The sequence below is a fragment of the Meles meles genome, chromosome 7, assembly GCF_922984935.1.
Source record: "Meles meles chromosome 7, mMelMel3.1 paternal haplotype, whole genome shotgun sequence".
NCBI classification, from domain to species: Eukaryota; Metazoa; Chordata; class Mammalia; order Carnivora; family Mustelidae; genus Meles; species Meles meles.
The window spans coordinates 6,565,083-7,118,541 of record NC_060072.1 but is presented as its reverse complement, the minus strand read 5'-3'; the positions used below and the strand labels follow the sequence as shown (position 1 = coordinate 7,118,541).

At 51.1% G+C, this 553,459-nt stretch overlaps 24 protein-coding genes, 2 long non-coding RNA genes, 2 other non-coding genes and 1 pseudogene across 40 annotated transcripts; 16 read left to right on the top strand and 13 right to left on the bottom strand.

The window, feature by feature from the left end:
* Nucleotides 1-8,334: 8,334 nt before the first annotated feature.
* TOB2 (transducer of ERBB2, 2) lies at nt 8,335-19,085 on the bottom strand. The gene is made up of 2 exons (XM_046013571.1): nt 18,531-19,085; nt 8,335-12,240 (listed from the first exon to the last, which is right to left on the bottom strand). The coding sequence occupies exon 2, from the start codon at nt 12,139-12,141 to the stop codon at nt 11,119-11,121; it is 1,023 nt and encodes a 340-aa protein (XP_045869527.1). The 5' UTR covers nt 12,142-12,240; nt 18,531-19,085; the 3' UTR covers nt 8,335-11,118.
* Nucleotides 19,086-29,218: 10,133 nt separating this feature from the next.
* Nucleotides 29,219-39,001, bottom strand: PHF5A (PHD finger protein 5A). 2 transcript variants are annotated; one of them, XM_046013576.1, is made up of 4 exons: nt 38,785-39,001; nt 38,328-38,351; nt 37,437-37,609; nt 29,219-29,874 (listed from the first exon to the last, which is right to left on the bottom strand). In XM_046013576.1, exons 1-4 carry the CDS (start codon nt 38,834-38,836, stop codon nt 29,785-29,787), a joined length of 339 nt encoding a protein of 112 aa, XP_045869532.1. In that variant the 5' UTR covers nt 38,837-39,001; the 3' UTR covers nt 29,219-29,784. The 2 variants fall into 2 exon arrangements, with proteins under 2 accessions (XP_045869532.1, XP_045869533.1); XM_046013577.1 differs by having other exon boundaries at nt 37,443-37,609; nt 38,785-38,933.
* Nucleotides 39,002-39,306: 305 nt separating this feature from the next.
* On the top strand, nt 39,307-94,110 carry ACO2 (aconitase 2). Its single transcript, XM_046013570.1, has 18 exons — nt 39,307-39,399; nt 72,201-72,337; nt 76,166-76,424; nt 79,604-79,696; nt 83,036-83,194; nt 83,414-83,564; nt 84,792-84,896; nt 85,858-85,949; nt 86,951-87,056; nt 88,538-88,695; nt 88,902-88,975; nt 89,452-89,563; nt 90,425-90,547; nt 90,763-90,918; nt 91,837-92,028; nt 92,401-92,533; nt 93,051-93,172; nt 93,589-94,110. The coding sequence occupies exons 1-18, from the start codon at nt 39,364-39,366 to the stop codon at nt 93,724-93,726; spliced, it is 2,346 nt and encodes a 781-aa protein (XP_045869526.1). The 5' UTR covers nt 39,307-39,363; the 3' UTR covers nt 93,727-94,110.
* Nucleotides 94,111-95,221: 1,111 nt separating this feature from the next.
* POLR3H (RNA polymerase III subunit H) lies at nt 95,222-107,066 on the bottom strand. The gene is made up of 7 exons (XM_046013573.1): nt 106,932-107,066; nt 106,615-106,744; nt 103,851-103,947; nt 98,377-98,463; nt 97,885-97,948; nt 96,347-96,548; nt 95,222-95,437 (listed from the first exon to the last, which is right to left on the bottom strand). The coding sequence occupies exons 2-7, from the start codon at nt 106,723-106,725 to the stop codon at nt 95,384-95,386; spliced, it is 615 nt and encodes a 204-aa protein (XP_045869529.1). The 5' UTR covers nt 106,726-106,744; nt 106,932-107,066; the 3' UTR covers nt 95,222-95,383.
* Nucleotides 107,067-110,641: 3,575 nt separating this feature from the next.
* LOC123947394 lies at nt 110,642-113,829 on the bottom strand. The gene is made up of 4 exons (XR_006819752.1): nt 113,684-113,829; nt 112,364-112,486; nt 111,677-111,741; nt 110,642-111,553 (listed from the first exon to the last, which is right to left on the bottom strand). It is a non-coding gene; the product is annotated as an uncharacterized LOC123947394 (long non-coding RNA).
* A 3,618-nt stretch (nt 113,830-117,447) lies between these two features.
* Nucleotides 117,448-129,563, top strand: CSDC2 (cold shock domain containing C2). Of its 2 annotated transcripts, none has more exons than XM_046013574.1 (4): nt 117,448-117,649; nt 125,423-125,721; nt 126,896-127,018; nt 127,598-129,563. In XM_046013574.1, the coding sequence occupies exons 2-4, from the start codon at nt 125,546-125,548 to the stop codon at nt 127,758-127,760; spliced, it is 462 nt and encodes a 153-aa protein (XP_045869530.1). In that variant the 5' UTR covers nt 117,448-117,649; nt 125,423-125,545; the 3' UTR covers nt 127,761-129,563. The 2 variants fall into 2 exon arrangements, with proteins under 2 accessions (XP_045869530.1, XP_045869531.1); XM_046013575.1 differs by lacking the exon at nt 117,448-117,649 and adding an exon at nt 122,988-123,007.
* A 257-nt stretch (nt 129,564-129,820) lies between these two features.
* On the bottom strand, nt 129,821-139,579 carry PMM1 (phosphomannomutase 1). The gene is made up of 8 exons (XM_046013572.1): nt 139,422-139,579; nt 136,389-136,506; nt 135,230-135,306; nt 135,012-135,103; nt 134,678-134,777; nt 131,557-131,632; nt 130,740-130,855; nt 129,821-130,367 (listed from the first exon to the last, which is right to left on the bottom strand). Exons 1-8 carry the CDS (start codon nt 139,506-139,508, stop codon nt 130,245-130,247), a joined length of 789 nt encoding a protein of 262 aa, XP_045869528.1. The 5' UTR covers nt 139,509-139,579; the 3' UTR covers nt 129,821-130,244.
* An 8,916-nt stretch (nt 139,580-148,495) lies between these two features.
* DESI1 (desumoylating isopeptidase 1) lies at nt 148,496-167,960 on the bottom strand. The gene is made up of 6 exons (XM_046013168.1): nt 167,642-167,960; nt 156,940-156,961; nt 155,716-155,785; nt 153,272-153,381; nt 152,469-152,591; nt 148,496-150,975 (listed from the first exon to the last, which is right to left on the bottom strand). Exons 1-6 carry the CDS (start codon nt 167,727-167,729, stop codon nt 150,885-150,887), a joined length of 504 nt encoding a protein of 167 aa, XP_045869124.1. The 5' UTR covers nt 167,730-167,960; the 3' UTR covers nt 148,496-150,884.
* Nucleotides 167,961-168,175: 215 nt separating this feature from the next.
* On the top strand, nt 168,176-200,629 carry XRCC6 (X-ray repair cross complementing 6). Of its 2 annotated transcripts, XM_046012045.1 has the most exons (14): nt 168,176-168,245; nt 168,885-168,968; nt 171,592-171,704; nt 175,949-176,087; nt 176,350-176,604; nt 178,016-178,199; nt 180,663-180,849; nt 182,837-183,005; nt 183,704-183,865; nt 185,511-185,640; nt 186,279-186,379; nt 189,541-189,654; nt 191,026-191,109; nt 200,465-200,629. In XM_046012045.1, exons 2-14 carry the CDS (start codon nt 168,893-168,895, stop codon nt 200,491-200,493), a joined length of 1,743 nt encoding a protein of 580 aa, XP_045868001.1. In that variant the 5' UTR covers nt 168,176-168,245; nt 168,885-168,892; the 3' UTR covers nt 200,494-200,629. The 2 variants fall into 2 exon arrangements, with proteins under 2 accessions (XP_045868001.1, XP_045868000.1); XM_046012044.1 differs by lacking the exon at nt 200,465-200,629 and having other exon boundaries at nt 191,026-191,429.
* On the bottom strand, nt 197,136-206,082 carry SNU13 (small nuclear ribonucleoprotein 13). Of its 2 annotated transcripts, none has more exons than XM_046012047.1 (3): nt 205,973-206,082; nt 199,057-199,177; nt 197,136-198,371 (listed from the first exon to the last, which is right to left on the bottom strand). In XM_046012047.1, the coding sequence occupies exons 1-3, from the start codon at nt 205,973-205,975 to the stop codon at nt 198,109-198,111; spliced, it is 387 nt and encodes a 128-aa protein (XP_045868003.1). In that variant the 5' UTR covers nt 205,976-206,082; the 3' UTR covers nt 197,136-198,108. The 2 variants fall into 2 exon arrangements, with proteins under 2 accessions (XP_045868003.1, XP_045868002.1); XM_046012046.1 differs by lacking the exon at nt 205,973-206,082 and adding an exon at nt 200,653-200,738.
* LOC123947751 lies at nt 203,799-203,905 on the top strand. The gene has a single exon (XR_006819795.1). It is a non-coding gene; the product is annotated as a U6 spliceosomal RNA (small nuclear RNA).
* Nucleotides 206,083-220,753: 14,671 nt separating the features above from the next.
* On the top strand, nt 220,754-296,980 carry MEI1 (meiotic double-stranded break formation protein 1). Its single transcript, XM_046012678.1, has 31 exons — nt 220,754-220,924; nt 224,113-224,236; nt 225,030-225,080; nt 227,170-227,243; nt 228,591-228,696; nt 229,230-229,433; nt 231,057-231,187; nt 236,865-236,979; nt 237,679-237,795; nt 238,969-239,068; nt 239,191-239,325; nt 242,895-243,009; nt 243,884-243,975; nt 244,810-244,951; nt 247,782-247,893; nt 250,092-250,152; nt 251,151-251,248; nt 253,856-254,024; nt 258,756-258,903; nt 267,078-267,353; nt 273,896-274,061; nt 275,383-275,487; nt 277,180-277,290; nt 277,800-277,960; nt 281,078-281,159; nt 281,346-281,521; nt 293,285-293,366; nt 293,829-293,935; nt 295,674-295,805; nt 295,996-296,105; nt 296,858-296,980. Exons 1-31 carry the CDS (start codon nt 220,754-220,756, stop codon nt 296,901-296,903), a joined length of 3,819 nt encoding a protein of 1,272 aa, XP_045868634.1. The 3' UTR covers nt 296,904-296,980.
* LOC123946857 lies at nt 263,552-264,095 on the top strand (annotated as a pseudogene).
* LOC123946858 lies at nt 295,676-297,919 on the bottom strand. Its single transcript, XR_006819666.1, has 3 exons — nt 297,671-297,919; nt 297,039-297,255; nt 295,676-295,799 (listed from the first exon to the last, which is right to left on the bottom strand). It is a non-coding gene; the product is annotated as an uncharacterized LOC123946858 (long non-coding RNA).
* Nucleotides 297,920-298,099: 180 nt separating this feature from the next.
* Nucleotides 298,100-313,589, top strand: CCDC134 (coiled-coil domain containing 134). Its single transcript, XM_046013313.1, has 7 exons — nt 298,100-298,233; nt 299,999-300,117; nt 300,975-301,096; nt 301,295-301,379; nt 303,374-303,555; nt 303,853-303,924; nt 311,154-313,589. The coding sequence occupies exons 2-7, from the start codon at nt 300,015-300,017 to the stop codon at nt 311,277-311,279; spliced, it is 690 nt and encodes a 229-aa protein (XP_045869269.1). The 5' UTR covers nt 298,100-298,233; nt 299,999-300,014; the 3' UTR covers nt 311,280-313,589.
* A 3,169-nt stretch (nt 313,590-316,758) lies between these two features.
* Nucleotides 316,759-377,747, top strand: SREBF2 (sterol regulatory element binding transcription factor 2). Its single transcript, XM_046011098.1, has 19 exons — nt 316,759-317,158; nt 342,395-342,850; nt 343,810-343,991; nt 344,667-344,813; nt 346,476-346,697; nt 347,692-347,806; nt 348,028-348,209; nt 350,359-350,551; nt 351,171-351,352; nt 353,666-353,945; nt 356,673-356,842; nt 364,716-364,884; nt 366,131-366,248; nt 367,024-367,133; nt 368,974-369,106; nt 371,712-371,880; nt 374,045-374,230; nt 375,649-375,760; nt 376,044-377,747. Exons 1-19 carry the CDS (start codon nt 316,774-316,776, stop codon nt 376,262-376,264), a joined length of 3,732 nt encoding a protein of 1,243 aa, XP_045867054.1. The 5' UTR covers nt 316,759-316,773; the 3' UTR covers nt 376,265-377,747.
* A 2,350-nt stretch (nt 377,748-380,097) lies between these two features.
* Nucleotides 380,098-385,010, bottom strand: SHISA8 (shisa family member 8). The gene is made up of 4 exons (XM_046010818.1): nt 384,478-385,010; nt 381,979-382,109; nt 381,209-381,355; nt 380,098-380,751 (listed from the first exon to the last, which is right to left on the bottom strand). Exons 1-4 carry the CDS (start codon nt 385,008-385,010, stop codon nt 380,357-380,359), a joined length of 1,206 nt encoding a protein of 401 aa, XP_045866774.1. The 3' UTR covers nt 380,098-380,356.
* An 8,474-nt stretch (nt 385,011-393,484) lies between these two features.
* On the bottom strand, nt 393,485-395,799 carry TNFRSF13C (TNF receptor superfamily member 13C). 3 transcript variants are annotated; one of them, XM_046010795.1, is made up of 3 exons: nt 395,447-395,799; nt 394,846-395,166; nt 393,485-394,462 (listed from the first exon to the last, which is right to left on the bottom strand). In XM_046010795.1, the coding sequence occupies exons 1-3, from the start codon at nt 395,766-395,768 to the stop codon at nt 394,281-394,283; spliced, it is 825 nt and encodes a 274-aa protein (XP_045866751.1). In that variant the 5' UTR covers nt 395,769-395,799; the 3' UTR covers nt 393,485-394,280. The 3 variants fall into 3 exon arrangements, with proteins under 3 accessions (XP_045866751.1, XP_045866753.1, XP_045866754.1); XM_046010797.1 differs by having other exon boundaries at nt 394,846-395,085; XM_046010798.1 differs by having other exon boundaries at nt 394,846-395,082; nt 395,447-395,798.
* Nucleotides 395,800-401,558: 5,759 nt separating this feature from the next.
* CENPM (centromere protein M) lies at nt 401,559-413,938 on the bottom strand. 2 transcript variants are annotated; one of them, XM_046013970.1, is made up of 6 exons: nt 413,822-413,938; nt 413,202-413,281; nt 412,066-412,173; nt 409,718-409,797; nt 408,505-408,596; nt 401,559-404,310 (listed from the first exon to the last, which is right to left on the bottom strand). In XM_046013970.1, the coding sequence occupies exons 1-6, from the start codon at nt 413,876-413,878 to the stop codon at nt 404,170-404,172; spliced, it is 558 nt and encodes a 185-aa protein (XP_045869926.1). In that variant the 5' UTR covers nt 413,879-413,938; the 3' UTR covers nt 401,559-404,169. The 2 variants fall into 2 exon arrangements, with proteins under 2 accessions (XP_045869926.1, XP_045869927.1); XM_046013971.1 differs by having other exon boundaries at nt 401,569-404,310; nt 412,066-412,158.
* Nucleotides 413,939-419,202: 5,264 nt separating this feature from the next.
* On the top strand, nt 419,203-423,230 carry SMIM45 (small integral membrane protein 45). The gene is made up of 2 exons (XM_046012758.1): nt 419,203-419,509; nt 422,040-423,230. The coding sequence occupies exon 2, from the start codon at nt 422,054-422,056 to the stop codon at nt 422,258-422,260; it is 207 nt and encodes a 68-aa protein (XP_045868714.1). The 5' UTR covers nt 419,203-419,509; nt 422,040-422,053; the 3' UTR covers nt 422,261-423,230.
* Nucleotides 423,231-430,261: 7,031 nt separating this feature from the next.
* On the top strand, nt 430,262-436,285 carry LOC123946296 (translation initiation factor IF-2-like). The gene is made up of 3 exons (XM_046011772.1): nt 430,262-430,304; nt 433,324-434,731; nt 436,218-436,285. The coding sequence occupies exons 2-3, from the start codon at nt 433,411-433,413 to the stop codon at nt 436,283-436,285; spliced, it is 1,389 nt and encodes a 462-aa protein (XP_045867728.1). The 5' UTR covers nt 430,262-430,304; nt 433,324-433,410.
* Nucleotides 436,286-436,744: 459 nt separating this feature from the next.
* LOC123947474 (neuronal-specific septin-3) lies at nt 436,745-455,935 on the top strand. 2 transcript variants are annotated; one of them, XM_046013720.1, is made up of 11 exons: nt 436,745-436,907; nt 441,315-441,506; nt 444,511-444,639; nt 445,062-445,143; nt 446,091-446,228; nt 447,611-447,728; nt 448,630-448,725; nt 450,850-450,946; nt 452,010-452,061; nt 452,339-452,432; nt 454,560-455,935. In XM_046013720.1, the coding sequence occupies exons 1-11, from the start codon at nt 436,898-436,900 to the stop codon at nt 454,623-454,625; spliced, it is 1,074 nt and encodes a 357-aa protein (XP_045869676.1). In that variant the 5' UTR covers nt 436,745-436,897; the 3' UTR covers nt 454,626-455,935. The 2 variants fall into 2 exon arrangements, with proteins under 2 accessions (XP_045869676.1, XP_045869675.1); XM_046013719.1 differs by having other exon boundaries at nt 436,746-436,907; nt 450,847-450,946.
* On the top strand, nt 443,466-443,650 carry LOC123947686. Its single transcript, XR_006819779.1, has one exon. It is a non-coding gene; the product is annotated as a U2 spliceosomal RNA (small nuclear RNA).
* A 1,938-nt stretch (nt 455,936-457,873) lies between the features above and the next one.
* WBP2NL (WBP2 N-terminal like) lies at nt 457,874-484,088 on the top strand. Its single transcript, XM_046011771.1, has 7 exons — nt 457,874-457,935; nt 474,649-474,757; nt 475,016-475,157; nt 475,372-475,464; nt 480,494-480,604; nt 483,575-483,777; nt 484,008-484,088. The coding sequence occupies exons 1-7, from the start codon at nt 457,874-457,876 to the stop codon at nt 484,086-484,088; spliced, it is 801 nt and encodes a 266-aa protein (XP_045867727.1).
* A 22,476-nt stretch (nt 484,089-506,564) lies between these two features.
* On the bottom strand, nt 506,565-517,075 carry NAGA (alpha-N-acetylgalactosaminidase). Of its 3 annotated transcripts, none has more exons than XM_046010984.1 (11): nt 516,947-517,075; nt 515,360-515,473; nt 513,964-514,053; nt 513,000-513,135; nt 512,400-512,571; nt 511,740-511,917; nt 511,317-511,411; nt 510,481-510,642; nt 508,844-509,041; nt 507,709-507,852; nt 506,565-507,224 (listed from the first exon to the last, which is right to left on the bottom strand). In XM_046010984.1, exons 2-11 carry the CDS (start codon nt 515,382-515,384, stop codon nt 507,090-507,092), a joined length of 1,335 nt encoding a protein of 444 aa, XP_045866940.1. In that variant the 5' UTR covers nt 515,385-515,473; nt 516,947-517,075; the 3' UTR covers nt 506,565-507,089. The 3 variants fall into 3 exon arrangements, with proteins under 3 accessions (XP_045866940.1, XP_045866941.1, XP_045866942.1); XM_046010985.1 differs by lacking the exon at nt 516,947-517,075 and adding an exon at nt 516,714-516,827; XM_046010986.1 differs by lacking the exons at nt 515,360-515,473; nt 516,947-517,075 and adding an exon at nt 514,479-514,622.
* PHETA2 (PH domain containing endocytic trafficking adaptor 2) lies at nt 516,260-520,264 on the top strand. 3 transcript variants are annotated; one of them, XM_046010988.1, is made up of 3 exons: nt 516,260-516,303; nt 517,564-517,645; nt 518,480-520,264. In XM_046010988.1, the coding sequence occupies exons 2-3, from the start codon at nt 517,609-517,611 to the stop codon at nt 519,265-519,267; spliced, it is 825 nt and encodes a 274-aa protein (XP_045866944.1). In that variant the 5' UTR covers nt 516,260-516,303; nt 517,564-517,608; the 3' UTR covers nt 519,268-520,264. The 3 variants fall into 3 exon arrangements, with proteins under 3 accessions (XP_045866944.1, XP_045866943.1, XP_045866945.1); XM_046010987.1 differs by lacking the exon at nt 516,260-516,303 and adding an exon at nt 517,116-517,174; XM_046010989.1 differs by lacking the exon at nt 516,260-516,303 and adding an exon at nt 517,383-517,411.
* A 146-nt stretch (nt 520,265-520,410) lies between these two features.
* On the top strand, nt 520,411-524,415 carry SMDT1 (single-pass membrane protein with aspartate rich tail 1). The gene is made up of 3 exons (XM_046010992.1): nt 520,411-520,740; nt 522,072-522,212; nt 524,180-524,415. The coding sequence occupies exons 1-2, from the start codon at nt 520,552-520,554 to the stop codon at nt 522,207-522,209; spliced, it is 327 nt and encodes a 108-aa protein (XP_045866948.1). The 5' UTR covers nt 520,411-520,551; the 3' UTR covers nt 522,210-522,212; nt 524,180-524,415.
* Nucleotides 524,416-525,606: 1,191 nt separating this feature from the next.
* On the bottom strand, nt 525,607-532,826 carry NDUFA6 (NADH:ubiquinone oxidoreductase subunit A6). Its single transcript, XM_046010991.1, has 3 exons — nt 532,667-532,826; nt 526,905-527,020; nt 525,607-525,810 (listed from the first exon to the last, which is right to left on the bottom strand). The coding sequence occupies exons 1-3, from the start codon at nt 532,803-532,805 to the stop codon at nt 525,679-525,681; spliced, it is 387 nt and encodes a 128-aa protein (XP_045866947.1). The 5' UTR covers nt 532,806-532,826; the 3' UTR covers nt 525,607-525,678.
* Nucleotides 532,827-532,958: 132 nt separating this feature from the next.
* LOC123946294 lies at nt 532,959-553,151 on the top strand. The gene is made up of 2 exons (XM_046011770.1): nt 532,959-533,379; nt 552,751-553,151. Exons 1-2 carry the CDS (start codon nt 532,959-532,961, stop codon nt 552,936-552,938), a joined length of 609 nt encoding a protein of 202 aa, XP_045867726.1. The 3' UTR covers nt 552,939-553,151.
* Nucleotides 553,152-553,459: the final 308 nt, after the last annotated feature.

The following is a 553,459-nucleotide window of genomic DNA, read 5'->3' as shown; positions in this document are numbered from 1 at the left end:
CTGGGTTCAGCTGCTGGATTCCTAGGATCCCCCTCAGGGCCTCCGTGGTTCACCTTGACCTGAGGGAACCCCCAGGGTCTGCCCATCAGGCTCTTACCCTTGTTCCTGCGGGGGTGAGGAGCCACTTGCTAATACCAGCTGTGTTTTGCTTGCCGGAGCTCAGTTTGCTCATCTATAAAATCGGGGAGATAAAACCTGCCTGCGGGTTGCTGCAGGGATTCAGGGAAATGTGGGTTAAGCTCCTGGCACACAGGAAGCCCTCCATGCATCCACGTTAGGGCTGCCTCATGTGGTTAATTTCAGCCCAGGACTCCCCCCCCCCCCCCCCCCGCAAGCCCTTCCTGGGTCAGAGAAATGTCTTAATGTCTTAAATGTCCTCTGTGCATCCGAGCCCGTCTTTCAGCTGAAGGTCTGAGTTTCAGAGAGTTTGCCACCTGCCGAAGGTCACAGCCGCAGGGGGCAGGGCCAGCATTTGCCGGGCACCGTACCCTTGCAGAACTTAGCTCAAGTGACCGCAGCCGGGAGTGGCCTGGGGAGAGACTCAGGCAGACGTTAGGGAGGGATTGCGGAGGCCTTCGCAGGGAGCCAGGCCCTCTCATCTCCCGCCCAGACAGGCTGGTCCCCTCCTCGCCCAAGGGGACAGGTCAGGGTGTACGGGACAAGCCCTTTGCTCAGGCCAGGCCGCTCCCCGCCCCCAGTCGGCCGGCTGCCCGTGCCCTCTGCCAGCTCCTGTTCCCTGTCGGCCAGCCAAGCCGTGAAGCCGTCCAGGACATTGTGTCCAGAGAGAGGGCCAAGCAGGCCCCCCTACCGGTGGCCGATGACCTCCCGCCCTGCCCCTCCGGGCCTTGGGCCAGCCTGGCCTGTCCCGCTCTGTGCCCATGTGAGCTGGGCCCGATCGGTAGCCACCCCCTGTATGGCTAAGGAAGCTGAGCTGCAGAGGGAGGCCCGATTCTGGCAAAGCCAAGGGAGCCCGCTGAGGCTGCCCCGCTTGGAGCAGGAAGGGGCTGACGGGCAGCAGCAACTGGGGGGGGGGGGAGGCAGTCCCCGAGGGGCAGGACCCACAGGGGACCCCTCTGGTTTTAGCCAAAACGCCACCCCCCGCCCCCTCCCCTGGCTCAGAGCCACTTTCCCTCACTTTCCCCTACCTAGTGTTCCTAACTTGTCCCGCGTTTTGTTTCCCTGAGGAAATTTCTCTACAAGCCTCTCGTTTGTGTATCAGGTATTGTTGATCTTTTTTTTTTTTTTTTAAGATTTTTAAAAAAATTTATTTGACAGAGGGAGAGAGATCACAAGTAAGCAGAGAGGCAGAGAAAGAGAGGGGGAAGCAGGCTCCCCCCTGAGCAGAGAGCCCAATGGGGGGCTTGATCCTAGGACCCTGAAGTCCTGACCTGAGCCGAAGGCAGAGGCTCAACCAACTGAGCCCCCCAGGCGTATTGGGTATTGTTGATCTTGCCCTAGAGACTCGGAGCCTGGTGAGGGCAGGGACTTTGTTGTCCCCGCTCCCTCTCCAGGGCCAAGAACACAGGGTTTTGCACGTAGTAGGTCAACCTATATTTGTGGAACGGACAATCAAGTATTAGCTGTGCCCTTTAGTCACCAGAATAAAAAAGAATATATCCATTACCCCCCAAAGTTTCCTTGTTCCCACTTTTAATTCCTTTCTCCGGTCTCTTGCCCTCCTCCTCTCCTGCCCCAGGCAACTACTAATCTGCTTTCTGTCACTACAGATCAGTTTGCATTTTCTAGAATTTTCTATAAATGGATTCAAATAATATGTTGGTTTCGTTTGTTTGTTTTGGTCTGACTTCACTCATTTTAATATTTTGAGATTCATTCATATTGTGTGTATCAGAAGCTCATTTCTTTTTGTTATCGTGGAGTGTTCCGCAGCGCAATGTCCTACGTTTGTTCGACCTTAACCCCTTGAAGGAACGTGTGGGTTGTTTGCCGTCTGGGACTAATGCATAAAGCTGCTGTGAACATTCGTGTGCAAGTCTTTGTATGGACATTCATGTTTCTTACAGGCGAATAATTAGGAACAGAATGGCTAGATCCCATTGTGTGTTTAACTTCTAAAGAATCTCCCGAATTATTCTACAAAGTCGTTGTAACATTTTGCATTCCCACCAGCAGTGCATGAAAGTAACTAATTCTTCCACATCTTCGTTAACACTTGGTATTGTCAGTCTTTTAAAGTTTAGCTGCTTTAATAGGTGTGTTTATTGTGGTGATAGTTTGCATTTTTCTAATGACTGATGAACAATTTTTCATGTGCCTATTTACCATTCATATAACCTTTTAAAAGATTTTACTTATTTATTTAGAAAAAGAGAGACCGCGGGAGGGGCAGGGCGGAGAGGGAGAGATCTTTTCTATTTTTTTTTTTTAAGATTTTTTTATTTTAGGATTACCATGGTGGCTCAGTTGGTTAAGCGTCTGCCTTAGGTTTGTGTCATGATCCCAGTGTCCTGGGATTAAGTCCCGCATCAGGTTCCTTGCTCAGCGGGGAGCCTGCTTTTCCCTCTGCCTGCTGCTCCCCCTGCTTGTGCTCTGTCTCTCCCTCCTGCATTCTTTCTCAGGCAAATTAAAAAAAAAAAAAAATTCTTTTTTTTTCTTTAATTTTATCTGAGAGAGAGAAAGAGCGGGGGGAGAGGCAGAGGAACAGGGAGAGAATCTCAAGCAGACTCCATGGTGAGCGCAGAGCCCAACAAGGGGCTTGATCTCATGACCCTGAGAACATGACCTGAACTGAAACCAAGAGTTCGTTGCTCAACCAGCTGAGCCACCCACGCCCCACCTAGGGAGAGAGAGAGATCTTAAGAAGACTCCAAGCCAAGCGTGGAGCCTGACATGGGCTCGATACCACTACCTGAGATCATGGCCTAAGCTGAAATCAAGACTTGGACGCCCAACTGACTGAGCCCCTCATTCATGTATCTTCTTTTTTTTTAAATTAAAAAAAATTTTTTTTAAAGATTTTATTTATTTATTTGACAGACAGAGATCACAAGTAGGCAGAGAGGCAGGTGGGGGGGGAGAAGCAGGCTACCTGCTGAGCAGAGAGCCCGATATGGGGCTTGATCCCAGGACCCTGGGATCAAGACCTGGGCTGAAGGCAGAGGCTTTAACCCACTGAGCCACCCAGGCGCCCCTCCCATTGGTGTATCTTTTCTGTGAAGTATCTGTTCAGATCTTTTGCCCAGTTTTGTATTGTGGTGTTATAATTGAGAGGTGTTTAGTTTAGTTTTTGTTTTTTTTAAAGATTTTATTTATTTATTTGACAGACAGATCACAAGTAGGCAGAGAGGCAAGCAGAGAGAGAGAAGGGAGGAAGCAGGCTCCCTGCTGAGCAGAGAGCCCGATGAGGGGCTCGATTCCAAGGTCCTGGGATCATGACCTGAGCTGAAGGCAGAGGCTTTAACCCACTGAGGCACCCAGGTGCCCCTAGTTTTGTTTTTTTTTCTTTTTTTTTTTTTAAGATTTTATTTATTTATTTGAGAGAGAGACACGCACAGCGAGAGAGGGAACACAAGCAGGGGGGAGTGGGAGAGGGAGAAGCAGGCTTCTCGCTGGGCAGGAAGCAGGATGTGGAGCTTGATCCCAGGATCCTGGGACCATGACCTGAGCCCAAGGACTGAGCCACCCAGGCGCCCCTTGTCCTTTATTATTTATTTTTTTAAGTGATTTTTTAAAAAAAGATTTATTTGTTTGTTAGAGAGAGTGTGCACAAGCGGGGAAGCAGCAGGCAGAGGGAAAAGCAGGCTCCCCGCTGAGCAAGGAGCCCAATGCAGGACTTGATCCTAGCACCCTGGGATCCTGACCTGAGCCTGAGAGAGACACTTAACCAACTGAGCCACTCAGGCATCCCTGTTTTGTTTTGACCTATAAAATTATATTAGTTCCAGGTGTATAACATAATGATTTGATATTTGTATATATTGCAAAATGATATAATTGAGTTTTGAAAGTTCTTTACAGATTCTCTATAAAACACCTTTATCAGGGGCGCCTGGGTGGCTCAGTGGGTTAAGCCTCTGCCTTGGGCTCAGGTCATGATCTTAGGGTCCTGAGATTGAGCCCCAGGTCGGGCTCTCTGCTCAGCGGGGAGCCTGCTTCCCCCTCTCTCTCTGCCTGCCTCTCTGCCTACTTGTGATCTCTCTCTCTCTCTGTTACATAAAGAAATAAAAAGTCTTAAAAAAAAAAAGAAAAAAAGTTCAGTGTACCAGTTTTTTCTTTTATGGATCATTTTTCAGGAGTCAGAGCTAAGACCTCTCTGCCTAACTCAAGATCACAAAGATTTTCTCTTCTGCTTTCTTTGAGGCGGTTTTAGGTTTATTTGCATATTTCTGCCTTTGGGATATCTCCGTGGCTTCTCGAAGGGGATCCTCTGCACTTGCTGTGTCCTTGGCTCTCACTTCTCCTCTTCTGAGCCTTGTTCCTCTCCTCACCTCCCCAGTGACAGCCTGGAGCCCTCCCAGTGCTCACTCTGGGTGTCATCTTACCAGCCCATGCCAGAGCACTTGGCCCGTGTTCTGTGTCGTAACTTCTCACTCACCAGCTTCTGCCAACCCTCTGAAGGGCCTTGCCGGGCTGGGTGGGAGCCTCCTCTGGGCACTTGTGTCTCCCTGGGCTTCCTTCTGGCGTGAACATGATCAAGGGGTTGAAGTCATAATGACCCAGGTCTGTCTTCCATCACCAGATGTATCCCCCGACCTCCTCCTGCAAGCCCATGACGGGCCTCTCATCCGTGTCCAGCTCAGAACCTGGCACGAAGATGGGTTCCAGGAAGGTTTGTTGATGTGTGAGAGAACAGTGTCTTACTCTCTCTGCTAGATACAGATGGGGCAACCTGGGGGCGAGAGACTTAAATCTCATATATATATTTTTTAAGATTTTATTTATTTATTTGACAGAGAGAGATCACAAGGAGGCAGAGAGGCAGGCAGAGAGAGAGGGGGGAAGCAGGCTCCCCGCGGAGCAGAGAGCCCGATGCGGAACTCGATCCCGGGACCCTGAGATCACAACCTGAGCTGAAGGCAAAGGCTTAATCCACTTAATCCAGGCGCCCCAGATCTCATATTTAAGATAATAACCCGACTCCCCGTCTGGGCTCCAGGGCCTGTGGGGTGGCCCTGAGGACCTCTTGACCTGATCTTGAGCTACTTGGCCTTGTTTACTGCTGGCCTTTTGGTTCTCTAAAGGAAAGGCCTGTTTCTGCCCTGCTCCAGGAAGGGGCTGACCCCTCTGCAGCTCACTCTGCTAATTCTCTTGTAATTCAGATCTTGGGTTGAGAGCTCCCTGCTGGGGAAGGCCCCTTCTTCCCCAGACCAATCTAAAGGTCACTAGCTATCATCCTTGGCTGGGATTGTCTTTATGACCTGTCCTCAAGGTCTGACATTTTCTCATTTATTTGTGGTTAATAGAACATGGTCCTCGGGCGAGCAGGGATTTTTTTCCCTGCTGTTCACCCTTATTTCCCTCATGCCGGGAACAGTGTCCAGCATGTCTGTGGGCTCCATGTTGTGTGGTGAATAGTGAATGCTGAGTAGAGCCCGTCAGGGCAGAGGTAGCCAGAGGACCCGGCTGGCTGAGCGGCGGGCCCCGGGCCTCTTCTCCAGGGCCCTTCTGCTTGCTCAGCCTGCCACATCCCAGTGGTATTCTGATCGGGTCCTCGGGCCTTGCACAGGAGGTGGGTGGGGGGTCTCAGCCGGTAGCCGTGTGGTCCTGGCCAGGACCTAGCCTGTTACTCTTCCCTCCCCTCCCTGGGAAAGGTGCTACAGCACAGGGTCCTTGTCACATCTTCGGAGCCACTGCGACAGGAAGAGGTGTTGGCCCAGGGGGTGGTTTAGCTGGCCAGGGCCCCCCACCCCTGCTATCCCTCCCTTGTCGTACAAGAGGGACAGATGTCAAGAGGAAAGAGAGGTGTTCAAGGTTACACAGGACCAGGAGCCCACTTCTCTTGCTGGCAGGGACATCCCCCAAATTAAAAACCGGGGATCAGTAGGTTCCTATAGCCCAGGGGTTTGGAGACTTCCTGGCTGGTTCCAGCCTGTCCTTTGGCCCTGCCCAGGAAGGACTTGGCCACACTGGCCGGGCCCAAGGGGAGGAGGAGGGAGGGCGAGAGTGTGCCCCTCTGCCCCTGACTCACTCAGAGGACCAGCCAGTGGCATCCCCTTGGCCTGCGGGCGGGCCCTGAGTCAGGCAGGCCGTGACCCACCGAGCAGGGCTCTCCTGACTCACACCAACCCGCCGGTCCGCTCTCCAGAGGGAAACTCCCAGGAGGTTTCGGGTCACGGGTCGAGGACCCGTCCCATCCCAAGGCCCAAGGCTGGGGCCCTGCAGGGGACAAGAGGCATTGAGCATACTTTGTGGCACTGGTGGGGGGGGGGCAGCGCTGGGGGACAAGCCGCTTCCTACCCCGGCAGAGGGCGGAGCGGCCGCCAGCCTAGTCCCTGCTCGGAGGATGGAGTTTCCTTTCGCGGCCCAGCCTGGGCCTGCTGCGGCGGGGTTGGGTTTCGGCGTGTTTGCTGGTGAGAGGAGGCCTCTGGGAGCCGGCGGGTGGAGTCTGAGGACAGACAGGAACCGCCCCCGGAGAAGGTGACACCTTGTTCCCTCTGGGCCGGCTGCTGTGCGCAGCATTTTCCACTCATTATTTCGTTCGATTTTCACGAGTGGTACAGTTATTACCCCCGTTTCAGAAGGGAGGGAACAGAGGATCCAGAGTAGGCGAAGTGGTTTGCTTGAGGTGGGATTGGAACCCGCGTCTTCTCAGCGGGTAGAGGAGTCTCTCCCCTGATGGCTCCCCCGGGGGGAGCCTGGCTAACCTGGGCTCTCTCTGCCTCCTGACCCCCGCGTCCTCAGGCCCCCGCCCCGGGCACGCCTGTCCTGTAACGGCCGTCTCACCGGTGCTCCCAGGGCAGACCGGGGGTGTTCGTGGAGGGTTTGTCGAGTGAGTAAATGAGACTTTCCTGAGGAGCTGAATCTCCTGGAATACTCTTTCTTCCTCTGGTAGGGCAGGGGCCTCTCAGGGCAGAGCTCTCCGGAACGTGCACAGGGAGTGGGAACGGGTCACCATGGGCACCTGTTGTGACAGGACCTGTGCTGGGTACTTCGGTTCTGTTAGCATAAGTGGGAGCCAGTGGGAGCCGGGCCCTGAGTCCCACAGGCAGGCTGGCAGCTTGTCCATGGGGTCACAGGGACGGACTATGCTTCTCCCTCGCAGGACAGGGGAAGGGGAGACGCACCGTCTGTGCGTCAGACAAAGGCCTGGGCATCCTGGACAGGGGGCTCCCTCTGCTCGATGTGCTCCGTGGGGGAAGTGGCTTACGGGGTGCAGGGGGGCCAAGCTTCAAGAGCTCCTGCGACCCTGTGCAGAGGTTAGAGGCCTGGCCTGAGAGCTTCTGGGCCTCGTTGACACTCCCGGATGGGGAGGGATCAGTGTTGGCCTGTCTGGGAAGTGACGGCCACTGATGGCCCAGAAGAGCCACCAGCCCCTGTGCCAGGCTGGGGGTGGCAAGGCAGCCCTCCCACCCCCGCAGGGGCAGCGACCCTCTTCTCCAGCAGCTGCCACCGCTCTGTATGTGAAAATGTCCCGTCCAAAAGCTCGGCTTCCCCAGTGAGTCTTGTGCATCCAGACTTGGAGCCCCGTTCCCAGTGGTAGGCCGGAGGAACACCTGTCACCAGGTTGCCATGGGGGGAAAGGAGATTCCTTGAATCCCCGGTCGCCCTCCTCAACCTGGGGGCCCGCAGGGCTGACGTGAACCACGGCCAGGGAGAAGGTGCCCCTGAGTCGTTTCCCCAGTGATGGGCCCTGCGAGAGGGAGGCGGCTGAGCTCTTCCCCAGCCCCACGCAGGCCCTCCTGCCCCTATGACAGCTCTGCCAAGTGCCGGCCTAGAGAAGGGCCGAGAATCCAAGCCCGGGGTTCGGGGACAGAACCTGATTTGGGTGGGCTCTTCTCATCCTTACCCACTTTTGAATGGTCTGGGGGAGGTAGAACCCTAGATGTAGAGCAGGTGGGAGGCTGGTCCCTCCCTCGGCTTCCCAAGAACAGGCCATTCCTGAAAAAGCCGGGAAGCAATCACAAGTCTCGGCTCCGGTCCTGGCTCCCCAGCCCATCAGCAGAGGGAGCGTGGGCAGTTCCCAACCTCCGGGAACCGGTTTCCAGGGTGGAAAAGAACCCCTCCAAGTGGGGACTCTGTGCCCGGGATGACATGGTAGGGGGTAAAAGGGGCCCAGGGCACCGAGGCACCCCGAGGCGGGAGGTGTGGAAGACCAACGGTCTCTTGAAGCTCACAGGGGCCCCAAGTAAAACGAGCTGGGAGCAGGCAGCGGGCTATTATATATCATGCTTTTAATACAAACTTAAAAAAATCTGGAACAATATAAACTGTACAGATTTGATCAATCTTTTTGTTTTGTTTTTAAACTAAATCTCTAAACACACCAATGTCCCATTCCAAAATATTGCACAACATTCTGAATACAAAACGCCTGATTGTATTCCTCCTTCACTAAAGAAAACAAGTTCATTACCCTGCTCCCCCAAGCTCCTCTCCACATTGCCTCAGTGCCCTCCTTCCCATCCCTAGGGGTCAAACTAGAGAATCTATAGCTCACTGCATTGAGAAAAATACATCATTCCGGGCTAAAAGTTTACATTCTTTACAAGACGGTCCACCTTTTGATTTGTTCCTGGGAAAGAGGGGCAGACAGAGAGAGGATAGGGAAAGGGGAGAAATAGGTTTAATTCTCCTCTTTTTTTTATTTTAAAGTTTGTTTTTCCTGAAAAAATATCTGTTTCTCTCCTCTTTTTAAGAAAAAATCTTGAAAAGAAAAAAATTACGTTTTTTACGTTAGAAATATACATATATTATATATACCTCTTACATTTTACAAATGTAGCAAATTATTCAATACAAACGGACACCAAAAAATGTAAAAAATAAAAAAAAAAGTTTTCCTACGAAACCAGGTAAATTAGTGCAGGTTTTTGTTTTTGTTTCCTTAAAAAAAATAAAATTGAAGCAAAAATGCCTAGATTTGAGACGAGACAGACTGAACTGGGCCCAAGAGTCCAGCACGGGAGTCCACGCTCCCGAACATACATTTTTCTTCGTATTTCAAAAGACACTAAGGGGTTGGTCTCCCCTCTCCCTGGATGTGGTGAGAAACAAGCCGACCGGGGGTGGCGGGTACCTGTGTACGTGAGTGTAGGGGAAAGGGGGCCGGAAGAGGGCATAAATAAGGCAGCATCCAACCTTTCCCAGAGAGCAGCCATCTGCCTGGGCCTGTCACCTGTGTGGGAGCTGAGGGCTAGGGAGAGGGAAGCCCAGACTGGGCTGGCCCCTGAGAAGTCTAGGGGACAGAGGATACTGGGCGGAGGAGCCAGGGCGTTGCCCCGCTGGGGGAGGTAGAGCTGGTGCCCATTGCAGGGGGAGGAGACTGGCAGTGTCTGTCTGGGCCGGACCCACTGCCACGGCGGTCGCCCCACTTGGGGACACTGAGGAGGGTAGGGTGGGGTGCCGAGGGCTTTGGTACTTTTTGGTGATGGGCGGCCCTGATGCCACGCGGCCCACCAGCCAAAGCATCACGGCGAGCGTGGAAGCTGGCTCACGGGGGTCAGGTGGGAGAAACTTCTCTCCCGGCAGACACGGGAGCCGCTGCGCTCCCGTAATCCACGCATACCACCTGCGATGGCCAAACCACCTGCCCAAGCCAGCCTGCCCGAGAGAGACCACTCCTCACAGCATCGAGGCCCAGTGGGCTCGGGTCGGGCGGTGAGGGGACGGCAAGAGGTACCAAGAAGTTCTCACGCAGGCAGGGGCAGAAACATACTAAAATAACATCTACAACCAAAGGACTAAGAAGTCTCAGTTCAAGGCTCAGGACTGCGCACTCCAGGCTCGGACCCCAAACTCCCACCCCCAGGGTGCGCAGGTGAGCGGCTCCCTCCCTGGGTGAGGGTCATGCAACAGGAGGATCTGGGTCTGGGGACTTCTCTTAGACATCAGGGGCTGGAAGGCTGGCATTCCCTCAGCCCATCACAGCTATCTCCCCCCTTTTTTGGTCAAAAATAAAAGTGCAGATCCCTCCGCAGTCTGGAAACCGGTTCCTTCTGCAGTCTTTTCCCCTGGGAGTGTCTCTGGCTCAGCCAACACGTGACCCACCCTACAAAAGGCCTGACAACCCACCCGCCCGTTCCCCAACCTCCTACCGTAAATAAGCACTTCCCACAACCTGGCATCATGTTGGGGCGGGGGGTTCACATGGCTTGGAATCCTTTAAAACAGGACAGCAAACCGCGCACGCGCACGCCCCCGCCCCTCCTTCCCCACAACCTCAGGCCCAGGGAAGAAGGGGCTGCACGAGAGGCCCCAAGTGTCAATGGCTGGGTCTCCAGGGCCGCAGTGGGGGTCTGGGCCGGGGGTGGTGGTGGTGGTGTGGGGCCACAGGACAGAGATGAAAGCAATTCCACTAGACAGAGTGCTAACCTCCCCGGAGCCACAGACATCAGCTCTAGCGGGAGGGTGTCCAGTAGACAAGCCAGCGGCTCCCCGCGGCTCAGGCCTGAGAGGGAGCGGGGGCTGGGGTCAGACCTATTTGGGTGGCAGGGCCCAGAAGGCCTGCTGAGGTTGGATGGCTTTGAGTGAAAGCAGAGCTGGGGGACAGAGGCAGTGACACAGGGCAACCTCTCCCTGCTGTGGGCAGGGTCAGGCCCCAGCTGTGGCCCTTCCTTCCCTGTGAGCTTGGACACACCAATCCTAAACCAGGCGTGTGAAGGAGAGGGAGGGAGCAGGGAGCAGCAATTCACATCTGGACCATTCTTAGCACAGGAAGCCGCTAATTAAAGATGTTATATAGAAAACTACACGTAAAAAAAAAAAAAGAAAAAGAAAAAGAAAAAAATATAAAACCCAAACCAACCAAATAAATCAGAGACAGGCAGGGAAACAGCAGGGGGTTGCTTCAGGAGCCCCCTCCCACTCCATGCCTGGGCTGGATCTTTTTTTTTTTTTTCTAGAAGCCAGAGTGAGAAGACTGGAAATCTTTTTGTGTATTTTTCTTTTCCTCTTTTTTTGGCCTTTCTTTTCCTTTCTCTCTTCTGTGGTCGCGGGCGGTCAGTTGGCCAGCACGACGGGCTGGAAGGGCTGGCCGGGATACTGCATGGCGTTCAGGTTGTAGCTGAGGCCGTCCACGAAGGGCGTCTTCTCCAGGAAGAGGCTGTTGGCGCCGCCCCCAAACACCTGGGCCACGTCGAAGCTGCTGCTGTTGCACGAGCCGGCCCCGCTGGCCCCGCCGGCCCCGCCGCCGTCGGCCCCATCGAAGAAGAGGCTAGGGGAGCCCCCGCCGTTGTACACGAACTCCTTGGCGTTGGGGGAGAGCTGGGACTGAGGGGCCGGGGTGGCCGTCATGAAGTTCAGCGAGTGCAGGGACAGAGACAGGCTCTTGTGCTTCAGCAGGCTGTTGGTGGGGGAGCGGGCCAGCTGGGGCTGCGGCTGGGGAGGCTGGGGGCCGCTGGCCCCGCCGCCCGTCATGCCCCCGCCGCTTGCGGCGCCTCCCCCCTTCTTCATCTTGGTGGAGCCAAACTTGGTGGCCGCGAAGGAGGCGGTGGTGAAGGTGATGGGCTGGGCAGAGCGGGGCATGAAGGTGGGGCTGGGCGACTGGCCGAACGACGGCGACGGGGAGTTGGACAAGGAGCTGTCCTGGCTGCCGATGGGCACGAAGACCTGCGCATCGGGGTTGAAACTGCTCTTGAACTCCTTGTCCAGCTCTGGGGCGACACAGCCCTCGCTGTCATCCAGGTACAGCACTTTCACGGCCCCCTTCTCGCCGATCTGGTAGGACACTTCGAACGGGTCAATCCAGACGCTCAGCTCCTCGGGCACGTTGGCCCGCACATCCTCCACGGCCAGGCCACTCCGCCGGGCCGCCAGCTCCACCACGGGGTCCACGAGCTCCCCGATGTGAACACAGCGGAAGCCAGAGCCCTTCAGGGGCTTGTCAGGGTACCAGTGGCCTTCGTATTTCTTTTTCAGGAGCCGCTCCAGCTCCTCCCCGAACAGGTCTGCCCGGCGCCGGGGCAGCTTGTTGTACAAGTAGGAGATGATAAAGTTCAGGGCCACTTTGATCTCCAGCTGCATGGTCCCCTCCGAGGCGGCAGATCAGCTCCGGGCACGTGTATGCAAGCCGAGGGCAGTGGCGGGTGACGGAAGGTAGGCAGCCGTGGGCTCCAGACAGCTCTGTGAACCGAGAACGAAGGGCATTATGAGTAGATGTGCAGAAAGCCCGGTGGGGCCGGGAGTGGGGCGGGGGGATCATGGCAAAGGATAGAAGAGCACCAAGTTTAGATCATGCAGACTCAGGGCCCCTTTTCTGCTCCACTAGGGACTGGCTTGCTTGTGTGGCTGAGGACACGCCACTTTCTTCTGAGCCTTAGTTTCATCAGTGACATAAGGCTACCACGAAGAGTAAGTGAGCTCAAGGATGTAAACTGGCTCACACCAAACCTGCTATGTAGAAGACACTTGATAAGATAAGCTATGGTTTTGCACGGAATTCTACGGAAACAGGAGTGCCATAGTTTCCACTGTTTTGAGAATCCAAGTCACTATACAACTGCTATCAAAACAAAACAAAACACAAAAAACAAGACCCTAATTCAGCTGGAGAAGGGGAAGCTCTTGCTAACTCATCTCCATAATGTCTCGGTGAAGTTGTGATCCCGAATGGTCGCAGGCCAAGATGTAAGCTCAAAGTCCTTAGTTTTTCTCCGTAAGTGGAAAGGGCTATGGGTCCCTGAACAGGAGGCAGCACTGCCAACCTTTCACCGGGGGCTCGGGCTCCAGTCACATCCAGGCTGTCATCCTGGGCCCTGTCGCCGTACGTGCTCTCTGGCTCCCTCTGGGTTTGCAGAACTGATGTAAGAACACAGTGTGACCAGAGGGTGCACGTCCCCCCAGGCAGCCTTCAAGAACGGAGAACACGATCCCCAAGAAGTCAAGACCTGTTACAACCAGAGGTGTGGGCCAACAAGGGACTGCTGACCAGGGACTGTCTCAGGGAAACAGAGGAAATAGAACGGAGGCAAGGCCCCGGAGGTCGAGAGAAAGTCCTTAAGCGCAGCACTGGTGTGGCCTGAGGGACTCTCTGGCTTTTGGCTAGGGGGTAGGTGATGAGGGTGGCAAAGAGAAGAAATTTTCCACCACCCTGCAGCCTCCAGCTGGGGACTCATCATCACTCAGTCTCCTGGGGACCGTCTGACCACCTGTCCTTGGCACCAGATCAGACTTCTCAAGTGTTTGGAGATCCCGGGAGAGGAGACAGCCCAAGATAAACACTCAGATTGTTATTTTGGGATCCTCTCACAGCCGGCTCCCACAGAGGTCAAAAAGGTTTACTCCTGAGGTCTGGGCCAGCCTCATGTCTCAGGAAGATGATCTGTAAAGTCCTGAGAGCAAGTGATCCTCATCTCTCACTTTCTCCAAAAGGGCAGCTCCAGGGTCACGCGGTGGGAAGACTGAGAAGGACCCCCTTCAAGGGTCAGCGGGGCTGGAATTTGCTCCCAGCCAGGCCTCTGGGTGGGAATGTGCTGCTGAGCTCAGCGAAGAGACAAGACTAATCCAGGATCCATCAAGGGCCTCTTCTGCCCTGTGACAGATTTGGAGCTGGATTTTGATTAAAATCCCTTCTGGGTCCTGCACAGAGTATTCAGGGGCTAATTCAAGGCTTGGGGGTCTTGAGGTTTTTGAATACCTGGCTCAGCTCACTTTCTTTGAATTCTCTGGACTGGGGCCATGGCTCCTAGGGGTACTGTTAGGACTGGATCCTTGGGCAAAGCTCTCTTGGGTGAATATCAGAGAAAAATGGCGCATCATAGGACCCTGGCTAAGTCTAACCCCACCCTCATTTCAGGTCTGAGCAGAGGGTCACAGAGAGGCCATGAGCACAGATCAATTACAGAAGGTTTAAAGAGAGAGAAACTAAACCGTAAAGCTAGGGGGCTTTCTGCTTATAAGGATTGGGTGCATCACCAGATTTAAGGCTGGCCACCAGGGCTACAGGCCTCCCCCAAGAGGAAGTCTACGAGGGCCACGGCAGCCCTCCAGAGGTGTCCAACATGGAGGAGATTAAAAAGTTGTGAAAAGGGGCGCCTGGGTGGCTCAGTGGGTTAAGCCGCTGCCTTCAGCTCAGGTCATGATCTCAGGATCCTGGGATCGAGTCCCGCATCGGGCTCTCTGCTCAGCGGAGAGCCTGCTTCCCTTCCTCTCTCTCTGCCTGCCTCTCTTGTGATTTCTCTCTGTCAAATAAATAAAATCTTAAAAAAAAAAAAAAAAAAAAAAGTTGTGAAGAAAGTTGGTGCTGGTTCCCCAAGGATGGGCCTGGAGTTAAAGACAACGTTTTCGAAGTGTTTCTGAAAAGGAGAACGGGCTTCAGTACGACATGACCCTTCCCCAAAGCGCCACACGGCCTCGTGGCATTACCACTCACACGAAGGGGCTCCTACACCTTTCTAGGCCTCCTCAAACTTTGCTGCGTACATGCCTTACCAGTCAACCTCCCCTGAAGTGTTCAGCCTCAAATGGAAGCATTTTTATTTATCTTTTTTTTTTTTTTTAAATTACCTTTTACTTAGTTAACATACAGTGCAGTATTGGGTTCTGGAGTAGAATTCGGTGGTTCATTGCTTACATACGACACCCAGTGCTCACAAGTGCCCTCCTTCCTCCTCATCGCCCATCTAGGCCGCCCCCCCCCATCAAACCTCAGTTTGTTCTCTTATCATTAACAGTCTCTTATGGCATGTTTCCCTCTCTCCTTTTTTTTTTTTTCTTTTCAAAACGGGAGCATTTTATTTTTTTATTTCATTTTTTTTAAAAGATTTTATTTATTTACTTGACAGAGAGAGAGAGATCACAAGTAGGCAGAGAGAGAGGAGGAAGCAGGCTCCCTGCGGAGCAGTGAGCCCGATGCGGGGCTCGATCCCAGGACCCTGAGATCATGACCTGAGCTGAAGGCAGCGGCCCAATCCACTGAGCCACCCAGGCGCCCCTGAACGGGAGCATTTTAAAATGCAGGCCAAAGTCATTGGGAAATAAGCCTCCCACCCCAAAACACAATAGAACCACTGTCATCAGCCCTGCCTAGCTAACCATTTTCTGCAGCATAAGCAACCAAGGCTGCACACCAATTTCTACCTCAGTGATGCTGCCACACAAATAAGGAAGCATATAATGCCATCTTTGCCTCTTTAATTGGAGAACAGGCCCGGCCAGATGGCTGTGGGGTGGAACCTTTCAAAAATGCTGGACAACCAGAATGAGATTTTCTGCTCTATCAGCTCAGGCTCTAATTTTGACTTCAAGAAGCTTATGGAACAGAGGATTAAAGGACGGGTGCTGTCCTGTCTTTAACTAAAGATAGGAGTGACCACTCGGATGAGTTTGTTCATCCTTTTTTTTAAGGCTGTGGACAAATTCTACACTCATATAGACAGCTTAGTAGTAACTACTCTTCAATACAAGTAAGAAGTGGATTCAAGTTGAGAGGGAAGAGAGGACTCTAAGATCTTCTCCAACCTTGGCTCAGGTGCAAACGGCCAGAAAGGTGGCAAAAAGTAAAAACAAGAACAACAGCAACCAAACAACCCCCGCCCCCCAAACACATCAAAGACAGGAAAGTGTTTAACAACAGCAACATTGACCTTTTGTTAATGTATCAAAAAGGTGCAAATGTGAGAGTCAGTTCTGTCCAATTTCATTAGAATCTAATCCTCCTTCACTTTTTACTCCCAACAGCAAAATTAATGTGGGATTCAGATCCCTTGTGCTGACTTGTGTTTTAAAGAGTGCTTAAGAGAAGGACAAAAATGGGGTAAGAAAGGTGGCTGCTGCAGTCAATGACACGGTAATGGAGTTTCCAGAAAGAGTTTATGACAAAAATGCGAAGGTTAAGAAGAAAATCAGTGGGGTTGCCTGGGTGGCTCAGTGAGTTAAAGCCTCTGCCTTCGGCTTGGGTCATGATCCCAGCATCGTGGGATCGAGCCCCACATCCGGCTCTCTGCTCAGCGGGAAGCCTGCTTCTCCCCCTCTCTCTGCCTGCCTCTCTGCCTACTTGTGATCTCTCTGTCAAATACATAAATTCTTTTTAAAAAAAATTTTAAAAAAGAAGAAAATCAGTGTTTTAAAGGGGAAAAGGAGGGATAATGGTGAGGGAACTCCTCGGGTCCCAAACCATGTATACCTATAAAAATATCCAGGCACCTCAAGTCTTAACATCCAATGCTCCTACAACCAAGCACTATCAGAATCAAATGAGTTTGGAAAGAGGAGTCGGGATGAAGGGGTCCTTAATTTTGACAAGGCCACCAGGTGTCGCAAACTGGATCCCAGGGAGTGAGAACCAGGTGGGAGCACCTGGCCCCACCCGCCAGTGTCAGAGGCAGAGACCCAGACCAGCGGGTACGCTTGACGGCCTTCCAGGGCTTGTGCGGACGGACCGCAACACCCCGTAAGTCTCGACCACGCCCCTCAAACATGGACCAGGCAAACCCAACTCTTCTGACTAAGAAGGCCCCTTCTGGGGCACTCGATTCCTGTGAAGCCAGGAAGACTTCGCTGAACTCCAACGTAGGCCGGCAGTGAAGGCACGCCCTGCACTCTGGGAACTGTAGTCTTCCGACACCTCACGCTCAAATCGGAGCAAGTGACCTACTTTCTCTGCACACTACACTTCCCTGCGTGCTTTGCGAAGGTTCAGCCAGCGAATTACGCATGCCTGGTAAGGGGAGCTGGCCGAGGTCCGAAGGACCGAGGAAAAGTTTCCGATGCACATGCGCGCTGTGGTGGACGCCCCCCACCCCGCCCACCGCCTAATACATTTTATATAAATTTACCCATAAGGCCTACTCCCCGTATTGTACCACCCCACCGTATTCACGTCTTGGTCTCAAGAAAGGCAGCACTGCACCCCTCTTCACAGTCTCCCTTGGCTGTTCAATTAAGGATCTCCATCTAATGAGTTTTTTTTGGGTGAACACGGTGGGCTGGGACAGATAAAGGTCACACATCCCTCCACCGCCCCCCCCACCCCGCCCCTGCCGCTTAATCTGTATTCCTTGGGCTGGGTGGTCTCCGGCTGGAGTTGCTGTAGGGACGGTGAATTCAAAGAGGAAAAAAGCCTTTTCACTTAATGCCCGGCGGGCTCAGCTCCAGCACCCCGACAGCCAGAAAAGGCAGAAACTAAACCCAGTTCTTCCCTCCTCTCAGCCAAAGAAATTCCCAGTTAAGCTGCGGGGAGGGGCCGGGCCGAAAATCAGAAGGCCCAAAGCCAGCAGGGCCCAAGCCTCACCCCTCTTCTAATCCAAGTCCAAGTAACTAGACCCAGCTAGGGAAATGGGAAAAGGTTCCGGCGAGGGAAGGAAAAACTGCATCTGACACCCGAACAACAATTCTAATACTTGAAATTGTTTGTGAGTCTCCTCCCATTGCAAGGCCTGCTCTATGACCAGACTTACCAGATCCTCGGCAAAGCTCCCCTACACGGTGTTAAACCTCCCTAATCCTTCCTCCCACACAAGCTGCTTTCCCCCACTGCTTAAGAGGGGGATGGGGACAGGCGCCCAAGAAAGCAATAGGAGTGTTTTTCTGCTGGAAAATCAAGGATGAGGGGGTCACTCCCAAGGTAGGGTGGATAGGAAGGAGAAGAAGAGAGGTTGGACACTGAGCAAGGCAGGGGAGACCCCCTCCGCTGGCCCAAGCTGAAGCCTGCTGTATAGGGTTCTGGTTCCTCTGCGGGGTGGGAAAAGGCCAGCCAGCTGCCCCTCCTCCTTCTGCTCTCTTCCTCCCCTCCCTCTCTGGTCAAGGGCACAGTCCATCCTCTGGGCAGGACGAGAACGGGCTTGGAAGTAGGGCTCTTCCTCCCAGGCATCTCACCGGAATCAACCAGAATCCACTCACTGGTATTGCTGTAAAGGCACTTTCCCCCGCCCCCCGCACAGTTTTCCCTTAAAACACTAAAGCCAAAACGGTAAATTCTGGCTCAGCGGCCGGAGGACAGTCACCACTGACCGGTCCAAAAGGGGATGTCTACCTTCTATCTCTCAGCTCCACAAGGCCAGAAATAAACCCTATTAATTATCACCACCCCCTTCCCAGCACACGGGAACAGAAGCAAAAAACAAGGCCTGGATCCCCGTCCTTCCTCTGATTTATTTAATGGTGATGGAAGTTATCTTTTACGGGTGGTACAAGGAAAAATCTAGCGAGTCTCTACGATACGAGGGGGGCGGAGAGGGGAGGAAATGCACCCCACCCAGGAGGGGGCCACACTCAGAACACCGAGCAGAGAGGAGCACCGGGGAAAGGGAGGGGGGGTTCTATAGGGGAGATGGAAGGGGAAAGGAAAACGTTAGCCAGTCCTTGGGGTGGGGGCACGACAGCAACGTGCAGCAAAGCAAAGAGCTGGAGTGGGACGGGGGTGGGAGAAGGCGTCTCAGGGGTCCCCGCCGCCCGCACGCCCCCCGCTCACTCACTCGGGTCTTCGCGGTGGCTGGGCGGCTTCTCCCTCCAGGGTGGTCCTGGGCGCGGGGCGGATGTCGCTCTTCCTTTCTGGGCGCCGCTGGGCAGGAGGCTGATGGGTCCTTTTCTTCGTTGAGGGTTGGGGTGCAAGTGAGGGAGTTTTGGGCTATGACTCTCAATAATAATTCTTTCAGCTTTTTGGAGGTCAGGCTCGGCGGAGAGGGGACGGAAGGCGGGCGGGCGGGCCGGCCGGCGGCGACGGCGCGGGGATGTCGGACCGGGGGGCGGCTCGTGTCGCGGGGCGGAGGACGGTCCGGGCTCTGGCCAGCGGGCGGTCCTGCCCTTCTGGCCCCGCGTCTCCCAAACCACTCGCTTCTCTCCGGCGAGGACCCGCACCTTCCCGCGCCCCGGCCCGAAGTGAGCAAAGTCAATGAAAAGTTTCACCCTTAGCAACCCTGCGCACGGATCCTGCTTCCCCACCCCTGCGTGATGCGTCCCTCCGCCCTGCAGGGGCGGGGCCGGGCGCCGGGCCGGGACTACTTCGCAGCCCGCCAGGCGGCTTAACCCCTCGCGCCGCGCGGTCCCCTGCGCCCCCTGCCCACCTGGGGTTCCCGGGGACCCCCCCTTCCGCTAGCCGTCCTGTGGCCGGCCTCTTCTCACTCAGATCCCAGCCCAAATGCCAGCAAGGCCGCCTTTAGCCGGTCTGATGATGTCCGCCTCCCCGCCCCATCACGGCACCGTGCCATTTATTTTCTTCATGCCCCAAACCACTCTGAAAGCGTGCTCATCGGGTACAATGTTCCCCAGGTAGACAGCGAGCTCCGGGAGGGCAGGTCCTGGACTGGAACCGGGTGGTTCACTTTAGATGTGTGGGATGATGGATGTCGCGGGGAGGGGAACTCCTTCCCCCAGCTCCCTTGGGCCCTGCACCTGCCCCAGCGCGGGTCCTCCGGCGCGTTCCCCGGGGCCACCTCGGCGAGTCCCTCCGGGTCTGAGCGTATGACTGGCCGACCACCCCCATGGCTCTCGCACCGCCCCAGTTATCATCCCTTGGCGGGAGCGGGAGCTAAAGGGATGGCGCGAGCTTGGAAGAGATTTCGCTCCTTTATTAACTCAGGTTGGCTCGAGTCTTCCGAGCGCCCCCTGCCTCGGCTGGGGATGCTAACGTCGAAGGGAGGGCGAAGGGGAAACGGGGGTCTGGGCACGCTGAGCGGGAGGAAGGGGAGGCGAGGAGAGGCCGGTAGGCCGGGGAAAGGAGCCTAGCGCCACATAAACCTTCTACTTGTCACCTTCGGCTCCCCAATTACCTCGCGGCCGGAGAAGGCCAGCGCCGCCGGTTCCGCGCAGGCGCGCTCGCGCGCACCCGGCCCGCCCCGGGCGGGGCTCAGCCTTGCTGCGCGTCTTCTCGTTTGCAACCTCCGTACAGAGGACTAGAGAGAGCCGCGTTTATTCTATGTAAGAGCCCCCGCCGGCGGGTTGTGGCGCCTGCCTGTGCCAGGGGCCCCGGGCTCACGCACCCGACGGGCCATGTGGTTGCAGACCAAGGGCCCCTGGCCCTGGACGGGCGCGCCAGGTCCGCGCGCTCGGCCACTTTGTGACTGCGGGGCGCGGAGCTGAGGGTAGGGTGGCCTGTGCCCAGGTGAGGTCACAGGCGGACCCGACTGCCAGGTGGCGAGGAGCGGAGCCTCTAGGAGCTTGCGCGTTAAGGCCTCTGCCCAGACGCCCATTCCCCAATTCTCTCCTCAACCCCCGACCTTTATTCTCATTCCAGACGGTTCCAGCCCATCGGCAGTCGCCGGACCCACGTGGGGTAGCGAAATTCGAAAGTTTCCAGCTACTAACAGTTTGCATGTTCCTCGGTCACTTTTCCTGGCAAGGCCAGAGAGCAACGGTAGTGTGGGGGTTTAAAAGCGCTTTCCTTGACTGCAGCCGAAAAACGCCGGACTGGAGGGCAAACTCCAAGGGGACAGGGAGGCTCGAGGGAGCCTTCGACCGAAGCCCCCCCATCCCCCACACTGTGAGCGCTTCAACCCCTGGGGCACCTCCAGGGACTACTTGCCTCGTGCGTCAGCGGGTGGCAGAGCGTCACATATACGCCCCCCTCCGCTTTGCCCTACTCCTCCCCTTCTTTCTCCTCCCTCTCCACCTCCCTCCCGTCCCCACCTCTCCCCGCTCCTCCCTCGCTCTCCCCTAGCGTGTTCCACGCGAGCAGTGAAACCCGGCCGACCCACAGGGTGCCAGAGCACTGAAGAGCTAAAAATATAACCGGGGTGCTAGCAACAGCCTTCCGGTTGGTCGGCGAGCGGGGAGAGGCGGCTTCTGATTGGGTTTCCCATCCCACCGCTAGGATTAAGAACGGGGGCCAAAAGCACTGGCGCCGGGCCCTTGGGAAAAGTGTGCGTTTGCGCAATGGGGCGTTGCAAAGGATGCTGGTATTTGAAGTCATTAGAGGGAGCAATGGTTTTTGAATCCCAATTGTGTCCATCAACCGTGTTATCTTGATTTAATGGTAACAAATCTCTTTACATCATCAAACGTGCTTTCTTGTTCTTAAAGTGGAGATCTTGTGAGGATTAAATATGATACAGGATGTAAAGCGTGGTTCAAATAGTTATTATCCTTAATTTTTTTTTATTTATTTATTTGACAGAGATCACAAGTAGGCAGAGAGGCGGGCAGAGAGAGAGGAGGAAGCAGGCTCCCCGCGGAGCAGAGAGCCCCATGCGGGGCTCCATCCCAGAACCCTGGAATCATGACCTGAGCCACCCAGGCGCCCCTGGTATTCTTAATTTAAAGGTAACCGTTCAGGCCAGATTGCCTCCCGCATACCCTGTGCACGGTTCGCTATGTATTCCCAAGCAAGAAACCTTAGTATACAGAATGATGAGAAAGAAAGGCTAGGGTGAGCGGAAACGAATTCTCCTAGGGCATCTCAGGAAGGAAGAATGGAGTCCATATCAGTAAATAAAGGGTAGACATCTCTTACCTAAATTTAGTGCAGGCTGAAGGAGGGCTCACAGAGTATCTGGACAGAAGGCATAGGATTTCTGCGTGTTCGTGCTTTTGTTCTAATTTCCCCTGCAGTGCTGGAGACACACCAGCCTGAGCAACTTAACTGAAACAAAATTGAGAAATCCAGCCTCCTTGGCAGTTGGGAGCTCTGGGTAAAGGGTTGGCATATATAGGAAGAGATAAAGTAGAGGGGCAGGGGCACCTGGGTGGGCCAGTGGGTTAAAGCCTCTGCCTTCGGCTCAGGTCATGATCCCAGGGTCCTGGGATGAAGCCCCGCTCAGCAGGGAGCCTGCTCCCCGCCCCCCTTGCTTGTGATCTCTTTCTGTCAAATAAATAAAATCTTAAAAATAAATAAATAAAATAGAGGGGCAAAAGGTAATCACCATTCTTAACTGCTGATGTCTCCACTTGTCATGTGGTGAGGAGGAGAGAGGACGTTTTCTCTCCTTGGTGTGTGACTTCATCTTGCTAGGGCCTAATTGTGAGCTTAATTCCACTGGAGCATTCCACAGTCCCCTCCCATTTTAGATAATCATAGGTTGAAAGGTACACACTGTGTTTTCAGCTTGGTGAGCTTCAGAAGCAACTCCCCTGTCTGAGAGTAAGTTTCACAGATGTTTTGTTGCCTTGACAAGTCAGGCTGGTAATAATTAACCCCAATTAACTCTGAGGGGTGAGTCACTCATACACGCATGCCAGGGTGAACAATTTTGTACTTCCTTTGGTGTTATCTAAGAAAATAGCTTCTCATGTTTGATTTTTTCAGATGCCCTGATCCAGCTGGGCAGAAGCAAAGACAACCCCAACAAAATTGGCTTCGGAGAAGTATCTGGATGCAGGGCAAATGTTTCGCTCTTTATTCACCAACAAGGTGAGAGAACAATTAAAAACTAAAGGTTTGCTAGGACACTGAAACTGCAGTGTTCAAAGAAAGTAACATTTTAACCTTGGTGGTAGCCAGCCACTTGGGATGGAGTTGATAAGCCCCACATCAGGCTTTCAGCCTGCTTTGCAGGGAGGCCTGCTTCTCCCTCTCCCACTCTCCCTGTGTTCCCTCTCTCGCTGTAATAAATAAAATCTTTAAAAACAAAACAAAACAACAACAACAAAAAAACCCAAACTGGTTAATCTTAAAGATTTTATTTATTTATTTATTTTAGGGGATGTGGGGGAGGGGCTGAGGGAGAGTGGGTGAGAGAATCCGGAGCAGACTCTGAGCTTAGTGCAAAAGCAGCTGGGGGCCTCGATCTCACAACCCCCGAGATCATGACCTCAGCCGAAATCAAGACTGGGCCGCTCAACCACGGGAGCACCCAGGCACCCCTAATCCTAATTTAGAAGCTGCTAATTGGCAGGCCAGGGTCCACAGCTGGTGGACGTATTGTCTTGGTGTATACTAACACATTAACATTTATTTATTTATTTATTTAAAAGATTTTATTTATTTATTTGGCAGAGAGAGATCATACGTAGGTAGAGAGGCAGGCAGAGAGAGTGAGAGGGAAGCAGGCTCCCTGCCGAGCAGAGAGCCCGATGTGGGACTCGATCCCAGGACCCTGAGATCATGACCTGAGCCGAAGGCAGCGGCTTAAACCACTGAGCCACCCAGGCGCCCTAACATGTTTTTAAAAGATTTTACTTATTTGACAGAGATCACAAGTAGGCAGAGAGGCAGGCGGGGTTGGGAAGCAGGTTCCCTGCTCTATCCCAGGACCCTGCCTTCATGACCTGAGCTGAAGGCAGAGGCTTAATTACCCCTGAGCTACCCAGGCGCCCCACACATTAACATTTTTTTTTCACATATTAACATTTTTAAAATGAGTTGACATTTGGAGCGGCTGGGTGGCTCCGTCGGTAAAGCGGACTGCCTTCCGCTCAGGTCATGATCTCGGAGTCCTGGGATCAAGTCCCACATGGGGCTTCCTGCTCAGAGGGGAGGCTCCTTCTCCCTCTGACCCTCTCCCCTCTCCTGCTCTCTCTCTCACAAACAAAATGAGTCGACATTTAAAAATTGGGAGATTGCACAAAGATCTTTCCACTTGCTACTTCTTCTGAATTCATAGGATCTGAGCATCCAAGCTGGCAATTGCCTGGAGTTGAATGGCAGCTGCCTGCTTTAGGCCGAGCCTATACTCTTTGGTTCCCCAAGTCCTCACCACTCTCTCGGATCCCAGACACTGAGGCCAAGGGTAATATGCCACCTATCATCTCATCCTGTGGTATTGGGGTATCTTTTACACCCCTCTGTTTTCACTCAATTATACTGCTCACTCAGACTCTTGAATTTGTGACCCATTTTTCAGTTTCATGTAATAAATAATTGAATGTTTGCCCTGCAGTGGTGGGAGAGGCGGAAGGAGTTAAGGATCTTACCTAGTTCATTGTCGTTAAACTCTGGGTTGTGATTCACAATCGTCAGTGGGGTCATGGAATCATTTGGCTTAGTGGATTTCAGACAAATTTTAGAATAGGATGGAATGAAATGAAAATATTGGAGTGTGTTTACATAGTAAAGATTGTTTCATGAAATTTATTGCTGTTAAATGCGTGTACTAGGCCTGAATAGTCCAAGTGGGAGAGATTGAACAATCTCCCAGAACAATCTGGGGTATGGTGCATCTGGAAACATTCATGAGCTGTCAGGAGCTTAGAAGGAAGAGGTACCCAGTTGGCTGGCTCATGTGATTGTGGGAGGCTATTTTGAACAAAGGAAATAGAGAGCCAAGAGGACAGGATATGGGCAAGGAATGTCCCTTTAACTGCCTGATGGAAGAGCCAGAGAGAAGTGAGATAAGGAAAATCTTGGGGTTGGGGAAGAGGGAACCATTTTGAGGTCCTTCCATGCCAGGACTTAAATGCTTACCTATGAAAAAGTAGGAACCCACTGTAAAAAGAATTACCATTTATGTGAAGACTTCCCTATTAAGGGTAAGGAACTTACAAGGTCATATTTAATCCTTACAACCTGAAGAGTTAAGCCTTGTTAACTTTATTATTTATTTTTTAAAGATTTTATTTATTTATTTGACAGACACAGATCACAAGCAGGCAGAGAGGCAGGCAGAGAGAGAGAGAGGGGAAGCAGGCTCACCACCGAGCAGAGAGCCCAATGCGGGACTCAATCCCAGGACCCTGAGATCATGACCTGAGTCGAAGGCAGAGGCTTTAACCCAGTGAGCCATCCAGGCGCCCAACCTTATTATTTTTTAAAAGGTTTTAGTTATTTGAGAGAAAGAGAAAGCAAGCACAGAGGGAGAGGGAGAAGCAGACTCCCTGCCAAGCAGAGAGCCCGACACAGGGCTGGATCCCAGGACCTTGAGATCATGACCGGAGTTTTAAGGCGGACGCCCAACTGACTGAGCCACCCAGGTGTCACTATCCTTATTTAATAGATTAAAAAAGAAAAGAAGCAAAGAGAGGCTAAATGATTCACTAAAGATCGACAGCAGAGCAGAATTCAAGTACAGGTCTGATTATAAAGCCCACACATTAAAAAATTATATATTTATTTGACAGAGAGAGTGAGGACAAGGAGGAGGAGTGGGAAGGGGAGAAGGAAGCAGGGAGTCTGATGTGGGGCTCGATCCCACGACCCTGGGATCATGACCTGAGCCGAAGGCACATGCTTAATGACTGAGCCACCCAGGCGCCCGGGCCCACACACTTCTAATTACTTTTTTACAAAAAAGAATTTTTTATAAGATTTTATTAATATATGTGACAGAGATCACAAGTAGGCAGAGAGACAGGCAGAGAGGAGGAAGCAGGCTCCTGGCCAAACAGAGAGCCCAATGCAGGGCTTGATCCCAGGACCCTGGGATCATGACCTGAGCCGAAGGCAGAGGCTTTAACCCACTGAGCCACAAAGGTGCCCCTAAAAAATTAATTTTTAAAAAGATCTTATTTATTTATTTTAAAGAGTGAGAGAGCATGAGTGGGGCAGGGTCAGAGGGAGAAACAGACTTCCCGCTGAGCAGGGAGCCCAACATGGGACTGGATTCTGGAACTCCAGGATCATGACCTGAGCTGAAGGCTCTCAACTGAGTTAACCAACTGAGCCACCCAGGTGCCCCACTTTTTTTTTTTAAAGCAAGAGCACATGGAATAAGTGTAATGTTTAAAGGAAATTAAGTACAGTATACTTGAGAAACTGGAGGACACCCATGCTTTTTAAAACCTAGAAATGAATATCAAATACTGAATATGTAATAAATAATAGTAATACCGTAAATCTGGGAAAGGGCACTGCTTTCTCAGGCTGACCATGATGAGTTCAGTTATTTCAACTAGACCAAGTAGGTAGGCTTATTTTTTAGGTAGTGCTTTTTTCTTTTTAAGCGGTGGGGAGGAGTAGAGGGAGAGAATCTTTTTTTCTTTTTTAAAGATTTTATTTATTTATTTGACAGAGAGGGAGGTCACAAGAAGGCAGAGAGGCAGGCAGAGAGGGCAGGGGAAGCAGGCTCCCCACTGAGCAGAGAGCCGAATGCGGGCCTCCATCTCAGGACCCTAAGATCATGACCTGAGCCAAAAGCAGAGGCTTAACCCACTGAGCCACCCAGGCACCCAGAGGGAGAAAATCTTAAGCAGGCTCCATGCCCAGCATGGAGCTCAACATGGAGCTTGATCTTCCAAACCGGAGATCATGACCTGAGCTGAAATCACGATTCTGACGCTTAACCAACAGGTAATGCTTATTTAACAATGGAGGAAAAAAAATAATTAAAAAAAAATGGAGAAAAACACTTAATAATTTTTAAGACCATTCTGATTTTTTGTAGACATACACAGTTGGCTGAGATCATTTTCTAATTTTCTCCACAGAATTGTATAGTGTTAGAGGTTAAAATTCGTTTGTAAGTTATGTTTTCCCAAGAGCAGAGAATTTGGTATCATTATTATCCTAATTTTTAAAATTGAAGAGGACTGAACTTGGAATTCCAAAATGGACAATTAGGGATTTGAACTTCAAGGTCATTCACTTGGTCACAGGTGTTCTGAACTCATTCATTGTATTGTTCTCTTGGCCTTGGAAAGGAAACAAACCAAGAATGGGATTATGAAAGTAGGGGACAGAGGAGCAGAGCTCATTAGAATTCACTGGGTTGAAGTTGAACTTGCCCTATTAAGCAACGGAGCATGGAAGTGGTATGACCTTGAAATTGGGTTTCGTCTTAAACCTGCAATACCTTTCAGAGGTATGCTCACGGAGGCTGAGGGAACACAGTGCAAGTGGTGTTTTGCTGAAACTAAGGAGTAGCTTTTGATAAATTTGCAAATGCAAGATGTTACATGGACCAGGGGGGATAAGAAGCAAAATTTTTTTTTTAAAGATTTCATTTATTTATTTGACAGAGAGAGAGAGATCACAAGTAGGCAGAGAGGCAGGCAGAGAGAGAGGAGGAAGCAGGCTCCCCGCAGAGCAGAGAGCCCGACGCGGGGCTCGATCCCAGGACCCTGAGATCATGACCTGAGCCTAAGGCAGCGGCTTAATCCACTGAGCCACCCAGGCGCCCCAAGAAGCAAATTTTAAAAGTTGATTTGTCTTTATCCAGACAAAACGTCTTGACTTACAGTACACATTAAAACTAAAATTACTGGGGCGCCCGCATACTGGAGAGCCCGCATCGGGCTCTCGGCTCAGTGAGGAGCCTGTTTCTCCCTCTCTCTCTGCCTGCCTCTCTGCCTACTTGTGACCTCTCTCTGTCAAATAAATAAATAAAATATTAAAAAAAAAAACCACTAAAATTACTTTAGGATCAGTGACAAATTCTAACCTGAAAATTCCCTGGTCTCTACAATTTTGACACACCGTAATCCCCCTGACCCACACTTTAGGATTGCTCAGAGAGTTCCCCAAACCCATTGCCCGTTCAGGTTGCTTCCCCCACACAAATGTCCTTATCTGCCCACTCCACTCCCTTTGCCTGCAGATTCCAATATGTCCTTCCAAGCCCAGTTTCTTAGCCAGTTTGACTTCAGTTACTCATTTAATACTGGGGAGCTGTTGCCTGCTGGGCCGCAAGGTTGGTTACTGCCACCACGGAGCCAGCCTAATGGGAGACTGTCCGTAACCACCAAACACCGGGGCGCCCTGGTGGCTCGGTGGTTAGGCATCTGCCTTCGGCTCAGGTCATGATCCCAGGGTCCTGGGATCGAGCCCCGCGTCGGGCTCTCTGCTCTGCGGGGAGCCTGCTTCCTCCTCTCTCTCTGCCTGCCTCTCTGCCTACTTGTGATCTCTCTCTCTCTGTCAAATAAATAAATGAAATCTTTAAAAAAAAAATTTTGCTTCTTATCCCCCAGGATAAGCACGCCAGGAGGCGTGCTTCTCCCTCTCCCACTCCCCCTGCTTTTTGTTCCCTCTCGCTGTGTCTGTCAAATAAATAAATAAAATCTTAAAAAAAAAATCACCAAACACTATCAACAAAATGCTATGGTGCTATGTGGGATTACAAGAGGAATGAACTTAGACTGGGGTCAGGAGAGGCATTATTTTGAGGAAATATTTAAGGGCCGAAGGACGTGTAACAGCTGGACAAAAGGGGCACCAAGCATTAGGGAGCGCTTAATAGGTAAAAAGTACTGAGCGGGAAGGAAACCGGCAGTTGAGGAACTGAAATGAGCCCCAGTGGCTAGACTGTGAGGAGCAGTAGGAGAGGAGATGGGAAAGCTTTACCGTTACCCGCCTTGGCTATGAACTTCCGCTGGTTTTCCAGAGGTGCCCCCAACCTGGGCTAAGGACCTTCCTTTGTGCATCCTCCTTGAGTTATTCTAAGATGTTTCTGGCTGCCTTCATCATGAAAAAAAATTTTTTTTTAATTTTATTTATTTGACAGAGAGATCACAAGTAGGCAGAGAGAGAGGGAAGCAGGCTCCCTGCTGAGCAGAGGCCCATGGGGGGCTCGATCCCAGGACCCTGGGATCATGACCTGAGCTGAAGGCAGAGGCTTTAACCCAATGAGCCACCCAGGTGCCCCTCATCATGAAATTTCTTGAAGGCAGAGATTATTTTATATTTTAATTTTTGACCCTCAATATATCCCAATTAATCAGGGGTTCTGTTGATTCTAACCAAAGCTCTGACAAATGGTCAGAAGACTGTAATTTTTTCTTCCTTGGCTTCGCTGCTAAATTTCAGTGTCACTTGGACTAAACCCCAGTATTCCTCAGGACTCAAAACCTGTTTCAAGTCCATGGTGTCAAAGACCACTTGAGTTAAGCCTCAAATTATGTTTGTGCCTCTTTCGGATAACCTGCTGATGACCTCTAGTAGGCAAAACGTATAGATGTGTTAGGGTAAAGAGTATGTCTGGATTTGCCTTTATCCTGTGCATTTACTTAAAAAAAGGTGGGGGGGAGACAAATACATAACTATATGTCCACTTTGTGTAACGAATCAACCAATTTCTGTTCTCTGAACTCATCAATTTGAACACATTTTGTCTCATTCCTGCGACCATGATCAGAAGTCATTTCTTCAGTTCAAATTAAAGTTGAACAGGAAGAAAAAAACAGCTTTTAAAAACAACCTTGATTTATCTGTAACAAAGGGCACCGATGGTTCAGAATCCCTTCCAGCAACACTAAGAGAACACGGTGGTTGATGAATCCCAAGTCGTCTATCCTGAACACAAATTCCTGGGTGCCTAAAATAAATTCCTAGAGCCAAACTTAAATGGGGACTGTGACCGAGTACCAGAAAAGAAACACCTGCTTTATTAACACAACAGCAACAGAAAGGGTTTCCAAGTTCTTAGAAGGAAAATAACATGAACAGGCAGCACCTGCTAAGTGTTACAGACTCAGCGCCCACGCTGATTGTTCGAGAGCTGCCCCCCACCCGGCAGATGTCTCCTCCATCAGGGCTGCTGCCAAGAACAGGCTTCTCACTGCGGTAGCGTCATCGTTAATTCCTCAAACAGAAGACCGAGATGGTATCATTCCTGTTTCAGAAGCTCTTGGTGTTAAAGCAACAGCAGCAGCAGCTCTTGGTATAGAGAGAACATAGCCATTTGGAAAACACGCTTGTTTCTTGAGTTCAAGAAAACCCATGAGCCATTCCATCAATTTTTCTCTGCTCTGGTCTGCCACAGTGGGGTCTGAAGATTCCTTTTCCGTCGCTATCACGTGTCCGGGTAGGAGGAGGAAAATGGAGGGGGGCCCGTGGATGAGGGCTCTCCTCCCTCTACGCTGGTGGTGGTCGCTATCTTTTCTGGCAGCTGCAGCAGCTGGGATGGGGGCGGAGAGGCCACCCACCAATCACCTCTTCTTGAAGCCGTACTTTTTGCGTTCATAGAAGAGATCGGTCTTAGAGCTCCCCAAGTTGACAATCTTTGGGCAACCATCTCTCTGGAAAATAGGATAGAGAAGTTGTTAAAAGACTCTGAGTCTGAACTGAGAGGGACTGAAGATAAAAATAACTTTTAGGGGGCGTCTGGGTGGCTCAGTGGGTTAAAGCTTTTGCCTTTGGCTCAGGTCATGATCTCGGGGTCCTGGGATCGAACCCCGCATCGGGCTCTCTGCTCAGCAGGGAGCCTGCTTCCCTCTGCCCCCGCCTGTCTCTCTGCCTACTTGTGATCTCTGACTGTCAAATAAATAAAATCTTTAAAAAAAAAATAACTTTTGGATCAGTGGGTTTGGCCATTTACCTTATCTGTTCAGTTATCCTAGTCAATCATCAAGAGTTTATTCCACTCTCCAGCCAGGGAGGCCTACACTTAGAATGCTGGATTCTCAGCCCACCTCTGTCACTAATATGATGTAGCTGAGGTAGAATTTAACTGTTAAGATTCCAAAGGGTTTTCTTCGAGTGAGAGGTAAAAAACCTGTAATGATCCTCTACAGATCAAGCTTTCTAGCTCTCCTCCACTATCTCAAGAAAGAGAAGACCACCAAGGCAAAAAACCTACAGGCTTTAGGAGATAGTACATTACATGTCAAATACCATAGGGCTTGATGTGTCTTTATTAATTCATTTCATTTGACACACGGTCTTGGGGGAAGACTGCCCCAAGGCTACTAAAGGGTCTGTACTCTGATTTGTAATGACATGTTCCCCTGGCCATTCTGTGAGCTTGAGTGGTTTCAGTGAAGCCCCTGGGAAGCTGTGTTCTGCAGAAATGATGACTACGTAAGTTGCTCGGGGATGATGGGAGAATTGGGGAAGATGCTACTAGAATAAAACCGTCACAGGCCTGATTTTATTAAAAACTGCTGTCAAAGGAGGTTGCTCCCTGGGACACTGGACTTTAGAATGAATTAACTGATCAAGTTCTTAGACGTCGCATTTCTAACTTAGGTGATACCTCTTTTGGGGGACCAGTATCAACCCCATACAAAAATCTCTAGGAACACACAAAGCCAACAATAACATCTCATTATTTTCTAAAAACATGTAGTATGTATTACTTAGAGGACTGCCGTCTGACGAGTTTCAGTGTGCTGAGGGAGCCAGGGAGTAGGCCCAGCCCGACCAACAGCTCCCGATGTGAACTCAGGCTGTGTAATCTGTACTGAAAGTTCTGGTACAAATGAGGGTGAACCTGCCTCTTATGGTGGACGTGGCCCGGGTGCTCTATGCTCTTTATCCTTAGAGATGCTATGAAATTTTGTGCTAGGATAGTCTGTTTAGGCTTATTATTGCCTTACTGACTTATCCCCAGATTCTACCAGGCGCCCCAGCTAGGGGATATTTGTAAAATACTTGGGGTGGGGTGCCTGGGTGGCTCAATGGGTTAAAGCCTCTGCGTTTGGCACAGGTCATGATCCCAGGGTCCTGGGATCGAGCCCCGCATGGGGTTCTCTGCTCAGAAGGGAGCCTGTTTCCCTTCTTCACTCTCTGCCTACTTGTGATCTCTGTCTGTCAAATAAATAAATAAAAAATCTTCGGGGGGCACCTGGGTGGCTCAGTGGGTTAAGCCGCTGCCTTCGGCTCAGGTCATGATCTCAGGGTCCTGGGATCGAGCCCCGCATCGGGCTCTCTGCTCCGCGGGGAGCCTGCTTCCCTCCTCTCTCTCTCTGCCTACTTGTGATCTCTCTGTGTCAAATAAATAAATAAAATCTAAAAAAAAAAAAAAAAAAATCTTCGGAAAAAAAAAAATACTTGGGGCACCTGGGTGGCTCAGTGGGTTAAAGCCTCTGTCTTCGGCTCAGGTCACAATCTCTGGGTCCTGGGATTGAGCCCCACATCGGGCTCTCCGCTCAGCTCTGCCTACTTGTGATCTCTCTGTCAAATAAATAAATAAAATCTTAAAAAAAAAAAAATCTAGAGTTGAAGCTTAACTGACTGAGCCACCCAGGCAACCCAAGTAATATTTTAAATCCAACACTTATCATTACCAAAATACAACACACCAAATGGAAATCTATACAAACTGAAATGTAGGAAAAGGCAATTAAAAAAAATTTGAGATCAGAAAAACACAATAACTGGGGCACCCGCGGGGGGGGCTCAGTCAGGGTCTGCCTTTGACTCAGGTCATGATCTTGGGATCCTGGGATCACGCCCATGTCAGTCTCCCTGCTCAGTGGGGAGTCTGCTTCTCCCTCTGCCCTTCCTCCCTGCTTGTGCTCGCTCTCTCAAAGCAGCAAATCTTAAAAATAAAAATACAATTACTGAGGGGCACCTGGGTGGCTCAGAGGGTTAAAGCCTCTGCCTTCGGCTCAGGTCATGATCCCAGGGTCCCGGGATCGAGCCCCGCGTCCGGCTCTCTCCTTGGTGAGGAGCCTGCTTCCTCCTCTCTCTCTCTCTCTGCCTGCCTCTCTGCCTACTTGTGATCTCTCTCTGTCGAATAAATAAATAAAATATTTAAAAAAAAAAAAAAAAAAAATACAATTACTGAAAGTGGGCCCACATCTTAATTTCTTGCAAATGATAGCAAAGAATTATGAAATAGGTGCTTGTGGCAAGATCTGCTTTATTAACTGAAATTAAATATGTTGTTGTTTTTTAAGTTTTGTTTTCTTTGTAAGTAATCTCTATACCCAACATGGGGCTCAAATTTACAACACGGAGATCAAGAGTCTCATGCTCTACTGACTGAGCCAGCCAGGTGCCTGTTTTTGTTTTTTAAAGATTTTATTATTTATTTGACAGGCAGAGATCACAAGTAGGGAGAGAGGCCGGCAGAGGGAGAGGGGGAAGCAGGCTCTCTGCTGAGCAGAGAGCCCAACGTGGGGCTCAATCCTAGGACCCTGGGATCATGACCTGAGCTGAAGGCAGAGGCTTTAACCCACTGAGCCACCCAGGTGCCCCTGGGTGCCTGTTTTTTTAATTTAAATTAAAAAAAAAAAAAGAGAGAGATTTATCTTTTTTTTTGGGGGGGGGATTGACCAGGAGCGGGGTGGAGAGGGAGAGAGCTTCCTCAAGCAGAATCCCCACTGAAGGTGGCGACTGACCTGGGGCTCGATCCCAGGACCCTGAGATCATGACCTGAGCTGAAATTAAGTCAGCCACTTAACTCACTGAGCCACCCAGGTGCCCGTGTTTTGTTTTTTTAAGTTAAACTCTACTGCCCAACATGGAGCTCAAACTCAAGACCCTGAGATCAAGAGTTACATGCTTTACTGAGCCAGCCAGGCCCCCACATGTTGTTCATTCTTTTGACAACTGTTTGTGAATAACAGTACTGTGAAAAGCACACTGCACATTCGTTGGGACCTTAACAATAGTACCATGTTTTCCATCTGAAAGGCCTTTAAGCTCTCTATAACTGCATCCATGAAGTAACAGGGATATTACTTCCTTTTTGGAGAGAATTCCCCAATGCTACCCACATGTTTGCAGCAAAAGCAAAGACTTGAACATGGACTTTTTCCCTCCTAGTCTGGTATTTTTACTACTCGGGCTTCCCAGAGGCAAAAACCAAAACCTTCCCATGGTTTAAGAAGTTGTAAGGAGGAGGGGTGCCTGGGTGGCTCAGTGGGTTAAAGCCTCTGCCTTTGGCTCAGGTCATGATCCCAGGGTCCTGGGATGGAGCCCCACATCGGGTTCTCTGCTCAGTGGGAAGCCTGCTTCCTCCTCTCTCTGTCTGCCTCTCTGCCTACTTGTGATCTCTGTCAAAGAAATAAATAAAAGCTTAACAACAACGACAAAAAAGAAGTTGTAAGGGAGGTAAATTTCTGAATTAATTTTGAAAAGTACCAAGTTTTATCTTTTTTTCCAGTCTAACGGCTCTGCTATCACTAAACAGGGGGAAGGGAATGATGTAAATAGCGAGAGGGAGAGGCACATCCTTGACCACCCTGAGAAGAGTAACACAGTGCACTGGTTTGAGGAAATGCTTTGACTCTGACCATTCTTAAAGGTGTTGAAACCATCTTCGATATTAGCAGTTTGTGTTTATCCTCACCCAATGAAATCTTATTCCTTAGGACTTAATTTCTCTCTTAGAGAGAAAATATAATTTGAATTTTAACTTTTCTCTTGGGGGGGGCAATAGTGAAATGAGAAACCTGAGAAACGGGGAGCCGGACAACTCGGGTTCTAGGCCTGGATCTGCCACTGATTAGCCATGTGACCTTGGACCAAGCTGCTGAACATCTGGAAGCTTTAATTCTCTCGTTCGTATCACAAAGCCCTGTTGGAAAGGAACATTCAGCACAGCTTGGGGCACACAGCAAGAGCTCTACGAATGTTAGTGGCTATTCTCCTTGTCTTCCGGTTGGGAGAGCTGACGAAAATGCAAGTAAAAGAGATAAATCGAGGGGTAAGGAGACATCAGATCAGTAGGACGGTGCACTGTAAGAAACTACAAATGAGTCCTCTGGCAGCAGTGGCCCCGACAAGACTCCTGAGTGTTCTTGATGCTGAAAAACTAAGTGAGAACACCCAGTTAGTCCACGGGTCTAATTCCCTTATAAATTATGAAAATGGCAGGAAGAAGAAGGAGGATGAGAACTCTGGCTTGCTTTGATGGCAGGATTTCTGCCTAGGAAAAAAGTCTGAGGGACTTAATCTCCATGAAGATCTGTAGGCTGAGAGGCTGGATCATGTCACTAAACTGCTCTGTGTCCTTTGGAAACTACTGCTGAGTAAACGTAAGCTAGACACCATCTCAAGTATCCTCAGAACACTCCTGTACGTTGTGAAGTAGACGGAGTGATGTCTAGAATAATTCTCAGGAACGGAACGAAGCACAAAGATCCAAAGGTATCAGTTCACGCACCACATGCAGACAAGTCAGACGGTAATTAACCTCTATTAAGTGCTCTGGTTACAAGCTTATTCCAGACAAGAACTCCAGCTACAACCATGCACACGTTCAAAAAAATGTTGTCCTTATGGACTCTAGCTAGTTAAGAACTGTTCATGTTTTCTCATCGTTGCTGTTGCCGTCCCGTGGTTTCACTGCTTACAGACTATAAATATCAGATACTTACTGTATACCAGACACTTTACATGGGGCACTACTAGGGATGGCTTACAGAGGAAGCACCAAAATGGGGACCATGCTTGTAATACATACCAGACACTATACCAAGAACGTGGGAAGAGAGAGACAAATAGTGAAACCAAGGTCCTTTCTCTAATGGCGTACAACCCAGTTGGTGGGTCAGATGGATAAAGATATGCTTTTGACACACAAAGATAAATGCAAATCAGAGTTCAGGACAGGGTAATGTTCAAATCACCAATTGAAATTATGTTTTTGGGATTTTATCTATGTCCTTTCTCACCTCCCTAAAAAATCTGAAGACGTAATGGTGTAAGAAATAGTCTCATCTGGCCAGATACGTCCCCCTTCCTGGGGCTAAACAGGCTCCAAATACACAGACTCAGGAGGCTGGGTGTTTCTGCTCAACATGGGCACATCCTCCCAGAAGCACTTACGAAAGGATGATAAGGTGTAATGGGGACACCATGAGGTTTAGTCAGACAATCTGCGCCTGCCATTTAATAGCTGGTGACAGACTGTAAAATGGGGATCACATGGGACGCCTGGGTGGCTTAGTCAGTTAAGTGTCTGCCTTTGGCTTAGGTCATGATCCTGGCTTCCTGGGATGGAGTCCTACATGGGGCTCCTTGCTCAGCAGGGAACCTGCTTCTCCCTCTGCCTGCTGCTCCCTGTTTGTGCGCGCGCGCGCGCGCGCGCTCTGTCTCTGATAAATAAAATCTAAAAAAAAAAGGGGTAACAATAATCCCTATTTAACACAGTTCTTGTGAAGAATAAAGGATGACATCTATAAACTACCTACTGTGTACGTGGGAACGTTAAAAATTATGTGTCTTTTTTTTCTTTTAAGATTTATTTGAGGGGCGCCTGGGTGGCTCAGTCAGCTGAGCATCTGCCTTCAGCTCCGGTCTGGATCCTACCAACCAGCCCCGCATCCTGGAGCCTGCTTCTCCCTCTCCCTCTGCAGCTCCCCCTGCTGGGGCTGTTGTGCAGGCACGCACCTGTGTGTGCACACGAGCACCCTTGGTCTCGCTGTCAAGTAAAATCTTACAAAAAGAGAGAGAATTAAAAACCAAAGACTTATTATTTGACAGAAAATGTGCCCCCATGAGAGGGGGGAGGAGCGGGGGGGGCAGGGGCAGAGAAGCCTCAAGCGGACTTCCTGCTGAGCGCAAGCCTGACCCCAGCTGGATTCCAGGACCCTGAGCTCATGACAGGAGCTGAAACCAAGAGTTGGCTCCTCATTCTACTGAGCCACCATGGCATCCCTCATCTATCTTTTGCCTTACCCTAGATTTAGGTAACCAGGGACCTTCTATTAGTGATACTATTATGACACTTAAAAAATTTTTTTTAAAGATTTTATTTGTCAGAGAGAGAGCACAAGCAGGAGGAGTGGCACAGCGGGCAGAGGGAGAAGCAGGCCCCCCCCCACCCCCCGCTGATCAAGGAGCCCAATGTGGGACTCGATCCCAAGACCCTGGGATCATGACGTCAGGCAAAGGCAGGCGCTTAACTGACTGAGCCACCCAGGCGTCCCACGTTATCCCCATTTTACAGTCTGTCACTCAGCTAATAAATGGTCCTGGGATCATGAGCTGAGCCGAAGGCAGACGCCTAACCAACTGAGCCACCCAGGCGTCTCCACACTTTTTAGTGTGTCATATAAAAGAAAACAAGCAGATTCATAGTCCCCACCCTCTAAGAAGGCTCCTGCTTCCAACCTAAACAAAAAACAGTAAAACTTGCTTTTATTATAGATCTAAAAGCGCCCTATCCTGGCATTTGACTAAAAGAACTGAATAACTAGCCACCGCCACTACACAATGTCAAGGAGCAAAAACGTCATGAGACAGAATCACAATCCTGCACTATCAGCCCAAAGGCATTCTTTAGCCAGTTAAAGTGGAAATCAACTTGAGGTGTCCCAAATTCAACTGTCACCACATCCACTCAATCTTTCACGATAGGAAAGAAAATGACTGAGCAGCTATTACATACTGTGCACTGTGCCTGGACTCACAAAGGCAGGATATTGTTTCTGAAGAAGGATAATCAGAGGGGCGCCTGGGAGGCTCAGTGGGTTAAGCCTCTGCCTTCGGCTCAGGTCATGGTCTCAGGGTCCTGGGATCGAGCCCTGCATCGGGCTCTCTGCTCAACAGGGAGCCTGCTTCCCCCTCCCCTCTCTGCACCTGTCTCTGCCTACTTGTGATCTCTGTCAAATAAATAAGCTGTTAAAAAAAAAAAAGAATAATTAGAGAGAGACATCAAAGGAGTAGAGAGAGGGCTCTCCAAATTGCTGATGTTGACAAAGTTTTTGCTTCTGTTGCATTTCAGCCCTTGATGCAAAATAACTGCCTTTTATTGGACGACACCCAGCTGCCCTCACAGAACTTGAGGAAATTATAACCTGCGTGCCTAGCTGAACATAGTAATCTCTACGGGCCATAGGAGTTGGCCCTGGTTGGCAAGTTACTAAATAAAAGCAGCAAAGATCAGATGGAAAGCTTAGCGTACACTCACATCCTTCTCCTGGATGGTGCACTCCTTACAATAATAGGCGTCCGAGACTCCAGGGCCCCCGCAGATCACACAGCGCCCCTGGTAGGAGCCATAATTACACTCGTCACATATGCGCACCAGGGTGCAGGGACGCACGTAGGAGTCACAGATCACACACTTGCCATCACCTGGGAAGAAGAGAGAATGGAATTACGCCCACATACAAGTACCTCCTTAAGTCTACTGCCCTGCTCCTGCTATGGGGAAAATACAGTGGTCTCCACCCGCTAATGACTTTAGGACCCTCTATTTGGGTATTCCAAAACTCAGCTAACCCCGCGTCCATCTCAATCCCTTCAACGCGAAAGTGAACCGACTAATATAGAAAGAGGTTAGAACATCACCGCATAGACAAGAAGTCTCCATCATTACTGGCAAAGAACTGTGTATGGGTCGTTTGGGGACAGGGTCAGGCTATCTCCTGGCCAAAGCTACAGATTTTCTCGAAAACCCAAACATAGGGGCGCCTGGGTGGCTCAGTGGGTTAAAGCCACTGCCTTCGGCTCAGGTCATGATCTCAGGGTCCTGGGATCGAGCCCCACATCGGGCTCTCTGCTCTGCCGGGAGCCTGCTTCCTCCTTTCTCTCTGCCTGCCTCTCTGCCTAGTTGTGATTTCTCTCTGTCAAATAAATAAAATATTAAAAAAAAAACAAAACCCAAACATAATGTTTAAAATGTGCAAGTTTGCAATGGAGAGATGGAGAGGGCTTTGGCTGCAGCCTGGTACTCAATGTTCACAAACTTCCAGGCACATCTACCCAAAACCCTCTTTGTGGCACTGCCGGAAATGCCCGTCTGCTGGCTTTACACAAACTGTGAGGGGAAGGAGTGGGGTGTTTCACTCACATTTTTCACACAGTCTTCCGATGGCTGCAAGATCAAAGATGGTAAAGACAATTAGAATTGATTTTGACGAAGAGGGGAAAGATCCTCGAGTCTCCGGTGGCGACACAGCAGGGACTGCAGTGAGCCCTAAGGGCTCCTATCCATCTACCCCTCACCGTAAGCTTCCATCCGAAGCAAACCCAAACCCTTCTCGGACCGCTCCCAGGTCCTGGGCAATCTGAGCTTCCTCGGACCTCACTCCGGCCGCCCGCCTGACTCCCAGCACGCGCGCCCCCGCCCCCTCTTTGCATCAGGGACCACAAATGCGCGCGCTCCCATGCTACCAACCGTGAGGCGGGAAACGTGGCGCCTCGAAGACAAAACCCTAAGGATGAGATGGGAACCTCTGACCACCTCCCACCCCCCAGCTCCTGACACCATCCCCACCCTGACAGCCGGGGGCAGGAAGCTGCCTCACCAACACCAGCCTGTTTGCGGCAGAAAATCAAATCCGGATGATGTTTAGCCATAGCTCCAGCGCAGGCCGGCCACCGGAAGCTTAGAGAACTTCCGTCCGACCTTTAACCTCCATTTTCCAGCCCCCCGGTCGCCGTGATTGGTTCTCCAGGTTTCATCAAGACCCGCTCGCGCTCGCTCGCACGCGCTCGCTCTCGCGTGATCTAAGCCTTAAGTTATAAAATAGAGGAGTTTGGGTCGGGGCTTGGATGCCAGGTCCTGGCAGATGCATGGAACTCATTAAAAAAATTGCCTTTCCCAGATTTGGATGGAAGAGACAACTGAAATTTGCCCTTCGATAGCACATCTGTGTGTCTGGTATTTTCTTCCGCAAGTGTTTTTATGCAGCTGTTTTCCTCTAAGGCCTCCGTTTCTAACACGGGAGCTCCGCCCAATGAGCTCCCGGCGCTCTCGTCCCTCTACCGAGGCCCCGCCTTTACCGTTACGCGTCTCTCTTCCAGGCCACGCCTCTGCCCCAAAGCTTTAAATACGCCGTGGTTCACGTCATCTTTACGCGACCTCATCTTTGTCAGTGCACAAAATGGCGCCTTACAGCCTACTGGTGACCCGGCTGCAGGTGAGCGAGCTCAGGGCCCTCTGGGTTCACGAGGGCGGGGAGCCTCCTACTGAGCCTGCGGCTGTGGGCGAGGCAAGGCGAGGCGGGCCCGACCTCCCGCAGACTTTTCGTGGACCTGTCCGGGCCGCGGGCCTAGCGCGGGTGTCCGCTCCTCCCGCGCCCGAGGTCAAGGCGTCCCCGGCTCCGCTCTCCCAGTCCTGTCCCCGCCCCGTAGAAGCGTAGGTCCGAGCAGCGGCTGTCAGGTGAAGAGTGGAGGCACCCCTTTCTGAGGACTCCACTCCGCTCTCTTGTAGGGTGTCTTTCCGTCCCTCAAGGTGAGGACAAGGTGACTGGGGGGCGCGGTCGTTGTGGAGCCCGCTAGGCCCAGAGTCTGAAGGCCTCACTTCTCATCTCTTGGCAGCAGAGTCCTGCTAGCCAGGGGCTTCTACGATTGCCAGGCCCGGAGACTGTAGACGAGACTGGTGCCCTGTTCCATTTCCAAAGGATCCTGCGGAACATACAGCCAAGAATGCGAGGGGACTTTCTTGGCCCGGACATAGTAAATAGTAATGGTAGCAGTAGTCTCTCATCTTTGCAAGATTGCAAGACTGTTTTAGTTCCTCATCTTATCATTTGATTCATATAATCATCTGGTGATATAATTCCCATTGGATAGGCTACAAAACTGCTAGAAAGTAGGTGAAAGTTTGTGCTCTCTTGAGTGTCACCGAGGTGCTGTTTGGAGCATCTGCCCTGTTTACCCTTTTGTTCTTGTTCATGTCAGCCTGTCTTCTGTAAGCCAGAGTGTGATCCTTGAGCTGACACTGTATTTGTGAGAGCACAAGCATAGAGTATTTTGAGCTCAGTTGCTTTTCATTTAGGAGGTAGGAGGATAAAGAGACTCAACAGTTTGACCTTGACTCTTCTGTTAGGAACCATCTAGAAAATTGACTGTCACTGCCAGATGGTTTTCTTCACTCCTAACTTGATAACACTAGGAAGGTGTTATGGAAGGTTTCAATGTCAAGCATGTATTTTATTAATAAAAATAAAGCAAGCAATAAAGTAGACATTCTCTGACAACCTTTTACATTTAACTTTGTGAATCTGCTTTGAATCAAGTGGTATAGCTTTGATTATAAAATTAAAGAAGTTATGTGCTATACTCTCAGGAAGCATTGTGTTACTAGGGTTTGTTTTTGTGTTTTTTAATCACATCGCTTAAATTTTATTTATTTATTTATTTTTTGTTAAAGATTTTATTTATTTATTTGACAGACAGATCACAAGTAGGCAGAGAGGCAGGCAGAGAGAGAGGAGGAAGCAGGCTCTCCGCTGAGCCGAGAGCCCGATGTGGGGCTCGATCCCAGGACCCTGGGTTCATGACCTGAGCTGAAGGCAGAGCCTTTAACCCACTGAGCCACCCAGGTGCCCACATTGCTTAAATTTAGACCATATGGTTTAAAACGAAATCATCATTTGTCTTAAATACTTCTGATCTCTCAAATTTGGACAAAGACAAGCGGTTTGCCCTTATTTTCTCTTTAGAACTTTTGATTTTCTAGGTTAATGATGTAGAAAGAAAGGTAGTTGTTTTTTTCCTGATCCTGCTGCCCCATGATGTAGTGAAGTCAGGCAATATTATTTGATGGTTAAATGATTACAGATTTAGTGATCTTGGAAGAGAGGACAATATCACAGTATTTTTTTTTTTTTTTTTTTTAGATTTTATTTATTTACTTGACAGAGGTCACAAGTAGGCAGAGAGGCAGGCAGAGAGAGAGAGAGGGAAGCAGGCCCCCCGCTGAGCAGAGAGCCCGATGCGGGACTCGATCCCAGGACCCTAAGATCATGACCTGAGCCGAAGGCAGCGGCTTAACCCACTGAGCCACCCAGGCGCCCCAGTATTTTTTTTTTTTTCAAGATGGAGGTCACTTTTTTTTTTAATATTTTATTTATTTATTTGACAGACAGAGATCACAAGTAGGCAGAGAGGCAGGCAGAGAGAGAGAGGAGGATGCAGGCTCCCTGCTGAGCAGAGAGCCCGATGTAGGGCTCGATCCCAGAACCCTGAGATCATGACCTGAGCCGAAGGCAGAGGCTTTAACCCACTGAGCCACCCAGGTGCCCCAGTATCACAGTATTTTTGAACTGAAAAAGGATTTTGGAAAGCTTTTAGTGTTAGGCCAGTATAGAAAGAGATCTGGGCCATAGTTCATATTCTTTCCTGACCCTGTGACCTTGAGCAAATTACTTTTGGATTCTAGTTTCCTCACCTGACAGATCACTGGGGATGATCTTCATTGACAAGTGCTTATGGAGTACTTGGTTCCATTCAGATTGTTATGAAGTGATAAGAAAATGGAATGTATTTGTTTTTGATCATCGTGTAGTCCATCCTCCTCTTTTACAGATGGTTAACCTAAGACCTTGGGAGCCTGGGTGACTTCCAGTAGCAGAGTCAGGGATTAAAATCCAGGTGTCCTTGTTCATTCAGCTAAGATGAATGAAAAGCAGTATACCACACTGCCTCTCAGTAGCCAAGCTATCTTAATTAATGACCTGCTAACACTGTCCTCTGAGAACCTTGTAAATTTACCTCTTTTGTATTTAGCTACATTTGAGAAGTGATGGTGCTGCTTTCGTTGTCATGTCTGCAGAACCCTGTCCATGCATTCAATTGATTCCAACCTCATTCCGTGCATATTCATTGAGTACCCACCACTTGCTTCAAATACAATGATAAGCAAATCAGACAGTTGCCATTCTCGTGGAAGTTCTACTCTATTTTTCTACCATACTATATTCTATTATATAGAATGTGTTTATATTATATAGAATGTGTTTTCCTGCAGAGGGCCTTGAAAATCTTTCTCAGCCAAAATATTTTTCTCCTGCCCTTAGCTGGACCAAAGGTGAAGGTAAATACTAGAATGATGGCAGTTTCTACTGCCATTAGGAGTACCTAACATTTATCTTACCGTGTGCCAGTAATCCCACATGATGCTGTGAGATAAGGCAGACCTATTGGCTCTAATAGACGAAGAAACAGGATTGGAGAAGAAACACAGTATGATGCTTAAGAACTGGGTTCCGGGACTCCCCAGCCATGACTGGGCAGATTACTTGACCTCTCTGTACCTGTTCCCTCACCGGTAAGATACAGATAATGATAGTACATCTGGTTTATTTGATTATTGTATTATAGTTGCAAACTAGAACCCTCCCTGTACCTAGTAAGGGCTATATAATTAAGTGCAGTTAAGCTAAGTAACATGAAATAAACCTGTGCTATACTGTTTCCCTTTGGTGTCAAGACTCAGCCTATCCACCAGGGTACTGTTAATGCTTCCTTACCTGAGAACAGATTTCCTTAAGTTGAAAGTGTTCCACTGTTTGTTTGTTTGTTTTAATTTTTTTTTAAGATTTTATTTTATTTATTTGACAGAGAGAGAGATCACAAGTAGGCAGAGAGGCAGGCAGAGGGAGAGGAGGAAGCAGGCTCCCTGCGGAGCGGAGAGCCCGATGTGGGGCTCGATCCCAGGACCTTGAGATCCTGACCTGAGCCGAAGGCAGCGGCTTAATCCACTGAGCCACCCAGGCGCCCCTGTTTTAATTTTTTTTTTTTTAAAGATTTTATTTATTTATTTGACAGACAGCGATCACAAGTAGGCAGAGAAGCAGGCTGCCCCCCCACCCCCCCAAGCAGAGAGCCCAACGCAAGGCTCGATCCCAGGCTCAATCCCTGGCTCGATCCCTGAGATCACGACCTGAGCCAAAGGCAGAGGCTTTACCCACTGCCACCCAGGTGCTCCGAAAGTGTTCCACTGTTTAACAGTGCCTGCCACCAGCTTGTAAGGTTAGAAACAGAGAAAAAAAATGGAGGTCAGCATTTTGAAAAGCCCCATTTACTCTCTGGTGTTTATTTTTTATTTGTGTGCACACAACTGTGGATGGTGGATAAAAGGGGTTGGGTGCTTGCACATCTGTTTCTTAGGTCTTTGGTTTTGCCTTGAGGTGCTGAGTTGCTGAGTTCCTCATCATGTAACCTCACATGCAAATCCGAGATGGCCGTTAACTACAATGCAGTCTGACAGATTTGGCAGAAGTTAAGTTCTCTATCAAGTACCAGGTTAAAACAAGCACCACCATCACCACCTTGGGAATTAGGAAATGGGTCATTCTGGTTGCATGTCACTGTAGTCCGGTCTCGGGTATCCCGTAGTCAGCTGGTGACTGGAGTTGAGTAGATGAATGAATGATTGAACGGAGGAGTAAGCAAACTTCAACAAACTTCGAGTCTAAACTTTGGGCAGAGGGATTAGAGTCACCATCTTGAGAACTAGGGGAGCGCATTGTTGCCTTTTGAACTAGCTGTTTCCAAAATGTTCATTGAAAGCTTCAGTATATGGCTAACACTATTCTAGACTCTGCGAGTGCAGCAGGGAACAAGAATAGTGGCTCTTATCTTGTAGTTCTGGGTGAACAGAAGATATACAAGTAGACAACATTGTAGCTACTAAGTGCGACCAGAAAGGTAGAATAGGAGCCTGTGGTAGAGAGGGTCAGCGTGGGCATGTGACATGGCTTTAACGGGGGTGGGTGGCAAAGGCCCTGCAGAAAAGGTGACATTTGAACTGCTACTTAAATGACAAGAAGGCAGCCTTCCGTATTGTTGTGGTTTTTTTTTTAAGATTTTATTATAGGGGTGCCTGGGTGGTTCAGTTGTTAAGTGTCTGCCTTCCGCTCTGGTCCTGATCCCAGGGTGCTGGGATGCAGCCCCGCATTGGGCTCCCTGCTCAGCGGGAAGCCTGCTTCTCCCTCTCCCACTCCGTCTGCTTGTGTTCCCTCTCTCACTCTCTCTCTCTCTCTCTCTCAAGTAAATAAAACCTTAAAAAAAAAAAAACAGATTTATTTGAGAGGGAGAGAGTGTGAGTGGGTGAGGGGAAGGGCAGAGGGAGAGGGAGAAGCAGACTCCCCGCAGAGCAGGGAGACCAACGTGGAGCTCAATCCCAGGACCCCGAGATCATGACCTGAGCCGAAGGCAGTTTGCAACTAGATGCTTAACCAGCCCTTCAGTGTTCTGGGAGAAGAGATTTCAAGTAGGAGCAGCATGTGCAAAGCACCTGATACAGGTATGAGCTTAGTGTGTTGAAGATAAGAAATAAGGATCATATCGGGGCACCTGGCTGACTCAGTTGATGGAATGTGTGACCCTTGATCTTGGAGTTGTGGGTTCAAACTTCATGTTGGGTGGAGAGATTACTTTAAAATCTTTTTTTGTCTTGTTTTAAGATTTTATTTACTTGTCAGAGAATGCATAAGCAGGGGGAGTGACAGGTAGAGGAAGCGGGAGAAGCAGGCTCCCCATTGAGCAGGGAGCCCAATGTGGAGCTCGACCCCAGAACCCTGGGATCATGACCTAAACCAAAGTAGGCACCCCTTAAAAATAAAATCTTTTTAAAAAGAAGAAGTAAGGCCAGTGTGGCTGAGGAGTTGAGAGGAAGGTCTAAACAAGAGGTAGGGGCCAAGGTCATGTAGGCTTGGGTTCTACCCTAGGTGGAACAAAATCCCCTGGAAGGTTTTGTCCCCCCCGCCCCCCAGGAAAGTTTTAAACCAGGGAGTGACAGGATCTGATTTATGGTTGAAGAAAATCATCCTTGTTGCTGCATGGATGGTGAACCACAGTGGGACACAGAAGGTAGGGAGACCAGTGCGGGCTGTTGGAATCATCCAGGGAGTGGTGATGGTATCTGGGACTAGGGTTCTGGTAGTGGGGATATTTTGGATCCGTTGGACGTGGAGTGTGAGGGATAGGGAATTATTAAGGATGACTCCTAGGTTCGTGGTCTGAGTAACTGAAGGATGGGTGAACCTGACTTTGGTAGTTATATGTTTGGATAGTACTTGTAACGTGGCCAAAGTTCGTTCATAAATTCGTGATCCTTCCATCAGCTCTCAACAAATACCCGTATTTCACAGGTGAGGAAGCTGGATGGGGTCAGGTGTTTTGCCCAGGGGTCGTCCCTCACTTGAGTACGAGCATCATTTCCGAAATGAGCACTGTTCTCTCTGTTGAGGCCTTTTTCTGTTACCTGGTGCCTCCCAAAGAGCATCTGGTCAGTATTTCAAGTGAGTGTTGATGCTTGAGTGGTCTTTGTTGGCTCTGGCTTTCTTTGACACACTTGTTTTTCCCTGTACCTTGTTTGGAAAGCAGGGGTAGCCCCTGGGCCTCTCAGTATGCAGGACAGGAGGGACTACAGGAAGGCTGCTTGCATTCTTTAAAAAGCACAAAGAATATCAGAACCCTGAGAGAGACTTCCTCTGCCACGGACTTGCTGTCCTTACCCTAACCTGTGGTTTCAAGGTTTCAGCCCTCTGTAGCCCTCAGGTTATACATTTACAAAATAGGACTGTTAATTGCTACCCTCCATTAAGGGTTCTGAAGGCTTAATAATATTTGAGAAGTTCTTTAAGCTCTAATACACTGTAAACATTTGTGAATAGTTTTTGATGTTATTGTAGGAATAGGCCCTTTGAAAAATATACTTTTTTTTTTAAAGGAATATGTCCTTTCTAACATTGAAAACAGGGGTAAATTTTTCCCTGAGATTCTTTTTTGTTGTTGTTGTTAAAGTTTTTTTTTAATTTGACAAAGAGAGATCACAAGTAGGCGGAGAGAAAGGGGGAAGCAGGCTCACCGCTGAGAGAGCCCGATGCGGGGCTCCATCTCAGGACCCTGAGATCATGACCCGAGCTGAAGGCAGAGGCTTTAACCCACTGAGCCACCCAGGCGCCCCACCTCAGATTATTTCTGAATGAACCTATAGACACTGTTCTTTATTTCGGGGGTCCCAGAAGGCATGGATAATGGTTTTCTTGGGTTCATTCTGCAAAACTTGGATCAAAGGAAAGGGCACCAGTTTTGGAGCGAGGTCTGGAATTCCGTCTTTGCTGTGGGGCCATGGACAGTGTAGTTAACATTCTAGAGCCTCAGTGTTCTCATCTGTAAAATGGGCTTATTAGTACCTTCTCCCTCCTAGAATAGTTGTGAGTATTAAGTAGGACTGTATGTGTAAAGTTCCCAGGGCAAATCTGGTGCAGGGAACGGGCCCTTGGTAAATGTTAGTCTCTGTCTCTGGCCCTGGAGATGGCTTCCAGCCTCCATTGCCTTGGCATTTATCCTGAGCTCTTGTGTTTAAAAAAGACTAGCTCATTAAGCATCTGCTTTTGGCTCAGGTCATGATGCCAGGTACTGGGATGGAGTCCTGCATCAGGCTTCTTGCTCAGCGGGGAGCCTGCTTCTCCCTCTGCCTGCTTCTCTCTGACAAGTAAAATCTTTATTAAAAAAAAAAAAGACTGGCTCTAGGGAAACTGCTTATACCTCCCCTAATCTCCATGGACTTCAGGTATGTGGTAGTTCAGGGAAACCCTTCAGGTGCTGCTGTGAGCATTGGGAGAAGAGGTGGAAATGAATCTGTCGGCTTCCCGATTTTATTCTCTAAGTTGAAGTGCAACTTTGGGAAAGTGAGCTTTACAATTACTTTTGTAATATATATATATATATATATATATTTTTTTTTTTTTTTTAAGATTTTATTTATTTATTTGACAGACAGAGATCGCAAGCAGGCAGAGAGAGAGGAGAAAGCAGGCTTCCCGCGGAGCAGAGAGCCGGATGCGGGGCTTGATCCCAGGACCCTGGGATCATGATCTGAGCTGAAGGCAGAGGCTTTAACCCACTGAGCCACCCAGTCGCCCCTGTAATAAATATTTTTTAAGATTTTATTTATTTATTTGAGAGTGAGAGCAAGCGTGGGAGCGTGAATGGGGCGTGGGCAGGGGAGAGGGAGAAGCAGACTTCCCGGTGAGCAGGGAGCCCGATGCGGGGCTCAATCCCAGGACCCCGAGATCATGACCTGAACCGAAGTCAGATGCTTAACCGACTGAACCAACCAGGCTCCCCACGTTTGTAGTATTTTCATCTTCAAAGTCTGGGTCCTGGGAGAAGTTGGGCCCAGTGGGAGTATTTCTGCTTCTATCCTGCAGAGAGAGAGACTGGGGACAGCTTCTGATGGGGAGCTTGAATTCTGGGGCCGGCTGCAGGAGGACCCAAGGGGTCTCAGAAGCCCCTCTAATCCCCCGCACTTTGTGCTGTGTCGCTGGGTTCCTTCACCTTCTGCTGGACATTCGTGTTGTTCTTAATTGTTCATTGAGGGAGCTGTAGAGCTGGTTTAAGACAGGGGCCCTGCCTGTGGAAGAGCTCATAGGCTGGTGAGGAGGAGGCCACTTCCCAACTTCACAGCACGCTGGCCTGAAGCAGGGAGGGAAGGGGTGAGCTGGGCCATCGTGGAACTTAGGTGTCTTGGGGACGTGTTTAGTCTGTGCCACACGCATCGCTGGTGTTAGAGATACCAGTCGCCGAACTAGGTCTTATTTTACAAAGACTGCCTCGTTTACCCTTCACAACAGCCCTAAGAAGCGGATGTCTTTAGCCTGAGAATCAGAGGGGCTGAGCGGCTTGTCTGAGGGCACAGCTAGTGTGCGGCCCGGCCAGATTTTGAATGCAGATTTGTTTGCTTGCAGAACCCAGGCTGTTGACCACTCTGCTGAACTGTTTCCTCAGAGTACTCCCTCCGGGGGCTGGAGAGTCGAAAGCAGACCTGTGTGGAGGAGGCTGAATGCAGGGGACACAGTTCAGTTGGCTCCCTGCCCTGCTCGGCTCTATGTTTATTTGGGGCCTTGATTGCCTCCTGCCCCAGATACCAGCCAGGCCTCAGAGGGCGAGGCCAGAGGGCTGAGCCCCACAGAGGCAGCTTTATTCCTTGCGGGAGCCGCACAGGCCGCCTACTGAGCTCGCAGAAGCCGCCCTTCCTGAGTGTGTTAGCGGGCAGCTTGCCCCGGGGACTGGAATCGGGCTCAGATTTGTATGCAGTTCACAGTGTGCCTGGCGTCTCTGCCCCTGCCACCAGCAGCAAAGGACAAGTGGGCCGATGAGTGAATCTATCAAACAGTTCCTTAAAGAACCCCTCCCTGGCCTTACACACGCACATGTGTGCACGCCCCCCCACGCACGCGTGCGCAGGAGCGCCAGCTGACTTGGAGAAACACAGCTCCCTGCCCCCTTCCCAAGCCTCTGAAAAGGACTGCATCACCTTTTGTGCCTGCCAGTTGCCTAGCAACCAAGCTAGCTGATTGTCTCCTGGGGGAGGGGGGGAATTGTTTAGCTCTGGAGAGGAGGCCAGCGTCACCTCCCAGGGGTGGGAGAGAATTGTTCCAGGCAGCAGAGGTGTGGGAAGATGCTACTGCTTCGGAGGGTGCTGGCTGACAGGCATTCCTTGTGGCCCACCTAGCCAGAGCCTGCCTGAGGCTTCCCTGCCGGAACGGCCCAGCTGTTCCAAGCTAACAGCTGTGAGCCTGAAGGCTACTGAAGGTCATGGTCAGAGGAACCAGGGGTCTTACCCTGCTGAGACTGTGAAGTCATCCTGCTGTTGAAATGGGCTGCCTTGTAAGGTAGCGCGTTCCCCCACCCCTGGGCACCGGTTGGACGGCCTCGTGTTAGGGATGCCCGGGCAGCATGAGAGGATAGAGGAGACCTTTTCAGTCCCATTGCTGCGATGTGCGGCCCTGGTGCTTGGGACCTGCTCTGGGGCCCCTGGTCTTTGTGAGCTAGGAAGGGGGTAGAGGACGTGGTGGGAAACAGCACCGCTTCGTCGTTTCTGTAATACACAGGCAGGCAGTGGGTTAGCCGCAACATACCCTCCGGGGAGAAGTGAGTGGTAGCCTACATGTACTGAATGCTTGTCAGGAATCCAGACTGAGCTCTGTGCTTTGCTTATATTTTTTTTTCCTTAAAGAATGTAGTGTATTCATAAAAATAGTCATTGTATTCATAAAAACCCTCTTTCCACTCCAGTCCCCAAAGGCAAACACTGATAGGAATTTTGTGTTTTATCATTCTAGATTTTTTTTTCTCTACATTTACAAGCAGTATATTCTTTGTAAATCTCACAAAAACCTCTGCTCTTTTACCCCATTTTATAGAAAATAAAGAAAACTGAGGCTCAGAGAGGTGGAAAACCTTGTCTGAGGTCCTGTGGCTAGGGGAGCCGAGATTGTAAGCCAGATCCATCTGGCTTTAGAGTGGATGCCCTTTCTTTGACTTGGCACGGGTTGGAGTGTTTCCACAGTGGCCCTCGACAGGACTGCATGGGGTTGGTGGCCGCTTTGTCTCTTGCTGAAGCAGCTTCCTCAAGAGACCAGGCATCTTCTAGGAGCCCAGCCTGTTGGGACAGCTCAGCCACTTCTGCTTCTTGGCTTGCTCCGAGTTCTGGTGCTCAGCGACATGTGGCTCCCGAAGGCAGTGCTGGCACGTGCCCTGCCTCACCGGGTGGATGAGAGGTCAGGCTGGCCTCCTGGCCGAGAATATGTCGGTCTCTTTGGTTTGGACTGTTCTCTTGATACAGACGGTTCCAAGGGAAGACTTGTGTCCTTTGGGAAGGGAGAGTAGCATGTCTGACCTTGGCCAGTTGGGAAGGCCGGAGTTTGGAGTGGGTAAGCACATAACGTGCCACGGCGTGGATCCCCTTTCCGAATGCCTTGCTTCTGTAAATGGGCGTGGCCAGCTCAGCACCTTGGCTAGAGGCACTCACAATGTGAATTTGAAAGCATGATGAGGCGGCTTGTGTTCAGCTTGTGGCTGTGCCTTTGTCTCTCTCATCACCAAGTATTTTTTCAACTTCTGTGTATCAGATATTGTTCTAGGCTCTGAGTATGCATGGTAACGTGACTAGACAGGTTTTCTGCCTTCAGGGCGCTTACAGTTTAGTGGAATTTACTTTCTCATCTGCCTGAGTCTCCCATTTTCTCCCTGTACGAGGGACTGCCTGGCCTGTAACAATCCCACTTGGGCACACTTGTTGGGAAGGTGATAGAAGATAACTTTTGTGATCTTGCCTGGCACAGTTTTGTTTTGTTTCTTTTCATTTCTTGCCAGGCTCCCCACTGGGGTCCACTTTGGGTACGTTTCCTCCTTCAGAATTTGTTCTGTGTCCGTAAATGCAGGATCAGCGGTGCCCCCCTTACTCCCTTGGAGCCCTGGAGATTTGGATCTTACACAGTAAGGGAGGGGCACTACCGAGACCCAGGAGCCAGACTCCACCAAAGACACTTTGGTTTAGCAGTTGGGACCAGTAGCCCCCCCACTGAGGGCTGGGCCTGCCTGGCTCTTGGGCCAGAGCAGAGGCTGGGAAACACTTTCTGCAGCACAGTACCACTTCTGTACCACAGAAGACCAGGGGCCCTGTAGGTTCCCCGCTGGGTGACCTTAGGCCGGCCACTTCCTGTCTCTGGGCCTGTGCAGCTTCAGGGCAGTTAGGGAGGCTGAGCTTTGTACAGCAAGGTTTAGCAGAGTAGCTGGCACAGAGCAGGTGACCGCTGACAGCTGTTTACTCCGAAACAGATCTGTGAGCATCTGGCTGCTATGGGAGACTCCCACCCAAGTGTAAAATTAGGGAGTTGTTTGGTAGCAGCGGAAATGCCGTGTGGATGCTTAGACTGTTGAAGACACGATTAAGGTTTTCAAGGATTTGAAAGGCTGAAATGTGGAAGAGTGACGAGGCTCATTTGATCTGGTTCCAAAGGGCAGGACTAGGAAGTGTGGCCTGTCATGTGTCAGGCACTGGACTGGGTACTTCCTGTAGGTGCTTTCGTTGAGCCCTGACTGCGGCCTGGGAAGGTTGGCCCCACTTAGAGGAGAGAAGGTGACCGTTAGATGCTAAGTGTGGCCTCTTGGCGACAGAGTCTCCAGTGCCGGAATCTGAGTTCTGATGTGACTGAGGCATGTTTCAGTTCAGTATAAGAAGCAGTTGTTGCGGTTGGAAAGTATTAGAACTGTCCAGCAGTGGAATAGGCTTTCTGGAAGAAACGGAGCTTCCCATCCTATTCAATCAGGGGCTCAGGGAGGTGGCCCAAGAGAGGTTTCTGCTCAGCCCTGCTCTAGGCTCCTTTGTTCCAGAGGAAGTGGAGGGTGAGGACTTAGTGAAAGTACCCCTTCTAGATAAGGGCCTGGTATGTACCCATGAGAATTTCACAAGACCTGAGACTTGGGCTCCAGGTATGGGAAACAATTTTCCGGTTTTCTGGTTGTTGCAACATCTGGGTTGGTGGGCCTTACGAGTGATCTCAGGAATGTTTCTGGGTCCCAAGGCCAGGTGGAACTGAGCATTTGAGTATGTTTTGCTTTTGGATTTAGGAAAGAAAAACAAAATCTTAGTAGGTTATTTTATTTTTTTAATATGCCCACAAATCATCATCCTTCTTTAAACAACACTGACCCAGGGGTGCCTGGGTGGCTCAGTTGTTGGGCATCTGCCTTCGGCTTGGGTCGTGATCCCAGGGTCCCCGGATTGAGCCCCGAGTTGTACTCCCTGCTGAGCAGGAAGCCTGCTTCTCCCTCTCCCACTCCCCCTGCTTGTGTTCCCTCTCTCGATGTCTCTCTCTCTCTCTCTGTCAAATAAATAAATAAATAAATAACAAACAAACAAACAAACACACACTGATCCAGACTACTTGACCCCCAACCGCAGTGGTTGGCATATTGTAGGACTCAGTAATACCTGTTTTGTTTTGTTTTGTTTAAAGATTTTATTTATTTATTTGACAGACAGAGATCACAAGTAGGCAGAGAGGCAGGCAGACAGAGAGGAGGAAGTAGGCTCCCCACAGAGCAGAGAGCCCGATGCGGGGCTCCATCCCAGGACCCTGGGATCATGACCTGAGCCGAAGGCAGAGGCTTTAACCCACTGAGCCACCCAGGCGCCCCAGTAATACCTGTTTTTAAGGTAAAATTGATTTCTTAACTTTTTTCTTGTTTATGAAGGTAATTACCCATTGTAGGAATCTTGGAAATACAGAAGTATAGAGAATATCATAAAAGTTACCTATAAATATTTGTAATACCCCACCTTTACCCAGAGATAACGACTGTTAACATTTGGTATATTTCTTTCTAATGTTTTTAAATGTTTACAATCCAGATTAAAAACATGTACAATAATATGTGTATTTATAATCATAAAAGCAGCAATGAGGACGTTCTTTTTTGTTTTTTCCTAAAGATTTTATTTATTTGAGAGAGAGAGAGAGAGAGAGAGCATGTGCAAGTGCAGGAGCTGGGACGGGGGACAAGCAGACCCCCCGCTGAGCAGGGAGCCCAGTAGGGGGACTCGATCCCAAGACCCTGAGATCGTGACCTGAGCTGAAGGTAGATGCTTAACTGACTGAGGCACCCAGGTACTCCAACAATGGGGACATTCTTATAAACATTTGACCCCCCCCTTTTTTAAGTAATCTCTACACCCAACATGGGGCTCAAACTCAGAACCCAGAGATCAAGAGTTGCATGCTTCACTGACTGAGCCAGCCAGGTGCCCCTGAATACTCTTGATAAATCTGGAATCTTTCTTTCTGCCAGCCCTTTCCTAAACTTATCTCCTTCCCCAGGAGTAACAGCAGATCAGTGTATGTCCTCTTTTTTTTTTTCTTTTAAAGATTTATTTATTTATTTATTTGACAGAGATTACAAGTAGGCAGAGAGGCAGGCAGAGAGGGAGAGAGGAGGAAGCAGGCTTGCCGCCGAGCAGAGAGCCCAATGTGGGGCTCGATCCCAGGACCCTGAGATCATGACCTGAGCTGAAGGCAGAGGCTTTAAACCACTGAGCCACCCAGGCGCCCCAGTGTATGTCCTCTTAAGTGCATGCCTGTGAACATGCAGTACATATAGAAACAATGTTAAAGCAATTTGCTGTGTGTTTGATCTATAACTTAACAGTGAATCTTAGAGATTTTTCCTAAAGTGTTACAGTATTCCACAAAATGGATAAAATGTAAAATGGGGAAAAAAAAAAGAAGAAAAAATGGATAAAATGTAACTTAAAAAAGAGAACATTTAAGTTGTTTCTAATTTTTTTAAGATTTTATTTTATTCTTTAACGATTTTATTTATTTGACAGAGAAAGAGAGATCACAAGTAGGCAGAGAGGCAGGCAGAAAGAGAGGAGGAAGCAGGCTCCCTGCTGAGCAGAGAGCCCCATGACCCCAGCTGAAGGCAGCGGCTTAATCCACTGAGCCACCCAGGCGCCCTTAAGATTTTATTTTTAAGTAAATTCTCCACTCTGTGGGGCTCCGCCTCACAACTCCAAGATCAAGGGTCACATACTCCCCCAGCTGAGCCAGCCAGGCACCCCTAGGTTATTTCTAATTTTTTTTTTTTGAGATTTTATTTATTTGACAGAGAGAGAGAGGGACAAAGAGGTAGGGAGCGCAAGCAGAGGGGTTGGGAGAGGGAGAAGCGGCTTTCCGCCAGGCAGGGAGCCCAACGATGCAGGGCTCGATCCCAGAACCCTGGGATCACAACCTGAGCCAAAAGCAGATGCCCAACGACTGAGCCACCCAGGCGCCCCTATTTCTAATTTTTTAAATATTTTGCTTCATGGGGCAGTGAACGTTCTTGTAGCTGCTGCCTTGTGCGTGTGCGTGCTGCAGGGGTGCCTGGGGAAGCGACTTACTCAGGCACAAGTGTACTGAATTTTAGTAGCTGTTGCCAGTTCCCACTGGCGAGACTTCACTAGTGTTCTCAGATAGCAAAATTCAAGGTCATTCTTTCCTCTAGACCCTTGCCAGCACTTTCTGTTATAAATCTTTGAGATTTTTGCCAATTACTTTTATATAATGGCGGTGGAGGGGAACAGTCATGTTCTTTAAAAAACATCTGCCTTTGTTCTTCTGCCTTTTTTTTTTTTTAAAGACCTTATTTATTTATTTGACACAGAGAGATCACAAGTAGGCAGAGAGAGAGAAGCAGGCTCCCTGCTGAGCAGAGAGCCTGATGCGGGGCTCGATCCCAGGACCCTGAGATCATGACCTGAGCCAAAGGCAGAGGCTTTAACCCACTGAGCCACCCAGGTGCCCCTGATTTCTGTTTCTTTAAAAATATTTTTCTGATCCTAAAACTAATGTACGTACAGTATTAAAGGTTCACACATGAATTTAAGAAGTTCAGATGTCTCCGTAATTTCACTCTCCAGGGAGAGCTGCTGGTAACAGTTTGGCATTACTTGATTATGATTTTATTTGGTTTCTTTAATTCATTTCTGTCCAGATCTGTACTTAGAATTGCCAGGGGACACTTGGAGGGTTCGGGGCTTGGGCTTTAGAGCTAGGCTGTGTTTGAATGCTGGTGTTACTGTTCACTATCCGTGAGAACATGGGCGAGTTGTCACCCTTCTCTAGCGCTCAGTTTGCTCATCTGTTAAATGGGGGCCATATTATTACAAGAGGTCTCTTCCTCCATGCAAAGCTCTTACAACTTGGCACTTGGTGGGAAGAGTTAAACATTGCTACTGATGGTCTTTGCTTAGAACCCTGTTCAGTGTGGATATGGTGGGTTCGGTGGTGCCAGGGACTGTGAGGAGGTGTAGATTTGGCATGGAATGGGTGTTTGCTGCCTCTCTTGGAGTCACTGTGTACTTAACACCGCTGGGTACCTGGTGTCAGGCCATGGAGCCCTCTGGGAGCCGTGGTGGTGGTGGCGGATAGCCCTGGATGAGTTTCAGGGAGTCTGTGAAATTTCATTTTTATGTGTTTTGTAAATTTGCTTTATGAAATGTGTCCTGCTCTTTAAAATGGCTGGAAAAGGGTGCCTGGGTGGCTCAGTGGGTTAAGCCTCTACCTTCGGCTCAGGTCATGATCTCAGGGTCCTTGGATCAAGTTCCCCATTGGGGCTCTTTGCTTCTCAGGGAGCCTGCTTCCTCCTCTCTCTCTCTGCCTGCCTGTGATCTCTGTCTGTCAAATAAATAAATAAAATCTTAAAAAAAAAAGGCTGGAAAAACCCTAGTAAATGCTATTTTTTTAATCTGCTTGTAGCGTTTCACATACTAATTGCTATTTGAGAGGACCCCTTTTATGCCCTTTCTTAGCTCGCATAATACACAGCTGTTCCCTTTTTCTAAATGAGGACCCTGAGATCATGACCCGAGCCGAAGGCAGTGGCTCAATCCACTGAGCCACCCAGGTGAAGTGTTAGGAAATGGTAGAGCTGGCTTTGAAGCTGGGTCTTAGTTCTTTTCAGTGTGCTGGTAGTAAACCACGGGTTATACTCTGAGTTTTAGGATAGTCAGCCACACCCAAACTGACCTTCCACTATTTCCTGCTCTGTCGGTTACATCCTACCCTTCTCTGTGATTAGTAGCTTTTGCACACTTGACTTAATGATTCTGTATCTTTACGTACTGCGTGTCTCTTCCAGTGTCTTCCAACTCCCGTGCGTCCTCCCCAGCCCTGCTCGAAGCCCTGCCCTGGCTCCCCAAGCTGAGGTTATTGCTCCCTCTGCAGCTCTCCCACTTCTGGCCTGTGCTTCCTTTTGCACAATTGGTTACATTTACCTGCTCATCCTGATCAGAGTAAGGTATCCTAGCTTAGGGACTGTCTTCCTCTTCTTGCTGTCTGTTCCTGCTGCCTGGCACATAGTGGGTGTTCAGGTGTCACAGTGGGTGTGGACACCTCTTTCCTAGAGGAAACAGATTACAGGATAAGCCACCATCAACCTGTTTTCCTTTCGCCTCTCTTGGGTTCATGACCTACATAGCAGCCACAGTGATTTTTTTTTTTTTTTGTAATGCAAATCTGATCCAGTCATGATCCTGCTTAAACCTTCTGTGGCTTCCCACTGCTTTTAGGAGCAAGTTAAACATTGAACATGTCCTACTGTAAAGCTCACACACACAAGACAAGGTCAAGGCCTGAATGATTGGATTGGTACAGGTACAGTGAGGCGCTTTCATGTACAGACAGTTCATTACTGTCACAGACAACAGAAGAACAAGCCAAAGGTGCCAGCTCCCTGGGTCCCAGTCCCGCACACCAAAGCTGAAGGAGCCGATGACTGCACAGGCGTTGTGGGTGCCCTGTTGCAGCTCAGTGTGTTTACATTCTGCAGCTCTAGTCTGAAGTGTCTGGGGCAGAGAGCTTCATACATCATCAGATTCTGGGAGACAGGACGAACTGTCTCATGATAGTCTCCCAGGGGAGATTAGGAGACGGGTGGGAGATGGCCTCACAGCAGCTCCTTTAGAGGTCTCCCATCTTGTGTTCCGGGGGATCAGAAGGTTTTCCAGCAAGACTCAGACAACCTGTGGTTCAGGGTTGCTAGGGTACTTTTTTTCTACCCCTACAAGGTCCCTCAAGATACATGGATCCCGTTTACCTCTTAGCCTTATTTTCTGTCATTTTTGCTTACTTTGCTCCGGCCAGGCTGGCTTTCTGTCTTCATTCAGTTACAGGTGGTTTCCTGCCACAGGGCCTTTACACATGCTGCTCTGTGGCTGTTAGGTTTTCTTGGACTCCCTCTCCTAAACCCCTTTTATTTGTCTGGCTAACTCCTATAATGTTTCAGTTCCAGATTAAATACTGGTTTCTTGGGGAAGCCCTTCTCCCCGTCAGGTTTAGGTTGTCCCACTTTCTACTGTTATAACTGATTAACTTTTCTTTCTTTCTTTCTTTTTTTTTTAAGATTTTATTTATTTATTTGACAGACAGAGATCACAAGTGGGCAGAGAGGCAGGCAGAGAGAGAGGAGGAAGCAGGCTCCCTGCAGAGCAGAGAGCCCCATGCGGGCCTCAATCCCAGGATCCTGAGATCATGACATGAGCCGAAGACAGAGGCTTAAACCCACTGAGCCACCCAGGCGCCCCTAACTTTTCTTTCATAGCCTCTCTGATGTAGCACTTGTGCTTCTGAAATCCGTGATTCTAGATGAACTATTTAATTACCAGGGATCTAGAGGGGTGTGGCCTGGGATAAGAATCCCACTGCCTAGTGGACATCTCCACCCCGCAGTGTCCTCTCCATATGCAAACTCCTGATCTCACCCTCAAGCCTGCCCTTCTGTTGCCTTCCCCATTTCACTGCTAAGCAACTCCATTCTACCAGTTACCCAAGCCCCAAACCCCGTGAGACGTTCTTCACTCCGCTCCCACACCCCATGGCCATTCTGTCAGCAAATCTTGACTGTTACTACCTTCAGAATATATGCAGACTCCAGTCCCTTCCGACCGCCTCCACCACTCTGACTCTGGTCCACATCACCGCCGTCTTTCACCGGCTGTTGCACTAGCCTTTGACCTGGTCTCCCTGCTGCCTTCTGTTCTACACGGAGCAGCTGGAGGGATCCTTGTGAAGATGTCGGAGCATTGATTCCTGTTTAGAATTTTTCATTAGCTCCTCGCTCAGCGTAAAGTCAGAATCTTTACTAAATTCTGCTAGAACCTGTGCAGTTTGAATCCTTGCTGCCTCTTGAGCTTATCTCTTACCACACTTGCCTTTGTTTATTCTGCTCTGGCCACACTGGCTTCCTTGCTCATTGTTTTGTTTTGTTTTTTATTTTAAAATTACCATTTGCAGTATACAGTTCAGTGGCATCAGGTAATTCACATGGTTGAGCAACCATCACTGCCATCTATCTCCGGAGCTTTTTTATTTTTTAATGACCTGAGCCGAAGGCAGAGGCCTAACCCACTGAGCCACCCAGGAGCCCCATTTTTAAATTTTTAAAAAATATTTTATTTATTTATTTGACAGAGAGAGAGAGTGAGAGCACAAGCTTGGAGGCAGGGAGAGGGAGAAGTAGGCTCTCCGCTGAGCAGGGAGCTAGATGCAGGACTCGATCCCAGGACCCTGGGACCATGACCTGAGCCAAAGGCAGCTGCTTAACCAACTGAGTCACCCAGGCGCCCCATCTTTTTTTATTTTATTATTTATTTTTAAAGATTTTATTTATTTATTTGACAGAGAGAGACACAGCGAGAGAGGGAACACAAGCAGGGGGAGTGGGAGAGGGAGAAGCAAACTTCCCGCTGAGCTGGGAGCCCAATGTGGGGCTCGATCCCAGGACCCTGGGATCATGACCTGAGCGGAAGGCAGACGCTTAACAACTGAGCCACCTAGGCACCCCTATTTATTATTTTTTTAAAGATTTTATTTATTTATTTGACAGACAGAGATGGCAAGTAGGCAGAGAGGCAGGCAGAGAGAGGGGGGAGGTAGTCTCCCTGCTGAGCAGAGAGCCCAATGTGGGGCTCGATCCCAGGACCCTGAGATCATGACCTGAGCTGAAGGCAGAGGCTTAAACCACTGAGCCACCCAGGTGCCCCGTCTTCGTTATTATCCCATACTGAAACTGTCCCCATTTAGACACTAACTCCCTATTTCTCCCTCCCCCCAGCCCCCGGCAACTACCATCTACTTTCTACTCTATCAGTTTGATTACTCTCAGTCCCGCAGATCATACAGTATTTGTCCTTTTGTGACTGGCTTAGTCCACTTAGCACCCTGCCCTCAAGGTTCATCCATGTTGTAGCACATGGCAGAATTTTCCAGGCTTTTAAAATTCCTTTTCAGGGATGCCCGGCTGGCTCAGTCGGTGGAGTGTGACTCTTGATCTCAGGGTTGTAAGTTCGAGCCCCACATTGAGTGGAGAGGTTACTTAAAATCTTTTATTTATTCCACCGACTGAGCCAGCCAGGCACCCTCAAATTCTTTTGCAAGGAATATTCCGTTGTATGTATGCGTCACACTTGGGTTGCTGCCACTCTGGCTGTTGTGAGCAAGGCTGTTGTCAACGGGGGTGTGCGAATCTCGCTCTGTGTTCTTTGAACACAGCAGTTACCACCTCACTTTAGAGGTCCCTTCGATTTTCCGTAGGGGATGTTTTTCTTTCATTCTGTAGGTTGGCTTGTACCTTTTGTCAGGTCATTTTTCCGTGACACCTTCTCGTTCCCCACTATTCTGTTTTAAATGGCACCCCCCCCGCCCTGTCTCATTTTCCCGTTGCTCCTGCTTCCTTACCTCTCATAACACTTAGCAACATCTGACTGAGGTTTTACTCTTTTCTGTGTCTCTGTCTCTTTGTCTGACTTCCTCTAGGGCCTGGGAATGTCAGTTCCAAGAGGGTCATTTTGCTTATTGCTGTATCTCCAGTGCCTAGAACAATGCCTGGCCCCCATAGCCACTCACTAACTATTTGATGGGCAGACGGATGAATGGGTGAATGAGTGAGTGAGGTTCGGTGGTAGGAGGGAAGAGGGACAGAGAGAACGGCAGCAAAGACAGATGTTTTTTCCCCAGTCAGCTGTGCTCACCACTTCTCATATTTCTGGCTGCTACTGCAATTCTGTGGGTAAAATTAAAATCTTAGCTTTTTCTTCCACGTGTCTTCTCCAGTGACTGTACCTGCCCCCAACAGGCAGGTATGCTCTGGAGAAGTTGCATGACACAGAGCACCAGAATGTGTACACGGAATTGACGGGATCAATGTGGGGTTGCAGCTGTTAAACCTCTGCAAGTAAGGGTCCCGAAACACCACCTTCCCTAGCCGTGTGGCAGCAAACCGTCATCCTCTATCAGCATCCCTCCTTCAAAGAAAGGGCTTTTTAATGTAAAGGTATAGGAAGGCAAGATTCAGAAGAAAAAACGTTTTAAATTTAATAAATTGGACTTTATTTTTTTCAAAGATTTTATTTATTTGGAGAGAGAGAGCACAACAGTGGGGTGAGAGGCAGAGGGAAAAGCAGGCGCCTCGCTGAGCAGGGAGCCCATTGTGGCGCTCAGTCCCAGGACTTTGGGATCGTGACCTGAGCCTAAGGCAGACGCTTAACTGACTGAGCCACAGGTGCCCCATTAAATTAGACTTAAAAAAAAAAAAGAAAGAAAAACAATACTTGCTATGTTGTCTTTTATTTTTCCGATTTTCTTGGTGGAGAGTTGTGTGCAGAGAGGCACCAAGTGGCTGGCGGAGGCTTGGGTGCCTCTGGCGCCATGCACTGAACTGAACGCTGTAGAGAGCCTGACTGTGCTCAGCACGGGCCCGGGGCGACCGTGAGCGTCATTCTTCGGCTGTTTGGCTCGGACGTTTGTGACTTTGTTTACACATGATCTTAGCCAAAAGGCCGAGAAGCGATGTGTGACTTTGTTTAAATTGTAAGCTCTATAAGGTGTTCAGATTGCCTGTCCTGACCTGTCATCAGGTTATGAAAATAATGGGGTGCAACTTGCCTTCAAGGAAAGATAATCTAAAATGCTAAAGGAAAAAGGCCAGACGCAAAGAGCCCCGACCTGTATGACGTATATGAACTATAGCTAGAATAGTTAGAACAGGTCAGTGGTTAGTGGTTGCCAGAGGCTGGGCAAGGAGAGCGAAGGGAATAAGGAGCAGCTGCTGGATGGATACGGGCTTTCCTTTGGGGGTGATGAGCGATTCTGGGACGAGATAGTGCTGGTTCCACTGTGTATGTGCCCACCTGGCCCCTTTGATACTTACGGTGGTATATTCTATGTTATGTGTGTTTTACCAGTGTATAAACAATAATAGAATAAAAAAGTATTAGTCAGAGGCGCTGGATGGCTCAGTCATTGGGCGTCTGCCTTCAGCTCAGGTCATGATCGCAGGGTTCTGGGATCGAGCCCCACATTAGGCCCTCTGCTTGGCAGGAGGCCTGCTTCTCCCTCTCCCACTCCCCCTGCTTGTGTTCCCTCTCTCGCTGTGTCTGTCATAGAAAGAAATAAAATCTTAAAAAAAAAAAAAAAGTATTGGGGCAGCTGGGTGGCTCAGTGGGTAAGCCTCTGCCTTCAGCTCCTGTCAAATAAATAAATAAAAATCTTAAAAAAAAAATTAGTAGAGCATATGACTCTTGATCACAGGGTCATGAGTTCGAACCCCACACTGAACGTGGAGCCTACTTGAAAAAAAAAGTATCAGCGTGCATTGCACATGGTGTGTCGTTTAGTGAAACTCGTTTTATTTTTATTTATTTTTATTTTTAAAAATATTTATTTGACAAAGAGAGCACAAGCAGGGGGAGCAGCAGGCAGAGGTAGGGGGAGAAGCAGGGTCCCCACCGAGTAAGGAGCCCGATGTGGGGCTCAATCCTGGGATCATGAGCTGAAGGCAGACACTTAACCAACGGAGCTGCCCAGGCGCCCCATGAACCTTGTTTTAGTCACGCCACCCTGGCAGTACCTTTGGCCTGGATCACAACATAAAACGTATTTTGTGTGCGTGTGTGTTCTTTTCTTCCCTAGTACAGATGCATGTGCTCTGACATTGCTGCATCTTCCTCTGGGCCTTTGGGGAGCTCACGGGCTTCTCCGAGAGCCCGCGTGCTGGGGAGGGGGAGGAGTATTTATAGAATCTGCGCCAGAAAGAACTTTGTAGAACATCTCGTCCAGTGGTTCCCAGACATGGCAGCAGCATGAGGGTGACCTGGTTGTCTCCACCGACGCTTAGGCTCCACCCCAGGTGATTCTGACCGACAGGTCCAGGAGTGGCATGGCCTAGAAGCTGAAACCTCTCAGGTGGCCTTGAGCCACGGGAATGATCCACTTCTCCTGTTTCATAGAAGTGGAAAGGGAGGCACAGAGAGACCAGATTATGATAAGGGTACCTAGGGACTGAACTAGGAGGCCAGATCCCTGGACTCCCGTGCCTGGAATGTTCCCTCTCATCACGTGGGGGCTTTCACTGTTCTGTCTGCACACGGGGAAGTGCCCCATGGGGCAGGCTCACCCTGGCTCTTTGGCCGTCTGAGCGTGGTGCCCTCACTGGAATGTTGGATTGCAAAATTGGAGTTCAGGGACAAAAATAGGGGACTTCAGCTCTCTCTACGCCAGCTGAAGACAGCTTGCTATCAATCTCTTTTCCACACATCACCTTAATACAGATTTGGGGAATTATAGGAGAAAATAATTTTCCCTCTTAACCCAAACATTTTTTTTATGATGTTAGTGCATTTCCTTTTGGTCTTTTTTTCTCCCTGTGAACATGAGTTTTATAGCATTATAGTCCGTGTGTTCGTAAACCTGCTTTTTCATATATTATTGTATCATAGACAGTTTCCTGCGTTGCTACATAGTACTTAAAACTATCATTCCTGGGGTGCCTGGGTGGCTCAGTTGTTAAGCATCTGCCTTCAGCTCAGGTCATGATCCCAGGGTCCTGGGATCGAGCCTTGCATTGGGCTCCCTGCTCAGCAGGAAGCCTGCTTCTCCCTCTCTCCCTCCCCCTGCTTGTGTTCCCTCTCTCGCTGTCTCTATCAAATAAATAAATAAAATTAAAAAAAAAAAACCAACAAAAAAACCAATCATTCATGTTTAGAATTATTTCTCCAGGGCAAGTGTTTCAGGTACAGAATTGCTGGCTCAGAGGGTGTAGGTGTTCCTTTGGGTTTCATATTGACAAGCTGCTTTATGAAAAGATGAATTTGCTTTTACTCCGCAGCAAGCAGCCTGTAGGAATATTTATCTTTTGGCTTTGAGCATTTAATTTTTTTTAAAAAAGATTTTATTTATTTATTTATTTATTTGACAGGCAGAGATCACAAGTAGGCAGAGAGGCAGGCAGAGAGAGAGGGAAGCAGGCTCCCTGCTGAGCAGAGAACCCGATACGGGACTTGATCCCAGGACTCCAAGACCATGACCTGAGCCGAAAGCAGTGGCCCAACCCACTGAGCCACCCAGGCGCCCTTGAGCGTTTAATTTTTAATAAAAATTAATGTTGGTTATATTTTTCTAATTATAGGAAGTGTTGGAGTGCCTGGCTCAGTAGGTAGAGCATGCAGCTCTTGATCTCAGGGTCAAGAGTTTGAGCCCCACGTTGGGGGATAGAGATTACTTAAAAAAAAAAAAAAAAAGAAAAAAAATTTAAACCATAATTGGTATCTTTCTCAAAATATTTTTTTGTTATAAATATTTACACATAAGGAAAAGTTGGGGGCGCCTGTAGCTCAGTCGGTTAAGCATTTTTGTTCGGCTCGGGTCATGATCCCAGGGTCCTGGAATGGAGCCATGTGTCAGGCTTACTGCTCAGTGGAGGGTCTGCTTTTCCCTCTCCCTCTGCCTCTCCCTCCTGCTCGTGTGCTCTCTGGCTCACTCTTTTCTCAAATAAATAAATCTTAAAAAAAAAAAAAAGGAAAAGTCAAGAATAGTAGCAAGAACATCCATATACGTACCTACCCTCTTCCTTATTAACAACAGATTCCTGTAAATTAACTTGCTGAAACAAAGGGTTTTGCACATTTAAAAAAAAAAAATGACACAGAACATTGTTGATTGTCAAATTGCCGGTAAATGATTGTGCTGTACCACTCCACAGTCAGCACGCTTTCTGCACCTATCTGCCTTGCTCGTTCTTTTTTCCTGGTTGCAAAAGGAACTCCTAGATATCATGTCACATTTAAAAGTTACAGAAAGGGCACCTGGGTGGCTCAGTCCTTAAGCGTCTGCCTTCAGCTTGGGTCATGATTGCAGGGTCCTGGGATCAAGCCCTGCATCGGGCTCCCTGCTCAGCGGGAAGCCTGCTTCTCCCTCTCCCACTCCCCCTACTTGTGTTCCCTCTCTCGCTGTCTCTTTCTCTGTCAAATAAATAAAATTTAAAAGTCTTTAAAAAAAATAAAAATAAAAGTTACAGAAATACTTGGCCTAGAAAGTAAAAGTGCCCGTAGTTCTCATCCGTAGAGGTAATTGCCACGCATAGTTCAGACATTTCCCTTGTTAACATATCTACATGTGTGAGTGATGATTTATTATTCTGTAGACATGAGCTCTCATAATACTATCTTGCTACTTATATTTTTCCCCTGATTGTATCATGGAAGTTTTTTTCTGCCAGTAAAGGTAGATCTACCTTCTTTTTTTTTTTTAATTATGGTAAAATGTATGTAACATAAATGTTCACATTTTAACCATGTGTAAGTATTCAGTTCGGTGGCGGTAATTACCTTCACAGTGTTATGGAACCACCACCTCTAATTCTTTTTTTTTTTTTTTAAGTTTTTAATTATTTAAGTAAACTCTACTCCCAATGTGGAGCTTGAACTCAACATCTCAGAGATCAAGAGTCACAAACCAGCCAGGCACCCCTCAAGTTAATTCTTTTTAAATAGCTGTAAGATGGCGTTCCTTGGTAGATGAACCAGAATTTATTCAATCAGTGCCCTCTTTTGGGACAGTTGGGTTGTTCTCAAGAATGGTGCTGCAGAGAATGGCCTTGCCTGTCTCAGTGCTCAGTTATGTGAGCATTTTTGTGAACTAGCTTTCTGGAATTGAGGAAAGCTGGTTAAAAGGCACAAACATTTTACATTCCAATAGGTATTACCTAATTGTCTTTCAGAAGTGCTGAACCTGGGGGCCCCTGGGTGGCTCTGTTGGTTAAGCCGCTAAGCACCTGACTCTTGATCTTGACCCCGGTCTGGATCTCAGGGTACCGAGTTTAAGCCGTGTTGGGCTCCACGCTGGGCGTAGAGCCTCCCTAAGAAAAAAAAAAATGTTGAACCTGTTTGTACTCTAACCAAGAGCATCTGAGTCTGGTAAATTATTGATTTGTTAACTGTTTGCTCTCACAAGATTAACCAGACCTGCTCTGTATTTAACCCTGTTCAGTATGGTTCAGTGGTCCAGCAGAGCAAGTCTTAGTTTAATTGATATTTATGTAGCACGTCCTGTGTATCGGACCGCGTGCTCAGTCATGGGGTATTTGTTATGAATAAACAGACACGGCCCTCGCTGGCGGAACTTACAGACTAGTGGAGACAGATGCCATCTCACAAATGAATGTCAAGAAGTTATAAGGGGGCGCCTGGCTCAGTGGGTTAAGCCTCTGCCTTCAGCTCAGGTCATGGTCTCAGGGTCCTGGGATCGAGCCCTGCTTCGGGCTCTCTGCTCAGTGGGGAGCTTGCTTCCCCCTCCCCTCTGGCTGCCTCTCTGCCTACTTGTGATCACTCTCTGTCAAGTAAATAAAATCTTTAAAAGAAAAAAAAATAAGTAGTAAGTAGGCATAGATGATAGGCGTTGGTTGGGCTGGGAGTTCAGGAAGGATTCCCTGTTAATTCGGAACTTGAAAGTTGAGTAGGAGTGACCTAGACAAAGCGCAGATTGGGAATGAGGGTAGGCAGAGGACATTCTAAGCTGCACAAACAGCATGTACAATGGCCCTGTGGCAGATCACTTTAGAATTTTACTGGCCTGCAAAGTTCAGCATGTTTGGTGCCTTTAGAAAGGCACATTCTGGGGGCGCCTGGGTGGCTCAGTGGGTTAAGGCCTCTGCGTTCGGCTCAGGTCATGATCCCAGGGTCCTGGGATCAAGCCCCTGGTCGGGCTCTCTGCTCCACCTGCCTCTCTGCCTACTTGTGATCTCTCTCTGTCAAATAAATAAATAAAATCTTAAAAAAAAAAAAAAAAAGAAGGCACATTCTGAATGACTGAGACCAAGTAGATGAGACCCCATAAGCAGGAAGGATTTCAGAGGGATGAGGGACTTTTCCTAGGCAAATTCTGACAAAGTACAAGTCATCTGCAGGAGAGAAGGAAGAGATACATCGAAAGATATCAGCTTAGATTTTTGGAATAAGTTGGCGAAAGCTGGAGGGCAGGTAACCAAGGAGAAATTATATAGCCACTGGAATGCATTAGAAGAGGGTCAGGAATGCCAAAGGCCCAGACGAGCTACTCTTCCGAAAAATGTCGACCTGCCAAAAGAGCCTTTAAAAACTGTGTTTGTTGGGGCACTGGGTGGCTCAGTCAGTTAAGTATCTGACTTTGGCTCAGGTCCTCATCCTGGGGTCCTGGGATCGAGCCCCACATTGGTCTCCCCACTCAGGAGGGAGTCTGTTTCTTCCTCTCCCTCTGCCCCTCCCCACTGCTGGTGCTCCCTCCCTCTCTCTCTCAAATAAATAAATAAAATCTAGGAAAAAAGATCTGTGTTCGTAGTAAGCAAACAAAGAGACCCTTCTGCCAGCATCCAGAGAAGGAACACAGCTTCACATTTCATTCTGCATCTGTCTCCTTTTGGAGGAAGATAACACAAGGACATGTAATGAACAGGATCTGTGCCAAAAGCCAGCATATTAAATAGTTATTGGATAATAACACTATGAAGTTTATCTCCATTTTCTCTCTGGAGGAACGAAGTAGGGAAGGCAAAATAACTTGTCGAAGGCCATAGCAGCTTAGTGGTGCTGCCGGGCTGAGCAGTCTTGAGTACAGATCCTCAATCCGGACCAACCATCACACTGCACCACCTTCAGTGAGAAAGGGTGGGCTGTGAGGGGTGAGAGAATGGCAGAAGCCCTAGGGGAACGGACCGGACCCATCTCTGGAGACAGACCTGAACTTGCATCCCAGATTCCCTGCTCTCCACTTACCAGCATGTGACTTCTGGCTTAACCTCCCTGCTCTGCAGTTCCCACATCTGTGAGACCAGAAGAGCAGTGACCTGGCCCTGTTGTCATGGGAATTCAAAATTAGGCACAGAAAGTGCTAGGCACAGAAAGTGCTTGGCACAGAGCAGGTGCTTAATAAGTAACAGCTGTTTTATTCTTATTCCAGGGGGTGGGGGGGTGGACATATGGCGATCACCCAGAATGTAATCTTCATTTTACATGTGAGATTTGTGGGGTTCGTGAATGAGTGATACGTGATGTCCTTGCCTTTGAGCCCCGTCTCTGGGGTAAGCATCTTGTGATGTGGGGCTCCGCAGAATTTACACGGGACGTTTCATGCACGTCGGCCTCTCACAGCCCTGAAGGGGGACCAAGGCTGAGATTTCACCTCTTCTGGTGTGAAAAACCAAGGCCTTAAGGGATGAAGTGAATTGTGTGAGGGTCTCACAGCCAAAGAAGCATCTTTTACTTTTTGGGGGGGATTAGTAGTTAGTTTAGTGAGCGTGAGTACCGATTTCTGCAGGGAATTCGACCTGTCAGGCAGGGAGTCCCTAACAGCAAAATAAACAAGGCCTTAGTGACCATGCAGTGAGGTGGCTGTTGGGGCCGCGTTACTGGCTCAGTTCACAGGACATGTGGCTCTGGATGTCAGGTCGTGAGTTCAAGCCCTACACTGGGCATGGAGCCTACTCGAAAGAAAATACAGTTGGGCAGCTCTTGCCATGGACGAAAGACCGGCAGAGTTGCTAAATAGACCACTGTTGACCCGACCAGACGTGTGCCGTGGGGAGCCCAGCCTGGAATGGGTCCCGTTGAGGCTTGGATGAAGGGCCTGGGAATTGTGCTGGTTTGTGACTGACACGCACTGGGCAGGCCGGCCTGTCAGGACACGGGGTGACTGACCAGGGCTCCTGTAGACTCCAGGGGCAGGAGGCAGATAGAAACCGATGATGAGATTAAATCAAGATGAAGGTAGAGCTTTGCAAAGAAAACCAAGCCTCCAAGTACCGCGCGGCTCTGCCGTCTAGGAGGAAGATGGCTTGTCGGGTGCTAGAGCGTCTGGAAGCCAGTGTGTGTCCACGGTGAGGTGGGCTCTCATAGGCTGGTCGCAGCCTTGAACAAAGGCTTTACCCTCGGCCCAGGGCAGGGTAGGGCTGTTGCGGGACTGGGAAACCTGCCATGTAAAGGGATGGTTGAAAATAACTCTGGGTCCCCTTGGCCAAGACGAGATACTAGAGAAGATGATAGGGTGCGGTGACTTCAAGGAGGTGAGGGACCCCACCCTGGAGACAGAGTCATTGACATGGGTACAGTGTAGGAGTCTGTATTTTTTTTTTTTTTTTAATTTGACAGAGATCACAAGTAGGCAGAGAGCGGGGGTGGGGGGGTGAGGGGGGTGGGCGGGGAGCAGGCTTCCCGCCGAGCAGAGAGCCCAGTGCGGGGCTCGATCCCAGGACCCTGGGATCATGACCTGGGCTGAAGGCAGAGGCTTTAACCCACTGAGCCACCCAGGCGCCCCGGATTCTGTATTTTTAACAGACTCAGATGTTAAACATAACAGAGATGGTGATGCCTCTGAGGTCTGGGAGCCATCGTCCTGAGGAAGAGAGCTGGGTTCCGGAGGGCGGACGCCGGCTGGAAAGCAGACCGTGCGAGGACGCAGAGCTGGGCTGAGCGTGCCGGAGAGGACTCTGAAATCGTGCAGGAGTGGGTTGGGTGGTTGTGGTTGTGCAGGCTGATAAGCTCCTGGCGTGGGGAGGTGTGTGTGGGTGGCGTTCTCAACTTAAAAACATAAAGGGACCTTTATAGAAAAAGGGCTTTAAGGAACATGCGAGTTGTTCGGGCTTCTGAAAAAACATATTCGCTCCTTGTTAGTATATAAATCTGAGCCATCCCATGCGGCAGCTTCATTTTAAGTTCATTAAAATTGAATAACATTGAATGCTCCTGAGCATCACTCACCGCACCCCAGGGTGCTCTGCAGCCCCATGCGGCTAGCGGCCAGGGTACTGGTTGTGCGGATCTAGAACACGCCCGTCGTAGCTGGAAGTCCTCCTGGCCAGTGCTGGCTGTTGTGCCCAGATGTTTGGAAAGCAGAGCCCATGGCGGTCAAGGGCTGAGCAGGCGGTGATTTTCTCTGCTACTAACAACAGAATTCACCTCCGTTTTGGAGGGAAGGCTTAGGGAGTTACATAACATGCCCAGGGCAAGGGCAGGTAAGCGGGTCAGTCAGGCTGGAATCCAGTCCTGCTTGCTACTCTGTGGCCTTAGTCACTTGTTGCAAGCCTCAGTTTCCTCACTTGGAAGATGGGCTAATCATAGGCGACACTTCACTGGATGGCCGGGAGGTGGAGAAGGTGTAACGCTTGCAAAACTCTTAGCAGAGCTCTGGCACCACTGGGCGTTGATAATTTTCTCTTATCCATTACTGGTAGTCTCCGTGAGAACATCTGATTTTGTCCCTTTTTTCTCCAATTAGCATTGTTTCTTTCTTTCTTTTTTTTTTTTTTTTTCTTTTTTTGAGAGAGAGAGAAAGAGAGCATGAGGCGGGAGATGGTCAGAGGGAGAAGCAGCCTCCCCGCTGAGCAAGGAGCCTGATGCGGGACTCAATCCTAGGACTCCAGGATCATGACCTGAATAGAAGGCAGTCGTTTAACCAACTGAGCCACCCAGGCGCCCTGGCATTGTTTCTTAACCCTAATATTTTTGGGGGCACCTGGGTGGCTCAGTCATTAAGCAGCTGCCTTTGGCTCAGGTCATGATCTCAGGGTCCTGGGATTGAACCCTGCATCGGGCTCCCAGCAGGGAGCCTGCTTCTCCCTCTCCCACTCCCCCTGCTTGTGTTCCCGCTCTTGCTGTCTCTCTGTCGAATAAATAAATAAAATCTTTTTTTTTTTTTAAAGATTTATTTATTTGACAGAGAGAGATCACAAGTAGACAGAGAGGCAGGCAGAGAGAGAGAGGGAGGGAAGCAGGCTCGCTGCTGAGCAGAGAGCCCGATGCAGGACTCGATCCCAGGACCCTGAGATCATGACCTGAGCCGAAGGCAGCGGCTTAACCCATTGAGCCACCCAGGCGCCCCAATAAATAAAATCTTTTTAAAAAATTAGTGCAGCCAGCAGGGTGGGGGTGGTTGGGGAAGGGGCAGAAGGAGAGGGACAAGCGGACTCCGGGCTGAGTCTGGAGCCTGACACAGGGCTCCCAGGGCTCGTTGATCCCACGACCCTGCGATTGCGACCTGAGCTGAAATTGAGTCGGATTTTTAACCGACTGAGCCACACAGGTGCCCTTTTATTCTTATTTCTAAGGAACCTAAAGCTTAGGACAGTTAATTTATAGAAAGAGAGAGAGATCTGTATGTGGACATTGGAAAGGTGTCTGAGGTATGTTGACAAATGAGAAGAGCGAGTTGCAGAACAGAACAGCTTGTGTGGCTTCTCTTACGGGGGTAATAATAGAAACTGTGCCAGTACTTTATGTAACTGCTAATCCCCACAGTAGCTCTGTGAGGAAATGAGTGCTTAGGGTAAATTGACCGAGATGACTTCATAGTCACTGGCCGCCAGCTTGAGCCGCGCTTTCCCCATTCCCCTGCTGTGCAGGGGCCCCGGGCTGCTGCCGCCCGTGTTCTCCCGGCAGGCTGTGCGTGCAGGCTGTTGAAGTCTTTGGATGCGCGGTGGGTGGTTTCTTCATACCAATCCCCTGAGGCAGATAGTGAGGATCCCCTGGGAGGGGGCAAGGGGTCTGCAGTCTGCACTGGAGAGGACCCTCCTGCTGGGGCGGTCCGGGGGATGGTGGTTGGGGTATCGTTTCCTGATGGGGTATGCTCTCACTGATGAGTGCACCTGTCTTGGCTCAGATGCCAGGGTTGGCAGAGTTTGGATCTAAATGTTCCGGTGACGTAGAGAAGGGGGCCTGGGGTAGTGACTGGAGCTTTGCCTCTTCCCTTACCCGTCAGTATGACCCGCTAGACCAGGAGCATCACCTAGAAGGAAAGCAGCCATCCCTTTCCCTCTCATTTTTGGGGTTCCTTTATTTTTCCGCGATCACAGTGCACCCTCTAAAGGTTGTTGCAGTTTAAAATGAACTGATAGGGGCGCCTGGGTGGCTCAGTGGGTTAAAGCCTCTGCCTTCGGCTCAGGTCATGATCCCAGGGTCCTGGGATCAAGCCCCGCATCAGTCTCTCTGCCTGGCGGGGAGCCTGCTTCCTCCTCTCTCTGCCTGCCTCTCTGCCTACTTGCGATCTCTGCCAAATAAATAAAATCTTAAAAAATAAATAAATAAAATGAACTAATACAGACCTCATCATAACAGTCCCTTACCTATGACTGCAAAACAAATCGCTCCCCCCATTTAAAGACTTAAAACAGTCAAGATTTCTCACTCACGGTTTCTGTGGACCAGAATTTGGGAGCAGCTCGGCTGGGTTTTTCTAGCTTGGGATCAGTCAGGAAATTGCAGTCAGGTGTTGATCAGGGTTGCAGTCACCTGAAGGCTGGGCCTTGGGCTAGAGCACTCACATGCGAGGTGGTGCTGGTTATTGGCAAGAAGCCGCAGATCTTCTGTGAGTGGACCTCCCTGGTCCTCCCCAGCCCTGCGCAAATGTCTGAACGCAGTGACTGTCTTCCCCCAGAGCAGTCAGAGAGGGCTGGGCAGAAGCTATCCTTTATTTAATTTTTTTTTAAAGATTTTATTTATTTATTTGACAGAGAGAGAGAGCAGGAGAGCACAGGCGGGGGAGCAGCAGAAGCAGAGGGAGAAGCAAGCTCTCCGCCGGGCAGGGAGTCAGGTGCAGGTCTCGATCCCAGGACCCTGGGATCATGACCTGGGCCAAAGGCAGACGCTTAACCGACAGCCACCCAGGCGCCCCAAGAAGCTATTTTTTATGATGGCTTTATCCTTTAGCCTTTAGGACCAGTCTTGGAGGTCACATGGCCTCACGCCCCGTTGTAGTCATTAGAAATAAGTCCGTCTGCTGCACGTTTAAGGGGGCCTCCTTTGAAGGGATGAGGCAACATCAAAGCTCATGCACAGGGTTCCCCTCATTTTTTCAGCCATTCAGTAATTATTTCTCAAGTCTACTGTGTCCCAGTCCAGATACAGAAATGTAAGACAAATAAGGCTTGGTCTCAACCCTCGAGGAGCGTGTCGTGCAGGTAGAAGGACAGCTATGGTTCGGGCAGTGCTTTACAGACTTAGGAGGACTTTCTCCTATGTTTGTATTTAACCATCCGGTAACCCGGTGTGATCTCTGTGGCCAGTGGTAACCCTACTGCCCGTCTCCTCCGGGGCTCAGATGATGGGGGGTTTCTTAAGCTGATAGACCTTGACTTTGATCCCAGCAGTTCTGAGTTCGAATCTCTTGCACTCTCTGCTGCCAGGGGCTGTGTTCCGTAGCTGCTGGGTCATCCCCTGCGTCAGAGGAGGGCACTGAGGCTGTAGTCCCTGGGGAGCTCTGGCTACTTCCTCGCTTTTTTCGCCCCACGGAGCCGTCCTCCAGGGCAGACAGGGTCCTGAGTACTCCACTGACAGTCACTGTTGTCTTTCTTCTTGCAGAAAGCCCTGGGTGTGCGGCAGTACCATGTGGCCTCAGTCCTGTGCCAACGGGCCAAGGTGGCCATGAGCCACTTTGAGCCCCATGAGTACATCCGCTATGACCTGCTAGAGAAGAACATTGACATTGTTCGCAAACGGTAAGGCGGTGGGGGGCGGGGGGCTGTGGAGACTGCCCCAGGGTGCTGCTTCTGCTTCCTGCCCCTTTCAGGCAGCACGGGAGGTGCTTGGCAAAGGATGGCTGGTGATGGCGATAGGATCGAGGCCTTTGGGGTACGAAGTTCCCTGCCGAGGAAAAGGCATTGCAAATTGGTGATGGGCCTTGGCCTTCTCTGCCAGGGAAGAATCCACCGTCAAGGAGCCTGGTGATTTGGGCTCTGCATAGGGAAGGTCTCAGACGCTCTTTGGTGCTGTAGCCTGAACCTTCCAACAGCCCTTTCCAGGGCAGACCACTGACCCTGAGCCAGCCCCCTGGGATCCGCCAGGCCCAAAGGCTGCAATCTGTATTTCCTCTTCGGTGTACAGGTCTCGAGAAGCGCTCAGGCTTGAGACCCAGAAGGAAGCTCAGGTGCGGTCTCGAGCATATCTTTTTTTCTGGGCGGCTCTTTCCTCATTTGCTGGAATGGTGGCCACTTCGCACTGCTCTCCTGTGTGCCAGGTCCTGCGGCAGACGCTGGCACCGGAAGGATGCACGTGACCCACAGGAGGAGGGAGGGGAGTGCTGGTAGTACATAGCAACCGGCACCGCCCCCGGAGCTCGAAAGACTATAGACGGGACTGGGCGCTTGCCTACCCGGTGACCATGACCCTGGGATTAAGAGAGAAAAATGGGAGTATATCCATTTATAGCCAAGGAACAGGCTCGGGTGGAGAAGCCGCTTGCCCAAGGGCACACAGTGAGTGAGCAGTGGGACCTTGTGTCCCTGCCCTTGTCCAATGCTCTGGCCACCATCCCACACTCCCTCTCTGCTGCCACTTGGCCTCCTCTTTACTGGTGTCCTCATTTCGGTTTTGAGGGGGGAGAGACTATCACAGTCTTCATCTCCAGCAGCCTTCGGCCAAGCGTCCCCTGATCAGAGTAAGAACTCAGGAATGGCTGTGGGGAAAATAGCTGCCTGTGTCTAGTTCGTTCTAGGCCCTTCACATACCTTTCTTTTTTCTCAGCAACCCCTATAGGTTGTTGTTTTATCTGCCTCCCCATTTGCTGATAAGGAAATTGAATGTCAGACTGGGGAAGTACCCAGTCTGAGGTCATAAATCTGTTGAGTAGTTGGACCCAAACTCAGCCCAGGTCTGTCTGGCCCCATTGCCTTTCGCTGTTTGTTCTGGCATTGTGGGTTTCGTCTAGGGTGCCCAGTAGAATCATCCTGGAAGCTTTTTCTTGTGTAAGATTCTATTTATTTGAGAGAGTGAGAGAGAGCATGAGCTGGGGGAGAGTCAGTAGGAGAGGGAGAAGCAGGCTCCCCCCTGAGCAAGGAGCCCGCTGTGGAGCTCGATCTCAGGACCCCGAGCTGAAGGCAGATGCTTAACCGACTGAACCATGCAGGCACCCCACCTTGGAAGCTTTTATTCATCTACTTTTAAAAGATTTTATTTTGGGGGCACTTGGGTGGCTCAGTGGGTTAAAGCCTCTGCCTTTGGCTTAGGTCATGATCCCAGGGTCCTGGGATGGAGCCCCATGTTGGGCTCTCTGCTCAGCAGGGAGCCTGTTTCCTCCTCTCTCTCTGCCTGCCTCTCTGCCTACTTGTGATCTCTGTCTGTCCAATAAGTAAAAAAATCTTTAAAACATTTTATTTTTTTAAAGATTTTTATTTATTTATTTGATAGACAGAGATCACAAGTAGGCAGAGAGAGAGAGGAGGAAGCAGACTCCCCGGTGAGTAGAGAGCCCGATGCGGGGCTCGATCCCAGGACCCTGGGATCATGACCTGAGCCGAAGGCAGAGGCTTTAACCCACCGAGCCACCCAGGCGCCCCAGTAAATAAAATCTTTAAAAAAATATATTAAAATTTTATTTTGGTAGAAGATTTTATTTATTTTATTTTGAGAGAGAGCAAGACAGTGCATGCACGGGCAGGGGGAGGAGCAGAGGGGGAAGGAGGGAGGGGGAAAGAACTCAAGCAGATTCCGCCCTGGTCTGAGAACCCCATCTGTGGCTGAATCTCAAGACCCTGAGATCATGACCTGAACTGAAACCAAGAGTTGGACGCTTAATCAACTGAGCCACCCGGGCGCCTCTAAAAGATTTAATTTTTAAGTAATATTTCCACCCAGTATGGGGCTCGAACTCACAACCCCAAGGTCAGGAGTCCACCAATGGAGCCAGCCAAGCACCCCACCTCAGAAACTTCTAGAACTACCGACACCTGGGCCCCGATTCCGATTCAGTTGGTTTAGGCCTGACTCCTCCAAACATGGTCCGTGAGCGAGCAGCACCAGCAGCACCCTGGGAGCTGGTTGGAAGTGAGGCTGTTCAGAGCAGAGGTCAGTGGATGGAAGTGTGAAGAAGGCCGTCGAAGGCCGGGGCACGGGCAGAGGGACTCTGCCTCCACCTTGTGTTCGTGACAGAGGGGCCCAGTTCTGTTCTCGGGAAATCAGGTCTCTGTCAACCAGTAAAGCCGAGGGACAGATGGACGCAGAGGCCCCGTTTGGCCATCCCTAGTTAATCCTTAAGGAAATGCAGCCCTGAACTCGCCCTTCGGCTTTTGTCATTGTCAGGCTTTTTTGTACAACTGTCAAGGTCTTTGGTTCTAAAGCCCATGTGCTATTTTTCGTCTCCCCTGGGGCCGGAAAGGGGCTGTGCTCCGTGCCGTGAGTCACTGCCCGTACCCCAGCCTTGCCGACGCTGCCACAAAAGGGGGGCAGGCTGTACCTCAGGTCCGTGCTATTTTTACTTGAGGTTCTCATGACTGCAGAACCGTAGAGCTTTCCAGAGTTGCCGGTTGCTCTGCTGTTGTCCACAGAGCCAGCTCCGTAGGCAGCTCTTGCTCTCGGGACTGGATCAGTGTGGGAGTGAGGGGCTGGAACCCAGGCCGTCCGAAGGGAGTGTCTCTGCTTTCCCAGCAGAGTCCTAGTGGTGCGGGCCCTGAGAGTGCGAGTGATGGAGCACTTTCCGGAGCCTGGGCCTGGTTCTGGCTTCCAGGTGTTCCGGAGGGAGGGATGGCTGGGTCGCAGTGCTTGGCTCCTGGCCTCCTGGCTCTGCCGCTCGCTGGGTCGTCCCCCAGGCAGTCCTTCCGCCTGTGGCAGGACGGGCTCCCTGTCCACGTCTTGAGGAGCCAGAGGCTTGCGTACATTAAGGCACTTAGAGCCATGCTGAGCTAAAAGGATGTGCTGTGAGCAGATGAACCCGAATGAAGACAGGTCACTGGTTGCTCGGGGTATGGGGACAGGAGATGACAAAGGGCCACAGGAAAACTTTCGGGGCTCATGGATGTGTTCTTATCTTCATTTCAGTGGAGCGTTCACAGGTGTGTACGCACGTCAGGACTAACAAATTGTTGGGGGTGGGGTGCGCCTGGGTGGCTCAGTCGGTTGAGCGGCTGCCTTGGGCTCAGGTCATGATCCCAGGGTCCTGGGATCGAGCCCCGAGTTAGGCTCTCTACTGGCCTGCTTCTCCCTCTCTCACTCTCACTGCTTGTTTCCCTCTCTCGCTGTGTCTCTCCCTCTGTCAGATAAATAAAATCTTAAAAAAAATAGTGATCAGTATGCTGGAAAAACGGGTATCCTTAGAAAAAAACAGCCCCGTCCACTTCTTGGGATATTGTCACTTACTCATCAAGTAATTTTTGGAGCACCTGGTGAGTGCCGTGTGCCAGCAGGACCGCAGCGAGCAAGACAGATTCACGCCCACTGGCATGGAGCGCAGGCGCCCTGGCCGTGCCCACCATCAGGGTCGCCACGGGGCAGAGAGGGCGTGGCTGTGGGTGGGCTGGGGCTCGTGCAGCCAGCACGCCTCCCTCTCCCCCCAGATTGAACCGGCCTCTGACGCTCTCAGAGAAGATCGTCTATGGACACCTGGATGAGCCGGCCAAACAGGAGATCGAGCGGGGCAAGACGTACCTGCGGCTGCGGCCCGACCGCGTGGCCATGCAGGACGCCACGGCGCAGATGGCCATGCTGCAGTTCATCAGCAGCGGCCTGCCCAAGGTGGCCGTGCCGTCCACCATCCACTGCGACCACCTGATCGAGGCCCAGCTCGGGGGTGAGAAGGACCTGCGCCGGGCCAAGGTGAGCTGAAGGGGCACCGAGGGCCAGTGTGTGTGGCCTGGGACGGGGGGGGCAGAGCCCTCGAGCTAGGCTCTTCGGTATAGTCTTGTTTGAAACATTTTTGCTCTTTTCGAACTCTGAAAATACCATTTGCTTATTGTGAGGATGACAGAGAAAGCCTTAAAAAAAAAAAAGCCCCAAAACTCCCAAATCACTCTTAATCTTCCCACATGAAAGGCATATTTTTGTGGTCATTTTTCTGTCCTGTTGGGGAAATCATGCAGCGACCAGGTTCTGGTACATCTTGCTGGCGGCTCTGGGGAGGGCGACTGAAGCTTCCCCTCCGGCCAGCCTCAGCTGTACCCTCACCCCCGCTGTTGGCTGATTTCTGAGGACCCCAGCCGGGAGGCAGGCGGATGGTGTTGCTGTTTGTAAATCCGAGGGGGCCGAGGCCCTGTGCAGGGAGCCCCCCGTCTTGAGTGCTGTCTCTCATTGATTGGCCTCTTTGGGGGCTCTCTTCTGGGAGTTTGCTTCACGAGGTGGAAACAGTTGTGTGCCCCGTGGAACAGTTTTTTCCCTTGACTTCTTCCCATCCCCCCGTATGAAATGAGATTGCCGCTCCTTCCCTCCCGCCCCTGCCTGTGGTACCTTTGTGTGTGGCTGCCCTTGACCACAGCAGATCTCTGCCAGCTCTGGGCGCCACCTTTTCCGCCCCCTGCGCTGGAAGTGGACACCCCTCTTGGGGGGCCGCTGGCAGGAGCTGAATGCTGGCAGGGCTGCCGCTGAAAGTGCTCCGGCTCCCAGGGTCAGCACAGCTCACAGAACCTCTCAGGCCCATGGGAAACATTCTTGTTTTCCCACTCGAGCCTTCCCTTCCCACCCTGGTCAGCCAGTCTGGGTCCCGGCTGCCAGGAGCTCTTTCTCTGCTCCGCGGAAAAAGCCCAGCCTGCTGGCCAGAGGTTTCCCAGTTAGCAGCAGCTAGGGGTGTTGGGGGGCAATGTTATAGGGGCCCCTGTGGTGCCGGCAGCTGGCTGTGGCCAGGAACAGGGTCCTCTGCAGACCACCGCCTTCAGGGTCTGGCCCTCCCTTTACTTTATGGATTCCGAATCTACCTTCTGGAAATGCGATTCACAGGATCTCGGGATTTCGGTGTTTACTGACCACTAGTGATGTGCTGGGCGCTGCGCTAGACGCTGGGGATGCAGTGTGAACGAGACAGGGGCCCTGCCTTCATGCATCTCAGAGGCTGGTAGGGAGACAGACGCTAGACCATCACACAAGCAGGTCATTGCCGATTCGGATGTATCTTACAAAGGGGAGACAGGATTCTGAGAGCGTATAAGAAAGAAGTATGATTTAGACTCTGAGGGGAAAGGGACAGCCTCTTGGGATATGAAACTCGCACAGGTAAGCTGTATTAACTGGAGGAAGGACACTCTAGGCAGAGCAGTGTGTATGTAAACCCCGAGGCAGGAAGCACCTTGACGCGTTTGTGGAGTTGAAAGGGGGCCGGTGGAGGGGAGAGTGGCGTGAGGTGGATGGGGGCCGGCGGCCTTGAGGGCCATGGGCACCATCCCCGGAGTTCCCGGAGGGCTTGAGCAGAGGAGGGTTATGGTCAGATTTGCATATATTTGTGGAGTCCCTGTGGTTGGGGATCAGAGTGGCAGGGTGACCTATCCAGGGTCACACAGCCAGAGAAGGCTCTAGGCTGAGTTCAGGCGGAGACTCTGCTCCACCGTTCTGTCCCCCTCCACCGCGCCACCACTTGCCCAGACACGAGAACACGCGCTCCCACTAGCACTCCCACAACCAAGGCCTCCTGCCGGTGGTGTCACTGTTATATAAGTGACTGATTTGAATGAGAAAGCTGTCTTAGTAATTATTAATCAAGCGATGGCTCCAGGGGCTCAAGTTTTTTGTGTGCTATTTGTTTGCCTGGCGCTACTGATGGAACTCAGAAGGGTGCATGGTTGGTCTGGAGTTTAAATGAAGGAGACTGTGTGGCCTTGAGGGTCTCTTGTGAGGGCCGGGCAGCTGACAGTGAGTCCCTCTGCCTTGGAGCGTGCGTCTCCCATGCCCAGAGGCCAGCCCATGTCACTGCCTGGTTCCTCCTTTGGGACTCTGTGCAGTCTGCCCCGTCCCTTCCCTTTTGTGACTGGAGCCTCCCCTGTCCAGGAAGATGCCATGTCTTCCAGATAAACCCTGAGCTCACATCAGCTGTGCTGGAAAGCCTTCCCTCCCCACTGAGGAAGCCACGTTCCAGTTCCAGGCAGAGTGGGCACGGCCTGTCCTGTCGTGTTGAAATCTGCATTTTAGCACATGGTCCATCAGAGTCTTTCATTTGGGGACCATCAAATAAATGTATTACCAAATCCTGAGCACCTAGAACGTGCCAAGCGCTGGTGTTCCTAGATGTCCTCTTCCTTATAAGGGAGGTAGCTCTATCTTGTTTTGGAATGTAACTCTTGGGTTATGTGGCTGCACAGACCTGGTTTCAAACCCTGGGGTTTAATTCTGGGATCTCCAGCAAGTTAGGTCATCTTTGAGCCTCTGTTTTTTGCATCTGTAAAATGGCCTCGAAGACAGTGCCTTCCCTCTTTGGCGGGAGGGACTGTGAGCATGTGTAGTGCAGTGGGCATTCAGTAATGTCAGCCAGGGTTGCCGACGTTGCCCTAAATGAGGCATCCGAGGCTTGGGTGGAGAAACAGCCCCTCGCTTGCCCCTTGCGTATGCTACTGTGGGAGTGGACCCCACACTTAATCCCAGGTTTCCCTTTGACAACCCCCTTCCCCCAACACCATATCCCAGTTAGACGGTCCTGTGGTGGTGTGCCCCTCACCGCTGGCCTTGACGGAGGACTTGAGTGCCAGAGGGACTGTTGGAGATGATGTAGCCAAGTTCCTTCTACAAATAAGGAAACTGAGATCAGGGTAGAGAAGGGACTCGTGCCAGACCCACTCCCCGGCCAGGTGTCACAGAACTGTTTCTGCTCCCTTGCCTTTCTCCCGAGGCCAGCCAGCTGAGACTGGCCAACATCCAGGCCCTTTCGGAATTACTGGTGGAAGACCTCCAGGAGAGGGCCTGTCTTCACAGCACCAGCATTTCAGAGTCGGGTGGGGGGGGGGGAGGGGGTCAGCAAGGGTCATCCCAGACACACACTGGGTGTTACTAATGTTCTGGTTATTGATTTGCCTCAACAGGACATAAACCAGGAAGTGTATAATTTCCTGGCAACGGCGGGTGCCAAGTATGGTGTGGGCTTCTGGAGGCCTGGCTCCGGGATCATTCACCAGGTAAAGCTGGGCTTGGCCTGCCTTTCTGGGGGAAGGGCCCTTAGGGAATCAGAGAGCACCTCCTGGCCTACAGGAGCAGAAGGCCGGAGGCGCAGGAGAGGGGAGGGGGGTTGTATTGTTTTTTGTCTTGGTTTTTCCCACGAGCGTTACTCCGTGTTGTGTGGACAGCTGACGTCTGATGGGCGTTCTGTGCGCTGGCACTAGACTGAGCACTTGACAGATAATAACTTACGTCATTGTTCTCCACACTCTACGAGGTGCCTCCGAGGGTCTGGCCCCAGAGCCAGAGCTTTGCCCCGTGTGCCGCAGGCGCGCCTCCCGTCACACCAGGCGTTCCTCCCCGCTCGGTGCACGGAGCGCTCCTTAGGGTCTTTCTGGCCCCTCTGGCCCCTGATTCTGCAGGATGGAGGTACCCGAGGTCACATGGCTATGTTAGCCAGGGATTCTTCTGGGGTTTCCTGAGGGATGGATGATCTTTTGATGGGCGATTTTGTCTCTGCGAGTGCAAGCGTGTGCCTGTGTTTCTGGGGAGATCGGGGCTTCACTTTCACCCAAGGGGACTGATGTCTGGGGTGTGCACTGGTTTGCGTGTCCATTTGCCGTCCATCCTGGATGTGTGAGGCTTAACTCTCTGCACCTTTCCAAGGTGACCCTTCTCCCCACCTCTGTCCCAGGCCTCCTTCAAGACGAGCTGAGTCAGGCTGTAATCTGACCCTGCTCCGGCGCTGCCCCCCTCCGAAACCAGAGTCCACGGATCACTGCTCTGCCCTTTCGAGCCACTGCCCTTGCCAGGAAGGGACTGCCTGGGAATGGCAGGTCACAGCTGCCTGCAGGGCATAGAAGGCCTCTCTTGGCGGCAGGGCTGGGGAGTCAGGGAAATCCAACTTTGGACTTTCATCGTGAAGGGCACCCTAGTCCAAGGGTCTCCCTTTCTACCCCGTTAGAAACACACTGGCCGCCAGCTAAGTGTACAGCGTGATATATTTTTCCTTTATTTTAAATTGCTATTTTAGTATTTTTATTATTTAAAATTTTTTTATTAAAATATTTTATTTATTTAGACAGGGTGATGGGAGGGGCAGAGGGAGAAGAGAATCTCAGGCAGGGGCCACACTGAGCCTGGAGCCCGACCTGGGGCTTGATCTCAGGACCCGGAGATCATACCCGAGCCGAAACCAAGAGTCAGTTGTTTAACTGACTGTGCCACCCTGGCACCCCGGTTTTTAATTTATTTTTTTTTAAGATTTTATTTATTCATTTGAGAGAGAGCAGGAGAGGGTGCTCATGTACACACGCAGGGGGAGGGGTGGAGGGGAGGGAGAGGCAGACTCTCCACTGAGCAAGGAGCCTCCATTCAAGGACCTGGTCATGATTCAAGGATCATGACCTGAGATGAAGTCAGACGCTTAACCGATTGAGCCACCCAGGTGCCCCTAATTTTTTCCTTTAAAAAGAAGATTCTCTTGAAGTGTATGATCTCTGTGCAGCTCCGGTTTTTCTGTCCCCCTCGATGTCAGGCCATCAGCAGCATTCATCCACCACGTCCAAACCAAACCTTAACCCCTTCCCTCCACCTTGAATGTCCTGTGCCCAGGCCCAGCACATGCATCCTCCTTATCTCTGCCTTTTGGTTACCTCTGAAGGGCCATTGCCCTCGTTCCCGGCATTAGAGCCCCCTTGTGTGACCCTCTGTGGGTCCCCTCATGTTATGACCCCCGTCATAACGTGCTCTGGGGACAGAGACCGCACTTGGCCGAGTCCTCTGTAGCTCTGGGCCTGGGGCCAGGTGGGTACAACTAGGTCCTCGGTGTACACACGTGTGGATGGATGGCGAACGGACACTTCTCTTCCTCTCCTCCATCCATGTCCAGCTGCCTGTGGAGGTCACAGTCACAGCCAGCCTCATGGCGACACTCTGTACAGTCCTAGGGTCTGCACTAACCCCTTCCTTTTGGACAGGGACCATGTTGGTGGTCTGTACTGTGTAGACCACACCGAATTCTGTGTGTCTGCTCTACATGGATCAGACCTGCAGAACCTTGAGGGGCCTTATCTTAACGAGTTGTTTTTTTTTTTTAAGATTTTATTTATTTATTTGACAGACAGAGATCACAAGTAGGCAGAGAGGCAGGCAGAGAGAGAGGAGGAAGCAGGCTCCCTGCCGAGCAGAGAGCTCGATGCGGGGCTCGATCCCAGGACCCTGAGAGCATGACCTGAGCCGAAGGCAGAGGCTTTACCCCACTGAGCCAGCCAGGCGCCCTTATCTTAACGAGTTTTAAACTTTGGCTTATGGCTGGGGCCACGAGGCTGGAGAAATGAACCGGTTGAGCAGTGTCCTGTCCAACAGCTGTTTGTCCAGGATTTCCTCTCTGTTGGCCGTCTCTCCCGGCCAGTTGCCACCCTCCTGGGGAAGGAACCAGCCCTTCTAACTGCTGGCAGTCCTGAGAGGCAAGACCCCCTCTCCTTGCTGAGTCTGCTGGAAGACCTGTAGCCCAGCGCAGGGGCCCTGGGGTTTCTGTAATGTTCCATGGAGTCTGTCCACCATGAGGCAGGCCCAACTGATCATGGAGCCTTGCACGTCTCTGACCTCCTTTCCCCTTCCCAACATCCGGGTGTGTGCTGCAAAACAATAAACAGAAATACCGCCTCTCACTGTGAGCACTACTGGCTGTTTCTGTCGACGCGCAAACAGGTCTGGAAGGTGAAGTGGCTTGCCCAAGGTCCCACACCTACCAGCAGGCGGTGGGGCCGGGGCTTTTCCAGCAACATCCTGTGGGCTCTGACGCCTGGATGGGGGGCAGGGCTGCTCTGGGGTAGCTGCGCCTCTGGAACCAGGTGTCTGGGGAAATGCTCACTGCAGCACCTTCGCAAGTTGGGCGGAGGCCCCGGATGAGGGCGCCCCCTTGCGGACACTGGAGCCGGTCCTGAGGGAGTCCTCTCCCCTGAGAAGCCCCGTGGGCGCGTGCCACGCGAGGTGGGGAGTGGTGTCAGGAGCTCCTGTGGACAGCCACACCTGTTGCAGAACACATTCCTTATCCCTGCTTGTCTGGTTCGCACCGTGAGTCCACGGTCAAGGCGGTACAGGCGTTCTTGGTACCGTGTCACAGACATGGATACTGGGGCACGAGGAAGCCCTTGCAAGCCCCAGTCAGACAGTCCAGGACTGTGGGAGCTGGTCAGGAGCCCGGCTCCCTGTCTCTCTTCCGGCCACACTTGAGAGGCCCTGTCCTGGAGGGGTGCCTGGGAATGGCCCAGGGAACAGCTTTGCTGACCCCTTTGGTCCCTACCTCCGTTTTCTGATGAGGGCTTTTAGGCTGAAGATCTTCGGGTCTTTTTCAGATCATTCTGGAAAACTATGCATACCCCGGGGTTCTTCTGATTGGCACTGATTCCCACACCCCCAATGGCGGGGGCCTGGGGGGCATCTGCATTGGAGTCGGGGGTGCTGATGCAGTGGACGTCATGGCCGGGATCCCCTGGGAACTGAAGTGCCCCAAGGTGAGGAGCAGGGAAGGCTCTTTCGGGGGTGGCTGCAGAGCGGTGGGAGGGGGAGGCGCGGGGCCGCTGAAGCGGTGAGGGAATAGTTCAGACTTCAGTCTCTTTGCGAGAGGCAGGGTAAATAAGCGGGAGTGGGAACCCAGCAGGCAGACCCTTCGGCTTCCCGGTCGGAGCATGACACATGGCGCCTGTAACTGCTGTCTCGCTCCGCCTGCTCAGGTGATTGGTGTGAAGCTGACGGGCTCGCTCTCCGGTTGGACCTCCCCCAAAGACGTGATCCTAAAGGTGGCGGGTATCCTCACGGTGAAAGGTGGCACAGGCGCCATCGTGGAGTACCATGGGCCTGGCGTGGACTCCATCTCCTGCACCGGTGAGGGGGGCGGCCACGGCACGCCGTCGTCAGCCCGTGCTGGGCCTGAGCACGCGGTCGTCGGCCCGTGTTGGGCCTGACGGGGCCTAGAGTTGAGCCACGGAAGCAGGGAATGGCCTTCCCCTGAGAATCCATCCAGTCTGGGAGACTTGGATGGACACCTAGAGGTGGAGAGGGTACTGTCTAGTCAAGGTCACTCAGTAAACTTCAGCTGCCATGGCCCCGGGCTGCCTAGGGTGATGCAGAAAGGGAATCCCAGAGGTGGTGGTGGGAATGGGGAGTCAGAGCCAGGGCTTCATTCATGAAGCAGCCCCTCCCACATCTTCCCGGGACCCTCACTCGTTTCCCTGGAATTAGACTTACCACCTACTAGACTCCCAGACCAAGTAAGTAGGAGCCAAAGCATCTTCGACCCATCACTCCAGGTGACCTGGCTTCAGTGCCTGGGTGCTCCGGGATGTAGGAAGACTTGGAAAAAGCCTTCCAGGGAGTCCAGTCCAGACTTCTCAGCTCCACGGCAGCCCCACGGGGCTTGTACCCCTCCAGAGATGGGGGCTCGGTCTTATAGGGAGCCCTTACAACATTGGACAGCGCAGTTTGGAACCCAGTAACAATCCTGTCCCCATGCCCCAGCAACCGCAGGAGACTAGTATCCTGATACAGTCAGGACATCTGTAAGCCTCCCCGGTTCTGTGTGAGGGTCTGTGGTCCAGACAGTGGACGTCCTTCCAGTCTTGTTGCTGGAAAACCTGAGACCCAGAAACATTTGCACCCAGCACCGCAGTGTGGCGGAAGGAGGGCAGGCCTGGACGCCAGGCAGGCGGGCTCGACCTGAATGCCAATGCCAGCACCTGCATTCGCTCCGTGGCCTGACCTCCGACCTCTCCGAGCCAGCTCGCTCGCCTGCAAAATGGCCACAGTAACAGCTGGGCCGTCTGGCCAGGTCAGCCTTCGGTACACCGTGACCGTCCCATCTGCCGAGCGGGACCGCCAGGCCCAGAAGTGGAACCCGACTGGGAGGGGCTGAGTCTTTCGTTCTCTTCGCTGGCCCTGGTGTTAAGCCTGGGCGGCGAGGGACGAGTCTGCTGGCTGCCACTAGATGGCTGTGTGAGCAAGGGAACAGGTGACACCAGCTGTCCCCGGGGAAGATGTCTGTGCCCACCCAGCAGGTGTGTAGGACCCGTGTCCAGCTGCCCCGCCCCCCTCACGGGCTCTGTTTCTCTCCAGGCATGGCGACAATTTGCAACATGGGCGCAGAAATCGGGGCCACCACATCAGTGTTCCCATACAACCACAGGATGAAGAAGTACCTGAGCAAGACAGGCCGGGAGGGTGAGCCCGCCGGGCCGGGGGAGTGGCGGGACAGTCGTGGTGCAGGGAGACCTTTGAGCTAAACCTTTCCCTTCGGGGCCGGAGTCTTTAATCTAGTGTTTCCAGACTGGCTTCACATGGGTGTGGAAAATTACGTGTGTGTGTTACTGTTGCGGAGTAGGGTGTCTGCAGCTCCAGCAGCTTCTCGAAAGGCCTGGCGTCTAAGTTTGTGATCCCTTTGCCTTGGGATTGGAATGGAGTTCCACCTGAAAGGATGGCCAGGCCCAGGGTCTTTTTGGTCTGGCCCCTGGTGCCCCCTACAGGAAGCTCTGGAAATGACATGGTTCTGTTTCTGTTTGTGATTCCTGCCCAGTAGGAGGAAAAACATTTGGAACCAGAATCACTTTGCCAGTCTCCCCCACGATTTCCTTGAAGTTCTAGCCTGGCTTCTTTGAAGCTCAGGGGAAGAAATCGGGCCCATGGAAGGGGTCGCCGTGAAGGGAGATGAACAAGGGTGGCTGGCAGAGCGAGAGGCCAGGGATCGTGGGGAGAGCTTGTCCAGTTGCTTCTAGGCGCTGAACACATGGGAGTGCTGCCTGGCAGTCCCGTCCCTCTCTTTCCTATCAAGTACCTTCTTCAAAATTCAGTGCTTCTCATTTCCAGGAAGCATTCCCGGACTCGGAACCTCGGTTGTTACTTCTGTGATCCCTGTTCCCGTGTGTCTGTTGTATCGTCATGTAACTTCCAGCTCACTGATCGCTCCTCCATTAGATTGCGCGCTCCTTGAGGGCAGGGACTGTGTCCTGTGCTGTTTTCATCATTTGTTTGTTTGCTCAGTCAGTGCCGTGGCCCGGTTTAACAGGTGCCAGGGAACTGGCTTGAGTGGATGGGTGTGTGTGTGGATGGATGGATGGATGGTTGGGCGGTCTCATGACCAGGTTCTGTCCCGCATGCTTTACTCTCCCTCCCTCATTGGTTTCAGACATTGCCAAACTAGCCGATGAGTACAAGGATCACTTGGTACCTGACCCTGGCTGCCATTACGACCAACTGATTGAAATTAACCTCAGCGAGGTGAGGAAGGCAGTTGGCTCCAAGGAATTTCTGTGGGTGGCGAGTTCAGGCCCCATCTGGGGACTCCTAGGGGACCCTGCCTGCATACCCAGTAGGGCAGTTGGGCCTGTGGTTCCCCAGTGCCCCTGCAAACTGCTGTCCCCTCAGGCTGCGGTCGGGTGGGAGAGGTGGCTGTGGCTGGTGATTCAGAAACTGGCTCAGTTTGCCTCCACCTCGGCATTAGCAGAATCCAAGATTCTGCCTTGGAGTTTGCTTTGTTGTCTCAGTTCAGAGGTCACAGCCCAAGATGCCCAGGCTTGGGCAGTGTTTGGCGCACTGAGACCTGCAGACCAGAGTGAGCATCTGGAAGGCCGGAGGAAAGGAAGTAGCCAAGTAGACTGGTTGAGGGTTTAGGCCGGTCTTTATGAGTTCCGGTCAGAATTCCTGACCCTGCCAACTTCAGCCTGTGACCTTGAGCGAGTTCCTCAACCTCTTTGGGCCTCACTTTATCTTGTGTAAAGTCTCAGTTGGCCATGGGACTTAAATTCACTAATTCATGTAGTAATAATTGGGCACATTGTACTGAGAGCCGCGTGCACTTTGTCAAGTTTTTTTGCATTTATTGGTAAGTATTATCATAGACAAAGCACCTGGCTTTAAGTCTGCTTTTGTGCTGAGGTTGATTACAGAGCACAGCGTAGGAGACAGACTCATGATGCTGATGTCCTTCCTTCGTTCCATGCTCTTGCCATCTCCTACGCTGTGACCTTGAGCGACCTTGAGCAAGGCACGCCACCTCCTTCATCTGCACGGAGATAATTTGCACCTGGCAGGGTTGGACGGATCCCGGAGCTGACACATGTACCCAGCCCACCGCTCGGGTGTTCCTGGGTTTGAGCTCGAAGTCAGCCTCCCGGGTCCTCCACGAGGACCTGGGAGAGAGGGAACCACGCAGCCTCTGGAGAACAGTCTTAAGATTTCCACCCCCCACGAGTTGTTCTCCGCCCTTTCTGTTTCTTCAGCTGAAGCCTCACATCAATGGGCCCTTCACCCCTGACCTGGCTCACCCTGTGGCAGAAGTGGGCGCCGTGGCGGAGAAGGAAGGGTGGCCCCTGGACATCCGAGTGGGTGAGTAGCTCCCACTCTGCCGGCTTCGGAAGGCTGGGACCGGGGCCTGCCCGGGGCTGCAGACGCCTGCCTGCACCAGGGGCCACTTCCTAAAGGTCCCAGGCGCTTTCTGAGTCTGTTTCTCCTGTAAGGCTTTTTTAAAAAAAATTGCTTTTTATGTAATAACAAAAAGAAGTATGTGCTCATTGTAGTGGATATTCACAAACAAATGAATTTTTAAAACTCCTCGTCTTCACCCCCCAGCCAGAAACCAGCTCGAGGAGCTCCTAGAAGGGTTCTTTCCACACTTGTGTACATATCGACGTGTGTCTGCTTTTGTCTTATGAACATTTCATCAGCCCAACCCCGTTGCCTGATTTCCGTTCACGCGCTTCACATGTACAGACACGCTGGCGTGTCATTGTGACTGGTCCCTGCTCTTGTCACTGGACAATGTGACTACAGCGTGGACCACAGAGCCAGGTGGCGTTGGGTACCACAGAGCTGGGTGACCCTGAGCAAGTTATGTTACCCTCCTGTGTCCCCGTTCCTTTTCTGGAAAACAAGGGTGATACTGTGTTTACTTGTCAGTGCGGGTAGGGTGTGGGGGCCAGTTAACGCGGGCAAAGCGCTTTCCACGGTCTGTCGTAAAACAGTGTTCACACTCAGCGGTTGAAGCAAATGTGCAAAAAAACGGTGATTTCATTAGAAGCAAAATCGCTAAACTGATGAGTAAGACTGTCTTGAGGTCTCTCAATAACACGTCCCAGTCTTTGACTTTTTGAACAATCATAGATTTGGAAAAAAATTCTTTTTCTCCCTGATTATAAAGCAATTAAAAAAGGAGAGAATACTCAAAAAAGTATAAGAAACTTTTTAAAAAAGATTTTGTTTATTTATTTGAGAGAGCGGAGAGACCATGAGGGGAGAGACTCAAAGGGAGAAGCCACTAAGTGGGGAGCCCGATAGGGGATGCGATCCCAGGACTCGGGGATCATGATCTGAGCTGAAGGCAGTCACTTAACTGAGCCACGCAGGCGCCTCTAAAAGAAGGAACTTTTTTTTTTTTTTAAAGATTTTATTTATTTATTTGACAGACAGAGATCACAAGTAGGCAGAGAGGCAGGCAGAGAGAGAGGAGGAAGCAAGCTCCCCGCTGAGCAGAGAGCCGGATGTGGGGCTCGATCCCAGGACCCTGAGATCATGACCTGAGCCGAAGGCAGAGGCTTCAACCCACTGAGCCACCCAGGCACTTTTAACTATCTCCTAAAAGCCCTGATCCAGTGTGGTCACGGGTGGTATTCCGGAGTGAGCCCTCTGACTCGTCACTGGCCACATCGTCTTCCCCTTAACGGCTGGGCTGTGGAGCAGCCTGTCCCGTGTTGTTAGAGCCGGACTGCTTCCAACTCGTCTCCGTTAAGAACAGCCCCAGGTCTGGATAGTCGAGGTCAGGTGGAGACCTCTGGTCCTGACCCCTGGCCCCACCACCCACAATGCACCAGGTCTGATCGGCAGCTGCACCAACTCCAGCTATGAGGACATGGGGCGCTCGGCAGCCGTGGCCAAGCAGGCGCTGGCCCATGGACTCAAGTGCAAGTCCCAGTTCACCATCACACCAGGCTCTGAGCAGATCCGTGCCACCATCGAGCGGGACGGCTATGTGAGTGCCCACACACCCTGCCCCTGGCTCCCTCTCCCCACCGCTGCACAACGTGGCTTGTCCGCTGGGACCGGCTGGGACGGGTACAGGTCCCCCCCACAGCTGCCCCGGGGCTCCAGAATGGCTCTTCATCACTCAAACTCCTGACCCACTGTTGCCCTTCAGCCATCAGCCTGCCTCTGACCGTGCCCGTCCTCTCTTTGCAGGCACAAATCCTCAGGGAAGTGGGCGGCATCGTCCTGGCCAATGCCTGTGGCCCCTGCATCGGCCAGTGGGACAGGTGAGAGGCTCACCCCTGATCGGACACCCGTTGGAGCCCCAGGTATTGAGGGGGAGTGTTACTGGGTGGAGAGAAGAGACTCAGACCCCGGCCTCTAGCTTCGGGAGCTACTGCACATTAGAAGACTTTTCTAGGAAGGACTGGAAAGTTGGGCTGGAAGTAAAGAGAAGGAGCAGCCACCTGGCTGAAGCCAGACGCAGGCCAGGGGCTCTGACGGAGCCATTTGAACGGAGGCAGTGGCCCCCAGTCAGGAAACTCGGGCCTTGGTCTGGTCTCTACCTGCCTTATGTGTGTCCCAGCAAACCTCTGTGATCTCCCCCGCTCCCTCCTGTGTCTGCGTGAGTCAGTGGTCTGCGGGAGGAGGTGGCTGTTTCGGGGTCTTTCCATGCCCTGTTCTCGGTTATAAACCAGGCGCGATGGGCTCGGTGACAAGGGCAGACACGCTTAATTTAGCCCTGTCTCCTCTGGCCTGGCAGGAAGGACATCAAGAAGGGGGAGAAGAACACAATCGTCACCTCCTACAACAGGAACTTCACAGGCCGCAACGACGCGAACCCCGAGACCCACGCCTTTGTCACGTCCCCGGAGGTGAGCCTGCCCATTGGGGCCGTGACTCGGGACTGCCTCTGCGGCCCTGCCCCTGGCTGGTCGGTGGGCGATATGGAGCCTGTGGGGCTGCGGCGCGAGGGTTGGCATTGCAGAGCGAGGGGCTGTCTGGGTGGAAACCAAGAGCCCCAGGCCTCAAGCGTCACAGTTACGGTCACGAGCCGGTGCTTGGAATCACTGCCCGGGAGAAAGGGCAGCTCTGCCTCTACCCAGTCATGTGGGCTTGGCCGTGTCACTCTGCCCTGTGCCGAGGGTCCTGTCAGGGTCACAGGATGAGGATGGAAAGTGCTAGACCGTCTCCACCGGGAAGGCGGCCTCTGAAGAGCGCTGCGCCGAGTGCTCGGGGCTCAGCGGGCTTTTAGCCTCAGCCGTCGTCAGCGCACGGCCAGGCTTTCTGGCCTTTGTGTCTTTTATGGGATGACTGAGTAATCTCTACACGCGATGCAGGGCTCCAACTCCCCGCCCCGAGACGGAGTGACACGCTCTGCCGCTGAGCTGGCCGGGCAGTTTCTTGACTTGAAGTGAATGTTCCAGAAATACTTGTGTTTGCTAAAAATGACTGGAGAGGCGGCACCTTCCTTCTGTCTTCAGCTGCCCGTTGAAGATTTTGTCGCAGCAGCGTGTCTGTGAGGGGAGGAGACTGCCCCCCGGAGGGTACAGAGGCCCAGGCCGTGGCCCAAGCCCCCAGAGACGTTCTTGCAGCTTTGGCCTCTGGGGAGGACTTATATGGGGAGGACTCAGGTGTACCTGCTCCGTGCTCCGTTTCCGTCTGGGCTCCTGCTGGGGGGATGGTGACAGGAGTGGTGTTGGCTACTAATCAGCAGCGGGCCACCTCCATTCCAGATTGTCACAGCGCTGGCCATTGCGGGCACCCTCAAGTTCAACCCAGAGACTGACTTCCTGACGGGCAAGGACGGCAAGAAATTCAAGCTGGAGGCCCCAGATGCGGACGAGCTTCCCCGGGCGGTGAGCAGGCGCCGCTGCCCTGTGCTCTCAGCCGCTGTGGGCTGGGCGCCTTGGGGCCCTGCCCCTCCCGGGCACGCAGGACCACCCTGGGAGTGAGAACGAGGCAGCTCCGTGCACCGGAGGGGAAGGCAGGGGACACGGGAGGCTGCCTTCTACAAGCGCCTCTACGTGGGGACTGAGGACTCAGCCCCCGAGCACGTCCCAATCTTCTGCAGGAGTTTGACCCTGGGCAGGACACCTACCAGCACCCTCCCACGGACAGCAGCGGGCAGCGAGTAGACGTGAGCCCCACCAGCCAACGCCTGCAGCTCCTGGAGCCTTTTGACAAGTGGGATGGCAAAGACCTGGAGGACCTGCAGATCCTCATCAAGGTCAGCGATCAGCGACGGGGCGGGGGACGGGGGAGGACAGCCCTGGCTGGCCCAGGCCCTGCCCTCAGCCGGAAGGGCTGAGAAACCACAAGTTCTCCCCTGGGCCCCAGCGGGGAAGGTCAGGCCTGGGGCGGGGGCCTCCACAGCCCAGTGTCCCTTTCTCTTCCGCCCCCTGCCGGGCTGAGCTGGGTGTGGCCGGTGGTGTCTGGGGTGCTTGGCGGCACTGGTGAGGGCCACCAGCAGCGGCCATAGGCAGTGGGTGCGGTGCAGGGAGGACCAGAAGGGCACCAGGTCTCCACACCTCTGGGGCTTGACCACAAGGGCTCCAGAAGCCATGGAGGCCTCTGCTCCCTCGGTTGGGCGTCGGTTGGCCTGGCCTGTGTTTGGGAGCCAGGCAGACGCAAGCCTTTGTGGTGCGCCCAGAGGCCTGGGACCCACGTCAGCCATGATGTCCTGCTATTGACGGGGGCCCTTCGGCAGCGGCAGCCAGTGTTAAGCCCACGTGATAGATAAAAGCGGTCACCAGCCAAGACACCTCCTCGGGCTCCTCTGCGTCCAGCCTGAGGTCCGTAGCCGGTCTTCCTGCCGGGGCTGCACTTGCCTGGGGGCCTGGGTCTGAAGCCTGAGTGAGCAGACCTGCCTGTCCAGCCCCTGCCCCTGCGAGTGGCCTGTCCCAGACCACTCACTGAGCAGTCCAGGGCCTTCGAGGGGTTGGGGACGGTCTTGCCTGAGCCCTTGTGGTCAAAGTGTGGCAAGGCCAGGGCGGCAGACTGTGTGTCTAAAGCCAGACCTGCTGTCCTCGTCACCTTCCTGGGTCGCAGTTGCTGGGCCTGCTGCCAGCCTCTAGAGGGCTTCTCCCTTCCTCCGCCTCTCTCGCGCCATGCCCTGATCTCTGTCCTCTCTTCTCACAAATCCAAGGTCAAAGGGAAGTGTACCACTGACCACATCTCGGCCGCTGGCCCCTGGCTCAAGTTCCGCGGACACCTGGACAACATCTCCAATAACCTGCTCATCGGCGCCATCAACATCGAAAACGGCAAGGCCAACTCCGTGCGCAACGCTGTCACCCAGGAGTTCGGACCTGTCCCTGACACTGCCCGCTACTACAAGGTGGGTCCACATCAGTGATGGAAGGGGTGCCCCCCCCGGAGCCCACACCAGTAGCTCTGCAGTTGAAGGGGGCCCTGGTCCCATGGGGCCCATCCTGTGTCCCCCCATCGATACCCCTGGGCTCTGCTCTCACCCTGTGGCCTTCCCCCCAGTCCTGCCTCTGTCCTGAGCACCTCCCCAGGCCCCTTGTAGAGTCAGGGCCCACATCTGATGCCCTCTGTCCCCTCAGGGCCTCACTGGGGCCCGATTCACCTGATTTCCTAGGCAAGGAGGGGCCTCTCTAGCCCCCTGACCTGTGAACATCAGGAAGCCCAGGGACAGCGGGGGGGGGGGGGGGCAGCGTCCCTCACAGTGGCCTCACTTGCCTGACAGAAACACGGCATCCGGTGGGTGGTGATCGGAGACGAGAACTACGGGGAGGGCTCGAGCCGGGAGCACGCAGCGCTGGAACCTCGCCACCTCGGGGGCCGGGCCATCATCACCAAGAGCTTTGCCAGGATCCACGGTAAGGTGGAGCCTGGGTCCAGCCAAATCCGATCGCCCTCACCAGCAGCCTGTGGTCATCCGACCCCCCCCAGCAGTGGAGGCAGGCCTGGAGCCACGAGCCTGGTTTCCACGCCGTGTCCACGGCTCCCGTTTCCCACCAGTCTCCATCCCTTCCGAGTTCCGTTGAGTCCGGGGCCCACAACTTCCTGAAGTGGGAACTTGCTTCCAGACTTGCAGACCCAAGCAGCGGAAATCCACTGGTCAGAGGATTTTCTGACTCTGAGCGTCTGCGGGGAAGCCAGCGGAGACCCCAGCCGCTGGGAGAGGCTTGGGTGGAAGGTACTCCGTCTCCGGGGCTATAGCCGCCCCGGTCCTTTCAGTTCTGCGCAGTTGTCTCCAGATGGCAGGACCAGGTGCCTCTCTGTCCCAGCGCCCTCGCTGGGGTTAGAAAAGGAAGCTCTTAGGCTGGTGAGGCTCCCCGAGCAGAGAAGCGGGGACTGGCACTCTATGGACCCCATGTGTCCTCTGCCTTCTAGAAACCAACTTGAAGAAGCAGGGCTTGCTGCCCCTCACCTTCGCCGACCCAGCGGACTACAACAAGATTCACCCCGTGGACAAGCTGACCATCCAGGGCCTGAAAGACTTTGCTCCTGGCAAGGTCAGGGGCCGGGGAAGGAGGGCGGGTCAGGAACACCACCTTGCTTCTCCTCCTCCACCCGTTTCTGGCCCCAATTGCTCCTCCCATGAGTCTTTGTTTCAGCTGGAAGGGTCCTTAAATTCTCCAGGGACCCCCCTTTGGAGGGAAGAAAGTCCCTTCCTAGAGATGGGTGGAGCCAGCTTAGCCGCCCCCCCCCACCCCCTTTAGCTCAGGCCTGGCACTCAGGCCAAGAGCCGGTGCAGAGCGGGACCCTCTTGGCCCTGGGAGCTATGCCATCCACGTCTCACTGTGGCCACCCCAGCCTGGGCTGGCCCCCGGCCCCCGAGGTTCACCTCGAGTGTGCCCCACCTTGCAGACCCTGCAGCAGAGCCCAGGGCCATGTTCCTAAGAGCTCTACCTCCCCCGACTCCCTGCAGCCCCTGAAATGCATCATCAAGCACCCCAACGGGACCCAGGAGACCATCCTCCTGAACCACACCTTCAACGAGACCCAGATCGAGTGGTTCCGCGCCGGCAGCGCCCTGAACAGGATGAAGGAGCTGCAGCAGCATTAAGGCCCGGCCCTGCACCCCGCCCGCCTGCTCCTCCGACTGGCTCCCGGTGCCGGTGTGGCCTGCGCCTCATCAGAGCCGGATCCGCCCCGATCCAGCCATGGCTTCCTGCCCCGAGATGATGTGGTCAGGCCTCCTGGCCTCCCCGCCCTCAGCCCGCCCAGTGACCCATGGTTTGGGGGGGTGTCTTAAAAGAATGTTCCAGCCCCCCTGCCTTCCCATTTTTAGTCTGATTCAGACCTTGAGCAGCTCCATTCAACTGTATTTATTTTTATGACGAGACTCCCATCTAAAGTGTTCTCCTGCCTCATTTCACTGGGGGCTCAAGGATTTTAAAGAAACTTTTGCTCTTGCAAGGAAAATAAGAATCCAGACTCAGTGACTGTCCCTGTGTGTGAGTGGTGGTGTCCCTACTGTCACCGACTCCATGGCTCAGGGTGGGTCTTTGTAGCCGGTAGGCAGAGCCCCCCCACCACCGCCCCCGCTAGTCACACCACAGCGGACCCGCCACTGCCATGAAGGACACGTGAGACGGTAGCTTTCCTGTGTCTTCTCGGCCTCCTCTACCTGCCCCCCAGCATCCGCACAGCCCCCTTGGGTGCCAGGAGGGTGGGCCGAGATGGCGCCTCCCCTGCCCCTGGGCACGGAGTTACCCCTCCAGACACCCTGAGGGGGGCCCAGATGCCCTCTTACAGGCCACCTCCCCCAAGGCCACGGCTGGGCAGGGATGTGCACCGTCCCCTGCCCTGGGGCACAGGTGGCGGCGGGTGTCGTTCTGCAGCTGCTCCCCACACCCACCCCGTGGAGACGCTCCACGGGCAGGACCTACACTTCCGCCTGTGCAAGCAGAAAGGGCCAGAGCAGGAGGCGGGCTCCGAGGAGGGCCCTTCCTCAGTGCGAGACTTGCCTGACACAAACACCGTGTCCCGTGGCGCCATGAAGCCAGGCTGCGGGTTCTGCGGGAGCGAGAGAAGAGGTGGGAGGCAGCTGGCAAAGCCCTTCTGCCGAGTAAACAAGGCGGTGTTTGCCCTCGTCCGGGGTTTGGTGTCGCCAGGAGGCCCACAGACGGTTCCTGGTGTGGCAGTCACAAGTGACCGCTGTCCTGCTGGGGGGAGGGATAACACAGCTGGTCACCAGCCCGGACCTCGGGCCACCTAAGCCCACGGCCTCCACTTTCCTGACGGGGCTGGCTTGGCTGAGAGCAGGCCCCCAGCTTCGCCCGCTGGTGGGGGAAAAGGCGGTTGTCCCTAAAAGGTCAAGACTTGACAACACCGAGCAGCTACCCAGGCCAGCCTCTCGCTCAGTCACTTTAGAGAGCCACCAAGCTTCGCCCAGAGCCCCGCCTGAGGCCGACACTCGGTCCACCCCCAAGCCCTGCCAGGGTGGTGTGGGGGCAGGGGGGTGTCACCTACAGAAGTGAACCGGGAGAGGAAGGACGTGGGGTCCAGCTATGGCAGCTCGGTGACCTTCGATCACAGAGACAAGGGTGGATCTTCCCTGACGATACCGTCTGTTTATTAAAAGTCTGTGCTGTTGCCAAGAGGCAGCGGTCCAGAGAGACGGTGGGAGTTTGGGGGTAGCTCCGGCAGGGGCGGGGCCAGGCTGGCGGGGCGCACCCTCTGCGCCTCGGCATCTGTGGGAGCAGCTGTTGTCCTCCCCGCTAGCTGCTGGTCCACCAGGAGAGAAGGCCCAGGCCCGGCTCACTGATGGATCCCTGCGGGAGAGAAAACGGGCCCATTTCATCTGCCTTCAGGGCTTGGGCCCCCTTGAGAGGTGAAGGGACTGGTGGGGCCAGCACACACCAGCCAAGAGGATGGGGGGACATCAGGGGCCGCCCCAGCACTCCGGGCTGGCACCCCGGAACACAGCCCATCTCCCCTCTCCCGCCCCCTCTCCTGAGGCCTCTAGGGAGAGCACTGGTTCTCTAAGGGCATGGCCTCTGACCTCAAGGCCTCAGCTAGGTCTGGTTCCCTTCCTCGCCCCCAGGCCCTGCCCAGACATGGGCACCGGCAGGCTGGGCCAGGACATGCTCTCAGTCCGGCCAGGAAGGCCCAGTGATCCTGCGCCCCAGCCACCAGACACGTGTGGGAGGGGTGCCCTTGGCCACCCAGATTTTGACAAAAACCACCCGCAGTGCACATTACCCAAGGAAACCCTACTAGCAGGGCCCAGAAACGTGTCCCACTTCGTCCTGCATCGCTGTCGCTTCGTGAGGGTAGACGACCCAGGGAACCCCAGTCAGATCTGGTCATGGCTCCCCTGCTACCCCGTGCACAGGCCTGCTCCGTAGGGGAGCCTGACAGAGGGTCACCCCTCCCTCCCGCAGCCCCACCATCGTGCCTGACCTCTGACACCTCTGACTCCCAGCAGCCTGGTCACCCGTGTGGGCTCCGTCCTCTGGAGTCAGGAGCCTGTGGCTCCCAGTGTTAGGCCGTGCCTGGCCTCTGACACAGGATCCCTAGGGCGAGGTGACTAAGAACACCCCAGGGACCTGCACCCTGGCCGGGGAAAGGACCCAGGCCGGGAGCCCCAAGTCAACACCCCCGGAAGCCGCTCCCGGCCTGGCTTCTCCAGTGCCCCCCGCCCCCCGCCCTCAGTCTTGGCCGCGGCGTCAGCGTCTCACCACAAGCGTGTACGGAGGCTCCTTCTTCGGCAGCTCCTCGCTGGACGACGCGGCCTCGGCGGAGCTGGGCCCGGTCGGGGACGTGTCCACGAAGCTCTCGTCCACCACCCGGAAGCGGATCTCCTCGCCCGTGTCCATGTACAAGTCGTGCGCGCCCTCCTCGGTCTCGTACTCCCACACCCACACCTGCTCGGCCTCGTCGCTGGTGGGGGCGCAGGGTCAAGGCAACAACCAGGCGGGAGGGGGCCCATGGGTGGGGGGGGTTCCTGCCCCCGGGGAAACCCGATCGGGGAGATCACCTTGGCTGGGGTGTCGAGGAGAGGCGGGCCCACGGCCATACCACACGCGAGCGGCCAGGCTGGGCAAGATCCGGGCCACGGAGCGGAGAGAGGGAAGGCTGGGGGGCACGGGCTCCCCCACCCAGCCCCACAGCCAGGTGGGGACAATCCTCGGGACCCCAGAGCAGGAAGCAGGCTCAGCAGCAGAGCGAGCCCCACCTCTCAAGGCCTCTTGCGGCCCGGGGTGCGCTCCCTGCCAGGTCTGACTCGGCCCCTGTGTCCTCTCGGGGCGGCTGCCACGCTTGGAGTGGCCGTGCCTCGGGGCCCCCAGTCCACAGGGACTGGGGCAAGGCCTACCCTTGCAGGGCTGCAGTGAAGAGGGCAGAAAGCAGGTCACTGGAAGGTGCTTCCTGCGGGACCCGCCCAGGGGGCCTGGAGACGGGGGGGGGGGGGGGGGGGGGGGGGGGGCGGTGGCAGGAGAGCCGGTGGGAGCAGGGCAGTGTCCCCCGCACCCCTTCCCGCTGCGCCCTGAACACACAGCACAATGAGCTTCCTGGTGCTTGGGAGGACAGCACGGCAGACGGAGGGTCACCCGCCTGAGGGCCCACGGCCCGCACGAGGCCCAGCCGGCCAGGACCGGGTTGCCTGACGAGCTCTGGGCCTGAGCGCAGCACCTGGACCTCCCGGCAGAGCCCGCGCCCTCCCTCAGCCAACACCGCGGGGCCACCGCGCCCTCTAGTGGCCGTCCCAATGCAGGGTCGCGCCTCAACCCCTGGGAGCCAGGGCCCCTACTGGGCCGCAGGGAACACAGTCCTGACCAGATGGGGTCCCGTCCAGGGAGCAGTCTCAGCGAGGACGCCCCGGAAACACACAACCCCAGTGCAGCTGGGGCAGGGCTGGGGCAGGGCAATGGGGGAAGCCAGCAGAGGGGAACAACCCAGCCCAGGACCAGGCAGTCAGGCCTTCAACCATGTCCACACAGCAGGGAGGGGGCAGGGAGCGAGTCAGGGCAAACCTCCCCAGGGCAGGGATCTCCGAGATGGTCCCTGAGACGACAACCTAAGCCAAGCGAACAGCACACCCCCTACAGGGCCCGGGCACGGGCAGGTCAGCACCACACACGTGCAGGCCCGGGGCTGGGGGTGGACACACAGGTCAGCAGGGTCAGATCACAGGCCCCAAGGTCACCCTGAGGAGCGGGGACTGTCCTTTGCAAAGACCTGAGCTCCCCTGTGACCCACTTTAACCTTGGGAGGATACAACTTGGCCGGCTGCTGCAGCGACTCAGGGGGAATGAGGATGTCATCGAAGAACCCTAGAGAGACTGGGACGTATGAAGAAAGTGACAGCATGGGACCGGGGCGGCTGTCGCCATGGAAATCTGAGCCCCCCACCCCGCTCGGAGCCCCGCGCCTCTGCCTATGCCTTTCAGCCCCCAAAACCTGCAGCGGACACCACACAGAACAGGAGCCAGAGGGTGCTGGGGACCCCGAGCCCCCTCTGGCTGCTGCTGTGCTCACCCCGAGGTCCTCACGGTGAAGCCCGGAGCTGGCCGAGGCCTGCACTGAGCACGAGGGGGCTGTGTATCGCCCTCCCTCCCGGGCTTCCCTGACAGCTTGGAAGCTTCTGCCTCTGCGTCCGACCCCTCCCCTGACCTGCGGCCCAGCACAGAAGCTGAAGGGAGGCTTGCTGCTCTGGCCACTCGCCCCAACGTGCTCCCAGCTTCGTCTGAGGAGTTGGGGCCGCCGTTACCGTGCACTCCCTCCGGGCTGCAGCCTTTGATCTTGCCGATCAGAATCTCATCCAGGAAGGGGTGGAACACCACGTAGCGAAAATGGACTGGAAGTGAAGGCAGAGTGTCAGGGGCGAGCCGGCAGGTGAGGGATGGCCGCTCGGGGGCGGCCCCGGCTTCCCATGTTGACCGGACTCGCCAGCCCGCTGACCCGGAGGCCCTGCGGCTAGCTGGGAGTCTACTGAGCAATCCATACCCAGCACCCCGGGGGTCCGGACCCACCAGTGGAGCTGGAGGGACCCACGCGCTGTCCGCTCAAGGCCACAGCGCGGCCCCCACAACAGGCCGTGGAGAGCTGGCCCCCAAGCCCACCTGACAAGTCACTCCTGAGCCCAGATTCTGGGCCGCGGACGACTCCAAAGTCAGCTCGACCCTCCCTCTAGACTCACTCCCTTAAATTCTAAAAAGGACAGAAGTAACTGGCAGAGCGAGCCGGGTTCAGGATCAAGTTCACTGTCTCCCTCTGATGTGAAAGTTTGCCGCAGGCCAGCTCTGACCTGGAACAGGAAGTTGGAAATGCTCTGAAATGGAGGGGGCCGTGGCGGGGCAGAGGCCTGGGGCCAACAAGAATGCCTCTGGGGGTTCTCATGCGCTGCCTTTGGTGGTCCCCACCCAGAAGATGGCAGGTCAGGTCTGTGCCCACATCACAGACGGACCCCCAGGACGTGGCAGAAGCCATTACCTTGTCACTCCTGCCCCTGACACCCCCCAAAGGGGTGACCAGCACTGGCCTGAGGAGAACCGTGAGGCCACGTCCTGCCGGTCACACGGGGCCCATCGTGGCCCACCCGTGTCGGCTGTCACATGTCCCCGCTGTGAGGACGGGGAAGCAGCTCCGAGGGCTGCGTCACCTGCTCGCGCCACACAGCTCTTCCGCCCTGCTGTCCCCGGGGAAGACGCCGAGTCTGCCGAGTCTTTCCGGACCACCGGACAGGGCACAAGGGGACTCTACCTTCCTCGGTCAGCTTTCATCCCCACACAGGCTCCCGCCCGGCATCCTCAGCCGCCCGCTCTGCCCATCCCGCCCTCAGGCCAGTCGGGCCGACGGGGCCCCCAGGTCCCTGCCAGGCGGCCTCTCCGGGGCCCCGCCGGGCAGGAAGCATGAGGGAAGAAGGGGGGGGGCAGCTGGTGTCGCCACCCTCCCGGCGACCAGAGCCGCATGCTGACCCTGCAGAGAGCAGCTGGGGGCAGCCAAGGGTCACTTATCCACAGGGTGGAAAAGCCCTGACCCCCACGTGACCCGACGTTCAGTTCCGCTTACCAAATGTCCACAGCGCCTCTGCCGAGTCTGTGCCAGGGCCAGTGCGGGCACCGGGCTTATGGGGACAGAGCAGCACGTGGGCTCGCGCCCAGGGAGCTCTGGTCTGGAACCACCACACAGGGTGGCCAACCCAGGCGTCCATCGACAGACGAAGACAGAAACGAAGAGTGTCCCCACACAACGGAACACCACTCAGCCTCCGGAAGGGAGCAGACACCCGCCACGACGGGGATGAAGCTCGCGGGCATCGCATCGCACGGAATAAGCCCGTTGCAGAGAACCACATGCCGCGTGATTCCATTTACACGAAACGTCCAGAAGCAGCGAATCCAGAGACAGAAAGCAGGTCAGTGCTGGCCAGGAGCTGGGGGAGGGGGAACGAGGAGCCACTGCCGACAGGTACGGGGCTGCTTTTTTGAGGCGGGGAAAAATGTCCTGGAATTAGATCGGGGACAGCTGCGCAGCTCTGTGAATATCCTTAAAAGCTACTGAGTGGTAAGCTTTAAAAGGGTGAATTTTATGGCAAGTAAATTAGATGCCCATTAAAAACAAACAGGAGGGGCGCCTGGGTGGCTCAGTGAGTTAAAGCCTCTGCCTTCGGCTCAGGTCATGGTCCCAGGGTCCTGGGATCGAGCCCCGCATCCGGCTCTCTGCTCAGCGGGGAGCCTGCTTCACCCCACCCCGCCTGCCTCTCTGCCTACTTGTGATCTGTCAAATAAAACATTTAAAAAAAAATAAAAATAAAAACAAACGAGGCTACAGACCAGCAGGAGAGCCGGCCGGCCAAGGCCGTACTGGGAGCCGCGGGGTGCGCAGGGGGCAGACGGGAGCCAGGAGAGGCAGCCTGGGCGGGTCTGCAGGACCAGCGAGAGGAGGACCTGCTCTCAGGTGCGGGCTCGGGCCAAGGCCCGGGAGAAGCGGGGCTGCCTCGGGATGCACTGAGTGTCTGCAAAGGGCAGACACGAGATGACGGCACCTGCCTGAAGTACCCCGAGTGGCCAAATTCACAGAGACGGGAAGTACAACGGTGGTTTCCAGGGCCTGGAGCAGCGGGGAACCGGGAGCGACTGCGGAAGCGGGGCAGAGCTTCGGGCTGGGAAGGTGACAAGGCCGGGGGTGGCCACACGGCCATGACTGTACTCGGTGCCACTGAATTAGCACGAGAAATGGTTAACACGGTGAATCTTGTATTTTAGCACAACTTACAAAAAGAGAAAACAGAACAAAGCGAAGTCTGGGCAGAAGAGAGTCTGCTCCGGAGGTCCGAGCAGGTGGGGGTGGCGGGGCAGGGCTGGGGGGCTCTGGGGGGGGGGGCAGGCCGGCTGGCTTGTGGGGCGAGGGGAACACGGCACCAATGCCACGTCCAAGCACTCTAAGTGACAAGAGCTGGGGCTGCACACCTGGGCACAGTGTCACAGTCACGGACGCTGACGGCCTGCGAGCACCTTCTGAGAGAGGAGAAGCGATCCAGCCCGGGGAGAAGGCGTACAAGGCAACAAGCAAATGAAGCATCCTCAACGCAGAGGGGGGTGGCGTGGTGCCGGGGCCTCCCTCCGCGTGCCCCGGCCACAGCCCTGGGGGGGGGGCAGCAAGGTCAAGGCCAGGGATGGAGGTTCAGCCTGGAGGCGTGGCCATGGGTCCCCACAGCAGAACGTCACCCTGCACGGCGCTCCGTGACCACACGGGCTTCACGGCTCCAAGCGCTGACCCCATTTTACAGATGATGAACCTGAGGCCGAGACTGGCGGAGTTACCTGCCGAAGGCGGGGGCGGGGGGGCCAAATTCAGGTCCATGTGACATGCCTGACCCTGGGCCCTAATCCTCACACCTCATTCCCGAGGACGAGGGGGCCCAGGGCGCACTGCGGGTGGGGGGTGGGGGGGCAATGAAAACCCACAGTGAAAATCTTACACCAAGTGGCAGAAACAACCAAACCAAAGAACAGAATTTCCTCAATTTCAACTTTCTTCTCCCAGGTTTCCTTGAAGTTCTGGTGCCTCTTACCACTCGTCCCCTGGACAACTGTCTTAAGTCAGAGGCTGGGCTCAGCTCCAGGGCACCTTCCTCTGTGAACAGAGGCCCCGTGGTCTTGTTTTCACGTCACCTGTTTTGTTTTTCCACTAGGTGCTCCTAGTGCGTACAAATTCAGCCTGTTTCCTGGGGCTGTCCACAGAGCACCGTGACATCTCCATGAACTAATTACGTCCCTGGATTCCTAGACACAGACACCAGGCAGCCTCATGGCACTTTCGGGAATGCTCGACAGCTCCGTGCCCAGAGGCTGCCCAGGACGGGCTAGGGCTGGGCTCCTGACACTTGGCCTCGTGTGAGAAGCCCCGGGCTCCTTGCTAAACCGCCGTCCGCGGGCTGCCAAGACCGTGAATCAACAGCTCTGAGTTGATGCTGAGCTGCAGGCCTACCCTCTGGGCAGCGCGACCCACCTCAGAGCCCCCTTTGCCCCCTGCTTCTGATCTGGCTGGGTTCAGGGAGGAGAGAGAACGCCCCATTCCCTCCCTGAGGACCCTAGCCAAGGGGACCGTCCCTCTACATGGTCCAGGCCTGGTAACCAACCCGCCCTGCCCTTCCCAGGGTGCACCCCGCTTTGCTACTGGACGGCAGCTCCTCCCATCGGGAGGCGGGGTCTATTTTCCCCTCCCTTGCCCCAGCCTCAGCCACGTGACCTGCTCTGGCCAATGGGCTATAAGCAGAGGCTTGAGAAGTTGCTTGTAGGCGGGACCAGTGGCACTAGTAGGAAGATGGGACCACGGGCTGCAGAGATGAGCCCTCCCCCGGGAACCCCCTCCCCACCAGCTAGTCTGCCAACCACCAGACACATGAGGCCATCTGCCCCCACCCAGCCAGGGATGCGACAGGCTAGCCCAGAAGAACCCATTTAGAGGATCGACAGAATCCGGAGAAACAGTTCAAATCTAGGAGCCACTGAGCCCTCACTGTGCCAAGGACCGATCCTAGGACATTTGCACATATTAATTTAGTATTCTTACAACAGTCTTGTAATCGAAACTCTATTGTCAACTACATTTTATACGCAAGGAAACAGAAGCACAGAAAGATTTACACACATTCTGCAAAGGACACAGAGGCAGTAAGTGGCCAAGCTGGGATTTGAATTCAGAGGCTTCACTTAACCATTATGTCCTAGTGCCCCGCAAAGGCCCCCGCCCTCAGCTAGCCTCCTCCCGAAGCGACACATGCACTCACCTCTGCTCTCCACTTTTTTTTTTTTTTAAATATTTTATTTTTAAGTAATCCCTACACCCAATATGGGTCTTGAACTCACAGCTCCCAGATCAAGAGTCACGTTCTCTACCAACTGAGTCAGCCAGGTGCCCCTGCTCTCCACTTTTAACCCAGCAAGGACCACTCCAAGTGCCCCCACCTCTCTGGCCGCCCCCCAACCAGACTGAGCAGCCTGAAGGCCAGGCAGAGCAGAGCTCAGTAATAAACGAGACCAAAGGGAGCACAGACACGGAGCCACAATCGCAGAGCAAGAGAGGCCGCCAGATGTCGGGCATCTGGCTCAGTCGTGTAGTGACAGACTCTTAGCTCAGGTCTGGATCTCAGGGTCATGAGGTCGAGCCTGGCATCGGGTTCCACATTCGGTAAGGCGTCAGCTTGGGGTTCTCTCCCTTTCCCTCTCCCACTCCCCCCCCCCCCACTGGCACATGCACACTCTCTCACGCTCACTCTCTCTCAAATAAATGAATAAAATCCTTAAAAAAATAAAAATAACAAAGAATTTCCTCACCCACCATTTCTTACAGATGAGGAAACCAAGGCCCAAATGGGAAGATTCTGCCCACTGTCACCTGGTCAGTTCCTGGCAGAGCAGGACTAGGCCTCAGGTCTCCCAATCCCTAGACCAGGATTCCCACAACCAAAAACCAAACCCAAGAAACCCAATGCCAAAGAGCAAAGGGCAGGGCGCCCGGGTGGCTCAGTGGGTTGAGCATCTGCCTTCGGCTCAGCTCATGATCCCAGGGTCCTGGGATCAAGTCCGGCATCGGGCTCCCTGCTCAGCGGGGAGTCTGCTTCTCCCTCTCCCTCTGCTGTTCCCCCACCCCGCTTTTGCTTATGGGCTCGCTCGCGCTCTCTCTCAAATGAATAAATAAAAAATCTTAAAAAAAAAAAAAAGAGGAAAGGGCACCCACCTTTGGTGTGCGATGCGCCATCCCCTGGGAACACGTAGGCGTCCTCCAGCTTGGTGATGTCAAACAGACAGATGCAGAGCCCCACGTTGTACACGACCTGTGTGCACCCGTGTACACACACACTGTGACACTGAGGTCCCGCTCCCCGGCATGCTCTCCTGAGACCCTCACCACCCAGGGCCGATACGATTACCCCCATTTTATAGCCAGAACTGAGCTGGGGCACCATCTGAGGTAACCATGGGTCGGGGCCTCCCAAGGGTGTGGAGTTCTGGAAAGAGCGGGACGTTTGTCACAAGGCAGATCCTGGTAACAGTGCGACAGTGCCAGTTCCAACACCCACTGCGTGACCACCAAGGTCCCTTCTCTGAGCCTCAGTTTCCCCCATCTGCAAAAATGGACCTCCGAGGCTGCAGGTTTGTTAAATAAAGAGGGAGAATGGATGTGAAGCCCCGTGCCAGTGTCTGGCTCACACGCTAGAAGTAATCACTGTCAGCCATGGGCCACTGTTATTAGTCAGGATCACTGATAACTAGGGAACCTCGGTTTAGACCTCCACTTCCCAAAGTCCCCAGATCCACGCTGGAACTCACAGCTCCGTGTCAGAGTCCTGGCTAATCCCCATTCTGCACACAAAGTAGGAGACACAGCCGTGGCCACAGGGACTGCAGCTGACAGAATGACACATGGCCAAGGGCCCGAGACTAGGCAGACAGTATCCCATGCCCCCTCCCCACTCCCACAGCGTCCAAACCACTGACCCGCTTGGCATCATCTTATCTGTCGCCAGTTTCACCACCTCCTAATTAGAGACCCTGCAGACTGTCCCACGATTAGCAAGAAGCTCAGAGAACGCAGCGTCTGGCTGGCTTCGGCAGCACAAGATCTGTGCCCTTGGCTGGACCATGGACCTCTTCTGTGCAGCCTCCTCTCAAATGACTCAAATACGGAAGACTCATCTCGGGGCGCCTGGGTGTCTCAGTGGGTTAAGCCTCTGCCTTTGGCTCAGGTCGTGGTCTCGGGGTCCTGGGATCGAGCCCCACGTCGGGCTCTCTGCTCAGCGGGAAGCCTGCTTCCCCCTCTCTCTCTGCCTAGCTCTCTGCCTGCTTGCGATCTCTTTCTCTGTGTGTCAAATAAATAAGTAAATCTTTTTTTAAAAAGGGGGGGTGCCTGGGTGGTTCAGTGGGTTAAAGCCTCTGCCTTCATCTCAGGTCATGATTCTGGGGACCTGGGATCGAGCCCCACATTGGGCTCTGCTTGGCGGGGAGCCTGCTTCCTCCTCTCTCTCTGCCTACTTGTGATCGCTATCTCTCTTTCAAATAAATAAATAAAATCTTTAAAAAAAAAAAAGAAGAAGAAGACTCATGTCAACAGGTCACTGAAGGCCCCAAAGGGACTTCATTTCCTTCTTGGACTTTTCACAGCTCCTCTTACCACGATGCTCACACTTTATCCTGCCACAGACCCCCTGGCCTTCTAACTCACAAAGCAGCCAGAAGCCATCCACTAAGGACTTCATGAGTTCTCTCCACCAACAGCTCCCCAGATCCATACACCTCCCTTCTATGACCTCACTCTAAGGAAGGGACCGTGTAAGGCCAGCCAACCTTGCTCTGGCTGCTCCTTCTAAGCCTATCACTTCCTGCTGGTCTACGGATGAAGACCAGAACCACCATGAGATCGTGCAGGCCCCGTGCAGCTTGGTTCCTGCCCTGTACCTTTCCAGTCTGCCCTCCCCTCTCTTCCTCTGCCCAGGCCACACCAGCCTCCGCCATGTTATGATGGGTGAAATATCCCCTCCTGCCACAGGGCCTTTGCACATGCTATTTCCTTTGCCTGCCCAACTCTTTTCTCTGCACAGCCCTATCCCACCCTCAAAAATGAATCCCCTCTTCGGCATCATCTCTCAGCTCAAGCTCAAATGCCACGTCCCTAACAAGGCTGCTCTCTCCCTCATTGTAGGCAGAGTTCTCCTTGTCAGAGACTTGCGAAGGCCTGTCCTTCACAGCACTGACCTCAACTTGTCATCCCATACTCAACTGTGGGTCCCTCTCATTCATATCTGCTCTCCCCACCATACCGCAGGGCAGAACCTTGTCTGATTCATTCATTCAGTCAACAATTACGGAACATCTGCTGTGTGCCAGGCTCTGGCCAAATATGAAGGTACCATGTGGGGAAGAAGACAAAGGTCCCTGCCATCGTGGGGCTGGCAAGAAAAACCTTAACCATCTAAGAAGGAAAGAGGGATACGACACAGAGTAACTGAGGGGAGGGTGACTTCAGAAAAGGCAGTGAGAAGGCCCCAGACCAGCGGTCACTAAGACATGCAGGGCCTAGCACATAAGAGGTGCACAAACACTTTTCTGCAGGAATGAATAAATAAACCTCCTGACCTTAACTCTGTCCATCTTCACGAAAACAGTGTGCGACTAGGCAACCATTATTATTTCCATTTTACAAAGGGAAACTGAGGCCCAGCGAGGTAAGTCACCTGCTCAAAATTGCAAAGTAATCTGGCAGTGTGGAATCTAGCATTTCCCAGTCAGAATGGCCTTTTTCAACCCCAGTTTCTTTTTTGATTCCCTCTAACATCCCATATGCAGGGGGATTACCCCTATCGCTCCTACAGGTGAAGAAACCCGGTTCCGCTACTTGCCCAAGGCCAAGGTTTGGCACGACCAAGGCCAGGCTGCAGAGGACAGGTGGGCAGTGCTGGGCCCTCCGGTGCCAAGGCCTGTCAGCGACCCCGTCGGCCCAGTACCTTGTTGGCCAACTTTTTGTTCAGCTCCTCCGCAATGGAGTCGTTGAGCTTCCTTTCAAACTGCCACGGGGGGATCCGCACAGTGTCCACCATCTCCACCAGGACGAACATGCCGGCCCGCGCTGGGGCCCTGGGGGCGGGAGGGTCAGTCACGCACCGTCTGGGGCCGAACCCCCTCCGCCCCGTCCCAAACGCTGAGACACCCCTGACCACCACCACCAAGGCCGGCAATAGGGCTGCGCGGTAGGGCACCCGGTGCCCCGTGCGGGGCGTCCTCGGCTTCTGCAAAGTGAGGAAACTGAGGGAGAAGCCCTTACTCGGGTGGGAGGGGTGCGCGCACCAACCGCACGACCCCACGCTGCCCCGCCACGAGCCACGCTCCGTGGCCACGCACCACGCTCCCACACGCAGCCGACTTAGGGCGAGGTTCCGAATCCCGTCGCTTCCGGAGAACAGACCAATAAGAAGCCTTCGCCCGCCCCCCGACGCGGCGCGGGGCGGGGCGGGGCGGGGCGGGGCCTCCCCTTCTGCCGGGGCGGAGCTGACCGTCCTCCGACCGCGCTTTCTGGTTGCTAGGCGACCTCGGAGCGTTCCAGACTTCACCTGCTGGGCGGATGCTTTGCTCTCTTATTCCTGGTCTCGGGTAGTGCTCTGCGCCACAACCAGAGAGATCCTTCCAAAAGCCGGCACAGGATGCTTAGACCCCTCAGTACCCCGGAGGTGGGAGAATTAACTGGAAAGGGGCAGGCGGGACCTTTCTGGGGGTGATAGAAATGTTTCCTATCGGGGCGCCTGGGTGGCTCAGTGGGTTAAAAGCCTTGCTTTAGGCTCAGGTCAGATCGCAGAGTGCTGGGATCAAGCCCTGCATCGGGCTCTGTGTTCGGCGGGGAGCCTGCTTCCTCCTCCTCTCTCTCTCTCTGCCTACTTGCGATCTCTGTCTGTCAAATAAATAAATAAAATCTTAGAAAAGAAAAGAAATGTTTTGTATCTTCTTCTAAGGGGTGGGTTTCACAGGTGTATGCAATTGGCAGGGGTGCCTGGCTGGCTCGGTCGGCAGGGGATGCAACCCTTGATACCAGGGTCTTGAGCTCAAGCCCCCAAGCTGGGTATAGAGATTACTTAAAAATAAAATATTTTTAAAAACCCATCAAACTCGCAGTTAGGATCTGTGCATTTAATTGCAGATTACATCTCAACTGAAAAGTGGCAATAAATTGGGACCAAAAAACAACCGCAGTAGTTTCCCATTAAACTAATAATAAAAAAATAAACTAAATATATAAAAATAATAATAACTAATAATAAAGTCCGAAACTTGGCTGGCTCAGTTGTGGAGCTGGTGACTCTTGATCTCCAGATTGTGAGTTCAAGCCTACACCTTGGGTGTAGAGATTACTTAAAATAAATAAATAAACTGGGGCGCTGGGCAGCTCAGTCAGTTAAACATCTGACTTCGGCTCAGGTCATGATCTCAGGGTCCTGGGGTCCAGTGTGTGTGTTGCTTTTCAGGGAGTCTGCTTGTCCCTCTCCTTCTTCCCCTCCCCGAGGCCCTGCTGGTGTGCTCGCTCTCTCTCAAATAATAAATATCTTAAAAATAAATAATTAAGTCCAAAACCTTTATGGTCACTCGCAAGGCCCTGCAGGATCTCACCTCTACCCACACCTCTAGCCCCATTTTGCTCTCTCCCCTGCTGCCCCTGCCATCCCCACTCATCTTCCTATGATGGGTAACATGGGCTTGGGCTAAGACAATTCAGCAGCTCGTCCGAGATCGCGGGCTGTGGTGCAAGCAGGCCCATCTAAACCTCTGCACTGCCTCTTAAAAGTTGGCGGGCTGTGGAAATCTACTGCCGTGTGTTTAAACCAAATAAAAATTTGAGAACTTAAAAAAAGTCTCGGGGTAGGGGCGCCTGGGTGGCTCAGTGGGTTAAAGCCTCTGCCTTCGGCTCAGGTCATGATCCCAGGGTCCTGGGATCGAGCCCCGCATCGGGCTCTCCGCTCAGCGGGGAGCCTGCTTCCCCCCTCTCTCTGCCTGCCTCTCTGCCTGCTTGTCATCTCTGTCAAATAAAGAAATAAAATCTTAAAAAAAAAAAAACATTAAAAAAAAAAAAGTCTCGGGGTAGAGGAGAGATGCACTCGGAAATGCACGCTGCTCCACTTTGCAGATTTTACACGTGTGGAGATATCTGCGTGAGGCTGGCTGCAGTGAGACTTAATTTGGCCTTCTCTGCATCCATATTTTTATTTTTAGGTCTGTCCGCCTCTCCTAGGGTTTGAGCTACTTGAAGACGGGGGAAATGCTACTTCAGCTCTTTAGTCCCATGATCCCCTAATATGGTTTCTAGGAGGCATTCAGGAGACTTCTTGAGGAGCTGATATTAAGTCTTTCCCTCAATCTCTCAAACCTTCTTCATTGCATTTCCGCTGCTACTACCCTGGTTCAGGCCTTTCCGTAGCTCTGCTAAAGCTTAGCCACACCCCTGGCTCCTGGCCTCAGTTACACTCGGTCTTGAAAACCCTCCCTTCATGAATATCCTCTGCCCACGGAAAGGTCTGGACCGAATGCAGCCTTTCTCTCCTGTCTGACCTCCCTTCTGTCCTCCAAGCACTGGAGTGGGGCAAGTTCTTTGAGTCCTACCTCAAACACTTCTTTACCTGGAAAACTCCTACTCACCCATCAGAACCCAAACACAATGCCTACCTCATTCATTCATTTCATTCATTCACACAACATACTGTGTGCCCAGCTTTGGAGAACCCCGGGTCCCGCTTCAGCCCAGAGGGGTTGCAGGGAAGAAGGAGAGAGGGATGGAATTTGAAGCTCTCAGAATTAAAAATATTTCAGCAGGGAGATAAGAACCGGTGAGATCGGAGACCTCAGCAGGGTCCGGATCACAGGGGCCTTATCGCTATAATATGCATTCAATTTAATCCTCACAACAGCTATATAGTAGGGTCTATAATTATCATTATCTGGTTTATCTCATTCTCATTTATCTCATCTCATTTTGCCTCATCTAAGGCAGAAAGAGGTTAAGTAGGTCGTACAAGGTCACACAGCTAATGAGTGGCAGAGCTGGGATTCCGGCTCCAGAGCCCATGATCCTAACCACTGGGCTGTGCCAGGACTTTATTAGCCCAAGGACGGCAAAGAGAAGCCTTGGATGGTAAGAACAGGGGAATGACAGACGCAGCAGCAGGGTGGGAAGGGGCTGGGGTGGAAACGTGAAGACCAGGGAGGAAGTTACTGGAAGGTTCCTGTGAGAGAAGGCCCCAGTAAGTCTGGTAGCCATGGAGCGTGAAGCTGGGCAGAGTCCAGAGGTTTCCAGGGGGTGGTCTCCGCCACAGGGTGGGTGACCTAGGGACGGAAGAGGGAGGAGCCAAGGCAGGAGGGCTAGGGGCCCTGGGGGGCTGGGGGGCCTTTCACTGAGATGGGAAACTGGAGGAGGGCCAGGCTGAGGGGATGGGGCTGGCCTTGCGGCGTTAGTGTTCTGGGTTCCCAGGCTTCTTTTATGGCATTCAGCTCACGGGACGGCAACAGGGATTTGTTGGCACGTTTGGTTTCCTCATTAGGAAAAACAGGGACCTGGCTTCTTTATTCATTCTCGGCGGTGTTCCATGGAAGCTGCGAGACGGCTTGCAGACGCGCACAAAGGCAGTTTGTAAGCTCAAGGGCAGCGGACCCAGCGCCGTGTCCCTCTGCGTCCTCCGGGCCTAGTCCTGTGTCCGCCTTGTAAATATGGGAACGAACAAAAGGCTAGTGAAATCACTGCTAAGTGGAGGAGCGAGGGAGAGACAGGGCTGGAAGCTAATCCAGGAGGAGGAGGAGAGAGCAGGGAGTGGTGAAGGGCATGGAGTTCCCACGCCACCGCACGGGGGCTGAGCGAAAGCCCGAGAACCTCTCAGCGCCTCAGCGGTGTCTCTGTAAAACTGAGATAATAACAGAACCGATCTCAGACGATTGTCTGTCATGGAGAACAGGATAGAAATGAGACAGGGTGCCTCACAGAGCGGAATAATACGAAGCCGTAAAAAAAAAAGGACGAGAAGGTTCTTTGTGTGTTGCTGTGGAATGAGATTCGGGATACACTAAGTATAAAGACGCAAGGCACAGTGCCGTGTGTATGGGACGTTCCTGTTTGTGGGAAAAGGGGGGAAATAATACTCTGTGGGCAAGCGGCTGATTCCGTGGGGGAACGGCTGAGGGTGGGAGGGAGGGGAGGGGAGGGGGCCGAGATTACCAAGCACCCTCGCCCTCTGGAATCTTCGATAATTAGGATCCTGGGACTATATTACCTATTCAGAATTTAAATTTAAATTGAAAAAGCAATTAAGATTTTTCACGTCTTAAAAACACCCCTCTCTCGGCCCTCCAGCTAGTGGCCCATTTTCTGCTCCCTTTAGTGGCAAAAGCGCTTGAAGGTGCCGTCCCAGCTGGCGGTCCCCAAATCCCCTCTAATCGTCCTCTCTTCGACCTGTCGAGTCCAGTTCTGGCCCCGCCACGCAGCCCACAGCGCTTTCTCCGGGTCACCGACGGCCTCCACGTGGCCCAATCCAGGGCTCCTTGTCAGCGCTCAGCAGCCTTGGGGCCCCCCTTCCTCCTTCCCACACTCCTTGGCTCCCAAGGGCCCCGAGCTCACCTGGGTCTTCCTTCCATCTCTGACTGTTGGTGGTCCCGCCCACTTTGCAGCCTCTTGTGGCCTCGAGGTGGTGATGAGCCCTTCCCCCGACCCAGGCACCCCCGTGGCTCCCTTGTGGCCCTCTCCCCGTGCTCCAGATTCCCCCCCTGCCTGCTGCACATCCCTGTTGAGCATCTCAAGTTTAGTCTGGGCTTGGGTCGCAGCCCCCATCTTCAGAAATGAACTCCTCCGTTCTTGGGTCGCTCAGGCCCAAACCCGGGGATTAGGCTTCCTTGTCTCTCACCACCTCCTCTAAGCACCTGTGAACAAATCTTGGTGTTTCTACCTCTGATGCATCCTGAGTCCAGCGGTCCCGCTCACCCCACTGCAACCCTTGGGGCCCAGCCCCCCTCTCCCCACACCCCTCCCCCCACACCCCTCACCGGGGCCTTTGCTTCAGCCTCCACGCTGGTTTCCTTGTCTTGGCCTCATTCCTCCACCGGCTCTGCTAAACACAGAAGCCCAAGAGACACTGTGAAAACCCTGGTCAGAAATTCTCGGTCCACCTCTCCAGACCCTGCAATGTTCCATCTCATAAAAGCCAGGCCTGGAGCACCTGGGTGGCTCAGTGGGTTAAAGCCTCTGCCTTCAGCTCGGGGATCTCAGGGTCCTGGGATCGAGCCCCGCATCCGGCTCTCGGCTCAGTGGGGAGCCTGCTTCCCCCTCTCTCTCTGCCTGCCTCTCTGCCTACTTGTGATCTCTGCCAAATAAACAAAAAAAAAAAAAAGTTTTTTTTCTATAAATTAATAACTAACTAAATAAATAAAAGCCAGGCTTTAGGGTGCCCCTCACAGCCCATGGGGTCCTCTGCCTCTCGCCTCTGTGACTGCACATCCCATTGCTGTGCCCAGCAGCTGTTGCTGACACCCCAGGCCCACTCCCCACTCGGGACTCTGCCTCTCCCCAGAATGGTCTCCCCTCCCTGCCTCGTGTCTTCATTGCTCGGCTCCTCCAGACCCTTGCTTTAATGACACCTCTGTGAGACTTTTCCTGACTCCCCCACCTCGAGTCCCCTCATTTTAAATCTCAAGCCCCCCCGGCCAGCAGCCCCCACTCCCTACCCCACTTACCAGTTTCCCGCAGCACGTGACCTGCTTCACCAGGTTCTTCTCTTGCCCCCTCCCCTTCTTGACTGCGACCTCTATGAAGACAGACACTCTGTCTGCTTTGTTCACGGTCGACCCCCCGCCAACCTAGAAAGGTGCACAGTCAGTCCAGGACAAACATTTGTTGGATGATTGAATGAAAGAAGGGAGGAAAGAAAAGATTAGCCCTGGGACACCCGCCCCCATGGTCTGGAAGCTTGCTGATGGTGGAGGGATTTGGCTCAGAGCTTTCCGGTAACCAGGGCCAAGAGGAAAACATTTTCAGTTACAATCTGGAAACTCACCAGGTGTCGGCAAGTCCAGATTGTCTCAGTTCTGAGCCCCAGAGACCTCCCTCTGGGTTTTTAGGAATGGAAGCTCTGATGAGCAGAACCAGGAACGATTCTCGTTTGGATGCTCTTTAAAATGTCCTTCCATCATGAGGGGCACCCCGTTGGCTCAGTCGGAAAAGCATGCAACACTTGATCTCAGGGTTGTGAGTTTGAGCCCCACGTTGGGTGTAGGGATTACTTGGACTCTTTTTTTTTAAAGACTTTATTTATTTATCAGAGAGAGGGAGAGAGTACAAGTAGGCAGAGAGGCAGGCAGAGGGAGACGGAGAAGCAGACTCCCCACGGAGCAGGGAGCCGGATGCGGCGGATCCCAGGATCCTGGGATCATGACCTGAGCCAAAGGCAGCTGCTCAACCGGCTGAGCCACCCAGGCGCCCCAAAAATAAACTATTAAAAAAAAAGTCCTTCCATGGAGGCCAGAAACACAGCCGAAGTACTTCTGGGAATAGTGATTCTAGAAGGGCCTGGAAACAGAGGCTCCTGGCATGTTGCTCTCTGTTCTGGCTTGAGCCAAAAGCAAAGTGCAAAAAATCAAGAGGTATTTATTGGGGGCCCCCGATGGGAAGCAGGAAACAGATGTGGGAGCTCATTCCAGGCATTGCTATGGAGAAAGGTCACATGCATACTGTGACAGTGAGTGACTAGAATTCTAGCCAGGACAGTCAGGGACGGCCTCACTCAGAATGTACAGGGGGAGGAGAGCCTGAATGTTGAGAAGACACGGGATGTTCGGGATGTTCGGGAATGGGTGTGCAAGGGAGGCCTGGCTCACAGCTCCTCCCAGCCCTGGGTTTGCGGGGCGGGGGGGGGGGGTGTTTCAGCTTGGCTGCTCTAGCCCTGGGGCCTCAGGGCGGGGTGCAGAGGGGGCCAGCTGTGGGCAGGGACCCCTTTCCCCATGATGGAGAGCACTTCCCAATGACTCGAGGGGACTTAAGCGTCAGGAAACTCTTACCTGCAGACCACAGGGTCATCTCCAGCCCTGGGGCCAGGGCCAGGGAACCCCTCCATCTTCCTCAGTCTCCTGCCTCTGTTGGTCATTACCCTGGACGAAGCTGTGAGGCCACTTGGGGTACTGTTTGGAGGCAGGAGCACGTCAAGCCTTCCTATCTCATTTCAGATGAGGAGCAGGCCTCTTGCCAGCCTCCGCCCCCCCCACACACACAGTGTGACCCCTGCCCTCCTCTGTCTTTCCTCATCCAGTCATATTAGTGACCTTTGGAACATGCAGCAGCCTTTCCTGCCTCTGGGAGTTCAGCCATGCTGTTCCCTCTTTGGGAAACACTCTTCCCCTGCTTTTTACAAGGCTGGCTCCTTCTCACCCTTGGGGATCAGCTTGCAAGGGCCCCTTCTCCTTCTCCAAGTGGCCTCTCTCAGCCCTCAGCGGGTAGATTCAGTCCTGCCTGTCTCCTTCTTCCCACCCCGTTTCTGTGCTGTCTTCATAATTCGTGGTTATACATTTATTCGTTTGCATACTTGGTACAACGTCTCTTCCTAGATAAGACATGAGCTTTATAAACTCAGGGCGTGTATCTGTCTGGGTCACTGCTGTGTTCCAGCCTAGACCGCCTGAGGAGTCAATAAATATTTGTCAGATGTTTGAATGAATGAATGAGGACGTGGTCAAAGCTGCAGAAATAGACCTTCTCTGGGAGAAGGGCAGTGGTTGGACTGGACAGGATGGCCGGGGGACAGGAAGAGAGGATGGAAAAGCCACTGTTATTTACAGTGCAAAATCACTAGAACTTGCTGGAGAAGAGTCCCATGGCCAAGGAGATGGGCATCCAGGGAACCGAAAAGACATCTCGAAGGCAGTGTGGTGTAGCAGAAAGAATGAGAAGGTAATGAAGCCAGAACTCCTGAGTTTAATCCCAGCTCGGTCACCAGCTGTGTGATCCCCGGCAAGTTTCTCTACCTCTCTGTGCCTGAGTTTCCACGTCCGTCCAACGGGTGGCACCCACGTCTTAAGGATGGATGCATCTTAAGGCATTCTATGGATTCAAGGCCGGGCCGGCCCAGGTCTGGCCCCCCGTGGGTGGGCTGGCAGCGGTTAGGGTTGCGGGTCACAGGGTGGGAATTGTGAGTCAGAGGGAATCAACAGGACTCGGGCTATTCTGCCCCTTACCCACCTCCAGATTCCCTGAGGCCAGGAAGGCTTTCGAGGAGATGAGCTTTTGAATTCTCAGCGTTTCACAAAAATAGCCTCGGCGGCAGAACCCCTGGTTTCAAGCAGACAATTTCTTTGTTACTCAGCGGCTGGTGGGTGGGTGGGTGGTACCACGGGCTGCTCATTTCCTGAATGAACAGCTGTGCCCTCTCCTCATTGTCGAGAATGATCATAACACTCCTTCAAACCGCGGCCCAGCCTCCTTCATTCACGGCTCTCAGGGTGCCTGGAAGCCCCCACGCGTGTCTGCCGGCGGCGGGCGGGGCCTCCAAGAAAGGCCGGCCACAAAGTGAGGGTCGGGCCCGTGGCCCCCGCTTTGTCCTTGTCCACAGCAGACCAGGCCTCGGGCTCTCCTCGGTGGCCTTCCAGGCCCTGCCTCCTGGCCTCCAGTCTCCTGTCCTCCCCCTCACCTCCCTCACCGCCCCGGGCCACACCAGCTTCCTCTCTGGATTCTGGCAAGTCTGGCTCCTTCTTGTCACTTGGGGTTCAGCTCAAATATCGTCCCCTCAGAAAAGTCCCCCCTGGCTGCTCCCCATTCTTGGCCCATCATTGGCTTGTAATCCACAGCTCGGCCACCAACAGCCAAGGTCCAACCTCCGCCAACTCAGGAGCCGTGCGAAGAGCCGGCCTTGGCATTGACGTTCCAACCCAATTCCCGACTCGGCTCTGATGCGCCGCTGGGGTTCCTGTGGCTCGGGAGAGAGAAGGCATTCCCCAGATGAAAGCACGGGGCCATTCCCCCCAGAAGGGACGGTGGGTGGTGGGCGGGGAGATCGCGGGCATGACCCCAGCCCTGGCCCTTCTCCCGGAGCGTGAGAACATGATGGGACCACAGCCTCTTCTGTCACTCTGTCGCTTCTGCGCCGGGTGACTCAGCGAGGTCCCCCATCTCTCCCTGCCCATTTCCTCATCCAGAGCTGTTACAAGCAGCATGTGAGCTGGTCCCCGTGCGGGCCCTTTGAAAACTATGATTCTCTGTGGAAGAGAGGAAGACCAAGAGGGAAGAGAAGGGTTCAAGCGGGGTGAGGTTCCACTGGGAGGGTTCTCAGTCTAGTGAGTGGAACAGAATCCGAACTCCAGGCCTCGGTGCGGACGGGCCACAAGGATCCCCACCTCTTGTGTAGGATCAGAAACCTAGACTGTCCGAGCCTGATTGTTCTGGGAGGTTCTGGAAGAGCAGGGATAGATGGCGGCATTGGGCAGCCCTGGGTTCAACATCCTTCTAGCCAGATAATGAACACGGGCAATTCCCTCCTCCTACCTGAGCCTCACGTCCTCACCAGCAGAGCAGGGGCGATGGTCATAACTGGCTGGACCGCTGTGGACCTTGGGTGAGGCAGAGCCTGCTGGGAAGCCCTCAGTGCGCCTTACTGGCTGTTGTTATTTGCATTTTTCTCGATCATTTCCTTTTTGACTCCCTCCTCCTTTTGATTTTAATAAAAGTTCGGTTGAAAATGCCAGCCTGCCTCAGAAGGATGAAGGATGTGTGCGGGAAAGCCTTCCTTCTTTCCCAGCTGAGGCCTAGGAGAAGGGGTGGGGAGGAACAGAAACCCCTTGGTGGAGGCCTCTCCAGCGGGGCCTGAGGCTTAACCGCAGACTGCTCCGGAAACACCGAGCACCGCTGGGAAAGGGCCTTCTTCCCTTCTTTGCAGAGAGGCTGCGGTGGATCAGAGTCGGTAAAAGATTTTCCCAAGTGATCACGGTCCAGGAGTGCTGGAGCGGAGATCCACACCCAGGGCCTCTCCGATGTGGAGACAGGGGCACTGGGAAGGACACAGGGGCACTGGGAAGGGCGCAGGGGCTGTCCGGCCTGGAGAGAGAGAGACAGAGAGAAGCAAGCTTATCACCCCTTAAGGGGCTTCTCAATTCAATTCAGTTCAGTTCAGTTCGACAGAAACACCGTCCACTGCGGGCCGGAGAAGGAGAGGAGCTCCTATAATTGCGGACAAGGATCTCTACCAAGCAAGGGGTAGACCTGAGCACAGTGTCGGTGCTAATGGAGGCCGGGGACACTGAGGATTCAGAGGGCAGAGGAAGGTCTGAGAGTCCCCCAAAACGGGGTTCGTCCCGCCCTTGTCCAGGGCTCCCTCAGAGAGAGCTCCTCCCCCTCCTCTGTTCTCCCAGACTCACCACTGCCCCCGGCCGGGACCCCGTGGCCTCCAGCACAGTCGCATGTACACCCCCCACACCCACACGCACGCACACACGCACGCACACATGCCCACCCACCAGCTCTCTAATTGCCAGGAATGCGGGCTGCCCCAGCTTCTCCCTCCCTCCCCCCGCACCCCCCCCCCCCCCCCCCGCATTCCTCAGCAGCTACTCCCACCTGGCAGGGCAAATTATACCCCAGCCTGGCAATAAAAGCCACTTTCCAAAAAAAGAAGCTTTAGTGCCGGGAGAGACGCAGCTAAAACTCCCTCACCCCTTCCGCGCGCCTGACTCAGGAGGCGGTGTCTGGCCCCGAGGCAGCGGGGCCCTGGGTCCCTTTAAGCAGGGAGTACAAATTCCCATCCCAGGCCCTCCCTCCTGCTCCTCCTGACGTCAGGAGGAGGGCGTGTGTGAGTGAGTGAGTGAGGGGCTCGAGGTGCCGCATGCTCACACACACACACACACACACACACACACACGCGCGCGTACACACAACACACCCTCAGACCCGGCCCCTGCTGGCCAGCTCCGAGGGCCAGAGAGAGGCAGAGCGCTGAAGGCGGCTGCGGGAGGCGGTGGCTGGACCTCGGCTGCCCCGGAGAGGTAAGGGACAGGACGGGGCGGCGAGGGCACACCAGCTCGGGAAACTGGCTTTGGCAGGGGCCAAGCAGGGAGGTAGGACACGACGGGGCTGGGAAGGTGGGTCCCTCCCCTGGGGCTGGCCCAGCCCCGTTCAGTTTACAGAGGAGGGTGTTGGAGGGTTTGTGGATGAGCCCACCCGGTCCTCCCTCTTCCCTCCTCCCTCCTCCCTCCTCCAAGCCCCCAGGGGAAGCTGAGGCCGTCTCTGTGTGTGTGTGTGTGTGTGTGTGTGTGTGTGTGTGTGTCTGTGTCTGGGACTTGTGTCTGGCCCAAGAGGCAGAGAACAGCAGACACCTGCCAAGCCGCAGCCTCCCGTCTGGGAACCGGGGTGGGGGAGAGAAATGACTGGGGAATAATTGTGCTCCTACCAGATGCCGTGAGGGGAGCTGCAGCAGGGGGCATGTGTCTGTCCCCCTGGAATTCGGGGCTGGGGCCCAGGGACCGACCATTTAGGGCAGGCAGACGGTTGGACCTGGAGCCGCTGTGTCGTCCTGACTCTATTCTGTCCCCACCGTGATGGGGATAATTGTGTTAATGGGCTTGGAGAGGCAGCTCCGTGTAATTATCTTCGCCTTGCAGCAGCCCCACCCAGAGCTCTGGCCTCTCCTGAGGCCACTCCTCTCCCCCGTGGGCTGGTCTCGCTCTGACCTCCACCCTTGCTGGGGTGCAACCCTGGGGCGGCGGGGTGGGGGGGTGCTGAGCTGCTGGCCCCCAGCTGCGGGATGCGGAGGCGGGGGGCCTCGGGGCAGCCTGGGCTAGCCCCAAGTCCTTGAGTGGCCTGCCCGGGCACAAGGAGTTCGGGCAGAGATAAGGGGTGATGCTGGGACCCGCAAGGGAGACAGCAGGTTCCTGCCAAGCTGCCAGCCTGCAGGCTCTTCCCAGGGAGAGGGGAGGGACGCAGAGCGAGAACAATAATAAATACAGAGTGTGAACTGCTGCCTCCGCTGGGGCTGGGGGAGGGGAGGAGGAAGTGCGCCCGGGAGGAGGGTGGGCAACCTCACGGAGAGCCTGGCACCGTGCCCACCTGGATGTGCTCCAGAACTGGGCTCTCGGTGGGGAGGGGCAGTCTGCAGCCCCCTGGGGAACGGGGAGCCAGTTCCCCAAAACTGACTCCATCCCAGAGGCCCCTCCAAATTCTGGATGTTTCCTTCACTCAGACTCCCCCCGCCTACCCCCACCATTTCCGTGAAGTCCTTTCCAGCATCTCCTTCCCATATCTGTCCCAGCCCTCTGGGTCTGTCTGCCCTCCACTCCAAAAGAAAAAAAAAAAGAACTGAGCAGGAACTGGTCACAGAGAGGCCTGGGAAAGGTCGAGGGACAGTTTGGGTCACAGAGTCCCCTCCCAGGCCTGGCAATGTTCACGGATGCCCACGGGCCATGGAGGGGCTCTGGAGGGAGAAATAGGGGAACCTACACAGCCAGCCTGCGGGGAGGGGACACCCACGGGCGGGTCTGGAGGCAGAGCCCCGAGATTGGCACCAGCAGAGGGCGCTCCGGGCTTGGGTGAGAGGGTCGCCTCTCGGGGTCACCACCAGCACCGCCAAGTCCCAGAGCCTGGTGGGAAGGGGGCTTGGAGCAGTTGGGGCCCGTGTCCACGCAGAGCAGCCAGGTAGGGAACAAAAAGTAGTGGGGGGCTTCTCCCCTGCTCCAAAGCCCATGGAATGATGGTCATTGGGGTGGCGGCTGGCACCCCGGAGAGCTCTGGGCTTTGAGGTCACACTGATTTGAGTTCAGCTACTCTAAGTGTGACTTTGACCAATCCTTTCCTCTCTCTAGGGGGCTCAGAGTGGGAAAGTGACTTGCTCAGGGTCACACAGCCTGGCAGAGATGGGATGTGAGCACGGCTCTTGCGGGGCCCATTCTGGCCTCTTTACCCTCACTGGTGCCCAGGAAGCCGGAAGGCCTTCATCAGGGCGGCCCCTCCCCCAGACAGTAGGGACATGTGACAAGGAGAGTGAGAAGGTCTCCATGAAGCTCACATACAGGCTGGGGTAGCCCCTAACCCCCATGCGCGCGTGCGCGCACACACACACACACACACACACACACACACGTGCGCACGCCACGCTGTAGGAGGGGAAGAACCAGGTTTAATTAGGTCACCCCCAGCTGCTGGAGCAGCTTTGGCACTGAGGTATTTTAAGGACTGTCTGGGTGGCTGGGGGAGGGGAGGGGCTGGGGAAGTGCCAGCTTCTGGCTGGTGGTCCTGAGGCTGTTTCCTCCTGCTCCCAGGACCACCCACCCTAGATAAGACCCCAGCATTGAGAAAGCCCTCCCACCGCCATCCAGTGCTCCGTGTCCTTCCCCTTTACAAGCCATCGTACCCTCTCCTGCCCCTGGCTGCTCCTGCACATGGGGGCTCAGAGCCGGGACACACTCACCAGGGGAGTTGTTTTTAGGCTTGCCACAGTTGGCAAGTGATTCACCCAAGGTCACAGTCTGAGTCGGCACAAAGCCAGAAATAGAACCCCAAGGCCTGACTCCCCAGTTTTTCCACACCCCCGTTCTTCCTTCACCAGCGGAGAGCAGGAGATGTCAAGGAGCTTTCCTCCCCCCTCCCACAATCTCAGGTGCAGAAAGCACCGCCCCTGACCAGCTGTGTGACCCCAGGAAGCTTCTTTCCTTCTCTGGGCCTCGGTTTACTCTGCTGAAGAATGGGGCTAATGACAGTCATTGTCACATAGGGGTGTTGTGGGGACCACCTGAGGAAATGGGGCCAAGGACTTGGCAGAGCACGGCCATGTGGCTGACGGTCTATGTGTGGTACCGTGCCTCGGGTCACGTTCGGACTTGCCACGCTGTGCCCTGGTCAGTCTGGTCCTCCCCCTGGAGGCCGGGGCTCTCTCCTCCCGTGCCTGTGGCCCCAGTGCCTGGCATTCAGTTTCCTTGCAGTTACGTGTGTGTTTTTGACAACCTCAGAGGACAGTTGGACTGACCTTCAGGAGGCATCTGGGCCAGTGATGATTCAAGCAGCAGAGGAGCAAAGTGAGGCAGAGAGAGGGTCAAGGGCAGGCCCCAGGTCACAGAGCACTGGGGGGTTGATCCAGTTGACTTTCCCTACTCTGCCCCAGACAAGAGACATTCGCACGGTCAAGAGAGGACTTGGACAGCCATTTCCTGCCCCGTCTTTCTGGGGTATCTGAGAACTGGAGAAGCCCCAGCACCAGGACGATGGTCACCTGCTGACAGGGCTGAGTCACACTGTATCACGGCCTCGCCTCAGGTTACCTCTGAACAGCCCTGATGTTCTGGTTTTACCTCCCCTAGTCCTTCTGTCCGCAGAATGGCCAGGTTTGGCCTTCACGCAGGGAAATGAAGACAAGCGTGGCCGCGAGGGTCGGAGCCAGAACACGTGGACAGGGAGACTTGCCCTCACAGGTGGACCGTTGATGCTCAGCTCCTCAGCCCCTCCCACATGCGGGACAGGTGCTACTAATAGCCCTCGGACAGATAAGGAAACTGAGGCTCAGAAAGGGAGGGTCACTGGCGTCCAGCCCAGGCCAGAAATGGTCCCGACCTGTCCTCGAACCTCCAGCGGCCGGCTCTGAAAGGGCTTCGTTCTGGGCCACACGTGCTCCCAGACACTAGGACCGAGTCCCCTGGGGGCTGGGCTTTACCCTGAATTGAAACAAACTTCCTTCAAACTCATGTGTTTCTCTGCTTTTGGAAGAGTTTATTTTCCCCTTCAGTTCTCAGGGAAAGGTCTTTTAGTAAAAACTCCAGTCGTGTTTTGGCTGAACCAGGAGCAGAATTTTTTTTTTTTTTTAAGATTTTATTTATTTATTTGACAGACAGAGATCACAGGTAGGCAGAGAGGCAGCCAGAGAGAGAGGAAGGGAAGCAGGCTCCCCGCTGAGCAGAGAGCCAGATGCGGGGCTCGATCCCAGGACCCTGGGATCATGACCTGAGTCGAAAGCAGAGGCTTTAACCCACTGAGCCACCCAGGTGCCCCCAGGAGCAGAATTTAAGAAGAGCACCATTTGCTTTCAGATGAATCTGGGCTCTTCTCACTCACCTGCTGTGTGACCTTGGGTGAGTCAACCCACCTCCCTGAGCCTCAGTTTCCTTAGCTGTAAAATAGAAACGATGGAAATTCCAAACTTTCAGGGCCCCTGGGAGATTTCCGAAGGGAAAGTGACCTCTGTAAAGAATCTTGCACTAGATACAGGATTCAGACAATAAAAGCCTGTCTTTACTGGTTCCTTTCTGCAGCAGCACCCTGGGGAGAGGGTCTGAACCGGAAGTTTGCTCTGTGTCCCCTTATTCTCTTCTGGCAGGGCCCAGAGAGGGGGAATCCTGTCCAAGGTTGCACAGCAACTCAGTAGCAGTGCAGGGCTCCAGAGTCAGATTACCTTGGTTCGAGCCCTGGCTCAGACATTAATTGCTGTGTGGCCTTGAGTGAATGACTTGGTTTCTCTGAGCCTTATTTCCTCCTCCGCAAAATGTAGTCATAATGGCAGCCACTGAAGGGGCGGCTGTAGGAATTAATAAGGGAGAAGCTCTGAGGGGCAGGGCAGGGACCTGGTGGGTGGGCAAGACCTTGGGAAACAGGAAAGAGGAAAGTGGGGATGGGCTTGGCTCGGCTCAGCTGGGGCTCTCCTTCTTCCCACTCCCTCTCCCCCTAAGCCCAATTTAGCAGCCCTGTCTGGGGGGGGCGACCTCTCGCCCAGCACCTGCTGTTCTCCCCCACACTGCCTCCCATTTCAACCTCACAGGAGCTCTGGAGGACGGGTTCTGGCACCCCCCGTTTTCCAGAAGAGGAGGGAGATGGGGGAGATCCCAGAGCAGCACCCTCTGCCCCCCTGGAGGGGGTCTTTTCTGCACCCCCAGCCCTAACTCCAAAGGCCAACTGTGGGCTGCTCGCACAGAGCCTGTGTTCGGGGTGGGGTTGAAGACCCGGGAGCAGCCAGTCCTGTGGGGCCAGAGGGCAGGAAGGCCTATCCCTGCCCATATTCCCTCATCCCCCTTTCTGTTGCCTAGTCCCATATGGGGAACCCATTTTGGGGAGGGGAAGGAATTGGGGCCCGCCCTCACCCCTAACCCTGGGTAATTAATCAATGTATCTCTCCCCCTTCCCTGCAAGAGGCTTTGGGTGGGTCGGGAGGCGGGGCTGGCCTGGCCAGAGCAGGGCCTGGCTCAGCTGTGTCTCCCTGGTAACGGCTATGGGCTGCCTCTGCCCCTCCTCCCCACGACCTCCCAGCACCGGCTGTCACCACCAAGCACAATACCAGCTCTGAGAAAACTGTAGTGAGCAGGCTGGGACCGCCCCGCTTTCTGGACAGAAGGAAGGGGAGCATCTGTCCACCTGCCACCCCTGCCCAGGTGCGGAGGGGACTCCCGAGCACACATTGTGGGGCCCCGACGTCTCTTGCTCTCCTGTCTCTGACATCGTGGGTAGTTTTACTGCCCGGTTTCCTTTTTGATAACAGCTTTATGGCGATATAACCCACATACCGTATGATTCAACCGCTCAAGGTGAACGAGTCAGTGGTTTTCAGTACAGTCACAGAATTGTGCAATAAGGCCATGATCAACCTCAGGACATTTTCATCACCCCGGAAAGAAACTGCACCCGTTAGAATTTACTCCCCGTGATCCCATCCCCCCCAATTCCTGGCAACCCCTGATGTCCTTTCTGTCTCTGCGGACTTGTCCATGCTGGACATGTCACGTGAATAGAATCACGCAACGTGCTTTCTTGTGGCTGGCTGGCCGGCTGCTTCCACTCGGCGTAAGGGTCCCCAGGCTTGTCTGTGTTGCAGCAGGGACCAGGACTCCCGTTCCTCTTTACGGCTGAACCATATTCCGTTCTGTGGCTAGACCACGGTTTATCCGCTCGTCTGTTGACGGACTTCTGGCTCGTTTCCACGTCGGGCCTGGTGTGGATAATGCTGCTGTGAACGCTCAGGCCCAAGTTCTTGTGTGATTGCGTTTCCTTCTCTCTAAAAATGGGAATAAAAATGCCAAACCTGGCCCGACCTCCTGGAGCAGGCTCGGAAAGGAAAACCCCACGTCGGCTTGAGGGGGCTGTGAGCAACCAGCTCTCCTGGGTGGAGAGGCATGTTGGGGGGCGGGGGGCTGGGGAGGAGGAAGGCGCCTCTCCGCCTGGAGGCCCGGCAGAACCAGCTCATGATCCTGACCCAGATGGGTCCCTCTTGCTGTGTGACCTTGAAGGGCGGCCAGGAGACCTGCCCCGCTGTTGGATCTTGTGACTCCTCCGCTCTCCCATCCCTTGCCACACTGTCTTTCTGGGCGATTCTGCCCTGGAAATTCTGGGCCGGAGCGGGGGTGGGGCACAAGATGGAGGCCAGAAATAGGGTTGCGGCTCCAGGATTTACCTCAGGCACTAGGGTCTTTGGGTGAGGGGGGAGGTAGTGAAGAACGGGGCTGAGGAGGTAGAGAATCTCGTCATCCTCTTTCCTGTACAACTGTAGATTATGATGGGGCCGCTGGGAAGGCCTAGGCTTAGCCAAGCGTCGCCATAGCTTGTGAGGGAGTGAGGCAGGGTTTATGAGCTGCATTATACAGGTGAGGAGACTGAGGCCAGTGGAAGGACTCCCCAAGGCTGGCGGCTGGTACGTGGCAGAGCTGGAGGGCTCCTGGTCCAGGTGTCCTGCCTGGCCCCACTGTGGCCCCGGGCTCCTTCCACAGCCTGGCTCAGTACACTGAGCCCTCCTCCCTGGGGTTCCACAGCAGCGGCTCTTAGGGTCTGAGACTTCCCAACCCCTGTGGGATGAGAACTATGTTCTCTTCCTCAGGAGAGGAAAACGGTGAATTTTTTCAAGGTCATCCGGGCACTTAGCGGGTGACGAGGAAATTTCTATTGATGAGCATTGACCATAGCCATTCATTGGGTCTCTGAGATGCCGATGTTATCACACACTCCGTCAGTGACCCCACAGCACCCTTGCGCAGTAAATATTCTCAATCTCACTTCAGAGCAGAGGCAGATAGGGCTAAAGCAAACTCACCAGCGTCCCAAGGGCTTACCACGCCCTGGCATGGAGAGCGTCGCTGAATCCTGACAGCAACCTCGCCGTGAAGTGAAGACCAGCACTAGCCCCATTTTACAGAGCAGAAAACTGAGTCAAAGATTAAAAGTGTTGACCAAGGCAGGCTGCATAGCCGGTTAGGGGCAGGGGGCAGGATTCAAACCCAGGTCACCTGGCTCCAGAGCCTGCACTGTCTCCTGGAACTGTTGAAGTCACCAAGTGACAGTGATGAAGCTGAGATTGGAGCCCAGGTGTGTGGATGTGAAGCTGCTCACACTTGGGCCAGACTGTGTTCCAGACCGTCACTGGCCGCTTTCCCCATCCCACCTCCCAGGCCCCCGGAGTTAGAGAACTGAGCCTCAAGCTGGAAGGACTTTGAGATTAGTTTTAGCTTGGACCATCCCTTGTGACCCAATACTGTGGACAGGGGACTTAAATGAGAGTTTAACTCTCATAGTTCTGGAGGATGGTGGCCCAAGATCGGGGTGCCAGCATGGTCTGGTTCTAGTGAGAGCCCCCTTCCTATAGACAGCTCCCGTCTCGCTGTGTCCCCACGTGGTGGAGAGGAGGCAAGCTCTCTGGGTCTCTTCTTCCAAGGGCACTAATCCCATCACGCCCCCCCACACTTCACCTGCCCCTAATGGCTTCCCAGAGGCCCCATCTCCAACCTGGAGGGCTGGGCCTGGTGTCCAGAAGCCGCTCAGTCTGGCCCACACTCAACTCTGCCTCTTTCTCCCCCTTCCAGACGGAGCCTGTGGCTGGTGCGGCTGCCGAGCAGGGCCAGGCCGGGCCCTGCCCGCAAGGACGCCCAAGCTCTTCACCGGCCCCTGCGCCCGGGAGCCCACCGGGCTCTCTCGCGGGACCCGCCATGACTTCAGAGCCCACGTCGCCCCCGGTAGTGCCCCCACTCCACTCCCCCAAGTCTCCTGTCTGGCCCACCTTCCCCTTCCACCGGGAGGGCAGCAGGGTCTGGGAGCGGGGCGGCGTCTCATCCCGGGACCTGCCCAGTCCTCTGCCCACCAAACGGACCAGGACGTATTCAGCGTGAGTACCTGCCCCTCACCCAGGCTCCGGGGATCTTTCCCCAGGACAAGGCTCCAGCCCTATCCTTGTCCAACCCCTGTCGTCCTCATTCAAGGACAGGGGAGCTGGGTATGGACCTTCCAGAAACTACTGTGTTCATTCATTCATTCATTCATTCATTCTTCACTCCACTAAGATCTACTGAGCATCTGACTAGGGCATCCGGTGATGAATAAGACAGTCTCTGCCTATAAACTGTCTATAATCCAGAAGGAATTTGTCTACAGTTCACATCCACCCAGCAGGGCAGGGAGAGAGGGCACAATGTCAGGCATCAGGGGGGATGAGGTCCTAGTGGGTTTGGAGGACGTGTTAGGTGAAGAAGGAGGTCGGGTGTTCAAGGTACATGGGTCAGCCTGGACCAAAACGGGAGCAAGGACTGACCTCTGGTGAGGGGTGGGTGGGCTAGACAGAGACCAGCCCTGGGCCTCTGGGGTGGGTCGCTGGCTGGGGTCACATGGGGGAGGCAATTTGGAGAGATCACAGGGAGACTGACTTGCCTTGGCCAAAGGAGAAATTTTTTTGATTTTGCTTTAAGTAAGCCCTACACCCAACATGGGGCTTGAACTCACAACCCTGAGAGCAAGAGTCACGTGCTCCACCGACCGAGCCAGCCAGGTGTCCCTAAAGGAGAGGTTTTGGATGGGACTAGTTGTGCCCTGTGTCCAACCCAAGGCTGGGCACAGAGCAGATGTTTGATAAATGATGAATGAGTGGGTAAGGGACAAATAAGTGAATAGGCTACAGTGACCTCAAGAGGTAGTGAGCTCCCCATTTTGAGAGGTATTCAAGTTTAGGCTGGGTCTTCTTCACTCAGAAGTCTAACAGCAGGAGCCCATGTAAACCTGAATCGTCTCAGGAGGAAAGGGTACTCTGCACAGAGAGAGGCACTGGCTGAGAGTCAGGAAACTTGCTTGCTGTGTACCCTGGGAGAGCCGGTTTCCCTCTCTGGCCTCAGTCTCCTTATTGTCCAATGGGACCATGACAGAGCGTTACCATGTGCAGTTTCCGGCCCGGGGAGGACTTTCCACAGCCCTGGGACAGGCTCTGCAGGCAGACATGGCCAAGGAGGGCTGTGGGAGTGCAGGGAGGGGAGTCCCCAGACCACAGCTCTAATCCCCTACTCTTACCTCAGGACAGCCCGGGCCTCGGCAGGCCCCGTGTTCAAAGGCGTCTGTAAGCAGTTCTCACGCTCACAGGGCCACGGCTTCATCACCCCCGAGAATGGATCCGAGGACATCTTTGTGCATGTATCTGAGTGAGTCCCTCCCCCACTACGTTCCTGGCTGGGCCCCTACTGCAGGGTCCTGGCAAGGCCTCTAGAAACGCCTCTTCAGGCCTGTACCCTGGCTGGCTGAAGTCTGTGTCCCTGGCATCTTTCTCCTCCTGTCGCTGGTGCGTGGGAGGGGGAGCAGGGGAAGGCTGGGACCAGGTGGGGAGGGGACATCCCGGCCCCAGGAGCCCCGGGAACTACTGGCTGAGCCCTGGGATCCGGCATCTCGGGAACTGAGAGGATTGGGCCAGCCCCTGGGTCTTTCGGCCTGGAAGGTAGTTGGGCTTGGGAGCGATGACTAGGCCTGGCCCCTGCCCTGGTGCCAGGCAAGACCTGGGGAGCACACGGAGCTTCTCTAGGCCTCCAGACCCGCCTGGCCTTTCGTGTCTCAATCCCCAAACAGCACAGACAAGGAGGAACCATTTCGGAGTCCCATTTTACAAATTAGAGAGCTGAAGCTCGGGAAGAAGAAGAAGGGAGGGGAGGCAGCCCTCAGGCCAGCCCGCAGCGGCTGTCTGGGCGCGGGGCCGGCTGCTGGGCTGACGCCGCTCTCCCGCCCACCAGCATCGAGGGGGAGTACGTGCCCGTGGAAGGCGACGAGGTCACCTACAAGATGTGCCCCATCCCACCCAAGAACCAGAAGTTCCAGGCTGTGGAGGTGGTGCTCACCCAGTTGGCCCCACACACTCCCCACGAGACGTGGTCTGGCCAGGTCGTGGGCTCCTAGGCTGGGGGGCTCACGTGTCAGCCGCCGGGCGGGTGGGGAGCCACACAGGGTGGATGGGCAGCTCGGGGCTCCAGGCCCCGCTGCACTGCCTGGCCCGGTCCCCTGGGAGGCCTCAGCATACGCGTCTGTCTGTCTGTGCTTGTGGCCGTGAGCACGTGCCTCCATCCGCTCCCCCCGTGACCTGTGACTGTTGCGTGAGCTGGACCAAAGGGGAGGCCCCGGCCCCGCCTCTGTTTGTCCGCTCTCTCCTTCCCCTCCCTGCCACATCTGCACAGGACCCCCTCGCCCTCCCGTCCATCGAGCCCGAGGGCCTGCGTCAGGCCTGGGCCCGGGAGGCAGGGGGCACCGGTGGGCCCCTGTCCCTACAAGGTGTTGCCCTCGCCTCTGCTCCAGGCCTGACCCAGGGACCAGACTCCGCTGTGCTCCTCACGCCTCCCACCCTGGGCTGGGGCCTCCCACGGTGGCCTGTAGCGTCCCGCAGAAGCCGGGCCAGCGAGAGCTCTGGGGGTGCCTCCCAGCCTCTGGCAGGGGAAGAGGGCAACCCGAGTCAGACCCCTCCTCACTGCCATGGGCCCATTCTCCCTTCCTTCCACCTGCTCTCTCCTCTCGGCATCCCGGAGAGGCAGGCAGGCAGGAGCTGAGGGCAGAAGGTGGTTTTGGGGTCTCAGTTTTGCCGGCCACGGTCCCTCTGCCTCCTCAGCCTGGCAATGGCTCTGTGAGCTCAAGGCTGTGTCCCCTCCCCTGGGCTGCACTGAGCCACGCCGCCACCACTCGGAGACACAGATCTGTGGAGGGGTGGGGGCACGTCTCCCCGGCTTGGATGGAACCATCCCCTTTGCCCTGACCCACACACTCTGCTGACGCTCTACCCATGCCCAGATGTGGCTGCTGAGGACCCCCACCAGACAGACGTGTGTCCCCTCAGGCAGGGCCAGGCAGGGGCACCCACAGGGTGGCCCTCAGCCCAAGACCACTAGCCCCGCAGTCCCTTGCTGGACCCTCTCCCTGAAGCTTCAGCCCTTACTACTGGCCCCCAGTAGGCCAGCGGCTGGGGGGTGTGGTCCCGATCTCGTGCATTGGGTCCCTTAAAGTGTGTGTCTGTGTGTGGACGTGTCTGTGTGCATTTGCTCTCGCGCGGGGGCGGGGGGGGGGGTGGTGAGGCCTGGGAGGCCAGAAAGGCTTTGCCTCCACAATCCCCGCCATCACCGCCACACTCCTTCGCAGAGAACACACCATCTGATGGGACCAGAAATGGGGGTCGAGGGAAGGCCTGCCAGGGACAGTGATGCTTGTGACACCGGGTCTGTGAGTAGAACAGGCTCGAATGCCCAAGATGAGGGCTATCTGTTTAGAAGGATCCCCAGTACTGCAGGTGCCCCGAGACCCGTGGGGTAGCGATGAGCTGGGGTACGTGCCCCACACCCCGGTCCCTATGAGGCCGGGGGGAGATCAGAGCTGCTGAGAAATGGAATGGCCCAGCCTGACGCCCTAGTCTGAGCCGGGGCTGTTCAGACAAGGCCCGAGGACTTGCCCCAGAGGAACAAGGACTCCCTGGCTTCCTTGGTGGAAGGTTTATGGGAACAGGTTAACTCCTGGGAGCCCCCCGAGACTCCTTCCTTTGAGCAGACCCCCCGCTTTTAGGCACTAGCCAGGCCAGATGATGTAACATCAGCGCCAGGGCTGCCTGGGAGGCAGGGGGCGGCAGTGCTCCTCCAAACCCATGGCTCCGCAGTGTCCAAACCGCCTGGACCCCCCCCCCAACCCCCATCCTTCCTAACACTGGCAATAAACCCTCAACTGTGACTCCGCCTGGCCCAGAGCTGCCTCCGTCTGTCTGGGTCCTGGGGGAGGCGCTTGGGGAGAGTGCCCCAAACTTAACCTATATTAAGGGCTTCAGTGGCCCAGGGTCAAGTGGGTCGAAGACTTCCTGTGTGAGCCGGCAGGGGGTCGGGGAGTCCCTGCCAGCTCTGCGTCAGCTCCCTCACCTACCAAGAGGTGGCTGGGACGTCGCTGGTTTGTGATGGGGCCAATCACGCATTCAGACAGAGCTGACACCGTACCTCGTTCCAGGAACTTTAATGTTTGAGAGAGAAAGTTCTGGCAAATACGCACCTTCCCCGGTGCTCTGCACCCTGCCTGGGACAGGCAAGCTGGGCGGGCTCTATCTCGTACCGACACTAGCACAGGCCTGCTGGCGGCGCAGACCGAGATCTGTCCTGTTCGCAAGCACAAGCAGCAGCTGTGGCCGGGGCCATCAAGGTGGAGGACGGAGCCGGTCCCCCCTCAGGCGCTGACTAGCTGGGGACGGCTGTCCGTGCGGACCCTGGCCCTGTCAAGGCAGGCCTTGCGGCAGGTCACAGGCAGCATCCCGAGCCACAGGAGGAGGGGCCCTGGCACCTCCCAACCCCCACCATCAGGGCTGGGGGCTCTCTTTAGGCCTGGGGGGAGCTCTCTGAAGTCCCTGGGAGCAGGCGTGGGCCCTGGTCACGCCTCACGCGCGGTCTCTGGGAAAAAGATCTCACGGCATCGCTGTACCGTATCCTGCGGAGAGACCACGCTGTGGCCGACGGTCCGCGGGTCAGCGTAGATCTCGAAGTCATTCCCACCCTGCGCACAAGGGAGGGCGGGAGGTGCTTCTGTATGTGGTGCCTGGAGGAGGTTCTCAGGGCTAAGGCCCAGCATGAGCCCTGCCACGGGGTCCCCTCCCCACACTGGCTCCTGCAGAGCTGCCTCTCCTCCAGCCCCCACAGAACCAGCCAGAACCCCCCCTTCTCAGCCTTCACCAGATCTGCCCTGACTTGCCGTGTGACATGGGACAAGCGTCCAGCCAGCTCTAGGCCCCAGCCTTCCAATCTGTGTAATGGGGCTGAGGAACACTAGCTGTTCTCCAGGGGTCTCCCGAGGGACGGTTCTGTGCCGCTGTGTCCTTGACCTGGGGGTGACTCGGAGTGGAAGGCACCTGGCCTGAGCCATACTCACGGGGCTGGTCTCGTTCCCAAAGAAGTGGATGGTGTCGAAGCTGTCCTGGTCCAGGCTGTCCAGACAGTAGCGCTTGTCCCAGCCCTCAGGGAAGACGTCAAAGCTGATCATGCCACCTGTGGGGGGTGGCAGACGAGGCTAACAGTGGGGTGGCCCACGGGGTGGACTTGGCCAAGATCATGCATTTATGCCTACGCAGAGCCAGGCTCAAGCTCCTCACCGAGAGCTGTGATCCTGGCGGGCAGAACAGGCGGTGAACAGGCCAGGCCACCTCAGGGCAGTGGGGTGGAGGGCCGGAAGCTCCCCCCGCCAGCGCTGCGGGGGAGAACTCTCTGGGAGGGGACACTGAGCTAAGGCCTGAGCCAGAGTGCCAACTGCAGGGAAGCGAGCACAGTCCCCAAGGCGGAGAAGGGCACAGAGTGTCCCAGTACCAGAGGAGGCCGGGGCAGTGCAGGGACGAGGCCATGCAGGTCCTGGGGTCCAGCATGGTCTGCTCTCCCGGGAGCATCCCTGGACACTGGACACTATGACGGCGGTGTTGGACAGCCAGAGCCTGAGAAGAGGCCGCTGGTGCCAGAGGTGTGAGCTGTGGTCAGATTCCAGAAACATTCTGGATGCAGGGCCCTGGGACTTGGGAAGGGGTGAGGGAGATAAACACTGAACGAGACACTTTGGTTTTTTGACCTGAGCAACTGGGTGAGAGGCAGGGCATGGCCTGGGTTTGGGTGGGGAGGACTGTGGGGCAGGAAGGCTTAGGCCGGGGCTGGCGGCTGGGCCAGGCTCTCAGACTGTCCACGGGATGAATGGAAGCACGTACCTCGAGAGAACCTCAGCCCTTTGCCAGCAAACTCTGTTTTCAGGGCTTCCACGAACTTCTCCCGGATCTTCTCCTTCTGCAGGAGGGAAGGGAGCACACTGAGGCTCCCAGGGCTGCTGTGTGCCAGGCCGCGTGCTGGGCACACAACTTGCCGGGGGCCCAGAGGCCTCCAGGTGGATATCATGATCCCCACTTTACAGATGGGGAAACTGAGGCTCGGGGAACGGCTGTGCCCTGTTCAAGGTCAGCCAGCCTCAGTGGCAGAGCCAGGGCCTGAATCCAGAAAGTCAATGACTGAACTTAGGGGCAGATCCTGCCCGTGAGGGGGGTGTGGGCGGGGTATCTGAAGGAGGCCCTGGAGCGGGGGCACGAGGAGAAGTTTGAGGGGATGGGCTCTGCCCAGCTCAACAAAGCTAACCAGATGCCAGAAATGAGTGTGAGGAGCCAAGAGCACATGGAGCCCTGTTACTACGTGGCCGTGGCCATGGGTACTCAGAGCGAAGGTCAGCAGGATGCCAGGCGCAGCCATGGGCCCAACCACATGGCGACGTGCGCCGGCTGGACACCTCCCGTGTGCAGGGGGCTGGGGGCCTCAGCAATGCCCAGGAGCCCCCTGTTGCCCCCCACTCCTCAGGCAGGATCTTGCAAGTCTGCAGCGTATCTAGAGACTCGGACTAAGGAGACATGCACTCAAGGACCCCGGCCTGGCCCTGCTGGGGCCACAGATGGAGGAGGCATGCAGGGCCTAGCGGGGCAGCACCCTGACTGCTGTCCTGGGGACCAGCGCCACAGGACGGAAGGTCCATGCAGGGCAGGCTCGCTGTGCCCAAAGCAGCAGCAAGAGCCTGGAGGGACAGTCAGCTCACAGGTGGCCTGGAAGGGAGCCTGGACACATCCTGGGGGACCAAGAGCCACTGAGGATGCTGAAGCCTGGGAGCAGAGAACCTAGGACTGCATTTCAGTCAGTCCACGTTGGGTAGGACTGGAACGGACCGAGGCAGGCAGTGGCCGATGGTTTGGGGCCTGAAGTGGGCCAGGGAGGACATGAGCTATAAGGCCAGATATGGCCAAATCTGAGGTAAAGGCAGGCCTCCTGGGTTCCAGGCCTGGCTGTGTGACCATGGGCAAGTCGCCTGACTTCTCTGAGCCTATTTCCTGAGCTAAAGGGTGGAGAGGTAATGAATGAATCCTACCTCCCTCTCCTAAAAAGCAGAGGTGGGATGTGAGCCCCCTGCCCACCATGGCCTTGCCTTCCCAGCAGGCAAGTGGTCCCCCAGGGAGGCCAGAGTCCCCACCAGAGGCCACTTTGTGGGCCCCCAGTTAGAGTTAATGGGGCCCCAGGCTCAGAATAAATGTCCCCACACAACCCAGGATGGGTGTACTTCCTATCTCTGGAGAACGAGTCCCCTGTGTCAAGTCTAGCCTTAGCAAGGACCAGCACTGTGACCTTGAGCTAGTCAGTCTACGGCCTCAGTGTCCTCGTCTAAGGAAAGGGATACCTGCCCTTGGGATCTGAAGGACCGAAGAAGAAAATAAATGGGATCCTGGCTGGGGTAGGTCACACAGGTCAGGGAGTCTGTGCCTTCTCCTCATACCGCAAGGGGGCAAACAAGAGCCAGAGAGACAAGAAAAGACCCTGGAAGCTGCTGGAAGGGTCAGTGTGTGCCAGACTTCCAACTCGCCCAGTCAGTACAGCCCATGGGATGGGAACTGTGCTCACCCCCACCTTACAGCTGCGCAAACAGAGGCACACGGTAGCTAGCAAAGCCACGTTCCAGGCTGCTCGGCAAGCAGGAGGTGGAGCTGGGATTGGAAACCGGGTGGCCTGCGCAGGGGCCATGTCTCAGTATGTGAGTGGGAGGGGTTCTCTGCCAATCGTCAGTCTTCACCACCCCAAAAGGAAAAGCCTCCGTGCCCGTGGGCAGTGCCTCCCCTAAGCCTTGGGACATGGACTGGGAACGGGGGCGGGGGTCAGTGAGCATCCCTGAGAGCCCCACCCACCCTCAGGGAAACCTCGGCAAGTCATTTCCCCTCTCTGAGCCTCAGTTTCCTCATTCATAAAATGGGACACCACCACCTGTTTCATTCATTCAGAAAATATTTCTCGAGCGCTTGCTACGTGTTGGGCACGTGCCAAGCTGGCCCTTAAGGAGCTTACAGCTTCTGCGGGGGAGACAGACAGTAACTGAGATTTGGAAAGTAGGTGAGAGAGTGCACTAGAGGGTGGCAATGGCTGCCTGGGGAGAAGCAGGACAGGAAAGGAGCAGGGGCAGGGGTGCCAGGTTAGATGGAATGAGAAAGGGATACCTGAGCAGGAGTGGAAGGGAGCAGGGAGAAGATAAGTACAGCCCTGAGGCTGTCTCCATCTCCACCTGCTATCTCCAGAATCAGCAAGGAGGATGGAGCAGAGACAGCAAAGGCCAGAGAAGCCCAGAGCCGGGCCAGCGGCAAGAGGCCTGGATGGCCTCACTCCTGGAAAGGCGGGGTGGGCGGTGCGGATGACACACAAAATGCAAGTCAGGGTTTAGCAGGGGCGCGTGTCCCGGAAGGTGAGAGAAATATCGGTATGTTCTAAGAAGAGATGCACAGAGAGAAAGCTGAAAAAGGGTGGGTGCGGGCTGGGCAGACCCCTCAGGGCTCAGGGCACCGGGGGAGGGGCTGGGGCACTGCCCAGTTGGCAAGGGGAGCGCTGAAAGCACTATAAGCACGAAGTCGGGGGAGCTGACATGCTTTAGAAGGTTCTCAGTGGCGTCGCTGGAGAACAGACTGGCAGGGGGTTATGAGCGGAGCTGCCTGGGGGGAGAGAGACACAGGTGAACAGATCTGAGGCCACTCGAGAGGCTGGCCCCCATGTGGGTGGGAAGGTAGAAATGATGCCCTTGGCTTAGGTAAGTGATGGCTGCTGATGCCCGTCACCAAGGGAAGGAAACCAACCACGAAGGAAAGACACAGGAGCGCCTAGACCATGGCTCCGGATGGGTGTCCCAGAGGGTATTGGTTGAGTCAGAACTACTGCGCCCCCCCCGCCCCGACACTGATCCATTTCGCTGATGAGAAAGAAAGGCTCAGAGAGGCTGAGTGGCCGAGGTCCGAGAGCCCAAGGCTGCGCGGCGGGTGCTACCTTGTCCAGCTCGGAGAACTCGATCCGCTCCTCCAGGGTGCAGCTCCGGCCGATGGGCGAGATGTTCAGCATGCCGTTCCGGAACTCGATGAAGGTTCCGCTGGCGGTACAGTGGCAGGAGGGAGGGCAGGGAGCCAGAGAGAAGGACAGCCCTGAATTCAAATCCAGCCCCATCTGGGACCACGGCCTCCTCAGACCTCACGCGGGACAAGAATCCACACAGTGATAAACCGGGGCCCCAGCGCCTGCCGGTGGCATCCAGGAGACCTGATCTTGTCCTCCCTCAGGCCTGGGACGGGGGTGGTGGGGCAGGATGCGGGCTGGGAGGGCTCACCGCTTCTTGGGCAGTCTGAGCAGGGCCATGTAGCGCAGGCAGAAGTTGATCAAGTCCTGCAGCAGCTCCTCCCCGAGATGGTTCTGGATGGTCTGGGCAAGGAACGCGGGGCTCTGAGGGCGGCGGGCACAGTGCCCTCCCCCGGCCCAGGACCGAGGCACCGGAGGCTGTGCCGCTATGGAAAAGTGTCGTAGGCTGAGGCCCTGGGGGGCACTGACCTGCTTGGAGAGCAGTCGTCCATGCTTATACTGCACGGTCCCATTCTCGGCAAACACATAATCAAACTTCTCGATGACTTCAGGGCACGTGGAAGCCGGGAAGAAAGAAAGACTGTGAGACCAAGCCCCCAGAGCCAAGTAAAGGGATAAAGCCCACACTGCTTGCTTTGGCATTCAAAGCCCATTTGTTCCATCTGAAACCTGCTTTTCTCGGCTCATCACCTTCAACTTTTTTTCCAAACAAGCCAACAAGTCGGTCACACCTCTGGACCTTTGCACATGCAGGTCCTTCTGCCTGGACTGCCCTCCCCCCTCCAAGATTCTGCTCCCTCCTCTGGCAGCCTCGGGAGACTCCCCAGCAGAGGGCGCCATTTTCGCTGTGCACCCACAGCCTCCACCGTCCAGGGGCTCCCGCTTTGTTTTATAGTTTCCATCACTATTCTGCAAGGGTGGCTGCATGGGGCAGTTTTCAGCTCTGGCTGCCACAGTAAGCGGCTGGAGGGGGCAAGAGGAGAGGCTCAGGGAGCACAGCCAGGAGGGGGCCTGGACAATGGAGGGGCCCTCAAGATGCAGAGGTGGGTCCTCAGGGAGATATTTCGAGACTTGCTGAGATGCACAAGGGGGTGGGGGGAAAGGTAAAAGTCAGGTAAATTTTCTAGTTCATGAGCTGGTGGGATGTGCCTCAGTTGTGCTGAGACCTGGAACTCAGCTGAGAACAGGTGCTCTGGGGCCAAAACAACTTCCCGGGTGACTTCGGCATCTTTCTCTGTTCAGTGGGATAACCGTGCCCACCCTGCAGTGTGGCCGTCAGGACGCAGTGAAAAGAAGTCAACACGTGGTCATTTTCAGTTAATGGCAGCCACTACTGACTTTAAACAGGAAACCTGAGACTCAGCAGAGAGAGCTGAGAACGTCAACTACTCCAGGGCAAGATTCTGCCTGCTTTGTTCCCCGCCCTTTCTCCAAAGCCTGCCACAATGCTAGGCACATGGCGGGGGCTCCCTGTGAGTCAGTGAGGGAACGTACCTGACTGTTTCCTCTACTCCCTCTGCCCCACAGAAGCGGGGCTGGGTCTTTGAAGGCGCAAGGGTCCGGGGACCTCCTGAACTCCCCCCACCCCCATCCGGACTGTGGAGCTGGCTCTGGGTGCTCCTCCTACCTTCGTCCCCATCTCCCAGCTGCTCGGCGATCTTAGAGTAGTCGGAGCCGCCCACCACACCGATCTGCACCCTACCACGCAGCTTCTGCAGGAAGGCAGCCACCTCAGGGTCAATTTTCTGCAGGGGAGTGGGGAGAGCACAAGGTTTCTGGCTGTCAGCAGGTCTGGGACCTCACTCAACCCACACGCAGTGCTCAAGGGGGCCCATGTTCCATCTGAATCTGAGGCAGCTCAAGGTTAGAACCCAGACCTGAGACGTCATAGATTCAAACTCTTGCTTAAGTCCCTCAATTGCAGATGGCTCTCGGGCAACTGGCTTTGCTTTCTCTGCCTTAGCGACTGTCCCATCTGTAAAATGGGGATCATAGTAGCATCCGGCTGGAGGCGGTCCGTGCTAAGATTAAATGAGATAGTGCATCCCGATCGCTTGGAAACAAACAAGCAATTCACTGGCTACTAATCACATGAAGATTCCCCAAGGAAATGAAAACTAATGAGTTATACTCCATGTTTTCAGGTTCTCGGCTATTTAAAGCCGACAATACCTATAGGGAAATGACCTCGTCAAATTCTGCCACTGAGAGTGTAATCTGGTGCAGCCCCTTTGTAGGGTAATTTGGCAAGAGAACTTAAAATGCATTCACCCCGTCCCCCAGAATTTCCACTTCTCTCGCCTGGGTGTATATGGAGGTTCACTGAGGTGTGGTTTATCATAGTGAAAACCTGCAAACAACTCCTAAGCTTGTCGACCCAAGGAGGGTAAACACCTGCTCTGAAATAGTGCCCTGTGGTTACAGAGCAAGGCAGGCCTGTGCTTCCAACAGACAACAATCCCTAAGACGTGCTGTTAACTGTCCAAAACAAGCAGCTCAGCAGAGTTTACCTGAGACTCTCTCTCTCTGCCCCTCCCCCTGCTCTCTCTCTTTCAAATAAATAAACAAATCTTAAAAAAAAAAAAAAGCAAGTTGCAGGAAGGCACACACGTATGACACTACTCATAAAAAAAGGCGGGGTGGTGGGGCGCCTGGGTGGCTCAGTGGGTTAAAGCCTCTGCCTTCGGCTCAGGTCATGATCCCGGGGTCCTGGGATCGAGCCCCGCATCGAGCTCTGTTCCGCAGGGAGCCTGCTTCCTCCTCTCTCTCTGCCTGCTTCTCTGCCTCATTGTGATTTCTCTCTGTCAAATAAATAAAATATTAAAAAAAAAAAAAAAAAAAGGCGGGGTGGGAGGTGAGCGCCTGGGTGGCTCAGTTGTTAAGCATCTGCCTTCGGCTCAGGTCATGGTCTCAGGGTCCCGGGATCGAGCCCCCCATCAGGCTCCCTGCTCAGCAGTGGTGGTGGTGGTGGGCAGGGGAAACTGCTTCTCCCTCTCCCTTTGCCCCTGCTTGTGCACTCTCACTCCCTCAAATTAATAAATAAAACTTAAAAAAAAAAGCCTGACAAAAACTGCTTAATATTTGTTCTGAGCCAACAGAGGTCTAGCTGAAGGTCTAGAAGGAAATCACAGGACAGGTAACCACCTTTCTTTGGGATGGAGGTGGGTCTGGGATCCTGACTTGGTCAGAAGGGACTTTAGCATCTCTGTTATGTTTTCATTCTTCACAAGAGAATGTGTTTGTGAATACGTGTATAATTAAAAATTAGCTTTTAGGGCACCTGGGTGGCTCAGTCGTTAAGTGTCTGCCTTCAGCTCCCATCATGATCCCAGGGTCCCGGGATCCAGACCCACATCCGGCTCTCTGCTCAGCAGGAAGCCTGTTTCTCCCTCTCCCACTCCCCCTACTTGTGTTCCCTATCTCGCTGTGTCTCTCTCTGTCAAATAATAAATAAAATCTTTTTTAAAAATTAGCTTTTATTTAAGTAATCTTTATACCACGTGGGGCTAGAACTTAGAAACCCCAGATCTAGTCACGTGATCTTCCGACTGGGTCCGCAGGGTCCCCTGGTAATTAACTTTCAAGAGCACTAAGGACAGGGCTTGGCATTAACTGGTGGACAGCAATAACACACATACGAGCTGTTGGGTCAGTGGAGCAAAGGGTCAAAGGGAGGGGTTGGGGCTGTGCCTTAGACCTTGCCACCCTCCCTCCACCGTCATCTTTCTCCCACCCCTGAGGACCCTGGAAGCTACTGGAGGCGGAGCAGCCTGACTTCTCCCTGTGCTCCCAGACCCTACCCCAGGGTCTTCCGGTAGGGAAGCGGGGGTGGGTGGCATTTAGGACAAGAGGGGAGGCTAAGACCTGGCTTCCCATCAGCCTCTGCCTTGCAACCCAACCCTATGGCTCCCTGCTCTAGGGGATCCCAGTTGTCCCTTATGGCCCGATTGGAGGGTGGAATAGCCTCAGGGCTGTCCAGAAAGAGGCCTGCCTATTTACTACCCAGCTGGCGAGAATCGGTCCGGGGGCTCATGTAGGGTGAGATCCAAAGCTAGGAACACTGAGCGCGGGTGGGCGGAGCCCAGAACTCCGTGGAGGTACGGAAGCCCTACCTGCCTCCATAACCGAGGGAGGGCGGGAGGTGAAGCGGCAGAGGAGCTTGAGACATCAGACCTACGCCCGGGCCTGGAAAGGTCCGGTGGGACGGCTTCACGACTCCCGGACTCTCACTAGATAGCGACTCTGATGCTCGGGTGCGCGCCGAACCCTGTCTAGAACCCTGGGCTCAGATGCCAGTTTCGGGCTACAGGTGCGTCCTAGAGGCGGGAGCCCGGGCTGGGAAGGCGGGGGCGTCGGGGGACCAGGCCTCAGCAAGGCGAAGCCTGAGCGGGGGGCAGGGAAGCCAGGTCCCCGCTCGCAGTCTCCTCCCTCCAGAATCACACCCGCTCCGACGCTCCCGGGCAGAAGGCGGACGCAGACATCGGGGGCTGCGACATGGGGGAACCGGGGCCGCATCACGCCCAGCGGGCGGCCCTGGGGCGTCAGGGGCCGAGGACCGCTGCATCCCACACTCCGTCCTGGGGTGTCCAGCGTCACCACTTTCGGCCTCTGAGCGTCCGCGTGACACTCCGACGGCAGCTGCTGAACGTCGGGGCCTTACCTGGCGAGCCGGCGTCAGGGTCCCGTCCACATCAAACAGGCAGAGGACGCGCTCCTTCCTGCGGGCGCCCTCAGCGGAGACCGCCATAGCTGCACCTCCGCGCGCGGGGCCGAGGCCAGGGATGCCGCCGCCAGAGCCGCTTCGGAAAGAGGCTAGACCAGGCGGGGCCTGCGAGGGGCGGGGCCACGGGGCCCGCCGGCGGGTGCCAAACCGGAAAGGGGCGTGGTCAGGGCGTGATCTCGGCGGGAGAGGGACAGCACGTTCGGGGCAGAGGCGGGGCCTGAGCTGGACTCAGGAAGGCTGGTTCTGATTGCACCGGGAGGGCAGGGGGCGTGGCTCAGGGCGGAGCTGAGCGCTACGGGTTGGTCGGACTGTTTCAAACCAAACGGAGGCGGGGCCTGGGCCCGGGAGGGCGGGAAATGATACAACCCGGAAGAGAGGAGCGGGGCCAGAGTCGCTCCGTCGCGGGAAGATTCTGATTGCATCTGGCCGAGAAGGGGCTGGACGGGGGCGGAGCCTCAAACCCCGCAGTGCAGTGCAGGGCGGGGCAGGGCGGGGCAGGGCGGGGCGGGGACGGGACTCAAAGAACCAGCGCTGTCGCGGACTCGCCCCGCCTGCCATCATCTGTGACTCACCCCCCTGTTGCTAATGCCTTTGCCCTACAAATCTCAAGCCTTAAGTAATCACCTGATGTCCTTTGCTCAGGCTCCGGACTTTGCCGGATGGCCTTCTGCGATTCTTACTCCCCTGCTCTCATTGTGTCCACCCCATGAGGCCCCCCGTTCATGGTCCACCTCCTTCAGGAAACCTTCCTGGACCCCTCTGTTCACAACTATTTAACATCCCATTGACGTTACGGTTTCTTCTAGGTTTCCTTCCCCCCTTCACCACTACGTGACTTTGGACAAGTCACCTCTTTGAGCCTCCGCGTCTCCATCTGTAAAATGGGAAGATTACCACCTACTTGAACGGTTGTTGTGGCACCTGCAAAGAAATAATAAATGAAAAAGAGCCCACATAGTACCTCGCACACAGCAGACCTACTTCAAAGGAGAATTTCTACAGCTGTACTTGGTATTGCTCCTGATTAAACAGCTACTGGCACATCAAAAGTCTTAAAAATGGGCAGACCTTTGAGCCAGCAATTTAACTCGTCGAAAATAAGGGAAAATTTGGAGACTGGTTAACTTAATTACGATCCATTTATGAGATGAAGAGCCATGAAGCCATAAAACCTGCATTGTAGAACATTTAACATGGAAAGAGCATGAAAATGGAAAGTAGCAGGCTGTCTCCAGGGACTGGTATCATGGTGAATTTTAGCGTTTTTCTCCCCTCGGAAATGCATCGACTGCAGCTTCCTCTTCTCCAAGACTCTTTTTTTTTGGGGGGGGGGAAGGCTTCCTTCCATACTGCCAGAGCCCAGCCCACCCCTGCTTTCCTCTCTGCTCCCCGGGGGTGTCATTCAGCTTGACGGTATGCCTGGATGGGCATCTTTGCTGCACCCACCATTCTTGCCCTGATGCCTGTGATTGGTCCCGGTAGTTTTGGTCATGCAAAGACTCACATCCACACACCTACGAGTGGCACGTCAGTGCACCATCCTTTGATAGTTGGGTTTTGTTTTTCTATTTTTGTCTCGGTAGCTGCAGTGGCCAGGGAAGATCATGGAAGGCAGAGTCAGAAAAAGTTTAATTTGGTTCCTGGTAACTGTAAGGACTTGGACTGGTCGCCTTTCCTGACCTGTTTCTTCATCTATATAATGGAGATGTAATCGGCACCTGCTAATGACTCTGAACAGTGAGATCGTAGTAATAAGGAGTAGTAGGCAAGCTAAGGGTAAGGCACAAATTGACATCCCGCAACCCAACTCCTCCCCGCAGTGGGGCAGTGGGATAAGAGTCACATTCCTCCAGGAAACTTCCAACTATTTTCATGTTAATGCCTTACTAGAGGGAAAAACATCCTTAGTTTGATAATAGCAAGGACCCCAGTATCCTGATGGTCCTCTTAAGCGATGAAAATCCCTTTTTCCTTACCCCCAACTCCCAAGTATAGAATCAGCCGGCACTCACAACCCTAGTGTAGCGCCTCTTTCTGCCCAAGGGTCCTGTCCCCGTGCTTTAATAAAATCACCTTTTTGTACCAAAGACATCTCAAGAATTCTTTTTTTTTTTAAAGATTTCATTTATTTATTTGACAGAGATCACAAGTAGGCAGAGAGGCAGGCAGAGAGAGAGGGAGAAGCAGGCTCCCTGCCGAGCAGAGAGCCCGATGCGGGGCTCGATCCCAGGACCCTGGGATCATGACCTGAGCCGAAGGCAGAGGCTTTAACCCACTGAGCCACCTAGGTGCCCCAGACATCTCAAGAATCCTTTCTTGGCTGTCGGCTTCTGAGCTTGCCGACATTCCAAAACTCCATCAACGGCAACGGTTACTTCTTGACCCCTAGACTGTGCGCTAGGCACCACACTGGGCACTCGACCGCGTATCTTCATTCATTCTCGGAGCGGCTGTAGAAGGTACTATTGTTGTTGCAAGATTTATTTTCCTTCAGTGCTCATGGTCCTCGGTCAACACCGCTTTGAAGAATGAAGACGCAGACCAGACGAAGAGTGGTGGGCAGCAGCGCAAAGTTTATCGAGCGATAGTACAAAGTTCCTAATGAGGGAGGAGACCTAAGAGGATTGCCACCAGACTTAAGTCTAGGGGTTTTCAGGGGCTTGTTCACGGGCTGGTATTTGTTTGTTTGTTTTTTTAAGATTTTATCATGTGCCAGGGGGAGAGACAGAGAGAACAAGTAGGCAGAGTGGCAGCCAGAAGCAGAGAGAGAAGCAGGTTCCCCGCTGATCAAGGAGCCAGATGGGGGACTGGATTCCAGGACGCTGGGATCAGGACCTGACCCAAAGGTGGCGCTCTAACTGACTGAGCCACCCAGGCATCCCCGTGATGGGCTGTCTTAATCTGATTAATCCTCCCTGCACCTACTGTCACCCAATCAGGTTTTTGTCATTTATCTGTCTTTTTTTTTTTAAAGATTTTATTTATTTATTTGACAGACACAGATCACAAGTAGGCAGAGAGGCAGGCAGAGAGAGAGAGGGAAGCAGGCTCCCTGCTGAGCAGAGAGCCCGATGCGGGACTCGATCCCAGGACCCCGAGATCATGACCTGAGCCGAAGGCAGCGGCTTAACCCACTGAGCCACCCAGGCGCCCCACATTTATCTGTCTTGTGGAAAAGGGTGGAGGGCTCCTTCCAGGGTGGGTGTAGAATCCTTTTAAGAGTGGTTTCCTTGTAGGGCAGGGGCTTTGGCGGGAGCCTGGACCCTGTGGGCTTTTCTTCCAACAATCCTTTATCACTGTTTCCACTTGGTGTAGAAAAACAGAAGGGATGTGTCCAAGGCTTTACAAAGCACCTGGCAGGCCCCCAGGGCTGAGACCAGCCTGGGCAGGTCAGGTGAGTGACCTGCCACAGGCAAAAAACTTAGGAGAACGCCAAAATAAATATAAAAATACATGGTATTTTAATTGAAATTTTAACAATATTTTAAAAAAATGAAAATTAATGCAAAAGAATCCATGATGAGCAGAATATCAGAAAAAAATGTAAAAGACAGGATCAACAGGGGCTTCTGGGTGACACGGTTTGTTGTGCGTCTGACTCTTGGTTTCTGCTCAGGTCGTGATCTTGGATCCCTCAGATCCAGCCCCAAGCTGGGCATCTGGCTGAGCGCAGAGCCTGCCTGAGATTCTCTCTCCTCCTTTGCACTTGTGCTCTCTCAAATAAATGCGCAAATCTTAAAAAAAAAAAAAAAAAAGAGAGACAGGATCAGTGATTGTGACCTGCCGAGGATCCATATTCAAGCTGGGCAAAAGAAAAAAAAAAAATCTGCCTTTTTTCCCAGGCCCTGTGCCAGAGTTTGGTTCATTCATTAAACAAAGGCATTGCGCTACATGCTGTTCTGAGTTCTGGGAACACCGTAGAGAACAAAACAAGGGCCCTGCCCTCAAAAAGCTTTTGTTTTCTGTTGGATACAGACAGCAAACAGAATCATCTCCATGGGAAGGGAAACCCAACTTGTTCTCCTGCCCTTCCTTCCTGTTCCTCCTGCTCCGTCGGGATCTGGTCCCTGGGACTCTGGACACTGGCAGGACCTGAGACCCCTGCCAGGGTCCGGGAGTGTAGAGCTGGTGGGTGGGGCTGGAGTGGCGTGATTAGTCTCTCATATCTCACAGCCAATACCTGTTCCACTGCCCGAGAATTCCTAAGACCTGATTGAATACAGATACTACCTGGGCCCGGCCCCCACGGCTGGGATCCAGAAGCTGTAGGATGGGGCTTCCCAGGGCAGGACAGGGTTTTGCCTCCTGTAGATTGGGTCCACAGCCATAGCACACCTGTGCCTTAGACCTGCAGTGAACTAGTTTCCTTACAAACACCTTCCACAGTCTCTTTCTGAATTCTCATCTCAACCAGAGGGAGTGGCCCTTGTGGCCACCAGTGTGTCCCTTTAAGAGAGAGGCTTGTCCCTGGCAACTGGTACTCAGGTGGGGCCCTGGAGTGGCCCTAGGGAGAGGGAGGAGTAGGACTGGGGGAACTGGGACTAGAAAGACCGGCCAGAAGGCATTTCCAGAGCACCAAAGGAAGCCAGGCCTAAAGACAGGGGGCCTGAGACCCTAACCCAGAAGGTTCCTGCTCAGGCAGGCAGGCTCTGACTCTGTGACGCCAGGCATCCGACTTGAGGTTTGGAGGTTAGCGCGGCTTCCATATCTGGTTTGGACACTGTGGCTCCTACCCTGGGTGTTTCACTTACTTTTGCCAAAAACCTTTGGAGGTGAGTACCCTTATGTCAATTTTGAGAGGTCGATACCGACACTAGCGAGGTGAAGCTGGCTTTCCAGGATCACAGTGCAACCAGGATTTACATTCCGTTCTGTTCCTCTAAAGCTTGTGCGTTTCCCTGTCCCCTTGCCAGAAGGCCAACTGTGAATGCGTGCTGAGTGTACGGGGTATGGACCCTCTTTCTCCCTGCCTGGAGTGTGACTTTTCGAGGGCGGCAGTCCCAGCTTGTGGGGCAGTCCTGGTGTGGTGTGTATATAGTCAGACTGACAGCTCCCTGGGGCTGCCCCGACACAGTGACCTTGGGCTGGTCCTTCCCAATGTCTGAGCCTGTTCCTCATTTACAAATGGGGCCGCCAGTGCCGGCCTCCCCCAAGCAGTCGGGAAGATGAGGGGCACAGGGAAGGAGATGTGCTACGAGAGGCTTTGCAAAGAACAGTGTGGGCTCGTTGCTGGTTCTAATTCCCTCTGGGTTCAGGGGCAGCGGGAGACTGGGGGCGATTGTGGATGTTGGCTTTTTTTCTCCGTATTTCAAAATGTCTGCTGGGGTTACATTGTTTTCACAATAAACAGTGCACGGAATTTAAACAGGTGGAAGGGCGCATGCTCAGAGGTGTTTATGGAGGGGGTGGAGGGCTGTGGCTGGGTTGGCACAGGCCCCCTTGGGGCCAAAGCCAGTGGGACACGGATGACACTGCCCACCTGGAGGTGGGGGGCGGGGGCGGCAGCCCTCCCTACCCCCACACCTGGATCAGCGCCCAGGACTGAGGACTTGGCGATTCACTCTTCATCTCTGCAACCAGACGCAGGGAGATGAGTCCCCACGGGGAGGGGTGGCAGAGACTATCTGAGCCACAGTCTTCATTCTACAGATGCACAAGCTGAGGCCCAGAGAGGGGGAGGCCTTCATTAGGGTTATTTGAGTCAAAGGCCTGAATCCAAGTCCAGGGTGTTTGTTTTTTTTAAAGATTTTATTTATTCATTTGACAGACAGAGATCACAAGTAGGCAGAGAGGCAGGCAGAGAGAGAGAGAGGGGAAAACAGGCTCCCCACCAAGCAGAGAGCCCGATGTGGGGCTTGATCCCAGGACCCTGAGATTGACCTGAGCCTAAGGCAGAGGCTTAACCCACTGAGCCACCCAGGCGCCCCCAAGTCCAGGGTTTTTAATGACCTGATCTCCCCTTCAATGTTGGCCCCCCAGGAGATGCTGGCTCTTTGCCAGGTCCTGGACACTGTGCTCCCAGGTGATCAGAGCCAGGCGCTACCCCTGGAGGGTGCCCTTGCTAGTGGGAGTGTGCCAGGAAGAGGGGAAGAGTCCACTCTGGGGTGGGGAAAAATCAGAGGAGGGTTTTGTAGAAGAAACGCTGGAGCTGGGCCTTTAGCTCCGAGTAGGGGACAGCTCTGCGGACAGGTGGGGAGAGGTGACCCGATCCAGCAAACCGGAACTGAAGGGGGGGTCGGAAGGCGCTTGCAGTGATAGGGTCCTGTACTGGCCTCAGGGTACGGGGGTTGGAGAGGCCCAGGGTCTGAGAAGGGCCTTGACGGGGTACCTGGGTGGCTCAGTGGGTTAAACATCAACCTCTGGGTTTGGCTCAATTATGAGATCGAGGCTTGTGTCGCTGTCTGTGCGGGGTGTAGAGGCGGCTTGGGATTCTCTCTCTGCTTCTCCCGCTTCTCCTCCACAGTGCCACCTGGTGTCCATCTTGCTCCCTGCAGCGTGACCTTGTAGGGGCTCTCTCCAGGGGTGGCATGGGGGTGGGGGGTTGAGGGGGGAAGTCTGTGGAGCAGAGATCTCTGCAGGGGACTCTGGGCTCCCAGGCAACGCTTCAGACCAGGACCAGTCCCACAACCCCTGCCCCCTTCCAAAGCAGCCCGGCTCCGTGGTCGAGGCGCTCACATTCAGAGATGTACCAGGCCCCTCCTGGGTTCTTTGCTACCCTCTCAGGCCAGAGCCCCTCTGAGCTTGAGGAACCATGGATCTCAAGGTCCAACCCGCCAGCCTGGGCGGACATCCTCCTACACCAGCTTCCCACGCCGGGGCAGGTCCAGCCCCCACGAGCGGCCTACTCTTACCTACTGGTTCCCTCAAGCTTTGGGGAACTTTGCTGGAACGTCCGCTCCTTAGAGCTTCCTCTATCCAACACCACCACCAGGCACCATCTCTCCCTCCTCGATGGTTCTCCTCCCACGTTCCGGGGCCTTAGAGGTCCTCACTACGTGCTGTGAGAGAACAGAGGCAGGCGGCACAGAGCAGGTCTTCAAACCCACAGGAACATGGGCAGAGATGTTCACAAAATCCAGTCCCTCGTAGGATGACGGAATTTCTGATGACTTTTTCCTCTCGTCTTTGTACTTTCATTGGTCGCTTACATTTTCTAAATATAGATTATCTTGTAAATCCCGCTCCCCACCCCCCCCCCCCGAAATACAAAGTCACTTGGGGAAAAACAGATTAAGAACTTTAAGCACACCGCAGAGTAAAGCTGGAGTAGCTCCGTCAAAGCTCGTGGGCGCAGGGCAAGAGGCTGACTGGCTCTGTAGTCATCGCAGCTCTGGCCGTTCCTGTTTCTGGAGTGGCCCATTCCTCCCCCTGCTCTGAATACCCTGGAATGGGGGGAGGGGGTGCTTCCTCTCCAGGCCCTCAGCTGATACACAACACACCTCACCTCTTCTCTGACTCCTGCACTGCCCCCCTCCCTGGTTTCCTGCTGCTCCTCTCACGCTGCCCCATCCCCAGTCTGTTCTTTCTTTCTTTATTTGACAGAGAGATAGAGAGATCACAAGTAGGCAGGGAGGCAGGCAGAGAGGGGGGAAGCAGGCTCCCCGCTGAGCAGAGAGCCCGATGCGGGACTCGATCCCCAGGACCCTGGGATCATGACCTGAGCCAAAGGCAGAGGCTTGGACCCACTGAGCCACCCAGGCGCCCCCCCCCCCCCCAGTCTGTTCACAACACAGTAAATCGAGCATGTCATTTTTTGACCTACAAGGCCTGGCACCATCTGACCCACCGGCCTCTCCGGCCTCCATACCTTCCGCCAACGCCTCGGCTCTCAGGCTCCAGCCACTCTGGTCTCCTTCAGTCCTTCCAGTGTTCTTGACACTTGCTGCTCCCTCTGCCCGGAATGTTCTGTCGCATCTGTCCTTTGTCAGTTAGGCCTCAGCTGAAACCTCGCCTTGTCACACGGCTTCCCCCGATTCACACACTCGCTGCCACCTGCTTTTAATTCCTCCCCAGGGCTGTGCCACCTCAGAGGACCAAACTTCTCTCCCCTTTTTGTCTCCCAACCTCCCCAGAATAGAATCCCTGCCAGGCAGGGGCCCTGTGGGTCCTGTTCACCCACTGCACCCCCAGCCCAGAGCCCGGTGCTGCTTCATACATGCTCGGGCTCTGTGATCTCGGAGCAGGCGCTCTTAAGGACTCCTGCCTCTGAACGTGCCAGCCATCACGGGGTGGGGGCGGGGGGAGAAAACAAGGCCAGCCAAAACCACCTACCCTGTGTGACCTCTGGAGAGCCAGAACCGTCTTCTCCAGCTGGCGTGCTGGAAAGACACTCAACGCCTCAACAGTGAGGTCTCACGGGGGTGGTGGTGAGAACACATGACTTAGACCCGAGGGCTCAGTCATGGGCCACATGGGTAACTTCCTTTCTCCGCACCTGTCTCCCCAGCTGTAGCAGGAGACCCGTAACCACATCTCAAGTCTGTCGCATGTCGCATGTGAAAGCACCTCGCATAGGCTCAGCCCGTGGAAGGTGTTCGCTCAAAGCGGGCGAGTACCAGGGGCCGGTCGGAGAGCTCTCCACCTACCCGGACACCTGTCCAGGGAGGTCACGGTAGCAAGGTAGGGAGAGATCCTTAGGGCCGCAGACCCAGCCGATAGCCAACATGAAACCAGGAGGGAACACTTCTTGGTGAGGTCAGATGTCCTCTGATGGCCCGCGTCCTCGGGGAAGAGCTCTGAAGCTTGGGCCAGCCGACGGGGCTCTGAGTCTTACTCTACCACGGGTCACAAGGTGATACTCGGCAAGTGGTCTTCTCTCTGGGCCCTTTCCCCATTTTTGCAAACCAATGGTGAAAGTCATGCATTCTTCCCTGCTAGGGTCGCTTCTTATCCATAAGGCTTACGACCAAGGAAAGGCAGACTATCCAGACTCAGCAAGGTTAAGCTCAGAGGCAGACAGAAGCCTGGCTATGTTGAACGCGTACCGTGACCTTGAGGCACTACACAAATGCGGCAGGCAGAAATGAGTTTATTGCATTATAGAAAAAACACCACAAAGAAACCAGCAAACACCTCCATACGAGACAGTTATTGGTAGTTTGACTTTAAGGGTGAAAAGGAATCTCAAAGGTACAGCTTTATTTTGGGGAGGGGTGATGGTCTCATCCGTCCTCTTTCCCTGTTCCTTTAAACCAATGGACCTGCATGGAGGTGCCCGCTGTATGATACGATTACACACGGCTCCGTTCTCACTCTGCTCACCTCGCACACCCGTGTGGAGCTAGCTGGTCACAATGAGCCCGCTCCTGGGGTTCTGGGATTGACCAAGACATGTGAGGATGGGGTTAGGGGTCGTAGCCTGAGCCCAGGCTTCCAAAATTGAGTGACAGGGGGACTTGGATGGGGAGAGAGAGCTTGGCTTCCTGGAGAGCTCTGAGAAGACCCCACAATCCCCAGGGCACAGGCATTGGCACGAATGGCTGCTGGGCATGACGGGAGGCTTTCAATGAACCGAGTGACTCAGTCTCTCAGGGTAGCACTTTGGCTAACTTCTCCTGGGCCTGGAATGACTGCTATTAGGAGTGAAGCCAGCTGAGCCTAGATATGGGGGAGAAGAGGGGAAGAGCCTGTGGTGCCCAGTGCCCTCTGGGTAGAGCTGAGAGTTCTGGGAGCAGAGGTCTGGAGCAGGAGCCTGGAAGAGAGGGCTAGGCGAGGCAAGCCGGAACAGGAGAGAAACTGGGTGGGAGGCAGGGCGAAGGCCTTCGCCAACAAGCTGCCCTCCTGGGAGAAATCCAGCCTGAAGCCCATTCTCCATGAGCCCAATTCTGCCAGCAGGTCCACATTAAGTACAGTCTCTGCTGGTTTCTGCTCTCCAAAAGGACCCTGGACATCAAAGCTGGTCACTGTGGAGGTGCCCCCGGTCAGGTCACAGAGCAACACTAAGGGAGAAAACCATCTTTTCCTCTCGCTGAGACCCCAAAGGTGCCAACTGCTAGGACGAATGGCGGAGACAGGAGGGGATGAGGCCAGAGATGAGCAGCAGCTTTCTGAAAAGCAAAGGCACCTGCTACGGGCCAGACCCCAGGAAAGAGAACATAATTCAAGTCTGAGAAGTGGCAGGAGCTGCGGCAGGAGGAGCCCACAGATGCCAGGGCTGGGACTCAGAGACCCGGCAGTTCTACGACCCTTCGCCACACTCACTGCCCAAAAACTTAAGAGAGGCACGTGAAAAAAAGGAATCGGAGAGCCTCTCCAGAGGAGAAACGTCCAGACTGTTCCTCCCTATAAGTTCCTGCAGCGGCTCATTAGGAAGGTGCCCAGGCAGGCTCTCAACAATGCATCCTTAAAGTCATACCAACGGAAATAACATGTGCCTTCAAAACACATTGAGGATAATGTAAAACATCTCTATTGGAAGCAATTCACAATTTTCTTGCCACCTTGATTCTGCATTATTATTCTTTCTACATCAGGGATATTTTCCTAGAGTAGGGAATCCTTCCCCCTTGGTCCCTAGCCGAACACTGCATATTGGTTTCGGCACTGGCGGGGCAGTGACGGCAAATAACCTACATTATTACTTGTAGACTAAAGGCCTGGGTCTCTGGCGCTCCAGCCCGAACCTCCACCATGACAGGCCAGCTACGCCGAGGAAGAGCAGCCCGCGGGCAGCTAGGCAGCTTCTCCAAAACTGATGTCAGAGGATTGGCAATCGGTAGGTGGAAGGAAGAATGGCTTTATCCTGTACTCTCTGGCCTGACACTTGCTGTCACTCTCCCTCGATCCTGAGGCTTCTGGTCGCTCCAGGCCTGGCCCTGTGGCCTTGCTTGGGGCAGGGAGGGACGGTAAGAGAGGTTGCGGCTACAGAGTTCACTTGGGTTGGGTCAGTCTTCCTGAAACGGGTCTCAGGTGCACCAAGTCCTTTGGTTCCTTTAAAACCCAGAGTCACTGCTTCTGGGATGTCACAACTGGTGCTTCACGGGTGTCGTAAAACCCACCCGGGTCTCCCAGGTGGTGACAAGTTGCGGAGAGCATGGGCGGTCTGTGGAAAGAGGTGCTAGGTCGGGGCTCCCCCAAACTGTGCCTCTCGCCTTCTGCTTAAACAAACCCCCTCCCTTTCTCCAGTGCGGAGGACGCTCAGGAAGCAGCGTCAGAAGTGAACTCACAGACAAGACAGCCTTAATAAATTAGTATAATACTATTAGAAGGGATGGCATTTTGTTCTGTTTCTTAGCAGCATTGTCCTACACGCAGCCTGGTGACATCCTTCCCTGGGAAATTTAAAAAGCCGTCCCCTGGTTGTTAGCTCTGATGTAAAATTATAAAATAGAAATCTGGTAGGGTTTGTTTTGTTTAAAAAGGAAAAGCCCCTGTGAGGCAGGGCGGTCCCATGCAGTCCTGTTAGCTTTGGCCGTTGGGTGGGCCCACGGGGCTCCCTTCAGGAGGCTGAATCCGGGGGTCCAGGAAGGTCCGCAGGGCCTGTCCGAAGGGCCTGTGGAGAAAAGAGACCCAGAGGCTGGGGTGGGTTGGGTGTAGACCATCACAGCTGCGCCCACGGGGGCAGGGGTGCCACCAACCAGGAAGAAGGACAGCACAGCCTCAGTTTTGTCACCTGCCCCGCAAGTGACGTTCATGGGGGGGGGGGCTCTCGAGATAGCCTGCTCTGCCCTTTTACCCTTGGGGTCCCCGCCTCAGTAGACGCCGCCATCTTCGCACCTTCACTGCTAGGTCCCGGTTAGCTTGGCGGCTTGAACTAGGCTGGCCACACACAGGGAGCTAGAGCTTTCTGACCTTTCTGTACCAGAACATTGCCAATACTGGAGTCTTGGAGATTTTCCAAAATTCCTACAACCTTAAATCAGGGACCCACGACACATCTCAGTTATTGGTCTTCTCTTTCTTCAGTGGACAGCGCCCTTTTTGAAAATCAAGTCCAGATTTGAAGGGAATGAAGCATTCTCGAGCATGAACAGATGAAACCAGGATATATTAGCCCTGATCCAGACAAGTCCTGGAACTCCACGCATCAAATAACAGCAGCAAGAACATTCCAGCTACTTCTCCTTGCTTAGGGCCCCGTAACCCAGATCCCTTAGCAACGCTTACTACTTCGGACCCATAGCAAGGCTGTGGGGTTCAACACACCCACTGAGGAACACGCAGGAAGGGCCAGGCCCGGGGGGGGCTCTCCCCACCAGGACACAGCAGTCCTGTTTCCTCTGCGAGTTTTTCCTGAGGGGTTCCTACCCACGCGTGGAAAACACCTCACCTTGCCGAGCCTGCTAAACCTGTCAGGACCTCTGGTGGACAGGGCCCCAGTTCAGGAGAAACTGAGTCAGAGTCAGCGGGTGGGACAGGGTCCTGGAGTGGGTAGAGGCTGCCTTAACATAATCAACAGCCAAGGTAGGAAGGGTATGATGGGTTTGGGTGTGCGTGCCCTTTTAGGGGACATTCGAGACTGGGACGCCGACATCAGGTGGGAGGGCTGACTGGGTGCCACAGAGGCCAGGAGGAATTTGTCTTTGAGGGCCTCAAAGAGCTCACGGTACAGAGGAAGCAAGACCAATGACACTTACAGAATAAGCCACCACACTTATGCTCCGATCTATCCTTTGCTTGTCCATCTGAAAGTGTTTTATATTCATGTGCTTCTGGGGAGCGGCCTGCCTCATGAGCAACGTGACAGACAGACGCCAGGATGGTGTGTCAATGCCCGAGCTAGATTCAAGCGGGTTCCTAAGCCCTGCGGTTGCAGTCAGGTCAGGGCAGAGCGGGTCCGACTCCAGGGAGGGTGAAGGTCGCACAGGTGGGGACCAGGGACTGAGGGAATGGTGGCCTCCCCTGCTGGCAGATGCCACCACGACGGGGCACACCACCCACGGGAGGATTCCGCTGAGAGCAGGGGGAGGGCAGACGTGGGCCAGACACGTGCACGGACCGTGGACAGGGGTTTCAAGGGCAGGGCCGGAGACCGAGGCCACTTACGTGGATAGAATTTCAGAGGGAAGGTCGGTGATGTAAGAAGGGATCTTCCGGCCGGTCAGGAACTGCACCACTTCGTTGGTGAAGGTGTTACAGTTGTTTTCAAAGACATTGTAGGACTCTCTCCTGTGCGTTGTGGGAAAGGTTCGGAGAACAGATCAGAGGGGCAGCGAGCACGTAAGTGCAACAATTCAACCCAAGTAACGGCAAGGCGAGCACAGCTGAGTACGAGCCCTGGGATTCTCCTCCTCTCTCACGCTCCGGACGGCTGCTGGACTTGCCACCGTGGACCGTAAGACCCCGATTTTGAAGGGAAGGAGGAAATGAAAATATATCGCTCCTCTACCGTTTCAGGAGAATCTTTGTATTCACCAAAGCAGAGCTCAAGGGTTACAGCTGAACACTTACTACCGCGGACTAAATAAAGCTTCTGGAAGAGAGAACCTGCGCAAGGTCGCAGGTCATCCCGACCCGTCCACAAACCCCGTTTTTGACTTTTCAGGACAAGGTACTTGCCCAGTGTGGGCTGCGAGCAGCAGCGGCTGATTTGAGTCGGGAGGAATAAATAGCCCTTCCTGCCCTCAGAGTTTCGGCACTTCAAGGTACGCTGGGACGGACTACCAGCCTCGAAGCAATGCTGAGCTCTCTCTGGGGCAGAACTGCCTTCTCTTCCAACTTACTCAGCCAGTTCTGGGCCAGACCTTGTGCTGAGCGCGCTAGGGGATGTAAGCTGGTGGCTGCCCTCCAGGGCCTGTTGTCTAGTGTGGGGACAGACCTGGCTAACCACCGCCCGTGTCTCCACTCACCGGAACAGAGACTCCCTCAGGGAGGAGAGGTACTCCTGAAAGAGTTCTTCTGTGACTTCCGTGCTCCCCACATCAACCACAGAGTCTGGGGGCCCAAGCAATGTCCCTCCCTAAAAGAGCCAACCCAAAGAAAGTCATTAAGTCACCATCTCCACTGAATTTTTTCATGTGGCTTCCCATGGAAGGCCACCAACGCTCTGTTCCAACAACGTTTAACTTTCAGAGCACCCAGGGCAGACAAAGAGTGTTATTTCCTATTGGATCAAGGCTGCGGTGGTTTAGAGCTTCCCGTCAACTCTCCACTGCCCCGCGCTGGCCATGTGGCTAAGAAGCTGGGCTCTTGGTTTCTGGCGGGGCCCGGGGAAGCCGAGTCTCTGGCCGGTCAGACCCCTTATGCTGTCTACGCCTCCGGTTGATTAAAAAAATAGAAATAAAAAAAAAAATAGAAATCCAGAACCTGAAGTCTCCCTTTGTCTCCAACATGCCTGATCCCAAGGGCACAACAGGATAACCAGAAATGGCCAGCACTGGACAGGCCTCTTTCTAGGCCTACATTTAAGTGTCTACAGACAGTTTTTTCTTGTGACCCACTTGATGTCCCTGGGAAGACTGGGAAAATGTGAAGGACTCTGAGAGACCGGGTGGGCTGGCAAATACTTCCACAACTCAGTCCTGTTCTGATCTGTGAGGATGATCTAATAATGGTGATAGGGAGTTAATGGGCCACGGAAAGCCTACAGAAAACCCTCTGCCGCGGGCTAACAGACTGCCACAGCAGACCAAAGGAGAGACTGAGGCCAAGGTGGAAACCGGCCAAGGGTGAAGCAACAGATCACTGGGGAGGACAGAGCTGGGAAGGGGCTGGGGAAGTAAGGGAGAGGACTCCTGAGCAGAGCTCCTAGAAAAGATCATTCATTCATGCAACAGCTATTAAGCACCTACTGTGTGCGTGACATTGTTCTAGGCACCGGGGAAAGCGTGGCGAGCAGGGTAACTAGGGTGGTCCAAGAATAATGGTCTCAGAATCGTAAGAGACTGAAAGGTCACTAGCTGAGTCCCTGTCGTTCACTCATATGACAAACATGCACCGAGAACTTACTAGGTGCCGTGCCTTACGCTAGACACTGGGGGTACGATGGGGACAAAACAGATCAGATCCTTGCCCTCATGGAGCTTATCGTCTAGCAGGAAGGCAGACAAAAAAAATCCCATAAACCAATGCATAACTATGAGCTGCAATAAGGGTCTTGCTGGAAAAATACAGAATGCCACCAGTGCGACAGGGGACCTTTCCAGTCGGACGGGTTTGGGAGGACTTGCCTGAGAGACTAACACTGAGCTCAGACCTGAAGGATGGAGAGGCAGAACAAGGTGAAGGATCAGGGAGGTGAGCTGAAGCGAGAGCTTAGGTTCCAATGTCCATGGAATGCTCCAGAAATGAGAAGGGGGTGGGGGTGGGGAAAGGCACCACCTGAAAAGGTCATGCGGAGCTGGAGACCGAGACCAGATCAGGGAGGGTCCGGAGGCCAGGCTAAGCTTGCTGGGTTTTATTCCAAGAGCAGTAGGGGAGTTCTGACAGAGCAGGGGAATACCAGGACCAGATTTTCATTTTGAAAAGATCACTTCGCCCCCCGGGGGGGCGTCCTGACGGAGGAGCAGCGGCAGAGGTCCTGCTGCGGTCCAGGCTAGCTGTGAGGGGGGCATGGACGAAGGTGAAAGCTCTGGAAACGGGAAGAGATGGAGAGAGAGAGAGAGACTGACTCAAGATACATTTACGAGGTGGAATTAACTGGGCTTCATGAAGGATTTGTTAGAGAAGGATTTGTTAGAGAAGGTGGCGAACCGGTGAGAGGAAGAAATCAGAATGCCTTTCCATTTAGGAGTATCAAAATGAATGGTTGCTTGGTCTCTGCTTGAGTACCTCCTGTGAAAACCCTTAGCTCGGAGAGAAATTTCTTGGAAAGGTGTATGGACTTTAGAGGCAGAGAGTCCTGACTTACACCCCGGTGCCACTTACTGGCCCTATAACTTGGGGCAACACACTTTACCTCTCAGAGCCCTCATCCTTCAGCTGAACACTGGCTGAGTTCCTACTATGAGCTGATCACTCCTACTATGATCACTCATACTATGAGCTGGGCACTGAGCTGGTGATGGGGACAGAGGGCGAGACACAGTCTCAGGTCACAAGGAGCTGACACACAGCTCCCTGCAGAGACTCAGGAATGGTTCATCTACCGTAGCACACTCGGTGGGACCCAGAGGGACCCCCAAATGCTGAGGGAGCAGAGAGGAGGCTAGGGAAGGGTATTCTTGAGCTGAGTCTTAAGGTAGTTACGAGGAACTAAGTCACAGGCCGACATCCACTGGGCTAGAAGCCAGACATACAGAGCGGGGACCCCAGGGACCTGAGACTGGGGAAGGGTGTGAGGGAAGCCACTCACTGGGGGACAGCTAGAGATGCCACCAACGCCGAAGTAGAACTCATCCTTGTGCACAACTATGGAGGTGTGCCTGCAAAGCAGAGAAGAGAGACGGTAAGCCAGAAAACGTAAAACTGGTCTCGGAAAAAGCAAACACCACCCTGGAAGGAGAGTAATTTCTGCCCAAGGATAGGACTTACAAGGTCAACAGCCTTATGAAACTAACCAAAGGCATAAATATCCTACAGTTTCTCATCTTTGGCACTATTAACATTTGGGGCTGGAGAACTCTTGATTGGGGGGCTGTCCTGTGTTTCTAGGAAGTTTAGCAACATCCTGACCTCCCCCCACTGGATGCCAGGAGCATCCCACCCCCCACCAGCTGTGACAACCAAACCTGTCTCCAGACATTTGTCTGGATTGTTCTCGGGGGCAGAACTGTCCTCCTGGAGAACCATTGCTATAGATCATGTCCGCAGAGGGGAGGCCCTGGATTCACCCTGATACTGAGAAACCGTTAGTGAAATCAAGCTCTGCAGACCAGGTATGTTCCCAGACTTTTAAAACTAACAGGAGCAGTTAACCTGAACCCTGCTGAGGGCCAGACCAGATGAGAAGTGTGGACCTATTTCGGGGGAAGGCGGTCATGTTACTTGGTCTGAGTCAAACAAAACAAAGATCATTCTGGTCATTCCAAATGTCAGCAGGCTCAGGAGTCCCGGTGCAATACTGACCTACGGTTTCCCCTTTATGGAACTGAAAACCCAGCTACCATCTTGTCCGACAGGGACGGATCGAGGACAGAGGCACCAAAGTGGACGAGTTTCAAGACAGACATGTGGGCCCTTGAGACTTCTGTCGTTAGAAAGCCTTGGCTGGGGAGTGGGCATGACATCATCCTGCCTTTCTTTAGAGCAGGGTTTCTTAGCCTCAGCACTACCGCCGTTTTTTGGGCTGGATAATTCTTTGCTGTGACGCCTGTCCTGTGCATGGTAGGATGTTTACAGCAGCAACTCTGGCCTCCACCCCCCCATCAAAAATGTCTCTAGACACTGCCAAATGTCCCTGGGGTGAGAGTCAGGGCACAAGATTACCCCTGGTTGAGAACCACCACCGCTTTAGAAGTTAGAAATTTGATGACAGGGAGTGCTGGGTTTCAAGCTGGAAGCCACAGAGACCTGAATCGCACAGGTACTGCTTTGTTTCAGTAACTAGCCAATCACTGTAGCGCCCCACCCAACTTACCAGATGCCTTCCAGTTGTTTCCCTGTGGAGAAAAGAAGAGATTTAGCCACTTGGGATCAGACTAAATGTCCCTTTCAGCCTGAGTCAATTCAGACCATCACTCAAACCCAGATTAACCCAGGGGGCACCTGGGTGATGCAGTCGGTTAAGTGTCTGACTCTTGGTTTCAGCTCAGGTCATGATCTCAGGGTCATAGGATTGATTTCTGCACTGAGTGCAGGGTCTGCTTAAGACTTTCTCTCCCTTGGGGCACCTGGGTGGGTCAGTCCTTAAGCCTCTGCCTTTGGCTCAGGTCATGGTCCCAGGGTCCTGGGATTGAGCCCCACATCTGGTTCCCTGCTCAGCAGGAAGCCTGCTTCTCCCTCTCCGCTCCCCCTGCTTGTGTTCCCTCTCTGGCTGCCTCTCTCAAATAAAATAAATAAATAAATAAATAAATAAATCTTTGGGTGGGGGCGCCTGGGTGGCTCAGTCATTAGGCGTCTGCCTTCGGCTTGGGTCCTGATCCCAGGGTCATGGGATTGAGACCCGCATCCAGCTCTCTGCTCTGTGGGAAGCCTGCTTCTCCCTCTCTCTCTGCTTGTGTTCCCTCTCTGTCATAAGTACATAAAATCTTTTTTTTTTTTAATCTTTTTTTTTTTTTAGAGATCACAAGTAGGGAGAGAGGCAGGCAGAGAGAGAGAGAGAGAGGAGGAAGCAGGCTCTCCGCCAAGCAGAGAGCCCAATGCGGGGCTCGATCCCAGGACCCTGGAATCATGACCCGAGCGAAAGGCAGAGGCTTTAACCCACTGAGCCACCCAGGCGCCCCATAAAATCTTAAAAAAAAAAAAAATCTTTGAGTTGGGGGGAAGAATTTCTCTCCCTTGACGCAAAACAAAACAAAACAAAACTCTCTCTCTCTCTGAAATAAATAATCCTAAAAACAAAAACACCCAGAATAACCTATTAAAAACCTCTTGGGAGACTTTCTAGGAATGCAGTTCTCCTCCAATAAGGTCCTCAGGTCCTGATACAGGTATGTCATGTTAACTAGAATGCAAGACAAAAAACACTGGTACAGATGTCCCCCAGTTTTGTGTCTGCTTTTTTTCCTCTTCAGGGTCAATTCAACTTGCCTTTTATTTTTACTTTTTAAATTTTATTTATTTATTTTTAAAGATTTTATTTATTTATTTCACAGGCAGAGATCACAAGCAGGCAGAAAGGTAGGCAGAGAGAGAGGAGGAGAGACAGGCTTCCCACTGAGCAGAGAGCGCGACGTGGGGCTCGATCCCAGGACCCTGGGATCATGACCTGAGCCGAAGGCAGAGGCTTTAACCCACGGAGCCACCCGGGTGCCCCAACTTTGCCTTTTTAATTTCTTTGTCTCACATATACAGACAACAGAACAATGGTATCAAAAGGCTACTATCTACTTCTTCATTGAGCATATGTGAGGTGAAATCCTTCAGGAAATGACAGAGCAAAACTTGACAAACGCCATCCATCTGAATAGTCAATCCAGATGTACTCTATATCCACATGGCAGAAACGATGTTAGGTATGGAAATGAAAATATGAACAGATCACTCTCCTGCCTGTAAGGAGCCCAAAGTCGAATGGAAAGAGAGACACACACATAACTAAGTAAAATACAATGTTGATAGGCTCTAATTATAGAGTGGTATAATTACAGAGTGCTAAAAATAAGATGTTACATATAATAAAGATAAGGAAACTTTACAAGCAGCAATTCAACCAGGGAACAAGAAGGGTCCGGAGTGGACCTTTCCGCCAGTGTGAATATGTATAGATGCACAGTTGTGACAAAGACAGGTTAGAGACAAGAGTGCAGCGATGGTGACAGGAGGGAAAGGGGCCAGCAGGGGCGCCGGCAAAGTAGGGTAAGCCCGGACAGAAGGCTGCCCTACACCGTGGGGGCATTCGTGGTTGTTAGGCTACAGAGTGCCTCGATCACATCCACGTTTTTATTTTTATTCATTGTTTTTAAAGATCTTATTTATTTATTTGACAGACAGAGATCACAAGGAGGCAGAGAGGCAGGCAGAGAGAGAGAGAGGGAAGCAGGTTCCCTGCTGAGCAGAAAGCTCCCCCACCCCCGCCCCCATGAGGAGCTCCATCCCAGGACCCTGGGATCATGACCCGAGCTGAAGGCAGAGACTTTAACCCACTGAGCCACCCAGGCGCCCCTGGATCCATGTTTTTAAAAGACATCTACGTCTTGTAAGAGAACTGTAGGGGCGCCTGGGTGGCTCAGTGGATTAAGCGTCCAACTTTTGATTTTGGCTCAGGCCAGGGTCATGAGACTGAGCCCTGCAAGGGCTCTGTCCTCAGCGGAGAGTCTCTTAAGATCTCTTTCTACCCCTACTCCCCCTCCCCTCTTGAAACAATAAAATAAAATACAGCATCACAGTGTATGGTACCCAGAATTTTGATAAATGGAGACTATACTAGGTACAATGGCCTTGGGGAGAAAGGTAAAGACCTCCAAAAGTTAAATTTTACCTTAGGGTTGGTGGTAAGATCTAAGAAGAGATTTCAGTATGTAGGGAATTAATATGAAATACTGTGTCTATTTTCAATACAAACATCTCATTCCCTGTTAGTGTTGCCAGGCTAAATGCAGTAACAAGGAAAAGAAAACGGAGCAGAGTTCCGTCTCTCCTTCAGTTAGGAGACCAGTGTGCTTTTCACTAAAAGACCTGCTACGTTGGCCCACAAGGCCCGAATGGACAGAGGGATTCAGGGCTGGGGTTCCTGGGGTAGCTCCCTAGCCTGTGGGGCAGGCTCTGCCCTTATCCAAACTGAGCTGAAACCCCACAGAGGTGATTGAGAAACAGACTGGATGCCGCACGGCACTGGTGACCCATTTAGGACAAGCGTCTTCAAATGCAGCTTCCGCAGACGTACGTCCTTGCTTATCCTGACTCTCAGTCATCCTTATTCTCACAACATCCTTAAGTGGTGGAGTAGGGCAAATATTCATTTATTTATTTAAAATCATTCTTTTTTTTTTAAGATTTTATTTATTTGACAGCTAGAAATCACAAGTAGGCAGAGAGGCAGGAAGAGAGAGGAGGAAGCAGGCGCCCTGCTGAGCAGAGGGCCCAATGTGGCACTTGATCCCAGATCCCTGGGATCATGACCTGAGCGAAGGCAGAGGCTTTAACCCACTGAGCTACCCAGGTGCCCCTGGCCAACAAAATTTTTAAAAAATCAGTTTAGTTCCACTTTCCAGTGGCTGTCACTTGACAGAGGAGACTGTGGCCCTTGTTCTTTTCCTCCCAAGAACAGGCTGCTGAGCAACTGCCCTTATGTTTCTCCCTGAACTGCTCCAGCGAGTACATTGGCATATCGTGGTTTCTCCTCCTTGCTTTTATGCCGGACAAACCGTGCCTCTTTATTTACCTGTTTGTAAAATGATGTTAATAAATATTTGCCCTGGGGCACCTGGGTGGTGTTAATAAATAAATTTATTTTATTTTATTTGGTGGCAAATAAATAAATAAAATCTTAAAAAAATTTTTTTGTTGTTGGCCGCACTGGGGCGGGAGTGAGTAGGAGGGTGGTGATTTGAGACTGAATTAGGTCACAGGGCCATTTTGGAACATGAATTAGGCTCAGTGGATATTAGCACTTTACAGAAACAGATTATTTTCCCATTAGGGTTTTGTCAGCAGGCCCAAGAGTGGGTGGGTCAGATGCCTGCGTATCTCCAAGCTTGCTGGAACATCTAGGGCACGGATTTCAAGGGCTATGAAGTATGCACATGAAAACAAATGGAAGGCAGGGGTATCAGTCCTGTTTCCCTCAAGAGTAACAAAGAATGCAGAGTGAGGTCTGCATTAGTCAGCATCCCACTGACTGTGAAAGAGGTGAGTTAGTATACATAAGCCAAGGAGAAAATACCGCATCTTGGCACATAGACGTACACGCGGACTGTAGGCCAGGCTCGAGATCAGCACCTGGAATACGGCTGGTGTTCAGCAAATGTCTGTTTGGTGATGGGGCAGCACGGGGCTCTGTGCAAGTAGCATTACGTCACTGGTATAAACGAAATGCAGCCCTAGCTCACCTCCCAAATTCCTCTAATGATAGTGTTTTTATTTATTCTGTTTTAATTCCAGTTAACATGCCGTGTTATTGATAGTGTATTTATTTAGTTTTAAGATTTTATTTTTAAGGAGTCTCGACACCAAATGTAGGGCTCGAACTCACAGTCTGGAGATCAGGAGCCACGTGCTCCACCTACTGAACCAGCCAGGTACCCCTGGAGAGTGGTTTTAACTGGCAATGCTTTTTTTTTTTTATTAAAACATTTTTTAGGTTTATTTACTTATTTTTAGTACTCTGCACCCAGTGTGGGGCTCGAACTCACAACCGTGAGATGGAGCGGCATGCTCCTCCCACTGAGCCAGCCAGGCGCCCTTAACTGGCAACGTTTTAATCTGCTGGTTGGCTCAGCATCTGCCAGATGACCAGCAACGCGAAGGGGTTAATGTCAATTTACAAAATCAGCTTGCTCTTCTCTGGGGCCACTGGATAAATATTGAATCTAGGTGGGAAAGAGGTAAAAGGAAACATTTGTATAACATAAGTGATCTCTGTGCCAATATTGTAAGGAAAAAAAAAAGGCTATTGGCAGGAGGGCTTTCCCTTCCTTCAGGCAGAGAAAGGTTATCACAAAATCAAATGCAGTATATTGTTAAAAACTGAGAGGGTATTTTATTATATTTATTTATTTTTAAGATTTTATTTATTTGACACAGAGAAAGATCACAAGGAGGCAGAGCAGCAGGCAGAGAGAAAGAGTCGGGGAAGAAGGGTCCCTGATGAGCAGAGAGCCCAATTCCGGGCTTGATCCCAGGACCCTGAGATCACGACCTGAGTCGAAGGCAGAGGCTTAACCCACTGAGCCACCCAGGCGCCCCCAAAAACTGAGAGGGTATTTTAATGTTTAAAAAAAAAAAGTAGGTTTAAAACTACTTGATATTCCAATGCTAGGATTCCTTGGAGCCAGTACAGGATTCTTTCCTTGTATAAAATAACTGACTTAGGAGCTCTCTTTCTCAGTACTGAGAGAGTTCCCTTTAACCCTTGCTTGTTTTCATTAGTCAGGCCTTGTAGCAATACTTTGAGGTAGGTCTGCAACATTCCCCCGTTCAGCCAGGCTATATTTACTGAACACCCGTCACTGTGCTAGACTCTGGATAAATCTATAGAGTTCTTGCCCCCAGTGGAGCTTCCAGTCCAGTTCTGGGGGTGCATGAACACTGATGAGGAAATAAGCAATTATAGGGGTGCCTGGGTGGTTTAGCCAGTGAAGCATCTGAAAAATTTTTTTTTTTTTTAAGATTTTATATATTTATCTGACAGAGAGATAGAGAGCACAAGTAGGGAGAACGGCAGGCAGAGGGAGAGGGAGAAGCAGGCTCCCTGTGGAGCAAGGAGCCCAATGCAGGGCTTGATCCCAGGACCCCTAGGTAGATGGTAGATGCTTAACCGTCGGAGCCACCCAGGTGCCCCAGCAACTGACTTGATTTCGGCTCAGGTCGTTATCTCAGGGTCATGAGATTGAGCTCCACGTTGGGCTCTGTGCTGAGTGTGGAGCCTGTTTAAGATCCACCCCCCGCCCAAACCACTGCCCTGCTGCCACCCCACCCTGCTTGCAAGTGCTGCTCTCTCTGAAAAAGAAAACAATTACGAAATAGAATGATGAATGCTATTAAAGTGGAGCATAGGATGTTATGAGCATATACTGGGGACACGTGACCAAGACTTGTGGGGTTGTATTCCTAGAGAAAGACATGTTAGTTGAGACTTCAAGGATGAGCAGAAGTTAGCCAGGCCAAGCAAAAGTATTCTGGCAGACAGCATAGCTTTTGAAAAGCTAACATGTGCTGAACCGGGGGCGCCTGGGTGGCTCAGTGGGTTAAGCCTCTGCCTGTGGCTCAGCTCATGATCTCAGGGTCCTGGGATCGAGCCCCATGTCAGGTTCTCTGCTCAGAGGGGAGCTTAGTTTACCCCTTCCCCCATTGCCTACTTGTGATCTCTGTCAAATAAATAAACTCTTTAAAAAAAAAGTTTTTATTTATTCATTTGAGGGGGGGTGCATACACGCAAGTGAGAGCAGGAGCTGGGGGAGGGTCAGAAAGAGAGGAAGAGGCAGACTGCCCCTTGAGCAGGGAGCCCCAGGACCCCAAGATTAAGACCTGAGCCAAATGCAGATGCTCAACTGACTGAGCCACCCAGGCACCCCTCAGAATTCATGTTTTTTACTTCATTACTATTGGTATTACAGAAGTAAGCAAAGCACTGAGTATAAAGTAAAATCTCGAATATTCATTAGATCGCATTCTGCCAATAAATAAATAAATAAATAAACAGGTTCTATATCTTTCTGTCTTTAAACCTGAGAACAATTTTGAGATAGGCTTCTGAAAAAAATAAAAAATAAACGTAACCCTGGGATACGTGCATGCACACAAAATTTTAGATTAGAAAACAATCAACAAACATAATGTATCCTTATCACAATTAAAAAAAAAACCCAAGCATCTCTGCATTTGTCTCTATGTTCTTGAGCACTGAAAAAGGTCATGAAATTTAAAGAACAGCCAAAATTATCAAGAAGAGGAACTTAAAGGACAATTATTATAGCTAATTATCTTAGACAAATGGTACATTATGAAAAAGAGGTGTAATCAGCTGTCTATTAGAACGCTAAGGATAAATCTGGGACCATTTCATAGTGAATGAAGGACAGTGCACCAGAAATACCTTCACGCAAAGCAATTATTCTAGCAGACTGGACACTGGACAGGATAAAGCTGTGGAGTCCACACTGTTTGGAGGAGGAGGGAATTCCACTAGGCTCTCTCCAGTCCAGTCATGACTGTAATAGAGCTAGATGGGGTCTTTTTTTTTTTTTTTAAGATTTTATTTATTTATTTGACACAGAGAGAGAGAGCGCGCACACGCACAAGTAGGCAGAGCGGCAGGCAGAGGGAGAGGGAGAAGCAGGTACCCTGGGCTCCATCCCAGGCCTCTGGGATCATGCCTTGAGCTGGAGGCAGCCACCCAGGCACCCCTAGATGGGGTCTTTTTTTTTTTTTAAATATTTTATTTATTTGACAGAGAGAAATCACAACTAGGCAGAGAGGCAGGCAGAGAGAGAGGAGGAAGCAGGCTCCCTGCAGAGCAGAGAGCCCAATGTGGGGCTCGATCCCAGGACTCTGGGATCATGACCTGAGCTGAAGGCAGAGGCTTAACCCACTGAGCCACCCAGGCGCCCCTAGATGGGGTCTTTTAATGAGGAACCATCATAACAAGAATACGGTACAACTGATGAGGCCACACTAATTTAATATGGCAAAATGAGTGCGATGAGCAATGATCATAAATCCATGATTATGAATGGCACAGAAACACTGAGCCCAGATTCTTTTCTCATCCAAATTTGAAACACTTGACCACAGATGCCTTTACGAACTTGAAAAATTATAAAGGGACACATTCCACAGTAGAGGTGATATAAGGAAATGATTGACAACATGAGTCCTGAAAGTCAGAATGCTTGTGTTTATAACCCGGCCCTGCCACTTACCAGCTGTGTGAGCAGGGGCTAGTTTCCTTTTTGGTGGGGGGTGTGGGGGGAGAGTCTCTTAACGCTTTATGTCTCAGGTTCCTCAAATGAAAAATGGAAGTAATCACAGGACCTACCTCACAAAACTATGGTGAGGATTATAACACACACAAAGTACTCAGAAAAAAAGAGTGTGGCTCATGGGAAGTTCTCAACAAATGCAAGCTATTAATATGCTTCTAGAAGTCATATAGCAAAAATCAGGGAACAAGTGGACTTTGTAAATGTTCAAATATATTTGAGAATGGGAAATCAATACACTGGGACATACCCAACTTTAAGGTTGGTGATGTCTGGACAGGGTGAACCAGTAAGGCAATGCCCATTTTCCAAAAGTTTCCAACTCTAGAAAGGAGTGATTATTAGCTTTGATAATCCTTTCATTACTTTTGCAAAACGCATAAAAGCAATATGGGGGAAAAGGGATAGAGAAGAGAGAATTAGACTTGCAGGCAAGGTGATGTTCTCAGAAATACCATTGCGGGCAGATGTGCCAAACTGGTGAAGTTCCCATTTTTGCCTGTGATCCTTCTAGGATTTCTCATCTATTAAAAAAAGTAGGGGGAGGGGGCCTGTCTGGCCCTCCCCCTTCAGTTATGGCAGTTTCCCCTTCACCCATGATACTCCACAAAGGCCTTCTTTCAGTTCCAGGACAAGGCCAGGCTCTATCCTATCTCCGGGCCTTGGCAGATTGATCTTCCTCATGCCTAGAACACCAGAACTCCCTCACCACCCTCCTGTGACTACTACTTGATCCTTGACTTCCAACTTAAGTCACTCCTTCTGATACCCTTAAAGTCAGGTTTCTCTTGTTACTTTCAATCTCAGCACCCTGTTTGCTTCTTGCACGGCCTAACACTTATCACATCCCCGGTGAGCAGCTCCAAGACGGCAGTGAACACTTTGCTCAATATATTGTCCTCAGTTAAGCTTAGCACATGGACTAGCACCTAGCAGGCACTCAAAAAACAATCTATTGAATGAATCACGCAGCAGTGATTCCTTAAGGGCATTTATAGCTATGACCAAAGTAACCAAATAATGGCTCCATTCCAAGAAGTTTAGTTAGAACTTGACTGATGTAATCTGTTAGTGATTAGCACCTTCCTCCATGACTTTGTAAGTTTTGCTTTCAACTTTGCCTTAGTCATTTTAACAACTGGTGATCTGGGCCCAAACTTCTAGCCAACAATGGCCTGGCTACATAACAATTATCTGAAGAGCTTATTAAAAATGCAGATTTTTGGATCAAAACTCCAGAAGATTCTTATTTAGTACCTGTGTAATGAGGCTCTAGAATCCATAAATTTAAAACCTCGCTTATTTTGAATAAATATATGTGTGCAGTACACAATTCGAAAGGTACAAAAAGTTTACAGTGAAGTCTTCCTTCTATTCCTGTCCTCAGGCATCAAGTTCCCCTTCCCATAAGTTACCACTGTTTCAATTTCTTATGTATTCTTCCAGATAATTATCTGCCTACAGGAGCATGTATAAATCCTTTGCTTTAAACACACCGAATATTTAAAGAACTGTTCCAACCTCGTTTTCTCTACTTCCATTGAACAAAACTTGTTGAAAGTGAAGTGATCTGTATTTTTTTTTTAAATTTATTTATTTGACAGAGAGAGATCACAAGTAGGTGGAGAGGCAGGCAGAGAGAGAGGAGGAAGCAGGCTCCCCGCTGAGCAGAGAGCCGGATGTGGGGCTCGATCCCAGGACCCTGAGATCATGACCTGAGCCGAAGGCAGAGGCTTTAACCCACTGAGCCACCCAGGCACCCCGAAGTGATCTGTATTTTTAACAAGCATCCCAGGTGATTCTGAGGTAAAGCCAACTATCAGTAACCACTCACTGGCCCAGAGTTAAGAGATTAAGCGCAACTCACTATGATACACCAGAAACTGAAGCACATTCAAAAGATGCCTCCCAGGGGGCGCCTGGGTGGCTCAGTGGGTTAAGTCTCTGCCTTCGGATCAGGTCATGATCTCAGGGTCCTGGGATCGAGCCCCGCATCGGGCTCTCTGCTCAGCTGGGGAGCCTGTTTCTCCCTCTCTCTCTGCCTACTTGTGACCTCTCACTCTGTCAAACAAAACAAAACAAAAAAGCCTCCCAAGTAGTCTTGTTACTTGACTTCGGTCCTCTTGACTTACCAAGACGAATTAAAACACTCTCTCTAATGAGTACATAAAAATAAGGAAAAACTAGCCATTCAAATGGATGTTGCCAAAGCTGTTCCATTTTTCAATGCCTGGAATCCTTTCCTGCCCAGAATCAACTGAAATCACAAACGCGACAACTTCTGTGTTAGAGGAGACCTTTCGGTATTTGGGTTATAATGAGGTCTGACGTGCAGCGAACTAGGGCTGATGTTCTCTCCTGGTCGGTAAGTAGTTAAATGGAGCACAACTGAAATACGTCCTTTACTAACCCTTACTGACACAACAGTATCCAGTTCTCCCCTAGAATTGGTTTCTAACCATCTGGACAAAAGCAATTCACTTAAAAACTGTTGAGAAGACCGCACTGTACTCGAGTTCGGGCTCCAGTAGCAGACCTGACCTCACCTCCATCTGGGAGCCATGGCTGGGCCCCCGGGCGGCTCTAGCTTCCTACCCCATCTACCCCAGAGACTGCAGAGAGTGTCCTTTTGACACGGAGGGAAGGCTCTCTAAGGGCCACCCGGGGAGCTCCGCAGTGTCCCCTCCACCACGAAGGCACCGCGCGGTAGGCATCCTCATCTCCCCTACGCCGGGGCGGAGGAAGGAGTGTAAAGGGCTCCCCAAGTGAGGCAGGGGAGCCGCCGGGCTGCAGCGCCGGCTCACCCCACGGCTCGCAGTGGGCAGGGAGAGGGCGTGACTCCTCCATCCCTTCCTCCTGGATTCAAACGCGAAGTCGGGAAAGTGGCGCTCCAGGCGCCCGAACCTCAGACCTCTCTCTTCTCCACTCGCGCTTTCCTGCATCCTCTGGGCCCCGCGTTCCCACCACGAGCCGTGGTCCAGGCCTCCCTACCTCTGCCGGCCGTCCCGGCACCCTCTCGCCCGCCCCCAGACCCCTCACCCAGCATGATGGGGCTGAGCCGCCGGGCCAGGCCCTTGGACAGGTCGTACACGTAGAGCTTCACCGGATAGAGATTCGGCGGCTCCATCGGGACCCGTGGCGGCGGCGGCCACGAAGTCCCTCAGGCACCCGGCAGCGGCTTGGACCTTCCCGTACCCGACGGGGGTGGGGAGCGGAGGGAGCGGGGGAGACCGAGCCCAGGCCCGGCCTGAGGGGCGGGGGAAAGGCGGCCCTGCGCTACACGCGCCCCCGCGCCCGCCACCGGCAACGACTACTGTGAGGTGACAGAGCCGGGACGGGCCGGGTCCGCGCGGAGGAGGGGGCGGGGGCGGGGGCGGAGACGCACTCTTGCGCATGTGCTACCGTCCCGATGGACGGCGAGAGGCGGGGTTTCGCGGAAGAGGGCGGGGCTTTCGCGCACGGGGTAGGGTTCGTTCGAGACAGTAGTGGAAAGCGGGTGGGGGAAGTGAGCGTGTCAACTTGAGGAGCAATGTGCGCACTATGCGTGATGACGTAACGGGCGTTGATTGGGCGCGCGAACTGGAGCCCGTGCGAGCGTGGCGCCCCGCCTTTTGTCCAAATTGATCTCTTCCCTGTTTCTAAGGTAGGCCGCTCGGGCTTTTGGCTTTGTCCCTTGCTTTCCGGCCGGGGCTGGCCTCAACGTGCTTCGGTCACTTAGTTTTGCGCGCCCCTCTAGCCTCCCCGCGAGGTAGCGTCAGCACGGAGTGTGCAGACCGGCGGGGTAGAGACAGATTCTGGTCCCCGTCCCCTCCTCCGTGGGAGGCGGCACCTGGCCTTGAGGCCAGCCTGCAGTGAGACCCTCTCGCTCCGCGTGGCTGGCGGAGGAGTTGGGGGAAATTTGGGGGCGGGATGAGCACAGTGGGTCCGCTAGAGGATCTAGTACCCTGGAGCAGGAATTCCGTAGGTCCAGATGGTGCTGGAGGCCAGACGGGACCTTCAGGTTGGGCTGCCCCAGCACCCCAGTCAGTCGGAGGGCCGCTGCCGGCCCTGAAGCGTCCCTGAGGGATAGCGGAGGTGAGGCTGCCGCTGGAATGATGCCCACGGCCGTATACTAATGCATCTCAGTTACTGAGAGCTCTGGAGGCAGCAGGATCCAGCATCCACATTCCTCACCAGTAACCTTGAGACTTTAGGGCGAATCTCATAGGAGCCTAGGAGTCAATATTTTTTAGGGATAAATTTGCTTCTGACTGATCATAACTTTCTTTCACCTCGTGAGCAGTAAACAATATGTCAGGTTGGGAGTCTTATTACAAAAACGAGGGCGATGAAGAAGAAGAACAAGAAGAGGGACTTGAAGCAGGTGGTAAGTGACTTTAACGTGTGCGCGGTTCTGCGTATAAGACTTTCCCTGTCTCTGCTGTCTAATGGCTTACCCTGCTCTCCCCAGAGAATGTCAAACGCTTTTCTCCCTTTGAACTTTGCAGAGCCATCCAAGGCTCTTTTATTCAAGTCCTACTCCAGTCTATGAGACATTCGTAGCCTTCAACTTTTACTGGGTTCTGATAGACATCTGTTGAGCTCCAGTCAATGACCCTGAACATTGGTATCTTTTGTCACCTTAGGTGGCTCAGGGAAGACCCTTCCTCACCCAGGAGAGTTGTTTTACTCATTGTAGGACCTCAGTGTAAAAATGTCTTCACCCTATAATAACTGCAGCAACCAAAGCGAAAACGTGAGCAACACAATTACAAGATTCATTCTCTCCCCATGGTCTCCATGTTTGGGAGTCTATGTTCAGGCAAGGTGGTAACACAAAGGATAAAGGAAGAGAAGTAAGGGGTACATGTAAGTCTACATACTGGTGAATTTAAGTCCTGGGTAAGAAAATTTTTACTAAAAGCGAGAAACATAGGAAACATATAAAAGAGAAAATTTGCTGTAATCTATATATTCTACTGCCCGAACACTACTACTGCCAGCATTTTGGCATTTTGCATATTTCCTTCATTGAAGGAAATTTCCTTTATCTTTCATTCTGATATTTCTTAACTATGTATGTCTGCTTTTCTTTGTGTCTGATTTTTTATAATCATAGTGAATATGTTTTTTCATTTTAATTTGCACCATTCTTCTTCCAGAAACAATTTTAAACTTAATTTTGTGTTCTGCCTTTTTTTCTTGATATATTATAGATGTATTTTCCCATGTAACTATATATATGTCATCTTTATAACTCGTTTTAGAGGTACTGTAATTTTTTCAGTCTGCTTCCCACTGGACATTTTAGTTACTTTCAAATTTTTTTTTTTTAAGATTTTATTTATTTATTTGGCAGAGAGAGAGAGAGAGACACACACAGCAAGAGAGGGAACAAAGCAGGGGGAGTGAGAGAAGGAGAAGTAGGCTTCCTGCTCAGCAGGGAGCCCGATGTGGGACTCGATCTCAGGACTCTGGGATCCTGACCTGAGCCGAAGGCACACGCTTAATGACTGAGGCACCCAGGCACCCTACTTTCAATTTCTTACTTTAATGAACAATATTGTGGAAAATTTTGTATAAGGGGTTTCCCATATCTTCTTTAGATTGCTAAGAGGTAGAATTCATTGGGTCATGATAGGATTTTTGTACAGACCATAAGAGACTCTTAATCTCAGGAAACAAACTGAGGGTGCTGTAGGGGAGGGAGTGGGAGGGATGGGATGGCTGGGTGAGGGACATTGGAGAGGGTACATGCTATGGTGAGTGCTGTGAATTGTGTAAGACTGATGAATCACGGCCATGTACCCCCGAAACAAATAATACATTATATGTTAATAAAAATAAATTAATTAAAATTACAAAAAATTTTTGTTTAGGGCTCTTGACCCATAATCACCATATTGTTTTATAGGTGGGCAATTATGTTTATTGTATTAAAAGCAGCAGTGTGAAAAAAAGGGAGACAACCAGACATTTTTTGTGTTTCTTTTTTTTTTTTTTTAAAGATTTTATTTATTTGACAGAGATCACAAGTAGGCAGAGAGGCAGGCAGAGAGAGTGAGAGGGAAGCAGGCTCCCTGCTGAGCAGAGAGCCTGATGTGGGACTCGATCCCAGGACCCTGAGATCATGACCTGAGCCGAAGGTAGCGGCTCAACCCACTGAGCCACCCAGGCGCCCTGTGTTTCTTTTTTTTTAAAGATTTTATTTATTTGAGAGAGAACACGAGAGAGAGATTGAGTGAGTGAGCAGGTGAGGATAAGCAGGGGGGAAGGGCAGAGGGAGAAGCAGGTTCCCTGTTGAGCAGGGATCCTGACTGGGGCTGGATCCCAGGACCCTGAGATTGTGACCTGAGCCAAAGGCAGACACTTAACTGACTGAGCCACCCAGGAGCCCCTATTTTTTGTGTTTTTATAAAAAACTCAGCATCACCTATGATGCCAGAAAGGAAAAAGGAACACCTGAATCTTGATGATGAATCCTGTCTAGGTCCTCGGTAGGAAAGAAAGAAGATTATGTCAGTTTATACCAAAAGAATGCAGTCAGCAAAATCCAGAAGGTGGAAAACTGTATGTCACACAACGTTCTGGTTCTTCAGCATATAAGTTATAAGACACAAAAACGGAGGAGTATCTATAGATTAAGAGGTTTCAAAAACTTATTTTTTCTAAGTAGGCTCCATGGCCAGTGTGGAGCCCAACTGGGGGCTCGAACTCACGACTGTGAGTTCAAGACTTGAGCTGAGATCAAGAGTCAGATGCTTAACTGAGCCACCCAGGTGCCCCCCGAAACTTTTTTTTTAAGTCAAAACTAGTGTTTAGGAATGTTCACTAGGATGATAAAACTATAAAGGATTAAGGAAATGATTATTGAAAGTCAGGTTAGTGGTTACTCTTTGGAGGAGGGGGGCATTGTAATGGGCTTTTTTCTGTTTGTTTTACATGAATAATAAACATGATAAATATGACCACAAGTGCAAACATTTTCTTCTATTTTTTTCCCCCCATAGGAGAATATACATACTCAGGAAGAGATAGTTTGATTTTCTTGGTTGATGGTTCTAGGGCCATGTTTGAATCTGAGGGTGAAGATGAAATGACTCCTTTTGACATGAGCATCCAGGTAAGACTACCTTCTATTTAATTTTAAAAAAGGAAAGAAGGAGAGGAAAAAAAGTATTAACACCACTCTAAAAATTATGGACTCTCTGAAAAATTTGTGAATAATCAGTGTTGGTTAGCCTCTCCCAGGATGGCTGCCTGTACTCTGAGCTAAAAAAAAAAAAAGGTAGCAGCGCCGGGGAACAGGCCCATTTTATTTCGTGTTTGAACTTCAGACCCTAGGAATACATTGCTCCCAGTTCCTGTGTTAGCCCTGGTGGTACAGAAGGGCTCCTCCTCCTGTAAAGATGTGTGTGTGAAGGAAGAAAGGATGTTCCAACAGTTATGGTGTTAAATGAGTCCTCTTTCCATTGGTATTTGGAAGCTGAGTATGACCCATGGCTGAAAAAAGACTGCAAAAAGACAAGCCAATTTAAAAATGGGCATAGGATTTGCAACGACATTTCTCTAGAGATCTGCAGATGGTCAAGAAGCCCTCAAAAAGATGCACATCTTTAGTCATTAGAGAAAAGCAAATTAAAAACAAAGCAAAACCATAGTGAGGTATCCCGCCCACTAGCATGGCTATATTTTAGAGGGGAAATAAAAGGATACTAAGAAACGTTGGCAAGGATGCGGAGAAATTGGAAACTGCTGGTGGGAATGTGAGATGGGTCAGCTGCTGTGGAAAACAGGATGGCAGTTCCTCAGAGAATTAGACATAGAATTCCCACGACCCAGCAGTCCCTCTCCTAGCTAATTACCCAATAGAATCAAAAATGGGTTCAGGTCCTGATTCTGTCGCTTACAAACTATATGAGGTCAGAAGAGCTGCTGAACCTTTTGGTATCTGTCTCCTCATCTGCGTAATGGAGAAAATAATAGTACCCGTCCCATCAGGGAGTAAATATTTGGTTTTGTTCTGTTTTGTTTTAAGATTTTACTTATTTATTTGAGAGGGAGAGAGAGCACAACCCAGGAGAGCAGGCGGCAGAGGGAGAAGCAGGCTCCCCACAGAGCAAGGAGTCCGATGCGGGGCTCGTCCCAGGACCTCGGGATCATGTCCTGAGCCAAAGGCAGACGCCCAACCGGCTGAGCTACCCAGGCGCCCCTTGTTCTGTTTTTTTAAAGCTTTATTTATTTAAGAGAGAGAGTGTGAGCAGGGGGGAGGGGCCGAGAGGGGTAGAGAATCTCAAGCAGACTCCCTGCTGAGCGAGGATCCCAATGTGGGGTTTGATCTCACGACTTGAGCCAAAACCAAGAGTCTGACACTCAGCCAAAGGCACTGCCCAGGAGCCTCAATATTTTTTTTCTTAAATAGAGGTATAGTTTACATAACATAAAATTAACCATTTTAAGGTACACATTTCAAAGATTTTAGTCATTCATAATGTTGTGTGACCACCACCTCTGTGTTATTCCTGAATGTTTTGAGTGGATAAACAAAATGTTTATACACGCCGTGGAGTACTACTCAGCCCTAAAAAGGAGTGACATATTGAGACCACAAGGTGAATGAACCTTGAAAACATTATGTTAAGTGAAGAAAGCCAGACAAAAGGTCACACATTTTGAGATTACATTTGTATGAAATAAAAAATACATAATCCGGGGCGCCTGGGTGGCTCAGTGGGTTAAAGCCTCTGCCTTCGGCTCAGGTCATGATCCCAGGGTCCTGGGATCGAGCCCCGCATCGGGCTCTCTGCTCCGCGGGGAGCCTGCTTCCTCCTCTCTCTCTGCCTGCCTCTCTGCCTAGTTGTGATTTCTCTCTGTCAAATAAATAAAATATTTAAAAAAAAAAAACCCATAATCCATGGAGAATGTAGGTGGGTGGTTACCAGGAATGGCGATGGAGGCAGAGGCACGGGGAGGGGAGCAGTTACTTAATGGTAAGAATGGTGCTTGCTTTTGGGGTGATAAAATTATTTCAGAACTAGACAGTGGTGGTGGTTATCCAGCATTGTGAATGTACTAAATACTGCTGAATTAATTAATTTTAAAATGGTTAATTTGGGGACATCAGCTGGCTCAGTCAGTAGGGCATGAGACCCTTGATCTTGGGGTTGTGAGTTCAAGTCTCACACTGGGTATGGAGCCTATTGAAAAATAAAATAAAAATGGTTAATTTGTTTATGTGAAGTCCACCTCCAAAAGATTACCATTTCTTTATAGAGAAGAATTATAAATTCTAAAGACTTAGCTGCATATATTATGTTTTATATTTTTAGAGTTTGGAGCCAAACAGAGGCTTCTGATGTTCTAATTTGTGTACAGACAGTTCCTGTAGTTGGCAAATCAGAATATCTTGTATCTAGAAAAAGAATTAATGGGAATAGTCCTTAACTTTAAAGCAGTGGTTGTCAGAGTCATCGGTAGGCCTTGTTAGCACGAATGCAGAGCCTTACCCCAGTATCAGAATTTCTGGTTCTGTAGATCTAGAGCTGGGACCAAGAATTTGCATTTCCAGCAAGTTCCCAGGTGATGCTATGTTGCTGGTTTGGAGATCACTCTTTGAGGAGGACTGCTTTTACCTTTTTGGGATTATGGCCCTCTTTTTTTTTTCTTAAGATTTTATTTATTTGATAGAGAGAAATCATAACTAGGCAGAGAGGCAGGCAAAGAGAGAGGAGGAAGCAGGCTCCCCACGGAGCAGAGAGCCCGATGTGGGGCTCGATCCCAGGACCCTGAGACCACGACCTGAGCCGAAGGCAGAGGCTTTAACCCACTGAGTCACCCAGGCGCCCTGATTATGGCCCTCTTTGAGGATTTGGCGAAAGCTATGTACCCTGTCTCCAAAAAAAGATCCACTTATACTTCTGCATGTAATTTCAAAGGGTTCTTGGAACCCTTGATGCCTAAAGGACCCGAAAGAAAATGTAGTACTATGTAGTAAATAAGTGAGACATTCACAGATGTCGATAATGTATTTGATAAGCAATGAAAAAATATTTTCTCAAAAAATTTTTTTTTGTATTTTTAATTCTTAGAACCTAAAAGAAGCCCTCACCAAAGTTTTGTAAATGTTTATAGACTGCTCAAAGTAGGTAAAGTGGAGGGGATGGAAAGTATAGCAGAAGGAACGTAGTGGTACGGTGACAGCTTTATAGGGTGACAGGTGGGAGCTACACTTGTGACGAGCAAAGCATGATGTACAGATTTGTCAGGTCGCTGTGTCGTACACCTGACACGGGTAACGTTGTGTTACAGCTATACTTCAATTAAAAGAAAAGAGTAGAGGGGCACCTGGGTGGCTCAGTGGGTTAAAGCCGCTGCCTTCGGCTCAGGTCATGATCTCAGGGTCCTGGGATCGAGTCCCGCATCGGGCTCTCTGCTCAGCAGGGAGCCTGCTTCCTCTCTCTCTCTCTCTCTGCCTGACTCTCTGTCTACTTGTGATCTCTCTCTGTCAAATAAATAATAAAATCTTAAAAAAGAGTAGATTAAAATACTTGTAGAAATAATTACTAGACAAGATTTTCCTAGAATACCGATATCTTTAATTGTGGAATTAAGCAAATTTTCTTCTAAAAGATGCTGTTAGGGACAAAAAGATGCTGTTAGCAGTTATGGACTTCCTGATGGGCCCCATCTACTTACTGTTAGCTTAAACCTTTCGCATAGGTAATTGTTTTACATAGGTGCCCTCTGTTTCTTGGTCTCAGGCTGCTTGAGGGAAGATCAGATGGGCCTGTCCAAACTCAGTCAGTTAAGTAAGTGACATCAGTGGGACTCACATCCAGGTTTTCTGATTCCAATACTGGGCTGTTTTCCCTTCTTTTTTTTTTTTTTTTTAAAGATTTTATTTATTTGACAGAGAGAGATCACAAGTAGGCAGAGGGAGAGAGAGGGAAGCAGGCTCGCTGCCGAGCAGAGAGCCCGATGCGGGACTCGATCCCAGGACCTTGAGATCATGACCTGAGCCGAAGGCAGCGGCTTAACCCACTGAGCCACTCAGGCGCCCCTGTTTTCCCTTCTTACAGCGGAATTTCCTCCCTCACTAATAAGTGTTTCCAGTTCTTTGATTTCTTACAGTAGGAACTACTTATACTTCTGTATACTTAACACACGCTGCCTTTGTTATAGCATAATACATATGCCCATCCCTCTCACTGATTCATGACTTTTCTGAAGGTAGGAGTCAGGCCTTAATGTAATGCCATGGACAGATTCAGCAAATATATTAAGCGTCTCCTATGCCCCAGGCACTTACGGAGTTTCAATTTTGTGGTAAGGTAAATATTAATTGAGTTTTTATTTTGATTTTATCAGTGTATCCAGAGTGTGTATACCAATAAGATCATAAGCAGTGATCAAGATCTCTTGGCAGTGGTGTTCTATGGTACTGAGAAGGATAAAAATTCAGTGAATTTCAAAAATATTTACGTCTTGCAGGAGTTGGATAATCCAGGTCAGTAGAGGCGTAAGATCAGCTTTTCCCTTAAACTGGAAGGTCACTACCCTGAACAGAGCAGGATGTGGCGAAGGAAGTAGATGACCTGCTGACTAAGAGTATGCTTTCCTGCAGAGGGGGGTTCTTCCTGGGATGTGCTCTTTGTGGGTTAAACACTTCTGGGGTGAGAACGGGACCTTGGCTCTTCTGTTTGCCATATAAATGGGGCATTAACTCTGTTCTGATTTTTCTGCCTGTTTGACTCCCTGTCTCTGATCAGGTGCGAAACGAGTGCTCGAGCTTGACCAGTTTAAAGGGGAACAGGGGAAAAAACATTTCCAAGACCTAATTGGCCATGGATCTGACTACTCACTGAGTGAGGTGCTCTGGGTCTGTGCCAACCTCTTTAGCGATGTCCAGGTCAAGATGAGCCATAAGAGGATCATGCTGTTCACCAATCAAGATGACCCCCATGGCCATGACAGTGCGAAAGCCAGCCGGGCCAGGACCAAAGCTGGAGATCTCCGTGACACAGGTTGGCATTTTCTCTGTTCTTTTCTGTTTTTTTATTTTTATTTTTTAAAGATTTTATTTATTTATTTGACAGATGGAGATCACAAGTAGGCAGAGAGGCAGGCAGAGAAAGAGGGGGAAGCAGGCTCCCCGCTGAGCAGAGAGCCCGATGCGGAGCTCGATCCCAGGACCCTGAGATCATGACCTGAACTGAAGGCAGAGGCTTTAACCCACTGAGCCACCCAGGGACCCGTATTTTTATTTTTTAAAGATTTTATTTATTTGACAGAGAAAGAGGGAGAGAGTGTGCACAACCGGGGGGAACAGCAGACAGGGGAGAAGCAGGCTCCCTGCTGAGCAGGGAGCCCCATGCAGGGCTCTATCCCAGGACCCCAGGATCATGTCCTGAGCCGAAGGCAGACAGTCAACTGACTGAGCCACTCAAGCACCCCATCCCTGTTCTTTTATTTTTATTTATTTTTTAAAATTAAAAAAATATATATTTTATTTATTTATTTGACAGAGATCACAAGTAGGCAGAGAGGCAGGCAGAGAGAGAGGGGGAAGCAGGGTCCCCACGGAGCAGAGAGCCCAGCGAGGGACTCGATCCCAGGACCCTGAGATCATGACCTGAGCCGAAGGCAGAGGCTTTAACCCATTGAGCCACGCAGGCGCCCAGCCCCATCCCTGTTCTTTTAAATGGACACTTAATCTTATTGCTTCTTTGTAGTTGATGTCAAACATTTCTTTTTTCTCCACTGAGTATGAAATGAAAGAATAAAATGAAGCTGGGGGAGACACCTATGTAACATTCCTACTGAAAATGATGAAGCCATTTGCTTTCTCTCTCTCTCTCTCTCTTTTTTTTTTTTTTTTGAAGATTTATTTGTTTTAGAGAGACAGAGTGTGTGTGTGTGATCGGCGGGTGGGGGGGAGGGCAGAGGGAACAAATCCCAAACAGACCGCCCTGTGTGTGGAGCCCGATTCCAGGCTCCAGGCTCCAGGCTCGAGGTCACGACCCTGAGATCATGACCTGAGCTGAAATCAAGAGTCAGATGCTCACCCCACGGAGCCAGCCGGGCGCCCCAGGGCCATGTACTTTCTAAAGGGCTCTACTAGAGTGAGCTTTTCTTGACTTTTCATGCTACCGTGCATGGTGATGGTTTGGATCAGTAAGTGCTCAGGGCACCTGGCTGGCTCCGTGTCGAGCATTTGACTTTTGATCTCGAGGCTAGGAGTTCGAGCCCCACGTTGGGTGTGGAGCCTATTTAAAAATAAAATAAAAATATTAAATAAGTTGCCCTTATAGCAGCAGATTCCCTTAGCGCGTCTATAAGTCCTGAAAGTGTTAATAACCCATCTAGTTCTTCGCGTATTTGGGCTTAACTGAAAAAAAAATTCTCGCTTGCTCAAAGTTGTTCTCCTTGCCCCAGGTATCTTCCTGGACTTGATGCACCTGAAGAAACGTGGGGGCTTTGACATATCCTTGTTTTACCGGGATATCATCAGCACAGCCGAGGATGAGGACCTAGGGGTTCACTTTGAGGAATCCAGCAAACTGGAGGACCTGCTAAGGAAGGTCCGCGCCAAGGAGACCAAGAAGCGCGTGCTGTGCAGGTGCGCTCTGAACCTGGGCCGGCCGCCCGCAAGGGCCCTGCCTGGTCGGGAGCACCCAGCTGCTTTGACAAAGCTTCCTGGCTCCTTACCTCTGGGCGGTGCCTCCTGGAAAACTCGCTTTATCTCAGCCTAGTATGTTTGCGTATGTGCTTCCCTTCCTCTGGCAAGAGCGGGTAGGCTAGTTCTCCGGATGAACCCGGCTCTCCACTTCCTTGGGGTAAACAGTTGTGGCCTACTGCTGTCCTCCCCAGCAGTCACTAGTATGTCGTCTGCTTGCTTCTCTGTAAATTGCGGATAGCAGAAATACCTGGTCTCGAGCAAAAACTCAGGAAGTGCTGGGTATTGTCACTGGTGTTGCGTTATTCTGGTTTCTTACAAACTGGAGATCAACAGGAACCAGCTTGTTACATTACCTTCTCTTTTTAAAAAATTTTATCTATTTTTTTAAAAAAGATTTTATTTATTTATTTGGCAGACAGAGATCACAAGTAGGCAGAGAGGCAGGCAGAGAGAGAGGGGGGAAGCAGGCTCCCTGCTGAGCAGAGAGCCTGATGTGGGGCTCGATCCCAGGACTCTGGGATCATGACCCGAGCTGAAGGGAGAAGCTTAACCCACTGAGCCAGGCACCCCTAAATTATCTTCTCTTAGAGAACTTTGCCCTGAGAGTCCCAAGGGCTCCCCCATGTTGCTTTCGAAAGGTTCACATCAGGCTTTTGTTTTAGACTAGGTTCCTCAACATAGGGGAACATGACCATTGGTAGTTTTTGAGGAGTTTTCAGGAGATTACTGACCATTCTGCTAGAAAACCCATGAAACGATTTTAGGGCAACCACACAGCAGCCCACTGCGAACGGCTATAGTTTGGCTGTTGGCTCTCTCCTTTGCCCCTTGGGAATGATTTCTTTTTCTTCACACAAACACACTGGCATCTCTTCTCCCTTCCTGAAATAATGGAGTATTGTTACTTCAATTTGGAAATCTAGCACATGCTTCGGTGGGGATGGCAGACAGGGTAAAATAGTGGCTAAACGTAGGTCGTGGAGCCAGGCTGGCTTGGATTGTAGTCCCGGCCCTTCTGCTAGGCAACCTGGGGCAAGTCATGTGACTTCTCTGGCCTTCAGTGGATGGGGGCAAACATGGTCCCTCCTCACAGGACGGCTGTATTGACTAACCCAGATAACCCAGGCAGAGTGCGTGGCGTAGTAATTATTTACAACTGTTAGTAGTATTCTTGGTGGTTACAGGATACTTGATCGGAACAATAACCTGGAACTGTTTGAGAACTAATAACGCCTTAGGCCTAGAACATGATTAATGTTCTCACTATAATCAAATGATGGACTTATTTTATCGCACGGTTATTGTGTGCCGGCACTGTCCTAAGTTCTTTGTTAACATACTAACTTATATCTTTATTTTTTAAAAGATTTTATTTATTTGAGAGAGAGAGCGAGAGAGAGAATACTGGCAGGGAAAGAGCAGGCAGAGGGAGAGGGAGAAGCAGACTGCCCACTGATCGAGGAGCCCACGCAGGGCTCGATTCCAGGACCCTGGGATCAGGGCCTGAGCCCAAGGCAGATGCTAAACTGACTGAGCCACCCTGGCACCCTTCTATTTTAAAGACAGAAAGAGAGGGGCGCCTCTGCCTTCGGCTCGGGTCATGATCTCGGGGTCCTGGGATCGAGTATCGCATCGGGCTCTCTGCTTGGCAGGGAGCCTGCTTCCTCCACTCTCTCTGCCTGCCTCTCTGCCTACTTGTGATCTCTCTCTGTCAAATAAATAAATAAAATCTTTAAAAAAACAAAAAATAAAAAGAGAGTGTGTCGGGGCCAGGGGGTAGGCAGAGGGAGAGGGAGAGAAGCAGACTCTCCACTGAGTGTGGACCCCCAGTGTACCTGACATAGGTACCTGGTCTCACATCCCTTGACCCGGAGACTGTGACCTGAGCTAAAATCAAGAGTTGGACCCTTAACTGACTGAGCCACCCAGGCACCCTAAAACAATCATTATTTTTATTACAGTACACTCTTTATCATTATTTTAAGTATTTAGCAATATATTCCGAAACTAATTTTTGTGATCTAGACCCTGAGATAGTATTATGGCAAACTCTACTGTATTTTTTTTTTAAAGATTTTATTTATTTATTTGACAGACAGATCACAAGTAGGCAGAAGCAGGCAGAGAGAGGGAGGGAAGCAGGCTCCCTGCTGAGCAGAGAGCCCGATGTGGGGCTTGATCCCAGGATCCTGAAATCATGACCTGAGCCGAAGGCAGAGGCTAAACCCACTGAACCACCCAAGCGCCCCGCAAACTCTACTCTATTATTTAAACATGTTATGTTTATATTTGAGGAATTTGGACTATTGGGGAGAAGGAAACAAGGCTTGGGTACCACAAAAGAATTTTAGCTAGGAAACCATAATCTTCCAGTCCATGGTTTTTTGTTTTTCTCTCCTCCAGGTTGAAGTTTAAGCTCAGCAAAGATATAGCACTCACTGTCGGCATGTATAATATGGTCCAGAAGGCTGTCAAACCTCCTCCAGTGAGGCTTTATCGGGAAACCAATGAACCAGTGAAATCCAAGACCCGGACATTTAATGTAAATACGGGCAGTTTGCTCCTGCCTAGTGACACCAAGAGGTCTCAGGTAGGCCTGTCTTCTTACTGAATTTTGTCCCATTGAAGAGTTAAGAGGGAAGGAGACAGTGATTAGCCTAATCAGTTAAATATTTTTCTTTGTACATCTTTATAGCTAGGCTGTTAAAACACAAAACCGTTCCTTTTTGGAACTCTGGAATCTAGATCTTTTGTTTTAATGATTTTATTTATTTATTTGAGAGACAGAGAGTGAGAGAGTGAGAGAGAGCAGGAGCCAGGGGAGGGGCAAAAAGAGAGGGAGAAGCAGACTCCCCAGTGAGCAGGGAGCCCAACATGGGCCTCCATCCCAGGACCCTGAGATCATGACTTGAGCCGAAGGCAGATGCTTAACTGACTGAGCCACCCAGGTGCCCCAATTAACTAAAATCTACAAAAAAAAAAAAAAAAAGATTTTATTTTTAAATAATCTCTACAGGCGACATAGGGCTTAAACTCACAACCCCAAGGTTAAGAGTTGCATGCTTTTCCAGCTGAACCAGCCAAGCACCCCAGTGTCTAGATCATTGATACTTTTTGACAGAGAGTTAGAACCAGTGTTTGAAAAAAATGGCAGCGGAAACTTTGGCCCTTGACCCCTCTGCGTTCTGCTTTAACAGTCGAATTCCTTGCTTGGATACAGTAGTAGAAAATGCTTTATCATTAACTAGGAGATGAGCTAGGGAAGCTGTTAGGAGTGAAGTGTACTGTTTTTTAGGGGGAGTTTTTTTTCTCCCCCAAATCAATTTTTTTCCCATGCTTTGAAATGATACACACATGCCTTTCTTAATCTGAAGGACGGACTAAGAATGCAGAACATTATCTTTCTTCGTTCTCTTAACTTTGTTTAATCTGTGGAAGGATTGGATGTCTAAAAATCAAATGAGTCATCCTTTTTAACTATGCAAAATGTGGGAGAGAATCTGAGATTTTTTGCCTAAGTTCAGGACCTAGAAGGATCAACTAAGTGACTAAAATTAAATATTATTTTGATTCAACTCATGAGATATTTTTTGGAGCACAAATCTCAGGCTGGAGTGTTTTGCCCTACTTTTGGAAGGAGAAGACTAGAAATTTCCTCTTCCATTTTGGAAGTAACTAGTTACTCATGTTGGTTTATTCATAGGCAATCGCTCTTCTAGTCATGGAGTTTCTTTCTTTCCTTTTTTTTTTTTTTTTTAAGATTTTATTTATTTATTTGACAGAGACACAGTGAGAGAGGGAACACAATAGGGGGAGTGGGAGAGGGAGAAGCAGGCTTCCTATAAGCCGGGAGCCTGATGTGGGGCTTGATCCCAGGCCTCTGGGATCGTGACCTGAGCTGAAGGCAGTCGCTTACCGAATGAGCCACCCAGGCGCCCCATGGAGTTTATTTCTTGATCCAGTGTGCCTTCGAAAAAACTTGAGGGCTCTGTTTTGTTCATTAAACTCAAATTTGGCTCTGTCGCTAAGTTCTGTTACCAGTCATATATCTAGGACCACAATCCAAAATTAAAGTTTGGAAGTAATACTTAATATGCACATTTGCTCAGACCTACCCCAATACCTGACATAGGTCTTCTCGATCAGTAGGCTTGGTTTGAGCTTCCTTTGTAGGTCAGGGACGATGCTGAGGGTTCGGTATATGTTAACTAAGGGAAGAGATAAATGCCCGAAGAGAATGGCCTTCGGCACCAGAGAGATGGTGGCTTAAAGCCCAATTCAATTATATAACCTGGAGCAAGTTATCAACCATCGAGACTCAGTTCATTCCTCTGTAAAGCAGTTTTTAACATCTACCGCCTTGGCTGGACACAGAAGATAAATTGCATGACGAGTGTAAGGTGCCTGGCAGGCACTCAGGAAATGTTCATTCCCTGTGGTAGCAGGAAGATGTCCTTGGTGAGCCATCTTCCTGTTCCTTAGAAGAAAGTTGATTTTAACTTGCTAGTGTCGTGTTACAGTCACTTTGCATCTCCACGTAGCCTGTGTATGTGGCCCTCGTGTTCCCCTTCCTGTAGAGCTATGGGAGTCGTCAGATTGTACTAGAGAAAGAGGAAACAGAAGAGCTGAAACGCTTTGACGAACCAGGTTTGATTCTCATCGGTTTCAAGCCCTTGATGATGCTGAAGAAGCACCATCACCTGAGGCCCTCCCTGTTCGTGTACCCCGAGGAGTCCCTGGTGAATGGTATGTGGTGTAGACCGAGGGTAAATGCAGGAGTCACAGAAGGCAGTCTTGCTTACAGCCTGAATAGGACGTAATAAGGGGGCATTCTGAAAGTGTTTCGTGCTCACATAAGTTGTGGAAATTTGGGACTAAACAAAGTTAAAGATACTTCTTTAGGACCTATAATACACTAATATGCTTTGTGAATATCCAGGAGGGGGATATGGAATTAGAATTTTTAAAACTTACTTCCTATGGAAGTCTTCCTTTGAGGCATCAGATGGAGAGTTAAAAAAAAAACAAAACCCAGTTTCTCCCTAGTGTTGGCAATTAAAGCTGCTATGAACTAGGTCATTGTGTTTGTGCTGTCCAGACCTAAATTCCTCTGTGCTATAGCTAACCGCCCCTGGATTTGACCTGGCTGGCTTTTATTAGTAACTGGGGCTTATACATTAGTCTAAAGATAGTGGAAGTGAGCTGATGTTAATAATTCACACTCCGAAATGGGTGTTTGAGGCATTTAATCTCTCATTGCTTTCCTTTCTCTTCCTTTCTGTGCCTCTGCCTTTCAGCTCTGGGCTCATTACACTTTACCTAATGAAGTATCATAAGCCCTTTTAAGAAAATGGAAGAGAAATCATAGGCTTGTAACCTGGGCTAGAGGGAAAAGAGGAGGAGATACATTTAGGATGCAGACTCCTGGGATGTTTGTTTTCCAGGGAGCGCAACCCTGTTCAGTGCCCTCCTCACCAAGTGTCTGGAGAAGGAGGTCATGGCAGTGTGCCGATACACCGCCCGTCAGAACATCCCTCCTTATTTTGTGGCCTTGTTGCCACAGGAAGAGGAGCTGGATGAGCAGAAAATTCAGGTGACTCCCCCAGGTATGTGGAAGAGATCTTTTCAGTGCTTTTGAACCTTGCTCAGACTTTGGAATCCCTTATAGGATCCTAACTCAGATCTGTTCAACCAGAGTCTCCAGGCATGGGGTCTGGGAAAGGTGTAGTTTTAGGGTTTCACAGGTGAATTTGATGCAGAGAGCCAGGTAAAACTGCCAAATATGGTTGTGCAGTGCACGGCATGTGCAACTATGCAAGGCAGCTCTGCAGCCACCATTAAAGAACTGGCTGCATAGGGACTGTTTGCAGGTTACTGACAGTTTATGGCGCAACTGCCGCACCTTTACTAAAAGCCATTGTTAGACACCTTTGCAATGTTTGGCGTTTGGTTTACCCTCTGCATATACTAAGGCAGTGAGGTATAGCAGAAAGACCATGGGTTTTGAAGTCAGACTTGACTTATTCTTATGTGTGGGAAAGTTTACTTTCTCTTGTTCCAGGCCCATCTCTGCCACTTGTTACCTGGCCGACTTGGGCAAATCATTTAACCTTTCAACTTATGTTCCGTATCTGCAAAGATGAAAATTCTGGAACATCTTACTTTTCAGGTTGTTTGCCATTTGAAACAAGTTAATAACTGAAAGTGCCTAAGACAGTAGGCCACGCTAATAAAAGTAAACTGTAAAGCAATTCTTCGAAAATGTTATATATATATCTTTTTTAAGATTTTATTTATTTATTTGGCAGACAGCGATCACAAGTAGGCAGAGAGGCAGGCAGAGAGAGAGGAGGAAGCAGGCTCCCTGCTGAGCAGAGAGCCCGATGCGGGGCTCGATCCCAGGACCCTGGGATCATGACCTGATCCGAAGGCAGAGGCTTTCACCCACTGAGCCACGCAGGCACCCGAAAATGTTCTATTTGTAACCCTGGTCATCAGGGTGCTGAGGAAGAGCTCTGTATGTCAGTCAGTAAGCGGCTGTCTCTCAGCTCCAGATTCCCCCCATATGCTCGGTGCTGCTGAGGCTGATGCTCTCCAGACCCAGTTTCCTCCTCCGCCCCCGACTGTCAGGCTGTGTCAGTAATGGGTGCTCGTGGGAGCCTCGGGCAGAGGAGAGCAAAGGAACTTGTTCCTTCCTCTTGCTCAGCGCTGTTGGCCTTGCCAGCAAGGGCCCTTCCCCTGGCAGCAGCCTCTGGTTCCAGTCCAGATTTCCGAGTCTCTCAGAACCTGTTACAGGAACAGCCTGGTAACCTTTCCTCTTTCCCTCTAGCGTGGGTTGGGGGTGTGGGAACCGAGGGGAGAGGCTGAAGCACAGAGGAGGGCCTCAGAAAGGGAGGGGGCGCTGCCCAGCTGGCTCGGGGTGTGTCAAGAGAGCCGGAGGCTGGAACCGACCGTCAGGCAGGTGAAGGGCCCTGGCGAGGAGCCATGGCGGGGAGCGAGGGCGGCAGGGACGGGAGGGCACACGGGAAGGGGTACTCCTCTCTCCCTGTCTGCTCTGCAGGCTCCAAAGGGAATCGGTCGGGCAGATGCTCACAGGGGTCAGTCGATAAAGGAGACGCAGGGGTGGCAGGGTCCCAGCCTCAGGGTCACAGGTCGTAGAAGGGCGAACTTGGAGTTGAGAGACAAATGACAGCTCTGTAACTGGAACCTTCCATAAAGGCAGATCTCAGAAAACGTTTCCCCCTTCCTCAGGCTTCCAGCTCATCTTCTTGCCCTACGCGGACGATAAGCGGAAGGTGCCCTTTACTGAGAAAGTCATGGCAAACCCAGAGCAGATAGATAAGATGAAGGCTATCGTTCAGAAGCTCCGTTTCAACTACAGGTGAGCGGTGGGTCCGTCTCAGGCTTTCTTCTGGAACTGTCTCCTGAGGTGAGAGGATTCTTTTACTCCCAGGCTGCTGCTGAGTATGGGGAGGAAGAGCATTTAGGTCCTTTCTCTCCCCATGTCCCACCTCCTCTCCTTCGTCTTGTTTTCGTACTTCCATGGCCCTGCCTCCTCCCTGTCTCTCTCTGCCCTCTGCTTCTCGGGACAGACGGGCAGGTGGTGTTTGCCTTTATTTTATTTTATTTTTTAAAATATTTTATTTATTTATTTGACAGAGAGAGAGAGAGAGATCATAAGTAGGCAGAGAGAGAGGGGGAAGCAGGCTCCTCGCTGAGCAGAGAGCCCGATGCGGGGCTCGATCCCAGGACTCTGGGATCATGCCCTGAGCCAAAGGCAGAGGCTTAACCCACTGAGCCACCCAGGCGCCCCGGTGTTTGCCTTTAAATTAGCTTTTGGATTCCCAACAAACTGAAAATTGGAGAAAAGTTGATTCAAGAGACAAGATTCCCCACTGTTTGATTTGGGCCGTTTGTCTCAGCCAGCCCGAGGCCTGAGCCGCCTCAGTCGGGTTTATTGAATAATTTTAAGTTATTTTCAACGTTTTAATGTATTTGTGCTATTCTGACTGTTTCTAGAAGTGACAGCTTCGAGAACCCGGTGCTGCAGCAGCACTTCAGGAACCTGGAGGCGCTGGCGTTGGATCTCACGGAGCCGGAGCAGGTGGTGGATCTGACACGTAAGAAGCGTCGTGGCGGGGCCCGTGGTTCTTTCCGTGGGAGCTTCTCGTAGCGCTCTCGCTCCGGACCAGAAAGGTGGCTGCGTTTCCTAGCACCCTGTCCAGACCTAGCCTCCTCGTTCCACGTCTGCACGATGTTCTAGAGCAGTGGAAGCCGCCGCAGAGCTGATTGGGCTGGTTCTGTCATGAGAGGGGAGGAAAGTGCCAGGCTTCTGAGACCTGCCTTTGAACGAGGCCACCTCATGACTCCGTGTTGGTAAAAGTAAAAAAAAAAAAAAAAGCCGTAACATTTATTGAGCGCGCACCGTGTGCCAGGCACTGTTGTCGTGTGTGTCGTTGACTCATTTAATTCTTGTGACTGTGAGGTAGGTGCTGCTGTCGACCTCGGTTTCTGGAGAAGGGGGTGATGGGCCGAGGCCCCAAGTGGTGGCCGGTGGATCCAGGTTTAGAGTCCGGGGAGTCTGGTCCGGAGCCCTTGCTCGGCCCCGCGGTGCCCGAGAGGATCCCCCTCGTTACCGTGCAGCGGGGAGATTGGCTTGGCCCCCTCAGTCGAGCCCTGAGCTCGCTGCCCATCCCTTTCTTGATCGTGATTCTCTCGCCTATTTCCCAAGAGCGCATGCGCAATTTGGGGATGTCAGTACATGCCCAGCAGGAAACAGACGGGATTTAATGAAGGCTTTTGACAGGGGTTGAAGAGATCCAAACAATTCATGTGGCCTGCTTAGCTCCCCCCTTACTAATGAGCGGTCTTATGCTAGACCAAGCGTCCCAGCTGTAAGAACTGTGAGAGCCAGCGCCCCCCGTGCGAGCCGGGTCTGGCAGGAGGGCAAGGCTGGGGTGACATGGCCCGTCTTGGTGGCCTTGAGGTGACTCAGGAAGGAAGCGGCCTGCTCTCCAGCAAGGTGGTGAAGGACGCGGGCTTTGGAAACAGCTGACAGAGATTTGAATCCCAGGTCTGCCACGTACCAGCTCGAGTAGGCTTGGAATCTCATTCATCTCCCTGAAACTCAGTTTCTTTACAGGGAAAATGGGGAGGGGACAGTGTGATGTTCCTGTAAGGGATTAAGCACATCTCGGTCCCGAGGCTCAGGAAGTGCTCAGGACACGGCAGTCCCCCGTTCCTCCGCGCGTTTTCAAAACCCTTTCCGCTGCGCTGATGTTTCCTCTGACTCCTCAGCTGTTGGTTATCTGGTCTGCTCCCACAGCCTCCAGCGTCCCCTCACTTCCATGACTCCCGAGCCTGTATCCCCAGCCCTGTCCTTTCTGCTTGGCTCTGGCCGGGACCGCAGCCGCCCTGCCCAGCGGCCATCACACCCTGGGACCCGACTCTCCTACTGCTCAGACATCCCACAGCTTTGCCTCTGCCCTTTTATGTTCTTCACTCACTTCTAATCTGGAGCACCCAGGCACCCAGAGATTTTTTTTTTTTTTTAATTCGACAGAGCGCAGAAGTAGGCAGAGAGGCAGGCAGAGAGAGAGGGGAAGCAGCATCTGTTTTGTTTTTTTTTTTTTGAAAGATTTTATTTATTTATTTGACAGAGAGAGATCACAGGTAGATAGAGAGGCAGGCAGAGAGAGAGAGAGGGAAGCAGGCTCCCCGCTGAGCAGAGAGCCCGATACGGGACTCGATCCCAGGATCTGAGATCATGACCTGAGCTGAAGGCAGCAGCTTAACCCACTGAGCCACCCAGGCACCCCAGCATCTGTTTTTCTAAAAAGTCCTAGCTGGGGCGCCTGGGCAGCTCAATGGATTAAGCCTCTGTCTTCGGCTCAGGTCATGATCCCAGGGTCCTGGGATTGAGCCCCACGTCGGGCTCTCTGCTCAGTGGGGAGCCTGCTTCCCCCTTTCCCTCTGCAGCTCCCCCTGCTTGTGCTCTTTCTGTCAATCTCTCTCAAATCCTTAAAAAGAAGTTCTACGTGGTTCCCAGACTGAGAACCAGAGTTCTCACAGATGCTTGTGTAGTCTGGGACACGGGGCTTCTGACTTGTCCGGTTTGGCTGTGACGTTGTGCCAGGAGCTCCCCTCAGTACTTAGCAGACGTGGCCACGTGAGGAGATGATGAGACTCGATCTCGTGTCTGCCCTGGCTGTGACACAGCTTACGTCACAAGCCCCACAAACCATCTCTAATGGTAAGGTAACACCAATACTGTCTTTCCCCCCAGAGCTATCTTGTTCCTTAGTAGCGGTCTTGGGGAAGGCCCCTGCCCTCCCAGTCAGCCACCACCTCCGCCCGGCTGCCTCCACGCCTCACGTTCCGTCTGTACGTCCGTCAGTTCTGCAGCTTCTGAGGTTGATGGGCCCTGCTCCCCGCCTTCTGTCTCACCCTCATTCGGTTCATAGTCCACACTCAGCTCCAGGGGAGTCTTTCTAAAATGCTAATGGGATCCTGTCACCGCCCTGCCCATATTCCTTCAGAGTTTCCCCCCTGTTCGCAGGATAATGTCAAAGGCCCGGGCAGGCATTCAGGGCTTCCATGACCTCGCCATGAATGCCTTCCCGGCCTCCTCGCTGGTCCTCCCCTCCTGACCTTCTGCCTTCAAGCCGTATGTCATCCGCCCTTTCTTGCCCCTATGCCTTCTGCTTGGAATTGTATCTGCCCGAGGAAGAGCACTCGGCTTTCTAGACCCGGCTGTGGAAGTCGTTCCTGACCCCTCCCGCGTTCCAGTGTTTCTCGTTCGGTCCCTTCATGGCATTGCCGCCTACTGCATTTCTGTTTTCACCACCTCCTTACCCTGACCAGACTGTAAGCCCACGGCGGGCACGGACTCTTATTTGAAACCCCACAATCCAGCCCCATTCGTGACTCTTAGCACTCCCAGCTCTATGGCCTTGGACAAGTCCTTCAGTCTCTTGGCTTTCCTCTGTAAAACGGGGAGACACATGTACCTACCCTCTACAGGATTAAATTAAAAAACAAGTTTAAAGCATGTAGAAGGGTGCCTGGCTGTAGTAAGTGCTCATTAAATGCGGTTGTTACAAGATACTTCATCAATGTTAGAGAGGCTTCACGAACGCAGTCACGGCCAGATCAGGTGGCTCCTCCTGGACCCTTCCCTGACTCCCCCCGACCCTACTCCGGTCCTCGCAGGCTTGGAACTGGACAGAAAGCCAGGGCTTGTGACTCACCTGGCCACTCTTCCTGTGTTTGGATTTTCTAGTGCCTAAAATTGAAGCAATAGACAAAAGACTGGGCTTCCTGGTGAGTGAGTTTAAGGAGCTTGTCTACCCACCAGATTACAATCCTGAAGGAAAAGTTTCCAAGAGGAAGCAAGGTGAGGAGCTGCGTTGTTTTTTAAAAGTTGACTTTATGGTCCTTTCACAGAGGATCATGTCCCTTCGGAAATTTCTATACAGGCCTACGCATTTCACACAAACATACATATTTCTATTCACATTGTTTTCTAGTTTATTTTGTTACGTAGCTACATACAGTGGGTACATCACTGGGCAGATGTTCACAGTTTAGTCAGCTGAAGGGCAATGCCATTCAGCTTTTTTTTTTTTTTTTTTTTAAGATTTTATTTATTTATTTGACAGACAGAGATCACAAGTAGGCAGAGAGGCAGGCAGAGAGAGAGAGAGAGAGGAATGGAAGCAGGCTCCTTGCTGGGCAGAGAGCCTGATATGGGGCTCGATCCCAGGACCCTGGGATCATGACCTGAGTCGAAGGCAGAGGCTTAACCCACTGAGCCACCCAGGTGCCCCCCATTCAGCTTTTCTTGATGGATATGCTGCAGTGAACATGAACCCTTGTTGCGTTCCGGTGTGAGCGGACCCACCACTTACCAAGGATAAACTCCTAGCGGTGGTATTGCTGGGTCAAGGTGTCGCCATTTAAAATTCTGATCGGAATTGCCAGTCGGCCTCTGAAAAAGCGATGCAGTTTATACCCTGTTGAAGAAAGGGTGCGTGTGTTTCCCTACATTTCTCACCAGAGCTGGACCTGATACACTATTTCTTTTTTTCATGAAGAATACTAGAGGGAAAACTATATTCTGTGTTCATTTGCAATTCTCCAGTTAGGAATGAAATGTAGTTTTGTTTTGTTTTTTTAATTTTTGATTGTTTATCCACCGCCATGCCCACTTTGAGATCACCTAGCATGATGTCTAAGTACTTTACACCCTTGGTAAGTGCTTTTTGAATGAAGGAAGGAATGAATGACTTACTCAGAGTGAGCACCAATTTTGGGTAAATTGTGGCACTTAAACTACTTTGAACTCCCTTCTTGGCGTGGGACAGTTTTGACTTTATGCTTAAATGAAGCTGCTTTAACAGAACACCCTCCAGGGGCGACTCGGTGGTGCACTTGGTTAACCGTCCAAATCTTGGTTTCAGCTCAGGTCCTGATGTTGGGGTTATGGGATTGAGCCCCATGTTGGGCTCAGTGTGGAGTTTGCTTAGGACTCTCTCCCTTTCGCTCTGCCCTTCCCTCCCGCATTCTCTCTCCTTCTTAGATAAGTAAATCTTAAAAAAAACCCCCAGAAAACCAAAAACCACCCTTCTGTGGTGTTCTAGGTGGACATCACAGCCTTATGGAAAATGGTTAACTGCAGCCCAGATCATAGGAGGGTCCCTGTGCAGTGTAGCTGGGATGCCCCTGGTGGCATTAACAATCACTCCTTCCTGATCTTTTCCCCCAGATGATGAAGGTTCTGGAAGCAAAAGGCCCAAGATGGAGTTATCCGAAGAGGATCTGAAGGCCCACGTGAACAAGGGCACGCTGGGTAAGCTCACTGTGCCCGTGCTGAAGGAAGCCTGCAGGGTGTATGGGTTGAGGGGCGGATTAAAGAAGCAGGAGCTGCTGGACGCACTTACTAAGCGCTTCCAGAACTGACCAGCCAGCCAGCCCCCTCCTTCTGCACTCTAGCCTGGCTGCCTGGTTTTGTTCTCATCGAGTTGAAACATGTTTCTCCTGAGCCAGGAAGAGTCTTCCTGTTATAAGCCAAGGACTTTACATTTATGAGATGTTCCGTTGCCGTGGAAGCAGCATAGCCTTCTCACTTTGCTGTGCTCTATTGTCTGAATAAAGAGCCTTAACTTTGTACTACATACTGTTCTTTAGCGTGACGCAGAAGCATGCGCCTGCCTCACATCCAAAGATCACTTGCCATTGGCTGTTAGCTTAATTTTCTCTCCCATTAGGAACATATCATCATCATAATGGAAGCAAATATCAGTGAAGGCAGGGGACAGTGTGACAATTAAGGACAGGTGGATATGCTTCAGGGATGACAAGCCCTAGCAATATTCATCCATGCTCTGGCCTCCCACCTGTTTTCCCTTTCATTGCGTCTTAATATAGATCTGAAGATCAGATTTCCTGAAGCAGTAAGTATGTAACATTTCTAATCCTGGTACCACTTGCTTCCTCAGTAAATAGCCCCCTTCATGCTGCTTTAAGATGTTAATGTGACATTCAGGTATATGAAGATATGTACATTTTCTTTTTTAAAGATTTTATTCACCTATTTGACAGAGATCACAAGGGGGCAGAGAGGCAGGCAGAGAGAGAGGAGGAGGCAGGCTCCCTGCTGAGCAGAGAGCCCGATGCAGGGCTCGATCCCAAGACCCTGGGATCATGACCCGAGCATAAGGCAGACGCTTTAACCCACTGAGCCAGCCAGGTGCTCCTATATGTACATTTTCTGTTGCCCTGAGGATTTGGGTACCAACATAAGTGAAGTGAGTTATTTCTCCTATTTTTCAGGGGAGCTGTAGTAAGACGAGGAGAGGTCCTAGGAAGAGGAGCAGGGTAGGGTGTCTTTCTCTTTGCGTCCCCTATCGCCCCCACATGCTATCCCTCTTCTGTCCTCCCTGTCCCTTTCCTGCTCTTTCTGCTCTACTGTTTTTGAAGAATTAGGCTGAGAGAAGCAAGGTAAGCATCTGGAAGGGTTTCCGTCCTCCAAGGATGGCTTGAGATTCAGAGTTCGTAGGTCCCTGTCACTCTGTCACTCTGTTGGAGTGAGCATCTCATGAGACATAGGAGGGGTCAAATTACTCTTGTAAGAGATTTTTTGGTTTTAGCTGCTTTGGTCTCTGAGGATTATAAGGTTTTTTTGTTTTGTTTTTACTTGGAAAGCAGATGTTATGTTCATTTGCCTTTCTCTCCTTGCGGGAGAGAGAACTTAATTCTCCAGTTAGAAGCGATGCTTTTGAGACACAGCAAGATGATGCAAAGTCATTTACTAGAGTCAGTGCTCGTTCTCGTTGAGAAATTAGTCCATCCCTCTGAAATGCAGCATGCTTGGAAACCCTAGGTTCTAGAGGATGTTACTAATACTACAAAGATAGATTTGAATCTAGGCTAGTCACAAGTAGGAGAGTAAGGATGAGTACCATTGCTGAGCCTTTGTTTTAAACCCTGGATTTCCTGGCTAGTGAGGAGGAGCCCTGGAGTGAAATCCAGGCTTTTCTGTGCGCTCCTGAGGGACCTGACTCAAGTCCACGCTCCTTTCCCTCAGTTCTGTTTTCCAAGTGTTGAGAAGGAAAGAGCTCCAGGTAGTGTGAGGTTACAGAAATAACCGTCTGAGGTCTGGGATACACATGATCTCTCTGAGGGGATTAGCCACCTTGCCTTCCCTGCTGTTGCTCCTCCAGGAGAGAAGAAATAAAAGCAAAGCGTCATTTGGTGGGGCTTCTGTAAGCTCCTAAATCAGATTTAGTGAATGTGCATCTTGGCTCCCTCACGTACATACAAGTGAGTGTGAGCAATTTCTCTGGCACTTTCGAGCCGCAGTTTCCTCATATTTATTATAAGAATGATAACCGCGGAATGGTGAAAATGAGAAAACATGCAACACGGGGCTTAATAGGAACTAGCTCTGAGCCGTCTAACCCCTCTGGCTGCAAACACGCTTCAGTCCACCAGGGGGTGGTGACGTTCCGGGGGTGGAGGTGGGGCGGAGAGCCCAGTGGCGGTATGGCCGCGCATGCGCGCCCCTGGCGGGAAGGGTGGGGGTCACCACGTCTTGGTGGATTGGCCAGCAGCCTGAGCAGGTGATGGAGCAGCGGTGGGCAGCGGCTGGAGAGCACGAATACCTCCAGCCAAAGCTACAGCAAGCGAAGGTATGCGCATGTGCATTTCTACTTCCAGGCCAGATGCAGAGGGAACATCTTCTGGTAGGTCTTGTTTTAATGTCTTATCACAAGATCAGAAGAAAAGTCAGGACCACAAACTCTGGGGAGAGATTAGTCATCCACTTCCTCTCCCTCCCCTCATCCAGAAATTGCAACCTCAGTTCCGTGCAGGGGGCGGGAACACACCCCGGCTATACTCAGACGACTATCCAGCCTTTCTAGTTTGAGCGCAAAGTGTCCCTGAATGTGGAATAATTCTTACTGTAACTGATTGTATCACCTGTGAAAGCCAGTCCCACGTGGGATTTACTTCCGGCCAGTCTGAAGCAGCCGGGATTTCCCTTGCGGGCCCTGCCAGCACCTCTGGTGTTCCGCATGACCCTGCAGTTTTGACATGGCCATGTTTATCTCTGTGCTGACTGCCCAGCCTCACCCCCTCAGAGTCACCAACCCCCACAACCTTAGTTGTCTGTTGCTGTGTAACAGATCAGCCCAAAACTTGGCATAAAAACAATGACTGCTTACTGATTCTTAGCATTTCTGTGCGTGAGGCATCTGCGGAGGGGATAGGCTGGCTTGAAGTCAATCACGAGGTTGCGTTCAAGATGTTGGTCAGGCCTGCAGTCCTCTGAAAGCCTGACTGAGGCTGGAGGAAGCACTTACAAGAAGGCTGATTAATCTTTTTAATTTTCTGTATCTTGTTTTGACATCTGGGACGGGAGGGTGCTTACAGGCTGGGGGAGAGACTGCCCCTCCCAAAGCTAGCTAGTTTGTGAGCACAGTTAATGATGTATTTACCAGCAAGCCTCTCATGCAAGCCAGACATCTTACCAACATTGTCCCTGCCCAAAATCATCTCAGAGCCCGCTCCTAGGCAACTCAAAGCCACTCTTAGAGCTCAAAGCCCACTGGCATTGTTCAGACGAGCGAATCCTAAGCTGTTTTACTCTGTCCTGCCTTGCGCCTTTGCCACGGAAACCCAGATAAAGCCTGGCTTCAGCTTTCCCCTTGCTCTTGCTTCTACCACCCAACTAAATCCTGGGTGCTTCCCTGTGGCCCTGTGTGGTGTGGCATGCCCCCTTCTCTTGGGAAATGTGAGTGGTACATTCTTCCAGTGGCATCAACCTCTTCTCCTCTTTAATTTGTACTCACCTCTGTAAACTGAGATCCTGTGCGTGCAGATGAGACAGAGGGTCATTGCCGTGGCTGGCAGTTAATGCTAGCTGGTGGCTAGAAGCCTTTGGACCTCTTCACAGGTTGCTTAAAGGACTTTGTAACACGACTATGACTTCCCTCATAGCCGGGGATCCAAAGACATGAAGGCAGAAGCTGTAATGTCTTTTTTTTTTTTTTTTTTAAGACTTTTTAATTTATTGATTTGACAGAGAGAGATATCACAAGTAGGCGAAGAGGCAGACAGAGAGAGAGAGAGGAGGAGGAAGCAGGCTCCCTGCCGAGCAGAGAGCCCAATGCGGGGCTCCATCCCAGGATCCTGGGATCATGACCCGAGCCAAAGGCAGAGGCTTTAACCCACTGAGCCACCCAGGCACCCCAGAAGCTGTAATGTCTTAAGGAACCTTGGAAGTCACATCATTCTGCCATGTTGGTCATGCAGTCCAACTCTGAGTTGGTGTGGGCTGAGGGCCCACAGTTCACAAGGGAATGAATTCCAGGAGGTGAGGATGACTGGGGCCCATCTTAGAGGCTGGCTGCCATTGGCTGTCATGGAAAATATTGACCGGCTACTCTTTTTCTTCCTTTGGAAGAGGACAGGCAGTTATACCCATCCACCTAGCCCCCACCATAAACAGATACATCTGCTAAGTCAGAGGTGCATACCTGATTTTTCAAAATGTAGCTTAGCTGATACTGAGAGGGACTCAGGGACACTAAGTGTCGAGAACAAGCTCCCCTTCCTTCCTCATCAGTCTGGGATTAAAAATAATGGAAATTTATTGTTTAGTACTTAACATGCTACAAATGACCTTTAGCAAGGTCATTATCGCAAATGTAAAAAACATTCCTTAATCGTGGGTCCTCTCAGGAAACTTAGGCTAAAACAGGAGTTGCTAACCAGCGTTCGTTTGGGGTCAGAAGACCCTTTCAGACCTGATGAAAGCCACTGGATTCTCTCCAGAATGTTTATATGCAAAATTCTGCAACCAACTTCATAGATGGCTGGATGGAAAATACTAGATGTCCTTGCTTGCATGTCTGGCTTTAGGAATTACTCGTTCTCCACTTTTGGAGCGTCTGTGTTAGGGCACCACCACGGGTGCTAGGGCATCACACAAGTTCCTGCTCTCTCATGAGGGTAATAATCAGAAAACAAACTCCTGATACTAGTTAAGGACAAGTTAAAAATCGTTATGTCGCAGCGCTGGGGGAAAGAGGAGAGATGAGGTAGTTTGTACCCCAGGCCCTCCATAAGTGATACTTGAGTCAAGGTTCGCATGCGGAGAAAGCCACCAGTGCAGTAAAGGAACAGCAACTGTGAGAAGTAGTTTTGGAGTGTTCGAGAAACCAAATGTGAAACACTGAGGGAAGACAGAACATGGCGAAGTGGCAGGCACAGGACAGGCAGCGGAGGCCACTAGGAGCAGGGGAAAAAAGAGCCAATTTTTCCCGCAGGATCGTAGACGAACACCCTGCCCTTCGAAGGCTTCCATTGTGGCTGTGGCAACTGGGCTAACACTCCAGGGTCAGCTGGGTGCTGGGGGTGAAGATCCTAGGAGCCCCTGCCCCACCCCACTCCTTAGGGCTCTAGTGGAGATGGCTGTTTCCACCTAGGTGGAGATCCAGACTTCCTGACGTTTTTGCATCCCCCGAATTACTTCCATCTTTTAAAGTATAATTATAATGTATGGGCACCACAAAAGAGAGTAAGCATCTCAGACTCCACCATCCACAAATATAAAACTGCTTGGGATGGGATAGGGGTACGTAAACACTGGAGTGAGCCGGGAGAAAAGGACTAGCCCGGCAGGCACAGAACAGGCCTTCGCAGGATGGGGTGGTTTCCAGGTTTCCTGCATATGCGCCCAAGCTGGTCAAAAAGACACTAAATAAAATCCTCACTCATCCGACCATTATGGTATCCAGTTATCTACACGTCGGGGAAAAAAAAACCAAACTCTTGCTGAGGGACATGGATCTTAAGTGCCGACCCTAAGAGAAGGGGTAGAAGAGGCAGGTGAGGTGGCAGGGGCTTCGATCAGCACCTCCCCCTCCCCCATCATCACTTCCCCCTCCCCCATCTAACATATGCCAAAGGCTACTAGGAGCCCTCATTCTGCAACGGTTCTCAACTAGGGTGACTTTGCCACCAGGGGACATCTGGCACGGTCTTGGAGGTGGGAGACTGGTCCTGACTGCTGGTGGGTAAAGGCCAGAGATGCTGCCGCAAGGTGGGCAGACAGGGCAGCCCCCTGTCGTGAATTCTCCAGCTCCAAAACGTCAGCGGTGCTGTGGCTGAGAAACCCTTTGTAGCCTGAGAGCAGCTCCTCAGTGACCAAGTCTGTACAAGACACTTGGAGCGACTAGAGATCAACCGAGATGCTGGCTTTTCCACACCTTCTTGGTACAAAGTTTATGAAGCTGTGACCATTCTGATAACGCTAAGCAGTCCTTCGTTCAGGCATTAGCTGGATACATACCAAGACTCACACTTATCTTTAAATTGGAATATGAATATATTTCTTTATTAGGATGCTCACAAGAATGACACGCTAGCACTGTCCTTCTGAAGTGGTAAAGAATACATACATCTGACCTACGTCGTGGCAGGAAACCAGAGTCAGGGCTCTCAGAGCTGGTACCAAGTGTCCACTGCAGACATCTCCATTCACCAGAGAGGATGCTTCCTTGATTCCTACGTCTCTGCTGTAGCTTCCAGTCAGGTCTCTGACTTGCCCAGACTTCTTCATTCCAGCATCAGCTGACCCTCTTTTTTCTAGCCCCTCTGGACTCCTTCAAGACCGACGTCAACTGCCTCATGCCTACCTGGCCCAGGCAGCCTCTGGAACTCTGCAGCACATCTCTTTGGTATGCTGCTGCCCCGCCACCCTCCGGGGCATGGCTGGGAGTTGGGGAAGAAGGGGAACAACATCACGTGACCATAGCAGACAGCAGGGGTATACTGGCAAATGACTCTTGGACATAACACCTAAGAACCTCACGGAATACATGCTTTCTCCCCAAATGATACAGAACTCCCCGAGGGCAAACACATATGGAATGATCCCGTACTCCAGGCACAAGGGATACAAAGTGAGTGGCGTGTGCATCCATCATGCCCTACACACAACAGGAAGTTGGCGCCTGAATGTTGGAACCACATCTCTATCCTGGCTCTTCTCTGCCTTTGAATGGTGTCGTCACTCTGTTTCCGCCCGTTTTCGGCATTAGTTCATTTTTCAAAAGAGGACAGGACGGCAGAGAGAGTAGAATAAGAGACCGGGGGTGAGGTGAGGGATTAATATATGAAAAACAACCTATAAAACAAAAGTAATACAAAAATGCAAACCCCAGATTTAGTACTAGAATACAATGAGAAGGGAGCTGGAGAAACCACATGCGGACACAGATGGTATGATACACAACCCCAGGGGGAGGATTCAGTGAGGAGTGGGGCAGAGGCCAGGGGTTTAGACTAAGAGCCTTTCGATGGACTGCTGAATGGACTGGATCTGCTGCTTCAGCTGGGAGCCTTCTTTGATGGTGACAGAACAGGCGATGACAGGCCTGGACACCCCGCAGGCCCGCCCCAGGGCCTGCTTGGAGCGCACAAACACGTAGGGCACATTCTTATCCTCACATAGCAGCGGAAGGTGCAGGATGATCTCCAGGGGCTCAGCGTCTGCAGCCATCACGATGAACTCAGAGATGCCTCTGTTGAGGGTTTTGGTGGCTGAGGAGAGGAGGACGGGAGGTCAGTAAATGACTGAGGGGGGTTGGGGGGGGTGGGCACGAAAGCTGTAACAAAGCAGTTTCCAAGAAAAAGAATTAAACCCATCAGTTCTGTGAACACACATCGTGAGACAGACCACTTCTTTTCTCTCCTTGGCTACCACACTTGCCCAAGTCACCACCATCTCTTGCCTGGTAGACAAGAACAGCTCTCACACAAGCTCTGGGTACATACAACACTTCTCACGCTCTATGATCAAGGAAGGATCCAGGGTTTTACCATCCCAGTTTGTCCTGAGAGTATTTCTGGAAAGCTCACACCACGTGCAACTTACCAAGCAAAGTCAGCACCCCACAGCATTGTTCAACCACTGTGGCCCAGTGCTAGGGCACAGTTTTTGTTAATGCTGGAGTACTGATGAGACTAGAGACTCTGGAGTCACAATGGCCATGTCCAAATCCCGACTCTCCTACCCATCAGAAGGTAAATGCTGCAAAATGTTACCAACTGGTGGATCTAAAATAGTTCTTAGTCCATTAACTTCTAGCATCTACTGCCAGAATGCTGCTCTTAAGTCCTTCCACTGGTTCCAATCAGGAGTATCCAGCCCTCTTTCCAAACTGGAAATCTAAGCCAGGAACAGCGTCTTTATCGCTCTACCTGAAGCACTCTCCGGCTGCCTTACCTTCATTGGCTCCTTTCCGAAGCTGCTTGTAGTTACATGATTGCTGAACAAGGTCCAGTAGTTTCTTGGTAAGGTGGGCATCTGCGAGGGGGTAGGCCTTCGGATTCACATCAGCCTCAGTCTGTGGAATGCGAATTGGGGCGGGGGGGGGAGTCATTAAAGCATCAGTTAAACCGAACCAGAAGTTGTTCCAGACAAGTCACAAAACACTTCAGTTAACAACTGAGAAAGACAGTGATTAGCTTGAAAAAATTTTAGCAATTACCCAGTCCAATGATGTACACTAAAGCTTATATACTTTTATATGCCTCTCTTTTCCTTGGTAATATTATAGCAAATGGATTACAAATAGGTTCTCTTGGCTCAGTATCCACTTGAGTCATACATATTTACTGAATCAAAATGAAGGTATAATTTATACAAATGTAGCACAGAATTTTCTCTCTCCGTTCCCCATTCAATATTCAAATCTTCCTCTGTCCTAAGAATCCTGGTTTCCGAAACATCTTTTCCCCTTTATCTGATCTGTTAATACATACAAAATGGCTGGTGCCAACAAAATGGTTGGTACCTCTACCAACAAGCTCACCAAGGTTGAAATTTCCTTTTGTTGTTAGAATATATCTGACTGGGGCCGTCTACATTATAGAGCATATATTCATCCACACAGACAGTATTATATTCGTTATTCCATTTTTTCCCTGTGGCTATCAATCTGATATACAAACTGGGTTCCTTTGTATTCAGCTTGCTTAAAGAACTAAGATCTTACTTTTCAAATCTGCAAAATATCTACATGTTTTCAAACTAAAAGCTATGTTAGTGAGCTAAAAGTGTTCTGAAAACTGGAAAACAGTAAAGCATTTATTCCCACCTTTCCTACACAGACTGTATCACAGGGTAACAAACAGATGCCAACATTCTCTTGTATCATTATTCCACCTAGTAAAGGACTGATTTAATCAAATCCCACCATCCTGCAACCCATATTCACCAGGTAATCAACTCAGACATAAATTAATGGATCCAGACACTGATTAACAGCCACCAACATCGTAAGATGCCATGTGATCAGTACCCCCCTTGAAGAACTAAATGTCTATGTTCAGGTAGTCTTGCCGGGGGGAAACAAATGGGAAGAAAAAAATCTGATCAAGCTTTTGATTCTAATATTAGATATTTACTGTTACGGAATTATTAAATTCAGGGGAATTATAATGGCGTTGCAGTTGCTAAAACTTATTTTACACATACTTTAAATCTATGAATAAAATGCTACGTCACTGGCTTTGCTTCAAAATAACCCAGGTACGGAACACACCGGGGGGCTGCTTATACCATTCCTTCCTCCTCACCCCCACCTCTCGAGTTTAACAATTTTCACGAATTTCTCATTTGTTTTCCCTAGGATTCTTTTTACAACTATTTTGCATATAAAATTCGGGAGCACTCCACGTTATCATCGCGAGCAACAAGCGGTTCGCCGCGGCGGTCGGGTCTAACCCTGGCTCTGGAGGCTGGACCGCGGCACGCGGCACGCGGCACCACAGTCCTAGGTGGTGACCCCGTGGGTGACGGCCCGGTGGGAACACTCACCATCGCGTCCGTCTCGGTGGTCTCCTGCCCGATACCGCAAGGACACAAAAATGACCCACCCGCAGGGAAGCCGGAAGTGATGTAGGGATGACGTCAGCGGAAGTGACATCAAGAGCGAGATTGCACCAAAACGGCTGGTCCCTAAACCACTGCAGTGGTCCCAGAATGAAGTGGTATAGAGTGAGGGCTGGAGATCCCGGGAGAAGCGCGAAAAAGGTCTTATAATTGGTCCGGTGTTCTCCATACATTCTAGAATCAGCCTCTCAAGGCCCATAAAAACCTGCTGGGATAATCTGATTTGCAGATTTGCTATAATCCCAATTGCGGTAAGACTTTTAGGATGCACAATCTATCACTTTATATATATACTCAGTACCTTCCTCCCCCCCCCCCCCCTTTAAAAGATTTTATTTATTTGACAGCGAGTGAGAAAACAAGCAGAGTGGCAAAGGGAGAAGCAGGCTCCCTGCTCCGCATTCGGGACTCGATTCCAAGACCCTGGGACCATAACCTGAGCGGATGGCAGACACTTAACGACCGAGCCACCCAGGCACCCCAACTCAGCACCTTTCAATAAGGCTTTACGATTTTCCCAGAAGGCTTAACATCTTTTAGATTTACTTCTAGATATTTCAGGCTATTTCTCACTTTGTTAAGAAAAAAATTCCCTTTATTTCCTACTGTATTAAGAATGTCTCTGAAACTAATGATCAGTTGGAAAACTGAATTTAAATAAAAAAAACTTTAAAAAAGAGTTTTTTCTTTGTTAAACAAATTGGTGTTGAATTCTATCAGATTTTTTTTGGTGCTGAGCTGACTCAGATGAAAAAGCCTTTTTTCCTTTAATTTTTTGAGTTTTTCTAATGTTAAACCAATGTTGCATTCCTGAGATAAAACCAACTTAAGTAGGCTTTCTTATTTTATTTTATATCCATTAGCTAATGGACTTCAGATTTCTTGGTGGGGAGGAATGATAAAAATGTTCTAAAATTCTATAGCAACGGTTGTACAACTCTGTCGTATATGAAAAACCACTGAACTATACACTTCAAACAGATGAAGAACTTTTTATAGTACATAAATTATCTCAATAAAGCTATTTTCAAAACCAGGTATAGGATTTTTCTGCATGAAAAAAACTTTAATTTTGTTTCTTTACTCTTCAGTTTTAAGAGTTTATTTATTTATAAAAGATTTTTTTATTTATTTGACAGAAGTGAGAGAGTACGCACAAGCAGGGGGAGCAGGAGAGGGAGAGGAAGAGGCAGGCTTCCATGCTGAGCAGGGAGCCCAATGTGGGGCTCGATCCCAGGATCCTGGGATCAAGACCTGAGCTGAAGGCAGATGCTTAATGGACTGAGGCACCCCTTAAGTTTTATTTCTACTTAAGTTGGTTTTTGATACATTTTTTCAGGCATTTATTCACTTCATCTCAGTTTCTATATTTATCGAAGTGTTTATAATACCCTTTTAATATCTGCAGATTATGTCTCCTTCGTGTTCGCTACCGCTTACTTATACCTCGTGTGCTTATTTTGTTGATTAACCTCACCAGAGGGGATTTTCCAAAGAAAATCTTCTGATTCTGTGTTCCCAGGAACAATCGGATCTATTTGCTTTTTCAATAATTTCTGCTTGTTTTGTATTTTGTCCTTTTATTCTTTTCCTACCTTTTATAGTTCCTTTCCCTCCAACTTAAGCATTTTAAGTTTCAGGTAATATTTTAGCTAATTCCTACATGCTCTGGTGTGTGGTATTCTCATTCTTTTTTTTTTTTTTTAAAGATTTTATTTATTTATTTGACAGAGAGAGAGATCACAAGTAGGCAGAGAGGCAGGCAGAGAGAGAGGAGGAAGCAGGCTCCCTGCGGAGCAGAGATCCCGATGCGGGACTCGATCCCAGGACCCTGAGATCATGACCTGAACCGAAGGCAGCGGCTTAATCCACTGAGCCACCCAGGCGCCCCAGGTATTCTCATTCTTGATGAGTGTTTTCAAATTTCCATTACAATTTTATTCACTAGATTCACTATGACCACTAGATCGAGTTTTTTGATGGTGTTATTCAAATCCTCTATTATCATACTGATGTTCTGGCTTTACTATCTATCATTTATATACTTAAATGCTATATAATTGCATTTTTATCTATTTCTTCTTATAATTATGTCATTTTAAAAAATTATGTCATTTTTATTCATACTTTATTTTTAAGCCACTTTATCTTCACAGATGCATTTCATCTTTTTTTAAAAAGAATTTTATTTACTTGGGGTGCTTGGGTGGCTCAGCCATTAGATGTCTGCCTTCAGCTCATATCACGGTCCAGCCCTCATCGGGCTCCCTGCTCGGAGGGAAGCCTGCTTCTCCCTCTCCCACTCCCCTGCTTGTGTTCCCTCTTTCTCTCTCTGTCAAATAAATAAATAAAATCTTTAAAAAAATTTTTTTAGGGGCACCTGGGTGGCTCAGTGGGTGTAAGCCTCTGCCTTCAGCTCAGGTCATGATCCCAGGGTCCTGGGATCAAGCCCCGCATGGGCCTCTCTGCTCAGCGGAGAGTCCGCTTCCTCCTCTCTCTCTGCCTGCCTCTCTGCCTACTTGTGATTTTTCTCTATCAAATAAATAAAATCTTTAAAACAAAATTTTTTTTTTTTAAATTTACTTGAGAGAGAGGAAGAGGGAGAGAGCAAGCAAGCATCAGCAGGGGAAGGAGAGGAAAGCAGATACCTCGCCAATCCCAGGTGCTGGGCTTGATGCCAGAACCCCATAATCATGACCTGAGCTGAAGGCAGATGCTTAACCAAAGGCGTCCCTGCCTTTCACCTTAAACCCCATTTCTATATGATGTTTACAGAGGCTACACCACACCTTTTAATTTGGCAAACATTTACCATTCTTTTTACTTTAATGTGTCTTAATTGGAGCATTTGGTCTCTTTCTATATTTATATAAGTACTGATGTATTTGGTTCAAATACTTCTTTTGTGCCTTCTATTTGTTCCAATTAATATGTTTCTTTTTCTTTCCTTCCTTTGGGTTTATTATTTTTTCACACTACTATTCCATTTACTGGTTTGGACTTTTTTGACTTATCAAAATCTAATGTTCATCAACAATAAAGGATCCAATACTTTAATTCAACTCCAAAAAGTGCTCGCTTCAGCAGCACACATACTAAAATTGGAACGATACAGAGAAGATTAGCACGGCCCCTGCACAAGGATGACACGCAAATTTGTGAAGCATTCCATATTTTTATAAGAGACTCTTAATCTCACAAAACAAACTGAGGGTTGCTGGGGGAAGGGGGGTAGGGAGAGGGTGGTGGGGTTATGGACATTGGGGAGGGTATGTGCTATGGTGAGTGCTGTGAAGTGTGTAAACCTGGTGACTCACAGACCTGTACCCCTGGGGCTAATCATACATTATATATTTATAAAAAAAATAAAAATAAATTTTAAAAAATCACTCCGAAAAATATACTTCAGAAAACTGTTACATATTTTTTTAAGATCGATTGATCGATTTATCTGTCAGAGAGAAAGCACAAGCAGAGGGAATGGCAGGCAGAGGTTGCAATGGGCTTCCTGCCAGAGCAAGGACCTGGCTGCAGGACTTGATCCCAGGACCCTGAAATCACCACCTGAGCTGAAGGCAGCTGCTTAACCAAATGAGCTACTCAGGCATCCCCATCAGGTATTTCCAATACAGTCCAACAACCCATCTCTGGAATTTAGGATTCTCAACTCCTAACCAAATATTAAATGCATAAAAAGGGAAGAATTCAGGAGCCCCCAAAACCATCAAAGAGGTCTCACCTTATCGTTTTAATTACAATCAACAATAAAACGTCGGCTCATACATAGTAACTGAAATTTGCTTAGTGTGTATTTATTCACCTTTAAATTTTTTCTGAGGGTTATTTAAATGGAGTGAAGGAATAAAATCATACTGCTAGCTAATTTTCATCCCTAACATGATCCCTTTGGTCTCCCTGTACACCAGAGAGCCAAAAACACCCCGCAGAGTTTTGATTTAACAATATACACTGCATGCTCGTTAACACCCTACCAAGTATTAGGATTAGCTGTTTTAACATGCATCATCTCATTTAATTTTTTTAAAAAAAGTTTTCTTATTTGAGAGAGAGCGTGCGCGCATGAGTGAGCGGGGAGGAGGGATAGAGAGAGAATCCCAAGCAGACACTACCCTGGGCATGGAGCCAGACCCGCTGCCTATCCCAAGATCCTGAGATCAGGACCCGAGCAGAAATCAGTAGTCGAAGGCTCAAAGCACTGAGCAACCCAAGCGCCCCTGCATTATATCATTTAATCATGAAAACATGCTCATGCATTGTTATCCCCCTTTTACAGTTTAGGAAAACTTCTCTTAAGTTCAGGTTGAGACCACCCTGTATCAAAACTTTTCATGGAATTGCATTCAAGCTCTAACCTCAGCCACGTCCTAGCTTCACGAAATAGAGGGTGGGGAGAAAGCGAGGGGGAAGATGCCCACGGGATCCAAGCTCCGTTGGAAGGATTAAACCTCTCCATGGAAGTGGAAGCTCTTTGCAAGCTGTTCCTTCCTTACCAAGTGCTAAACAAAACCAGCTACCAAGCTACAGGAATTGATTAAAACGTGGAGATCACCAACAGCTTAGAGAAGTTGCACGTGGTAATACCAGGACCTCTGATTTGGGAGACTACCGCCCCAGGGAAGCCTTTTCTCAACCCAGGCCGGGGTTCGGAGTCACTCCACATTTCCCGCAGCCCCCAAGCGCCAAAGGCTCCTCTTGTAAGTCCCTGGCACGTGTAACTCGCGGCGGGCGCAGACCCATGGAGACCTAGATCTTCCCCTCCTGAACATCACAAATGGGGAAGTGATGTAGAGCAGACTGATTCGAATCCTGGGTTCCACACCATCCTTAGCGATTCCCCCCTTCCCCCGCCAAAAAGGAGTCAAGTTTTCTCACCCCACTTCCTACTCTCCCCCACGTGGGTTGGTCTCTCTCCCACGTTGGGCCAGGCCTTCTCCACTCCCCCGACGCTTTCGGCCACGCGCATAGAGTGTTGTCAAGTACACCCGACCACAGCAGTTGGGACCCTGAGGCTTCCCGAGTTCAAACCTCCAGCGGGGCTGTTGGGGCTCCCACGACTGCCGAGTTCTAACTCGGGGCCGGGAGGCTGGGACTCCGCGGCCGTGGGAGGTCTAACCCCGGACCGGACTGTCTAGACAGCGAAAGTTCTAAGCCCTCGCAGTCCACTGAGTGACCGGAACCCAGAGTCTCCCGCTTCCCAGTCCCGGCGCCAGGAGCACGCACTCACCATAGCTGCGATTCCGCGGTCCCGCCACCCCTTGGAGCCCAGGCGACGTCAGAGCGGGAGCGCGCGCGCCTCTGCCGGAAAGTCGCGCCGGAGGAGTGGAAATGGCCGCGAGCGGCAGGAAGCGGAAGTGACGCCACTAAAGCGGGCGGATCTCGTCCTCTAAGGTCGCCCTATTACCGCGTAGGTTCTGGGCGAGGGGCTGTAATTTGCTATCTTTGTTTTCGTTATACTATAAATCTTTGGCAGGAACGATGAATTAAACTTGTGTACACACACGCACACACACCATCGGGTTTCAATGGTGTCATCGTTCCATTGCCTGTTCATCTTTGAGCACATTCTTGTGCTTTTAAAATCATCTTTTTGACCCTACACCGGTGAGGGAACGGTATGGAGAGAAGATGGGTAATCCTAAAAGTTTTCCTGCATATGTAGATATACTTTTTCAATTCTTATTTTTTTTTCTTATTTTTTTTTAAATTTGCAAGGCTTTTATTATTTTTCTTTTTTTTTTTTTTTACAGAGAGAGAGAGAGATTACAAGTAGGCAGAGCAGCAGCCAGAGAGGGGAGGAAGCAGGCTCCCTGCCAAGCAGAGAGCCCGATATGGGGCTCGATCCCAGGACCCTGAGATCATGACCTGAGCTGAAGGCAGAGGCTTAACCCACTGAGCCACCCAGGCGCCCCACTTTTTCAATTTTTAAAGATTTTATTTGAGAGAGAGAGAGAGAGAGAGAGAGAGAGATAGCAAGAGAGCATAAGCAATGGGGAGAGGGAGAACCAGGCACCTTGCTCCTGAAGTGGGGCTGGATCCAGGACTCTGGGATCATGGCCTGAGCAGAAAGCAGATGCTTAACCAACTAAGCCACCCAGGCACCCCCATATTTAGACATCCTTGTTAAAACACTGGTGAGAAATGTGAAGTCCACCAGAAATGGAATCCATTGAGTAGGGAATTCAGGAAGAAGAGCAGGTTTGGGGGTGAGGGTTGAGTTTCCGTCAGGCTGAGCTTGGAGATGTCATAGGACACCCACTTTCTTCTGCCCAGCATGCTGCTCCAAATCTCCATTATTTAAAGCTAGACTCATGCCTTGCCCCCTCCAAGAAGTCCTTAGGGCTTACTCATTTCTCTCCTACATGATGCCAAACACATCTTGGGACTATTTGGATCTCGCCAAAACTAGACCATTATAGGCTAGTTCCAGTTAATCATTTTGGGAACCTAGAGGTCGAGCCCTAGCAGGATCCGTTGGGAATCATGCAGCAATCTCTTCACTTTACAGCTACCAAGGCCCTGAGAACGGAAGCTACTTGCCCACAGTCACAGAGTGAGGCAGTGGCTGAATCAGAACTGGGCCTTGGGATTTTGGCTATTGGCCTGGATTACTTCCACCACATCTGGCTGCTTTGCCTGCCACAACCTGAGTTGTGGTACGGGGCAACAGAATGGGTTTGAACTGCCTCCAGGATGCCTGTTACAGCATCCATTCAGGATGGAACATGAATTACATAAAAAATGGCTCCACTGAACTTCACCTCATGCAAATCCTAGAAAAATTGTCAAAGAACAAAATTTGTCTCCAAATTAAGAAATGCCCACAGATGATTCCTGTGTAAGAGCAGAACCTGTGGCTTGGATTGTGCTGCTCACTTTTCGGATCCTGTTTATGTTTCCATATTAATGGAAGATACCAACCACCATTATTGGGGAATTAAACATCATTCCAATTTATAGTCATAGATGTGTCCTTATCATTTGCTTTTTAGATATCCTTTATAAACAAGTGCCAGTTGTTACTTGGCTTACCTGGCATCTAGGACCGTCATATCGCAGGTCTCCTCAGTAAAGACTAATGGGGACGTGAAGTTTTTAGTACTATGAGTAAAGAGACAGCACATCTCACGTAATTGTTTCCCAACTATATAATGACTCAGTTTCCAAATTCTCTTAAAGCTAGGTAACACTTTTGATTTTGCTGTTTCTCTTGCTAGTAAGTTCATAAATGTCGACATATGCTCATTATCAATCTGTCTTATAAATTTGTCCTTTACCACACTTCTGTGCTTAAAAACCCAAGTCCTTTTCATGGCTTACTAGGCTCCTCTCCACCAGTCCCCACCTGCATCCCAATGATAACAGCTCTACCCACCTTCTTTTTCTACCCTGAGAACACCCCAATTTCTTTAAAAAAAAGATTTTATTTATTTATTTGACAGGCAGAGATCACAAGTAGGCAGGGGGGGGGGGAAACAGGCTCCCTGCTGAATAGAGAGTCTGATGCGGGGCTTGATTCCAGGACCCCAGGATCATGACCTGAGCCGAAGGCAGAGGCTTTAATCCACTGAGCCACCCAGGCGCCCCACACTCCAATTTTTCTAACCCCGTTCAACCTTTGTTGAGAGAAAGAGCTCCACTGTTTTGCTAAGCTAACTCCAATTCATCACCTCTTCAGTGAAGCCTCCCTGATCACCCAGACCAGGTAACCGCCCCTGCGGGGTGGATCCACAGTCCTGTGTCCTTGCCTGTTACAGCATCTGTCAACCTCGCCTTTATTCAGTGCCCACCTTTCCAACCACACCAAGAGCTCCATGAGAGCAGGTCTTGTAGATGCCTTGGGTACTTTGGATACCTATCTGCTGGCACTATGCCTGCATAGAAAAGGCAGTGCCTGTTTCACTTAGGGATTTTTGCTGGCAAGCAACCAAAAAGGAGTTTGAGAAAAACTCTGTTGTGGAGCCCGTAGATTCCACAGGAGTTGGTTGTGAGAGCAGAAGCAGCCCTACAGTCTCAGTCCACTGTCGATGCCCTCCAGCCAAGGACTAGCAGGAACACACCTTATAATGTTATTACTTATTACATCAAGGGAGAATGCACATTGTGGGCAATGATAAGCCTTCTCAATAAGAGGGTGTTAGGAAGGATTTACTGTAGGATTTGTGTTGAAGTAGGTGGTTTTGGGAGGGTTCAAGGAATTGAGGGGTTTGCCCTAGGTTAGACGCCATCAGGCAGTGTCAATAATTCTGTGATTGGGCATCTTTTTTTTTTTAAGATAAGTAGATTTATTTATTTATTTTAGAGAAAGAGAGTGTATAAGCAGGGGAAGGGGCAGAGAGAGAGGAAGAGAATTTCAAGCAGACTCTCTGCTGAATGTGGTGTCCAATGCAGTGCTCAATCTCATGACCCTGAGGATCATGACTAGAGCCAAAATCAAGAGTTGGCCGCTTAACCAACTCAGCCACCCAAGTACCCCTATGATTGGGTATCTTAATAATCTTATCTACGGGGGCGCCTGGGTGGCTCAGTGGGTTAAAGCCTCTGCCTTCAGCTCAGGTCATGATCTCAGGGTCCTGGGATCGAGCCCCGCATCGGGCTCTCTGCTCCGCAGGGAGCCTGCTTCCTCCTCTCTCTCTGCCTGCCTCTCTGCCTAGTTGTGATTTCTCTCTGTCAAATGAATAAAATATTTTAAAAAAATAATCTTATCTACAAGGTGGAAGGAATAAAGTGGGGCTAAAGCTGTAATTGGTAAAGAAATAGCAGTCACCATATTAGTCAGAAGAAGGGGAATTTGGTGATTTTTGTGGTTTCAATAATGTTCATGTTTTCGTCTTTGTTCAAATGGGATTAAAGAGTGGTCTTGTTTTTTTGTCTTGATTATCACAGGGTGGTTTTGTCTGATGTTGATAATCTAAGAAATTGTTTATGTTGAGCAGGAGAATACCAAGACCCAGCTGTGAGTGTCAAGGTATCTCCTAGCAATACCAAGTCTTAACTGATAGAAACGGGCCAGTTCCTAGCTGTCATGGGCTGCTTTTCTTTCTCTTTTTCTCACCAACTTCCTTTCCCCACCTTGAATCTCTGATCTTGATATTTAGAGTCCCGGTAGAGAAAGCCTCGTTGGCCAAGCTTAGGTCACGCCTCCATTCCTTGACTGTCCTGGATCTATGAGAAAGTATCAGATTTAAGCTGGGCTGACATTCAGCCAGAATACATCATGTAGGATACTGTGTTCTTAAAATAGAGAAATACATCCCAACTGGTTGGCAAGTAGGTGATGCCCCTCTCCTGGGATGCTCAGGAACACTTATAATGCAGCTATTAAAGGGCTAAGGCCTGGCCCATCCAATTGGCTGGTGCCCTTTCCTACTCCACTATTCAATATTTTGAATATAACCTTTGGGTGAAAGACAGTCTTCAGGGTAGCATTTATTTCTCTACCAACATTGATTTATTCCTCTACCAATCCTGAGATGGGAAAAGTAACCCCCAACAGAAAACCAGCATACTGTGAACAAAGAGGAAGGAATGCTGGGTGTTCAAACAAGAACACACATGTTCAATACAGTGTTCATTACTAAATTTTTGGTATTGGATAGACAGATGGACACATGGATGAAAGTATCTGATTAGGAAGAAAGAAGTCATACAAACTGCAAGTTACATCACCCCATCACATAGGGAGAAATGTAATCTCTTCCCTCCAGAGGATGGGATATCTAAAACAAATTCTTCCTTTTAATTCCCTTCTGGGTAGTTTCCCAATGCTGTCCTTACCTGCACTGAGGGCATGTTAGCCAGCTCTGGTGCCGGTTCAGGGGCTGGAACGGAGGCTGAGGCTCCTTTGTGAGGTAGCCTCAGTGACAGGAGTGCTGTGAGGCAGGGGCTACCTCACCCCAAACTGGCTGAGTCAGCCACACCAGTCCTGCCCTCCAACTCCCTACCACCACCTGCTCACCTAGGCTTCGTCATGTTGCTGCCACTGCTGGGAGCCTGTGCTGTGGTGGGGCCATTCCAGGGCCCTGAGTGGGAGCCAGTGCGGGGCCTGCTCTCTGAGGGTCGCAGCTGCAGGGACCCTCGGTGCTGTGGCAACCTGCTTGTGCTCTGCCTCTTTCTGATCTGGCAGGTCCAGCACTATTGGAACCAGGTCACAAGGACCCACCCCAGCACGCGGAAGGTCATCAAGGTGAGGGGACCCCACACACCTCCTTCTCTCGGCACCAAGATTCTCTCATTCACTTGTTATGAGGACCCTGTTCTATGCCCTGTACCAGAGATAAATCACAAGGGGGAGCTTAAGACTGGTCAGGGAGAGCCTCACCAGACCGCAAAACCCACCAGTCACCCTGGTCTCTCCCCCTCATTCCACACATTCAATCCATCTACAAGTCCTATGGGCTCTACTTGGCAAACCATATCTCAAATCTGATCACTTCTGGAAACCTCACTGCTGCCCCCTGGGCAAACCCTCCCTCACATCTCCCCTACACTGTAGCACTGTCTTCTGCAGTTCCTGTGGCCTCTCTCATCCAAGCACAGACAATGTTCCACTCAGCCAACAGGATTATCTTCTTTCTTTCTCTTTCTCCCTTAAAATTTTAATTCAGGGATAATACATGTACATAGACCGCATGTGTACAGATCAATGAATTTTCACAAACTGAATACATCCATGTGTGGCATCCAGCCCGGAAACTTGCAGTCACAACTATGCTAATTCCTAAAAAATGGGACTAGTTTTGCCTGTATGAAATCATATGGTAGGTATTCCTTTGCACCTGACTTAAAATCATGCTTATGAGCAAGAATGAACTTTTCAAAATAAATCATACCACTTTGCCCCTCAAAACCCTGCAACAGCTCCTATAGGTACACTCCCTGTCAAACTCAGAAAAAAATTCAAACTCCTAACCTTAAGTCCAAGGCCCAACATGATCTGTCCTACATGTCTCTCTGACCCCATCTCCCAGCGCACTTTTCATTACCTGTTTCATTCTGGGCATAGGGCCCCTTGATGTTCTTATACACATGACCGTGTTCTGATCTCAGGACCTTTGCACTAACATCTTGCCTATCATTTCATTCAGGTTTCCAGTCAAATGTCACCACCTCTGAGAGGCCTTCTATGACCAGTCTGTCTAAGGGAGCTAGTCCCATACCCACTCTATTTTTATTTCCACCACTTTTCAATACCTAACATGTTGTTACTTGGTTATTGTGTCTTCCATGTCTGGAAGATAGCTCCCAACAAAGACTTTAGTCTTGTTCGTGTTGGTAACCCCAGCATCTAGAATAGTACTGTAAACTCTTTGTCTTTCTTAAATGAATGCCCTAAGGAGAGTGATTCCCTCTTTTCTGAGCCCAGTAGCCTCATCGGGATAATGGACATTGTCATTCTGATCTGTGAGCGTTAGATGAGACAATGTGTGAGCAAAGATGTTGCTTCTCCATTCTAAACTGCAGATGACACAGCAGAAGTGGAGAGTGCCCTCCGTGAGACATGACACTTGCTTCAGGATGAGCCCTGAATTATTCTTCAGTCCTGATAATTTCAACGACCCGGATGCTCATGTCCAGCAATGGGTACAAAAGAAGAGACAGGAATACCAGAGGGGCCTCCAGGAATCATGGACTCAATACCTGCTCTCTTGGCAACACCCATTTCAGGGCCCACCTGGGGATTTCCACACACCTACTGAGCCCTTCTTTTGCACCACCTCCCTTTCAAGCACCTGTATGCTCTCCCAGGACAGTTCTTGGGAAGCATGGCAGGTACCCTGGTGTCTCAGTGATGAGCGGACTCACCTGATTTGCAGGTCACTATCCCCTGCCCTGGACCGGCACCAAAGGATGGAGCAGCTGCTGGTCCGCTCCCGGGAAGAGTTGGTGTCACTGGAGCCTGTTGTCAGCCTGAGATCTCACCGCATACCCATGATTTTAGCTACCTCTCTCTCAAATTTCCCTTCATCTCAGAGGCTACAGTTCTGCTCCAGAGATTTCTTGCCTGATCCTTCCAACCAACAAGTGGGAATGTCCACCTGGGAGTCCTGGGGATGCCCACAAGAGGCCTGGGTACCAGGGAGGGAAAACCAGATGCTAGGCAGGGAGGCTCTGGGGTGGGTGAACCAGACAGAGAGCAGTGGGGAGGATGCTTGGGAGATTCAGGCAACTGGAAGGCAACTCCCAGTGAATTTTGAGATGGAGGATGGTGCAGAGACTGAGGTCCTGGCATGGAGAAGTCGAAGACGAGTAATAAGTAAAACCGATGGAGATATCCTTTCACCAGGGTCACAGAACCAGGACCAGATGGGAATTGAGAATAGAGCCGAAATTCAGGAACTAGGGAATAGGAACGAGAGGGAGGCTGAAGGTAAGAATCCTCCTGGAATCCAGGCACATACAGTAGAGCACCAGGACCAGTTAAGACGTAAAACTGATGCAGAGACTCAGACACCAGAATGGGGGAACCAAGATAAGAGTAGAGATGAGGATGTTGTAGTGACCCAGGCACTTGAGAAGAACAAGAAAGAGGCCAGAGGAGAGGATGAAGGAGAGACCAAGGCCCAAGAATTGGAGAAGCAGGACCAGAGTGGAAGTGAGGATGGTGAGGAAAGCCAGGTGTCAGGATGGGGAAAACAAGACGAGATCCAAGATGATACTCGCATAGAAATTCAGGCACAGGAGAGGAGAGACAAGGCCCAGGTTGGAGGTGAGGGTGATGTGCAAACCCAGGTACTGGGGAGGAAGAACCTGGGAGAAGTAACACAAGAAAAAGGTGTGGAGACCCAGGCCCTGGGGTGGGAAAAACAGGAATGCATTACACTCGAGAATGTTATAGGGACCCAGACCCCAGGGTGGGAAGAGCAGGATCAGGGTGGAAGTGAGAAATCTGGCAAGTTCCAAGCATCTAAGGAAGAGATCTGGAAACAACTAAGACATGAACTTCTAGTGGGGTGGAGAAACCAAGGCCTGAGAAGGGGGGAGGATGCTGGAGAAACCCAGATCTCTAGAAGGAAGAACTTCAGGGAGATAAGAGAGGAGGACTGGGTGGTGATCCGGGCGCCCTGGTGGGGAAATAAGAGACTAGTAGCAAGTAAAATTGACAAAGACCTTGAGATGCCTTGGGGGCATCTGGACCAGAGTGGAAGTGAAGTAGACAGAGAATGCAAGATACCATGTTGGGGGAATCAGATTGGAGGTGAACTTAGGGCAGAAACTCAGGCAACAGAGAAGAGAGATCAGACAAAAGATGGAGAAGAAGATGGTACAAATACCCTGGCTCCTGAGGCAGAGGACCAGGGACAATTCAGACATGAAACTCTTGTAGACACCCATCCACCAGAGAGGAGGAATGAGGAGCAGTTTGGAGATGATAACAGAATAGACATTCAGGCACCAGGGAAGAGAAATCTGAGAGGGGTTAAAGGTGAAGTTGGTAAAGAGACCCAGGAACTTGGGGAAGAAAACCAGGGTCAGTCAAGCAGTAAAATTAATGGCAAGATTCATACATCGGAGTGTAAGAATCAGGAATACATTAGAGGTAAAGATGGTGCAAACAACCAGGCATCTGAGCCTGAAAAGAGGAGAGAATTAACAAATGACATTGACGGAGAAGCTCATTCAGCAGAATGGAAGAAAGAGGAGCAGGTTGGAGATGAGAATGGTATAGGAATTCAAGCTCCAACGAAGACAAGCCAGAGAGAAGCTGTAGCTGAAAATGATACAGAGACCTGGGAACATGGAGAAGAAGACCAGAGCCAGGCAAAAGGTGTTATTGATAGAAAGATCCATTTCTCAGAGTGGAAGAACCAGGAGCAGACAGGAGATGAGAATGGAACAAAAATTCAGGCTGGAAGTGAGGATGCTGTAGAGACCCAGAGGCCTGAGAGAGAGAACCAGCAACAGTTAGATGGTAGAACTGGGGAGAGTCACTCACCAGGGAGGAGCAATTGGGAGCAGAGGGGAAAGAAGGAGGAAGATCAGACATTGGGGAAGAGATGTCAGAGAGAAGCTAGAAGTGGAGGTAGTGGAAAGACGCAGGGACTTAGCAGAGGTTCCCAGAGACTGATAGAAAGCAAAGCTGATGAAAAGAGCTGTTCATCAGAGGGGATGAACCAGGAGCAGACGGGAAGTGAGAATTGTGCAGACACTGAAATACGAGGGAAGAGAAACCTGAGAGAGACCACAGGTGATGATGGTACAGAGTCCCAGGCTTCAGGGGGAGATTACCAGGGACAGGTAAGAAGTGAAGTCGATGGAGAGATTCAGGTACAAGAGCTGGGGAACCAGGACAAGGATGGAGATGACACTGCGGAAATCCAAGATGCTGGGAGCCAGAGAGAGTGCAGAGCTGAGGAGGCTGGAGGACCTCACATTCCAAAAGGAGGGAACGAGGAGCAGGTCAGAGGAAAAGATGCTGCTAAAGACAATCTCCCAGTTGACTCTTCTGGGGGCGAGGGGCCTGGATATGCGGCCATGGAACAGCAACAGGCAGTGGGCTCTGCTCCCTGTCCTGAGCTGAAGCCTCTCCCCAGCGGCAGTCAACTCTCCCTGCATGCCAGTGCGGAGGGAGAGCATATGGTCAGCCAGAGCATGGCCTCTGCCAAGAAGCACAGAGTGAGGGTCAGGCTAGCCTCCCGGCAGGCCCCACCAGAAGCCCTGACAAGCCGACAAAACGATAAAAGGATGGATCCAGGGAGGACTTCTGGCCGGATGCGGCAGCTCCAGAACTTACATTCTGGAGAACTTCTGGCTGCTCCCCTGGGCCTGCCCTCTGCCCGTCCCTCTGTCTCATGTCGCCAAGCCTCCCAAGCTGCGGCAGCTCTGGTGGGTGTTCCCACTGCCCTCACTGTCCCGCGCAAGTGGCCAGTCCTCAAAAAGAGCCAACGGCTCCTCTTGGAGTCCCTCATGCGACGGAAGATTGCACACCTGAAGTGGGGCCTCCCCAAGCGGATCCTGGAGTCCCAGTTGCTCTTTAACAAGTTAGGACCATGCCCGCTACCCCGTGCTGGGATGAGGCTCCCTGGATTATACACAGCCTGTGAGCTCCAACGACAGCAGGAAAGGCACCATGAGGCCCAGGGCTGCAGGCCAGGCCTCAAGTCAACTGAGAGATCCCAGAGAGTTCAGCCCCCAGAAAGAAAAAGCTCAAAACTTCCTACACGGGCCAGGGCTCTAGAGAAATGTGGGTCACATGGGTGTAAGTCCATGGGCATTTCCATCCATTCTGAGAAGCCTGGGAGAGTCAGGCCACCAGGAGGCACTAGAGAACCACGGGACATTCAGGAAAAGGCTCCTAGAGCCAAGGCTGCTGCCGCTTACAGACAATCCAGGCCTGCAGCACAGTCTAGGAGCTGGTGTGGCCAAGAGCCTTCCAGTGAGAACAGCAGGGACAGGAAAGTGGTCAGGCCAGGAGTCTCCCAGACGGCAGAGATGGCTCCCTGCAAAGTGAGGACCTCATATTCAAGGGCAGGCCATGACGCCTGGAGGAAGAAGCGCATACCCCAGGAGGCCCCTAAGCCCCCCAGACTTAAATGTCAGCAGCTCACACACGGGAGAAGAGAAAGCCTGGAGGCTGCAGAGGGCAGAGGGGCTGGGCAGCAGCCTTCCTTCCGTTTCACAAATACCTCCAGCTTCAAACATAATTTCCACTCTGCTGCAGCAAGGTTGAGCACGACCCTTTTAAACAAGGTATCCTGGGCCCCACACTGGGCCAAGCCTCAGCACTCTGCCCCCAACCTGAGTCTGCGGGATCCTGATCCCACCCTGCTTCCCAAAGTGAGTGACCAACATACAAGGGAGGATAGCCCTAGAGTCTATATTTCTCTGAAGACAGACCTTCAGTCACCAAGTCATTCTTGTGCCGAGGCTGTTCTTCCCAAGACAGAGTGCTTCCAGGGCCAGGGGGAACCTGAGAACCTACATGGATCCCTGAAGAATCCATCAGCCCCCCAAAAGTTTGGTTTAATGAAGCGTTTGAGATGTTTTCTGCTCCAGCATGGCTTTAGAAAGTAGGCTGCAGGCCTGGGGTCCTCAGAATACATAAGAGAAGGCATGAGTTGTCTGCTCACCCTCAAAGCTTCTAATAAAATTGGTTATTTGGGCCCTGTGGGGTTCTGCTATTTCTGGCACATGTTTTCTGAGCATGGAGGCTGGGATACTTTGTAGGTGGGGTAGAAGCGAGTCTACTCTGTGGTATTGAAGGTTTTGGGAATGTGGGTCAACCCAATGTCATCATCTCCTAAACACATTCCTTTCCCTAGCTCCTCACAGTAGGGTATACTGAGGTTTCGATCGTGGTTCTGCCCTGCCCTGGTCCAGGCTAATTCTGATTGAGGTGGGATGCTCAGACTGTTTGTGGGAGGGGGGTTGCTCTGCACTGGACCCTGATATGCAAGTCTTTTGGTCACAAGGAAGGAAACTGATTATGGTGCATTCCCCAGCTGGAACTCTGCTGCCCATGAACATAGTTCATGGAAAAGCCATCCCCGCCCTCCACTTCTCAAGCACTGCCAACCATAATTACTTGTTGCCTTGCTTGTCTCACCAATGGGACATCCCGGTGATTATTTGTTTTAATCAAGCCTGAAGCTTCTGAGCCAAAAGACATGTCTTATGATACTTCTATAGGCAGCTTCAGCATGAGGAAGTAGATCCTATATCCTATATCCATGAAAGCTGGAGTTGGGAATTTAATCCAGGTTTTCTCTTTCCCTCTCCTTTATCCTCCCTCCCTTCTTTTTTCCCTCCCTTCTTTTCTTACCTTTCATTTAGTTTTCCTATTCATCGTAAAACCCATACATGCTCATTGAAGGAAGTTTAAAAAATTCAGAAAAGGAAAAATAATCCATAATCTTATTACCCAGTTACTGTGTTGATGGTTTTCTTGCTACACATTGCTACCTGTATGGTGTTTCTTATAGCAATTTAAGCCTATACCTCTACTACAGCACTTGCACTGTGATAGGCAGGCTTTCTAAGAAGGCTCCCAATGCTCCCTACCTCCCAGTATCCTTGCCCTTGCATATTCTCTCCTTGAGTGTGGATTGGATCTAGTGGGTCACTTCTGCCAGCTAGGATACAGCAGACATGATGGAATGTCATTTCTGAGAAAAGGTTATAAAGTCTGTATCTCCATTGTGGGCATTTCTCTTGTTCCCTTGCTTGCTCCCTGAGGGAACTCAGCCTCCACGTCGTGAACTGCCCTATGGGAAGGCACATATGGCAGGGTACCGAGGAGACCACTGGAAAACAGTTGTCAAGAAAGGGCGGTCCTCACTTAGACTTCAAGGAGCTGAATCCTGCCACCAAGCATGTGAGCGAGCTTAGAAGCAGATCCTTCAGCCTTAGAGATGACTACAACCTTGTGAGAGACTTTGAACCAGGGTCACTTAGCTAAGCTGTTCCTGGATTGCTGGTGCACACAAACTATGAGATCATCCAGGTTTCTTATTTTAAGCTGCTCAGTTTTGGGGGCATATTAGTTTTCTATGGCTATTGTAATGAGTTACCACAAACCTGATGTCCTAAAACAGCTTCTGGAGACCAGAAGTCTGAAATCAAGATATCAGAAGGCCCTCCAAAGGCCTTGAGGACAATCAGTTCTTGCTTCTTTCTAGCTTCTGGTGGTTGGTTCAGGTATTGGTTGGCTTGCTGCCTCTGTGGTCACACTGCCTCTTCCTTTTACTCTGTGGGTCTCTTCTCAAGACACTTGTCATTGGATTTAGGGTCTACTCTATGCTCCAGGATGATCTCTCAAGATCCTTGGCTTAATCACAACTGTGAAGATATTTTTCCAAACAAGGTAACATTTACAAATTCTGAGGATTAGGATGTTTTGTAAATCTACTCTGGCTGCTATAACAAAATACTACAGACTGGGTGGTTTGAACAACATAAATTTATTTTCTCACAGTTCTGGAGGCTAGAAGTCCAAGAATCAAGGTTCTGGTTGATTCAGTTTCCGGTAAGAATTTTCTCCCTGGTTTGCAAATGGTTGCTTTCTCACTGTGTCTTCACATGGCTTTTCCTTGGCACATGTAAACTGAGAGAGGAGAGATCTCTCTCTCTCTTTTATTTTTTTAAAAGATTTTATTTATTTATTTGACAGAGAGAGAGATCACAAGTAGACAGAGAGGCAGGCAGAGAGAGAGAGAGGGAAGCAGGCTCGCCGCTGAGCAGAAAGCCCGGTGCGGGACTCGATCCCAGGACCCCGAGATCATGACCTGAGCTGAAGGCAGCGGCTTAACCCACTGAGCCACCCAGGCGCCCCTCTCTCTCTCTTTTAAAAGAAAAATTTTATTTTTAAGTAATTTTTACACCTAACGTGGGGCTCAAACTCACAGCCCTGAGACCAAAGCTTACATGCTCTAAGACTGAGACAGCCAGATGTCCCTCTCCCTCTTCTTGTCACCAATCCCATGGGATTAGAACCCTACCCTTACAATGTCTTTTAACATTACCTCTTAAAGGCCCTCTTTCCAAATACAGTCACATCAGGGGTTAGGGTTTCAACATCTGAATTTGGAGGACACAATTCAGTCCAGAGCAGATACGGAGATATATTTTTGAAGGTCACCATTCAAATCATCACAGGGGGTCATTTGTTACACAGCAATAGAAAACTAACACTCTATTGCAATAATTTGATCATCTGTCTCCTTGACTAAACTTGAGGACAAGAATTGTCTTGTTCACTTTTGAATCCTCTAGCTCCTAGTCCAGTTTCTAGATCAAAACTTTGTCAAAAAGAATACATAGTTTGTTGACATTTTAAAAATATATAGGATAGTATTTAATGATATGGAGGATACATATGATATCTTTTTCTCTGGAGGAAGCGGTTCACAAACTTTGTATGCTACTGTTGTAAAAAATGTGTACACTTGGGGCGCCTGGGTGGCTCAGTGGGTTAAGGCCTCTGCCTTCGGCTCAGGTCGTGATCCCAGGGTCTTGGGATCGTGCCCCACAAGGGGCTCTGTCCTCAGCGGGGAGCCTGCTTCCCCCTCTCTCTCTGCCTGCCTCTCTGCCCACTTGTGATCTCCGTCTGTCAAATAAATAAATAAAATCTTTAAAAAATACATAAAAAAATGTGTAGACTAAAAAAAATACAAAATATTATTTTCTTTTCATTGTCTTCACTGAATATGTACTACTGCTATAATGTATTTAAAAACATGTTGAATAAATGTTGTTTGCTTATTTATTTTACATACTTCATATATAATTATATATCATATATATTATATAAAGATTTATATATAAATCTTTTGTGCACAGAATTTTAATGAGAACTAGTCCATGTTAATACCTACTTTTCTCAAACATTATTTCATAACGCTACATTGAACAATAAATCCTTATTTTCTGTACTATTTTGCTATGAAGTATTTTTTTTTTTTTGCACGCACACTGCTTCTGAATGTAGAAAACACCTCGTGAACTTACCTCCTTCACCATTAGCCAGTTGCTGGACACTCAGGTGCTAAATAAACCCTTGTAGATGGATAGACAGTTACTGCTAATACATGCAACGATGAACGATTTTTCCTCTGCAGTGTTCCTTGCGCGCTCACAAAGTCTCAAGTGCTGTGCAGCCGTCTGTGAAAGGGCATCTTAAGGGAAACGTCTTAGGCTCTTCGAGAAAGGGGTCACGTAGAGTTAAAATAATACTAACAGCTTTTAGATCCCTGAGATCGTTTAACTTTTTAATAGTAGAGAGAGATTACTTCCTTTCCGGCTTTCGCAAAGCTAACGATAGCTTCTTTTTAAGTATTTTTCAACCTATAGCGCGGTGAAGGCAAACGCCTACGAACTCAAGAAGGAAACTGCTTTGTCTTTTGCGGGACACTCGCGAGTCCTCGCACCTACCACACACTCTCAAGGGCCGCTGCTCCCGCGAGATTGCTCGCGCGAGATTACGTAGCACTCGGGGTGCGCACGCGCAAGGGGAAAGGGGCTCTTTCAAGTGCGCTTGCGCACACGCTGCGCGGGAAAAGGTGGTGGAGACATGTCTGTGAGGCACGCGGCGGCAGGCACTCCCGGGCCTGGAAGGGACGAGGACACGACGCTGCTCTTCGAGAGGGCCCATTACAGGCATGACCCGTGCTGGTTGCTGCCCGTGCCCCCACGCGTCTGTCTGGCCTGCATGGTGGAGCTGCTGCCGGAGCCCTGCGTATCGGTAGGAACAGAGCCTCTGGCATTTCCCTCACCAAACAGCCTTCCCTCGCCAGACCGACTCCCTAGAACCTGACGCACCTTCCCTGCACCGGGCCCAGCCGCTTTGTTAACTTGACCCCGGTAAGCAGGCCTGCTCCCTCGACAGGCCGGAGCTGCCTTCTTTGCTGTACTATCCCAGCCTCAGTTTACCCCGCAGGCCGTGCTGCTCGGAGCAGAGTGCCGCTTTCCAGACTAGCCCCTGCGCCTGGCTCTGGACCTCAACTGGGCCTATTCCTGTCCGCTAAGCCCGCCACCCCTCCAGGATGCGCTGGCTCGCATGCCCGCCTTCCCTTCCCTTCTCTGTAGCTGCTCTGCCCTTAGTTGCCGTGGCCATGTCCCACCGGCCAGGTGCGCGCGCAGTGGAGGCTCCTCATTCCCTTCCCATGCCGTAGCGTGTAAATGGGGGGGCTGCCTTGGTCTCTGTGATGGCAGGGGTGACGGGCAGAAGTTACAGCCAGGCAGAATGGGGTGAAGAGGAAGAACTTTCTAATAAGCAGAGCTGGCTGAAAAATGGACTTTTCCCCTCACTGCCTGCCCACCTCTCTAGTGAGTTTTTTTGGTCCATGGAGGCATCCAGGAAGACTTTGGGAGATCACTTTTCTCTCAAATTCATGAGAGGGGAATTCGTGCCTTGGAGGGAAGGGGAGTGGGCTAGATCAGTGGTTCTCAAGTTGTTGCCTTATTCTCAGGATGCCTTTACACTTTTAAAGTGTGTTGAGGACCCCAAGAGCTTTTGTTTATGTGGGTTGTATCTGCTGATATTTACTGTATTAGAAGTAAAAACAATTTTTTTGAAGATTTTATTTATTTGTTTGACACACAGAGAGAAAGATCACAAGTAGGTAGAGAGAGAGAGGGAAGCAGGCTCCCTGCTGAGCAGAGAGCCGGATGTGGGGCTCGATCCCAGGACCCTGAGACCGTGACCTGAGCGGAAGGCAAAGGCTTAACCCACTGAGCCACCCAGGCACCCCAGAGAGCTTTTGTTTATGTGGGTTGTATCCACTGATATTTACTGTATTAGAAGTAAAAACAATTTTAAAATACTAATTTAAAAATACTGCTAAGTCCATTACATATTAGCATAATTGGTTTTATTGCAGCAAAATACACATGACAGAAAATCTACCATTTTAAGTGTACAGTTCTGTAGCATAAGTAATTTAAGTAAAAATAATGATATTTTCCAAAACAAATGGTAGTGAAAGGAATGGCTCATTTTTGCAAGTGTCTTTAATGTCTAGCTTAATAGAAGATAGCTGGATTCTCATATATTTCTGCATTTAAACTGTTGTGTGTTACTTGTCATGTAATCTTTGAAGAATTTCACTGTATGCTTGTGAGAGAATAAGAGTGAAAAGAACAAACTGCATCTTAGTATTATATGAAAATAATTTTGATCTTTTGGATTCTCTGTAAGGGTTCTGGGCACCCTCTGGGGTTCCCAGGCTACCCTCTGAGAACTGATAGTTCTAGCTGATAATATTTGAGATTTCATTGAGACCAGAAGTTCTGAGGCTGCCATTCCTTGATAGCGAGTCAGACATAAAGAGATAAATAAGACGGTTAATAGAGGAAAATACAAGAAGGCTAAAAATTACTAGGATTTTAGTAGCTGGATATATTTATGGTCAAGAGCTGTTGGAATAAGGAGGGAAACTGGGAAAAAGGTTTTTTAGAGGAGGAAGCATTTGAATTAGGCTGGAGAAGATGAGAGATTTGGACCAGAGGCAATGGGGGAGCTTATCCCAGGAGGTAGGTATTAGCAAGGATGAATTTGGGGAGGTAATCAGAGTGTTTGAAAGGAAGTTGAGGGAAGTGAGATTGAAAAGCCAGGTTAAGATGAGTTCCTCCAAGCGTTTGAATCCAAGCTAGAGTGTGGACTTAATCCCAAAGAGAGTCCTCGAGATTTTTTGAGTAACTCATTTAGATCACTAGCTTAGTGAATTATGTAGGAGTGAAAGAATACATGAGATTTGCAATAGCACAGGTTAGAGGCACCAAGAAAATGCACTTTACTTTTTTTTTTTTAAGATTTTATTATTTGACAGACAGAGATCACAAGTAGGCAGAGAGGCAGGCAGAGAGAAGAGGAAGCAAGCTCCATGCTGAGCAGAGAGCCCGATTCAGGGCTCGAACCCAGGACCCTGGGATCATGACCTGAGCTGAAGGCAGAGGCTTTAATCCACTGAGCCACCCAGGTGACCCTGCACTTTACTTCTTACTGAATGCACTTTTTTTTTTTTTTTTTTTTAATTTTAATTTTTATTTTTTTTTATTTTTTTTTAAAGATTTTATTATTTATTTATTTGACAGAGAGAAATCACAACTAGGCAGAGAGGCAGGCAGAGAGAGAGAGAGAGAGGGAAGCAGGCTCGCTGCTGAGCAGAGAGCCCGACGCGGGACTCGATCCCAGGACCCTGAGATCATGACCTGAGCCGAAGGCAGCGGCTTAACCCACTGAGCCACCCAGGCGCCCCTTTTTTTTTTTTTTAAAGCTTTGGCTCTCACTAGTTGAAAGGGGGATGCAGTTCCTGCTCTTTCCTTGGGGCATACTCCCTTTCTTTTTCTAACTTTTGCTACTATCTTGAGCACTTTACACAGCTACTATCCAGTTCCCTGTACAGGGAGGTGAATTGAGTGTGAAGATTTATGTCCATGTTGAATGGAAGGATGCGTTTCTCTACCGACCTCTTTGAGGCTTATGCAGGGTCTCCAGAATCACTCTCCTGGACCGTTCAAGTGGAAGGGGCACTGACCTTGCATAAGACCAGCTTGGAGATATTTGAGTCCTGGGCTTCTGTTTTCTCATCTATAAAACGGTGGCAATAATACCTATTTTTGCTTGCTTCACCAACTTGTTAGGTTTAAACGAGCTAGTAGACAGAACAGTGATTTGTGATTAGTAAAGTGCTCTGTAAATACAGGGTGGTGGGAACCTTAGCTCATGTATAATCCTCTGTATGAACACATGGATTCCTGTGTGTAGTTGATGCCCTTTTTCCTACTCCCTTTAGGGATATAGGACCTTACTATTGTTTAGATGAACCCTTTGGTATTATTTTGCAATTATATTTAGAAACTACAGTTGTTTGGGTTCAGAATGGCTGAGACTTGGTTGTTACTGAATTTTTTTTTTTCATCTCTCCCAAGCTGGTGCGCAAGAAGCATGTGCTGTCCTGCTTCCGAGATGCTCTCTTGAGGCATGCCTCCCTGGTCGTGCAGCTGGTGGGTCAGGATCAGAGAATCTGTATTCACTTCATAAGCATGCTTTTTGGTGAGATTAGAAGGGGAACTTGGCATGAATTTTGTATGTATAGCATGTATATTTATTTTGGGGTTTGGAGAAGTGGTCTTGGAAAGACAATTTAGGTTTTTTGCCATTTATCAGTTTAATGTATTAGTAAATTATTTTGTCACATTATGAAGAAATGATCCCCTTTCTAAGACACATGATGTGTTGGATGGTAACTGGCTTTGCTACAGCCAGGTTAGTAAAAGTGTGAATATGAGTATGGGAAATGTGTGATCTTCAAAAACTGCCCCTCAGCAGGGTCAGAAGGTCCAGATGCATTGATCTGGTGTGACCCTGATTGAGTTATTTTCCCTCTTCTGTGCCTGAGATGGATTAAAATGTGCCTTCTTTTAATGTAATTATAATGTCCTATGGAAAGAGCCCTTTCAGGGAGGAGGGGAGCTAATTCATATTGGGTACTTTTCTCTGCTAGAGGCTTTTCAGGCTTTTAACTGCCAAGACAGTTCTTTAAGGGAGAGAAGATGGTCCCCAAGGCTAAAGGAAGGCATGGTTAATAATGGGCAGAACTGGAATTTTACCCCAGGTCTATTATAGACCCCAGAACACTTAGTTTTTATGCTGTGCCACACTGACTGTTTTTATCCTTTTAAAGCCAGAGTCGGTCACTGAAAGTCTAGGTGTTTGGTGTTGAGGATAGCATTTATCTGGGACATTGCTTAAAGCTGCTATTAGTCTAGAATTTATAGCTTGCCTCTGTGGGTTTGTTTCTCTGTTAACTCTTTACCATCCCCATCTCTTCTCTCTCGGCTCCAAGGGCTGTTATGCAATGTGGAAGATGGGAGTGTAGCAGACCTCTGTATTGAAGGTAAGGTGAAACTGTGTACCTAGCGTTCGAAGCTGAGGATATTAACCTCAATTGCAGCTCTGGTTATTTGAGATCTTGATGAAATAACTGCTTCATTTTAGAGACATATCAAGAAAAGTCAATTGTCAATCTGTGTCAGAAACCAGGGATACATAGATGGGTAAGACATGGTTCCTGCCCTCTAAGAGTTTACAGTCTGGAGGAGAGATTCGATGGCAAATAATGAGAGCTGAAGAACACTGTTAGAAAGGCATGTACAAATTCTCTTTTCATTCCATCCACATTTGTTGGTTAAAAGTTGTCTGCACATAGGGGACGGTAAGAGCTGTGGAAGTGTAGAAAGGGTGTGAGGAGTGGCATGCCTGTCTGGCTCAATCAGAAGAGCATGTGACTCTTGATCTTGGGGTCTTGAGTTCTAGCTTCATGTTGGGGGTAAAAATACTAAAATAAACTTTAAAGGGCTCAAGGAGAAAGAAGACAAGAGAATTGGGATAGGAAGATTCTTTCAGAAAGAGCAAGAATTGTATCAGTTAGGGTCTAGTCAAGAAACAGAAACCACACAAGTTATTTAAACAGGGAAAATTTAGGGGCGCCTGGATGGCTCAGTTGGTTAAGCATCTGCCTTCGGCTCAGGTCATGATCCCAGGGTCCTGGGATTGGACCCCATCTTGGGCTCCTTTCTCTGCAGGAGCCTGCTTTCCCTTCTCCCTCTGCCAGCTGCTCCCCCTGCTTGACTCTCTCTCTATGTCAAATAAATAAATAAAGTCTTCTAAAAAATAAATGAACAGGGAAAACTTTAATATAAAAATTATTAACTGGGTAACTGAAGGCAAAAGAGAACACCCAAGTTTTCACAGAGGTAGCAATATCATAAAGCAGCTCCCACCCTTAGGGCTGGGGAAACAAAAGGAGGTTGGAATTACTAAAATATAAATTTTCTCTGAGGAGGGGATGCTGCTTGACTGCTCCTGGGTCTCTGACCATTTAGCCTTGCAGTTAGCAGCTGTAACAGACCATAAGTTAGTGGATCTCTATATCCCTCTGACCATCTCTCAGTCTAGATAATGTGGACAAGTATACCACTTGAAGTTCTGACCACTGGCAGGAATGGGGAGATTTCCCTTCATTCAACCACTCTTGAGTGGGGCTATAATTCTAAAGCCATCCACTTCTGCTTGGTGCCAGAGTAACTTGCAGACCTTCCTCAGAACCCAAGAACTTTACTGAGGTGGTAGGCTCTAGAGACTGCAAAGCCAGAGAGAGAAGAGGGATTTGCTCCTTCCTCATAGTTTCCTGTTTGCTCCCTACCTTCTTCCTGTTTCTATTATCCTAGAATGTTTCTTTACCTTGGAAATGGCAGAGCCTTTCTGCAGCAGCCTCTAAATCTAATTTGCAACTTTTCCCAGCCTTACAGAGCCAGCCTCTCCTTCACTGCTTCCCAAACATACCAGAAGAAGCATCACAGTGATTGTATAGAAGGATGGATTTGGGGTTGAGAGATAATATTATAGGCAATTATAGGTGGTTTACATGCAGTAGCTCATTTAGTCCTAATAACCCTATGAAGTTGATACTATTATTATTTCCCACCAGAGGCATTAAGAGTCTTACTTAAGATGCTATAGTTAGTTGCTAGAAAAGGGCAATCTATACTATTGAGTCTGCCATAATTCTGTTTTCTAGTACATAAAGGAGCAAATTGTGAGGAGGAAAAAAGTAGAGTATAAAATAGCAGTTTTCAACCTTAGTTTCACAATAGACTCACCTGGTAGCTTAAAAAATATCCAAATGCTTAGGCTCTTTCTCTAGAGATTCTGATTTAATTTGTCTAGACTGAGAGTTGGGCATTAATATATTTTTTAAAACTTCCTAAGTAATTCTAATGTGCAGCCTAATTGTGAACCACTTATATAAAATGATGAAGAAGCCCGGAATCCTTTGGTTTAGATATATACACACGGTTTAATTGGGGAGATAGAAAAGACTATACTGGTAACACAAACAAACAACTTTGAGTAGAAGGGCTATGAAAGGCAACGTGTAGGCCAGGGATAGTCTTCTGGTTACTAATGCCACTGTGTCTGCTCAGTCCTTATCCAGCTTACAACTCAGCTGAAGTTAGAGCAGATCATTCATTGCCTGCTAGATGAGTGCCTCAGAGAGGTAAGTACATATCTGTGGGTTCTTGAGTACCCCTCAGAATCCTCAGAAATCAGAGCTGGGTGCAACCCTTTGGATAGAGAGTTGGGGAAGTTGAATACATACAGAAAGGGATCTGCATGATCAGTGAGTCAGTGGCAGAGCCAGAGCTCAGACTTGGGCCTTCTGATCCTGGTCTGCTACTGTTTGTAGCTTCCCTCCTTCCCTTTTCAGTCTTCCAAACGCTGCCTCTGTGCAGTGAAGTCCCATCTTTCTGATATAATCACCCCATGGCTATTCTCCATGTCCAAGTACAACATAGATTTTCTTGATTGATTTAAGGAAATATGTTTACTATGTCTTGGCTTGCTTGGTGTTTTTATTTGGTTTGAATTGTATACAGTATTTTATACTGAAGTCATTTGTTTTATCAGCATCTAAGGCAGGCACTGAGTAGGTATATTTAACCTGCGTTCTTCTTCAAGGTAGTCAAAGATACCAATTTAATACGTAGTTTTTGCATTGTGTTTAAGATTTAGGAATAATATTAGAATCACTTTTTATTTTTTATTTTTTGCAAAAGGAAGACAGATGTTTATTTTAATACCAAGAGCAACATGCAATTATAAATTATACTAAATTATCATATCATTAAAATTACTCTGCATATGATTGATATATCAGATTGAATTTATAATTATATTTATCAATACTTATCATTATGACAGTGCTACTTGGCCCTTTTGAGCACTTTCCATATGCTAGGCACTGTGTTAGGTGTTTACGTGCAGTATCTCATTTAGTCCTAGCAACCTGTGAAGTTGGTACTATTATTATTTCCTACCAGAGTAATTAAGAGTCTTACTTAAGATGTTATAGTTAGTCACTAGAAAAGGGAAATATATACTATCAACTCTCCCTATAAACCATTAAGCATAGGGACTGGCAAATAGTGCTCAATAATGGTTATGATAATGATAATATATATATATACATATTTAAATTAAATTTTAATTTTAATTTTTACTTTTATTTTATTTTTTTTGCACTTTTCCAGAATTCTGTCCTTATGATGTTCCCAACTCTCACACCCCAGTTTCTGGCTCTATAGGAGACAAAATATGCTAATTTTAATTCAGTTTAACTGTCATGTACTGAGCTAGATACTGAGCACTCATCTGACTCAGAGCCTTTCCCCAGGGTTTTCCCATTCCAATAGGGGAGACAGACACTTAGTTAAAGAGGCTGATTACTGATTGTGTTGAGAGACACATACAATATAGGCTTTGGTCTGGATAGAGCAAGATACATTTTGGTGGGAGATCTGTCCTGATCCTAATTTATGGGGTGGAATGTGTTCACTTTCTATAGCTGTGTAACATGCCCTCCATGAGAGGCAGCCTGGCCCCCCTGACCCTTCTCGGCAAGTTGGTGGATGCCATCCCAGCATTGGCAGACAAACTTGTGATGGAGCACAGTGAGTGACCTCTGGGGAGGAGCCGCTATTACCCTTTCACCCGGTTTGATCGCACTTCCATCTGGGGGTCCACTCAGTGTATACACCTGGGAAATCATTACTTTCCTTCTCTAGGATTTAATTTTCCCATCTGCAAAATGTACTCTACGTTGGCCAAGTCGAAAAAAGTAGGTCTTGACTCTGGTCGTGAGCCATTTTAATTCACTATGTTAGTACAAACTAATTAAATACCTATTTTGAACCTTCCTTTGGGTGAAAGGTGGAATTAGTTCTGCAATATAGAAGCATTTTTTTCTATCAGTAAAAAGCAAATAAATATCTCACAGATTGTTTACCCCAGGGTAAGTCACTGCACTTCTCTAAGATTTGCTTTTCCCTTCTAATTAAGTGCCCAGAAATCATTTATTATGGGGGATTATAGGGGATTGCTATGACTACCCTGCTGGGCACAATAGTCTGGAGTGTCATACCGCAGTTGACACACAGCTGGCGTACAGCGGACATACAGCAGTTTCATACTGTTTTATGGACAGGTGACCTGATGGAGCATCTGTTGAGAGGTTTGGTGTACCCCAATGAGGGGGTGCAAGCTTCTGTCTGTTACCTCTATGGGAAGCTGTACTCCTCACCAGTGGCTGCTGAGATACTTTTGGGCCATTTCCGGGAGAAGCTGTGTCCTCTCTTCCTTTCTACCCTGGATGGTGCCCAGACAAAGGAGCTACAGATCAACTGTTTGGGTAAGATATAGGTTTGGAGAGAAAAGAGAGAAAGCTGTTGAGGTTTTGCTTGAGGACTTGAGATGTTGGCTCTTTAGTGGTGGGGAAGTTTGGTGCCTTGCAAAGGATAGAAGTCTTCGGTTTGGAACAGAAGATGCACAGATGGTGACAGATGACTGGAGTTGGTGTGGCATCTTCAAAATTTTTGCCTTTGGGCGCGTGGGTAACTCAGTTGATTCTGCTCACGTCATGATCTCAGGGTCCTGGGATTGGCTCCATGTTGGCTCCCTGCTCAGTGGGGAGTCCTTCTTCCTCTCCCTCTGCCCCTGCCCCACTCATTCTATCTCCCTCACACTCCCTCTCTCAAATACATAAATAGAATCTTAAAAAAAGAAAAAAAATGTTGCCTTTGGAAGGAAAAGAAGAAGGAAAGTGGCACAACAATTTTCTACCTCAGGATTTTACTGCCTGTCCTAGTATGTCCTGTTTTTGCTGCCAAGTTATTCTTCACACTGCACAGCTCGCGTTGTCTCAGTTTCCTATTTGAAAAATCTTCTGTGGTATCTCTGGCCTCCAGGGTGGTGTGTAGGTATTTCTACTTGTTATTTGAGGCTCCTTAGGAGCCCCAGTGTACCCATTCAGCCTCTCTCCTGCTGCTTCCTTACATACGTACACAAGATCTATCAAATGCTTCTGAGTAGGGAGCTTTCCCTTTTTGGACAGAGCACATGGCCACTGTGATTGGAAACTGGGCGAGGCCTGTTCCAAAGCAGGATCTACAGGGAAAAACATAGTCTAAGTGACAATAGTTTCTTTTCACGGTTTAGGCCAAGAGCTCTGTTATGAACAGTCCAGTCACACATGGTGAGTGTTCATTTTGGCCCAGGCCCTGGGCCAGGCTCTAGGGTCATAAAGATGACCAAACCCAAGATCTGTTCTGAAGCAGCTCATAGTCTAGTATAGAAAACAGATGTGGACAATTAGAGCCCAGTGTGGTAAGTGTTGTCATGGTATTGGTACATAAAAGTGTGGGATTCTGTTCAACATTGGGTTAGAGGTCCTCACCAGAACAATGAGGCAAGAAAAAAAAAATAAAAGGCATCAAAATTAGGAAGGAAGAAATATAACTGTCTCTGTAGATGCTATCATTTTATATATAGAAACCCCCAAAACTTCACCAAGAGACTGTTAAAAACTAATAAATGAATTTAGTAAAGTCACAGGATAAAAGATCAGTTGTTTTTCTAAATGCTAATAGTGAATTATTTGAAAAAGAAGTTAAAACAATCCCATTTATAACAGCATTAAAAATAACAAAGTACTGGGGAACCCGGGTGACTCAGTATGTTAAGTGTCTGACACTGTCTTGGGTCATGTTCTCAGGGTCCTAGGGGCCTACAGGCTCTGTGCTCAGTGGGGAGTTTGTTTGCTTCTCCCTCTCCCTCTGCCTCACCCGCCCCCACCACTTGTGCTCTCTCAAATAAGTAAAATCTTAAAAACAACAACAACAAACAACCCACAAAATACTTAGGAATGTTTAAGGAGACAGGAAGAAGTTTCCAGAAGATGTCTGAGGGGCTACCTTGGGTGTACTTTGGTACCTATACTCCTCTTGCCTCACCTCCCAAAATTTTCGTTTTCTAGGTTTGCTGAAGCAGCTGCTGAAGTATGATCTCTTTGTGTCCGAGATTATGAATAAGTCTGCGCTGGCGGAAAGTACTGAGGGTGTTGAGGGGCCGCCGGGAAAGACCTCATTGCCTTTGGTGCTCAAAAAGGTGATTGTCCTGTGATTCCTTGTCTCTAGATTCAATAACAAGGGAACCCAAATGTCTCCTGGCCCTTGTATTACTACTATCTCTACTATCTAAGGTTTCCAAGGTGTTTTCTTCCTGGCCCAAACAATATGCTATTAGAGTACTGGATGTACAGTTGACCCTTAAACAACACAGGGGATTGGGCACTGACTACCCTTCCATGCAGTTGAAAATCCACGTATAACTTTCAACTCCCCCAAAACTTAATTACTAATAGCCTGCTGTTGACCAGAACCCTTACTGATAACAATCAATTAACACATATTTTATATGTTATATCTATTATATTCTTTATGTTTACAATAAGGTAAGCTAGAGGAAAGAAAATGTGATTAAGAAATTCATAAGGAGGGGTGCCTGGGTGGCTCAGTGGGTTAAGCCTCTGCCTTCGGCTCAGGTCATGATCTCAGGGTCCTGGGATGGAGCCCCACATCGGGCTCTCTGCTCAGCAGGGAGCCTGCTTCTTCCTCTCTCTCTTCCTGCCTCTCTGCCTGCTTGTGATCTCTCTGTCTCCGTCAAATAAATAAAATCCTAAAAAAAGAAATTCATAAGGAGGAGAAAATATTTATAGTACTGTACTGTATTTATTGAAAAAAATCCATGTGTAAGTGGCCTGTGCAGTTCAAACCCATATTGCTCAGGGGTCAACTATAGGCTTTATTTTAGTTGTGAGTCCTTATATACACACCTTCTCCTTAACATCTAGGCTGGCTGATAATGCAGAATACAGGCATCAACAGAAACAAAGCTATCTCGGTTATTTTAGGGATAAAACAACTTGCTAGAGCCCTCTTTCTCTGGACCCTGCATTCCCTTCAGCCTTGTTAACCTGTCTCTTCCACCCCACACAGCCCAGTGCTCCAGCCGTATGTAACTTCTCCCTGGCCTTGCGTGTGTCAGGACGTCTTGTTTCTGTGCCTGTGTAGATGCTCTTCCCCTTTGCCTTAAAACTTTTCCCCTCTCCTTTGTCTGTTGATTCTTCAAGGCCTGTAGGGTTCCCTTGTCCTCTTGGTTCCTTTAGGTAGAATGTGCCTTATGTCACAGCACTTACTTCACCATATTGTGGTTGTTCTACTGGGAGTTTCTTTAAGGCAGAACCTGATTTGGCCGTTATCTCTCTGCAGTGCTCAGCACAGGGCTTGGCAGAACTACTTATCCTCATCTGATAGTGGGGATATCACTGATTGACCAGATTGTGGGACTCCTTCTGCAGGAAGGAGGAGGAGCTCTGATCAGAAGTGGGAAAGGGCAGTTGGGGGTAGATAAGGTAGGTATTAGAAAGCCAGCGTAAATTGCTCCTCCTTGTTTCTGTGGGATGCCTCTAGAAGGGTCCACTCAGGGCCTGTGAACTCTGAAGAGCAAGTCCTATGTCTCTGAACCAGAAGATCTCATATTGGGTTCTTTTCTGTGCTCATTTTGTTGCTGCCATCAGGGAGTCCAAGGTACCGTCTAGTTAGAACATTTGATCTTAAGCTCAGCAGGGCACAAGCTCTTATGGCCTCACCGTGTACCAACAAAGCACAATGGTGGCAGGGACAGATGAGAGCACTTCTCTAGGGAACAGGGCTTTGTAGAGATAGGATTCTTGGTTTAGGGGTCCTGTCCTCCATTCACATATGGAGACAGTTCTTCTCTTGACAATTTTGGGTGATCAACATATTTTACTACAGCAACCAGCGAGGTTGTGGCTACGGTGAGATAAGGGAGGCACCTGCCTCAGGTGCACAATTTAAAGGGATGCTAAAAAACTCAGCAATCAAGACAGATAGTATTTCAGTGCAGTATTTTTTTTTTTAATCAATGCAAAAAATTCATAATGAACAAAATACCAAAATTTTAAATAAAGAGAAGACTGACATGTATTCTTTTACGGCTGTTCTGACATTTTTGTCAGCGTCTAATGCTACTCCTTCCTGCTTTGGCTGATAATCAACTTATTCTTCCAAAATTCAGGTCCCTAGAAATATATTGTCAAAGTTTGTGTCCCTGCTGTTGCAATGTTGATTCATTCATTCAGTCTGATACATACTGAGCACCAATGTGATATGTCAGTCACTGTGTTAGGCACTGGGAATATTGTGGTATATAAATAGATGAGTTCCTTGTCTTTGCACAGTCTAGTGGGGAAGGCAGGTTATGAACAAGTAAATGAAAAAGCAAAGTAACTCTTATTTTGCTACAAAGGAAATAAAGAGGAAACGAGATAGTGAGGAAGGCCAGGTATAGGCTGAGGGGTCAGGCAGGGCCTCTCTGAAGGGTCAATGCTTGAGCTGACACTTGAGGAATTAAAGTGAGCCGGTGACCAGTTGTAGCTCAGTGAAACTGAAAATAGACTAATGAATAAATAAAATAAGTAAGTAAGCCAGTGATACGAAGAACAGGTAGAAAAGCATTTCAGGCAGATAGAATAACAAATAAAGGCCAGAGGAAGGGGGACGTTTGATGTGTTCCAGAAGCAGACGGAGGCCAATGGGATGGCTGGTGGGTAGAAAGTGAAGTGGCCAGAGATGAGTCTAGAGATTAAGGAGGGAAAATCGTGCAAGTCCTGATGAGTTATGGTAAATAATTAGGACTTTTTTTAAAAAAAGATTTTATTTATTTTACAGCGAGAGAGGGAATACAAGCAGGGGAAGTAAGAGAGGGAGAAGCAGGCTTCCCCCAAGAAGGGATCCCCATGCAGATTTCGATGCCAGGACCCTGGGATCATGACCCGAGCCGAAGGCAGATGCTTAACAACTGAGCCACCCAAGCACCCTAGGCCCTTTTTTCTTTTTAAAGATTTTATTTATTTATTTGACAAGGTGGTGGGGAGCAGACAGGACAAGCAGAAGGAGCAGGAGAGGAAGAAGCAGGCTCTCTGCTGAGCAGGGAGACTGACTGACATATAGGGCTCAATCCCAGGACCCTGGGATCATGACCTGAGCTGAAAGCAGATGCTTAATTGACTGAGCCACCCAGGTGCCCCAATTAGGACTTTTTGTCTATTTTAATTTATTTTAATTTTTACTTTTAAAAAAAATTTTTTTTAAATTTATTTATCTATTTTTTATTTATTTATTTTCAGCATAACAGTATTCATTGTTTTTGCACCACACCCAGTGAATATTTATTCATTTGAGAGAGAGAGGGAGAGAGAACACCAGCAGGGGGAGAGGCAGAGGGAGAGGGAGAATCAGACACCTCACTGAGCAGGGAGCCTGACACAGGGCTTGATCCCAAGACCCTGGGACCGTAACCTGAGCCAAAGGCAGATGCTCAACCATGGGAGCCACCCAGATGCCTATAGGATTTATTTATTTTTAAGATTTTATTTATTTGATAGAGATTACAAGTAGACAGAGAGGCAGGCAGAGAGAGAGAGAGAGGAGGAAGAAGGCTCTCCACTGAGCAGAGAGTGGGACACGGGGCTTGACCCCAGGACCCTGGGATCATGACCTGAGCCGAAGGCAGAGGCTTAACCCACTGAGCCACCCAGGCGCCCCCTAGGATTTTTTTTTTAAAGATACATTTTCATAGTTAAGTTTGTGTATGATGGAAAAGTAGGATTGGAGTGTTTTTTTTTTTCTCAACATAATAAGGAATATGCACTTTAAACCAAGAATCATTGTTTTACTTAAGAGTTAAAGAGCATTTTTCTAAGATTTTTTTTCACATTTTTAGCAGCTCTGAAATTGGAAGACATTTTACCATCAATAGTGTGTCATAGTTTAATTATAGCTCTTTTTCTTTTAGTGGCATATAAAATAATGGTTTGCCTTACATCAATAGCATCTTGAAATACATGTCATTTTCTATATAAAAGAGAACAAGATAAAGATTAAGACTATTTAGAAACTCTTTCACATACTAATAGAAAAGCTGGTCAATTGTGTTCTTTTTTAAGCCTGACGTGACTGAGATGGGTTTATTTAAGCTTACAGCCCTCAGATGGGTCTCTACCAGGTATGAGCGTGACTTGGTCCTTTTCTTCTGAAGCTCTAAAACCAGACATACTCTCTTTTGTCTCATGTTATATGTTCTACTCACCATTTTCCCATAGGAGGCCAGTTTCTCCTACACTTAAAGTCCGCAGTTGCAGTTAATCCTTTCCCTGATTTTTTTTTAAAGAAGGTTTTATTTTTTTAAAAAAAGATTTTATCTATTAGAGAGCAAGCGCCCGCGAGGGAGAGGGAGAGAGAATCTGCAGCAGACCACACCTTGAATGCAGAGCCCAGTGTGGGGCTCAGTCCCATCCCGTGAGATCATGACCTGAGCCAAAACCAAGTCGGATGCTTAACTGACCGAGGCACCCAGGTGTCCCCTTTCCTTGATTTCTGAAAGTGTCACAGGACTCCTAATAGATATGGTGTCCAGTAGGAGTTTGGATGTTACTCAGAGTATAATGGAAATTCACTGAAATATTTTTTTGAAGATTTTATTTATTTATTTGACAGAGAGAGAGAGAGAGAGATCACAAGTAGGCAGAGAGGCAGGCAGAGAGAGAGAGAGAGAGAGGAGGAAGCAGGCTCCCTGCTGAGCAGAGAGCCTGAAGCGGGGCTCCATCCCAGGACCCTGAGACCATGACCTGAGCCGAAGGCAGAGGCTCAACCACTGAGCCACCCAGGCGCCCCAACACTGAAATATTTTGAGTAGAGAAATAACCTAATCTAAAATTTTAGTGGAGGAGGCATCTCTCCTGTAGGAAAACTCCTATATTTGGACGTGGCCGACCTGGGTTTCTGCCTTAGCTTTGCCGCTTATTAACTATGTGGCCTGGAGCAAGTGACTTAACCTCCATGAGCTTTAATTCCTTCTTCTGTGGGCTGAGTCTCCAAGACCACCCCGAGGTTCAATGATTGCTAGGAGGACTCAATAGATAGTCTTATTTAATACAGATGCAAAGCAAAATGGATACAAAGCAAAATCAGCAGAGGGAAAAGGCTTATGTGGTAAAGTTCCGGAAAACTAGGCACAGGATTCTGAGTCCGCTCCCGGTGGAGTCAGACAAGGATGCACTTTCTTCCTTCAGCAATGAATTGTGGCAGCACACGTAAGATGGTGCCTGGCAGGGAAGCTCGTTAGAGTCTCAGTGCCCAGAAATTCTATTGGGGGCTGACTAGTCACCTTGGCACGCTCTACCTAGCACATATCAAAATTCCAGACTCACAGAAGGATGGCAGGTATTCAGCATGTAGACTGCATTGTTTGTACAGAGAGTAGTCACAGAGTCACTATTACTGGTTCTGGGAGTGGCGGGAGCTCTCCCGAGATCCAGCTTCCCAAATCCAGTCAAAGATGAACTTTGCAGACAGCCATTTCTAAGGATAACAGCCTCATGCCTGCATTGTTAGTTCTTTTCAGCACACTCTGTAAAGTGAGACTCACAGTAGAACGGTCCCTTGATACCTTTCAGGCTTGTTGCAAGCATCAAAACCAGACGAGGGCTGTGAAAATACTTTTGTCAAGGAAGGCCCAAACCCTTCTTGGTGATGGTTTTAGTGTTCTTTGATGCCATTATGTTCTTTTGTTCTGTTTCCCACCCGCTGTTCTTCATAGAGACCCTTTCCATAATCTGTAGCTCTCCCCCAGCACCACCCTTGTGCCTGACGCTGGATGGGCCCTCTGTCACTGTAGCACTTTTCGTTGCCTGTTTCTCCAGCTTCTCCTCTCTAGAGATGAGACTCTGCAGGTGGCCAGTGCCCACTGTATGACTGCAGTGCTGGTCCACTCCCCTCTGAAGCATGCCCCAGCCTTCATCCATGCCGACATCCCAGGTAGGGAGCTCCTTCTAATCTTCTCTTCTGAGGACCGCAGAGTTCTGACTGGAGACCCTGGAGTCACAGCAGCAGCAGCAGCTGTCCTATTGGGGTTTTTTTGGTAATGCGTACTGGAGAGATAGGTTGACGGCAAGCTCAGTTGTACAGGAGAGACTCTGAGAATAAGGCCTCATTAAGTGAATCCTCTTGCTACAGATTCCTTATAATGACCTTGACCATCTAGGGGTAGCACCTAGTGTGGGGTGATGGAAAGAGGCCACATTTAGGTCCTCAACTTGGCTGTTTCATGGATAAGGAAATTGAGAATCAGAGAAGGGAAATAACTAGTGTCAACTTATAAGGCTAGTCACTGGCAGAGAAGGCTATGCAGTCAAGCCTTTCTGGCTCTAACAACTTCTCTCTGCATCATGCTGTTACCCACCCTGGGTTTTAAGAGACCTGAGTTCCAGTCGAACCTCTGCCATTAACAATAGCTCTTTCTGGGTCTCAGATTCCTCACCTGTTAAAAAGATGACGTTAGACCATAATCCTGAGGTCATTTTCCAGGTTTATCTGTGAATTCATGATCACATCTCATGGAGTGTGTGAACAGACGTAATAGGTGTGAGATGTTGAATAGATCCAAGCCCCTAGCTGTAGTGAAGGGATCGTGGTCACAGGACTGTCATTTATTGTTTTCTCCCCTCTCCCGGCCAGAGTTCCTCTTCGAGCACCTTTCCTCTTCCAGCGAAGTGCTTGTCTGGTCCAGCTACAACTGCTTGGTACTCCTGGCAGAAGAGCCACTCTTCTTTTCCAAGTGCCACACGGTGTACGGTTGGTAGTGGGAGGCCTACCCTAGCTCTGGTAGGGTGGTGGTCGGCACTTTTTTTTTTTTTAAGTAGGCTCCATGCCCAGTATGGAGCCCAGTGCAGGACTTGAACTCATAACCCGGAGATCAAGACCTGAGCTGAGATGAAGAGTCAGATGTTTAACTAACTGAGCCACCCCACAGCCCCCCCCCCGAGGGTGGTCAGTACTTTGAAGGTGAGTAGCAGTAAGAATGGTGGGGGGCTGGCTTACACCTTGGAGGGAGTGCTGGGTCCAGTCATTTCCATCAGCCCAAACTCATTACCAGATTCCATGTGCAAGCAGGGACATCCGGACAGTTCCCATCGCTGATTAGCAGAAGTCTGTTTGTTTGGCAAGAGAAAAGTACTCCTATTAGCCCCTGAATGAATTCCTCCTGTACCTTAAGAATAACTTTACTCAGTCTTGGATTCAGTCTTTTCCTGTCCTCCAGATATGTGTCCATCTAGTTAGTCCCTAAGTTTAGCCTATTCATTCTTTCATAGTTTTTTGAAACTGTCCCTTCTTCCTTCCTGGTGTTTTTTTTTTTTTTTTTTTTTTTTTTTTTGTCTGGGACTTTTTATATCATGTCTGGATTTTTAGACTGGACACATTCGGTCATTCATTTTATATTCTATGTTCCTGTACTGTGCCAGGCACCAGGCTAGGACTTAGAGATTTAGTGATACCTAGAACGTGGCCCCTGTCCCCTGAAGGGGAGAGAAATGCAAATGAGCCAATTAGGGCTCTGCCAAAGGGAAGTATAGGAGGTGTGGGAGCTCACTGGAGGCCCATAGCTCTGCCTGAATGGATTAGGGAAGGCTTCCAGGAGGAGTGGAGGTCTGACCCGATTCTTTGAGAAGGAATGTGAGTGTGTCTAGTGGAAAAGGCACAACTCAGTCAGTAGACATTTACTAAATACTTCAAGTACCAGGGACTATGCTATGTCTTGTGCTGAGTTTCAGGGAGACAGAGATGAATCAGATAATGGCCTGCCCTCGAAGATCTCACAGTCCCATCCCCTCCATTCAATCGTGTCAGGGCCCCTCCATGAGGGGCCACCAGCAAATATGTGCTGTCCAAAGCCTCTCACTTCTCCTGGGCAGGCCGTGAAGGAGCTACCAAGCACTGATCCCTGGCCTCTGTCATCATTTTGAGTAGGGATCGAGTCAGTGGTGAGGAGCCTACAGGGAAGCCTCCGGATGAACAACACAGAGCTGCATAAGCAGGGCCTGCTGCTTTTTGCCGAGATCCTCACTCGGTGAGCAAAGTGATGGGGTGTCAGGCCTGTAGGGGCCAGACTGGAGAAGGAAAGATGTGTTTGTTCTTGGCTGTGTCCATGATAGGCATTAACTTATTCATTGATCATTTACCATTTCTCAGGCAGCCAGAGGAGATTAAGCTGTTTACCAGCTCAGCCATGTGTAGAGATGCTGGCCGAGCTCTCCAAGAAGCAGTAAGCAGCCCTGTGCTGGAGGTGGCTGCTGAGGCAGTGAAGGCCATTTCCGCCTTTCTGAGGTGAGAGACCCAGGCAGACTGAACTTTCCACCTCTGTATGCCCCGTGGGCCAGGTCAAGCCAGGGAAGCTTCCAGGCAGTACTTGTCTTGTAGGTCAGGGAAATTTTCTTCAATTTTTTCCTTTCCAGTACTCTATTTACTCTACTGTCTTTCTAGAACTGCTGTTCAAATGTTGGATCTCGACTGGTCCTCTAATTTTCTTTGTTTTCTGACAGTTTTACATATTTTTGTCATTATGCAGTAGTTTCTGGGAAATTTTCTTGACTTTATCTTTCAACACTTCTGTGTGTCTTATTTTTTGCTTTCATATTTTTAATTTGGAAGAGTTCTTCCCAATTCCCTGTATTTTTTTTTTAATTTTTAATGTAAGCTTTACATCTAATGTGGGGGTGAGCCTCATAATCCTGAGATCAAGAATCACATGTTCCTCTGACTGAGCCTGCCAGGTGCCCCACTTTCATGTTTTCAAATAAAATTTTATTCTGTTTATTCTGTGGATGTAATTTTTTAAACATTTCAGTCTTCTGTTTTAGTCCAGAATTTGCCCCTATTTCCTTTCTACAAATTGTTCTTTCTGCCTGAAATGCTCTTCCTTAAAATCTTTGCACCACTGGCTTCTTCCCATCATTCAGGTCACATTCAGAGCATCGTTCCCTAACTGACCTATTAGGCTGTCATAGCACCTACCAAACATTTGAATAGTTCTTGTTTATTCATTCGTTTTGTGTCTGTCCCCACTATAATATAATGTCCAAGTGATCAGGGACCATGTCAAGTTTTCTCACAACTGTATGCCTCACTCCTGAAAGCGTATGAATGAAGGATGTCAAAATAGATGGTAAAACTAAGTGATCCTAGAGTCAGGATGGTAAAGTATTCCTTAGCAAGATGCTTGATATCTTAAAAAAAAGTAATGGAGAAAACTTGTATTTATTTGTGAAATAACTTTTACTTTATTTCCATGTTTTCCTTTCCAAAAATCTTACAAACTAATATATTCAAACAATAAAAAATAAAATATATAAGTTTATAATGAAAAAGAACAGTTCCCTGTCCCAGTTTCTAAAGAAAATGAATTGTAACTCATTTTGGTTTTAGTTCTGGTGATTATCTCCCTGCACCTAAACAATATGCTTATAATTCTGTCACTTTATCAATTTAGGACATTATTCATTGAGTCACCAATAAGAAAGATCAAGATTTAGATCCTATTATTTTGTCTTCTCTACATTTCCTTGGCATTTTTGCTAATTAATATTTAATTTCTTCAAATCTTTAAATGGTATACTTAAAACTTGTATTTCTTGTTTCCTCAGCTTCAAGTAGTATCTTTGACTTCCTCCTTGATTAGCTGAGTATATTAGCATCTGACTTTTCCTTTCTCCTCCCCACCTTCTCCTTCTCAGTGTTAGTCAGCTGTACCTTTAATTTTACATGGTCAAGGTTGTTAATATTTATAGTCTCTTCTGTAACCATATTTAAGTCTTTGTGATTTGACTGTAGGTGGGGTCTAAAAATGGAAACATAAAATAACATTTACATTACAATGATTTCAGTCTGTCTCTTTTCCCCCTCTTTCCCCGGATCTGAATCTCTAAATCTGGGGCATGAATCCCAGTGAGTAAACTGACAGGGTATCAAAGGCACAGAGGCAGAACAGTGTCAATTAGAGGTGCCCAGGTAGAACTGGAAGTCTCCCAGGAAGCCAGTGCTTTGGGGGACTGGTAGCACCTTTGAGGCAGGAGGTGGGTGATGTTTGAGCTGTGCTAAGCGGGATAAGAGATTTAGGTTTGTGAGTGGGAAAGTGTAGGGATTACTTAGGGTACAGTAGCTAGTCTGGCCAGCAGGTTGTGTGGAGGAGAGTAATACATGAAGAAGCTGGGAAAGCACGTTGGGTCAGAATTGTGGAGAGTGCCAAGTAGAGGGCTGGTTATTAATCTTTAGATGATTTTATTTTTCATGTTAATTTCCCAGAATGTTTACTGAAGTGATCCCTCTGAAGTAGAGTGGTTCAGTAGGTCTCTGGGAAGCCCAATTGGAAGGAGGAACAAGGAATGAGAACTGCTGAAAAGAATTTAAAGAAGGTACCCAGGACTTGACAATCACTGTAGGACAGAAAGTTTAGAGCTTCTAGAAATGAAGAAGGAAAGGGGAAATCAAAGCTTAACTATATACAGTGAACTGAGTGCCTGTTAGAAGGCCTAACAGATTACTCTCAGTGTTCAAAAAAGGCCCAGGGGATGAGGGTTGACATAGATTTCCCCTTAGTTATTGCACTGGCTTGAATAGCATCCCTCTAAAATTCATGCCTACCTATAGCCTGTGAATGTGACCTTATCTGGAAATGAGGTCACACAGTGTCAGCTGGTAAATCCAGAGACTGGTGCCGTTATAAGGAGAGGGGGATTTGGACATACAGTGTAATAGACACAGGGAAGATGGCCTTGTGAAGAAGAGGCAGAAAGTGGAATGATGCAGCTATGAGGCAAGGAATGACAAGGATTGCTGGCACCACCAGTAGCAAAGAGGCAAGACAGGATTCTTCCCTAGAGCCTTTAGAGGGAGCCAACACCTTGATCTCCGACTTCTATCTCCCAAAACTATGAGAAAATAAATTTCTGTCACTATAAGCCATGCATTTTGTGATGATTTGTTATAGCATCCCTAGGAAACAAATACAGCTACCTTATACCCTGTCGAGTGGTTATTCATTCATTTAACATCTTTTTACATTTTTCATCAGTTTATAAGGCATCTAGTTCTGTTCAGGTAAAAAGATACAGCTGGTCTCTGGCCTCTTGGAGTTCACAGTTAGACTAATCTATGACTCTTGCCTCCCTGAATCTATGGAATATGAAAGTTCAGATGGACCCTAAGTGTTACTTTCCACATTTATGCCACACTCAGAATGATTCAATCTCCAAAACTAGTTTCTAGTCTTTGCTTGTAATTTCTAAGAATGGGGAGCTTGCTCCACCTAGAATTTCCCCTTTACCTCTCTAGAGTTTGACTCGTAGGAAGTTCTTCTCTATTCTGAAATAAAGTCTGAGTTCTGATAATATTTCCCTATTGATCATGGTTTTCCTTGCCAAGGTAACAGCAAATTTGATCTCTCTTTCCCAAGAGAGCTTATTACTAATTTGAGGGTGGTGGCCATTTCATGTCTTCCTGCACCTTCGGTTCTAGATAGTATTTCTTTCTCCTCCATGAGAAAGCCCTCCGTCTCCTTAATAACATCAATGATAGTCCCAGCTGTCATTTACAAGGGCTTACTATCTATTAAGCATCATCATAACTGCTTGGCATACATTATCTAATTTGATCCTTAAAATAATTCTATGAGGAAAGTGCTATTACCTCTCATTTAATAGATGGCAAAACTGAGGGCTAGGGAAGGTGAGGACTATGCACAGAGTCACGCAGCTAGACAAGTATTGGAGCAAGGATTTTTATCAGATCCTAGACCCATGTTCTGATCCATCACACTGTCTCCCATTGCCTAAGAACATGAGGGTATCTTGGAATCCCCTTGCCTTACTCTAAGCTTGCCTTTGTCTCTCTGGCTGCAGGAAGGACCACCAGAGTGTCCCACCGGTGCAGTACAGGGAACTGCGGGCTTTGCTTGAAGCCATGCTGAGCCGCTGTGCCGATTTTTCCCAGACCCCGCTGAACAGGAGGCCCCTGGTCAGTACGCTGCATGCAGCCTGTTTCTTCTGGAGATCATGCTATGAGGTGTTTTAAGAAGATAATTCCCTTACCTTTATATACCTCTTTATAACTTTTTCTCATGCAAAAACATCTATAACGAGGTGTTATTTTTCTCCCCTAATGGCAGAGCTATGAAGCTTCATGATTGCTCTCCTCATCTTTGCAGATTTGGAAACTGAAGCCATAGGGTTAAATACTTTTTCTCTGAGGTCCGAAACTAGCGAGTATCTGAGTTTGGATAGTAAATCCCAGGGTGTTTGTACCCAGATCTACTATACTATACCTCTTTGTCTTTTATATCGTCTAAGCAGTTATGGTAAACATGCTCACAGAATGAGTTAAGGCTTGGTTTACTAGAATCTTGGAAAGTATCTGACCAATGTGCAATGTATTGAAATTGTTGGCTTTTAATGGCACACCACTTAAAATATCAGAAAGGATAAGGGTAATGTGAATGCTGGTTATGTCTTTCAAAATTAGCTTTGGAAATTAAGCTTATCACACCTGACAGGGTGGGATTTTTGTGTGTTTTGGAGCAACTAATACGGGCGTTAGAGCCAGTTAGGCTAATGTCCACCAGCTGGTGACAGCTTTCTGCATGTAATAGAACAGAGCCAGTCCTGTGGCTCACAGGGAGACAGATAGTTAATGTTCCCCTGCTGCCATTTTTTAAAGAGCTATTGGATGACTAGATTTGTGAGAATATAACCAAGATCCCCTGGAAAGGTTAGGTGTATGGGAACGCCAGACTCCAGTGCGGGGAGGAAGAGGTCTGTGGTCCTCCAAGCACAGTTTGAGACACAGAGTAGGTACTTGACTAAGAGATGCTCCCCTCTCCTTCTCACTTCAGGGCCATGCCTCCAGCAGAGATTCAGAGAGGGCCACTCTTCGAAGGGGAACGTTCCTTCTGAGCACTCTGGAGGGATTTAGAAATGCCTGCAGGTGAGGGACCAACCCTCTGTGGTCTGAGGCAGTATTGCGGAGGGTGGAGGTGGAGAAGAATCAGACTGAGGATGAAGTTCTAGAAGCAACACTTGATTTCTGATGCTTTGCTGCAATGCATAATGAGAGCAGCTTGGCAGGGGCAGAGGTTGGGGATGTGTGTGTGTGTGTGTGCACGTGCAGGGGTGTGTAGAGAAGGTTTGAGGAAGAGGAGCTAGAGTAGGAGGTCTCTAAAGATTCCCTCCTGGTGAAGTTTTTGTTACCGTTCAATGAGGTTCTGTCTCATTCAACTTTGTTACTCTTCCCAAATAACTTTGCCCAATAGGTGTTTGCTGAATGCTTGTTGGACTAATTTAATTTACAGTAACAAGTGTCTGTTGAGTCTACTCTGTGTCAGGCCTGTAGCTAGACAGTGGGAGTAGAAAGATAAGGTCAGATTGACTCCTGCCCCCAAGGAGCTTACAGTCTCTTGGGGAAGAGGCAGTTTTGTGTATGTATGTAGGATTCATTAGAGTGTCACAAATCTCGGGAAGGCATTCCTGGCAGAGAGACCCGCATCTGTAAAGGCAAAGAGATGTGAAACAGCAAGTGGCGTGGTGTGTTCGGGGAGGTACATGTGATAGGTCAGGAGAGTCCTACACTATGGGAGAGGGAGTGGGGAGCACACAGCTGGACGGGTGGCCAAGGACCAGGTCCTCTGTCATTGAGGCCTCTTGAATTTTCTCTAGATCTGATGATGGGGATACTTTCCCAGAACCCTGAGCTCTGGGAGGATGCTTCTGACCTTTATGTTGCATAGACAGTAGCGGATACACTCACATGTTGATTCCTTAGGTTGGCTGTGGAATTCCAGAGCGAGCCTTCAGCCCAGGAGAACCCATTCACAGCTCCCAGTGCCGAGAAGGAAGACACTTTGGAGGCCTTCTCCGAATTTCTTCTCACTGCCTGTGACTCCCTTTGTATCCCCATGGTGATGGTGGGTTCCCCTGAGCCACAGATAGCATGAAGTTTGGTAGGAGAGGGATTTGAGACTGAGCCAGGCCAAGAGACACAAGAATGCGGGTACTCACCTAGACCTTCTGACGGTCTTAGTGCTATTGTTCTTCAGACACTTTTCCTTTGGTTTTAAAAACAAAGTGTAGGGGCACCTGGCTGGCTCAGGCGGTAGAGTGTGCGATTCTTGGCCTTGGGGTTGTGGGTTTGAGCCCCATATTGAAATGACTTCAAAAATTTTTTTAAATCTTGGGGCGCCTGGGTGGCTCAGTGGTTAAGCCACTGCCTTCGGCTCAGGTCATGATCTCAGGGTCCTGGGATCTAGCCCCGCATCGGGCTCTCTGCTCAGCAGGGAGCCTGCTTCCTTCCCCTCTCTCTGCCTGCCTCTCTGCCTACTTGTGATCTCTCTCTGTCAAATAAATAAATAAATAAATCTTTAAAAAAAAAAAAAAAAAACCCAAGCCCCCAAACCCCAAAGTGTGGTATTTCATCGTACATTAACAAGAAAAAGTAGAAAGCAGTAGTAATATAATAAATAAGCAGTGTTTATGGCGTGATAAGTGCTTCATATTCATTACCTAATTCGGTCATCCCAGTGACTGTTGGAGATGGGTGCCATAACCGCCTCAATTTAAAGATGGGGTTGTCACGTTCCAGTAGTCGTAAAGCAAGCGTACGGCAGTGCTGAGATTCGAACCCATGCGTCTTTATGATGCGTGAAGAACAGTGGCGAGGGTCTGTGATTCAGGCTTCACTAAGGAACACACACATACTCTGTCAATGAAATTTGGCCACTCTGAAGAGAGACCTGAGCTTCGTTTTGAGCCGACTTGAGATGGGGGTGGTAGGAAGAGCTGGGTCCGGAGTGTCTGACGGCTTGGCTGACTTTGGGTGAGTCCTGCCTTCTTTGAGGTGAGCCTGCAGAGTGCCTTTTAGTCAGGGCGCCTCCGTACACCTACTTGGAACAGTAGGTGGCAGCAGGGAGGCATCCTCTGGTTCTGGAGGCAGCGACCTCTTGGAAGAAGCCTTTGAGCCGGCATGCGGGGGTCTTCAGGTGGGTCATGGTCAGGAGCCGTGGACTGCAAGCACGTTCTGATTGGCACTCACTAGCAGTAACACTTGGGCAGTTCACATTGGTTCCTCATCTGCTCTGTCCTCTTCCTTGACTTACAAAGTGTTAGAGTCAGATCTGGAACTGGATAGACTCTAAATACCACACTTTGGGGTTTGGGGGCTTGGGGTATTTTTTTTTTAAGATTTAAAAAAATTTTTGAAGTAATTGATAGAATTATATTATTCTTGCTTTCTACTTTTCTATATTTTATACATTTTCTTTAATGAGCATGTATTATATTTCTAAATAAAAACATTTTTTGTGGAGTGCCTGGGTGGCTCAGTGGGTTAAACCTCTGCCTTCAACTCAGGTGGGGAGCTTGCTTCCTCCTCTCTCTCTGCCTGCCTCTCTGCCTACTTGTGATCTCTCTCTCTGTCAAATAAATAAAATCTTTTTTTTTTAAGATTTTATTTATTTATTTGACAGACAGAGATCACAAGTAGGCAGAGAGGCAGACAGAGAGAGAGAGAGGGAGAAGCAAGCTCCCTGTCGAGCAGAGAGCCTGATGTGGGGCTCGATCCCAGGACCTTGAGATCATGACCTGAGCCTAAAGCAGAGGCTTTAACCCACTGAGCCACCCAGGTGCCCCAATAAATAAAATCTTAAAAAAAAATTTTGTTTAAAAACCAAAGGAAATATATCTATTAGAACCATGTCTCTGAGACCCCATTTTTTTTAAAGATTTTTTTTAAAGATTTTTTAGAGATTTTTTAAAAAGATTTTTAAAGATTTATTTAAGGATTTATTAATTAAAGATTTTTAAAGATTTATTCACAGAGGTCACATGAAAAATAAATGTAGGGCACCTGGGTGGCTAGTTGGTTGGGCGACTGCCTTCTGCTCGGGTCATGATCCCGCAGTCCCGGGATCAAGTCTCGCATCGGGCTCCCTGCTCAGCAAGGAGTCTGCTTCTTCCTCTGACCTCTCTCCTCTCATGCTCTCTCTCTCTCTCTCCCAAATAAATAAATAAAATCTTTAAAAAAAAGGAAAAATAAATGTGAGCAAGGTGCCTGGATGGCTCAGTGGGTTAAAGCCTCTGCCTTAGGCTCAGGTCATGATCTCCGGGTCCTGGAATCGAGCCCTGCATCGGGCTCTCTGCTCAGCGGGGAGTCTGCTTTCTCTCTCTGCCTGCCTCTCTGCCTTCTTGTGATCTCTGTCTGTCAAATAAATAAAATCTTAAAAAAATAAATGTGAAGATAGTTTACAAACTATATGATTATTATTGATGGCTATAGTCATAGAAACTTGAGTGTCAGGGAAGAGTGCCTGGCTGGCTCAGTAGAGTATGTGACTTGATCTTAGGGTCATGAGTTCAAGCCCTATGTTGGGTGTGGAGCCTCTTTAAAAAAAAAGAAAGAAAGAAAGAAACTTCAGCATCACTCTGCATTATAGTTTAGAAAGTACTTTTTTACACATCAGATCTTATTTGTTTCTGGGAGCTAGGTCTTGTTGTTATTACTGTCTTATTCCTTTTGGTACAGGGAGACCCAGAGAGGTAATGCGTTTTATACAACTTATTAAGTGGTGGATACAATCCTTAGATGCAGGCTTGTGATTTCAGGCTCCCTAGCTTTTCTTGGGCCCTTCAAGTGAAAGGGGTTAGTTTATTGTTGCTAGATTTAATGCCAGTTTTGCTGATGCTTTCTTCTTCAGAGGCTCAGTTCTGGTGGGCTGTGTTCTCCCTCCTGGTTCTTTGCAGAGGCACTCAGAGCAGGCCACCCACCCAAACTTGATGGAAGTTTTCCTCTCGATTCTGCACAGTCTGTTTGTCATCGCTCCCCACATGAAGGAGAAGTTCTCCAAGAAGCTCGGTAGGCATCAGGCAAGTGTGGAAGTCGGGAGGGAGGCGGGTGCTCGGAGTATTCAGAGAGCATAACCTGTGGGCAGGAGGTTTATGTGATCACTCAGAGTCAATATCTATATTCTGCCCAGTGTTGAGTGGAAGGCAGTACTATCCAACAACCGAAGGTCCTTAAAGTAAGTTCTCAGATTTATTGCTATTTCTCTAAGAATGTCAAGGAGGTTCCAGTTCCAGTCCCACAATACACGTCTTTCCATGTTGTTCTCCATACTTGATATTCCCTCAGACTTCTCAAGACGTTTAGCATCTCTGACGCCTGAGTGCTGAATGTCATAAGTACCCCCAGTCATTGTGACACCTGAAGTCCCATAGACTTCCAGATGCCTTCCGGGGGGGAACTGGCACTCTGTGTGAAAGCTGCTGTCTAGCTGTACACTGAACTGCCTTCTTATAATTGAACCCCAATGGTTCTTGATTCCCTCAGCCTTTTCCAGGCTTTCTTGCATCTATTTATTTTGTTCTCTCACCAGTCATTTTTTCCCTCTCAAGTGTAAAGCTTCCTTTCTCACTTGTCCAGTTGTTACCTGTAAATACTTCAATCTGCTGAATAAGTCCCGGAGTCAGAGTTAGAGTCTCCTTTATTTTCCTTAGTATTAGTGATGGTGAGAATGGGAAGGGGAAAACAGCCCAAGCAGAAAGGGAGTAGAGAGAAAGGGAGTAATAATTAACAACTAATGACAACTAACATTTATGACCCTCTTACTATTGTCAGACACTGTTTGTTTGTTTGTGTGTTTGGTAGAGAGAGAGAGTGAGAGCGCATAAGCCAGGGAGAGAGGCAGAAGAAGCAGGCTTCCAGCTGAGCAGAGAGCCCCTTGCTGGGCTTGATCCCAAGGACCCTGGGATCATGACCTGAGCTGAAGGCACATGCTTCATCGACTGAGCCACCCAGATGCCCCAGATACTATCCCCCCACCTTAAGATTTATTTATTTATTTTAGAGCACATGTGAACAGGAGGAGGGGAGGAGGGGTGGAGGGAGAGGGAGATAAGCAGACTCCCCGCTGAGCAGAGAGCCTACAGGTCTTGATCCCAGGACCCTGAAATCATGATCTGAGCTGAAATCAAGAGTCAGATGCTCAACCGACTGAGCCACCTAGGAACCCCCGTCACGTACTGTTTTAAGTGCTTTATACATATTAATTCATTTAGTTCTCAGAAAAACCCTAGAAAGTTTGTATTATGATTATCTTCATCCTATGAAGGAGCACACTGAAACTCAGAGAGGTTGAATAATTTTTTTTTTTTTTAATTTGCAAGGCTTTTATTTTTTTTTCTTTTTACAGAGAGAGAGAGAGATTACAAGTAGGCAGAGCAGCAGCCAGAGAGGGGAGGAAGCAGGCTCCCTGCCAAGCAGAGAGCCCGATATGGGGCTCGATCCCAGGACCCTGAGATCATGACCCGAGCTGAAGGCAGAGGCTCAACCCACTGAGCCACCCAGGCGCCCCGAGGTTGAATAATTTGACCAGGATTGCACTAGAGGTGGTGTACCCAGGATTCAAACTCAGGGAATCTGGCTCTGGAGCCTGCTTTCTGATTTTTTTTTTTTTTTTTTTTTTTTTTTGCTTCCTGAATTTTTATGCAATGCTTGCCTCTATCTTTATCATTTAAAGCCTTTCCCTTTCTTCCTGTCACATAGCAGATAGTCTACTATACAGTCTACCATATAGCATAGGTCTACCACAGAGGAGTAGCCAGGGCTCAGTCATGGAGGGCTTTGTTGGCCATGTGAGAAATTTGGACTTTATTCTAGAAACTTTGAGTCTTAAAAAAGAGGAGTGATAGGCTCAGCTTTCTGTTTTAGAAAGATCCTTTTTGATTTGGTATGAACCATGACTTAGAGGGATGCAAGACTGGAGAAAATAATTCAAACTCTTGTATTAACTCTGATGATAGGAACCAAGGCAGTATTGGGGGGGGGGTTGTGACGGTTGGATGTGGGGCAGAAGGGAGAGAGAACAGCTCAGGGTAATGCCTTGGCTTGTGGCTGCCATCTAGGTGGATGGTGCTGATTTTTATTGAGAGAAGTCTCACTGGGAGAGGTTTTGATTTGGGAAGGCAGCAGAGGATGTGATCAGTATGGGCTGGGATGACGATGTAATAAATCTAGTTTAAACTGCTTTCTGGTTGCTTCCCACTTCTCCCAAGCTTCTTCATCTTTCATACGACTAACCCTGGAACTGAAGGCAAGATTCCGCAACAGCCTGAGGTACGTTTGGTCTCAGGCAAAATTGGTGGCCAAGGGGCCAGTGTCCTTGACTGGACAAGTGGAAATTTCTGACTGGTTTATTAGTCATTGGACTGTGAGGGGATTGACAGTGTCAGAATTGCTCAGAAGCTGGTGGTATGAACCCGACTTGCTTCTGTAGCTTTTATTTAGTCTGGTTCTGCTGAGACATTCATTCCATGTGACACATGGATGGGCACCTGTTACGTCAAAACTGGAAAGGCTCTTGGTGATCATTTGTCTAACCCCTAATTTTACAAATGGGGAACTGGAAGCCCTTGAAGGTATGAAAGAAGTGTCCATGGAGAGTCCTGTCCTCGCTGCTGCCAGCCCAGCATTTCCAGAGGAGAAACTCTCTTGTTCAAAATAGAGACTTTAGTCTGTCTTGTTAACGTTTCTGCAGTAGCCTTTTCTTCCTTCCCATTTATGATTTGCCACCTGTCTCTGCAGTACTCGGCAGATCCCATTTGTTACTGCCTACAACCTGCAAGGCGACCACAGTGCGGTGACTAGGTCTCCTTGCATATCTCTGAATAGAACACCCAACCTTCAGGAGGGGATACAAATACAAGGATCTATCTGGATTCAGAGTCACAATTTTGGATGTGTGTAGATCTCCTTAATTACCTGTCTTGGGTTCAATAGCTTCCCTCCCCTAGTGCTCCCAAGCTCTTTCCTGGTCTAGGAGCACTTGTTTTTGTTGCTATGTTTTGTTAAGTCGGAGTTCGGTAGCCTTCCCTGACTTATTTTTTCAACTTTGAATTTTAGTCAATGCCTATGTGTCTACATTATAGCTGTGGCAGCAGGTTCCATATAAATTATTCACAGCTATGTCCAGAATTCTTCTTTCAGAGCCGTGGTTAGAATTTCATTGGGCTTTGGCACAAGGCAGTGGTGCCCCAGTATATGGCAAGGATAATGCTGTCCCAGCCAAAGTCACAATGTCCTCTCTTGTTCTCTCTTCCTTTCCACGCTCTAAGTCACTCAGCCCTAAATCAGGTATGTTCCAATTTCCTCTACTGCATGAGCCTCAACCTCCTCTCAGCTCCAGAGAAGACAGGCCCACCTTCCCAAGAAGGTAAGATGTTGTGGCTTGACCACTCCTCAGGTCCATGGTGATCTTTTTACACTCTGGATGCCTTTGTTGATTGGCTGGGTAGTGAGTTAATATCACAGTAATTATGACCTCTTTGCTAGAAGCTGCCAGAGGAACCACAGAATCATGGAATGGTAGGACTAGAGACTAACACTTAGGGAGGTGAGATAATAGAATCAGAAAACAAGAGAATCCAAGCTTCCTGGACCCTTAGACTCTAAGGTCCTGAAGGACTCCAGAGCTTATCAAGTCCAGTTCCTCATCCAGGCCATCTCCTCTGTAACATCCTTTATAGCAGAAGTTTCGCGCTCTGCTGGTTACCTCAGGAGATTTCTGCTCAAAATACTTGAAATGGCCTGTTCCATTTCTTTGTTTCTTCATTCATGAAATATTTCTTGAGCATCTGCTGTGTGCCAGGCTATTTCCAGGTGCTGGTGATAGAGTTCCAACATCCTGTCCTCATGGAATGAGAGAGGTGGACAATAAACACATAGATTCAATGTCAAGAATCAATAGGTTCTATGAAAACAAACTGGGCAAAAGGATAGAGGATGATGGGGGGAGAAGGTACATGTTGGATAGGTGGTCAGGGAAGGCCTCTGTGAGTAGGTGGCATGTTCGCAGAGGTCTGCGTCAGATAAAGGAGGCTCATGGAACGTCTTGGCCGGAGGAACAGCAGATGGGAGGGCTGAGAGCTGAAGTTTTTCCCTCTGCTGAAAGTCACTGAGCTTCGGCTCCATGCCAGGGAGGCCTCAGTGCTGCTGTGGATATGGTGATAGTTACAACATGTTCTCTGCCCCCATGGAGTTCCTCTATCCTAGACTTCTTTTGGTATAACATAAAACAATTTAATCATCGTATTATTCATTCATTCATTCAGCAACTATGATACCTTCTTTGTGGTGCTGGCTGTGTTTCCTCTTTATACATTTATTTATGAAGATGGGTCATGTCCCTCCATTTCCCAAACCTCACTCCTGTTCCTTTTTCTCCAGCACTGTGCCGAGAGAGACAGAATCTCAGGTGAACATTTTCATTCCTTCCAATGTGGCTTGGTTCCCAAGTCTCTCACTGTAGCAGCCACTCCTCTCTGTGTCGCGTCCTGCTCTCTGCCTGTTCAGGTGTGGTCTGGCCTTCAGAGACGCTAGCACAACCGCTTCTGCCATGGTTGGCGCCGAAGATTATGTCGGTAGCCACTGCACAGCACCTCTTGTGCTCACTGTGCTAGCCCCACTGCCGCTGACAGCATCCTCTTTTTTGGGGAGTAGGAGGAGCCCCACATATCTGCCTCCTTAGAGATTGAGGCCTTGTCAGATCTGAGTGCCAGAAGAACAGCAGACCTTACTAACATGCAGACTGCTCCTTTCTTTTATATATCAGGAGAAGGGGGGGTGGATGTGTGGAACTCTAGCATATTCGTTTCAGTTTTACAATAACGATTACAGTGTGCTTTGGTGCAAAAATCACTAAACTGAGCATTAGGAGACCTGACCTGGCTTTGCTGTCAAACTGCTGTGCATATTCTCCATCCTCATCCTCGACTTGGCCCTAAGTCCACTGAACTGGCAGGACAGACCCTTCACTTGACCTCTGACTTGGCCTCCCACTTTCAGCTGCTCATCCTCCAACCAGTTTCCATCCACCGCTGGAAAGATCTGTCCAAAAATCAAGTCTTACCATCCTAACACCCCAGCCTTCAGCTGGTGGTCCCCAAAGATCAGTCTGTGGGACACTGTCAGACAGTGATGAAGGTTCCTCTGATCCATGGTGAAATGTAAAAAATAAGGGTAATATAGTGAATTTTCTATGAAGTTGACTTTATTCAAGTTTAAGCTCTGAAGTCTTTTTCTTTTATACTCGTTTGGTATTAAAATACCCTTTCTTTTCTGAAATAGAGATTTCATAGGAAATCTATTCTCAGGATAAAAATCTAAATTCTTGACTCAGCATTCAAACTACAAATTACGTCACATCATTTTGGAACTCTTGACACTCCACATCTGTTCATCACTGGTTTGGTCAGACAGAATTCCTTGCCACACCCTAAGCATGTCCTCTTAAACCTCTGGGCCCCTGAACACCTTTCTTCCCATGCCTAGGATTCTCTGCCCTCACTTTTCTGCCTGTTTTCTGCATACCTTCCACAGTTCGCTCCTTTTTGAGCTTGTCCTCCCCACCCCAGGTGGTATGAGTCACGCTTGAATGGGACACTTGATCGCCTGTCTTGTTAACTGTCTGTCTCATTATCTGTCTTTTCTCAGCCACCAGCTCCGGGAGATAGGGCCTGTGTTTCACAGCCTGGCCTAGCGTAGCCACTCAATGAACGTTTGTCAATGAATGAATGAGTCAAGGATTGTATCCATGTCTTCCACATGTTTAGTGGAAGAACATCTTTAGTTCATCTTCCATCTTTAGTCTCTCCTGGCAGGTTGAAAGTTTTATAAAGGAATAGGAAACTCTGATTTCCTTTTATCCTGCATGAACCCTGCTACCCTGTGCAGTACCCTTCATGCAGGCGGGTATTTATGTGCTGGTTACCTGCTTTTCTGTGTTCTCCGTGTGGCTTTCTCCTGCCTCTTTCCTCTCCAGAACTCTCTGCAGCATCTGCCTTCCTGCAGCAGGGGCTGCCCCAGATAAGCAGCAGGAGCCTTGAAAGCCTCGCCTTCCTGTCAGATCGCCAGTACGTGGAGGGAACTGCTCGCCAGAGACAGTACAGCATCCTGCTCCTCTTCTACCTGGCCTACATCCACGAGGATAGGTCAGTGTTCGGTGCCAGTGGCTGGCAGTGGATCCTGGGACCCACATCTGTAGCCCAGTTTAGTTTGCTAAATATTCACAGACGCCTCTGCTCCAAGCCTGGTGTTGGGCACTGGGGACACAGAGATAAGTGAGAAATGGGTTTTATTCCTGAGGGGCTCACATACTGGAGGAGAGTTAAGGCAGGTGGGTAGTCACAGTGTTGAGAGCAGAGGCCTAGAGTGCTAATGAGAATTTTTTGGTATCCTTAAAAAGTATTGTTTGTGGATAGAAAAAAAAAATTAGTGGTTTACTTTGGTTTTAAGAATTACTAAACAGGGGGTGCCTGGGTGGCTCAGTGGGTTGAGCCTCTGCCTTCAGTTCAGGTCATGGTCCCAGGGTCCTGGGATCGAGCCCCGCGTTAGGCTCTCTGCTCGGCGGGGCGCCTGCTTCCCTTCCTCTCTCTCTGCCTGCCTCTCTGCCTACTTGTGATCTCTGTCAAATAAATGAATGGAATCTTTAAGAAAAAAAAAAAAAAGAATTACCAACAGGAGTGCCTGGGTGGCTCAGTCGGTTAAGTGTCTCCCTTCAGCTCAGGTCATGATCCCAGGGTCTTGGGATTGAGCTCTGGGTCCCTGGCGTAGGCTCCCTGCCCAGTGGGGAACCTGCTTCTCCCTCTCTCTCTGCCCCTTCTCTCCCTCTACCCTTCCTTTCTCCTTTCCCCTTTCCTCCTGTACCTCCCCTCGCCCCTCTCCTTCCTGCTGCTTGCACTAGCCCTCTCTCTCTCTCAAATAAATAAGTAAAATCTTTTTAAAAATTACTGTGCCGTTTAAGGGGCGCCAGGGTGGCACAGTCCATTAAGCGTCCAACTCTTGGTTTCAGCTCAGGTCATGATCTCGGATCCTGAGATCGAGTTCTGCATTGGGCTCTGTGCTAGGCATGGAGCCTGCTTAAGATTCTCTCTCCCTCTCCCTTTGCCCCCCACCACCATCTCTTAAAAAAAAAACCAGATTACTGTACAATTGATTAAAATTTCAAAATCAAGCTTAAAAAATAATTGTATTGAGGTAAAATTCACACAACACAACATCAGTCATTTAAAGTCAACAGTTCAGTAGCGTTTAGTATACTGGCATTGTGCAACCACCACCTCTCTCGTTCCAAAACATTCCCTTCGCTCCAGAATGAAACCTCACACCCATTAAGCATTCGCCCTCATGTGTTATTACTATCCGAGTGTTAAGTTTTTTTTTTTAAGATTCCCCATATAAGTAAGATCATAAAGTATTTTTCTTTCTCTCTGACTTATTTCACTTAGCCTAACGCCCTAAGGTCAATCCATGTTGTTATAAATGGCAGGATTCCCCCTTTTTCTGGCTGAATAGTATTCCACTGCCTGTATGTATGTATCACGTTTTCTTTATCCGTTCATCCACCAATGGACACGCAGGCTTTTTCCATGTATTGGCCATAGTAAATAGTGCTGCAGTGAACATTGTGGTGTGGATATCTTTTTGAGTTCAGAAGTAGAATTGCTGGATCATATGGTAGTTCTATTTTTAAATTTTTGAGGAAACTCCTTTCTCTTTTCCATAGTGAGTGCACCAATTTACATTCCTACCAACAGTGCTCATGTGTTCCCTTTTCTCCATATCCTTGCCAACACTTGTTTTTTTCTTGTCTTTTTGGTAATTGCCATTTAACAGGTATGAGGTGAAACCTCATGGTTTTGATTTTTATTTCCTTGCTGATTAGTGATGTTGAGCATCTTTTCATGTACCTTTGGAAAAATGTCCTTTGGATGTACTTTGGAAAAATGTCTATTCAGATCCTCTGCCCGTTTTTAAATTGGACTTATTTTTTATTTTATTTTTTGCTATTGAGTTGTGTGAGTTCTTTATATATTTGGATATTAACTTTTTTAAAAGATTTATTTATTTATTTACTTGACAGACAGAGATCACAAGTAAGCAGAGAGGCAGGCAGAGAGAGAGAGGGGGGTAAGCAGGTTCCCCGCTGAGCAGAGAACCTGATGTAGGGCTTCATCCCAGGAACCTGAGATCATGACCTGAGCAGAAGGCAGAGGCTTAACCCACTGAGCCACCCAGGCGCCCCTCAATTGGCCCTTTAACCTAACAGTAGATCTTGGAGATCTCTTCATGTTAGCTCATGTATTAATAGGTCTGCCTCAGACTTTTAGTAGCTGTACAATGTGTAAATTATACCTATCATCCATTTTATTTATATTTCTTAAATAAAAATTTTACTTTGGGATAATTATAGATTTATACAAAAGTTGTAAAGAATACAGAGAATTCTTCACTAATTTTCTACTGTTAACAAAACTATGGTTCATTTATTAAACTATGACACCAACCTTGGTACATTGGTATTTTTTCCCAATGTTTTATTGTGGTAAAATACACAAACATAAAATTTATGTCTTAGCCATTTTTAGCGTACTGTTCAGGGTTACTAAGTGCATTAATATTGTTGGTCTACCATCACCACCATTCATCTCCAGAACTCTTTTCTTCTTGCAGAAGTAAAATTCTTTACCTATTGAATAACTCTCCATTTCCCCTTACCAGCCCTTGGGAACCACTATTCTACTTTCTGTCTCAATGGTTTTAACTACTCTAAGTGCTTCCTGTAAGTAGAATCACGCAGTATATATCTTTCTGTGACTGGCTTATTTCACTTAATGCGTGTCCTCAAGATTCATCCGTCCTGTAGCATGTCAGAATTTCCTTCCCTTTTTATTCTTAATAATGCTCCGTTGTATGTATATACCACATTTTGCTTACAAATTTGTCCATCAGTGGACACTCGGATTGCTTCTGCATTTTGGCTGTTGTGAATAATACTGCTGTGAACATGGGTATACAAATATCAATTTGAGACCCTGTTTTCAATTCTTCTTTGTATGTACCCAGATTGCTGGAGCACCTGACAGTTCTAGTTGTGATTTTTTGAGGAAATGCCATGCTCTTTTTCATAGCAGCTGTACTTTTTCACATTCCCACCAATGACGCACAAGGCTTCTAATTTCTCCACATTCTCATCAACTTATTATTTTCTGCTTTTTGATGGTGGCCATCCTAATGGATGTGAGGTTATTACCTCATAGTTTTGATTTGCATTTCCCTAGTGATTAGTGACGTTGAGTATCTTCCCATGTGCTTATTGGACATCTGTATGTCTTCTGTGGGGAAATGGCTATTCAAATCCTTTGCCCATTTTTGAATCAGCAAGTTTTATTGTTGTTATTGAGTTTTAAGAGCTCTTTATTTACTCTGTATATTAATGTCTCATTAGATACATGATTTGTAAGTATTTTCTCCCATTCTGTGGGTTGCCTTTTTACTCTGTTGACAGTACCTTTTGATACATGGAAGTTAAAAACCTTCATCAGTCAAATTGTCTGTTTTTCGTGGTTATTATCTGTGCCTTTCATGTCATATCCAAAAAAAATCATTACCAAATCTGATGCTGTGAAGTTTTTGCTTTATGTTTTCTTTTAAGAGTTTTGTAGTTTTAGCTCTGGACCCATTTGGGGTCTATATTCTTTTAGATCATGTTAGGTGAGGGGTCATAGTCATTGTTTTGTATATCCAATTTTGCCAGGACCATTTCTTTTCCTTTTTTTTTTTTTTTTAAGATTTTTATTTATTTATTTAACAGATATATATGTATAGAGAGAGCACAAGTAGGCAGAGCAGCAGCCAGAGGGAGAGGGAGAAGAAGGCTCCCCGCTGAGCAAGGGGTCCAATGTGGGGCTCAATCCTGGACCCTGGGATCATGATCCGAGCTGAAGGCAGCTGCTTAGCCAACTGAGCCACCCAGGCTCCCCGCCAGAACCATTTCTTGAAAAGCTTGTCCTTTCCCCCATTGAATGGTCTTGGCATTCTTGTTGAATTTCACTAGTTTTTCATCTACTGTCCCTTTTCTGTTCCAGGACATTAGGTTGTGTTTAGTATTACCCATTTTAAAATGTTTAATTTTTTTAAGAATTTAATCTGATAGGTGAGAGATACCCATGCTGGAAAATTGAAAAGATATAATAGGGTATATGCCTTTTGTATTTTACTAAAAAAAGTCATTCCCCTTCTCACCCCTATTACCCTTGCATGTACAAGCATAGACGAATCCCTTCCCTAGAAACTAGCCCACTGAACATACCAGTTTAATGATAAAGACGAGTAGACTGTTGGCCAAAAAATGGATTGCTAAACCCCAGAAGAAGCATCCTTCTCTTTAATAGTGCTAGTCTAGCTGGTAGGCGCTTCATCCTTTTTTTTTTTTTTTTAAAGATTTTATTTATTTATTTATTTGACACACAGAGAGAGAAATCACAAGTAGGCAGAGAGACAGGCAGAGAGAAAGGGGGAAGTAGGCTCTCCGCTGAGCAGAGAGCCCGAGGTGGGACTCGATCCCTGAGATCATGACCCGAGCTGAAGGCAGAGGCTTAACCCACTGAGCCACGCAGGCGCCCAGACACTTCATCTTCTAGTTGTGAGTGAGGAGTCTCTGGCCCCTGACAGGGCTTTGTACAAAGCATAGGATCTCGTGCTATGCATGTATGACTATGTTTTGTAAGTATATGTAGCGTGTTCTTTGGCAAGGTGTCTTTAGGCCATGGACAGGCTGGGGCAGAAGGACAGAAGGCAGAGGGAAGATGTGGCAAGACAGGACGTGAAACAGCAGGATTGCCATTTCTGTCCTTTTCACTTAGACTCTCCTTTGTTGACAGGTTTGTCTCCGAGGCAGAATTGTTTGTGGCTGTGCAAAGCTTCCTCCTGTCTCTGCAGGACCAGGGTGAGCGCCCTCCACTGGTGGTCTTCAGAGCCTCCGTCTATCTGCTTGCAGTCTGCCAGGACAAAGACTGTGCCCTTGATGAGGTATGGGCAAAATGCTTGGGGCCCTTCCTCCTGCTGCACCCCATACATCATGGCTCCTTGAGAGACCATGATGATATCGAGAGAAGGTACATGGCAGAGAGAGAGATAGAGAGAGGAAGAGAGGGAGAGGGAGAATCTTGAGATAAAGATTATTATTTCCACTTTTTACAGGTAAGAAAATCAAGTCTTAGGTTAAAGTAACTTTTTCTAGGTCACACAATTAATTGATGGGAGAGCCGGGACTCCAGTTTAGACTTATCAACTCCCAAGGCATTTATCTTAGTACCACCTCTGGTTTGAGAAGGAGGAGAGAAGTGTGAGGTAGGTCCTTCTATTAACGGTTCACCAAACAAAGTGGGTTTCTGGGACCCAGAATATTGTTAATCAGGCTGATTTTGGATCGCTATGTTGTATGTATACAAGTTCTCTCTTTCAAGATTCTTTATAAATTCTTATTGATCAAGGACTATATCTGATTGATCACTAATCTTTTGCCTCTTTCACTGAAGATCCCTTCTCCTCCTTAGAGATGGACACTTCGGCCTCAACCTAAGGATACTCTTTTTTTTTTTTTTAAATATTTTATTTATTTGACAGAGAGAAATCACAACTAGACAGAGAGGCAGGCAGAGAGAGGAGGAAGCAGGCTCCCTGCAGAGCAGAGAGCCCGATGCGGGGCTCGATCCCAGGACCCTGAGATCATGACCTGAGCCGAAGGCAGAGGCTTTAACCCACTGAGCCACCCAGGTGCCCCGAGGATACTCTTTCTTCACTGACTAATAATTCACCTCCTTTTTTGTAAAGGTTTCTTAAAACTTTATTTAAGCAATCTCTACACCCAACACGGGGCTCGAACATGACCCTGAGATCAAGAGCCACATGCTCCTCCAACTGAGCCAGCGAGGCGCCCCGTTTTTTCGATTCCTGTTGAGGCAAACATGATGTAAGCAGACATTTGAATGGAAGCAGAAAGTTGTAGTTGAAGTGCATGAGTTTTCAAGTAAGATAGACCTAGATATACAATATTCCACTGTCTCTTTTTTTGGTGATCTTTGAAGCCACTTGTGATCATTGCCCACTATTAATTCATTAGGGGTTGCAAAAAAATAATACCTTAATTCTGTCATTCAGTCTTTGTTTATTAACTGGGATACTTGCATGAAAGGAAACTTCCTTTATCAACTACTCAGTTACTCTGAATGGTAGATTATATAGGAAGCATAAGTTGAATGTTTGGTTCTTTTAATTACAGTTTACAAGAAATGAATTGGTTTTCGAGCATTCCACAAAAGGGACCAAAGAGATTTTTTTTTTAGTGTCATTATGAATTCATGGATTTAAAAATATTTGATGTGTTTCAATCCACTGTAGTTTATTACCCTTTTGAAGCTCCAATTGTCCTATCTTTGATCAGTGGAAGCCTATTCAGGGTAGATCCTGAGGCCTTTTGACACAACCCTAGTACTCTTCGGCAGAGTTTGGGTTTTCTACTATGACAAGATGCTTTAAGCTTGTATATACTTCCTACTCTCGCATTTGCTTTACCCCAGTTAGGCTTTCAACTTTACCACATCTCTGGAAATGCACTTATCAAGGTCACCAGTAACAGATATATAAAGCCAGTAATCAATATTTGTCATTATCTTACTTGACCTATCAACAGCATCTGTTTTCTTTGAAACATTGCCTTTATTTGGCATCTAGAATGCTGTGTACTCCTGATTTCCTCCTACCTCTCTGGCAGTTCTGTCTCTCAGTGTCTTTTGCTGATTTTCTCTTATCTCCCTGACCTCCAAGTGTTGTCATGCCCCAGGGCTCAGTCTTTGATGCTTTTCTCTTTAAATTTTTTTTAAAGATTTTATTTATTTGTTTGACAGATGGAGATTACAAGTAGGCAGAGAGGCTGGCAGAGAGAGAGAGGGAGCAAGCAGACTCCCTGCTGAGCAGAGAGACCGATGTGGGGCTCGATCCCAGGACCCTGAGATCATGACCTGAGCCGAAGTCAGAGGCTTAACCCACTGAGCCACCCAGGCGCCCCTTCTCTTTAAATTTATTTCTTTGGTGATGTCATATAGTTGTATTTATATAACAATATTGTGTATTGTGTATTATGGTTTGATTCATGGCTGAATTAAAAAAGATGACTCTGGCTTGTAGGATGATAGACCAAAAGGGCACAAGGTGGAAGTGCGGAAGCCAGTTAGGTTACGGCAATAATGTGGACAAGAGCTAGTAGAGGAGGTGGTGAAGAGCATTAACTAATGGATATATTTTGAAATGGAGCCAGTAGAATCTTGGTGGATCAGTGTGAGCTGTAAGAATAAGAGAGAATAAAAGGATGTTTCCAAAGATTTTGGTTCTGATGGGGGCCAAAGAGTTGTCTGAAATACTAGAGGGAGTGAGCTGGAAAGAGAGGGGGTGGTGGTAGAGTGGCATGCTGGGACTGGGATTATTGAGGAGCGTGCAGTTCTTGGTAATGATAAGGCCTCGGGTCATGACCATGCATGGGCATGACTGACTGAGGCAAGTGGAGGAGATGCAAAGGGAGAAAGAGAACGTAGAGGCCATGTTTTGGGAACTAGGGAGGTGGGAGCAAATACAGCCTTGACCTGAGAGATTGTAGGGAAGACAGGTTTTTGGAAGAAGATCAAAGCAACTAGGTGAAGGGAACATTCAAAGAGGCACAGGACAAGGAATTTGCTGATAACTGAGTGAGTTCTGAAGGGCTCTATGGAAGGGTTTTGGGAACTGGGATTGAGTGGGAGATGAGAATAGAAAAGGGCATGTTTTGAGCCATATGGGATGATCTGAAAGTTCTGGGCTTCCTGAGGTGACTAATGTAAACAGGAGGAAAGGACATGACAGGAAAAGTCTGATAGTTTCAGGACTAATATTGGTGGTAAGATAGGATTTCGGGACCTCTCTCCTATCTACCAGTGGTGGTGTGGAAACTTCGAAGGAGCCCATGAAACTCTAGGCTTTCCCTCTACGGTATGAATCCATAAATGACATGTAACATGTTTTGCATGTTTAAAAATCATATATAAATATACAAATGGTAATATATAATCACAGCTTGATTTTTAACTCAATTCTGTTTTTCTATTTTTATATATTATTCATTCAGTATTTTTTGTTGTGGTAAAATACCCAAATAAGATTTATCATCTTAACCATTTTTGGTGTACAGTTCAGTGGCATTAAGTACATTAATTTTAGGCAACTACCACCACTAGTCATGTCCAGAACTCTTTTCATCTTATAAAACTGAAACTCTATACCCATCAAATAATAACTCCCCAATATGAATTGACCACTTGACATGTGTCACGTGCCATCTGGCCTCCTGTCAGGGTTGGGGTGAATCAAACATGTTCCCTGCTCTCAGCACAGTTTGGCAGGAGAAACAAAAATGTCCTCTACAAGCAGGTAATAACAGCAATGAATGCTCTCCTGGAGCTGGAGGACTGCTCGAGAGGTATGAAAACACACAGAGAAAGAGATTGTATCTGATTATGGCATCGGGAGAGGCTTCATTGAGGAGAGAATTAAGATACAAAATGGACAGTTTCCCAGTCTATCCCTTCAAGGAAGAAAGTCAAGTGTAGTGTGCCTTAGCTGAGTCATTTAGGAGACAGACTGGAGAGAAGCTCAAAAGGTAGACTTAAGTCTTTAACAATAATGCTCAAAAATGAAATTAAGAAAACAATTCCATTTATAATAGCATCAAGAAATAAAATACATTGGAATAAATTTAACAAAAGAAATATACTTCTGACTGCTGAACATTATAAAACATCATTGAAATTAAAGAAGACCTAAACGAATAGAAAGACGTCCTGTTTTCATGAATCAGAAGACTTAATAGCCAGTTAGAAGATTAAAAAAAAAGTTCTGGGATACAACATACAACATACTGACTATAGCTGATGATTCCGTTTTGGGTATTTGGAAATTGCTGGGAAAGTAGAGCTTAAAATTTCCGAACACAAGGAAAAAGACTTTTTAACTGTGTGAGGTGATGGATGTTAGCCAACCTTGTGATCATTTTACAATATATACATTTATCAAATCATTGCATCATGTACTTTAAACTTACACAATGTTATATGGCAACTATATTTCAATAAAACTGGGGGAAAAAGACTTAATAGTGTTCAAATGGCAATAGTCCCCAAATTGATTCAACACAGTTCCAATAGATTCAACACAGTTCCAATCAAAATCCCAGTTGCTCTTTCCTTCTTTCCTTCCTTCCTTCCTAAAATTCATATAGAAATGTAAAGGACCCAAAATAACTAAACAGTCTTGAAAAGAAGAATAAAGTTGAAGAGTTCACACTCTTTCATTTCTTTTTTTTTTTTTTTTTTAAGATTTTATTTATTTATTTGACAGAGATCACAAGTAGGGAGAGAGGCAGGCAGAGAGAGAGAGAGGAAGCAGGCTCCCTGCCAAGCAGAGAGCCCGATGCGGGGCTCGGTCCCAGGACACTGAGATCATGACCTGAGCTGAAGGCAGAGGCTTTAACTCACTGAGCCACCCAGGCACCCCACACTTTCATTTCAAACTAGAGGCCTCAAGGGAGATGCTGGAGACCCAGAGCAGCTCTGAGGTGGTGAAAAATAGCTCTTCGAGTCCATAATAAAAAATGGCCTCCACTAAGACTACATTACAAAAAATGAGAAAGAAACAGAATGAAAAGACTGAAAAATTAGAAGAGGGAGAGCCTGAAGAGTTTGTGGTGGATAAAATACTGGACCAATGTGTAGTGGATGGGAAAGTGCGGTATTTCCTGAAGTGGAAGGGATTTATAGACCGTACTTGGGAACCTGAAGGAAAGTTAGATTGTCCAGAATTAATGGAAGTATTTCTTAGTTCTCAAGAAGCTAGCTAAGAAAAAAAGGGTACAAAAAAAAAAAATCTTTATCTGACAGTGAATCTGACAATAGCAAATAGAGGAGGAAAGGGATTCTGCTGATAACAAGAGGCTTTGCCAGAGGTCTTGATCAGACTGAATAGTCAGTGCTACAGATAGAGGTGGAGAATTCATGGTTCTCATGAAATGTAGAGATTCAGATGAGGCAGACTTGGTGCTGGCAAAAGAGGCAAATATGAAGTGTTCTCAAATTGTAATTGCTTTTTATGAAGAGAGACTAACTTGGCATTCTTGTCCAGAAAATGAAGCTCAATAATTTTGAGGGGTTGCATTGCTTTTCTTTATATGTTTTTATATATACACTTATGTATGTGTATATGTATGTATATGTGTATAGATGGGCCTTGGCTTTTTTATTTATTAGTGTGAAGAAATCACATTCTAATGAAAAATCAGTTTGATAGGTTCTTTTTGAAGTAGTATTGGGGGAGTTGTTGGGGTTCTTTTGCCTCTACTAGCACTGGTTACTTTGAACAAATATAAGCTTTCTGTAGTTGCTCCCTGCATCAGGAAAGAATATTTGAGACCTTGGTATATTATTCCCCTGCATTCAAGAACACCTTTTCTAGAGACGCCTGGGTGGCTCAGTTGTTGGGCAGCTGCCTTCAGCTCAGGTCATGATCCCAGGGCCTGGGATTGAGCCCCACGTAGGCCTCCCTGTCCACTAGGAGCCTGCTCCTCCCTCTTCAACTCCCCTGCTTGTGTTCCCTCTCTGGCTATCTCTCTCTCTCTCTGTCAAATAAATAAATAAAATCTTAAAAAAAAAAAAAAGAACACCTTTCTAAATGTTGGGGAAGTCTTCATAGTTGTTAATCATAATTTGTGTTTAACTCCCAGATGCCCAGGGACCATTCTGGGTTTTTTGTTTACTTGGGGTTTTCGGTGTGTATACATAAAATTACATAGATAAATAGTTTCCTTCCCTCCCTCTCTCTCTCCCAGCCAACTAGCTTCCTTCCGTCCTTCCTTCCTCCCTTCAATTCATTCTTTCACATTTACCAAAACAAAAACAGCATTTCATAACCATGGGTAAGCCCATGTTTCTGGGATGCCATCATTTTCAGCACCTTAAGAAATAAATCGCTTAAAGTTAAATTGAAAATTCTTCTGAAACCTTAACCTTTCAAATTTTGTAATTATTTGGGTAATTTAAATATAATGGAAGCAATTTAAATTGGACAATGTAAAAGCAGCCATATCAGAATTCATATCCATATCTATAGTTATAGAAATGCAAGTTTATTTATAAAACCTCTGAAAGGAAAATTTTTTTTTAAGATTTTATTTATTTGTGAGAGAGAGCGAGCACAGGCAGGCAGAGAGAGAGGAAGGGAAGCAGGCTCCCCACCAAGCAAGGAGCCCGATTTGGGACTCGATCCCAGGACACTGGGATCATGACCTGAGCCGAAGGCAGCCGCCCAACCAACTGAGCCACCTTGGCATCCCTGAAAGGAAAATTTTATCACAACCCCCTCACCCAAATAAGAAAACTAGATAAGTGCTGGTGTATTTTAATTAGGTAAGCAAAACTTAGTTAAATGGACATTTAAAGTTTCCTTCTAGGGAACCATTCCTTTTCAAGAAGTTGAAATCCGGGGGCGCCTGGGTGGCTCAGTGGGTTAAAGCCTCTGCCTTTGGCTCAGGTCATGATCTCAGGGTCCTGGGATCGAGCCCTGCATCAGGCTCTCTGCTCCGCGGAGAGCCTGCTTCCTCCTCTCTCTCTGCCTGCCTCTCTGCCTAGTTGTGATTTCTCTCTGTCAAATAAATAAAATATTTAAAAAAAAAAAAAAGAAGTTGAAATCCCTGTGCTGTATTGGATAAAAAGTCATGATTCATGGAATGTCTAGACCTCATTCATGGAAACATAATCATAATCAGATGGTTAAAGATATTGGCAGTTTAGGATCTTCTGGAATAAATGAGTGAAAAGATTCCGTAATCTAAATTCTTGACCTGCAGGTGGTTTCTTTACTGCAACTCATTCCTTGCATGTAGGCCCAATCTTCTCAGTATTTGGGTTACTGGTTCTGCAGAAGCCAAGAAAAACAATAACTTTGTAGTAATCAGAATGTTATCCAACTATATATTGTTTACTTTATTGTGAATACTGGTGAATAGTCAAGAGTTTTATATTTCTTTTTAAAAAACCAGAATAATCAGGACTGTGTTTCTGACATAAAGATAGTCATCTAGATCAAAGGAATAGAATTGACAGTCCAAAAAGAAACCCACATATTTTTTTTAAAGATTTTATTTATTTATTTGACAGACAGAGATCACAGCTAGGCAGAGAGACAGGCAGAGAGAGAGGAAGGGAAGCAGGCTCCCTGCCGAGCAGAGTGCCCGATGCGGGGCTTGATCCCAGGATCCTGGGATCATGACCTGAGCCGAAGGCAGAGGCTTTAACCCACTGAGTCACCCAGGTGCCCCCCACATATTTTTTATAAGGATGCTAAGGCAATTTAGTGGGAGAAAGAATAGTCTTTTTCACAAACAGTGCTAGAACAACTGGATGTCCACATGCAAAAGTGTGAAGTTGGACACTTATCTCATAGTATATACAAAATTAATTCAAAATGGATCAAAGACCTAAATGAAATAGCCCAAACTATAAAGTATAAAACTCTTAGAATTGCATATTAAGGATTAAACATTGCTATATGTACAATGGGAGCAGGTAGGCTTTTGAGGGTTAATATACAATTCAACACACATGCCCTTTGCCCCCTCTGTGCCAGGCCCTCTGACAGGGGCACAGGTTAATCTGCATCAGTCTGTTTCCTCAAGCAGCTCAAGTCTAGTGTGGGAGGTAGACACCTACACTGATAATTACAACACTGCCTAGTAAGTATCATTATAGAGCTGGGTTTTTCATCCCTGGTGCTATTAACATTTTGTACAACATTATTCTTTTCTGTTGGAGGCCGTCCCGTGCATTGTGGGATATTTAGCGGCATCCCTGTTCTCTCCCACTAGATGCCAGTAGCACTCCCTAAATCAAGAAAGTACAAAATGTAAACATGTCCAAAAATCTCCTGGGGAACCAAATCACTCTAATCTGAGAACCACTGTTACAAGGTGAGCACAATGAGTTTTCTTTCTCCTGGAGTACTGAAATGCCAAGTACATTTTTCCCAGTTACGTCTTGGCTATGTTTGTTGGACTGTCTTGGGTCCTCTGCAAGATTTATTTAGTCCCTTTCTCTTCTTTCTTTCTTTTTTTTTTCCTTTGTCTCCAGGCTGTGGTCAGTGCCATCAGAAAATTTTTAGAGGACATCCCCGACCTGCACCTGGTTTATACCCACCACCCCCTCCTGCTCAGATTCTTCCTGTCGTATCCAGAGCTGATGAGTAGGTTTGGGCACCGTGTCCTGGAACTTTGGTTCTCCTGGGAGGAGAACAGCTATGAGGAGCTGGATGATGTCGCCTCTGCTGGACAGGCCCCGCTTCCTGCCAGCTTAACAGCCCTGTTCCACATGCTCAGAAGCAGCCCCAGTATCCTGCTCATTTTGCTAGTAGGTGACCACTTGCTCATTTCTGCATTCAAAGTGGTGGGTTCTTTCTCTCTCTCTGGGAGTTGGTTTACTGGGGTCAGGAGGCAACTGCCAATGTTGGTGTTTGCCTCTGGATTTATAGATGTTTCCATGTGAACTGGCTGGCAGGTGCCTGTTTTCTAGGAATCCATACTCTTTTCTAAGTCTAATGGAAGTTTGCTCACTGAGAGATCTGTCCCTCTGTACTCCTCAGGGGATAGAACTGTGAAATACTGACCCCAGTCACCATTCCCTCTCACCTCCCTGTCTTCTTGACATTAAACAAGGGCTTAATGTCAGAGGAGATCCTTGGGGCATGTTAATGGAGATGGCTGATTATAGAGGGACTGTGCTTTTTTTTTTTTTTTTTTTTAACCATGACTCACAAGATAACATTATATGCGCAACACACTCCCTTGGGCAAACCCCAAGTAACCCCAAGTTGTCAGAAATTCCAGTGCTTTTTTTTTTTTTAATGCATTAAAACATTCCTATAATTCCTATCAGGTATATCAGATAAGTCATCTAGCTGCCTATCATCTGCAATTTCTAATACACTAGTTTTAGCTCCATCTTTTCTTCATCCACTCAAGAAAGCATATTGGAAAATAAATTAATGAGAGTGACATAGTTTTATTATAGAGGTAGCCGCTAGAATTTGTTATTTATTTAAAAAAGAAAATCATCTGCCCCGTTTGACACTTTTTTTAAAAAAAAGATTTTATTTATTTATTTGACGGAGAGAGACAGTGAGAGAGGGAACACAAGCAGGGGGAGTGGGAGAGGGAGAAGCAGGCTTCCTGCTGAGCAGGGAGCCCGATGGGGGCTCAGTCCCGGGACCTTGGATCATGCCCTTAGCCAAAGGCAGATGCTTAACAACTGAGCCGCCCAGGCGCCCCCCATTTGACACTTTGTATTCAGTGAGTGATTACTAGTGGCAGGTGCCAAACTGAGGCAGCATAGGAGACATTTAGTTTAAAACCACTGATTTCAATGCCAGCTCACCAACTTTGCCCTTCCCTAGGCCAGGAAGAATGACAGCCCGTTAGGGAAGAGTGGGGATTCCTTTGATGTTCTTAATCACCAACAAACATGATTTATTGAGTTTTTTATTGGACTGACGTTATTAGAGTGACTGTGGTGAAAATAGCACCTTCATGTTGTAGACCTCACTCCTTAGGTATGTACTTCTGTCCGTAGTCACACATGCATGCACACGCTCCCCCCTCAGACTTCAGTCTTCGTCTTCCATCCCTGAGATCTCTCATCTTGTGAGGCCACATGTGTTAGCTTGATAGGGACCACATTCATGCTTTGGCTCAAATTCTTTCTTGGAGGATGAGGAAAGGAGAAGGAATGGGCTAAAAATAAAGCATCAATTATAGAGAAGGAAGGCAAGATGGGTGCCAGGAAGAGTAGCAATGGATGGAGCGAAGATACTGGATTTTCTTTGCGATGAAGCATTTAGGGATAGTTTCTCACACAGAGTAGGTACTTAAAAATATTTGCTGACCCATTGAATCAGGGTTCCGGACAGAAACCTCACTCTCAAAAAAAAGCAGATCTTCTGATAGAGATATTTATGGTACTTTTTCTTTCTTTTTTTTTTTTTTTTAAAGATTTTATTTATTTATTTGACAGAGAGAGATCACAAATAGATAGAGAGGCAGGCAGAGAGAGAGAGAGAGAGGGAAGCAGGATCCCTGCTGAGCAGAGACTACTTGATCCCAGGACCCTGAGATCATGACCTGAGCCGAAGGCAGCGGTTTAACCCACTGAGCCACCCAGGCGCCCCTGGTACTTTTTCTTTTTAAACAAAGAGATAGGTTTAGGGAGATTTCCCATAGGTCACAAAAGTTGAAATTAAAACCCAGATTTTTTTTTTTTTAAAGATTTTATTTTTATTTATTTGACAGACAGAGATCACAGGTAGGCAGAGAGGCAGACAGAGAGAGAGGAAGGGAAGCAGGCTCCCTGCTGAGCAGAGAGCCCCATGCGGGGCTCGATCCCAGGACCCTGGGATCATGACCTGAGCTGAAGGCAGAGGCTTTAACCCACTGAGCCACCCAGGCGCCCCTAAAACCCAGATTTTGACTCCCTGTGTAATGTTCTTCCCAGTTAACTGAGCTGACTCTCAGAACAAGAGAGAAAACAACCCTGAACCAATGTTTCGTCTAACAGGAGAGCTCTTTATTTGAGCAGTGGGATACAGGGAAGAACTGGACCTAGAGCCTGCCCCATAGGCCAGGGAGAGAATAGGACACAACGGACCAGTAGGACCTGTCCTAACAGTGTGGCAGTAAAGGCGAGGCAGAGTACCTGGGTGGCAGGGGGCAGGGGGGCAGAACGATGTCATATATTGCACAGGATTTGACAAGTGACCGTGTTGGGGGAGGGTCCTGCCAGGCCAGCACAGCAGCGTGCAAGTTCTCACTGTGATTCAAGGACACCGAGTGGTCAGGTGAAGTTTTGGAGCATGGAGGGTATGTCACAGGAGTTGAAGTTGAAGAAGGATAGGGAGGAGCAGGTTTTTAGAAACCTTGAGTTTAGTTGTACACTTTTTCTTTTATCATACATTTATTTGATACTTACTAGGCACTAGCCATTCGGATATGGTTGTTACTTGCCATTGAGGAAATCGCAGATGCTTGTTTCATCTGTCACCTTGTAGAGACTTCTAAACATCCCTGGGAGGAGAGAATCAAAATGGTGAAGCTAGGAAAAAACCTCAGGTCATGACACTGGGCTATGGGAGTGCTTCTGATTGCTCTGGTTTTCTTCTACTGGGACCCAGATGCTCACTGGTCCCTCCCTCCTTCCCTTTACTTCCCCTAGAAGTAGTTTTCTGCTCTCAAAACTGTCATCTCTTACTTATTCCTCTACCCATTGGCTTTTGCCTGCATTGCTACTTGAAACTGTTCTTAGCAGGATCAACAGCAATGTTCTTGCGACTAATTACTGTGGACTTTTTGGTTCTCATCTTACACGACTGTTATTTTTTCATGATTGCCCACTTTTTATTGACACACTCTTGGTTTTGGCAATACCAGCTCTCTTAATTTTTCTCTTACCTCTCTTGGTGCTTCTCCCAGTCTCTTTCATAAAAAGTTTTCTTTCTGGTTAGTGCTTGAAAGTTGATGTGCCTCAAAGTTTTGTCCTAGGTTCTCTTTTTACTCAGTGTCTTCTTTCTGGGCCGTGTCAATAATTCTCATGGATTTGGTTGCCTGCTGCTACATGCCAATGACCCAAATCTCTGTCTCCATCTGTGACCTTTCTCCTAAGCTCCAGACCCATATAGTGAATTAACTGTTTGACATTTCTGTCTAAAATGGAGCTCATTATCTTCCTCCCCCAAGTTTTCTTTCTCAGTCTGGGTCCTTCTAGGGTGGAGATCTCTCCTTAGAGGAAGACTACCCCGGGTCACTAGCTTTAAGGAGTGTAAGTACTTAAAGGAAATAAGCCAAAGAGAAAATGAATCTCAAGAGACCAAATTCTTTTTTTGTTTGTTTGTTTTTTGGTTTAAGATTTTATTTATTTATTTGTCAGAGAGAAAGATAGCGAGAGAGAGAGAGCACACAAGCAGGCAGAGGCAGAGAGAGAAGCAGGCTCCCTGCAGAGCAAGAAGCCCCATGTGGGACTTGATCCCAGGACCCTGGGATCAGGACCTAAGCTAAAGGCAGCGGTTTAACCCACTGAGCCACCCAGGCATCCTATGACCAAGTTCTTAGAGAGACCATGTCTCGGGCAGGCTGTGGCAGGCACTCCGCCCTTTCTTGTGGTGACCCAGTTACTGTCTTTGGATGTGAACCACCCTCCCTACCCCTCCTTCCTGGGCAGAGAAGAAGGAGCCTTGTGTTTTGCTGGCCTAGAGTTCAAAAAGAAAAATCTATCCCAAGGGCTAGATGCTACATAGGGACCCAGGAAGATGAAGACTTTTCTGAGCTTCCATTTCCTTGTGTATGAATTGGAGATAACATGTGGATAAATATATGGGGATAATATGTGGAAAGAGTATGTAGGGAAACCCTCCTGCTGTCCTGTACACAGTTAGGCTACAGTTTACTGATCATTGAATCAGAGAGAGAATGGTAATCTCAGAACAGCTTGTTCAATTGCTCAAGGTCATATGACTAATAAAGGTCATGACTGTGATTGGAGCCCAAGAGTTAATGAGCTTTTCACTAAATTAGATCCTGGAAACATCAGTGGTGAAAAAGAATAGCAAGGAACAACTTTGCTGTCTGTTTATACATATAATTCTTACCATTTCTCCCCAGCTTCTAGCCACAGGAGGGGAAAAGTGTCTAAAAATATGTGTTGGTACCAATTTCTGTTTTTGATATGGGTAATTAACAGCTGAAAACAAAGCTGTTAATCGCCACTCTTATCAATGGGTGGTCTTTCATGTGGGTTGTTTAAATGTGAAAAACAATGAGGTCACAGAAGCTCTGTTTGTTTCCTCCTTACCCATATCACCCTACTTGATCCCACTCAGAAATTTCTGGACAGCTCTGGGCAGGAGAGACTGCGGAGTAGACCGTGTTCCATCCAGAGCCTTCTGCACTGACGCACACAGTGGGGTGCACTCTCCCTCCCTGGCATCCACCACAGCCACCGAAGGCTGTGTAACCTTCTTCCTTTTGGACTGTTAAAATTTAACTCAGGGTCCTGAGGGACCAGCTCTCTGGCTAGGCAGCCAAGTGCTGGCGAAGGAGCAGGATCAGGGAATTGGCTTGGGGCCCTGTGACCTTGGGCAAATCATACCCACTCTAGGCTTTAGCCTCATACCCTGTAAAGTAAAACGGTTCATGTAAATGAACTGAGAGTCTCCCTAACCCTCCTATTCTGTGATCATCTCCTTCCAGAGAAGTTTTCTGAGTCCCTATATAAGGTGACAAAGATGAAGCCAAACTCATACCTGTTTTTCCTTAACTCATAGCGTAGTAGATTTTACAGTGCCACCGCTATCTCAACAGGCAGGCGACTTAATCGGCCTGTTTCCTCATTTGAAAAATTAGGGTGACACCTACCTAGAAGAGTTATGAGGATACAGATAATCCATCCACAAACATACAGCTGCAGTTTGAACATGTTGGGACCCCCCAAAATTGGGTACCCCAGTAATGGGTCCGTGATTAAAGGAGCGAGACTGATACAAAGCGAAGGTCAAGCAAAGCTTTATTTCGCGCCAAGCATCAGGAATCAGACCGACCGTCAAACAGACCGGTTGGGGTCACCCCTTACAGAGGAGACCCTTCCCTGCTTTCCAGACTACCTTTTATAGAGCAAAGGCCATGTGGTTGGGCCTAGCCACACACAGGTGGCTAACTGAATTACAATTCACCCCACAGTAGCCATGGAAACTAGCCCATCACCTAGGTGGCTAGGAGACAGTGTGCGCCCCCACTGATTGAATGTCTCCACCTGGCCTGACCCACCTTTGTACTTGGACTTTATTACCTGGGACTGGTTTCCGGGACTTGCCTCTAAGCTAGTTCCCCTGGGGGCGGTGGGGGGGTGGGGCAAGGTCAATCCAAGTTTTACAACAAAATGACAGTTCAACCGGGGTGGGGCTGCTCTGGCTGAAAAGGCCCTTACAAACACATTGCAGGACCTGACATTATTAGTCCATAGTTGAGCAGTCGCTGTTGATTTATAGTTGTTTCTCTGGCAGCTGTGGGCATTTGTGTAGCGCCAAGCCCAGATGCCCCGTTTCACCCAGTGATCAGCACATCTGGAGTATCTGGCTGGGTGCCCTGTAGCCATGTCTCTCTGTGCGTCAGCTGTCCTCCCTGGAAAGGGAGTCTGTGAGTGACCTTGGCTGCATAGCACCCAGCATGTTAGCCTGTCCAAAGGAATTGGCTTGTTTGAGCTGGTAGGTGCCAGGAGCTATCAGTAGGATGGTCTCTGGTGTGGCTTCTGACTGGCTTTGCCTGTAACATATACTCATTAAAATAACTCTGAAAGCAAGTAAAAAGTGATGTCCTTTCCTGCCTTCTGAACCCAAGGCCTTTACAGCTTGGGGCAGAAATAGCCAGATGCCGTGGAAGAGAAGGGGCCTGACCTGATCCTCGCCTCCCTTCCTGTGCCCTGAATCTGTCCTAACCCATCCTTTTCCTGCCCTGTGACATCTCCATCCCCCTCTCTTTTCCTCCCTTAAGGCACCTTCAGTTCCCTTGTCTGAAATAAGCTCTTCTTGACCTTAAAACTTACCTTTTCAGAGAGAGGCATCCTGGAAAGTAGAAACAACTTTGGGCTTGGAAGTAGGAGATTCAAATCTTAGCTGTGCCACTTACTGGCTTGTGTGACCTTTGGCATACCACATAATCGCTCTGAGTCTCAGTTTCTTCCTATTTGGGATGGACCTTTTCAACAGATTAGTACATAATAGGTGACAAGTAAGGGAGTGCTCCCTTCCCCGGGTTCTGTGACACCATCATTCTGGGTCCCTCCCCAGTTCCTCTCTTTTTCCTGTTCCCAACCATGATGTCTTCTGAGCTCTGGCTTCCTTTTCTCCTGCTCAGGATCTCATCTATTCCAGCCCAGTGGACACAGCCCGCAAAGTACTGATTGTCCTAAGGACCTTTTTGAGGAAGAATGAGGATGTCGAAGTGAGTGGTCTCATCCGAGGCCACTTCCTGCTGATCCTACAACAACTATTGATGGAACATGGGGCCTCTCCCTCAGGAGGTTAGTCTGGAGCTGTCAGGGGCATGTTTTGACCTTTAGCTCAGGAGTGGGTCTACTTCAGGAGAGAGTCAAGAGTTTTCTCTGGAAAATAAAAGTCAGGCCATTGTGGGATCAAGCTAAACTTTACCTCCTTCCTCTCATCAGAGACTGAGCACTCAGCATACTTGATGTATGTGTGTGTGCGTATGGAGTGCATGTGTTTATGTTTAATGTTTCTGTGTGTTTAGCATAAGTGGGTGTGTTCAGTCTATGCATGCATGTCCCCACCCAGCATGGCATGTGCTCAGAGCTGTTTGTCATAAGAATGGTAGCCTCCATTTGGGAAGAAGAAAGCAGGAAATAATGGGGGAGGCCAGGAAGGCAGCAGCAGCCTGCAAGTGCTTGGAAGGGGGTGGATCTGAAATGTGTTAGAAGCTGCTAGTGAGATCCAGAAGGATAGTTTCCAAATCTGGAATGGGACTCCCCGGAGTCCCTGGAGTCCAGGAAGTTTGATGTTTGGTGCAGTTTAAAGACACTGAAAAGGTTGGCACTGCTTTATCTTTTCCTATTTTTTAAAAGTTGAAATTTAAAATTTCCAAGTAATTAAGAGGAAGTGGGAGGAGAACTGTAGTTCATTTGATCCAGTCCTGACTGAGGATGAAAGTTTTCAGATAGATTTAAGAGGGTCTGGAGGAGCTGAGTCTTTCCTTGGCAGGGAAGGATAAGTCACATCTAAATGATAATAATGTATAAGAGCCATGAGATTTCATGGAAACATAGTTGAAAAAATGTGGGCATTGAACTCAGATTTAAGTTCAAGTCTTGACCCTGCCACTAACTGGCTATGGGAGCTTGGAGAAGTCACTCAGCCTCTCTGAGCTGTTTTCTTTTCTTTCTTTCTTTTTTTTTTTATAATTAAAGATTTTATTTATTTATTTGACAGATCACAAGTAGGCAGAGAGGCAGGCAGAGAGAGAAGAGAAAGCAGGCTCCCTGCTGATCTGAGGGCCCGATGCGGGCCTTGATCCCAGGACCCTGAGACCATGACCTGAGCCAAAGGCAGAGGCTTTAACCCACTGAGCCACCCAGGTGCCCCTGAGCCTGTTTTCTTAACTGCAAAATAGAAATAGTCCCTATTTCACAAGGGGGTTAAGTGAAATATTAAATTTCTGGTACCCAGCCCAGAGTTGGCACCCAATTTGTCAGTTGCCTCTGTATGGAAGGAAGAAGGCAGGAGGTAGGGGTAAATCCCAACAAACATTTACAGCGGGGTAGGGCATCTGTTTGACCTTGAGGTGATCTGAGTATTAGGTCTCCTGACCAGCCCTCCTTTTCCTCGCAGCCTCGGGGAACCTGCCATTGCTCCTGAGCCTCCTTTCTGTAGTGCAGCTGAAGGACACATCAGAACAAGAACTGGACAGCATGGCCGTGAAGCTTCTTCACCAAGGTGCCTGCGCTTGGGACAGCGCCTGAGGGCGCAGGGCTGGGCATGCTCCTTTATTCCATCATTCAGCCCTTTGGAAGAAGCTAGTGGGCCACTGTTCCTGTGAGCTTCCTGCTGTGGGACCTTTTAGATCTTTCTTTAGTTGTACTGTGGGAGTGTTTGGGAAAAGAAACACAAACAGAACGTTGTATGACAAGGCACAGCTCCGGAGTCAGGAATGCCTTGGTTTGTTCTCAGTCATTAGTTACGCAACCTTGGACAATCACCTGGCTTTCCGTTCCTCACCAGTAAAACCGTAGTACTTAGCTGATGTAGAGTTAAGATAAGGGAGAGCTAGATGTCGAATACTCAAATGCTTGGCACGCAGTAGACCTCCAGTGCAGCTCTGTGCAGGCTCCCTTTCCTGGGCACAAGCTCAGTTCTCCACCGCACTCCACAACGGACTCGGGATCCGATGATCCAGGTCACAGTTCCCTAGGCCTCTCTCACCTGTACTCAGACCTCATTGGGACCTTTCATTGCTGATTAATGCAGTTGCCGCTTCATAGGCAGGATCCTTAGGAAGATTTATTGAGGAAATACTGAAATCAATAGGAAAAATGGTGTGTCTTCAGTACCTGTGGACTGTCAGGTGCTCTGGCCACAGGTGAAGATGGTTCTTTCCCTGCCTGGAGCCCAGGCGTCCTCATGAGATGGGTGTCAGACTTAAAAAGGGCCTTCAGGCCTGGCCTGGTGCTGGTCCTCCCAGCCTGTCTATCAGGTCAAGTGTAACACTCAGCTGGGAGGGAAGACTGCCTGTGACAAAATCAAACCGCTGTCAGAAGGGCCTCCGGAGGGGATAATGACCTGAAACATACATGTGAAGTGTAATATACATTTATATATAACCCTTTTATTTGAGAGCATTGCGAGTAGAAGACGGGTGAGGGGAGGACTGCTTATCTGGTTGACCACAAGCCACTTAAAAGTCAAGCGTGTTGTGGCCGCCAAAGCAGTGAATGGAGACTTAGGTAGGTTTCATATTGAGGTGGTGTAGGTCAGGAAGCAAAGAGTGCCCAATCCCAGGAGGAAAGGGATATGTTCTGTAGATGTCACTCTACAGTGTAGTAACTACTCTGATGAGGGCTGAGGGAGCAATAGGCATCTAATCTTGCCTTGAGAAGTTACAGAGGGCTTCATGGAGGAGGTGAACTTTGAGCTGAATCTCAATCGCTGAGTAGGAGTTAAGGAGTTAGCCAGATGAGGGTGATGTGAGAGAGAATACGGCAAATTCAGGGAACTTCACGCTGATGTTGATGGAGTCCCCTGGAAAGGTGGTGAGTGTCCCATTGCTGGAAGATTTCAGAGGCTGGATCTTTTCCTGCTTCGCGTGGCGGGCTGGCCTAGATGACCTCTGCAGGCTCTCCAGCCTGGAGTCTTCTCTGGCATCAGTGCTGTTACAGGATGCCTTTTGATCACGTAAACTTGTGTAGTCTGTCCTGAGCTGCAGCTCTGGGCTGCTTGCCTTCAGGTTTGTTACTGTGTTTCTCTTCCTTGGCTGTATTACCAAGGACACTTAGTTTGAGCTTGGGCCCCAAGATGACAGACTGACATCTGAAATTAACCAGTCGAAGGCCATTATCTGTGAGAATTGTGAGTGCTCGTGTGCGTTGAATCCATGAAGGGCTACATGATGGGGCCTGGGGACTCTTGCAGTGAGCAAGCTGTGTGGGAAATGCGGCCCCGCTGACGTGGACATCCTGCAGCCCGCCTTCAACTTCCTGTACTGGAGCCTTCATCAGACTACACCAAGCAGCCAGAAAAGAGGTGCTGAGGCCCCAGCGAGGCAATGAATAGGAGGGGTGCTGGGCAGTGTCTGTGGCCTTTGCTGCCCGTAGTTTTTTCCCGCTTTGAAAATATATATCGGGAGGGGCGCTTGGAGTGCTCAGTCGTTAAGTGTCTGCCTCTGGCTCGGGTCATGATCCCGGGGTCCTGGGATTGAGCCCCATGTTGGGCTCCCTGCTCCTCGGGAAGCCTGCTTCTCCCTCTCCCACTCCCCTTGCTTGTGTTCCCTCTCTTGCTCTGTCTCTCTCTATCAAATAAATAAAATCTTAAAAACTATATATACATATGGGGAGGATGTCGCTGGGCCAGATGGTCATAAGGTCCTTTCTGGTTCTGATAACCTGTGGTTCTAGAATGAAGCTGGAACCCTTAGAGCCTAAAGCTGATCCTTTTGTTCATTCACCATGTGTGCGTGAAGTCCCCGTCAGGTGCTAACCACGATGCCGGCAGCCCGAGTAACTCATAGCCCTTACCCTGCCAACCGTCTCCAGCTGCTGCGGTGCTCCTTAGTAGCACGGCCCTGATTGAGCTTCTGGAGAAGATTCTGGTACTCACCTGGACCAAGGGGGCCTCTCCCAGCACCACACTCCTTTGTTCTGCCTGGCTGCTTGCTGCCTCCTTCTCTGCTCAGCAGCACGATGGCAGTCTGCAGGTGAGTCACTAGCCCCAGTGGCTTTGGGGCATGGGGTGGCACGCAGGGGAGTGACAAAGTCACTGAGTTCTGGTTCCCGCTCTGTGGCTTATTAGCTGAGTAACCTTGGCAAGATGTTTAATCTCTGAGCTTCAGTGTCCTTGCCTCCAGAATGGGGGAGAAGATGTCCATGGCTGTTGTCAGGTTGGTTTCTATTTATCCTACATGGGTAACCTTCATCCGGGCTGTGTTCTAGGCACAGAGGAATAAGAAAGAAATACAGCATGTACCCCACACTTGGGAAACTTAGTATTGTAGTCTTTAAGCAAAGCTTTGAAAGGTAAGATTGTACCAGGCAAAGATAGTGGAGAAAGGCATTCCAGGTAAAGAGAACAATTTGAAAAAAAGACACGAAGCTGCACAAATTTTGGACGTGTGTACATATTTGGAGACTGGTGAGATACCATGTGACTAGAATGTAGGGAGTGGCCTGTCAGAGTGGACAGGAAGGCAGAAGCCAGCCTGTGACCTTACAGTGCTAGGTGGTAAGCCGTGAAATGCCAGACATATGCGAGCTGCCATTGTGATTGTTGGGAAAGGTGATGCAGGGAACAGGGGCACAGTGGACGTATCCACAGAGCACCTCTTCCCTCTCAGTCCCTCCTCGCCCCCTCGTATGGGACCTTGTCCTCAGAGCGCCCTGCGTGAACTCCTGTGTGGGCTGCTCCACATCCAGGCGTCTCCCTCCTAAGCCTGACTGCTGCTGGCAGATAGAAACCGTCTTCTAGCCTTGGAGGTGTCTTTGCCCTGTGCCCTGCCCTGTGCCATTGAAGTGCCGGGCACTTGCTCATTTGTGTAGAAGTGAAGTCATTTTTAAAGTTTGGCCTCCAAAAAAACCCAAACAACAACAACAACAACATAAAGTTTGTCCTCTAAAGTGGCATCAGGCTGTGGGCAGATCTACACTATAATAAGTCTTCTGGTTGTTGCCCACAGCATCGATTTGCGACAGGAACATTTTCTGCTTTTCTATGTGAGGCTGTTTGGCCCATCTACCCCTGCAGTCACCTGCCTGTGTGGGAACCTGCACCGTGTCCCTGGCTCTCTGGTCTTCAGCTCACACCCAGCCAGTTACCTACTACCCACCTCCACTCTGAGTCCTCTCCACTGCCTTAATGGTTCGTCCTCCCCTCTGAAGTAGCCTATTCCGTCTCCTGGTCCCTGGCCTTTCCCTTGCTCCACATCTGCTGAGCCTGCAGCCCGTCTGCCTGCACTCTCCACGTGGCCGCTGACACTCTGCAGACCTTGGTCCTTCTGCAGCCTTACTTTCTGCCATTCCACCCTCCTTCTCTGTCCTCTGACCAACTGTTAGCTCCTCTCCAAATCAGCTCTGCTCTTTCACATCTCCATATGGTGGATGATTTGACTGATTGATTTTTTTTTTTAAGATTTTATTTATTTGACAGAAAGAGACATTGCAAGAGAGGGGAACACAAGCAGGGGGAGTGGGAGAGGGAGAAGCAGGCTTCCCACCAAGCAGAGAGTCTGACACAGGGCTCGATCCCAGGACCCTGGGATCATGACCTGAGTGAAAGGCAGGCGCTTAACGACTGAGCCACCCAGGCGCCCCTGAATGATTGATTCTTACTTAATAGCCTTTATTTTTTAAAAGATTTTATTTATTTTTTTAAAAGGGAGGAAGTGAGAGAGAGCACAAGCAAGTAAGTATGGAGGGGGAGGGGCAGAAGCAGAGGGAGAAGCAGGCTCCCCACTGAGCAGGGAGCCCAAAGCTGGGCTCAATCCCAGGACCCTGAAATCGTGACCTGAGTCACCCAGGCACCCCAATAGCCTTTATTTTATTTTATTAATTTATTTCTTTTTTAAACATTTTATTCATTTGAGAGAGAGAGAGCACAAGCAGGGGTTGAGGCAGAAGGAGAGGGAGAAGCAGACTTTCTGCTGAGCTGGGAGCCTGTTGTGGGGCTTAATTTCAAGACCTGGAGATCATGACCTGAGCTGAAGGCAGGTGCTCAACCATCTGAGCCACCTAGGCACCCCTATTTTATTTAATTTTTAACATTTTATTTATTTATATTTTCAGGATATATGCTGCCAAAGCAAGCACTATTTATTTATTTTTGGAGAAAGAGAGCAAGAACACACAAGCAGGGGGAACAGCAAGCAGAGGGAGAAGCAGGCTCCCCTGCTGACCAAGGGGCCCAATGTGGGACTCAATCCTAGAACCCTGGAATCATGACCTTAGCAGAAGGCAGCCGCTTAGCCACCTAAGCCACCCAGGTGTCCCAATAGCCTCTATTTTAAAGACAGTTTTAGCTGTACTGAAAGATTGGGCTGACAGCACAGAGTTCCCGAATAACTCCTATAGTTTCCTCTATTAGCATCTTATATTAGTGTGTCATCTCAGTCCCTTTGTACAAATTGGTTCTTCCACCTGGAACCTGCTGATTCCACTAGCTAAGCATTTTGGACAAACTGCTTTGTGTCAGACTGTGACAGATCCAAGCAGAGAAGTAATTCCTGCCTTGAAGCAGCGTGTGTTCTGGGTGAGGAGAGCAGAGCAGACTCAGCTTTGAACCCATGACTCCCAACTAACCCCTCAGTTTGGACAGTGCTTTGACTTTAAAGACACGTTCCCCAATGCTGAGCCTCAGCGGTTCTTCACAATAGTTCTGGAAAGATTGAAAGCAGGCGGCATTGTTCCCGTTTCATACATGAAGAAAGTGAGGCAGGCTGGGAGAGGGGCAGTGAATTCCCGTTGGCCACATGGCTGGCTAGTGGCGAGCCAGGGCTTTGATTCTGGGCTGTCTGGCTCCAGATCTAAGTTGGATGGTGGGCTGGAGTGGAGACTGAGTCACACATGAGGCCAGGGAGTTTCCCTGGTGGAGGAGTTCATTGATGATGGGGGAGATTTGGGAGAAGAAGGGTCCTCTCTGTACAGGCTAATTTGCCTCCTCACATTCCTGAATCCAGGGCTGGTGGGCTCACAAGACTGTGTGGTCTCCTCTGTCCCTCTGGATGCGGTAGGTGTGTGAGGGCACATAGGAGCTGTTGGGACAGGTTATTTTCTGCTCCAGCTGCCGGAATGTGGGAGGTGTCCCCTTAACTCTGCCCTACCAGGTTCACCAGAAACTGTCCGTGGAACTGGACCAAGTATTGAAGGTCCTCAGCTTTCCAAAGAAAAAGACTGCGCTGCTCTCAGGTATGGCCCCAGGGCACTCTAGCAGGAAAGGAAGAGCTTTTCCCTTAGACTGTGAGATGGGACCACTCTCCCCAGACCAGCCTGCGGTCACCCTATTATCATCTCCACTGTCTTCCCCCTGTGACAGAGCTAGGTGGGAGGTGAGAAAGGAGGAAGGAACTGAGGATAAGGGGTTCTTGCTTTCAGCTGCCATCTTGTGCTTCCTGCGGACAGCCCTGCAGCAAAACTTTTCCTCTGCCCTTGTGGCCCTGGTGCCTTCAGGGGCCCAGCCACCACCCGCCTCTGAGAACACTGTCCTGGCTCCACTGAGAATATCACAGGTGTTGTCCCTGGTCATTGGACTGCAGAACCTCTTGGTGCAGGTAAGGCCCTTGCTGAACGGGACGCCGTCAGTGGAGCCTGCTTCTCCCAGAACAACTGTAGGAAGAAGTAGCTGCTTTCAGGAACCTGGTGTTTCCTCCAGGATTGGGGGGTGGATGAATTGGGACTTTTAAAGTTACAGTGACAGAAATGAAACTCAAAATGGCTCATAACTGAGAAGGCCAGGGGTCAGCACTGGCTTCAGGCCCACCTGGATCCCATGGGCTCAGACAGTGTCACCAGAACTCTGTCTCCATGTCTTGGTTCTGCAGTTCTCTCAGCTTTGTTCTCACGGGATGGTAAGATGACCAACAGCAGCACCTTTCCAGCAACAAGAGACTTTCTCTTTCCCAGCAGTGGCCAGAACGGAGGAGTCTCATTAGCCTGACTAGGGTAATGTGGCTGGGCCACCCAATGCGCTGGTTGACCTGGCTTGGGCCAGTGCCCTCTCCCGGAGGCTGGGGCATACGGTCAGCTCCATAACTCGCCTAGAGTGAACATAAAAGAGGGATGGTTCTGCAAAGAAAACTGTTCACAGAAAAAGGAGAGAATTTCGTGTAAGCCGAAACAGTCGATGTCTACCTCATAGGGTTTTATGTTTCCTAGCTCAGAGGACTTTTGGAGATCATTGTTTAGGCAGCTTTCGAATGCTGGGAAGAGTGGTGGGGGCATGGAGATATGTCACGTTGTCTGCCTTTGAGGAGTGAGCATTTGGCTGTGGGCTGCCATGTAGACAAGAGGTGATAACACCATGTGGTCGGTTTGGGGCTAAGGGACAACTGCACTGTGGGAGTCCCAGGTATAACTAATAGGCTGGTGTAGGTTAGTGCAGAGCTAGCTGTCAGAGAAGGTTTCCTGAAGGAGGAGATTGAGCTGGGCTGGAAAGACCACATGACTTGTCTTTCTTCCCCAAGGGCAGGGGATTATCGGAAATGGCATTTATCTTGATGGCAGCACCATTTTGTTCTCTGGTATGGACTCATTCCCTGCCCCTGGCCTCGTGGCCTGCCTCCCACCCTTGATTCCCTAGGACTTTCTTTTCTTTTAAGAAGGTTATTGTGTATTATTTTCAAATAAGAGCCGGCCATCATAAGGTGACTGAAGCCCTAGATGTTTATGCTGTTTTAGTTAGACTTGGACTCTCTTTCCTTGCCCTTTGGAGCTTGTCCAAGGGAGACAGTCAGATCCAGTGTGATCTGATGGCAAGTCATTCATGGGACAAGAGGAGGGAGGTGGGGGGAGCCAGCAAATGAGTGAGACGAGTTGCAGAGACTTCTGGGGGTGGGAAGGGGGCCTTAATTTGAGTAGACTCTCTTTGGTTATTGCACATATATGATATGGCTGTGGATTGTGGGAGATTATATTCAAGGATTGATCCCCACTGGGCCTCTACACAGTATGGAAAAGTTGGAAATGTAAGGAGATAGAGGATGCTCCAGGAGTGGCCCTGTGCTGGCTCTGTGGTTGCTGAGGCGTGTTCTGCCACCATATCTATGCACAAGGCTCTATACCCTTAGCTCTCTCTGGTGTAAGTCCCATTTTCATATCAGTCTTTCCCAGGCTGTAAACTCCTTAAAGGTAGGAACTATGTCTGACTAATCTTTGTGTCTTGTTCCCCTTGTGGGTTCAAAGAAATCAGAAATCAGATGACAACCAAAACATCAGCTTTATTTCTGGTAAACACTATAGGAGAATGTAGCTGGGACTTCAGATCGTACTGGGATTTTTTCTGGTCTGGAGTTTTTCATGTACAGAAAAGGTGAAAGACTTTTTGTGGGAGTCCAAGTCTGACTAAACCAGCGTACACCCACCACCTAGACTCTGCCAGTAGCATTTTAGTATACTTGCTTTGTATCTATCCAAAAGAGCTGCTTTTAATTAATTAATTAATTAATGTTTTTAAAAGAGAGATTTTATTCTTATTTTATTTTTTAAAAGATTTTATTTATTTAAAGATTTTATTTATTTATTTGACAGGCAGAGATCACAAGTAGGGAGAGAGACAGGCAGAGAGAGAGAGGGAAGCAGGCTCCCCGCTGAGCAGAGAGCCCGATGCGGAGCTCGATCCCAGGACCCTGGGATCATGACCTGATCCGAAGGCAGAGGCTTCAACCCACTGAGCCACCCAAGTGCCCCTTTATTTATTTATTTGACAGAGATCACAAGTAGGCAGAGAGGCAGGCGGGGGCGGGGTGGGGGGAATGCTCCCTGCTGACCAGAGAGCCCGATGTGGGGCTTGATTCCAGGACCCTGAGCTCATGACCTGAGCTGAAGGCAGAGGCTTAACCCACTGAGCCACCCAGGTGCCCCTCAAAGAGAGCTTTTGAACCACCCTCTTTTCCCCCAGGCCATACCAGAAGCCCATAGGCAGGGAAATTATGTTTACATTATAGACACTTTGCCACCTGGCCATGATCTTAAGAGTTTAAGTTCATGGGAACATGACCTTTAATACCTTGATCCTGTCCTGCTGGCACATTAAATGTTAAGCTAACATTTTACCTATTAGAGAAATCTTTCCTTTGGTGAGGAGGAGCCAGTTTAATGTGGCAGGAAAGGCAAATGCTTTCTCTCCAATGTTTTTGAAAAGGCCAAAGTTCCTATTTTAACATTCAGAACATAAGAGAAAAATTACTCCCTTATACTCAACATCCAGCATAAGGCCTGGCACCAAATTGGTATGTAATGTTTGTTGAATGAGTGAATGAGGACACAGAAATGAGTATGTTATGGTTCTAGCCATCTAAGTACTCAGAGAGTGGGAAATACTAATAATTACAATTAATGCCAAAATGACCTATTATTTGAATCAAGAAAGTCTCTACAAGAGAGGTTGCATTCGAACCAGGCCTTGAGTGATGAAAAACTTTCCTCAAACCAGTAACCTAAACACAAGGGGGTCAGTGACTTCCCGTAGCACCATTACCATTCAGCTCTCCTGCCCAAGAGCCTGGATGTCATCCGCCTGTGACACTCTTCTGTGCCTCTGGCAGTTTTTTTCTTTTTTAATCCTGGTAAAATATTACATAACAAAATTAACCATTTTAATCATTTTTAAGTTAGAGTTCTGTGGTAGTAAGTACATTTACATTGTTGTACAAACACTACCACCTTCTTTCTCCAAAACTTCTTCATCTTGTCAAACTGAAACTGTCCACATCAAACAGTAACTCCCCACTGCTCCCTCTTCTCATCCCTTGACAACCACCATTCCGCTTTCTGTCTCTATTTGACTATTTAACTCTTCTAGGACCTCATATAAGTAGAATAATATACTATTTATCTCTCTGGAAGTTTTCGACTCTCCTCAGCAGTCCCTGGGAAGGTGAACCAAGTGTAGTAACTCATGAATTCCTCATGAAGAGGCTACTGGGTCTGTGTGGGGAGTTGCTCAGCCTCACAGTCACTGTCCCTGTCACAGCCTGGTGAACAGGACCAAGAAGCCCCTTCCTCCTTTCTCTCACTGACACATTCCTGAGAAATTCCCTGCCCTATTGTTTTCAGCCATAATGACCTTTCTGTCACTGCCCTGACCCAAGGAAGTATATGGAACTCATTATGTTTCTCTGTCCTTCCCCTTCCCCCAGGGCTGGAGCTAAACCTCCTTTGGACCCTTCCATAGGTTTGCTGTTTAAAAATAGTTCTTCATTTGTTCAATCATTTATACATTCAGCAAACATTATTCCATAGCAATCCAAGGAGGTCTCATTCTCTCTCTCTCTCTCTCTCTCCTGAGCTCCTGGAATGGTTTATTCACCCCTGTAATAAGGGTTACATTTATCATATTTTATTATATGGTCAGTGGTCTGCATTTCTGTCTCCTTCCATAAAACTTTTAGGCAAAAGCTTCTGATGCTTGCGGAGGTCAGAGGGAGCCTCACAGAGAAGGTGACATTGAATTCAGCCTTGAACAGTGTTTAGGCAGAGGTAGAGGGAAGGGCATTGCAGACAGGGAAGACGGCATGAGCAAAAGCACGTAATATAGAAGTGTGCGGTGGTGTGTGGGGGGTGGCAAGAATTAGAAGACGACACTGAGGAGCTAGGCACAGGTGATACCAGTCAGCACCTTATGCTCCAGGCCAAGAAGTGTTGAGGGGAGCCATGAAGGGCTTCTATCAGATTGAGTTGGTTTTGTTTTTGTTTTTGTTTTTCATTTTACTACTTGTTCTTTTTTTTTTTTTTAAGATTTTATTTATTTATTTGACAGAGATCACAAGTAGGCAGAGAGGCAGGCGGAGAGAGAGAGAGAGGAGGAAGCAGGCTCCCCGCCAAGCAGAGAGCCCGATGCAGGGATCAATCCCAGGACCCTGGGATCATGACCTGAGCTGAAGGCAGAGGCCTTAACCCACTGAGCCGCCACCCAGGCACCCCACTACTTGTTCTTTTATTGAAAATCTTTGAAGAAATTAACATGACACATGGGTTATATACAAAGTTAAGAAATAAAGTAATTTTGTTAAATTTTTTAATATCATGGAATGAAACCTTTGCCACATTTTTTTTAACTGACATGAATTTATTATGTAATTTTGTAGATGATTATTACAGGTGAAGTCAGCTGGTTTCTGTACTCCAGGTCTGAGACTGAAATCCAGGTTTTCCTGTCTGAGCTCTTATCTGTGCGTTTTATTAACATTTAATGTATTATTCGTTTCAGGGGTACAGGTCTGTGAATCATCAGTCTTACACAATTCACAGCACTTACCATGGCACATAAGCTCCCCGATGTCCATCACTCTGCCACCCCCATCACTCCCACCCCTTTCCCTCCAGCAACCCTCAGTTTGTTTCCTCAGATTAAGAGTCTCTTGTGGTTTATTTCCCTCACTGATTTTGTCTTGTTTCATTTTTCCCTCCCTTCCCCTATGAGCCTCTGTCTTGTTTCTCAAATTCCTCATATCAGAGAGATCATATGATACTTATTTTTCTCTGATTGACTTATTTCCTCTAGTTCCATCCATGTTGTTGCAAATGTCAAGATTTTGGGGGTTTTGATGGCAGCATAATATTCCATTGTGTATATATATATATACCACACCTTTTTAAAAAAGATTTTATTTATTTGACAGAGAGAAACACAGTGAGAGAAAGAGAGAGAGAGAACCCAAGCAGGGAGAGTGGGGAAGGGAGAAGTAGGCTTCCTGCTGAGCAGGGAGCCTGATGCAGGGCTTGATCCCAGGACTCTGAGATCATGACCCAAGCCGAAGGCAGACGTTTAACGACTGAACCACCTAGGCACCCCTATACCACATCTTTATCCATTCATCTGTTGATGGACTTTTAAGCTCTTTCCATAGTTTGGCTATTGTGGACATTGCTGCTATAAACATTGGGGTGAATGTGCCCCTTTGGATCACTACATTTGTATCTTTAGGATAAATACCCAGTAGTGCAATTGCTGGGTCGTAGTGTAGCTCTATTTTCAATTTTTTGAGGTACCTCCATACTGTTTTCCAGAGTGTCTGCACTATCTTGCATTCCCACCCACAGCGTAGGGGGGTTCCCCTTTCTCCGCATGCTCACCGACAACTGTTGTTTCCTGACTTGTTAATTTCAGCCATTGCGACTGGTGTGAGGTGGTAACTCACTGTGGTTTTGATTTGTATTTCCTTGATGCTGAGTGATGTTGAGCACTTTTTCATGTGTCTGTTGGCCATCTGGATGTCTTCTTTGCAGAAATGTCTGTTAATGTCTTCAGCCCATTTCTTTTTTTTTTTTTTAAGATTTTATTTATTTACCTGACAGACAGAGATCACAAGCAGGCAGAGAAGCAGGCAGAGAGAGAATGGAGGAAGCATGTTTGATGCGGGGCTCCATCCCAGGATCCTGGGATCCTGACCCGAGCCGAAGGCAGAGGCTTTAACCCACTGAGCCACCCAGGCGCCCCTCTTCTGCCCATTTCTTGATTGAATTATTTGTTCTTTGGGTGTTGAGTTTGATCAGTTCTTTTTTTTTTTTTTAAGATTTTATTTATTTATTTGACAGTCACAGATCACAAGTAGGCAGAGAGGCAGGCAGAGAGGAGGAAGCAGGCTCCCTGCTGAGCAGAGAGCCTGAAGCTGAGCTCCATCCCAGGGGAGCTAAAGGCAGAGGCTTTAACCCACTGAGCCACTCAGGCACCCCATGTTAAGTTCTTTATAGGTTTTGGATACTAGTCCTGTATCTGATATCAGACTGAGTTTTTGATCACTGGCAACCCCAGTAGGGAAGAGGGGTGGGAGGAGAAAGCCTGACGGCAAGGGGACTGTTGAGCAAGAGATTATTGCTGTGACTCAAGTAAATGACAGTGAGGTCCATTTCACACCCCCTGGGACAGCAAAAAACAAAAAAGATAGATAATGTCAAGTGTTGTGAGAATGTAAAGTAAATGGAACACTCACGGGTTGTTGATGGGAACGCAAAATGACCAAAATGACGCAGCTACTTTGGAAAACAGCCGGAAGTGCTTCAAAAAGCTAAGTGGGGAATTACTATATGCCATTCTACTGCCAGGTATTATGCCCAAGAAAATTGAAAGCGTTTGTCTACACAGAAGCTTGTATACAGATGTTCATAGCAGTACTCTTCATAGAAGTACAAAGAACCCCAATGTTCGCCAGCTGATGAATGGATAAATAAATTGCATATACAAATGAATACTGTCTGGCCATAAAAAGTAATGAAGTGGTCACATGCTACGACATAGATGAACCTTGAAAACATACTCAGTGAAAGAAATCAGCCATAAAAACCACATATGATATGATTTCATTTAGATGAAATGTCCAAGATAGGCAAATCTGTAGAGACAGGAAGTGGATGAGTGGTTGCCTAGGACCGGGGTTGGGGGGACAGGGAATTGGGAATAACTGCTAATGAGTAACGAGGTTTCTCCTTGGGATGATGAAAATATTCTGGAATTATACAGTTGAACAGCTCTGTGAATATACTAAAAACTGCTGATCTGTACCCCTAAAAAATGAATTTTATGGTTTATGGATTATATCTCATTAAAGCTGTTATTTTAAAAAGCGGTATCAATGGGTAAAGAATGACAGTACTGCATAAGCTAGTGTGCTGAGTGCTGGTCCCCCTTGATGTCTCTGGGCCAAAGCAGCCATGCAGCATCAGCACCGCTGATGGAGTGCTGGGAAGCGTGTGGAGGATCTGCAGCTGTCTGACCGAGGTGGCCCAGTGCAGTGCAGTGGAAGGAGCATTGGCCGGAATCACAGAGATCTGCATTTAGCCCCTGCCCAGCTCCTAACTCTGAATTCAATCTCTTATTGATTCTCAGTTTCTCTATCTGCAAAACAAAAGGAGTCTTTCAGCAGTAAGTGGTTTGGGCCTATTAGAACAGCTTCCATTCCCCAGGATTGGAGCATAGGAGAGATATGTTGGTTGTAGTGAGGCTGGACACAGTGTCCTGAGTTCATCGTGCTGGGTTACGTGGGGGAAAGAGGACACAGTAGTAGCAGTGGCAGGGTCCGAAGAAGGGCTGTAGTCATTGGTGTGATTTGCATGGCGCTGGAGTAGGGCAAAGCCAGGGCGAACTTTCCTTCTGCTTAGTTCTCAGAGGAGCCACAGGACTGTAAATCTCTGAATGTCTCTGGAGGAGAAATACAGTAGGTTTATTCTGAGTTTCTTTGGAGATGGAGACCTTGGCCAACAGGTGGAGCTGCAGGAAGACAGGCAGGGCCTTTTCTCCTGGCCAGGACTAACAGTAGAGCAGGCCACCTTGGGAGGAATGGAGAATAGTATCTTGTGGGGGGGGGGGGGGGGGTCTCGGAGCAGAAACCAGGTGTCTCCAGCAAGAACACCTGCTGGATTCCAGCCCAGCTGCTACATCTCTGTGGAGACTTGGGAAAGGGTAAGAGTGGGTATGAGTTTGTGCTCAAACTTGGCTTTGTGATTGGGGTGGGCATGGAATGTTGTTATCAGTTTGGAAATCAGTGAGCTAATTAGTTTTACAAGATGTGAGGTTTTGATCTCAAGGATCATTCCTACTAGAGCAGAGGTTCATGTCAGGTTAAGGTTCTAGGGGAGTGCAAGGTGGAGAGAGAACATTGACTGAGTGCCTACTCTTTGTAAGCACTTGACATATGTTATTTATTCATCACAACTCCTCTATAAGGTAGAAATGATCATCTCGGGTTTTTTTGGTTTTGGGGGGTTTGGTGTTGTTGTTTTTTTTTAAAGATTTTATTTATTTATTTGACAGAGATCACAAGTAGGCAGAGAGGCAGGCAGAGAGAGAGGAAGGGAAGCAGGCTCCCCGCTGAGCAGAGAGCCCCATGCGGGGCTCGATCCCAGGACCCTGGGATCATGACCTGAGCCGGAGGCAGAGGCTTTAACCCACTGAGCCCCCCAGGCGCCCCTGTTTTGTTTTGTTTTTTTAAGTAGGCTTCATGCTCAACGTGGAGCCCAGTGCAGGGCTGAGATCAAGAGTTGGATGCTAACCAACTGAGCCACGCAGGTGCCCCTCATCTCAGTTTTGTAGACAAGGAAACAGAGTCCAGAGATATTAAGTAACTTACCTGAGGTCACACACTTTTAGGTCAGAATTCAAGCCCAAGTCTTTTTGGCTACAAAATCCATGTTCTTTCGGTGTCCCAAGAAGTGCCTCTTGTGAATAGAAGCCATTGTTACCTGAGTAGTAGTACGTGGCTTTCCTAATGCCCAGTGGCCCCGGCTCCCACACACCGTTCAGCCAGTCCTCACTGGTATGTTAGGTAATATGGGCATGGGGTCAGAGAATGGCACTGGGCCACAGCTCTTCACCAGGTGGGGAAGCCAAAGCGTGCTGGCCTGTGGCTATGTGATCTTGCATACCTGGGAAGAGGCTAGAAATTCCCACTGGTTAAGAGTTAATTTTATTTTTTTAAAAGATTTTATTTATGTATTTGGGAGAGAGAGAGAAGGAGAGGTAGCATGAGCAGGGAGAGGGGCAGAGGGAGAAGCAGGCTCCCTACCAAGGAGGCAGCCCAACAAGGGACTCGATCCCCTGGGATCATGACCTGAGCTGAAGGCAGATACTTAACTGACTGAGCCACCCAGGTGCCCCAAGAGTTAATTTTAGATTGGAGGAGAAAGGGCACAAAGCCTAGGGTTTTATTCTAGACATGCCATTTACTGATATGTACAGGTGTCTTCTGGTCAAGTATTTCTTGCCCCTGGACCTCATTTTCTTAGCTATAAAATAGGTGAGTGGATTAGCTCAAACACTTCAAGCTGTGTGCCTTGGAGGCCATAGGGGCTCTATGGAGAAAACCCAGGGGTTGTTAAAGAGTGGGATGTTGTGCATTTCATGAGGTTTTGCTCTCGCCTGTTATTGTTTACTCTGTGCCAAGCACTGGCTGAACACTGTATATCCATTCTCATCCAACCCTCTCAGCAACCCAGTAATTTTTTTTAACCGCACTCAGCAAGGGTCACATAGATGGTGACTAAGCAAGGATGCAAGTCTAAGTCTGTCCCATATTCTTTTTTTTTTCTAATTTAAAATTTTTATCTTTAAAAAAACGTTTTATTTGGGACACCCGGGTGGCTCAGTCAGTTAAGTGGTTGTCTTTGGCTCTGGTTATGATCCCAGGGTCCTGGGAACCCTTGCTCAGAGGGGAGTCTGCTTCTTCCCCTCCCTCTCCCTCTGCCCCTGAGAGATCTCTCTCTCTCTCTGACAAATAAACAAAAATTAAAGAAGAAAAAGATTTTAAAAGATCAGTTTTTTTGAGATATAACTTACATGCAATAAAATTCACTAATTCTAAGCGTACAGTTCAATGACTTTTTTTTTTTCAGTTCAATGACTTTTGACAAATAGTTTTATAAACACTACTACCACCATGATCTAGAACATTTCCCTCACCCCAGAGGGTGCCGGTCTGTAGTCAATCTCTTCTCCCCATTCTTATCCCTTAGTAAACACTGACAGATTTCTGTCACTCTAGTTTCACCATTTCTAGAATTCCTACAAATGAAATTGTACAAAATGTGGTCTTGTGTGTCTGGCTTCTGTCACTTAGCTTAATGCTTTTGAGAGTCATTCATACTGTCATGTGTGTCAGTACTAAATTTCTTTTTATTGGTGAGTAGTCGTCTATCATATGGCTGTACCACGGCTGTTTACCCATTTACCTGTTGATTTGGGACTTCCAGATTTTTGGCTATTATGCATAAAATTGTTGTTAACACTAAAGTACAAGTCTTTCTGTGGACATAGGATTTCATTTCTTGTGGGTACATATCTAGGAGTAGACTCGCTGGGTCAAACGACATATTCGGTTTCTAAGTGCGTAACAAGTTACCACAAATGTAATGGCTTAGCACCGCACTATATTATCCCACAGTTCTCTCCATCAGAAGTCTGGGTGGGTTCGACCAGGTTCTTCGTTCAGGGTCTCATAAGGCTGAAATCAAGGTGTTGGCCAGGCTGGGTGCTTATCTGGGGGATCTGGGGGGAAAATCCACCTCTTCCTCTGGGGCCTCACCCAGCTCTTGAAGGTTGCTCACGTTCTTCCTTAGCCAGCCCCTCTGTCTTCACACCACCCATGCATGCTGAGTCCTCCTCACACCCCAGGCTCTCTGGTTCTGCCACCAGCCAGAAAAAACTGCTTTTCAAGGGCTGGTAGACGAGTTTGGGCCCAATCAATCTCCCTTTTGCCATATACCATAGCATAATCACAGTAGTAGTAACATCTGGGAGCAGAGGTCATGAGAGAGTCTTAAAGTTCTACCTACCATGTATGGTAAGTATGTTTATAAGAAACCATCAAACTGGGGCGCCTGGGTGGCTCAGTTGTTAAGCATCTGCCTTCCGCTCAGGTCATGATCCCTGGTCCTGGGATCGAGCCCCGCATCGGGCTCCCTACTCAGTGGGAAGCCTGCTTCTCCCTCTCCCACTCCCCCTGCTCGTGTTCCCTCTCTTTCTGTCAAAAAAATAAATTAAATCTTTAAAAAAAAAAAAGAAAGAAACCATCAAACTTTTCCAAAATGACGTCACCATTGTACTTTCCCATCAGAAGTATATGAGAGTTCCAGTTGCTCCACATTCTGGCCAACATGGTATTTTCGGTCTTTTTAATTTTAGCTATTGGTGAGTATTGTAACTTTATCTCATGGTGGTTTTCATTTGCATTTCCCTAATGACAGATGATAATGAGATCTTTTGGTATGCTTATTAGAGCATAAAATTTTGTTTGATGTAACCTTCTGCTTTTAAAAAAAAAGGTGGAAACCTACTGGTTTAGATAAACTGTGAGGTTCTTAGAAAGTCTGTAATCTGTGAATCTCTTAGTGGAGCCCAGGGCTTAACTCCTTTTCTGAAAGTCTCCCTCTCTTTTTTTAAAAAAGATTTTATTTATTTATTTGAGAGAGTGAGAGCAGGAGCAGGGCGGGAAGGGGTTGCACAGAGGGAAAGAGAGAAGCAAACTCCTCACTGAGCAAGGAGCCCAACATGGGCCTTGATTCCAGAACCCTGAGATCATGACCTGAGCCAAAGGCAGACGCTTAACCATCTGAGCCACCCAGGCACTGCTCCTTTTCTGAAAAGTTCTCTTGAATGTAGGTAGAATGTTGGTAAATCATCAGTATAAGCACTTGGCTCTGTGCGTGAGTTAGAGATAAAAGCAACAAATATTTCTTGATTATCTACATGGTTACAATCCCAAATCTGAAATTCTGAAATATAAATTGTTCTGAAAACCAAAATTTCTTTTCTTGGTTGGTACCAAAACTCACTGGTAGCAAAACCTGACACGAAGGGGTTTATTTGTTCGTTCGTTTGTTTGCAGAAGGACCCTCTGTTGTCCTATGCCTGTGTTGGCTGCCTGGAAGCCTTGCTTGACTACCTGCATGCCCGGAGCCCAGACATCGGTAGAAACCTTCCCCATTCTCTGATGTTCCCATACAGGTGGCCAGCCCCTGCCACCTTCCTGTCCCAGACTCCCAACCTCTGTTTTTTTGATACACACTCATTTTGTTTAATTCTTTCCATAACATGCAAGGTCATTACAATGTCCATTAGACAGATGAGGACACTGCAGTCCAGAGAGGTCAAGTAACCTGCCCAACCAAGGTCACAAAGTTCTGAAGTGGCACAGGCCTTCCTGTTGCCTGCTTCCCACAATAGTGGGATATGTGGTCTCCCTGAGCAGGCAGCCTAAGTGGCTAGAAGCCCAGGGAAGAAAGAAACTTCCAGTGGTCAATTGGTCCCAGGCCCTGCCGCTAGCTGAGCAGCCCCTTTTGGAGACAATAAAAGAAAGTCCTCTTCAGCAATGTTCCGAGACCTACAGAAAAGCAGCAGTAACAACCCAGGGTGACTGGTGTTTCCTGTAGCATCCCATGTGGTCTCCCAGCCCTGGAATCGGTTTTTGCTGTTTACGCTCCTGGATGCTGGAGAGAGTTCCTTCCTCAGACCTGAGATCTTGAGGTTCATGACCCTGGTAAGTGCAGAATGGATGGTTCTGTGGTGTGAAGGATGTTATGAGCTGTGTGGTCCTGAAGGGGCCAGGTAGAGGGGTAGAGAGCAGAGGGGCTGGGTGGGCCTTCACCGTCTATGAGGGCTGCTCAGAGAACTCCTCTAAACGCCCACATCTTCTCACCCCAAAAGACCCAGATACTCTTTCTTTTTTTTTTTTTTTTAAGATTTTTATTTATTTACTTGACAGCTATATATGGAGAGAGCACAAGTAGGCAGAGAGGCAGGGAGAGGGAGAAGCAGGCTCCCCGCTGAGCAGGGAACCCTACACAGGACCCAATCCCAGGACCCTGGGATCATGACCCCAGCCGAAGGCAGGCACCCCCCAGATACTCTTTCTAATTCATTTGCACGTGAAACATTGGCCAGGGCTTGTCTGCCACATCCAGATCCTGTGCTAGGGACCAAAGATGTCACCGAGCCAAATGCTCTGCCTTTTAAGGGTCCCCCAATCTAGAGAAGGAGATAGAAAAGGAAACTAATAGTTAAAACATGATGTCATGGGGCGCCTGGGTGGCTCAGTAGGTTAAAGCCTCTGCCTTCGGCTCAGTTCATGATCCCAGGGTCCTGGGATTGAGCCCCGCATCCAGCTCTCTGCTCTGCAGGGAGCCTGCCTCCCCCCGCCCCCCCCGCCGCCCTCTCTGCCTGCCTCTCTGCCTACTTGTGATCTCTGCCAAATAAGTAAAATCTTAAGAAAAAAACAACCCATGATGTTATTAGTGGCTCAGCAGAAGATATGCTAAGTGCCTGGCACACGGTGAGTGCCCACTGAATAAACAAAGCTGTGAGCCTGTGAACGGGAGTGAGGTGGATCAGTGAATAAGGCAGTGGTTGGTGTGGGAACACGGAGATGAGCACAGTTGCCCACTGAATAACGTGGGGGTTAGGGGTGCTGACCCCCTTACAGTTGGAAATCTGCGTATTAACTTTCGACTCCCCAAAACGTAACTACTAGTAGCCCACTGTTGACTGGAAGCCTTCCTGATAACATAAACTGTCAGTTAACACATATTTTGTGTGTTATGTGTACTAAATACTGATTTTTACAATAAAGGAAGCTAGTAAAAGAAAATATTACTAAGAAAATAGTAAAGAGAAAATACTTTTATAATACTGTATTGTATTTATCGAAAAAACTTGTGTCTAAGTGGACCTGTGCAGTTTACTCTGGCATTGTTCAAAGGTTGACTGTAATTGCTTCTGCCAGAGCCAGGAGGGAGAGGTGAGTAAGGATGCAGTAAGCACTCAATTAATGCCTCTGATGTTTTAACGAAATGGAAACATTCAGCAGGAAGGTAACATTTTAGCTGAGGTTTGAAGGATTAATAGGCAAAGAGGAGGAAAAGTGTTCCAGGCAGTGAAGTGAAATAGCAGGTAAATGAACACATGGTGGTGTGTTTGGGTAACCACACATAGTCCTTTTTGGCCATGCGTGTTTCGTGCAGGGCCAAGGAGTGAGGGGAAGGGTACTGAAGAGGTCAGCAGGGCCAACTCTCTCAGCGTTTCACAGTCTGCTTAGTTTACGACCCTCTCCTATGACACAACCCCACCTCTGCCCACCAACTCCGAGCTTCTGAAGGCAGGGTTCTCTGGGCTTCAGATCTGTGCCCCCGGCCCAGGGCCAGACACAGCAGGGGCACAGGAAATATCTGTGAAGGTGATACCAAATCCCCGTGCGTTTGGGGCTTCTCTCCCTGGCCCAGCTTGTGCGGTTCCAGAGCAGCAGTGTCCTCTCTCATGAGGAGGTGGGTCATGTTCTGCAAGCCGCGGCTCTGGCTGACCTCTCCACCCTGTCGAACGACACACGCCAGGCTCTGCGTGGCTTCTTCCTGCAGGTGGGTGGGAAGGGGATGCTGTGTAGCCACTGTAAGGCTAGACCCTCTATGCCGTCTTCTGTGTGGAGGATGGTGGGTCTGGCCCCAGCGGCTGAGGGGAGGACAGGAGTGCAGAGGGTGGAGGGTTGAGAGGGCCTGTGTGGAGCGGCTGCTGAGAAGGACTGTCTTCCCTGCCTTCTTCTCCCCCCAGGTCCAGAGCATGGGCCTCCTGGCTGATCACAGCACGGCCCAGACCCTGCAGGCCTCGCTAGAGGGCCTTCCCCTGAGTAGCTCCTCCCCCAAGCCACCCCTGGATATGCTGTATCCTTTCTTGCATCTGGGAGCCTTGGCCCGGGCAAGGTCACTCAGGCTGTGGGAGGCTGTGACATCATGCTTCAGAGGGGTGACGCTGTCTACAGCCCTGTCCTTGAAAGCATCTGCTTCAGTGAGAATAATAGTGATAGCAATGACAATGACTTATTCTTTTTTAAGTTCCTACCAAGGGCCACGCACATTACTCGCACTGTGTCTAATCCTCACCGAAGCTAGGGTGTTAACATAGATGTAACTTAGACCAGAGAGGTTAAATGATGTGCCCAGGATCACCCAGTAATAGCATCAGGATCTGACCCCCATTCGTCTGTCTCTAAAGCCACATTACCAAACTCAGGAAGGAGCCAGTCCGTCCCCAAGAGCTTTGGAGAAAGTTGCGCACATCCAGCAGATACAGGTGCTTCCCTCAGCCCAGTGAGGGGGTGATGTCCCTGAGAAAGCCTGAGGCTGTGGGCAGTGGCTAGAGGCCCTCTGGGGGTGGTTGGGGTGCCCCAGAGACACTTCCGTCTGGGTGCTCAATCTGGTGCTTCGTCCCCATCCCCACTGGCTACCTCCCTGGCTCTCCTTCCCCAGTGCCTGAAACAGTTCCCTGTTGAATAGCAACTAGCTACCCTGGTGTTTGGGTCCCAGCTTTAGAACCCAGCCCGCTCTTCCTAAGGGCACCTCTGAGCACTGGAAGTATGGTTCTCCCAAGGTTGGCGCCACTTTTCTGCTGTTTTCCTCTCATGTTTTGCTGCCAGTTGCCTGGGAGGGGTGGCTGTATCCCTGTCCCACATCAGAGACTGACCTTCGTAACTTGAACGCCCAGAAACAGAGAACTAAGACCTGGTGAAGAGAAAGAATTGTTGGGGAAATGGATGACATCTGTAGCCATTAACTCCATTGTTGAAATGGAGTCAGGAAATAAAATGATATACTCACATGTCTCTGTGGGCTCTCCAAAAACGTTTCCATCGAGACTTGTCTTGGCTCCCTGGAGCTGGTAACTCTGTCACTCAGATAGTGGACTGCTTCCGTGAGGAATGGATGGCCTCCTCAGGGACGGGGGGGGCCAAGATTTGTTCTGGTAACATGTAAGGAGCACCAGCCGGCTGCCTCAGTTGTACCCAGAAGAAAACCAGGCAGGCCATCCACGGGGCTGGAAGTGCAGAGAAAGGCCATGTGTGTGGTACCGGTGTGATCCAAGTGCTCTAAGAGGCACTTCACCTGCCCCCTCGCCTCACATGAAGGTGGAGAGGGGTGCAGTTTCCAGGCAAGGAAGTTGAGCAGGTCAAATCCTTCTGTGCCTCGCTGGCCCAGCCCCGCTGTTCCCTGGCTAGAGCAGGTTCCTTGTGTTTTTTTTCCGTGGGCCCTCCCCAGAGTTAGTATTTAATTACCACGTGTGCAGTTCTTTTAAGGTCTGCTCTCCACCCATGTGCCTGCTTCCTGTTCCCAACTCAGCCCCCCGCGCCTCTGGCTCCTTGTCCGCTTGCCGAGCCCCCTGTCCCCCCTCCCAGACCTGGGTGCCCGTAAGTGGGCAGCCCACCCAGCTCCTCGGGTTTGGCTGTACGGACCCTGCACAACACTGGTCTGAACTCCGTCCTAATGAACGGATAGGGAGGCCCCCGACGAACTAGGTTTAGAAGCTGGTGGACTGGAGAGGCGAGCAGGGGATGCACCAACTCCGCACTGCAGATGTCTTAAAAACAACAAACAGTGCTGGTGGTGACCCGCCAAACTGATTCTGTCAACTACAGTTTAAAAGATACTGTCAGCTTATGAAAAGTTTCGGTCAGGGCCCAGTCCGCTGACGCGCCCTTTGAGTCGGGCCCAGACCCCACGCAAGCTTAACTTCCACCAATCTGGACAGGGCGACAATCGCGCCCCGGTCACAAGGTGGGCGGGACAAGACTCGGGTTTGCCGCGCCGGGGTCCGGGCGGGGCGGGGCCGGAAGTGAGGTCGGCGGAGCGGCCGTCGCGGCCCGCGCTCATTGGCGGGGGCGCGCCCGGAGGTTCCTGCGCTGCTGCCGGCGCCTAGTGTGAGGTTCCGCGACTCTGCTGTTCGCCTCGTGGACCCCAGAGCCGGGCTGCGCACCGACGTCCTATCCGCACGCCTCTGTCCGCACTGACCTGCCTGGTAGGTGGGGCCGGGGGTCCAGGGAGGGCGGGCTCCTAGTGGGACTGGGGGGCAGGGACCAAGGGCCCCCGAACCTGCTGCTGGGGCTAGCGGATAAGATTCGCGGCCCCGAAGTTTTCTCGTCCGAAGGACTCGTTCTCTCCTCTGGGAGCCCCAAGGGCTCGGGTCGGCAAGCTGGGTCCGCGAGCCCGCGTAGCCGGCTCAGAGCCCGCTACCGCCATGTCCCCCTTACAGAATGGGTTCAGAGCCTCGTACCCAGCCGGGAAGAGCGCTGGGAACGCGCGGGGCGGGGAGCGGGATCGAGAGGCAGGGTCAGTGGGAGTACGGTAGAAGCAGCAGGATCCGCCTCCACGCGGTCTGCTTTTTCGGTTTCCCTTTCCCGCTTCTCTCCTGCTTCGGTCGTTACCGGCTGTCTGATAGCCCTGGCTTCAAGTTCTGTCCTAGCCCGCCTGGGTCGTTCTCTTGCGTCTAGAGCGTGACGTTGGAAGGCAGGTGGTCCTGGGCGAACTTGGACTACTCCTTCCCGTCCTGGAAGCTCCAGTTGTCTCATCCTCAGGCACCGGGATGGTTCTCTGAGTGACTTCTGCAGGCTCTGTCAATCACTGAGCGTCTTTCCGCTGGAGCAGGTGTCCTGCTAGTACGGTGGCAGCTTTGAGGTAGCCTTTGCTTATCTAGACTCTCATTAGCCCGGGAATAGCTGAGTGTCTTTGCACAATCACCTCACTTTTCTGTGCCTTGGTTTCCACATTGGTAAAATTGGGCAGCTGTCATCTGACCACTGTGTTTCATATTCCACCCCGTCAGCTCCCTTATCCTTTTGGGCTTGTTTTACAGGTTTATTGATTGTCCCTTTCCCCTACTGGGGACACAAGTACCGTGAATGCAGTGATTTTTGTTTGTCTTAGACACTGCTGTATTCCCAGGTCTCAAACAGTGCCTTGAATGTGGTACTTAAAAATTAATTAGGGAATAGTGCTTGAGTAGGAACAGGTGTCGCTTGTGGTGCCTGTGGTTCCAAAGTGAGTGAGTGGCAGGCAGCCTTCTTACCCAAGACTGTGTGCCCCCTCCTTTCCTGCCCCAAATTCCTTCTTCCATTCTTCTTCTTCTTTTTTTTTTAAAAGAATTTATTTTTAAGTAATCTCTACACCCTGTGTGAGGCTCGAACTTACAACTTCAAGATCAAGAGTTGCATGCCCACTGACAGAGCCAACCAGGTGGCCCCTTTCTGTTCTGCTGACAGAAGTCAGAGAGGGAGGGAAACTGAAAGTTTTCACATCTCTCCTGACTGCCTGGGCTTCTGTCACCAGACATCTTCCTGGGGTCCAGGATGGGGTATGTTGAAAGGGAATGATAATGACCAGACCCCTCTTCCCCAGGCACAATGCCTCACCCAGCCCTTTCTCCCTACTGTAGGTGGGTGTTTCACAGGTGAAAAAGCTGAGGCTCAGGCTGAGCAATTTGCCTCAGGGCCCACAGTCAGAGGCTGAGCCAGGGCTCCAGCCCAGAGCTCTAGACACCGACCCCTGTGCCCTAAGCGTTCCTATATTGCCAATATTATCTGTATATCCCTCCTACCATCCCACAGTGTTTATGGAGTGTCTGGTGGTCACAGGCCCCCAGGCTGAGACTAGTGCTTCAGGGCTTCCCGAAGCTGGGTTCTTGGTATCTGGAGGCCATGGCATGTCGGGAAGTTGCTATTCACCTGCACTCTTTCTTTTACAAAACCAAGCTCTGGATCTCACCTCTCTCTGGGTTACTTTCCTAGTCCTAGGATCTTGGATATGGATCTTCTTCAGTTCCTGGCCTTCCTCTTTGTCCTGCTGTTGTCTGGGACGGGAGTCACAGGCACCCTGAAGACCTCCCTGGACCCGAGCCTGGAGATCTGTATCCTTTGCCATGAGGTGGGGTTAATGATCTGTTTCTGAGGTTGTCTGTAAACAGTCTTTCTGGACCCACAAACGCTTGGATTTCAGGGCTGGAGCAGACCCAGTCTGTGGGAACAGAAGAAAAGGTGAGGTGTTCTAACCAACACTTGATCGAGTCAGTTCTCTTCTGAACCTCAGTTTCCCCGTATGTTGAATGGAAAAGGCAAGACATACTTCTTCTGAGGATTGTGTGTGTGCTTTGCATCTGGTGGGGGGAGACCCTAGGTGGAGACTTGGGCCCTGGCATCCTCAGCTGCCTGCTCGGGGCCAGACCTCAGGGACACAAAGAAGAGTCAGGACCAGTCAGTCCGTGGCTTTGAGGAACTCACAGAGCTCACGCTCTTCTCTTCAGCCAGCACTTTTATGAACCATGGTTGGGGAAGAGGGGCAGGGAGAACCATGGTGGTGTGGCTTTTGAACTGGGTCTTGAGAGTACAAACTCATGGAGGGGTGGGGGGCGGTGGCATCCCAGGTGAAGTGTACAGTGTAAGCAGAGAGGAGGTTCTGGAAATAGTGATTGGTTGCTGCAGGTGGCAGGAAGACCATGGGGAGGGTAGGGGGGAGCCAGGTCGTAAGGGTTGGGTTCAGGGTGTCGTAAGGGTTGGGTTCAGGGTGTCAGAATCTTACATGAAGTGGAGGCCTATGCCTCCCACCTTCCCTGGCGGTGCGGCGGGGGGGTGACGGGGGTGTCTCAGCCGTGGGCATCTCCAGCCCTTGCAGACACTTGCCGGTCGGGAATGGGGCCTCTGGACTGGGACCGCTGGATCGTCCAGGCAGGGGTATGGGTGCCAGGCCCCTTAACTTCATGCTGCTCAGACAAGAAGATGTTTGCGGTGAAACGGCGAGAACAGCTGTTGGCACTAAAAAACCTGGCACAGCTGAACGATGTCCACCAGCAGTACAAGATTCTCGACGTCATGCTCAAGGGGCTCTTTAAGGTGCGTGTGGGCGTGGGGCCGCTCCCGGCAGGCCCAGTCTTTGATCTGGGCACTGAAGGATGGGTAGGAGTTCGCTAAGGGCATGGTGTTCAGTGAAGGGGGACTACCTGCACAAAAGATTTGAAATAGGGTTTAAATAAATAGGGCCATCTGTGAAGGGCTCTGCAAAGCCACTCAGCCTGGGTGGGGTTCCCTCAGGTGCTGGAGGACTCGCGGACAGTGCTCATCGCTGCAGATGTGCTCCCAGATGGGCCCTTCCCCCAGGACGAGAAACTGAAGGATGGTATGGTCTTCCCAGTCTGACCCCTTCCCCCTCCCCACCACCTTGACCTTCTCTAGCTGCTCCTTCCCTCCTATTCTCATGCTTTTTTTCCTTTGGAAGTATCCGTTTAGACCACCTTCCAGGTGGTCCCCTTGGGTGTATGGATACTTAAACCATATTTCTCTGGTCATTTCTGGGCTTCAGAGCCAGTTACTGGATATATGCCTTTGTACTGTCCTGTGCTGGGGGCAAGGGAGACAGGGAGAAGCCTCTGCCTATGACCCCACCTCAGGGATTCTTGCCTTTTCTACCATCCTGACCCTTGCCGTAGCGAAGGCGAGGGTTGTTCCCGTTTATAGGAGAAAAAAACCTAAATTCTATTGAAGAGAATGGCCAGTGGGGGCAATTCAGAGTGCTCTTTACTACTGTTTGAAAGCCCCAACCCCCTTAAATCCTTTTTGAGACAGGATGGGAAGAATAGATAAGTAAAATAATGTCCTGTGTCCCTTCATCCCCTCTTCTAAGAATTGTTCTCCTGGGGTAATTCCCCCTCCCCCGCGTTAACCGGTCATATTCTAACAATAAAACTTGTTAGATTACACTGTCTGAGAGAGGATGGAAATAGCATTTATATATCAGATGGTGGGCACTTTACAAACACCATCTCGAGTCTCCGCTCTAACTCTGAGGAAGGTACTATTGCCCCCGTTTTCCAGATAAAAAGAGAACAAGGGGTTTGCTCTTGCAAACCTGTAAACCAAGCTAACTCCTGAGTTCTTTGAGGTTTAAGGCTGTCCTGAAACCCAGAGGTTTCTGTTCACCAGACTTGGACCCAGCCTGGCATATCTTTGGAGGAGCCTGCTTATCTCTCTGTGTGTCCTGGTGGATGCTGGTAGGAGCTGCCTGGGCCTTATCTGCAGGGATGGCTCAAACAGGGACTTCACCAGCAGGGCTGGGAGTGTTCTATTTCATGGTAGCCTAGGTGGGGGGGACATGATGCTTAGTCTGAACTTAGTCTGAACTGATCTGTTGACCAGAGGAAGGACATTAGAGGGAAAATTGGTGAAATTCAGATAAGGGCTAAGGATGAGTGTCGGTGTTAATTCCCTTGTTGAGATACCTGTGCAATGATTATGGAAGATGATGACGTTAGGGGAAGCCAAGTGAAGGAATTTCATGATGTATGATGGAAGTCTAAAGTTATTTTAATATAAATCTCAAGAGGCATTTGGAATAAAATAAAGGGGCGCCTGGGTGGCTCAGATGGTTAAGCCTCTGCCTTCGGCTCAGGTCATGATCTCAGGGTCCTGGGATCGATTCCCGCATCCGGCTCCCTGCTCCGTGGGGAGTCTGCTTCTCCTCCCTCTGCTTGTCCCCCGAGCTCGTTTGCAGGCACGCTCTGTCTCTCTCTCTCTCACTCAAATAAATTTAAAAAAAAAATCTTTTTAAAAAGTAAAAGTAATATAAAATTGGAAAGATTAAAAAAAAAGAGCAAAAAGCCCCTCACGTGTTCCCCGGTGATCCTAATAGACCTGCCCTTGACATGCAGTGCGGTTGTGCTAACACTGCGGCCTGGCTCTGGGTATTTGGAGGCCAAGCTGGGGAAGTCAGGCCCGGCCACGCCTCACGTGACACGTGGGTCTTCATGTGCAAATGGCACCCACCTCTCTGGTCCCCACAACACCTGAGATGCAGGGGAAAGAGCATGGCCCTTGGAGTCAGACCTGGGTTTGCAACCCAGCTTTGCCACTCACCCACCATCTAGCCTCAGTTTCCCGTCTGTACAGAGGGAAGAGCAGTCGCATCTTCCCGGAGGTAGTGTTGAGGATTCAGTGACCTGGTGGTCCCTGGTGGACATAAAGCCATTAGCGGGCACTGCACACGTGGTCAGCCCCTGCGGAGAGCGGGCACAGTTCCCTTCTCTGCTTCTTCGGTTCTCTGGGGGGTGGCTGGGGTGGCCAGGCAGGCCGGAGAAGAGTGTCTGCCCAGGCCACTCACCAGGATCCTCTCGCCAGCTTTCTCGCAAGTAGTGGAGAACACGGCCTTCTTCGGTGACGTGGTGCTGCGTTTCCCGAGGATTGTGCACCACTACTTTGACCACAATTCCAACTGGAACCTCCTCATCCGCTGGGGCATCAGCTTCTGCAACCAGTCGGGCGTGTTCGACCAGGGCCCCCACGCGCCCATCCTTAGCCTGGTAAGGACTGGCTGCGGCAGAGGAGGTGTGGGGGCCCTCTGCCTGGTGGTGTACCGTGAACCTCGCTTCTGCCTTCAGTGGGGCTCGAATGTCAGCCCCGGGTTGTGTTTTCTGTGATGAGCCTCAGGGCACCCTGAGATCCCGTCTCAAGGGGTTCTGTGCTGACCTGGGTCCCCAGGGGTCATCGTCTCTTCCACATCTGCCTAAGCCTTGGGCGTGGGTCCCACGGTGGAGGGAGTGGCCGTGGGTAAGGAGTCAGGAGAAGGCAGAGGATGACTAACTCTTCCTCATCCACAGATGGCCCAGGAGCTGGGGATCAGCGAGAAAGACTCTGACTTCCAGAACCCGTTTAAAGTAGACCGCCCAGAGGTAAGCTGCTAGAACCGATGGCCATGTCTACTCTGCCTCTGCGGGATCATGGGCAGCCAGGTCATGTAGGGGCTGGGGCACCTTGAATGGAGCATGAGGGCTTTCGACTTGGAGCCAGACATACTTGGGTCTGGATGCACGTCCCATCGCTTATTCCTTGGTGCCTTTGGGCAAGCCACTGCCCCTGTCCTAGCCTCAGGCTCCCTGTCTTTTCACGGGGTATGGGGCAGTCAGAGGCTGTGAGCACACCCATCCCTTTGTACACTAGGCATGCAACATCAAGTGGACACCAGGGAGGTCAGGCCATGTTTCTCCGCCCTTGAGCCTCTGAGGGGTGCAGGGTAGGGTGACAGATGGGGACACATAGCGTAGAGGGGAGGAGGGAATCAGAGGTGACAGGGCAGGGCAACAGAGGCAGGAAAGGCTGGAGGACTGGACTTGTCAAATCACAGGCTTTCCTCTGGTATAGGGAAGAGTGTCAAGGTCCATGAGGGTCTAGGCTTTAGCTGCTCCTGCTTCATGGATGGTGACAGGTCAGAGACATCAGAGTTCATTGCAGCAAAAGCAATATGTAGACTGTTGGCCTGGTCGTGTGGGTTCCCCTTGTTCCCCAAGTCACCTAGGGGTGACCCAGGGGCCCAGGCAGATACCGTGCATGTGGTGGGTTTGCATGAAGCCGAAGAATACCGAGTTTGGGATAGTCGCGGCCTTCAGAATGAATAGAAGCAGACCTGCTCTTTGGGGAAAGTCATCATGTCACCCTTCCAGGTTGTTCTCTGCAAGCCATCCTGACAGAAGGCCCAGACAGGGTGATCAGGGCTCTGGTTTCTTGGGGAACCCAGTGAGAATATGCAGGGCTGCGCAGGGCCGTGGTTGGTTGCCTCCCCCATAGTTCACCCCTCAGCCCTCTTGGCTTAACTTAAATTTCCGCATGAACGTGCGGTTCAGTTCTGATTGATCTGGTAGGTAGAGGCTAGTATCACGTATGTTCAGTTGGTCGCGTACTGCCATTTGATTAAGGCTGCCATCAGCGGGACGCTGAGCAGCGGGATGAAGCCAGCCTGGTTGATCTCATCCCCCCAGCGTCACAGACTCAGCCAGCTATGATAAGTTCTGTGCGGGCCAATAGGTCTTATCTTAGATCATCAGAATGTGGTCTGAGGCCAGTCAGTTACCCATTACCATCCACGCAAGAGTTTAGACTGACCTGCTGATCTTTGATGTTATTGTCATTAATTCCAGGGAGCAGTAGATGGACCCACAGCAGTCCTCGTCCCCAGTAAAGGGACATTCTTCTTTTCTTGATTTTAGAGTGTGTGCACACGCTTGTGCTCGTGGGCAGGGGGAGGGGTGGGCAGAGGGAGAGAGAGAGAATCTTTTTTTTTTTTTTTTTAAGATTTTATTTATTTATTTGACAGAGATCACAAGTAGGCAGAAAGGCAGCCAGAGAGAGGAAGAGAAGCAGGCTCCCTTCTGAGCAGAGCGCCCAATGCGGGGCTCGATCCCAGGACCCTGAGATCATGACCTGAGCCGAAGGCAGGATCTTAACCCACTGAGCCACCCAGGTGCCCCGAGAGAGAGAGAGCCTTGAGGAGGCTCCACGCCCAGCATGGAACCTGACATGGGGCTCCAGGCTCCATCTCGCAGCCCTGAGATCATGACCTGAGCCGAAATCGAGAGTTGGTTCCTTAACCGACTGAGCCACCCAAGCGCCCCAGTAAAGAGACATTTCATGGCCCACTGTCTCCCACACGTTACTACTTGATTTGAGTCATCATTATATTATTGGCCTGAGCCCTGAGGGCAACGTCCCTACGGAGCTGCAGCCTCAGTGGCCCTACTTGGTGTAATGGAAGGTCACTCAGGCGTCAGGAGAAGCAGACGCATTTGTATCTGTCGGATTAAGCAGGCCGTACTGCGGAGTGTGTCTGCACAGGGTCCCTTTGGGAGCTGCCTTTGATGGCATCAGGCGCCTTAGAGTAGTTCACTACTGACCATGTCCCTGTGAGTTCTCCTATCACAGGGTTGGGAGTGACACACCCAGCAGCTGGTTAGATGGTCGGCTGCAGCTGCCCCTCGGCTTGGGCAGCCCCTACAGTTGTTGGTCAGGTGGTGCTGGGTCTAAGAGACCAAGAGGAGTCATCGTTCCCTCCCCAGATGCTAAGATTGTTGCCACGAAATCAGGGTGTCACATCCCAGGACCTGTAATTCCACTTTTTCTCCAGTCATCCGCTACTCTCACCTGGACCTTTGTTTCATCCGGAAGGATCAGCTATGAATGGGACAAGGGCATTTTTACAAAACAATCAGAGACACATTGTGTCTTCCATCTTGGGCCACATGGGCCACCGTAGAGGGACTTGGAGGGAGCATACTCAACCAAGTGGTCGTTATCCTAATGATCTCAGGTCTGCCACCCCGACCAGCACCTCTAGGTCGTAAAGCCAGAAACACGGAGCCCCCTGCCCTGTGCCCCCGCCCACAGCGGCAGGTTTGCTGTCGCGTCCGCACGACCCAGTGCAACTGGGCAGCGGAGTCTCGCTCGGTGTTTTGGTTCTGGTTGGTCTCATCAGAGAGTGGGCCTTAGGATGGACATCAGACCAACTGAGCTGGACTGTTAAACCGCCCACCACAGTTTGTTTCCATGGTTTGTGGCCCCAGAGAGGAATGGTTGTCTTTGATCTGCCCGTCTGTTGTCTTCTTTTTTTTTTTTTTTTTAAGATTTTATTTATTTATTTGACAGACAGAGATCACAAGTAGACAGAGAGGCAGGCAGAGAGAGAGAGAGAGAGGGAAGCAGGCTCCCTGCTGAGCAGAGAGCCCGATGCAGGACTCGATCCCAGGACCCTGAGATCATGACCTGAGCCGAAGGCAGCGGCTTAACCCACTGAGCCACCCAGGTGCCCCGTCTGTTGTCTTCTAAGTGGCAGGCGGGACGACTAGGATGCTAATGACAGTCAGTAGAAATACAGTGTGCGTGGTGTTCAGAGTGTCATCTGAGCGAGGGTGATGGCTTCATATTCGGATCAATATCTGACCGGCCCTGGTGGCAGTTAGTCTTCCAACATCGTCACTGGGACTGGATGGCCAGTAGACACAGTGTCCGGGGTTCCCGAAAGCATCCCCAGGTTTGATGAGGACTGAGTGTGTGGTTGTGCTCACGGTTGTAATTTATTGCAGCGAAAGGATACAATGCAAAATCGGGAGAGGGAAAAGACTCATAGGGTGAAGTTTGAGGGAAACCAGGTGCCAACCTCCACGAGCCCTCTCCCAGTGGAGTCCCCCAGGAGCATACGTGTGACACGTGAGAAATTGTCAGGGAGGCTCGTTAAAGACTCAGCTCGGGGTGCCTGGGTGGTGCAGTCGGTTAAACGTCTGTGTTTGGTTCAGGTCATGATTCCAGGGTCCTGGGATTGAGCCCAGTGTCGGGCTCCTTGCTCAGCAGGGAGCAAGGAGCTTCTCCCTCTCATTCTGCTGCTCCCCCTGCTTGTGCTCTCTCTCTTTCAAATAAATAAATAAAAATCTTTAAAGAAAAAATAAAAAAGACTCAGTGCCCAGAGTTTTTATTGGGAGCTGGTCACTTAAGCACCCTCTGCCCAGTGCATTCCAGAATTCCAGACTCCCAGGAGGAAAGCAGGTGTCAGCATAAACCACACTGTTTACAAAGTAGGCTCAGTGAGCCACTCATTAATTAGGGCGGTGGGAGCCTCCCCCGCCAAATCCAGGCTTCCAGACACCAGCCAAGATCCCACCTTAGGAGCAGTCCTTTCGAAGACTAGCAGTGACGTTGGCTATGTTAACTCTTCTGGACGGCACGATTAGCTCTCAATTTAGGTGAACGATCAGTGGGCCCAGCATGAGCATTTAGGGGAACCTCTGAGTCAAGGGCCCTCTTGAACCAGTGGCTTTGCTTCAGGGAGCGGAGTGGGAGATGGGGTTTCCCTACCAGGGTTGCTGCTATCCCCCCGTCACGTAACGTTCCTCGAGCTTGCCTGCTTCCGTGACAACCCTGATCAATGGCGGGTGTAAGAACAGTCAGGGCATACCCAGCAGGAATATGCAAGGACACTCAAGGTCATGGCAGATTGCCTTTCCCAGGGAGGGCCACCCACAGGGAAGCCTCATAGCTGTGACACCAGCTGTCCTTGCCCCCTGGGTCATGAATGCCTCTGGCACAGGAGGAGGGTGAGACCATGAACCAGAGAGAACGGGTTCTAGGATAGATGTCCTAGTGTGCTCTGCTTGGAAATAACCATAGCAGCAACATCTGTGCCTTACTTGTCATTGGCTGGGGACGGTCTCAAGCTTTGACTCCCTGTTCGGCCTCCAGTGTGGACCAGTCCCACCAACAGCAGCTCTCCGCATGCACTCGCCATGCCAGGGAGTACTGTGGAAGTCCTCGCCTGCTGCTCATGTACCCGTCACTGCAACAGCCCGGCTGCCCCTGCCCAGACAGGGCTGGCCCTCTCCCTGCTCTTCCTGTGCTCACGGTCTGTTGGGGAAGGCAGCAGGGAAACTGTCCTGAACTTGCGGGATCACCACACTAGGGGAGGAGGGAAACATGGTGAGCTGTGGAACCCCTACCAGGGAGCCTGACCCTGCCGCAGCAGGTGGGCGGTGGAGATAAATAAGACTCTGGGATAAATAAGACTTGAGGGATGGACCAGCCTGGGGAGGACCTTCCAGGCAGAGGGACTAGTTAGTTGCACAAAGGCTCAGAGGCCTAGCACATGCATTTATCATTCTGTGAGCATCTCCTAAATCCCAGCCACTAGAGAAGCCGACAAACCCTGCTCTCTTGGGACAGAGTCAATAAAAAACGTATCATATGGTAGGTGGTGGAAAAAAAAGCAGGGGAATGTGGGTAAGGATTCAGGGATAAGGTCTGTGAAGATATAATTGCTACTTCATGGGACTCAGACACAGAAGGCCTTACTGAAAAGACCTGAACAAGGTGAGGGAGCCAGCCGTGTGTCTGGGGGAAGAACATTCCAAGCCGAAAGACCAGCAAGTGCAAAGGTCCTAAGTTGGAAGCATATTTGGGGGAGGGGAGGATGTGAGAAGATAAGGTCAGAGTAGGCCAGATCACAAGACCCTTTGCGGGGTGGAGGGAGGGTCTTCTCAGGGGCTTTGGCATTTCCTCTGAGACACATGGAGAGTGGGGTAATGGGCTCTGAGTAATGCCCTTTAAGGGATCAGCCTGGCTGTGGTGTGGGGAGTAGTTTAGGGGACCAGGGTGGGAACAGGGACACTCATGAGGCTATTGTGCTTGTGCGTGTGGTGGTTTAAATCAGGGTAACAACAGTGAGGATGGTGAGATTCTGGTTGTTTAGAAGACAGAGCCGGTAAGATTTGCTAAGGAAGCAGATGCGGCATGAGGGACTCAGTAAGAAGGACTAGAAGGCTTCCGGCCTGCGCGCATCGAAGACTGGGGCTGCTGTTTTCTGAAATGGGCGGACTGCGGTGGGACCGGGTTGAGGCCTGGATTGGAGATCAGAACTTTGTTTCTGGACCTGGTGAGCATCTGAATGAAGATGTCAAGGAGGCGATTGGAAGTTCGACTCTAGATTGGCGGTTGAAGCTCGGGCTACAAACGCAAGTCATGCTGTGAAGGAAGGTACGGAGAGCCACGGCACAGGTCCTGTCCCATCATCCCAGGGCAGATAGAGCAGTGACCAGAGGGGTGAGGTCTGGGATGTGCTTGCAGGTAGAGGTGTGAGGACGGGGAGAAACCAGCAAAGAAGTCCCAGAATGACAGTCAGCGTGAGAGTAGCAACCCAGGAGAGGATCGTTTCCTGGAGACCCTGTGAGGAGAGCGTAGCAAAGAGGGAGTAAGCAGCTTGTAGAATCGCTGGGAGGCTGAGAAGCATGAGAGCATGAGGCCTAAGAACCGGCCCCTGGGTTTAGGACCATGGCCCGTAGCCATCAGAGATCCTAATACAAGCTGTTTTGGTGGAGTGGCCGGGACAAAGACCAGATTCGAGAGAATGAGAGGCAAGGAGGTGGGCACAGCAAAAAAGAAAGAAGGGCTTTCTTTTCAAGGGGAGCAGACCAGTGGGAGAGGAGCTGGAGGGCGTGTGGATTCCAGGAGAAGTTTACATCTGGTGGGAGAGACCAGGCGTGTTGATGGGGACAGCGCGTTAGCCGGGGAGAGTTGATGGTGCAGGGCCAGGAGGAAGTCAGGCAGGGGAGAGGATCTGGGACCCGGGGGAAGGGTCAGCCTTGCCTCCAAGAGCAGCGTGGGCACAGAAGCAGCTGGGTTGGTGGGTGTGGAGGTGGGAGCTCGTGGACGTGGTCTGGTCAGTGCCTCTGTCCTCTGGCGATGGGGCTAGCGATAGGAGAGATGGAGGGAAGTAGATGAGTTTGAGAGAAACTTAGGTACAATGAGCTGGGCCTTGGCCAAAGACTCTGTGCGGAGGGAGAGAGGTGGGGGTGTAGAGCCCTGCTGTGCGCGAGGACAGGGACACTGGAAGAGGACTGGGTTTTGGGGAGATGGAGTCATGGCAACCTGGGGCACATCGGGGACATCCTAGCGGCCTTTAGATACGGAGATGCCGGTTTGAGTGGTAACTAACACACCTAACAGAAGCCAGGGCTTCAGACGAGCGGGTCTGCGGAGAGCAGAGTGCCTCCACTGAAGTCCTCCTCCTGCCCTGGCTCGCCCTGGGTTCCTCTCTCCTTGCCGGGACCACCATCCATGCACCCCGGGAGCCGTGAGCCTGGGCACTACCATCTTCTTTTCCACCCCCTTTCCAGGCTCTGCCAATGTGACGTCTGGCGCGCTGCTTCCTGTGTCTGTACCCCCATTGCCTGGGCTTCTCTGCAGCTTGTGCCCCAGCAGTGGGACGTCTGTGGCCTCCTGCTCTCGCCGGCTGCCTTCCCTGCTTCAGGGGCGTGGCGGGGGAGAGGGTGTCTGTGGTTGTCTGGGGCACTCAGCTCCCTCACCCCGACAGGAGGAGCCCCATGTAGGTTCACACCTCAGCACCTGCCCTCTGCCTGGAACATCCTTTTCTTCCCCCACCCTGTCTGCTTGGGGAGCTCCTGGTTATGTTTCGAGACCCTCTGAGCAGCTTTCCCCAGGCTCATTGAACTGTCGCCTTGTCTGCGGGCTCCCTGAGGGTAGAGCGTGTGTTTAGGCCATCTTCCTGCTGCCACAAGCCCATGGCACCCTGGCTCAGCGCAAAGCCTTCGCTGCTGGTAGACTAAACCAGACTGCTTTGTTCTCTCAGTTCATTTCTAGCACCGACCCTTTCCAGAAGGCCCTGAGGGAGGAGGAGAAACGCAGGAAGAAAGAGGAGAAGCGGAAAGAGATCCGAAAGGGCCCGCGGATCTCAAGATCCCAGTCGGAGTTATAGCTGGGAGCAGCCCAGGGCTCAGGAGGAGGCCAGTCCGGAGGAAGAGACAGAGGCATCGATTGGTGGTGAGAGCTGGCCCGTGTGAACGGGGAGGTGGCGTTTGCTCAGCCCCCCTGGAGCCGGCTCTGCGCCCTAACAGAAGTGACTGGGCCACAGAGGGCTAGATTTCCTTCCAGGGGCCTCCCTGGAGAGGGTGTCAGGGGGATCTTCAGAGGATGCCATGCTGCAGCTCAAACCATCTCGAGATGCCGAGGGAGGCTGGAAGGATCCCGGGCTGGACTCTCCCTTTGGGTCAGGACCACTGGCCAGCTGGCTGCCGCCCTTCATGAGGAGGCAGCAGCGGGGCTCTGAGCCACTTGTAGAAGTGCCGTGCCTGCCGGTCCCACCGTGGCACTGAGCTGCCGGGCACAGGTCCCAGCCCCTGCAAAGACACAGTAAAAGCCAGCAAGTCCTCTGGGCTAACGGAGGCTGGTTTGGGCCGCAGGGAGCTGGGAACCCTTTCATGGGGCAGAGGCCTGGCAAAACAGTGAAGCAGGGACTTGGCTTAGGTCTCCTCTACCCTTCAAAGAACTGTCCTTCGTGAAGAACCGTCCCAGGGTTTAGCCAGGGACCTTAGAGCAATATGATCCCTGTCATCAGATATTGGGGACAGTCCATGAACAGGTGCAGGGTAGAATCCATGTGTCGTCTCTGGCAACCCTAGGAGGCCCTTGGGCTGTGGGTGGGGGATGTCGGGGACAGGCTGTAGCTCTGCAGGAGGTTGTGCTTTGTCATGGCCAGGCTACCCCAGGCTGGATTGGTCAGAGGGCTCCCCATGGCAGAGACCAGGGGACACAGAGCAGGGAAATTAGGCCCTGAATGGGCAGCTACCCTTTAATCATGTCCCTCCCAGGCAGAGGAAGGAGAGGCTCTGGGGGGAATTCCAATTCAGTCTCTCTGACTTGCCAAGCTAGGTCGGCATCTTAAGAGGGGAGAGACACATCCCAGAACCCTCCAGCACCCCCACACTGACAGAGTCCAAGAGACGGAGTCTTGTCTCAGCCCCTCAGACTTGCTGAGTGACCCTGGCGCAGCCCTTCCCTGCGCTGTGGCTTCGTTGGCAAAATGAATTTGACAATGTCTGAACCCTCTGTCCTGCCCTAAACTGCTTCTCTGAGGCTGGGGCCCAGCTTCTCAGGGACAGATGTTCTCTGATGGTTTTTCTATCATCCTTTAGGTTTGCTGAGCATCTCTGTAGGCACAACAAAAGAGACGGCCCTATGTTAACCCTTCGTCACCTCTGTCCCATCTGGTGCCCCTATCCTTCTAGGCTCTCCATCTTGGTTAATTCCTCCCTCTCCATCCTCAGATGGGCCCAACTTTTCCCATCTGACACCTTCAAAGAAAGAAACGGAACCCACTCTGCTCTACCTTTCTCTTTCCCTTTGATGCCATTGTTGTGGTTACTAGTTCCGGAAACTCTGCCTCAAGACTTAACTGCAGGCAGAGCCTTCTCACTTCCTTGTCAGGAGGTGTAAAGTCCCCAGGGCACTTGTCCCTCTTCCTTGCACCAGGGTTGGGTCCTGTGGGCAATGTGCCATCAACCAGATGTACCAGCCCGCGTGGGAGTTGTGCTGGTGGAGGTGGAGGCCGCTGGGACCAGAGGGAGCAATGGGACAGGGGATGGGTTGGTTCTAGTGACCAGACTCGACTAACACCAGGGGTGCCCAGGGGTGGCAACAATGACATCTTTAGTGGTGTTTTCAGCCTGTTCTTGGATATTGTTCCTGTTTGCTGAGCTTCCGAGTCCAATCTGAGGCACCCCTGGAGGGTCTGGGAGCCCCCTATATCCTCAGAGGCAGGGTTTTTCAACAGCGGCACTATTTACATTTCGGGCCAGGTACTTTGTTGTGTATCTGAGGATGGGTGCTCTGTGTGTTGAAGGATATCAGCAGCATTCTGAGCTTCTGCCCACCAGATGCTAGTAGTAGTCTCCAGACATTACTAGATGACCCCACGGGCAAAATCTCCCTGGTCCACAGCCCTTGTCCCTCCCTATGCCAGCCCCTCATCTTCCTCTTGCTGTCCTGTCACTGCCCCCAGAGAGATGTTGTTGGAACCTCTTCGAGATGATCCTTCCAGGCTTCTGGGCTGCCATGCTGTCCTGGTTCTCTGTCCTCAGTCTGAGTCCGCTCTGTCTCTTCCTGATTCTTCCTCTTTCCTCACCTGCCCCTTAAATGGAGCTTTTTAATTTTTATTTTTTTAAGATTTTATTTATTTGTGAGAGAGCACAAGAGCATGAGCAGAGGGAGGGGCAGAGGAGAAGCAGACTCCCCGCTGATCAGGGACCCTGATGCAGGGATTCCATCCCAGGACCCCAGGATCATGACCAGAGCCAAAGGCAGACGCTAAACTGACTGAGCCATCTAGGTACCCCCAAAGCATTTTATTTTTTACGCTTAGTCTCTCCTCTCTGCTCTTTTCTTTTTTGGGAGCTGCATCCTCTGAGACCTCAAAGCTAATGGTACTTGCCCTCTCCCCACTGATAACACTCAGTCCTCATGTTTCAGCTTATCCAAAAGCAAACTTGTTTTCTATCCCCAAGCCTAATCTCTCTGTCAAACTGTGGGGTACACATTCTAATCCTGGAGGAAGTGACAACTACATCCTGAAAGATTGGGGGAGGTGGGAGAAAGTAACAGGCACTCGGAGCAGAGGCCGAAGGAGGGAGGCATCGAGGGCAGTAAGTGAGGAAGCATATTCAAAGTTTGCTTCTCCGCCCTGGAGTGATTGCCCCGCCTGTGGTGGATTTCTGCTTGTATGGTTGCCTGGTCTGTCCCTTTCCAGGTGAAGAACCCAGGTCCTGAGGAGTGACTTGTCTAAGGCTGCTCCGTCCCTGGGAGTCGGACTCTGTTCTCCCACCCAGGGCACGGTGCCAACTGGAAGTGATGTTGAGTGAGTTGGGACCCAGGGCCATTGGGAGAATACCAGTGTTTTTGCGGAGGGTGGGTGTGGTGTAGTCGTCTTTCTTCTGCAGTTTCTATAATTTTTTTTTAGAGCTTATTTATTTATTTATTTGACAGACAGAGATCACAGGCAGGCAGAGAGAGAGAGGGGAAGAGAAGCAGGCTCCCCACCAAGCAGAGAGCCCGACGCGGGGCTCGATCCCCGGACCCTGGGATCACAATCTGAGCCGAAGGCAGAGGCTTTAACCCACTGAGCCACCACCCAGGCGCCCCTCTTCTGCAGTTTCTGCTGAGCCTTCATTGGTGCTTCCTCTGACCATTTTATTAGCACCGCAGCCCCTGGGCAGGTTCAGAGAGGAGCTGTGGGGACGGCGCGGAGTGACAGGTGCTGTGCCCCCTCACCTGACCTCCTGCTGCTCTGTCAGCCCTCTGCAGCGGCTTACTGAGGCTCTGTGTTGGGAGAGCACTGGACCGAAGTGAGTTAGGGTACGGGAGCAGACAGTCACCTCTCAGTGTGGGGGGCCCCTGTGAGAGGCCCTGTCGAAGGTGGCAGGCCCAAGTCAGTGCTTGGTCCCAGAGCAGAGCAGCAGGGTCTGGTTTGCCATTTCAGGGTGAGACTAGTCTGTATAGTCTGCATGTGAACAGTGAAGAAACATTGTCCTTTTTCCCCCCAAAATAAGTCACTCTTTTTTCTTATGTTATACATGTTCATTATAAGAAGTAATTTAAACAGTACTGAAATAACAAGAAGAAATAAAATTCCCCCTAAACCCAACCACTCGGTAATCATGACGGACTCTCGGCTGTTGGACCTCTAGCCTTTTAGCCCTTCCTGTGAATACAGAGATCCCTGTGTCTTCAGTTACCGTAGCTCTCGTGTATGGGCACATTCTGTGTGCCGCAGCAGCTCCTCCTGCCTCAGGGCCTTTGTCCGTATCATCTGTTGCCCTGGCTACACCAGATGTGATTCTTTTTGGTTTTTTTTTCTTTTAAGATTTTATTTATTTATTTATTTATTTATTTATTTTTTTTAAGATTTTATTTATTTGACAGACAGAGATCACAAGTAGGCAGAGAGGCAGGCAGAGAGAGAGAGGAAGAGAAGCGGGTCTCCGGCTGAGCAGAGAGCCTGATTTTGGGGGTGGGGTGGGGGGCTCCATCCCAGGACCCTGAGATCATGACCTGAGCGAAAGCAGAGGCTTCAACCTACTGAGCCACCCAGGCGCCCCACCAGATGTGATTCTTAAGAATTTTAGATTTTATCTTAAATGTCTGAATCCTTCATGAGTTGCCTCACACCCAGTACCTTCCCTTGATTACTTGTACCGTTGTCTGCTTTTCACATTTGTTTAATGTCTGTTCTCGTCATTACTGGAAGCTCCCGGAGGGCAGGAATTGCTTCTTTTCTGCCTGTCAGAAATGTTCAATAAATATTACGAAATGAATGTGCAAATGATTTCATTTAATCTTCCAAACTGAGAGGACCCTATTTTCCCCGCATTTTAGATATTTCAAAACTGAGGCTTAGAGTAGTTAAGTAGGCAGCCCAAGGTCACACTGCGTAAGTGGGTCCGTGTGTTTGCCCCCCAGGGTCTGTGTGCTCACCTCTTGACCCCAGAGCACCAGCTATCTCTTAGGAAACTTACTTTTCCTTTTTAACAGTATACTGTGAGAGTTGTCCATAGGGAGACATTTACGTGCCCAATCTTGGCTGATGCCACGGTATCCCACTGTGTGGATGTACTGTTCATCCTCTCCTTTATGAGGCTTCCCAGCTCGTCCCAGTTACGGGGAGGACTGTGATGAGCGTCTTTGAACTGAATATTTGCGCACTTGTTTGAGCGCTCATACTTTTATTCCGCAGGATGAACTCCTGTTAGTCTGCACATTTGTTTACGTCGCGACCAGCTGCAAGATGGGGGCAAGGAGGTGCTTGAAGGAGCGGGAACCTGCGGGCGGGCGGGCTGCGCGTCAGAATCTGCGGCACCGTGCAAACGCTCCTGCCCGGGTCACACCCCGGGGGGCCTGTGGTCCCGGGCACTAGCACTGCTGCTGAACGTCCGCAGGCGGTTCTGAGCTACCCCCGCGAGGGCCACCGGAGTTGGCGGGTGGCTGCGACAGGTGCAAAGGCGTGGAGGTTGTAAAATGCAGTCCGCGGCCCGCGCCGAACCTCCATTTCGGCCTTTGTAAGGGGCTTGAGGGGAACGCGACTTGAATGATCCAGACTCCTCCGGGCCGCAGTGTTGGGGGGCCAGGTTTGATTCTACCAGCTCTCCCAGGCAGGTTGGGCGGGGGAGCCGCTGGGAAGATGACGTAATGTGCTCAGAGCGCGCTCCGGGGGCGACCTGCAAGCGGGGGCGGAGAGTGTTAACCCTTCAACCCCCAGCCGGTGGATGGAAGAGCTTGTAGAGGCAGACCCAACGGAAAAGTGAGCGGCGCCTTTAAGCCTGGAGAGGAAGGTTGGGCTGAGGACCCAGAGGCTTCTTTTCGCTTTTGCTAGGAGCCCGCGAGGGGTGGGGCCTCGCTATGCAAATCTAAGCTGCTGATCGATGACGCGCCATCACCCCACGCGCCGCTTCGCGAGCCGATTGGCCACGAAGAGCCTGGTCCCATTGACAACAAACAAGGGGGCGCGCGGCCTGGGGGCGGGGCCGCAGGGGGCGCGGGTTGGGGCGGGGGAATCCCGCCCCGCCCCTCCCGCGCGGCGCAAACATGGCGGCGGTTGGCACCGGCCGGTGAGGCGGTACCGGGAGGAGGCTGTAGGGTGTCATGGGCGGTGGCGGCGGCACCGCCCCCGCGTCTCCCTGAGCGGGACGGTTGTGGGGGCCTCCGTGCCGAGCCGGGCGATGGACGAGAGCGGAGAGCTGGGCGGTCTGGAGACCATGGAGACGCTCACAGAGCTGGGCGACGAGCTGACCCTGGGGGACATCGACGGTGAGTGGTGGGTGGGTGGGTGGGAGTGCGGGGGCGCGCGGGGAGGAAGGGGTTACGACAGCGCGCGGGTGCGCGTGCGCCCACCCCCCGCGGCCCTGGCTAGCGCGGGAAGAATCAGCACGCGCGGTGGGCCCGGCGGAACCCATCCCTTTGGAGCGCTCCGGGTTTGGGGCCCCGCCCGGCTCTCGGTTCTGCGGCGCCGCGTGTCCGGAAGCAGAGCGGGGGTCGTGGGGCCCGAGCGCGGAGGCGGGGGCGTCGCACGTGTGTCCTGCGGGAGCGGCCTGAGGAGAGCAGGCGGCCGCCGCCTCCCTCGCGCGCCTACACGCGCCGCGCGGGGTCCCGCTCTCCCGTGGCTCGAGTTCCGCATCGCACCTGTCATTCCCCGCCCGTCTGCGGGGGCGGCTGTGGGATCCCCGAAACCGGGTCCCCAGGTTCTGCGCTCTCATCTCTGGTCTTCCCAGGGTTGACCCGCGGCCGGGTCTCCTGGCGCTCAGGGAAACTTTGGGCAGGAAGCGGCTGCAGAAGCAAGTTGCTGATGAAGCGAGCGGTGGCGGCGGAGTGTGGACGCTTCTCCCCGGGATGGAGACCCGGGCGCTCCTGCTGTCGCGCTGCAAAGGGAATTGAGCAGCGAGAATTTTGAGTTGTGGCCCTTCGGGGGACAGGCTGGGGAGCGGGTAGCCTTTGTTCAAGCGACGTTTACAGCGAAGTGGAAGAACTGGTAGGAGCCCAGGGATTCTCCCTTGCAGTGTTCTCAGTTTTGCGACCATGGGAACGCAAAGTTTGGAGAGGGTCAGCTACTTGCCCAAGGTCAACCAGCTGGTTTCAGAGCCCATTTCCTGAGCTAGTGTTTGTGTCACTGTATCAGGCTTTCACCTGACCCTTGGGGGTGAGGAGTCCAGGGAACAGGTTAATAAACATAATAGTAACTCTCAGGAGTTGGGCTCTTTTGATGTTCTAGTTCCCAGTCTTTGTACGGTTTCACTTACTCCTCACTACAGTCCCATGGGAGACTGAGGCCAGATGTTTGCTTGTCTAAGGTCACTCACCTTAGACTGCCCAGAACCCATGCTCTTAACCACTAACTCACGTGCATTGTGCTCTTGAGTTTATAAAGTCCAGTCAATGTCTGGGATTTCATGACGGTCTTGCAGGCAGAAATGGCGGCTCCATCCCCATTGTACAGATGAAGACACTGAGGCAGCAGAAGATTGTCTTCCAGGGGAAGAGATAAGTCGCAGCAGCTAATTGAAAAGGATTCCCTTCTGTGACATTTAACCCCTTGGCTTGTCCTTGCCTTCTGTTTCTGGTCATCCTGGCAGTGAGCTAAGACCCTTAATTGAAGCGCCACGTCTAACCACAGATTTTTCCACTACGTGCTCCTAGGTACAGAGATGTGTTAACAAATGGAGAAGAGAGGTTCTTGAAACTCAACAAGGGCAGCTAACATGTTTTGAGCATTTATGTGGCAGGCACTGTGTTAAGCACTCCTACATGTTAATGTTCTCAATCCTTAATAGTTTCATCAGGGTAGATAACGTCTGTTATACGGTTCTCATCACCTTTGAGATCCTGAAACAGAGGTTCAACAGGGTTCATTAACTTACCCAAGGTTACCTGGCCAGTAAGAAGTACATTTAACTAAGGCTGCCCATCAGCAAGCTCCCACGAAGAAATTCCTGTGCATTTTGCCTTCTCATTCTATAACTGATTCCTATTTATCTTAATTTGTAATGTGTTAAATTTCCTAGTGGTGAAGTATTAGCCTTTCCCCTGTAAATTTCTTTTTCTTTTTCTTTTAAAAGATTTTATTTATTTATTTGACAGAGAGAGGTCACAAGTAGGCAGAGAGGCAGGCAGAGAGAGAGGGGGAAGCAGGCTCCCCACCAAGCAGAGACCCCGATGCGGGGCTCGATCCCAGAACCCTGAGACCATGACCTGAGCCGAAGGCAGAGGCTTAACCCACTGAGCCACCCAGGCGCCCCTCCCCTGTAAATTTCTGAGTAAAATATATATTCTGGAAATGACCACAGTGGTTTAATGGCTTCGCAGGTCCCCATACCAGATTGGGGAAAAAAGGACTTCCTGTCTTAAAATGGTCAGCAAGCATTCAAGTGCCAGCTCTGGTCTCTAAGCTGTAGGGAACATGAAGGATAGGAAAGAGAATTTTATGGCCTCATGGAACTTAAGATGAATAACAATAAAACTGTAATGCTGAGTACAGAGTGGCTTGCAGTAAGTGAAAGTCAACATTGAAGGAGCTTGGTAAAGACTGCCACACCAGGAAGACGACTCCAGGGAGGTAGCCTTTCATCGGGGTCTTGGAGCACAAGAAGGGTTGGGTGGGTTGAAGACCAGTGATCTGCAGCTACAAATGTTCCTGTATTCTTACACATCCATTCCCCAGAATGTCCGCTCCATGAGGGCCTGGTCATTCTGTTTCCTGCGGCTGTTTCTTGCATTTAGAGCTAAGTATTTGTGGAATGCCTGAATGAATTTAGTGACCTTGGGCTAGGGAGGATTCTGAGCTGTACTAGACACAGCCCCTGGGGTTGGGTTGGATCAGTTGCTTCTAGGAGCCAGTCAGGTAGGGAAGAGACTGGATATGAATACATATACTTACTTTCGGTGGGGGGTGGGTGTGGGGGGGGGGGTTGGTATTTGCAACCTAGAGCTGTCATGCCTGTTTCCAGGAAGTCCAGGAGGGCACGAATGCTTCACTGGGCAACATCATTCTTGCTATAATCCATGAGGGCCCTTCAAGGATGTGAGTCCAAGGAGGTCACATGCATTCATTTATTCAGCCCATCTCTCCAGTGGCTTCTCAGTACCCCTGTGATGGACAGAGTGCCGAGGGTCGCTTTGAACAAGACATACTCTATCTCTTCTCTCTCAGGGAACTTAAATTCTTGAGGGAGGAAACAAGCAGAGCAAATAACTAAAATGAACACTCCTGGCAGGACACGTGAAAATAAAATAGGGGCGCCTGCGTGGCTTGGTGGGTTAAAGCCTCTGCCTTCAAATCAGGTCATGGTCCAGGGGTCCTAAGATCGAGCCCTGCGTGGGAGTCTCTGCTCCGTGGGGAGCCTACTTCCCTCCTCTCTCTGCCTGCTTACTTGTGATCTCTGTCTGTCAAGTAAATAAATAAAATCTTAAAAAAAAAAATAGGGACGCCTGGGTGGTTCAGTTGGTTAAGTGTCTGCTTTCAGCTCAGGTCATGATCCCAGAGTCCTGGGATCGAGTCCCGCATCAGGCTCCCTGCTCAGCAGGGAGTCTGCTGCTGCTGCTGCTTTTTTTTTTTAAAGATTTTATTTATTTATTTGACAGACAGAGATCACAAGTAGGCAGAGGCAGGCAGAGAGAGAGAGGAAGAGAAGCAGGCTCCCCACCAAGCAGAGAGCCCGATGCGGGGCTCGATCCCAGGAACCTGGGATCATGACCTGAGCCAAAGGCAGCAGTTTTAACCAACTGAGCCACCCAGGCGCCCCAGGGAGTCTGCTGCTTGCTCTGCCTGCTGCTCTCTCTCTCTCTCTCACTCTGTCTCACTCTGATAAATAAATAAAAAAATAAACAAACAAACCCATGTTACAGAGAATAACCAGGGCAGACTAATTTAGACTGGGTAGGCAAGGGAGGCCTCTTGGAGGAGAAATCTGTCCTCTCTTTTTCAAGGGATGCCCAAGTTGGGATTTTTATGTGATATATCCACATTTTAAAATGTTGGCTCAGAGTGGGTTTTGTTTGTCTTTTTAAAGAAACATACTGTAGGGCCAACAAAGAAACCTGTTGTGTTACTGGATCTCCAGTGTTTCATGGCAGGATGCTCTGTTGTCCCAGGTCCCAGGCCCCTGATGATAGATTATCTAGAGCACTTTCTTTGATGGCAGATAGCTGTGTTATGAGAAAGTGCCTCCTGTATTGTGATAAAGCAGGTCTTCTGGAAAGGCAGAAAGGTGAGATATTTTTCGACTGGGATCAGGAAAGGCACAGTGACGAAGGTGTCCTCCTCATGAGGCCCCGAAGGGTGGGTGGCAGCATCAGCAAGACAAGCACACGGCAGAGAAGGATCAAGCTGCCTTGGAGATAAAGGGTTACTGGTGAGTTCTTGGACTCTATGGTGTGTGTAAGGAAAAGGTAGAAGATAAGTTCTGAAAGGTGAGTTGGAGCCAAACTGCACAGTCTTCATACGGGATGCATATGTATCGTGGAATGTGGAGAGGGAGCTGCTGAGTGAGTGGGGTGATGACACCGTTAAACACGGATTTTAGGAAAATTTAAGTGTGGTGATGGGCAAAGAAGATTGGAGTCAGGGAGACCAGTTAGGGAGAGCTGCCGGCATCCAGGTATGAAATAATGATAAAGGGGGCGATGGGGTTGGGATAGGAAGTGGCCACTATGCCAGTTGTTGGACATAACAGGATGGGACCTCAGCAGAGACCTCACCCTGAAGGCAGAGCAGAGGTGGAGTTCTGAGATCCCATCCCAGCTTCGATCCTGGGGCATTGGGCAAGTGCAGAAGCCAGCAGGAAGAGCTCGTTTGGGGAGATGATAAACATCTGCCTTAACTGGGCAGAAATTGAGGTGCTGGTGGCTGGGAAATCCACTAGGAGATCAGAGGCCAGTAGTCAGGAGAAGGTCAAAGTGGGGATAGAGATGGAGGGGTAGTCACTGGAGTTGAGGCTGGAGGTGAGAGAAGGTAGAACTGGGAGGTCCGATCAGGTGAGGAAAGTGTAATAAAAACTAAGGGAAGGAGAGCTTTTCAGGGAGTGGTTAGTGGGTGATGGGGGTAGTGGTGCAGAGGACATGGAGGATGGCAAGTCCACGAAAGAAGTCATGGGATTTGGCAGTTAGAAAGTCGACATTTGACAGAGCAGTCAGATGAAGGGGTCCAAGTCTAGATAAGCCAGAAAGAAGTCAGGAGTGCGTGGGTGATGGCAGTTAGAGACAGCTGTTTCCTTTGGAGGAGGTCGAAGAAGCTTTTCAGTGAGCTCGTTTACTTTGTCTTTGGGGACTCGCCCTGTTCTGGACACTTCACCCAGATGGAATCCTACAACGTGTGGCATCCTTCACTTGGCCTGATGGCCGGGTTCATCTGTGTTGCCTCGTGTGGAGACATCGTGTTTCATGTATCCATCAGTCAGTGGATGGACATCTGGGCTGTTTCCACTTTTTGGCTGTTACAGATGAAGCAGCTACGAACATTTGTGAGCAAGCTCTAGTTTGGGTGGAGGTTTTAATTTCTCTTGGGTTTGTATGTTTCCCTGGGCTTATAATAGCACTAGTTACTCATTTGCTTACTTTCCATGTCCTGGCAGTTAATTCAGCCCTAATTCTTGGAACAGAAACTCTATCAGTAGGGTGTTAGTTGCTTTGATCCCCCTTGTCACCGTCTCTTCTGAAGCCCTCCCTCTTTTTTGCATCTGAAGTTTGGCTAGTTCTACCATCCCGCACTTATCATGGGATTACTTTAGCCCTTACCCTGGGGGGTGATATTGAAGCCCCTGTTCCCTAGTTGTTGTTGTTTTTACTCCCTAGTGTTTTTTTTTTGTTGTTGTTGTTTTTAAGATTTTATTTATACATTTGACAGACAGAGATCACAAGTAGGCAGAGAGGCAGGCAGAGAGAGAGAGAGAGGAGGAAGCAGGCTCCCTGCCAAGCAGAGAGCCCGATGCAGGGCTTGATCCCAGGACCCTGGGATCATGACCTGAGCGAAAGGCAGAGGCTTTAACCCACTGAGCCACCCAGGCGCCCCTACTCCCTAGTTTTGATGGAGCTCATCCTCTGGTAGCTTCCTGGGAAAGAGTACATTAGAGGTAGATTTAGGGTGAGGGGGCCTTGTGTGTCTTAAAATATCTTTATTCTAACCTCACGCCAATTTGACAGTTTGGGTGAGTTTAGAATTTTAGGTTGCACCCAGTTTTATATCAGAAGTTTGAAGGCCTTGCCTAATTGTCTTCTAGCCTCTGGTAGTTGAGAACTTGGATACCATTTGCTTCCTGATCCCTTTTGTGCCATCTGTTTTCACTGCTGGGAGGTTGTAGGATCTTTATCCTTGGTGTTCTGCGTTCCTTGGTGACATAACACTGATGTGACTGAACTGTCAACCACTGCCTACTTGGGGGGCTCTGGAGGGCTCACTGTGTCAGACGCCTGCCTTCATGCAGACCTCCTGCCGGTAGCCCAGCCCCCAGCCTGCCGAGGAACTTCCAGTTTCTGAGCCTTCGGGTCCAATTCCTGAGCCTTTGGGTAGCGCCGCCTTGTCCTCTGCTGTCTCTCTCCCTTCAGTCCGTGCCATCTTTGCCAGAGACCGAGACACGACCGAGCACTGAACAGGTGCTCTGTAAAGGTGTGTCTCAGAAGGCTGGCCCTTCAAGCTCAGGGTGTTGTGTCGGCCCCCAGCCAGGTGTCCCCATGGATGGGGAGTTTGGAGTGGCCGACCTGATGAGCCAGGCTGGCGTGTGGGGAGGGTGTGGCCAGCGCAGCCCTGGGAGGCTGAGGTGCCCAGAGGGGTGGAAACACACTGCACATTTCTCCGGTGAGTCATGGTTGGGGAAACTGTTCAGTGAGGTGAAGCGCAGGTCTGCTTTTTACCCATGTGCAGATCTTTTCCAGGACATACACTTTGTTTTGACACTTGACTGTACATCCCTTTTGCTCATGTTTGGGTTGAAAGAGCTACTGTTGCTCACAGCTTATTTGCTTTCTACCTGATTTTAGCTCCTGATCTCATCTTGTTCCATTTCTTGGGACATAAAAGTTTTTTGGGATTGCTCAGACCACTGAACCAGTCTCCTTGGGTTTCTCCTCCCTGGATCTCTTTGGCTGTGCCCTTGACAAACACTGTTCTGCATTCACACCCAGGCCTTGGGCCTGTTATTGAACAGTCTTTTCTGTCGTTCTCCTACTCAGCTCATGTATTGGCGTTTAAAAATATATATTTGTGTGTCTGTATCCACTGGATCTTTTCTCTCCTCCAGTTCATAATTTAAAAAGTTCTTGAACAACTTGATTCAAAAAAGGGCTTTCTGACTATCAGACTGTCTGTATCTTCTGGATTCTGGCTGAACTTTACTAATGTGTGCACAAATTGTTACATTTTCACATACGGGTTCCTAGGCGTTGAAAGAGCTGACGTGGGAAAGCCATATAGTCCAGTGTGATCCACCCGAATAGGCAGGCCTTAGCACACCCACCTCCCGTGGGACGTTTGGATCATTTGCATCTTTCCAGCAACATAAATGCTACTGTTCTGAACAGGTCGGAGCAAGTCATCTCAGAGTCAGTCTGTTGGTGCCCGTTTCCCAACGAGGGCCTCCCATCACTAGGTGGGTTAGAGCTCCTACACACTACCATCCGTGGCCCTTCCGGTTTGGAAACTCTCCAGTACTAAACATTACTGTGGTTACTGTGCTGACTGTCTCTTACTTGGGAAAGATCTTTATTTCTTCAAAAAGACAATGTGTTCACATGGCGAAATACAAAAATGGGAGAGGGGACCGGGAAAAGTCATGCTCCCAGGCCTGCCCCCATCCACGTAGCACCCACCGGCTCTACTTCCTTGCACGTCGTTCATTTGGTAGTTTCTTTTACCTTCTTCGGAACTTCCTTAAGGCAAATAGAAGAGATAAATGTGGATTTTAGTATTTGCTGCCTTTTTAATTTCTGCACAAATAGGTAGCATGCGGCAAGCTCTGTTCTTCCTCGCCTTTGCCTTTTCACTTAACTATGTGCATTGGAGATCTTTCCCGTCTTCACTGCTGTGTGATTTTCCATGGCATGGGTGCCATGCAATGCGTTCATCCAGTCCCTTTTTGATGGACATTTGAGGGTTTTTTCCAGTCCTGCTATTAAGAACAATGCTGGGGCACCTGGGTGGCTCTGTCGGTTAAGCATTCAACTCTTGATCTCACGGGTCTTGATCTGAGGGTTTTGAGATCAGGCTCTGAGTTGGGCTCCACGCGGGGTGTGGAGCTTGCTTAAAAAATAATAATAATCGGGGCGCCTGGGTGGCTCAGTGGATTAAGCCACTGCCTTTGCTCAGGTCATGATCTCATGGTCCTGGGATCGAGCCCCACATCGGGCTCTCTGCTCCGCAGGGAGCCTGCTTCCTCCTCTTTCTCTGCCTGCCTCTCTGCCTACTTGTGATCTCTCTCTCTGTCAAATAAATAAATAAAATCTTAAAAAAATAATAATAATAATAAAATTTAAAAAACCCAAAACAGTGCTACAGTAACTAGCTTTATAAATTTATAATTTCACACATGTGCAGGCGTAAGTGGGGGATAAAGGATGGAAAGTGGAATTGCAGGGTCCAGGTGGGGATGGGATTATCTACATTGGATGCCACGGAACCCAAGGGTATCAAACATATAAAAGGAAGGGGCAGGAACTAACATTCTGTTCTGGCCCCGTGTGTTTGCAGTTTTGAGAAATCCAAGGAAGCTGCTGTCCACAGCGGTTGTACCAATTTACACCACCACCAGTGCGTGGAAGAGGGCCTGTTTCCCCCCAGTGTCCTGGCAGAGTCCAAAACTCTGGTCCCGTTATTCCGCCTGCCTTTGCCAAACGTGCCATTTCAAAGCTCACGCCACTCCCTCTGCTCCCGGTAATACACACATGCAGACCCCTTTGTCCCAGCCTCGCCGTGCCTCACTTGACCTTTCTGTATTTGAGACCACTGGACAGCCCATGGGTAGTGACCAGCTTTCTGAATGGTCACCTCCTGGGTCTCAGATGTTCCCTTTGCTTGTCCAGGACCCTTGTGCTTGTGAACTCTGCCACTTTTGGTTTCTTGGAGTGATCCTTCATTGGGTTGGCTTGCTCTCTTTTCTTTTAAAATTGCTCCTTGGGGTGCCTGGGTGGCTCACCCTGTTGAGCGTCCAACACTTGGTCTCAGCTCGGGTCTTGATATCAGGGTTGTGGGTTTGGGCCCCTGTGTTGGACTCTTTGCCTAGCATGGAGCCTCCTATTAAAAAATGCTCCTTAATGTGGAGCAGTTCCACTTTGGGGCACTTGAAAAATGATTTCTTGTTTTACATTGTTTTGCTGGGACTCTTTTCTCTGTCTGGGCTCTCTTTAATGTAGCTTCACAGTGGCAGCCCACGGTGCCCTGAAATTTCAGTGCGTCCTCTTAGAAAACATTTTGGGGGCTTTCCATCACTATAAACGGTGTTCTGGAAGTTGCTTCCTTTCGCTGTAATTCTCTTAAGACTACTTTTCACCAAAATCAGCAGACCTTTTACGCAGTACCCTTTGTTCTGAATAGCTCAGTTCTCATATTACCTTCCTTTGAACTTTAAAAGTCATTGGTGCTCTCTAGGAGAATGTGACTCATCTTTTTCTTTATTAGTTATTGACTGTCCCCACAGTTGCCTCTACTTTTCTGTCCTTCACCAGGTTTTGCAATCGCTGTGTCTAGGCAGGCGTGCAGTTGAGATCTTTACAGGACCTGTGTTAGGCGGGGGTCTGGGTACAGCTCTGATGAGGTAAACAAGCAAGTGTGTGTGACCCTTTACCTACATTGCCTCCTAGTGTGTTTTTGCTTTTAATCCTTCCTCCCAGTTCTGTGGTGTGCTACAGACAAGAAACTGAGGCCTAGATTACACAACTTGTAAGTGATAGAATGGTGACCTCACTCCAGACGTGTCTAACTCCAAAGCCCATGTACTTTTCCTGTATCTTGGGCTACATCTCTGTCTGATGTCAGCGAACTTCCTGGTTGCAAACACAAGCTGGTGTGGTGGGCGAAGGCCAGAGAGACCTTGGATTCTCTGCTCAGGTACACATTTAGGAACATGTGTTTATCACGAGGGGTCTGCTGTGGGCTTGAACTTCAAGTGACTTCCCCTGGGTCCTGCAGCACTTCTCAGAGCCTTGGTTTCTGCTGTAAGGTAGGGACTGGAGATGTCTACGTCACAGGTGCTGCAAGAAGTGAACAAAGCACATAAAAGGAAGAGGACAGGACCTGACATGCCCTTTTGACTGTATCTGAGAATGAAAGAGGAACTTCACTTCGCAGGTTGACTCTTAGGACCAAAGGGCCTTTTTTGTCATACAGTTTTGGAATGTTTATTTCTTCCTTTTGAAAGGGCTTTTGTAGTGTGGTGGGTGGGACACAAAGGAGCAGTCACAGAGTACAGGGTAAAATGTTCCATTTTCGGACCACAGGATTCAAGGGTTAAACTTGGTTGACATTGTGGATTGGGGGGGGGGGGCGGGTATTGTGGAATTTTTTAAAGAGTAGCAGGATCCCAGAGACTGGGGCCTCCAGGTAAGTCTCCCCGGGGAACAGCCTCTGTTTAGAAACTAATCCTAAACCATTGACTGGCTTGGAAACTGGAAAAGCACAGCCCTTTCTGCAGTACTTAGGCCCTTTGGAATTGCTAAAGAGTATGTGTCAGAATGTCCCTTATAATCTGGCTTCCGCATCTGGCGGGTGGAACTGGTCTGTTGGGTTCAGAGTCTGGTTTGGACCAGAGGTGAAAATCCGGCCGCAGACCAGATGCAGAGCTGCCGTGTTAAACTGGTGTCTCCTCAGCTGGGGCCTTTACCATCCCACAGCAACAGGGGGAGACCGTGCTTCTGGCTAAGTGTGAAATTTATGGTGAAGCCTTGTAATTTACAAAAGTTCTGTGGTTACATGTGTCTTCCTGACAGTGCTGTGAGGTAGATGCTTGCTTTTTATTCCCATTTTGCAGGTGAGACATTGAAACAGAGAGATAAAATGAATTGCCCAAGGTTTCCCATGCTGATGGGAGTCGGGAGTTGAATTTGGGCCTTCTAACGTGGGTGCCCATACTCTTTCCTGCCCTGTGGGAATGAGGTGGGAGGTATCCTGACTCAGGAAGCCTGTCTTAGGAGACCCTGCTCTGGTCAAAAGTCTTTAAAAATTTTTTAAAACAACTTTTTAGGGGCGCCTGGGTGGCTCAGTGGGTTTAAAGCTCTGCCTTCGGCTCAGGTCATGATTCCAGGGTCCTGGGATCCAGACCCCCATGGGCTCTCTGCTCAGCAGGGAGCCTGCTTCCCTTCCTCTCTCTCTGCCTGCCTCTCTGCAGATTTATTTATTAAATAAATAAAATCTTAAAAAAAATAAAATAAAAAGATTTACTTATTATAAATAAATAAAATCTTTAAAAAAAAAACACAATTTTTTAAACTTGTTCAGACCAATTCAGCACGAATGAGTATCCAGTATATTCGCAGCAGTGTTAGACTCTTTGGGGTGTTGGATATGAAGGAAACAGTCCCCACTTTCAGGGAGCTGACCTCCGAACAGCCGGATTTAATACAAAGTGAAATGCAGCCGAGGCCATGGCAGAGAGACAGACTCCCAAGTTTTTTTTGAGCACTAGCGAAAGGAATTAGCAATATTGTCACAGGGACTTTAGCATTTGAGCCGAGATGTGAAGGATGAGTGAATAGAACTTGAGAAAGGAGAAGTGTCAGGGTGTTCATTTTTGACAGAATTGGAGCAGAGTTGGGAATAACTTGGCATGTTCTGGGAACATGTGATTCAGCGTGGCCAGAGTACAGTAGAGGACTGAGGTTCTTAGACAGCAAAGTGTCTGAGAACCCACAGATCTGGGTTCCATCCAGGAGGGGCCCTAAGGAGTGGAGTGGTGGGATCAGAGAAGGTTTCTTGTGGAGGCACCGTGCAAGCTGGGCTCTTACAGCTAAGGGGGCGGGAGAGAGGAGTCACGTTCCAGACTCAGGGAATAGCCCTTTCAAAAGGCACTTGGGCGTGTGGGGTTGGCAGGCTACCATCCTGATAACTGTTCCTTATCTTTCTCAAACACGGTTTTGATCGGGTCCCTCCTTCTGCTGGCGTCTGTGTGCTCTCCATCAGTCAGGAGTCTTGGTGATAAGCAGCGGAAACTGCCTCTGGCTAGCGTGAAAGGAAGAGTTTACTGGAAGGACACTGGCACACGGACTGACCAGGAAAGCTACAGAGCCAAGCTTGGAAAACGGGCCAGAACCAAGGGATGCGCAGCTGCAGAGCTCAGCTGAGGCGAGCCCAGGGACTCCTGGGGGAGGACCCTACTGCTTTCCGTGGCAAGAGCCATGCACCTGGTTGGGGGTCTGCGTGAATCCAGGCTGACTGGCAGGAAGCCTGACCTCCCACCAAGACCTCCCAGTGGGGGTTCTCCACAAAGAATATCAGGGTGCTGGTGGGAGGGTCAGCCAGATGACAGACAAACAACAAAAGTGGCAAATGTCCACTACATTTTCTGTGCCTCCCCTGGCCTCCACAAGAAGAGCCAAATGCCTTAGGGTGTCGTTAAGGCCTTTCCCTACTTAATTGTAAGCAGCCGCATCTGACCTCTCTGTTCCATACTCTCCATTGCAGCGGCTTGCAGGGCATTTCCTGGTGCTGTGGTTTTGTTCAGTCCGTTTCCTTTGCCTGCAATAACCTTCCTTCTCTCTGACTCTTAAACTCTTCATCCACTGCTTTCCAGCCCGGATCAGTCCTGTCTCCACTCCCTGACGGCTCTTTCTCTGTGAGGGGCTTTGCCATTCTTGCCCTTATCTCACTGGATGGGAGTTGGTTGGCTTTCTCTGTCTCCGCTGTGAGACTGGGAGGTGGGAGGGGAACCAGCCCTTTGGAGTCCTGGCTCTGGGCCGGGTCCCCTGCGAGGTGCTCAGCGGCCTCCAGCGCCTAGCAGGGTAACCCACAGGTACAGTGCAGGGGGGGCGGGGGGGGTGTTGGTAGCATGACTTAATAACCTGCTTTGCAAGTATTTGTTTTGTCCTTAGTCTTAGGGAACTTGGAGGGTGGCCGTGAGTGGGAGGATGGGATGGTGGGTTATTGGGGTCTTTCACCTCTGCCTGGCTGGATTTAGGACTGAGCAGGGTTGAGATCCCATGCTATGGAGACTCTGCACCTGGGAGTCGGGAGGGTGGTTCTGCTTGCGCCCGATTTTGTGGACACTTGGTCAGCTGGCGCTGTGAAGTGTGATGCCCTTGTCTTCCAGAACAGGGCGGTGGGGGATGCATTCCTGGGAGTCTCACTCTCCATCTTGCTCACCTTTCAGTCTCTTTCCAGGAGAGGGAAAGCCTTGCCTCCCGGTGCAGGGCGGGGCAAGTGACTAGCTGGAAATGCAGGAAGACCAGAGCTGACAGTCCTTCCCCTTCTCGGTGCGGGGTGTTGGCTCTCATTCCTGATGAGGCACTTACCGAGCCTCTGCCTCTGCCTGCTGCCGGGGTCTGTCTGGTGAATTCCCTTCAGTAATAGAACCAATGCATCAGTGCGGCATGGTGGCTGAGAACTTGACCTCAGATTCTAGCTCCACCACCTGATTGGGTGACATTGGACGAGCAGCTTAACCTCTCTGTGCCTCATTTACCTTGTCTGTTAAGTGGAGGTGATAATGGTGTCCGAGTGTTGTGGAGATGAACGGAGGGAATCTGTGCAAAGTGCTTAACACAATTGCTGACAACTAGTAAGAGTTTCGGAAATCTTAACAATTAGATACTATTTTTATTAGCGCTGCCACTAATTGGCTCAGGTTTTTTTCTTCTTAATTGTTCTCAAAGTCTCTTCTTAACTTCTTCCTAAGAGCAGGCATTTAAAAGTAATAGGTGGAATAAGAGGAACAGCCTTTCAGAAGTGGGGTGCCAACAGTCTGATGCCTCTAACTGGGTGTTGAGTAAGGACTGCCTGGGACCCAGGGTGGGGCGCTTGCACGGTGTCGAACCTGGTTGCTGACTTCAGGGTTCTGAGCCCCGGCCGGAGGCTGGGCGTGCACAGGGAGGGAATTCCAGAGAGGAAGGCCCGCAGTGTGGTTTTGGGGGACCTCTGGGGCAGGGTGCTTGTGAGAAGAGCACAGGCTTGGGAAGAGGAAGGGGAGACTGCCACTCGCTCAGCCACCTGCCTGCGACCGTGTGCAGGCCACCCCTCTTCCCCCTCTTTGGACTTGGACTTACTTCTTCCCGTGTGATCACCACCACTTTTCAAGAACTTTTATTTCGGTGCTGTTCTCCGCGCTTTACACACACACTCTTTTTTCAAAGAGTAGCTGAAACCGCTGCCTCACAGGGTGATTGGAAGGTTACATACCACAGTACGTGGGGGCGTGCCAGCGAGAACAAGGGGGAGGGCAGTGCTGATGGGGTTCTTTTCCAGTTTAAAAAAAAAATGTTTAAACTTTGCGTATAAATATGTACTTACACACAAACAGGAGATAAGTAGTAAAAATCAACTACAAAAGATTCTTGGGGCGCCTGGGTGGCTCAGTGGGTTAAAGCTACTCTGCCCTCAGCTCAGGCCATGATCCCAGGGTCCTGGGATCCAGCCCTGCATCCAGCTCCCTGCTCTGTGGAGCGACTGACCCTCTCCTGCCTGCCGCTCTGCGACTTGTGCTTTCTCTCTCCATCAAATAAATAAAATCTTTAAAAAGAAAAAAACATGTACCTCTTGAAGGCTTTTTAATTTTGTGTTTGGCGCATAACAAACTCAGTTAATGTTTGTTGAATGCATGTCTTAACTGATGTGTCTTTATTTGTTTTGTATTTTTCAAAAGAGAGAGAGACTTCTAGAAAAAGCATCTTATCAAGGCAGAAAGTCTCATTTGGAGAATAAATGTAATCATTTGAGTAGGAAGGAATGCTCACAGAATACAAATAGCCAGGCAAAAATATCTCCCCTGTTCCCCCAGTGAGTCAGTTACATGTGTGCTTACCCTGAGATTAATCTTCTGTTAACATTAAACTTAGTATTGGAAGTAATGAGATGGCTTACATAAGCACCCCCCTCTACACCTCACCCCTAAATTCTCCTTACTGTATTGTCACTCCAGGTCTCTCTTGCATCTCTCTTACGTTTGTGATGAACACAAACGTAAAATCCAGGAAAGGTTGTTTTATAGGGAAAATAGTATGCATAGAGGAGAGATTCAGATAAACCAAAATCTGATCTCAAATCAAATCTCGGTTCAGCCACTTTTTATCTTACGGGACTCAGGCAAGTAATTTAATTTCTTTGAATCTTATCTTCCTCATTTATTAAGCAAAAGAATAGTACTGGTCTTAGGGTTTATATAAAGGACGAAGTAGGTATCAGTGAGAGCCGTTACTATGTTGTCCACCTAGAATCACCGTGAAAGTAATTTTAGTCATAACCACCTGTGTACTTTTAAATAATATATAAATATGATCTCTGATTAGAAAATAAGTTTATTAGCTTCATCACTGAGTTATTTTTGCTTTTCAACATCAGTAGTGGTTTAGTGCCTGGGTGGCACAGTCAGTTAAACATCCCACTCTTGGTTTTGGCTCGCGTCATGATCTCAGGGTGGTGAGATCGAGCCCCACATTGGGCTCTGTGCTCAGCCTGGAGTCCGCTTAAGTTTCTCTCCCTCAGCTCCTCCCACTCATGCTCACTCTCTCGTTCTCAAATAAATAAATCTTAAAAAAAAAAAAAAATCAATAGTGACCACTGACTTTTATTCAAGGGTTAAATTAGAATCTGACCTGGAGATGGTGCCCTTTCGTATTTGTTATGGTTAAAAAAAAAACAAAAAACAACACTATGAAAGAATCAAATACTTTTTAATGTCCTGGACACATTCATACATATATGGACGTGAATATATATTTATAAAATGTGTATGCGCATACACATGTGTGTGAAACATACACACAGCAGCGTTTGAATCATTCACATGCCTACAAGAAACTGAGTCTCAGGGAGATTTCTTTTCCAAAGGCTGTACAGCAGTTGCATTGCTAGATTCATGGCCTGGCATGGCTAATCTGGTCGCCAGGTTTTCTTCAGCCAGTTCTCTTTGAATTATACTTGGGAATCCCCTTTTGTTCGGCCTTCTAGTTGGTTCTTGGTTTAGCTTTTTGACATCCTGCTTTTCTCCCTTACTGTGATTCTTGGCCACATGTCCTTCACATAGTCCTCAGAGGTGGCCTGTTTCCCAGCGTGGACCATTTTCTAGAACCTCGTATATAACCAGAACTTTACATTTCTTTTTTTCTTTTTTTTTTTTTTTAAGATTTTATTTATTTATTCAACAAAGAGAGAGAGAGAAATCACAAGTAGACAGAGAAGGAGGGGGAAGCAGGCTCCCCACTGAGTAGAGAGCCCAATGCGGGGCTCGATCCCAGGACCCTGAGATCATGACCTGAGCTGAAGGCAGAGGCTTAACCCACGGAGCGTCCCAGGTGGCCCAACCAGAACTTTTCTTTTAAAGATTTTATTTATTTATTTGACAGAGAGAGAGATCACAAGTAGGTAGAGACGCAGGCAGAGAGAGAGGAGGAAGCAGGCTCCCCGCGGAGCAGAGAGCCCGATGCGGGGCTCGATCCCAGGACCCTGAGATCATGACCTGAGCCGAAGGCAACGGCTTAAGCCACTGAGCCACCCAGGCGCCCCCAGAACTTTTCTTGAATCAGCATTCTGATTCTCCTCATCAGTTGGTGAAGTTCTCCAAGTTTGTTTTCCAGCTATTTTGATACCGTCCTCACAAGTCAGAATTCAGTCTTAAGTCTGTGCTCAGAATACTTAATGTGTGCGTGATGTTGTGGGCTTCTGGAGAGGCCAACGGCCTCCCCTGTACAAACGAGCAGGAGCAACTACCGGGCCGGAGAGGCTCCCCTTCCTAGAGCATTGTTGGAGGACTTGCTGTGGCATTTCCTTCTTTGATAAGGAGAAAGACCAGGTTCATCAGCGCAAGCTATAGAACCTGACATGATTTGACCCTGCCTACCTGCCCAGCCCGGGGTCCTGCCAGTTGTCCATTCTCTTCAGCAGCCCACCGTGCTAGCGCTATGCTTCCAAGCCTTGGCTTGGGAGATTCCTTGGGCCTAGAATTCACTTTGGGTGCCCATCAGCCTTCAGTCTAGCTCCCCCAGGAAGCTGTCGCGCTCACACCTGCCCCGCGTCCTCCTCGCCGCTGTGATTATGTCACTTCACCTACTCATTGAGGTCAAGGAGTTTTTCTATCCTCTCTCTAGGCCGGCACACAGTGGGTGCTCACCACGCTTAAATCCTTTTGCATGTACATACCCACTTCACCAAAAGTGGAAGCTTTACAGAAATTGCAGATTTGTCCAGATTTTCCAGGATAACCTGGATTTCAAAAATATCTTGTCCCATTGTGAGGTGATATGTCCCTTCCAGTTTTGGTTCAGAAAGCACAATTGCCATTTTGACAGATTGTGTGAAAGTTGCTTTGGGGAGCACTTCAGGGAATTGATGCCAGTGCTTTAAACTGCCGGAGTGGTGAATGGTTGAAGAGGTGCGGGGAGTGGAAGATTTTGTCCATGCACTTGTGAATTACAAAACATCAAAATAACATTTAGAAATACAGCTTACTATATTTAATGTGGCAAACTAAAAATGTTTATATGTGAAAAACCTACTCTTACCCTAAGACATCATCAGCACATATCAGAGATTTATTAACATTATTAATGAAAACACCATCAAGATGTCAAAGCTGGGTCAAAGGAGAAGGTAAAGGAGATATTTATGTAGTTTTTAAAAAAAGGATGCAGGAATAAGATTGCAAATTTAGTTGCAAAACTGGTTACTATCTTACAGGGCAATAAAAATAAAGCCTTCGAGTTTATCTTTTTTAAAATCGTTCACAGCTTACCAGTTTTCTGTTACATGAACATCTAACTTTACAGAATGTGGGTCCAATCTGTGGTAAATAGAAAGTCAGACAAATTTATGTCTCTAGAGCATCAGATGAACTTGATGCAGTCAGGATAGACATGACTACCTCTAGTATGACTCTAAAAGAACATTTTTTTTTTTTTGCCTTATTTTTAAGTTTCAGATAATTTTCCTTTCCCCCCCTTTTTTCTTTTCTTTTCTTTTTTTTTTTTTAAGAGAGTGTGTGCAGGTGTCGTTTGGGAGTGGGGCGGCCCAGAGAGAGATAGAGAGACTCATAAGCAAGCCCCACGCCCAGTGCAGAGGCAGGGCTCAGTCTCTCCACCCTGAGACCTGAGCTGACACCAAGAGTGAGATGCTTAACCAGCTGAGCCACCAGGCTCCCCTCAGATCATTTTTCTTAACAAATAATTCACAGCTGGTTTCAAGAGCTCAAAGGTGGCTGGATCTGAGGTAGAGAAGAGTCCCGGTTGAGAGTAATCCTTAAGTGGTTTTGAAATGGAATTGTGAAATTCAGACGGGAAGAGGGTGGTAAAGAGCAGAAAAGGTGGGGCATGGGAGTCACGGAGAAGGCTCTGTTCCCTAACCCCGCCAAAGGCCTGTGCAGAAAAGGGTGTGGGTATTTTCCCCAGGTGAATGATGAGCTAAGGTGAGTGGGAAGTGAAATCCCTTGGAGTGGGAGGGAGCAGTCGGTAGGAAGCTCTGACGATTGTGTTTTAGAGTTTTGATTTGATTTGAAAGATTGTTGGACCAACAAGATACTCAAAGAAGACAGTTGTTACTGGGTAGGAGGTTGCGGTTGAAATCAAGGCAGAGTATGGAAGTTAAGCAAGGAAACTCTGATACTGCGAAAGGAGGCCTGCCAAAAGTTCATAGTAACCTTCTGGCAGAGGAAAGAAACAGAAAGAGCAGTTGAAGGTCGTGCTTGAAGATCATTGTCCTGGTTGAAACTGGGAGCTGCTCTGGGGACCTGCTGTGCCGGACAGAGGAGGCAGGACTGGCCAGCTCAGCTGGGACTCTGAGGCTGCCCCTAACAGCCAGCCAGGCAGGCAGGCAGGCAGGGAGAGAGCCAAACAGAGCAGACCAGAATACCATTTGAGAATGACTTCGCTGCCCTTTGTGCTTTCCTTTTCTCTTAATTTTCATCTCTCTCGTTATGTAATATTTGATATATGCAGTGATACATTTGTGTGTGTTATGCAACACAAGTGTTTAAGAACCCCCACCTCCCTGCCCAATTTTCCTTCGTGGTTTCTTTGTAAGTAAAAAAGAGTTTACTCATCTCTCGCCTAAAACATAGGATGCCTGAGTCACTAGTTTGCCATCCGGCGTCACTCAGCCCTCCTCCGGACTCCCTGTCCCCCAAGAAGGTGACCCAGAATTCCCTCTAAGTACATGATGCTATCCCTGTGCTACGAGCTTCTTCGCAAATGTGCCCCCTGGTGTTTGGAATGGTTTTAGGCACCAGTTTTCCTGTTAACCATTGTCCCTATGCTCCTTACAGTCTTGATTTCAGGGTTTCTACGCAGAAGGGTGTAGTTGGTCAGTACAGCTTCTGAACCGCTCTTCTGGTGACCTGAGGGGGGGGTAACTAATTTTTCAGGTCCTGAGAAAGCAGCGGGGATTACACATAGCAAAATGGTGGAAAAAAGAAAAGTTATCTTACTGTTGACCCTCAGGTTTGATACTAGTCTGCATTTGATTTTTTTTTTTTTTAATTATTAGAAAAAACAAATCCTGGGGAAGGGTAGGAAGGAAGGAGGGAAGATAGGATCATCAGCTTGAATTCAGGATACTTGTTTCTTTCTTTCTTTCTTTCTTTCTTTTTTCCCCAGTATATTTGTTTCTTAAGAAGCTTGCTTATTGGGAATAAACTTCTGTGCTTCCCTCCTTCTCAGTCAGTGGTTGTGGTCATCTGATTTCCAGCAGCCTACAGATACCACATACCACATTTATTCGGTGTTCTTATGTCGTTGGGCAGATTAAATGAACAATACTCCATGAAGAAGGTTTAGGTGAATATCCTTCTAATCTTGGGGATGCGGGACTTTTTCAGCGTAACACAAAAACCATGTCATTTCATTACACAGTATTAGCATTTGTGTATGGGCAGTTCTCCTGTAACGCAACGTATCCATTCCTAAAAATCCCCACACTGAGCAAAATCATGTAATGCAAACCACAGCGTGTGAGGGAAGTGGGATTTGGTGACAACACTCAAAATCTTCAGAGGTAACAAAATGAACATAAAAAGACTGGAAGCTAAGAACCTAATAAAACAGCTCAGTTTTACAGGTACTTAGTGGGTAAGAAACACAGAAATACCACAACAGATAGGACCCCTTACCTTAAAAAAGATCTGAGGTTTGCTCGTGGAAGTGGGCGTTAGAAGTTCTAGCTTCCGAGCTTCTGTGTAGTGATGGACGGAGGGCAGTCTACAGTCCGATGGAAAGTTCTGGTCCCGATGTGGATGGTTATGGTTCGTAACACGCACAGTGTCCTGATGAAGCTGGCGGATGTTTGAGGTGTACGCCGGTGCTGATTTCGTGTACTCCTGTGTGGCTCGTTTCAGCTATGTTTTTGCATTTTCTAGTGTTTCTCTCGTGCATAAATAAACACAAAATTCACGATAGGCCCAAATTGTTCCCTGATAAATCCAAATGCATTGGAACAAATTCAAATTTTCAAAACAAGAGTCCAAGCAAAACTGACTGTCAAAAAACCCTGCCACGAATAGCATATGCACTAGGCATTCCTGAGGGCCAGCCTGTGCCTTAGAGTCTGGGCACGCACTCACTCAGCGTCCCCGCCAGGTGGGTGTAATTTCAGCCCCATTTTATAGGTGAGAAAACTATGGCCCAGAGAAGTAAAATTTTAAGTTACAGAGCTAGGGCATGATAACTGAACCCCGTGCCATTTTTTTTTTTTCTCAGCAACTTTGTCTTTTTAAAGATTGTATTTATTTATTTGAGAGAGATTAAGAGAGAAGAGCACACAGGAGCCGGGCAGAAGGGGTAGGGAAAGGCAGGGGGAACAGAAGGAGAGGGAGAAACAGACTCCCCACTGAGCAGGGAGCCTGATTTGGGGGGAGGTGCTTCATCCCAGGACCCCGCAATCTTGCCCTGAGCCTGCGCTTAATTGACTGAGCCACCCACGTGCCCCTCTTTGTTCTCAACAAATTTAAAGGAAAATACAGTGGGTTGTATGTCAGCTGCACATCAGTAAAAAGAATAACATTGTGGCGGATATTTGCACATGTGTAAGGAGGATATACCCACAGTGCATGAAATTTTTTCAGATCAGTAAAAAGAAACAAGCAGCCCAATAGAAAACTGCACAAAGGTCAAGAGCAGGCAGTTTACAAAGGGAGAAATACAGATGGCCAGTAAAATTGGCAGGGAGACATCCAGCCTCATTTAGCGCTCATTCATGCAAGCCGAAACAGTTTGATGTCATTCTTTCGCCACTGTCTGAATGACAGAAACGGATGTGGGGAAATGCTGGCAGAAGCCTAGATTGTTACAGCCTCCCCGAAGCACATAAACCTGTCCTTTGACCCCACCATCCATTTCTAGAAGTCTATCCCAATCATCCGATCAGTGGGAAAAGATTTTTGTAAGAGTTTTAACACTGGGGGCACCTGGGTGGCACAGTCGGCCGCGCAGTCGGTTAAGCATCGGACTCTTGCTTTTGGCTCATGACCTCAGGGTTGTGAGATCGAGCCCCACGTCGGGCTCCATGCTGCTTGAGATTCTCCATCCCTCTCTCCCCTACATAAATAAATCTAAAAAAAAAAAAAAAGAAAGAAAAAAGAAAAGTTGTTAATGCTAAAAAATGGAAAATAGCCATTTGTCTTCACTAAGTGGTGAAATTCTAGGGTGTCGGTACCATATGCTACAATGCATACCGCGGGACTCTCCCAGAGAACGCTGTCGTAGCCGTGGTGGCTGACGCGGAACACTTCCCCTGTCTGACTGAATAAGGGGGGCAGGGTGCAACAGCATCTTCAGTGCGACCCCAGTTGTGTAAAACTGTCCCTACACACACACATGCGCGCATACCTGCGCGTGCAAGCAAGCCTTGCCTTAGGAAGGACACATCGAAACGTTGACAGTAGGTGTCTCAGGGAGGTGGAATTGCGGATTTTTTTTTTTCCTTTAACTTTATTCCTAAGCTTTTTCCATAGTGTGACTTTTATGATCTTAAAAAAGAAAGTTATTTTAGAACATTACCTGACACAAGGCAGTAACAAAATATAAAATCTAAGAAGAATAAATGACCTTTGTGACGTCTCTTAGCGCCTGTCTGGGCTAGGTAGCAGGTGCCCAGTGAAGGATTGTCGCCTGACTGACTGCAGTTTGGAGACTGTGTTACCGCATTTGGGGCTTTAGACTCTGTATCCCCGGCCAGGATTAATCTGCCCAGATTTTGGGTCACCTTCCTCTCAGGTGAGGCTGCTAGCTGGGCCATGCAAAGTGCTTGGTGGTTGCAAGCTCCTCGAAGTGCACGTGAACTTGGGGGCTCTGGATGAGGCTCTGGACTGGGTGCAGCGCACAGGTGGCAGCCGCAGCCTCTGATTTGGGTTACGAGCTTGAGCCTCTAAAGAGATCAAAACCCAGGGGTAGTTTCTTGGGGCCCACCTTACTTTATTAAGCAGACTTATCCCTTACTTTAAGCAGCAGCTAAAAAATGGGACTGTGGCTTGTGTGGGGAAGGTAACCGCTGGGAGCACCCTGCCAGGTAAGCTCAGGTTTGCAGGCCTAGGGGCCTCCCAGGAGGCCCACGTCTGGCCTTCCACTCTAGGGACTGCAGCTGGTCGTGCAGGATCTGGAACTTCCATTTTCAAAGTCCCGTAAAACCTGTGCCTTCTCCCACGCCTCTCTTTTCTGGGTTTCATGGCCCTCGGCGGAAATGAGAGCCGGTGTCATCGTGGCACTCCAGTGACTGGAGCAGCAAACACAGGCATTAGGATCTTCCCACGGGACGCCGCGTGGAGCGTTAGAGCAAAACTGCACCCAGGGTGGGCTTTCCGCGCCTCGGTTCTCCTGGCCTTGTTCTGGCTGGCAGGGCGTCCCCTCCTCTGTCACTGCAGACCAGATGGGGTCCCGGGAAGGCCCAGCGTGCCCTGCTGGAGCGGGGGCTCAGGGAGCCTCTTCCCATTATTTCTTCCTTCAAATGCTTGATCTTAAGGGGCCCGTCTGCGCCGCTCAGCCCCATGCCTCTCCGCCTGGCTGCAGATAACACCGCCGGAGCTTGTCGTGTGTGGGTTGGAAAGGATTTCTTTTTTTAATTTAAGCCATCGCATCCCATCTGCCTACACACTTTTAACCTGCTTTGTGAACAAGCTTTGTGACCTCTGCTGGTTATTTCGCTGTGCCAGCCCATGTCTTTCTCCATGAAAGGTTTTGGAGAACACTCGACCAGCGAGACAAGTGGAGCCAAGTGCCCAGGAGCTCGGTGCTCCGGAATGACCACTGCCGGCGACCTTTATAAAGGTCTGCCTCTCACCGAGCACTCCGCACAAATGACTGTCAGTCCTCACAACAAAGAAGCCACGTGTTCTTAAGGCAGCCTTCTGTGGTGAGGAAGCCAGGGTGTGAGAGGTGACTTGCCTACACAGCTGTGTAGGTGGTACCGTGAGACCGAGCCGGTGCCAGAGTCCGTGCCCCATCTGCCAAGCCTCTGGCCTCTGTTGCCTTGTGCCCTCCTTAGCTTTCCATGGATTGAAACAGTCAGTCAGGGAGTGATGTTTTTTGGACTCACAAAGCAGGCCTCTGTGTTGATTCCCCAGAGTAAGACCTTTACGGGAATTCTGGGAAGCTCAACAGATGATTCGGTTTCTCTTAAGCATCTCCTTAAAACTTTTTGTAAATCTTGCATTGTGCTTGGACTGTGTCAGCAGTAAAGTGTGTTTTGTGTAAATTCTGTGCGGACTTGAAGGACGTTTCTTAGTTTAATCACGCACAAGGACTTGCTGGGTCCCAGTTACAGTGTCTGTGGCAATGTGCCCATTTCTCCTTCCCACACACAGCAGGCTGAGTGTCGGGGGGACACCGCAGCGTTGAGGTGTTGGTAAATAATACTGCTGCACAGTGTAACCGTCCACCTGACGAGATGCCGTTTTGCCAGCAGGTTGAACTGACCAGACGCTGCAAGTACTAACCGCTGAGCTTCAGTCGCCGATGAGCTTCCCCCAGGAGCTTTCTGCTGCCTGCCCTAAGGCTCTTCAGAGCCCAGACCCATTACTGTGCACGGGCCACACACTGTGTTAGAGACCTGGGAGGCTGGGACGGACTTGGTGGTGGAGGTTTGGGGGAATGAGAAGAGGTGGTGTTTGTTTTTGGTTGGGGGTATTTTGGTGGCTAAGTCAGAGCATCGTGTTTCCTTGAATGTTTAGCTAAGGAGGAGGGTGTACACTTCGGGAACAAGCAGTAGCTTCTTGGGAATGTATTAGAGACAAAAGGGGAAGGAATGGAAGCAACATGAAGAACCATAGGTCTGAAAATAGCTGCCACACAGCCGAGGCCCCAGACTTCAAATGGGGACCAGCTCTGTGGGGAGGCAGGAGTCATGAGAGGTGAGTTTTAGTTGTGGATTAAGTTGGGTTTTGGTAAATTTCAGGGAGGATGAACGAGGGGAAGAGGCCCCGAAGGCAGGCTTGAGGCCCTTTGGGCTGGGGACTTAGGGCCCCATGTACTTGGAACATAACCCAGAGGTGGACACATCCCTCTGGTCCCACAGACTCCTTGCTCAGAGAGAGGGGCCCAGCCCGAAGAGGGCCAGAGTGAGCCCCCTCTAAAGCGTGGGGGCTCCGACCCAGCTTTCCGGCAGCGCGTGCCACTGCCCTGTGGTGCAGTGGGAGAACATGCAGCCGGGAGACAGAGAACTGGTTCTGACCCTCGCTGTGTCCTGATGAGCTGGAGGGCCTTGGACAAGTTATTTCCCTGTTCTGGGCTTCAGTTATGTTTCCATCCACTCCATCCCTAAAGTTCCCTAACTCGGAGGCCATCAGCTTCATCATCCTTGAGTGTTCCCGAGGGTGCCGGCAGTGCCCAGGGCTACATCCTTTTTGGAGAGAAGGCCGGGGGCCTGCCTGTGGCGAGCGGGGACTGCTGCCTGGGCTGAGAGCGGATTGGGGGTCTGGCACGACTTTGCAGCCAGCCCCTCCTGACCCCTGCGCTCGGGCTGTGTCCGGGGGAGCAGAGCTGAGACTGGAGGTGGCCTCACACCTGAGGCTGCTGAGCTCAGCGACTCCCGCTTTCCACCCCAGGGTCCCCAGTTGTGAAATGAGACAGGCAGTAACCTCCAAAAGCAATACTCACCTAGCACAGAGGGAGCTTCTGTTTGGCCTGATACAATCAGGAAAGTTGGTAGAAAGGGTCTGGAGGTACGGTGGGGAGAGAAGAACTTCAAAGGCGGGAAGTCCTGTGCCCTTGTCCCTTGGCCGTCTAAGCCCATAGGTTGCCTCCTGAGAGGTCCAAGAGGGTTTCCTGACCCACTCCTGCTCTGGTCCGGGGAATGCTTTTTGCTTTGCATGCCTCCGTTTCTTAAGCAAATTTGGAAGTTAATAGATCTTTTGGATGGCAATAAAATTACTCCTTTTTGTTTATTCACAGAGATGCTGCAGTTCGTCAGCAATCAAGTTGGAGAGTTCCCTGACTTGTTCTCAGAGCAGCTGTGTGGCTCCTTCCCCGGTGGCGGTGGTGGCGGCGGCGGCGGCGGTGGTGGAGGCAGCGGGGGCAGCAGCAGCGGCGGCAGCAGCAGCAATGGGGGAGCCGGAGCGGGGGACCCCTCGATGCAGCGGTCCTTCAGCCAGGTCCCTTTACCCACCTTCTCTCCCTCGGCCGCCTCCCCCCAGGCGCCAGCCCTGCAAGTCAAGGTCCCCCCCAGCACGGTGCCCACCCCGCCTCGGGCCGCTCCCGTGCTCCAGCCTCGCCCCCAGCCCCCGCCGCCGCCCCCCGCGCAGCTGCCGCCACAGACAGTGATGCTCACCCCGACGTTCAGCACCGCTCCCCAGACCAGGATCATCCAGCAGCCTTTGCTGTACCAGAATGCAGCCACCAGCTTCCAAGGTGATTGACAAGTCAGAGAGTGGAGTGATCGCTTGCTTCAGAAGTTTCTGTGCCAGTTTGCAGATGCTTCTGAGGTCAAGGCTTCTGCCCTCTTTGGGGATGACCGAGTCTGAATGAGTTTGGGGTCACTGGCGGCAAGGACAGGAATAGTTCACACTCTATCTCTCCTCAGACACCCTAGTGTCTGTCATGCCTGCTTTGAGGACCCTTGGTGGAAGCATCTCACGAGCAGAGTAGACACAGGGCCGTGCTGGTAACTAGAGCTAGAGGCTTGAGTGAAACGAGTCCAGAGACTTAGCCAAACACCAGCCAGATCCTGGCAGCTGGGGCTGGAGAACCATTCATTCCGCAGACATCTCCTGAGCAGCCACCGCAGAGAATATGACTTAGAGCAGGGGCTCCGGCTGCGCACGGCAGGCCTCACACGGGCCTCAGTGCGTGCGAGTGACCCTCCGTGTCATGTTACACCCCGTGGCTGTGCGGCCGGGAGCCCCGGGCGGGATACTCTGAAGTTCAAGGGGTCTGACGGTTCTCCAGTGGGCTTCTGAGGGCTTACGGGCTGCGGAGAGGCAGCAAAGCAAAAAGCGGCGTCAGTCATCCCAGAGTGCGCTTTCTCTTCCTTCCACGAGAAGGAATGAAGCCTGTTGCGATGGTAGGTTCCTTGGATTCTGAATTCCCTCGCTGGGTGCAGTCATTGGCCAATTAAGCTCCCCGCACCTCCACCCCAGCACTCAGAGTAATAAAACAATCTGTTCCCGTTCCCTCAGAAATTGCTGCAGCCCTCATGGAATGTTCTTGTTCTCTAGACCAGCCTGCAAATGGCTGTGCACGTCTTCTTCAGCAGCAGGTGGGGAGTCGGGACCGCTCTGAGGCACCCCCCCCCCCCCCTCGCTTGTTGCTGTAGCCACAGTGACGGTGCATTTCTCTTCCGCGTGACCTTTCCCTCCTCTTCTCCCAAGTTCTTCAGCCTCAAGTCCAAAGCCTAGTGACATCCTCCCAGGTGCAGCCGGTCACCATCCAGCAGCAGGTGCAGACGGTGCAGGCCCAGCGGGTGCTGACGCAGACGGCCAATGGCACGCTGCAGACCCTCGCCCCGGCCACGGTGCAGACGGTCGCCGCCCCCCAGGTGCAGCAGGTCCCGGTAGGTGGCCGCTGAGAAGTCGGGGAGGCCCAGGTGGAGGCTGGGAGCTGGCCTTTGGTCGAAGAGGTGGTGTGCGTACTACGAAGGACCAGCGGCATGTAAGGGAGCAGCATTTGGGGTGCCTGGGAGGCGCCCCTGAGCCGGGTGTGGAGACCTGGCTGAGACCGCCTCTGTGGACATACATACGCCGGCCTTCACGCAGACTCAGACTGTGGAGGTGGTTTATTCTAGTGACACACAGAACAGGCATAGAACTGGAAGGAGATGTGCCGAGATGTTTATAAGTCACATATTATAGTGGACTGTAGTCACTAACAAGGTCATTTATCTTTGGGAAAAAAAACACCCAGATTTTTTCCTAGCTTTCCTGAGTTTGTCCAAAATCAGACCCCCCTTCCTGTCCTCTGTCTCCGCCCCCCCCCCCCCAATTCTGCCCCTGCCAGACCCTGGCACTGCTTTTGTCAGACCTTCCAGTCTTCAAACCTAAGACCCTTCAGCCCTACTCTTTCTCCCTCTCAACCCCGCCATCAAGCTGTGTTCTCGGTTTGAGGAAAATGTTACGTTTTTGTTTTTTTTTTTCATTCTTTCCTGGAGGGAGTCTGTGTAGTAAGAAGCTAAGGAAAAACAGGAAAATAATACTGCCTTCCTTTCTCCTTTTCTTCCTTCTCCATCCAGGTCCTGGTACAGCCTCAGATCATCAAGACAGATTCCCTTGTCTTGACCACACTAAAGACAGATGGCAGCCCTGTCATGGCCGCAGTCCAGAACCCAGCCCTCACCGCCCTCACCACCCCCATCCAGACAGCTGCCCTCCAAGTACCGGTAAGAGCCGCCTTCCTGCCTGCCCTCCCCCCTCCACCCCCTCCTCTCTGGGAGGTGTTGGGCCCCAGAGATGTTAACAAAACCTCTACAGAATGGGCAGGGGCAGAACCCCTGTGGAATGTGTCAGATTGCAAATACCGCCCCCTTTTAGGGTTTTTTTTTCCCCCCTTGAGAAGTACCATCAGTGCACGTAATGTGGGAGTACTGGCGACTCTGAGGGAGGAGAGAGGAGTCGCAGAGTATCCCCGGTTCCTGGGGAGCGGCTTCACCCAGGGCTGTCTGTCTCTAGGTCCCGCTGATGGGGGTTTGGCTTCTGAGGGAGCCCAGGCCCACCAGGCAAGGAGGGGCTGCAAGGCGAGGGACAGGGAAGGCCCCGTCCTTGGGCTGCAGGGTCACAGCCACGTCAGCAGCTTATTAGCAAAAGAGTCCGAGAGAGTAAGAGGTGATCAGAATTTGAGAGTAAGCTTTATTCATAAGAGCCAAAAGGTGGAAACAACCCACATGTCCGAAAAGAACCGTGGCTACATACAACTGCCGAACCTCAGAAATAGTACGTTGAGCAAAAGATGCCTGTCCCAGAGGAGCTCACGCTGGGGATGCCGGTGCATGAAGTTCGAGAAGAGGCAGAACTAAGCTGTGGTGTTAGAGGTCAGAGCAGTGATCACGAGTGGGGGAAGGGGCAGGTGGGACGGGGAAGAGGCACCAGAGAACTTTCTAAGGGGATAGAAATGGTCTGTGTCTTGGTCTGGGTTGTCTTGGTTACACACGTGATACCCGTACGTGAAAATGCATCAAGTTGGGGCACCTGGGTGGCTCAGTGGGTTAAGCCTCTGCCTTCAGCTCAGGTCATGATCTCAGGGTCCTGGGATTGAGCCCCGCGTCGGGCTCTCTGCTCAGCGAGGAGCCTGCTCCCCCCGCCCCCGCCTGCTTCTCTGCCTACTTGTGATCTCTCTCTGTCAAATAAATAAATAAAATCTTTTTTAAAAAAATGCATCAAGCCATACACTTAAAATGTGTGCTTTTTATTATGTGAGAATTATTTCTTAATGGTTAATGAAGTTCACTGGCCATTTGGATATTGAGGCCATTTATTAAAGAAAATAAAACTAAAATTGGTAAAAATAGAAACAGGGAGAGAGCAGAGTTGAGGGAAAAAGGGGGAGCCTCTACTGTTGGCCTGTTTATCTACTGGAACGGCTCTAGCCCTTCTGCCCTTGTGCTCTTTGATGGCCAGATTATATAAGGAAATACAGCAAGTGACTTCACTGTCACGTGAGAGGAAAAGATACATCCTGCGCCAGGAGAGACCTTTCCTTGAGGCCAGAATGATCCAGTGCAGTGGACTCGAGTTCACAGGTGGCTCGTGGTTTGCCAGCAAAGCAGGAATCCTATGATTTGTTTCGGATGCCCTCAGATCAAAGGTTAAAACATACTTACCCACGTTAATCCCACTGTGGTGTGATTTGTTGACGGGGGTTCTGAAGGGGGTGTAGGAGCTCAGGTACCGTGGCTCCTGAGGCTTCGTGGGGCCTGACTTGGTTTCAGCCACAAGGAGTGTCAGACCAGGCAATGGCACAAGGCCAGCAGCAGGTGTCTGTTCTGGGATTGCTTTACTCCAACTAGCCATGGGGTAATTCTGCCCTGTGTCTCTGCCTGTTCTAGACTCTGGTGGGCAGCAATGGGACCATTTTAACCACAATGCCTGTGATGATGGGGCAAGAGAAAGTGCCCATTAAGCAGGTACCTGGGGGAGTCAAGCAACTGGAGCCCCCCAAAGAAGGAGAAAGGCGAACGACCCACAACATCATTGAGAAGCGGTACCGCTCCTCTATCAATGACAAAATCATCGAGTTGAAGGACCTGGTCATGGGGACAGATGCCAAGGTGGGTGCCGAGCAGCGACCATTTCACATGCCGTCATCTCCCCTCTCTCTGTCTTTGCCGTAGGAATTCAGGAGAACCCACGTCCTAGTGAATGAACATAAGGATGGTTAGAGGCGCTTTCTTATTAAAGCGTCTTGGGTTTTGTGTTTTTCCAAGATTATAAAACATTAACCAACATAAGGGAACTGGTGGGGGTTGGTAAGGCAGCAGCCTGCCTGGGCCTTTGCTCTGCAGTGACCACAGGTTCCAGTAGCACAGGCGGAGGGATCCATGCTGCAAGCTGGCGGCCAGGTGCAGGGCTGGGCGTACCTTGGGGTTGGCTGGTGGCGTTGCTGACGTAGGTTGAGTTGTGTTCATGGGTGGTTAGCAATAGTTCTGCGTTTTTAGGGAAGAGTTCTGCGTTTAGGGAAGGGTCTTTAACCAGCAGCAAATAAGAGGGAATGGATTGTTCGTTATTTCAGGTATTTCAGTGAATTTGTCCTCCGTCACATATGTTTTTTAACCTGTTATCTGTTTGTCTTCATCATCTCTGTTTTGAAAGGCAATTTTATTTTCCTTATTAGCCTATAGACCGGAAACGTGCCAATTGAACTTTCCTTAAGATAGTTAGCCAACAGTGCTCTGGTATTTTTGTTGTTTGCTTTCTTTAAAGTTTGTTTTGGTTCTAGGATTATTATAAGAGAAGCTAATAATCTGTATTTTGAGCGTCACTGTGCACCAGACTGGGGAGGGGGGCTACTGTCTGTACAAGTATTATTTCATTTGCCCTCACTGCACCCCTGTGACTCATATATCATCATTATCCCCATTTTAAGGACAAGGAAAGCAGGGTTCAGAGATCCTGAGTGACTTGTCCTGGGTCGCACAGCTAACCAGTGAGCGAGCCAGCATCGCAGCCCAGAGCCCTGCTTTCACCCACAGGCTCTGGGCCTCAGCCCTCTCACTGTGTAGCCTGCAGGGAGGCCACTGTGTTTTCACTCATCTTCCTTCCCAGATGCACAAGTCTGGCGTCCTGAGGAAGGCCATCGACTACATCAAGTACTTGCAGCAGGTCAATCATAAACTGCGCCAGGAGAACATGGTCCTGAAGCTGGCGAATCAGAAAAACAGTGAGTGTGCTCATCGAAAGGGTTATCAGACCTTCTACTTGTAGAAGTCCTGCGCTGGGCCGTGCGGAGGGCCCAAGGCCGTGTACAAGGCGCCTTCAGGGGTGAAACGGGAGAAAGGACCGTGGGCCCCTCCCCCAGCCCAGCCCTGGCCTAGGCACCAGCGCAGGGTGGGGGGGGCTCTGGAGAAACAGACCATTTGTCAGATGCGGTTTTCTTTGCAGAGCTCCTGAAGGGCATCGACCTAGGCAGCCTGGTGGACAATGACGTGGAGCTGAAGATCGATGACTTTAATCAGAATGTCCTTCTGATGTCCCCTCCGGCCTCTGACTCGGGGTCCCAGGCTGGCTTCTCCCCTTACTCCATCGACTCGGAGCCAGGAAGCCCTTTGTTGGATGATGCAAAGGTATGAGCTTTTGAACTCCTCGGATCCCTGGAATCTCTCCCATTTCTCCCAACTGAACTGTGGAGACGCTGCCAAGGGGGGGCCAGGCCAGGCGTTGAGAGGACCAGGGAAGGAGAATAGGAATTCTCTGACGTTAGGTCCTGCTGCGTCCCCCACAAAGTCCGCTTAACTGGTTCAGTGTAGTCCAGTTTAAGTGGTTGGTCCTTGCTGCAGGAGCCCGTCTAAGAGGAGTAAGGGCCAGATCCAGAACGGGTACACACGGCAGCTGTCGCGTTGCCTGCGGCGCCTCGTTGCATCCCTCACTCGTAGTAGGCCTGGCAAGACCATTGTTTGAGGTTGTTGAGTCAGTATAGGGCAAGGCTGCCTCTGGGTCCTCTTCTGGAAATGATTACAATTTGCAGCCTGACAAGTAACATTCCAGCCAAGGGCCATTAATCGTCCAAGAAAGCCCCTGGTGATTGTGGTTTAATGGAATTAGCCAAAAGAGGCTCGAGCCTAATGATCTAGCCCTTGGAACTGGTGGAGGCTACTGGCAAGATCCGACTTCGAAAGCACAAACTTCCCTTCTAGCCTGTTTTGGATCAAACTGTTTGGAGTATCATGTACCTAATTTTACTGAGGAAGCTCTATTCTTGAAGTACTTTATAAATGTGATTCTGTTTGGTAACAGAAGGCCATGTGATATATACATTGAATTAGCTAGGCATCTGTCATCAGAAGAAATTTTCAGATGGCTTTAAAATATTGAAAAGGAGGGGTACCTGCACGGCTCAGTTGGTTAAGCATCTGCCTTTCAGCTCAGGTCATGACCTTGGAGTCTTGGGATTGAGCCCCTCATCGGGCTGCCTGCTAAACAGGGAGGACTGTTTCTTTCTGTCCCTCCCCACTGCTCATTCTCTCTCTCCTCTCTCTCAAATCTTTAAATATTTTATTTATAAATATTTACTTATAAAATAAATATTTTATTTATAAGATAAATATCTTTAAAAATAAATATTGAAAAAGAGTGGTGTGGTATGTGTGCACTGAGAGTTGGAGGAGACTTGGTCCCAGGCTTCCTCCCTGCCTCTCCCTAGACTCCCTAGGCTAGGCAGGGCTTCTGCCTATAGTCCTCCCTCTGTAAGACAGGGAGGGGGAAAAAAGCAGTGTTGTAGTTTTACAGCAGGCAGAGTCCTGTAAATTGATTCATACTGAAGTTGTATGGTCTTTTTTTATTTTAAGATTTTATTTATTTGAGAGAAAGAGCACAAGCAGGTAGGGTGGGGAGAGAGGGGCAGAAGGAGAGGGGAGCAGGCTTCCCATTTAGCAGAGAGCCCAATGTGGGGCTCAAATCCAGGACCCTGGGATCATGACCTGAGCCAAAGGCAGATGCTTAACCAACTGAGCCACCCAGGCCTCCAGTTGTATGGTCTGTAATCAGTTCTATTGATGTTTATTTATTTTTAAAGATTTTTATTTACTTTTTTGAGAGAGAGAGCATGAGCAAGGTGAAGGGCAGAGGGGGAAGCAGACTCCCCACTCAGCAGGGAGCCTGATGCGGGGCTCCATGCCAGGTCTCAGGGATCATGACCCGAGCCGAAGGCAGACGCTTAACCTACTGAGCCACCCAGGCGCCCCTGTTGATGCTGAATTTACATGCGTAGATAGAGCAGCTGTTTTATAGTAGCATAAGGCTCTAGCGTGCAGTGTGAAGAGTTCGCTTACGTAAGTGTCGCTGTAATCACGATACGGAACATTTCCCGCTCCACGAAGCTCTTTCGTACACCGTGGCTGGTAGTTCCTGCATCCCTCTCCAGCGCCAGACAACTACTGATCTGCTTTCTGTTGCTCTAGATTAGATTAGCTTGCCTGTTGTGGAATTATACAGAACCCTGCAGAATATTCTCTTGTGTGCTCTATTTTATAAGCAGGACTCCTCTGCCTTTGGTCTTCAGAACGTGTTCTTGTCCCAGGTGGCAAGAGGATGAGTGTGCCAGTGTTTGAGAAGCAGCCGAAGAGCTGTGGGCTTCTTTCTTGCCTCCTGCTCTCTTCCTGTCTGACTTCGTAGTCTTGACTTTAAATCTCACAGTCTGACTCCAGTACATAGAAAAGTACAATGCCGTAAAACCCCACGCAATATTCATTCCAACCTCTCGGCCCTGCTTTGAAGGTCAAGGATGAGCCGGACTCTCCGCCGGTAGCGCTGGGCATGGTGGACCGCTCTCGAATTCTGCTGTGCGTCCTCACCTTCTTCTGCCTCTCCTTCAACCCCCTGACTGCCCTGCTGCAGTGGGGAGGGGCCCACGGCTCTGACCAGCACCCGTACTCAGGCTCCGGCCGCAGCATCCTGTCCTTTGAGTCAGGTAGGTAGAGGGCCCGTTGTATCCCCTAAGCACGGGTGGGCTGCTGCGGCAGGGGACAGGCCCTGTGTGTGCATGCTGCTCGGCTTGTCCACCGGGTCCCAGAGGGCTTTTGTACCAGGCCTGCCAGGGATTGGCATAAGTCACATTTTGGAAGTAACAGAGCAAGCCCGAGTTCAGTCACTAAGAACAAAAGAAATCAGGAACCCACGCTGCTGTTACCATTGGGCTTGGGGATCTGGGGAGGGAAGTTGTCCCTGTTTGAAGGAGGATGTGGTATTTTTGCCCAAGTCTTAAAACGGATGGTCTCACCCCACCTTGACTAACAAGAATTTTTGTTATCTTTGCTATCTAGCTGTGGCTCCCGGCTCCATAGTGACAAGGGCTACAGGGTCCTATTTAGGTTACAGAACTGTCCCACATTTGCCTGGGGTGCGGAATAAGGTTATGTCTTATTCCTGTGGAAAGCGTTCAGACACTGTTCCTAAATGAAGCCATCTTGTTCTCCACACTTCTGAAAATGTGGTGGAGGGCTCTAACCTATGAGATGCGGGGGTCAGTTGGAGGGCCTGCCGTCCCTTCGTACTGCTCACGTGGGCTCCGCTGAGACGTGCCTCTTCAGGTTCTGGAGGCTGGTTTGACTGGATGATGCCAACGCTCCTCTTATGGCTGGTAAATGGTGTGATCGTCCTGAGCGTCTTCGTGAAGCTGCTGGTCCATGGGGAACCGGTGATCCGGCCCCATTCACGCCCCTCGGTCACCTTCTGGAGACACCGGAAGCAGGCAGATCTGGACCTCGCCAGGGTAAGTTCTGCAGCTAATAAACAGCGACTTCTGCTGAGCACCCTGGTGTGTGAAGTGCGCGGGCGGGTACTTGTGGGCGGCAGGAAAGGACCCTGTCCCTGCCGGCCACACGGCAGCAGAGGAGAGGCCCCCTGTGTGCAAGTGATTCCACGGACACGAGATAACGTGTAGTTATCGTAGTGTGTGTTACGACAGAGGAGGAGGAGAGTGCCCTGGGAGCCGCGGCGGAAGGGACGAGTTGGGCTGAGGGAACCTGGGGCTTGAGCCGAGCGGTCGGGGCAGGGGCGACCTTCCAGGTGGAGAGGTCATGAGTAGATGGCTCCTTGGGGACCAGCAGGTCGACAGTGTGTCTGGAGTACAGGATACATTTGGGACAGGTGAGGGCTAAAGCTGGTCATGTATCTTGGGCCCAAATTGGAGAGATGGTTGACTAGTAACTGATCTGGGGCTTTTTTCCCCCCAGTTCTCTAGAGAACCAGGAAGGTTTTTGAGCAGGGAGATAAGCTGCAAGTTTATGGGAAGGATTTTGGGGCATCTCCCAGCATCGAAGGAAGAGTTCAAAGTCACGTCTCAGAGGAACAAGAGCAGGAACAGTCCTCGGCTGCAGTACGCCATGGGCCGACTCTCCCCTCCCGCGGGCTGCAGTGCCCACCAGGGAGAATCGTATCGAGTAGCCTGGAGCTGCCAGCCAGGCCGAGAGCTGTGGCTCCTGGACTATAGGTGTGGTTGTTGGAGGCCTACCGCCTGCAGCAGGCCTGGTCCCAGAAAAACAGCATTCCAAGATGTATACCGTAGAGGCATGTTCGGTCGGTGTTTCGTGACTGTCATTGTGGCAGCCACAGGAAGCATGGGTTGCAGGAAGGGGCACGGAAGCAAGTTAGGGGCTCTTGGAATAGACCGGATCGGAGGCGGTGAGAGCCTGGAATGGAAAGGAGAGACTGATTCAGGAAATACTGAAGATAGGAGGTAGAGTGGAAGTGACGTGGTCCGGGGTAGGGGAGGCTGGAGCTGTGGTGGCTTCTGTCTGAGCCTTGCTGCTCGGAAGTACGGTCAGAGGGTCCTGGCAGTGAGAAGGGGCCGGGGGCAGGGCTGAGGTGCATCCGGACCAGAGTGTGTTGGAAGGCGCCCATCAGCCGGGAGAGGGGTGCTCCCCTTGTACAGATCAATCCACTTCCCGTGATGATGCCGGAAGGAAGTGCCGCTGTGCCCACTGCAGGACAGGAGAAGGGAGAGGACAGTTTCCTTCTGGTTGCTGGTCATGAGAGAAAGAGATCTTTGCTACAGGCCCAAAGACTCTCCATTAGACCCTCTCAGGTTGGCATAGAGTAGTTTATCGAGATCCTTGGTTCTAGTCGAGTAGCCAGGTGTTTGTCTAAGACGGTAGCTCTCAGACCTAAGCAGGCAGCAGAATCGCCTGGAGGTGATTAGAACCCTAGAGCTTCTGATTCAGCAGGTGTGGGGAGAGTGGGGCTAGAGCACCAAGGATTTGCATTTCCAGCAAGATTCCAGGGGCTGATGCTGCTGGTCCCCAGGAACCACACTTTGAGAACCGAAAAGCCTAAAAAGTCACATAAGCCTGAAAGATCATTATTTAAATCCATCTTTTCATCTTACGTGTAAAACTACTGTGGGAGGGGCGCCTGGGTGGCTCAGTGGGTTAAAGCCTCTGCCTTCGCCTCAGGTCATGATCCCAGGGTCCTGGGATTGAGCCCGGCATCGGGCTCTCTGCTCAGCAGGGAGCCTGCTTCCCTTCCTCTCTCTGCCTGCCTCTCTGCCTACTTGTGATCTCTGTCAAATAAATAAATTTTTAAAAATCTAAAAAAAAAAAAAAGCTACTGTGGGAAATTCTCAATAGTGTTTGCTCAAAGACCACAGTACAATCCCAATTTAGTAAAAAGGCCAGGAGAAAATGCATGAAAATGTCAGTAACCATGGGAGGTAAGGTTACAGGTGATTTCTTCTTACCTTTTCATTGCTTTCTGAATTTTCGCAGACTCTTCAATGATCATGTGTTACTCTGACCATCTAGGGAGTGAAGGGAAAGTAAAAGTTTTTGTGGTGAAGTGGGCTAGGTGTCTGACCCTCGGTTTCAGCTCAGGTCACGGGCTCAGGGTGGTGAGACAGACGCTGCATGGAGCCTGCCTCTCGGCATTCAGCAGAGAGCATCTGCTGAAGACTCACTCCCTCTGTCCCTGCCCCCCTCTCTAAAATAAATAAGTACATCTTTAAAAAATAAAAAAAGAAAGCAAAATGAAAAGGCCACAGCGAGATCACAGTGAACGACCCCCCCCCCCCCCACTTGCTGCCTTACAGGGGGATTTTGCGGCCGCCGCGGCCAACCTGCAGACCTGCCTGTCGGTGCTGGGCCGGGCCCTGCCCACGTCCCGCCTGGACCTGGCCTGCAGCCTCTCCTGGAATGTGATTCGCTACAGCCTACAGAAGCTGCGCCTGGTGCGCTGGCTGCTGAGGAAGGTCTTCCAGCGCCGGCGGGCCGCCCCTCCGGCCACCGCGGCAGGCTTCGAGGACGAAGCAAAGGCCAGCGCCCGGGACGCGGCCCTGGCCTACCACAGGCTGCACCAGCTGCACATCACAGGTGAGGGGGGGCCGCCCCCAGGCCATCTCCCCACCCCGGCCTGGTTTGCCTGCTCTCTGCCCCGGCCGAAGCCCTTTTCACGCTGCTCTCCTAGAACACCCAGACAGACCTCCCACATCCGTGGCTGCAGATGTGGCTCGTTACCATAGCTCATTGGTTTAAGGCACATGCGCTTTCACATTAACCTCTGTACACTTGGGCCGTGTCCTTTACACAGTGGATGGTGTGGCTCAGTTGGCTCTGTTTTTCCCTTACTGGTGCTTAAATTAATAGTAGACTTAAAACGGATGTCACCATTTCATTCAGCAAACTCCTGCCCTGATAACCGGCAGGCAGGTCCGCAAGTGAGTTCCGACGGTGGACGTAGCGGAGGGCCCGGGCTTCGGTTGCAGGGCGGGAGTTACTGTTGAGGGTTTCAAGAAAGGCTTTCTGAAAAGTCCCGGCTTTGCATGACAGGATAGTTCGCCAGCCGCGTGGAAGGGGGTGTGCCTTCCAGGCAGTGGGATGACTCTTGAGAAGAAGAGCTCGGTGGTCTTAGAGCCAGCCGGGCACGGAGGGGACAGTGACAGGAGCCAGGCAGTGATGACGCCGTCAGATTCTGAAGTGAGCAGATCTGCTCTGCTGGCAGGTAAAGGTGGGTGGGCAGAGGATGGAGGCCAGATGGGAGCAGATGCGGCTAGAGACGAGGGAGGGGGGCGGGAGAACAGGCGGAGAGAGAGCAGAAGCTCCCATTGACAGGAATTGGGGGCCCATGGGGCGCCTGGTGGCTCAGTGGGTTAAAGCCTCTGCCTTCGGCTCAGGTCATGATCCCAGGGTCCTGGGATCGAGCCCCGCATCGGGCTCTCTGCTCAGCAGGGAGCCTGCTTCCTCCTCTCTCTCTCTGCCTACTTGTAATTTCTGTCTTTCAAATAAATAAATAAAATCTTAAAAAAAAAAAAAAAAGAATTGGGGGCCCAGTGGACATGAGGGTCATGAAAAGGGCGGCGAGGACGGTTCTCCCGTTTCTTGCTTGAGAGTCTGGGGAAATGGTGTTGCTGCCAGCAAAGGGGAGGGGAAATGGCGGAAGAACAGTTTTCCAGGGAGAAGGGTGGAGTTTGGTTTTGGACGCTTGCCTGTGAGAACTGGAGGGAAATGATGGCATGGCGGTGGGTGAGCTGGACCCGTGGCCCGAGAAGGGGGCTTGGTCTTTGTCCTTTAGTGAGAATGAAAGCCGAGGTTGCTGATGAGAGGCCTTTGGAAGGGGACCCTCAAGGAACCCAGAAAAACATCACATATCGTGAGCAGGCCAGGCGAAGGATTCAGGTGAAGGCTGCCTGAGAGGTTTGGTGCTGGGGGAGCGAAATCAGGGCTCAAGAAGGGAGGTTGCTACGGGGATAACAGCGGAAGGTCAGAAAGCAGCAGTGGTATGTGGTAACAGGAAGGTGATGGAAATGCCCCGGTGAGGGAGCTTCAGCCCAGAAACGGGGCGCTAGCAGGCCCCAGGTGTGGAGTGAATGGGGGATGAGACCTGTGGGGTCAGCCGTGGGGTTTGAACACCTGGGATCGTGGTAGAGTTCCGGCAGCGGGTCCCTGTCTGCAGACCCGGCTTCGTTCTTCTCTCCCCTCTCAGAGTACACTCAGGGGATGGAACCAGCTCCCTCCCAGGTCTCTGCTCAGGAGGCTTCGTCCTCCCAGCTGTCTTGTTCTGGAGAATTCCACCTGTGGTGGTTTGCATCACCCATTCCCTGCGCATCTGCTGAGCACTCTGTGGGCCTGGCTTTATCCAAGGCACTGAAAGGACAGGTGACTAAAACCTGGTCCCATCATCGCCCTCCACCTTCCCTCCCCTGAAGAGAGAAAGCCAGATGCTGTCTCCTGGGGGAGAGCGACACCTGATGTCCATGCAGGACAAAGTGTAGGGGCTAATACAAAGGTGGGGGAGGCAGGGTGGCCCTGGATGAGGAATGTGGGGCTGACGAGGTCAGGAGGCCTGGCTCGGCCACTGTCTGGACCTTTGACATGGGTCCCCCTGAAGCACAGCCTCCCCGAGCCAAGCTGGCTTGTCCTGGTCCCTGCTGGCCCGTAGCAAGGACCAAAGCGAGCAACAGTGTGATAGCCTCATGGCCTTGATGGGCCCTCATGTCCGCACAGGGGCACTTCCACCCGACTTCGGGGTCACGCCACGTAAGTCAGCCCTCACACGGAGTGTGTAGGAAGCCCTCCTAGCCTTCCGCCTGCTAACCCAAGACGTGTCCAAAGTCATTGCCGTTTTGTTACTTACCCCTCAAAAAGGGTGTACTTAGATATTATGCGTTCTTTCACAATGAAAATAAATCCACATCATTTTTTTTCTTGTTGTTTTTTCCATTTTTATTACCTCTCTCCGTGTCTGGAGATGCAGGACGGTTCCCAGAACACGGTTGTGTCTGCAGAGCGTCACAGGGCCTACCTCTGAGTCCTGTGCAACGACCTGCAACGAAGCATAATTCCTCCCATTTCCACAGCCTGTGGGCCACATGGGAGCCACTTGACGTGCATTTCCTTTGGGCCCCAATAGCCTGTGAGGTGAAAAGGAGCACACAGCTGCTTGCTCACGGAGCCTGGCTTCCCAGCCGGGAGCGTCTGATGACAGAGTTCGAGTACCTTCTCCAGTCCTTGTGTTCTTGCTTTGATTACACTGGAGCACACAGAAAAAGAGCTTGGTCCGGAGGAACCTGTCAACTCAGTGTCTGTTTCTGCCTGCCACAGGGAAGCTTCCTGCAGGGTCTGCCTGCTCCGATGTACACATGGCTTTGTGCGCCGTGAACTTGGCCGAATGCGCAGAAGAGAAAATCCCGCCGAGCACGTTGGTTGAGATCCATCTGACGGCCGCCATGGGGCTCAAGACCCGGTGTGGGGGCAAGCTAGGCTTCCTGGCGGTGAGTACCCTGCAGCTCCCTCCTGCAGACCAGTGCGAGGCGCGCCTCCCCGGCCAGGAGCTGAGATGCAGAAACAGGTGTGGGCCCTGCCTGCTGGGGCTGACTACCTAGACGGGTAGATACTGAGTCAGTGGGTCATTTCACAAATATTGAGGCACGAAACAAAGCAGGCCCACAAGATAACAAAACCCCTCCTGGCCCTTATAAGCATAAGCAGGACATTTCGGTGCCTGAAATAAGAAGATGGATTTAGTGAGACAGTGACCCACATTCTAGGGGGTTAGATATATGCCCCTTCTGTTCTTTGAGTGGTCATAAAAATTCTTGAGATTTTTATGGTTGTGTCTCCTGGTGTTTTTAGTCACACAAAATGTAGTTAGTGCGTATCTTCTATTATTCTCAGTCCAGAAACGGAAAACAGTGCATGTCTTCAAGGAGCTCAGGTCAGACCCGGGGCAGGAAAAGCTATTATCAGGCGCCAGCATTGTGCCCGGCATGGGGCCAGCCTTGGGAATTCACAGTCCTTGTTTATCAGCTGGTTCCCCACGTCTGCTGACCTCGGGCTTTCTCTTACTCCGGCAGAAAGAGACGTTTTGTGCGGTGCCCACTTTGAGTAGGCTGCTGAGTACATGCGCTGTGTTCAGCACAGAGCGATCATATCTCCGGCCGTAGCTCAGTCATGGCACTGATGAGCTGATGAATAGGAACGTGCCCTTTGGGGACACTGATGTTTCCTGAAGTGTGTCACCCTTGTCTCGGTGACAGAGGACATGGGAAAGCCCCATGTACTTTCTGTGTCTCAACCCTATTTCAGCAACCTTAGATAAGATGGTCATTCAGGGGGCGCCTGGGTGGCTTAAGTGGGTTAAGCCTCTGCCCTCGGCTCAGGTCGTGGTCTCATGGTCCTGGGATCGAGCCCCACGTCTGGATCTCTGCTCAGCGGGGAGCCTACTTCTCCCTCTCTCTCTGTCTGCCTCTCTGTCTACTTGTGATTTCTCTCTCTGTGTCAAATAAACAAATAAAATCTTAAAAAAAAAAAAAGATGTTCATTCAGCAAATGTTACCGAGTCCCTGCTCCAGACCAGGCATTCACTGGAGCGGAAGCACAGTGCTGTCAGCCAGGCTGGCAGGGCATCCAGACAAGGAACAGGCCTTAAGGACCGTGGGTGAGTGCAAGGCTGGGGCTCACTCAGCTGCCCAGAGAGCACGCTGCCCTTGACCCAGGGTTAGGGGAAGGCAAGGTGGCATTTCTGGGCAAGGCCAGTCGAGGCTGAGGGCAGGAGGCATCGGCTAAGGCTGCTTCCCTGTCCCATTTGTTCGTCCTGGTGCTCTGGGCCCATGTCATCACACTTGTAACTTCTCTGCCCCCAAAAAGTGTTTTGAAGACACTAATTGCATCAAGATAACAATTGATATATCTAGAAAAATGTGTACATTTTAATGTACAGCTTGTTGGATTGTCGCAGAGTGAGCTCACCCATGTAACAACTGCCCCGATCAACAAGTAGGACTTGCAGGGCCCCTGGCGGGCTCAGTCGGTGGAAGACACGACCCTTGATCTCAGGGTTGTGAGTTCGAGCCCCACGTTGGGTATGGAGATCGCATAAAAATAAAATCTTTAAAAAAAGAAGTAGAACTTTCCCATCACCCTCAGAAGCTTTTGCAGGCTTTCACTCACGCTGCCCCCTACGAAGATAACCATTATTCTGAATTCTGGCACCAAATCTGCCTCTTACTTGTTATTTCTGTAAACTTTTTACTGAAGTATAATATGCACGGAGAAAAGTACACAAATCACAAATAACAGTTCCGTGACTTCACAGAGTGAATATTCTCACACAGCCAGCAGACAGATCGAGAACAGAGCATGACCAGGACCCCAGAAGCATCGTTTGCCGTCAGCAAACTCCCCCTACCTACCCCTAAGGCCTCCAGCCACGGTAGCCACCATCCCGGTCACCGCAGGTGACTTTATGAAAGGAGAGTCGCACAGTAGGTGCCGTGTGTGTCCAGCTGCTTTTGTGCAGGGTTGTGTGTAAGATTCGTTTGTGTTGTTGCACAGTGAGATCGTCCATTCTATGGCGAGACCTAGAGATGGACTTCTGAGTTTCCTGTTCGTGGTTATCATGAACAGTGCTGCTGTGAACGTCGCTGTGTGTGCTGTGGTGAGCGTGCGATTGCATTTGTAGGGACGGTGCTGCCAGGTCAGCGGCTCCGACGGTGTTCGGCTTTAGTAGACTGTGCCCAGCAGTTTTCCCGAGCAGCTGCGCCGGTTTCCACTCCATTAGCAGTTTAGGAAAGAAAGTTCCAGTCCCACCTCCTCACCAAACACATGATCCCGTCATTCGTGGCCTTTCTGATATCTGTGGTATCTCATAGTTTTCATTTGTAATTTCCAGGGAATTAACAAGGTTGAGCACCTTTTCGTTGGCCACTTGGCTAATCTCTTTTGTGAAAACCACGTTCAAGTCTTATACCTATTTATTTGCAATGTCTGTCTTTTTATCGATTGAAGTTCTTTATTCTGGCTTTAATGCTTTGTGGGATATGTTCTTTGCATGTATCTCCTTCTGTGGCTTGCCGGGTCTCTCTCTTTTAAAGATTTATTTATTTTAAGACTAACTTATTAACTTATTTATTTGAGAGAGAGCGAGTATAAGCAGCAAGAGGGGCAGAGGGGGAGAGAGAATCTCAAGCAGACTCTGTGCTGAGATCGTGACCTCAGCCAAAACCAAGAGTCAGATGCATAACCCACTGAGCCACCCAGGCGCCCCTGTTTATTTTAGAGAGATAGTATGCGTGAGTGGGGGCCGGGGGAGAGAATCTCAAGCAGACTCCATGCTGAGCACGGACTGAGCTCAGTCTCATGACCCCAGACGGAGCCAAGAATCAGATGCTCAGTGACTGAGCCGCGCGGGGGCCCCACCTAGTCTCTCTCTCCCTGGTGTCTGTTGATGAGCACGAGCTCTTAATAGTCATGAAATCAGACGATCAGTCTTTTCCATTACAGTTGGTGACTTTACGTCCTGTGCGGTGAATCTTTGCCCTGTCTCAGTTGTGAAGACGCTCTACTGTATTTCTTATTTCCAGACCTAAGTCCAAAGCCACCTGGAATTGACTTTTGTGTGTGAGGTGGAAATGTAAGGTCTACTTTATTTCTCCATATGCAAATCTCCCTGCCCCCAGACTCTGTTATTAAAATGACTGTCCTTGGGATGCCTGGGTGGCTCAGTCAGTTACGCCACTGCCTTCGGCTCAGGTCATGATCCCAGGGTCCTGGGATCGAGTTCCGCATCAGGCTCCTTGTCCAGCAGGAAGCCTGCTTCTCTCTCTGTCTCTGCCTGCTTGTGCTCTCTCTCTGACAAATAAATAAAGTCTTAGAAGAATAAATAAATAAAATGCTGTCCTTGCCCCACAGCACCAAGTCGCACTTCTGTCATCAATCAAGTGTCCGTGTGTAACGAGTCTGCTTCTGGATGCTCCAGTATGTTCCATTGCACCAACACCACATGCCCCTAGTGGCTGAATCTTCTAGTATGTCTTGATATCCGGAAGTGTCAGCCCTCTAGCTTTAGTGACTAGGTTTTGCCCTCTTACCTTCCTGTGTAAATGTTGGGATCATCGTACCATCCCAGAAGCCCCGCTGGGGTTTTGATTGTCCTTACTGCCAAGACGCAGCTGCGATTCTGAGGGACTCAGCCCACTTGAGGAGGGGGTGTATGTGGCAGCCGAGGATCAGAAAGATGGTGCCCTTGAAACTGTCCCTGCCGGGGCACCCGGGTGGCTCAGTCGGTTAAGCAGCTGCCTTTGGCTCCAGTCATGATCCCAGAGTCCCGGGATCGAGCCCCGAATCGGGCTTCCTGCACGGTGGTGAGTTTGCTTTCCCGGTTCTGTCGCTTGTTTTTTTCCAACTTGGGCCTCTGTCTTCACGGCCTCCTTACTCCACGGAGGCTCCTGGTACCAAGGCATGGTTGCCTGGGGGCATCCAGTTGCTTCCCACATTTGCAGTTATGGTGCTGCGGGCTGTGTCCCCTCACGCCGTCCTCACCCGCTTGCTTGTCCCAGTCTCTCCTGAGGTGAAATCTCTAGAAGTGGTGGTGCTCGCTCCGAGGGCATTAATACCTGGAACACCATCAGTATGGCCAGAGTTGGGTTTTCAGTAAGGCTGGGCAGAGGAGAGGAACTGATTTTCTAGGAAAGGAACCAACCCTTTCATGGATTGGCGTCTCTTGAGAGGGTCCAGACTCAGACCCAGACAGTCCTTCCCTGAAGAGGAAGAAGCTTTGAATTCAGTAGAATATATTCATTTATTTATCTTTAAAGATTTTTATTTATTTATTTGACGGAGAGAGATCACAAGGAGGCAGAGAGGCAGGCAGAGAAGGCGGGGGGTGGGGAGCAGGCTCCCTGCTGAGCAGAGAGCTAGATCCTAGGACCCTGAGACCATGACCTGAGCCAAAGACAGAGTCTCAACCCACTAAGCCACGCAGGTGCCCCAGTCAAATATATTTAGCTAGCAAATGAGTCGGGCTTTGAGGGCAAGCAGAGGGCTGGCCTCTGAAAATGGTTTAGACAGAGGCACCCTTTGTGTCTCAGTAATGTTTTTCATGGTTGCCTTGGGTTAAAAGAAATACCTAACAGTTCTGTTTTTATTAATTAGTTACATACAGAAAATTTTTTTTTAAGATTTTATTTATTTGACAGAGAGGTCACAAGTAGGCAAAGAGTTGGGCAGAGAGAGAGAGAGAGGAGGAAGCAGGCTCCCTGCCGAGCAGAGATCCTGATGCAGGGCTCGATCCCAGGACTCTGAGCTCATGACCCACGCCGAAGGAGCGGCTTAATCCACTGAGCCACCCAGGTGCCCCTAGGTAAAGACATCTTAATACACATTTATGTCTTAACAGTTTAGTAGTTATTGAAGAAATAGATACAAAGCTGAAAAAAGAAATAGTATTTTTGTTTAAAGATTTTATTTATTTATTTGACAGAGAGAGATCACAAGTAGACAGAGAGGCAGGCAGAGAGAGTGGGGGAAGCAGGCTCCCTGCCAAGCAGAGAGCCGGACGCAGGGCTTGATCCCAGGACCCTGGGATCGTGACCCGAGCTGAAGGCAGAGGCTTAACCCACGAGCCACCCAGGCACCCAAGTGCTTGCTTTTTATTACAATAGCCACTTAAAACTCACCTTCATGAAGATGTGACATCCAATGGGAGACCGTGCAAGCTCACATCAAGACTTCAGATTACCACCACTTAGTAGTTTACGTGGTGTCTGACTCGTGTTGGGCGTGGCTGCATTTACTTCAGAAACGTGAACTTGCCCTGGTGCCCCTGCAAGTTCCCTGGGTGCCTTGGGGTGCCTCGGCACATGGTTTGAGAACCATAGGGTGAGCCTGGTGTGGGAGGGACACTGTGGAACTGGGCCTGGCCAGGGACTGCAGGGTGGCTCTCGGGATCTGAGCAGTTCTGAGTCTCCTGCCACAGCTGCTCGGTTTGGCAGTGAGCAGATGAGTTAGAGGGGACGGGGCTCCTAGGCCGCAGCCTGGGGGGATTCTGTCTGTAAAATTTAGGGAGGTTATCATAGGGTGATAATGCCAAGAAAAATGATCACAGGGTGAGATGCTAAGGAAATTAAAAGAGCAACAGAAGTCATTCTTTCAGTTTGCCTCCTAGAAATTATACTGTGGATGATTGTACCCCAGGATTTATATGTCTTATTACTACAAACCGCTAAACCCCACCTCACACACACACACACACACACACACACACACACACACACACACACTAAGATGTCTTAGAACTGAGGTTTTCCTGCAGTATTAAACTTAAGGATTTTCTCAGTCATTCTTTGGGTTCCTTTTGCAAAACCGCCTAATGAGGCTTTGTTTTTGCCTTTCTTGCTGATATTTGGGATTTTCTGAGGGACCAGTTGTTTTTTATTGTTATTCTGTTTTTAAAAAGATTGTGTTTATTCATTTGAGAGAGAGAGAGGGAGAGCATGAGCAGGGGGAGTGGGAGAGGGAGAAGCAGACTCCCTACTGAGCAGGGAGCCTGATGCGGGGCTCGATCCCAGGACCCCAGGATCATGACCTGAGCCAAAGGTAGACACTTAACCGACTGAGCCACCCAGGCACCCTGGGACCAGTCGTTCTCAGTTTCCCCTGGAACGGCCCTGTGCTCCCTTGCTGATGAGGCAGCCGTGAGAAGGTTCTCTGACTTCAGACTCCTTGGGGTTGCCAGCGCCCCACGCCCAACCTCTTGGCCCTTTCAGGCTCCTCAGTGCCATTACAGGCTCAGATTCCGCGGCACGTTGTTGAGGGTCAGGTGAAGGTCGTGGGATTCCTGTGCATTTGTTCTCCAGTATCCCGTCTCGAATATGGCGGTCAGCAAAGAGGAGGGAAGGTCATGAGTGCTGCTGGCCCCGCCGTTAGAGACTCCGGGGATGTGCTGTGACCGTGTAGGGGGATCTCTGTAGGGCAGTTGGGCGAGGCCGTCCAGGCCGTTTTCTCTCGGATTCAGGCGGCACTCTCCAGATTCACCCCCACCGCCCCCACGAGAGTCTGTCATCTCGGTCTGTGTGCCCCGAGTAGCACTTCGGTGGTACTATTTCTGACCTGACATTCGAGTTGTCTGAAGCGTTACATTAGCTGATGGCTGCTTGGAGCCCAGTAAAGGTCAGCACCATCAGACTGAACCAGACAGGGAGGCACTGCCCTCATTGTGGAGGCAGGGGCGGAAGTGTGAAGGTTAAGTCCGCGAGCCTGTCCCAGTGGCCCCCCGGGTTTCCTGAGCTCTGGGTCTTGTGCTTCTCCCTCCCTCCCATCCTTCCCGGCTCAGCTCCTCGTTCACATTAGCCTGCACGGAGTGGGCTTTTGGGTTGGAAATCGTGGATTTTAGAGTAGAAATATCATGTCTCAGTAAATGACAGAATTTCTGAAAACATGGCTGGACGGCCGGCCTGCAGCTCTTCCTGGAGGCCTGGAGTGATGAGACCCCGCAGGCCAGGAGCGGCCCGGGAGACGAGGGCACCGGCTTCGAGGGGCCCAGCAGAGAGGGTCTCAGAGTCTCTCCCGGTCTTCACTCACAGGCTGGTGTTCGCGTCAGGGGTTCCTCTAGGCCTGGTGCCGCAGTCTCTTTAGGGGACTAGAGAAAGCCCTTGCAAAGCCAGCTTTGGGGAGAAAGACAGCAGCCGTAGACACGCATGCCTGCGTGGATCCTTGGACGAGCCTGGGCGCTACCCCGTCACTCCAGTACTCTCCAGCGTTGACGGTGCCAAAAATAACAGTTCTTAGCTGCTTGCTGCGTGCCTTTACTCTTAATACTCAGAGGTTAAAGAGATGAAAAACCAGTCAAAACAGAACACTCTTTTGCCTCAAAATATTCTTAAGGATAAGTAATTAAAATGCCGGATCAGGAAAAGTCCCAGGATCCGGGGAGGGGTGGGTGTGAGCCACCTGGCTTGGCCCTGTGAGGCCCTCACAGGGCTGAGGGTGGACACGCAGCTGCAGAGCCTCCGTGACCTCTCCTCTATGAACCTCCCCTCCTCACCTCTGCAGGCTGAACGCCAGCAGGGCCAGAGGGAGATCGCACGAGGGTGAGGCCAGCCGAGCAGGGCAGGGTGCAGCGGGGGCTCTCCACGTGCCCTGAAACTTGTTCCCCGCTCTTGCCGGTCACCAAGTCGAGCTGGCTCCCCCAGAGCCACTTGCCCTGGTTTCGGTGGCGTTTATGTCCATGAAGGTGAGGGGCCCGGCCCCCCTGCCGATCGTTCCCCAGCCTGCCTCCACCACAGTGGTGCTTTCCGGTGGCCCCGTGGTGGCTGCAGCTGGCATCCTGCCACCCTGGAATCACCCCCTGTCCTTGTCCTTCTGCAGAGCTACTTCCTCAGCAGAGCGCAGAGCCTGTGTGGCCCGGAGCGCAGTGCGGTCCCCGACTCGCTGCGCTGGCTGTGTCACCCCCTTGGCCAGAAGTTTTTCATGGAGCGGAGCTGGTCGGTGAAGTCGGCTGCCAAGGAGAGCCTCTACTGTGCTCAGAGGAACCCAGGTGAGAATTTGGCAGCCATTGGGGATTGGAGAAAGCCACGAGAGCCTCCAGGACTTCGGGGGACTGTGCTCCAAACACACGGGGACACAGGTGGTCTCAGTCTCGTTCTCCCCAAAGCTCAGGGACGTCACAAACCTGGCTGGCCGCTGAGCTGGGTTTGCAGCTCGCCTCTCTCTGACATTCAGAGCCCGTGGCCCTTACCTCCATTACATTGTTCTGGGTGCTTTGGAGACACAAAGCACCGTTGCCGTTCACTGTGGCCCCAGCCCCCCAGTCCCACTGGAAAGCAGTCGTATACGGAGCAGTTCGAGAACAGTAGGCGACGGGCAGTCATCAGGTGCTCAGAGTGGTGCCAGGGACAGGGCCGCAGGCGTGGAGATGCTGGCTTGCTGTCCCTGGTGTCTGACTTGCCCCACTCTCATACTTGAGCGGCCCATGGCTTTCTGCTCCCTGCGTGCTCTCCCCTCTCTAAAGTGGGAGCATGGGGAGAGAGGGGCGTGGTCTGCAGATGTGGCCCAGGCACGAGCTTCCACTATCTTTTTTTCAAAAAAATAATCACTTACGGCTCAGTGCAAGAATGGTTCACGACACCAGAAAGAAAGGATAAAAGTTAAAGCCATCCTGAATCTCGGCTCCATCCCCACGGTCTGCTTTGTCTACACTGCCGACTTGCACAGGCTTTCTCACCTCGTGGGGGCTCTGTTTCTAGGCCTTACTGCCCAGAATGGGTTCCCCATCCTTGTCAGGTGGCGGCCGCCCCCCCTGCACGGGACGGGAGGGAAGGGGCCGCTGCTACCCTGCTTCGGGCCTGCCAGTTGGGAACTTGGCCATGACCGCTGTTGCAAGCATACGAGGCCACTTGTTTAATCAGCGCAGCCAGACCGTCATGCGCCACAAAGTTCTGGAAAACAGGAGCATGTCATGTCAAGGCAGCGCCCACCACTTTGTTGTCCTCTGCTGAGTGTCCGCCTTCCCGTTTTCTGTTCCCTGCTGAGGCTTGCGGCCCCAACCTTGAATGGAAGTCGAGTACCGCCAGGAGACACAGCACTGTCCTATCTCACGTCCCCCCACCTTCCAGCTATCGAATAGGGTGCTCCGGGGCTTTGCTGGAGAAGGGGTTCAGTTCCCATTTGGACAGGAGAGCTGTTTCTGGGGTTCCTCTCCCCATCCTCTGTTTTCTCAGCAAGGCCAGAATGGCCTTAGGAGAACGCCCTCTGACCCTTTTGGCCTTTCTCCTCTTCTTCAGCGGACCCCATTGCCCAGGTCCACCAGGCGTTCTGCAGGAACCTGCTGGAGCGAGCTGTGGAGTCGCTGGTGAAGCCTCAGGCCAAGAAGAAGGCTGGAGACCAGGACGAAGAGAGCTGGTAATGCTCCTAGGACGGGCCCCTGCCTTGGGCATCTGCGAGGCCCACACGCCTGGCTGGAAACAAACCCCAGTGTAGGCTCTGCGGGGCAGTCAGATGACTCCTTGGTGTTTATTTCCCAAACCTGGCAGCCCCACGAGGGTCCCATGGGATCTCTGACCTGACCTCTTCATCCTTTACCCCTGGACCGAGCGTGCCGAGATTTGAGGAGGTTGCTGTGCTTTTTGGGGTGGGGAAGGATGGCCGGTCAGGGACATGGGAATGGAATGTGGAGGGCCGAGCAGAAGGCGGACGTCTGGGGGATGTGTGCCGAGCAATTTCTTATTCCTACAGAGCAGTGGAGCGCTGTCTTTTCTTCTCAGAGTAAGACCTGCAGAGCGGACAGGTGGCCAAGTCACTGTCCCACAAAGCCCAGGTCCCAACTGGAGTGTACCTGAGTGGGGGAAGGGAGGCCAGTTCTGCCCCGTGACATCAACAGACTGGTGGGAGGAGAGGACATGTGAACTAGGCCTTGAGGGGAAAAGTCCGGTTTTGCTGGACAAGGGATGAAAGAGAAAGGCTAGAGCATCAGGAGCAGCCCAGGGACACGTGAGGAAGGCAGGCCTGTGGAGACTGGGAACAGCGCTGGGGGCCGGGCTCAGAGTGTGCCTGGCGCGATGCGGGAGAAGGGACCAGAATGGTCACTGGGTCTTGGAACTGGAGCCTCGAAGCCAGGCATGAGGGTGGGCCGACTGTCCATTCTGACGTACACTGGGGCTGTTTGTTTTCTTTCTAGTGAATTCTCTAGTGCTCTGGAGTACCTGAAATTACTTAATTCTTTTGTGGACTCCGTGGGGATTGTGACCCCGCCCTTCTCCAGCAGCTCCGTGCTCAAGTCAGCCCTTGGTAAGCGTCCGCAGGTCGGCTCTGCAGGCCGCGTGTTGCCGATTTCCCTCCTTCTCAGCCTGTTGGTCCCGGGGCCCCGCGGCAGCTACGAGTGTGTGCTGGAGAGTCTTCTCTGGATCTGAGGCGTGTGTCTGTGGCTCGCACGTAGCCCAGCTCATAGGTGCGCCCAGCTGGGTGGCATTCTGAGGACAGGAAGTCCTGATTCTGGAAGTGGGACGGCAAGCAGGGGGATATCTTTCCTGGGCCCTGGCCGAGTGGGGCAGGAACTTTCCCCCAACACCCAGACTGGGCAGAAGGGGTCCAGACACCGGGGGCTGGTGGTGCCTCACTCTTGGATGCCCAGGGGCCCCAGGGCTGCTTTTGGGTCTGACACTCTCTGCTGTAGAGACTTTCATCCGGGCATCTGTCCTGCTCTGCAGCTGCCCGTTGGTCGAGCCAGTGCAGCCCGCTGACTGAGCTGGCACCAGAACATTCTTTGCTTCTGTCCCTAGACTGCTGTCAGGTGATGGCATGGCAGGCGTTTCTGACGCTGCTGGGCGAGGGGGGCTGCCGGACTCTCTCTGGCCATTCTCCCTGGGGAGGAAAAGATTCCAGAAAAGCAACCGCCCCTGACCCCTGACCCCTGACCCCGTGGACAGTCTTAAGAAAAGCACAGGCTCGGGACACCTGGGTGGCTCAGTTGGTTAAGCAGCTGCCTTCGGCTCAGGTCATGATCCCAGCGTCCTGGGATCGAGTCCCACGCGGGCTCCTTGCTCGGCGGGGAGCCTGCTTCTCCCTCTGCCTCTGCCTGCCACTCTGTCTGCTTGTGCTCGCTCTCGCTCCTCTCTCTCTCTCTCTGACAAATAAAAAAAAAAAAATCTTAAAAAAATAATAATAATTAAAAAACAGAAAAGCACAGGCTCTTCGGTCTTTTATCTTAGGCTTCCGCCCCGCCGCCCCCCCCCACTCGACATGGCGAGACCACCAGCAGCTGAGAAAACTTGAGTCTCTGAGAGGAAAAGACTAAAGATTGTAACAAGAGCCTTTTTTTTCTTAAAAATATTTTATTGATTTATTTAACAGAGAGAGACAGATCACAAGTAGGCAGAGAGGCAGGCAGAGACCGGGGAGGGGAGCGGGGAAGCAGGCTCCCCGCTGAGCAGGGAGCCTGATGTGGGGCTCGATCCCAGGACCCTGAGATCATGACCTGAGCTGAAAGCAGAGGCTTTAACCCACTGAGCCACCCAGGCGCCTCCTAACAAGAGCCTTTCATTGCGAACATTTGGGAAGCCCTTGGAGATTCAGGTTGTTTCCAGCATTTTCCTTAAAAACTGTACTACAGGGGCGCCCAGGTGGCTCAGCCGGTTAAGCACCCGACCCTTGATTTTGGCTCAGGTCATGATCGCAGGGGGCTGAGCTCGCTCCGCGGGCGTCTGCTTCAGATTCTCCCTCTGCCCCTCCTCTCTGCTCGCACACTTGCTCTCTCTCTCTCTGTCTCGTGCTCTCGCTCTCAAATAAGTTAATCTTTTTAAAAATTACACTACAGTGCACATCTTTGTTATTCTTTTTTTTTCCCTCTGTCTGGGGCCAGTTTTTTTGTGACAGGTTGCCCAGAATGGGATTACTATCTTCATAGGAGTGAACATCTTTAAGACACTTGATACAGGTTGCCAGACACTTTCCAAAAGATAGTGCCGGCTCATGTCCCACCAGAATTGTATAAGGGGACAATCCAAAGGTCCCCAGCCCACGGCCAGAAGGTAACGATGGCTCGTGCTCACGGGAACTGGGCACAGGCAGCCGGGCTGAGCGCCGTCAGTCTGGGGGTGCTGGAGTCACGTTTGGTACTGTTCCCTTCTAGGTCCAGATGTCGTCTGTCGGTGGTGGACGTCCGCCATCACGGTGGCCATCAGCTGGCTCCAGGGAGACGACGCGGCTGTACGCACTCATTTTACTGAAGTAGAGCGTGTCCCCAAAGCCCTGGAAGTGACAGAGTGCGTAAGCCCCCTTGACCGGTTACTTGCTTCTGTCCGGGGCACTCCCCGAGGCCCGCGTGCCAGGCTCACTTGTCCGTGTGAGCAGGAGCGAGCGGGTCTGAACCGGGGTGAACGGTCCGGCAGCCTGGGGACTACGTGGTAGACGGAGAGAGAAAGTGAGAGGCAGGGAGAGGGCGGCACGGAGACACCGAGCTCGGCAAGCACCCGGTCTGTGCGGTGTTGCCCCGGCGGCTGTCTGCTGATTCCCGGCGCCGCCTGCCCATCCCCCGCGGAGCCGCAGGCTGCAGGGAGAGCAGTGCGGCTCCTGGCATCTTCGGAAGCTGCTGGTGAAGCCAGGCAGTGCGATGGTGGCTCAGGGCTTGGGAGGGCCCTAGGATCCTCTCGTGGGCTAGCGTGGTATCGTTTCCTTCCAGCCGTCTCTCAGCCCTGCATGAGCTCTGTCACTCAGACGGCCCTGGGCCCATAACACGAGCGCAACCGGAGAGCTTTTGACCTTCCTATTGGGGGACTCAGCGCCTGCCTCTTAGGGGGCATTTGGCCCACAGTGACACTCCACCCTGCCCGCTGACTCTCTGGCTGTTGCTGACTCGGTGTCCCTAACATCTGCAACTCCAGAGAAGTAGTAAAATGCTCCGAGACAGGAAAGCCCCACCAGGTCTGGTCCTCGGAGCCAAGGCTAGAACATTAACTGTCAAGCAGACCAGGAACCAGGAGAGCAGGAAGGAGCCGAGAAAAGTGGGTCTAGGCAGGGTCTCTGAGGTAGGTCTGACACCCCCGTTTCATTCAGGTGACCTGTTTTTTAAGCACCCTGACCAGTCAGCCGCCTTGCGCTCTGCCCTGCATGTGTGCTCTCCCAGCCAGTGGCTGAGGACAGGGCAGGTCAGTCGTCCGGGGTCCCCTCTTGTAAGCAGCAGAGCCCTGGCGTCCGCCCAGACCCTCAGCAGACGCTCCTCCCCCCGAATTCAGTCCCTCTGGGGTCCCTCTTCATGGATGATGATGCTCGGGGGCCCCCTTCCAGCCCCAGCCTCTCCCCGATCTGCTCTATGAAAAGAAGCTACGTGTCTCGAGAGAGTTGAGCACCCAGCTTCTGAGGGAATGACCCCTCAGAGAGCAGCTGCAAATAACGGAGTCATACGTCATGCCGCCACAGGTGGCAGCAAATGGTGAGGAAACTGAGGCACAGATGGTTTGTCAGGTGCTCTTTTTTTTTTTCAAGATTTTATTTATCTGATAGAGATCACAAGTAGGCAGAGAGGCAGGCAGGGAGAGAGGAGGAAGCAGGCTCCCTGCTGAGCAGAGAGCCCCATGCGGGGCTCGATCCTGGGACCCTGAGGTCATGACCTGAGCCGAAGGCAGAGGCTTTAACCCACTGAGCCACCCAGGCGCCCCGTCAGGTGCTCTTTAGTGGCATTCCTGGTGGGTGAGCCTGGTCTCCCATCCTTTCCTCGCCGACACACATCCTGTTCCCAGGTCTCCCTCCCCCTTTCCTGGTTCCATTGTTTATTGAGTAGATGCTTAACTGAGGGCCCTCTTGGTGGCAGCTGCGTTCTAGGCTCTGAGAGGCAGCAGGGAACAGGAGAACCAGTTGCGGCCACAAGCAGATGGCGGCGGCCAGGCCTGCGCGGCCACTTCTGTGGGCAGTTGGCGTGACTGCCTTCACCAGGCCAGTCGTGGCTTCTGGAAGCGGCCAGCACGTCTTTTCACCCAGAGGGGTTCTGGGCCAGAGGGAGGGAGGCCCGCCTACCACAGGTCGGTGTGAGGGTGACCAGAGGTGGGTATAAAGGGCCTGACCCCGTGGGCGGTCAGAGGAGGCTGGGAGGGGGCAGGACAGGATAAGGCAGCCCAGGGGCCACCGTGGATGGACTAAGTCTCAGGAGACAAGTTGGTAGAAGGGGCGCTCCCCTGCGTCCACGTCAGCAGAGACACAGAAGTAGGAAAGGAGAAGGAGTTGGGCTCCGGGCGCCTGCCTCCTGGAGCAGTCAGAAGCAGGTGGGGGCCCAGAGCCATGGCTTGGCTGAGAAGGATCTGCCCTCTCTCCGCTCCCCTTATTTCCTTTCCTCTAGTCACGCTGGCCCTGGGTATTCTCCCATCATCGGAGACTCGGGGCCTTTGCACATGTTGCTTCTCTGCCTGGAATCCTCTCTAGAAACCCACACAGCTCACTCCTCGGTTTCCTCAGGTCTCTGCTAAAATGTCCCTTTCCCAGAGAGGACATCCTTGACCACCCTCCGTCCTAAGATGCTGCCTTCTTCCTCTGCTTGGCTTTCCTTCCTGGCGCATCTGCCGCCTGGCCTTGCATCCTCCGTGGTCGGTGCCTGTTCTCTCTGACTCGTCTAGAAAGTGAGCGCCCGCAGGCAGGTGCTCGGCTTGTTCATGGCTGCGTCGCCAGGCCTGGGGCTCTGCCGCCCCCATCCCGAATGGAGGAGGTGCTGGGGCGTGGGGAGCCCCTCCACCCCCATGCAGGGCCGGCGTTTCGGATCGGGAGCCATCGTGGCAGCATATGGAGTGGGCGTACCTGCCCGTGGCCAGCTCAGGCCCCGCCTCCTGGTGCCCCGGTGACCCCCACTGACCTCCCGCCCCTCCCCTTCCTCTCCCGGCCCAGGAGCCCCCTGGTGAAGGCTGTCCTGCACACCTGCAGAGCCATGCACACCTCGCTCTCCGGGAAGGCGGATGGGCCGCAGAGTGCCTTCTGCCACTGCGAGCGGGCCAGCGGCCACCTCTGGAGCAGCCTCAACGTGAGCGGGGCCGCCGGCGACCTCCCCCTCAACCATGTGAGTGGGCGCTTGTCTGGCCCCTCAGGGAGGTGGGCGGCGGTGGTGGGGAGGGACACTCCAGCCCAGCTGAGTTTACGCGGCCCGTGGGGCCATCCGAAAGACGAACCAGGCCAGCAGGTGCTTGTCCCGCAGGCGTCGCCTCTGGGCCCAGTTGGGGTCCCTTGTAGGCCTTCGGGCAAGCGTGTCTCCGCCTGCGCTTCGGCTGGGTTCCCTGAGTCCCAGACCCTGCCGGCCAGGGCTCTGCGCTTCCCCCCGGGCAGCTTGCGCAGGGCGCCCAGGCCGCCACAGGCCAGCCTCCGAGGGGCCGCCCGCACGCGCCCGCACGCGCCCCGGCCCGCCGACCGCCCCGGGCACCTCCGCGGCCGCACGCACGCCTCCGAGCGGGCAGCTGCGGTGCATTGTAGTTGCATTGCATGTTCCGGCCGTACCCGTGCAATGTTTCCACAGTGCATCCCAGAGGCCTGCCTGGCCCTCGGGACTCTGCCTGCCTGTGCCCCCTCCCAGGGGCCCTGCTGTCCCTGCGGGATTGCCCGTCCCACTGGAGGGGAGGGGAGGGTAAGGGGGTCCACAATGAGAAGGGAAGCATCGTCTGCTCCCTCGGGAGCCTGGTTTCCACCGCACAAAAGGGAGGGATGAGCTGTGGCCTGGAGCGTTCGGCTCTGAGACCCTCACTGAGGCTTGGTCCCCAGCGGCTGCCCGGTGGTCTCCGGTTACTGAGGCGACCCCAGGAAGCGTGCCGGCCCTGCAGGACGGGCAGGGTGTAGAGAGGGCCTGAGAGCAAAGCCCACGGAGGAGCCACCGCTCACATTGTGCCCTTCCTCCGTGGTCCCCGGTGGAGTTCGTCTTCGCTAGAGAACCAGATGGTGTCGGCTGGGTTTGGGGAACCGGAGAGAGGCCATGGCGCCCTCGGGGCTGGGGTGCCCGGGTGGTAGTTCTCTGGGAGAACGGGCCGAGAAGGAGGAGATGCCACGGAGCCTGGCATCTCTCAAAGGACAGAACCCAGCCCCAGGCTGCTCCCCCGTCCACAGGTGCTCCCCCCGACGCTCACGCCTTAGAAATGTCAGGTTCTGTCTGAAGAGGAAGGCCTCACCCGTGTCCCCGGAGGCTGTCATCAGCCAGAAAACACTGTGGCAAAGGGTCAGGACACAGAGCAGGCACGAGGCAGGGTCCAGGGTGGGTCCAGTGCCCTGGCGAAGGGGCAAGAAGGGAACGTCCTGGGGGCGTCCGTCTGAACCCGAGGACTGCGTGTGACCCCGCTCAGAAAGGACTGAGTCACGTGACACGAGACACGTGACAGTGTCTCCTCACTGTCATGGCTCCCTTGTGCTGACGGGAGCCAGGCAGGCGGCCCGGCCTCGTGGGTGCCGTGCAGACGACAGTACGTGAGGCCCCACTCGCGCGGGGTCCGTGCACCAGCGGCTGGCATTGACAGAGCCTTCCAAGGCCGGTGCAGGACACACACACACACACACACACACACACACACACACACAGCGCTCTCATGTAACACAAACAGCCTTAGGTGCCCATTGCGCAGATGAGGAGACTGAGGCCAAGAGGGTCAGTCGTGTGCTAGTCGGTGGCAAAACCACAGTTGGTTTAGGTTTGTGGGTCTAAACCCCTGCGTTCAGCTGCTCGTGGTTCTGCCTTCTCTCACGCCTGTGTCCCCAGCCCCAGGGACCACCCGGGCTGAGCCTTGACTGCCTTGATGTGAGCCTCGCCTCCCCTTCCTCCATCTCCTTCCGTTTCAGGCCCTTCCATCCCAGGGGGGCAGGGCCATGCGCCTTCTGGGGGTTTCAGAGGTCAGGCCTCCCGCGGGGGTGAGCCTGTGATGTGGGACGAACCTGTGCCTCCCTGTCAGACCGCAGGGTTTCATTCCTGCCCCTGCCACGTGTGTCCCCGACACACAAACTAGCCCCTGCCCGGGCCTCCCTTCCCCACCTGCTGCCACAGAGAGGACCAGATGCCCGGAGCCCGAGCTCACCCTTGAGCCGCTCTCTTGTTCCCTGTGGCGTGTCTTCCAGGCCGCTGCCCCTCTGGGACCCTCCACTCCTCTGGGCGCTACTGAGTGAGGGGCTGGGGAGCCGCCGGATCCACGCCGGGATCGCTGTCCGGGCAGCAGGCCCGTCACCTGTCTCCTCCCTCGGGGCTCACTCCACAGGTGGTCCAGCTGCTGACCTGTGACCTGCTGCTGTCGCTGAGGACCGCTCTCTGGCAGAAGCAGGCGGGAGCCAGCCAGGCCCTGGGCGAGACATACCACGCGTCGGGGGCCGAACTGGCCGGCTTCCAGCGGGACCTGGGCAGCCTGCGCCGGCTGGCACACGGCTTCCGCCCTGCCTATCGCAAGGTGAGGCCAGGATGCCCCGCAGGGGAGGGCCGGGGGTGGGGGGGCTGGAACCCGCTGGGGCGCCAGTGTGGGGTTGTGGAGTTTGTCCTCTGAGGTCTGCCGGCTCGCCTGTCAAGCGCCGCACCTGGGGCCGGGGACCCCCTGCTTCTTCTTGTGTTAGGCGAGTCCCTGCTGGGCGCCCGGCCCTCGGGCATGGCGGTGAGCGGCCCAGCGATCGGTGGTCGCAGGCGGAGGCCGGTGCAGAGCGCCCCTCACCCACCCAACGCGAGGCCGGGAGGAGCTCCTGACCCTGGGATGGCTGGGGGACACGGAGAGAGCTCTACTCTGGTTTTTCTCGCTGGTGTCAGTGACTGAATCTCCCTAGAACTTCATTTAATTCTTTTTCGGAGCCCCTGGCGGCTTTGGTTCTGCTGCCTGACTGCACGGAAGGTCCCTTGCCAATGGCCACGGGATCTGAGGAGTCTGCGGGGGCAGTCGTATAATTGGGCTTATTGGACCCAAATAACTTTGTTTTATTTTTATTGCTAATTAGAGTAATGCACTCAACATGTTTTTGCCTGAATTACTTTCTAAAAACTCAAGTGAGAAGGCCAGAAGTGTCCATGAGGGGGGAAAGGCACGAAAAAGCCAGGCTGCCTTCCCCTGGGCCCTCACAAAGTCACACTGTGACTCCTGCGTGCGGTGAGCCAGGACGGCCAGTGGACCAAAAAAAGCACACTTAATCACCGGTGACCCACCCTCCAGCGGGGAAAAGAGGACGTGTGCCCCCAAGGTTCGGGCCCCCGTGGTCTGCTCGGGGCCTGGCTGGCATCAAAGGCCTCCTCGTGAAGCACCATTTCCATCCTGTCCCCCACACTGCTGACACTCCTTAGTGGCTTTCCTGGGTGGCCCTCAAGACCCTCCCCACGATGGAGATATTATAAAGGAGCCTTGAGATCCTAAGGAATTACAGACCTCGGCCTTGCCTCCCATTCCCCAGTGACTCAAATTTACAGAAGGGCGGCACTTTGTGGCCTCTCTTTTTGAAGAAACTGAGGGAAATGGGGCCCCGCCCCCTCACCTCGGCCAGTTTTTGGGTGGCCAGTTTTCAGGCGGGAGGCAGCCCCCCAGGACTCCAGGCTGTACCTAGGCCTCTCGGCTTCCAGCCCATGGAGCGTGTCCGTGCGCTCTTTGTCTCCAAGAGAGGGGAGCGGTCCTTTGCCCCTTTCTGGGCTCAGTCTCACACTGCCCCCCGCCAGCCAGCCTGCACCCTGCTCCCCACTCCTGCTGCTGCTCCCAGTGGCCGGCTGGGCCTGGAGGTCAGGACAGAGGTGGCTTCCAAGGGGAGAGCAGGGAAGGGCTGTGGTGGGGTGGCCACTGAGATGCCGGGAGATGGGTCTGCTGGGGTCGGAACAGGTGTGTCCCCTGCCCCTCCCCAGGTGTTCCTGCACGAAGCCACCGTGCGCCTGATGGCGGGAGCCAGCCCCACCCGCACGCACCAGCTGCTGGAGCACAGTCTGCGCCGGCGCACGGCCCAGAGCACCAAGCACGGTGAGTCGGCCGCGGGCACCCCAGCTCTGGGCCGGGGCGGGGGCCCTGGAGCCGCACTGTGGGGTGCATCTCAGCCCCACCCCCGACCTCTAGGCTCGGGGTGCTAGCCGCATGCACTGCGGGTCATTGTGAACCAGGGAGGGCACAGAACTCTCCTCATTGGCGGGGCGGGGGGCAGGGGGGTCTGAGGTTCAGTAAATGAGCCCCAGCAAGCCCTTGGGACAGCCCCTGTGTCCTGGAGGCCTCCCAGTGAGGGGTTCCTCCACGTGTCTCGTTCCCGCAGGAGAGGTGGACGCCTGGCCCGGCCAGCGAGAGCGGGCCACCGCCATCCTGCTGGCCTGCCGCCACCTTCCCCTGTCCTTCCTGTCCTCTCCGGGCCAGCGGGCGGTGCTGCTGGCCGAGGCGGCCCGCACCCTGGAGAAGGCGGGTGACCGGCGCTCGTGCAACGACTGCCAGCAAATGATTGTCAGGTTGGGGGGCGGCACAGCCATCGCCGCCTCCTGACCCCTGGGCTCCGCCCACTGCAGCCCTCTGCCCCCCTCGCCCTCCTCCCTCTGTCTCTCGGGTCTCTCTCCCTGCTCTCTGTCTAGCTGTCTCTCTCCCTGCTCCCTCTGGGAGCTGTGGGGTGAGCCTGGTCTCCTGAGCCTGCCAAGGCATTTGGACCACCTCAACCTGGTAGGCCCCTGGGCCGAGCCCCAGAATCTGCTGCGGAGAGAGGCCCGTGGTCCAGGAGCCCATGGATCTGGGAGAGGAAAGCAGGAACTGGGGAGCTCCCTGACTTGAAAGCAGCGGGGGCGGGGGGCTCCCAGTCTGCTTGGCCTTTGCCTCCAGCCCTCCACAGCTCTGCTCTCCCCGAACATCCCCCTTCCCTGCTTCTTGTTTTTTATCAGGCTTTCCCCGTGGGGGACATAGGTCTCTGGGCACCAGAGCGCTTCACCCTTGGCACTGGGCCCAGCTCGCCCCCTTCCTCCTTTTTATACAGATGTTTTTATATCCGTGTGCTGGGGTTTGCCGTGACTCGGGGCTGAGCTGCTGCGGCATCTTGATTTCTCTCCTTGAGTCTGTGTCCCCTCCCCTGTGCCTGACAAAGCCAGTTCATTGTTTTCTCTTTATTACACAGGACAGCCAGGGAAGGAGGGGAGCCCGGCCCTGGGGAGGCAAGCGGGAGGCAGGGGGCAGGCCTGGGGTTGGATGAAATAATGTTGGCATTATTTTTTAATTTTTTAAAAATAAATGGTATCTTATTTAATTGTCCTGTTCCTTCCCGCTCCCCCACCCCCTGGGATGCCAGCCCAAGTTCAGGGTAGGCCCAGGGGGCTGGAAGAGATGAAGCTACCCATGGGGCCTGAGGACCGGGGGCCTCAGTGTGGGCTCTCACTTCCCGCCCGCCCTAACTCCTCCCTCCACAGTCTCTTTATCCCTAACTCTTGACCTGAAAATAAGCCCCGGTGGCAGGGACCAGCCCCCAGCCCCTCCCCATCCCTTTCTGGGGAGGACACTAGGACTAATGCCCTCTGCCTTGACAGGGGTCCTGGGAGGAACAGTGCTCCCTTTTCTGGATCCCCCTGGCTGGGTGCCTCCCCTGAGGCCGTTTCTACCAGGACCCAAGGACTGCCTGAGACCCTAGAGTCTGCTGCGGGGCCGAGAGGGGCTGCCTTCCCTCGCTCCCCGCCTGTGCTGGGGGTGTACACAGCAGGGGCTCCCCCTGACGCCAAGTGCAGGCTGGAATGGCTCAGCTTGGACCCTACCCCCTTTCTGTCTCTGCTGCCCACACACACACTGATTTGTGGCCCCTGCCCCCCCCCCGACCCCCAGGTGGGCCAGCCCTGTGTCATGTGTATATACTGTGCCTTTTCTCATTATTGTTTAGGGGTGGGAGGGGGTGTTTTTTCACGGAAAAGGGATACACCTGTGGTTTCCTTGATATGAAGTCATTCACTGTGTCCTGGATGTAGGTTATTCAATAAACACAGATTGGTACCACCCAGCAGGAGGTGTGTGAGGGTCTGTGGTGTGACCGCTGTGATGACAAGCCAGGCCACGGCGTGGCTTGGCTTCTGAGGACAGTCTCTCCCTCTCTGCTGAGAGGCCCCTGGAAGGTTCCAGTCGGAAGGAACTTCCTCGCCCCCCACACACACCAGCCCCTTCCTTCTGATGCCCGCTCCCTGGCACATGCTCCCGGGGCCGGGACAGAGCCTGGGGTACAAGGGCGGCTGGAGGTTCCTGCTGGAGGCGGAGGTCCCTGTGGCCGGGACACAGCTGGCTGCTCACAGCAGCCGTGGTGTTGGAATTGGGGTGCTAAGCCCGTATGTGTTCACCCCTCAAGGATCCATCTCCCCCCTTCGGGGGTGCTGCCGTTCGGTTTCCCCTTCCCGGCCCGCCGGAGGGACTTCCCATCCAAGTCCAGCTCCCTCCGGTACTTCCCAGCTGGGTCGCCTGGGGCAGAACCTCACCTCCGCTCCACTCCCATGTGTGCACGACGACGGGGATGACAGTCCCCTCCTTTGACAAAGTCCCCATAGACCTGTTGGCCACTTTCAGTGATGGGATAAGTACCAGTTTACAGTTAAGTGCCCTGTGCGCCTGCGGAGGGGCAAGACCACGGGGAGCGGTGGGTGGGAAGGGGAGGAGTCCGAAGTGACCTGGGGAGGAGCCCAGGTCTGTGACCTGGCCCGGCTGAGAAATGAGCCACACCCCTCTTTGAAGGGCACAGCAGGCCACGCCATGCCAAGGGCCAGAGCAGCCAGAAGAGGCCCAGCTGTAGCGCTTTCGGTGGTGGCCCTGCCTGTAGCCCCAGCCTGGCCCCCCCGGGATGGAGATCTCGGGGCCTTGGGACTACAAATGCCCCCACCTCCCAACAAAGCCTAGTCGGCCTGTGTCACCAGGGTGGGTGGCTGTGGGTGGCCGATGCGCCGGGGAACCTGTGCCTTTTGTGAGTCTCTGCAGGCTCCGTGACTCAGCACCCACCCTCCTCCCCCGGCTCTCTGCACAGCTGCAGGATAGGCCGGGGGCACCCCACCCCCAGTTGAGGGTGTGAGGACCGGCTCCCCTACAAGCCACAGGAGTCCTCACTGCAGGCAGGACCACGGACTCTCGGCTTTGTTGGGCCTTCTGCGGCTTCTGGGCCTGGGATTCCTCAGAAGCCAAGAGAGGGCCGTGGGCCCTCCTCCAGGTGAGGGGCTGGGGGCTGGGGGCTGGGGGCCCGCCGGGGCAGTCCTGCCGGCGGGGGGGCGGGACAGACTGCCTGTTCCTCCCGAGCAGCACCGCCCCACCCCAGCCCTGCCTGCACACGCATTTGTACCTTCCCGCTTCCCCAGACTGCCTTGCCTGCCCTTCATCTGACGCACAGTAGCAGAAGACAGCAGAGTCCTTAAACTGCTCAGCTGGGTGACCTTGACAAGCTATTCAGGTCTCAAAACCTCAGTTTCCTCATCTTTCAAGGCACACACCCACAGAGCTTCTGTAAGGATTAAATAAGAGACGCAGCAACAGATGGTGACCGTTGTTCCTAACGGTGTACCATGCCTAGGCTACACGGGAGGGAAACTGAGGCCCAATTGGTTGGCTTTGATAATGTCCCACAGTGAGGGGCATAACCCAGACCTCAAACCTCCCCAACAGTCCCTGGCACAAAGAAACTCATACACCCAGGCTGCTGGCCATGCCCTGAGACACACAGCGAGGTACCCAGGCCTGCCTGGCAGGAAGGGGGAGAGCTGGCCTAGCCGAGCGTGTGTGAGCACCCCCCCTTGGGGACACTGCCAAGGCTCTGTGTCCAGCACCCCCATTCGCTTTCCCCCCAGAGCAGCTACTGGGAGGAGGCTCCCCCATCCTGAGCACCAGCTGTCCGCTTGGCCCACTGCCCACACCCATTAGGGGGGGTGGCCCTGGACCAAACTGGCCAAGTGGCCTGCAAGCCAGGTGCCGGCTCAGGGCCAGATTATGTCAATGAGGATCAGCCGGGCTCGACCAACTCAGACCAACTGAAGACGGAGAGTGAGTGAGTGGCTGGAGGGGGGACACCTCCAGGAAGGGGCATGGACCCTCCATGGGGCCTCAGGCCCCGACAGGCCTCTCCCCTGCGCTCTGGAGCCCTGTGATGGCTGGGGCGCAACTCCCACGGCTCCCACTGGTGCGGACATTAAGCTTGGCACCCAACCCTGACTACCCTCTCCAGCCGCCTCTCCCTGGCTCCGGAACACTCGCCCGCAGCTCTCAGAAGCCGTCCTTTGCTCTTGCACACGCTCTGCTCCGACCGCCGTCTGTCCAGTCAATGACCAATGCTCCCACCATCGGCGCCTCTCACCGCCAAGCTGGGGCTCCTTTATTCTCAGGGATGGGAGCCACAGAAAAGGCTTTATTTACACGAGGAACCCGGGCCCTAGGACCCAGAGAACAGAGCCACTGGCTTTAGGCATTGGGCCCCTTCTTAGCCCTGCAGGCTCCAAGGCCCCAGCCAGTTTGGGCAGGCATAAGGAAGGGCTGGCCTTCCACGGCCCGCGCCCCTCCTCCCCCGGAACCGGCCCAAGGCGCCCCCCAAGTCAGACGAGGGACCCCGGAGATGCGATGGCTCAGGAGAAACCAGCGGCCCCGTCTTCACACGGTGACCTCGGCTTTGCTGTTGGTGCTCAGGTGCCGGGGTCCGCGGCCCGCGCTGCCGTAAAGGCCAGGGGGCTGCGGGCTGAAGGCCTCGGGGAGCTTCTCCACGCTGAACTGGCGCCAGGGCGCATGGCCGGGCCGACGGGGTGCGGGGGAGGCCTGAGCCGCCAAGTGGCCGCGGGGGGCGGGCCGGGCCTGACGGCCGGCGACCCAGGCCTTGTAGTGGCCCGACCGTGCGAGGCCGGCGGGGGGCGCGTAGCCCGGCGGGGCCCAGGGGCAGGCGTCGAGCAGCGCGGGCAAGTCCTCGCGCGGCCGCGGGACCCGCGCCGGGAGGGTCAGCGGGGCAGGGTCGGTCGCGGGAAAACGCTGGTAGAAGTCCTGTGGGGTGGCTTCTGCGGGGACAGCGGGGGCGAGCCAGGGAGCGAGGTCAGCCCCGGGAGGCGGGCCCCGAGCGACTCCGGGGATGGGGTCAGGGAAAGGCCAGGCCGCAGGGGCGGGGCCTCAGCGTTTTGGGGCGGAACGGGGCGGGGCCAGGCCTCGGGGGCGGGGCCCGGCGGCTTGGGGGCGGGACAGGCCGGGGACCCGCCGCGGCACTCGCGGGTCTCCACGCCCCGGGCTCGGCTGCCGCCGTGGGGGACTAGCCGGGTGGCCTGGTGAGGGGACGGGAGGCCGAGGCGCGGGAGCCGACTGGCTGCGTAGGCGCGATAAGGACGCTGGCTGGAGCGCCGACCCGCAAGGCTGGGAACCGCGAACTGCAACCCGGACCCTGAGCCTTGCTGTCATCTGGGAGCTTAGATACCGGGGGTGCAGCGCCCGGCGCTCCCCGCACGGGGCTCCCCGGCCACTCACCTGCGGCCTTGAGCCCGGCTGCCTTGAGGGTGGCGTACTTGGCGAAGTCGGGCTGCAGGGTCATGCTGCCACTGCCCTGCAGCCTGGGGCCACGCGGGGGTCCCGGTGTTGCTGACCCCAGGGGCACGTTGTTGGGGCGCTTCTTATCTGGAACGGGAGAGGGAAGGTGAGACCCGGCCTGCTGGGTGAGTCTTTGTCCTCGCCCCAGCTGCAGTTCAAGGAGAGCTGGTGCTTGGAGGAGACGGAGAGAGGAACCTGACTCTCCAGTGCCTGGGGCAGGGGCCTGGCTCCGAATAACGTGGATGACCCAGCCAGCCCTGAGCGGCTGCGGCCCAGTGGATGACTCTCCAGCATGTTCAGCCTGGGCCAGGCACTGAGTCCCAGCACCTGCTCCTCATGAGATGGAGTTAAGGTCTGAGAATCAGAACCCATTGCGGGGGGGGGGGGGGGGGGGGGTCTCACCAAGAGACCAAGAGGGAGGCTCCAGCCTGGAGAAAAAGGCCCACAGGAGTCCACAGGTTGGTGCCAGGCAGTCCCCTTGGGTATGGAGCCAAGGCCTGAGCCGGGGATCCCTGAGTCTGGAAGTTGCAGGACACCAAGCGGGTCTCCCTTCACCAAGGGGAGCTGACCGGCGTGCCCAGCCCCCACTCACACACCTGCAGAGGCCACAGCTCATTCCAGTCGCCAGACAGTCAGCTAAGGACCTCTTCCCTCTCAGCCCCTGCCTTCTGCCGCTCCCAGGCCCTGTGCCCGTCCCCCAGCTGACACACCTGCGTGGTTGGGGGAGCTCCGGGGGAGGCCGTCACCCATCTGCACCTGGACACAGCTGCCCAGAGGGGGACCCAGGGCTGGAGGCGGTGGCTCCTGGGGGTCCGGCTGCTTCAGAAGTTCTGTGAGTGTCCTGTGGGGAAGAGGGATGAGAAGCAGCCCTCCCAACCTCCTGCTTCCCCACTCGCCAGGCAGGGCCTCTCCAAGGCCAGCCGCCACACTCTGTCACTCTTTCGGCCTCTGTGGGCTTCCCTTCTGTCCTGCGCTTGATCTCACCCATCTAGTTTCCACATCTGGTTCCCCCAACCTGGCCACTTCCAGGGCAGGTCAGGAAACTCTAACGGGGTCACCCTGCTTCTCAAAGACTCCCCGCTCCGAGGGTCCGTTCATCAAGACCCCCAGGGTTGGCCTCCTCTCCCCATGAAATCTCTGCTGGTGTACCAGGTGTACCAGGCTGTGGACTTGGCTCACACCAGCGCCGGCGCCCTGGGCCGGCAATTCTCCTCCATCTCCTTCTGCAAAATTCCTACTCATTCTTCAAACCCCACCAGAATCCCTCCTCTTCCAGGAAGCCTTCTTTACCTGCCAACCTAACTCCCTTCCTGCAGCAGGGGCTTCTGCTGGGTCCTGGGACAAAGCTGCCACACAGGCACAGAAGGGAGGACAAATAGATAAAGGGTGGGAGGAGCCAGGAGATCCCACAGTGGCAGCCCCGCACCCAAGACTCTGTGACCTTGGGCGGCCACCTCCCTGGTACCAGGACACCCAGTCCCGCCCAGGTGTGATGGCATCTGACTTTGCCTTCCCTGCAGACAGCCAGACCCAACCTCCCACCTAGCTGCCTTTGGCGCCCAGAATCCATGGTTTTCTTCTGGCGCAGTCTGGCCCTCCCTCCTTCTGGGGCTGGGGGCTCAAATGGCTGAAGCACCGAGAAGCACTAGAGGGGGGCCCTCTGGGGTAGGGGCTGTTTGGCTGCAAAGGGGCAGGAGCTGATGGTCACGCCCCGCCCACTCCTCCGCTCTGCACTGGCTCTCCCGGAACACCTGAGTGATTGCCATGCCAGGGGGGTAGAGGGGGCAGGGGTCCCGCACACAGCCACACAGAAGCTTAAGCTGGGCTCCAGACCTCCCAGGAGAAGCAAAAACAGGGCACATGGGAGCTGGAGCCCAGAGAGAGGAAGGGACTGGCCTAAGCCACACAGCACATCCCGGGTGGCCATATCTTTCCGAAGCATCACCAGACCCGCTTCCCGTGCCCTGTGGAGAAGGGGGCTCGAGGGGCAACGTGCCCGCTAGGTGGCCCAGCACCCCCTCCCTCTGCACCCTCGCGGCCCTCGGCTCCGCTGCCCCACTCTCAGTCAAGGCGCTGTCTTCTCCTTGCCCAGCATGAGGGGCTCCGAGCTCAGGACCGGCCCCCAACCGCATCAGGACCCAGGATGAGCGCCTCAGCATCGCCACGGAGCCAGGGCTCCAGCTCTGCCCTGCAGCTGTCCGGCAGACAGGGGTGCTGGGGAACGCCTAGGAAGCCCTCATCCCCTGCCCCTGAAGTCTGGGAAGTGGGAAGCATCCACACCTGGCCTCCCCAGGCATGGGGGCGTCTCTCTATTGTCACCTCTGATACCAGCCTGTCGCATACCCAAGGGAGCCCAGATCTGGGTGAGGAGGGCACAGGCCCCAACACATGGTGGGGCACGTGAGCGCGTCAGGGTGGGGGTCGAGTTCCAGGGCAAGGACACAGAGTCCCCATTAGAGCCGAGACCCCACTTGTAGACCCCACTTCCCACAAAGCTCAGACTCAGCTAGCACCTGGCCTGGCCTCAGCAACAATGAATCTGTGTCCCCCACATTTCCAGCGCCTTCCTACACCCGGAGAGACGCTGACCCCTGTCGGGGATGGGATGGGTTGTGTATGGAGTGGAGCGGGGTGGCGGGTGGCGGGAGGCCTTCTCCCCAGGGAAAGAAGGTCAGGCCTGAGTCACAGCTATGGGGGTGGGGTGGAAGGGCGGGGGGAGGGGGGAGAGACGCAGGAGGGGAGAGACCCGAGAGAGCTACAGAAAATGCCCCTTCCCTTCCCTCCGATGGGCGACCGAGACGCCCATCGCTACATCAACCTACGCTACCCCGCACTGGTGGGGCTCAGGCTCCAGGCCCCCTCTCTGGGGTGCGCGGTCGTGGCACCCTCTGTCCAGGGCGGCCAGCCCTCCCGCCCACTCCGGAGGCGGCGGGAGCCGCGGGGGAGGAGGGCTCAGCACCCAGCTCCCTCCGGAAGGTCAAGGGGAGACGGTATCAGCTGTCTCCCTCCACGAAGTGGGGGTGGGGGGAGTCACAGACCTGGAGACAGACACAGGAAGGAAAACCCGGGAGGAGGGGGCTGCCGAGAGGACGAGAGTTTCCAGACGGGCGGGACGGATGAAGGAGGGCGAGGGGGCGCCCACCGGTCGGGAAGGACCGTCCAGGCGCGGCGGGCGGGGGACCCCGGGCCCGGGGCCGGCGCGCGCTCACCTGGTCACCGTGCGCCGCGCGCGGGGGCTGTGCGCCCTCTCCAGGCCCAGGCGCGCCCCGATGCCGGCCAGCACGAGCAGCGCAGCGACGCCGCACACCGCGTAGACGGCCGTGTGGCTGCGCTCGCGGCCCGGGTCCCGGGGCGCGGCGGCGTCGCGGGCACGCGCGGGCGGCCGGCCGGTCTGCACCCAGGCGGGCGTGTCGTAGTTGGAGCAGCGGCTCTGGTCGAGGCGCCGCGGCCCGTCGTGGCAGCAGAAGCGGTAGCCGCACGTGCCGCAGCAGAAGCTGTAGGCGCCGGAGCTGCAGTTGAAGGGCGGGTCCCACTGGCCCATCACGTCGTAGTAGCCGCGGCAGCGGTCGCCCCCGGCCGGGGCCGCCGTGCCGGGCTCCTCCGCGGGCTCCTGCGCCTCGGGGGCCCCCGCGCGGCCCGACGGCGGCCGCGCCAGCAGCAGCGCCAGCCCGAGCGCGAGCCGGAGCCCCGGCGGGCCGCCGCCGCCGCCGCCCCGCAGCCCCCGCGCCCCGGCCCGCTCCATCGGGCCCGCGCCTTCGGCTACAGCGGCCCGCGCATGGCGGCGCGCCGCGGCTCCCCGCCGCCCGGCCTCCGGGCCGGCTCCTCCGCGCCCTCCGGGACCGCGCGGGCCCCGCCGCCCGGGCGCCGGCTGCGGCGGACGCCTCCCCGGCGGTCACCTTCCTCCTCGGACCCCGGAGCCGGGCGGCCACGGCCCAGAGCTCGCGGGGCCGCCCCTCCGGTGGGCGCGTCCCCCGCCGCCTCACTTTGGAGCCGAGCCCGCGGTCCTCGCTCCGGGCCGCCCCCCGGGGCCGGGCGGCCAGTCCTCGCCCGCGCGCGGTCCCCGGCCTCTCCCCGGCCTGGCGGGCGTGCGCGGCCCGGGCCTAGCGGGGGCGGCGGGCCGCCCGACTCCGCTGCCTTCCCGCCGCCCGCTCCGCGCTGCCCGCGCTCTGGCTGCGGCTCGGGCTCCGCGCGGGCTCGGGCGGGCGGGGGAGGGAGGGAGCGAGGGGAGGAGGGCGGGCGGGCGCGAGGCAGAGCCGGGGGAGGAGCGCGGCCGCCGCGAGGGGAGGGAGGGGGCGCGGCGGGGCCCGCACCGCCGGGGCGCCCCCGCGGGGACCCTCCCGGAGGGCCTCCCCGAAACACTCCTCGGAACTGGGGGCTCCAGGGCCTTCAGCCGATGCTCTCGGGACTGGGACTCCGGACGCAGGCCCGCGTGAGTGCGCCTCGGTTGTACAGGTGCGGGGACTTAGGGGACCGAGAGGTGCCGGGAGGGTCGTGGCCGCTCCCACCCCTTCTTCCTCCTTCCCATCCTCTCCGTCGTTCTGACCGGGACAGAGTGTGACAGGTGGCAGGCCCTTTCCCCGCTCTGCGCCTCGATTTTCCCGCCTCTCGAATGGGAAGGAAACCCCGAGCAGAGCCGCGCCACAGGGCCAAGTATGGGTCGTCTCTGCGCCGCCTGGAGCGCAGCGTTACCCCTGGGCCGTGCGCCCTGGTCCCCAAACCTCTTGGACGCCGGATTGGGGCCCTGGGGTGTCCCCACCTCTACGGCGATGGGCATGGCCTGGTCCGCGTCCTCCCGGGATCTCTTCGCTACCCCAGGTGTGGGGGGTTGGAGATTGGGCTGGACCCTGACTCCGCTGCGGGGGGCGCGGCCGGGCCAGGGGGCGGGGCCATCGGCGGACCCTCCGCTCGGCCCCACGAAAGCCGCTCAGATGCCCCCCGCCAGCCCCGGGAGAAGGGGGAGGAAGGCGGTTCGGAGCTTGGGCTTAGCACGGAGCCGTTCCATGGTGTTTTCGAAGCCGAGTTTAACTGGAAAATGTGACCGATCCGGGGCACCTTGCTTCTCTCTCTGCCTCAGTTTCTCATCTTAACATCAAAAACCCTTCGGGGAGGTGGGTGGTGGGCAGATTCATAATCCACCCCTTCCAGGAGGCAGGGGCCAGTACGGTGCCTCCCACTGTCCAGATGGGAGCACCAGGAGAACAAGGGCTGGGCGTCCACTGCGCCCCAGTGTTCCCACACCGCGTCGTATCTGCTGAATGAATGAATGCATGCATGCATGAACGAATGATGTGACTTTAGCGGCTAGTTTTTGTAAGATTTGGGCTCCTAGGGTTCTCCGGGCTCCTCTTTGCATGGTGTCTTCTCAGAGACTGGGATCAGCTTATGAAAATGGAGGAAGTAGAGGGGGAAGGAGAAGGATTTACATTTAAAGGAGGATCAGGTCCGCGTGTTGTGGAGATGAAGGGCTGACAGGCTAATTTCAGGTATTAATGCCGAGAGGCCCTCCCTCCTCGGGGTCATTCCTCCTGCCCTGTCCAGAGATAGCCTGCTCCCTCCTCCCCATACAACACTCCTCCGAGCCATCTGGAAGACCCTACCCCATTAGAAACTATCACAATTTTAGAGACAAAGAAAATAGATGAGCAATGAAGTGAAATCGCCTTAATCCCATCACCAGGGACAACTGAGGCTAAAATAAGCCCCACTTTACATACTGTTTTTTAGTGACTCCTTTTTAGTTTACTCTGCGCTGTCAAACTTTCCATTTGTTATTCTGTTTAGAACTTAGTTGCTATATTCCTGGTGCAGCCATTCTTGGTCCCTGGGGGCTCGGGTCGGGGGTGCTGTCCTAGAAAGGGACTCCATGGCGCAGACTTCCCTGTTTCTATCAGTGTCCCCACCATGCCCTCGAGTTAACCAGGGCTCTGAGGGGGACTGCTGCTTCCCCTTTTCTCACCCTATGGCTGGACATTAGGTTTAAGAGGCTCGTCTCTGTCCCCCTGGGACTGTGGCCTCATCCCAGCCCTGGGTTATGTCCCTTCCCTGAGCCCGTCTCTTACCCCACTGTCCTGGCACCACTGGGCGCCCCCCTGAGATTCCAGCCCCTGTTGCTGCCATCAGGTCCACTTAGATCTCTATGTGTGCATATCATATATGGTTATAGATCATATATATCGTACATAGGTCATATATATCATATACAGGTGATATATATGCTCCTTTGTCCATTGAAGGCGCTGGATCCTGAATTACAGCCCCTCGCCCGCCAGCGGATGTCCAGCCTCCAGCTCCTCCCCACATCCAAGGCTTCCTCCTGGTCTCGGGCTGGCTCCGTGGTCAGCCAGTAACCACAGATGCCCACATCTACCAGGCCAATGCCAGACACTTATATGCCCTCTCGATATTAACAAAGAGCCTAGGGGCAGGCGGTGGGGGGGGGGGGGGGAACAAATGCAGAGACAGATCAGGGCTGACTGACTGAACCTGGACCTGGCCATTCATTCGGCCGGCGCTGCCTCTCGGGTGCCTGACCATTCGCTGACCATCTGGAAATGGAGCAGCCCAGCTAAGGAGTGACCCCTTGGCCCAGGCTACCCTCCCTGGACCCTGGGGTCTTTCTCCTCAATAAGGTACCAGAGCACCCGTCTCTCGGCTCCTCTGCCTGCCCCCCCAAGCCTGTGTCACCAAAAATCGCCCATTGATCCAGGCTTAAAATAACCCCTGGCATCTGCAGCGGGCCCCACGGGGCGGGCAGAGGAGCTGTGTCTCTGTGCCTGAAGGGCACCCGCCCCGCCCCCAGCTCTGAGCGCTGGCAGCTTGAGCGTGAGGGTGTCTGCGTGTGCTTCCGAATGTGAGCGAGAGTGCGTGTCTGGGGCAGCCTGGTTATGAGGCCCTTCCTTCCACCATGGACATGTGCGTGCACGTGTGTATGTGTGTTGGTGTGCGTAACCTGGGGCACACGTGTTCTTCCTGGTTGAGTCCTTGCCTGGTGCCTGGCTCTGGCTGTGCAAGTCTCAGGGTCCTGACAGGTCATGGACATTAGGGAAGGCCCCCGGGAGGGGCCTCAGTGTCCCCATTTTGGACTGAAGGTCAGTGACCAGTCTGCCCAGCCCTGGGCCAGGGAATCTGGGATTTCCTAGAGACAAACCCAAGACCCAGAGAGCGGAAATGGCTTGCAGTAACTGGAGCACAGCCAGGAAGGACCAGGGTCTGACTTGGAACCTGAACTGTGAGTCTCAGGCCTATTTCTGACCAGTTTAATACAAAAAAGAGAGCAGCGGGAAGTTCCGGCCCAGAGGCCAGGCAAGTGTTCCTACAGCCTGATAACACACTCCATGCCTGACGATGCCTGATGCGCCCCGACTCCTACAGGAGCCCCCTGTTCCCAGCCCCAGGCCGTTCCCTGTCCCCAGAATGCCTTTCCAGCCCCTCACAAGGACGGCTCCCACTTATCCTGCATTTTGGAGACAGACTAAGGCGGGTTGGGATTCCCGCTCTAATAGGACCAGCCAACCTTTCTAGGCCTGCTTTCTTTCAGCTAGCACCTCTCTGGCCGGGCCAGGGAGAAGCCAGTCCCCCCCAAACCCCATGGAGAAAGACGCAGGTACATGCCGTCCAGTGGGAGCTCCCACCACCACAGCCCACAGCGCTGAGACGCTGATTGCCATGGTGGGTGCCATCCGCAAGCCTCCACGGTCCCATTCCGCTTCCATTTCTTCCGTGATAGAGGGCTGCCCAAAAAGCAGATGTTCTAGAGAAAGATGGAGTCCCTGCTGGCACGGTGCCGGGAGCAGGTTGGGAGGGGAGGGCCCGCGGCTCCTTTGTCTCCCTGAGAGGCAGCTTGTGACTCAGGCTCCAGCTGCCTGTGGGAGGGAGGGGGCACCCAGGCTGAGGTCCCGAGGGAGCAACATGGGGGGGAAGTGGCGCTGGGAGCGGGGACTTAGCCTCCAGTCCCAAATCCTGGAGCACCCTCTCCCCGGAGCTCCCCTCCCCTGCCTCAGGGAGTCGCGCTGCAGGCATCACAGCTGGAATTCCCTGATTAACAGCCCCCCCAACCTTCCAAAGGCCCCAGTGAATATGCAGATCTGGCTGGCCACTAAGTCCCTACGACGGGAATAGATTCAGAGAGGACAGATCTCAGCGGAGGCCACACAGCGCGTCCCCCAACCCCGTACAGCACCCCCGCCCCCGCCCCCGTCCCCGTCCCGCCGGCCTGCGGGTTCCTGGACACAATTCTGAGGCCAGCTCCCAGCCCACCGCGGTTTGGGCGCCCCTCGGCATAGACGCCTCGCTCCAACGCCGGGGCCATGCCCTGCATCTGGCCCGGGATGCCCGTGAGGACCGGAACCCTGCGCGAGGGTTTGGAGAAGGCTCTGGTGGTCTGGGTCCCGCCGCACGTCGGGGGCCGCCCTTTCTCCTCGCCCCTTGGCCTTCAACCCCCTCCTTCTACTTGCCCCGGCCCCGCCCCTTTCCGACTCCCCGGGGGCTCCGCCTCCTTCAGCCCCGCCTCCCTCCCGACCCCGCCCGCAGCCGCGCCTCCAGCCCCGTCCCCGCCCGCTCCGTCCCGCGGCCGCGCTCTCGCAGCTCGGCGGCGTCAGGTCTAGGTGCCTCCTGCTGGGCTGACCGCGGAAGCTGCGGAGCTAGACTTTCGCCTGCCCCGGAGTCGTCGCCTGGATCTCAGATTCTCTGCAGCTCAGGGGAGGTGCAGGAGATGTTCAGAGGCCCTCTGGGCCCCGGGACCCCCATAGCGTTGCCTGGGCAGCTTCTCCGCCCTACAGAGTCCCGGGAAAGAGGGTGGGCCTGGAACAGGGACACCTGTGTCCTCCCCGCTCCTCCCCGACCCTCCTTCCGCGGGACCCCAGGCCGTCGTTCCTACCCCAGACCCACCGCCACCCCCGGGTCGCTGGGGAGCAGGTAGAGACTGGAGGGAGGGCAGATTCCTGCTCTGGGTGGGCAAGAATGGGACCTCAGCCGCCCAAAAAAGAGCAAATGGGAGTGAGTTCCCACCCTGTGCCCAGAGGAGTGCCAGAGGGGTCTGGTGAGACACTAAACGGTGGGGTTGGAGAAGCACCCCGGTTCCCTGAGGAGGGATGGATGACCCCCAAGAGCCGAGGGACAGGCAGGAGCGCAGGAAAGGTTGTGACAGCGCCGCCGGGCACTCTGAGGTCAGGGTACCCCCCTCTCCAGCTCCCGTGCCCCTGGGCCCTGCTTCTTGACCCTTTTCGACCGTCCTCTCCTCTGCACCTTTGCACACGGTCCCCTGGACCAGGAATGCCTGTTCTCCGCTCCATTCCAGCAGGAGAAGTGGGCAAGGCTCAGGGCGGACTTCCTACTGTCCAAAGCACTCCCTAGATGCCGGTGAGTCAACCCCTCTGCCCCGGGCAGGGATCGCCCTGTCCTGTTGTTATGTCCCGCTCCTTCTCTCCCATTGGACCAGGACCTAATGGGCCCGAGGCTGACCTCCAAGCATTGCCCCGAATGGCGCTGGCCCAGAGCAGGTGTGTTTGGATCTGGTGTGACCAGTGGAGCAGTAACCAAATGGGCGAGTGGCAGGAGTGGGAACTGCCGAAACCAGAGCCTCAGACCAGCTCTGGGAAACTCACTTTCCAGAGGAATTTCCGAGGGCTGGCGATGCCGGGCAGGAAGTGTCTCCATCCCAGGGAACGGAGGCAGAGGCCCTCTAGACCCTTCTACTTGCCGCATGACCTCTTTCATCTCCGAAGGCGGCTTGGCCCTTGGGCTCCATTTTGGAGAGGAGGAGGCAGGCTCAGAGGGAAGGGCTGTGTGGGGCTGTCCTTGCGGAGACCACGGGAGGCAAGGACTCAGGTCTCTCCTCCCAGGCCTCCCCAGCTGGGCCTCCCCACCCCCACCCTGACCCCGGAGCCCAGGGCTGCTGGGCAGGAAGTGAAAGGTGCCTGCAGGAAGCCCCAGGAGGAACTGAGACTTGAGCCAGCGCTGGCTCCACCTGCCCGGGCCCTGGGGACTTCAGGGAAACCAGAGCCTCCTTCAGGAAAAACTGGCCAGAAACCCAGGCTTGGGGGAGGGGGAGCTGCTTCCCTGTGTCCCCACCCCAACCAGCAGTTCTTCCAAAGTCCATCTTGGGTCCCTTTTAAAGCAAAAAGAGACCAGTTGGGGAGAAACATCTTTGAGGAGGACGAAAGCAAGTAGTCAAGCCCGGAATGGATTCCTGGAGTCCGTCGCCCCCAAGGAGGGCACCTGGGCTAGTGACCTTCTGGGCAGGGGCGGGAGCCTCTCTGGCCCAGCTCCCCCACGGTGGGCAGACTGTGGCTTGGGCCAGATCCTCTCTTTTCCTATCTGCAAAATGGGATATCTAGTCCCTGTTCGCGGACATGAACTGGTCCAGATTTTTAGGAAATCAATTCAACCCACAGGGGCCATAAAAAAAAACTCAGGCAAAGGTTTAGGTCAAGCAGGCAGCGTTACCTCAGCTACCGTAGTAAAAGCCCAAAACAACCAAGTACTCAAGTGGGTTGAGTTGAAATGTTGAAAACCTTGTTGGTGAAGTGTTGAAAGACCAGACAAAACTCACCAAATATGACAGCCAAGGTACGAATTTATACGTAAAATGATCACAGTCACTCAGGCTTATGGGTCATTTCTCCATGGACTCCACCCTGGGTCACTGCCCTGAAGTTTCCAAAGCGTTTACAAAGTATTTGTCTCGATTTTTTTCTAATAAAAAAAAAAAGAAACTTTTTTAAAAAAGCGAACAAGGGATGCCTGGGGGGCTCAGTCGGTTAGGCGTCTGACTTAGGCTCAGGTCATGATCTCAGGGTCCTGGGTTGGTGTCCGAGCTCCATGGGGCGCTCCCTGCTCGGTGGGGAGTCCGCTTCTCCCTCTCCCTCTGCCCTTGCCCCACACTCATCCTCTTTGTCTCTCTCCAATGAATAAATAAAACCTTAAAAAAAAAGAAAAAAGCGAACAAATACCCACGCCCCTCCTCCAGGTGCTGTCCTTAAGATCAAAAGCTGTCACTTCATTGAAGGCTTCTTAGAAAACACTTCCTGAGACCCAGAGCCAGAGACTGGAACCTCCTGAGTGGCGGGGCCCTTTCCAGGGGGCTGGGGGAGACTGACCCCCTCATTGCCCATGTCTCCCCCCCGCCTCTGCTCCTGATTCTTCTCCAAGGAACCTCCCTTCTGTTATTTGCTAGATGGCAATGATGCCAAGTCTCCTCCCTCTCTGGGTCTCAGTTTCCTTATCTGTAAAATGGGGGGTGTGGACAAGGATCTTTTCAGGTTCTTTCAAGTCCTTCTCCTCAGACAGCACAGCGACAGGCCTGGAGAAACTCTTTGCATCCAACACCTTACCCGCACCCCCACCCCGCCCCGATTTTTCAGAAATGGAAACCGAGACCAGAGGGGAAGCTGGGGTTTGGCTGGGACACAGTGGTACCAGACGTTTGCATGTCTGGACCCCAGAGGGGTTTTACCCACCTGTTTTACCTCCAGGACCCAGCCCCCTGCTCCAGTAGAAAAGGTGAGTGGGAGGCAGAGGGGGCCAGGAACAGCACAGACTCCCCAGCACCCAGATGAAGTAGACTGGAGGTCTGGGCCCATGCTGGGCCGGCTTCCCACCCTCCTGCCAACTGCCAGCCACCTGAGCTTGCCCCAGCCACCTGGCAGCTTTCAGAGAGGGGCACCTGGGATGAATTCAGGGAGGGAGTGGCTTAGGAAGAGTTAAATTGGGTTAAAATTGCGTGTCAGGAGAAGCCGGTGGCCAGGAAGGGTAGGTGTCTGCCAGGCAGCTCTGGGAGAGGTGAGCAGAAAGGCATCAGATGCATGGAACAGAACACGGCCAAGGCCCTACAGTGGGACAAATGGGACCCAAAACTCCATCTTCTAATTCCTAGTCCATGTTCCTTTGGAGGGTGCTAAACTGTGACAAGCTCCAAGGACTGTCCAGGACAGAGTCCGGGTCAGGAGGTTCTAACGCTGTAGGAGAGCCGGCAGGAGAGGCAGTGCCTGACCGAGTACGGCGTGGTCCGCAACTCGAGGAGATGGTCTCAGTCCCAGGCCCCAAAGCAAGGGGCGCTGCTGTCAGAGGAGCCATTCCACTGGAGATGGGGTGACCCCGGGGGCTGGCACAGAACGGCCGAGTGACCATAGCACTTGGGGCCTAGTGCTTCAGGAGGGCAGGCCATGGAGAGAGGGAGCTCAAGGGACATCAGGTCCAGCTGGTTCAAGGCCACAGATCTGCTCTGGCTTCTGAATAAAGGAGCCCCTTGGTGGTCCTGGGCCTTTCCCTGTGTACAGCTGAGCGCGCCTCGGAGACAGCTGGGACTCCAGGTGGCCTCTGAGAGAGAGGCTTGGCCGTGTGCCTTCAGCGTGAGCCTGCAGTCCAGCCCCAGGGGGGCATTGGAGACTTCCTCCCAAGGGCAAGCCTGGGGCTCTGGAAGCTGCTACCGAGGTGAAAAATGGCATTGCAGGTCCTAGATGATTGGGCCAAGCTCAGGGTTGGCCCTTGGGTACAGATACCTGAGAATTAGCACAATCCAGGCTCTTTGTTACAATCAAAATCATTCTGTATTAAATCCTGAAGCAAACCCGTCGGCTGGTTACTCCTTGCTGCCGTTTGCGTCGGGTAGAAGCAGGACAGCTGGGAGAGCACGTATTAAAGAGAGACGTCCCCCAGCTATAAATTAAGCGTCCTCCCACCTGATCCTTCTAGATTCATTCTGGTGGATGGTGGCTTCCCTGCACTCAGAGAAAAACCTCCTACGCCGTGTGCCCCAGCCACGGGAACTCAGCCACAGCCTTGGAGGGCCGCCAAAGATGGTCTGCTTTTAAGCCAAACGCTATGGTGAGGTAGGGCCGCCACGCCTGCCGCCTGGGGTCTGTAGTCTGTGGCTCTGCGGGGGTTAGCGGGGGAGCAGCGTGGTTCCCAGAAAAGGGGCAGGTGGGCACAGGGGGTGAAGAGCCGAATCCAACCTCCAAGCCCCTGGCTGACAGCCCACCGGGAGGACAGGGGCCACCTCCTGCCCCCTCCGTCGCTACTGCTGCTCAGGGCCGGCTGTCTTGGTGGTCACCAGCTCAGTGGAGCCCAGCTCTGTGGCTGGCACGGGGACGCTGTGGGCAGGTGGGCTGTTGGCTGCATCTTCTCTGGTTGGAGGCCAGACGGGAGCGGTGGCATCAAGGGGTCCCGGGGGGAGGATGGTGACATGGTCCAGGGTCTCTGGTGGGCGGGAGGTGGGGAATGCAAGGTCAGGATTGCGTCACAGCCTTTCCCCACCCCCGTGCAGGAAGCCTCACTGGAGGGACAGCCCTGGACGGAGCCATTAGTCCCGAAGCTCCTCTGCAGGGGTGCGAGGGGCGGCAGGGCATGGGGCCTCGGGACAGGAAGTGCAGAGCGGGCTGGCAAAATGGGAAGTGCGGGCGAAGGGAGAAGCGGGGGACCCTTGGCTCTCGGGCTCCCCAGGGCTCTGGGAAGCCTGAGTCGTGTCCCTCCCCGGGGAACCGACCCGCCCCAGAGCCCGGCCCCCGCTGCAGGCCTCCTCGCGCCCGGGGTTGGGGTGGGGAGCAGCCTCCCTCCCAGCTCCCAGGCCCCGCGTTACTTACCGCGGGGGTGCGGCTCCGGGGTCCCTGGGGGAGCCGCCGCGCGCAGCCGCCGCCGCCGCCACCGGCAGCCCAGCAGCCCCACCAGGACCAGGGCCAGCGCCAGGCCCAGCAGCGCGGGGGCGCCGAAGAGCAGCGCGGGCAGCGGCAGCGCCGCCTCGGCCTCCGCCGCAACCCCCGGGCCCACCGACTCCTGCGGCTGCAGCGCCGTCCCGGACGCCAGGCTGCTGCTGGCCCCCGCTGCTGGGGGAAGCGACGGAGAGGGAGGGCAGGGGGCGGAGGGAAGAGACGGCGGGGGAGGGGAAGGGTCGGAGGGAGGCGAGGCTGGGCCGGGAGGCGAGAGAGGGCCGGGCGGGTGGACAGGGGGAGGGGAAGACAGGGAGCGGTGAGGGCCACGTGGGGACCACAGGCCCCCAGGCAGGCCCCCTGCTTAGAGCCCCCCCATCAAACGGGCCACCGCGCCCCTTCCCCCCCTGAGGCCGGGGGCCAAGGGGGAGAGACCATGCTAGCTGCTCCTGGGTGCCGGCGGGGCTGGTAGGGGGACCCTCTCTCCCCCCACCAGGACGGCCCTGCTGCCCAGCTGGCCGACTGGGTGGGCTCTTACCCGGTCTCGGTTCTGGCGTCCGGAAGAGATTGCAGGCCACACAGTTTCGGAGCAGAGGGTCAAAGCACTGGGCCTGGACACACTGTGTGGGGGCCGGGCCGTCCCTGCCCCTCCTGCTCCTGGCCCCTCTCCTCTTGCTGCCCATGTTGCCTCGCCGCCGGCGCACTGAGTCTGGCTTCGGCGTCCGGAGGAGGAAACCGGGAGGGGCCGCCACCCGCTGTGCCCCGCCCCACCCTCCTGCCTGCTGGGGTGGGACCCCAAGGCCCTGCACCCCACACCTTCTCTTTCTACCTGCGGTTCCTCCGTTCAACCGCTCAACCATCACCCTCAGACGCTGGCTGGGCGGGCCCTGTGCTGGGCTCTGGGACAGTGCTGGGGGGCAGACCTGGGCCTGCTCTTGGCCAATAGAGGTTGGGGCCCCGTAGACAGGACACAGACCTCAGGGTGGCCTCCTCTGTCCTGCTCCCCAAGGGCCAGCTCCAGCCCCAGACAGCCCCCGCCAGCTACACCCTCCCCTGGGGCTCCTTCCTGCCCTTCCCAGGCAGAGCTGGTTCCTTTCATCAGATGCTTCCTGAGCGCCCAGTCTCCCAGGGAAAGACAGTGTCTCCCAGCAGCAGCCACGGAGCGGGGCAGGAAGGCTCTGTCAAGGAGGCAATGCTGGGAAGGTGTTTGCCAGAGGGAGCGAGGTCTAGGGGAGCGTGACAGAGGAGGACAGAGCAGGAGCCCAGAGAGTGCTGGGTCGGAGGGCTGGGCTGGGACCTCAGTGGAGGGTTATGGAGTTTGACCCTGGCTGAGGGCACCAGGGGACTCTGCGGGGCTCTGAGCAGACAGTGCCTAGTCGGAGCCGCGTGAGAGTGAGCAACCTCTGGCCGGAGCAGAGGGCACGGCTGGGGAAGGGGAGGGTAGCCGAGGGTCCAAGGGCACGCAGCTGTCTCCAGATCCTGGGCAGGAGGGAGACTTAGATCAACAGATGAACAGACTGACAGACGAGGGCCCAGAGGGCGGCTGGCCCATCCCAACTCCTTCTCCCCAGGCTATGTGTGTCCCGGCCTGCTTGCCCCTGCGTCTCACCGAGGTCCCCTCTGTCTGTCCTTCCTCTCCAGTGTTTGGGTTTCCCCACTTGTCTGTCCCCCTCGGTCTCTCAGATTGAGTCTCAGACACACACGCAAGCCTTCCTGACGTCTGCTGTCCCGGCCTTGGGGACACCAGGGTCCAGGGCAGGGGAACCATCTCGAAGTTGTTTAGGAGGAAAAAAGTGATACTGTGGAGTGAGGGGAGTGAGGCTGGGCCCCAGGTTTCTGGGCTCGAGGAGCCCTGGCCCACTGCCTCTCCGGCCCTTGCCCACGGGCCAACAACTCCCTGGCAGGAAGGTGTAGGCGTCAGGCAGCTGCAAAGGAGAAGTGGGCCTGGGGCGGTGGGTGTGAGTGTGGGTGTGTGGTGAGGGCGTGGGGGGGGGCCCGGAGCCTGGAGGGGAGCGGCGGAACCCCCACCCCCATCACTAGCGGAGCCTGTACATGGGACCGGGCGCCTCACGGAACCCTCATCCCATCGGGCGGAGCAGAGAGTCTTGCGGGAACTGGGAATGAGGAACCCGTCCCTAGGGGAAGGTGGGCCTGTGGGGCCAGTCTGGGGTCACTCACAGGAGCTACTTCTGTGTCGGCTGGGCAGGCCCCGTCTCACTGGGGCCTGCACGGGCTCCCACAGAAAGCAGGGGACGTGGCCTTCAGGGGCGCTAGTCAGAGCGGGGAGAGGGACTGTTTCCCGGGGGCCGCCTGGGGGCCGAATGGGCCACGTACCCAGGACAAAGCAGGCAACAGTGAAAGGTGTGTGTGATTCGTGTCAGCGGCGTGGGGACACACGCACCTTCTCACTCGCCACTTCTGAACGGGAGGCAGAGGGAGGCCTCGAATCTCCACCTCCCGGTTAAGAGAAATTTCCCCGACAGACCAGCATGATAAATGTTAAATTCTCAGTGTATTCCTTATTTTGGTTCACATCTCTGAAGTGACGATTATTAATTTCTTTATTCATGTTCTCTCCATCACTTTTTTTCTGAAGATTTTATTTATTTGACAGAGGGAACAGGAGCTGGGGGAGTGGGAGAGGGAGAAGCAGGCTCCCCGCTGAGCAAGGAGCCCCATGCGGGTTCGATCCCAGGACCCTGGCATCATGACCTGAGCTGAAGGCAAATGCTTAACCGGCTGAGCCACCCAGGCGCCCCATGATTTCATTTTTTTTTTTTTTTAAGTAATTGCTACACCCAGCGTGGGGCTCGAACTCAGGACCAGAGATCAAGAGTCTCACACTCTTTGACTGAGCCAGTCGGGCGCCTGAGTTTTTATTTTAAATACTCTGGTATCATGGCCTCAAAGGTACTGAGCAGAAAAGAAGGGAATTTTTTTTTTTTTTTTTTTTTTTTAATTTTTATTTCTTTGACAGAGAGAAATCACAACCAGGCAGAGAGGCAGGCAGAGAGAGAGGAGGAAGCAGGCTCCCTGCCAAGCAGAGAGCCCGATGCGGGGCTCGATCCCAGGACCCTGGGACCATGACCTGAGCCGAAGGCAGAGGCTTTAACCCACTGAGCCACCCAGGCGCCCCAAGAAGGGAATTTTTTTTTAAAAAGGGTTTTATTTGTTTGACACAGAGAGAGAGAGATCACAAGTAGGCAGAGAGGCAGGCAGAGAGACGTGGGGAATCAGGCTCCCCGCTGAGCAGGGAGACCGATGCGGGGCTCGATCCCAGGACCCTGAGATCATGACCTGAGCTGAAGGCAGAGGCTTAACCCACTGAGCCACCCAGGCGCCCCAAGAAGGGACTTTGTTGCTGAAAAACCCACCTAACGAATGTCTCTCAGTGTTCTCACGTTTTTGCTTCCTGGTGAATTGTTTTACAAGATAATTCATCTGGGGTCTGTCAGGGAAAAGGGAGTCTCCCATGATCTTTGTCCCTCGAATTCCCCTCAAAACACTCTCCCAGTAAGTCTGACACAGGCGGTGTCGTGACAACTGGTTTCCAGGTGGTGAAGCAGGGACTCTGAGGGACAGAGGATGACCCAGCCCGTCCCGGGAGCCCGGACAGGGCCTGTGCCCAGCCGGCTGTGAAGCGTGGCCTGTGCCCTTCATGCCTCGGGGACGGGGTGGGGGAAAGGAGGAAACTCTGCCATTTGGACAAGCTCGGTGATAAGCAGGGGCAGTCCCGGGGGACAGAGGGGCCCGGCCCCCCAGATCTAGATGTGAAAGTGCTCGGAGACCCAGGGCGCACTCCTTACGTAAAAATTATTTTTATTTGCAATTCTGTGAGTAATACCTGAACACATTCTCACGAAAAAAACCCTCAAACAACACAGAGGTCTGTGAGTAAGACGGGGCATTTCCCTGCTGTCCCCAGAGGGAGGCTGTTCTCCCTTTGGACTTTTTCCTCCCATCCTGTTCTGTGCCTTTAAATTCTCAGGTAAGTGTCTGCAGAAAAGCAGGGTTTGTGATTCACAAAAAGGGGCCACACAGTGTGAGCTGTTCTGTGGGCTTCCCTGCCCGCCTCAGCCCTCAGCCCCGTGGACCCCTCCTTCGTCTTTTGTCATATTTTGTCCCGGGAGTGGTCAGGGGCCCCAGAACGGGGACTCCCTTTGTCTATCTCCTGTACCTAGCGCTGACACCCAGGACGCTGCTACAAAGTCCCCCCCCCCCCCGGAGGAATGTGGGGACCCTGGGACGAGGCACAGGAGAGACAGAGGCTCCATACAAAGCCCTCGCGAGGTGGAGAGCCCCCAGCCCTCTGCCCTCCACTCCAGACTCTCCAAGGGCAGGTGAGGCCTTTCCATGTGGTTCTAGAAACCCTGTCCAGGTTTTCACAGGCCCAGGCTGCCTAGCCTCAGGCCTTCATCTCCCCGCCCCCCCACCATGCACACATACACGCGCACGCACATGTGCGCGCACACACGTAAACGTGCACACATACCCACACACAGTCCAGCAGCCCAGGGGGTTGTGGTCCAGGGCAGCCCAGCCGTTCTCAGCCTGGCCCTGGGATGGGGGACACAGTCCCACCTCCTGGGGCTAGGCCTGCGGGTGGCAGGTGGGAGCCTCCCCAGGCGTTGCAGGGACAAGGGCCGCGGGTTCTGGGCCTCCCTGCAGGCTCCTGGCCCTGTCTGACTGGTGCACAGGCCGACTCTGCCAGCAGACGCCGCCATTCGTTCAGCAAACACTTTCGGAGACTTACTCTGCACCAGGCACTGTTCTAGGTGCTGGGGAGAGGGCAGGGAGCCACAGAGACGAAATCCAAACGGGGGAACCGTGTAGTAGGTGAGGGGCTGAGCAGTGCTGGGGAGAAAAATTCAGGAGGGAAGGGTGTCAGGGAGGGCCCGCGAGTCAGGCCGGGCCTGGTGAGATTTCCGAACAGAGGGAGGCGGGTGAGAGTGACCCCCCGCACCCGGGATGTCCGGGGAGGTACAGGTGAGGCCCAGGGAATGGCACAGTGACCAGGAAAACGGCAGTGCCCAGTACTACCTGACCACCTGCCGGCCGTGCCCTGCGGGAGCCCACACCCCTTGCCTCAGCCCCGTGGGGGAAACGGCAGCAGGATCCCACTTTACAGAGAGGAAAGCAGGCTCAGGAGGATGGGGGACGAGCCAGACAGGCCCTCAGTCCCTGAGCTCTCCCCCCGCGGCTCCCGGGACACACGCATCGGTGGAGTCCCCTCCCGGTCAGCAGGTGGAGGGGAGGTCAGGTGCAGCCCTCCGGGGGCCCGTGGCCAAACCCGGCCGAGGACGGCCAGGTGCGGGGAGCCCTCTGGCCTCGCAGGGCCACTCCGTAGCCAGACCAGGCACTCCCCGCAGTGTGAACTCCCAGGGGCCCCCAGATGCCTTTAGTGTTCCTCCGGATGTAAGAGGGTGGCCCCTAGATGGCAGGCCGCTTCCTGGCCTCCTCTCCGGGTCAGGGCCACTGGGACTCCCTACTCTCCTTCCCTCCCAGAGTTGGCCCTCAGCAGCCCGCAGTCCACCGGGTCACACTCAGGTGGGACTCAGAGGTGGGCAGGTGCTGACCACCCACCGCCTTGTCCTCACTCGTCACACCCCAAGCCTCAAGTCTCCAGGTGTCTGTGAGCAGCCTTCCCACACCGGGTCTCTGCTGCGCCCTTACAGCCCCAGGGGAGACCGAAGGAAGGAGGGCCAGTCAGCAGGTGCGCCCTGTGGAGAGGGTCCCTTTCCGCTGGAGCCCTTCTGGGAGGCCTGGCCCGGCCGGAGGTGCGGGAGGGGAGGGGCGGGCTGCAGCAGGCCGATACTCCAGAACTCGCCGGCGCTCCACCGTGCCCACCACGCCGCAGGGCACGGGCGGCCAGCCCTGTCTGTGCAGGCCATACACGGGGCACGCACGGGGTCGGGCTCTTTGGTTTCTCGGAGACCCATGAGAACCTCAAGAGGTTGTGAGGACAGGAAGACAGGAAGTGAGCTGCCCCAGGTCCCACGCAGGTTGGCCACAGACCCCAAGGCAGTGAGACTCAAGGGCTGGGCCCTTTCCCACTGCACCACTTCCCCTCTGTGACCAGGTCGCCCTGGCACAGCCCCAGACCGAGGCTGCCCCTGCCTCCGCTTGCCGAGGGCTGAAGGAGACACCGGTGCCCTGCTGCCGAGTCCCCTCCTCACTGGGGGGGCTCGGCCTCCTTGGCCAGGGTGGGGAATAGCATTAGATCGGGGCCAGGACACAGGCCCAGGCCGTCTCCTGCGAAGGAACGGGAGCCCCCTGGGGTGTGCCCAAGGAACAGAAGAACCTGTGGGCTGACCAAGCCCTGCCCCGTACAGCGGGGCCCAAACCCTACTCTTTCCTCCGTGCGCTCAGGAGCCGGCAGCTCGTGGGTCCAGCAGAAAGGCATCTCCTACAGGGGCCTCAGGCCGCCCCCCGTAAGCGCCGCTGGGACCGTCTTGTGACCAAGGCCAACCTGAGCACTCTGACACTGGCTGAAAGTTTTGTGTTTAAGATACTGGCTTCCGGGGCGCTGCGTGGCTCAGTGGGTCAAGCGTCTGCCTTGGGCTCAGGTCATGATCCCGGGGTGCTAGGATCGAGCCCTGCATTGGGCTCCTTGCTCAGCGGGGAGCCTGCTTCTCCCTCTCCCTGCCACTCCCCCTGCTCTGTCAAATAAATAAAATCTTTAAATAAAATAAAATAATGGCTTCTCCTTCTCAGTCCTGAGTCCACTACAGATAAGGAAACTGAGGCTCGTGGAAGATAAAGGGACCTGCCTCGGGTCACAAGATCCCTAAGAAGCCAGGCACAGCCTCTCCTAGCTGCCCCGACCCCCACCCCACCGCAGCATCAGGCAGCCGTTCAGGCGCCACGGAGGCGGAGAGACTGGCCTTCCTTTACTTCTCCTGCTTGAACTGCCTCCCAGCGTCCCTGGCCTCCGGACAGTACAGAGCAGCTGCACTCCCCAGCCGGGGGAACAGGCCTGGGAGGGCTGCTGACCGCCCTTCAGGGGCTGCTCAGCCCTGCGGTGAGGCAGAGGCAGGCTCTCGGGTCCTGGGCCGCTGCCAGGCTCGCCGGAGCCGCAGCAGTGACAGGCTGGCGTCCCCGGCGCTGGAAGGCGCTCCGATCCCTGGCTGGAGTGTGGTGCCACTTCTCTGGTTAAATGGCACCAGGTGGCAAAGAAAACATGGCACACGGACGGTGGGGGGGGAGTGTGCCCGTGCTGCTGAGGGGGAGGCGAAGGGGGAAGGGGAGGGGCCCCCCTCGTCTCCAACAAAGGGACGGGCCCAGCAAAGGCAGGGAGGCCGCGTCTGCGCTGCCCTCCTCTCCTGCCTGGACACCGGCTCCATGGGCTCCCAGAGACCTCCCCTCCTCCCCCCGCCCCCCCGCACTGCCCACTGCCCTACAAAGCCCCACCTTTCCGGCCCAGGCTGCTGAGGAGCTGAAGACAAGGCTGGTTCCTAGGAGGCACCGGGCCTCTGCGGATCCTGCCCATCCCCTCAGAGACGAGCGCACACTTTTACACCTTCCGCTCTCACCTCGGCCTCGTCCTTCAACCCTGGACGCGGCCACCTCACCGGGGAAGCTGGCCTCCCTTCCCCCGGGGAGCCCCACGTTTGCAGTCGTCCTCTTTCCGGTTCGGGCACTGCTCCTACCCTGCTCCTCGCCCTCTCCTCCCCCAGGCCTGCCCCTGTCCTGAGGTGCGGACCCCAGCACGCGGGAGCGGCTCCTTGAGACTGCCCTTCCTGACAGCTGCTTTCTCCGGCGCAAGGCCTGCGTGTCGACCACTTCTGTGTGGACGGCCAGGGCCTGCCCAGCAGAAATGCCCGAAGCTTTGTTCAACCATTAGGCACCTAGAAAACAAGTGGAGGGCAGAGCAGGGGAGGGGCTGGTGATTAGCTGTATGACATGGACATGTCTCTGGCCGCAGCATCCTGTCGTGAGCGGAAGGAGGGAAACAGTATTGACCTCGCAGGTCTGCTGGGGGACACAGGAGTGGCCGTGTGAGGAAACTAAAGTGTGCGGCGCCCCACTGTGTCACGGACACTAGGGACCTCAGACAGAATCATCGCAGCTGGGGTTCTCAGTGGGTCCCCCGGGGTTGGCCTCTAATCAGCCAGCCGTCTGGCTGCTGGACCTACTGAGCACTAGGGGTGCGGCGCTGGGCCAGGCCTGAGCAGGAGCCTGTGGTGGGGAGAAAGGCAGGGATCCCCTCATGAGTTTCAAACTGACCCCACTTCATGGAGAGCAGGGGCTCCAGCTGTGACGGCAAAGTCGAAGCCGAGGCCTGAATTTGGAGGCAGGTCCCTGCATGAGCCAAATGGGGGTGGGGAGCACCGTCACGGTCTAAGGGAGCCCAGACCCGGCTCTCCTCCTGCGGTCTCCTCCACCAGCGTGTGCCCAGCTGGCCACCGGGCAGTGGCAGGAGCCCCGGCTGGCTGACCGGATTTCTGGATTCCAACCCTGGCGCTTCTGCATATTCTCATCAGACCCAGAGGAGACGGGGAGCCATGGTCGCGGCACAACCTCTGGCCGCCAAGCCGGGAGCCAGCCCTCCAGACAGCCTCTCTCACATAATTCCACAAACGTGTCAATTCATAAACAGTGTAATTCCTGGGTTTGCACCAGCTTTTGAACCCAGCTCTGTGGGATTTCACACAATAGGTACCGTTCACCGAGCACTTAGCTGGAACCGGGCAAGGCCTTACTTACTGCAAGGGATCACGGGATACACGGAACGCACGTGGAGGGAGCACGACAGCGGCAGGCCTGTCATTTCATTTGGTCCTCCCAACGTGACAATGTCTCAGTAGAACGGTCTCCATTACACACCTGGGGAAACTGAGGCTCTACGAGGCCACAGTGGGCTCTGGGAGGATGACAAGGCTAGGATATGGGGTCAGACGGGGTTGCAGAGTCCAAGCCCCTCTGCCTGACCCTCATAACTGTCCGGGTTCAGTGTCCTCATCTGCACAGTCGAGGTGGTGGAGAAGACCAGGGGTTTCCAGACTTATTTTTGAGCCGTGGATGCTTTGTTCAAACGAAGCCTGAGGCGGTGGGGCAGCCTGGCAGGTGGATGAAGACACGAGGCTCTGCTGGGCTCAGCACGGCAGGGCGGGGGCTGCCGTCCCACCAGCGGGGCTCCCGACTCTGGGCCGAGCAGGGAGCCGACCACGGACCCAGAGCCGGGCTGCGGCAACAGCGAAGTCCCCCGCACCAGACCCCAGGCCCTGGGGAGGGACAACTCGGTCAGGGGGACCGTGGGCCTCACAGGTCCTCCAGGGCGGGGTTCTCAGAGCTCCGCAGCAGGGACAGCAGGTTCAGGGCCGAGACACCGGGCACGTGGCCGGCACAGATCTGCAGCATTCGCACAAGCCGCTGTGCGACTGGGGCTCGGAAGCCGTCCACCTGCCGAGGGAGAGCGGAGGAGGGGGGTGAGCGGAAGCCGAGAGCGGGGGCCGGATTTGGGCACCACTGCCCATCGTGGCCAGGCCCCTGCCCACAGCCCGCCTCACCCAGCAGCTTCCAACTGCTCCGGCTCACAGAGCCCTCAGAGGTCCTCTAGGGACCAGGGACGCCACAGACAGTGACCCCTCCTCCAGGGGAGGCGAGGCTTAGCAAGCAGGGCTGGCCAAGGCAGGTGAAGGGTCCAGCGGCTGCCGGGCTGGGATCCGAACCAGACCCAGCTCCAACCGACGTCCAGGAGGCAGAGGCCCTGAAGACCCTTTACCTGGGCGTGGAAAAGAAGAGTGGACAGCGAGTGGCCCTCATGGGGACAGGGAGGTCCCATCAACAGGGTTCCTTTAACAGGGCTTTTGAGGGCAGGGGCCCAGAGGTGCCGTGGGGTGGGGTCAGGTAGGGCTGGCAACTGTCCCCGGGCCTGGCGCCAGCGAGCAGCAAACGAAATGCGACATCAGTGCCCGGCGAAGGCCACACGATGCTCGGTAGCCCTCCCCTGCCAACAGGCACCACGGGCATCTCTCATCGTCCTCCTCCTCCTCGAACTGGGGAAGGGGTTTTGCCGTCCAACCGGTCACCCTCACGAGGGACCGGGCACCCTCAGTGCTGCCTGTGCTCCTGTCACTTACGACTCCTTGATCCGAAGCCAGAGGCAGCTGTCATTCTCCCCGAGTCTCTCATCAGACCCTGGTCAGCCACAGTGCTCCCGTCTCCAGAATGCTCCTCACCAGCCCCCAGGATGCCACACTCGCCCCCCCCCACATCTAAGCTCTAAGTGCTGCCCCTGGCTTTGGCCCTTGCAGGGCTTCTCCCCCCCACCCCCCACAGACTCCCTGGGGACCTCATCCAGTTCTGTGATCTAAAACCATCTCAATACCCACGATGCCCAAATTACATCTCCAGACCCTTCCTCGGAATGTCAGACACAGGTATGTGCCGCCTACTCGATTTCTGGGTCGATGGCTGCCAGACACCCCGATCTGACCAGCATGCCATCCCTGAGGGTCCTCCCAACCTGTCCCCCCTGCAGTCACCCCATCTCAGCCAAGGGCACCGCCGTCCTAACAGCGGCTCAGCTGAAAACCCTGGGGCCATCCTGACTCTCTTTTCTCCCACGTCTCACACCCCGGCCACCCGCACAGTCGGTTGGCTCCACCCTGGAAAATGGCCCAGTGGTACAGGCCATCCTGCCTCCCCCTTCCCTGGGCAGCATGGAGCCAGGCCACTCCTCACTCTTCCAGAAACAGCCCCTGGGCCCGCCTCCTCATTTCTGCCCCTGCTTCTCTTCCATTTACTCTCCTCCCAACAGCTGGAGGGATCCATTTAAACTTGCATCACATAAATAGAAAAGAAAAAGAAATAAAACCCGTATCAGGCCCTCCCCACCCTCACCCCTGCACCCTCCCTGCAGCTCCTGTCCTACGCAGCCTGAAAGTCACCACCCTAAGGCCCCCCGAGGCCCTCCTGCTCTGGGGATGAGGTCACGACGACACAGTCACCACTACCCTGCCCTCTGCTGTGCTCTGGTCTTCGGCCTCGCAGGGGGGACCCTGGGCACACCAGGCAAGGCCCACACGCCAGGCCTTCGCACTTGGTCCTCCCGCCTCCTCCCTCCCGCGGTCTCGGCACCTGCCTTCCGATCGTCTTCAAGTCTGCCAAGGCCCCATTCACGGTCACTCCTGCCAACCCCACCAACCTTCACCGCTTTACCACCCGACACGCCACATGCTCACTTTCTAACACCCACGCCTTTTACTTCTTTGCTTTGTTCCCTCCACAACAGAGCTGGGGTTTTCCTCTTCCTTTTTCACTCTTTTGTCCTATGCTGCATGGCTAGTGCCTAGAACAGCGCTTAGCTCACTGGAGGTACCGAAGCAGTCTTTGTTGACGAAATCCGCTCCGAGTTCTGTGGCCTCCGCCCCCGCACACAGCTCCGAGCTGCTGCTGTCTCTCAGGCTCCCCGGCTGGCCTGCAGCAGCCTCCACCCCCAAGCCTCGTCCCTGGCCCGGCCTCCTCCAATCCACACACCACACTCCGGAGCTGTGGCCCCAAACCCAAGTCTGACCACCCCGGGGCTGCTGCGTCACCTGCAGGGAGGAACGACTTCATCCCACCGCCAGGCTTCCAGGTCTCGGCAAGTCCTTCTGCCGTGGCACACGGTGCCCGCGATCTAGCTCCCCTGATTCTGCGGGGGCAGCCGCAACGCCTGGCCCGTCTGTGTACTCAGGCAGCAGCCCTGGGCCCTATCAGCAGCGTTCGGAAATACAGGCACTGGGTCGATGTCCCAGCTTCTGGAATGTGTTTTTTTATGTGTAGAACAGGGCTGAAAATTCCTGCCGGGCAAGGCCTTAAAATACTGCGAGGCGCAAACTGAGGTATGTGGAGGGGGTGTGCCCGACAAAGGACAACACGGGTATGAGGAGTGATGACTGTCCAAACACCGGCGGCTTCCTCCGAAGGAATGCCGGCTTTAGCTGGGGGCAGGCCAGAGGCGGCCTCGGAACAGGCCATCACAGGCCTTTTCCTGGAGTCAGGCTCCCGGAGACCCCAGGACCTGGTGTGGTCTGCCACCTACTGGCCATAAGGGGAACTGCACCACACAGCGCAAGGTCCTGGGCACCGCAGCGGCAACGCCTAAGGTTTGAGGTACCTGGGCTGTGGGGCAAAGATTATGGTTCCCCTTTGGAGGTAAGGAGATGAAGGCTGCATGTAGGGGAAGTGACCTGTCCAAAGCCACACAGTCAGCAGGCTAAGAAGGGAAGGAGACAGCGGCTTGCCCATCTGCTGGCTCTCCCGTAGAACTTACTAGCTGCATGACGGCGCAAGTCGCCTCTCCTCTCTAGGTCTTGGGTTTCTGGGGTACGTTGTAAGAAAAGCCTGGAAGGGCAGGCACTTCGGGCATGGCACAGGCCTCACGGTCCTATCTGACACCAGCGTGCTGACTTAAATAGTCACCCAATACGAAAACCGGATCTGGGACAGAGTAGTGCGTCAGTCTTTATCGAGGCACTGAGTCAGGAGACCTGCCCCTCCCCTGGCGAGATGGAACTGTCCGCCGCTTCTGCTGGTAACAGACCCAACCCCTGCTCCTACTGCCGGCCTCTCCTGCCCACACGCATAATGCTACATTTCACGTAGAGCTTAGTGGGGAAAAAGGAAGTATTTTTTTTTTCTCATCCAAGTTCACAGATCCCCCGAATTCTACCGTCAGACCAGAAGGGCCCACAAACCCGTGGATAAGAGCCGCAGGTCTGGGTGCTGATAAGGGACAGGGTGCTGACTCGGTTCTCTCTGCGTTAGGTCACTTGGCTTTTTGGGAACAGGTGCAAGACCCAGAACAGAGCAGAAATGGACTTCAAAACCCATAAACACACCCCACAAGGAACTGAGCAGGTCTGGTACATGGGTGGGGTGGCCCAGGCCCTGGGAGTCCTCCGCTGACCACCCAGAGGAAGCGGCTGCTGAGCACTTTTAGCAAAAAGTCAGGGTTCATACTGCAGGAACAGAAGCAGGAGAGCGAAATGTATCAGCAAAACTGCTCCGTCATGCTCATGATTAGGATCACCCATGAGAAACCGCACAGAAGTGAGCTGGGACAGAACCGACAGCAGACACCCTCCAACCCTCCACCCACCCACTGCCCGGCCATCGCCGCTGCCTGCTGGGTGCCCTGCCCCGCGCTGGGGCTGGACCAGGCCTGTAGTCCGGGGGCATAAGGGGGGCAGTGGGCATTCCAACTGCAGGGGGGGACACGAGGCAGCCCTGGTTCGTGAAACACACAAGATGCCTGGCCTCACAGCACTGGCAGCCCAGCAGGGCAGTGAGACGGTAACGAGGACCCACACGCACATACACGAGAAAACAAAGCAACGCAAGGCACAAGCCATAGCACCTGGCATCTTGGAGGCGCTCGGGCTGAATGGGTATCATCGCCCTGCTTTGCGCCTGCGCCCCCCACCGCTTAGGCTGACTGTTACACCCGAGGTACAGTGAGCCGCGAAGCCAGGATTCAGAACCGGATCTTGTGGCCTCACATCGGGATCCCCTCGCTTGAGCACCTGACGACCCTCGGAGAAGCGTTCTCGACACACGCACGGAGCCCTGACAGCCCTCTCCCCGCACCCCCGCGATCAGCGCCCTCACCTCCAGGTCACAGAAGAGCAGGGGGCTCCGGTAGGCGCGGGCCAGCCTGACGACGGTGTTCCGGTGAACGCTGCAGTGACTCTCCCGGCCAGCTGCAAAGAAGCCGTGAGTGTGGCAGGCTGGAATGTCTGCCTTGGCGGCCGAGCCAGGAGGCACTGGGCAAATTCATTCATCACCCCTCTCCGGCCCTCGGTTGACTATACAACCTGCCTTTTGTCAAATTAGAACACAATTTGTTCTCAAGCTGGGAGGCCTTGGAGAGAGCGCGCTCTAGAAACAGGAGTTTCTTCATCTCGAAGATGAGGATGGGAACAGCCCCCAGGACTACAGAGATTCAGTGAATTCTACAGGGAATTCATCAATGCTTACTGAGCATAATCTGTACCAGCCGCCGCACAGCCCCGGGAGTTCACAGTTCTGCTGGGTGGGGGCGGACGGCGCAGACGTACCACCGGTGGAGGAGGGAGGGCGGGGAGTCTATGGGACGGACTCCCAGGGGCCCGGACTGCAGGGCCGGTCAGGGAGCTGTCCCCCACGAGAAGGGAAATGGGGGTTAGCGAGGCAAAGAGGAAAAGAGCATTCACGAGAAGCGGTAGGATATAGTCATTAAGGACGTGGGCTCTAGAAGAGGGCTCTCGAGGTAGGACCATGGGCTGTACTGCTTTTTAGCGATGGGCCTCGGGCAGGTTACTAAACCACACGGAGAGTGTCCTCAGCTATAACACGGAACGGCATGTGCCTCAAAGGGTTGAGTGCAGTGAAGATGAAGTACAGAGAAATGACGCTGTCCGGTATACAGGGAGTGCTCGCGAAAGGCCAGCTACTGTCAGTTTCGCTGCTAATACGACACAGTCTCCGGAACAGCAGGATTTGCTCAGAGAACTACAAGCCAAGCCCAAGAACGGGAGAGTGACAGGAGGATGAACCCAGACAGGAAGGCAGAAGGCCAAACTTTGTCTTCATGGGAGCTGGGATTTTACCCTAAAAGCCACGGGGAGTCCCCAGCTAACTCTCCGGAGTTATCTCAGCGGAATGATCTGCTCAGACCTGCTTTCGGAGAGACGGGCAATAGGGCAGATTCTGAAGCTCACGTTTTTTCCATCGTTCCCCCCCATCCCGCCGCCGCCCCAGGTCCCGGGGATCTGCATGGCTTCAGTGAGGAGTCTCCCCGGGGAGGGAAGGTGGGGAAGGGGAAGTGGGGGAATGGACTTACCACCCGTGGCAAGGAAGCCCACCTTCCCCAGGAAGAAGGTGGCGTCCACATGGCGCAGGGACTCCTCCACGTTCCGGAGGCTGGTGCGAGAAGACAGAGGACAGACCTTACCACTGAGAAGGCAGAAGGGCTTCCTCACCCCAGAGGGGCCGGAGATGGAGATGTAAGAGGAAACACTACAGGGGAATATTTTGTCTTTCACTTTAAGGACATTTCATTACGAAGTGACTCAAGCCTGTAGAACAATCCAACAGTGAATATGGATGTGATCAGCAGAAAGTAAGTCCCTCTCTAGCACCACCCTTCTGTCTCAACATCCCAGGCGTTACTGCTGCCCACACTTTGGGGTACAATGCCATTTGCATATGAATTTCTCATATGCAAATACAGGCAGTGATAGGTATAAGCATGTAGTTGGGTTTGGTTGGGTCCAACCTGTGACATTTTTTTGGAACGACCACCCCGTACACAGTCTATTTTCTAGGTGATGGACGGGGAATGCCGTGTGAACGTTTTTCCACATGTGTTCTCACACATGTAGACACGTTTCTGTAGGGAAGATGCTAGACGCAGAGTGGCTGGGTCACAATATGTGCCTTTCTAAAATGTACCTAGGTGGGGGCGCCTGCGTGGCTCAGTCGGTTGAGCATCTGACTCTGTCCGACTCTTGACTCTTGCTTCCGGCTCTGGTCATGATCTCAGGGCCCTGGGACAGAGCCCTGTGTTGGGCTCCAGGGGACTGAGTATGAAGCCTGCTTGAGATTCTCCCTCTCCTTCTCCCTCTGCCCACCCCCACTTGTGCACACACTCTCTCTCTCTCAAAAAAAATGTACCTAAGTATTACAAAATTGCTTTCCAATAAGGTGACAATATTTACAGTCATATCAAGTATATGAAAACAATCTTCTCCTCTAGGAAAAGGGCACTTTGGCCTGCTGGGCCAAGGGTTTCATTCATTGGTGTCCAAGGAGGGATAAAGAAATCTGTTGTCTCCTGGCCAAAAAGCCATCTTGGTCAGGAGGACCAAGCCAAGGTTTCAGCCTGAATGAGCAAGGCCTGAAGCACAGTAAGGACGGCTCTCTGCCCCGATGTATGACTGTAGAGCGGAATTTCCCCAGAGACAGGTCAGCGTCCCTTTCGAACCGGGAGGTCTCACCCAAAGAGCAGCAGATCTGCTGAGTCAGGACCTCTGGCAATCATGGCAGATCTCAGCCCTTTCTCTGCCCCACCATGGGCTCTAGCCCCTGCTCACCTGTTCCCCCTGGCTGGGCGGCAGGGCTGGATTTGATCCTGCCGCTGGGTGTTTGTTTGGTAGCTCTATGTCCCTGGTCCTAGTGTTTCCACCCCAGCCTTCCCCCAACCCCCACCTCGTGACTGGGTGTGTGTTTCGGATCCTGTGCCAGAGGTGCACCCCGCCTACCCTCAGTCGGCCATCCCCCAAGAGGGAGAGCAGACTTTCTACCGTATTCCCCAGGTCTGCTGCGGTCCTGGCCCCCAGGGCAGCCAGCACCACCGGGAGGCCAGGCAAGGCACCCAGCATCACCACTACTCATGCTCTCCTGGCTACGGCCTCCCACTACCCTGGGCTCCTGACCCTGGACTGGCCTTCACAGTCCTGCACACACCTTGTGTTCCTCCTACCCATTACATTAACCTTCTTCATCTAGAACCTTCTGCTGACTCCCACTTTTCAAGGCTAGCTTGTCCTGGTCACCACCACCGAAAGTCTACCCTGCCCTGAGTCCCGAGTCAGAGGTCTTGTTGGGACTCTCATAGCCCAACGCATTCTTCCTTTACAGGACCGACGCCAGATACTGTAATCATCTGTTCAGGAGTCTGGCTTCCTCCCCCAGTGGGCTGGGAACACCTTGGGGTGGGGGGTCTGCTTCATTCATGTCTGGGTCTGCCATCAGGGATCCAGAGAAGGTTGCAGAAAGCATTAGATAAATGACCGATGCCACCGCCGGAGTTTATCAGTGTCTTTATTTTTTATTTTTAAAATTTTATTTGAGATAGAGAGAGAGAGAACGAGCAAGTGCATGGCGGGGAGGAGCAGAGGGAGAAGGACAGAGTATCTCAAGCAGACCCACGTGGAGCACAATCCCAGGACCCTGAGATCATGACCTGAGCCAAAATCAAGAGTCCGATGCTTGAACCGACTGAACCACGCAGGCGCCCCTTAACCAGTGTCTTTAAAATATCATTCACTTGCCACTGGCTCCGCATCCTCACCCTCTGGGCTAACCCCAGGCAGCCTCTCCTTGTGTCCCCTGCTTCCCATCACCATCTCAGTACACCCCTAAGCCAGGTCTACCTGAGCCCTGACGCCCCCACTCTCTGGCTCTCACCTGTATTTGCTGTGAAGGTTGACCACGAACATGATCAGGTCAATTCGGGGCCGATTCACGTTGGAGGGCAGAGGGAGGGACCTTGCCAGGTGGCTGAAAAATGAGAAACTGCAGGATAAAGACAAACATACCCACATCACAGGGACCTTTCACATGCTGCCCTCCCTGGGGCAAGAGGCTGTCAAGGGCTCCTCACCTATTTCCCCGATGCTCTTGTGGACTAGACTCCTCAGGTGAGCATAGGGGCAGGGCAGAGCTGGTCCCATCTAGACTGACCCCTACTGCCAGAAGGCAGCTCTGTCTGGTAACCACCTTGGCAAGAGGGAGTCGGGACAGAAGGTGGCACAGCGCTAGCCAGCTACACTGCATGCTGGGAGGGAGATCAGGCTCAGAAGAGGGGTGTTAGACTGTGCGGATTAGGGGTTAAGGCCGAACCTCTCTGGAGGGCAATGGAAGTGGCTCAAATCTCAGGCTGCCCATGACCAGCTATGTGACGTTGGGTAAGTCACCCTTATCACTCGTCTGAGCTTGTTCCCTCATCAGCTTCTTTCAAACGCTGGAACGGGGCTGATTCGCCCAGTGAGGGGTGTTTCCCATTCCCATGGAGGCACACCCTGTGGACTGGGATCCTTCGTCAACATGAGCCCCTGGAGCCTCTCCAGCAGGGACAATGACACCCACATAATCCAGTCACTTGATTCCCACCAGCAGCTGTTTCCACTCTCCACCAGTTAAAAGAAGAAAAACAAGATACTGCTTCTTTAGTCAACTTTTCTCGAAATCTGGGGGGTATCTGAACTTTCCTCTGTGCCAAGTACTGCTCAAGCCACTGGGGATTCAGTAGGGGAAAAAGTCAAAGTCCCTGACCTCAAGGGGCGACCTAACGGTCCGCGGGGGTGGCAGCCCCGAAACGAGAAAACGAACAGGTGCACAAAGACATCTCCTGTGGTCACAAGAGCTGCGGGAAAACAGGAGTGCGTGACGGAGGGCGATGGAGGGTCCCTTGGCTGGGGACGGGTCGCGCCTCTGGGCCTGGCCCCACCTGCGCCCGCCTCTCTGGCTCCCCGCTCGCGCTCCTGGGCCCACCGTTCAGGCCACCGCAGAGCCATCGGCCACCCCCGGCCTCGGCTACTTACACCTTCAGCTCCGAGGCGCAGTCCTCCTTGAGCATCGAGTCGGCCAGCTGCTGCAGAAGAGCATCTTCCGTGCCCACCAGCTGCCCGGGAGAGAAGGTGGCCTCCTGAGGCCCGGGCGCCGCAGACCCGCCGCGGGGCCCGGGGAGCAGGCCACACACCGAACGCCGCGCGGCTCCCGGATCCCCGCTCGCGCGCGCACGGCGCCGTTTACCGAGACAGGGCTCGGCCGGGCACGGCTGGAGGGCCCAGTGCTGGCCGCACCACAGTCCTTCCCTCCCAGGACCCTCCCCCGGAGGGCGGGACCCAGGGACCCCGGTGACCACTTCGTCCGCTCCGCGAGGAACTCAGCCTCCCGGGACCCACCCCAGTCTCGCCGCCCAGCAGCTCCACCAATCAGAAACGGGGAAAGAGCCCGCCGCGCACGTATTGGTGGAGGCGTCCTTCAGCCTCAGCGGGCGATCACTCCCATTGGTTCGGAGTGTGGCTGTCCCGCCCACCACACCCCGGCCCGAAAGGCGCGCTCCAGACCCTGACAGAGCGCCCAGGGGCTGGCAGCTGAGGCGCCGCCAAGAAGGGAAGGAGGGAAGGCGGGCGGGGGAAGCGGAGCAGCTGACGCCTACCAAGATGGTGGCCGTGTTCAGGCCAGGCTGTTTGTCCAGTGGCCGCAACACCGACATTCCAGTCACGCACAGAACCTCCACTCCTGCCCCGCGCGCGGATCTTTCAAACCGCTCAGAGGTCCGCCCTTAAGCGAGAGACTGAGGGGCACGTGACCCTCACCTGGGCGGGGCTTCGCGGGGAGGGGCGGAGTCCTCTTAAAGGAACCCCGACCTCCTTTTTTGAGCGGGGAGCTCCACCTCTGGCCTCAGGCTCCTAAAGTACAGTCCCTGGGACAGGCCTTTTATTTCCCGCCTCGGAGGAAGAAGAATTTAGTGTTTCGTTTTCGTTCGCTCATGCTCATTCATCATATTCTTGATTCCTTCCAAGCCTGCCCCTCCCACGTCTTCCCTGGCTCAGCTCAGAACAAAACCTTGAGGCCACTCTTGGCTCCTCTTTTCACATCCCACATCCAATCCATAAGCAGGCAGAAGTTGACCACTTCTCACCTCCTCCACCCCCACCACCAGGACATGCTACCGTCATCTCTCACCCCGGACTCGTGTAACAACTTTCTTACTGGGTCCCCGCTTCCTCCCCAGGGGGGCTCTACTCCTCACAGCAATCAGAGCCATCCTTTTTTTTTTTTTTTTTTTTAAGATTTTATTTATTTATTTATTTGACAGACAGAGATCACAAGTAGGCAGAGAGGCAGGCAGAGATAGAGGGGGAAAGCATGCTCCCGGCTGAGCAGAGACCCTGATGCAGCGGCTTGATCCCAGGACGGAGACCATGACCTGAGCTGAAGGCAGAGGCTTAACCCACTGAACCACCCAGGGGCCCATTAATTTTTATTTTTCAAAAATTTAAATTTTGAATAAGATTATTTATTTATTTATTTATTTGAGAGAGAGAGAGAGAGAGAGAGAGTGCCTGCAAGTGAGCCTGAGCATGGGGAGAGGGAGAGGGAGAAGCAGACCCCGCACTGAGCCTGGAGCCTGATGCATGACTCTGATTCCAGGACCCTGGAACCATGAGCTGAAAGCAGACTGAGCCACCCAGGTGCCCCTATTTTTTTAATTTTTAATTTAATTTAATTTAATTTTATTAGATTTTATTTCTTTATTTGAGAGAGAGGGAGAGCACATAGTGACAGGGAGAGAGAGAAGTAGAGAGGGAGCTCAATGTGGGTCTTGATCCCAAGACCCTTGGATCATGACCTGAGCCAAAGGCAGACGCCCAATGGACTGAGCCACCCAGGTGCCCCTGCTTTTTAATTTTTAAGAAGAGCATGAGTAGGGGCAGGGGCAGGGGGAGAAGGAGATTCTCAGCTGAGACTGCCATGGAGCTTGATCCCAGCATCCTGAGATCATTTCCTGAGCTGAAGGCGGATGCTTAACTGACTGAGCCACCCAGGTGCCCCTAATTTTTATTTTTTAATTAAAAAAATACTTAGAGGGGCCTTTCTTAACAATCCTATCTAAAGTAGCAAGTCTTCGGGAGTCTGGCTGGCTCAGCTGGTAGAATTTGCCACTCTTGATCTTGGGGTTGTGAGTTCAAGCCCCACCTTGGGAGTAGAGTGTGCTTAAATTAATAATAATAAATCATCAAAAAAAAAAAAAACAACCAACCCTCCATTATCTTAAAAAAAAAGCAAGTCTCCCACATACTCCCTGTCTTCCTTTTTCTGCTCTATTTTTCTCAACAGCACTCATCTCCTCTTCGCATGTGGTCAAGAACTGCACAGCCTCTGAGATTGTACCATATTTACAAAGGAATAAACTGTTACTGTTTGTTATTGTTTAGTAATAGTGTGTTACTGTTTCATGGATGAAACTCCTGGGTAAGAGACAAAGGATTTTGTCTAGTGTGTTTCCTATTACTCGTGGTATAAACAGTAGCAGGTGTGTTTTTGTCAGTACCCATGTCCCCCGAGCCCTGTGAAGGACCTAGCATGGACCCTTATACACTTCACGCATAGGATGGCAGTACAGAAGGGGACTAGACTTTCACTCCTTTTATAGCAAGCAGCATACAGTTCTTTGTCCGGGGCATGGGGGAGACATCACCTCCTCCCTCAAGGTTGCTTGCTGCAAACACAGCCCTGAGAAATCGTCTGGGTAAAGAGCTTTCAGGGCCTTGCTCCCTTGGCCTTCCTGGCAGGAGCCCGCAGGAAAGTGCAGGACCCTGGTCCATTGCTTCTCCCAACAGTTGTATGATTACTTGCAAGTTGTCTTTCCAGCTACAGCAAAAGACACAGGAGAGCGGAGACTTTGTCATTTTGCCTGTCTGGGCCTTTAAAAAGTGCCTGGCCCCTGGGAGTCGCTCCGTGATTATTTGTTGAATGAATGGATGGATTTACATCCATTGATTAATTCTCAGCAGGGGTTCTTTCATTATTTCCTAGGGCGGACCCTTTACCCCACCTTGAGAATACAGATGAGTCAGGCGTTGTGTATCAGCTCTGGAGTGGGGGGAACCAGACCCTGATCTCACGGTGTGCTCCCTGCTGTGGTGTCTGGGAGAGCAGAGCCATACTCCCTGTCTAACCTACATCCTCCTCACTGCAGGCAAAAACTGTATCTTGCTTAGAAAGAGCTGGAAGTATATGGTTTCATGGAGTTCCTGCCCCAGAACACCTGGGCTTTGATTGCTGCTACACGGGGTGTGGAAGGGATGCCCCAAAAGTCCGATCGTAATGAGTACACAGAACATTAAGTAAAGTGAGCTGGGGGTAGGAGATGGACAGGAAGAAGCTGCTTTGGGTCAGGGGAGGCTTCTGTCTGCAGGTCATGTTTGAGCAGATGCCTGAATTCAGCAAGAGAGGAGCCAGTCAAAGATATGGAAGGGGCTTCAGGCAGGAGGGGTAGCAGATGCTAAGACCCCGAGCGGGAAGCATCCCTAATGAGGGAGGCCAGGGGCTCCTCTAAAGGAGATGGAGTCAGGAGACAGTGGGGAGAGAGGAGGCTGCAGAGGTCACCGAGGCCCTCAGAGTGCCCCGGAGAGACCCTGGCCCCCATAGCACTTTCTAGAAGGGGCTGAGCTGAGACCCATTCAATCAGCACGTGCTGAGTGCCTGCCTCCCGCCAGGCCTGGTGCTGGCGCTAGTGATCCAGGCACCAGAGATGCCATCCCTGCTCGGTGGCGGCTGGACCGATTACAACAGCCAAAGCAGCCCAGTTGCTGAGAGCCACCCCAGGGAGCCTCGGGGGCCCAGATGCATGAAGAGTCCCTGGGGAGCCACCGTTACACTTGCTGCAGAGGTAACGGTTGGCTGAGATGTGAAAGTGAGCTGGGGCTTGTCGCCGGGGCAGTGCAATAGAAAGGAGCTGCGTGTGGGATCCATACCGTGATGAAGAGAGCGGTGGGCCAGAAGGCCAGACCCAGGCCTGGAGGTTCTAATATCAAGAACACGTGGAAATGGCAGGGCCATCAGACACCCTCTGGGACAGTGTTTTTCCAATTGGTTTCTGTGGAGCTCTGGGGAGATGCCTCAGGGATATGCTGTAAGGAGCAAGGGGAAGCTGCGTGGGGAGGGTCCAGAAACCCCTCCCCATTATTTAACAGAAGCAGCTTACGCTTTATTCTCTGTTTAATATTGAGCTTCCCATTATGTTTTTTTTTTAAGATTTTATTTATTTATTTGACAGAGATCACAAGTAGGCAGGGAGGCAGGCAGAGAGAGAGGAGGAAGCAGGCTCCCTGCTAAGCAGAGAGCCTGATGAGGGTCTCGATCCCACACGATCCCACGATCCTGGGATCATGACCTGAGCCAAAGGCAGACGTTTAATGACTGAGCCACCCAGGCGTCCGTATGGTTTGATGAGTTTTGACCAGTGTGTCCACCTAGAAAGTCACCACCACCATCAGAGTAATGCACATGTCTGTTACCTCTGGAAGTTTCTCCGTGCCCCTCCCCCAACTCCTCTCTGTTCTCCCCCTCCAGACTGTTGAGAAGCACTGAGGAGTCTATGCTCACAATAGTCCCATACTGGAAACACCCCAAATGTCCTTCGGTGGTCGGCAGATAAACCAGTTGTGGTATATACTGACCAATGTAGCAACATCAGTTGAGAATCAGAATGATTGTGTTGAGTGACAGACGCCAGACACAAAAGTACATAATGTACGAGTCCGTTTACATTAAACACAAATACAGGAAAACATAATTTACAGTGATAGATATCAGTGGGTACCTTTGGGAAGGGGGTATTGACTGGCAACAGGCAGGAGGGAACCATCTGGGGAGATGGAAATCTCCTAGACATTTATCAAAGCTGTATACACAGGTAAACACCCACCACTTAAGATTTGCATTTTACTAAATAAGTACTCGTCTCATCACAATTCCCCCTGTGAATGCAAGCTCACTTCCCTTGCCATATATATCTGGAGAGGACCCACCACTCTTAAAGGGGTCCAGATGGTCCCAGAGCTGGCAGGGTGTGGACACCCTGAGGAAGTGTTTCCTTGAAACTGCTTTCCCGCCCTATAGGCCTCTGGGGTTGCTCTCTACTCTAAGGCCGTAGGCACTGATGTTTATGGAGTGCACACCGGGAGACTGACACTTTGCTGACACCCTGTTTATAGCACAGGAGGGAGGACCCAGGCTTGGGAGGTGGACCCCTTACCTCACCCCCACTCCCTAGCTTTGTCACTGAGCAGCTGCCTGACTTAGAGGGAGGAGAAGGTAAGCAGCCTCACGTCTGAGCTGTAGGTGCCTCATCCCCGATGGGCTCTCAACACCAGTCCAGGGGGAGAACAGAATGAAGCGGTGTGGGGGGCCATGCCTGGGACATTGGGGGGCTCACTGCCCGGGAGTCAACAACCATGTGAGGCTGTATCCCAGCCAGGGCAACTGTGGGGCTGATGAGGCAGAACCTGGAGAGGCAGCCCCTGTGTGGGATCCTGAAGGCCAGGCTAGGGCTCTGACTGGGGCATTGTCACTTCCTTGCTGTGTGACCTTGGATGACAGATAAATGAATTACTATGCATAAAACACCAAAAGCATGTCTACATTGGACCTAAGTGTCCAGAGTCTCTGCCTTGGTTCTTTTCTCTACAATATAGGATTCTCATTGGCTCTACTAGTCACTACTTCTGTGTACCCACCCGCTGGCTGGGGACCCTCATCTCTCCCTACCCCCAAACCTCAAGCCTCCAACCCTTCTATTTATCTCAGCTGGGATCCCCTCCTCTTCAAGCTCAGCAGACATGGGACCTAGTAGTAGCCTGATGGGTGGTTCCCATCCCTCCCCGAATTCTCCCAACCCTGCCCTGACTGTCATTTCTGTACCACGTGCACAGTGCGAGGGATCCAGAAGGGAAGGCTGGTTGCCAGGACAACGGAGGATAAAGCCCTGGTTCTGCCAGTCTGCTGATTGGCTGAGACACGTCCCGCCTCCCACCATCCTGAGGGTGGGGGGCAGAAGGAAGGGTCTTGATGGGCAGGGAGAGGTATCAGTGTGCCCTGCCAGCGCAGGACTTCCCCCTCCTGGCCCAGTCAGAGCCCTTAGGGCCTGAGGAGCTCAGTCTCCCACGGGGGACACTGGCCTCGCCCTTTCTCTGCCTCCAGCACCCACGGCGGCTGCAGATGGCAGTGTGTCTGGGGACAGCAGCTGCGACAGTCTGCAGGCCGACGCTGAGCTGCTCAGGCTGAGGTGGTGCGCTCAGCACAGAGCCCCCCTGGACAGGCATCGGCAGGGCATGAGGTGGGTCCGCGGGCATTTGGGGGAGGGGAAGGGGGCACCTGCCAATGGTTTGGGAGGCAGGAAGCTGGGCTCTACAGCCCTCAACCCTCACACTGTCCTGGATGGGACTTTGGCTAGAATGGCGCTGGAAAATTCCTTACAGATCATCTGGTAACCCCTCTCCCACCTCGTCACGGTGCGTGGGGAACCCTGAAGCCCAGAGGGGGGCGAGGTGCGGCCCCAGGTCGCACAGAAACCCAGCGAGTGATTTGTTTCAGCTAGGCTAGTCCCTGAGAATCCAGGAGAAGGTCCAGGGGTCCTCAGTCTGCCTGGGAATGCCTGGGGTTTTGTTCACAAGGATGGAGAGGTTGGGGGACTCTAAACCCTGCTCCATAGAGCCACGCCACTGCAGCCCAAGTGGCTTTGGCTCTGCCCAAGTCCTTCATTTTCATGTTTAAGCTGCAAGGAATCTGGGGTTCCTGCCTGTGGCCGGGCGTGGGGTGGGGTGGGGGGTGGGGCACGAATCTTTTGGCCTCAGTCAAGTTCATTTGGACCAGCCTTCCTGCTTGGGGTCCCCTCTTCCTGACTTCCTCTCAACCCAGCTGCACCAAAGCAATTTGGAACTCTCTCTCTGGCTCTCCAGAAAGGCAGATGCTTAGGAGAGAATGGCTAAGCCCTCTTCATTTTATTTCTCCATGAGTATGGCACCTTGAGACACTGTCTGTGCTTCAGAGGGGCCTGTGGGGACCCTGGGGGTCAGGGGCAGGCATCGGGATGGGTGTGGGACTGTAAGCAGCATCTCTCTCCGGGGGTCAGGACGTACCTTGAAGATCCACCTGGAAGTAGTAGGACAAGAGGGGCTGGAGTTTGGAGACAGAGGTCTGAGGAGCTGGGGCTTCTCTTTAGCTTGTCCTGGGGTCGTTCCATTCATCCCCTTTCTTCCTTCCCCAGAAGCCAAGGTGGGTCCCTGCTCATTTCATTCTGCTCAGATGTCTTTATGCACTCTGGAGGACTCAAACCTCAGGCCATCTCTGGGCCTTTGGGGCCCAGCTCTTAGTCACCTTCTAACCCAGGGCAAGTTAGTGAACCCCTCTGGGCCTCAGTAAAATGTAGACAGTAACACCTACCCCACAGGCCTCGTGATTTGTGAACACGCCCTAACAGGGCTGTCCTCTCCCGGCAGGCAGACGTGGGGCTCCTCACACTTTCCCCATTTTTACTCCTCAAGAAGGGCTTGAGGGTGGGTTAAATGGGTCCTACTCTATCCCATTCCTGGAAAAGATGGTCTGTGATCTGGCTTTTGAAGGATGAGTAGGAGCCCACCGCATAAACATGGTACAAAGGCCATCCCAGGGAAAATGAAAATGAAAAGGGCATCTCCATCCTATGAGAGATGGAGATTGTATGACTCGCAGGGACACACAGGGACTGACGAGCAGTTCCATAGGACAGCACATGGCCGGGGAGAGGAGGATGGGGAGGTTGGCAGAGCACAGCTGTGAGTACCTTTGGGCCATTCTAAGGGGTCTCGGTATATGGAACCTTCGTGAAGCACCTTATACCTGCCACCTTCCATTTTCCTGCTTTCCTGCCCCTGGTGGGCTGGAAATAACAACAGGCAAGACAAGGGCTGATTCCAGGCCATGCAGCTCGGTCCTAAATTCTCTTTAGATCTTACCTTGTCAAACATTCACAGTGACCTTAAGAAATGGATCCTACTTCTGTCCCCATTTTACAGATAAGGAAACTGAGGCCCAGAGAGTAAGAACAAGGAACTATAGAACACGTATCATGGGCCAGGCATTAATTCTGAGTATTTTACATAAATCAACCCATTGAACGGTCACAGCAGCTCCACGGTCCAGGTGCTATCTTCATGCCCATTTTACAGATGTGGAAACCCAAGGCCCATGTTTTGGGGGCGATGTTCACAGTCTTATAATTACGAAACTGGGCATAGGCCTGGGTTCGGGAACCTGCGCAGACCCTGTTGCCATCAACCCGGTCCCCTGGGGATGGGTGTTTGTTCAGATCACTTTTGCCAGCCACACCCAGCCAGGATGTGCGGGCGGCTGGGGACCCACTCAGCTGTGAGGGTCTGGCAAGAGGCGAGCAGCAACATCTACGACGGCACAGTCAGGGCCCGGAGGGGTGGCTCAGGGGAGGCATGGCCCCAGCTGTCCCTCACTGAGCCCTCGGAATCCCCCCCAGGCTCCCGTAGCCATGCCGAGAGCTCAGAGTTTAGGCAACTTGCCTGAGGGCACCCTGGCCTGTGAGGGATGGAGCCAGGTCCCGCCCTCAGCTCCAAGCGGCCTTCGAGAAGGGTGAGTAGGTCCCAGGAGGGCCCCTGTGATGGGGCAGCTCTGTTCTTGGCCCCGCGCAGGGGGCGAGCCGGAGGGTCCCTGCCCTCCACTCTCCCGGGTCTCAGCCTTCCCAGCGGTAAGGTGATGCTCCGACCTTCTGGCTCTGGGAAGCCGGCGCGGGTCCGTCCGGGCTGGCAGGTGGGACCAGGGGCGCCTCCGCCAAGCACTCACCGCCCGTGTCTCGGCAGCTGAGGCCGCCGCGATGCCGCAGTTCCTGGACTGGTTCGTGCCCGTCTACCTGGTCATCTCTGTGCTCATCCTGGTGGGCTTCGGCGCCTGCATCTACTACTTCGAGCCCGGCCTGCAGGAGGCGCACAAGTGGCGCATGCAGCGCCCCCTGGTGGACCGTGACCTCCGCAAGACTCTGATGGTCAGAGACAACTTGGCCTTTGGAGGGCCAGAGGTCTGAGTGGACCCCCGCCGGTGGCCCGCGGCTGGCACTGGGCGCCGTCCCCCGCCTCGCCCAGCCTGCAGACCCCGGGGCAGAGAGAGGACAACGCCTGGTCCTCCAGGCCGTCCTTCTCCAGCCTGGACCCTCCCAGCAGAGGCTTCCGGGTCTTCCGGGTGGACCCTGGCTGCACCTGTTAAGATGGGGCACCTTAAGGTGTCATTGCTGCTGGCCCAGGGCTTGCTCTCCGCCTCCTGCCCTCCCCAGCTCTGGGTTGAATCCCCCACTGACCCCCAGTGCCTTTGTGCGGCCCAGCCCTCTTGCCCCTCACTGCAGTCAGGCACCGTTGTCCCTGCCTGTTCCGAGCCTCGAGAGAGTCCCACTTCCCCACTGAATCCCTGGTGATGCTCAACGGCCCAGGCCACCCAAGGCACCCACCCTACAGCTTCCCATGGCCGACTTCAAAGCAGACCCAAGGAAAAGGCCCTTTTCGGAGGGGCACCTGCTTGGTCCAGCCCAGCCCCACGCCTCTGGACTCAGGCTTGGCACTGAGAGTATGTGATGGCGGGGGCAGGGTGTACGACCACAGAGGAAGGAGGGGTGTGTGTGTGCGTGTGTGTGAGAGAGAGTGTGTCTGGGGGGGAGGGGAGAGGCATGTGGGGGGAAGGGGAGATGCAGGTCTGTGTGTGTGACAGGCAGAGTGGGAGGTGGTACGGATAGGGCGAGTTAGTGAGCAGCCCTGGGGGCCACCAGCAGCAGCTTCCATCTCCGTCCCTCTGCCAGACTTTTCTAGATCTCCCCTTCCCCAAGGCCCCTGCCCTCCCCTCCCTCCCTGCCCTGTACCGCTCCTTCAGATACTGCCGCCCTCCCCACACCCACCCTAGCCCCACCAGGGAGCCCCTCTCCTGTGTGATGGGCAGTCTGTCTCATTCTCTTCCTCTGGAGCGCCCCTCTCAGTTTCTTGCAATAATAAAGACTTTTGACCATTTTTGCAGGACTCTCTCCTTTCCTGAAGGACAGATCATGTCTGTCACATCACTGGATCTTCAGAAAAAACTATAATAGTGCAATATTCCCCTTTTTAGGGATGGGGACACCTGTCTCAGAGAGGGTAGCTAAAGCAGTTTCTCAGCAGTAGCATTCCTGATGTGGTGGCCCAGACCATTCTTTGCTGTGGGAGGCTGTCCTGTGTGTTGTGGGAGGATGGGCATCTCTGGTTTCCAGCCACTGGAAATCGGTAACTCCCCCCCTCCATTGGGACAGCCGAAGCGGTTAGCTGAATACATGAGGTCGAGTGCCACTGAGAATATGAGTTCAGGCACAGAGATGCAAAACAACGGCCTTAAACCAAAGAGAATGTTCTTTCTCGCCCACAGCACAGTTCTCAGGAAGGTTGCTGGGAGCTGGTCCGATGGCCGGGTCTCCGGATGTTCCGGGGCCCGAGTTGCCTCTCTCTGGCTGCTTCGCTGTGTCTGGGATGTGGCCCAGGGTGGCAAAATCCAAGGGCCTCACCTGCACCTAGAACAGCAAGGTGGAGGGAAGTGTGTCCCCTCCCTTGAGGGACACTCGGGGATGGCCATACCCCCCATTCCCTTATATCCTACTGGTCAGTACTTGGTCATATGGCAGCTTCTAGCTGCAAAGGGGGACTGGGAAGTATATTCTCTTATTTTTATTTTTTAAAGATTTTATTTATTTATTTGAGACAGCGAGAGAGAACAAGAATGGGGTAGGGGCAGAGGCAGGGGAGAAGCAGACTCCCTGCTGAGCAGGGAGCCTGATCCCAGGACCCCGAGATCATGACCAGAGCTGAAGGCAGATGCTTAAGCGACTAAGCCACCCAGGCGCCCTGGGAAGCATATTCTTTTTTTTTTTTTAAAGGTTTTATTTATTTATATGACAGAGGTCACAAGCAGGCAGAGAGGCAGGCAGAGAGAGAGTGAGGAGGAAGCAGGCTCCCTGCTGAGCAGAGATCCCAATGCCGGGCTCGATCCCAGGACCCTGAGATCATGACCCGAGCCAAAGACAGAGGCTTTAACCCACTGAGCCACCCAGGCGCCCCTGGAAGTTATATTCTTTAGCTGGGTGGCTGTGTGCCGGTTTACAAAGTCTGCCTCCTTGAGAGGGAGAGAACACAGGGACACAAGTACCATTCCATTGACATAAGGTTTTCTTTTTTTTTTTTCCCCTAAGATTTTATTTATTTCTTTGTCAGAAAGAGAGAGACAGAGAGACAGAGAGCACAAGCACGGGGAGCAGCAGGCAAAGGGAGAAGCAGGCTCTCCACTGAGCAGGGAGCCCGACCCGGGACTTGATCCCAGGACCCTGGGATCGTGCCCCGAGTGGAACACAGGTGCTTAAGTGCCTGTGACTTAAGTGACTGAGCCACTCACGCGTCCCCCATTGTTGTAGGGGTTAGTCGAGGCCGCAGGGCAGCAGGCTGAGATTTCAACCAGATCCCCTGCCCCCCAGAGCAGGGCTCATCCCGAAGGAATGAGGGAAGGTGAGAGCTGTGTCTCTGGAGGATTGGGGCTGCTCTTCCGCTATGGGACATGCCCAAGGTCTTGCCCACTCTCGGTTGCAGAACCCGGCCAGGGGGAGGCCCGAGAGGCACCCGAGGCTCACACCCAAGTGCCTCCTTCAATTCTGTGCCCCTGGGGCCTCTCCGGCCTCCCCCAGCCCAGCCCTGTTGCGTCCGATTGTGGAGATTTTCCCCACGCGCTCCCGTACCAGGTGGCTGAGCCTCCCTACCGCTCACTGTGCCCTTCTTGCAGGCAAAGACGCCAATGTGAAATCATCTGAAATAAAAGGGTTTGGGTCGGGACTCAGGCTTGTTGGACCATGGTGTTCAAGGATGTCCCCAGGACCTGCCATCTCTCTGTCTGTCTCCCTCGGTCTTGATTTCCTTTGTTGGGGCTGCATTTTCCAGCAGACTTTCTCCTGGTGGCGGTCAAGTTCCCTGGCAGTCCTAGGCTTCCACGGCCTTCAGCACCTTGATTCCAGGAGGGAGCAGAAATCTTGTTCCAGCAAAAGCTCAGGGAGTGGACGCCCATTGCCCTCAGCCCCCGCCCCCGGAGGCACATGAGCTCAGGGCGTAGGGCGTAGGGCGCCCCGATTGCCAGCCCTCTCTGGTCCCCACTCCTGGACCCGGGTGGAGATAGCCTACTGATCACATGGTCCAAGGAGGGCAGGGGGTGGGCAGGGGCAGTTGCCTGAGGGAGGGAACAGGTCTTGGGAGGAAGAGAGAGGGACTGAAGATGTCCTATTAAGAGGAGGAAACAAGTGTGGAGAGATGTTAGCCACCCACCCGGAGGGCTGGACTGGCTGAGCCTGCGAGGGCCTCCGGCTAAATCTGGCCTGCAGCCAAATTTGGTTTGTCCAACACAGCGTTTTGGGGAAAAATGCAAATTAATTGGCAACATTTCTAAGTCAGGAGATTTCACATGAGAAATCTCTTTTCCTGACTCCTCTTTAAAAATAAAACTTTTGGCCACACTGGATTGGAAGCGTGAACGTGTTCAAGGTTATAAACGCTTCATCTCCCCAGGGAGGGTGTTGACCGTGACCCTGTCTGAGGCTTGGGCCATGGCCAGTCCTCCTCACAGGAGAGCTGCCTCTGCTGAGGAAGGCAGCAGAGCTTCTCATCCCAGGGCTGCCGAGGAGGAGCCTGGGGCTCAGAGAGGGTAAGGGGTTCTCGCCAGCCTTGTGCTTAAACTTGGGCCCTTTCCCAGTTCCCACGGCTTCTTACATAAATGCTTATTTACATCTGCTCTGCCCATAAAGAACACAAGAAGGTTTCAGTTAAAGAAGCCACACACATAGGGGCAAAAAGGAAACGTTCTGACTGACTCCTCCCGTGATACTATTGTCTCTGAGCTTCCCAGCAGCCAGAGGGAAAGAGGACACACTAAGAAGTCATTTTATTCTTGTTATGTGATAGAAGGGAGAGACATGGACTCTGTGAAAGACAAATTTCTGGTTCTAGATACTAAAAAGAAATGTCTCAAATGGGACATTAACACAACAGACTGTGTCCTCGGCATTTTTTGGGGAAGGGGGAGGATTGACTCAGACAGCAGAGCCTACAGAAACAGGCCATTGTCCATGAAGACAGGTTTTTCCTTCTGCCAGGACATTCCAAAGGACTATACTGGGAGCAACCTGGGGTCGGGACCTGACCAGAGTAAATCCTAGAAAACTGTTCATTTATATCGCACGTCCTTGGGCAAGCTTCCTTAGCTCCCAGACATACATCAGAATCCAGCCAGCATTTCTGTGCACCAGGCACTGAAAATCACAGATGACCGAAGCCCAGATGAATGTCTCCCGTCAGTGCCTGGCCCCGTGCTCAGCCCAGGGCAGGTTTTCCGTAGATGGCGCATTGTTTCTGTATCACTCCTGCCCTGCCTGCCCCCTGGGTCGTGGCAAATGTCGAAGGAGCTAGTTGGCAAGTAAGCACCCTATAAATACTGTGTGTCCTACAGCTATCCTCCCGAACCCCATGGAAGCCTGTCACATACCTGCTCTACCCAGCACTAGCCCTGCCGCCAAGAAATCAATGACAAAGAAGATAAAGTCTCTGAATTAAAAGAGCTCACACGCTGGAGGGGACAGATGTGTAAACAAATGACAGAAATGTCACCACAGCAAGGAGCTGTATGAGAAACTGAAAACAGAACCGAAGACTCTTGGGGTGGGGGTTTGTGAAGGAAAGCTTCCTGGAGGACACACGACTCAGCTGAGTTTTGAAGGATGAATATGAGTTTTCCCTGTCAGTAAGTGCAGAGCCATGGAGGTGAGGGGGAACCCGGTCCTCTCTGAAGTGTGAGGGGTGTCGCGTGGTTGAAGTCTAGAATATTGGTGAGTGATGGGAGGGGAGACTGAATGACCAGAAGGTGGTTTTTCACACAAGGCTTAGATCCAGGGAGAGAATCAGATGACGTTCCGCTTGCTACCTCCTCCAGGAAGCCCCCCCCTGATTCCACCAGGAGCTTTCCCCATTACAGCCCTAATCTTGTGCTGTGATTTTGTTTATGTGTTGGTGGAGAGGAGCAATGGCATCTCCTCATCTCAGCCCACAGCCTGCCTGGCACTGGGCAAGGCCTCCGTGAAAGCATGCTTGTTGGATAAATGGGCTGGTCTCTTTGGAAGTCTTGCCAGGGGCTACCCATCTGCTTAGCTACTGAGATTTTAGAAAGGCTTAGAGGCTTCCTGGGGGCCAGGGTGGGGGTGGGAAACTGTTGTGCAGGTTTTTTAATGCCTTGGGATGTTTTGCAGAGTCCCGAGAGCTTTCCTTTCCTACCATCTGGGAGCTGTCAGGCGAAGGTGGGTGTGTCTGGGCCAGGCCCAGAACAGGACAGGAGGCAGGAATGTGCAGGGTCCCTGCGTAGGAATGGTTGCAATGTTCGGACTCTGGCCCCGGGTGGGGGGTTGCAGCACAGGCTTCTCATTGTTCCACCCCCTCGGCTCTCCACTTTGGTCAAGCAGGAAGGGCTTGGAGAGGCCAGAGGCTAGCTTCGGGAGGAAGGCAGAGGCTTCAGGCTCCCTCGACAGACCATCACGCTGTCAATCAACACAGTTACGGAGAGCCTCCAGGGGGCAAAGCCCCTTCTCTGCCCTCTAGGAAGGGCTCAGAATCTGGAGACCTGGATGGCAAGCCACGGGTTGATTGTGTGAGTTTCCTCAAGCCCAAGTCTGCCTCCCTCTGTATCGGCAGCTGGAAGCAGGTGGAGCTGGTGGGGAAGTCACAGGAAATCATGAGGGCGAAGAAAAAAGGGAACCAGAATGACGAGGCTACAGTTTTAGTGGCTAACCTGGATTGAATTCACTGCACTTCTCACTATATACCTACGACTGCGCAAGTGGGTCATTGGTCCTGTTCATCAACTATTTCTGGCTCTTCAGCTCTCACACACAGTAGGGTTAGCTTCCTTACCTCCTTGTGGTGGGTGGGACCACGTGACTAATTCTGGGATCAGAAGTGAGTCCAGGCCAGGAGTGTGTGGGTGGCTCAGGCAGTTAAGCGTCTGACTCTTGATCTCGAGCTCAGGTCTTGATCTCAGGGTCATGAGTCTGGGCCCAGAGCTGGACCCCGTGTGGAGCCTACTGAGAAGCAGGAGGAGGGGGAGGAGGAGGAGAAGGAGGAGGAGGAGGAGAGAGTCTAAGCCAAAGCATTTCATAGCTAGTGCGCACTTCACCCCTCTGTCTGTCACAATGACCAGCAAGGCTCCAGAAGGCGCTCCATCAGCCTGGGTCCGTGGAAGGCCCCAGAAGGAGCTCCATCAGCCTGGGTCTGTGGAAGGCTCCAGAAGGCGCTCCATCAGCCTGGGTCCGAGGAAGATGACACAGAGCAGAGCCTCTGTGGATCCAAACCACAGTGGACATAAGAAATGAATGAGAAGGAAATCTTTGTTGTTATAAGTTCCTCGGGTTTTGGGACTGTTTGTTATCGCAGTATAATTTGACCCATCCTGACCGATACCATTCCCATTTTTACAGGTGAAGAAACTGGAGTTCGGAGACCTGGTGACCTGTTCAAAATCACACAGCAGTAGCAAATGCAAGACGGGGATTCTAGAGCCCGCACCGCTTGTCTGGGAGGCCACCCGGACACCACAATGATGTTTTGCTTGGGTCAGGGTCTGCTCTGAGGCTACTTCCAAGGCGTTGAGGATCATTCCTTTGCGGAGAAAGAACAGCAGCGCAGACATAAGGTCATTGCCACTGCGGACCACTAGAGGGCAGCTGAACCCAGGCTGTAATTACTGGGCAGGCAGTGCCCTCCAACCCTGGAGGACAGAGCAAGGCAGATGGGCCTGGGAGATACAGACTTGAGCCAGACTCTGCCTGACTCTCAAGTCCCTAAGAGCCTGGCAGGGAGCCGGGTGGGGGAATGCTAGATCTTTAAGCTGGAAGAGCCCACGTGAAAGCACCTGGGATGTATTTATTTGCAAAGGAAACCGAGCCAGAAGCCCAAGGGATCTGGTAGAAGCTGTGTAATGACTCGTTTGCCAAAGTGGGGGAGAGAATCCAGGACTCCTGACTCCTACTCAGGGCTTCCTCATCTCAGAAATGATGTAATCCAGTGGGGGTGACCAGTAAAGTCTCCCCCTACCCAATCTGTCCGGGCAGAACTGTGCTGTCCCCCCCGCCCCGCCCAAGCCACCTGTATTCTTCCTCAAATTGGCCTGGTCCCCAGAACCAGAAAGGAGGGGGAGGAACTCCGGACCCCTCCCCTCCCCCACCCACGGGGCTTCCAGCAGGTGTTGCCCCAGTAATCAGGCGCAGCCAAGTTTGAAAACTTAAAGGCCGAAAAGGGAGAGAATGGATGAAGAGGGGAAGGTCAGAGTCCACACGGTCACCATTCACTCCGTCATTTCATTCATTCACTCATCCGTTCATTCCTTCATTCAGCTGATGCTTGCCAGGGCCTCGGACCCAGAGAAAATAAGTTCCCCTGTGGCTAGCGGCTGTCACCCTGGATGGCACAGATACAGAACATTTCCATTATCGTAGAACGTTCTATTGGCCAGCACGGCTCCAGGAGCTCACTCGCGAAGGAGGGCAATCCCCAGGAAAACCGACCAGACCGCACAGCGTTTGTGGGTGGCGGTGTGCTCATCAGCCCAGAGCAGGTGACAAGGCGAAGATTACAGGAGGCGCAGAGAGCGGGCTTAGCCTGGTTCCTGGCTCAGGGGGAGTGCTCCAAGGATGTCCTGTATTGTCATTGCTGTATTACTCTAAGGACCTGTTTACATACCCATCTTCTTGAGCAGCCGGCGAGCTCCTTCCCAGCCTCAGCACAGTGCCTGGCATATAGTCAGTGTCCAGCAAACGGCAGCTATGATTAGCACGATCACTGTTATTACTGTTGCGACAACAGGGGCAGAAGAAGACACCCAGCCCACAGGGTGGGACTCCCGGGCCCAGACCTGGGTCATCTTCACGTCCTCAGGGCCTTGGGACAGGGTCCAGCTGGAGTGGGGAGGGGCTCAAGGAATGGTTGAAGCAGACAGTCCTGGCTGTAGCTTCTGGGAACTCCAGCTTGGCCCAGAAAAGTCCTCAGGTGGGTGGACAAGATAGCTGAGGGTCGCAGAGCTAAACGGGGGCGTGGAAGCAATGCAGAGAGAAACGAGGATGGTGCGGGGACCACCGGAGGGTGGCCGTATTTGGAGTGTCCTTAATTGGCTCCAAGAGCTCTAATCATTTGGTTTACAGGATAAAACTGTGTGGGTTCCCGTGTGAGAGCACCAGCTATGCTGAGGGAAACTTCGGAGGGAACCGGGAGACGTCTCTCAGGGGTCAGAGTCTGTGGGAGACAGAGTAGATTTAAATTTGGGGAGGGCAGATGACAGGGCGCGGCCCTCCCCCAAGATGCTCTTGAGTCCAGGGCAGCCCAGCCTGGCCATTAGGAGCCTCCCTAGGCCCTTCGGGATTCCAGAGGCTCAGAACAGCCATTCACGACGCCCACTCCTGAGAAGCCAGCCCCTCCCTGCCCCTCCCTGCCCCGGAGCCCAGCCCAGCTGTGGATGTCGCTGGTGGGACAGGTCAGGAGAGGGCTGGGCCCTAGGCCTGGGGACGATGGCCTGGAGGCTGAGCGGAGAACCATGAAGGGACCAGAGGGAAGAGGGCCCTGAGCTGGTCACAGTAGCCATCTGGGTGCAGAGGAGGGTTTCCCGGACTGAGGAACGCTGGACTTCACTTGTTCTCTGATCAAGGCAGGTGGATATTTACGTGTGTGTGTGGAGAGGGAGTGGATGGGAGAGGGCCAGGGATAGATGATGGGAGATAGGCTCCGTGAGGGGGTGGGGGTCTGGCGACATTGGAACAAGTAGATCTCAGAGATCCTATCCTTGGGCCTGCCCTCTCCGTGTGGGCATGCACACCGAGGGCAGATATTTGTGGGTGAGGCCGGCGTGTGCCCAGGTATGTGTGGTTGTGGATAAGGCCAGGAGAGCAGGGCCATAGGGCTGTGCTGAGTGGGGGGTGATGGAGGCTGGCACAGTCTTGGGTACAAACATGTGGCTGGAGAAGGGCTGGGGTATCACTGTGAAGACCCCTTGCTCCAGACCTTAGGGACCAGGCTTTAGGGTCAGTCCCTCTCCTGAGAACCCTTCTGACCAGCCCCGGCCTGCCCAGCCTGCTGTGTTGAAATCAACAGGAACAACTTCGGTCCTCAGGGAAATTATACGGAGCCCAGAGTGTGCGCTAGCTGGCCATCTGGGGGTCTTGAGGGCCACCTTGCGGGATAGCTCATCCACACAGACTATCAGCCAGCGCCCTCGACCCCTTCTCTCCCCACCTCCTGCTGGTCTGTTGTTTCTACCTCTGTGCTGGGCAGCCTTCTCCAGCTCCACGCCAGCCACGGGGTTTCAACCGTGGGTGTCCCTGCCACTCCCCTGGCCTCCACTTCTGTTCCCTTCTCATCCCTCTGTCACCCGGCACAGGAGTGACTCTTGCCACCGGCTGATCTGACTGGGTCATTTTCCTGGGCCGAGCAACACTGTGGCCTGGCCTGGGCCTGATCACTGCACCTGTGGCCTTTTGCTGCCCTGCCCGCCCCCCAACAGCCTAGAAGTCCCACAGTTGATTTTCAGGCAGATAGCACACCCCTCCCCTTTGGGGCTTCTGTGGGAGCCGCCCCAGCCTCCAGGCCAGCCTCCCTCCTCTGAGGCCAACGCCCACGTCCCGCTTAGCTGGGCCGGCTTCGCTGCCTGCTGCCTGGTGCCACGAGGGATGGCAGGTTCCCCAGGGGCAGGGACTGTGGCTAGTTCACTGTGAGCCCTTGTCACTTGGCTTCCCGAGCCTCCCCCTCACCGCGGCCCTCTTCAGCTTCGGCTGATTCCGGCTCCAGCAGCAGGCCAGCCCGGGGCTCTTTCCTGGTTCTGGGCAGAAGCCCCAGAGGCAGACGCTGTTCCCAAGCCAAACAGGTCATCCCTCGGTCTCCCACCTGGATGCCTGAACTCCTGTGGGTGCTGTGGGTGGGAACCCAGAGCCCTCCGGCCCCTCCTGGAAAAGACAGAGGCAGACAGACTTCCGATAACCACAGCCCTCTAGCTGGGGTCTCAGAACAAGGGCCCTTCAGACCTGGCAGTGTTTTTTGTTTGTTTGCTTCTTGATTTTTGTTTTTAAGTAGGTTTCTTGCCTAATATGGGGTTCAAACACAAAACCCCAACATCAAGAGTTGTATGCTCTACTGACTGTACTGACTGAGCCAGCCAGGCGCCCATGACCTCTAGGCATTTGTGTTTTGGATAAGTAGTATAAAACTCAAGCCATTGAGGATCCCACAATTTTATATCCCGATATATTAAAATTTTTTGGCCATACATTTCTTTCTTTCTTTTTTTTTTAATATTTTATTTATTTGACAGAGAGAAATCACAACTAGGCAGAGAGGCAGGCAGAGAGAGGAGGAAGCAGGCTCCCCGCGGAGCAGAGAGCCCGATGCGGGCTCGATCCCAGGACCCTGGGATCATGACCTGAGCCGAAGGCAGAGGCTTTAACCCACTGAGCCACCCAGGCGCCCCTGTCAATATATTTCTTGTAAAATATTTCTGTTGTCTCATTGTTAACAAATTATATTTAGAGATTAAGCTTTATATATATATATTTATTTTTTAAAGATTGTATTTCTTTATTTGACAGACAGAGATCACAAGTAGGCAGAGAGGCAGGCACAGAAAGAGGAAGGGAAACAGTCTCCCTGCTGAGCAGAGAACCCGATTCGATGTGGGGTTCCATCCCAGGACCCTGGGGTCATGACCTGAGCCAAAGGCAGAGGCTTTAACCCACTGAGCCACCCAGGTGCCCCGCTTTACATATATATTTAGCAATTTTTCCCTTGTTATATTTCCACCAGTTATATGGTGAATAGTTTTTAAAACTATTTCGTACCTTACTGACTGCATCATACGAAAATGATAAATCAGGCTTTACCCAACAATTACTCTGTAACATTTCATAGGATTTAAGTCTTTTGCATTTTAAAATACTGTCTTGTTTCATAAGACTTTGGCAAACACTGACAACTGCAAATTAATTTGCTACTCAGTAAAGAAGTTTTCATACTCTTTATTAACTAGGAATCAAAGAAATGCAAGCGGAGCCCCTCACACCCCGCTTGGCGCCTTCTCTCTGTTGATTGCCTCAGGGGAAGACGGAAGACCCGGATGGACCACAATTTTGAGATGCAGCAGCATGGCTCCCTCAGCCCCGCAACCCCTCTGTCCCACAGCCACTTGCTGGGGCGTCCTGCCCGCCCCTCAAAGCTCTCTGGAGGGGTGTCTCCCCTCGTCCCTGTCCTCAGGAAAACCATCCGTCTGGATGCCTTTCCTCAAAGCCATATCCCACAGGCTTCTGGCCGACCAGGCCCTGGAGCCAGGGCCCGGACTGGGCCCCCACAGGAGACCGTGCCCCGGAAGCTCAGCTCCATCTCCTTAACGCTCCGGCAGAACAGCCAGGCATGGCCCCTGAGTCCCCTACCTTCTCACTGGGAAGAGCTGCCCACCCCGGGCAAGGAGGCTGCCACCCATGGAGGAGGGAGGCTGCCCAGCCCGGGCTCACGATCTCTGACCCAAGTGCCGGGGGGCAGAGTCCACTCTGAAGGCCCGGGGAACCCAGGTCTGGCCAAACCCAGCAGGATGCCCATAGTGGAGAAGCCTCTGGTGAGTTCCTACCTGGCCCTACCGTTTCAATCCCGGTTAGCCCAGAAATCACCAGGTCCCGCAGGGCCAGGTTTGGTAGGTCAGAAGTATCCTGTCCCAGGGACTGCCCATGTGATTACCAGAGCACCTCCAGGAAGAGGCAAGCCCCGGGCCAGGGGTATCCCGAGACCCCGGTTGCATCTCCAAAGGGCCACCTCTACCATGGGTCCTGCGACGACCATGGATTTGGCTACTCTGGACACAACCAGGCTAGGCACAGGTAGACGTTTAGGCACAACGGTCACCAACAGACCTAACTTGACTGTCCATCCGGCCACACCAGACACATCCGGACGGGACCCAGGCGTGGAGTTGCCTTCTCTGGGCACCAAGCTGAACGCAACCGTAGACTTTGCTACAGCAGGCACAACCGAGCCAAGCACAGTCACGGATTGGGTGACCCCAGAGCCTGACAAGCCGGGCAAAGCCATAGCTACAGCAGGTCCAGCCAAGCCAGATCCAACCACAGAGGGCACAGCCGTGGATTTGGTGGTACCAGACCCAGTGAAGCTGGGCACAGCCGGGACACATGCAGACACGGCTCTGGCTAGAGCAAATACAGCCCGGCTGGACAGAGCAACAGATTCTTTGGCTTTGGACACAAGCAAGCTGGGCACCGCCATGGGGGAGATCACACTGGACAGAGTCATTAACCTGACCATATCAGCCACCTACCCGCTGAGGCCAAGCAGAAATACAGCCCCATCATGGGTCCATGCTACCGCAGATGCTGCCAGAGACAGGCCCGCAGAGCCTGGAGCACTGGACCGAGCCAGAGAAACCAAAGGTAAATGCAAAGAGCTTGGCTGGGGATGTACGGGGGTATTGTGGGGGGTCAGAGTGCGTTGGCTTGGAGATGAATAGGTGAGGAAAACAAGGTAGGACTGTAAGGTCAGAGGTGAACGTGCTGAGGGTAAAGACAATGAGACCAAGGGGTGGAACACAGGGGATGCACCCTAAGCTGGGTCCCCCCTGCCGGTCAGAGGTGAGGTTGAGGGAAGTCACCAGAAGGGAAGTTTCCAGGGTGACTTGTGCAGGAGCAATTGCGCTGAGTCCTTCCTTTAGCATCTTCCGTGGTGGAGTAACCAGGTGATCTGGAGTCATCAGGTGAGCTACAGGTGAGTCCAGCCTTCAAAGCGAACCACCTGTATGGAAATACAGACTTGCACGTCAAGAAGCGGTGATTTGTCCAACAGTCGTCCCTACAGTGCCTCTCTAGATAGGCACAGTGACCTCACCTGAGACCTTCCAAACGATGCACATTCAGCCTTTCAGGAAGATATCTGTTGCTGGAAAGGTGCCCCACCTGACCTGTTCTTCCTTGGTCCCCTTACCCCCAGCCCTTTTGTCCTGAAAGGTAAGTTGGAGACTTGTACGCATAGAAGTCCTGCATGCAGGATGCAGAGAACTGTAAATAGGTCAACATAAGGGCTAGAAGTTCATTCTGTCTCAGAGAAACCGGGGTTTCTTCCTTTTCCTCATCGTTCACTCTCTTTCCAACCAGTCTATTTCCAACTCTGACGACCTATGTCATTGGCACTTGGCTGGCTGTCCCCCTACTCTTCGACCCTCTGCCCCGGTCATGCCACAGTCCTGTCCTCCCTCCCCCCACCCCCACCCCCCCCAGGGTTGGGGGGTTCTCTGTTCCCCATGCAGCTGTCCTAGGGACTCAGGGATGTGATGGTGGCTCTTTATGCTAACAGTCACTGGTGACTCACCACCGGCTTCCCTCAAAGTCCAGCTCCTTTGCCCAGCTTCCAAGACTTTAATCTTTCCCAGCCTCCAGCTCTGTATTTCCATCTGGAATTTTCTCTGCTGCTGCTGCCCCCAGGAGCTGTGAGTTGTCCACCAGCACCATGCAGCTCTCCCGTGCTCGCTTCGGCAGCACATATACCATGCAGCTCTCCCCTCTGCTCCCCCTGACCACAGAGTGCCCTTCCCCTTTTCCCTTCCACCACCATTTGCCTTTCTGTCTTGGCCCTCAGCTGCCCCATGAACTCTTCCAAGATCCCTCTCCCCGGGATGACCGCCTCACAGCACCCAGTACTCTCTGTATACCCCAGCCCCCAGCTGTCTCCCCCACTAGGCCTAGAAGAGCCATCCTCATCCCTGTGCCCCCAGGGCCTGGCAATGAGCTGTCTATTAATGTTGAGTGCATGCATGAACATTTTTTTCTGATGGGTAAATTGAGGCTCAGGAAAGTTCCTGACCATCTCAAGGTCATAGGGCTCATCATCCAGAAGCCAGGCCTGGAACCCGGGTCCCTGTCTCAGGGCTCCGCAGGCGCCGGCGCCTGGGCAGAAACGCGCTGAGCCCGCGCAACATCCCCACCCGCGCGTGACCCGCGCGCGCACCGCCGCTCGCCGCTGTCACCGATCCCCCGCGCCCCCCCGCCCCGCCCCGGCTTGCAGGGTAAGAGGCTGGGAGCGGGATGGGGGGGGCGGGCGAGATCGAGACCGGGGTGCGGGCACCTCCCCCGGCGCGGCATCCGGAGCGGCAGGCAGAGCGCCCCCGCGCGCCTCCCGGGCCGCCTGCAGCCGGGACCCAGTACCCGCTCCCGCGTGCGGGCGGGCGGGCGGAGAGCGGGTGCGGGCGCCGGGGGAGGGGGAGGGGCTCTCGGCGGGGCCAGCAGGCGCGCGGGTCACGTGGTGCGGGTGGCAGCGGCGGCGGCGGCGGCGGCGGCGGCGGCGGCGGCGGCATCGGTGCGCGCGGGCAGGGGCAGCGGCGCCGAGCGAGCAGAAGCGAGGTCCCCGGCGGGCGCGGCGGCGCGGGGCGCAGGGGCGGCGCTGCCGGGCCGCGGGCCGGGCGGGTGGGCGGAGAGCGCGGAGGGGCGAGGCCCGGCTGCAGGGGCCCCCCACCCCCGGCTCTGCCCAGCGGGAGCCCGCGCCCCGCTCAGCCTTGCAGCCCCGCGCCCTGAGCATCTCCCCGGAGGATCGGAGACAAAGGAGGATTCATGTCCAAAGGTAGGGCGGCTGGCCGGGCCACCGGCGCCCGCTGGGAGGAGGCTGCGGCCCCGAAAACCCCGGCTGGAGATGCTGCCAGAGGGAGGGTGGCTGCGCGGAGGAGCCCACGCGCGGTGACATATGCGCGGACACACGCACACACCCCAAGGTGTACATGCCCGGAGAAACGCACACACGGGATCGCGGGGAGTTCTAGAGGCCCACGGACGTACAAGCAGGGACCCAGATGCGCGCAGAAAGCCCCACGCTGGAGCACACGCATACACAGGCACACCACGCACAGGTATCGGGGCCGCGGACTGCCAGATGAGAGACCCGTGCGGTGACACAGAGGCCCCTTCCCCCACACACAGGCGCACACTGAGACAGGCACCAGCTGGTGGTCTCCAAGGGAACTCATTGGCCTCCAGAGAACTGGGGTGGGGGAAGGGGGTGTCCCAGGGCCCTTTGCAACTGTGAATGGGAAAGGACCGAGATGTCTTAGGTGATTCGTTTTCTAAGAGCGGGGCTGGAGCTGGCGGTGGTCTTGAATTGGTCTGGAATTGCCTCTGCCGGTGAGGGTGGGGTCTTGGAGGCTGCTAGGGCTGGGAGCCGGGGAAGATCTCCAGCCCTGGAATGGAGGAAGAGACCCCTCCCACCCCCACCCCTCGCGGAGCCAAGGAGGCAGGTGCTATTCCGGAAAGATCCCCTCCCCCAGCTGCCACCTTCCCAACAGAGGGGTGGGGTCCCTGGGCCAGACAAAGACAAAGCCATTTATTTGGCGGTGTAAAAGAAAGCGCTGGGGTCCTTGCTTGGCTCGGGGAGGGGGGTGCTGTTTCTGTGGGGGCCTCAGCCAGAGCTGAGTCAGGTGGACAGTGCCTCTCCCTAGAGCATTGATGGGGCAGGTGGCATCTGGCAGGGGGTGCGGCTGACAGATCCCCCACCTCTCCAGGAAGCCTGGGAGAGCTGGGAGCTTAGGAGGACCCCAAAGGACCATCTAGGCCGGGTGGCACTTGAGCTATATCCTGCTGTGACCTTCATCCTTAGCTCATCCCACCCTTGGGGAACCCCTGTCCAGTCCCTATGGCAGGGAGAGAGAGGGTTGCTCTTAACAGAGTCTGCTCCCTTGACCGTAGCCTACCGAGGAGCCATTTGCTGGCTGGGGGTGGGGGTGGGTCAGCTGGTCTGCAAAGGGAGCAGCCTGTGAGGGAGAAGAAAAGTGATGGTTCTAAAGGGACATCTGGCTCCCTGCGAGGCATCTGTCCATCCGTCCATCCAACCATCCATCCATTGACATCTGCCTCCCTGCCAGGCGTCTACTCATCCATCCATCCATCAATCCATTGCTGAGTGCCTGTGTTATGTTAGGTTCAATGGGGCACAGAGATGAGTGGAGACACGACCCTTTCCTTGAAGAAGGATGGGCCTATGTTCAATGCCAGGTAGTTTGTATCCATGCTTCTGTATAACTTTCACAACAACCTGGCAACGTAGGTAATGTGCCCATTTTCCTGAGGAGAAAACTGAGGTTCACAGAGGTCATCCAGCTGGGAGTTAAGCCTGGGCCAGCTGCCCATCTGGGGTTGGCATGGTAGGACCAGGGCTGCTTTCTGGGCTAGGGATGGAGCTATGGAATTCCTCTCCAGAGCAGGATCGTCCTGTGCCCTGGGAATGGCGTGCTTGTCAGGCACCCTTACCACACAGTGGACCCTTGCGGGTGAGGACCTTGTCCGGGGTCCAAAAGTATCTTTGGCATGAAGTCTAGGGTTGGCTGGAGTAGGCTTCCATTTGGCAGCACATGAAATGTCCTGGAAGCGGGGCACCTGGTGGCTCGGTCGTTAAGCGTCTGCCTTTGGCTCAGGTCATGATTCCGGGGTCCCGGGATCGAGCCCCACATCAGGTTCTCTGCTTAGTGGGAAGCCTGCTTCTCCCTCTCCCACTCCCCCTGCTTGTGTTCCCCCTCTCTGTGTGTCTTTCTCTGTCAAATAAATAAATAAAAATCTTAAATTAAAAAAAAAAAAAAGAAATGTCCCAGAAGGGACAGAGTGAAGGAATGAACCTGATGGGTACAGGTTACTGGGGGGCGGAGGAAGCACAGAAGAGAGCCACGCGGATCAGGTAGGAAAGCAGAGGCTTTTCTGGAGGTAGGCCTTGAGCCCAATGGTGAAGAAGGAGTAGGTGTCAGCCGGGGGCTGGAGTGGGCAAGGGCCGTCCAGCAGAGGTTGTGACATAGTGACCCGCCACACGTTTGCGGTGCGCGTGGCTGACGGGTGGTTGCAGGTAGCACGTGGCTGGCATGTAATTGGCCTAGGGTTGGGAGAGGTGTGACTTGCCAGCAGGCACGCCTCACAGTGTGTGCACGGGTGCGAGGAGGTGCTTGCTGGTTCTAGAAGTTGCCTGGGAATCTGGTGGGCGGCCCCCTTCTCGTAACCAGCGTCCGTCTTTCGGAAAGGCTCTTTTAGGATGCTGCCGTCGACGGGCTCGAGCTGAGCCAGCCATAGGGAGGGCCCCTCCTTTACAAGGATACTAACAAAATCTCCGGGGGAAGTGGCCCGGGCCAGCCGTGGCGGCAGCTGGGCAGGGAAAACGGGGCACGGCCCCCGGTGCAGGTGTGCTGAGTAGGGCCCGGGAGCCACGTGCAGAGAGTGGAGGAGCAGGCCAGGCTGTGAGAGTCAGCTGCCGCAGGGCTGAGCCAATCTTGCGGCCCGCCTGGAGCCGTCCGGCTGGCAACAGCTTCCTGGGAAGCAGGAGGGAGCCACGCCAGGCCCTGGGGAGGTCCCGAGGCTTTGTCAGATTTGGCTGTGCCTGGGAGTGACAATGAAAGAACAGCTTCCCATTGGGAGAGAGAGTCTTGCCAGGACCGGTGGCCGGACCAGGTGGTGGGGTACAAGAACAGACTCCTGGCTGAGTCTGGGGGTGGGGGAGGGAGGCCCTCCTGTCCCCTCCCCCTCTTGCCCATCTGCTACTCCATCAGCTCTCCCCAGGAGCCTGGGACTCTGCAGGAACCCCAGGATTCCAGAAAGCCAGCGCTGGAAGGGGTCCTGGAGAGAGGGTGGAGTCCAATAGCTACACTGTGTAATTAACATCGCTTGCCCACGCCCCACCTCATTTGCCCTCCGGACAAGCTGGTGAACTTGAAAGGGACACAGGGGGCAAAGAGGGTCTGGAAGTGTGAGGGGTTATGCCGCTGCTTCTGGGCATCGTTGCTCACGTGATGCTCACCACAGCCTTAATCGCGATCCTAGCTTATAGATGAGGAAACAGGCTCAGGGGCGGGGCGGGGAGTGGTGATTTGCCCAAGTCCAGACATCCGGTAAGTAGCAGGGCCAGTCTCGGTCCACTTCACCACATATACCCATTTTATGGATGGGAAAATGGAGGTGTTCTATACTGAAACCTGCCCTGGGGGACATTGGTCCCCTGAGGAAATGCACAGATTTCCCTTGTGTGTGAACATGCCTGTGACCTGCCAGACCCAGAGAGATGTTGGCCTTTCCCTTCTAGGGAATGGCTCTGTCCTTAGCCTCCCCTTTCTTTTGCCACCCACCATCCCAAGAACACACTATGTCATCTGAGGCAAGTGGCTGCCGCAGGCTGGCTGTGTCTCATCCCCTCCCCACTGGTCAAAAGGAGAGATTACTTCTTCCCACAGATTTAAAACTATGGCTAGGATGGTGTCTGGGGCTTCTCAAGGCATAGACACCCCGACTTTGCAGTGGTGCTTATGGAACAGAGGGGACACTGAGGCCGGGGGCAAGAGTGATGCTTCTGTGGTGTGAGGGGGGAGCCCTGTTTGCTTCTATAAGACAAAGCAACCGAGGTCAGTGACAGTCCGTAGAACTTAGGTCCTGTATCCTAAAAGGTCTTAGCCCTTTATTTGAGGAAGCAGAACTTAGGTCAGAATAACCCCAGACATATCTTAGATCGGTGCTTCTCCACTAGGGTTAAGCTGTCCCCAGGGGACATTTGGCACTGTGTACAAATACTTTTGGTTGTCACAACTGGCATCTAATAGAGGCCGGGGGTGGGGCACTGAACATCTTATAGTGCACGGTCCCCCCCCCCCCCCGCCCGCCCGCCAGTAATTATCCAGACCCAAATGTCAACAGGGCCAAGGTGAAGTCCCTGGCTTAGATGCATAGATGTGCTTTGGGGCAGCGAGTACACCAGAAAGTGCCCCAGCAGCTGGAGAGGCTGGGCCCTGATCCCGATCTGGCATTTGACTTGCTCTGCGTCTTGGGGAAGTCCTTCTCCCCCACCCCTCAGGCCTCAGTCTCTCCATCTGTGACATGAGGGACCCATGCTGGATGACACCTGAGGTCCCTTCCAGTCCCAACTCTGTATGATTCTGTTTCAAGAGACTAAAACTGTGGCTTCCACGTGACTTCTGTTTTCCTCCAGCCTACCTCTCCCCCTTTGGCTTTGCAGGGCTCCCAGAGACCAGGACGGACGCAGCCATGTCAGAGCTGGTGCCTGAGCCCAGGCCTAAGCCGGCAGTGCCCATGAAACCCGTCAGCATCAACTCCAACCTGCTCGGCTACATTGGCATTGACACCATCATTGAGCAGATGCGCAAGAAGACCATGAAGACTGGTTTCGACTTCAACATCATGGTGGTCGGTATGGAAGGCCGTGGGGTCACTGGAAGCCATGCTGGTGGGCAGCACCGAGGATCCTGTTTCCGTCCCTAGGCTGAGCCTCAGCCCTGGCTTCCCTAGGATGAGCTCTTTCCAGGAGGAAAGATTTCACCGTTGATCCCAAAAGCCTGACTCTCTTCTCCCCAGAAGACTGGCTAATCCAGGGATGGGAACTGTGGGTAGATGGTCAGCCTGGCCCCAATACCAGTAGGGTGGACACAGGCAGCCTCTTAGCCATACTCAGCCAGTTTTCCGGTATGTGGCGTGGGGAACTCATCAGTGTCTTTCCCCACTGGTATCAGGTGGAGGGTGTGGTCTTCTTTCTCATCTTCTGTAGTGCTTGAAACCTTAAAGAGAATTTGCAGGACATTGATTGGTCACTAAGTGGTGTCACCAGGTCACAGCATGTAAGAGCAGGAAGGGACCTTTGCCTGATATTACTGAGATATTCACTCAATTGCTGAAAGAGAGACATGGAGATCTTTCTTTCTCCCTTATTTCATTCCATCAGCCATCAGGACCTGCTAGTTTTCCCTTGTAAATCTCTCTGAAGTCTGCCCATGTGCCCATGTGCCCATGACCACTCTGAGCTAAGCTAGGCCTCCCACCTGGATTGCCACAGTTCCCTGACTCAGTGCTGCTCAAAGATAAGGAGCTGGCTGGAGTTTAAACCATCTAGAAAGTCTTGCTGTAAAAAACAAAAAATCAGGTGAACTAAATAGTGTGTTTAGTGTTATGGTCAATTTATTTTCTGGTGCAAACTTCTTACCTCAAGAACGAGTAGCAAATGGTTCAGGGACCATGGCCCCGCGCCACACTTTGGCATTGACCCTACTGATCCTCTGTCTTCTTTCTGTTTCAAACCATTGTTCACCAGTGACTGAATAATTTTCCCAACCTGCAGAACTCATCAGGTCCCCCATTCTACTTTAAAACCTTCAGTAGATTTAAGGGCTTAAACTCCTAGCCTGGCTTGGTGCTCTCTCTCCATTCACTTCTTACCACTAACCATGTAGCATTCTACTCCTCATTGGTAAGTTCTGGACTCGGGGTGTTCTTTCCAGCCTCTGAACCTTTGACTCTGCCTTTCCCTCTGTCTAGAACCCCATTCCAGCTTCTTAGGGGTCTTTCAAAGTTTCTCTGCAGGTTTCGACTTACTTGTTCCTTCTTCCGAGAAGTCCTCCTTTATTCCAGAGAGAATGGATTACATCCCCTTCAGTTTGCTGCCGTAATACCCTGTACTTCCCTTTTTCATGGTGATTATGGCAACGTATCGTAACTACCCGCTTGTGTTTTGGTCTTCCTAACACTAAACAGCTTCTTGAGGGTAAAGATGTTGTCTTGTTTGCCTCTCTGCCTCCAATTCCAGCACAGCACTTAGCACTCAAGAGTACTTAGTGAGCAAATAACCTCAGAAATTATCCAGACCGGGAACAGTAAAGAGAAGCTGTGCAGGTTTCTTCTCTCCCCAGCAGTACCACAGGGAGAGACATTGCTGGTCAGTCCCGGCTCCCATTCAGGACTGAGCCCACAGGTAGCCTTTTTAACATATTGGCCTGGGTGGCTACTGTTGATTGATCAGTTGGAATGAGACATACCCCTTATCTGCTATCCCTGGTCTCATCCCGCTCCCTCCCTTGACATCAGTTGTCAGTAAGGAGACTAGAGGAGTGAACACGGCTAGTCCCAGGTGTTCAGGGAAACAGCGGTGTTGGGTCTGGAGCTTTCGGCTCTCATCGGCCCCCCAATATACCGCAGGCATGTTCTAGACCAGCACTTCTGACTTTACTGTGTAGGTGATTCATCTGGGAGAGTCTTGTCAAAGGGCAGATTCTGAATGATAGGGCTGGGGCGGGGCCTGGGAGCCTGCATTTCCTACAAGGGTCCAGGTGACGCTGGTGCCGTTGAGCAGATGTAGGGCCTGCTTGTGTGATCCTCGTGCATCGCTTCTCGGCCTTTTGGCTAAGATCAAGTGTAGTATCTGATCCTCGTGCACGTACAAGTTTGAGAAGCGCGGCTTGGACCAGTGGTTTTCAAGCGCCTTTTAGTTGCAGAACTCCTCCTTGGAAGGAAATCTTCGTAGACTCTGCAGACCCGTGTAAGACAGGTCAAAATGGGGTACCCAGGTGGCTCAGTTGGTAGAGCGTGTAACTCTTGATCTCCGGGTCCTAAGTTCAGGCTCCAAGTTCAGAGTGGAATGTATTTAAAATAAAAAAAAAAAACAAAACAAAACCCAAAAACAAAAAAAGAAAAAGACGGGTCCAAAGGGAGCACTCATGAGGGAAGTGGAGGTGAGGGACTGGTCCTGGCCGGTCAGCTGCCCCCTCCTCTCTCAGTGCCCTCTGGGGCATTTTTCTGGCATGAGGTACTAATGGTAGCACTAGAATGAGGAGTGGACACAGAACCAGGGGGTTCCTTGGGTTCAAGGCCCTGGTCTTGCCTTTCTTAGTTATGTGACCTTGCACGCATTTTATGTCGGGTGGGGGTCAATCTCTCTGGGATCACTTGAGCTGGGGATAAGGAGAGTTCTGCTAGGGGATTCCCAGGGCTGTGGGATTCAAAGGCAGATTTGGCTAATAGATGTGAACGTTTCGGATCCACTGAGGCAGCCTAGGAGGACAAAGTAGTTCCGTCATTCCGTTTCATAGTAGTAAAGACTAAAAGCTGAAGTCCAGCAGGCACAAAACAAGAAATCACTGCACTAGACAAAGGCAGAAGTTGTTTCCCCTCCCCACGGTCCTGGGGCTCCAGGAAGGAGAGAATGTGGAATCCAACTGATGTTGCCCCAAGTCCCTCTCCGGTACCAGGGAGGCATTCCCACCTGAGTGGGAGACCACTCAGTCCTCTGCTCCCCCCATGGGCCGTGAAGAGGGGGCATGGCCTGGATCAAGGCTGTAGAATTCTGTAAGCTCGTAGGAGAGATGGCAGGCTCAGGAGGTAGACACGGGTCTTCCCCACCGTGTCATCCTCCTCCTGTCTTGCGGCAGGTCAGAGCGGACTAGGCAAGTCAACGCTGGTCAACACACTCTTCAAATCCCAGGTGAGCCGCAAGGCCTCCAGCTGGAACCGGGAGGAGAAGATTCCCAAGACCGTGGAGATCAAAGCTATTGGGCACGGTGAGAACCAGGCGGGGACCCCTGTGGCCCTTGTTCGGAAGGCTCTCTGCCAGGGAGGGAGAGATGGGCCTACCGGGGAATGAGACAAATGGAAAGCAATCTCAAGACAGAAGAGAACAGAGGCCTAAAGTCCGTAGAATCAACTCCTTGGTCTAGAAAAGACAGGGGGGGATTAGAAATGGGGCTTGAGCTGAATGGTGCAGCATGGGTGGGATTCAAGCAGCAAGAAGCAGGGAAGGCATGCAAGGTGCAGGGAACAGCATGAACAGAGCTGCCGAAGCGGGAAGACCCTGAAATTGACTTTTCCCATAATTGGTCCTGAAGAAGGAAGGAGCCTGGTTCTCCCTAGATGGTAGCCAGCAGCGTAGCCAGCCTTAGGCCGATGACTGACCTCCCTGGTGCCTTTTCTGTTCACCCTCCAGTGATAGAGGAAGGCGGGGTCAAAATGAAGCTGACCGTCATCGACACCCCGGGCTTCGGAGACCAGATCAACAATGAAAACTGGTATATGTCTGCCTGCCTGTGAGATTTCTGCCCTGAAGACGCTGAGCACGGTGCAGATTCCTTCATATTGAGAACCATCTGCGCCCTCCCTGCTGAGGGGCTAAGTGGGAAGGCGCGCTAAAGGATGGGAGACGAGGGCTTTGTGAAGAGCCCCAGGAAAGGGCCAAAGCAGAGGGGATTTTGGCTGTGGGATTGCCTGAAGGTGGGAGCAGGGCAGGGCAGAGCCAAGGGGACCAGTGGCAAACATCTAGGCTGACCTGAAGGCTGTGGCCGAGCTTGGCCTGTGGGCAGTATCATAACCCTGCGTGACGAGAGGACACAGGGGAATTTCCAGGAGGAGAACACCTCCGGGAATTCACAGAGCAAAACAGCCATCAGCATCCTGCCACGGATGTAGATGGAAAGTTCCAGGCGGAGATTTGCTCCCAGATGGGGACAGAGACCATGGTTCCTCTGTGAGGATGCTGGGGTCTGCCGCACACAAGGCAGGGTCGCCAAACAATACAACTTGGAACAATCTTAGAAAAGTGACTGGTTGTCCTCTCCTCTGGTTATAGGCATGCTCCTTAAAGGAGAAAGGTAGTAACCGCGTTGACAACGGTCATGATAATGTGTTGTGGCTGTGTTGAATACTCTCTGTGTGCCGTTGCTGTGTGAAGGAGTCCTTCATCCATCCAGGCACGCACTGGTACTCAGAGAGGGGCTGAGACTTCCGCAGAGCCTCCTGGCTGATAAGGAATGGAGGTGGGGAGAGTGTGTGCTGCTCTCTGGAGTGGGGCGGGGTCCTGCAAGTTCTTCTGGCCCAGTCAGAGGACCAGGTCCCCGTGGGAGTTCTGGCTTTGCTTAACAAGGAAAGCTATCCATGGGGGCCTGAGGGAGAATGGTCAACAGGCCTTTCTGGAACATCCATCTGCTTTCTTCCCACCACCCCCACCCCGCACCCCCAGCTGGGAGCCCATTGAGAAGTACATCAATGAACAGTACGAGAAGTTCCTGAAGGAAGAGGTCAACATCGCCAGGAAGAAACGGATCCCCGACACTCGTGTCCACTGCTGTCTCTACTTCATCTCCCCCACGGGACACTCGTACGTACCAGTCCCTCCCCCTGTGGCCGTGTCTCGCTCCGGTTCGTGTCAGCTGTGGCCGTTCTGTCATGGAGAATCAACACCCCCAGATGGGCCCCGATGCCATCAGGGCCCTGTGATCGCCTGGACTTTCCCCCAGAGAGTGTGACTTTCCTACCAGGAGAGTAAAGCTGACCGAGCCCAGCCCCCACGCTGCCCACTGGTGTTCTAGCACAACTGTGCGGCGGGGGGGGGGGCGGTGGGCGGTCCGCATGTGAGCCCAGAGGGCTCCTCCTCTATGCAGGGGATCTGCTTTGCACAAGGCTGGGATGGGGGTGGGGATGGGCAGCAAGAAGAGTGAAACGGGGAGGGGCAGGGCGACTAGATCAGGTGGGTGTTTTGGGGGGGCATGGGGTCCAGCTGTAGGCATTTGGTGGGTGGACAGCCCAGCATGTCGAGAGATGAAGGCTGGTGACGAGCAGGTGTGCAGGAAGTCCAGTTGTGAGTGGCAGATGGGCCAAGTGCCAGTGTGGGATGGAGAGATCCTGGTGGGCAAGCAGGCGAGCTTCCATAACTGACTACTACGCCTAACTGCTGGGCCAGGGTTCAGTTCTTGAGCGGACGACGTGAGCCAGGCGGTCCCCCGATTTTGGGAGACCCGGGTACTTAGCAGGTGTTCGATGGTGGGGTCTAGGAACTCAATAAAAAGATTAGCTGTATTGCTCCCTAGATGTGGACTCATGGTAGAGCAAGCCAGCAGATAGCCTGACTTAGTAAGTCACCGGACTGGGAACTAGAGCCAGATGGGGGCCCCAGAGCCCAGGGGAGCAAGGCCCTCAGATGGCGAGGGCCAAAGCCCCCAGCTGGGCCCTGCAGGACTAAGGGTGGGCTGGGAGAAGGCCCATCAGAGGGGCTGTCCTGGGTGCCTGGCTGGCTCAGCCCGTGGGGCAGGCGACTCTCAATCAGGGGGGTTGTGAGTTCAAGCCCCATGTTGGGCATGGAGATTACTTAAAAAAAAGTGCTGTCCTCTATGGAGAATAAGATATATCAGTAACCATGACACAAGGACTTGAAGGGACATAAAGGCAGAGACGACAGTCCACGGCTATTCCCAGGAGAAAAAGATCCCCATGGCAGGAATGCTGTCCTGAAGGAGCAGTTTGGGCGGGATTTGAAGAGAAGGGGAGACCATGGTCTCTGCCCTGGGGGGCCAGACGGTTGCAGCCTGTTCCGCAGGCAGTGAGACTCTGGGAGCATGTCATGGAGGAGAGGGAGCAGCCCCTTGGCCTCAGCCAGGTTCCCCGCCCAGTCCCTCCCGTCCCAAGGGTGGCCCTGGCATGGTGGCCATGGCGGAGTGGGGGAGGGCAAGGTAGCTCTGACACCCTGCCTTCTCTGGGCCCCAGCTTGCGACCCCTCGATCTGGAGTTCATGAAGCACCTCAGCAAAGTTGTGAACATCATTCCGGTCATTGCTAAGGCTGACACCATGACCCTGGAGGAGAAGTCTGAATTCAAGCAAAGGGTGAGAAGGCCCCTCCTCCTTTTCCTGTCCCACCCTTCCTTCCCTTCCTCTGCTCCCAGCCGTGCCCTATCCTTGGTCATTATAGCCCCCCTTCCCACTCAGCTCCCACTGAACCATTAAAGAGGCTGGGCTGGCCGTGTCAAGGACCAATGGCAAAGACAAATTAGTAGCCTCAGGCTGCCTCCTTCCCACCCTCCAAACTTTCTGGAGAAGACCTCTGCATACATAAATCACCATGCAACTGGAAAGCACTCCTTGATGTTAGTTAGCGTGCTTGAGGGTCTAGAATAATTAATCACCTGTCCGCTAGTCTTCATTAATGTCTTCTATAAGCTCGTCCCCGTGCTGGATGCACGGGGATGGACATGGGTCTGCAAGTAATGCAGAAAGACATTTGCTGCCTTTGAGAAACTTGTCATCAGGTAGAGCACTGGGGAGTTGCTGGACGGCTTCCTGGAGGAGGTGAGACTTAAGCCAAGCTTCGAGAAAGGACGGACCAGACAGGCTTGGGGTTGAGCCTCAACTCTCTTCCCTGCAAACAGGAATGTGACATACGGCAGCATGAGCACTGCCCCGGGGAACCCCTACTCGGCAGTGCTGCTTGTCTAAACCCTAAGCTTCTGGACCCTGAGATGCGCAAGCCGCACCCCCCCAGATTCTTCCTCATCTCAGCCTGGGCTGTAGCAGCTGGATGACTGGGGCTGCCATTTAGGATCTTCCTGCTGCTCAGGGCCTTGGAGTTCAGAGATGACTGGATTAGCAAAGGCTGCACTCATCCCTTTGACTTCAGCGCACGTGTGCACACACACACACACTCACACACACACGTGCACACACAACCCCCCCCCCCCCCCCAGTTATCCCAACACTTGGCTACCTTGCTTCTCTTCCTTGCCCCTAGGTTCGAAAGGAGCTTGAAGTGAATGGCATTGAGTTCTACCCCCAGAAGGAATTTGATGAGGATTTGGAGGACAAGACAGAGAATGACAAAATCCGGGTGGGTGCCCAGGGCTCTGTTCGGCACACCAATGTCCCCCTTGGAACCAGTAGGATGTGGATTGTGTCCCCCTTCTGTCTTGCCACCTGCTTTTCCCCTTTTGAACCCTCTGCCCCACCTTGCCTGACCCAGACCAGAAGTGACATGGGAGAGGATGAGGGGTAGGGCCCTGGCCAGGACTGTGCACCCTGTACCCAGAGAGCCAAGGTTTGCATCCATCCCCGGGCTACCCCAAAAGCCTCTTCTCCCCCCACAGGGCCTGGAAAAAACAGGGTGTGGTTGATGGAAGAGCATGGGCACAAAGAACATCAAGCTGGGGTCCAAGGTGTCCGTGCTCTAGTCAGAGCCCTGCCTCAGTTTCCCCTCTATAAGATGCAGAGGTCAGGCTAGATGAGTGGCTTATAGGCATTCCCCCCCCCCCAGAGGAACTCTTTTAAAAAATTAAACATTAGACAGAGCTCTTGTTGAAATATAAAACATGAAAACAGAGCTGCTCTGACTCAGGGATGTGGGCACAGAGCTCTGTCTTCTCAGCTATCCCTGGGGCGTCTCCTGGGGATCCTTTTTTTTTTTTTTAATTTACTTGACAGACAGAGATAGCAAGTAGGCAGAGAGAGAGAGAGAGGAGGAAGCAGGCTCCCTGCTGAGCAGAGAGCCCGATGCGGGGTTAAAGGCAGAGGCTTTAACCCACTGAGCCACCCAGGTGCCCCTCTCCTAGGGATCTTAAGGCTTCTTGGGACTTCTACAATTCCTCTCAATTCCAAACTTTGACAGTTCTGGGATTTTTTTTTTAATATTTTATTTATTTGATAGAGAGAAATCACAACTAGGCAGAGAGGCAGGCAGAGAGAGAGGAGGAAGCAGGCTCCCTGCTGAGCAGAGAGCCCGATGCGGGGCTCGATCCCAGGACCCTGAGATCATGACCTGAGCCGAAGGCAGAGGCTTTAACCCACTGAGCCACCCAGGTGCCCCTCTCCTGGGGATCTTAAGGTTTCCTGGGACTTCTACAATTCCTCTCAATTCCAAACTTTGACAGTTCTGGGATTTTACATCAGAATTCTGAGTTCCAGTCCAGGCTTTTCTACGCACCACTATGACCTGAGACAAGCCACTTGCTTGCTTTGGTCTGGAGTCTCCTCTTCTGTCGGGATGGATAATCCATCTGAAGCCCCTTATCTGGTGTTGCTGAGGGAGGTAGTGGGTCAGTTAATTGAGAAAATCCACTGAAGAGAAGAAATCGCTTTAAAAAAATGGCATATGCAAATCTTAAATGTTTTTAAGACTTTCTCAAGTCTTCCTGAAACACTCAGCTCGATTTTCAGAGAAACCATTTCTCCACGGTCACACATCCTTGGCTTAAATCATAGTTTTTCCAAGAGCAAGTGGGACACACATCAGGCAAATGGATTTGGGAATTTATACAGCTCACTAGGGGGGAACAGAGGAGCCTACAGAGCTCCGGAGGTGGAGGGCGGCAGACACGGGCCTCTGCCTGCAGGTTTGATGGGAGGTAGCGTATAACATGTAACTTGACTATCACGTGGGTGCGTATCCCTAAAGAGCTGTCATTCTGTCCTAGCTGTTCCAAACCAAATCAAATGCGTTCAAACTCCCTAAAAAACACAAAGCTTTTTCTGGTTGAAGGAAAGCCGACCTAATGAGGTTAACCCGCCAGGCAGGGAGGGATGTGGCTAGGGCTGGACCCAGAACTTCAGAGTCCCTTTTAAGAGATACATGCCTTGGGGCGCCTGGGTGGCTCAGTGGGTTAAAGCCTCTGCCTTCAGCTCAGGTCATGATCCCAGGGTCCTGGGATCGAGGTCATGATCCCAGGGCCCTGGGATCGAGCCCCGCGTCCGGCTCTCTGCTCAGCGGGGAGCCTGCTTCTCCCTCTCTCTCTGTCTGCCTCTCTGCCTACTTGTGATCTGTCTGTCAAAAAAATAAATTAAAAAATCTTAAAAAAAAAAAAAAAAGAGATACACGCCTTGGCCTTGTCCATCAGTGGGATCACGGAATGGGCAGTGGAAATGTGTAGTTCAAGGCCAGAGGCCCAGGACCCGTGGGCATCCTGTCCGTGGCGGCCCGGATGGCCGGAGGCTGACATGCTTGTGTGTGGTTTGTCAGCAGGAAAGCATGCCGTTCGCTGTCGTGGGAAGCGACAAGGAGTACCAAGTGAATGGCAAGCGGGTCCTCGGCAGGAAAACTCCGTGGGGGATCATTGAAGGTAACTCAGTGCTCTTCTTGAAGAAAGGGGCGTTACCGGTACGTTATGCTTTACTCACTCAGCCTCTAGAGCTCAGGGCACTGTCCTGGCACGTCGGATATGAAACGAAAGCCAGCCAGACCCTGCTGTAAGGAGCTTACAGTCTAAGTGAGGAGATGAGTGTCAGAGGCAGGCAGCGGTCAAAGGCCGGTTTAACACCTGACTGGGAGGCCCCAACCCATGCGTCAAAGGAGCAGAGGACATGGAGAGACTAAAAAGCACTGGAAAACCGCAGAAAGGTTTTCACATGAAAGGGGACGTGATCTGACAAACCGCTACAGGGTGTTTCGGAGGTGGTCGTTTTGGTTTTGTTGTGGACGGATGTGACCTTGAGAAGGTCAATAACGATTCTGGAAGGTTTCAAAGAATTGCTTCGGTGATCTTGTTCAAGCATGCCCGCCCTCTGTGGGGAGCAGGGGAGGCGTGCCTGTCCTCAGAACGTGAGCCCCCGAGGGCCTCGAGCCTCAGACAGGGGAAGGGTCTTGCTTAAGGTCACACGACTTGTTAGCGGTTGAAACTGGGATTTTAGAGCTGAAGTTCAAGGCCACAGCTCAGTTGATTTTAATTCCCAAACCAAGTTCATCCCATTGGATCCCATTTTTTCTCGTGTGTCGATGAACCTGCGTTGAGATTTTTTTTTTTTTAATGGCATTTTCTCATCTGCCTTGAACTAGAATCGTTTATGAGGATGTCTGTCCTGTCCATTAGATCGTGGGACTAGAGCCTTCGTGTCTTAGTCCCCTTCTCCCACAACGCGCGGCAGATGGCTTGCAGGTAGTTGGTACTCAAATCTGTATTGAGTTAGAGTCGTCGTGTAGCGTGTGACCTTTTCTAAGATGGCTCGGCGGTTACATTTGGCGTGTGTTACTGTCTCCCAATCAGATCATAAGCTCCTCGAGGATAGGAATTGTGTCTGAGGCCTTGGGCCAGTTTTTAGAAGCCCTGTGTGACCTGCACAGAAGTGAGCCTGCTGGGTGTTGGTGCATTAATGAAATGACCACCTGTTGTTCTGTTTTGTTCACAGTGGAAAACCTCAACCACTGTGAGTTTGCCTTGCTCCGAGACTTTGTCATCAGGTGAGACGCGCCCGTTCCCTCAGAGGGTGGCTTTGCTTGTTGGTCAGGAGGCCATCCCTTCAGGTCTACTTCCTCTGACGGAGCGCTCTGCGCCCCATTCCTCATCCCATCATGAAGCAGAAGGGGCCAAAGAAGTATTTTTATCTTCTCTCTGGCCTGGGTCCCAGTCCCTGGGCTCCAGGCCGTGGGAGGGATGCACTGGCCTCAGGTGTGGGTCCGTCTCTTCCTCCTCCCACCCATAACCACACCTTCTCTCTCCTCACCCCGTGTCCTTCAGGACCCACCTCCAGGACCTCAAGGAAGTGACACACAACATCCACTACGAGACCTACAGGGCCAAGCGGCTCAATGACAATGGGGGCCTCCCTCCGGTGAGCGTGGACACAGAGGAAAGCCACGACAGTAACCCCTGACGGCCCTTTCTCTGTATCATCACACATCCCCGCTTTTCCACACACACATCCCAGTACCACCACCAACCACCTTCTTGCTTTCTACTCTGTCCCGCAGGCCTGTCTGGTGTTTGTGGAGTTTGTCTACAGTGTGTGTGTGTGTGTGTGTGTGTGTGTGAGAAAGAGAGAGAGAGAGAAAGAGTGTGTGTGTGTGTGTGTGTGTGTGTGTGTGTATACCTGCGCAGGGGTGAGGTATTTTCACTGCCTTCCCTGGAAGGTCCCTTGTAAGTTTGGTTCCTCCATGGCTGTCCATTATCTGTCTCCTTTCCTTGTGTCCCAGAACCAAGCTGTGCACCTCACTCAAGAGGTCTTGGGGGAGGTTTCACTTAAAAATGATGGGGAACAAGTGAGCCGCAGGTAACTCTTTCTTATCTCTGAACCGCCCACAACGGGGATGGCAGAGACTTCTCTAAGGACAGCTTTGGAGCTGGACCTGGTCGGGGAGGGGGTGGGAGGTGGCGGTCTAGGGAAAGGCTGGGCCTTCCTAGGGGTGGGAAGGTCTTAGGAGAGCAGAGTAGGTGGGAGCTGGGCTCCTGCAGAGAAGAGAAGTGGGGAGGAGAGCTGCACCCTTCAGTGTGTGTCGTCTCCGCTGTCGGAAACACACCACCTGTCACCGTCCGTCCTGGTTGCAGTCCGCTGCCTTCTACACGCGCCTCGCCTCACTCCCCTCTGCTCCCAGCTTCTCCCCTTCCCGCATTCCTTCATCCTGCCCCTCTCTGTGACTTCTTCCACTCGCTTTGAGTCTAATCCATCTTAGCTACATTCCTATATGTGGGATTTATGCCCAATCTACTTCCAAAAAGGACTTCAGGCCACCTTTAAAATAAAATCACAGCCAACCACGTGACAGTGCCCACCGGGGTTACGAGAGAAATCAGACCCACAGAGACGAGAGGGAAAGAAAGTTTCCACAGCGCATGGCAGACCCGTGTGGGCCCAGGCAGAGGAGGAAACACGAGTTACCCAGGTCCCAGTATCTGGTTCGAGAAGCACATGGGCTGGTCCAGTGAGACCACTTTTGGGCCCTGAGTTCTAGAAGAATTAGATCTAAAGACGTCTCAGGAGCAGTGCACAATCTTTGCCCTTTTCTGTGGTTTGGCTTCCGAGGCAAATGTGAGACAACACCTCACTTTTCTCCATCAGGATTCTTCCTCCCCCCAAAGTTGGCTTCTCTACTGCTCGCTTCTCATTCGTGCTTGACCCCCTCTGGGCTTCTGTTCTCTCTCACTGTGCATGTCTGTCTGTCTGTCTGTCTGTCTCTGCTTTTCCTCGCTTTCCCCCTCCTGACTCCTGCAGACACTCACAATCATACAGTCAGCCTTTTCTTGCCATTCCCTTCAGCTCTGCATTAAGGCCTAGATTTCCCCCATTGGTTTTACAAACGAGTTCCTCTTCCTCCTTTAGTGTGTAAGGTGGCTGAAACTTGGGGCTGGGGAAGCAGTTCAGCCTTAGGTACGGGAAAACACCAACTTTGCTGCCGTTTACAATGACCTCATACAACCTCCTGTTCCACCTCCGGGCCCAGCGCTCCGTGTTTTACTGGTCCACGACAAATCCCAGCATTTCTAGTCTCTTATCACTCAGGTGCTAGGAAAACACATAGACTTCAGATCAAGATTCAGTGGGCCAAAAGAGGTGGGTGAACCCCAAAACCAGGGACCCAAAACCTATGGTCTCAGTCTTTCCTGGAGGCTCTTTACCAGTGCAATACACATAGTCCCGCACCCACAAAGTCATTGCAGGGTAAGCACCTGGCAGGATAGGACGGCAGCAGGGTTAAAGCACAGAGGTTGCTACATTTCCACAGGAGAGGGACCCCTGGGGTACACGGTGGGCAGGCATGTATGCAGACGCGGGACTGGCCACCTAAGGCTGGCAGGGGAGGTCCAGTGGGGGTGGCGGGCATTGGAGAGGCTGAGTAGAGAATGACGCTTGGCACCCCTCCACCTTGACGTCAGCCTCTGCGGAGAAGCTGTGTTATGTGTCTGCTGCCAGCTGCTGGTCTCCACACCCTCAACCGTTCTCAACCCCCCCCCCCCCCTGCAGGGAGAAGGCCTCCTGGGCACTGTCCTTCCACCTGTACCAGCCACCCCCTGCCCCACTGCTGAATGAAGGCCATTTCAACCACTGCTTCTCCCTCCATTCCTCCCAGCTCTTATTGCTGCCGGGCTAGGCCCTTTTTTAGAGCTGTGCTTGCCCAGCCCACCACCGCCACAGCCCCCCTTCAGCTCTCAGCAGGTCAGAGGGGCCAGCTGTCTCTTTAGGACAGTTGCTTTCTCCCTGTATCCAAACCCCTCCCTGCTCCCACTGGAATGGAGTTCTCGCCAGCCCAGCCCTCCTCCATCGTCTGTATCAGCCGGTCCCAGCCCATCCGTAGGGGGAAAGAACTCATCAAGAGCTCCTTCTGCCCTGGGACACCCATATCGGCTACTTGTCACCATCTCCGAGGGGAAGTGGCATTGCTCCCTGTCCATTCATCTGCATGGGCTACTCTTGGCTTCCTTCAAGGGTCAAGAAAGCATCTTTTCTGCTTGTCAGATTTGTGGATGTCAGCCGTGTGAGCCCCAGTGTGGGACAAGGGTGTCTCCTTCATTGCTTACGGCTTATCTCTAATGATGGGTCACTACGGATGTGCGGGGCAGCGGGGGGGGGGGGGAACTAGGCCTAGGGTCATTTTACAATTAAAATCACCACTTGTACCTGGCCCAGAGTTCAGCTTCACACCTGCCCCACCCCGTAAGGCAGCCACTTAGAAAGAGTGGTGGTTTTCCTGGAGAGACATTTCGGGAATTGACTTCCTGACCCTCCAACTTTAAAAAAGAACTAAACACAGACACAAACCTCCAGAAACCCGTGGGATGTGAACTCTAGGAAGGAAAAAAAAAAAAAAAAAAGCACCCCTCTGTCCACTTAGCAATAAGAGGGATCTCTTCCCACCTACCCTGGCTACTCCTGCTACTTGCTACCCTGACCTTCACCCTGCTAATGTGAGTAATGAATTAGCCTGGCCTCAGTTGATCACTGTAGGCTAGTGGAAAATACCCAGTGGAGGGCAAAGCCCCCCATCAGATGCATGAATGTCTGCGAATGTTGGCTGCCACTGCCCCACATACTATGTCTGTATGGGATCCCCCCCCCCCGACCCGCTCACCCCCGCCATCTCTACCTGGACACTACTTTCTCAAAGGCTGGTGACTTGTGGGCCATTCATCTACAACTAAGTCCTGATGGAGCAAGAGGCCCAAGCCTAGGGGATGCAAGAACGACCCATTTCTTAAATGTTACCAGTCCCAGCCAACCTTCGGGTGATATTATGGTTAAATTTCCCAATTGAAAACAAGCCAACAGACACTCCGACTGGTTGTATAAATGTTGCTAGACTTTATGTGTTGTACAACTAAACATTGCTGTTTGAACAAGAACTGTCTGGCCTGTGTTTCATTTGTGCTCCTCACTCCTTGGCCAAAATCAGCCATTACAGGGTGGAGGGTGAGACAGGGACTGGCTTGGTAAGAAGCAGCCACAGGAATGATAGGTGGAAAACATTTCGTGAGATCAGTTTGTCTTCGGTTGGCTTGAGGTTGGACTTCAGTCATTATTCCACAGGGTTTTGTGTTCAGAAGGAGTGATGGAGCTATCATGGTACATCTTCAGGGACACTGTGTTCTGTATAGACCGTCTCCTTCAATGAAAACAAGGTTTATTTTCATTTAACTAATTCCCTAGCTTTTCCTTCCTTTCTCCAGAAGGCATAAAACCCAATTCTATGAAAGGAGTGGGCCCTTCGTGCGTGCCTGGAGACCTGCCTACTGTACAGTGAATGCTTAAAGAGTTAAGAATTCACATCTAAAGCACTAGCTGGTCTCTTGTCTTTTTCAAACTTAAACTTCCTCCCTTTGAGGTTCCTAATCTCTTCTGTAGCCAACAAATAGCACAACTTTGTCTCTGTCTTTCTGAATTTGAATGTGATGGCCATAAACAATTGTGTTTGGGGCCTCAATATTCTGTGGGGTGAATGCGAGGTATAGAAGCGTGGTGGGAGTTATTCAGGTAGAATGATGCGGACCAGGAGCAGAGCGGCAATGCCACACCAAGATGGACAGATGCGGGAAGATGGGAGTGATAGAGTAGTTCTGCCAACTTAAAAATCACAACTAAGAGAAAACAGTTCTTTTAGTTCCATTCTTTGATACAGATATGGACACTGAAGTCCAGAAAGCATAGTTGTCTTGCCCAAAGTTGCACACTTAGTTACCATGGCAAGAGGAGTACTCTATCTCGATGCTTGTTCTACAGCTTCACACCATTCCTACTGTATTGTATTTGTTCCAATAGTCTTGTGTTAAAAAAAAAAAAAAAAAAAAAGCTTGGGACACCTGGCTGACTGAGTCCCTAGAGCATGATCCCCAGGTCATGAATTCAAGCCCTATGTTGGGTGTAGAGATTACTTTAAAAAAAAAAAAAAAAAAAGCTTACAACCGATGACACCTCTTTCTTTGGCAACTGTTTTTTTTCTCAGTGGTACATTTAAAAATGATGCATCTTATAACTGGCAGCATTTTAAACTTGGTGAAATACGGTAATCCTGAAGCTGTTACCATCCCTTTGCTTGAAGCCCTTTGGTGCTGTTTTGCGAATTCTAAAGGAAATTAGAATATGGACAACAGTTTAGTCTTCAAAGCAATTCCAGTATAACGTATCCCGCCAGATCCTCCCAGTCGCGGTTCCGAGGAGGCCGCGCAGGGAGGATGGTTGACACGGGCTCTCTGGATCTTGGGGCCGGCGCAGACACCGCCGGACCCAGCTCACGCACCCGTTCCTGGACGCCGCCTCTCAAGAAACCGGCTCAGATTCCAGGCTTTTTCTGGTGGGGAAAAGTTCTGCTCGCCCTAGGAGAAGCGAGAAATCCTTCTGGACCCTTTCCCCAGGGCATTAGCCTCCTGACCCGGGCCAGGGGAGGTGCAGGAAAATCCTGCTTGTAAGTCCATTCCCGCGGGCAGCCAGCAGCCATGCCCGGGCTACGACGCAGGGACCAAGAGGACAGGTGTGGATCCAGGAGGCCACTCGCCTGCCTCTGAACCCTCCGCACTCCGGAGGCGGGGTCAGTTCCCCCCCCCCCCGTCCGCCCCCGCCCCACCCCCCGCCCGCTCCCCCGCCCACTCCCCCGCAGCCGGCATCCCAACGGCGACACCTTGTTCTCTGGCCACCGCCCCTCACGTGACCAGCCCCTTCGCCCACTCACCCCCCACCCTCGTCCTTGCGCCATAATCTCCGCCCTCCCTTCAAAGCCCCGCCCCCCGGCCTGGCGCAGGCCCCGCCCCTTCCCATCTGAGGGGCGGCAGGAGGGGGCCCGAAGGAAGATGGCAGTGAATCAGAGTCACACCGAGAACCGCCGCGGGGCCATCATCCCTTTTGGCGAAAGGTGCCTGAAGGGAAGCGGGGGGGACGGGGAGGGGTGCTGTCAGAGCCGGGAGGAGGCCGGCGGGCGGGGCCGACGGCTTGCAGACTCTCAGCCAATGGGGGCCTTTCCCGCCTTTTCCGGGCTCCGCAGGCGGAGCCCCGCCCCCTCCGTTTGAGCGAGCGCGCCCGGGCGGGCGTTTAGGGGCTCAGAGGTGGCCGAGGCTGGAGCGGGTGGCCTCGGTCAGGTAAATGGGCGGGTGCGCGGTGCGAGGCGCTCGTTGCCTCAGGAGAAAGGCGGGAACGCACTGGCAGTAGTGGGGTGTCGCGCCGCCCGTTGGGGTCGCGTGCGGCTGCCGTTGGGAGCGCAGGACCTCCGCGGGGTGACGGCGGCCTGGCGGGGGGTGAGGGGAAGCGGTGGGCGCACCCCTCCGGGGCTCCCGGCACGCCGCGGCGGAAGAGGCGGGAATGCGGCCCACTCTGACCGTCCCGCGCCGCGGGGGCCTCGCTGGCCCTCAGAACCTCCGGAAGCCCCGTTTCTATTCGCCCCGAGGGGGCGGGGGGCTGACTGCGCTTCCTTTACCGTGAAGATGCGCACCAGACCCCTAGGGAGGCGGACGCTGGCTGCGCGGCGCTTCGGGGTTCGCGCGGGGGCTGTGCGCGCGGCCGCCGCTCGCTCCCCTTCCCACCTCGTGCCTCGCCTCCACGCCGCTCCCCTGCTCGGTTCCTCCCGCCCAGCTTTCCAGACCCCTGCGCGGTGCCCCCCGGCTCGTGTCTCTGCTCCGCCTGGCCCTCGGTCACCTTTGCTGTCGGGTAGCGGGAGACTCTGACACCCAGTGCTGTGCTCCGGGGGGCTGCGCGTTTGTCGGGAAGATCCGCCCAGACAGTACCGAGTGCTGATGTCCAGATCTGTTTTCTCTGCCTCCGCCCCGAGAAAATGTTGTTGACAGATTCGTACGCGCGGTGGAGGCCGTCGGTCTTCCCTTGTAGGAGAGGATGGTGGCCCGCCGCGTGCGAGGTCTCCGGCTCACCCGCCCAGAGCGCTTTGACCTGAGTGCAGGTGGCTCTGTGCCCTGCAGTCACTTCTGCTCTGGTGTTTGGGCATCTTCTCGCTGAGCGTCGGGTCTGTCTCTCTGCTTTTCTGTGTGTGGCTCGGAGGCAGGGCATGAAGCATGTTTTAAAAGATTATAACAGAAACACTGATTTTATGGTCGTTCGAGTTACCTTGTTGGGGTCCATTCTGGGCTCTTGAATGCTTGATCATCGCCAAACACCTGTAAGAGCTTCGTACTCATCCCTGCTCTATCTAAAATGAAGATCAGCAGTGTTTCCCTTATTTCTCCGGGAATTTCTCAAACTGAAACAAAGAGAAGTAAATTGCTTGTACCGGGAGAGCTTGGATTGGGGTCTGATCGTCTCAACTCCACCTGTCCCTCAGAAAGCAAAAGGACTGCTTCTGTGCCTTGTCCTCATCAGAGAACACCCACCCTGTCAGTGCTCTGGCTTTTTTTTTTTTTCCCAGCGTAACAGTATTTATTGTTTTTGCACAACACCCAGTGCTCCATGCATTACGTGCCCTCCCTATTACCCACCACCTGGTTCCCCAACCTCCCCCTCCCCCACCCCTTCAAAACCCTCAGGTTCTTTTTCAGAGTCCATAGTCTCTCATGGTTCACCTCCGCTTCCAGTTTCCCTCAACTTCCTTCTCCTCTCCATCTCCCAATATCCTCCATGTCATTTGTTATGCTCCACAAATAAGTGAGACCGTATGATACTTGACTCTCTCTGCTTGACTTATTTCATGCAGCATAATCTCTTCTAGTCCCGTCCATGTTGCTACAAAAGTTGGGTATTCATCCTTTCTGATGGAGGCATAATACTCCATCGTGTATATGGACCACATCTTCCTTATCCATTCATCTGTTGAAGGGCATCTTGGTTCTTTCCACAGTTTGGCGACCGTAGCCATTGCTGCTATGAACATTGGGGTACAGATGGCCCTTCTTTTCACTACATCTGTATCTTTGGAGTAAATACCCAGTAGTGCAATTGCAGGGTCATAGGGAAGCTCTATTTTTAATTTCTTGAGGAATCTCCACACTGTTCTCCAAAGCGGCTGCACCAACTTGCATTCCCACCAACAGTGTAAGAGGGTTCCCCTTTCCCTACATCCTCTCCAACACACGTTGTTTCCTGTCTTGCTAATTTTGGCCATTCTAACTGGTGTAAGGTGGTATCTCAATGTGGTTTTAATTTGGATCTCCCTGATGGCTAGTGAGTGCTCTGGCTTCTTGTGTAGAAACTACGATATTTCTTTATTTTAATTTAATTTAATTTTTTTTTATTTGAGCATAGTTGACACACTGTAACATTAGTTTCACGTGGGCGACACAGGGATTGGGCTGCTCTGTAAATTATGCTAGGCTCACCGTAAGTGCAGGCACCATCTGTCACCGTACAAAACAGATTACAGCATTATAGTATTGACTATTCCCTGTGCCATTCCCTTTTATTCCTGTGACTTAATCATTCCAAACCTGGAAGGCTGTGTCTCCCATTCCCCTTCATCCATTTTACTCAATCCCCCCCGCACCATCCCTCTGGCAACCATGAGTTTATCCTCTGTGTTTATTCTTTTTGGGTGTTTCTTCGTTTTGTTTTTTAGATTCCATGTATAATTGAAATTATACGGTATTCTTTGATTTATTCCACTTAGTGTAATACCTTCTGGGTCCATCCATGTTGTTGCAAATGGCAAAAACAAAAAAAAAAAACCATTCTTTATGGCTGCATAATATTCGCGTGTGTGTGTGTGTGTGTGTGTGTGTGTGTGTGTGTGTGTGTGTATCACATCTTATCTAATTTTCTATGGAGGAACACTTATGTTACTTCCATATCTTGGCTGCTGTAAATAATGCTGCAGTAAACATAGGGGTGCATATATCTTTTCACATCAGTGTTTTCATTTTCTTTAGGTAAATGCCCAGTAGTGGAATCACTGGATCATATGGTATCTCTGTTTTTAATTTTCTGAGAAAACTCCATACTGTTTTCCACACTGTCTGCATCAATTTACATTCCTGCAGAGAGTGCACAAGCGTTCTTTTTCCTCTACATCCTCTCCAACACTTGCTTTTGTCTTTTTGATGTTAGCCATTCTGACAGGTGTGAAGTGAGCTTTCATTGTGGTTTTGATTTGCATTTCCCTGATGATGAGTGATGTTGAGCATCTTTTCATGTGTCTTTTGGCCATCTGTATGTCTTATTTGTAAAAAAATGTCTGTTCAGTTCCTCTGCCCATTTTTAAATGGGATCGTTTGGGGTTCTTTTGGTGTTGATAGAAATTACTTTTTAAAACAAGGTTGAGAAGAAGATTGGTGGTATTTTTACTTCTTTTGCCTATTCAGAATACACATTTGAGAATTTTATCACACTGTAGCTGTGTTCTGGGGAGGTTGCTTCCCCTCCTCCCCCAGCCAAGTTATAATTGAACATATAGGACTCTACTGGTAAATAGGGAAGACACTGAGTTTTCTTTTTTTAACAAATATTCTAAAATTGTGCAGATAGTACCATATGTGTTTATTGTAGAAAAACTAGAAAAAAAATTAAATTACCCCAGATTCCAACATCCAGAGCTTTTTACATTTTGGTATGTGTCCTTCTGCACTTCCTCCCAGGGGAATATGTACAACACCCCCACACCTGAGACTGCTTTGTAATTTGTTTTCCTCACTTGCCAATGTATTGGGAATGCTCTCCAGTATCAATACCTACATCATTATTTTCAATGACTGGTATTCCAGTATTCATGAATCTTTGTTCAAGCTCCTCTCCGGGATATTCAGGGTGTAATTTGTCATTGCTATAAACATTGCTTCAGTGAACACTTTTGACGACTTATCTTTGCCCACCTGTCACAATGTTTCTTGGGGATATGTTCCTGAAAGTGGAACAATGGAATCAGAGGATACAGACTTTTTAAAAAAGATTAAAATGTATTTTAAAAAATATATAAAGATTCTGTCAAAAATATTTTAAATTAAACAAATGTATATTGAAAAATATATTTTTGCAAAGTCATCCTATAGAATTTTATCAATTTATATTCCTCTCAATATTCAGCGTGACCATTTCACCACACCCTTGACAACGCCTGGTGTTAAACTTCACTACCTCTGCCAGTCTGAATAATTGAATCTTTTTTTTTTTTAAGATTTTATTTATTTATTTGACACAGAGAGATCACAAGTAGGCAGAGAGGCAGGCAGAGAGAGAGAGAGAGAGGAAAGCAGACTTCCGACTGAGCAGAGAGCCCGATGCAGGACTTGATCCCAGGACCCTGAGATCGTGACCTGAGCCGAAAGCAGCAGCCCAACCCACTGAGCCACCCAGGCGCCCTGAATAATTGAATCTTTTAAAAAAATTTATTGCTGGTGAATTTATTTTTTTTTCTAATTTTAAATTTTTTTTCTAATTATTTTTGTCTATTTAATTCTAAGGTTGTTGGCTATTTGATAAATTTTCTTTGTAAATTTCATTTTTTTTATTAACTTTATGATTTTGTGTTTGTGTGTGATAAAAAAATAAAATGAAATTTACCATATTAACTATTTTTAGAAAATAGAAATTACATATATATATATTTAAGGTGTACAACATAATGATGTGATATACATATACGTACTGAAATGATTTATACAGTCAAGCTAATTAACATATCACCTCCTCACAGTTACCATTTTCTGGGGGGTGATGCATGTGCCTGAAATCTACTCTTTTAACATACTTCCGATGTTCAATAAACTAATTTTTAGAAAAGATTTTATTTATTTATTTATTTATTTATTCGAGAGAGAGAGAATGTAAGAGAGAGCATGAGAGGGAGGAGAGTCAGAGGGAGAAGGAGACTCCCTGCTGAGCAGGGCGCCTGATTCAGCACTGGATCCTGGGACTCCAGGATCATGACCTACCAGAAGGCAGTTGCTCAACCAACTGAGCCACCCAGGCGCCCAATATACTCATCTTTTTTAAAGATTTTATTTATTTATTTGATAGACAGAGATCACAAGTAGGCAGAGAGGCAGGCAGAGAGAGAGGAGGAAGCAGGCCTCCTGCTGAGCAGAGAGCCTGATGTGGGCCGATCCCAGGACCCTGGGATCACGACCCAAGCTGAAGGCCTAGAGGCTTTAACCCACCAAGCCACATAGGTACCCACTATACTCATTTTTAAAAGAAATATTTTAGTTATTTATTTGACAGAGGGCAAGAGAGCACAAGCAGGGGTGGTGGCAGAGGGAGAGGGAGAAACAGGCTCCCCACCAGGCAGGGAGCCGGATGTGGGGCTCCATCCCTGGATCCTGGGATCATGACCTGAGCCAAATGCAGACACCCAACCCACTGAGCCACCCAGGCGCCCTTTCAATATACTCATTAAGTGTAGTCATCATGCCTACTGTACATTGGATCTCTAAATTCATTCATAACTACAAGTTTGTACCTTTTGACCACCATCTCCCCATTTCCCCCATTCCCTGGGTCCCTGGTAGCCACCATTCTACTTTTTGCTTCTATGCATTTGACTTTTTTTCCCTTAAGATTCTACATATAAGTGAGATCATACAGTATTTATCTTTCTCCAGGTTATTTCAGTTAGCACAGTGTTCTCAAGGTTCATTCATGTTGAAGCATGTGACAGGATTTTCTTCTTATGATTGAATGATATGTATATATAAATACCACATCTTCTTTATCTGTTCATCCATTGACCCACAAGTAGGTTATTTCTCTATCTTGGATATTGTGACTAATCCTGCTGTGAACATAGGAGTGCATGTTATCTCTTCGATATCCTATTTTCATTTCCTTTGGATATGTACCCGGAAGTGAGATTGCTGGATCATATGATAGTTCTATTTTTATTACGTTGATTGATATTCATATGTTGAACCATCCTATGTTCCAGGAATAAATCCCACTTGGTTATGTGTATAATCCTTTCAATGTACTGTTATACTCGGTTTGCTAGTATTTTTTTAGGATTTTTGCATCAGTGTTTTTTGGAGATGTTAATCCATAGTTTTCTTGTCTTGCATCTTTTTCTAGCTTTGACATCAGGGTAATGCTGGCCTCAGAGAAGGATTTTGGAAGTGTTCCCTTCTCTTCAGTTTTTGGGCAGATTTTCTGGAGGATCAGTGTTAGGTATTCTATTAGGGTTTGGTGAATTGTCAGTGTAGCCCTCTGATTCTGGGCTTTTCTTTGCTGGAAGTTCTTGGTGACTAATTCAGTGTTTTTACTTGTTATTGGTTTGTTCACGTTTTCTATTTATTCATGAATCAGCTCCTAGGAATTTGTCCATTTCTTCTAGGTTATCCAATATGTTGGCATACAATTTTTCATAGTATTGTCTTATCCTCCGCCTCCCCCCCCCCCCCCCCCCCCCCCCCCCCCCGTGGCTTCCGTTGTAATGTCCTTTCTTTCATTTCTGATTTTGGTAATTTGAGTCATCTTTTTTTTTTTAATTTTTTTTTTAATTTGACAGATAGAGATCATAAGTAGGCAGAGAGGCAGGCAGAGAGAGTGAGAGGGAAGCAGGCTCCCTGCTGAGCAGAGAGCCTGATGTGGGACTCGATCCCAGGACCCTGAGATCATGACCTGAGCCGAAGGCAGCGGCTTAATCCACTGAGCCACCCAGGCGCCCTGAGTCATCTCTTTTTTTAAGTAGTTAATCAAGCCAAGGATTTGTCAATTTCATTGATTTAAAAAAAATGACTTAGGGGCACCTGGGTGGCTCAGTGGGTTAAAGCCTCTGCTTTCGGCTCAGGTCATGATCCCAGCGTCCTGGGATCGAGCCCCACGTCGGGCTCTCTGCTCCGTGGAGAGCTTGCTTCCTCCTCTCTCTCTGCCTGCCTCTCTGCTAGTTGTGATTTCTCTCTGTTGAATAAATAAAATATAAAAAAAAAAAAATTTAAAAAAAATGACTTAGTTTCAATGATTTTTTTTCTGTTGCTTTTGTATTCTCTTTTTTGTTTATGTTAGCTCTAATCTTTATTTCCTTCCTTCTACTAGCTTTGGGTTTGGTTTGTTTAGTTTCTCAAGGTGTAAAGTTAGGTTGTTAACTGGAGACAGAATAGTTTTGATATCCTTAGCCAAATGGGCTGTGAAATTTCTTTCTTTCTTTTTTTTTTTTTTTAGATTTTTAAAATTTTGGGGCGCCTGGGTGGCTCAGTGGGTTAGGCCTCTGCCTTCAGCTCAAGTCATGATCTCAGAGTCCTGGGATCGCGTCCCGAGTTGGGCTCTTACTCGGTGGGGAGCCTGCTTCCTCTTCTCTCTGTCAAATAAATAAATAAAATCTTTTTTTTTTAAAGATTAAAAAAAGATTTTATTTATTTATTTGACAGAGAGAGACACAGCAGGAGAGAGAACACAAGGAGTGGGAATGGGAGAGGGAGAGGCAGCCTTCTGCCGAGCAGGGAGTCCTTGTACATGGGGCTTGATCCCAGGACCCTGGGATCATGACCCAAGCTGAAGGCAGATGCCCAACAACTGAGCCACCTCAGCACCCTGGTGTTGCGAAATTTCATTTGCAGTTTTTACCTCTTTTTAAGAAATTTGTTATTTCCACATTATAACATTTACCAACACGATGAAAATTCATTCTTTGTTTCACTGTACTGTACTTTTCACTGAAATTTTGCAGTCACTTTGCCATCCTTGTAGGACAGTGGTTCTTGGTCTGGGGTGATTTTGCACCCAGGAGACATTTTGGTTTTCACAATTTGGTGTGGAGGTGGGCTACTACTGATACTTCGTGGCGAGAGACAAGGGGTGCTGCCAAACAATCTACAAAGCACAGCCCATAACAACAAATAATTATCCAACCCACTCAATAGTGCCAAGATTGAGAGACCCTGTATATTATATGTTGACCCAAGGACATGACAGAATGAAATTGCAAAGAGTAGTCCTGCCTCCTGAATATTTCAACATGTCTAGAGCCAAATTTATGTTGCTACTTCCCAATAAGCTGCTTTTTCTGGCTTCCTTATTTCTTTGGAGGCAAAGATCACCTTTGATTTTTCATGACTTTTTTGTCTCCCAGATCCAATGAATTATCAAGCTCATGGGATTCTTTCTTCACAGTTTTAAAAATTTGATTATTCGATTTATTGAGGTTTTACACTTTATAATACATAAACCTACTTTTTTACTGAGATAAAGTTCATATAACATAAAATTTGCCATTTTAACCATTTTTTAAAAAATGGTTTTATTTTATAGAATTAAGACATGACGGAGTTCTTAGCACAGAAATATCTTTCTTCTCAGACACAAGGTATCATTCTTTCTTTTTTTAAGATTTTATTTATTTATTTGACAGAAAGATCAAAGTAGGCAGAGAGGCAGGCGCGGGTTGGGGGGAAGCAGGCTCCCCAGAGAGCCTGATGCGGTGCTCGATCCCAGGACCCTGAGATCATGACCTGAGCTGAAGGCAGAGGCTTTAACCCACTGAGCCACCCAGGCACCCTCCATTTTAACCATTTTAAAATGTACCATTAAGAGGCTTTTAGTATAGTCACAATATCATGCAATCACCACCATTGTCTAATTCCAGAACATTTTCATCACCCCAAAAGAAACTGTATTTATTAAGAAGTCACTCCACAGGGGCACCTGGGTGGTTCAGTGGGTTAAAGCCTCTGCCTTCAGCTCAGGTCATGATCTCAGGGTCCTGGGATCAAGCCCCGCATCGGGCTCTCTGCTTGTCAGGGAACCTGCTTCCTCCTCCTCTCTCTCTGCCTGTCTCTCTGCCTACTTGTGATCTTTGTCTGTCAAATAAATAAATAAAATCTTTAAAAAAAATAAAATAAAATTCAAATTGTTAAAGAAAAAAAAAAAAAGAAGTCACTCCACATTCCTCACTCAACCCAGCTCCTAAGAAACTCTGATCAAAAGTACAGGGGCGCCTGGGTGGCTCAGTGGGTTGGGCCGCTGCCTTTGGCTCAGGTCATGATCTCAAGGTCCTGGGATCGAGTCCCGCGTCGGGCTCTCTGCTCAGCGGGGAGCCTGCTTCCCTCTCTCTCTCTCTGCCTGCCTCTCTGTCTGCTTGTGATCTCTCTCTGTCAAATAAATAAATAAAATCTTAAAAAAAAAAAAGTACAACCAGACAGAAGATAATAAAACAATAGAGGATCTGAACAACACTATTGGACCCAATTAGCCCTAATAGACATGTGCAAAGCCCTCCACCCAACAACACATAATATACATCCTGGCTTTTTTTTTTTTTTAAAGAGTTTATTCATTTGACAGACAGAAATCACAAGTAGACAGAAAGGCGGGGTGGGGGGGGGAGCGGTTGCAGGCTACCTGCTGAAGAGAGAGCCTGACACGGTGCTGGATCCCAGGACCCTGAGACCAGGAACTGAGCTGAAGGCAGAGTCTTAACCCACTGAGCCACTCAGGCGCCCCATCCTGGGCTTTTTTTGGTGGAATTCTTTTGGTTACTGATTCAATCTGTTATAGTTCTATTCAGATTTTCTTTCTTATTTTTTTAAAAAAATTAATTTATTTGACAGAGAGAGACACAGTGAGGAGGGAACACAAGCAGAGGGAGTGGGAGAGGGAGAAGCAGGCTTCCCGCTGAGCAAGGAGCCCAAGGCAGGGCTCAATCCTAGAACCCTGGGATCATGACCTGAGCCAAAGGCAGCTACTTAATGAGTGAACCACCCAGGTGCCCCATTTTCTTTCTTCTTTAGTCCATTTTGGTTGTTTGTCTCTAGGAATTTATCTGTTTCAAATAGACTATCTAATTTTTTTTAAAGATTTTATTTATTTATTTGACAGACAGAGATCACAAGCAGGCAGAGAGGCAGGCGGAGAGGGAGGGGGAAGCAGGCTCCCCACCGAGCAGAGAACCTGATGTGGGAATCAATCCCATGACCCTGGGATCATGACCTGAGCTGAAGGCAGAGGCTTTAACCCACTGAGCCACCCAGGTGCCCCAGATCATCTAATTTGTTGGCATGTAATTGTTCATATATTCGCTCATAATCCTTTTTTTCCCTATAAATTCTGTGATAACATCCCCACTTTCAAATTTTAGTAATTTAGGTTTTCTTTCTTTTTTTCTTAGTCTAGGTAAAAGTTGGTCAATTTTGCTAATCTTAAAGGATAAAGTTTTGGTTTCATTGATTCTTTTGTTTCTATTCTTTATTTATGTTCACTATAATCTTTATTATTTCCTTCCTTCTGCTAGCTTTGGGTTTAGTTTGGTCTTGTTTTTATAGTTTTCTAGTGTGGAAAATTAGATTATTGATTTGCTGCTCTTAAAAAAAAGCAAGCATTGGGGCGCCAATGGAATATCTTTTTTCTTGGAATATCGTTTTTCATCCTTTCACTTTAAACCTATTTGTGTCTTCGGATCTAAAGGAAGTCTTTTGTAGACAGTGTATAGTTGTATCATATTTAAAAAATGTATATTTTGCCAGTCTCTGACATTTAATTGGAGAGTTTAATTCACTTACACCTAATATAATTATAAGGAAGGAATGAACTTCTGCTCCTTTGCTATTTGTTTCCTCTATGTTTCAGTTCCTTCATTAATGCCTTCCTTTGTGTTCAATAGATATTTCCTAATATACTATCTTGATTCCCTCCTTATTTCTTTTACTGTTTGTGTTTTAGTTACTCTCTTTGTGGTTGTCCTGAAGATTACATTTAACATCTTGATTTATAACACTAGTTCAAATTAATACTGATTTAGTTGTTTTTTAGAGATTTTATTGATTTACTTGAAGGAGAAAGAGAGCAAGTAAGAGAGATAGAGAGCATGAGTTGGGGAAACAGAGGGAAAGGGATAAGCAGATTCCCCACCGAGCAGGGAGACCTACACAGGTCTTGACCTCAGGACCCTGGGATCGTGATCTGAGTCACAGACAGACACTTATCCGACTGAGCCACCCATGTGCCCCAATACCAGATTTTAATTCTATGCAAAAAATTTGTTCCTATATAGTCTGTCCCCTTATACTATTATTGTCTCAATTTACATTTTTATACACTGTGTATTGATCACTGTAGATTTACAATTATTATTTTATGTAATTGCCTTTTAATTCATATAGGAAGAAATGAAGAGTTCCAAACCAAAAATACATTAATACTGACTTTTATGTTTACCTATGTAGTTGGCTTTACCAGTGTTCTCTGTTCATTTGTAAGGGTTTGATTTACTGTCTGTGTCTTTTTATTTTTATTTTTTAAGAGAAAGGTTGGGGAGGGACAGAGGGAGAGAGGGGGAGGGACAGAGGGGGAGAGAGAGAGGCAGGGGGAGAGAGAATCCCAAGCAGGGGCCACACACAGCATGGAGCCTGATGTGGGGCTCAATTTCACAATCCTGAGATCATAACCCGAGCTGAAATCAAGAGTTGACTCTTAACTGACAGCCTTCCAGGTTCCCCCCTACAGTCTTTTTGTTTCAGGCTGAAGAACTTCCTTTGGCATGTCTTTTTTTTTTTTTTTTTTAAGATTTTTATTTATTTATTTAATTGACAGAGAGAGATCACAAGTAGGCAGAGAGGCAGGCAGAGAGAGAGGAGGAAGCAGGCTCCCTGCGGAGCAGAGAGCCTGATGCAGGGCTCGATCCCAGGACCCTGAGATCATGACCTGAGCCGAAGGCAGCGGCTTAATCCACTGAGCCACCCAGGCGCCCCTCCTTTGGCATGTCTTATAGTTCAGACCTACTAGTGATGAATTCTCAGTTTTTGTTTACTTGGTAATGTTTTAATTTCTCCTTAATTTTTGAGGGGTTTGATTGACAGATTTTTTTTTTCCTTTTAGCACTTTGCATATGTCATCCCACTAGCCTCCATAGTTTTTTTCTTTGCTTTAAAGATTTTATTTATTTGAGGGGTGCCTGGGTGGCTCAGTCCATTAAGCATCTGTCTTCGGCTTGGGTCATGGTCCCAGGGTGCTGGGATAGAGTTAATTCCGTGTTGGACTTCCTGCTCATTGGGGAGTCTGCTTCTCCTCTCCCTCTATCCCTCCCCCGCCTGCTCATGCTCTCTCTCTTTCCTGCTCTCTCTCAAATAAATAAATAAAAATCTTTAAAACATTAAAAAAAAATAAAAGATTTTATTTATTTGAGAGAGTGAGAGAGAAAACACAAGCAGGGGAAGGGGCACAGGTACAGGGGCAAACAGACTACGCTGAGCAGGGAGCCCAATGTGGGGCTCAATCCCAGGATCCTGGGATCAGGACCTGAGACAAAGGCAGCCACTTAATCAGTCAAGCCACCCAGGCACACCTGCCTCCCTAGTTTTTGATGAGAAGTCAGCTATTTGTCTTATTGAGGATTCTTTGTAAGTGATGTTCCTTTTCTCTTGCTGCTTTCGAGTCTCTGTATCTGGTTTTCAGCTGTTTGATTATAATATGTCTTGATGTGGGTCTTTTTGAGTTTATCCTAGTAGGAGCTTATTGGATATGTAGATTCATGTATTTCATTAAATTGGAGGAAATTTTGGCCATTATTTCTTCAAATATTTTTATGCCCCCTTTTTTTCCTCTCCTCTCTTCGGGCAGTCTCATTATGCATTTGGTTGTAAGCTTGATTTTGTCCCACAGGTCTAACAGACTCTGTTCATTTTTCTTCATTCTTTTTCCTTTCTGTTACTTGGGTAGTAACTGTTATTTTTAATTGACCTATTTCAGGTTCACCAATTCTTTCCTTTGCCTGCTGAATCTGCCATTAAGCCCACCACTATTGACTTTCTCACTTTACTTATTGTAATCTCCATCTTCAGAATTTCTATTTGTTTCATTTTTCTATTTCTATCTCTTTATTGATATTCTCAACTTTTTGAAACATTGTTCTCATTATTTCCTTTGGTTATTTTAGACATGGTTTCCTTTAGCTCTTTAAGCATACTTAAAATAGTTTATTTAAAGTCTTGGTCTTGTGGGGTGCCTGGCTGGTTCAGTCAGTAGAGCATGTGATCCTTGATCTTGGGGTTGGGAGTTTGAGCACCTTGTTGTGCTTAGAGTTTCACCTAACAGACAAACAAACAAATAACATCTTTGTTTAGTTAATCCAATGTGTGGGCTTCCTCAGTACAGTTTCTATTAGTTTGGTTGTCTAATGTTCACAGAAAAACCTATGGGCCATACTTACTTGTTTATTTGCAAGCCTCAGGATTTTTTATTGTTGTTGGAAACTGGGCATTCTGAATATTATAATTTGGCAACTCTGTAAATCAGATTTTCTCTCAGGGTACATTGTTGCTGCTTGTAGTTATTGTTTGTTTAATAGCTTTCTGAATTATAAATCTTATAAAGTTTGTACTTTTTGTCCAGTGTGGTCACTGAAGTCTCTTTTATGTTAACTTAGTTGCCAACTAGTGATTTGACTCTTTCCTTATAAATCTGTACCAAAAAAAAACAAAAACAAAATCTCCCTGCCTTTGCAGATGGGGTCTGCCTATATGTTTAGAGCATGTTTTTGTCACTCTGCCCTGTAGTTTACAGCTCTGTCTTAGCTTTCACTTCCTGCTTGAGAAGAGCCTTATTGTCAACCAGAGGTAAAAGTTTTGGGCCTTCTCAGTTTTCTTCTGAGCATGAATCCAGCCCTGGGCAGAGATGCATATGGCTTCCTAGAGTTTCATGAATATGTTAGAGCTTTTCAAAGCCGTTATTCACTAAAGCATCTCATCAGCCTTTCCTCCCTAACTTTTCAGTTTTGTTCATTTGCACTAAGTGTCATCTTTGCCCCAGACAGCAGCAACTAATACATTTACATTAAACTCTTTTTGATAAATGCACCCTGGGTAGTCACCTGGGTAGTGCCTGAATTAGGCACACACACTTTGAGCCAGCCCCTCAGGGAGCTACCAGACAAGTTAAAACAACCACAATTCTTTGAGAATAAGGTGTGTTCTGCTCTCTTTGGTACTTGGCACTTAGACTAGGAATGTGGATTATTTTATTTTATTTTTTATGTTTATTCAGAAATAGTCTGCTTTACCAGAGTTTCAGTGTGAGAGGGAGAAGTGGGCTTCCCACTGAGCAGGGGGCCTGATGCAGGGCTTGATTCCAGGGTCCCGGGATCATGACCTGAGCCAAAGGCAGATGCTTAATTACTGAGCCACCCAGGCACCCAGAATGTGGGTTATTTTTAAGGTTCTTGCCAAACTGGGGATTGGTGGATGGTACCAGGGTAAGTTAAAGTGTCATAAAGCTCTCTTACTGAGACTCAGCTATTTTTTTCTTGATTAAACATTATCTTAGTTGCTATAAGGTTTTGATTAGATTCCAGAGTTCTGAACTGAGTTTTGGAGTTCCCTATTTTTTTAAAAGATTTATTTATTTATTTGAGAGAGAGAGAGAGAGGAGATGCAGAGGGAAAGGGAGAGAGTGTCCTAAGAAGACTCCTCACTGAGTGTGGTCCCTGACTCAGGACACAATCCCATACCCTGAGGCCACAACCTGACCCCAACCAAGTCCAACATTCAACCAGTTGCACCACCCAGGCACCCCTGGAATTCCCTATTTTTCCTGACATTTTTTCTGGCATCCTATATTTTCATTGTATATGAAAAAGCCCTTTTAATCACCACACCACCACCCAGTTCCAGTTCTTGTTGCTGCACATCAGGAATATTTTAGGGATTCTTTTTTTTTTTTTTTTAAAGTAATCTCCATACACAGCAGAGGACTTGAACTCATGACCCCAAGATCAAGAGCTGCATGCTCTACTGACTGAGCCAGCCCAGTGCCCCTTAGAGATGCTTAAAGTGGTGCCTCTCGTATACCACCCCCTCCTTGATCATGTGACTAGCCTGCTGAGACAGCTGTCGCTCACAGTTTCTCCCCGCCTCTTAAATGGTGTCTCCACCATTTAAGTTCCAGCATGGCTTTCCAGCTCTATCTCACTATTCTCCCCCACCCCAACACTCCCGTGCTCTTTTGCTGAATCCACACATGTAGGCTGCTCCCAAGTGTGCCGTTTGCTTCCCAACGCATACACCATGGATGCTGCTCTTGCACCCCCATTCATGCTGTTTGCTCCCTATCCGGACTGACCCCTGCCTTCACCTCTGCCTACTGAAACACTGTCCTTATCTTAAGAATCAGCTCCCACTTCAATCTTCCTATAAAGTCATTTTTAATCACTTCAACCAAAGCTAATCTCTCCTTCCACTAAACTGCTATGACATTTTTGTGCCAGTAATGTGCTGTTTGTCATATTAGTCCTTGCTCTATTATTTGTTTATTTTTTATTTTTTTTAAATGATTTTATTTATTTATTTGACAGACAGAGATCACAAGTAGGCAGAGAGGCAGGCAGAGAGAGGGAGGGAAGCAGGCTCCCCGCTGAGCAGAGAGCCCGATGTGGGGCTTGATCCCAGGACCATGAGATCATGACCCGAGCCGAAGGCAGAGGCTTTTTCCCACCAAGCCACCCAGGCGGCCCAATACTTGCTCTCTTATTTACATTCATGTTTTCATTCACGCATTCTGTCCATAAATATTTAGTAGCACCCACTGTTTGCTAGAGCTACAGTGGAAAGACATTGTCCTTAATGATCATAGTTAAGACATTGAACAAATAGGGGCACCTGGGTGGCTCAGTGGGTTAAAGCCTCTGCCTTCAGCTCAGGTCAAGATCCCAGGGTCCTGGGATCGAGCCCCGCATCAGGCTCTCTGATCAGCAGGGAGCCTGCTTCCTCCCTTCTCACTCTCTGCCTGTCTCTCTGCCTACTTGTGATCTGTCTGTCAAATAAATAAATAAAATCTTTTAAAAAAAAAGACATTGAACAAATAAGCACGTATGTATTATAGTAATTACTGCGAAAGAGAAGAAACCCGATAGGATTCTGTGAGTGAGAATAGGATGAGTCCAAGTTTCTCAGGTTAATAGTGAGGGGAGAACGTAACTGAAAAGGGCACAACATGACTAAGGAATCTGAAGCCCGCTTTGTGCCTTACCGTCTCTGTAAGAGTCAGAAAAACATTTCCATTACCACAGTGTTTCATACTTACTGCACATAAAGAATAAAAATTAGTGAGATGGTAAGAAGGTGAAGAAGAAGAAGAAGAATGTAAATTAGACAAGGAAAAAAAAAGAACCCGGAGCACTGGGGTGGCTCAGTCAGTTAAGCCTCTGACCCTTGGTTTCAGCTCAGGTCACAATTTGAGGATCCTGAGATCAAGCCCCACGTAGGGCTCCCAACTCAGTGAGGAGTCTGCTTCCCTTCTCCCTCTCCCTCCGCCCCTCCCCCTGCCTGTGCATGCTTTCTCTCTAAAATAAATAGATCAATCTTCAAAAAATTTTTTTTATTTTTTATTAACATAAAATGTGTTATTAGCCCCAGGGGTACAGGTCTGTGAATCGCCAGGTTTACACACTTCACAGCACTTATCATAGCACATACCCTCCCCAATGTCCCTAACCCCACCCACCTCTCCCCACCCCCTCCCCCCACCCCCCTCCGCCCCCGGCAACCCTCAGTTTGGAATAAATAAATAAATCTTAAAAAAAAAAAAGAAAAAAGAAATCAGTGATAAAAAAGGAGAAGAATCAGTGAGCAGTCAGAGGATAATATTTAATTTCCTTTATATTTCAATAAAATAATGGCAGCAGCAGCAGGTAATGTTTCTCGAGTGCTCACTCTGGGCTAGGAACTGTGTGTCATTTATGTAACTTTTAAATTGAGTGTTGTCTGCCCTTTCTTTTCTGCAGTGTCTTGAGTCAGTGTCAGGATGTAGAACTGTCCTTCCCACAGCAACCGGAGGGGTCCAGTGTCTTCTGCGGTACAAAGAGGGGAACAGTGTTTCTTACTTCATACCGGGTAATGCTCTTTCTACTTTGATTGGATTAACCGCACGTTTGTTTTCCTTAAAATAGAGAGAGGGTAAGCGTTGACTTTCAAGTGTTTTAAAACATTCACACTTCTGTGATTTTCCACGTTGAGGAATATGGGGGGAAATGGGGGATGTTTCTCAATTAGGCCAAGACGTCCAAGCAGCCTTGACCTTAGAATTGCTCTGCTATGTCTCAATCCGTGGACAAACTGTAGTCCTTCTCTGAAATTTCTTTCCTCTCCTAGGTGATCTTCGTGACTTCACACATGGTCAGTGACTCCATGTTTTCTTTTATGATGCCGTTTGATCTGATGAGTAACTGCACCGTTGAACAACCAGTCTTTACCCCCAACTTCATTAAAGGGATCATTCAGGCGGCCCCAGATGGTAAGTGTTCCCCCTCAGAAGTGGCTTTTTGTTTGTTTGTTTGTTTGTTTGTTCTCAAAAGCTTCCAGAAGGTTTACGATTCAGACTTGGCTCATGCTGGAATTCAAAAAAAGCTGCCCTGCTCCTCTAGTAGTGCTTCTGTCTCTGTCTGGGGCAATCCCCTCTGGCCAGCCGCGCCAGAACCTTAGTGAGTGTGTGTCATTTCTGCCCCCAGGTGGCTGGGAAGGACAGGCTACCTTTAAATTAGCCTTCAGAAAAGGAGGTGCCATCGAATTTGCCCAGATGATGATGAAAGCTGCCTCTGCTGGTGAGCAATGCTAATAAGGATTCTAAATGCTTTGGTGGGGCTTGAGGCCTGTGGAGGCGAAGTAGGACTGTTACCCACCTGGTCAAGACTTTGGCCTCTGAGGTCAGGCAGTCGGTAGCTGCACATGTATTTGGGAGGCATTTCCTGAGCCTCCCTACTACGGGACACGTACGGCAGCACAGGCTGGGAGCAAGATTAGTCAGTCCCTCCTTGTCTTAAAGGAGTTTGCAGTCTACCAGGTGCTTGTCCTCAGACTCCTGCATGACTCATTTTACCCGATAATCTCTTGTCCATGTAAATGCTGGTCTCATATCATTGGGTAGTCTCATTTTCCGCTCTGGAAGCCCCAGTTGCCTGAGCTCTTTGTCCTCTGTCGTGCCTTTTTGTCTTTTCTCCTCTCTGGTTTTGCCTTTGCTTCTCTTAGCTGTAGTTCCCATTTTCACGAGAAGAGGGAAGAGGTATTGTCAAGTGCTACAGCGCTGATCTAAAGTCTGTACCAGATAACTCTTTTCAGACTGTGAATACAAATAATCCTTTTATGGGGCACCTGGCTGGCTCAGTCAGTAGAACGTGTGACTCTTGATCTAGGGTTTGTGAGTTCAAGTCCCATGTTGGGTGCAGAGCCTACTTTAAAAAAATCCCTTAATGATATATTTTTATTTAATCTAGCTGTATTTCATACCCCTCCTCTCTCACTTTTGTGTTCCAACCTCATTGGACTTCTGTGTGCCTTGTTCTCTCATCTCTGAGCCTTCATGTTATTTGTTCTTTCTGGGTAATTTTATTTTCTTATCTATCTATCTATTTATTTTTATATTTTAAGTAAATTCTATATCTAATATGGGGCTTGAACTCATGACCCCAAGATCAAGAGTCACCTGTTCGTCTGACTGAACCCACTAGGTGCCCTGAAATTTGCTCTATTTGGAATGTTCTTTCTCTTTCTCTGTTGCCTCCAACTCCAACTCCAATCTCGCGGAGAGGACCACTATCTAGTTGAGATGCACACATACCCCACGACAGAGGCCTGGACAAAAGGCTGGGGACGCAGAAGGATGGAACGAACGTTCTAGCTCAGAAGGCTGATTGGATCATGATACTATACACCATAGTGAAGAACATAAGAGACAGTCTCCGTTGGCGCTCACTTGTAGATAGACTAACATTTATTGAACGCTTACCGTATAGTGGGCAGCGCTCCAGACCCTCCACACGTGTCAGTAATTGTAACCCTCACAAAAACTTATGATGTAGCTACAGTCATTATCCCCAGTCGATAACAGGAGAAACTGAAGCAGTGACGGTTATACAGTGTCCCAAGTCTGTACAGATAGAGAGCAATGGAGCTAGAATCCAAACCCTAAATCTCTTCTTGCTCTTTTTTTTGAACTTTTTAAAGAAAAATAATCTTATCTATGGAAAAGTTGCAAGAATATTGCAACAAGGGGCGCCTGGGTGGCTCAGTGGGTTAAGCCTCTGTCGGGCTCTCTGCTTGGCGGGGAGCCTGCTTCCCCCTCTCTCTGCCTGCCTCTCTGCCTACTTGTGATCTGTCTCTCTCTCTCTCTGTCAAATAAATTAATAAAATCTTAAAACAAATTCTGCAGCAAACTCTCATGGACCATTCATCTAGATTCACCTGTTATTAACATTTTCCCACCTTTGCTTTATCTTGTTCTTTATTTGCTTTGTTTCTACTAAAGTATTTGGGAATAAGTCACAAAGAGCATTTCCTTCATCCCTAAGTATTTGGATGTAAATCTCCCAGGAGCAAGGGTATTCTCTTATCTACCCTCAGTCTGCTTATCAAATTCAGGAAATGGAACATGGAAACAATGCTATTATTTAATATTTGGTTTATATTCAAATTCAAATGATTAACCCATTACTGTTCCTAATTCTGATAGCACATTCCCCTCCGCCACCCAGTCAGGATCTAATCCCAGATTACACATTGAATTTAGTTGTCCTGTGTCTTTGGTCTCCTTTAATCTGGACCCAGCCTTTCTTGAGAATTTCAAGGAGAATACAGGCTTATTATTTTGTAGAATGTCCCTTAATTTGGGTTTGTCTGTTTCCTCACGCTTAGGTGCACACCATGCATTTTAAGTGGCAGGAATACGATATAAGTGATGTTGTATATTTTTGACCCTATAGTCTTCATTCCTGCATCTTATTAAATGTGAGGCACATTGGAATGCTAGTGGCCAGTGGATTTGCAGCTCAGAGCTCCAAAGATGAACTCTGTCTTCTAGAGACTGATTTAGAAATCCTCAGCACGCAGGTCATCTCTGGAGCCATGTGAAGGATAGGATCCTTCAGTGACTTACGAATGGTATTCCAAGGGTCCTCAACAGCTCAGGGATGGGTAGGGAGGGGTGACCTTAATGAAGAATGCAAAGGGGCTGACTAAGGTAGGAGGAGATTTGAGTTTATTGTCCTAGAGGTCAAGGAAGGACAGTTTCAGGCATTACCGAGTGATCATTTGTCAGCTGCTACAGAGATGTTTGATAAAATGAAGACTGAAGGATGTGCATTGCATGTGGAAATTTGAGTTTGTTGGTGCTCTTAGCAAGAGAGAAATGCTAAAGAAGACAGGTGGCAGAAAAGCCATACATAGGAAACAGAGGAGTAAGAAATTGTTTTACTATTACCTTTAAGATACAGTGCAGGGGCGCCTGGGTGGCTCAGTGGGTTAAGCCGCTGCCTTCGGCTCAGGTCATGATCTCAGGGTCCTGGGATCGAGTCCCGCATCGGGCTCTCTGCTCAGCAGCGAGCCTGCTTCCCTTCCTCTCTCTCTCTCTGCCTGCCTCTCTGTCTGCTTGTGATCTCTCTCTGTCAAGTAAATAAATTAAAAAAAAAAAATCTTAAGATACAGTGCAAAGATACAAAGGCCAAGGAGCTCACACGCTGTACCTAACCAACAGCTCTTCATCGTCCAAAGGGCAGACAGCATCTGGAAGCCTGACACTGGGTAGCAAGGTGTCCTGGTAGACAGGGCACAGCCTTGTGGAATCCAGAGTCGGAGGCCACTTGGAAGTCCAGCTCCTCTTTCCTACCGGTGTCTGCAGAACTCAGAATAACTGCATATTGGTTCTTGAATTTGCTTTTATTTTTGGTCTCACAGTACTGAGGGGTCTTATTTTTAAGATTATGGACCAAAGATCAGGCAACTTGAGGGGATCCTCTTTGTGCTCTTGTTAAGATCTGCTTCTTGGGGCGCCTGGGTGGCTCAACTGGTTGACCATCTGCTTTTGGCTCAGGTCATGATCCTGGATCCTGGGTCCTGGGTTCGAGCCCCACATTGGACTCCCCGTTCTGAGGGGAGCTTCCTTTCTCTCTCCCACTCCCTCTGCTTGTGTTCCCTCTATTGCTGGGTCTCTCTCTGTCAAATAAATAAATAAAAATCTTAAAAAAAAAAAAAAACAGATCTGCTTCTTGGCCTGCAAAGCTACGGAGTCCCAGCAGTTATATAGCTACTTGGGAAGAGTTTAGGCAACGTACGTGAGCTTGGCCCACTGTTTTCTGGGTCTCATTATATCATGACTTAGGTGTGGGAGCCTACCCCCGCTCCCCTAGTAAGAACGTAAGATTGTGAGATGGGCTTCTTTGAGGTCTTTAGAATTAACTACCCATCATGCTTCATGATCTGGTTCCTTGACCCTTTGCAGAAGTCCCTTCCCCTCTACAGAGCTGACTTGTTGGGGCTCTTTGATTCTTGTTTTTACCAAAGACATGTCGAGTACCTGTTGTTTGCCAAACTCTCTATGAGATGATTAAGAACACAACAGTGAACAAGGCGAACATAGCCCCTAACTTTGTTAAACTTACAGTCTAGTGAGAGTCATACAAGAAATAAGCAAACCAGGGGTGCTGGGGTAGCTCAGTCAGTAAAACATCTACCTCAGGTCATGATCCTTGGGTCCTGGGATCTAGCCCCACTTCGGGCTCCTTGCTCAGCGGGGAGCCTGCTTCTGCCGACCTCTCCTTGCCACTCTGCCTACTTGTGTGTGCACTCTCTCTCTATATATATATATGTATCTGTCAAATAAATAAATAAAATCTTTTTTAAAAAAGGAAGGAGCAAACATATAAGTTAATAAAATAATTATTTCTGGGAAGGATATTAATAGGATATTGACAAGGAGGATAGTAGGGGTAAAGAGGACAACTTCAGATTTATAATGAATTAGTTAAGATAATGCTATCTCTTGAAACAGAAAAATCCCAAATTATCCATAGCTTAAGGCAGTAGATATTCCTGCTTATGTAAAGGACAGTCAGCAAGGATAATATGGGGCTCTGAACCACCTAGCCCTTTAGGGACCCAGAGTACTAGGGTCTTTGCCATCTTTAACACATGGCTTCACATCCCCTCTGGAGAGCTGGCAGGAGGGAAAGAGAGTAAATATTTCACCTGGGAAGCTTGCACCAGGGAAGCCCTGGAAGCGGTGTACCTTAATTCTGGTCACATGCCATAGGCCAGAAATAGTGTGGTAGGCCGATAATGGCTCCCAAAGGTATATCCATGTCCTAACCCTCAGAATCTGTGAATGTTGCCTTGTTTGGAAAAAAAATCCCTGCAGATGTAATTAATTTAAGGATCTTGAGATGAGGAGATCACCCTGGATTATCCAGGTGGGCCCTAAATGCCATCACAAGGGTCCTTGTAAGAGAGATGCAGAGGAAGATATACAAGAAGTGCTTTCTTTCTTCTGTATCACGTTGCCGTTACCTTGGCTTCCATGGTTGTGTCTTGCCAACTAGATGGAATCCTCACTTGGATTCTGAATATTTTTTATGGTAAGTGCTATGCTAGGCCCTGGATAAGCACAGGCAAATAAGACACAGTCTCTGCCCTCACAAAACATGTCCCAGTTCAGGACAAGGGAGGTATATATTTTTTATCTTGTATCCTGGGAGCATTTTTGGACACATATGTGAGATGATGGTTGATACTTTATTAATTATCTTGTTGATAGCTGCTTAAAAGAATTAAAAAGTCCCTGTTTTGCCAAACTTGTCTTCTCAGCTGCCAGAGGAGTTCCACTTGGAGGTGTAAATTACTGGTTCGGCTCTCCAGGACTGTACGTAGTTAGTGGGCAGGGGGGCATGATGTGCTCCCAACAGATGCCTTGTCCAGGTAAGGAGTGGCAGGGAAGTTCTCCTTGGGTGGTGGAAAAATATGCCAAGGGCTCAAAGATCCATTCATTGCTAGTTTGCCTCCAACTCTGCTATAGGAGAAATAGGAGACGTTTAGAGAGTTGGAAATGGTGGAGTCCATGACTTCGTTTCTAGACTCAAGCCCCAGGGCAGGTCAGCAAGTGACTGGGCTTCAGTTTGAGGCTTACTTGTAACTGTCATGCACACATATGGAGCAGACATGGGCGACTCCGCTAGCAGGAATCGTCACTTCCTGCTTATAGCCTGAGCCGGAAAATGTGCTCTTCTCCCAACGCCCCCACTTGCCATCTCACACAAGTATAGCCATCATGCTCGTGCCGGGCTCTTCAGCCTCACTGAGGACTCCAGCTTCATGCCCTGTGTCCTTTAACAGCTGTGACTGTCCACAGCGATTCTCAAATGTGGTCCACGGCCTACAGGTGGGCCGCAAAGGGTCTCCTAACAGGCCGTCAACAGGCCCCAAAAGGTAGTCCTTTCTTGGGTTCTCCTTGGAACATGGCATACATGTCTGCAGCTTTAGTTTTGTGTACAACTGATGTCACAAAATTACATCGTTATAGTTGTGTGGCTAAACATACAATAATTCTTTTAAATGCATTAGTCTCTGAGATGTGCCTGGGTGGCTCAGTCAGTTAAGCCTCTGACTCTTGGTTTCAGCTCAGATTGTGATCTCCGGGTCATGAGATCGAGCCCTGTGTCAGGCTCCGCGCTCAGCTGTGACTCTTCTTCAGATTCTTTCCCTCTCCTTCTCCTTTGCTCCTTCCTCCACTTTCATGCTCTTTCTCTCCTTAATACGCAAAATCTTTAAAATAAATAAATAAATGCATTAGTCCCTTAAATTATGTAGAAAACTAAAAATGGAATTACAAGCCATTATTATAAAATATTCGCTTTTGTAATTGCCCAGTGATTCAGCTTTACTGAGGTCTTTATCCCTCTAAAGACGGCTTTAAATTGTTGTCTGGCATCCTTTCACTTCACCTGGCAGGACTTCCTTAAGCACTTCTTACCGGGCAAGAACGAACTCCTTCAGCTTTGGTATTATCTGGGAACATCTTTCACATCTTTCTCTCTCACTCTTGAAGGAGTTTGGCCAAATAGAGGATTCTCGTTTGACAGTTTCTCTCTGGCCTCTAAAGTTTCTGATAGCAAATCTGCTAATTATCTTACTGAGGATCCCTCATATGCGATGATTTACTTCTCTCTTGCTGCTTTCAAGACTCTCCCTTTGTCTCTGTCTTTTGAAAGTTTAATTAGAATGTATCTCAGTGTGCGTTTCTTTAAGTTCATCTTACTTGAAGTTTATTGAGCTTCTGGATGTTTAGATTCATGTTTTCATCAAATTTGAGAAATTTACAGTTACTATTTGTTCAGATATTTGCTCTGTCCCTTTTTCTCCTCCTTCTGGGACTTCCTTCTGGTCTGCTTGATGGTATTCCACAGGTCCCTCAAGCTCTGTTACTCTCAAGCTCTGTTCACTCTTCTTCAGTGTTCGGTTTGTGTGTGTGTGTGTGTGTGTGTGTGTGTGTGTGTTTCCTATTCCTCAACCTCTATTGTTTCCGCCGTCTTATCTTCAAGTTAATGGATTCATTCTTCTGCCTACTCCAATCTGAATTTGAATCCCTCTAGTGATTTTTTCATTTCAGTTGCTGTACTGTTCAGCTCTAGAATTTCTTTTTGGCTTCTTGTGAAGTTTTCCACTTCTGCTGGTATTTGTGTTTGATGCATACATCATTTTCTTGACTTCTTCCATATTTTCCTTTCGTTCTTTGAGAATCTTTAAGATCATTCTTTTAAAGTTTTTTCTAGTTATCTCAAACATAAATGTGGATTGCAGCAAAGTAACTTGACAGCTGTCCATTCATTGACTCAGTTAAACCACTTTGGAAATGTAGCCAAGAAAATAAATAAGGTCCAGGTTTATTGCAATGTGAGTTAGAAAATTGGAAATGGGGTACCTTGGTGGTGCAGTTAATTGTCAGACTGTTGGTTTTGGCTTAGGTGATGATCTCAGGGTCCTGGGATCCGGTCTGTGCTCAGTGTGGAGTCTGCTTAAGACTTTCTCCCTCTCCCCTTCCCTGCTCCTGTGCTCAAGCTTGAGCATGCTTTCTCTTTCTCTCTCTCAAATAAATAAATAAATAAATAAAATCTAAAAAAAAAGAAAGTTGGAAACAACATACTCTCCTGCAGCAGGGAAATTAAGTAGCACCTATCCATGTGAGAAAATATTGTCTAGCTTTTAATGTATGAAATATGCTAATAATATAAAGGAAATTTTTATATTGTCAAGTAAAAAGAACCAGATAAAAAAATGTATGGGTGTTATGACTGTGAGTGTATAAAAATATTAACAGATTCTACAAAGAAATGTACCAAAATATTAAATTTTTTGTCTTTGAGAGTGGATTATAGACTACTTTGAAGTTCGTCTTTTTAGGGTGTGTGGGTGGCTCAGTTGTTAAGCGTCTGCCTTTGGCTCAGGTCATGATCCCAGGGTTCTGGAATTGAGCCCCACCTGCTTCTCCCTCTGCCATTCCCCCTGCTTGTGTTCCCTCTCTCACTGTGTCTCTCTCTGTCAAATAAAATCTTCAAAAAAAAATTCATCTTTTCTTTATTTTCTAAATACCTAACCCTCATTCAGCATGTATTACTTTCTTCATACTCAAACAAAATTTATTAAATAAAATATATCTTTGAGCACAACTATAAGTAATGTAGAGATATAACTGTAAGGTTATTTTCATGTTAACTTGAACCCCTCCAAAACAGGAAACGATAAAGCCTTCATCCAGTGGTGGCTAAAGGATCTGGCTTTAGCATTATTCTGCCCGAATTCTTTTCCTGTGTCAGTTCGCTTCTTCTTCCTTCTTACCTACTCCTTGTCCACTCTAAAAAATGCGTAACTGATTTTTTTTTTTTTCCTTTTCAGCCTGTCCATTTGTTGTCTATGGACCCCCACAGTCAGGATATGGACCCTCACAGGCGGGATACGGGTCCCTGCAGGCGGGATGCGCATCCGCACAGTCAGGATACGGACCCTCACCGGGGGTGTATGGAACCCCACAGGTGGGATACGGACCCCCACAAGCAGGATACGGGCCCCCGCCTGCGGGATACAGACCCTCGTCTGGAGTATACGGAACACCCCCTGCAGGATACGGACCCCTACCAGCTGGAAATGAAGCTTCACTGGCTGGAAATGAAAACCCACCCGCTGCTAATGAAGCCCCGCCTCCGGCATATGGAATTTCACCTGTTGGAACTAGAGCTGGGTCTAGCAGATTTATGGCAGCCCAGCCTGCTGGGTATGAGCCTTCTCTTCCCCCTCCTTCATCATCTTAGGCCCATCTACAATCTTTTAGGAAATAACGACTGAAGACTCACCAAGCAAAGTGGCCCTCAAAAACCGAAGTCTGGATAAGAAGGCGGACTCCGGTATGTGATTAAAGGCGTGTGTGAAGTACGGTGGCACCCCGAGGGAGGGCGGTCTTAGGGGAAGGATAAAGCTTGACTTCCATGCCTAGACTTTAGAAGCTGAGTCAACTCTTGATTAGACGGGCCAAAGGAAAAGTAGAATTAGAGCTAATTCCCTGATAATTTGGTTGACACTGGGCTGCATTTTTTAACATATGTGAGGGTGGGAAAATCTTCCTGCCTTTCTCCTCTACCCCACTCAAGAAACATTTATTATGCCGTTTTCCAGGCCCTAAAATATGTTAGAAATATCAAGTTGAACACAGCATTATTTAAATTATTGAAAGGATGGAACTACCTAAATTTCCAATAATGAGAGAGAATTTCATAAATCATGGCACATCCATGTAGTGGAATATTATGTGGCCATTGAAAATGTTATCTGGATGTAGGATACACCTTCTTTAAGATCAAAAACAATGGGACCATCTGGGTGGCTCAGTGGGTTAAGCCTCTGCCTTCGGCTCAGGTCATGGTCTCAGGGTCCTGGGATCGAGCCCCACATCGGGCTCTCTGCTCAGCGGGGAGCCTGCTTCCTCCTCTCTCTCTGCCTGCCTCTCTGCCTACTTGTGATCTCTCTGTCATATAAGTAAATAAAATCTTTTAAAAAAATCAAAAACAATGAAGCAATATAGGAAAGCAGTGATAAGGTTGATGATATCAAAATTTGGGACTTCCATGCGACCAAAATTAAAGCCAGGAAATAGAATAGGAGAAAGTTAATCTCCAACATGTATGTTAAACAAATAATTTATAGTCAGAATATATGAAGAACCCCTACAAGTCAATCAAAAAGAAAAATGGACAAAAGATGTAAATTCCCAATTAACTGAGGCAATAGAGTGGCTCAGAAACATTTGAAAAGATGTTTGTTCACCTTGACTCGTGTTAAGAAAATGCAACTTAGCATGAGAATTTTATCTACAAAGATTTTAATTGCAATGTTTGCAAGATTGAAAAACTTAAGTGTTGAGAAGGAACACGTGGGGAAAAGATTATTTGATACAAAACTAGTGAGAGTGTAAATTGGTATGAATTTGTAGAAGGAAATTTGGCAGTACCTTTTAAATGTTAAAAGGTACCTACTCTCGATTTAGTAGTTTCACTTCTTGGTATCTGTTCCTGAGAAATGTTTGTACATGTGTGCAAAGATGTGTGTAGGCAGATGTTATTACATTGTTTCTAACATCACAGAATTAGAAATAACCTATGTGTTCACTCATAGTAAATATTTACATAAACTATCGTACGTCTAAGCTACATGCGCAAAAATTTCTGTCTTAATGTTAAATGAGAAAGGCAAGTTGTAGGGGTTTTATACTACAGTGATTTTCAATCCCATCAGACTGAATGCCCACATAACAAACAGTTGGTAATGTCTCCTTTATATTACTGGAATGAAATTCGTAGACAGCTGTGTATGATTCCACACCATTTCAACCAAAATCAGTATATAATACCATAAATGTGATATAAAGAAATAATAGAAAACTAGTTTGTAGTAAAATTTTAAGTATTTTAATATATAAATGCTCAAATTCCACCATACTAGAAGACCACAAAGTAATCAGGTGCTCACCCCCGGGATACAGCGTCACCGAATTTGGAAATGCTGGGGATGCCAGCTGATCCGTGTCTGTTGCATTTGTGACTTGAAAACCATGCTGGCAAGGTCATTTTCCAAAATAGCCAATTCTTGACAAATTTCCAAAGAAAAGATTTAGTTTTTCCTTGATTTACACAGTGGTTGAATTCCTGAAAAGTTCTGTATGTGTTAAAATCATGTGAAACAGGGTTAGGATCTAGGCTTAAATGATTACAAGCCCATGTTTCACCTGTATCAATGGCCAGAGATTCATTTGTTGTTGTTTTTTTTTAAGATTTTATTTATTTATTTGACAGAGAGAAATCACAAGAGAGGCAGGCAGAGAGAGAGGAAGGGAAGCAGGCTGTCCGCTGAGCAGAGAGCCCGATGTGGGACTCGATCCCAGGACCCTGAGATCATGACCTGAGCCGAAGGCAGAGGCTTAACCAACACTGAGCCACCCAGGCGCCCGAGATTCATTTGTTTATTGTGAGGAACTGCCTTGTACTTTTAAGGATGTCTAGTATGCTTGACCCCTCACCTAGCGAATACCAACTGTGGCCTCTAACTGTGATAACCAGAAATGCCCCCACTTATGTCATAATTGCCCGCCGGGGGTCAATGCCTTCCCTGCTGAGATCTCATTCTAGACTATTCTAGACTATTCCAAGGGTTTCAGCCTCTTAAGAGCTCACTGTTCCTCCTACTTTGACCAACTCCCTGATTTAAGTGGTCTTTTCTTGCTTGCTTTCAGGTCATCAAGCCACCTAAAAATGGTGTCTTAAAAGTATTATGTCAAGTGTTTTTAGATAGATAGCAGAAGGGTTTCAGGAACTGTAGTGCACAATATTACCAGAAGCAGAAGCCATTTAAGTCATATATTTTTTTCTGTGTATATTTTGTATGTAGCTGAAAACATGCTGTACTTATAGTTTCACCGGATACTTTATATTTTCATAGGGTTTTTTTAACGGCTTTGAGGTACAATTGATACATTAAAAATTGTATATATTTAGTGTATTTTTATTTTTTATTTTATTTTTTTTAAAGATTTTATTTATTTATTTGACAGAGAGAGAGATCACAAGTAGGCAGAGAGGCAGGCAGAGAGAGAGGAGGAAGCAGTCTCCCTGCAGAGCAGAGAGCCCGATGTGGGGCTCGATCCCAGGACCCTGAGATCATGACCTGAGCCGAAGGCAGCGGCTTAATCCACTGAGCCACCCAGGCGCCCCTATTTAGTGTATTTTTAAAAAAGATTTTATTTATTTATTTGACAGCACAGTAGGGGAAGCAGCAGGCAAGAGGGAGAGGGAGAAGCAGGCTCCCGGGAGCCCTGCATGGGGCTTGATGCCAGAACCTAGGGATCGTGACCTGAGCCGAAGTCAGCTGCTTAATGACTGAGCCACCCAGGAGCTCCTTAATGTATAGTTTAATGAGTTTCATAGGCTTTTGAGAATTCTTCATAATATTGTTAGTGGTTACAGAATATTCTGACAGGGTTGCACCATTACATATTTTCTCGATCCTTATTTTAAGATATTTTAGTTGTTTCCAGGTTTTTGCTATTACAAACAACATTGTAATTAACTCCTCTTATATAGAGCTTTTAAAAAAATCTTGGATTATTTCCTTAAAAGAGGTTAGAGTTACTGATTGATCTTCATTGTAACAATTAGGAAACCAGATGCTCCTGTGTTGCCAAGGACAGTTTTTCCTAAGGAAGTGGTGGGTGTTAATGGATCTTAAGTGAAAAGGGGGGTTATTGGGGCGCCTGGGTGGCTCAGTGGGTTAAGCCTCTGCCTTCGGCTCAGGTCATGATCTCAGGGTCCTGGGATCGAGCACCACATCGGGCTCTCTGCTTAGCAGGGAGCCTGCTTCCCCTCTCTCTCTGCCTACCTCTCTGCCTACTTGTGATCTCTGTCAAATAAATAAATAAAATCTTTAAAAAAAAAAAGAAAAAGGGGGGTTATTGAGTCATATGTATTTGAAAAAGCCAGGTGAACAGATTTCTTTACTTTATGATTTCTTAGCACCCTGAATATACTAATGAACATAAATCCCTAAGAGGGAGAGAATTTAAAAATATACATATTTTTTAAAAAGATTTTATTTATTTATTTGACAGAGAGAGAGAGATCACAAGTAGGCAGAGAGGCAGGAAGGGAGAGGGGGAAGCAGGCTCCCCGCCAAGCAGAGAGCCTGATGTGGGGCTCGATCCCAGGACCCTGAGATCATGACCTGAGGCAAAGGCAGAGGCTTAACCCACTGAGCCACCCAGGTGTCCCATACATATTTTTTCAAAATTATTTGACCTTCGACTATTTTATTCACTAAACATTTTGGGAAAACTATTACTCAGTGGAACAAACATTGGGAAACACTTTCTGGAATGAGGGGATATTAGAATTAAAGTCCTGTAAGTCTCTGCAATATGCTAGCCCTTGAAATTCTTCCAAGCAATGAGGTAAGTCAAGGACCATTCTTTCCCTTCCAAGAAAAAGAGTTTCATGTCCGGTTTGTAGACAGCAGGGGATCTTCTTGAAGAAGGCAAATGTTGATATAGAAAGTAGCTCCGGATTCCTCTCAGAAATTACTGGCATAGAGTCATGGGTCTAGGAAGCTGGCGTGTCCGTAGCACAAGGGGTTGACAGTGTGCCCAGACAACTGTGATGAAGGGAAGAAGTAAAAAGGGAAACCGTAGGTATAACCCTTTTCTAAAGGTTCCAAATAGGTAACTTAGATCATATGGATCTTAAATGTGGGTCACAGGTTCCAGATCTCTTTCTCTTAAAATCTTTTTGAGGAAAGTGATAAGGATTTTTTTTTTCTTTCAGGAGTTTCTTCTTTTCTCACTTCTAAACCTCTCTACATGGGCAGAAGTGACAAGATGAAGAGGGAGAGATTCTACAAACCAGAGCAGGAGTAGGGTTCCCCTCATTCAGCTTTTCAGTTTCTGGAATGTGATGGTGAGTTGGGAATAGGGTCAAGGGGCGAGACCGCTCTTACGCCGGCATAGTTCTCTAAATAACTAATGTCTGGCAGACATATTCTGGGCTTAGAATTCTAAAAGAGTAGCAACTAGAGTTTGTCTTCTGCTCTTCATTGTAGGTGGGTTTTAAAAAAAGATTGATTTATTTGAGAGAGAGAGAGCATGTGTGGGTGGAGGAGGGGCCGAGGGGAAGAATCCTCAAGCAGGCTCCCCGCTGAGTGCACAGTCTGACTTGGCGTGGGGTGGGGGGGCTTGGTCTCATAACCCTGAGATCATGACCTGAGCCGAAACCAAGAGTCAGATGCCTACCTGAGCCACCCAGGGGCTCCTGTACCAGTTGAATTTGAAGTGAGGTCCAGTGACCTAGAAGGATTAGTGAGTCCAAGTCTCCTGAAGGTGGAATTTCATAATGTTCTCCCCTGCAAAGGGAACCTATTCACCTGTTTCACCAGGCTGCCCGAATACAACCAGAGGTTGTGAGTGTATAGAGCTGGGACCAAGCAGAGGCACAGGTTGGATCCGTCTGGGGCTATGTGACCTACTGCTCTTAGCTCCTGCCGCCTGGTGCCGCTGCTTCCCCAAAGACTCAGTCTTTCTATAGGAAGCACATCCTGGGCGCTCTGCTCCGCGGGGAGCCTGCTTCCCCCTCTCTCTCTGCCTGCCTCTCTGCCTGCTTGTGATCTCTCTCTCTGTGTCAAATAAATAAAATCTTAAAAAAAAAAAAAAAAAAGCAGCAGCACATCCTATTAAGAGAGCTCTGGGTCCTGTGTATTCAAAGGGATCTGGTTTTGCGCCGCCTATCACAAGTCCAGCGAGAGTTCAGCTAGGCCTGTGATGTGCTGAAAGCACTAACGCTGGGTCATTCAGCTCCCCACTGACATTTCTTAAAAGTTTTTTTATTTATTTGAGAGAGAGAGAGAGAGAGAGTGCACAAGTTGCGAGGGGGCAGAGAGAGAAAAGCAGACTCCCCGCTGAGCAAGGAGCCTAACATTGGGCTCATAGGGCTGATCCCAGGATCCTGAGATCATGACCTGATCCCAAGGCAGACGCTTAATGGGTTGAACCACCCAGACACCCCTCCACTGACATTTTGGATGCTTCCTTCCTGACTCACTCTCTGAGCTGTGGATTCTTTCTTCTTCCTGTCTCTTCCCCAGCTGCAATACAGAAACTGCTCTTGCTGTCTATTCTTTGTCTCTTCATTTCCTATTAGAAATAAAAAGGGAAAGGAAGAAGGCCTTTATCTCTGCACTGTCTGCTAGTGGACCCATGAAATAAGCATCTAAATATTCTCTCTCTCTTTTTTTTAAGATTTTATTTATTTATTTGACGGAGAGAGACAGCGAGAGCAGGAACACAAGCAGGGGAAGTGGGAGACGGAAAGCAGGCTTCCCACCAAGCAGGGAGCCTGAAGCAGGGCTCCATCTCAGGACCTTGGGATCATGATGCAAACCGAAGGCAACCGCTTAACCACTGAGCCACCCAGGGACCCCCTAAATAGTCTTTTTCCTGGATGAGTGGATGCTTGTCAGCCTGCTGCTGCAGAGCCTTCTGGCTTGACTGTCCTGGGGAATCAAGGGGAAAATGTTGAGTGGGTAGGATTTTCCAGGCCATAGATTAATATATGCAGGAAATATTGCGTGTCTTTGTTATCCTTTAATTTAGATCTGTTATCAAGATCCCCCACCACCATCTGCCTTGCTGGTGGACTCCCCCAAACTCCTGAGATTATGCAAAGGTACCCAGATCTTATGAGGCATCAAGATGCCAGGAAGCCCCTTGCAGGCAGCAGATTACTTCGGAAAGAGCTACTGCCCAGTCCTGGTCCCATTAAGTCTGATAGCTCGTTTGTTCCCTCCTGTCCCTGGACTCTTGGGTGGGGCCTGGCAGCTGGGTGTCAGAGGTCCAACTCCATGTACCATGTCACCCCTGAGCCCTGGGGAGCAGGACCCCAATGCCGCTCCTGGAGAGGCTCCAGTTCTTTCCCAACCTCTCAGATTCTCCAGCGCCCCCATCCCTTCTACTTCTTGAGCAGCCACTATAGTCCTAATCCCAGGATTTGGGTTTCCACAGAAGATGATAGAGAGCCTTTGCCTTCATGCTGACTTGGCTTTTCTTACCCACTGCCTGGCTGCTGGCTTAAAATCATGTATGTGTGACTATGTATAGGATGCAAAGACCCCATCCAAATTCGTACTGCACGGGTGCCCTAGCCGTCTGGTAGAAAGTAAAACATGGGGCATCCGTCCCACCTTGACCTGGGGGGCCTCTCGGGGAGGGGGATAGTGTGGCGCACTCAACCAAGGACTGCCGGAGGGTAAACGTTCTGAAGATTCTTAAATGGCCCAAGAAGAAGGGATTCTGTCTAAGGGAGAGGGTCTATAGATTTGACCAGCCATTTGATTAGCTATGCATTTAGTAGCTAATGTTTACAAATTTTGTATAATATTCAGTAATGAGCATTTATTATTGAAAATAAAACAGGTTTTTAATTGAACTGAGTGTTAATAAGTAGCTACTAATATTGAACCCAGTTGTTAAATTCTTTTTAAGGTCTAAATAGTCATTTGACAAATCATTTGACGAATCTCTAGCCCCAAAGCCACGGGGGCTAGACTTTTGCATTGTGAGAAAAAGCGGGGACACTTTCTCCTCCATCTCCGAGGGAGGTAACGGTCATCTCCCGAGTTTGGTGAGAAGTTACCAGAAAGTGCCTTGCTCTCCTCTTTCGCCATGTACGCGTCTAGAATGCTTTCTACCCGCCCCTCTCCCCGCTGCAATACCGTGATCCTTTTGGCTGCCTGGAGAAGTTCTGTTCATCTGCTCAGTCCCAACTCAAAGGCTCTATGAAACCTTTCTGAGCTTCCCAACCGAATTCAGATGTTATTTCTTCTTCTGTCCCACTCTGTTTTGTGCATGACTCCAGTAGAGAGCACTTTCAGAGGAAATTGTCATTGCTGGTTTATATGTCTGCCTCCGCCCTGAGCTGTGAGTTCTCTGAGGACATTTATTGGGCCAATAAGAGGGGACAAAGTTGTTTAAAATAGAGTCCCTGTCTTCTAAGAACTTACTGATCAGTGCTTTAGGGCAAAAAGGGAACTAGTTGTCAGGTAATTGTTTGCCTCACTCCGCTGCTCTTCTAGAGGATTCAGGGGAAAGAATTTCTGGTTACTGTTTTAGTATAGATTTTATTATTATTTAGGTATGGTAAAGCCAACGGATCAGGAGACAGCTGCCGTTGAGAAGATAATCTGTTACACTTACAGAGGCAAAGGCAGCAGCATGCCACGCCAAGGGCGCCACTAAGGAAAGCACCAGGGGTGAGGGGAAACTCTACCAGGGTCTTTACTGTGGTTTCCATGGGAAGGAATAGGCGAGGCAGGGTAAGCAGGTTTAGGATTGCACAGTTTGAGTAATTTCAGTGGGCTCAGGGGCAGAGAGGCTGTCCCTGTTTGTCCAGTACCAGGCCCAAGGGATGATTAGAGCAGGTAGAGCCTCATAAAAGAGGTGGTTGGGGAATGGCTCCAGAATGGTTTGCTTCCCTTTGAAAGGCACATTTTCTGGCAGCTTGTTTACCGTCTTTAGAAACTGGCTAACCTTGAGAGGGGCAGCCCCTTTAGGGGTAGCAAGTCCCCAGATGTCCAAGAATCAGACTACAGAAAATAAAAGATATGATTAATACCGTGATAAAACTAGGTCCCTGGGCTTCCTCAGTGGTTTCCCTAATGCTGGGGGGGAGTCTCTGAAAAACAGGGTGAAAAGTTCTTTCATCTGAGAACTCCCTTTCCAGAGTAATTACCTTTCTGCTGAGCTTGCATTGTTTCTGGTGAAAACCTGTGCCAAACCTGTTGGGATTGCTTGGGTGCCCATCTCCTCCATGACCTGTGAGCTTTTTTTTTTTTTTTTTTTTTTAAGATTTTATTTATTTATTTGACAGAGATCACAAGTAGGCAGAGAGGCAGGTAGAGAGAGAGAGAGAGGGAAGCAGGCTCCCTGCTGAGCAGAGAGCCCGATGCAGGACTCGATCCCAGGACCCCGAGATCATGACCTGAGCCGAAGGCAGTGGCTTTAACCCACTGAGCCACCCAGGCGCCCCGACCTGTGAGCTTCTTGAGAACAGGCTGTGTCGCATTGCAGGGACACTTAGCAGAAGGCGCTGCACAGAGTGGGTGTCCAATAAACATTTGTTGAAGGAATAAAGATGTGAAAAATTGTGTTTCTTGATTCATCACGTACACACACAACACATATATGCACCACTAAGTTCTGGCCGCCAGCTGAAGATTCTAATTTACAGGATGAGTGTTTTGTTTGGCAGGCTGTTAGAGAGAAGGAGAATTTCAGATTTTAGAGAAACCTGTCCCTTCTCTGGTGGTTGAGTTGAACAATCCTGAAGGCGTGGTTATGTTTCACCTCTTCCCACCGCACAGCCGTGGTTTATATGGTTCCTACTGGCCAAAGCCACGGCTGGCAGGGTGGTCCCACAGAACGTATCTGGTGTCAGAGGTCTTTGGAAGTGAACGAATGATCATTACTAAAGGAGAGTGCCCGGCAGTGTGCTAAGGCACTTCATAAGCCTGTCTCATTTCATCCCCACAGTAATTCAGTGAGGTGGGCACGGTTCATTTCCTCATTTCACAGCTAAGCACACTAAAGCTTGGTGACCTCAGGAAACCAAAGAAGCCACACCTGGTGAGTGGTGGATGCAGAACGTGAACTCGGGCAAACATGAACTCCAGAGCCTGCAACCCTAACCCCTGACTGAGGAGCCCACTTCTTAGCATCATCCTCTTTTCATCCCACAGGTGCCAGGCAGTAGGAGGTGTTTCCTTGCATGTGGTATACTTCGATCCTCTCTGCACATCTGAGAGGCCCTGGTAAGCTCGGAGTCCCTTCCTGGTTGTGGGCTTACATCCCTGGTGGTCAGAGGGCATCCAGTATGGTCTAGTAGGTCAGAGAGGGCTCAGATTTCTCACAGGGCCAGAAGATTTGTTCTAGATCCTCTGTGTCATGTAACTGGGGTGTGGGGATTGGGGAGCCCAAGGCTAGCTGCCCTCAAGTCAGCTAAGCTGGTGCGGGAAAAAGGGAATCCTGAAATCTTTGGTTTTTTTTCTTGGCCTCATGCCTTCCTCACAGGCCTGCATCAATGGCCTCAGTGATGCCCCTGAGTGAAGAGTATGTAGAACAGACTGGAGGTGAAGAGTTTGAGACAGGCAGTACTTATGTCAGATGGCTGGCCCATTTCTGAACTAAGCAAGCTCGCCGCTAGGCACTTTACAGGCATAACCTAGTAGGGTGAGTGCTTGGACCCCGGTCTCACAGTTTGAGAAACTGGAGCAAAGAGGGAAGCAAACTGCCTAAAGCACATAGCTGGCTAGTTAGTGACAGGGTGGGATCTGAACTAGGCTTTGCTTCTCATTTGCACACACTCATTTACTGAATTGCCTTTTGTGTTCCATCTCTGTGCACTTGGGATATCAGTGACCAGACAGACGTCCCTGCTCTTATGGAGCTTGCATTGTAGTGATACTGAGATGCAGTCAACACACTAGTTATGTGAAGTAACTGGGCATATCCTACTCAAACTGCAGGAGAAGCAAAGACAGAGAAGTTGGTAAGAGTTATAGGAAAGTACGGAGCGAGCTGTGGGAGGTTGGGAATTCCAGGGGGTGGCAGAGGGAGCAGACTTTAGCAGAACCTTGTCGAGTAGGTAATGTCTGAGAGGAGACTGGAAGGATGAAGGAGGTCAGGGATCCAGCCATGCAGATGCCTGCGGTAGAGTGTTCTAGGCAGAGGAAACAGCTAGTGTAAAGGCAGCTTAATTCTGGGGTGACTCCAGACATAGATGAATGTGAGAAGACTCTTTTCTCAGGGAAGGAAAATGCTTGAAAACGGACTGCAAACCAACTAGAGAGAGATCTGAACCAGTCCACGAAATACAGCTTGGGGATGGAGACTGATTTCTAGATTCTCGTTAGAAAACAGGCCTTCTTCCTGCCTATGTCCTGAGGAGAAAAAAGAAGCTAATGTAACCGAAGAGGCGGGAGTCACCCTGGCTTTACATCCTTGATTAAAGTCTGCTTGCTGTCGCAACACCTCTGCTGTGCCCTTGGTCTCTCTGTTCCCGAGGGCATCTGTGATACACACTGCCTGTAGCTGGTCCCGGGGGAGCACCCGTAGGTAGCTTGGACATGCCTGGACTCTTAGATTCCTGGCTGGGCTCTGCACTTGTCTTGCTTTAACGGTTCATTGTCTGGTTCCGAGACAGATGCATCTTCGTAGTGCTGATGTCTCCAAATCCCCTGGATGGAGTACTTGCCTAAATTGGGGAAGGAGGACTGCGATAACTTGTTGCGAGAGCTGGGGGCTGACCGCTTGTTCACTGTGCTGCCCAATATTGTGCTCTCGGCTTCCTAAGGATCAGTTCAGGTCAAGGACCAACTGAGGCAGCTTTATGCCAGCCCTGTGCTCTGAGGGATCTGACATGCCCTGAAGGGGGGCTACACAGACTGCTCCATAGAGAGAGAGAGAGAGAGTGTGAGTGTGTTTTACTATGTTTTGCAAGTTTCCACCCTGTCCTGGGCCCCACCCACCCATGAACTCTAGACTGGTAGCAGATGAGGACTCCACCCTCCGTGGTCTCCCCGGGGAGGTTGTTGGGATCTCTCTTAGCTTGCTCTGATGGTCTTAATTTCCTTGGTCCTCATACCTCTGTTTGGGCATTGACGCACCTCAGTTTGGGACTATTTTAGAAATATTTCCACTCGTGGGGCACCTGGTTGGCTCAGTGGGTTAAAGCCTCTGCTTTCTGCTCAGGTCATGATCCCAGGGTCCTGGGATCAAGCCCCGCATCAGGCTCTCTGCTCCGCAGGGAGCCTGCTTCCTCCTCTGCCTGCCTCTCTGCCTACTTGTGATCTTTGTCTGTCGAATAAATAAATAAAATCTTTAAAAAAGTTTTTTTTCAAGGGGGCCTGACATTTTTGTGAGTATTGACTCCAGGAGTCCTGCCAAGTCCTCCACAGTAAAGAGTGAAGAAAATCCTTTTGTGTTTCCAGCAGGAAGAATAGAAAATTAGCGATATTAAAAATACACCCAGAGCATTATGTTCTCCATAACAGGGACTGCCCTTAAGAGAAACTTCTTTTTTTTTTAATTCCCTTAAGAGAAACTTCTTAACTAGAGCCTAACTGACCCAGCCGAGGGAAACACCCAAGGCCAGCACTTAGCCTTTCTGCCTTAACTAAGGGGGTCGGGGAAACCCAGCAACTGAGAAGAACTTATGGAGGTCAAAGCCCATGGGCTCATTAAAAGACTGACACCTAATCATAGGACTATAGGATGCTTCCCTTCCCTCAGCACCATACCACCACATCAGTAGAGCCGCTGCGTAATAACAGGATTGCAAATGAAAGAATGGCACATCGCAGACCTTATTTAAGATGTCTCTAGGGAAATACAAAGACAACGGGGGAGGTAAAAATAAGAACACCAGAGGAAATTCATCTCTGACAACCTGTGGCTATAGTAAATGGTGAACACAGACTAGCTCCAAACCAGATAAACCTAAAGAGATAAACCTAATCTCTTTTCAGAGTATATCATGTCTGGCTTTCAGCATAAAACTGCAAGTCCTACCAAAGGACCAAAAACTACAACTCGGACAGTTGCAGTCATCAGAAGCAGACTCATAAATGACAGATATGTTGCAGTTATCAGAAAGGGAATTTAAAACGACCGATTAGTATGCTAAGAGCACTAATGGGAAAAGTAGACAACATTCAAGGACAGATGGGTCATGTAAGCAGAGATGCAAACTCCAAGAAACAATCAAAGGAAATGCTAGAAACAAAACAAAACAAAAAATAAAACACTATCACAGAAATGAAGCGTACCTTTGATGAGGTCATCACTGAACTGGACATGGCCAAGGAAAGAATCAATGAGTTTGAACATATGTCACTAGTAATCTCCAAAACTGAAAAGAGAGAAAGGAATGAAAAATATGGAGCAAAATACCCAAGAATGCTGGGACAATTACAAAATGTTTAGCATACATGTAAAGAAGAAAAAAGAAACGAAATAATGACTGAGAATTTTCCAAAATTAATGACAGAAAAGAAACCACAAATCTAGGAATCTTAAAGGATACTAAAAAGGATAAATACCCAAAAAATCTACAATTGGGCATATCATATTGAAATTGGGGAAAAAAAAAACACTGAAGACAAAGGGAAAATATTAAACGAAGCCAGAAGGGAAAAAGCTTACCTGTAAAGGAGCAAGGATAAGAATTACATCAGACTTCTCTTCAGAAACCATACCAGTAAAAAAAGAGTGCAGTGTAATATTTAAAGCATTCAAAGAAAAACAATGTAGAATTCTATATTCAGTAAAATTATCCTTCAAAAATAAAGAAGAAATACTTTCTCAAAGAAAAATTGAGGGAATTTGTCACCAACAGAGCTGCCTTGCAATGAATGTTAAAAGAAGCTTTTAGAGAGAAAGAAAATGATATACATTAGAAATTTGGATGTACATACAGAAACGAAGAGTGCTAGAGAAGGAATAAATGAAGGTCAAATGAAATCCTTTAGTCTTCTTAACTGATCTGACAGATAACAGTTTGTTCAAAGTATTGATAAGAACAACAACAATGTATTCAGTATTATAGCTTACGGATAAGTGAAGTGAATGATGGCAATGTTATAAGGAGGAGTTGGAAACACTCTGTTATGAGGTATTCTGTGAAGCAGTATAATGCTACGTGAAAGAGGACTTGGATTAGTTGTAAATGGATACGGCAAACTCTAGAGGAACCACTTTAAAAAGTTAGAAAAAAATAGTATTAATGATATTGTAAGAGAGAAAAAATGGAATCACATAAAATGTTTCATTAAAACCAAAAAAGGCAGAAAAAGTATAGAAAGCAAAAAACTTAAGAAAAAAAAGGAACAAGGACAATGGATGGAGGACAGTAAAAAAACATGATATATATATTGATCCGATGCTATCAATAATCATTTTGAATACTAACACCTTAATACACAAATCAAAAGACAGAGACTGATTAAAAAAACCAGACCCAACTATATATTGGCTGCAAGAAACCCACTCTAAGTATAAAGACACAGATAGATTAAGAGGAAAGGGATAGAAAAAGTTTCGGGGTTTAGTTGCACAGCAATGTGAATATACTTAACACCATTGAACTGTACACTTAAAAATGGTTGAGATGGTAAATTTTATGTGTATTTTACCCCAGTTTTTTAAAAAAGAAAAAAGAATGGAGTAAGATATACTTTGCTAACACAACCCAAAAGAAAACCAGGTAGCCATACTAATTTCAAACAAAGCTGACTTCAGAGCCAAGAAATTTATCTGTGAGAAGGAGGGTCATTATATAATGGTAAAAGGGTTAATTCTCCAAGAAGATATAACCATCCTTAATACAAAATTACCTAACAGAGGACCAAAATATATGAGACAAAAACAGAACTATAAGGAGAAATAGATAAATCCACTAATACAGTTGGAGAATTCAACACCCCTGTATTACTGACAGATCCAGCAGGCAGACAATCCGGGCGTAGTTGAACTAAACAAGCACTATCAAATGACTCGATCTAACTGATAACTAGAGAACCCTTCATCAAGTCATAACAGAATAGCGTTCTTCTCAAGCTCCCGTGGGACATCCACCTAGACCACATTCTGGGACACAAAACACAGCAAATCAAAAAAGTATAGAAATCATACATACTCTCAAACTGAAATGAAATTAAACAAGTCAAGAAGAGAAAGATGGGGGGAAATCCCCCAATAGTTGAAGGTTAAACAGCAGAGGCTGTCGGCAACCACAGGGGGCCCAGGAGCAGGCAGGGTGCAAGGTGCCCCTCTGTGTGCAGGGACAGTGCTATAGAGGGAGACCCGCACCCTAGCACCCCTACCCCTTGGGTGCTCCAGACGGGCTTCAGGGCTGAGGTAGTGCAGCGGTGGACCTTGGGCCCCTCCAGGGTGGAGTGTGGACCCCCTCGTGCCGTGGCCTGCACCTTCCCTCCCGCCTTCAGCTTCCCAGAGGCCCACGCACTCACGTGTAACTGCAGCTGCTGATGGCTAACGCCCACCTCCAAGCCGATGGGGCAGCTGTACTGCATCTCTAGGTCACCGTCATTGCCGCGGGCCATCCTGGTGGCTGCCGCCGCTGAGCCAAAACCCACCAGGCTGTGGAACATTGCCATCCCGGGGTGCTCTACCCAGTTGGCCCAGCCCAGGGTGCTGTACTTCCTCTTCCTTATGATTTTCTTAACATTCTCTTTTCTTTAGCTTGCTTTATTGTGAGAATATGGCATACGATGCATATAATGTACAAAATATGTACAAAAATAATGTACAAAATATCAGTAAGGCTTCCAATCAACAGTAGGCTATTAGAAGTTAAGTTTTGGGGAGTCAGAATTATAAGGGGATTTTTCACTGTGCAGGGGTCAGTGCCCCTAGCTTCCTCCCCACCCCCGTGTTGTTCAAGGCTCAACTATCTTTACCTTCCCAGCGTGTTGCCTATTTTCATATTTTCACATTACTAATTAGCATACTTTCATTGCAGTTTAAAGAACCCCTTTCAGCATTCCTTATAAGGCCCTTCTATAGATATTTTTAAAGATTTTATTTATTTATTTGACAGAGAGCAAGAGCACAGGCAGGGAGTGCGACAGGCAGAGGGAGAGGGGGAAGCAGGCCCCCTGCTAAGCAAGGAGCCCAATGCAGGGCTCGATCCCAGGACCCTGGGATCATGATCTGAGCCGAAGGCAGACACCTAACTGAGCCACCCAGACGCCCCTTATAAGGCACTTCTAGTGATGAACTCCCTCTGCTTTTGTTTGTCTGAGGTAATCTTCGTTTTTCTCTCATTTCTGAAGGACAGCTTTGCCAGGTCATTCTTGCAGTTTTATTCTTTTGGCACTTTGAATATATCATCCCGCTCTCTCCCGGCGTGTGAGGTTTCTGCAGAGAAATCCGCTGATAGCTTTATGGGGATTCTCTTGTAAGTTACAAGCTTCTTTACTCTTGCTGCTTTTTGTTTGTTTGTTTTTTAAAGATTTTATTTATTTATTTGAGAGAGAGTGTGTGCACGAGTGAGAGCGTACAAGCAGGGACAGCGGCAGAAGGAAAGGGAGAAGCAGAATTCCCATTGAGCAAGGAGACGGATGCGGGGCTCGATCCCAGGACCCTGAGATCATGTCCTGAGCCAAGGGCAGCCGCCCAACAGACTGAGTCACCCAGGCGCCCCTTCTCTTGCAGCTTTTAAGATTCTTTCTTTGTTTCTGATTTACAATACTTTCATCCTAATGTATGTTGGAGAAAATCTCTTAAAGTTGGGACTTTGGGAACTCTCAGCCATTATTTCTTTAAATAAATTTTCTCCATCTGCTTCTCCCTCTCTTTTCCTTCTGGGGCTCCAATAATTAGCGTTTTGTTTCTTCTGATGGCATCCTATAGATCATATAGGCTTTCTTCACTCTTTCCTTCTTTTTCCTTTGTTACTCTCTGACTGGATAATATCAAAGTTCCTTTGTTCTAATCACAGATTCTTTCTCCTGATTGCTTCATTCGACAGCTGATGCCCTCTGTGGCATTTCCCACCTCATTCAGTGTGTTCATCAGCTCCAGAGTTCGTTTGGCTCTTTTTTGGTATGATTTTGATCTCTTCTGTCTTTCTAGCTCTGATTTCTATCTCTATCTCATTTTATTTGTCTATTCTTTTCCTGATTTCATTGAATTGTCTTTCTGTGTTTTCTTGTAGCTCATTGAGCTTCCTTAAAACAGCTATTCTGAATTTTTAAAAAAGATTTTATTTATTTATTTATTTGAGAGAGAGAAAGAGTACAAGTGGGGAGAGGGAGAGGGAGAAGCGGGCTCCCCGCTGAGTAGGGAGCCCGATGCAGGGCTCAATCCCGATCCTGGGCTCAATCCCTGAGATCATGAGCTGAGCCGAAGGCAGATGCTTAAATGACTGAGCCACCCAGGCGTCTCTGACGGCCTCTGTTTTGTTAAAGCTCACGTTTGTGGTCTCTCCCCAGTCTGCAGACTTAGGCTGGCTTTCTGTGCGTGCTCACTAGCCACCTCCCAAAACTCACTCTTGCCACCATCAAGAGTTTGCACAGAAAATCATCCATAGGGTAAGGGGGTAAGACAGGGGCTCATGGGGGTGAGATGCGGGGCTCAACTGCTCTGAGCCAGTTGGACGGATCTGCAGGCAAGATCAACGTGTGGGCAAGGCTTCTTATTGGAGTCTGAAACACAGGGATCCACGTCCCTTTAATGCCTTCTGAGGATCTTATCTGTCACTCTCTCAGCCTTTTCCCACTCCCAAGTCACACAGCTCATGACTCAGTACTCTGGTCAGCGCGAGTGAGAAGAAGGTTCGTCTGGCAACTTGCTGCACAACTGGGGAAGCCATGTGCTCTCTCACATGCCCTTATTTTTGCCCATGGGAGAAATCAAGGGCCAAGAAACATCTGACTGGGCACTGAGCTACGCTCTTGGGGGAGGAGTGACATGTTCCTCTTTCCCTCCCCAGTGTGTTCACATTTTTATTTTCTTTCTCCAGTGGTGTGCTGGAAACCTGGGCTCCCACAAAGGCTCTCTTGTCTGTGGGGCTCTCTTGATTGTCTAAGACAGTGATCGCCGGCATCTCTCAGGCTGGAGCCGGTTCCCAGGCCCTGCAGGGTTCAAGCCGGGAGTAAGGTCTGCACACCTATTACCTGATGCACTGGTGGTCTAGACTCTTCCCTCTCGGGCTCTATGGGGTGTGGTGTTGAGTCCCACACCTTCCACGAGGTACTTTTGTCTGTGAATGAATGCCAACTTGTTGTTTTCGAGTTGGGATGTGGGTACGTGAGGGCTAGCTTGTTGAGCTACCCCACCTTTTAAGTTCTTACCCTTTACCCCGAAGATCCGCCTGACAGATTATATTCTTCTCCTCCTCCTTGTTCACCCTTTTGTGGATGGAGATGACATGGGGAAGAGTGAGGCTGGCTCTATTCCTGGAGCTGTCTGACATTCCGGTAAGGACGGCAGAAAAGTCTGGATAACATCACATGGGAAAAAAGAATATTACAATGTTATTTTGCATTTTACCAGGAGTCTGGAAAAAGAAGGAAGTAGAGAAAGACTCATTAATGGGAAGCTGACATCTGACTGACATCCATAATCCATAACCCCCAGCAGTGGCAGGAGGATGCCCATCCCTAACGACCCCAGCCCCATCTTTCTTCATTCCTCCTCTCGGGCATCCTAAGGCTGGAAGGTACGCACGTCTGGACTGGACTTCCCTTTGGTGTGTGTGTGTTGTTGCATTCCTGGGGAATGCCGCTGTCCTGTTTGCGATCCAGACTGAGAATGTTCTTAACAAGCCCGTGTGTTACTTTTAGCCATATTGGACCCTACTGATCTGGGCCTCTCCACAGCCACCACTCCTAAATGTTGGGCATCTTCTGGCTGAGTCTCAGGGATATACCTCTTTTTTTAAAAATATGGCAAAAAAACACATAATATAAAGCCTATCTTAACCATTTTTAAGTGTCCATTTCAGCAGTGTTAACTGTATTCACATCGTTGTGCAGTGGATCTCTAGAACTTTTTCATGCGAAACTGAAACGCCATACCCATTGAACACCACCCCATTCCCTCCTCTTCCAAACCTCTGGGAACTACCATTCTACTTTGTTTCTGTAAGACTGACTACTTTAAATACCTCTCGTAAGGATCACACAGTATCTGTCTTCTTGTGGCACGCTTATTTCACTCAGTGTATCCTCGAGCTCCATCCACGTTGTAGCATGTGGCGGAATGCCCTTCTTTTTAAAGGCTGAATAATATGTGTGTTGGATACTTTATTTCTTTGTCCTTTCATCCATCAGTGGACTTTTGGGTTACATGTCTTGACTATTGTGCTTAATACTGCAGTGGGTATGGGTGTGAGTTTTGCTGTTTTTGTTGTTTTAAAAAAGTTTTATTTTTAGGGGCGCCTGGGTGGCTCAGTGGTTTAGGCCACTGCCTTCGGCTCGGGTCGTGATCTCAGGGTCCTGGGATCGAGTCCCGCATCGGGCTCTCTGCTCGGCGGGGAGCCTGCTTCCCTCTCACTCTCTCTGCTTGCCTCTCTGCCTACTTGTGATCTCTCTCTGTCAAATAAATAAATAAAATCTTTAAAAAAAAAAGTTTTATTTTTAAATAATCTCTCCAGCCAACATGGGGCTCAAAATTACAACCCCGAGGTCAAGAGTAGCACACTTTATCAACTGAGCCGGCCAGGCGCCCTGGTGTGAGTTTTGTCTTTACTGAGATATAAGTCCCATAACCACAGTTCATTCATTGAATGTGTGCCATTCAGTGGGTTGTAGTATATTCACAGATACGTGCAACCATTACTGTAGTCAAGAACTTTCATCACCCCAGAAAGAAGCCTTGTACCCTTTCGTTGTTATCCCTTATCCCACCATCCTCCCCACCTGGCCCTAAGCAACCACTAACCTGCTCTCTGTCTCTGCACATTACCCAATCCTGGACTTTAAAAGGAATGGAATCAAATAATATGTGATCTTTTGTGACCAGCTTCCTTCCCTTAGTGTACGGTTTTCAAGGTTCATCTGTGTCGTGGCTCGTGTCAGTATTTGACTCCACTTTGTGGCTAATATTACATTGTATGATTAACCGTATTTTGTTTATTCAACAGGAGCTGGTGGACATTTTGGGTGGTTTCCACCTGTTAGCTGCTATGAATAATGCCGCTATAAACATCTGTGTGCAGGGTTTCATGTGGACATATGTTTTCATTTCTTTTGGATATATACTTAGATGTGGAATTTCTAGGTCATATAATAACCCTATATTTGATCATTTGAGAAATTGCTAAATCCTTTTTCCAAGGGGCTGTATCAGTTTTACATTTCTACCAGTAGCATATGAGGGTCCTAATTTCCCCATACCTTTATCAACAATTTTGACTTTTTTATTCTAGCTATCCTTTTAGGTGTGAAATGGTATCTTGTGGTTTTTATTTGCATTTCCCTAATGGTGAGTGATGTGGAGCACTGGCCATTTGCTTATCTTCCTTGGAGAAATGTCTATTCAGATCCTGTACCCATTTTTAAATTGGGTCTTTTGATTGTTGAGTTGTAAGAGTTCTTTATGTATTTTGATAGAGTCCCTTATATGACATGTAAATTGCAAATATTTTCTCCCATTGTGTGTGTTGTCTTTTTTCATGTAAGTAAATTATACCTACAGATTTCCCTCTGAGCCCTAGTTTTACTCTGTAAGTTTTGGTATGTTATGTTTTTGTGTTTGGGGTACATTGTATGTTCATTCTCATTCATCTCAAGTATCTTCCCTAGTCTGTGCTGATATGCTTCTGTCTTGCTGCTTTCAAAATTCTCCGTTTGTCTTTTGAGAGTTTGATTGGGTTCTGTCTAGGGCTGAATCCCTTTGGGTTTATCCTACTTGGAGCTCATGAATTTCTTGGATGTGTAGCTTAATTTTTGTCATCAAATAGGGGAAACATGTAGCCATGATTTTTTTTCACATATTCTTTCTGCCCTTTCTCTCTCTTCTTGAATGTTCGTGTGCTGCATGTAGGTCTCTGAGCCTCTGTTCATTTTTCTTTATTCTGTTCTTCTGTAGACAGGTTAGTTTCAATGGACCTAACTTTGAGCTTGCTGGTTCTTCTGCCTGGTCACGTCAAGTTAATTTTTTTTTCTCAGTTATTGTACTTTTCAATATGTATTTGGTTCCTTATTGTAATTTCAGTCTCTTTACCGATAATCTATTTAGTGAGACATCATTCTTATTTTTTTTTAACTCTTTATACATGGTTTCTTTTAGCTCTGTGAACAGATTTAAAATAGAGTAATCTAAAGCATTACCAAGCTTGCTGTTCGTAGCAATGTTCTACTCTGTCTAAACTGCAGACACTCTGGGTTATTGCAGGCTTTTGATTCATTTCCAGAGTTCTGTGCAAGTTGAATCTGATAATATGTGGCAAGGTTATCATTGCTTTTATGGAGGGAACAAACATTTGGTGGTTAATACTGGCCCACTTTTGTTGACTCCTTGCTTGCGTTTTGACTCAAACAAACTATAGAAAGATATTTTTGGGACAGTTGGCAAAAACTGAACACAGAATGGTTATTAGATTATTAAAAACTTTATTTTGTTGGCCAGGAAAATTGTATTAAGGTCACATATATTTTTAAAGACCGGCTAGAGCTACATAGTGGCATTTACAGTTTTCTTTGATTTACTTTCAAGTACTCCAGCTCACAAAAAGTACGTGTGGGAAGACAGCTATGAAATCTTGGCACATGACGGTTGCTGGAACTGGGGTAATGGGTACACAGAGTTCATCATTTTAGTTTTGTGTTTGAAAATTTTTATAATCTTTCTTAAAAGATGAGGTGTACCATTGGGTCCAAACAAGGATGTCTTGAACTGGGAAAAAATAATTGAGCTCCTAACTGGCCTTGGGGAGAAGGGAGTAAAACCACCCCCTGGAAGATAGGCAGGGGGTGATATCGAGAGCATGAATGCTAAAGAGATAGAAGCAATCTGGCAGCCCCAGGATAAAAGGACAAGTTATACCATAAGTGAAGACATGTAACCGTGTCTCAGTCTGGAGGGCAAATGAACTGACTGGTCAAGTCTGGGCTGACCCTAACCCTGACTCCCAACTCTGTGGTCTCAGCCACCATCCCTGCCACATCCCAGGGCAGTGGAAAAGACTTCCTAGGACTGGCCGAAGAATGCACCCCACCTGAGGCCATTCCCTCTAGGCTTGACTCGGGCTAAAATCGGGATCCAAAGCTGGAGCTCCGCAGGGGGTGACAGGCCTCCAGGGGAGGAGGCCGGCTTCTGACCCTCTAAGTGACCCACAGCCCTAAGACATCAGCTGGGAAAAGGGAGCTCTCTCTGATGACCCCAGACTCAATCAGTGAAGCCCCAGTGATCTCAATGACACAGTAAAACATGCAGTTCTTTAACCGTATTCCTGTAAAGGAACTCAAACCTGAGGGAGCGAGCATGGGAGAGCTAACCCAGAAGAGTCCCACAGGGCAAAAGAGCGCAAGGCCTAGGCCCTGGGTGCTCCCACTTTCAGAGCCTACGGGGACCCTACCTGCCTGCCCTGCCGCCAGCCTTCCAGATGGGGACAAGAGCCACCAGGGACCACAGGTGCCTTGTGGCCTTGGCTAAATGAATAGGGTTTGGGAAACAGGAACCAAAGGTAGGCAGCCAAGAACCTGCCATTCTTTGACCTTCCCGAGGAGGAGGAGCAGGAAGTACATTGTCGGACACAAAGAGCCCCTCGACTTGTCTTTGGACACAGCGGTGGGATCTGAACCTCCTCGGAAGCCAGGTTAGGAAAAGAGAAACCAAGGGAGGGCTGGGGGCACTGCCAGGCAGACGACCAGCTGTCGTGGCCCTGCGGGAGAAGGCTGGCTGACCGCCTCACTGGCAGCCTGCTCCAGAGGGCCACTGAACGAAGCCCTGCAGAAAGGGGGACATGAGCAGACAGGTGCTGAAGACAATGCAAAATCCTCACCAGATCAGGGTCTTCTGGCAGCAGGAGGGCTGAGGAGTGAGTCTGAATGGGGTGGGGGAGGGGCGCAGAAGACAAGGGGCTGTTGGGCAGAGCAGGGTGGCTCCCCGGGGAGAGGCAAGTCTGGCAGGTCTGCAGGTCACTTTGGAAAATGAAGAGCCAGAAGATGCCACACACCTTCCACGTCGGGTGAGATCTGAAACCAGCAGCCTGGGTACTGCCTCCCCCTCCCCCAGTCCCTCACTGAAGGTGCCCGTGGCCCCAGGTCCATACTGCAAGTACTCAGTTGAAGAACAGCTTTATTGGTAACCTGACGGAACCAAGGTTACCTCGGAGGTGTCAGCCTGTAAGGCCTTATCCACGCGGGAAAACCAATCACACAATTCCTGGGAGTTCCTGACAAGAGGTCAGGTCTCCACTCCTAATCATAAGACAAATTCCCAAATTTACAAATTTCCAAACAAATTCCTGATTTCAGAGTGCACAAAAAGGTCAGAGGGTTGTCAGTCCCCCTGCTTGTGGGGGCTCAGGCGGCTGGCTGAGTTGCTCAGTAACATCTGTGGGGCTGCGCGGACAAGATGGAAGCCAGGAAGGCCACGGAACATCGCCCCAGGACAAGTTTCCAAGAAGGTTCACACTTGGGCAGGGCACGGAACCTGGCCCTGAGACTGCACTTTGGGTCTGATGGGGCCAAGTCCCCGGGCGGGCCTGGGTATCAGAGAACCCCGCCTGCTGGCCTCGGCACGTGGAGGCTCGGTAGTCTGGGCTCAGCGACGCCGCCACAGCCTGTCCCATGTCTCAGCTCCTCAGTGCTGGGGCGTCCCCAGCTTCCTGATGGGATACAGGTACCACATCACCACCCCTGAGGGGTTGATGATCACTGTGAAGTTGGTTTGAGAGTGGAGGCCACTGATGACATCACCCGTGTAGACGTTCTGGGCCTGCGGTGGGAGGAGACATCAGCAAAACCACTATAAGAACAGCTGCACAGAGCCCCCCTCCGAGGGCAGGAAAGCCTGGACTTCGGCCTGTGGCGGGCTTCCGGGGTGCCCCAGAGAAGGGGGAGCACGGCACCTCCCATCACTTCTCCATTGGCAAAGCCAGCAGTTGCCCAAACACAGGCAGTGGTCAAAGCCCCAGCCCACGGACAACCGGAGGAACGTGCTGGCGAGGACAGACCAATAAGGGGACGTGTGCAGCTTCTGGGCCCAGGCCTTAATTATACGGAGCAGCTCTGTTTGCAGAGCCTGAAAACACCAGTGCAGAGAAGGGTACGGCCACAGCCCGACACACCTGCAGCTGCCCCTCGGGCTCCTGCCAGACCCCCAGGGCCCAAGGCCTGGGCGAGGCCCTGTTGGAGGCAGCAGCACCCCGGCAATGCCTTCCCAGGGAAACCGGCAGCCCTGCGGGGAGCAGGGTACTCACCTCATACGTGTGGGAGCTGTTGAAGTTGAGCTGGGCGAGGGAGGAGTGGTAGTGATACGGCATATCCGTCCGGCGGCTGAAGAAGACTAAGGCGCTGGCCGCGTTGGCCAGGGGCCGCATGAACACTTCAACGCGGGATTTCTCCTAGGCGCACAAGGTGGCTACCGGCTGGCCTCCCTGCTCAGGCAGGCCCTGAAATCCCCAGCCTTCCTTTGAAGGACTTACTCTTGCCTGACTCAACTGTGTGCCAGGCCCCATGCTAGAACCCAGAGACAAATGCTGTACGAGGTCCTGTCTCAGGCAGGGTCGGGGGCGGGATAGACATGGGCAGCTGCTGGTACCGGAGTGGAGGCCACTGTCCAGGAAGGACGCTGCACTCTGGCCTGAGCAGCCAGGAGGGCGAAGCCCCATCTTCCAGAAGGTCCCTGGGCCTGCTTCCACCATAAGCCCCTCCAGAAGGAATTAAGTTACCTCCTTTGGGCATCACCGATTCCGTACGTGACTTCTATAAGCTGTATGGATTTCTTTTAACTAGAGAGGGGAAGATCTGCGCAAACAGCACAAGGCTCGACTGTTAGGAGTTGAGTCCTACTGTACCATCTACCAATTCTGTGGCCTTGTGCTACTCAGACTCCTCAAGTATCAGTTCCTCATTTGTAAAATGGGGAAGGAGTATTCACCTTCTGAGAAAAGGTGCCAGAACGCCCAGTGCACATCGGTGGTCAGTAGCTACCAGCCGGCGCTAGTTCCGTACTAGTAGCACTTCACTCCTTGGCTCAAACAATTCCTAAGCTCTGGAGGGAAGCCCTAGTTCTCTGCCAGACATCACCGACGTGTGCACAAGTCTTATACTGCCAGATCGAGGGACCCCACTGTCAGTGTGCCCTTGTGGGGTGATGTGTCCCTTCCCCAGATCCCATGAGCTCTGGCTTTGCTCTCACTCAGGCAAAGGGGCACCGGGGGGAAGCGGGGACGGCTGGAGCAGCTCCCGGTAGAATCCTTGGCTGAATGCAACCAGGAAGGAGGGCTGAGCAGGTTTCAGAGGCCCAGCCCTCTGTGACCTCCGGCTTGCAGCCTTGTTCTCAGGGGAGCCCAGTCCCTCGGCCTCCCCTTCCCTCCCCCCACGCCCCAGTACCTTGCGAATCCTGCGTCCCTGGATGCCCAAGGGATCCTGGTTGATTTTGATCATGAGTGGGTTCTGCAGAATGTCCGCGTTCTGGGCTGAGATGGTGCGCAGGTCTGTGGACATGAAGAGGGGCGCTGCCAGCACCGTCCAAAGTGCCATCTGGGCCCGGGCTTGCTCAAAGCTGAGGCCAAAGTTCCCTATGAGCAGCTGGGGTCAGAGAAGAGAGGAGCGGTCAGCTCTGTCCTCTCCAGGGAAGAGGGCACAGGGCCCAATCCTAAACGTGTAGCCCAAGGCAAGAGATGGAGGAGGACAGCCTGTGAACACTTCTCAGCCGCATGGCCTTGGGATGAGCCGAGCACTCTCCCTGTGAGCCTCAACTTTTTATTTCACCAAGAATACAGGGTGAGCGGATGTCCTGGCCATGCCACACGTTGTTCAGATGATCCAGTGGGATCCCGCGGCCGAACGCATTTAGACACTGGAACACCAAAGTCAAGAAATAAAGTCGGGGGCGCCTGGGTGGCTCAGTGGGTTAAGCCGCTGCCTTCGGCTCAGGTCATGATCTCAGGGTCCTGGGATCGAGTCCCGCATCGGGCTCTCTGCTCAGCAGGGAGCCTGCTTCCCTCTCTCTCTCTCTCTCTGCCTGCCTCTCTCTCTACTTGTGTCAAATAAATAAATAAAATCTTAAAAAAAAAAAAAAAAGAAATACAGTCGGAGTGGCGGCCGCAGGTAGCCAGACCTGGACAGAATCCCTGCTCCCTCTCCTAGCCATCCACCTGCCCTAGCCACAGGCGACAGGACCAAGGGGGCCTTCCTGACCCCAGGGCATCCAGGCCACAGACTGGACACAAACAATAATGGCTAACGCAAGCAACACGCTTGGGTACTTAGTGATACCAACTGAACCACCGCTGCGTGTGCGCCAAACTGTGCCGAGCTTTTAAAGAATCACCCGTTTCAATACTCAGAACAGCCCTATATGAGGTGGCTACTCTTCTCATTTTCCAACTGACAAAACTGAAGCACAGGAAAAATTAAGTCACTTTCCCAAGGCTGAGGGGGAACCAGAACTCCAAAGCAGGCCAATCTGTTTCTCCAGGCGTCTATCTGGCCCACGTAATAATAGTATATACAATAATGTAATTATTATAATCATCGCTGGTAGTAAATGCTTGTTGGCTAAATGAAGAGACAGCTATAAAGTCGTAAGATAAATTGCAAGAAAATTTCGGTCATGGGGCTCTGAGGTAGGCACGAGGAACCGCCTCTGCCTGTCGAGGCTCTGCGGGCAGTACCAGGGCACAGGGCAGGGCAGTCTAGGGAGGGAATGGCCAGAGCGTGTGGGCTCTTCGTGATCTTTACACCCCAGCTACAGACGAGTTCTCAGGTTTCAAGAAACACAAGAACTGCCTGGGAAGATGGTTAACAATGGGCATTGCGAGGCCCTCTTCGAACATTCTGATCCAAAAGGTGGGGGTGGGGCCCTTGGGAAGAGAGGAAAACAAGCTCCCATCGTGAGGCTACCGCACTGGTTCAAGGACAGGTTTTAGAGGCACTGATCTAGAAGCTGGGGGTGAGCATCTAGGAGGACAGCACAGGGCAGTGGGGAGCGGGTCTGTCGTGGCCATCCCCCTCCATGCCGGTACCATGTCTGGGTCGTTCCAGTGCCCAGGGCCTGCCACCGGCTGCAGGATGTCCTGGTTGTCCACGAACCAGTCCAGGATGGAGAGCACGCTACTCCAGGAGTCCTGGATGTCGTCATAGTTGCGCCAGAGGTTGCAGATTTCTGCCAGCAGAGTGTAGTTCACCTGGATGTTGGGGGAAGGCGGAGTCCGGCACCAGAGTCAGGCCCTGCTTCCTGGAGGCCGGCACAGGGGCTGAGGAGCCTCAGCAGGAGACACGGACGGTGGGGGATGGGGATGGGGGCAGAGAACAGGCCCTGAGCCAGATCAGTATGAGGAAGGCCTCCCCTGCCCTCTTATGCCACCTGGGCCAAGCCCAGGGTATGGGCCCAGGCTGGTGCACCCATAACCCTCCCCCCACCCCTGTCTTCTCTCAGTGAGTCCCACCACCTGCCGGCGCTCTCCCTCCGGTAAGCCAGTCTGATCCCACCCTTTCCAGGGTCCTAGGTGCTGAAGGGCCCCTGGGGAGGTTCAGCCGCACCTGCCTGGCCTCACCAGCCTTCTGGACCTCCTGGGCCATTCAGTACCACCAGGGTTCTGCCCACGTGCTGGGTGACGTGTGTCTGCCCATGACGTGTGGTTCCTATGCCTTGGCCGCCCATCCCTTCAGTCGACCTCACAAGTGCCTCCTCTTCTCTAGACCCAGGGCTGGCTGAGGCCCCCTCTGGGGCACTTACAATCCTCTCCTAGACCCACAAATCAGCACATGGGCAGCTGGGATGAGAGCAGCCCTGACTGCATAGGGGCGAGGAGGCTTGGCTGTGGGGCGCACTGCCAGGCAGGTGCACAGAAAGGCTTACCTTTGGGGGAAGGCCCCCTTCGTAGGCTGGCCAACTGCAGGAGAAGGCAATGGGGCGGCCTGTGGCATTCAGGGCAGCTGCCATCTTGGGGTACCCTGGGGAAGCCCGACCCCCACATTTTAGGACTGAGGAGGCTCAGGAGAAAATCTGAGGCCTCAGCCCAAACCTCCTACCAAATGTGAGGAAACAGACTCAAAAGAGAGGCACTTCCTCTTTTGAGTCTCACTTCTTTGGTGGGGCGTGGTGCCAACCCATCTGTAGGAAGCCTGGGAGGCAGGAATCCCCCCAGCCTCTGGGTGCAGGGAACTGGGAAATGCTACCCCCTAGGGGCCGTATGGACAGACAAACTCAAGCTCAGCCAGGTGGGCACCTGGGAGCTTTCCATGGCCGCGCCCCCCACCCCCGGCCAGTTCTAGGACCCACCCTGGGCCCGTTCCTTGGGGGTCGAAAAGCAGCCATCCAACTTCAGCATGTCCACCTTCCACGCGGCAAAGGTTTGAGCGTCCTGAACCACCTTGTCCAGTGTGGTGCCTGGGTAGCCCATACAGGTGAAGTTGCCCATGTCCTCGTAGATGCCCAGCTTCAGGCCCAGGGAGTGAGCCTGCGGAGGGTTGAGGACACCGTGGGCTCGGGGGGGAGCCACCTCCCTGGCACATCTGACCAGGCCTCATTGTAAAACTATCAATGGCTCACCACTGCCCAAAGCAAAGGGTCTCAGTTTGCTGGCCTGGCCTCTGCCAACCACAGTCCTTCTCCCGCCGACACACACCTCCCATGGGCAGTTCCTGGCTTCTAGGCCTGGCTTCTGCCGCCCCTCTGCCCCAAATGCCACTTCACTTGTATGAGCTCAGGAACCGCCTCCTCGGGGGAATCTCTCCGAAATCCCAGGCTGGATAAGATGCCTTTCCTGGCTCTCATCCACCGCAGTGGGCCCAAGCGAGCTGTTCATTTATCTGCTTCCCCCACCAGACAGATTTTTTTCAAGCAGGGGGCTGCAGAACTGAACCCTAAGTGAAGTGGGGTCGATGGGGCCGAGTGCGGTCTGGACCCCCAGCTCTAGGGCAGGGCGGGGGTGGGGCTCACATAGTCAGCCAGGAAGGCAATGCCGTGGGGGAAGCGCTTGGGGTCGGGCACCAGGTTGCCTTTAGCGTCACGCCCGCCAATCCAGCAGTCGTCGATGTTGAGGTATATGTAGCCTAGGTCCCGCCATCCATCCTGTGCCAGGTGGTCGGCCATCTCCATGAAGAGCCGCTCACTGGTGAGAGGCAGGGTGGGGGGCAGCTCGGTCACCCCCCCCCCCCCCCCGCCCTCTTCTTCAGAGCTTTTCAGACTTCCCAGATAGTCTGAGTGTGAATCCAGGTTGTGAGAACCATAATCAGGGTGGAACGAAAGGAGTGGCTTGGCCCCCAGGCTTGCCCGACTGAGCCAGCTTTCACAATTATCTCCTTTCGGTGACCTCAGGGGCTGGGTCCACAACGATGTCCCTGACCTATCAGGGCTGACAGTCCCTACATGGGCCCCAAGCAGGTCACAGGCTGTCAGATGTCCCAGAAGTCACCTCTGGCTGCATTCTCTCTGGGATGGGGCTCTCTGGCCCTGCCCTCCTTTCTAGCTGACCCTCCCCTCTCTGCCCCACTCTGCTGGGTCTTGGGCGAGGCTCGTGCGGTGGTGGGCCTTCCTCACCTGATGCAGTTCTTCGGGTCCTCGTCACAGTTCGTGTTGCAGCGAAAGCGTTCCCAGGCCAGCCAGCCCATGGGTGGCTTCCGCAGGAGCCCATTCTCGAGCACCAGCACCTGGGCCACCAGGGCCAGCAAGACCACTGCAGGGGGGTCAGAAAGACGACGGTCAGCGGCTCCCATAGTAGCCCCAGACCTCACGCCACTCATGCTGTCTGGTCTGGCTGTTCAGCTCTGCGGAGGCCGCTGGCCTTCCCCTTAGGGGAATCGGTAAAGTAGATCCAGCTCTTCCTGCAACCGCTGGCTCCAGCAGTCACGGTGAGGGGCTTGCGGTGCCTGGGGCAGGGCGGTGTGTTCTGGGCCTGAGCCCCCCCTTGCTGGTGCCACAGCTGTTGTCGCTGGAGTTTGTAAAAACTCACATCTGAGGTTGTATCCTTTCTATACCCTGACCAGCTCCCCCCATTTACACAGGACTTGACAGAACCCTGTAGTCAGACTCCAGGTCTCCTGACCCCCATCCGTAGGTCTTTGCTCTCCACCACAGAAGCCCCCCCCCCCCCAAAGAGGCCTCATAAGGGCTTAAGGGGTCAGCCAGGTTGGACCTGCACCTAGCCAGCTCTGCCGGGTGAACCCTTGCCCCCTCGGGCCTGTTTCCTTATCTGTAAGATGAAGTTACTGTAACTGACTTTACAGGGCTGTTCTCTGCCATGTTGATAACACGGAAAATAGGACTTCTGCTCTTTGAGGGAGAGAGGACCGGAAAGGAAGAGGCTTCTTTGGAGGGAACTGATTCCTAGGTGGGGAGCATCTCCTTTCTGGTCCAGTTCCAAGAGCAAGAGGGACATGTCTCCCCACATACCCACATCAGGGAAGGAGGCCCTGAAACCAGAGGGCTGGAACTTCCTCCAGGTAGCCCCTACCCCCAACGGGTCACCTACCCTCCCCCAAACCACCCCCACGAGCGTAGGTACCTGTCTTCAGCAACATTGCTCTGGACTCAGCGTCTCCGAACCTGACCAGACCTGCTGCTTTTACCAGCTTTGTATGTTGGACTTCGGAAGCTAGGAAACGTTAGAAAAGCACTGGGGTCACTACAGCCTCGCTAGCTCTGCGGCCCTCAGCCTTGGGCGTGGATCCCCATCCGTCCCGAAGTCCCCTTCATTGCCCACCACCCCCGGCCCCCAGCCATCACTTCCCCGAGCGTGGGGATGCCTCAGAAACACTAACCAAGGCGTCTTAGACGATAGACCCCACCCTCTCTGTAGTGCTGGGAACCCCGAGCGCCCACGGGCGGCCCTCCGCCGGGCTGGGGCCACAAAAAGACAGCGATCCCCTCTGGGACGCCCGGGAAGAGCCGAGGCGTCGGGCTGGGACCAGGCTTCGGACTCCCACCGGGTCTGGGTTGCCCCCCCCGCCCCCAAGGACCGCAGCCCAGCAGCCCCAGAGCGGGGACCCTCCCCCAGAGTGCCCCGCTCACGGAACTCACCCCGCGGACGCCCCCAGAACGCCACCCGCTTCTGCCTCTGGGGGGCGGACTGCTGCTGTAACCCGATTTGCCTGCCGCGTTCCAGAGGGGGCGGAGCCTGACGGCGGCACGCCTTCCCCGGCGGAACCTATCAGAATCCCCCTCGCTACGTCGCGTCCCGCCCGCTGTGAGCCCAATAAGCCCTCCCCCGGGCCTCCCCAAGCCCCGCCCCCCTCGAGCTCGGGCTCTGAGCCCACCCCCGGCGGACGAGCGGGTTTAAGGACTGGCTGACCGGGCTACCACGGCTCCCGGACAGGGTAGTCGTTTCACCTCTGCGGGGTCCCTGAAGGCAAGCATAGTGCCCGGCACAGTGTACACGTTTAATAAATAGTATGGCGTGACTATCTGCTTTATTAAAAGGAAGTGAGGAGATGCCATGAAGCACGACCCCAAGTAAGCCACTCAAAAACGGTAGTCGAAGATGAAAAGGCATTAGGAGAAAGATGGGTGGGGGGAAGCATATCAGGTGTAGGGCACTGTTTTTTTGCAAAGCCAGGAGGCTCTCCTCCCCTACCTGACACTCCGGGCCAGCCACCGGTTGTACTGGCCCAGGCACGCATTCTGCATATTTCTTATCTTTCATTCATCAAATATTTATTGAGCGACTACTAGGTAGGTGCCAAACACTTTATTCTTGGCACCTTCGCTTGGACGGTCACTGGGCATCTCAAACATAACCAGCCCCAAACCGAACATCCCAAACGGAACATTTCTCAGGTAATGGCAACTCTCCTTTCATATGCTCAAGCCAAAACCTTGGAGTCCGCTTTGCCACCCCTCTCCCTCACTCCCCATATCCAGTCTTTTGGCAAACCCTGTTGCCCTCTGCCTTCCAAACCCACCTCTCATTACTCTCCCGGCGCCCATCACATCGTGCCTGGATCATTAGTTGCAGCATCCTGGTCAGCCGTCGGCTTCCACCTGCACTCTCTCTCTCCACAGCAGCCAGAGTACTCCTACAAAACACGAACTCAGTTGGGACACCTGGGCGGCTTCTATGGTTTCTATTATTAAATGAATTAAATTTAGTAGAAGAGACAGATAGCAAGAAAGGAAAGCGTGAATACAGGAGGGTTTCTATCATGACTAGTGAAAATACAATTCAGGGATGTGAAAGGGTAGGATACTTTCCATCGCCTGGTCAGGGAGGGGACATCTGAGCAGAGACCTAATTGATGTGAAGGAGCCCTGAGACGTTAGAGCCGAGGGAGAGGGACTCTAGCCTGCAGGAAAGTGTAAAGGCTAGCGCTCGGAGCCCGGAACCACCAAGTTCAGGGGCAGATACGCCGACCGCCGACCTCGCTGGCTCCCAGCCTCTGGTGCGTGGCTGAGCAGGCCTGCGACCTTCACTGCAGTGCACCAAGAGACCGACTCCAGGCAGAGCCTGGGGGCCGCGGGTGGGCGGCAAGGCCGCCGGGACTGGAGGAAGCAGAAATGGATAAGCCCCAGAAACAGAGATTCGAGAATTTCAGGGGCCGGGTGGAGTCGCCAGGAAGCTCGCCCGGGCCTCGCGGGCTGGATAGGAGCCCGCCCAGAGGAGGCGCCGGCCGAAGCCGTCCCAGGCTTGGCTCTGTGGGAAAAGTGGGCCGGGCGGGATGAGGGGGCTGGAGAGGGGGAGAGAAGGGCTCCGAGTTCTCCCGGCCGTGGGCTGGGTCCGAGGCCCGCGGACGGCCTGCGGCGGGGCCCTGGGTTCGAGGTCGCCCGCCGCTGACCAGCTCTGTCCGGGGCTCTGGGGCCTCAGTTTCCCACCCCCGGGTGGATCGGGGGCGGCTTCGCGGACCGCCCGGTGAGCCGCGGGAGGGGAGGGGCGCCGGGGGTAACTCGAGCCGCCCGGAAGGGGTCTCCCGGCGCCCGCGGCCACGTTCCCGTCCCGGCGCAGGCGCGGGGTCCGGAGCCGCGGTCGCCCCGAGCCGCGCGCGTAGCCCACCCCGTGGGCCGCCCTCCCCAGCGGCAGCGCGCCCGGCGGCGCGGAGGTGAGCGGGCCCGGCGGGCTCTGGAGGCGGCGGTCCGGGAAGGCGTGGCCCGCGGAGACGTGGCGGGGCAGCCCCACTGCGCGGACCGGGAGACTGAGGCGGCCGCCGCGGCTCTGCGGCGCTCGGCCGGGGACTCCCGCGGACGGGTCCGGGGCAACCCGGTGGCCCCAGGCCCCAGCCCGCCCAGCTCCTCTAACAAAAAACCAGGAGGCACGCGGCGTACCGGTCCCCGCGGGCTGTGCGGTCCGCGTCCCGCACCCTGGCTCGCGGCGGGGCCGGAGCACTGCCCCGCGGGACCTGGGGCCCCTCTCCGCGCCCCGGTGCGTGCCGGGAGGACCTCAGTGAGTCCCCCGCCTCCCGTGACCCGCCACAGGCACGGCCCCGCCCCCGAGGGCCCGGCCTGTTTCTCTCTCCAGGCCTTATCGGGACTGGTCCTTAACGTGACTTCTTACTTACTTAATTTTCCCATTCATTTATTATCTTTGTTTACAATGTCTCCCCGCTGGAATGCAGGCTCCAGGAGGGACGGATTGCTTAGTCCACTGCTGTCTTCTTGGTTATTTCAGTACTTTCTGAAGTCTTCATCTTGTTGGGCTGGATATGGGAGGCTACGCGGGCAGCCAAGCCGAGTCCCGCCCAGACGAGTCAGTCCTGCGCTAGACGTTCTGGGGTGGGGAGAGTGCGGTAAACAAGGAGATCATTGCGCGGGGGAAGGAAAAGAAAACAGAAGTGGGGGGCTACTCGTTGGGTCAGCTTGTGCTCAGGAGCACTTTAGAAACTCACAGATTAGGTGGCTTCAGCCTGCAGATAAAGCCTGGGCCTGCTAAAAGGGCAAAACAGGAAGCTGAGGACACTTAACTCTGACCTTGACTTTGGGTGTAGGGGACTGAGCTCTGCAAAGTGATGGTCAGTTGCTCTCAGGTGCCTGGTCTGGGTGGGCGGGAAGGTAGGGAGATTATCAGGGGTCAGGGGAGGCTTCCTGGAGGAGGCGGTGGTTTTACTGGGCCTCTAAGACCGAGTAGGAGTTCTCATCCTTTAGGATGCTGTGATGGGGTTTGACAATTGTTTTGCAGGTGCCCTAGGAACCACATAGTCTAAGGGTTAAACCGAGAGGCTGGATGAGAGGCCCCCGCCCTCTTGCTGTGAGCTCTGCTGGTAAGTGGGTCCCTGCGGAGACTTGCCTCCAGAAGGCATGAGGGAATCAGGAGACCAAGCTCTGCTTCTCACTGGCCATGCGGGCTTGCGCAGTTCATCTTCGCCGCTCTGGGCATCCGTTTTTCATGAGTCAGGAGGAAGGTTGGATTGGGTGTCCCTTAGGATCCGTAGGGCACCCGCATTCAGTGGCTGGGGTTGGCCCTACCCAGCCACACCCTGTGTTTGTACCACACTCTTGTATACTGGGCAGGTCCCCATGTAAGCCTCCCCCCCAAGCCCCCACCAGTGGAGGAATGGGGCTGGCTTGCCCCCCCCCACCCCCGCCTTCATCTGGCCCCAAAGGCCACAGATTCTTCACTAAAGGATAACTGCCATTAACGAAGGAGAGGCTGGCGGGGGCCCAGGAGGGTCACAGAAACCTTGGAGGTTTGGCTTCAGGGTTGGAGCTAAGGGACCTCTGGATTAAGGGATGGTTCAAGCAGTGATTTCTATGGGTTCGGGGTCCATCTCAGCTCAGCTGATGCTTTATTCTTTGGAGTTTAAAAAGCTGTTTCAAACCCCTCCTTACCCTCTGGTCTGGGACAGTCACATTATCCTTCTGAGTCCTCTGCTGTCCAGTTTTTTGCATGTTCCCCTCAACCACCCTTTGCGAGAAAAGGCAGGGACACAAGCCCATTTCACCGATGAGGACCCTGAGAGCCTGAGGGTATATAGCAAGTGAGTACAGGCCATGGGGCAGGGGCCCACGGGTCCTCAGAGCCAGCGTTCTTTTCCCAACAGGGGCAGAGAGGCTGCCTTCCTTTCTGACCTGTGGCCACCCATCTCCCCTCACAGTTCTTATGGGAGCCATGAAGCTGAATGAGAGGAGCGTGGCCCACTACGCGCTGAGCGACTCCCCGGCCGACCATACGGGCTTTCTGCGCACCTGGGGCGGGCCAGGGACTGCACTGACCCCCACTGGCACCGGCCGGAGGTGCTGGTTTGTCCTCAAAGGCAACCTGCTGTTCTCCTTTGAGAGTCGTGAGAGCCGGGCCCCGCTGAGCCTGGTGGTGCTGGAGGGCTGCACGGTGGAGCTGGCCGAGGCTCCCGTGTCCGAGGAGTTCGCCTTCGCCATCTGCTTCGACGCCCCTGGTGTGCGCCCACACCTGCTGGCGGCCGATGGGCCCGCGGCGCAGGAGGCCTGGGTGAAGGCCCTGTCCAGGGCCAGCTTTAGCTACATGCGCCTGGTGGTGCGCGAGCTGGAGAGCCAGCTGCGCGAGGCCCGCCACAGCCTGGCCTTGCATCGCCACTCGTCCTGGAAGGCCATTGGCAGCCACCGTAAGCCCCAGGCTCCTGACCGCCGGTCTCCAGGCCTGGAAAACGGTCACTGCCCGTCCAAGGATTGCAGCCCCGGGGACTCGGTTGAAGAAAGGGGCAGCAGGCCAGCAGGGCGGGGCTTGGTTGAGTGGCAGGGCCCGGCCAGCCTCTTCCTGGACAGGAGGCAGAGCCCCGCGTTCCCCCAGACCTCCTACTTTTCTACCCTGCACAACTGGTACGGCCAGGAGATCATGGAGTTGAGGCAGAGGTGGCTGCGGAGGGTCTGGGGGAGCCGGCCGGCGCGGGAGAAACAAGATGGGCCCTGAGCCTCAGCCCTTGGGGCTCTGCCCTTATCCTGCTGGTCAGGATTCAGTGTTTATTCAGTTTCAAGTGGCTTCTTCTTGAGAGGGTTCTTTCCTTCCTGCTTTTTAGTCCTTCTCCAGGTTCCAGTTCCACCCTCGTGGCTGGACGGGACTGAGGGGTCATTCCTTCAAGCCCCTTTATTTCCTGAGGCCCTTGGACTAACTGTGCTAAGAGCCACTCCTGATCCCGAACCTGGCCTGGGAACTCACTGACGGTCCCGCTGGTCAGCCAGCGCGTCTCTGCGAAGACCCTGTCTCTGCTACTCTCAGCAGCTCGATGCCAAGTCAAGGCAAAGTGACTGAGTGGAAAGAGCCAGCAGCCAGAGCCGCCTGACCCCAGGGTGTGGCCGCAGCGGCCGGATGGAAGATCCGGAGCCGGTCCAGACATCGCCCTCTGCCTGCAATCGGCCCCTTCTTGGCCTCTCGAGGCCTTACCAGGGCCGTTGGTACACTGCCCGGGGCCCGAGCAGGTCTAGAGGCTTCCGCTCAGCCCAAGACCAGGCCGCCGGGAGGCCGCCAGGGTCCGGAACCCGTTCCTGCGGGCTTGTTCCCGGGAAGAGGGGCTGGAGGAGCCCCCAGCCCCTGCGCCTTTTTTTTTTTTTTTTTTTTTTTCCCCATTTGCGCCTTGTTTTATACACAGACACTGCAGGCTTTTGTTGTCGTCCTTACGGTCACGGTGTTTTTTATACGAGTAAAACAGTTTTTACTACTCCCTTCGGCTCCTCGCGCTTATTTCAACAGTCACTTGCCCAGTTCGTGCGAGAGCTCGCACTCCCTGCCGATGTATTTCCGCTGGCCTCTGTACCGTGCACCTTGGCAAGAAACAGAATTCCAGAATCATCCGGGTAGTACAACTAAGGGGTTTGAATCGTATTTTTTAAGTGTTAAAAAGGAAAATCGACGGTCCGAGTGACTTCTCTCCCCAACCGCCACCTGCTCTGCCCAGCCCCGGCGCGCCACGGTGAGGGAACAATGGCGCAAGTGAAAAGGTTCCACGGCGACCGCTCCCGGGACCAGCCGGCCCGCCAGGCCCGGAACTAAGCGGCTACGGGGCGTTGGCTCCTCCTCCTCGTGACGTCACCACGTCGGGCGCGTGACAAACGCCTCTTTCGCACCGCAGCAGGAACTAGGCTGGGCTTCGCATCTGATCCCAAAAGCCTCGCGAGGGTGGGGGCGGTGCTCTCCCGGAGGGCGTCGCAGCGGCCGGGCGGTGGGGTCCGGGTGCCGGGCTAGGGGCGGAGCTGGGAGATGGCGTCCGGAGCGGCTCGCTGGCTGACATTGGCATCCTTGCGATCCGGGGCTCTCCGGAGCGGGCCGAGCTTGAGGAAAGGTGGTGGTGATGTCTCCGCCGGAGGAGGTGGCGCGGGTCGGAGCCTGGTACCGTCGAGGTCAGTCATCGTTACTCGCAGCGGCGCCATTTTGCCCAAACCGGTGAAAGTGAGTGTCTGCCTGGAGGCGGGGCGAAGGGGCCGCGGCCAATCATTATGGGGAGTGTGCGCGGGTCGACGCTGACTGATAGGAGCAAAGGCCAATCATACGACCGCCTTAGGCCGGAAGACGTATCAAGGACAAAGTTAGCGATGATGCGCTGCTAATTTTGACAGGTGGGAGGAAATGGGTCAGATCCCGGTGTGCGTTGGGCGCACCGAGACAGAGGATGGGGGGCGAGAGCGGAGAAGGACTGCACTCTGCACTAGCTCCTCGTGGTGAGCTAGCAGGGAGCGTGGTGCCCTAGTTCTCCAGGCCACAAGACTCGGCTGTGTGTGTCCGGTGTAGACAAATCACGTAACCACTCCGTTCTTGTCCACCTCGCAGTTGATGGGGTGGAATAAAGTTGTGAAAGGGCTTTTAGATAAAGGGTACGTGGGACAGAACTTCTGTTTTTATAAGTTTTGACTTAGTGCTTAATTCACGTGATTTGCTGTTTTGAGAGGTGGGCAGGGAGTTACTACGATCACTGTTCCCACGAATGAAGAGTCGGGCCAAAGCAGTGAAGCCCTGAGGCTCCAAAGCTAGCAGCGGGTTAGGTCCTGGAATTCAGGTTTCTGGCTGGCACAACCCCACCCCCAACCAGGTCCTGTTTTGCCCACCGCTGAATGCTGTCATCTGCCCCGAGTACTTTTTTTTTTTTCTCTAAGCAAAATGGAAACAGCCCCTTACATCAACCAAGTTTGCTTTTTGACTCCAGGGCGGTGTGGGAGTTAGAAAACAAATTCTCCTACAGTGAGTATGGCCAGTGCTAGCTTGCACAGACAGGTGAGTTCAGGACTGTTTTGTGGCAAGACGCAGGGTCCACGTTGGGGAAGAGCTGCCTTATAAAAAGGCACAGCTGGGAAAAAACCTGAAACTCCGTAGGAAAATATGAGAGGATATGTTGAAATTCCACTGAAACTCCCCTAGTCCACCTACACAGCTAGTCTTTCATGGTAAAGACATGCTCATTTTTCAAAACATGGTTGTTTTGAGATTTAATGTGAAATTAACCCGGGGAATCTGTTAAAGAACTGTGCGAAGTATCCTTTCACTGTACACGCACATCTAAGTTTTAGATGTCTAGAATGAATGCCTTGTACTTTTCTCTCTGGTAGCCACATTGATGGCCATAAAATAACCTTTTTTTTTTTTTTTTCTGTTCTGCATGTTTCCAAAGTCAAGTAGTTGTGTATTATGGGTCTGGGGTTCACAGGAGTGTCCCTTAGGGGCCAAGCCTTCTGTGGCCCCACGGAGTGGGCTCTGGAGCTCACAGCCACCTCTCTGACCCTCTGCAGATGTCCTTCGGCCTTCTCCGTGTGTTCTCCATCGTGATCCCCTTTCTCTATGTGGGGACGCTCATTAGCAAGAACTTTGCCGCTCTACTTGAGGAGCATGACATTTTTGTCCCAGAGGATGACGATGACGATGACTAACAGGTAAGACTTCCTTTTCTCCTACGTGGACCAGGAACAGGAAGGGGGTGGGGCGCCTGAACTCTGATGCAGTTTGCGCTGGTAGCAGTTTCTGGTCCCTTGAAGCAGAAGTGCAGACCTTCAATAAACTGATTGACTTCGCTGTTTTTACGTTGCCTTTGCTCTATGTTGATGAGGAAATCTTACCGATTTAAAAATTCACTGGGATGGGATAGGGCTCCTGGATGGCTCAGTCGGTCAAGCATCTGCCTTAGGCTCTGGTCATGATCTCAGGGTCCCAGGATTGAGCCCTGTGTTGGGCTCCTTGCTCAGCGGGGAGTGTGCTTCTCCCTCTCCCTCACCCCCTACCCCCTGCTTGTGCTCTCTCTCTCTCAAATAAATAAAATCTTTAAGAAAGAAAATTAACTAGGATCTCTTCCAACTGGATTGATCCCAACCAGGCTTTTTGTCTTTTATGTACCTTTGTTCTCTCAACCCACAAGTTTCTTTCTTTCTTTCTTTTTTTTTTTTTTTTTAATTTTATTTATTTGACAGAGAGAGAGAGATCACAAGTAGGCAGAGGCAGGCAGAGAGAGAGAGGGAGAAGCAGGCTCCCCGCTGAGCAGAGAGCCCGATGCGGGGCTCGATCCCAGGACCCTGGGATCATGACCTGAGCCGAAGGCAGAGGCTTCAACCCACTGAGCCACCCAGGCACCCCTCAACCCACAAGTTTCTTAACAATTTAATGCCTTACACACGCACCCCAAACAGCTTCATTCTCTGCACTGAAATTCAGAAACTGCAGGTCTTGACCGTGGCCAGCGAGGTCACCCACACTCTGCCCGCCCACACTCCATTCAGCTGTCTGGTGCTGGTGTCGGCTCCCCGTGCTTGAATATATGCTGCTTGGCCGCCCTTCTGTCGTAGCTACGGACAGTTCTGGCCCCACAGTCTGACAGTCAAGCATGCCGTGACCTGGTCACACCAGTTATTCAAGCCTCATCTTCCATATTCCCAACCACTCACCTCTCCCCAGTATTCACTGTTTCTTGAGTTACCCACATGCTTTCCCGCTCCCAAGCAGAGGCTCACTCTTCCTTCCAGTTGGAAGGCTATTTCGCACTACTCTTTAAGATTTTTTTTTTTATTCATTTGAGACAGACAGACAGACAGCACAAGCAGAAGGAGGAGGAGAAGCAAACTCCCTGCTCAGCAGGGAGCCCGATGCAGGGCTCCATCCCAGGACCTGAAGATCGTGACCCGAGCCAAAGACAGACGCCTAACCACTGAGCCACCCAGGCACCCCTGTTTCTCACTACTCTTACTTCCACCAATTCTTCATTGTCATTGATGAAGTCTTCCCTCCTTCCTGCATTTGAAAGTGACTGCCGTGAGGCGCCTGGGTGGCTCAGTGTGTTAAAGCCTCTGCCTTTGGCTAGGGTCTTGGGATCGAACCCCGCATCAGGCTCTCTGCTCAGCAGGGAGCCTGCTTCCTCCTCTCTCTGCCTGCCTCTCTGCCTACTTGTGATCTCTGTCTGCCAAATAAATAAATAAAATCTTAAAAAAAAAAGTCTTTAAAAAAAAAGGGAGGGACTGCTGTGCCCCTACTGACCAATATGTCTTGTGACAGTATTACATGCTTAAGCACACAGGCACACCCCCAACTTCTACTAGACTAAGAGTCTCTTCCTGGCAAGGAACACTTATTTTTTTAAAGTAAGCTCTACACCCAGTGTAGGGCCTGAACTCACGATCCCAAGATCAAGAGTCACGTTCCACCAACTGAGCCAGCCAAATGCCCCCGGAAGTGTGTTTTTTATACCTATGGGTCCCCAGTATCTGGTCTCTGATGAATGTGCAATTAAATATGTGAGTGAAGAAACAAACTGTCTTGCTCCTGCCTTGTTTGGTAGAACCTCTCTGGAATGCTTTTTGGTGTGTGGCCAGAGGCTGCTCTGTGCCCAGTTCACTGCTGCTTCGCTTTCTTACAGGACACGGAGGAGGTACAGAAAGGAGACAGCCCTAACTTAATTATGACGTGGTGATGCTCACAGCCTCTCCTCCTGCCCTGTCCAAAGGGCGCAGGGAAAGCCCTCAGCCTCCCAACTCCAGTGAAGCCTCCTGCATCGTCTGTGATCGCAGCCCAGATCCCCAGGCCCTGGGACGTTCCCACGAATGCGCTGTCCACTGAGCACAATCAGCTTACGAATAAACATGCTAAACGTCAGCTCGGTACGACTCAGTGGTGGCTGAACCGTCCCCGCATGAGTGACCCCAGCTGCAGTTTCTTGCAGTCCTTCCTCTGGCAGCTGGACGGTAACAGGCCTTTGATTTACAGCCCAAGATTTCCAGGCCCCCCACCCCACCCCACCCCCAGATCCACAAAGGTCATTACAGGCACCTGGGACCTATTTTCATTATGTACAAAAGCCCAACAGAAACTTTACCCTCAGTAGAGATGCACAGGATGACTAAAGCCTCGAGCTTTTTCGTGTTGAGGAACACTGGCGAGCTGTCACAGGCCAGTCATAAGCTGTGAGCGTTTACAACTCTTTGAGAAACGTCGTTACTAGAATGAATCTCTCAACACTTGGGTTCCTTAGATGAAAAGATAGTTAAAGGGGTTGGTGGTGCGGAAGAATCCGGGAACACTCAGGGTGGCCACCTGCCGAACCCCTCTCTCTCTGGCACTTAGGCTGGCCAGGGGAGGAAGCATCGAGAGCAGAGGTGAGCTCTTTAATGTGTGTTGACGTTTGGAAGAACAGTAGAAATATTTCTGCCCCGTGCGCACTGAACAGTGTTCCTAGCCGAGTGCCCAACAGGGTAGGAAGTTGATTTCATTTTCAGGACTGCTGCTTGTTGCACGGAGACAGGCGAGGCCTCATCGGAACCCAGGGGAGAACAGCCCGGCTTCGCAGCCTGACTTCTGCGCCTCCTGGTGTTGCTCTGATCTCTCTTCCGACAGCAAACACTGGCTCATTCTGGATAACCTGTGCCGTGACACCAAGCAACCCTGGGGGCTGTAGAAACATGGCTAATTGGGGGCATCTGGGTGGCTCGGTTAAGCATCCGACTCTTGATTTCCGCTCAGGTTGTGATCTCAGTCGTGAGATCGAGCCCCGAGTGGGACTCTGTGCTGGGCATCCCTGTCCTGAGCCCCCACCCCCGTCCCCTTAACAAAGTCACCCAGCCTGACAGCCAGAAGGATAGTTTCTGAGCAGATGGCCTCATCCTTCCTGTTTACTGACATGTGAGGCTCTGAGAAAAGAGAATCTAATCTGGAGGAAACACCACGCTTCAGGAAAGGGGAAAGAACAGGTGGTGGGTATACTAAGACCCCACTTGTTCAGGCAAAAAGGGAGACAGACTGCAGGAGAGGGACTCCCCACTGGCTCGCCAGTGGAATTCTATTAGGAAGTGACCATCACATACTGAGTTTATTTGCACTCTAAAATATTTAAATATCGACATGCACCTTTCCCGAGTGACTTCACGGGTCGTGGCCAACATAGAACTTGGACAGGAAATCCTTTGGCCTCGGCGCTTCTGTCTCATGGAAGAACCGCATGACGTGTGTCCGCTGCTTCCACACGTTGATCGTTTCCTCCAGTTCCATCTTGCCCTGCACACGTGGGGGACAGGAGTTCGGTCAGAGCGGCTGAGGGGAAGGAACGCCACGCTGGAGGCCACGATTCTGTTCTCTGCTCTGGCACAGACTTACTGAGTCACCTGGGGCAAGGAACATCCTCTGTCAGGACCAGTTTCCGCATCTGGAAAACGAGGTGGTTGGGCTAACTGACCTCTGCGGCCTTTCAAATACTCTGTAGCGAACCGATTCCAGGAGGGGAGACCTCCAGATCAACAGGCCTCTGCCCCAACTGCCTGACCTGACTGGCTGAATTTGGGTTTCCGCTAAACACTCGTCCTGTGGTACGTACTGGTCCTTGCTAAAGTTCACACTGATGACCAGAGAGGTCACAATCAGGCCCGGGATTTGACCCCATTTACCCAGGACTCCGCTGACCAGCCTGCCTCTTCCAGCAGCAGCCTGGTGAAGCAGTAACTTCAGAAACGAGGTTCGGGAAGAGTTCCAAACCTTCCTCTTTATGTCTTTTTCCAAAATACAAGCCCCAGAGCATCTGGGCGGCTTAGTAGGTTAAGCAGCTGCCTTCAGCTCAGGTCATGATCTCAGGGTCCTGGGATCAGGCCCTGTTTTGGGCTCCACACTCGTGGGGAGTCTGCTTCTCCCTCTCCCTCGGCCCCTCTCCCTGACTCGTGCTCTGTCTCTCAAATAATAAAATCTTTTTTTTTTTTAATTGTTTTAAAGAATTTATTTATTTATTTGACACAGAGAGATCACAAGTAGGCAGAGAGGCAGGTAGAGAGAAAGGAGGAAGCAGGCTCCCTGCCAAGCAGAGAGCCCGATGCAGGGCTCGATCCCAGGACCCTGAGACTGTGACCTGAGCCGAAGGCAGAGGCTTAACCCACAAATAATAAAATGTTTAAAAAATAATAAAAATAAAAATGCAAGCCCCGGTGGGTTTCTTCTTGAATAATCTATTTAATCAGGTGATAGCCACCTCTAAGTTCACCTGTTTCTTTGAAACACTAAGCAAAACTTACTGACCTAGTAGTTGCTTTTTAACCTCGGGAGACAAAACTGAACAGCTCTGGATAAGCCGGCTGTTCGTAAGCCCGCCAGGGAGGGTCACTTACCTTAATGACCAGAAGATCCACCACCCTGGGGTCTGTGACATGGGCATTCTTCATGAACATTTCTCGGACTTTATCCCGTCCTTGCTTCACAGTGATGTCGAGCTGGAACAAGTGCACTAGAGAGGAAACATGATTCAGGGAAGAAATTACATGGTGAAAACTGTTTTACAAAAACGGAGTCAGTGAACGCATACAGGTTGCCCATTCATTTCGTCAGCAGACGTCACTAGCCTGACCCTAAGCGAGGTGCCCGGGGCTGTAGAGGGGTGACACGTGCTCCCAAGGAGCTTAGCGTTTACTTGCGGAGCCCAGACCGCCCCGTCTGAGACGGCGTAGAGCACAGCGGAGCACAGTTCAAGATCCCAGCTCCATCACAGCACCTGCGTGGTCCTGCGGACGTAAACTTCTCCGTCCTGGAGCGTATTTCTTTCTGGGGGAGAGGAGGAGGATAATAGCACAGAGAACTCCAGAGCTGTTGGGAGGATTCCATGACATAAGATGCTTAGAACAGTGCCCGGCATGGAATAAGCTCTCAAAAAGGTTAGCTTTATTCTCAAAGAGAACGATCGGCAAAAGATGACGGGGTTGAAATTAACCAGCAGTGATGGGCACACAGGTCAGGGCGCGGGGAGCCTGCTGTGTGTGCAGGGACGGCTTCAGTCCAGCCAGCAATTACTACCACATCAGGTTACTCGGGGGAAGGAGGGAGCAGTCTTCGAAGTTAACTCCTACTCGTTTCTCAAATTCTGATCCGAGGGACAGCCATCCGTGAACGCAAACATAAAATCACAATACTCCGCAATCCCTGGCTAAGTCGATGCCTCAAAGAGTGGCACAGCCTTAGGGACCCGAGACTTCAGCTGAGGCACATTATGTCCTTTGAAAATTAGGTTTCAGTCATTCGTATTCTCACCCTCTGGCAGCCAGCCTTCAGTGGCTTTGCCGATGACAAGGGCACGAACAGGGCCTTGTGTGGTGGGCAGGATTGGGGCGAGGGGGCACATTAAGCATAAGTAAGGCTAGGAGGCTAGAATGAGCATGTGGTTGTGTGTTCATTTGGTGAGGACGCCTGGTGTTGTGGCCATTCCTGTGAAATGTCCACTCGTCTACAGAATCAGAACCAGCTCTGAAACACGAGAGCTATGGAGTGACTGAATGAATCGACAATCCAGTTTCAGTCTTTAATTATACTCAATTTAGAGCCAGCGACAGGAAAATAAAGTTCTGCTGAGGTATTTATACCTTGCCTTGCTGATCCCAGCAGGGAATAAGCACCCGCAGAAACCGAACAGGAGAAACCGCAGCCAGCTTTACAGGGACGTGTTAACAGAGGACAGGAAGTCACTCACACTGAAAAGAACTCCGGATCCAGGGGCGTGCTGGAGCAGGCTCTCGGGGAGCCTCTCTTCCCAATCTGCCTTCACTGACTTCACTTTGGTAGCTTAAAAATCAACCACGGCGGGAGTACCAGCCCCCAGAAAATCGGTAAATGCTATAAATCCAGGTTCCCACCAGTGTGTATCATAGTAGGAATTTTATTTTTTATTTTAGAAAGAGAGAGAGCAGGGGGAGGGGCAGAGGAAGAGGGGAAGCAGAATCCCTGCTGAGCAGGAAGCCCAGTAAAGCTTGATTCCAGGAGGCTTAATCCCAAAACCCGGAGACCATACCTAAGCGACCTGAGCCGAAACTAGGTGCCAGGTGCCTCTCATAGTAGGAATTTTAGAGAAGAGCAAAGAGAGGGACAGTAAGACAAAGAGATACAAAGACAAATGCAAACTAACAAGGATCCCGGGATTCAGAATCCTCCCATTTGTGGGGAGTGAGGCCTATGGCACCGTGGGTACTTGCCTGAAGTCATACGATTGGTCCCTGGCAAATGCAGGTCTGGATTCCAGGCTGTTTATTTTTATTTTACAGTCTGGTGTTTTTGAAAGGAAACGAGTATGAGGACTCTTCCCCTGCTGTCAGCGTGTAACCTTCCTGCATTTTTATCTTAGATCTCCACCCAACCTTGGGAGCTTAAAGAAACAAGGGGAGAAAAAAAGAAACACCAGGGGAGCTGGTGCCCATCTGCTCCCGTTCCTCATAATCTCCTGAACTACACACCAGGACGCTGCGTGTGTAAGTCTTCTTCCTTAGGGAGATGTTCGCAAGCACAAACGCAAAGTTTGGCTTACAATGTCAGTTCACAGGTGCCTGAATGCCCATCCTTCCCAAGTTAATAACCCTTGTCTCTGGAGAGACAAATTCCATAGCTTTGTCCTGATCTCCCTCCTCCCATCCCAACCCTTTGACCATGCCCCTCCACCAGAGAAAGGCTGTAGGAAAGCAAACAGCAACAGCCTAAGCAATCACTTGACAGATCCTTCTTTGGTTTAACTCGGCGCTTGCTGCTTAAACCAGCAACGATCCTGCCCACCAGCACCAAAGGCCGTGTCTGGAGGCATTCTGGGTTGTCTCACTAGGGAGAGAGTTCTAGTGGCATCTAGTGGGTAGAGGCCAGGGATGTTGTTAAAAATCCTACAATGCACAGGACCACCGCCACAACAATTATCCGGCACAAGTGTGCCGAGAGGCCCTGGTATAAATGAATTCCAACTGCTCTCCCTCAACTCAGCTTCTTGGCTTATTCTTTGAATTCTGAATATTGAAATTGCGGTTTTTGAAAAAACCTGAGGACTAAGGAAGGTATCAAAGTGCCCCTCTTGGTTGAAGGTGCCTTTTCCACCGCCTCTGCGTGTTTTTCCAAAATTACTGTCAAGGTTTTCCTGAGTCAGGAAGGCTCTGACACATCAAAAGGGAGGACACTGATATCCTCAGCTGTTTGCTCCGCTCACTTAGGGAGCATTCACACCAGGTACTGAGAGATCCTGAGATGGGAAGGCGGCGCGGTGTGCTGGAGAAGAGCACGGGGTCAGGGGTCAAACCAGCTGGTAAGGTCTCCCCACCATTATGAACTAGGATCTTGACTTGGGTACAACCTCCCCGGCCTGCTTCCTCAGCTAAAAAATAGGAAAGAAAAGAACCTCAGACCCAATTCCTTTATGGGAACATGGCAAAAATTGCAGACAACAGCTTGTAAACCACAAAGCTATTATAAATGTTAGTTATTAAACATTTCAGCACCTACATCTATTTTACATTTTAAAATACATCTATTGTAAGTATTAATGGCTTGGATATATGCCTGTCTTCCTGACTAGACCGGAAGGCCCCTGAGGGGAGGGCTGTTTTATTCACTTTTCTATCTGTGGGCGTCCAGAAGCAGCCCTATTGTACAAGAGATCCCGCTGAAATGGAAATTAAATAGTTTCTACGGGAAACCTCCTGTTTTGCAACCAGCGCACCTCAGTTAACACTTCTGCGGTAGAGGGCTCGGAAGGAAGGTAGTTCTGTCTCTGTGCTCCCATGCAAGGCCGCCACCAGCCAAGCAAAGGGCCGCTCACGCGTGCAGCGTAACTGGGTCCTGAGAGATTCAGGGAAAACTCAGCAGGAGCAAAGAGCCAGTGTACAAGCTGGACAGCCAGGGTCTGCAGTCTGGCTCTTCTCCTCACTAACAGTGTGATGAGAAGACAAACTCAGGTGCCTCCATTTTCTTATCTGTCGGACAAGGAAGCAATTAGAACCCACCCTCAAATAAGGCAATGTGAGGCATTTAGCACAGTGCTAGGCCATATGTATGCAAGTCAATAAATGTTAGTTGTTATATTATTATATATTTTATTAGTAGTAGTTATTATACTATTACTTATTCCAATTCTTGGTTTGGTTCCTCAGCTGGAGTCCCAATCATGGATAGCCTAACACCAGTGTAGACACAGGCCTGAGCAACTAACCACCTACGGACCACCAGCTACAGACCACCAATCCTCCCTATAAAGGCGGTACCACCCCTGTGCCTCTCCCCACCTGCCCCCCCCTTTTCAGGACCCTTCCGACTCTGGAATAATACTCAAACAGTATTTGAGGGCAGTTCCTGAGAGGACATAGTTTAAAAACTTCTGGACCCTGGCGGTGGACAACTGGGTCTGTCCTCAACTCAGCCATCGATTTTTTTTTTTTTTTAAGCCATCACAAACGATTCTTCCTGCATCTGGGACTTGTTCCCACCGCTTACTTCTCTCTGCAACAAGAAAGGGTTCTGGGCACTCACAGGATTCGGCTAGGCACACATTCTGTTTCCAAACATCTGAAATTGAATACACCCTCCTCCCCCGGCCTCAAACACAGGCGCGCAGACACTGGCTGCTCTCACTTCCCTATACCTGTTATTCACCTGCCCCTGAAAGCATTTGCATCTGCGGTCCCGTCCTGTCCCGAACCAGCAGTTCACTTAAGTTTCTCCCTCCACTGTATCCTGGGGTGTAAGTGCCGGTCATCAGCAACCTCTCAGAAAGACAGGTTCAGGACAGGGACACTGTGGAGCAGACCGGTGTCACACACCAGAAAGCCGAATTTTGCACAAATGCTCCTGCTGTAAGTAACAGTAATCATCATCATCATCATCATCATCACAAAACAACAGCAGCGGCGGCGGACATTCAATGAGGACCTAAGAGCCAGGGCTTCCCCTCAGCACTTTGGATAGATCACCTTTTTCATAAGGGCTACTCTCTGAAGAAGGCATCACCACGATGCTCGTTTTCCAGATGAGGAAACTGAGGCACAGCAAGATGAAATAATTTGCTCAAGGTCACACAGCCTGTAAGGGGCAAGGTCTGGGGGCAAGTCTGGGTAACTACCACACTCTATGGCTTCTCACACACGTAGGGAAGGGACAGCCCAGAGGGGAGCTCACTTACCAACACCCTCCCTCTCAGACCAGCAGTGGCGGTCCACGTTAAAACACGCTCCATCAATCAACAAAACAACAAAATACCAACTGCCCCTGATTTCCTACCGTCCTTGACGGTTTATTTCCCCTGATCTTTTCTCATCCGGGACATTGGGCAGTCTGTCCCCCCAGTGCTGAGGGGGGACACCGAGATAAGAAAACAGAATCTCTGCATCCGGGGACCTCGTGTTTCAATCCTTCCAGTGAACAGACTGGGTGTGGGGCATCTAAGTGAAGGCAGGGGACAGCGAGGCAGCAGGAGGCAGGTCATGCGGGGGGAAGGGACGGAGGTCCCAAGACAGGCTAGAGGCAGGCAGAGCTAGGGAGCAAGCTCGGGAAACTGTGGGAGAGGGCCACCTCACTTGGACTGGAAAAGGCACCACGGACTTAACTGGAGGACCTTGGGAAAGTCACTTCCCTTCTCTGCTGGTCCGTTTTTCCGTGGGGGTGTGGGAGACAGATGACCACTCAAGCCCTACACCCACTTTCGGCTCGCAGAACCTAACGGGCACCTGGAAATACATCCAGCAACCCTACGGCTGACTTTGGGTTCCAGATCCACCAAGGCTGGCTCTGGGCCTCGGGGGCATCACTTCGCCTCTAGGTGCCTCACATGCCTCACCTATAAAATGAGCCTGTCACCCACAGTCCCTCCCACGGACTCGGTAAGAATTACGGGGACGAAAGAGCCAACGCGCCCAGGGCGCCTAGAACCGCGGTTCGGACGCAGGGCACGGCTGCTTTTGAGTCCGGCGCCGCCGCCGGGTCGGGTCCACCCATGCTTGGGTGACCCTCTTCCCCTGAAGCACCCGGAGTCGCCTGTGCCCAGGTCGGTGACCTCAGCTCGTCCCGGGAGAAATGGGAGGCCAGGACGGCTGCGACCTTGGGCGGCTGCATCCGGGGCCCCGCTTGCGCCGCGGCCTCTCACCAGTGTTCGGCACCTCTCGATACCAGGCGCGGTACAACTCGCGCACCCTCCGCTTGGCTTCGTTCATGTCCCGACTAAAAATGGGCTTCACTGAAGTGGGCACCGTAGCAGCAGCCCGCCGGAGGCCGCTCGCCGCCATCTTGCTAAAGAAACCACCACCTGTGGGGGCGGCCGAAGGACGGAAGTCTTTTGTCATTGGCTAAACTGAAAGCCACGCCCCCAAACGCCACGGGTAGGCGGGAGGATAGCTGTAGGACTCTCTGATTGGCTGGGAAGACGCTGGGGGCTGCGCATGCCCAGACGCGGAACCCCCCCTCCTCAGCTGTTGGTGGTCCTAACCGTGGCCCAACCGCGCCGCCAGGGGACGCTCGAGCGCCAGGCTGGACGCGGAGCCGCAGCCTTGGCGTCCCCCAGCGTCCCGCCGCCACCAGCTCCCCGCGCTCGTTTGGTTGTGCCTGTGGGCGCGCGGGTCTCGCAGAGCTTCGCGGGTCGCTTTCCCCGGGCCGGGGCCACGGGTCCCCAGGGGCAGCGGAAGCCCCCACAGGGCGCCTGGGCTTCCTTGGCGCCGGCCTGGCCCCTGTGCGGTTTTTCTGCAGCATCATATTTGTTTCTCCCCCCGCCCCCCAATAAACCAACTCTTCGGAAGCGCGGTGCAGCCGTCAAAGCGCTTTCCTGGCCGTTGCCTTCCTGGCGCTTCTCCACGTCCCGGGAAGGTAGGCTCTATCATCAGCCCCGTTTCAGACAAGAACCTTTTCATCCTAACCCGTGCATCTCCGTGAGAAGCGGCCCAGAAACGTGGAGCCGGAGGCAGGCTTGCCTCGACCGTCCTGGGTGTCCCCTCCGTTGCTGGCATTTTTCTACTGAGGTTGTCATCTGGCCATCCCGGGGGGTCCGGAGGTGCTAAGGGAGAAATCACAGCTAACGCATGGCAGGCCGCACACTAGACCATTTTACCTGGTCTTCTTTAATCTCATGGATCAGAGAGGTTCTGTTAGCACCCCAGGAAACAGGTGGTGTGGGGTCTAGGTCACGTGCACCTTGTGAGGGTGCTGGGGGAGGGGCAGGGGGGCGCTGAGCTCAGCTCTGAGACCCCAGCCAGCACGGAATAGGGCCCTGCAACTATCCCAGGCTTTCCCGTTTCAAAGGGTAAAAGAAAATTCGATTTTTGTTCTTGCATTGCCTTTTAAAATGTATCTGCTTTTAAGTGAGTTACGCATTCAAAGGAAGCTTGCACCATATACGAGTTCAAAACATGATAATAAAATGGAAACCTTGAAACCTCAACCACAACCCCAAAAAGTGGTGATAGAGTTAAGATTTATATAAGCAGACTGTGCTCTTGACAGCCACTGATTTGAGTTCTCCAGGCACATAACTTGTTCATACATCACAAGACACCTGTGGGATCAGCACCTTTAAACCCATTTTACAGGTGAGAAAACAGACACAGAGAGAGGAAGTTACTGGACAGGGCTGGCTTGAGACCCAGGTAGCTGGCCCTGGAATCTGTGCTGTACGACTCACGGCACCTACATCATCCCCTCTACCTGTCTAATTCTAACCCCTCCATGCGCCTGCCTCCTCTGGGAGTAACCACTATCATGGATGTAGCGTTTAATATTCCTTTTCACTGAGAAAAAAAAGGGGGGGGCACCTGGGTGGCTCAGTGGGTTAAAGCCTCTGCCTTCGGCTCAGGTCATGATCCCAGGGTCCTGGGATCGAGCCCCGCATTGAGCTCTCTGCTCAGCAGGGAGCCTGCTTCCTCCTCTCTCTCTCTCTGCCTGCTCTCTGCCTACTTGTGATCTCTGTCAAATAAATAAATAAAATCTTTAAAAAGAAAAAAAAAAGGAAAAAAAGGCCGCGGAAACAACCCACAAACTGGGAGAAGATATTTGCAAATCATTTATTCTGTAATGTATTTGTATCTAGAATATATAAATGACTCTTACAGCTCAGTAATAAAAAGGCAAATAGCCCAATTTTAAAATGAGCAAAGATGGGGCCTCTGGCTGGCTGAGTCAGTTGAGCATCTGACTCTTGATCTCAGGGTCATGAGTCCAAGTCCCATGTTGGGCATGGAGCCTAGTTTAAAAAAAAAAAAAGAACCAAAGTGACAAGCCCAATGGCAGGAACTCTGTCGTTGTTGGTGAAAATAAAGAACCAGACAGCCACTTTGGAAGTCAGTTTTGCAAGTTTCTTACAAAACTAAACATTCTCTTACCATGCGATCCAGCAATCACGCTCCTCGGTCTTCACCCAGATGAGCTGAAAACTTTTGTCTGTCCAGAAACCTGCGCAGGGATATTTATAACAGCTTCATTCATAGTTGCCAAAATTTGGAAGCATCCAAGATGTCCTTTGGGAGGTGAATGGATAGATGAACTTTTGTACATCCACATAATGGAATATTCTTTAGCATTAGGAAGAAATAAGCTCTCGAGCCATGAAAAGACATGGAGAGGGGCACCTGGGTGGCGCTGTGGGCTGGGCAGCGCACTCTTGCTTTCGGCTCCTGTTTTGGTCTCAGGGTCCTGGGATGGAGCCTCGAGCTGGGCTCCATGCTTAGTATGAAGTCTGCTCAAGACTCTCCTTCCCTCCCCCTGCCCTCCCAATAAATAAATAAATAAATACATAAATAAATAAATATTTTTTAGAAAGACATGGAGGAAAGTTAAATGGATATTACTAAGTGAAAATAAAAAGCCCACCTGAAAATGCTGTATGCGGTATAATTCCAGGTCTATGGCGTAACAGAAAAAGACGAAATTGTGGAGACAATAAAAAGATTATTGGTTGCTATGGGCTGGGGAGAGGGAGCAAGGAATGGATAGGCGAGACTCTGTGATACTCTTTTTTTTTTTTAAGAGTTTATTTATTTATTTGACAGACAGAGATCACAAGTAGGCAGAGAGGCAGGCAGAGAGAGAGGGAGAAGCAGGCCCCCTGCTGAGAAGAGAGCCCCATGCGGGGCTTGATCCCAGGACCCCGAGATCAGGCAGAGGCTCAACCCACTGAGCCACCCAGGCGCCCCTCTGTGTGATACTCTGTGGTTGATAGCTGTCATTATACGTTTGTCCAAACCCGTAGAGTGAACCCTGCTGTAAACTGCGGGCTTTGGATGACAGGGGTGTGTCCACGGAGGTTCATCAATTGGGACAAAGGCACCATTGGTGGGATGGGGGGATGTTGATGACAGAGGGGGCTAGGGTTGGGGGGTAAGCGTATAGGGGAAATCTCTGTACATTCCACTCAATTATGCTGTGAGCCTGAAACTGCTCTAAAAAATAAAGTCTATTTTTTTTTAGTGGGCAAGGGATTTGGATAGCTATTTCTCCAAAAAAGGTACATAGTGACCAATAAACACCTAAAAAGACACTCAACATGGTTAGTCATTAGGTAAATGATAAAATCAAAACCATAACAAGAGGCCATTTCTTACCCATAGAATCCTAGGATAAAAAGATAATAATCAGTGCTGGTGAGGATGTGGAGAAATTGGAGCTCTCATACATGGCTGGTGGGAATGTAAGATGATGCAGCCACTTCAGAAAACAGCCTGGCAGTTTCTTAGAAACTCCAGTCCTGGAGCACCTGAGTGGCTCGGTGAGTTGAGCCTCTGCCTTCAGCTCAGGTTATGATCTCAGTCAGGATCCTGGGATCAAGCCCGGAATCGGGCTCTCTGCTCAGAAGGGAGCCTGCTTCTCCCTCTCTCTGCCTGCCTCTCTGCCTACTTGTGATCTCTGTCAAATAAATAAAATCTAAAAACAAAAACAACTCCAGTCCTAGGTATCTACCCAGAAGAAATGAAAACATTTGTCCATATGCAAATGTTCATACCAGCATTGTTCACAGTAACCAAAAAAGTAGAATCAACCCAAGAGTCCATCACCTGATGGAGTGTAAAAAAAAAAAGTGGATAAAAATGTGCGATATCCATACCATGGAATACTCTTCATCTATGAAGAACCTTGAAAACATTATGCTAAATGAAAAAAGCTAGAAACAAAACACATATTGTATGATTTCATTTCTATGGAGGGTTCAGAAAAGGCAAACAGGTTAGCGGGCGGGGTGGGAATGAGGAGTGACGATAGCATAAGGTTTCTGGGTTTGTTTTATTTACTTAAGTTCAGTTAGCCAACACACAGAATATCTTTAATCTCAGATGTAGTGTTCAACAGTTTATCATTTGCGTTTCTGTTTAGGCAGCGGGAGATGCTCCAAAGTCTGTGGTGTCGTGTACAACTTTGTAAACAGACTATAAAGTCCACTGAATTGCACACTTAAAATGAATGAAGGATAAATTTTATGTAAGTTACCTCTCAGTCAAGCTGTTGGGAAAGACGGCCCCTGATGATTTTTCAAATGTGTGAGGTCCAGTGTATTTTAATAATGTCTTCTTGCTCTCATTGCCTTAAAAAAGAAAAAAACCCTCTATTTGTCTTCGTTAAAAAACAATGATTTTAGAAAATCAGAAAAGTATAGCACAGCACAGAAAATAAATATCCTCTATAGAATTAGAAGCAATGCAGTATACAGTGAAAAGAATTTATTGTCTGTTCCTGATACTAGTTATAAGCTCTATATCAAGTTACCTTTCCCCCACGGTCTTTGGTTTCCACATCTGTAAAATGGGGATAACCGTGGCTACCACACAGGGTTGTGAGGATTACATGAGATAAAGTATGTAACGTGAAATGCTTAGAAGATGTTTGGTGCACACGGATGCTTGCTAAGTGTCTGCTCATCAGATTGTGAGAATCCTGTTAACTTCCTTTAGCCACAGTCCCTAGAACATGTTACACAGAGTAGATCCCGGCGAAGAAGAGTGAAGCAGCAATCTCGTGGGGGAGGGGTGGGGTGTGCGGCACATCCAGGGTATTTTCTTGATCCTGTGTTAGCATCTAAGACCCCAATTTTTACTTACATTGTACATTACACCCCAAATTAAGAAAATGTCAATATTCTGTAACAAAGAATGTTACTTTACTGGGGGAACGGTGTTAATATAGATGTCGGTTAAAGGCTAACCACTCCTCCCAGCCCCTCCTGCTACTGTCCTTGGTGCCCAGTAAATGTTAAATTGGGCTGAATGGAAGCCCTGGGCATTTTGGAGCCGTGTTCAGTCGACAGTGGAGTGACAACGAGATCCCCGAATCTCTTGTCCAGTGTTTCTCTTCCACTCCCTCCCTCCTCCCACCCCACTATTGTGTTGATTTAAAGTTTTTCCATCTAAAACAGTCAACATCTGCTTGTGTTCTTATTCCTTGAGACTACCTAGGGTCAGAGATAAGAGCAGAGGGTCTGTTGAGTTCCAGTGGCAGAGGGGACCATGGAGTCCCCAGAGGGAGGCAAAACCAGGAGCTGATTCAGGGTCCAGAAACAGCCACACACTGCCTCCTGCTTGGCCTTTCCTTTCTGGTCCCTAGAAAGAACAAAAAGCGGCTTTTTATCATTTTCCCTGTGTTATACCAAACATTTTAAATTAAACTTTTAAGATAATTGTAGATTCATGTGTTTAAGAAATAAAACAGAAGTCCGGGTATGGCCTTTACTCCGTTTTCCCCAAAGGTAACTTTGTAAAAGGATAGGGTAATAGAACAACCAGGATATTGACATCGATACAATCAAGAAACAGTATTCCCATTGCAAGGACCCCTTGTGTTTCCCTTCCCTCGCCCCCTTCTGAGTCCCTGATAAAGGGACTCCGTTTTGTCATTTCAAGAATGTTATGCTAGTGGGATCATACAGGATATAACCTTTAGAATAGGGTTTTTTTTTTTTTCTCATCAGCATAATACTTTTAAGATTCACCCAGGTTGTTGTGTGTATCAAAACTTTATTCCTTTTCATTTCTGGGTACTATTCTGTGATACGGATATCCCGAGGTTTAACCACTCCCCATAGAGGACATCTGCGTTATTTCCGATCTTAGGCTCTTATCAATGGAACTGCTACAAACACGTGTGTATAGTTTTATGCTATTCTGTGTCTTTGTTTCTGTGGTGTAAATGCCCAGGAGCGTAACTACTGGGTCATGCGTTTGCTGCCTATACTGTTGTTTCAGAAACTACTAAATTGTTTTCCAGAGTGACTAAACCATTTCACTTGCCCAAGAGCGGTGTGCAAGTGTCCAGTTCTCCACAGCCTGGTCTGCGGTGATGCGGCAACTTCTGTATTTCAGCCGTTCTGAGCGCAGTGTAGGAAATACCTCACTGCTGTTTTAATTCGCATTCGCCTTATGGATAGTGATCTTGAACATCCTATGCTCATTTCCCATTTTTAAATGCTCATTTCCCACCTTATACTCTCTCTACTGAAATGTCTTTTGCCCATTTTCTAATCAGATTGTTTGTTTACCTGTTGACTTTTATAAGAGTTCTTTATATATTCTGGATACTAGTCCTTTGTCTGATGTGCGGTTTGCAAATATTTCCTCCCACTCTGCAGCTTGTCTTTTCCTCTTTCTTTTTTTTTTTTAAAGATTTTATTTATTTATTTGACAGACCAAGATCACAAGTACGCAGAGAGGCAGGCAGAGAGAGGGGAGGAAGCAGGTTCCCCGCTGAGCAGGGAGCCCGATGCAGGGCTTGATCCCAGGACCCCGAGATCATGACCTGAGCTGAAGGCAGAGGCTTAACTCACTGAGCCACCCAGGCGCCCCTTGTCTTTTCCTCTTTCCAACAGGGTGTTTCACAGACCAAAAACGTTTAATTTTGATGAAAGCCAATTTATCAACTTTTTTCCTTTTATGGATTGTGCTTTTGGTGTCAAATCGAAAAACCCTTTGCCAAGCCCTAGGTTCAGAAGATTTTCTATGATTTTTTTTTCCCTAAAAGTTTTATGTTCTACATTTAAGTACCTGATGCATTTTGGATGAACTTTTGCTTAAGTGTTAGATTTAGATAAAGATTCTTTTTTTTTTATTTTTTTATTTTTTTTGCCTGTGGATGTCCAAATTACTCCAGAACCATTTGTTGAAAGCCAGTTTTTCTCCACTGAATTGCTTTTGCACCTTTTTCAAAAGTCAGTTGAGGAGCACTTACTTGGGTGGCTCAGTCGGTTTAGCGTCTGCCTTCCGCTCAGGTCAGGATTCCAGGGTCCTGAGATCAAGCCCCATGTTGGGCTCCCTGCTCAGTGGGGAGTCTGCTTCTCACTCTTGCTCTCCCTCTGCCCCTTCTCCCCCACTCACATTCTCTCTCTGTCTCAAATTAAATTTGAAAAAAATTTGTTTATTTATATCAGAGAGAGCACAAGTAGTGGGAGCAGCAGACAGAGGGAGAAGCAGGCTCCCCACTGAGCAAGGAGCCTGATGTGGGACTCGACCCCAGGATCCTGGGATCCTGACCTGAGCCGAAGGCAGACACTTAACCAACTGAGCCACCCAGGCACCCTTCCTTACCCAACGTTTCTCTCCCGGAACTCCTTTACTTGTTTCAGGCATGTTTATGATGGCTGCTTTAAAATCTTTGCAGATAATTCTGCCTTTGCCACCTAGCTGTTGGCATCTAGTGATTGTTTTTCTGTTGTTTCAGTTTACGCTGTTCCTTGGTTTTGGTATGATCAGTGATTTTTTTTTATTGAAACCTGGACATTTTGTGTATTATGGTATGAGATCCTGGATCTTATTTAAACTTCTTTCCCTCTTCCTTTCTTTCTTCCTTTCTTTCCTCTCTTTCTTTTTTTCCCCCTCTCTTCTTTCTTCCCTCTTTCCTTTCTTTTCCTTCCCTTCCCTTCCCTCCCCCCACTCTCTCTTTCTTTCTTTCTTTTGTTCTTTCTTCTTTCTCTTTCTTTTGTTCTTTCTTCCCTTCTTCCTTCCCTTCCCTTCCTTCTTTATTTCCTTCTTCCTTTTTTTTTTTTTTTTTTTTAAATGACACCACTCCAGCAAGGGAAATAGAGGAACTTCCTTGTTACTACAATTCAGGGAAGGAGTCCAGGTTCCACTCAGCCTTAGCGGACACTAAGGGGGGCCCCTCACAGTGATCAGCAGGAGTGGTAGTTCTGGCTGCCTGCGGATCTCCCTCTCCAACCTTTCTGGTCAGTAAGGGGCAAGGGGCCTCCTTACTGCTCCTCCCTTGTGGCTTTCACAGACACCATGGGAGCGAGGTTGCTTTCTACCTTGGTCAGAGGTAGAAGTCCCGCCTCTCCTCTAGGTCTCCTCTGACAACACTGAGTAGGAAGGGGGAGATGCACCAGGTGTGGTCATCCGAGCGCAGGGCCCCGTGTGAAGCTGGCTCTGAAAATAATCTCATCACTTTAGATTAGAGGGAGATCTCACAGGGCATGGGCCAAAGTCAGAGTCCTCGGGAGCGGGGAGTAGGGGGCAGGAATCTGGATTTTGGACCCTGCCACGTACACTCTGTGAGACCGTGACCTGCTTTCCCGGGACATTCCCAGTGTTCCTGGCCACCCACGGAGCCAGATCCAGAGAACATGGAAGAGAAGGAGGCATAGTCCTTGCCCTCATAAGACTTGGCACTACACAAACTCCTGGAATCTGGGTCAAATTCTGGGTAGGTGCTGAGGGGCAAAAAGCCTCAAGAATGACTTAGGATTCATTTCCCGCCCCCTTGAGTTGAGTTGACTATTAAGTTGTTATCGCAATATAGAACAACAAAGAAGTGTGCTCCTTAGATAAGAGGACGGAAGTGTGCAATTTCACCGTTCTTGCACGTATGCATTTGTGGGCTGAGCTTCGGGGAGGCGGTGTGTACACGGCTCCTACCATACCTGTTGTTTCGCATCTGCCTTTTCTTTCTCACGAAACGTCTCCAGGGTCATTCTCTCAGTTTCTCGCGATCTGATTCATTTTAGTTCTGGAAGGCATTTCTTTTCTTTCTTTCTTTTTTTTTTTTTTTTTAAAGATTTTTTATTTATTTCAGAGAGAGAGAGAGATCACAAGTAGGCAGAGAGGCAGGCAGAGAGAGAGGGGGATGGAGGCTCCCCGATGAGCAGAGACCTGGGATCATAGACCTGGGATCCCAGGACCCTGGGATCATGACCTGAGCCGAAGGCAGAGGCTCAACCCACTGAGCCACCCAGGCACCCCTGGAAGGCATTTCTTTCTTTCTTTTTTTTTTTTTAAGACTTTATTTATTTGACAGACAGAGATCACAAGTAGGCAGAGGTAGGCAGAGAGAGAGGAAGGGAAGCAGGCTCCCTGCTGAGCAGAGAGCCCGATGCGGGGCTCGATCCCAGGACCCTGGAATCATGACCTGAGCCGAAGGCAGAGGCTTTAACCCACTGAGCCACCCAGGCGCCCCTGGAAGGCATTTCTAATGTGGATATATCATATTTTGTATTTCAGCTCTCCCCTAGTCAGAGATCTGGGGGGCTTCCAACCCTGTGCTGTTAAAACATGGGGCACCCCCGTTCGTGCCTCACCTAAGCCTACCTGGGTGGGTTTTTCTCGGGATCAGGTAACCAGAGGTAGACTGGTGGAGGCAACAGCTATGTGCCTTTTACGTAGATATGGCCAAATTGCCCTCCGCTCCCTGACTGAAAGTACTGGTTTCTCGCCCCCACTTCGACATTTAATATTATCAGTTTTAGAGTTTTACCAACTTGAGGGGAGAAAATGATAGCCCTTTTTTCTTTAATTTTCATGATTACTAATGAAATTGAGTGGCTTTTCATGTGGCTGCTTCTGTTTCTTCATATTCTTTGCCCATTTTTCTATTTCACTGTCCCGCTGATTTGCGGGAATACTTTTTGTAGTGTCCATATTTAACGCTTGCCATATGTACGGCAAATACCCCCACTTCTTGTTTGTTTTCAACTTTGTTGATGGCTTGGTCATATAGGAGTTTAAGTATTTGTATAGTCTAAGAATTATGAGTCTTAATTATTTTTTAAAAAACATTTTATTTATTTATTTGGAGGGGGAGGGGCAAACGGAGAGGGAGAGAGAGAAACTCAAGCAGACTCGTGCTGAGCTCGGAGCCTGATGCAGGGCTCGATCTCACAACCCTGAGATCACAACCGGAGGTAAAATCAAGAGTCGGATACTTAACCGACTGAGCGGCGCAGGCACCCCCACAACCCGCCTCTTATCTGTGAGATCTCTTCTACTCCAAGGTTGGAAGCATATTCTTTCAAAAAATACTTTGATGGGGGCGCCTGGGTGGCTCAGATGGTTAAGCATCTGCCTTCAAGCCCCATGTCTGAGCCGCATGTCTGGCTCCCAGCTCAGCAGGGAGCCTGCCTCTCCCTCTCCCTCTCCCCCTGCCTGTGCCCTATCTGCCTCTCTCTCTCTCTCTCAAATGAATAAATAAAATCTTTAAAAAAAAATAAAAACTTTAATAGGGACGCCTGGGTGGCTCAGTGGGTTAAGCAGTTGCCTTTGGCTCAGGTCATGATCCCAGAGTCCTGGAAACATGTCCCACATGGGGCTCCCTGCTCAGCAGGGACCCTGCTTCTCCCTCTGCCTGCTGCTCCCCCTGTTTGTGTGCATGTTCTCTCTCTCTCTCTCTCTGACAAATAAATAAAATCTTAAAAAAATACTTTAATAGACTCTTTGAAAGTTTTTTTTTGAAAGTGGAGTGCTGTTTGTCTATAGGGGGTCATGAAAACACATCGCTAGTTGGGGTGTACTTGTGGTTAGACGTTAGGATGCTGGGGCTCCCCATTCCTGCTGGGTGCTCGGTACCAGCCACCGAGCCCTTCTCTGGTCAAGAATCCTCACACCCCGTGTTTGATGCCTCTGTATTGGTCTGCTTGCCACAGGTTGGGGGGAGAAGAAGTCCGTCACCTTTTTGCCTCCCATGAGTCCCCAGCCAGTCATCCTGATCGGGCTCTGTCCTTGCTCCCCAGTCCTATCACTCTGACAAACAGTCAGAGACCCCCAGAGACTTTGCACCTTCCACAGTGATGCTGTCTGCCTGTACTTTGGGCTTGCGTGTCCTCTGCCAACCTCCTCCTGTCTGCCTTCCACTTTTGAGGGACTCCTTATAGCTCCTAGTGTAACAGACATCCCCTTTGGCGTCCAGTCCCATTATGGATTTATTTTTTTTTTTAATATTTTATTTATTTGACAGAGAGAAATCACAACTAGGCAGAGAGGCAGGCAGAGAGGCAGGCAGAGAGAGAGGAGGAAGCAGGCTCCCTTCAGAGTAGAGAGCCAGATGTGGGGCTCGATCCCAGGACCCTGGGATCATGACCTGAGCCGAAGGCAGAGGCTTTAACCCACTGAGCCACCCAGGCGCCCCTGGATTTATTTTTATATCTATGTTCTTTACCTCTGTGGTGTGAGGTAGGAGCGAGAGGCTGTGTGCAGGTGGCAGGCTGGTGTCTGGGCCCATTGACCACTGAGAACCTTCCTATTGTCCTGACACTGAAGGCTGACTCGGCTCACCTAGATTCTTGAGTCAGTCATTTCCCCTCAAAATTCTTAACTCCACTCTCCTCTGACAGACAGTATTGCCTGTGGCAATTCTGATACCCTTTTGAGTCTTTATTCTTTTTAGGCAATCTGGTTTTTTTCCCCTCTGCCTTAATGTTTTCTTTTCTTTTTTTCCTTTTTTTTTTTTTTAAGATTTTATTTTTAAGTAAGCTCTACACCCAATATGGGGCTTGAACTCACAGCCCCGAGATCAAACCTCGCTTGCTCCACTGACCAAGCCAGTGCTTGCTCGACTTCCCTCTTAATGTTTTCTTTATCCTTAAAGTTAAAAAATCTTTAAAAAATCTTTTAAATTAAATTAATTAAATTAAATTAAATTTTAAAAAATTTTAAAAAATCTTACCAGAATATGTATACTTAGTGTTACTTTTGCCTTATTTGGTTCATCTAAAAGCGTGTGATTAAGAGTCAAGGCTTCCTTCACTTTGAAGAACATTTTTATTTCATTGCTTCTAACTCAACTCTCTTCCTCCTGTTATACTCATTCGACTATTCCACCTTCTAGGTTTGTCTTCCATATCTCTTATCTTTTCTCTCAATGTTTCTATTCTTTATAGAAGAATTTTGCCTCTGTGCTCTGGGAGAATTTCTTGGTCTTTTAATGCACTTATTCAGTTATTTTTTTTTTTTGCTTTTGTTCTTGTTTTTTTTTGTAGTATCCAACCTACTATTCACAGTTTCCATGATATCTTAAAATTTAGAGGCATCTGGCTGGCTCAGCTGATGGAGCATGCAACTCTTGATCTCGGGTTTGTGAGTTCAAGCCCCATGTTGGGTGTGGAGATTACTTAAAAAATAAAATCTTTTTTAAAAAAATCAACTTTGGGGCACCTGGGTGGCTCAGTGGGTTAAAGCCTCTGCCTTCAGCTCAGGTCATGATCCCAGGGTCCTGGGATCAAGCCCCGCATCAGGCTCTCTGCTCAACAGGGAGCCTACTTCCCTTCCTCTCTCTCTGCCTGCCTCCCTGCCTACTTGTGATCTCTGTCTGTCAAATAAATAAATAAAATCTTTTAAAAAAATCAAATTTAACTGTTGGCCTATATCAGGATAAATTTTTATTCCTGCCTGCTGCAGTTTCAAAGATACACTGTCTTCTTGGATATTGTTGAGAATACAAAATAGGACATTTCTAGCTTTCTTCTGTTTTGGAGGTTAACTATTGCAGAGGAGACCATGGATTGCTCTGAGTCATGGTGCTGAATTCCTCCTTCTGGCCATTTCTTTTCGCATGCCCTTTTTTCTGTTTCTTATCCTTAGAAATATCTATGTTTGTTCTGTTAGGAGTTGAGTGGGTTCTTTTGAAGATTGTGTGAGTACCTGTTTTAAATGTTTGAAGAATGTTTACAGTGTTTGAAGTCTGGATGAAGAAAAAAATAGAAGAGTTCATTTAACTTTACTCTTTAAAAAAAAAAAGATTTTATTTATTTATTTGACAGAGAGAGACCACAAGCAGGCAGAGAGGCAGGCAGAGAGAGAGAGAGAGAGGGAACCAGGCTCCCTGCTGAGCAGAGAGCCCAGTGCGGGACTTGATCCCAGGACCCTGAGATCATGACCTGAGCCGAAGGCAGTGGCTTAACCCACTGAGCCACCCAGGTGCTCTAACTTTACTCTTTTTTAAAAGAGTTTATTTCATTTGAGAAAAAGAGAGAGCACCTGAGTAGGGGGAGCAGCAGAGGGAGAAGGAGAAGCAGGCTCCCCGCTGAGCAGGGAGCCTGAAAAGGGGACTTGATCCTAGGACCCTGGGATCATGACCTGAGCTGAAGGCAGATCCTTAACCAACTGAGCCACTCAGGCCCTAACTTTACTCTTTTTAAACCCAACTTTATTGATGTATAATTGGCATATTGGTTTTTGGTAATAGATACTTGTGAAACCATCATCACAATTAAGAGAGTGAGCGTATCTGTCACCTGTAAAAGCTTCCTCGTGTGCCTTTGTGATCCCTCCCTCCCACTTCTCCCTCTCTGTACCTCCATCCGAGACAACCACTGATCTGCTTTCTGTCTTGAAAACATATTTGCATTTTGTAAAATTTTAGATAAATGGAATCATTCAGTCTGTATCCTTCTTTTTTTGGCTTCTTGCACTCACCAAAACAATTTTAGGATTCCTCCTTATTGTGATGGGGATCAGCAGTCCATTCCTTGTAGTGGAGAGTGTATTCCGTTACATGGATAGGCTGAAATTTATTTATTTACCTGTTCGGGGATGTTTGGGTTGTTTCCACTATGGAACTATTGAAAATAAAGTTGTTATGATTATTTGTGTACATGTCGTTGTATGGAATACATTTTCTTTCTCGGGTAAATACCTAGAATGGGATGGCAGGTAACACGGCAGGTGTATGTTTTTATTTTTTTTATACTTTATTTATTTAGTTGACAGAGAGAGATCACAAGTAGGCAGAGAGAGGCAGTCAGAGAGAGAGGAGGAAGCAGGCTCCCCACTGAGCAGAGAGCCTGATCCCGGACTCGATCCCAGGACCTTGGGATCATGACCTGAGCTGAAGGCAGAGGCTTAGCCCACTGAGCCACCCAGGTGTCCCTCTGTTTTTATTTTTAAAGAAACTTCTGAACTCCAAAAACTAGTTATATCATTTTACATTCCTCTCAGCAGTGGTTGAAAGTTCAGTCATTCCACTTCTCATCAACAGTCAGTCTCTTTAATTTGAGGCCATCTTTAGTAGGTATGGAGGATATCTTATGGTTTTTTATTTTAAAGATTTATTTGTTTATTTGACAGACAGAGACCACAAGTAGGCAGAGAGGCAGGCAGAGAGAGAGGAAGAAGCAGGCTCCCCGTTGAGCGGAGAACCCGATGCGGGGCTTGATCCTAGGACCCTGGGACCACGACCTGAACTGAAAGCAGAGGTCCTAACCCACTGAGCCACCCAGGTGCCCCTATCTTATGGTTTTAATTTGCATTTTCTTTCCGTAGTGACCAGTGGTATTGAGAGTATTTTCATGTGCTTATTTACCATCTGTTTATCTTCTTTTGTGAAATATCTGTTTAAACCGTTTACCTATTTTATTTTAGTTTTTTTTTAAGATTTATTTATTTATTTATTTGACACAGAGAGAGAGAGAGAGAGAGATAGCGAGAGAGGGAGCACAAGCAGGGGGAGTGGGAGAGGGAGAAGCAGGCCCCCTCCGCCAAGCAAGGAGCCCGACATGGGACTCGATCCCAGGATGCCAGGATCATGACCTGAGCCGAAGGCAGATGTCCAACTGACTGAGCCACCCAGATGTCCCTTATTTTAGTTTTTTATTTAAGATTCTATTTATTTATTTGAGAGAGACAGAGTTAGAGACAGAGAGAGTATGAGCAGGGGGAGGAGCAGAGGGAGAAGCAGAATTGCTGCTGTGAGCAGGGAGCCCAATGGGGGCCTCCATTCCAGGACCCTGAGATCATGACCAGAGCCAAAGGCAGACGCCCAACCAAGTCACCCAAGGACCCTATCTTTTGCCCATTTAAAAAATCAGTTGTTTTGGGGGCACCTGAGTGGCTCAGTGTGTTAAAGCCTCTGCCTTCGGCTCAGGTCATGATATCAGGGTCCTGGGATTGAGCCCCACATTGGGCTCTCTGCTAAACAGGGAACCTGCTTCCCCCTCTCTCTCTGCCTGCTTCTCTGCCTACTTGTGATCTCTCTCTCTCTCTCTCTCTGTCAAATAAAAAAATCTTTAAAAAAATCAGTTGTTTTCTTATTATTGAGTTTGAGTGTTCTTTGTATATTCTAGACAGATCTCTATATTAGATATATAATTTGCAAATATTTTCTCCTAGTCTGTAACTTATCTTTCTGTTCTCTTAATAGTGTCTTTCGAAGAGAAGATATAAATTTTGATGAAGTCCAATATATTAGCTTTTTTCCTATAATGGATCATGATTTTGGTGTTATATTGAGAAATCTTTGCTTAATCTGTGGTCACAAAGATTTTTTCCCATGTTTTCTTCTAGAAATTTTATAGTTTTTGGTTTTAGATTTAGGTCTATGATTAATTTTGAGTTATTTTTTGTACATGGTATGAAATATGAATCCAAGTCCACTTTTCTCCATATGAATACCCAGTTTCTCCAGGACCGTTTATTGAAAAGACTTCCCTCCAGTGAATTACGTTTGCACCTTTGCCTCAAACCGATTGACAGTACCGAGGCTCTGCCTCTGGACTCTCCTGTTTCATCTCTCTTGACATCAACAATTTCATATTGTCTTGATTGCTGAGCAACTTTGTTTTTTTCAAAAGTGTTTGGCTATTTTAGGTCTTTCACATTTCCATATGAACCTTAGATACAGCATATTGGTTTTAAGAACTAAAAAAATTTGCTGGAATTTTTATTACAATTACACTGAGTTTATAGATCCACTTGAGGGTGGAGTTGACATTTTAACAATGTTGAATCCTCCGATCCATGACCATGGTATACCTCTTCACTTACGCAGGCCTTCTTTAATTTCTCTCAGCAGTGTTTTGTCGTGTTTAGTGTACAGATCTCGCACACATCTTTTGTCAGATTTTTTCCACACATTTCATATTTTTGATGCTATTATAAATGGTATCTTAAAATATTTCAATTCCCAGTTGTTCATTGCTATGATATAGAAATATAATTGACTTTAAAAATTTTTAAAGATTTTATTTATTTATTTGTCAGGGAGAGGGAGAGCACAAGCAGGGGGAACAGCAGGCAGAGGAAGAATCAGGCTCCCCTCTGAGCAGGGAGCCCAACATGGGACTTGATCCCAGGACCCTGGGATCATGACCTGAGCTGGAGGCTGACATGTAACCAACTGAGCCACCCAGGCATCCCTAACTTTTTAAATCTTTAAATATAGTTTATTTTTTTTTAAGATTTTATTTATTTATTTGACAGAAAGAGAGATCACAAGTTGGCAGAGAGGCAGGCAGAGAGAGAGAGGAGGAAGCAGGCTCCCTGTGGAGCAGAGAGCCCAATGTGGGGCTCGATCCCAGGACCCTGAGACCATGACCCAAGCCGAAGGCAGTGGCCCAATCCACTGAGCCACTCGGGCGCCCCGTAAATATAGTTTATTTTTTAGGCAGTTTTCTTTTCTCAGCAAATATATTTTATTTTTATATATTGATCTTATATCCTTCAACCTTGCTAAACTATAGTAACTTTTTGTATGATTCTGTAGGATTTTATACACAATCATGTTTTCTGCAAAATAAAGACAGTTTTACTTATTCCTTTCCAATCTGGCTGACTTTTACTTCTCTTTCTCTGTCTCTCCTATTCTCTCTTTCTTTGTATGTTAAATTTTGTAGCTCATTGAAGGGAGGGGTCATCTTTTATAATGGCTGATTATGATTATCAAAATTGAAAAACATTACTTTAATCCATGAATAACATTATGATATCTTTGCAAGTGAAAGGTTTTTGTCTCATTTGCAATTTGCCACAGAAATTGATGGAGAAAAATGTTACAGCTCTTTTATGCAATGGACACAAGTAGTATTATATAAGATATATATTTCTGGTATATAGCTGAATCCTTGCAGTAATAAGGCTCTGACTCTGGAGATCTGTTACTCAAAGTATTGGGTTTGATGACAGGAAAAAAAATTGACAAGTGGTAATAAGGCAGATTTTCAAATGTTAGGTTGGTCATTGGACTAGATTAGTCAGGGTGGGGTAAGTTAGATATTATGCTTTATTGTTAATATCTTTGCCCTTTTCAGGAATATGGTAGGTTTACTAATGGAGAAAGGGGCAATTTCTTCTTCCTTTTGATTGAGTTCATTGTCTAAAACTTCCAGTATGTCATGTAGAAAGGATGAAGGCAGACATCCTTGCCTTTTTCCTGAACTTAGGGGGAAAGCGTTCGCTATTTTACCACTGAGTATATTGTAAGCACTAAGTTTTTCATTGATGTCCTTCATCTGGTTGAGGATGTTCCCAGTTCCTCCTAGTTTGCTGGGAGGTTTGTTTGTTTTTTTCCCCAAGAACAGATGTTGATTTTATCAAAAATTTTAAAGCATCTATTGAGATATTCATATGCTTTTTCTTTTTTAGTTTGTTAATATGGTGAATTATATTGATTGGCTTTTGAATGTTGAACCAACCTTGCATTCCTGAGGATAAACTCCTTTGGTATTATGTATTATTCTTTTTATATGTTAGTTTCAAGTCAAGATTATCTTTTTAGACATATTTTTTAGAGATAATCTTTTTTTAAAAGATTTTATTTATTTGACAGAGAGAGAGATCACAGTAGGCAGGCAGAGAGAGAAGGGGAAGCAGGCTCTCCGCTGAGGAGAGAACCCGATGCGGGGCTTGATCCCAGGAGCCTGAGATCATGATCTGAGCTGAAGGCAGAGGCTTAACCCATTGAGCCACCCAGGTGCCCCTTAAACATATTTTTCTAAAGATTTTATTTACTTGAGAGAGAGCACAAAGGAAGAGGGAGAAGCAGAAACCCTGGTGAGCAAGGAGAGCCCAACATGGGTCTTGATCCCAGGACCCGGAGATCATGGCCTAAGCCAAAGGCAGACACTCAACCGACTGAACCATCCAGGCACCCCTCAAGTTAGGATTTTTCTTCCTTCCTTCCTTCCTTTCTTTATTTCTTTCTAAAGATTTTATTTATTTATTTGCCAGAGAGAAAGAGAGAAAGAGAAGCACAAGCAGGGGGAACGGCAGGCAGAGGGAGAGGTAGAAGCATACTCCCCGCTGAGCAGGGAGCCCAACGCAGGACTCCATCCCAGGACCCTGAGATAATGACCTGAGCTGAAGGCAGACGCTTAACCGACTGAGCCACCCAGGCATCCCTCAAGTTAAGATTTTCTTAATAATATTTGCCTCTATGTTTATGAGGGATGTTGTCCTAGTTTTCTTTGTCCAGTTTTGATGTCAGATAATGGTGTCCTCATACAGTAAGATAGAAAGTGTTCTCTCCTCTTTTTCAGGAAGAGTGTGTAGAATTGGTATTATTTCTTCCTTGAAAGTTTGGTAGAATTCACTAGTGAAGCCATATACATCTGGAGTTTTCTTTGTGGGAACGTTAGGTAAATTTAATGTCTCTAATAGATATTGTGTTATCAGGTTATGTATTTCTTCTTGCATGAGCTTTGGTATTTGGTTTCTTTTAAAGATTTTGTCCATTTCCTCTATATTGTCCAATTTATTGGTATGGCATGTTCATAATATTCCCTTACTACCGTTTTGCAATGTATAGAGTCTGTGTCTTTATTACCTTCATCATTCTCGATATTGATCTTCTCTCTTTTCTATTGCATCTTTTTTTTTTTTTTCCTGGTTTAGTCTATTTACAGAATTAGACATTTTGTTGACCTCACAAAACCAGTTTTTGGTTTTGTTGATATTTTTCTATTATTTTTCTGTTTTCTATTTCAATTATTTTCACTTTAATCTTTTAAATTTTAATTCTTTTTTTTAAAGATTTTATTTATTTACTTGACAGAGACCACAAGTAGGCGGAGAGGCAGGCAGAGAGAGAGGAGGAAGCTCCCCACTAAACAGAGAGCCTGATGCCAGGCTAGATCCCAGGACCCTGGAAGCATGACCTGAGCCGAAGGCAGAGGCTTTAACCCACTGAGCCACCCAGGTGGACCTTATTTTAATTCTTATGCTTAATTTGGGCTTTATTTGCTCATCCATTCCCAGTTCCTTAAAGTAGAAACTGAGGTAATTCATTTGAGACATTTGTTATTTTCTAATACAGCTATTTCTAGTGCTGTGATTTTTCCTCTATGTACTGCTTTAACTGCATCCCCACCATTCTGATATTTTTTCATTTTCATTCAGTTCAAAATACTTTCTAACTTTCTTTTAGATTTTTTATTTCACTCGTGTGTTATTTAAATGTATGTTGTTTAGTTTCTAAATATTTGGGGATTTTCCAGGGGTCTTCCTTTTACTGATTTCTAATTTAATTCCATTGTAGTCAAAGAACATACTTGAAACTTTTTTTTTCAAGGCTCCCCACCCAGTATGGGGCTCAAACTTACAACCCCAAGATCAGGAGTCAAATGTTCTACCAACTGAGCCAGTCAGGTAGCCCCTAGAGATGACTTTAATATTTTAAAATTTTTGAGGTTTGTTTTGTGGTTTAGAATATGGTCTGTCTTGGTAACTATTTCATGTATATATGAAACTAAGCATTTTTCAGTTTTAAGCATCCATACTTTTTTTTTTTTTTAGATTTTATTTTTTGAGAGAGAGAATGCATGTGTGAGCTGGGCAAAGGGCATGGAGAGAGGGACAGGGACAGAGAGTTTTGAGCAGATTCTGTGCTGAGTGCAGAGGTGCAGAGCCAGACTCAGGGCTTGATCTCAAGACCCCAAGATTATGACCTGATCCGAAACTAAGAGTCAGACACTTAAGTGACGGAGCCCCCCAGGTGCCCCCATAGTTTTGTAATTATTATTTAGTTACATTCATAGTAATTTGGGGGATGGTGTCAGTTATTGTCTTGAATCAGAAGATGTCTGCCTCCCAGAGGCAGGCTCTGTGTCCTATTTGCCTTTCTAGCCCCCCAGCATTTCTCCTGGCCCCAAACGGAAGCTGAGCAGACACGGGCTGAACGGCTAGGGGGTGCTCAGAAACGGTTAGACTGTGTTCTTGTTTTTGACTCAGAAAATATCCTCACTGTGCCATGTGACAGGACGGAGTCACACCCCTTTATGTCTTTGTATCCCTACAGGACTTGGCACGTCGCTTGGCACACCGAAGGCGCTCGGACAGCGCGGGCGGCCCAAGATGGGACTAGAGAGATGGCTACAGAGGGCTGCCTCCGACGGGTGGGGCCTCAAGGCCGCCCTGAGGCACCTGGCAAGCTGCTCCGGCCACAGTTGGAGGGGCTGTCCTGTCACAAAGCCCCCTGAGACGTGATGTCACACACAGACACCACTGTCCTTGCAAAAGGGAGGGGCTGGGCCCCGGATTCCCAGACTTAGCTGGGCTCCCGTGCCCTTCACACGCTCAGCCCCGGAGCCAGACGGGAGGCGAGGAGGACACTGTCTGGACCGTGGTAGGGTCGCTGGGTGCTCTGCAGACCGCTGACATCATCGCGGTTGGCAACTTTGGCAAACAGGCTCGAAGGTTGTCCTCAGTAAGGCTCCCAAGCAGGTGAAAATTGTGTTTGCAGCTCTCAGCTTCCCTTTGCCACATCCCTTCCCACCTGGCACTCCCCTTCCCTTCTTCTCTCCCACGGGACCCATTGACTCTCCTCTCTTCCTCTAGACCGCCTCTCAGGAAAAGCCTGATAACTTTGCTCACACTAAATTATAAGTGACTAAAAAGCTTCCTGGTGAACACATTGCGGGCGGGTTTCTCCTAGAAGGTGGTCGGGAGAAGGGAGGCGCACAGGGCCCTGCAGAGAGGGGAAAGGAACCAAGCCTGGCAAAGGCCCC

Bases quoted from the DNA above. Each gene is read 5' to 3' on its own strand.
- TOB2 (XM_046013571.1), bottom strand. From the start codon at position 12,141: ATGCAGCTGGAGATCAAAGTGGCCCTGAACTTTATCATCTCCTACTTG.
- PHF5A (XM_046013576.1), bottom strand. From the start codon at position 38,836: ATGGCTAAACATCATCCGGATTTGATTTTCTGCCGCAAACAGGCTGGT. The intron at 38,352-38,784 runs GTGAGGCAGCTT...TTGATCTTGCAG, and splicing joins CCGCAAACAGGCTGGTGTTG to CCATCGGAAGACTGTGTGAA. The intron at 29,875-37,436 runs GTACGCTAAGCT...CCTATTTTCCAG, and splicing joins TCCAGGAGAAGGATGTGAGT to AGAGATGGTTGCCCAAAGAT.
- ACO2 (XM_046013570.1), top strand. From the start codon at position 39,364: ATGGCGCCTTACAGCCTACTGGTGACCCGGCTGCAG. The intron at 39,400-72,200 runs GTGAGCGAGCTC...TTCTTCTTGCAG, and splicing joins TACTGGTGACCCGGCTGCAG to AAAGCCCTGGGTGTGCGGCA. The intron at 83,565-84,791 runs GTGAGGGGGGCG...GTTTCTCTCCAG, and splicing joins GGACTCCATCTCCTGCACCG to GCATGGCGACAATTTGCAAC.
- POLR3H (XM_046013573.1), bottom strand. From the start codon at position 106,725: ATGTTCGTCCTGGTGGAGATGGTGGACACTGTGCGGATCCCCCCGTGG. The intron at 103,948-106,614 runs GTACTGGGCCGA...GGGTGCACACAG, and splicing joins ACAAAAAGTTGGCCAACAAG to GTCGTGTACAACGTGGGGCT. The intron at 95,438-96,346 runs GTGAGACGCTGA...TCTCTCCCGCAG, and splicing joins AGCCTCCGTACACGCTTGTG to GGATCCATCAGTGAGCCGGG.
- CSDC2 (XM_046013574.1), top strand. From the start codon at position 125,546: ATGACTTCAGAGCCCACGTCGCCCCCGGTAGTGCCCCCACTCCACTCC. The intron at 125,722-126,895 runs GTGAGTACCTGC...CTCTTACCTCAG, and splicing joins CGGACCAGGACGTATTCAGC to GACAGCCCGGGCCTCGGCAG. The intron at 127,019-127,597 runs GTGAGTCCCTCC...CCCGCCCACCAG, and splicing joins ATCTTTGTGCATGTATCTGA to CATCGAGGGGGAGTACGTGC.
- PMM1 (XM_046013572.1), bottom strand. From the start codon at position 139,508: ATGGCGGTCTCCGCTGAGGGCGCCCGCAGGAAGGAGCGCGTCCTCTGC. The intron at 135,307-136,388 runs GTAGGAGGAGCA...CGTGCCCTGAAG, and splicing joins GCTGGGAGATGGGGACGAAG to TCATCGAGAAGTTTGATTAT. The intron at 134,778-135,011 runs GTGAGCCCTCCC...CTGTACCGCCAG, and splicing joins CTCAGACTGCCCAAGAAGCG to CGGAACCTTCATCGAGTTCC.
- DESI1 (XM_046013168.1), bottom strand. From the start codon at position 167,729: ATGGAGCCGCCGAATCTCTATCCGGTGAAGCTCTACGTGTACGACCTG. The intron at 155,786-156,939 runs GTAAGTTGGGTG...TCTGCTTTGCAG, and splicing joins AAACAACTGGAAGGCATCTG to GCACACCTCCATAGTTGTGC. The intron at 150,976-152,468 runs GTAAGTGGCCTC...TTTTCTCCACAG, and splicing joins CCCTCTGAAATTCTATCCAC to GCCCTTCGGACAGGCCCTGC.
- XRCC6 (XM_046012044.1), top strand. From the start codon at position 168,893: ATGTCAGGTTGGGAGTCTTATTACAAAAACGAGGGCGATGAAGAAGAA. The intron at 186,380-189,540 runs GTAAGAAGCGTC...TGGATTTTCTAG, and splicing joins GCAGGTGGTGGATCTGACAC to TGCCTAAAATTGAAGCAATA. The intron at 189,655-191,025 runs GTGAGGAGCTGC...CTTTTCCCCCAG, and splicing joins AGTTTCCAAGAGGAAGCAAG to ATGATGAAGGTTCTGGAAGC.
- SNU13 (XM_046012047.1), bottom strand. The intron at 198,372-199,056 runs GTAAGGCAGCCG...TCCTCTCCTCAG, and splicing joins TCGGAAAGGAGCCAATGAAG to CCACCAAAACCCTCAACAGA.
- MEI1 (XM_046012678.1), top strand. From the start codon at position 220,754: ATGTCTGTGAGGCACGCGGCGGCAGGCACTCCCGGGCCTGGAAGGGAC. The intron at 224,237-225,029 runs GTGAGATTAGAA...CTCGGCTCCAAG, and splicing joins CTTCATAAGCATGCTTTTTG to GGCTGTTATGCAATGTGGAA. The intron at 227,244-228,590 runs GTAAGTACATAT...CACTTTCTATAG, and splicing joins TAGATGAGTGCCTCAGAGAG to CTGTGTAACATGCCCTCCAT.
- CCDC134 (XM_046013313.1), top strand. From the start codon at position 300,015: ATGGATCTTCTTCAGTTCCTGGCCTTCCTCTTTGTCCTGCTGTTGTCT. The intron at 300,118-300,974 runs GTATCCTTTGCC...CATGCTGCTCAG, and splicing joins GGACCCGAGCCTGGAGATCT to ACAAGAAGATGTTTGCGGTG. The intron at 301,097-301,294 runs GTGCGTGTGGGC...GGGTTCCCTCAG, and splicing joins TGCTCAAGGGGCTCTTTAAG to GTGCTGGAGGACTCGCGGAC.
- SREBF2 (XM_046011098.1), top strand. From the start codon at position 316,774: ATGACGCGCCATCACCCCACGCGCCGCTTCGCGAGCCGATTGGCCACG. The intron at 364,885-366,130 runs GTGAGAATTTGG...CCTCTTCTTCAG, and splicing joins CTGTGCTCAGAGGAACCCAG to CGGACCCCATTGCCCAGGTC. The intron at 366,249-367,023 runs GTAATGCTCCTA...TTTTCTTTCTAG, and splicing joins GACCAGGACGAAGAGAGCTG to TGAATTCTCTAGTGCTCTGG.
- SHISA8 (XM_046010818.1), bottom strand. From the start codon at position 385,010: ATGGAGCGGGCCGGGGCGCGGGGGCTGCGGGGCGGCGGCGGCGGCGGC. The intron at 381,356-381,978 runs GTGTGTCAGCTG...CTCCCGTTCCAG, and splicing joins GAGCTCCCCCAACCACGCAG to ATAAGAAGCGCCCCAACAAC. The intron at 380,752-381,208 runs GTGAGTGGCCGG...CTGTCCCCGCAG, and splicing joins AGCCGGGCTCAAGGCCGCAG to AAGCCACCCCACAGGACTTC.
- TNFRSF13C (XM_046010795.1), bottom strand. From the start codon at position 395,768: ATGGTTGAGCGGTTGAACGGAGGAACCGCAGGTAGAAAGAGAAGGTGT. The intron at 395,167-395,446 runs GTAAGAGCCCAC...CTCCCGGCCCAG, and splicing joins GACGCCAGAACCGAGACCGG to CCTCGCCTCCCTCCGACCCT. The intron at 394,463-394,845 runs GTAAGTAACGCG...CCCGCCCACCAG, and splicing joins CCCGGAGCCGCACCCCCGCG to AGACCCTGGACCATGTCACC.
- CENPM (XM_046013970.1), bottom strand. From the start codon at position 413,878: ATGTCGGTGTTGCGGCCACTGGACAAACAGCCTGGCCTGAACACGGCC. The intron at 413,282-413,821 runs GTAGGCGTCAGC...TCTCCCGGGCAG, and splicing joins TGAACACGGCCACCATCTTG to CTGGTGGGCACGGAAGATGC. The intron at 408,597-409,717 runs GTAAGTCCATTC...GCTTCTTTGCAG, and splicing joins GGGCTTCCTTGCCACGGGTG to CTGGCCGGGAGAGTCACTGC.
- SMIM45 (XM_046012758.1), top strand. From the start codon at position 422,054: ATGCCGCAGTTCCTGGACTGGTTCGTGCCCGTCTACCTGGTCATCTCT.
- LOC123946296 (XM_046011772.1), top strand. From the start codon at position 433,411: ATGGACCACAATTTTGAGATGCAGCAGCATGGCTCCCTCAGCCCCGCA. The intron at 434,732-436,217 runs GTAAATGCAAAG...TCCCTGTCTCAG, and splicing joins CCGAGCCAGAGAAACCAAAG to GGCTCCGCAGGCGCCGGCGC.
- LOC123947474 (XM_046013719.1), top strand. The intron at 446,229-447,610 runs GTACGTACCAGT...TCTGGGCCCCAG, and splicing joins ATCTCCCCCACGGGACACTC to CTTGCGACCCCTCGATCTGG. The intron at 447,729-448,629 runs GTGAGAAGGCCC...CCTTGCCCCTAG, and splicing joins AGTCTGAATTCAAGCAAAGG to GTTCGAAAGGAGCTTGAAGT.
- WBP2NL (XM_046011771.1), top strand. From the start codon at position 457,874: ATGGCAGTGAATCAGAGTCACACCGAGAACCGCCGCGGGGCCATCATC. The intron at 480,605-483,574 runs GTAAGGAGTGGC...TTTCCTTTTCAG, and splicing joins CCAACAGATGCCTTGTCCAG to CCTGTCCATTTGTTGTCTAT. The intron at 483,778-484,007 runs GTATACGGAACA...ACAATCTTTTAG, and splicing joins GATACAGACCCTCGTCTGGA to GAAATAACGACTGAAGACTC.
- NAGA (XM_046010984.1), bottom strand. From the start codon at position 515,384: ATGGGCGCCGGGAGAGTAATGAGAG. The intron at 512,572-512,999 runs GTGAGGAAGGCC...GCCTCTCACCAG, and splicing joins GACCCGAAGAACTGCATCAG to TGAGCGGCTCTTCATGGAGA. The intron at 509,042-510,480 runs GTACCGGCATGG...CTCTGACCCCAG, and splicing joins ACTGGAACGACCCAGACATG to CTGCTCATAGGGAACTTTGG.
- PHETA2 (XM_046010988.1), top strand. From the start codon at position 517,609: ATGAGAGGCCCCCGCCCTCTTGCTGTGAGCTCTGCTG. The intron at 517,646-518,479 runs GTAAGTGGGTCC...CTCCCCTCACAG, and splicing joins TCTTGCTGTGAGCTCTGCTG to TTCTTATGGGAGCCATGAAG.
- SMDT1 (XM_046010992.1), top strand. From the start codon at position 520,552: ATGGCGTCCGGAGCGGCTCGCTGGCTGACATTGGCATCCTTGCGATCC. The intron at 520,741-522,071 runs GTGAGTGTCTGC...GACCCTCTGCAG, and splicing joins TTTTGCCCAAACCGGTGAAA to ATGTCCTTCGGCCTTCTCCG.
- NDUFA6 (XM_046010991.1), bottom strand. From the start codon at position 532,805: ATGGCGGCGAGCGGCCTCCGGCGGGCTGCTGCTACGGTGCCCACTTCA. The intron at 527,021-532,666 runs GTGAGAGGCCGC...TTTCCTCTCTAG, and splicing joins TCGAGAGGTGCCGAACACTG to TGCACTTGTTCCAGCTCGAC. The intron at 525,811-526,904 runs GTAAGTGACCCT...CCACGTGTGCAG, and splicing joins TGGATCTTCTGGTCATTAAG to GGCAAGATGGAACTGGAGGA.
- LOC123946294 (XM_046011770.1), top strand. From the start codon at position 532,959: ATGCCCAGACGCGGAACCCCCCCTCCTCAGCTGTTGGTGGTCCTAACC. The intron at 533,380-552,750 runs GTAGGCTCTATC...GTATCCCTACAG, and splicing joins CTTCTCCACGTCCCGGGAAG to GACTTGGCACGTCGCTTGGC.